The sequence below is a fragment of the Ambystoma mexicanum genome, chromosome 7q, assembly GCF_040938575.1.
Source record: "Ambystoma mexicanum isolate Mex_15411 chromosome 7q, UKY_AmexF1_1, whole genome shotgun sequence".
Taxonomy (NCBI): domain Eukaryota; kingdom Metazoa; phylum Chordata; class Amphibia; order Caudata; family Ambystomatidae; genus Ambystoma; species Ambystoma mexicanum.
In genome coordinates, this window is record NC_090941.1 from 998,019,171 (window position 1) to 998,542,332 (window position 523,162).

Sequence of the window (523,162 nt, forward strand, 5' to 3'; positions counted from 1 at the left end):
TGAGTCGGGCCGTTTGTGGGGTTGGAGGTTAATCACGTCTAGGCCGTCAACCAGAGGGTGTCATAGGGTTGGTGGGAATGTCAAGCCATATGTTGAAATCTCCTAGAAGGGTGAGGTTGGGATGGTTTATTTGGAGGGTAGCAATAGAGTCGCAGAGGTTGTTTGAGAATTGTCTATCGTAGCCAGGGGGTCTGTAGATTATTAGGAAGCTGTGGGAGAACCAAGCGGGGAGGGAGAGTTTTACGAGGAGTGATTCGCAGAAAAGAATGGATGGCTGGTTGTCGATGAATGAGGCGTAGAAGTGAGACTTGAAGGCGATTGATATTCCTCCTCCTCTAGAGGGACGGTTCGGTGAGATAAGGGAGTAGTCTGCGGGGGGAGGCTTTGTTGGCGATCTGGGCGAAGTCGTCAGAGAACCAGGTTTCCGTGGTAAAGACCAGGTCCAGTTTGTCAGAGGCGAGGAGGTCAAAGATTTACTTTGGTACAGGAGGGTGATGAGGGAGTTGCAGAGGAGGGGGTGGAAAATGAGGAGCTAGAGGGGGTGCATGGTGGTCAATGGGAAGAGTAGGCGGGCGGTTGAGTTGGTGGGTTTGGGGGGGAGGGTTGGACTGGATTTGGGTCGGAGGATGGGGAGTTAGGAGTGTTGGTTGTGGTCGGTGAGAATTCGAGGGAGAGGGGTTTCAGGGGGGGGGGGGGAAGGGTGGTGATGAGAGATTGGGAGGATGAGGAGGTGGGTCGACAGGAGTGGCGATGAGTACTGAGAGATTGAGGGAGACCAAGTACGTTTTCTCTTCAGTGTTTTTGCTGTGGTTGGAGTGAGAGGTTGGGGGTGGGGGAAAATCAGAGGGGGAAAGGGAAGTGGCTACTGTTCTTGCTAGGGTGAGGCATGCAATCTTTAGGGAGGGGAAGGAGAGGGCTTGGGGGCCGATGGTGGGAGTTGATGAAGGGAGCGGGGGGGGGGGGGGAAGTGTATGGTAGCAGGGATGGGAGTGCTTGGGAGGTTAGGCTGGCCATTGGTCAGGGGGGTGGGGGAAACGGGTATGACGATAGTAGGCGGGTGGGAGGAGGAGTGGTCTTAGGATGGTTGGCTCGCCATCATGCTCCTCTGGCTTGGTGTTTGGATAGGGGGATGGGTAGGTGATGTGGTGGAGGGGGTATGGAAGTTAGGGCGTGCGGGAAGGGAGGCGGGCGCGAGGGGGTCATTTTCGGCGTACTTTGGTGGGTTGGGAGGACTCATGCTTTTGGTTAGTTTGAGCTGCGTTATAGTTGGCGTTGGATGGTTTCATTCACACCTTACCACTACAACTATACCACCGGATGTTAGTTGTACACACACTATGATTAGCTCGGTGAGATTATTCACAGTTTCTAAGTTTGACTAAACCACAGGGTGATATTATTCACATATTCTAAGTTCAACTATGCAGCCTGACCACAGATATGCTAATAGGCCGACTTACTAAATGCAATTACACCTCAGATATGCCATTAGGCAGACTTTCTAAGTGGAACTAAACCATGGATATGCTATTAATCAGATTTTCTGAGTGTAACTAAACCACCGCTATGCTATTAGTAGACTTTCTGAACGCAACTAGACCACATATGCTACTAGGTGGACTTTCCAGATGCAACCACACCACAGATGTGCTATTAGGCGGACTTTCTAGATGTAGACTACACCACATATATGCTATTGGGCAGACTTTCTAAATGTAGATTACACCACAGATAAGTTATTGGTGGGACTTTCTAAATGCAATTATACCACAGATTTTCTATTAGGCACACTTTCTAAATGCATATATACACATGTTGGCGTGTACTTACCTCTGTTGTCGGAGCAGGGTTTTGGGCCCTGGGTCCTCCCAGTCCAAACAGGAATTACCCCTTTCTTAGTCTTCCTTACACTTCAGATGACCTGGCAAAAGACGCCCTTGAGAGTTAAGAACGGAAAGGAAAAGGCAGGGCTAAGAGGTGTGTGGGGCTTAGGCCACATGACCTTGATCCACTTGCACCTGGCTTTACCAATCGAAAGAAAAAGACTGGAGGTACCAGGCAAACAATTGCCCTAATCTGTCTGGGGAAGGCTACCAGGTGTGCATGGTCTTGTACGAAGATTGGGTTTCCGGGTCAGCGGACCTGCTCTTCCAGCCAATCCAGACGGTGGGGAGGGTTTGTTGCGGAGGCGCAGAGCTGCGAGGAATGACTCATGGGGGTGGATGATGGCACCTACATACCTAGGTTTTCGGGTTAGCTGGCCCACTTCCTTCATTGGAACCCAGTTCATGGTGTAAAAAAACACCAATTTCATAAGAAGGCAACTCTTGGTGGCAATTTAAGCGCAACTTCATTGGGAATGACAAGCTAATTGAGGAGTCATTATCACTGGTGCCTCTTCACAAGGAGGAACCGGAATGGGAGGTCCCATCTAAAACTGCAGCAGCGTGGGACATGGAGCCCTTTCATTGAATGGTTACCAATGTCTGCAACAGCAAATTGCACAGTGATGAAGAGCTGTGAAATTGGCAGTTGTGGATTCATCTTTGGCACAGTCCTTCTGTTGAACACCTCCAAGTAAGCTGACATTTCCAAAGGTAAAGCCTGGTGCATAGGAGAACCATAAGGGACAGTATGGGCAACTCTAGATTTGGCAGATTTTGTGAATGGAGAAAGTGTCCTGCAATCAGACTCCAGCAAGCAGGGTACGCCTGCAGAAAGTACCTTCTGAACTAGGGGCTGGTGAATGGCGGTAGACCACCATCGGCGCTGGGATCATGATCTCAATCAAAAATCTATAGATGTAAAACGGGAAAGCAATAAGGTAGGTTGGATGGCAACCTGGTTGTTAACAGATACTGAATGGCATGTATGTAACCTCATATTAAAGTGGTTTTCTTGAGTGCCCAATTTAAGCTGGCACATTGTTTTTGCATAGAACCTCCATTCCCAGAGCAATACACAGGTTTACAGGAGTCGTGTCCTAGGTGCACCAACTCACATGCTAACTTTCTGCACATGTTTTGGGGTTGTTCTGTGCAGGGTGCTGAAATGGTTGCATACTAATTGACCTTTTCACAATTGACCTCGGGAGAATTTACCTAATTTAGAAGGTCAATTAGGACATATATGTGGGGGATCCCCCTGCAACTCCCCACCCAATCCCCTTATATTATTTTCTTTATCCAAAACCAATCCAATACATATATAAAATATAAAGGTCAATTGTGCAAAAGGTCAATTGTAAAAGGTCAATTTGGGTAATACCGCTGAAATACGTAACCAAACTGACATTGAAATATCGCCAAAGGATGGGCATGCAAATGAGTAAACTGACCACCAAAGGTATAACTAAGTAGTATTTTACTGTAATGGCTCATTGTACATAACAGGAAAGACTCACCTACTTCGGACAAGTAAATCTCACCAACATTTGGTTCAGCAGATAAAATTCAGTGTGGGATGACCTTCTCCCGCTTTGGATGTAAAGTCCCCATACAGCATTTTCTCCGGAGAGGGCAAACATGTGTTAATTTTAGAATCAGGGATTCAGAAAGTCTTCAGGTATTAACCTCTTCATATTACATGCAAAATCTTATAAAAGCCAACTTGATAAGGAAAGAGTTTAATGCAATGCTTCCCAGATGTAAATCCAAGCCAGACCAAGCCTAAAAAGCAAAGGGTATCAACACAATGGACAATAGCTCATTTGTAGTACGTTCTTTATTCCACAGCACAGTTGCATACGTTAAGAGGTATTTTGACATATTAAGAGATTCATGGTACTACAGTCATTTGATAGCGGTGAGCATAATATTTGAAGATAAAATTGCCATTACCATCACAATTCAGGTTTTTAGTCAACCATTCTTCCCATCTTATGAGAGCTATTTTTGTTAATCAAAGTTCAGCTTCATAACATTGTCAAAGGCGCACCTTACTGCCAGATGAATTTATCATGTCTTAGGCAGGTCATGGAGTTAAATCTCAAAATCATCATCATTCATTCCTATGCATCTAGCATGGGCCCAGAAACAAAATCTGCAGCATCTAATGAGGCTCGTCAAAAGTGTAAAAATATTTTTGCTCCACATTCAGCATCAGTTTAATCTATGTTCTTTACATTTTTTGGCAACGAGAGTATATTGCTACTTTGTGCTTTTACATGTGTAACCACATTGCACTCAATATATCTATTAAAAAAGTGCACTGTAACTTGCATATCAGCCTGCACAACTGCAGCCAAGCAGTCCGCTCCTACATTTTCAAGGATGACCCAGGCTTCAATCAAGCCTCGAGTCAAAGGCCATTGAGAGCAACAAAAAAAAAAACAGAAGGGAACCAAATGTTCAAAAATCAGATCTGACCGATTCCTATTAAGTCTTGGGGGTTAAGTGCTTGAACGCATAGTGCTCGTAGACCGCAAAGGATATTGATCTTCACTACCCTTCCGCCTGTTGACGGTCCTGATTTCACCATTCAACACTCGTTGAAGGTGGAAGGCCAGCTTCCGATCTTCCTCCTCCTGTAAGCGTTTGGATTCCTTCTTCTGTAACAAGCCATTCACAACTGAGCTAGTCTCATTGGTCATTTGCTTTAGCCGTTTTAAAGAGCCTTTCTGGTCCAAATGCTTAGTTTTGCACCGTCTTTTTTGGCCACGCCGCTGAGAAGGAGTTTCTGTGCCAATGTCAGTCACAACACCACAGGTGCCATTTCGCATATTTGTCTGTTGACAATTATTCCGGTGTCTGTGTAGCCTTTTTCCTTTGGCCAAAGTAAGATTTCCAGTTTGGTTCTCTGCTTTGAAGGGATTGGCCAAAGGGCACTTTCTGCACGCCACTTTGCACGTCTGAAGGAAAAGTTCAGACTTGGTGTTCATGTCAGCCTCTGAGCAAAACCGACTCTTAGAAGGTCTATGGGAGATTGTATCAGGCAGGAGGAAGGTATGGTCTTTTACCATTAGTGTTTCTGAAATTTCAATGGCTTTACCTTTGCCAACATCTTCTAAAACAACTTCTAAATGATCAGAGGGTAAAACGGATTTAGCAGAGATCCTATCAGAAAGCCCTTTACAAGGATCAAAACTTTCAATGAATGCAGTCTTTTTTTTCGTAAATCCATCAGCAGATGGAATATCATCAGTTAAAGGGAAAGAGACCAATGTGCCCTGTGACAGTGTTTTTCTGCTTTGCCGATCCTGAATAATTGCATCCCATTTTTGCAAAACTACGTTACTTGTTTTATAGGAAGTTGGTGACTGGAGATTCCTCCTTAGATTCCGAGGAGTAGATTTAATGATCACAGGCCTTAATACTTTACCATTGGGAAGTTTCTTTGGAGGGGTGCAGGGTGAGCAAACTATAGGCTTGAAATGGTTGAGCTCTTCAGAAATACTGTCATTGCTCTCAGGGCTGATTGAGCGTTCCGTCTTTTGCACCATTGAGCAGGAAAGTGTCCCAGATGGGCGTTTCTCCAATGTTAAATCCGGAGCAGAGAAGGAGCGACTGTTTTCAGTTGATAGAAGTACTCCTGCAGGAGAAGCGCTTATAAGAGACGAAGCCTGCAAAAAGAAAAAAGTATCATTTGTAACAAATTTTGTAAGATCACCAGAATTATTCAAATATACCATTAAGAATGTTCTTTTTTTGTTTTTAGAAAGTGTTTTCCTAACCGTCTCGATTAATGCGACTATGCTTGGACATTCTGCATACAACATGACAATAGCATTAAAAGCAACCATCACTTCCAACAAATCTTGTTGATTCAACCCTGCTGAATAAAGATCCAACTAACTGTATTTTGAAAATAGTTTACAGCCAGCTCACTTTCCATGAATGAAAGGATAGGAAATAAGCATTCAAGGCTAATACACAATTAAAGGTCTAAAAGCAGAGCTAAAATCAAAGGAACAAACTAGGCTAAAATGACGTGTTCTATTGGATGTTGCCAATTAATGAGGGACTAATTAGGTTTTGGCTCCAGCCATACAAGTGGGAAAATCTATCGGTTTGGTCCCACCAGAAGGACATTCCATCAGCTGTGTCAAAGTATCTGTGCAACACGAGTGCCAACAAAAGGCGTAGACACATGTTGGGTATCTGCAGGGTGCTGCGTATACTATATCTAGGCATTTCTGCAGTTGCTGTAGACGTTTAGATGAGAATTTTCTGGCACGTTCGTACAGGACTCGTGGCTGTCGGCATACAAGATATATTAGAAGGGAAACATCCGATACCATGGTACAAGCTAAAAAACGATTGCAGATCTTTCAGAGATGGAATTATCCCATAAAACAGGTAATTTGCCTGGTTTCTTCTCAGTGGAATGCCCATCAGATTTTATTTGGCTAATGCCAAGTAGGGCAATTCTAAGCGTGACAGGACTGACGGTGAAATGTTTCAGAAGCTTCTCAGACCGCCCACTTTAAATGTGTTAGCTGCCATTTATGACCGGACCATGCATAAACTGCATGTGTGGTCTATATAGCTGCTGTCAGAGTGTTAATCATGAGGACCAATGTAAATTACCATTGAGGGGAAAAAACGCACCCAAACATTTCCTATTCTTTTTTTAATAGGAAAGAAAATATGCATGCAAAACGGTTAATCCCTCCTCCACTCCCTTTATACAGAGCATAGACAAGAGGTTGTAAACATTGCACTAAATGGCAAAGCTTTTAGCAAATCTACATAAATTATTAACTTGGTCAATCACAAACAGTGAAATCGGAAACCTAACCATGACCAGGGGACCCCTTTTAAAACAGTGCAGTATTCCATGGAAAGGCAGGAGGAGGAGAAGGCACGGAAAATACAATGTAATACAAGCAGCAATGGCAATGTCAGTTTTAGCTTTTGTGTAGATATGAGCAAGGTATTTGCCAAGCATTGACATAATGGTACTAACTGCCCATTAATGGTAGCAGCTTGAAAATGGTGCACGTACCAATGCATATGATGGCAGTGCCTGGCAAATGTCCATCTAATACATATACAGAAGCTGAAACTGTTGGCTTTTCTAATGCTGGCTTTTAACAAGAATCAAGTGGCTAATGCCCAAACTGGTTAAGTTATTTCTATTACAGCACATCAAAGACTGCACTTCAGGTGACAGGGTTTTTCCAAGCAAAGTTTGATTTTAAGGCTCGATAGTTCGCTCAAAGAAATGCCAGGAGGGTGTGCTTTGGGCAGTGAGGGGACGGAAGTGGGTGGTAATGGCCAGAGAGATTAGCACGGCCATGGACAATGGGTGGGTAAATTGCCAAACGCATACAAGCATTGTAGCTGTACTCCATGCATACGTTTTGGCTCAGGCAGAGGTAAAGTGCCACCTTCGAGCCAAAACTAAAAGGGGGGCACAAATCATTGTACGACGCCAATTAAGGCTTCAAGTAGGAAGGAGCAATCAAAGGACAATCAGTCAGTCCAATCTTCTAGGAGACTTTCATAAAATTAGAATATCCTTTGCCATAATTGAAGTTCAGCATATCCACAGCAGGGCCCCATGAGGAAAGTTTACCGCACGTGGGAAGATCTCCAGTATCACCTGTATTTGGCCTTGGGGAACTGCACAACCTTAAGTAAACAATTCAGCCATGGGCTTTCTCCCAGAGGTGGAGGGGGTAGTGGGGCACACTTACCAGATTCCTGGCGAGGGAAGATGGAGGCCTCTAGCTCCGGTGAGGCTGGGAGAATGGACATTAACGGATGTTCCGAGCCTCCTGATCGGCTTATCCTTGCCAAGAAGGCCCACTTCCAGCTGCAACACCTCAGAGGTATTCTCCCTTTCCTCACCTTCCCCTTGAAGCTCACCGTCTCAAGAGCTCTGGTTCTCTCCAGGTTGGACTACTTCAACAGCCTCTTTCTCAACCATCCTGCTTCTGCTCTTCGCCCCCATTCAGCTAATCCACAACAGGACTGCAAGACTTATCCTTGGCTTCAGGCCCAGGGACTGCATCTCTCCACTGTCTCCCGGTGGCTGCAAGGAAGACCCTATGCATTGTCCACAAGGCTTTTTGGGTTCGTGGTCCTGGCTACATTCAACTCTCTTCCTAAATGCCTTCCGTTTAGAGCCCTTCGCTCAGCTACTTCCAACTCTCAAGCAGAGTGGGTGAGGTGGTGGGGAGGGGGAGGGGGGACGGAGGGCAGTGGATGTCAATCTCTCCTCCGCAGGTGCTGTCCTATGGAATGGGGTCCCTCCCACTCAGACCTGAGCCAAACCTCCCCAAGTTCTGTAAGATTCTCAAGATGCCCCCACCCTTCTTTCTCGCTCTTTCTCCCCTGCTTATCTACCCCCCCTGCTCTGCTGACTTGGCTGGCCTCAGAGTCCTATAGGGCACCAGGCCCCTCCCTGCCAGTCCTACACTGCCATCTGGTCCACCTCACTTCCTGGCTGGAACCACACCTGCCCTCCCTCTCACACTAAAGAGTGCTGCTGCCCTGATGCACCCCACCCGCACCCTCTCCTGTGTTGCACTCCACCCCCCCCTGCACCCTCTCCGCTGCGCTCTCATTGACACACTTGCACGATCCGATTGAGCAAGGCCTAGTAGGATAGTTTCCCTTGTCTTGTTGCACCTAGAAACACTTGTGTATTGGCGCATTATAAATACCAAATCAATACACCAGCTCAATACTTGCCTCATTCCCGATACCTTAAAATGACAACCACCAAAACAGAATTCCCTCTACTGTCCAATAAAAATACACCCAGATTCAGACCTGGCTGTCTACCATACACTTCGAGGTCCTCTCCCTCAGCTGACATTAAGTGCCAAGTCCCTGAGCTTCCACGTTGTTATATCCTTCAAAACAGATTGCAAAGTAAACCCAACTTGCTACCAAATGGCTTGCTTTGATAAACGAAATTTGGACCCCCAGCACAGGATCTGTCTTTTCTCACATGGATGGTGGAAACCTCAGCCACTGGCCTACTTACTTCCACTCTGGCAGCAATGAGAAGTGTCCTCCATGCTGCCGCCCGCCTCAAAGGGCTTCGTAAATTGGACCGAATTATGAGCACATTCATTGAACTACATTGCTTGCCCCTACAATCACGCATAAGACCAGCTTCATCACGGTCACATGCGTCACTTTGCACACTCCCTTACTTAGTCGACAATAAAAAGGCTTTAATGTTGACTGGTCTGAGGTTCCACAGCCTGGGCATGTAGATAGTCACACACAAACGTCTGCAAATTAGAAAGGAGCTCAAGACACTCCTCTTCAAGGAGCACCTGCATGCAGAACACCAACGATCCAAACACCATATGTCACCACCTTACCCTTAATTGCTGCTCATGTTGCTGAACGAAGGCAACACCAGCCCCATTGTAACTTCATCCCCAACATGCAATCCAATTAACCTAGTGTACAGTGCTATGCTAAGCTAGGTCAGTGCTCAATACCCAAAAAAAAAAAATACAATGCAAAAAAGGTGGTCGAGAAAAAGGAGGGAAGAGTGGGCCAAGCGGACAAACAAAGTGGAGGGTGAGAATAACTGGTGGCAGGCAGTGTTAACAAGGCACCAACTTCCTTGTTGTGAGCTAAACACTATCCCTAAAAGATTACAAGTATCAAGCTGGGCACTGCAACTCGGGGAAGACCAGTACCAATAGAGAGGCAGCACGATGCGGTACAGTGTATCCATTTCCAAAACGGACTAGGATTTTTCAGAAAACAGACTCCCATAAAAACCAGTATGTGCATTTATTCTGTTGCACTAATAAACCTGGTTTGTAACAATTCCTTCTGTGTCATGTTCGGTTCGATAACCATTAATTTGACAAAACCCACAGTGTAGCAAATATCTTCCATTTCTTTGCATAGGTTATCCACGTAGACTTGTCCTTCCCTTCAACAGGACCCCCATGCAATTAATACCCAAGCTACAAACTTGGAACTTAGTAACGTTCTCCATTGTGACTGAATATTGCTAGGTTGCCTTGAAGACCAGGCAAAAGGAAGGTTGGGCTCCAGTGCAAGCACATGTGGTCTGTACCACATTTTTTGGTCTCACACGGGAGCAACCAACAATTTTGCAAGGTGGTGGCATCATATCCCAGTCCTGACTTTTTGGGTAAGCATTTAAATGAAATATGCAGCAAGTACATGCAAACCTATTCATTGACCTAAGGAGGTGGAGGCCTTCAGATCCAGTGGGAATAGCACGCAGCTCCTTCAAAGTCATACTTTCGAATGGAGGGAAGCAAGCATACATGGAGTAGCTTGAAAGTACAATCCAAAACTGAGAACAAGGTTTCTAAGCCTATCCTGTGACACACTCGGAAGACAGCGAGGTCTGGTTTAATATCACATGGCGCGGAGTCCCGAGGAGAGTCCCAGTCTGCCCCAGTCCTTTTGCAAGAGAGGAGCTCCAGCAACGACCTGCGTTTGTTTTGTGTCCTTTTCACTGTGTTGGCCCCTTTAAACATTTGACTGAGGCTCCTAGACTCCACCTTAAAAAGGTGTTGGCGGGCGCGGAGCGCCGAGGTGAGTCCCAGTCTGCCCCCAGACAGTCCAGGCGTCTGGAGTATGGTTGGCCCTTTCACTCGTCAACGCACGCTGCTAGAAAGACGCTTGACTAATGACAGAATGATGGAGGCAGCAATGAAAGTGCTGCGGTTACTAGCAGCAAGGTAAGCGGAAATGTGATGAATAAACATTTGCATTTGCCTTTGGAAGATTTGAAACTGACCTCAACCGAGGGTGTTCCCTCGCTAAAATCCCTAGCAAAAACGATTGTTAGCGGTAATGGAATACAGGCGGCGGCATGGAAATGTGCTCAAAATATATCAGCACTGCCACATGTTGAGTTGGTAGAAGAAGAAATAAACAATGGCTGTGTGGCAACAACAGAAGGTGTTCCATTAATAGATGCTGCTCCAGTTGCATGCTATAAAGCCAACTTACGAGCGGCAAATGAGAAAACATTAGCAGCAGTGACTTCAAATGGAAACACTGTAGAAAGCAACCCTGTCGATAAGGATGTCAATTTCACTTGCGTTTTTGAGTCAAAAGAGGCTATGGGTGATAAAGCTATAGAAATAAATACGGCTTCATTTTTTTCACCCTTTGATGTAACAGACCACGAGCTTCTCCAAATTCATGTATCCGCCGATTCAGCGAGACTGAACACGTTCGTGTTTAACCCCCCACTTAATTCTCCACTTCTATTAGAAGACGAATGTATGTCATTACAATGTCCGCAGGAGAATCTATGCGGAAACACTGCTCTTCAAAATGAAGTGATTTACACTCCGAAATCACATGTTTTGCAAAATGAAAGGACAAGCAAAAAGCCTTTTATGCTGCTTTCAGAAAAAAATTTGCGGCCTCGTCTAAGTTTGAAAAAGACTGAAACTAAAGGAGAAGAGCTTTCAAAAAAGCATTCTGATGAAACAATGTAAGCTAAAATATTTGCAAAACAAAACGAAACACATTCTGGTGCACAAAAATGCTATGCTGACTGAAGCTCGTCAACATTGTAATAGTCAGATATGTCAGCCAACCAGTACTGCTTCGCAACTTGTGAATGTCATTCCTGCACAGAAACGATTAGCAGTAGATTGTCAAACAGCTCCAGTAAACTTGAATAAACTATCAGGGAATGATTTTGTAGCTCACGAAGCACGTTTAGCGGAACGTTTGACAGCTGATTATCAACAAATAAAAGACAAGCTAATAAACAGCTTCAGTTCTAAATTAGAGACAAAATCTCAGTCACAGTCGAAACCTACAACGGGCGACGAGGAGCTGCGAAAGTTGCAGCAATCAATCTTACATTTGCGAACAAAGACTCAGACCCAGACAAGTACACCTCTGGCGAAGGGACTGATTTTAAAAAATCAAGCTGCATTGAGCAATGATGTTACCTTACTAGAAGCTCCGTATATAGGTTTGGCAACAAAAAGTGTCTCTCAGTCGCACTTGGACACTAGTATGAGCTCTAACATAACACAACCAAGTATTGACCCTGCTCAAACATATGATCACGACATGGAACGGAACAATAAAGCGAGTCTATCAGTGGCTGCAGGCATTCAAATACATAATGTGCTGGCAGCAACTTCCCTAGCACTAATCCCTTTTACGAAACTGTATGAGTCTTTAAATGACTCTATAAAAGAACAAAGTACACAACTGTCTACCATCCTGCAAAAATTGGAAAAACTTGAACAAAATAACAATACCTTACAGTCTCGAACCGAAAGAGAAGCTGAAATTTCATCACAATGGCATTACCGGCTAGGTGATCTAGCATCAAGTGCGCATACTGATAATGCAACCCTTATGAATGCTGTTCTTGAATACATGAAATGGCTGAGGCATAAAGACAATAAGGAAAGTGGGCAGCTTGGAACACATCCCACTCAACTTACCTCTCGGTCTCTAACTTCTGCTAAAAGTACTGGATCACAAACTGTGTCATGTAACGCTATGAGTGAAATATCAAATGTGCCAAACTCTGATAGAGCAGTAGGTCCTGCTGTTTCTGGGAAGAAGCAAACCGAAACTCCCACTATAAATGTTCCAGCTATTGTGGCGAGTCATGATTCATTCCCAAATGACTTTGTAAGCACTAACACATTAAGGGAGGTTTTGGTAACTGACGCTAACCAACTGAGTAAGCAGTCAACTAAAGAAAGAGCGTCAAATGAGTCAAAGCAGCCATCCTTTGGAATCTTTACCGGTTCTGCGAAGAATTTGGAGGAAAAGCGTCTTGATTCAAATAAACCTAAAGATGTACAAACAACATCTAAGGCTGCAAGAAAAGGTGCAAAACGCAAATCAACTAATTCCAAACAATTTGTACGAAACCTACCTACTCCTGAAAAACTGTGGCTATTTGACCGTAATAAAATGAAGAAATTACAGATGAGACACCAAGAGCAAACTGATGTGCCATCCAAAGTGTCAAAAGCAGCTGATCAGAAAACTGCTACCAAAATACAAAATTCAAGGAAAAGAGCCAGAATTGATTCAGATTTGGAGATCAGCAAGCGACAAGACGAATCAATCGATTTATATGATCTTTCAACATATTCCATCGAATCAGATAATACTATGAGCGCTATTGGTGGAAGAGGGTCGCAGCATCAGGCCCAGATGGCTCAAGAAGCTAGTGTGACCACAGGTGGTGGACCTAATAATCAGGAACCTGCTGATTTAGCTAGTTCTAAAGTCCCGGAGCGTGGAGTAGGAAAAGTATCAAAGAATGGAGGAATGAAAGCCTTGATGGTTGCTTCAAATCCAAGCGTTAAAGATGTGACAGCAGACACTGCAGAAAGGACTGATCAAGCCAGATCTTCAAATAGCCATACGTTTAATCCAAAAATTGACTTCAGCTCAAATGAAGATTCAAAATCAACTCAAGAATAATATGAGGTCAGGGTCCTCTGATGATAAAAAAACAAAGACCTGGAAGATTAGAGTAGAAAATCTCTTTCCTGATGACAAGGACATCAATTTTAACCGAAGAAATTTGATGCACTTATTGCACACAATACCATCACTTCGGACAATTACTTCGGATGATATTGTCATTGTGGAATACATTTCAGAGGATGTTGCTGATAGAATATTCCTGTACATAAAATCGTACGCAGTAGAAAAAACTATTCGCTGCAAAGGATGAGCTTCTAGCTTATGGTTTTGACATCCAGGTGGAAAAGCAGCAAACTGACCGGAGGGAAATAAGTAATTTGTCATCAGCGAGCGCTCAATCCTCAAATGAATATAGAAGAGATGTTTTAAAACAGAACTTTAAACTGAAGTCATCAAAATCATCTAATGAAGTGCGATACCTACAAAGAAATGACAAAAACTCGAGAGGAAATGCAAACTTTAGGCAGACCTCATAACTTACATTTCTCATTGGAGAGGAATCGTGTGATATAATCTCATGGAACACCAGAGGTTTTAATCATCTATTCCAAGAATGGTCTCTACCCATGGAGAATAATTTTGTAATATTTCTACAGGAAACCTGGTTGCGTGAAACCCCAATAAAAGATGGTTATACTATATTACTAAATGCAGCTGGGAAAAACAGATCAGGACGGCCATTTACGGGGCTAATAACACTTGTTAACAATGCCTATGGATGGAAAGTTATCGAAATATATAATCCAAACATTTATGTTCAAGGAACGTTGCTGGTGATGGAATCAGAAATAAAAGTGGATGTGAAATGTCTGCTTCTGATAAATATATATTGGAATCCTGTAATGATATCTACAGCACAATTTATTAACGCTGTCACAACAATCATCGATCAGTGTTTAATAACATGCTCAAATCTTGCCATAATAATTTGTGGAGATTTTAATTATTCTTGGTATGAAGATCGGCAAGTAAGTTCATCTGTAGCCCCCTTAGGGCTGACAAGAGGTGATTATTGGAGTCAAGCTCTAAAAGCAAGAAACTGCGAAATGGTAAATGGCAGAGTACAAACTGATATTCCACCTAGTTTCACATGGCAGCGAGAGAACTGTAAAAAAACAATAGATTATTTTTGGATCAGTTCTTTACATTGGTCGAAAATTGAAAGTTTGGATATACACAAGTCATCTAAAAGCGATCACCATGCACTGGTATTGACCTTACAAATGACAAGGTGTGGTGTAAAACTAACGTTTAACTGTCTACTTGAGATAAATCAAGGAGCTAACAGATACAATCAACAAATACAGATGCTGAGCAAAAATTTAAAGAACTCGTCTAATGATCTAGCGACAAGAATAAACTTTTCTCCCTTGCTGCAACAATTCTGTATGAAAAAACAACAGCAAAAGAATGTTTGTCCAACTAACAAATATGTATTCAGTGCGCTGGTTAGCTCGGAAAAAAAACAATTGGCCAAAGACATAAGACTTTTGTTTGAAAAAAAACGGAGGCTGTGATATGGTGATTAAAATCAGAAAACGAAAGGTAAAATATCGAAACTGGATCAAATCATTTAAATTAATAAGAGATCAAGAAAGAGCAGAACTTATGTTGAAATTGATTGTACAACATAAAGTAAAAGATTTTTGGTCTATCCTGAATACAGGATCACTATGCCAAGAGGCAAGAATAGCGAATGGTATTTCTGCATCTGCCTGGGAAGAGCACTTCAGTCTAGTCTTTAACGGCAAACTGGGAAAAATAGAGAAAGTAAATGTGTTCTGTCCAGAACCTTGGGATGTAGTTGAATCAAAAGATACAATTTTGACATTGATACAAAAATGTAAAAACTCACGGGCGGCAGGCCCTGATGGCTTGTCAAATGTAATATTGAAAGAAAAAAAAGGAACTTTGGGCTGACTTCATTGAGAACCTTTTCCAACTGATATCGACATCAAAAACCATTCCAGCATCGTGGACAACATCTGTTATTGTGCCTATTTTTAAGAAGGGTAATAGGGACGATCCGAACAACTATCGCCCTATTGCCCTTCAGGACACTATAGGAAAAATATTTGCAACATGTCTGCAACAAAAGTTAACGTCTTGGGCATATGCATCTGGGCGAATGGATTGTAGACAAACAGGTTTTACTAAAGATACAGGAAAGGAGGTGAACTTGTTGATACTAAGCCTATTAAAGCTTGACGCATTGAAAAATAAAAAGAACTTGTTTATAGCTTTTATAGACATGCGTCAAGCTTTTGACACTATAAACCGTGATAAATTATGGATGAAACTACAATCATGGTCTTGCCCGCCAGCCTTGCTTCAACCATTGATCGTGTTACATAATGATACCACTACAAGAGTTCGCTTGGATGCTACAGGAAATCTGACAAATGAAATAAAAACCTTTAAGGGCGTTAAACAGGGGTGCCCATTAGCATTGTTCAAATGATTCATTTCAGATATTTCAGGCAATCTGGAAAATACTCATCGATTTCCACCCAAAGTGAATGGTCAGGAGATCAGCTGGGCATATTACGCAGATGATATCGTGTTGTTCGACCTGACCCAAATTGGTCTGCAACGACTCTTGAACAATTTAGTTGCATACTTTCAAGAAAATGAGCTTGCAATTAATACGAAGAAATCAAAAATCATGGCAATAACATCAGGAGCAAAAAAGAAAGTCAACCAGTTTAAGTGGTCTGTAGCAGGCGAGACAATTGAGACAGTATCAACAATCCGATATTTAGGCGTGCAAATAAACAGCTCGATCTGTGAATCAGTATGGGTAGCAGAATTGAAACATCGCATGTCCATATTGACAATACAAGGCCAAAAGCTGCATTTTGAATATGGTAAATTTACCCTCCAACCACTACGGACCTTTTATATACAAAAAGTAATTCCCATAATAACGTATGGGGCGGAAGCTGGTTGGAACATTGACCATCGAATTTGGGCCATCTTGGAAGGCAAATTTTGGAAGAAAATATTGCGACTTCCGAGCAGTACCCAGATTGTTGCAATAAGATATGAACTGGGCCTGGAACCATTACATGGAACAATTCAATGGAAATCAATTGCAGCTTTACGAAAGATGCAGCTATCAAAAATTGCTCCAGCGTACAAAATATTTAAATCAACGACTAAAAATCCACATGGAGGAATTCTCTCGTCTTGGGCAAATAAAAATCAGGAATATCTTGAAAATAGCTGACATCTCATGGCAAATGGTAATAACAATGCCACAACTCGCAAAGAAAAAGTTACGGCAATGGAACTGGATCTTAAACGAAGAACAGCGTTCGTCAATGTCCTCATCCCTGAACTTGGGTATGTCTTGTAACTGCCTAGACAGAGTTCCAAGATATCTATCAAGATTTCCTTCCAGATGGCACCGGAACAAGTTTCTGAGGCTGCATTTGAATGTATATAAAACCAAAGAAGTTTTGTGGAGAAGAAAAGATCTGAAGATCGTTGACAATCTATGTTGATTCTGTACAATGGAAATAGAATCATTAAAACATCTAATCATGGAATGTCCCACAATAATCACTCAACGAATTTGCTTTTTGGGCAGATTTGTATCACCTAACATTAATATGGATGAGTGGTGGTGGAGGGTGCTAACTGGAAACAATGTGATGTTAACTTGTGCAGTGATAGATTTTTTGGAAAAACTACTGGAGTAGGGAGATGCCCCGTAACATCTTGAAGCATATGGGTTACAGTATTGGTTGAACCCATATGTATGTGTGGACCTATGTGTGTCTTAATCATCCAATGAAGTGTATTGTGATGTGATGTGATGTGATTTTTTGTGTTTTGTAATTAAAGTTTGTAAAAAACGAATTGTTACAATAAAAAATAAATAAAATAAAAAAAATGTCACATGAAACTAGGGAGAGCCAGGCAACTAGGCAGACTATGGATAGATAGCCCAGTTAACAGAGGGGATGAGCAGATCAGACTATTCAGCCTGACCTGGTTTGGGAAGCAAATGGGGAGAGGGGGGCTGAGGGGAAGGGTTGCAGCTAAACATTCCTGGGACCGTGAAGATAAGAAGTAGAATGCACAGTAGAGTGACGAGACTCATTTGCAAAACAGATTCTGAAGGAGAGACTGCTGAACTCCCACTCCTTCATCCGGAGAGGGCAGAACACACCACTGAGAATGCTGAAGCCTGAGATGACTGAAGGGCGTGGCCAGAGTTCATGCAGTGAGGGTGTAGCTGCACAGAGCTCCCACTACGATCATTTCTGATCCTTGACTGCGGAGGCGGTTGTAGCTCATTTTAACATCCGGAGAGATCTACTTGTATCAGACTACTGCACTGAAGCTGCAACTGGGCCACTCACAGTTCTCGGTCCTTGGCCCAGCCACTCTCCCCTGCACTGCCTCCATGGCAACCCCTGCACTACGGGACTGTGTCTGTATCCCTACAGCCCCCCCCTTCCCAGCACTTGTCTGCACTTACTTCGCACTTGCCACCAGCTGGCCCTTGTTATTTATCCTGTTTGCTGTATGCTATTAACCTTGTACTGCACTTTCCCCCTTGAACTTTTCCCTTTCCGTCTACCCTTTGCACTTGCGCGATCTGAATGACACCTGGCCTAATAGGATCGTTGTTCTGTCTCCCCTTGTCCCCCCCCGCCTCGGCGTGCCTTGAAACACTTGTGTATAGGCGCATTACAAATGCCATATATACCCAACCAGGTTCCGACGAGAAACGGAGTTGCGATACCAGAGAAAACCTGCAGAGAATCGCATCTGCCGACCAAAAATGGCCACTGCAACAAAGTACTGCAGAGCTACTGGCGGCTCTGACCAAGTCGTTTCCTTGGGTTGGGCTTGTCTAGGACCCTCTACTCGATACCGCCCGGTGGAATCAGGGCACTGCAGCAGTGGATTTGCTGCTACTCCTGATCGCTGCAAGATACTGTGTGAAGTGCCTCACCCTCATCGCTGCGCAGATCCTCACCCACCACCAGAACACCAGTGACCGCACCTACACAGTGAGTGGACGACCGCCATGATTTGACGTGGATGGGCGGCCCTCTGGTGTCAATGCCAGAGGCGCAGCGCCTGCGCTGGTACCTGCATTTCGGTCGCTGAAAGCACTCCTTCCAACACGAACTGGGTGCTTGGAGGCTTGTGGGTCATTGCGCACAGTCCGGGTCCTAATCCCCATTTCTCCTCCCCCTTGTGGGGTCCTGGATTGGAGCTTGGCCCATTCATGACTTGGGGGCTTTGTTGCTTCCCTGCTGATATCTCATGGGCTGTGTGGCTCGTGGAGGTCTGGATTGCATTGTGCTCCTTCCCCAGGTGGACACGGCATGCCGCTGGGGATTTGCAGTGTGACATAACTGACTGGGACTGTGACCACTTCACTGATGCTTGGGGTAATTGTCCACAGGATTTAGACCTCACCAGACACTGCTGTGGAGATTGAGCGCTCCTGGTGCTGTGGCTTTCTTGGTTCTGTCAAATTTAATGCAGTAGTGGTATCTGAAGGACTGCCTTGCCTTGTGCGCCCTGGTCCTACTTACCTGCAGCGCATACTTTTGCCTGCCCTGACTGTTGCCCTCCACAATGGCAAACCAACCATTCGAGTCATTTGCTGGCCAAAAACAAACAACTATTCCTCCCAGATAGTGGATACTACTCAAATGGAGTCGTGCACCCCTACAAAAAAACCTCATGAGGACCACGTGCTTGCTGTAATAGCAGCCTTATGAACCCCGCTAGAGAGAAAAATAGACTAGGTTAAAATTGACGTCCAATTAATCCGGCAAGATGTTAGACAATTGGCGGAGAGAGTCACAACTACTGAATTGGGGCTGAAGGAGACTGGTAACCCACCAAAGACCCTTTGACACAGGTGAAGGAATTGGAAAGGAGAAACACAGCCGCTGAGAGCAGGTCCAGCAGAAACAATATACTTGTGCTGGGTCTTCCAGAGGGGGTGCAGGGTCCGGATCCGACATTGTACATTGAAAACATGTTGCTGCAGGAGATGGGCCTGGCAAGCTGTCGCAAGGATTTGCTGTCCAACAAGCTCACCAGTCACTACAGAAGCAACCTCCAGCCGGATCACACCCTAGGCCGCTTATCGCTAGAATCCTGAACTTTCAAGACAGGGAAGCAATCCTGAAATACTCAAGGGAAGGTGGCAAGATACAGAGACAGCTCCAGGATTGCTATACATCTGGATTACACACCTGCGGTCCAGAGGGCCAGAAATTAGTTTGTGCTGGCCAAGGCGAGACTTCGGCAGCTGGGCCTCCAATACATACTCATGTATCCTGCCAGACTTAAGATAATATACGATAGGTCACATTTCCTTGACAGTCCTGCTGCAGCCAACATGTGGTTGGAACACTATGTGGCCGGCGGAGACAGAGCTGGTAACCATCTAATTTGCGATATTTTCCTCTCCTTCTCCCCCAATATATCTCTAGATAGCTCCCCAGTCCCTTGACCCTCCTTGTAGAGTCTGGGTGTTATCTGGTGTGTGGTCGCTGGCCACTTCAATCACTACCTACTTCATTGCCGATTTCAGAAACTCTGGTGTGCTACCCTGGGTGTCCTGCATCATGTAGCATTGCAATGGCCGGAAGCCGCCTTGTGGGGGCAATGTCCAGACGCCTACTGGGGTCTTAGTTGCCTGCTCCAAATTAATAATGGAAGCCTGCCTGTTGCTGGCCTCCACTACCTGGTACACAAGGGCCACATTCGCCATTACTGGTACAGGAATGCCTGAGCAATGTGATACTGCTGGGCAGTGTTATATTGTTTGGTTATTATTACTTTTGTTTTATTTATTCCAAGCATTTCGGCTCGCAAGGTGCTGCTACTGGTTAAGTGTCTGATTAGAGATGGTGGGTTTGTGCGCGGTTTGCGGTTACGTGGATGATCCGGGTGGTTTGGTCACTTATGTAGGGGAGTGTTACTCATGTATGCAGAGCTGGGTTTTGGGGAGCTTGGGGGGCACTTGTGCAAAGCTTGGGCTAGTTAATATGTGCCGCTGCCATGACCCTCATTAGAATACTGACCTGGAATGTGCAAGGGTTGGGCTCTTACCTTCGCAGGAACAGGGTGAAATCAAATTTGAAACAAAGATTTATAGCTCCAATTCAGGAAACCCACCTTTTGCCTGATGAACAGGCTGTTCTGAACTGTTTGGGTGAGTCGGGCTTTGGTGCTACATAAGTATGCTAGGGAAGTGCTTATCTGGATCAATGGTTCATTGCCATTCCAGCTGTTGGAGGTCGACAAGGACAGGGAGGGATGTTACCTGATTTTATGGGGTTCTCGATCAGAGGTTTGCATCGTTAATTCCTATTTTCCAAACCACGGTATCCCATCCCACATACGCACATTGATTACACATGTTACATCTCGACGCAAGTGGTTCTTCCTATGGGGTTGGGTGGTGACCAATTGCGTCAGATGCCGCATTGGACAGGTCCGGTTCTCCCCATGGGGGTTCATCTCCAGTGACTGGTGCGCTCAACACAGCACCGACCAACCTAGATTTGGTAGATGCCTGGAGGGAATTACACACGGAGGTTAGAGGTTACTCCTTTTACTCTTCTCCCCACAATCTATACACACTAGGATGGTTTTGTTGGCTCAGGCCAGGTGGCAGAACTCTGCAGTGCTGAATAGATGGGATGCTCAATATCTGACCACTCCCTTTTTCTGACCACTCCTTTTGTGATTGCCTGGAATAATAGAAGCCCTAGACCCCCAATTCTGATGTGGCGCATGCCTATTGATAACTTGACCGAAGACATTTTTAAGGGAGAGCTTCAAGCCTCATTGTCCGAATTTAACAATGTGGGAAGTGTGGAGGAATGGAGCACAATTTGGGAAACCATGAAAGTAGTGACCAGAGCAGAGGCTATAACCAGGGCTGGGGGCATTCACCGGAAACTGCGGGAGGGTCTAAGGCTATGGGCGATCCGAACGCAGGAGGCCCAGTGTACGGGCCTGCTGTTGGAAAAAGAAAAATTGGCGGAAACCCAGTCCCGCTGCCTATAGGCATACGAGAGGTTGTCTAAATTTGATTATACCACACAAACCAATCGGGCACATACTCAAGGGGACCAACCCGGGAGACTTGTGGCTTTGCAAACAGCAACACCCAAGACCCCTGACCACATTGCTCTGTGAATACAGGACCCCGTGGAGATCACAGCTTGCAATCAATGACATTGTTTCTACATACTACGCCCAGTTATATAGCCACAATGAACAGGTGCCCCAAAGGAAGGTGACACTCTTTCCCCAGTCTTACCCCCAAAGCTTACTGATAAACAACGAGCCTTCCTAGATCAGCCAGTCACAGTGGAGGAACTGAATGAAGCAATCGCCTCCCTCTACTTGAAAAATGCCTGGGAGCCAACATGCCCCCTCCCCCCAAAGTTCTATAAAACACATAGGCCTCCTTTAGCAGCACTGGTGCTAGAGTAGAGCTATGTGGAGTGTGTGCATCCGGGCCAGTATGAGGGCGAAAGATTGGTAATCTGGATATGGATGCCTGGGAAACCAATGGACAGATGCGACTCAATCAGCCCCTGGCTATACTGAATTATGAGGTAAAAAAAAAAATAAAAAAATAAAAAATAAAGCAATTGCGGGATGACTCCGTAGGATCATCACCGACTTGATACATATGGACCAAACTGGGTTTGTGCCAGGCCACAGTACCACTCAACCTCTGTAGGTTACAGCACATTATTGAACAAACTAACCCCCGTCGGGAACACTAGTGGTGTCCTTTGACGCAATCAAAGCTTTTGACTCCCTATATTGGGAAGGGTGGTTCGCAAAGTTAGAGCTTTGGGATAGGAGGGAGTTTTATTTGCTGGATGATACGGTTATATTCCTACCCAACGGCCAGGGTTAAATCAGGAAGACATAGCTGGAGTATGGAACATACAACGTGCGACCCCATAAAGGTTGCCGATTGTCACCAATCCTATAAGAGTAATTGGACGCGATAGTGGACGTGATACGTTCTAGGTACATAGTGTCATTACACGCTGATGTCCTGCTCAATTAGTGTGAACTATAACAAACTTACCAACGGTCCTTGATGTGCTGGATCATTTTGCAAAATTCTCTGGGATCTCTTAAAAAGCGCAAGTCCAGTCTTTCTCCTGGCTGGCCTTCGCGAATGAGTGAGGCTACCTTACCCGACTTTGGGCTTCCGTGGGAGGTGTACTCCTTTAAATACTTGGGTATTCAAGTCACGCATACACAGGACGAAACACATACCTGTAACACTCAAAGTGCTGGGGGCCCTTAAAAATATATCCATTTGGTCCCGATTACCGCTTTCACAGATGGGCAGAATAGCAATTGTAAAAATGATAGTTCTCCCTAGGGTTCTGTATTTTACAAATCTCCATTACTACATTAATGTTTCCTTTTTGATACATTGGTCAGGGATTTCATCTGGGGCCCAAACCGGCACAGGCTGGCTCTGCTTTGCCTGCCTTACAAGGACTGTGGCGCGCAGCTACCAAAGCTGGAATTTTTATTACTTAGCGGCCCAAATGAGCTTCGTATCAAAATGCTTCTCAGACTATTTCACATCTGAGACGATGCTGTTCAAACAATTAGTGGCTCCATCCCACCCTAATGAAATGAGAACACTGCATGAATTCTTTACAGTTACTCGTTGACTTGGACATATATGACTCCGAAGATCTGGTCCAGGGCGTTCAAGCTGCTTCAGATACGCTGTCCCTACTCACCCAACGTCTCAATAGTGGCCGTGTAAAAACAGGGATGACCTCAATGCTGCAAGGCGCTGGGAGGAATGGCGCAATTTCTACATTGGGAGATATGCACGAAAATGGAAAATTGTGATTTAGATGGCCTAATCTAAACCGGCCTGCCCAAGGGGCAATTTCTGAGATATATATGAAGGTGGTAGGTGTGGGTGGCAAAGTGTACTTAGAACGAGTGGCCTGCTGAACCGGAGGGGTATGCGCTAGAAGAGGGCTGGTGGCCGGTAACTAGATTCTACAGCTGCTTGTTGAATGGGTCCATTCACATAAATCCGAAGTTGAAGTCACGCTGGGAGCTGGATGTGGGCACTATAATTACTGAACAAGAATAGAATTAAGCGCTCAGTTTCCCTAAAAATGTATCCAGGAATGCTAGATTTAAACATACAAATAAACGTACTCCATCGTACGTACATGACCCCCTATCAATAGAGTTGCTAAATTTAACAAACAATCACTCGCCCTGTCCCTGGTGTAATCGAGACGATGCAGATCTAATCTATAGGTTTTGGAAATGTCCACGAGTGCAAGACTTTTGGTCTCGAATTGAGCAGGCCTGCAAAACACTGGGTGCTCAGATTATAGTTGGGCCCGCTGGAATGTCTCCTTGGAACGTATCCCAGGAAAGGCAAATACCGACATATTACCAAATTTATGGAATTAGCCTATATATTTGCGAAACGTCACATTGCAATGTTCTGGAAATCCATAGGGGGTCCGCGATACAAGCAGTGGTATTGGGACTAAGTTTGGTGTGAGGCAGAGACCAGGGCATGGCCTGTGTCACTAGCGTCTAGATGAAGTCTTTGGGGCTGCCTATAGGTCTTGGAAGACACTTGTTTTTGATGCGTTTCACCCGTCCGATGACAAGCCACCGCGAACAACCTAGTAACACCTTATTTTTTTGTTTAATGTGAGCAGGAGCAGTTAACGAGTGCCTCCACTCTCCACCAGCTGTCCCCATTGCCACTCCACAGTTGCACCCCCCCCCCCCCGAGCCCACCCCCCACCAGCTACCATGGTCGTCCAGTTTCTCGCTCCACGATACGCAAGGCAGTGCCATGCAGTCATTGCAATCACCATTATAAGTGCTTTGTATTGGAGCCCAATTAACATGCTTGGATAGTTATTTTTCTTTGGTTTATCCCAATCAGTCTTGTTCTGCATAATAATCGAGCAATGTAATATATACTTTACCATACTGCATCCTAAAAAACTACAGGCCAACCGTTACCTGTTAATAAAAACATTTGAAAAAAATAATCTGAAAGGACTGAAGGATTCCAAGAAACTAGCAAATCCTTCATTAGAAAAGAAAGGCTAGCATACAACCAAGAAACAACCTTCGGGCAGTGAGAAAAGCTCCAAGCCCAACACTGGACTGGCCCACAGATTCCTGAAAGCCTCGACAGAGTCCGGTTCCATTAGCTCCCTGAAAGGCACATTACACTGGACCATTTGAAGCCTTATAAAACAAATGTTTACTTGAAATACAATTCTCATGTTAATTCGGCAAGCCATCGCAGTGCACTAAAACAGCAGAAAAGCTTACAGACTCAGACCGGACCAAGTTGCCAAAAAAAGCTTTCCTGGATACCCTATGGAGGTAGTGAATCAACATTATGGATGTACACCATCTTCAAACACCACTGTAACTGAAGAGGGTGTAGCTCCCAATCATGACAATCTTTTAAGGCCCTCCTCAGGTATTGGACATTTTGCTTTCCTTTAGGATGAATGGCTGATCTCTGAATCAGAGGTTTGCATGCCCGCTGGGGGTGGGGGGGGGGGGGGGGCGGGGAGGTATTCAATACGGATGTCCAGGGAAACCTGTGCTGGGGTTGGAGCTGCTGGGATGAAAAGTAAAATGCGGTATAAGGTGACGGGTCAGAGGATAAGTGATGGGTGAAGAAAGGATTAGTGTACAACCTGCAGAGCGTGTGTTCTGTGCCGCCCCCTGATTGAAAATACACATGTGACGTGATACACATCTCAAACACTGCCTTGCCACAGGAGCCAACCTTTTTATACAAAAAAAAAATAGTCCTTAAAGGGCAAATGGTAGCAGCCTTAAAGTGGCAAGGTTCGCCTCAGTACTCTAACCTCGTGAATCTAAGTTTGAGAGCACAAATGAAAACAAGCATTTTCCAGGCCAAGAGCGAATGGAAAATCCCCTCCTTGCACAAACAATGCCACCTGTGTGGAATTTGGAATCATTTAATTAAGATGAATTCAGGAAACACCTCGATTATGATTGGTCATTTATAACGCGCTTAATACCTGGAGGCTTCCAAGTGCCGACCAGGGGATCGAACCGGTGTTGCCCCCGAGCTATCCTCCCAAGACTGCACCGCTCCCCACCCCTTCATGCAGGGGCGCTCGCAAGCTTGCAATCAAGATGGCCATTGTCTATTGAGCTCTGTGGGTGTAGGACAGGAGGAGGCCCTGATCTGACTTGACCCCGCTTTGAGAGTGCAAATTGGCTTTTATAGCGGCTGGAGCGGAGGTACCCCTATAGCTTGAGTTTGGGGACAGGCGGATGTCCCCCCCTACCAAGATATTGCTGGCTGAGTGGGCCCCCCCCCCCCCCCCCATCTCCCCTGTGGCGGTGGCAAGAGCTTAACATTGGGCGGAGGAGCAACGGGGAATACGAGGCTTGCGCACCGGCTGCTGTGCCGGATATCTTCGGCTGAACACGGCACTGTTGCTGTGGGATATTGCATAGTCTGGAGAAGTGCTTTACGGAAGGCAGAGTGGAGTGATGACGGCTAATGCACCGGGCGATTGTTCGGCCGCTGGGACTGACCCCGAGCGGCTAGGCTGCGTACATCCCCGGACCTTGTGCACAGTGGTGTGCTCCAGCTGAGCGAATAGTGCGGACTAGGCAGCCCGATAGGTGAGGACAGGAGGGGTGTGAGCAGGTGCCCCCACCTCCCCTGCTTCAGGTGTCAGCGCCGCTGAAGCAGGGGGTGCGTGAGCCCCGAGACGCAGCAGATTACAGAATGGGGCGGTGCACGTAGAGACAGGGAAGCAGTAGAACATGCTGCAAGCAACGCCTTGGAGCCTAGCAATATGCTAATGATGAGCTGATGTGGGTAAGAAGCACCGATAGGCAGCTTTGTACTGGGGCCTAGTGCAAGCGGCTGAGGAAGGAGAATTTGGAAATCAAAAAGGTAATTTGAGGGGAGTGCAGGCTGCCGATAAGCTGCCTCTCCGGAGCAGGCACTGTTTCTGTAGAGAGCAGAGGGCCCCGACTTCGGCTGGCGTTTGGAGCGGCACCCCATAGGGCAGGCGAGCAGTCCCCGGCAGGCTCAGCGTGGCGAGTGCATGACAAATCATTCTGATGAAGTATTGTTGTAACCTCTATGACAAGCTAATGCGTATCATTTGTTAAAGCAGGTGAAGGTGTGGTAGAGTGCAGTGGGGGAATTCGGCCAACAGGCCTTTATCGAGGCTTTCCACCTTGCCAGATCCAGTTTCCTCCAAAATTCTTTCCTACCTTCCCCTCTTGTTGTATTCGTTGTTACTCTCCTTTTTCCATCGATGCACTTCCTCTTTAACTCCCTCCCACAACCCGGTTTGGAGTTGGAAGGTCTTCCAAGCCCTCTATCCCCTCCCCTTTTATCAGGGCCTCCCCTGAGTCTAATACTCCTGGGCGCCGTTCATTCTAAGCGGATGGCTGTGCAGTTCCCTTGCGGTATCCGCCAGTACTTTCTAAAGGGAACACCATGTAACATCCGCTGGGCATGTCTGCGGGCAACCGGCAGCAGGGAGTTCCCCCTCAGGCATCTGGTCGCTGCACCAACCCCCCCCCCCCCCCCGTTATACCCAGACACTGTTCTTTTCTCCCCATTCATTCCGTTCGCAACAGGCATTCTGGCCCTCCGGATTCCCCCGGTGGCGTGATTTGTGCTGGGGATTGCCGTCCCCGACCATCACCCTCGAGTGACGGCGTTCCTTGCATGTTGCCGCTCCATTAGTCTGTGCTCCATTGCAGGAGGGCCAACTGTCCTGCCAGTGGCATGTTGGAAAAAAGGTCTTCACTTGACCGTGTGGTTCCGCATTGGAGGCCTCCTCCCACCACCCCAAGAGGGGGGGTTGGAGGGAGAGGGGTGTGTTGGGCCCAGCCTGGGCATTTGTTTGATGCATTTGCCTATTGTAACCACCTTTAACTCGACCTGCCGTTCCCATCTCCCCCTGTTGTGCCCCTCACTCCCAACTATGTGCAGCCCCCCCCTCCAAAGCGCCTTCAAATCTGCCACCATCACCCTCACCCCGACCTCAGACAAGTGCACATTGTTAAGTTTATTTTTATACATATAGCAAAACAAATGCTTTGTATAGCACGATTGACAATTCATCACCACCGTTACAAAGTTAAAATCAAACACGTCTCATAATTCATATATATACACACAATTCAGTGCATTACATGATAAAAATCAATACAGTGTAAAATCAGTACGATCCGTTTATAAAAAGCAGTCATGAATTATATGAAATTTAGGTCATCGCCACGCAAGAATGGGGCCACAGTGCCTCTATTTCACTAGGGTTGAAGTGATTGTTATAGGACTTCATGTGTTTATACCGTACAGCATACAGACTTTCACACAATCAATAGATGGTGCAGTGTTTCATTTCCGCATAGGCGACACATGCGCTTTGTGCGGGGTAACCCCATTTGTGCTCCTTGTGTTGCGAGCGCCACCGACCTATTCAATTTAAGTAGAAGATATAGCTGGACAGTTTGCGGGCTTGGGTAAGCATTAATATAGCCTGGTGTACAACTTCTAGTTATACGCTCTTGACAGTAAAATCCACTATGTGATTTAGTGGCAAGATTAACTGTTGTTCATAACATGTTTCTTTCATTACTCTTTTCAATGTCGATTTTATGCTGAGAATACTAAGTTTTCTTTGGGTAGACAATACACCAATCCAGTTTGAGTAACTTTTTTAGTTTGCTCATAATACCAAACGAAGCAGTCCCGTCAAGTCTCATTAGGGCAGCGACATAGGGTACATTGTCTGTCCCAAAACAACCCGGCATTAAATTGATCAATGTGTGTTTGATCCAGGCCCCTGCTAACCAGAAATGTTCCCATGTTCTTGTTCAATTTGCGCCTGGATTCCTCCGCCCCTCTGTGGGAATGCGCCCCCTGCCAAGATTGCCTGGGTATGATTTCAGACCATAACTCTGTGCCCTAGAAATTGTTCCCTACCCGAGTCAATGACGCCCTCATCTCTGTCAGTAACCTCTTTCTCCCCATAGCCACCAGGTCGTATCCCCCCCAAGGTGGATCACTATTACGTTCAGCCGTGCATTGTACTGCCTGCAATTGTTCAACGCCCCCCTCAACTCGCCCCATCTCATCCCTCCTTTTGCAATCCAAGTCTGTAAAAACCCAATTGAGTGTCCTGGTACTCCTTTACAGTTCCCTCTGCCGCCCGGGCCACAAATGAATGGCCAATGACCCACACCGATTTTGATCGGTGGAGAAATTGTTTGATGAATGCTGTATCACCTGGCGCCACTCCCCTCCTGCCGTACCCCACCCCCTCCCTCTGAATCTTGCATTATGTGGCGGTCCCCTGCCTCCAACCTGATGTACCGCTTGTAGTTGTCCGAGTCCCACCTTCCTATTCTCTTAATTGCATCCTCTCCCATTCCCTCCTGGTAGGTTGATGTGGCCGCCCCAATGCGGAATAAGTGGGGCATGTAGTGACCCTCCGTGCCTGCTAGGGTTGTGGCCATTACCTTTCTAAAAATTGGAATACGCAAGGCGGGAGCCCTAGTTATGTCCAAATAGCTAACCTGGGCCGCATGTCCTGGCGCCTAGAAAAGCAGCCATGGCCACGATTGGGCAAAATGTGTCCTCCCCGGGGACAGCATCCTCCCTTTGCCCCCTTGATCTGTCTGAACTCCTTATCCTCACGCCCAGGGACCCCTCGGAGATGTTTATATCTTCCCTTAGCAGGGCCTTCCATTCTCTGTCGTGTTTGGAGCGGCCGACCAGCTCACTGGGGTGCAGGGCTCCGAAGAAGGCTAATGCGAAACTGGCTTTAAACAGGAGACACTCCTAAGAGTACCACCATACCAGGTGTAGGCATGAGCATCTTTTTTAACAAGTCGAAATGTATGGGGCACCTCATCCCTGTTGGGGGGGTAACCCCCTGTCCCAACCCCTCACCGCCGCCCTGAAAAGGAAACTCTTGGTCGGGTCACTATAGCCTGCTAGCTGGCTGTGGAAGGCGATCGCGCTTTAGTGCCCTGTGAGCCAGGATTTCAACTTGTGGTTATCCCGGGCCCATAGAATAAAAGCTGAACTCTAACCTCCCCCTCTTCGTGGTTTCCATCTCCTGTAATTTCTAAAAAGGTCTTGAAGCCCCTGCTGTACCTTTCCCTTTAAACAAAAACCACACAGGGGCAAGAGGCTTAACCCACGTGCCGGAGCCCCTTTTATAGGGCTCCCGGACTGATTCAAGACCTCGTTGCACCCGTGTGATGTCACTCCCTCTGGGCGATGCTAGGCAAGGCGGCTGTAGGCCCGACCCTACCGTGCCCAGGGAGGGCGTCGGCACCAAGGGGGCCCATTCTTAGACTGGCGGGGGAGCCCGGCGTTGTTTATGGACAGAGCGCAGGCGATGCTGCAGCCTTAGTAGTGCAAGCCGGGTTCACTAGCTTGATTGAATGTGACTTTGGACCAAGGATTTCAGTTGTACTTAGTTGGCACCTGGTGGGGTGTATAGTGACATCCTGGGCTGGGGTTTGGTGCGGTTGAGGCCGGCCCAGGCTCCTTGGAGGGCACATATGGAGCAGTGTCAGCTTTGACAATGCCAGACCGTAGACTGTATGCACTTGGTGGTGTATGGCTACTTCTAAAGCTCTGACCTCCTGCAATACCCTTCTTTGACTGTTCAAATATTCCCCAAGTTGACCACTGGTATGCGACAGGTGTTTAAGGCTGGGCCCGAGTCGGCTACTTGTTTGGGCCCATGCCATAAAGTGGACCGGGTGTTGATGGCCACAGGAGGCAAGAAGGGCTGCCTGCAATTTGGGCGGTCCAGCAGAGAGGCAGGGGCGTTGCCCAGCCATGATGGGACTGGGGTCTGGTGCGCCTGCTGACCCACCGTCGGAGCAGTCTGGTACTGGGGGAGATGAAGAGCGGCTTTGTATCAGTGAATACCAAGCTAGATGGAATAGAGTATAAAACGGACCGCATGCAAGAAAGGATTGAGAAGGCAAACAGCCACATTTGAGAGGCAGAGCACAGGGTGCGAGTCCTGGAACATGCAAGCAACGAGGTGACTCAGGCTACTTGAGGCCTTTAGAATGAGATGGAGATCCGGGACAAGAACGAAGACCTTGAGGCGATATCCAGATAGAACATTAGGGAAGTCGGAATCCCGGAGTCAGTGCTGTATGCTGAATATAGAGAGTTTTATGGAAACTTAACCAAAGGGGTACTGAAAGTTCCACCAGTGTATGCCCAATTCCTGTTAGAGAGGGCCCATCGGATCTCAACTTAGAAGCCCATACCGGGACAGAACCCCCAACCAGTAATAGCCCAGCTACTTAATTACCAAGATCGCGAGCTTATTCTAGGCAGGGCTCGAGAACTGGGCGAGCAACAATACAAAGATGCTAGAATCTCTTTCTACTAAGATTTTAAGCCTTCCATCCAGAAGGCCAGACTGTCATTTTTAGCGGCAAAGAGACTACTGAGACTGGAATACAGTACGCAATGTTCCATCCATCTAAGCTGCGGGTGATCCATGACAATGAGACTCATTCTGCCACGAGTCCAGCCGAGGTTATTACGGTTGTGGAATCTTTTCCCGACATTTTTGAAAGGCAACTGCGGCTGCCTTGCCCCACACCAGGTGTGCATGAAAACCTTTAGGAGGCTGCAGTCCTTGGACGGTGCAAGACGCCGTAATACAGGCAGAAATCCATCTGGAGATAGTCGCCTTAGAGGCCTGTTTACCTTGTGGATTACCAAAGGTTACCAACAGAGAAGAGCTCCTAAATTCGGATGTTCTGTCCAGATAGAACTTAAGAGCCCTTTTAACATCCAAACAATGCAGAACCCTTTCCGCTTCTAAAGCAGGGTTCGGAAAAAACGACGGAGATTGACTGGTTCAGATGGAAATCTGAAACCACCTTCGGCAGGAAAGGAGGATTTGTACATAGGACCACCTTATCCTTGTGGAAAATCAAGAAGGGATGCACCGACAAAGCCTGGAGCTCACTCACACGCCTTGCTGAAGTAATGGCAACCAAAAAAGACACCTTCCACGAAAGGTGCTCGAGGCCCACTGAGGCCATCGGTTCGAACGGTTTATGGCACAACACCGTAAGGACCACATTCAGATCCCACGCCGGGTGCGGTTTGCGAACCGGGGGATAAAGGCGCATCAAACCTGCAAAATGTCTCTTAATCACTAGATTAGACAGAGTAAGAGCATTGGTCCGTGGATAGGTATGCGGATACCGCTGAAAGATAAGTTCTGCATGACAGAACATGAATAACAGACTCTGCTAGGTGGGACACGAAGGACAGCACAGTGTCAATAGTAGCTGCCTTTGGGTCCAGCTGTTTGTCTAAGCAAAAAATGACCAAACCCAAGCCATTTGCTTCTATACTGAGACCTTGTCGAGGTATTTCCTGGCTGCCTTAATAATGCGCATGTCATCAGCAGACAGGTTGAGATGGACCTGAACTCAGACGCCATCCCGCCAAGCTGAACGATTGTGGGAAGGGGTGCCACAGCTGTTGATTCCCCTTGATGAAGCAGATCAGGACTCACCGGTAGCCTGATCGGTGCACACACCGACAGGTGCTGAAGTTGAGAACCAGAACCTGGCCGGCCACCATGGGGCTATGAGCAGAAGAGAACAGTTCACCAGTGTTCCTCAACTTGCAAATCGTCCGATGAATAAGAGGCAGAGGCGGGAAAGCATAGGCCCCCATGTTGTGCCAAGGAATCTTGAGCGCATCCCCCAGGAGGAGGATCCCAGACGATTTCTGGAGGCATACAGAGGAAGTTTGTATGCCGATGTTGCGAAGAGGTCCACCTCCGGAGTGCCCCAACGCAGGAAAATCCATGAGGGGATCTCTGCCTTCAGTTCCCACTCGTAGCTGACAATTTTTTGCCGACTGAGGGAGTCTGCCATGACGTTCAGCTGGCCCGGGATGTGTACTGCTACCAGCCAGACACCATGAAAAACCGCCCACTCCCAAATCTGGAAGGAAAGGTCCACACACATTGTCCGTGCGGATACGGACCACCTTGTTGGCAATGACCGGTCTGAACGCCTTGAGCGCTAGGAAAATCACCAGAAGCTCTAGATGATTTGTGAAGGAACTTGTCCTGAGGCGACCAAAATGTCCGAGACCTGAAGAAGATCCAACAGAAGGGAGGAGTCAGTCGTGACCGTTACCATCAGGGCTGGGTCCTGAAAACCCGCATCCACCAACAGGTTGCTGACAGACGACCACCACTCCAGGTCCACTCTCATGGAAGTTGGAATCAATAGCAACTTGGAGTCCAGATCCACAGTCTGACGCCAAGAACTACGAAGAGCCATCCGAGTCCGCCTCAACTTGAAACAAGCAAGAGGTAGAGCCAAAACACAGGGCCATGAGGCCCAGAAGCCTCTGGAACCACCAGGCCGTCATGCTCTCCGGCTGCGCAAACATCTGACACGTGGCCAACAGATCCGCCATTCTGTCCCCGGTCAGGAAAACTCTGTAGTCGATAGTGTTCCAGCGAAAACCCAGGAAAATCAATTCCTGAGAGACCGTCATGGAAGATTTTTGCCAGTTCACCGACAGCCCAAGATGGAACAGGAGCTGGGAGGAGAGACTGAAGATTGCACGCGGCTTTCAACGGGCAAGGGCTGCGTAAGAGCCAATCGTCCAAATACGGATACACATGGATACTCTGCAGACAAAGATAAGCCGCAATCACCGACATCTTCGTAAAGACACGCGGCGCCGAGCTGAGGCCAAAAGGAAGCACTCAGAACTGGAAGTGCTCCTCTCCCACAGAGAAACTGATATCTCCTGTGTGGATTCCAGATCAGTATATGCATGTACGCATCCTGAAGGTCCACCACGTTGAGCCAATCGCCCATCTGCAAAGAGGACCTTATTTGGCCAGGTCAGGATCATCTTGAATTTCTCTTGGGGTAGGAAGAGATTGAACTGGGAAAGGTCTAGGATGGTGCGCAGGCCGCCTGGTTGGGTTTGGGCACCATAAACAGCCGGGAGTAGAAGCCCTCCCCCTCGCTCCCCTAGGGGAACGGGTTCCAGAGCTCTGAGATCAAGCAGCTTCTGAACCTCGGCTTTGAGGGAGAACGACCCAGACTGCTGGAAAAGAGGGTTGAAGGGTGGCGTAGGGGGTAAGGGTAAGCGGAAGCCCGCCCGAGCGACTGACAAGACTCACCGGTCCTCGGTGATGGTCTGCCACACCTCCCAATGAGACGCAATGCGTCCTCCCACTGGGGTCTCGTGCGAGCGCAGATAACCCTCATTTGGCAGGTTTTTCGGTGGTGTTACCACCTGAACCCAAGGAGGCTGAGGAGCGGGAGAAAAACAGTCCGTTGCTGCCTCCGGCGGGAATTTCCCAAAGGGGTATCCACTCGCGGGATTTCCGATCTAGAAACCCCCTGAAACCAGAGGAGGGCCGGCTTTGTGACAACGGTCTCTGGGTCCTAAAAGGGGTTTTACCAGGACGGACAAGGACTTGGCTGTCTGAGTGCTGTCCTTCGTTTTGGTCAGCTCCACATCCGTTGAGGAATGAAAAAGCTCCTTGCTGGACAACACTTTGTCCTGCACCTCCTTTGAGAACTTGGTGACGTGCAACCAAGCCTGCCGAGAGGTATCAACTCCAAGCATAAGGCCCTGTGCTGAAGTGTCCACGTGATTAGCCGCGGCCTCCAGCAGATCCTGGGCCAAGACCCTGGCATCCGACAATCCCGCCTTAAAATCATCCAGCTTCGACCAGAATGAACTCGGACAGACCTTTCCACATCTTCATATTCGCCCCCGCAAACACCAGTTCTGCATTGGCCTGCCACAGCTGCAGGGCCGAGTTAGCAAAAGTCTTCCTCCCAAGGGAGTCGAGGAGCTGGTCCTCTTTCCCCAGGACCTGAGTAACCGTCGTAGAAGAGGATGCTGCATGCCTGGACTGTAAAGTGGCCGCAGCCACCACCGTGGAGCATGGCGGACAAGATGCTAGGGCCACCTCTTCCGAAGAATGCAGCCTGTAGCACGCGTCAATTTTCTTATTGACGAAAAGTCCAGAGTGTGGCTTCTCCCAGACTATGGACCTCGGCCAAAACATCCTTCTGCAAGAACAGGCTGGTACGCTCCAAAGGAGACAAGGTGAACGCCCTCCAAAGCACACCCTCCTGCAGAGCGGGTGCCTCGGGCACTGGAACATCCAATAGACACATATCCAGCATCCGGTCGTGAAAGGCTCTAATAGAGCGGGGCTGGTATTCGCTGTCCTGATCGCTCTGCGCATCATCTGACAGGTCACTGGGGACAACAGAGACAAGAGTGGAAGGCTAGGGGAGCTACCGTAGGCAAAGGTGCCGCCGGCGGAACCACCGGAGGCGCGGCTGGAGCCAGAGGCGCAGGCGAGATTATCTCCCTAAAAAGACTCTTGAAATACTCATGGGGTCGGTACGCATGAGTACCTGAAACTTGCCGGAAAAAAAAGTCCTGCGGAGAAACCTTTGGTGCTGCTGGAGAAGGCCTCATGAGGGGGATAATTCCAGAGACGTAGAGGGGAGGTTTGCCAAGCAGGCCCATCCCAAGAGGTGTCCACATAAATCAAGGGTGCTGAAACCACAGGCAGCGAGATGTTGTGCGGAAGGGGCATCCGAGCGTTCGTCGTAAACTGGACGAAACAGATGCGCACAAGGAACCTTCTGTTCACCCACAGAACCAATCCCGACACCTGAGGCCGATGGCGCAGTTGTAGGGGAAGCACCCAAAATGGCTGCCGTAGTCGTGGCAGGAACGGCCGCCATTTTGCCGCCACCCGAGGGGAACTGCGGCACGTGTGGAAGTGAGGCTGGGGTCCCTACCGGTGTTTCAGGGGTCTTCATTTTAGCCTTTACACAAGGAACCTCGGCCGAGCCGTTACTATGCGGCCTGGGATGTTTCTGTGACATACCAATAGCCAAACTAGCCTTCACAGGAAGGACCTCGGCACTGCTGGTAAAGGAGGAACTTCGCTTTGAAAACTCACTCCTTGCCCCCTCAACGGTTCTGGCGTCGCCACAAGAGCGAGAACGGTGAGAGAACGGTGAGAAACACCTTTCACTGATAAGGCCTTCTCAAGCCTCTCAGAACTGTTGGCTGCCTTAGCCGCTGTATGACACCTCGGACCAGAGTCCGGTAGAAGCCTTTTCACAGCGGGCCTCCAACATATGTTTGGAATCACCAAGCCCAGCTGAGGGCTCACGGCACACCCAGGTACTTTTGAGGGAAGCTGATAAGGAGGCCTCGGAGCGAGCTCCGGTACCCCATGACTCAGAACTAGGTCTACAAGCAGCCCCCACAGGAGGGGCCTCAGATTGTACTCCGGTGTCCACAGGCCCCTTACGGAGACCCTCAGAGAAAACTCTGATACACTTTTTAGGTCCAGAAGGCACCTCAGGGCAAGCCCCGGTGACAGAGCGGCCGATGCTCCTCCCGGACCGGGAAGACCCCGGGAAGGAGTCTCCTGGACGGGGTGCTCTAAAAAGTAAAGTACTTACCAGACGTTTTTTGGCCGATGAAGGATTGAAAATGCGTAGGAGTGCGCTAAACACTTCCTTCCCACCGCTCTTACCCAACGGTGATCAGGACCCAAACACTCAGCCGTCACGAAGCGCTGCTGACACGAGGTACAATTTGGAAAGTCTAGCTTAAACGACAAACTACTACGCGATCACTAGCGAGAGCCTGAGAGGAGGAAAAAAGGAAGAATTTCTTCCGCAGATGCAAGTGCGTCCAGTCTGGAACGAGCGGAGAAAAGGACTGATGGGCGATGCGCGGGGCAGAGCTAAGATGGGCGGCTGTGTGCGATACCCCGCGTAGAGAAAGGAAGGACAAACATTTTAGCAACATTTTTGATGCTTTTAAAAAGTGCTCCGGTCCCGTCCCACAGGACGCAGGAATGTCCCGTAAGTATGGAGGAAACGGGACGTAGGAGTATATGGGGTTGCTGGGGGAGGGGGTCGGGAGTCATTTGTTGAAAATGTATTCATGTCTAATGGAAGGGGTTGGTGCACAGTCCTATCCACAGAGAAACATGGGATGGCCTGGGCTCAGGACTGTGGAACCAGGCGGAATATTGAATATCAAAACTTAAGTCCGGTTGAACAATCTGCGTAAAACCAGAAAAGTGGTCAATTATTGCAAGCGCAACAGCGCCAAAGTGATTCTCCTGCAGGAAGCCCATTTAGTCGGAACAGCCAATGATGGGGTGGCCAGGGCGTGGGGCTCCCACAGGTTCTATACATCATACTCAACCTACTCAGCTGGGGTTATGACAGATTCACAATCTCTCCGCTTTTGTTTGGTGGAACAGGTTATCGACTCGGAGGGTAGGTTTGTGATTGTTCCGGTAGCTGGGTTCACACTGCTGACATTTTTCAATATATAGGGCCTGAACGTAGATGACCTGGAGTTTTTAAGCACTCCGGTCTAAAAGTTACAAATATATGCATAGCAACTTTGTCTGGGCGGGCGATCTCAATATCGTGTTGCAGATGGGAATCTATAGATCGGTGGGATCAGCACGTTCCTTTCCACAGTCGACTGATCGGGTGTGCAGGAATAGGATTGAATTGGAGCTTGTGGATGTGTTGCAGGTGCTTCACCCAGGGGTGCTGAAATTCTCCTTTCACTCGAGAATACACCACACGTCATCTAGACTGGACTACGTGCTGGCCAGCTCGCAGTTGATGCGTAGGACGCTAAATTGTTCGCTACTCACGAGGACGATGTTGGACCACTGGATGTGGGGAGGGAGGCGGTGCCGAGGCACCATTGGAAATTGTGGTGGATGTTGTGCGCTCGTATTCTGAAGTCATGGGTTTTGTCGACTTAAGGGCCTCTGGGAGGCGTTTAAAGTGGTCCTCCACGGTAGATGCATGGCCCTGGAGTTTGGGGTGTTGAAAATAATTAGGAGGCAGTTGACGGATCTAGAAGGGGTAATCAAGGTCGGGGAGGCAGCCGTGTTGGCCGCCGATGACGTGGTGGCTAGGGCTTCACTGCGGGAAGGTCTGGACAAGTACACCAACCTGGCTGACCAGACGGTCAAATATTTGGGGCGTCCTGCAATGGCACGCAGATATGGTGACGAGGGCCGATCGGGTTGCCTGCTGGCAGCTATGTTGAGGCAGGAAAGAGGGTCCCTTGACATTGCAGCAATATGCACTGCAGATGGACAGGTTGTGGCAGAATCTGATGCGATCTTGAGTGCTTTCTGACAATACTATGAGGGAGTTTATGAGTCTGGGTGAGGGGTACGGGGGAGGCAAGATTTGGAGCAGTACCCTTTGGGTGCGCTACAACAACTTTGACTGAACTCCTGGTAATAGGAACCCAACCTTTGGTAGACGTCTGTACTACACAGGTTGGTAGTGGGGCTGATCCCCAAAAGGTGATCAAGAGGGCGTCTGATTTATGGAAGCTCTTGGTTTTGTCAAGGTAGAATCTTAGCGCACGTCTGCCATCCAGACAGTGCAATACCCTCTGAGCCTCATCCTTACGGTCCGCGAAGAATGTCAGCAATACTATTCCTTCATTCAGGTGAAAAGAGGGGACTACCTTAGGATGAAATGCAGGGTGTGTTCTGAGCACCACCTTGTCCCTGTGAAATGTAGTATATGGCTCTGAAGCCACCAGCACCCGGATCTCGCCGATTCGGCATGCCGAGGTAAGGCCCACTAGCAGGGCCATCTTGATGGTAACAAGCCTGATGTCTGCGGACGCCAAAGGTTCAAATGGTTTATGCGCCAGGGTGCCCAGGACTACATTGAGGTCACACACCGGGCGTGGTTTCTTGATAGCTGGATACACAGTCTAGTCAGACCCGCCAAGTGCCTCTTAACCACCATATTCGAGGATGAACAGACTTACTCACCAGAGATCTTGTAGGCCCCAATAGCCGCCAGATACGTGCTTGTACGGGCATACTGGTGTATATGTACCTGCACCCCTGAATGGGCAAGGTGCGCTGAGAAGGATAGAACATCGTCCAACGAGCAAGTCCATGGATCAATTTCCTTTGATTCTGCCCAGTAACAGAACCTGGTCCACTTGCTTTTGTTCTGGCTGCTCCTGGTAGCATTGCTCCTAGCCCCTTGTATGATAGCCAGGTTAGCCTGTGACCGGTGCAGATGCTTCAGGGTGACCTGTTCAGGAACCACGCTCCAAGGGCTAACTTCTGCAGGGCGGGGTGAAACACCATGCCCCCTTGCTGAAAGAGTAGGTGTGCTGGACCCACCGGGAGGTACCAGGGGCTGATCTGACAGGCTAAGAAGTTGAGAACTTTTACTCCACCTCAGCTATTATAGCGCCAGATCCCGTGGCCCAAGGGATCTAAAAGCTCTCCAGGGTGATTTCTGCCTGGTGAACTCATCTGGCCTGCTCATTTATATCGGATACCTACTGGGTGGGGGCTTCCCCCCGCACCCCCTCATAATTGGTGGGAGCAAAAATGTCCAAGCATTCAAAAACAGAGGAACGCAGATATCTCCATGATGCTGGCACCTACGGAGAAGGGGGAAAAAGGCAGACCTGGGGAAATCCCCTTCCAGCCTCGGGAGTGTCCCGTTGACCAGCTGGCCACCAAAGACATTCAAGCCTTCATGCTGGATAATAAATCAGAGATCCGGAATTGTATGACAGATTTCCACTAAATTGGAGCAGTTGGATCAGAGAATGGTGGAGGTGGAGCAAAGAGTGGGGGAGGCGGAAGACCAGGTCCTGGAGCACTCAACTACATTGATGGACATGCAGCAAAAGATCCAGACCTTGGAAAGGAGAAGTGACATGTTAGAACACAAGCAGGAGGACATGGAAAACACAAGCTCATAGGAACAGTGGTGTCCCTTCATCGGTCTTGGACCAAGCCTTGGGAGAATATGTAGGTGACTTCTTCCATGCCCTGTTGCCGCATCTCAACAAATCTATGCCCTTATTAGATTACACCCATAGAGTGCGCCCTTACAGAGGTGCGACTTCAGAGACCTTCCCTGATGTCATCACGAGGGTCATTTTCTACACGATTAAGACATTATGGCAGTGGGCCGCTCTCGGGATGAACTAACGTTCCAAGGTTCCCCTCTACAGATTTTCCAAGATCTTGCTTCTGTTACAATCCAAAGGCAAAGAGCGCTCCGACCACCAACGCTATTCCTACGGGACAGGAATATAAAACATGGTTGTTTCCTACAGCATTACAATTCTGATTCAAAGGCTCTCCATACGATCTCTTGCTAGGAAGATGCAGAGAGGCTCCGAAAAGTACTCCTCTCCGGATAGAGAGGAGAGCCCTTTGCCTGAAACCTCCAAAAATGGTGAGCGCATCAAGCCAAAAATGCAGCGGTCTACCTGGTTGAAGGTCCATAAATGTCGTAATACGGGGAAGCTCCTGTCGGCGACTTGAACAGGAGCTTCTGCTTTCAGGAGGCTTCCCAGCATGAGAGGCGTTCTTGGCTTTGAACATTGCAAAAGTGCCACGTTATGCTATTCTGTATTGGCTACGGGCAACATGTGGTTCTTGCTCAACCTCAATTGATGGTCACACGAGGATCGGTGAGGCGAAAGGCCCTGCTGTTTTGACCTCTGTTCGGGCTCGATTTTTAAGTGGAATGGTTCTTTTAAAACCGTGGTTGGAACATTGCTACGAACAATCGCTGAATCAGGATGGTGACCGATTGTCACCTAACCCATACACCTTCTCCCGTGTTGGGTGAAGATACTATAAGCGACTCACATTGGCAGAAGTTGGGCTTTGTATCAACAAACGTGAAAGGCTTGAATTCCCCAGAAAAACGTAACTCTGTTTTGCGTAGGCTAAAGGATCTAGAAGAGTCAGTGATGTTCTTGCAAGAGACTCATCTCCTCCTGTGGATTCCATTCGCTTGCAGAGCAGACTTTCCTAAACAATTCCTGGCCTCCAATGGCACCAAAGAAGGGGGGGACAGGGATCTTGCTGGCCAAGGATGTTCACTTTGAGGAACTGGTTATACAAGACCCGGAAGGCCGATACAGTGAATGATTTTGGGGCAGTTGTACTCCCTAGTCTCGATCTATGCTCCAACGAAGGACACATCAGAATCTTTGAAGAACTGGAGGCTGCGCTTCTCTTCTTGGCAGGGACAGATTATTCTCAGGGGAGATTTTAAGAGGGTTCTGGACCCCAAAGACAAGAAACACGACCCCTCCACTGAGGATTTTAAAATCCTCAGAGTATTCTACATTTCTTTAAATCCCTGGGGTGGGCTTGGTGTGTTGAATCCAGGAGCGAGACTACCTTTTTCTCAGATGTTCACCGCTTCTCGCCCGCATAGGCTTAATTCTGGTACCACCTAGCCCCCACCTTTCAACTCATGCAATTTATTGATGGGGTTTCTATAGCTTATACATTGGCTGTTCACAAACTGAAGCAGCAGACCCGAACCCAGTTAGAATGAGGCATTTCTGAAATGGAAGGAAAATACAAGCAGGGTTGCTCCCCTAAACTCTACTCAGCTCTTCGAATTGCCCGAAATAAGCTGGAGGCGCTTTATGCCAAGGAGACAACCCAGTCTCCATTAGGGACGAAACAAGCTTATTACATTAAAACAATAAAGCCAACCGTCTTTTGGTGAGGAAACTGGCTCAAACTAAAAGGCGCAATACTATGGGGTGATACAATATGTCCTTCTGGGGACTGTAGCCTCAATATCTTCAACTATCTCTTCTTAAATATCTTCCTTCAAGCTTTTTGCTCATCCGCCTCCAACTCCCTCAGGGTCAGTCGCTTCTCCAAGCAACAAGTTGGTGGTAGATCTTTCTTCGGCTGGGGCCTCCCTTTGGAACAGCCCCCCTGCAACTTGAGGAGAACCATCTCCCGTTCCAGAAGCACCTCAAAACTGCACTCTTTCCTTATGCTTTCGCTCCTCTCTCCTGCTGAATTCCTGGCTGAAACTGTACTTGTTACCTGGCCACCCTCTGATTTCGGGCTTAGGTCCCCTCCCCCGCCAGTTACACACCTGCACTGCCTCCCTGGCAACCCCTGCACTTGGGGACCGTATTCTGTATACCTACAGTCCGCCACCAGCATTTGACACCCTATGTCCACACTTACCCTTGCACTTGCACTTGCCAGCAGCCGGCCCTACTTCGCTTATTGTTTTTATTTATTATATTACCCCCATGTACTGCACTGCCCCAGCCCCCCTTCCTCTTCCCCCTGCACTTGCACGTCTGAATTGGACTAGTAGGATCGCCGTTTGTCTTCCCCCGGTTCCCCCTCCCTTGCCGCATCGCGTTTTGAAACACCTGTGTAGGTGCGTTATAAATGCCATATCATAAGTAAAGTCAATATCACTTCACTTTACTATTCTTGGGCACAGTAGTTTACTGAAGAAAAAGTATTTAAACCTTAGGAGAAATCTAAAGAATTTCTCTGCGACACTGCATTGAATGGGCTGTGTGTCACCATACAAAAAGTGGATGCTATGGAGTTTGTCAGACTCCAAAAACAAAGGAAACAATCCAAATCGGGCCAGAACACGAGTGAGAAAAAGGGCTCACTCACTCTAAAGAGAGCTGGGGTCTCCAAGTTTAGAGGAATTAAGCACTAAAATGAAATTCTCCATAACAGGGACGTGTGAGAAAAACATTTTATGTGGCAACAACATCCTCGTATGTGTGGAATACTCTACCCTTGGGGCAAAATGATCTCTGCCCAAGCACACCTTTGGCACGGATCTAGGTCTGTATTCGACCAGAGCGGGTGCTGAAGACGTTTAGGAAACCGCTGCAGTCTAAGATTCCTGAGGTGCCATCATTTTGGAGACTAATTGCAAGTTGCATTACAGCATTGCCTGAGGGGACAGGAATTTTTGCTGCTGTATTTGCAGCCTTTGACTTTCCTGAGGATTCGAAGCATGTGTGAAATCTCTTTTGTAATAAAATGTTAGCCCAATGAATTGGATCCTCAGCAATGCAGGTCTGGTCTTCAGACAATCCTGACCCTTCGGCCCTTAGAGGATCCTCTGAGTCCCCGGTATTTAAGCCCATTTGAGAGGATGCTCAGGAAACAGTCTGGTGAGTTCAGCCCCCTGATGTGGATACTTTGTATTGCCGGCAGATTTATTTTAGCTCCTGGAAGGAGATCCCGCAGTTGGACCCTGGTAGCTTTAGCCCCTGGGCGATGATCCTCAGGAGTGACCACAGTAACTTTAGCCCCTATTCGGGGTACGTCTTGAGTGGGCTCTGGTATCCAGGCTGGTACCTCTGCAGGGTACCTTGGGGAGAGTCCCCGTAAGCTTCAGATCTACATGGCTCGTCCAAGTCTTAGAAGACATCCCGGGAAGTAGTCTCCTGTCTGGGTGCCTGGAAAAGAAGCAGAACCGTTATAAATTGCACTGAACTCCTTCAGGTGGACCGATGAATGATATGGAAGACTACCTCCAACCTCTGTAGTATTTTGAGTGCCTGCACGGAATGTGCGTCACAGTAAGGATGAGCTTCACCAATGGTCGAGAGCAAGTCACTCTAAACAAAAGTTATGGGGACCCGCCACCATGTAGTGCTGCCAATAGGGTACATACAACAAATCATTAAATCTCCAGCAGAGGGAAAAGGCAGACTGCGGGAACCAGGCAGAAAGAAGATAGACGAGACTAGAAAAGCAGGCAAAAATCCAGCAGGTGCTACCATGTTTCCGATCCGGACCGCACAGAGAAAAGACAAAGCTCGGGGTGGGGCTTAGGAAGACTTGGCTAAGGCTATGCATGTGCCAGCACTGGCAAACATTTTAAAAACAAATTCATGTTTTTCTGCGCTTTCAAAGGTGCTCCTGTCCCAAAAGACAATGTCCGCAAGTATGGAGGAAAGGGGTCAGGATGTAGGAGCAAGAGGGATTCATATTAACAATAGTGATCACTTGTTCAGGATAAATCCTAGTAAATTTGAATAGAGAGCAAGATTCTGAATTGGCAGAAATGTTTTCACATGTAGGTTGTGGATATTTTTATAACTAGTCGGGGAGATTTAATTCAGTACCTGCTCCGGATCCCAAAGTGACTTCAATCGCACAATTCCATTTCTGATGTCCAGAATTTTAGTAGCGATATTCCTGAAGTGAGTTACATGCTTCTGAGGTAGAAGTAGGAAAAGGGCTGGCTAGTTTGGATACAATTTTAGACTGTTTAAACCATTTTCAAGAATGAATTGAATAAGAAAATATAGCTTTTTGGCTTCTGATAGACCTTTTGTATGCTTTGCATAGAGACATTACATGGAGTGGCATTTTTACACCATCTTCGCTGTAGTTGCCCCTTCATTTATCTTCTGTAAGGAATAAAAGTAAAGCATGCTTTTTGGAAATGGTCAAACATTTGCCATTGCCTTCTGCAGACCTCAAACATGTCACATTGCATAACAAATACAGTGGTGGCAGCACATTTGAAGATCCCTTTCTGAGAGGTGAACTGAAAGGTCATCACCCAGAAGATGCAGGAGGGTTGCCTTCAGGGAAAATTCCATTAAAAGGGTCTTGAAATTGCCTCCCTGTCACAGATTCCCAACAAAAAAGGAATACACAGCCCAGTTAATTCTTGAGGATTTAGGTCTCAGCTAAAAACCACCTTGCTCTCCAAGACGGATCAATTAGGTGCTGGACAAGGAACAAGTCGGCATAGACTGCCAACAGACCTGTCTCTGCAAGACTTCTACCTCAAAGACTAGCAACACCTGAGGGATTCCTATTATAGGGTGCCTTTAGTTGCACTTGAATCCTCCAGTTCCTAGCATCTTTACTCATCTTTCCTGTTGATTACTCTTTGTTAAGAGCCTTTTGTCCCATCTTTGTTCTGGGGACGGTGAAGCCAGTCGCCTCTGCCCTGTCTGTTCTTCAAGGTCTGATTGCCAAACCACATGCTGCTTCTTCATAAGCTTGAATAAAAAAGTGCATAATTGTTTTCCAGGCCCACATTCCTGAAACCCTTTACAGACATCTTTAACAGTGACTGCTTCACCAGCCAGACAGCTTAAGGCTGCAGCCTGCTGGGAACAAACAGCAATTCAAGCCATGGTGCAGCCCTTACTTTAGTAAAAGAAAATACAAAACCAAACACAAGTAAAATATACAAATACAGTTCTCCCTGCTTAAAAATAAATTTTAAAAAAGGGCTAGAAAATGAATTGAAACAAAGGAAACATGCTGATGGGTGAACGGTAGCCTGCCTTGCACATGCAAGGGCATGCAGGAATTTGGGCAGGGTCAGTATAAAGAATATGGAAAGGTTATTTTTAAATTATACATGGTTTCAGGGATTCGCCAGTTGGAAGGTAGAAGTAAATATAAAATATACCATTAGGAATAAACATTCAGTAACACTCTGATAAACCAAGTAGAAATTTCTTAAAATAGTTAGGTTTGACAATTGGAATCTTATGATTGATGTATGATGACTGTGATGCTGGAAATGCATTGGAGGGACAGGGCCTCCTTGTCCTGTAGTCCTTTTTCATTCGTGTTCTGTATTGTTTTCTGCCCAGGAGTCCATGTGGGACTCCTGGCAGTGCAGCTCTTCCTGTTTATAGTTTGGTGTACAGACCCATGGGATACCCTTATGGCAGCCATGGGTGGGGGTAAAACCCTGTGCCCCTAGTGTATGTTTTTTGGGCACCTGTGGGTGGCCAACAGAGCAGGGTATGGGCTGGTGGCAGCTCCATGCTGAATTTGACAGGTGCTCTGAGTATCCTCCATTTTGGGATACCCAGGCCCTGACTGGCTGTTGGGCAGAGGTTCCATATATGGTGTTCTAAAGTCCAGTCCAGACTGGAGCCTTCTCAGTGACTATGTTGTGGGTACACCCTGTGGGTGGGACCTGGGTGAATGGAGTGTGTGACCAATATGCACTGCTTGTTGTGGCTGTCTGGTTTCTGGTATCAGAGACAAAGACAGAAAGCCCTGCCCGAAAATGGCCTGAATGCAGTGTGTAGTGTTGAATGGCTGGGTACTTGTCCCAATCCACATTCCTTGTTGTGAGTGTGTGAGAGGGAGGAGTGTGCCCTGAATGCACTGTGTGCCCAATTGGCTGACTGACTGCATGAATGCCCTTCTGTATTGTTGGCTGCTGAGTGTGAGCCAGCAGTGTGGATGAGAGACAGGATAGTATATCTGGGGACCTCTCACCACTGGAAATGGTTCAGAAGCTGTGTCTACACTTGAAGAGTAACTGGAACTCCTGATCCTCGACGCCCAGCTGGAAGAAGAAGACTTGCTGTTGCATTTGCTTCGACCTGATCTGAAAGCTGCCGAATTCATCGAAGACTGATCCAAGAGAGGACCTGGTAAGGCGCCCTCTTCCCGTGCTCCGAGGGACCATCGAGCACCGCTAACCTTCGCCGAAGCGCCCTGGAAGTCAGACCCTCGAAAGGCTGCCGACCGGAGACGGGTGAAGCACCCTGACTTCGCTGCTGTCTAAATCCATTGCAGTCGACGAGGGTTTGCAGGTTTGTGTAACCGCTGGAGTCCCGAAGTTGGGTTGCCCCAGAAGAGGGGACCGCTTGACGCCGTGCCGCCGACGACCGGAGCCGCCCGCTCCTTTGCCTAAGAACATTTGAATCGAAGGACTCCCTTGTCCACACCGACCGCTTTATCCTCCCAGAGAGAGTCGAGGCAGCCGACGAGAATCCGCCAGTGGGTTTCCCGCCACCTGAAGGCCTCAAACACTGAGGTGCCCCGCACACCTCATCCTTGCAGGACGTCGCAGACTAGCACCGCCAGGATCGACATTGTGGTCTCGGCACCCTCAAACTTCTAATCAGCGCCAAGTTCACTTTCTTTGACGCCTCTCGACGATCTGTGACTCCTGCTTGAAAGGGGGGGTCACTCGAGAAGGATCCATCGACGCTTCTTCGAAGAACTCTGCTCCACCAGGTACATTGGGGCGGGGGGGGAGGGGGCTTGTGCTAGATCTTTATTTTAGAGGTTGCCTGGGTGGGGGGGGGGGGGAGGATCTCCACACAGAACTGTGTGTAGTGGTAGGGGCCAGAATTCTGCTCATTGTTTCAACCATCTTGCTTTCCTTCCCATGTCTATTGCTGGTTTCCTTGTTATTGACCTGTGTGACATTCTGACAGTATAGTTGATGCACTTTAATGAGCTCTGATAATATTGGTGGTACCACTTTAGAATTGTATATATTTGCCATTGTTGACTTCTGTGTACAAAGTGAGTTATTGTGATAGTGCACACACCCTTGAATATTAATTATATAAAGACTGTCTTCAGTAATACAGTGTGGACATTCCTTTGTGGGGGCTTGGGGACTACACTGTACTTAAGAGCCAGCCTGCATCACCTCCTGAGAAGCTAGGCCTTGATTGCTTGTCCATTGCTACCATAGAGAATCTTGGCTGGGGTCCTCTGCCTCTCCTCTACCATATAGAGAGCAGAAGTACAGACACCCCCCTCCAGTCTTTACAATGACTCTGCATTTGTAATGGGGAAAAACCAGTTACATTTGGGTAATTTCCTGGAAAACCATGCACTATTCTTCCTGTAGGAATTGCAAACAGCTAGGTCTACAACATCTATTAGCAAGGCACAGAAATGCACTATAGAGGTACTAGATAGACTCCTAGCAGACTGAAGTGTAATGCACTGCGCTGTGGAAAAGGGCGATTCTTTGCAACATGGGTTTGAAACCCAATCAGGCTAACGCAGTACTTACTCTTTCATAGTTCTAAGGGTGATAGGGTATCAAGAGATGGTAAACACGAAACACCGATTACTACAGCGCTTCTACTCAAGCATTTGCATGAAGCAATATAAAAAATAACCAAATGATTATCGGCACAATTACCTTCACTTTGTTGCTCTGGGAAGACTTCCGCCTGCTTTTTGTTCTGCCATCTTTCATTGCATCACTGCAGCTTCGACTTCGCTCTGCCCCGATGTTGGTATTCCTTTAAGGACCATGGTAAACGTAAAAGCATTGTTAAAAACCCTTAACAAATGAGAATCTTCTGAAACACCTACAATTTAATTTTAAAGTAGCATGCATCTTATAGGAAAACGACATGTTTAATAAAATGCACAAGTAGGTGCTAATTGAGGAGGAATTATAGGGCATCTGAATTCTTTCATGAATAAGGGTCACAAGACAAAGCTGCAATGCAATCTGTTCCTCCCTTACTAGTTTTATTGTTTTTACATTAACTGTAACAAGTTCATTTCACATGGACAGCTTCTGTGGTACATCAATCCTGTGCGTCCATCGGTAAAATCAAACATAATGGATTCGAAGGAAGAAACAGCAGGGTTCCATAAGCATATTTTATAACTTTATCCAATGCTACCACTGCTAGTTTTAGCAATGTAGGTCCACATAAACAAGTTTGTGTATGCCAAGCTGCTTGGAGACACTTTCAGATTATGGAGCATCTACTTTCCCAAACATGAAAACGCTTCTGGCAGTATGTGCAGCAACACTCTGTAAACCCTGAAATCCTGGGGAGTTGCTAGGCCAGGGCAAGCCCTATGTGAAGTTTAGCCAATTCATTTGCTAGGACAGAGGATGCTTATTTCAAATTTCCGATTCATCAAAATTAATAGAATTGAAATGGGTCCCATTACACTACCTGGGTAACAGATGGTGTGCAAAGTCTAGAACTCTAAATGAATTGTCGCCTACTGCAGCATGTGCAACTTGACAACCTTGTGTACCATTTGGTGGAATTAAACTTGGGACCACTTAGGCTGCTTTGGGTAGTGCTAAAAATCCATAGACTTGGAATCCCACTGTAGAGTCATCAATGGGGACCTGTGCAACCTGAGCTAGTGGAGGATAGCAAGGAGGTCATATACAGCATGGATGCTCAACCCTTTACCACCCAGTGTAAGACCACCAAGGGGGTCATAGAAGCCCCCATACCTCCACCAACATCTACCCCTCAACACAGGGAAAGAAGGTCTATAACTCTAAAAATACCTTCCACTAAGGTGATTACCAAGAGCACTGTAAGGTCCCTAGTCAGCTCCAGACAACCAGCATAGGAAACAAAACCTGTTCCTTTGAGGGACCAACATTGCCACAGAAGACTGGCCATCTGGCAAAGGTGTTTTATTTTTATGCACTAATAAAAGGATGCAGGTAATTTCATCTCTGAAAGGGTAATCTGCTGATCAGATTCCCCTTCATAAACTCAATGCCAAAAGAATAGTGTGCATCTGATGCTGCCTCATCAGTATAATGGTTGTGGGCTACATTGACCCACTCAGCAGAATTCCCATTCATAACCAAGCTGCGCTTTCGCAGTTAACAGCAAAATGGCTATGCTGGATCCTTGGAGCACCACGGCATCGAAACTGCGTTTTGCAGCAACAAAACTATGGCTGCACCATCTTGCTAGACCCCTATTGGGCGAGTTGGAACAGGGGGCACAGAGAAAGATGCCAGTGTGTTCTTGGGTGCACCCAAAAGAAGTGAATCAAAGCAGCGCTGCTCTGCGGCTTGCAAAAAGTTCCCATTGAAAAGGGAATATTTTACACTAAAAAGGATGCTGTCCTGACGCTATTTTCATCTGTTCATCAAACTACTTTTTTTAATGAGACCTTGCCATGCCCATCCATATTCACATTATGCTACAGCAGAAGAAAGCATGATCCCTGCAGTCAGCAAAATCTGAAAAAGGCAAAAGAAGCCGCGGGAAACGCTCGACATTGCAGTCATAAAATGTTAAAGATCAATGCTTCAAAGAAACCCGAGCTCTCTGGGCCCATGTCAATTTCAGTGCATCTGTGTTTCAAACAAATTTCTGCATACAAGAAACTAACTATGGCTACAGAACAATGTGGGAATTCGAGTGGAAGAGAAAAACTGAATTTGAAAGGAAAATGCCAGCAGTCACCACATGTTTAAATGTACATTTACACATAAGAAAAATACCGGTTTAAAAGTGTATGTTTGATAAAGCCCTGCCCTTATCTAGCAATGTAAAGGGTTTTGTGCTGTGTAACACAGGAGGTTTTATACAACAGGCTTTCTTCGGATTCAGAACTCAAATAAAAAATAAAGAATTGGCTACATGGGGAAAATCAGCCCCAAACAGGTTTCTGCTTGGGGGTTGCTAGCAACAGAAGGCCCCTCACAGTAGATTCTAGGGCACACATGGGTGATAATTGCTACCTTGGCAGACTTGTCTGGGATGAGGCCTCTTACAATAGAAATTCTGGGACACCAACCTGTGAAGTGGAGAATAAACATTCAAACTGGGAAACCCCTTCCCCACCCTGGGCTGAAATAACAGTTGGTGGTAGCTGAGAAAAAAAAATGGGCCAAGTGAAGGACAAAGGCCTGCCCCATTTGTTTCCTAAGACTACGTTATTCATAAAATGTTAAGACTTAACTTTTTGCATTCCTGCGAAGTCCTATTGCAAAGATAAGTTTAAATGTAATTGTGGGTTTTAATTTAAGATGCTGTAGCCGTCACCGACATATGGGGAACAGAAATGGCAGAGAAGGGGACATTCTAAGGAAAGTGTACATGCGCCTTTGAAATTCAATACGGATATGCCCAATAATCTATGCACATGTATAATGTTATGTAATTCTAGGCCAAATATTTTACTGAAAATGACGAAAAGTTGTTAAACTGGCAAAACAAGGTCCTACAACTAAGAATTGGACTGCCATGCTCTACATAAAATATGTAATCTGCCCATGTGATTTGTTAATATGCCACAACTGTAAAAATGTGCCTTTTATTTCAAAAATAGGTTGTGGCAAAATTAACTGTGGGAGGTTCTGAACATAGTAAACCCACATCATAAAGCTGATGTCAGGTTTCAAAGACTCCAATCAGGTAACAAGAAGGCGGTAACAATCACCACTGTCTAAGACAGTTGTTTAGGGCGTCCTCAGCTAAGCATGCCCTACCATATGATTATGCAATGTCACAATGCTTTATATAAAGGGTGGCTGACAGAACTCTACACACTCCTGAATTTCCAGCGCCTGCGTTCCTGATATTCTACATTCATCTTGCCAGATTCCGCTGCAAGGCCAAAGCATAGCTGACCCTACTCCAGCTAGGCCAAGAGTCAGAAAATCCCACTAAAATCCAATAACCAAGGGAAAAGCTGTGGTATCTTTAGCATCCTGTGACCAGACCAGCTTCTTGCCTGCTGGCTGCATGCCCGCTGCACTTCTGCCATCCAGCGCCAGAATTGCCCACCTGTTTGCTTTAAGGGGTGCCCGCCGTACGGTGACCAGACCTGGTTGACTGTTCCAAAATCCCAAAGCGTGGACTGCGAGTATTTCCCATCCCATAGAAACACAGCCTACCCATCCTGACCCTTTTATCTTTATTCGACTCTCTAAGCCATTCTATCCATGCCTTGGTAATTTGTCCTACTGTCAGAATCCTTTGTGCATCTGGTCTGATTTCCTAGTGTTAGCGCCATTCTTTCATTCACCCCATCTTGTAACTCCTTAGCGATCTTTGGAATAATTGAAATTCCTATATAGATCTGAACGCGGGGTGAAAGTTGCAAATTAACCCAGGATCCTACCGTGTCTATTTAATATAGTCTTAATAATCTAGTTTAAGTAAAAACGGTCTTTCCTTCCCAGACGATTCTCTATTTCACGGCTTCATTTTGCCAAAATGGAACCTCCCTTTATCTTGCAAATCTCATCCAAATCTTCAGCTACAACCATCCTTTCACTCTTATATTGTCCCTGTGATGTGCATCTATCCCCCAGCCCAAAAACTGCATTACAAATCTGAATATATCACCAGTTTTTCATAAAAAACATTTGTGTCATTTAAAAGAGCAATTGAGAAAAAAAATGCAACTTTCCAACGTATGATTCAGCTGCATCGTGTTCTTACTTTCAACTTGTTTTTGGACTGTATGCCTTTTGTTGAGAACCTGCTTTGTGATTGCCAGTGTTTATATATTACTGCCACTGTGAAAAATCATATTTGCCTCAGATTTAACCGCACATTAATTATTTGTCAATTTCCGAGTGTCATTTCATGCCATAACAAAGGGCTTTAAAATCCGTTTCGCCTCTTATTTTGTGAGGGAAGGTCGGATTTTGATTCCGTTTGCTGCACGATATCCCTGCTGCCTCTTTCGGTCCATTGCACATTCGATTCATAGGGGTTTGGGAGGGCATTGCAGGGGGAGATCTTAACTCCCGTGCTATCTACCCAAAGAAAAAGTGCTCCTATTCATTTGTGCTTTGTATATGTTCTTGTAGAAGGTTAACCAAGTGTATTGCTTCAGTTTCCATTGTAATTATCACCCCATTTGTGATTGGGCAGCAATCTTAAAATTGTATGATTTTCTTTGAATTTTAAAAATAAATATTGCATTCCCTCCCACCAACCGGCCTGGTTCATGGTCCATTGTGACCCGGGGTATTTGAAAAAGAGGGTGTGAGACGGGTTGTGTGCCATCTCAAATTGAATTCATAGAATATAAAGAGAAAGCATTCCAATTGTGCACTACATACTAGGCTAAGACCAAGGTGTGTCACCCGATTGAAATCCTTAACATGGTTAGCAGCAACTGCTCTACCAGTGGTAAGAGGACTCAGGCGACAGTTGTCCATTTGACAGCTGCAGTGATAGCCAAGTCTCTCCAGCATAGGGGTGGCATTTGAAATATGCACCCCTGTACCAAAACTATGAGGATCATAACAGCCCATGTTTTAGGCTTAGCGTTCAACTGTCGGTTGCTGGTGGTCTTTTCTCGTGTATGTAGGGACGATCCTCTCTGACTGCCAGGACTCCCTAAAGTGGAACATGGTGAACCAGCCGCCAGAGAGGCTGGTACACAAAGAAAAGAAAGTGATGGGGAAAAACCCTGAGGAGATGTGGAGTAGTGGAGAAACCGGACTGAAGAGAAGAAAAGCAGCAGATGTCACGTGGCACTTGCAGGTGAGCCAGTAAAGCAGCAGCGGTCTTATGGAACTCGCAGATGAACTAGTATACATTGTCTAGAAATAGACTGGAAGAAACAGGCAGAGGTACCCAAAGACTGAATGCAGCAGACGATACCTGGCAAGTAGGTGAGAGCAGCGGTAGAAAATCATGGTTACTCACTGTAGTGACAACCTTACTCCTAGTCCATAGTCCCCTTTCCTCCAGAATTATGGGACATTCCTCTGTCCTGTGGGACGGGACCGGAGCACTTTGTAAAAAGCATTAAAAAAAAACATTTAAAAAAAAAAAAGACCCTCTTTTATGCAGGGTACCGCACGCATGCAGCTGTAACCCTGCCCTCCTTAGCTCCGCCCAGCGCATCACCCATCACTCCTTTTCTATCGCCAGGTCAGAGACCTTTAAGCAATAATAGAGTAACATTAGAGGGGACGGCGGGCGGGTGTATGGAGGAAAGGGGACTATGGACTAGGAGTAAGGTGGTCACTACGGTGAGTAGTGACCTTATTATACTCCTACGTCCCGTCTCCTTTCCTCCATACTTCTGGGAGATTCCCAAGCACTCCCCACAGGAACAATGGGTGGATGGAAACCTACTGAAAAAGGGGTTTTCAGCACAGCCTGGCCAAACTGAGCATCAGATCTGGAGCTCAGGTCGAAACAGTAAGGTTTGCAAAAAGCCGATGAGGAGGCCCAAGTAGCTGCTTTCGCAATGGTCTCCCAGGGGATATATTTTTGGAAGGCAACAGCAGCTGCCTTGCCCAGTACCAGATGTGCATGAACCCCTTTAGGAGGCTGGAGACCGTGAACAGTGTAAGACTCCATAATACAGGCAGCAATCCATCTGGAGATAGTCGCTTTGGAGGCCTGCTTACCCTGCGCGTTACCAAATGTCACCAAAAGTTAAGAACTAAATTCAGATGTTCTTTCCAGATAGGACTTAAGAGCTCTTCTAACATCCAGGCAATGCAAAACCCTCTCAGCTTCCGGAGCCGGGTTTGGAAAGAAGACAGGCAGGGAGATGGACTGATTTAGATGGAAATCAGAAACCACCTTTGGTAGAAAGAAGGATTTGTCCTTAGGACCATTATCCTTGTGAAAAACCAAGAAGGGATGCTCCACTGACAAAGCTTAGAGCTCACTCACATGCCCTGCCGAAGTAACGGCGACCAAGAAACAACCCTTCCACGAAAGGTGCTTAAGATCTACCGTAGCCATTGGTTCTAAAGGCTTATGGCACAAGGCCGTAAGGACCACATTCAGATCCCACATCGGATGCATGCGGTTTGCGAACAGGAGGGTAAAGACGCATTAGACCCGCAAAGTTCTGTTTAATCACTGGATTTGACAGTGAAAAAGAGCACTGGTCCGTGGATAGGTAGGTAGGCGGCCACGGCCGAAAGGTAAGTCCTGCATGACAGTACATGAATGCCCGACTCTGCTAAATGAGAGACTAAGGACAGCACTGTGTCCATCGTAGCCACCCTGGGGTCCAGCTGTTTGGCTAAGCACCAGTAACAGAACCAAAGCCACTTGCTTCTATACTGAGACCTCGTCGAGGGTTTCCTGGCTACCTGAAGAATGCGCATGTTGTCAGCAGGCCGGATGGGATGTTCTAAAGATCTGAATTCTGGCACCATGCCGCCAAGCTGAAATATTGTGGGGAGGGGTGCCACAGCTGGCCATCTCTCTGGTGAAGCAGATCGGGAACCAACAGAAGCCTGAATGGTGGACACACCGACAGATGTTGAAGCTCTGAAAACCAGAACCTGGCCAGCCACCATGGCTGTATGAGCAGATGAGAACAGTTCAGTGTTCTTCAGCTTGCAAATCGTCTGATGAATCAGAGGCCGGGGCGGAAAAGCATAGGCCCTCATGTTGTGCCAGGGAATCTCGAGAGCATCTCCCAGAGAAGAGGCTCCCAGCCCATTTCTGGAGGCATAAAGGACGTTTTTTGTTTGCCAATGTTGCGAAGAGGTCCACCTCCGGAGTGCCCAAACACAGGAATATCTGTAAGAGGACCTCAGTTTACAATACCCACTCGAAGCGGACTCGGCTGAGGGCATCTGCCGTAACGTTCAGCTAGCCCGGGATGTGTACTGCCACCAGCCAGACACCATGCCGAACCGCCCATTCCCAAATCTGAATGGCAAGATCCACAAGAGGAGGGGACTTGGTGCCCCCCTGCTTGTTGATGTAAAACATGGACACCACATTGTCCGTGCGCACATGAACCACTTTGTTGGCAATGACCGGCCTGAGCACCAGGAAGATCGCCAGAAGCTCCAGATGATTTATATGAAGGAACTTGTCCTTGGGTGACCAGAGGTCGGAGACCTGAAGAAGATCCATCGTCGCACTCCACCCCAGAAGGGAGGAGTCCATCGTGATCGGCATCATCGGAGCAGGGTCTTGAAAACCTGCACCCACGACAGGTTGCTGAGAGACGACCACCACCCAAGGTCCATTCTCATGAAAGCCGTAATCGAGATTATCTTGGAGTCCGGATCCACAGCCTGACGCCAAGAACTCTGAAGAGCCATCTGCGTCCGCCTCATCTTGAGCCGAGCAAGAGGAAGAGCCAATACGCACAAGGCCATGAGGCTCAGAAGCCTCTGGAACCACCAGGCCGACATGCTCTCCGACTGTGCAAAAATCTGACACGTGGCCAATAGATCCACCATTCTGTTCCCGGTCAGGTAAACTCTGCAGTCGATCGTGTTCCAACGAAAACCCAGGCAAGTCAAGTCAGAGACCATCATGGTAGATTTCCGCCAGTTCACCGACAGCCCAAGGTGAAGCAGGAGCTGGAGGAGATACTGAAGACTGCTCGAGGCTTTCAGCGGACAAGGACGGCGCAGCAGCCAATCGTCCAAATACAGATACACATGGATACCCTGAAGCCGAAGATGAGCTGCAATAACCGACATCTTCGTAAAGACACGCGGTGCCGAGCCAAGGCCAAAAGGGAGCACTTGGAACTGGAAGTGCTCCTCCCCCACGGAAAACCGTTGGCATTTTGCCCTTCTGTAAAGAGGACTGACAAGGCCTGGAATTTCTCTTGGGGTAGAGAAAGATTGAACTGGGAAAGGTCTAGGATGGTGCGCAGGCCAGCCTGGTTGGGTTTGGGCACCGTAAGCGACTGACAAGACCCACCGGTCCTCTGTTATGTCTGCCACACCTCCCAATGAGACGCAATGCGTCCTCCCACTGGGGTCTCGTGCGAGCACAGAAAACCCTAATTTAGCTGGTTTGTCGGTGGCAGCGCCACCTGAATCTGAGGAGGAGGCTGAGGAGCGGGAGAAAAACCAACTCTGTTGCTGCCTTCAGAGGGAATTTCCCAAATGGGTGTCAACCCTGCGGGAATTGCGATCTAAAAAAACCTGAAACCAGAGGAAGGCCGAGGGTTTGACAACGATCTCTATGCCCTGAAAGGTGGTTTTACCAGGACAGACAAGGACTTGGCGGTTTGAGTGCGGTCCTTAGTTTTGGTCAGCTCCACGTCTGTTGTAGAAGAGCTCCTTGCCATCAAAAGGCATGTCCAAAACCTTATCCGGCACCTCCTTATAGAACTTGGTGGCATGCAGCCAAGCCTGACGAGAGGTATCTACGCCAAGCATAAGGTCCCGGGCCGAGGTGTAGACATGATGCGCTGCAGCCTCCAGCAGATCCTGTGCCAGGACCCTGGCATCCGACAATCCTGCTTTGAAATCTTCTAACTTTTCAACAGGAATGAACTCTTCAAACTGCATTGGCTTGATGCAGCTGCAGGGCCAAGTTAGCGAAAATCTTCCTCCAAGGGAGTCGAGAAGCTTGTCCTCTTTGGCCAGAACCTGTGTAGCCGTCGTAGAAGAGGATGACGCAGGTCTGGATTGCAAAGTGGCTGCAGCCACTACCGTGGAAGAGGGGGGCGGACACGAAGTTCAGGCCACCTCTTCCGAAGAATGGAGCCTTTAACGCGCGTCAATCTTCTTGTTGACAAACAGTCCCGAGTGTGGTTTCTCCCAGACTTTACGTACCTCGGCTAAAACATCCTTCTGCAAGAACAAGCCGGTACGCTCCGAAGAAGACAAGGTGAACGCCCCCGAAAGCACGCCCTCCTGCGGAGCGGGTGCCTCGGGTACTGGAACATCCAGACACATGTCCAGCACCCGGTCATGAAAGTCTGAGAGCGGGGCTGGTCTTCGCTGTCCTGATCGCCCAGCACGTCGTCCGACAGGTCCAGATCAGGCTGAGTCGCATCCAGCACCACAATAGCCTTGTCCACTGGGGACAACGGAGGCAGGGGTGGAAGAGTTGGGGGAGGCCCAGCCGGTAAGGGTGGCGCCGGGGGAACCACAGGCACTGCAGGGACCGCAGGCTGGCATATCTCCCTAAACCATCCTCAAAAGTACTCCTTCATGGGGTCGGAATGCATAAGTCTTTGAAGCTTGCCGAAAAGCGCATCCTCCGCCGATGATTTGGCGCGACTGGAGGAGGCCTCTCATGAGCGGAGTAATTCCAGGGGCGCAAGGGAGAGGGTTGCCAAGAGGTCCCTTTCCCCGCATAAGTCAAGGGCGCCAATGCCACAGGAAGCGAGACATTGTGCGGTAGGGGCATCTGAGCGTTCCAGTTATAAACTGGACGAAACTGATGTGCACAAGGAAACTGATGTTCACCAGAAAAACCACCCCCTAAGGTCGATGGCCTAGTTGTAAGGAATGTATCCAAAATGGCCCCCGTGGTCTTCGCGGGAACGGCCGCCATTTTGTTGGCACCTAAGGAGAACTGCGACACGTGTGGAAGGGAGGCAGGGGTCCCCACAGGTGGGTCAGGGGTCTTAATTTTAGCCTTAACACAAGGAACCTCAGTCGAACCGGTACTGTGTGGCCTAGGATGTCTGACATGCTAACAGCCAAACTAGCCTTCAAAAGGAAGGACCTCGGCACTGCCGGTCCAAAACCTCTGTGCCCCCTCAACCAATCTGGAGTCACTGCAAGAGCGGGAACGATGAGGAACACCTCAACGACAAGACCTTAACACGCCTCTCAGAACTGTTGGTCACCTTAGCCTCTGAGGGACCTCGGACTAGAATCCGGTAAAAGCCTCTTCACGACGGGCCTCTAACTTCCGTTCAGTATCAACAACCTCAGCAGAGGCCTCAGGACATACCCCAGTATTTTTATGGGAAGCTCCAGACAAGGAGCCCTCGAAGCAAGCTCCGGTACCCGACACCTCAGTAGAACTGGGCCCACAAATAACCCCCACAGGAGGGGCCTCGGAATGTAATCCAGAGTCAATAGGCCCCTTACTGAAGCCCTCTGAGAAATCTACGGTACAGTTTTTAGGCCTGGAAGGCACCTCAGGGCAAGCCCCGGTAATAGCTTTGCCGCTCCTCCCGGACCGGGAACACCCCGGGAAGGAGTCCCCCGGCCGGGGTGCTCTAAAAACGACAGTACTCACTGGCCGTTTCTTCTCCTCGATGAAAAATTGAAAATGCACTGGGGAGTACGGTGAAACACTTCCTCCCACCGCTCCAAACGACGTTGAAGTGCCCGGATTGAAAGGAAGTCGCAATAAAAGCAGGAGTCCCACCGGTGGTCCGGACCCAAACACTCTAAACAAAGAGGATGGGGATCCGCCCTAGCAAAGCGTCGCTGACAAGATCATCAATTTGGAAAGTCTAGCTGAAACGGCATAGACGGACTACCACGCGACCGCTAAGCAAGAGAGGAGGAAATGGAAGAAAAAAAATCTTCCGAAGATGCAAGTGCGTCCAGTCCCGAGCCAGCGGCGAAAAGGACTGAAGGTCAGAGCTAAGGAGGGCGGGGTTACGGCCGCGTGCGGTAGCCCGCGTAAAAAAGAACAGGACAATCTTTATATGATGCTTTTTACAAAGTGCTCCGGTCCCGTCCCACAGGACGGAGGAATGTCCCATAAGTATGGCGGAAAGGGGACGTAGGAGTAAGAGGAACAGGAACATAGAGCGCAGCTCTCAAGGCACCAAAAGGAAGGCAGGTTAGAATCAGGGAAGAGCGTATAGTAACGAGTGGTTAGGAAGATACAAAGTTGCAACACAAGGAGCCAGCGTTCACTGTATTTGTTGGATCGATGGATGGTAAGCTCTTCCCTCTGTTGTGTGGAATGCATGTCAGGCGTGGCGGCCATCTTGATGTTGGCCAATGTGGTTCCCACAGTGCAAGCGGCCAAAAAGCATTTGGAATGTGTCTGAGGGCAGAGGAAGTACCACAGGGGGCGCCTGGACGCAACACCATGCTTGCGGCAGGGTAAAAGTGATAAGTTACTCACTGTAGTGACTAATGTACTCCTAGTCTCCTTCACTCCATACTGTATAGGCACCCCTCGCTAGACGGGTAAATAACTTTTCACCATAAAGAAATCGCATGCAGGGTCGCAGCCATGCGAGCATGCGCTCCACTGGCTCCGCCCACCAGCGCCACTCCTCAGTCCCCTTTGACGCGTCAATATTACAACTGCCTAATGACCGGTTTATTACAGGGAGGATGGTGGGATGTATGGAGGAAAGGGGACAATGGACTAGGAGTACGTTAGTCACTACAGTGAGTAACTTCCAATTACTCCTACATCCCATACCCTCCTCCATACTGTATGGGCGATTACAACTGCAGCCCTGGGGAGGAGAGTTGCCCGAAGAAAAAAAATAAATAAATAAAAAAAATAATTAAAAAAAGTTCAAAACTACCTGGCCAAATCCTGCATCCGACCTGGCATCCAAGCAGTAGTGTTTGCAAAAGTTCGATGGGGAAGCCAGGTAGCTGCTTTTCTGATTGTATGCCATGGGACAGGTCTTTGGAAAGCCATGGCCTTGGATCTGATGGCTTGGGCATACATGTTTGCTTCCAAAGGCCTGTGCTGCCCCTCATGATGGCCATCACCCTCCACCTTGCTATGGGAGGCTGGACAGCCTGGTTTCGACCTGCCGAAAGTGATGAACAAGGCATCTGATTTACGGAAGCTCTTTGTCCTGTTAAGTTAAAATCTTAGAGCATGCTTGACATCCAGACAGTGCAATACCTTCTGAGCCTCATTCTCTGGATCTGCAAAGAATGTATGGCGTACTATCTCCTAGTTAATGTGAAAGGCGGAAACTACCTTAGGGGGAAAAAGGCGGGATGCATCCCAAGCAGCACTGTGTCCCAGTGAAATGTGGTGTAGGGCTCCAACGTCACCAGTGCCTGAATTTCGCTGATCTGGCATGCCAACATAAGGCCAACCAGTAGGGCCGTTTTAATGCTGATGAGCCTGATGTATGCATACGCCACGGGCTTGAATGGTTTGCGCGCCAGGGCGCCCAAGGTCCCAGACTGGATGTGGGCATTTAACAGGCAGATTATAATCTGCTCAGACCAGCAAAGTACCTCTTAACCACTGGGTTGGAGGATGAGATGATGTCGTCACTGGAGTTCTTGTAGGCCCCTATGGCCGCCAGATACGTATGGCAGGTGTCTACCTGCACAGTTGAGTGAGCCAGATTACAGAGTAAGGAACAAGTTACTTACCTGTAACTGTTGTTCTCCAGCATGGGTCTGGCATGGATTCACATGCTCATGAATATTCCCCGTCGTCAGGCTGGGAATCCTCGGTAAAGAAAAAACCAGTATCAGTTTCGTTTCTGATCTGTCTTTCGTAGTAATAACCAATCACTGGTCTCTGCGTCATACTGACCACAGCCAATGACTGCCCTCTACCTAAGCACCGCCTCTGGCAGCCATCTTCAGATTTGGAAGCACGTGAAGTGGCAGTATGACCAAGTGAAGAGCCGCAGAGGGGTAGGCGGGAGGGTTCGCATGTGAATCCATGCCAGACCCATGCTGGAGAACAACAGTTACAGGTAAGTAACTTGTTCCTTCTCCAGCATGGGGTCTGGCATGGATTCACATGCTCATGAATAAAGAATACATAGCAGTATACACATGCACAACCACGGGAGGTGGCAAAGGCTCAACATTAAGCATAGCATCAAACTCAACATTAAGCATCTTACCTCCTCACCAGGCTCACCTCAGGCGAACAGGTTGCGCAGCACTGCTTGGCCGACCCTGGACTCCTCCCTGGAATCCCGATCGACGCAGTAGAACTTCGTGAAGGTGTGCGTCGACCTCCACGTAGCAGCCCTGCATATGTCCAGCAGGGGCACACCAGAAAGGAACGCCGTGGTAGCTGCGATCGCTCTGGTGGAATGGGCTCTCGGACGGCCGGGCAGAGGTCGGTTTGCCAACCGATGACAGTACATGATACAGCCGGAGAGCCATCTGGAAATGGAAGCCTTCGAGAGAGCCTTCCCCTGATTGACAGGTCCAAAGTTCACAAAGAGTTGTGACGTCTTCCGAAAACACTTCGTGCGGTCCACGTAGAACTTCAGCGCTCTAGCTACATCCAGCGAGTGCAAAGTCCTCTCAGCCGGCGACGAAGGCGACGGGAAGAATACAGGCAACACCAAGGGTTCGTTGAGATGGAATTCCGACGGTACCTTGGGCATGAAGGAGGGGTGCGTCCTGAGCACTACCCTTGTGTCGTGGAAAGTCAAGTACGGGGCCTTGCAGGAAAGGGCCTGGATCTCTCCCACTCGTCGTGCGGAGGTGATGGCCACAAGAAAAGCAGTTTTCCACGATAGAAACTTCAACGGAGCCGAGTGCAGAGGCTCGAACGGAGGTCCCATGAGCTTGGTCAGCACCACGTTGAGCTCCCACGCCGGGGCCGGAGCCTTCACCGGCGGGAACGATCTGAACAGTCCCTTCATGAACTCTTTCACCAGACGATGAGACCACAAGGACGTCCGCCCCGTGGTTCTGGTGTATCAGGAGATCGCAGCAAGATGAATCTTGATGGACGCGTGTGCCAGTCCAGCTTTGGCCAGCGTCAGCAGGTACGGCAGTACTTGGGGGGCCGTAATCCGTAGAGGGTTAATCTTCTGTGCGTGGACCAGACAGAGAACCTCTTCCATTTGTGTCCGTAGCATTTAAGAGTCGAGGACGCCCTGGCCTTTGCAAGAACCTCTCTGCAGTCGGCCGGTATGTCGTATCCTCCAAACTCTAGTGCTGCAGGAGCCAGGCCTGCAAGTTCAGCGACTTCGGATCGTGGTGGAGGATGGCGCCTCCTTCCCTGGAGAGTAGATCCGCGTCCGCCGGCAGCTTGATCGGCGGGGACGCTGACAAGTCCAGAAGGTCCGGGAACCATATCTGCCTCGGCCACGAAGGTGCGACGAGGATCATCCTGCACCGTGACCTCTTGAGCAGGTTGACTAGCCGGATTAGCAGAGGCAAGGGAGGGAACGCGTAGAGGAACAGGCCCTCCCAGGGGAACGAGAAAGCATCGCCCATGCTCCTCGTCTGGGGAAACCTGCTGGCGAACCTCCGGCACTTGGTGTTCGTCGCCGTCGCGAACAGTTCGATCTGGGGTGTGCCCCACCGTCGGAAGAGGCGATCCACCAGATCCTGCCGTAGTTCCCACTCGTGGCACGAGCGCAGCTCCCTGCTGAGTGAGTCGGCGATGGTGTTTTTTATCCCTGCCAGATGAAACGGCACCAGAAAAATCCTTTGGGCGACGGCCCAATGCCACAGGTCCTGCGCCTCCTTGGACAGCGCTGGGGACCTGGTTCCGCCCTGTTTCCTGATGTAAAACATGGTGGTGGTGTTGTCGGTGAAGATCCTCACCACCTTGCCCTTGAGGGACGGAAGGAAAGACCTGAGGGCCCAAAACACTGCACGGAGCTCCAGGACGTTGATATGCAGGGACTTCTCCGTCGGGAGCCAGAGTCCCTTTGCGTGCAGATTTTCGGTGTGCGCTCCCCACCCTTCCAGGGAGGCATCCGTAGTCACAGTCTCCTGGTGGACTGGGGTCTGGAAGTCCATGCCCGCCGTCAGATGCGCGCGGGTGCCCCACCACCGTATTGCTCGTCGGAAGTTCTCGTCGAGCTTGATCCTTTCCTCGAAGCTGCCCGTCGTCTGGATCCAGCGTGCATCCAGGAATTCTTGCAACGGGCGCATCCGGAGCCTGCACATGGGAATGAGGTAGATGCAGGAAGACATCATCCCGAGGAGGGACTTGATGGACCTCACTTTGGCCGCGTCGGCCACCAACATCCGTTGCACCTTGCCCAAGATGGTCCTGGTCCTCTCCTCCGACGGGGAGGCCAGAAGGGACACTGTGTCGAGCCTCGCTCCCAGAAACAGTGCGACTTGCGCGGGCACCAGGTGGGATTTGGCGTAGTTCACGAAGAATCCCAGGTCCGTGAGGAGTTGGACGGTCCTTGCCGTGTGAACCACGGCGAGTTCCCTCGTCTTGGCGCGGATGAGCCAGTCGTCCAGGTAGGGGTAGACGTGGATCCCCTCGCGGCGCAGCTGCGCCGCCACCGGTGCGAGGCACTTGGTGAATACCCTGGGTGCCGACCGTAGTCCGAAGGGGAGGGCTCTGAACTGGTAATGACGCCCTTGCACCACGAACCTGAGGAATTTTCGGTGCCCCTTTTCGCCTTTACCTCCAGAAGAAGTTGAGGGACGTGAAGTTCTTTCCTGGCCACGGGGGGGACACGCGGGCACCTTCTTTGAAACTCGAGCGCGTGGCCCCGGGCCAGGGCGTCCAGCACCCAACGGTCGGTGGAGATGGACTCCCACACGCTGACGAAGCCCGCCAGCCGGCCTCCCACCGGGGTGCTCCGGTGGGGGCCCGACCCCACAGCCGGTTCAATCCTGCTTGGACGCGGCCTTGCCGCCTTGACCTCCTGGGCGACGACGACGGGGTCCGCTAGACTTGCCTCGTCCTCTGTAGGCCTCTTGCGACGACGAGCGGGCCGCTTGCCGGTAGGAAGCGAAACCGCCGCCGGAACCTCTGGAGGCGCCCTTGCCTCCGCTGCTCCGAAAGGGCGTCCGACGTTGCTGCAGAACTCCGAGGGCCCGGGCCGTCTCAGTATCCGCCTTGATGGCCTGAAGGGAATCGTCCACTGTCTTCCCAAACAGGTTGTTCCCGTCGAAGGGCATGTCCAGGACTCTGGTCTGGACGTCTTGCCGGAAGTCCGTAGCTTTGAGCCATCCACGACGTCGAAGGCAAACGCCGTTGCCCAGCTGGCGGAACCCAGTGTCGGCGATGTCCGTCGCCACGGTGATGGCGTGGTCCGAGGCCACCTCACCTTCCTGCAGGATCTCCAGGGCCTCCGCCCTCTTGTCGTCCGGCAGAAAATCCAGCAGGGGAGCTATCTTGTACCAGAGCTCCCTGTCGTAGCGAGCCACGATCGCCAAGGCGTTGGCCGCTTTAATCGTCGTCGCTGCCGACGAGATGACTCTACGTCCCATAGCATCCAATTTCTTTCCCTCGCCGTCCGGCGGGGAAGTCGATGTGGAGGCCGCACCCCCCCCCCGCTTTCTTCCTGGCTGCCGCGGAGACGACGGAATCCGGGGTAGGCTGCGCCCGGAGGCACAGGGGGGCCGTGTCCGGGACCCGGTACTTTTTCTCGTACCGGTCTCTTCTAGCTGGCGTCGTGGAAGGGTTCTTGAGGAGGGAAAGGCCCTCATCCCAAATGTCGTCCAACAGAGGCACTGCGAGGACCGTCTTCCTCTTGGCCTCGCGCCGCTGATAAAGGAAGCCTTCCTTTTTCTTCTCCTCAGGGCAGAGTTGGAAAAGCTCGGAAGCCCTGGAGATCATGGAGTGGAAAGATCCGATCTCGTCGGGCGGAGAAGCCCTGGCGGGAGGCGACGACGGAATATCCTCGTCGTATGCCTCGTCGTCCGTACCCGTCGCTGCCGTGTCAGTTCCCGTATCATCCCCTCGGGTGGACGGGGGAGAGGGCTGGACGGGGCGCGACGGTTGAAAAGGAGGTGGTGGATGGATCCTTCTTTTCTTGGTAGGGGGAACACCAGAAGGTCCCGGTTCTGGATCTCCCGACGGGAAAGGTTCCTCCGTCGGTAACGGTAGTCTCGTCCTTATCTCGGAGCATAAGGACTGTATAGCCAACAAAATGGCCGCCGAGTTGTCTTGCGGCGCTGGCAGAGGGGAATCCGACGGGCGAGCAGGGGCCCCGTCGGTATCCTCGACGATGTCGTCGTCGTCGTCACCTGCGTCGGGGTCCATTCCGACGGGCTGGCCTTCTTCCACGCCTAGGCCGTGGCTTAAGACCTCGATCAGCTCCTCTTCTGAGGTTGAGGCCGAATCTACGACGACGCCCTGCCCCCCCTTCTTCCCCACGGAGGGTTTCACGGGGGTCCTATCGATGGGCACAAAAGAAGACTCCCTCCGAGGAGGCAGGGAGATTCTGGGCCCCGAGGTCGCCACCACTGGCGCAGCCTCCACAGGCTGAGCCAGGGCCGCCGCGACCGTTTCGATAGAGGGCTTGGTCGGATGGATCAAGGCCTTCACCACCTTAGGTGCGCTCACCGCCTTATCCTTGAGGGAGGGGGCACTGCCACGCTCCTCCTCTGCCTTAGAGCTCGACCGGGGCCTCTCCAGGAGTTTCGCCGGGTGCTCGGCCTTCCTCTTACCCGACCCAGAGCGTTGGCTCGTGGTCGATGGTGCCGGGGAGGGTGCGCCCTGCCTGGCGCCCGTAGAGCCCGACCGTTCGGCGCTCCCGGTGCCAGCGGACTCGCGGTGCTTAGCCTTATGTTGGGCCCCCGTCGCCGGGGCGCCCTCAAAGGTCTTAGAAGACCGCTCGGGTTTCTTCTTCTTCTCGCCAGACGGGCTCTTACCCTCCAGCCAGTTGGCGAGACGTTGATGGCGGTCCTTCATGGTCCGTTCCGACATGTTGCCGCAAAACGCACAGTCCTTCTCCACGTGCGTCTTGTCCTCATGAAGGCAATAAAGGCAGAAAGAGTGTTCGTCCTCCTTAAAGACGTTCTGCAGCTGGCATCCAGGGCAGACCCTGAACAGCTTTCCGGGCGTCGAGCTTCCCTTCTCCTGGGCCATCTCCGAGACCGGGCCTGAGAAGCTTCTGGAGTCCTCCGAAGTGTAGCTCGATGAAATCTTCACCCTTGAGGGGCGCAGACGAATCCGACACGGGTCCCCGTTGATCGGATGTAGGATCGGTGGAGCTTGAGGCTCTTTTGACCGAAAGAATCGAGTTTTTGTGAAAAAACGCGAAAAAATAGCACTAACGCTCGAGAGCAATAGCACGAGGATCCCAACACATGAACGTGCGGTAAAAATCTGAAGATGGCTGCCAGAGGCGGTGCTTAGGTAGAGGGCAGTCATTGGCTGTGGTCAGTATGACGCAGAGACCAGTGATTGGTTATTACTACGAAAGACAGATCAGAAACGAAACTGATACTGGTTTTTTCTTTACCGAGGATTCCCAGCCTGACGACGGGGAATATTCATGAGCATGTGAATCCATGCCAGACCCCATGCTGGAGAAAGATAATATACATCGTCCAGGGAGCAAGTCAGCGGATCAATCTGGTTTGTCTTAGCTCAGTGAGAGAACCTGGTACACTTGCTCCTTTACGAACTCCAGGTAGTGTCCCTTCTAGCCCCTTGTACAATAGCCAGGTTGTCCTGTGACAGGTGTAGATTTTTCAGGGTAACCCTTTCATGAACCAAGCTGTGAGGGCCAACTTCTGCGGAGCGGGGTGAACCACTGTAACCCCCTGCTGGGAGTGTAGGTGGGCTAGACCCAATAGGTGGTGTACCGGGGGTGATCAGACAGGCAGAGAAGTTCCGAAAACCAAGGCGCCATCAATACAAGTCGAAGGCTCCGACTCTGAGCTTGCAGATGACCCTGTGAATCACGAGTGGAGGGGGCGGGAGAAAGTATGCATTCGTGCCATTCTGCGAAATCTGCAATGTATCCTCCAGATGTCCCTTCCCCACCACAGCCAGGAATCTAACTGGTGGCATCTCCTGTTGCTCCTGGTGGCGACTAGGTCTACCTCCGGTAGGCCCCACTTGTCGAAGATCTCCCTGAGGACTTCGACAGTCAACGGCCACTCATAGTTGCCTTTCCCCAGCTTGCTGAGCAAGGCCGCCTCAAAGTTGGATTCCCCTGGAAGGTGGACCACCGACAAGTACATTTTCTGACAGTGCCCACTCCCAAATGTGAATGGACAGCCTGCAGAGCTGAGGGGACCTGGTACCTTCCCTGCTTGTTGATGTAATACATGCAAGTGGAGCTGTCTGGATGCAAACAGACTTGCTGTGACAATGGGGAGAAATGCGTTGAGGGCCAGCCAGAAAGCCATCATCTCGAACCAGTTGATGTGCTCCAGCTGTTCCTGTCATGACCACACTCCATGGGCACTGGTTGTCCAGAGAAGCCCCCCCCCCGCCCCATCCGTCTAGGGATGAGTCCGTGGTAATGGTGATCTCCGGAGAGGGCTGCCTGAACGGTCTGCCCAATAGCAGGTTCTCTGCAATCCCCACTCCAGGTCCGGGTGCAGGTGCTGTGGTATACTGATAAGAGCTGCCTGGGAGCCTGTATCCTGACTCAGGCTGACAAATGCAGCTGCAGCCTCATCATTTTGAGTCGTGTGTGTGGCACAGCCAGGAGACAAGCCGCCATTATTCCAAGCAAGTGCTTGTACCACCATGCTGAGGTCACTGGTCTGCTGAGAAAATGCCTGGTGGCCTTCCGGATTGCCGTAATCTGGTCTGCCTAGGGGGAAGATCCTCTCCACCCTTGCACCTCAAATTAGCCCCAGGAATGTTAGGACTGGTCCTCGCTATCCAGATCCCCAGTGCGTCATCTGACACGTCCGGTTCGACCTGCATCACATCTGGCTCTGCCGAAGCCTTGTCTATTGGAGACAAGGGAGGCAGGGGCGGAAGGGCTGGAGGTGGGCCAATCGGTAGAGGTGGAACAGCTGCCGAGACAACCGGTGCTATGGCTGGAACCGCCGGCACAGGAGCAGGCAGGGGAGGGCAGATTTCCCTAAAAAGACCTCTGAAATACTCCTTCATGTGGTCAGAGTCATGATCCTCTGAAATTTTCCGAAAAAGGGATCCTCCGCCGAAGGCTTAGGCATTGGAGTGGGGAGAGGCCGCTCATGAGCGTACTAATTTCAGGGCCATAAGGGAGGGGGCTGCCAAGAAGGGCCTCATCCAGTCAGATCAACATAGATCAAAGGAGAAGATGCAGCGAGACTGTGCGGTAATGGCATGCGAGGATTCAAGTCAAAAACTGGACAAAAAGTATTTGCACCAGGGAGTCTATGTTCACCTGAAAACCCGCTCTCAGAACCAGACGCCGATGGCATAGGTGTAAGGGAGGAATCCAAAATGGCCACCGTAGTTCACACAGGAACGGGCGCCATTTATCAGCGTCTGAGGAGAACTGCGTCACATGTGTGAGTGAGGCAGGGATCTCCGCAGACGGGTCAGGGGTCTCGACACAAGGAACCTCGGCAGAGCCAGTATTGTGTGGCCTAGGATGTTTGAGACATACGATTAGCTAAATTAGCCTCTACAAGAGGAACCTCGGCAGATCCGGTAACCGAGGAATTACGGTCAGCGAGCTCACTCTGAACCCCCTCAACAGAACCGGTATCACCGCAAAGACAGGAACGTTGAGGAATCCACCTCGCAGACAAGACCTTGACAGGTCTCTCAGTTCCGTCGGTCACCTTAGCCTCAGAAAGAGTAACCTCGGAACAGAGTCCGGTAACAGCTCCCTCACAAGGGGGCTAGAACCTTGGTTTGGTACAGAAAGCCTCTACATCGGCCTCAGGGCAAGCCCTGGTGTCTGTATGGGAAGCTCCAGACAAGGAGACCTCGAAGCAAGCTCCGGTACCCACCGCCTCAGTAGAACTGGGCTGTCTATAAGCAACCACAGTAGGGGCCTCGGATTGTAATCCGGTGTTTGTAGGCCCCTTACGGCAGCCCTCAGAGAAAACTCTGGTATCTTTTTTAGGCCTGGAAGGCACCTCTGGGGGAACCCCGGTAAGAGCTTATGACGCCACTCCCGGACCGGGAAGGAGTCCCCCGGTCGGGGTGCCCTAAAAACAAAGAACTTACCAGGCGTTTCTTCTTTTCGCCGATGAAACTCTAAAAATGCAGAGGAGCGTGCAGAAAAACACCTCCTCCCATCAAAATCTAAATGAACCAGCATAGACTGACTACTACACGACCGCCAAACCGGAGCAGGAGAGGACACTGGAAGGAAAAAATCTCCCAAAGATGCAAGTGTCTCCAGCCCCGACGGCGCGGAAAAAAGGACTGATGGGTGATGCGCTGGGCGGAGCCAAGGAGGGCAGGGTTACAGCCATGTGCGGTAATCCACGTAAATAATGTGATGCTTTTGTAAAAAAGTGCTCCGGTGCCGTCCCACAGGACGGAATGTCCCATAAGTATGGAGGAAAGGGGACGGGACGTAGGAGTAAAAGCATTTTTGTGGTGCTTGAGCCCTCAAAATATGTCCGAGAGGTGTACCTGCATGCCAGGCATGGCCCATTGGTCATGCACCAGAATTACCTGCATGCTGCCTGCAGGGGAGAGGCAGCAATCGTGTGATCTGCACTCTGATGCTGTCTCCGTCTTGATGGCAGATGGGTGGCATTATGAATAATTAGCCCCGCACTACAACCATACGCTTTACGCTTAAAATGTAAATATAACGATTCACAATGTCCTTTTGTGTTGTTCTAGGATTTGTGCACAATTCAAGACACTGATAAAACAATGTTGTTATTTTAGCCCTGTGAGTTACATTTTTTTTTTGCATAGAAATCGATTGCTTCCATTGAATGGAACTCTTCCACCCCACCTAGTTTTCCGTATAGCTATCAAAACGCTATTTGTCTGACCTTTACAAGTGTTAGCCACACACTATACCTTGTAAGAAATGCCATTGATCTATTACCCTACTGTATGTAATCTGCATATGTAACCCCTCTGTATGTCCAATGTAACCAAGTCACCTTCTTGTAACAGCGCTATGATGCCCCAGGGCTGTTGTGCGCTTTATACATTTAAAAGACATACAAATAAATGGTTTCCACACGTTCATTTTCTTCAGTCTTGGCAACTATTTTGACATAGAAAAAATTTAAAAGGTAGTGTAGCCTTTGTCTCATTTTTCCTTTAATGAATTCGGTGACCTGGCACTTGAGCAATATGTATGAATTGTGGATATGCTAAACTGACAATTTTATTTTGACAAAGCATGAATTTAATTAGAAAAAGTTTAACATTGATTGAAATACTCCTCAGATTGTTTTTGCACAGCCCCAAAAGAAACAAAATAACTACCTTTGTTGAAAACCTAGATGCAGATGCACCATTCCACAAAAGGCAAAAGATGTAACATTTCCATCCAGAGTGGCAAAAACAAATTGAAATAAAATAAAGTGTGCATCTATAGCTATGGTGCCCAAGTTACGGTGAGAAAGGTTATTTTGCAATATACACACATTATGAAGAATCATTTCCCCAAAGGAAGCTGTCCGATCTTAAAAAGTAGGTGAACAAAACGCTGCAATGCTGTTAGAGGCATCCTTAAGAGTTGCTAATTTGATGAAAAACAAATGTACTTTTACAGATGGTGTAATTGCGAAGGGTGCAGTGACTCCCATGGCTGTGTTTGTTTTTAAGATTTGAAAAACTGTCTGCCATATCAGGTGTGCAGTCGGTGCAAACACTACGTCAATGAGTGTATCTGCACCATCATCCACTGAGATTGCCCATCTTTTCAAATCTGCTTTTTTAGACGAACTTCCTGAAAATCAAAACTTTGATCCATTCTGACAGCATACAAGTGCTGTTTCAAGCTACACACCAGAGTATTGAGCACTGGTGTCAGCCTTCACATTGAAGGTCCCAATTGGTTTCCTACATTCCGATATGCTTGACAATGTTTAGGAGATGGCTACTAACAAAAAATGACATGGAGGTTTTTGAAGTTCTTTATAGTAAATGCATATATGCTAATCCTTTTTTATATAAATAGCCCCAAATTCGCATACTCTTGGACATCACCACAGTAGCTCGCCAGTAGCTTCCGCTTATTGGCTGTTAATACAAGTAGCTCTTGCTAACAGGAGGTTGGAGCCTGCTCAAGAGCAAAACCCTTTGGAAGTGACGTCAGTAGGGCAAGGTCCAAACAGGCATTGGACCACCAAGGCTTTCAACAAAAAATAGAAATCATACGAGATCTCTTAGAAAGCATCTAACCTGAATATGATGCCCAAAGATACAGAACCAAATGGTGCCCAGGGTTCACAAAAACTACTAGCCCACAAGCATTGCTGAGTAGTTTTTTTGAGTACCATTTGAATGATACTCAACCGAGCTGGAGAGCATGGGGACGTTACAAACTTATTTTCCATTTACTGCAAACTAAATTTATTTGCAGTAAATGGCTCATATAAATTCCACTGTGCATGCTTGACAGCATTGCACCGCGTATTAAGTGCGCTTATGGCTACAGGCACCATTTTACAAAAAGCACTGGTAAATATTTTGTCACCAGTCACCTTGGGGAAAGTATTTCTCTTAGGTAGAGTATGTAAACAACTCTCACTGCAGGTCTAGTGAGGTTTAAGAATTTGCAAGGCCTGGTGCCCCATTTAAATTTACAGAGACCCTGATACCATTTCTAAGCTTCTATCAAATCTTAAACCTACTATATATGTACTCAATGGAATTCCAGCCTAGGTAGCCAAGAACGCCGCTATGTCACTAAAGGCCTTCATAACATCCTTTGTAAAATTTTCCTTGAAAGAGGGGATGGTCCCTTGGAAGCGAACACCTTAACTCCACTTTAAAAACAAAATATATAATAAACATTGCTTGACCCTCAAAGACCACAGAACCATTTGGACAGCCAAGGTGCTTGAGACAATAGTAAACGCTGAGCTACAAGCCCATTTAGAGAGGTATGACAGTGCATGGACCAAGTGTGGGATGATGTTTTGACGAACGCTGCAGAAGGGGGCATTAACACCGTTAATTATTTTGGACCTCCACAGTATTCGACACTGGATCATGAAATCCTGCTTATGAATGTGGCAGGGCTATCAAATAAAGCACTACCATGGTTCCGGTCCTTTGACGGACCGTCGGCAAAGTGTTAAACTGGGTAACTTCATCCCTCCATAAATTAAGGTAGGGTCCGGAGTGCCATAGGAATCTTCTTTGTCCCCAATGCTCCAATATCTATATGGTAGCTATGACAATTAGCTCTACATTCAAACTTTCATACCATTCATATGCTAACGATACCCAGCAATAGAAGACCCAAAGGCACCACTGGATAACATTAAATGCACTGAGGATGTCTCTATGTAGACTCAAACTTAATCCCACAAACACCGATTAGACTATTGGGTCCAAAGGATCTACTAAAGAAAACAGAAGTAATGCCTCCCCCTCCACATCTGTTTGGCCTGCCCAACACATATGTCTCTAGGGTAGAGATCTAGGCTTTCATCAACAAATGCAATAATTGTATTACAGTCTTCAGCTATTTCAGTCAGCCCTCCCATTTCTGGATCATAATGTTCCGTTAGTTGTGGGATTATTAGTCAACTCGAAGCTGGATTATGCTAATTCTAGGTTACCAGGCACCCCCAAGTATCTGTTTCAGAGACTGCAGGTTGCTCAAAATGAAGGTTAGAATGATTTATAAAGTATCAAAATCAACATCTGTGGCTAATTACTGATCCTCCCTACATTGGTTAACCAATTGATTTTAAGGTTCGGTCTGATGCATAAATGTGTGAATGCACTTGCCCCCCACCATACCTTGCCAACAAGATCTATGCTCAGCCTATAAGATCACTTATATCATAAGACAAAATTGGTAAAGGTACCACCATCCAGTTTTGTTCAACGAGGAGATGGACGTTTTCCGTTTATGAGCCACAACTCTGGAACTTGCCTTTGTTGGGGAGAGTTTTCAGTCTGTGCCAATTCCCTTTAACCTTAGAGACCCCCAGCACTTTAGCTGGACTCTGTGAGAGGCCCTTTTTACCATACACTGTTTCGCAGAGTAGGATGTTCTATTCTTACTGTTTAATGGAGTCTGGTACACTCTATAGGCATCTGCTTTTTGCATAGTGACACAGCACCCTCTGTGCAGAGCCTCCAAGAAGTCCCTATGTTTAAATTAATTTTCCTGTGTGAACTACAGTTACCAAGAACAGTGAGATAATTTACCTTTTCGTCTGAGGGTCCGGCACACACCACCCTACGTGGAGTGCAGGGGGTTATATAGTAACTCCACATCCCAATTCTCATGTAACTTTGTTACACTGACTAACTTAAATGGCTGGTGGCAGTGGTTACTTTTTACTACCTTTTGTGCAGGGTACTAGAAGACCGATTTCTCAGCTGCAGTACAGCACCCATGGGTGATCATTTAACCAAAAATAGGCGCCTCCACCCAGTCTTTTTTCGCCATTTCACGGTGGGGTGGGGGTTCATCGCTGAAGCCCGCCTAGGCGCCAGTGTGTCTGGAAAGGCAGGAAGTGAGGAAGGGACCCGAAACTTCACTGTCCTTTGTCTCTAGGTGTACAGGACTGAAACCAGTTCTGACTGGCCGGCTGGTTGAGAAGGACAGCCACCCCACTGGTGATTGAAAGCCCTAGGGCTGTGAAAGAATGGGATTTCACATAAAAGGCGAGGATTTTGGGACTACAGACGGTGTGGACCACTGGAACAAGACATCCGACAAAGAGGACAAACAGACGCCAGCAGCACCTTCCAGGACCGCAGAAGCACTGGTGAGACCTTGCAGCTGTGCTGACCCAGTTTTAGTTTCGACATGGAAGATCAGTGCAGGATGACTTCCTCCTTTGGGCTGGTGGGACCAACTAGCCACAAGATCGGCTTCATTTTGGTTCACCCCCTGACTTGCTGCGACTTTCCTAGGCTACAGAATACCAATTCCCAGGGACCCCTGACCATTAGAGGGCATTGTCTTCCAGAGAACAAATCCAGCCAAAACTTTGTGGGCACCCTTGTGGACCTCCTTGTGGGCCTCCAAAAGCAGGAATTCTTTGTCCAGCTTCCCCTCACCAGAGTTCAGGACCGGGGCAAATCCAACCAGAGGTATTAGTTCCTTTTTGACACTGAGAAAAAGGTGCCAAAACAACAAAGTCGCTGAATCGATTGGAATCCATTGCCACACAGTCCCTCTCCAGAGTGCTGCCGCAGAAGCCTGCCAGACACCCCCCCCCCTTCCATCACCACGATCAAGGACCAGGGACAAGGGTCTGCAGCAGGAAGGAATCCAGCTGAACATCTTCAATTCTAAGGTACTGTGGGGGTTGGGGTATACCTACATTTTGCCATTTGTAGAGCTCCCGATTTAAGTATCATTTTCACCCCTCTACAGTGGACCCCACTGTGCAGGTTTTCCAGCTTGTACTCATCAAGTGGGCTCCTCTTGAGCTGCGATTTTTCAAAAGAACTGACTGTTTGATGAACATTTTCTAAGAATCAGATCTGGAACCGTCCCAATGACTTTGGCTGTCCTGGTTTCCTAAAGGCTCCTCTTAACCCTAATGGCTTTGGCAGTGCTTGTTCCCTTACAGGTGTTATTGTTGGCACCATCATTGCTGGGATAAAAGACTGCCTACATCCCTCGGGGAGAAGCTTATTGAACCAGTTGCTAAAGTGTCTTTGAATCTTACCATTTTCCCCTCCCCAACTCAATTTTGTAATGGTGATCAAAAGTAAGTGCTAATACTGACCTTTGACGTCACTCAGTGTGTGCTGGAACATGTTTAGCATAGAAGGAAATTACTCACCTGCATTATTGGTTCTTGTATAAAAGGAATTTTAGCTTCCATTGAATGTTCTATTTGCCGTGGGGATAAATCATTTAATATTCCTTTAAATGTGTAAGTGTTTACCGATTTCATTGTGCTACTTTACGGCTCACATTACCCCTCCCAAGATGAGCCTGGCTACTCAGCCACTCTACCTACTTGTGTAGTACAGGCCGATATTAAGAGTTGTGTCCCCAATACCAAGAGATATATCTTGTGAAGTCCCACACCAATCTTACACAACAGCCTTTTGAGCCAAGGAAAAGCTTGTCCTTGGTTTCATTTCGCAAAGTACTCAAAACAAATGTATTTCAATAATGTACTCCATAGCACATGATTTCAGATCCCACCTTGAAAGCCAATTGAAGACTGCACCCAAATGCAGTTTTGTCTGCCAGGTGCATGTTCTAAATCTAATCAGGCTAGCTTTAGTCTAATCACATATGGGCTTTTTCATTTAAAAGAAGGGGTTCTGGACTCTAACTCTTGAAGATTTCGTTGGATGTGAGAGCAGTAATTTCTAAAGTCCCCCAGTTGTGAGGTAAAGGCAGGTGTTCAAAAGGCAGAGGAGCGCTCAGGCACCCTAACCATTTCCAGGGACCATTGGTGTACTCTCCTGCTGGATGGAGACTTGCATCTGCAAGCCACACTATTGCCCAGGACCTCGCTGTGCTGCAGGACCCCTGAAGGTATGTGCCAGCATCCCCAGTGTTTGGGGGCCAGAGAAACATCTAATGTTGGCCTTGGAGACCCTGGAATGGGACTCTGCGCCTGAAAACCAAAAACAGCCATGATACCAGTGTTTGAAGTTGACCTGCTGTGAGCCGTGATTAGTGTGTTCGGTCCAGAGCAAACCACCAGGACCCTTAAAAGCTGCTTTTGGCATTCATAATTCACACTGCACCAGCTGAAGTGCATCACTGCCTCGGCTTGAACCAAAGAAGTTCTGCTGCCTTGCACAGCTCAGAGCAGTTTGACTGCCAGCTTCTTCATCACTGCACCGTAAGTTGATCAACCCGATCCTGGTGTGCATCTGTAAGGTAAAGATTTGGGCTAGTACCCTTTAGGTGCACTACAACAACCTCAGCCTCCTGGCAATAGGGACCCAACTTTTGGTACAAGTCTGAACTACACAGGTTAGTAGTGTGTCCTAGCAGCCAGGCTTCTCTCAATGTGAGCAGGAGTTGAGTTACACAAAAATTCACAGTATTCAAACAAACGCCGATACTCAAGGTTTCTTGATAAAACAATTATTAATTTACCAGTCAAACAAGCTTTCATAAGGAGCATTATAAAAGCAACAATCAAATACACTTTGGAAATGCACACTCTTAGGTTTCTCAGAATCAGTAAAGACCCATTGGGGATGGCCCACAGATAGTTCCTACACCCTTAGGTGACTTAAATAGCTAGGACACTGTGGTCATTAATATATTAGTGTATGTTCAGAGTAGGCTTTGAGGGTGTCAAAAGAAAAGAGTTATTAGAACAAACAGGATATCACAAATATTCTTCAAGCAGGCAAATACCTTTGGACCCCCCAATGCAGAGTAAGTTAACCCCTTCCTGGAAGGATAGGTGCAACACAACAGAGGAGAGAAGAGTCATTCAGGGAACTCGCCTGAGCTAATCTCAATGGGCAAACGTTTATGTGGACTGAAGCACTTCTTGAAGGTGAGTTAAAGTCTTCGCACAAGTCTATGGTGAAAAAGAAGAATCAAATGTAGGGCCACAAGCCGGGAGACTTGTGAAGTAGAAGAGCAAGCAAATCTACAGTGAGAGGCAAGTTCTCTCAGACTTTACAGTACCTTTAGGTTGAAGAAAAGATGCAGCAGATGACCTCTGTTCCTGTGCAGCACTGCAGATCCTGTTATTCCTGGGCCTCAGTCGTGGGGACAAGAGGGAGGACTTCTAGGGACTCCTGCACCACAACAGGACGGTCACCGATGGCAACCGGCAAACTTCAAACAAGTGGCACTTCAGTGTTTAAGCTTCAAGACTACCGCAAACAGCAACACTGCGGTTCCTGGTTGTCGAGATGGTCTTTCCTTGCTTCTGGGGTCCAGTACTCTGAGGTGCCTCAGGCTCGGTCAGTCCTGCTTCCTAGGAGACCGCAGGATCTTCCTGGAGCTCTTGGCCAACTTAAAAGCAACGCACACAAACTGGTGTTCCTCTCCCTGGTTATTCGGTTCCAGCAGCGACTGCAAAGGAAATTCAACCAGCTCTGGGAAGGATGTCCAGGTGGCTTACTTTGGAGTTGATTGGCCCACCAACAGGTGAGAAGTAGTCTATGCAGGGCTTATCTGTCGATACAAATTTGGAGTTTCAGCACAGCAGCAGTACTCCACCGGGCAAACCAACGGTCCAGGAGTTGCAGCAGGCGTCTTACAAGTTCTTCGGATTCCTTTGTCCAGTGGTCGACTGCCTTCCAAGCCAAAAAGACTCCTTTTATACAGCTCACTCCCATTCATTCCAGCCTAGCTGTCAGCCAGCCGGCCAATCACCTAGGAGTGCATTCTTGTCTCCTAGGAGACTAAGCACAGGGAGTTTTGGGCACCTCCCTCATTTCCTTCCCCCACCAGATAATCTGGAGCCAGAGGCCTGTTTCACTCGTTAAGCCCGGCCAAAGACAAAACGAACAAAGGGACCAAACCTGGTTTGGCGCGCAGAGTAAATCTCAAGGACCAAGACAAGAAATGGCGAGAAAAAAATAAAAAATAAAAAAAAAAGACGACCGGGACCATTTGCACCCATGGGTGCTTTACTGTGGCTGTGAACACAGCTTGTGGTAAAAACACATAGGGTAGTAAAAAGTAAACACTACTACCATCCATTAATTGTGTAAAGGGTAACCAAGAATGTTACAGGAGAAGCTAGACAAAGGGGCTACTAAGTAACCCCTCCAGCACCCTATTGTAAGATAGTGCTGGGCCTAGAAAGTTACAATGTACAGTAAAGTCAATTTCACTTTACTGCTCTTGGAAACAGTAGTTAATCCAAGAGTAAGATATTTAAACCATGGGAAATCTAAGACTTCCCTGTGTAGTGTGCCACAATGCAAAAAGATGCATATGGAGCTTGTCAGACTCAAAAAACTGTTAAAATTACAGAAAAATACGAGAGCTGGTAAAAGGTCTCCCTCTCTCCAGGTTCAAAATTAAAATGTCCTTTAGTCCAGGTAAAGGGGAATTAGCACATTTCTGAGAATTCTCCCTACAACATCCTTTCACCAGCTCACCACCAAACCTTGAACCTGGTGACTGCCAGATCCGCACAGCTAGAGTAGATGCTTTCAAGCTGCAGCAACACTCCATTCGACCCAGAGTCGAGAACGCACAAACTACCCTGAGAAGCCTTGTTAGATGCTGAACCACCAAGACTATGCAAAAGTATTACTCAGTGATATCTGCCCACCGGTCCATCTTAGGGCCACAGACTGGGTCAGTCCTTTAATCCTTTTTACAACCTCAAAAACATCCTTTAAACACTTTATGTGCATGGTGCAGGCGAATTAAGTTACTCCCTCGGTAAGGTAGATTGTCAACGAGACCCTCTCCAACACAGTTGGGTAGAGGCACGAAGCAGGGTTGACGCCTCTCCTCTTTGCGGCTTACCTAGAACCGTTTCAGCTAGGCATTTAGGAGGAAGACATCACAGGCATCCCGTTCGGAGTGGTGCAGCCTTTGAAGAGGATATGCTGCTTACGCTAATGGGCTCATTCTGATCCGACTGCCGTGCAAAGAAGAAGTGTTCCAATGGGTGGACGGAGTGAAGTAAACATTGGTTTCCTAGATGGGTATAATGGCCTCAGTAAAAATGATAATTCTTCTGAGGGTTCTCTTCCTGTTCAAGGCATTGCCAGGTCCAATACTTCTGCATATCTTTAAAGAAGTAAATCAGATATTTCCCCGACCTTCGTCTGGAGTGGGGGAGAAAACCGCAAATATCACATGATGGCACATAGAAATAGAGGGCTGGCATTCCCAGGCTTCCTAATGTACTATGAACCAATCCCCACTCGTCATGCGAGTGGTTTAGCAATGACCGTGATAAAATATGGCCTGGGATGGGCTGTGGAGTGATCGGTAGACCATTGAACAAAATCATATGGCTCCCTAAAGCAGACAGGCCAGGAAATATGTACCAGAGCCAGGTGACCTTTGCTGGGATTTGGGGGATGGATGTCTGGAATCCATAAATACGGGATCACAACATTTATCTCCCCATTCGCCCATTGTTTGGGAATCTGCAATTCTCCCTGGGGTAATAAGGAGCTTTTAAACATTGGGAAGTAGCGCAGTACAACAGATTAAGAAACCTCTTTGAGGGGACGGAATTTAGGTCCTAACTGGTTTGTAAAACAATCCTTTAAAATAACAGCAGCACTGATACTTCCAGCTCTGCCATTTGCCTCTCAACCCTGAGATTATACAAGCAGCCACGAGACACCATTACCCTGATTTGAATCCTTCCTGAATACACAGAGGGTGGGCGAAGGAGGATTATGGCCCAAGATTGCAGAAATGGGAACTAGACCTGGCTAGGGCAATTTCAGAGAGTCATTGGGAGGGGTTATGGAGGAGTACACCCCAAGAAACCAGAGCCATCCAGATGAGAAGTTGGTACAAAATGATGATCCGTTGCAACTACACCCCGGTTAAGCTCCACAGAATGAACCTGAAGGTATCGCCCTTGTGCTGGCGCGATTGTGAAGAAAGGGGGTTATGGTTACACTCCTAGAGATGTGGCACCCAGAGAAAAGGCCTTGTGGAAAGGTAGTCAAGAAATTGAGGCTTTATTTGGCAGCACTACTGTTAATTGAGCAAAGATGGAGGGTCAATGAGGTTCCTGCATTGACAGACTGGATTAGGAAGATATGGGAATTCCTGGCACCATAATGGCTTGCATACTCATTGTAATTGGACCATGTGGGGTACTGGGCATATTAGGAAGAGACTGCTGCCAAGACTGTTTAACCAGATTGGTGTTTTGTAGAAGGATTCTCTGGTGTGGGTTTGGGTTGTGGGGTTAATAAAGTCTCTCTGGCTGCATATCTGAATTCCCTCGGTTTGCCCCGAAAAAAAAAAGCCAGGAAAATTAGGGATAGCATTGTGAACTCACTTCACAATACACAGCATTAGAATAACTTATTGGATTGTTGGAACTTGCAGTACAGCTCAGTGGCAGGCGACTTTTCATGCAGAAATGACAGTGTCTGAATGCTGCATTACGAGTTCTGAGTGCATTCACAATGACACACTAGACATTACAGCACCATACTAATTGAAATGCTAAAAGCAATGTATAGGATTGTGTTTGCCATAAAGTATATAGAAGCATTACAACTAGGTAGGTGGTAATCAGAATCTGTGAGCACAGGTCAAGGATACGTAATCACACTTGTGCAACAGCTTTGATACAGCACTACATGGCTCAAAACCATTCAGATCGTGATCACCAAATGGATGGTTGAGGATATCAAATCTGCTGTGCACAAGTCGATTGTTTCGGCTTGAGCAACAGTGGATTCCGAGTCTCATGAAAAAGGTTTAAACGAAGAGCTGTAATTGTCAGCGCTACCATGAGCATGTTTTGTTTACTGCATTTAAAGTCTTTGTACTAGTTCAAAGTCAGCCTCACTCAATTCTGTGTGATTCTTAAACTGCCCCAATGGCTTTTCACGCTGGCAGTCTTACTGTGCACGTCACGCGATTTATTTTCGTTTTACTAGATGGTTAGTGTTGAACCAACTTGTTTGCGCGTTTCGTCTTTGTACGCATTACGGTATAGTTTGTGGTTTTTCACCACTGTAAAATGGCTGCCGGCAAAGTCTAGTCTTCAGCAATCAGGTTGGCAATGTTGCTGTGTCGGTCACGCGATTGATCTTTTAGTAGATGGCTCCACACCAGCTAGCTTTGAACTTACCTTGGCACGGTGTGGGGACCTCACACGATCGCGGGAGCGTGTTCTCGCGAGATCGGACATAACGTGATCTGGCGAGCCCACGCTCAGCGGGAAAACGTTCCCACTTCAGAGCCGGCAGTCCGCCAGATGAAGCGGTCGCACCACAGCGCTGCTCCTGGTGAGGAGCTGAGAAAGTGAGAACTTGCAGCAGTCTTACAGCACAGCTTCTAGGGTGTAACACCACAGCCACAGGAGGCTACATGGGGGCCCTAGAAGCTTACAGCGTGCCATCATAGTGCACACACTTCCCACAGTGATTCAACTGGGGAAGTCCTGAACTGAAAGTAAGTGCTTGATTTGAGCTTGGACATATAAGGGTCCACACCGGTTGTCATTTAATAAAGTCGGTTAGAACTCACTACAGCGTCCTGTCGTCCCTTAAGTCCACAACACACGGGTCGTCGCTTGATTCCAGCCTGGAAGGCAAAATGAAAGCGCTACTTCCATTATGTCAGGTAAGGTGGCTTTACCACTCCAGTATGCCGCAACTCTGAGTTCCGGGGCAGAGTTTACAGTTACTGTGCGAATGTAGTCCCACATTTGCCTTATATTGATTTTTCCAGATGGAACCTCTCTTCAAACAATAGTGCAAGGTTTTTCACTTTTTATAATTGTAAGGAACAAGTTACTTACCTGTAACTGTTCTCCAGCATGGGTCTGGCATGGATTCACATGCTCATGAATAAAAGAACACATAGCAGTACACACATGCACAACCACGGGAGGTGGCAACAGGCTCAACATTAAGCAATACCACAACTCAACATTAAGCATCTCTTAACTTCTCACCAGGCTCACCTTAGGCGAACAGGTTGCGCAGCACTGCTTGGCCGACCCTGGACTCCTCCCTGGAATCCCGGTCGACGCAGTAGCATTTCGTGAAGATGTGAGTCGACCTCCACGTAGCAGCCCTGCAGATGTCCAGCAGGGGCACACCAGATAGGAACGCCGTGGTAACTGCGATCGCTCTGGTGGAATGGGCTCTCGGACGGCCAGGCAGCCGTCGGTTTGCCAACCGATGACCGTACATGATACAGCCGGAGAGCCATCTGGAAATGGAAGCCTTTGAGAGAGCCTTCCCCTGATTGACAGGTCCAAAGTTCACAAAAAGTTGTGACGTCTTCCAAAAACTCTTCGTGCGGTCCACGTAGAACTTCAGCGCTCTAGCCACATCCAGCGAGTGCAAAGTCCTTTCAGCCGGCGACGAAGGCGACGGGAAGAAAACAGGCAACACCAAGGGTTCGTTGAGGTGGAAGTCCGACGGCACCTTGGGCATGAAGGAGGGGTGCATCCTGAGCACTACCCTCGTGTCGTGAAAAGTCAAGTACGGGGGCTTGCAGGAAAGGGCCTGGATCTCTCCCACCCGTCGTGCGGCGGTGATGGCCACAAGAAACGCTGTTTTCCACGACAAGAACTTCAACGGAGCTGAGTGCAGAGGCTCGAACGGAGGTCCCATGAGCTTGGTCAGCACCACGTTGAGCTCCCACGCCGGGGCCGGAGCCTTCACCGGCGGGAACAATCTGAACAGTCCCTTAATGAATTCTTTCACCAGACGATAAGACCACAAAGACGTCCGTCCCGTGGTTCTGGTGTATCGGGAGATCGCAGCAAGATGAATCTTGATGGAAGCGTGCGCCAGTCCAGCCTTGGCCAGCGTCAGCAGGTACGGCAGTACTTGAGGAGCCGTAATCCGTAGAGGGTTAATCTTCTGTGCGTGGCACCAGACAGAGAACCTCTTCCATTTGTGTCTGTAGCATTTAAGAGTTGAGGACGCCCTGGCCTTTGCAAGAACCTCTCTGCAGTCGGCCGGTATGTCGTAACCTCCAAACTCTAACGCTGCAAGAGCCAGGCCTGCAAGTTCAGCGACTTCGGGTCGTGATGGAGGATGGCGCCTCCTTCCCTGGAGAGAAGATCCGCGTCCACTGGCAGCTTGATTGACGGGGACGCTGACAAGTCCAGAAGGTCCGGGAACCATATCTGCCTCGGCCATGCAGGTGCGACGAGGATCATCCTGCACCGTGACCTCTTGAGCTGGTTGATGAGCCGGTTCAGCAACGGCAATGGAGGGAACGCGTATAGGAACAGGCCCTCCCAGGGGAACGAGAAAGCATCGCCCATGCTCCTCGGCTGGGGAAACCTGCTGGCGAACCTCCGGCACTTGGAGTTCGTCACCGTCGCGAACAGATCGATCTGGGGTGTGCCCCACCGTCGGAAGAGGCGGTCCACTAGATCCTGTCGTAGTTCCCACTCGTGGCACGAGCGCAGCTCTCTGCTGAGCGAGTTGGCAATGGTGTTTTTTATTCCTGCCAGATGAAACGCCACCAGAAACATCCCTTGGGCGACGGCCCAATGCCACAGATCCTGCGCCTCCTTGGACAGGGCTGGGGATCTGGTACCACCCTGCTTCCTGATGTAGAACATGGTGGTGGTGTTGTCGGTGAAGATCCTCACCACCTTGCCCTTGAGGGACGGAAGAACAGACCTGAGGGCCCAAAACAATGCACGGAGCTCCAGGATGTTGATATGGAGGGACTTCTCCGTCGGCAGCCAAAGGCCCCTCGCGTGCAGATTTTCGGTGTGCGCTCCCCACCCTTCCAGAGAGGCATCCGTGGTCACTGTCTTCTGGTGGCCCGGGGTCTGGAAGTCCATGCCCGCCGTCAGAGGCGCGCGGGTGCCCCACCACCGGATCGCTCGTCGGAAGCTCTCGTCGAGTGTGATCCTGTCCTCGAAGCTGCCCGTCGTCTGGATCCAGCGAGCGTCCAGGAACTCCTGTAACGGGCGCATCCGAAGCCTGCACAGGCGGATGAGATAAATGCAAGAAGACATCATTCCGAGGAGGGATTTGATGGACCTCACCCTGGCCGCATCCGCAACCAGCATCCGCTGCACCTTGCCTAAGATGGCCCTCGTCCTTTCCTCCGACGGAGAGGCAAGAAGCGCCACGGTCTCGAGTTTCGCTCCCAGAAACAGTGCGTCTTGCGCGGGCACCAGGTGGGACTTGGCGTAGTTTATGGAGAATCCCAGGTCCGTGAGTAGTTGGATGGTCCTCGCCGTGTGCTCCGCGGCGAGCTCCTTTGTCTTTGCTCGGATGAGCCAGTCGTCCAGGTAGGGGTAGACATGGATCCCCTCCAGGCACAGCCGCGCCGCCACCGGTGCGAGGCACTTGGTGAACACCCTGGGTGCCGACCTCAATCCGAAGGGAAGGGCTCTGAACTGGTAGTGACACCCTTGGACCACGAATCTGAGAAACTTTCGGAGTCCCTTTAGGATGGGGATATGGAAGTAAGCATCCTCCAAATCCAACGACGACAGGAAATCGCCCTCCTCCAGCTGACCCAGGACGTGCTGGAGGGTGACCATCCGGAACTTCTGTGCCTTGATGAATTTGTTCAGTCGTCGTAGGTCCAGGATGGGAAGCCATCCTCCCGTCTCCTTCACGAGGCAGTATCTTGAGTAAACTCCGGAGCCCCGAAGCCTCTTTGGGACAAGCTCGATGCTCGATGGCGCCTTTCTTGAGCATCGCCTTTACCTCCAAGAGAAGTTGAGGGACATGATGTTCCTTCCTGGCCACGGGGGGGGCGGACGCACGGGCACTTCTTTAGAAACTCGAGCGCGTGACCCTGGGCCAGGGCATCCAGCACCCAACGGTCGGTGGATATGGACTCCCACACGCTGACGAAGTTCGCCAGCCGGCCTCCCACCAGGATGCTTTGGTGGGGCCCGATCCCGACCTCCAGTCCTGATTTGACGAGGCTTTGCCGCCTTGTCCTCCCTGGCGACGACGGCAGGGTCCGCCCGACTTGCCTCGTCCCCTGTAGGCTTCCTGTGACGACGAACGGGCCGCTTGACGGTAGGTGGAATATCCGCCGCCTGAACCTCTGGAGGCACCCTGCTTGCCTCCGGCGCTCCGAAAGGGCGGCCGTCGTTGCTGGAGAACACCAAGAGCCCGGGCCGTCTCCGTCTTGATGGCTTGTAGGGAATCGACCACTGTTTTCCCCCAAACAGGTTGCTCCCATCGAATGGCATGTCCAAAACTCTGGTCTGCACGTCCTGCCGGAAGTCCGTTGCCTTGAGCCATCCACGCCGTCTAAGGCACACGCCGTTGCCCAACTGGCGAAATCTAGTGTCAGCGATGTCCGTCGCTATCGTAATGCCGTGGTCCGACGCCACTTCTCCTTCCTGCAAGATCTCTAGGGCCTCCGCCCTCTTGACGTCCGGTAGGAAGTCCAGCAGGGGGGGCGATCTTGTACCACAACTCCCTGTCGTAGCGGGCTACGATAGCTAATGCGTTGGCAGCCTTAATCGTCATCGCTGCCGATGAGATGACTGCGTCCCATTGTGTCCAATTTCTTTCCCTCGCCGTCTGGGGGGGAGGGGTTGAGGTTGACGTAGAGGCCGAAGCCCCCCCCCCCCCCCGCTTTCTTCCTGGCCGCTGCGGAGACGACCGAGTCCGGGGTCGGCTGTGCCCGAAGGCACAAGGGGGCTGCGTCCGGGACCCGGTACTTCTTCTCGTACCGATCCCTTCTCGGAGGTGTTGTGGATGGGTTCTTGAGGGCGAGACCCTCATCCCAGATATCGTCCAGTAGAGGTACAGCGAGGACCGTCTTCCTCTTGGTCTCGCGCCGTTGATAAAGGAAACCTTCCTTATCTTCTCTTCCGGGCAGAGCTGGAAAAGCTTGGATGCCCTGGCGATCATGGCATGAAACGATCCAATCTCGTCGGGCGGGGAAGCCTGGGGAGGAGGTGACGACGGAAGATTCTCGTCGTAAACCTTGTCGTCTGTACCCGTCGCGGCCGTGTCCGTCCCCTTATCCCCACGGGTCATGGACGGGGAGGAGGGCTGAGCAGTGCGCGATGGTTGAAAAGGAGGTGGAGGATGAATCCTTCTCTTAGGAGGAGGGCTCCCAGAAGGACCTGGCTCAGGGTCCCCCGTCGGGAGCGGTTCCTCCGTTGGTGGTAACGGCAATCTCGTCCTCATCTCCGAGCATAAGGACTGTATAGCCAACAAAATGGCCACAGAGTTGTCTTGCGGCACTGGTTGAGGGGATTCCGACGGGCGGCCAGGAGCCTCGTCGGCACCCTTGACGTTCTCGTCGTCTCCTACTTCGGGATCCCTCCCAACAGGCTGGTCTTCCACGCCAATGCCGTGGCTTAAGATTTCGATCAGCTCCTCTTCAGAGGTTGAGGCCGAATCCACGACCTCCTGCCCCCCCCCCTTTTTCTTCTCCGGAGGTTTCACGGGGGTCCTGTCGATGGGCTTGAAAGAGGACTCCCTCCGCGGTGGCAGGGAGACTGAGCCCCGTAGTCGCCTCCACTGGTGTAGCCTCCACAGGTTGAGCCAGGGCCGCCGCGACTGTCTCGATAGAGGCCTTGGCAGGGTGGATCAAGGCTTTCACCACCTTAGGTGCGCTCACTGCCTTCTCCTTGGGGGGGGGGTCACCGCCTCGCTCCCCCTCCGATGGGGCCTTCGAGCTCGACCGGGGTCTCTTCAGGAGCTTCGCCGGGTGCTCGGCCTTCCTCTTACCCGTGCCAGAGCGTTGGCTCGTGGTTGATGGCGCCGGGGAGGGTGCGCCCTGCCTGGCAACCGTAGAGCCCGACCGTTCGGCGCTCCCGGTGCCAGCGGACTCGCGGTGCTTGGCCTTCTGTTGGGCCCCCGTCGCCGGGGCGCCATCAAAGGTCTTATAAGACCGCTCGGACTACTTCTTCTCGCCTGACGGGCTCTTCCCTTCCAGCCAGTTGGCGAGACGCAGATGGCAGTCCTTCATGGTCCGCTCCGACATATTGCCGCAAAACGCACAGTCCTTCTCCACGTGCGTCTTGTCCTCATGCAGGCAGTAGAGGCAAAGTGAGTGTTCGTCCTCCTAAAAGACATTCTGAAGCTGGCATCCAGGGCAGACCCTGAACAGCTTTCCGGGCGTCGAGCTTCCCTTCTCCTGGGCCATGTCCGAGATAGGCCTGAGAAACTTCTGGAGTCTTCCAAAAGCGTAGCTCGACGAAATCTTCACCCTTGAGGGGCGTAGAGGAATCCGACACGGGTCCCCGTTGATCGGATAAAGAAACGGTGGAGCTTGAGGCTCTTTTGACAGGAAAATTCTCTTTTTTCGATGAAAAAGCGCGAAAACGCACTACAGCTCGAGAGCAATAGCACGAGGATCCCAACACATGAACGTGCGGTAAAAATCTGAAGATGGCTGCCAGAGGCGGGGCTTAGGGATATGGCAGTCATTGGCTGTGGTCAGTAGGACGCAGAGATCAGTGATTGGTTACTACAACGAAAGACAGATCAGAAACAAAACTGATACTGATTTTTCTTTACCGAGGATTCCCAGCCTGACGACAGGGAATATTCATGAGCATGTGAATCCATGCCAGACCCCATGCTGGAGAAATGTGATATTTGGTCGTTAGGGTGTTTATTTGGAATTCAATTGAACCAGTTCTGGTTTCTTTTTGGCAGACTTGTGCTGGGCAATGAAATTGTGTAGCGGAAGCGACCTGAAGGATGTAGAAAGACTGATGTAGGACACAAATGCAATTGCCTTTGGCACCCATCTACTTCAGTAGGTTCTTAAATATATTATTCTCTTACATTTACTTTTTTCATTGCTTTGGTTCTCCTTTTAGTAATTTTGTTATTGCTATTTGGCAGACATTAATATGATATATACGCAATTGTGCTATGACCTGAAGAAAGCTGGGCCATCTAAAGCTATGGGTCATTTTCTGACAAAACCTGACTTGGCAGTATTGGAGCAAGGACGGTTATCCCCAAAAACCCTATTGCTGGGATAAGTCCCCCGCACCGCAAATCTAGTGGGTTTCAGAGTAAACTTGACACGTGACAATCAAAAGGTGTCAGGCTGATATTTAATTGCAACTCTATTTAATAGATATGTGGTTAGTATTTTGTTTAGCGGCACAATAGTCTGTTGCGATTTACTTTGTATGCATGTGCATTCTTGGTTGGACTTTTCGGTGGTGCGTTGTTCTGGCAGTGGGCACAGTGGCGTCACTAGTTTCTTAAAAAGTTGTTCATGCATTTGCCTAGTTTTTGTGCGTCAATTCGGTTTTATATTTTGTAAATGTTTTCTATGTACCTTAATCTGCGTGTTTCTTACATTTAATACAATATGTAAATATATGTTTTATATGCACTTTGATTTCCATTGAATTTTCCTAACTTGTTTATGCTTCGAAGTATAAAGGAACTGCATTCTCTTGTGTTTGATGTATTCCCACTTCTGTGTTCCTGTCTTGAAATAAATGGATGTAGGTTACCCCTTTGTTTACAGGGCAGACTTAAAATAGCTGTTGTACAAATATGGCCTTACAGAGCCCAGCCAGGCACCCTTTACTGTGGTTTAAACTGACCTACTCTAGTTTCCTGCCACAGCAAGCCCACATCGAGTGGATGGACTGGAGTAGTTTGCAGGTTTCCTTGCCAGGCTAATTGGCAGGTAGCCAAAACCTTGGTTAGCCTTCTTGGTGTGCGATTGGAGGGCTGGTTTAGGCCAGCCCATGAGTTAATGTGCTCTTCTACGGGGGACTGTATCCTCACCCCAGTCGATACCCAACTTAATTGTAGTATTTGCCACAAAGATGGGCTGCAGATAGCCCAGGACCGGAATTGGCTTTACCGGATCCATAGGTTTTTTCTTAAGCTTCTTTTCTGGCTCCTGGGCAGTCTTCCTGGACTACTACTAGTCCTCACTAGCTGGAATGGCTGTGCCTTGCTGGAACCTTTCCTGGGTCACTGCAGTGTTGTCCTTCAAAAATTCCTAGCCAAAGCACCTCATGGTGTGAACAAGTAGTAAGTAGCAGAATGTATTTATAAAGCGCAACATCACTGCTTACAGAGTATCAAGGCACAAAACAAATTACACCGACTAAGGATAAGGACATCAGCATACCAAACAGAACCACCACCCCAAGATAGATTTAAGGAACATCAAAAGACACCATGTGCTGCTTTAGTCTAAACTTAAAAGCTGGTAGCGTTTTACATTTTCTGATAAGGAAAAGCTTATTCTATAAGGTACACCCTCGGCTGCAAGTCGGTCTGCTCCCAAAACGAGCTGCGTTAGGTCTGCATACTGTCAGTAGGTCTTTATAGCTAGACCTAAGGGACCGGGCTGGCGTATAAGGTATAGTCATATTGGAAGGACAATCTTCCATATGTACGTCAAGATTCAGCACAATTTGGGGCTCCATAGTTAACCAGTACAGAGAGCATCTTGCCTCCGATGCATGATCAAACTTTCTTAAACCACAGATCATCCGTACCGCAGAGTTTAGCACTGCCTCAAATTTAATTTAGATACCCAAATCGATGGTCAATATTTGTCTTGTGATAAAACTACTGCTTGAACCAGGATTTTAGCATGTTATTTGACAAGAATATCTACAAAGTGCACAGTTTTAGCCATCACATGTAACCGTTTAGCAAACGACAACTGGTCGAATAGAATTGGCAGATTCCTGACCGAATCAACGTGTAAGTAAGTTTGGGTCTCACCCTAAGTTACTAGGGGAATCCAGACGTGGACCCCTTGCTCACTATTCTTAGAGAGGCACAGATCCACCCTACTGATGAGGTCCAACCAGACCAAAAAACGTGTATGGGGTTTCTGTTGGTACTCTTGTTCAGGGTAGAATTTCCTAGCATTTCGGTGCTGGACTGCCCCAGGGCAGGACAAAGACCGATATGTTTGGGATATTTCTTCTCTGTGAAAGATAGTGAGCTAAAGACTCTGGGTAAGTCTCTCGTAACCAGGACTAATGCCTGGCAGAGGGACTCCCAAGACCCCCCCCCCCTCGTTAATATGTATATCAGCACCTGACAAGAAATCAAAATGCCTGTGGTTGGGCGTGGTAATGTCGGGCGGGCATGTGTATATACCCTGGGTTCTGCTTTATTTGCCCCTTGTAAATTAGCCACTTTTTCAGAGACAAACCAGGTTTGTTTATCACAAATCCCTTGTGCCTGAATAATAGTTATGAGCTTCATGTACACCTGTTATTTCACAGTACATTTTAGAAAGCTCCGAGCTATCCGATGAGGCTGTATATATTCTCTGAGAAATACAATTTTTGCCTGTTGAATAGCCTTCTTATAGGTTATTCAATGCTAAATGCATGCCTCCTTAAGTAAGCTTATATGAGAGTCACATCAACGGTGCTCTAGTTGGCGACCTTTCTTTTAAGTTGGCTTAATTGCGGCATGAACCAACGATTGTCTGCACCAGCATGGACTCCAGTTTCTGGATCAAAAAGGCAAGAGAGTTAAGACACCATAGAACCTTCTCATAAAAATGAACAGGCAGTCTGGGGATGAATAAAAAAAATCATATCCTGGATAGGAAGAGTATACGGTCTGCAACTCATCTTTGCAAATGTGATGAATTTTGCAAAAAGACGCCTTTCCTTTGGTCTATGATTTTTAACTAGTTAGCTGTCTACTTATATCACAGTCGAAGGCGATTAAAGAGTGGTATGTGCACAATAAATTAAAAGCCCTTAAAATAATATCAGATAAGGGTTGAAGCTCAAAGACATTGTATCATTTTGGTGGGTGATCGATAACTGAAATGAGGAATGAAAAAGCGACTCCTGTAGTGAGTTTTATTGTTCAATTTTCAAGAGGAAAAGGGTATTGAGGTTCCTGTGAATATAGCCACACCCCCACCCCGCTTGTAAGAGCGGTTTACACCGCCGAGTAACCATCCAGCAAAATATCATTTAAAGTAAAGGGACAATCCTGGAGTAGCCAAGTTTCTGTGATTACTAATCGTAATTTTTCCATTAACTCACTGATTTCATTTGCATGTTTTACTGCGGATCTAACATTTAGTAGACCCATTTTCCTTTTGGAAATACAGAGCCCATTTAATTTAATAAATGGTGAGACGTGGAGTCAAATATGGTTATAAGAGAGTATTAAATAATTTTCTTTAAGCAAGGCATGTTCAAAAGCAAGTATCTAGAGCAGGGCTCACTGGCTCAAACAAGCTAATAAAAACATCTTTCGCTAAAAACGCCTGGCCGAAAAATACCAGAGATGGCTCTTAAAAGATTAAAACTACATAATGCGATCAGTCACGCGAATCCTGCTGAATCCTCCTGACACATTGAAGGTGGCGAGTCCTGTGCGAGCAATGCTCTGTGTCTGTGTGAGCAAGGTGCTGAGAGCAGAGCGGAATTTGGAGTCAGATGATGCTCCTAAAGGCCCTGCCCCTCTAAACCACACCATTGATCAAGAGTGGCGAGTGCCAACGGTCCAGCAGAGCCTTCCCCTCATCTTTAACCTGCATCTGCCCAAATTCTGTCCAGCTTCCTTCTCTGGAAGGCTGGTATCAAACCTTGGACTGGAGCTCCTCAACTGTCGTGTCCAGCGGGGTAGGCTGGCTCCTTTGTGTGGACCTGGTGGGGTAGAACAAGTACTTATCTGGCTTCAACCCATAACCATGGTTCTGCCTATGGATTTTGTCCAGTTAATCCCCATGAGTAACTTGGGTAAAGTTTGAGTAAAGTTTGAGAAAACTTTAGGTAAGCAAATACTTTTGAAGGAGTTCTAGATCAACATGTTTCGTGGATCACCCTTGCATCTGATTTAGAAAGACTGGAATTTTAGAAACTCCAGAAGAACTGCAGAATTGAAGGTTTTAAATCACTGCACTCCCGCCAGAGAAATGTATTAGGCTACAGTGTCTGGTTAAATTGGATTTAGGCTACGGTGTCTAACTGGTTAAATTGGTTCAATTTCTAGGAGTGTATTTTAACGTTTGATGGCCCCTGAATGGGATTGTTAGCCAGCAAGAGTAGCATTTTTTGCAAACCAACATCAGTAAAATTAAGGATCATGCCATTTTCTTTTTTGCAAGGACCAGTATCTGTTGAGACCTGCAATTCCCCCTTCTACAAATGTAGATGCGAACATAATGCAAAATTGCATTATTAGTATAAACACCATTATCTCCATGTTCTTCAGGAAAGTTCAGTTACGGTTAGTGTATCCAAATCGCAGTGTGAAAACTGTATGGGGTACACTGACCGGCATTAGAGACTATTTTTTCTGCTGGATACAAAGATCTGTGAAGCTGGTGCTTAACTCATGACCTGACACCAAACTCCTTGACGTTCTCGCTCATCCATCAGTCAATTTACAACACCTAACCTGAAAGTGAGACTTACAGAAACTACAATTTGTCACCTAGTTTGGCCAGTTTGCTGCCTGCTACAATGCCATTTCACTGTTAAATTAAAAAAAAGAAAGTTTGAAACTAAACAAGCTAAAGGTTTACGTGAAGTAGCGATCAATATTTCCAACCAGTCTGTACATCTACAGATAGACTGCAAAATACACTAAGCCTCCAGATCCATTTACTCTTCTATTAAGATTGTTTTATATAAACTGCGAGAGAAGCACCGAACAATTAGGAGGCTGGCAATGATGGCAGGATTGTCAAGTAACTGCCAGAGTTTCATGATGTCCCCCTCCACCATTGTCTTGATGTGTTGGTGCTCGTGCCCAGGGAAGTTCCCACTGGAGTCCATCACCTTGACCAAAGCTCCCAACCCATTCCCTACTTGCATGTGTACTCCCTGCAGGCACTGGAAAGCGTTTTTCTGATTATAATTAAATCAGATCACATCATTGACAGTCGAGGGCCTTCCTGGCCATCTGTCCTACTGAAGCTGCCAATTACCCTACCTATCACAAAACCATATTTTGTACTTTGTCTCCAGCTCTGATTTTCCTCTAACAGATTGGGCATTTTAATTTATGAAGTGTCTAAACTTCTGACACAGCACTTGATGGGACAAGCAACGAGTATAGGGACACCTTGGTTTACAAAACCGACCAGCTGCACATAACATTGTTCTGAAAACTGCTTTATTCATTGTGTCCTTACATGCAGATTAGCTTTACATTTTACAGACATCACCCTCACTAATGTTTTACTTAAGTACACAGCTTTATTGCGGTTTATTTTAGGTCTTGGGTATGAATATCATTGTAACACTAACAATATTAGCACAAAATAAATCAAAAAGGTTTAGTCAAGAACATTTTAATGCGCAAATGCTAATACATTTTTGGAAACATGTATGCATTGGTATACTTAAGTGTATACTTCACAATGTGTACAACATTTTTAATATATACTATAGGTTGTGAAGAATACTTGGACTGTCGTATTGAAAATTTTTAATTATGATCAGGACTCAGTGATGCATTCTAAGCATGTGAATCCATGAAAGATCCAATGCTGGAGAATCTAGTTTACTCCCCACCACCTTTACATTGTAATGTACAGAGTTTACCAGTAGGCATCGGTCATACATTTAGTTACAGTAGTGGGAAGGATCTGCCTTGGACCATTACTGTTTGTATACATATACTTTAGTGTTACAACTAACTAAACTACTTGGTGGAAATAGGTCTATGGGTAACTATAATAAAGACTATTTTTCAGCTCATCTGCAATGTATTTTCTTAATGTGTGTATTAGGAACCATCTACCTAACTTAAGTCTTCCGTCCCTCACTTAAGTGAAGCCTGAATGCACAGCTGGAGCTACCAAAAAGATAACGGTCCATGCTATGGCTGGAACTCTGCCTTTAATAATCCATTTCCTTTAGGATAGATGGTTTTAAAGCTGAGGGGTGTAAAACCATTTTGTCAAAAGGATTTATAAAAGCGTGAGGTAATTGCCATGGTCCAGTCACCATAGTAGCAGCAGTGCTCAAAGTGCCATTACAGTGAATGTTGCAATCAGTGAAAGTTAATTACTACAGTTGTATTGTTCGTCCAGGTTCCCTTTCCTACAGACACCTGGATTGAGAATGTAGTATTTTTCAAAGCACAAAGAAAAAATATATAAATCGCAGTAGAAACCAGAACAGGTGTGGAGAGATTCAGGAGCATCCACTCCCTTTTGGAATGGCACAACCAAGAGAACTTGTGGATGGGAGCTTGGTGTGGACACAGTCTAGCAGTACAGTTACTACAGAAATATACTTGTACTTCTCTTACCCAATCACTGTTACTCCAGACTCTTGGCATACCTTGGAAATCACCCAGATTTCATGATGAGGATTCCAGTAAACTACTCTAGCTAAATGTTCTTGAGCATCACATGACCAAAAAGCACCAGAGCCGTACCCAGGAAGAAAGCCCACAAAAAGCACGTGGTGCAGCTCACGTAGCTGCTCCTCAGATTACATCTAGGGTTACATGTTGGAACACATGTGCACTGAACTACATAATTGCTTGTATTTAGCTATATTCCTAAATTCACATCAATTAAATAATCCAGTCATACAGTTAATACTTTATCAAAGAATAGACGCAATAAGAATGTGTGCTACCCATCCCCCTCCAAGGACCAACGAGGATTATATGTGCATGCTCCACTCAGGAGAGGAGTCTTCCTATTGGAAAATGGTCAGGATGCATGCAAAGGTGCGACAGCCTTCAAGCAGTTGCATTGCATGTATATATAGGAAAAATGCCAATGTGAAAAACCTAAGGGTCTTTCCCTGCCTACTCTCCGGGGATATTCTACACAGCTGGCCAGGGGAGGGTCATTGCTTTTGGATCCTGACCCGGGGGTGGACAAGCGAGAGAGGATCACCTGGGAAGAGGGTCCTCAGGGATTGGGGAGGGAACACCCGAGGGTGAGACCTAGTATCTACCCCACCTTCTCTACCTCCCCCGCCCACCTTCAGCCTTCATGGGATATCATAAGTCCCACAACCATCAATTCCTTAAAGTACCAATCAAGTACTGTGACGAGGAAGAAGCCAGGAGGAAGAGACTTCCTATGTGAAACACCACTATGGTACGGTGGCGAAGATGATGCAAACAGAGGCACACCAGTATGCTCAATGGAGATGTCCAATAATCCAGTCAGGCAAATGAAGTGAAGCATACCCACCTGCAGCCTGCTACAACCTCAGGAGAGTATAAAATGGACACAGAAGGCAAGGTGAACGAGTTGGGTGGAGAGCTGGTCTGCCCAGAACCAGTTGGAGGAGAACGGCAGAGGCATTGTATATAATCTCAGGGTCTACAACCAAAAGGCTAGCTAGCCCCGAGTCCTGACAATCCCAACATTAGTGTAGCCCTGGATCTTTTCCAGACCAAGCAACACCCGTGGAGAACGGGATGCCGAGACGCAGAGGGTCTGCAAGCCAAAGCGACTAGAAGTGTGGCTACGGAGCCGTGTCTCCAAAGAGCCAGAAGTCCATGGAAGGGAGGCGTGCTAATCCCTTTCGAAATATATTCTAGAAAAGGCTTGTTCCCTTGGGCCAGGACATGAGCCCAGGAGTGTCTGCGGGGCAGGCGGGGAAACCCTTCGGGACATTAATAAGAAAGTGGAAAAAACAACTGGTGAGTTGAATAAAGTGAGAAACCAGGTATGTGAAAGCTGCGAGTGAGATACAACGCAACAGCTCCACCGTGTAGGAAGAGACGCGCAATAAACGAAACTGACGAATGGAGAACAATGCAGTGATGACAATGCATTACTTACCGTAAAAGCATTTCTGATGGTTGTATCTGCTTAGATTCACATGCCGTGCATAGGTCCGACATCCAGTGGTCACTGCGGAGTATTGCATTTTGTTTTTCGTAGTCGAAAAGGGGACGTCGACAAGGCGTGTCTGTAACACTATCCCTATAGTGACGTGCGTTGTACCCACAATCCCTCACGCGTCGAGGTCCCTCTGTTTGTATTTTTCTGCCCTGAGGGAGCCTTCTAGACGTGAGTGAGTACAGAAAAGAGAGATATAAAAGGAAGTCTATGTTCCTTCCATCCGAGCGGGGAGGAAGGGTGGGCGCATGTGAATCTAAGCAGATACAACCATCAGAAATGCTTTTACGGTAAGTAATGCATTGTCTTCTGATGTTTGTTAATCTGCTTAGAATCACATGCTGTGCATAGACTAGCGAGCAGTACCCGGAGTTGGCGGTGGGTTATGAGAAGGAACAGTAGAGAAAAGATGTCTTAATACTGCCTGTCCCACCTGGGAGTCAGATCTTGAGTGTGCATCTAGACAGTAGTGTTTTGTAAAGGTGTGCACAGAACTCCAGGTAGCCGCTTTGCAGATGAACTCAAGGGGAACATTTGCAATGAATGCTATGGATGCCCCAGTGCCTCGAGTGGAATGTGCTCTTGGCTTGAAGGGTAGTTCTCTCTTAGCAAGAGTGTAATAGAGAGTGATGCATTGTACAATCCATCTAGATATAGTGGACTTAGAGACTGCATCTCCTTCTCTTCCTGCTGCCACCGAGACAAAGAACTGATTAGTCTTTCTCAGTGATCTGGTTCTTTCCATGTAGAACATGACAGCTCTGCGTACATCTAGTGTATGCAGACTTTTTTCTCCCAAGTTGGAAGGGTTTTGAAAGAACGTTGGTAGTTCTATAGATTGGTTTACATGAAATTTAGAGATGAATTTTGGTGCAAACCTTGGGTGTGTGCGAAGAACCACCTTATCCTTGTGAACTGATACGAAGGGGTCTAATACAGAAAGAGCCTGTAGTTCACTTACTCTCCTAATGGAGGTGATAGCTATTAGGAAAGCAGTCTTAAGAGTGAGGTATTTAAGAGTTGCCTTGTGCATGGGTTCGAAAGGAGTGCCCATGAGTCTAGAAAGTACCACGTTTAAGTCCCATCCGGGAGCTGGGCTAGCTATTGGGGGGTGTATTCTCTTTACCCCTTCCATGAAGGCCTTTATAACTGGTATCTTCCACCACGACACTTTAAGTTGGGAAGTGGTGTATGCAGAAAGTGCCGCTAGGTGGACTTTAATGGAATTAAACACTAGATCTGAATCCAGTAAATGGATCAAGTACAGAATAATGTTAGTGGCAGAGCAGTCAACCGGGTTGATGTTCTTACTCCTACACCAGATGACAAATCTTTTCCACTTGCTAGAATAGCAGTGGCGAGTATTAGGTTTTCTGGCTTCCCTGAGGATGTCCATACATCTCTGAGGGAGATGTAAATGTCCAAATTCTATGATCTCAGGAGCCAGGCTGCTAAGTTCATGGTCTGAGGGCATGGATGCAGTGTCCTGCCCTTGTCTTGTGACAGCATGTTGTACGGGCAAGGAAGTTTCATTGGGGGAGATAGGGACATCTCCATCAAGTGAGCGAACCATGGCTGCCGGGCCCACATTGGGGCCACTAGTATCATGGTCACCTGCTCTTGGTGCATCTTGTGCACCACCTTGTTGAGGAGGGGAGTCGGGGGGAAAGGCGTAAACAAATTTCCCTGACCATTGAATCAACAGACCGTTCCCCTTGGACTGGTTCTGGGGGTACCTGGAGGCGTAACTTTGGCATTGTGAGTTTTCCAGGGTTGCGAACAGGTCTATTTCCGGGAAACCCCATTGCGTGAAGACGTTTAAGACGATGTCTTCTTGCAATTGCCATTCGTACGTACTCTTTGGGTAGGGGGAAGTCTCTGCTGAGTTTGTCTGCTAGCAGATTGAGTTCCCCTGGTACATGTAGTGATAGTAGGAACATGTTGTGTTTGAGAGCCCACTTCCATATATTCTGGGACAGCTTGGACAGTCCTGGAGAGTGAGTGCCCCCTTGCTTGTTGAGATAGTACATGGCTGTGGTGCTGTCTGTGAGGACCATCACTGTCTTTCCTTGTAAGTGTTCCTGAAAGGCTTTCAGTGCTTTGAACACTGCTAATAGTTCCAGCAGGTTTATATGTTTGGATGCTAAGCTCGGAGTCCACACTCCGTGAGCAGTCTGATGGGATAGGTGAGCCCCCCATCCTGTAAGGGATGAGTCTGTGGTTAGAGTGGCTTCCACTGCGGGTGTGGCAAAAGTTTTCCCTAATAACAGGTTTTCCTTTGTCCACCACCGTAGCGAGAGAACCAAGGCCTGCGAGACCACCACTAGATCGTCCCATTGTCCGCTGGCCTGACACCACTGGCTGTGGAGCCACTCTTGCATTGGGCGCATGCGCAGGCGCGCGTGAGGTACCAAATAAATACATGACGCCATCATCCCTAGCAAACGCATTGCTTTGCGTACCGTAACCTCTCGACCTGCCACATAATGGGGGATCTGAAACAGCATGTTTTGGACCCTCTCGTTGGAGGGGAAGACGAGGCCGTCCTTTGTTCGAATTAGAGCCCCTAGGAATTGTTTGATTTGGCTGGGGTCTAAGCTGGACTTCTTTTCGTTGATGGAGAAGCCCAGTTGGGACAAAAGGTCTACGGTCCTTTGGGTATTGGAGAAGCATGTTTCGTAAGAATCCCCTGTTATGAGCCAGTCGTCGAGGTACGGGTAAACCGGGATGGATAATCTGCGCAGGTGGGCCGCTGCCACTGCCAGTACTTTCGTGAATACCCTTGGTGCAGATGCTATCCCGAAGGGTAGTACTCTGAACTGGTAATGTTTGTTCTCTATCTTGAACCTGAGGTATTTTCTGTGCGCTGGCAACATTAAAATATGAAAGTATGCATCTTTCATGTCTAGTGTTGTCATGTAATCCCCCTGTGATAACAGTGGGATTACATCCTGCAAGGTTACCATACGAAACTTTTGGGGTTTGACAAAATTGTTCGCTGGACGCAGATCTAATACAGGGCGCATGGTTAAATCCTTTTTGGGTACAAGGAAGTACACTGAATAAATACCTTCTGTTACCTGCGATAGGGGGACAGCCTCTATAGCTTCTTTTTTCAGTAGCTCTTCTACTTCTTGAAGAAGAATAGTGAGGTGTTCCGGTGTCATGCGCCGGTTCCGTGGGGGTCTGTATTTTGGGGAACCGTTGAATTCGATGCAGTATCCGTGGGCTATGGTGGATAATACCCAGCGGTCTGACGTTATTCCCTCCCATGCTGAAAGGAACGATGTTAGCCGGCCCCCGACCGGTGATGCATGGGAGGGGACCCGAATCTTTGGGTCATTTGTTGGTATTGGGCGTGGGGCCTTTTGGACTGGAGCCGCGCCCTCTTCCTTTGCCACGACGTTGGCCTCTTTGACTGAACTGGGTGCTTTGGTTAGAGGGCCAGTTGGTAGCAGAGTAAAATTGTTGTTGGTTTTGCTGCTGGCGTTGGCCACGAAAGGAGCGTCTATTGCCATAGCTGCGTCTGTTAGGTGGCCTAGAAATTTGGTCAAGAGTCTTGATGGTATCAAACTCCTTCTTGGCATGTTCTAGGGCCTCATCAACTGCTTTTCCAAACAGATGTGTTTGCTCTATGGGCTTATTTATTAGGGAAGCCTGGGTTTCTGGCTTAAATCCCGAATTGTGCAGCCAGACATGGCGTTTGAGAAGTATTCCCTGAACCAGGGACCGTCCAGCTGTCTCTGCGGCATCCAAGGAGTTCTTTACGATGCCCTGGTTTACAAGAGTTCCCTCTGATATAGTAGCCAACAGGCGTGAACGCAGGGGTTCTGGTGCGTCCTCTGCTTCGCTGCGCAGCTTGCTCCACTGTGCATCTGCGTAGCTAGCTAATAGGGAATTGTTATTCGCAATCCTAGTTGAGAAGGCGGCGGAGGTCGTGATTCTCTTCCCAAGTGCATAGAGCTTCTTGCCCTCTTTGTCAGGTGGTGCCTCACTAGTAGATAGTGGTACCCCCGCTCTCTTTCTTGCGTTAGTAACTACCAGAGAGTCCGGAATAGAATGTCCCCTGATGTACAAAGGGTCAGAAGACGAAGGGCTGAAGAGCTTTTCTATCCGAGGGTTGACCCCTCTGACTAAGGCCGGATTGGAAAGGGAAGGAGTTATTCTTCTCCTTATAGAAGCCAGGAGCGGAATGGACTGACTGACCGGGGCTTTTTCTTTAATAACTTTTTCTACAAAGTCTATGTCCGGAAGAGTCTCCCCTGTGTCTATTTCAAAATGCGCTGCTGCCTTGCGCAATAGTGCATTAAGTGAAGGCTGGTCATCTATGGGGGAGGTGTTCCCAATAGGTGAGTCCTTGGGAGGAGAAGGGTGAAAGACATCAGGGTCCGAGTGCACTGATGGGGATTGCCAAGGCTGCACTGATGGGGAGTGCCAGGGCTGTGAGGTAGCTGTATCTTCCTCAAAAGCTCCTGCGCTAGTGTAAGGGTCTTCCTCAAACCTCTCCTCCTCATGTTCTTCCTCTCCACCTAAACACTCCTCATCTTCCTGGAGGTATTGCTCCTCTTCAGTGAGGTCATATGCATCTGTAGAAGGGGGAAACAGCCTAGGAATCTTGACCCTAGGGTCATCCTGGGTCCATTCTCTTGGTCTTTTGGGTGTGGGTGGGTTTTGGCTACCCAAAAACCTCTCCATCTTTTCCATACAAGAATGGAGTCTTTCCATGGTCTCATGGGGAACCCCTGAATAGTCTAGAGGGGGGAAATCAGTGTTATCACCTTCAAAACGCTTCGAACGCTCCCACAACGTCGACGAAAGGTTTCCGTCGCCCTCAGAAAAGCCCTCCGGTAGTTCAGAAGTGCCTTTAGATGAATGGGGCAGTTCCTGGCTACTCTTGTGCTTTTTCGGCGTTTCTATTTCCTTGGGTGCGGTATTCGACGTCTGTTTCGTCGTCCGCTTACGTTTATCCTTGGAAACAATTCTCGCCAGACTCTCGACGACGAGTTCGTCAGTCGAGGGTTCTGGAGTCGGCGTTGCCTGCGCTGCGCGTTGTTTTTCGACGGCCGCTCTATGGAGCGTTACGTCGGATGTTTTTGAGGTAGCGCCCGTGTTAGATGAAAGCCCAATCGCTGGTCGCGGCTGCGTTTGCGGGTGGGGCTTGAGACCCTTGCGGTTTGAGGTCGACGCCGGAGTGCCCTGCGTCCCCTTCGGCGCTGGTGGATCTTTCGTCCTCGACGAAGAAGAGCCGTGGGTTGTGTGCTTAGGCCTATGGGGTCTGTGTGCGTCCTTGTCGCCGGGGTGTTCATCCCCATAAGCAGGGCGTGAGCCGAGCCCGTCGGGGCCGGGGACGGACGTCGAGGAGCGCGAGCGCTCCTTCTGGGGGTTAATGACTTCCGTAACGGATGTCGAGTTATCACCCTCCTCGTCACTTTCTGTAACAGCGGCAGCGGGTGAGGAAACGGACTTCGACATAGCGTAGTCCGCCCACCTCTTAACTTTCCGTTCTTTAAGTGTTCTTGGTTTCAAGAGCTTACAGGCCGCGCAGCTGTCCTCTTTATGATCGAGGGGCAAGCAACGATTACAGAGCTTGTGTTTGTCCTTCCAAGTGTATTTGCCCCTACAGCGTGGGCAAAACTTAAAAGGTGTCCTCTCCATAGCTGAGGCAATAAAAACTGGTGATAACCCCAAGGGAAAGATAGGGGAGAAAGAAAGACATTCTCGACGAGAAGATAAAAGTTCGAACCCCCACTCTCCCTACTGTATGTTGGCCGGCGAGGCCTGGCCACGTGTTCGGCAGCGCCGAGGGATCTCCTCCGTCTCTTCCCCTCTGTCGAAAACTTGCACGGCGGAGAAACAGCTTCACAGCTAACGTCGAGGGGAGGGATCTTTACAATAAGTATATATTAAGGACCGAGGTCCGTAGTAATTGTTTTGCAATGTCTCTCTAGGAGCTCCGCGTAAGGCGACCATAAGCTGGGCGGAAAAAAACAATCTGAGGGACCTCGACGCGTGAGGGATTGTGGGTACAACGCACGTCACTATAGGGATAGTGTTACAGACACGCCTTGTCGACGTCCCCTTTTCGACTACGAAAACAAAATGCAATACTCCGCAGTGACCACTGGATGTCGGACCTATGCACAGCATGTGATTCTAAGCAGATTAACAAACATCAGAAACAAAGTTACAGAGTGGTCGTGTGTATGAATACACATTCTCAAAAGCCTATGAATCAAGGAAACATTCTGCAAAGAGGGGAGTTGTGAGTAGACGAAGTAAAACAGATCGAAGTGGGAGCAAAACCTCAAGGAAAGCAAGGAAACAATCCAACTAAAAGAAAGTATGATTGATAAGCATTGGGTTGGCCACCAGAGACCCCACCATAAGGAAAAGAGGACAAAGTTAAAGCCCAAGACACCTGGTTGCACGACGTGTAATGGGTGGACTGTGCGGTCTGACAACTGCGCCACAACCAGAGGAGCCCCAATGAACAAGTGAACTGCAGGACAAAAATAAAGTGGAATAAGCTAAAAGGAGCTATTGAGAATGGGGAAGGGAACACTGAAGGAAGCCAGTTGAACTATCCTGTTTTTACAAGTGGAACTTTGTTAAGCAAATTGAACTCTGTTAAGGAAAGTAGAACTCAACCAGTTGAACATTTCAACGTGAACTCTGTGGAAGCAAAGGTTCCATGTGTTCATATCCCAGCAAAAACTTCTCCATACAAGAATGGCACCATATTTTTGCAGCAATATGAACCTATTGAACCTGCGGGGGACACCCCCCATATTTTAAAGGAAGCGGGTGACCCCCCCTCCAACCTCCACTCCCATTTACCCCAAATATTATCCCCACTAATAATATCGCCTATGGCCGTTCCAGACGGCGATATTGGTGGGGATAATATTACCCAATACCGAATCAAATGGGTCGAAGCTTTGGCAAGGTAAGCCTGAGTGACCCACTGAAGAGTGAACCAGAGAGCTGTTTGGGTTTGGTGAAAGGGAACCCGGAGAAGCTATGGAACTTGAGAAATAAAAAGGTACTGTGAACTTTTGACAAGTGAATCCTGAGAAGCCAGTGGAACTTTGTGATCCAGAGTGCCTTGAACTTGAGGGAAGGGAGCTAAAGAGATCCGTTGCCAAACTATTTTACTTTGAACACTATTGAGTTTATTAAGTCCCATACACAATGTTATTCTATAGAAGTGAGGGCAAACATAGGTTGACAGACAGTATTTTGTTTGACTGACCGACTTCAACTCTTTCCGTTAGGGAACATTCCCACCTCAAAGCTAGGGGCAAGTTAGGCATTACACCATCCTGACAAGTAAAATAAAGGTTTTTCGAACTACATGTCAGTTGTCCGTCACCTCTTAATACCATGACTGCCTCACACCAGGGAAGGAACAAGTTACTTACCTGTAACTGTTGTTCTCCAGCATGGGTCTGGCATGGATTCACATGCTCATGAATATTCCCCGTCAGGCCGGGAATCCTCGATATAGAAAAAAATCAGTATCAGTTTCGTTTCTGATCTGTCTTTCTTAGTAGTAACCAATCACTGGTCTCTGGGTCATACTGCCCCCAGCCAATGACTGCCCTCTCCCTAAGCCCCGCCCCTGGCAGCCATCCTCAGATTTGGTAGCACGTAAAGTGGCAGTATGACCAAGTGAAGAGCCGCAGAGGGGTAGGCGGGAGGGTTCGCATGTGAATCCATGCCAGAACCATGCTGGAGAACAGTTACAGGTAAGTAACTTGTTCCTTTTCCAGCATGGGGTCTGGCATGGATTCACATGCTCATGAATAAGAGAATACATAGCAGTACACACATGCACAACCACGGGAGGTGGCAACAGGCTCAACATTAAGCAATACAACAACTCAACATTAAGCATCTCTTACCTCCTCACCAGGCTCACCTTAGGCGAACAGGTTGCGCAGCACTGCTTGGCCGACCCTGGACTCCACCCTGGAGTCCCGATCGACGCAGTAGAATCTTGTGAAGGTGTGCGTCAACCTCCACGTCGCAGCCCTGCAGATGTCTAGCAGGGGCACACCAGACAGGAACGCCGTGGTAGCAGCGATCGCTCTGGTCGAATGGGCTCTCGGACGGCCGTGCAGCGGTCGGTTTGCCAACCGGTGACCGTGCATGATGCAGCCGGAGAGCCATCTGGAAATGGAAGTCTTCAAGAGAGCCTTCCCTTGATTCACAGTCCCAAAGTTCACAAACAGCTGTGACGTCTTCCGAAAACTCTTTGTGCTCCACGTAGAACTTCAGCGCTCTAGCTACATCCAGCGAGTGCAAAGTCCTCTCGGCCGGCGACGAAAAGAAAACTGGCAACACCAAGAGCTCGTTGAGGTGGAAGGCCGACGGCACCTTGGGCATAAAGGAGGGGTGCGTCCTCAGCACCACCCTTCTGTCATGAAAAGTCAAGTATGGAGGCTTGCAAGATAGGGCCTGGATCTCTCCAACTCGTCGTGCAGAGGTGATGGCCACGAAGAAAGCTGTCTTCCATGACAGAAACTTTAGAGGCGCCGAATGCATAGGCTCGAATGGGGCCCCCCCATGAGCCTGGTCAGCACCACATTAAGCTCCCACGCCAGGGCAGGAGCCTTCACCGGCAGGAATGATCTGAATAGTCCCTTCATGAATTCTTTCACCAGGCGATGAGACCACAAGGACGCCCGTCCCGTAGCCCTGGTATATCGGGAGATTGCAGCCAGATGTATTTTGATGGAGGCGTGAGCCAGTCCAGCTTTGGCCAGCAACAGTAGGTACGGCAGTACTTGAGGGGCCGTAATCCGCAGAGGGTTAATCTTCTGTGCATGGCACCAGACAGAGAACCTCTTCCATTTATGTCTGTAGTAGCACTTGAGAGTTGAGGACGCCCTGGCCTTTGCAAGAACCTCTCTGCAGTCGGCCGGGATGTCGTACCCTCCAAACTCTAGTGCTGCAGGAGCCAGGCCTGCAAGTTCAGCGACTCCGGGTTGTGGTGAAGAATGGCGCCTCCTTCTCTGGAGAGAAGGTCTGCGTCTGTCGGCAGCTTGACTGGTGTGGACGTTGACAAGTCCAGAAGGTCCGGTAACCAGATCTGTCTCGGCCACACCGGTGCGACGAGGATTATCCTGCACCGGGACCTCTTGAGCTGGTTGATGAGTCGGAGCAGCAACGGCAGCGGAGGGAATGCATAAAGAAATGGGCTGTCCCAGGGGAACGAGAAAGCATCGCCCATGCTCCTCGGCTGGGGGAACCTGCTGGTGAATCTCCAGCACTTGGAATTCGTCGCCGCCGCGAAGAGATCGATTTGGGGTTCGCCCCATCGTCGGAAGAGTCGATCAATTTGATCCTGGCGTAGTTCCCACTCGTGAGTGAGTCGGCGATCGGGTTCTTTTATTCCTCCCAGATGAAGAGGCACCAGAAACATCCGTTGGGCGACGGCCCAGTGCCACAGATCCTGGGCTTCCTTGGATAGGGCCGGGGACCTGGTTCCGCCCTGCTTCCAGATGTAGAACATCGTGGTGGTGTTGTCGGTGAAGATCCTCACCACCTTGCCCTTGAGGGACGGAAGAAAGGACCCGAGGGCCCAGAACACTGCGCAGAGCTCCAAAATGTTGATGTGGAGTGACTTCTCCGGGAGCCAAAGGCCTCTCGCGTGAAGATCTCCGGAGTGCGCTCCCCAACCTTCCAGGCAGGCGTCACCGTCACCTGGTGAGCTGGGATCTGAAAGTCCGTGCCTGCCGACAGATGGGAGCGGGTACCCCACCACCGGATCGCCTGACGGAACATCTTGTTGAGAGGGATCCTGTCCTCGAAGCTACCCGTCGACTGGACCCAGCGGGCGTCGAGGAACTCTTGTAAGGGGCGCATCCGAAGCTTGCAAAGGCTCACCAGATAAATGCAGGAGGACATCATCCGGAGGAGGGACTTGATAGATCTTACCCTGGCCATGTCCGTGGCCAGCAGATGCTGCACCTTGCCCAGAATGGTCCTGGTCCTTTCCTCCGACGGCGAGGCCAGCCGTGCCACTGTGTCGAGCTCGGCTCCCAGAAACAGGGCGACTTGCGACGGAACCAGGTGGGATTTTGGAAAGTTGATGGAGAATCCCAGGTCCGTGAGCAGCTGGACTGTCTTCGCAGTGTGCTCCACGGCGAGCTCCCTCGTTCTTGCCCGGATGAGCCAGTCGTCCAGGTAGGGGTAGACGTGGATCCCCTGTAGGCGCAGCCACCGGTGCGAGGCACTTGGTGAACACCCTGGGCGCCGACTTCAATCCGAACAGGAGGGTCTTGAACTGGTAGTGCCGCCCTTGGACCACGAACCTGAGGAACTTTCGGTGTCTTTTTAGAATGTGGATGTGGAAGTACGCATCCTCCAAGTCCAACGACGACAGGAAATCGCCCTCCTCCAGCTGTCCCAGCACGTGCTGGAGGGTGACCATACGGAACTTCTGCGCCTTGATGTACTTGTTCAGTCGTCGTAGGTCCAGGATGGGGCGCCATCCTCCTGTCTTTTTTACGAGGAAGTACCTTGAGTAAACTCCGGAGCCCCGAAGCCTCTTTGGGAGGAGCTCGATGGCACCCTTCTTGAGCATCGCCCTTACTTCCAACAGTAGTTGAGGGACGTGATTTTCCTTCCTGGCCACGAGTGGAACGCGAGGGCGCTTCTGAAACTCGAGGGCGTGCCCTTGGACCAGGGCGTCCAGCACCCAACGGTCAGTGGAGATGGACTCCCACACGCTGACGAACCTCGCCAGCTGGCCTCCCACCGGGGGGCTTTGGCAGGGGCCCGACCCCACGGTCGGTTCAATCTTGTTTGGAGGCCTCCTTGACCTCCTTGCCGACGACGGGCACCACCTGACTTGCCACATCCCCTGTAGGCTTCCTGGGACGAAGATCTTGCCGCTTGGCGGTACGTGGAGGAGCCACTGCCGGATACCTTGGAGGCACCTTGTCTGCCTCCGGAGTTCCGAAAGGACAGCCGTCGTTGTTGGAGGACTCCCAGTGCCCGGGCAGTCAGTCTGTCTTGATGGCCTGAAGGGACTCATCAACCGCCTTCCCAAACAGGTTGTTCCCGTCGAAGGGCATGTCTAAAACCTTGGTTTGTACGTCCTGGCGGAAATCCGTGGCCTTGAGCCATCCTCGTCGTCCCAGGCAAACGCCGTTGCCCAACTGACGGAAACCGGTGTTGGCGCTGTCCGTTGCCACTGTGATGGCGTGGTCCGAAGCAATCTCACCCTCCTGTAGGATTTCAAGGGCCTCAGCCCTTTTGGCGTCCGGAAGGAAGTCTAACAGAGGGGCGATTTTGAACCACAACTCCCGGTCGTAGCGGGCTACGATAGCCAGGGCGTTGGCCGCCTTAATAGTCGTCGCTGCGGATGAGATGATCCGTCGTCCCATCGTGTCCAACTTCCTGCCCTCGCCGTCCGGCGGGGAAGTTGATGTCGAGGCCGATGCCCCCCGAGCTTTCTTCTTTGTCACCGCCGAGACGACCGAATCCGGGGTAGGTTGTGCCCGAAGGCACAAGGGGGCAGCGTCGGGGACCCGGTACTTCTTCTCGTACTGGTCCCTCTTTGCCGGCGCCGTGGCAGGGTTCTTGAGGAGGGCGAGCCCCTCATCCCAGATGTCATCAAGAAGCGGCACGGCGAGGACCGTCTTCCTTTTAGCCTCGCGCCGTTGGTAAAGGAACCCTTCTTTCTTCTGGGCAGAGCTGGAAAAGCTCAGATGCCCTGGAAATGATGTCATGAAAGGATCCAATCTCGTCGGGCGGTGACGCCCGAGCCGGTTGCGCCATCTGTACCTGTCGTAGCCGTGTCCGTGCCTGTATCATCCCCGTGGTTAGTAGACCGGGGGGAAGGCAGAGCAGGCCGCAGAGGTGGGAGAGGTGGCGTAGGATGCATCATCCTCCTCTTATGCGGTGGGCTTTCCGAAGGTCCTAGCTCCGGTTCCCCTGTCGGGTCTGGCTCAGGTACCTTCGTCGGGGGAAGGGGCAACCTTGTCCTTATCTCCGAGCATAAGGACCGAATCGCTGACAAAATGGCCGAAGTGTCCTGCGGCGCCGGAAATGACGGGCGCGAGGGCTCTTGAGGAGCCTTGTCGGCGACACCGTCGCTCTCGTCGTCACCCTCGTCGGGATCCCTCCCGATAGGCTGGGCCTCTTCCACGACTTCGATGAGCTCTTCTTCAGAGGTTGTATCCGTATCCACGATGGCCACCAGCTCCTCCCCCACCTTTTCCAACGAGAACTTCTTGGGGGTCTTCTCAATGGGCCTGAAAGACTACTCCCTCCGCGGTGGCAGAGAGACTCTGGGTCCTGAGGGCGCCTCCACTGGTGTAGCCTCCACAGGCTGAGCCAGGGCCGCGGCGACATCCTCAATCGAGGTCTTAGCAGGGTGAAGGCCATCGTAACTTTCTGGACGCCTGGGGCCTTCACCTTGGGGGGAGGGTCCGATCCTTGCTCCCCCTCTGCCGGAATCTTCGAGATCGACCGGGGCCTCTCCAGAAGCTTCGCCGGGTTCTCTGACTTCCTCTTACCCGAGCCAGAGCGTTGGCTCGTGGTTGATGGCGCCGGGGAGGATGCGCCCTGCCTGGCAGCCAAGGAGCCCGACCGTTCGGCGCTCCCGGTGCCCGCGGACTCGCGGTGCTTAGCCTTTTGTTGGGCCCCCGTCGCCGGGGCGCCCTCACAGGACTTAGAAGACCGCTCTGACTTCTTTTTCTTCTCGCCTGAGGGGCTCTTCCCTTCCAGCCAGTTGGCGAGACTGAGGTGGCGATCCTTCATGGTCCGCTCCGACATGTTCCCACAAAACGCACAGTCCTTATCCGTGTGCGTCTTGTCCTCATGGAGACAGTAGAGGCATAACGAATGCTCGTCCTCCTTGAAAACATTCTGAAGCTGGCATCCAGGGCAGGTCCTGAACAGCTTCCCGGGCGTCAAGCTTCCTTTCTCCTGGGCCATGTCCGGGGTAGGCCTCAGAACTTCTCCAATCCTCCAAAAGCGTAACTCAACGAAAACTTCACCCTTGAGGGGCGTAGAAAACTCCGAAACGGATCCCTGTTGATCGGATGTAGAAACGGTGGAGCTTGAGGCTCTATTTAACCGAAAAATGAGAAAAATCTCCTGAAAAAGCGCAAAAAACGCAGCAAAAGCTCGAGAGCTACAGCACGAGGACTCCCAACACTTGAACGTGCGGTAAAAATCTGAGGATGGCTGCCAGGGGCGGAGCTTAGAGAGAGGGCAGTCATTGGATGGGGGCAGTATGACCCAGAGACCAGTGATTGGTTACTACTTAGAAAGACAATCAGAAACGAAACTGATACTGATTTTTTCTGTACCGAGGATTCCCGGCCTGACGGGGAATATTCATGAGCATGTGAATCCATGCCAGACCCCATGCTGGAGAACTAGTTCTGAACCAATTTACCAGGATTTGGTCTTTTATACATTAACTTGTTTTCAATAGAATACTAGAGTTCTCCCATGTCACAGCTACACCAATTTCCCAAAACGGCAAAGAAAATCTGTCTTCGCTCTCAAATGTGCAGTCACTGCTATTTGAACTGCACACTTCCAAGACAATGTCATACAGATAATCTAAGTCCGAGTATCCCCCTGCTTTAGAGCGCGCTTGGTCTTGCGGAGTGTCCAAGGTTCACAATGCAGATCCGGGAGATAGAAGCTCATTTCTATGTAGTGATAGGAGGAGTGCTTATTTGGCATATAACACGTGCAGTGTACTTTCCACCTGTTTAGAGTGGTTGTGATAAAAAAGTAGTTACTGTAGTCCATTCCTCATACTTCTGGGATGTTTATTAAATACTATGCCTTTTATTTTTATTGTGATGCTGGGTGCATGCATTTCCATGTCCCTGCCTACTTAGGCAGTACACACCCTCTGCTTCACACTTCAGTACTATCTCATCTGCAGGGTGTAAGCGACGGATGGCTATGTTTTAAGGCAAAATTGGACTAAGTGTAATAGTCATAACTGTAATTAACTATTCTACGTTTCATCCGGTTTCCTTCATACTTATGGGAGATTCCAAGCACTGAATGAAACCAGGGAGGCTGGGGCTATTATTAATTTAGCTAATCATAGCCTGGCGAAACTTGGAATCACCTAAGGTCCAAAGATGATACATGAAGTGCAGTAATGTGTTCTTTGATAGTCAGCAAAAGACTAAACAGGCTTGACCCTTATATCAGGTCAGCACACCATAGTTTGGCCTCTACATGTATTTTAACTTATTACAAATCTTCTCCTGAGATGAGCTCACAAAAGGTGGGGGCTGCTCATAAATCCAGAGTGTTGGTTCCTTTTGTTCTGGGAGCCCAATGGGGTTTTCATTATTAAAAGCAAACTGAGCTTGTTCATGCCAGATGGCTCACCCAACTCTCCAGGGAAACAAACCTCCCCACACAGGAACATGCATGGAGGGCTAACGGAAATGTGTTTATTTTGTGAGAGAATTCACAGGAGAGATTTCTTTTGAACACGTACCAACATTTTAATTTAGAACATTACAGTCGAATACGTAGGCTGGTGTTTTCAAGATTAACATTTTCCGGTTTGTATTAACTGGCATTGGCTTTCTGTAGCTTTCAGCATCTTATTCCAATGTGGCAAAGCCCCACTGTATACGAAGGCAGACGGTTTTACTGTAATGTTTTCAGCACTTCTGGCTGTGGGTTTAGCACTCAGTTGAAAATGTTCTTGATGTGTGAAAAACTGCCATTTGTCAGGTGCTGTCTCATGGATGCAAGTAACCACCTGCATCTAGAAGGTAAAGCCTTTGTGAAAAATGATACAATTGGTCTTTGGTTTTCCCCTACAGGTGGAAAAATCAGTGGTAATTGTGTATACAATAACTGGAGTCATTGTGGAAGTGGGAAAGACTACCAAAGGCACTTGGGGAACTGGAACAGGGACCTGCATCCAAGAGGATATTTGTATTCTGGCATGTACAGCTTTAGTACCGGTTTGCAAAGAACTACGTGTGGTACAGCTTTTACACCCTGAGCAGGACGAAGATGTGTCAGCCCATAGAAATATATAACCCTTGCAACACCTCTTCAATGGAGATGCAATTGTGTGTAGAGCTATATGCTCCCACAATGAAAATAGCTGCAACAGGAATTGAATCCTTGATAAAAAACCAAATATAAAAAGAATTCACTAAAAAAAGTCTGCCTGGGACTGCAATGATTTGAATAAACTTTGCAGCAAATGAAGCTTTCTCCATGGAAGTCTGATGCCTGGTTGAAGGAATTGGGTGGGGGCGGGGGGGTCTCCAATATACCCCCCAGCACCCAGCCTTTCTGCACTACTGCTTTTACTGAACCAGTAAAACAGTGCAGCAACGGTCGGGTGCTGTGGCCCAACGCACAGTAGTGGAAAGCCCCATTTGTACAGGGACAATAAATCCGAAAGTTAAGCTTCACCACAGGGCTGTATGGAGGCAATGTTCATAAAGGAGAGGTCTCACATGGAGGTCCCAGGGGTTCTGCAGGGTTCCCAGAGTGCACGTTGTGCTGCCTGTTCTTCAGCCACTATTTTCTGGCTACTGAACCTTTGAGGTCCCAGACTGAAAGGGGTCCTCCCAGCAAGTTAGCCTGTAATAAGGAGTGCACAGTGAAGGGGAGTTGCATTGAGGTGCATAAACAAAACAAATTGAGAAATGCAGTATTTGCCAAGAAGAAAAAACACCCACACAAATAGAAGTCTCACGCTGCGCTGGAGAGCGTTTATAATCTGTGGAATGAAATGGACTGGGCATGCCCTCCCTTTACAAGATCTGCTGCACAGTTTGGTTCAATTCAAATTCAGTCCCCTTTTGGCACAACATCCTGAAAGTATGGAAACAATGGGAGGGGGGTTTAGGAGTTTCAAATATGCTCAGGTCGGTGATGCTTAGGAGATCTAGTAAGTCAACAATATTGGAAAACTACAAACCCTTACCCTGCTAGGGATGTCTGAGAAGCGTTTCCTTTGGCGCTGAATGCAGATCGATGAGCTGTCCGACCTCGGAATGGCTCCTCATTCTCAGAATCAGAAAGCTGGTCGGAAAACTGAAATATAAATATTATTTGAATTACCTAGAAAAATGCATACATTTCTTTTTTTTTAAAAAAAAAGAGTTATAGTGAAATAACTAACATGCAGGTCTTGCAAGCTTATCTTCTCAATTCACTTCACTGCTTTGCTGATAAACTCCAATCTTTTTTCCCACCTTATCCCTGCACCTTTTGGGGTTCTTCCACAATCTCAGGCATTGCCACTTGAAATTAAGTAACTGCCCAGAATGCCAGATTCATCACTTCCTCCTCATGCCCCCAAAGACATGCAACCTGTGGGTCCCCTTTGGCCGAGACAGTTCCCACATGAATCACCTTCTGTCACTGCGCCAAGGATTAGCCTGCTATATATACGGAATCTCTCTACCCTCTTCTCACATAACATTCCTCTAAAACCGATCTCTAGCAGAGGTTTGGGGGGAAAAAGGCTAGTGCCTCCCTCTGATCCTTTGCGAACATTGATTAAACATTCAACTTTGATACTCATATTCAGCCCTCCAATTCATCCTTGCCACCAACCTGGCAGCTTCCATCTCCTCCCACTAATTCCATATTCTGCATTCTAGCACTCTTCTCAAGCGATAGTTCACGCACACTTACCTACCCATAAATGCACCCCCAACCCCCTCACCTAAAGATAACCGTTTAGGATTGTGCCATGCCTAATCTGTTGATGGTTTCTGAGAAGGCAAACGCACTTAAAAAGGTAGAACAGCAGTACAATACCATAGACCCTTGGATGTGGGATTGGTGCAAAATACAAACACTGAGAAGATCATCAAGTAATAGGTCCAAAACCAGCAGGTACAAAAATGTTGTAATGGGTTGCATGAAATGGAACGCCAATAATACTAACATACACATTGTTTCGTTAAAGAAAATGGATTACCTACCACTAATATGTACATAGAGTACATCAGTTCCAAAAGTGGGCAACAGGAATAGCACACATCACAAACCTTGTAATATTAGGCACTCTAAACACCAAAATATTGTTATTAAACTGGACAAACAGATCAAGCAGACCAGCAGAGTTGGTCGGACAATCAGTTCGAGGAGGCAGGTGACTGAATGTGCTTGTCTGCAGGATCGATCAAATCCACAAAGGGCTGTGGATCCGAGGGCCACCAGGGTCGGTTCAATGGTCGAGTACCCCGCAAAGACACTGGCGGCTCGATGCACAGGTTTGGTTGATGGTTGGGGCTTGTGGATTCACCATGGTCTGTTCAACTGGTGACAATCCGCAATGTTAATGCTGGTGTGGCAAGTGGTAGTTCGAAGGCAGCAGATGCAACAAAGTGCTGGTAGTTAGAGCAGAGGCAATGATGCTCTCCGAGAGCGTAGTGCAGCAGCAAACAGCTTCGTTTGTAGAGCTTGGTGAATGCCAAAAGGCAGCTCGAGAGTCCTGCTAGTTCCGAGATGTGGTGAACCCGGTTCAGTGGCTCTTGACCAATTTGATGCAAGGAAGACATGGTCTGGCTTTCAGGAAGCTGCGAGTCACAATCTGGGACGCTGATCCTTGTTCTTAAGCTTCCAGCAAGGGAGGCTGGTGCACACTTCGGGATCCTGGCAGCAGTGTGACTGGCAGAGGCGCAGTCCTTGTTCCAGCAACAGGTTCACCCTCAATGTCCCTTAGGGGATGGGAAGGTACCAGAGTTTGCCTCTGCCTTGGACACTCAAGTCTTCACCTCACTGGTGGAGGGCTCTGGAAAGTCTACTCTCCAACACAGGTCCAACATTTGTTCCAAAGTAAATCGGTGGACACCTTCATTTAAGGTACAAGCCCCCAGTTGATTTTAGGGGTTTTTAAATGCCACTCCTGCGCTGAAGAGACTTGGCCGTCACTGCAGCCGGCAGATGGGCACCGTCTTCTGAACCTGCGCTGCAGATCAAGCTACTGATACAGCAGGGTACAGGTGTACACTACAATTTTGTTATGGTGCTTATGATGGGGAACCTGGGTGGCAGATTACCCTTTCAGAGATGGAAATACCAGCATATTTTTTATAATTAATCAAAAATCCAGGAGGGGGTGCTACACCCCTGCTAGATGACAATTCCTAAAACACCCCCACTCCTCACTCAGCCAAAAAGAGGGAGACACCCCTTCTAAAGGTTTGGCTTGTCCTGGCAAAAAAAAAAACTGGAGGCCATCTGCACTGGAGTGCTGCGACCCATGCTTTGAGTTGCGATTCAGATGAATGCACCATGTCAAATGCACATGAAACTGGTTGATTATATTCCAGTTAGTTTAATGCTAATAGTCAGTAGTCAAGAATGGCAATTTGGTTTGTTAAATATGCTCACAAATAACCAGTCTTGGCGCAAGATGCGGATACTGGATTTAATACTATTATTCATGTAAATTGTAAAATATTATTGGTGCCAACACTGGTTTCAATCGTATTCTAGTCTTTATCAAGTATGGGCTATCTACCTACATGACAAAAATCACATTACATGCAAAACATAACATTTGGAAAACATTACTCAAATATGAGTTGGCAATGCGATGAAAATCAAAAACAGACGGAGAGGAGGGGGGGGGGACAGAGCAAAACATCACAATCATTTATAAGAGCACAATGTAATGTAGACTTACTCGTGCACTTTCCTTGTATCATGTGCCAAATTTACAGCTTGGTGGGTCGTTGAGCTTTTAGTTCTATACACGGCAAGAAATAGTCACTGATTGGTGTTTACAAATCATAAAAAGGTTCCTGTTGGTGTGAAGCAATCAGTTAGGTCGTCCCCCATCCCGGCTGCAACTTGATTGGCATATACCCAATCTCATTGGAGTAACCATCCTCTGTCAGAAAACGGCCATATAGCTTAGTTATTGCTCCGGCAGAAGTCCTCATGCATGTGCCCAAACTAAGCAAATATCAAGAATAGTTAATAGCTTAGTGCGAGACACACATTGTTAGTACTAGCAGTAAGGTGAGCAAAAAAACACATTCTTTCCCCTGATGCTTCAAAGTGAAGACCAAGACCACTAAAGTAAAGAACAATCATTCTGCTTTTTATTACGTGTAATATTAGTGGTCAGCTAAGAGCACTTCAATATAACAAATCCATATGTATCCCAGATTATGCTATTACCTCTAGTTGGATAATACTATATGCCGTCTTCTATAGTAGAGCTAGATGTTCCTTCTCCCAATTTAGGAATATGACAAGACCTACAATAAAGGAGGAAAGAGACATCTTCTCTTTCCATCTACAGACTATGTGGTGTATGTATGAATTAAAAGCTCCCCTTGAGGGAGATGCTAGGGAGAATTCTCAGATGTGCCAATTCCTCTCTACCTTACAGACCCCAAGAACTTTTGCTGGACTCCAGGACTTTAATTTTTAACCTTTAGAGAGACCTTATTCCCCACTCTTATGTTACTGTGATTTAACCAGTTTAGTTTGGTTTTTGACGTCTGACAAACTGCATAGGCATCTTTGCATTGTGACACACAACACGTTCAGTGCAGTGGCACCGGGATAGATTTCTCAAAGGTTTAAATACCTTCTCTTGGATAAACTACTGTTTCCAAGAGCAGTAAGGTGAAATTGACTTTACATACAATTGTAACTTTCTAGACCCAGCACACACTAGCTTACAATAGGGTGCTGGAGGGGTTACTTAGTATCCCCTTTGTCTAGTTTCTCATTTAACATTTTTATGTTACCCTTTCTACAATTAATGGCTGGTGGCAGTGGTTTACTTTTAACTACCATTGGGAGTTTTTACCGTGGGCTGCGTTTGCAGCTGCAGTAAAGCACCCATAGGTGCCCATTTTGTCAAAATGGCCTGGTCTTTTTTCGCAATTTCTTGCTGGAAAGGTCCTTCTTGAAATTTACTCTGCGCGCCAAACCAGGTTTGGTCCCTAGGCTCGTTTGGCCTTTAGCGAGATTACCTAGTGAAGCCTGCCTCTGGCTCCAGTATGTCTAGCAGGGGCAGGAAGTGAGGAAGTGCCCGGAATTCCCTGTGCTAAATCCCATTGGTTACAGGAATGCACCCAAAGGTGATTGGCCGGCTTGCTGTCTTGTGGTGTGATTGACAGCTAGGCTGGAATCAATGGCGAAACCTGCACACGAAGCTCTCATCTACACTACCATCCAGGCATACATTGCAGAAAATGGGCTGTGCATCAACAGCAACAAAACAGATCATCCTGGGCCCTAAAGCAACACTAGCCAAACTCGGCCAACAATACATAGTCTATGACACGCCAGGTCAGTGCCATCGCCTTTGCCTCCGCCCTCACCACCAAGCTCATAAATGCAGTCAAACCTTTCCTCCCCAACCAAAATTGCTTAACCATCGCAAGAGCCACCACTGGAGCCAAATTAGACTACTGCAATGCCCTCTTAGCCGGAACATCTGCCAAAAAGAGACCATATCACGCAGGCCAGACGAGATGCCCACTGGCTTCCCGTAAAAGAGAGAATCACCTTCAAGACTCACTTTAACACAAATATTTGAGATTCTCGGCCCCTCTATACCCATCAGACAATTTCCAGAGACACCTCTTGCACCAAAAAAGCCTGCCGTGCCAATAAACTGGGCATCACACCCCCCTATTAAAAAAGAGCAGGCGGTATCCTCATCTAGCACCCAAACTGTGGACCATACCCAACATTCAGAGCCGAGACTTCCCTCACAGCATTCCAGAAAAAGCTCAAAACTACACTAACACATCCTCCCGTGCCCACCAACACATCCTCCCGTGCCCACCAACACATCCTCCCGTGCCCACCAACACATCCTCCCGTGCCCACCAACACATCCTCCCGTGCCCGACCTGTCCTTTGCCCACTTCTTGTTTAGCAACCAAGTATGTACAGTTCCGTCTCCTCTGTTACTGTAACAGTGCCACGATGCCCTTGGGTTGCCGCGTGCTTTATAAATGTTAATAAATAGGTGAGGCTTTTTTGGCTTGGAAGGCAGAGTCTACCACTGGACAAAGTAAACTGAATAACTTGGAAGAGACGCCTGCTGCAACTCCTGGACCGTTGGTTTGCCCAGTGAAGCCCTACTGCTGTGCTGAAGCTCCGAATTCGCTTCGACTAGAGAAGCCCTGCAAGAACGACTTCTCGAGTTGGTGGGCCCAATCAACTCCAAAGGGAACTTGTTTGGACATCCTCTCGGAGCTGGCTGTACTTCCACTGCTGCTGCTGGAACCAAGGGCCAGAGAGGGGAACATGAAATGGAGTGCATCACTTTTAAGACAGACCCGAGCTGTTGGAAGATTGTCCGAATTCCCAGTAAGCAGGACTGACCAAGCCCGAGCCACAACAGAGTCCTGGACCACAGATGCGAGGAACATCCAGAATGGTATCCGTGAGACTGTAGTGGCGCTACTTGCTGAGACACGAGGAACTGAAACCGCAAAGTGCCGCTGAATAGAAGTTGGTCCTTTTCTGTCACAGGAGTCCAGAAGTCCTCCCTCTTGTCCCCACGACTGAGGCACAGGAACAACAGGAACTGCAGAGCCACACAGGAACAGACGCCATCTGGAACCATTTCTTCCAACCAAAAGGTACTGTAAAGTTTGAGAGGACTTGCCTCTTATTGTAGCCTTACTTGTTCTCAGTTGAGACCTGTCTTGGTTGCTCCTGTAGAGTTGGTTGCTCCTGTAGAGTTGCTTGCATCTTCTACCTCCCACAAGCCTCCCCGCTTGTGACCCTACTTTGATTCTACTTCTTCTACAAACAATTCTAAAACATTGTGCAAGACTTACTACCGGCAAGAAGTGCTTCAGCTCAGTTAGACTTTTGCCCAATTGACAGTGGTTGGCCTGGCTTCCTGAATGACACGTCTCCTCTGAATGTGTGTTTTTACCTTCCTTATAGGAAAGGGTTAACTTACTTTGCATGGGGGGGGTGTTCAAAAGTACTTACCTGCTTCAGAATAGGTGTGTGATCTCTTGCCTTATTCTGAAACCTCTTTAACACTCATCTCGGTATTGCTCTAAATGCACCAGTGATATTAACGTCCAGTGTCCTAGCCATTTAAGTCATCTGAGGGTGTAGAAAGTGTGTGTGTGCCATCCCAAATGGGTACTTGCTGATTTAGAGAAACCAAGTGTATATTTCAGTGTATTTGTGTCTTACCATTATATTGCCCCTTCTAAAGGCTTATTTAAAACTGACTGTTAAATTAATAATTTAATAATCAAAAAACCTGGAGTATAAGGAACAAGTTACTTACCTGTAACTGTTGTTCTCCAGCATGGGTCTGGCATGGATTCACATGCTCATGAATATTCCCTGTCGTCAGGCTGGGAATCCTCGGTAAAGAAAAAATCAGTATCAGTTTCATTTCTGATCTGTCTTTCTTAGAAGTAACCAATCACTGATCTCTGGGTCATACTGCCCCCAGCCAATGACTTCCCTCTCCCTAAGCCCCTCCCCTGGCAGCCATCCTCAGATTTGGTAGCACGTAAAGTGGCAGTATGACCAAGTGAAGAGCCGCAGAGGGGAAGGAGGGAGGGTTCGCATGTGAATCCATGCCAGACCCATGCTGGAGAACAACAGTTACAGGTAAGTAACTTGTTCCTTCTCCAGCATGGGGTCTGGCATGGATTCACATGCTCATGAATATAAGAATACATAGCAGTATAAACATGCACAAGCACGGGAGGTGGCAACAGGCTCAACATTAAGCATCTCTTACCTCCTCACCAGGCTCACCTTAAGCGAACAGGTTGCGCAGCACTGCTTGGCTGACCCTGGACTCCTCCCTGGAGTCCCGACCGACGCAGTAGAATCTTGTGAAGGTGTGCGTCGACCTCCATGTAGCAGCCCTGCAGATGTCCAGCAGGGGCACACCAGACAGGAACGCCGTGGTAGCAGCGATCGCTCTGGTCGAATGGGCTCTCGGACGGCTGGGCAGCGGTTGGTTTGCCAAACAGTGACAGTGCCTGATGCAGCCGGAGAGCCATCTGGAAATGGAAGCCTTCGAGAGGGCCATACCTTGATTTACAGGTCCAAAGTTCACAAACAGCTGTGATGTCTTCCGAAAAAACGTTGTGCGGTCCACGTAGAACTTCAGCGCTCTAGCCACATCCAGCGAGTGCAAAGTCCTCTCGGCCAGAGACGAAGGCGACGGGAAGAAAAACTGGCAACACCAAGGGCTCGTTGAGGTGGAAGTCCGACGGCACCTTGGGCATAAAGGAGGGGTGCGTCCTCAGCACCACCCTCGTGTCGTAAAAAGTCAAAATGGAGGCTTGCAAGATAGGGCCTGGATCTCTCTGACTCGTCGTGCGGAGCTGTCTTCCACAACAGGAACTTCAACAGCGCCGAATACATAGGCTCGAATGGGGCCCCCCATGAGCCTGGTCAGCACCACGTTGAGCTCCCACGCCAGGGCAGGGGCCTTCACCAGCGGGAACGATCGGAATAGTCCCTTCATAAATTGCTTCACCAGGCGATGAGACCACAAGGACGCCCGTCCTGTAGTTCTGGTGTATCGGGAGATGGCAGCCAGACGTATTTTGATGGAGGCGTGAGCTAGTCCAGCTTTGTCCAGCGACAGTAGGTACGGCAATACTTGAGGGGCCGTAATCCGCAGAGGGTTAATCTTCTGTGCACGGCACCAGAGAACCTCTTCCACTTATGTCCACAGCACTTGAGGGTTGAGGACGCCCTGGCTTTTGCAAGAACCTCTCTGCAGTCAGCCGGGATATCGTATCCTCCAAACTCTAGTGCTGCAGGAGCCAAGCCTGCAAGTTCAGCGACTCCGGGTCGTGATGAAGAATGGCGCCTCCTCCTCTGGAGAGAAGATCAGCGTCCGTCACCAGCTTGGTAGGCGGGGACGTTGACAAGTCCAGAAGGTCCGGGAACCAGATCTGCCTCAGCCACGCCGGTGCGATGATCATCCTGCACCTCTTGAGCTGGTTGATGAGAGAGCAGCAACGGAGGGAACGCGTACAGGAACAGGCCGCCCAAGGAAATGAGACAGCATCGCCCATGCTCCTCGGCTGTGTGAACCTGCTGGCGAACCTCTGGCACTTGGAGTTTGTCGCCGTTGCGAACAGGTCGATCTGGGGTTTGCCCCATCGTTGAAAGAGCCGATCCACCTGGTCCTGGCGTAGTTCCCAATCGTGGCACGAGCGTAGCTCCCTGCTGAGTGAGTCGGCGATGGTGTTTTTTATTCCTGCCAAGTGGAAGGGAACCAGAAACATCCCCTGGCAACAGCCCAGTGCCACAGATCCTGGGCCTCCTTGGATAGGGCTGGGGATCTGGTGCCTCCCTGCTTCCAGATGTAGAACATTGTGGTGGTGTTGTCAGTGAAGATCCTCACCACTTTGTCCTTGAGGGACGGAAGGAACGATTTGAGCGACCAGAACACTGCTCGTAGCTCCAGGATGTTGATGTGGAGAGACCTCTTGCGTGGAGATCTCCGGTGTGGGCCCCCCATCCCTCCAGGGAGGCGTCCGTCGTCCCCGTCTGATACGCCGGGGTCTGGAAGTCCGTGCCTGCTGTGAGGTGCGCACGGGTACCCCACCATCGAATCGCCCGACGGAACTCCTCGTCGAGCGGGATCCTGTGTTCGAAGCTGCCCGCCGCTTGAATCCAGCGGGCGTCGAGCAACTCTTGTAGTGGACGCATCCGAAGTCTGCAAAGGGGCACAAGGTAGATGCCAGAGGACATTATCCCCGAGGAGGGACTTGATGGACTTCACGCTGGCCACGTCCGTGGCTAACCGGCGCTGCACCTTGCCCAAAATGGCCTTCGTCCTTTCTTCCGACGGAGATGCCAATCGCTCCACTGTTTCGAGCTTCGCTCCCAAAAACAGTGCCACCTGCGAAGAGACCAGGTGGGATTTGGGGTAGTTGATGGCGAATCCCAGTTCCGAGAGCAGGCGGACGGTCCTCGCCGTGTGTTCGACAGCAAGTTCTCTTGAACTTGCACGGATTAGCCAGTCATCCAGGTAGGGGTCGACGTGGATCCCCTGCAGGTGCAGCCGCGCCGCCACTGGTGCGAGGCACTTGGTGAACACCCTGGGTGCCGACTTCAATCCGAACGGCAGGGCTCTGAATTGGTAGGGACGCCCCTGGACTACGGAACTTTGTGTCCTCTTAGAATGGGGATGTGGAAGTAGGCATCCTCCAGGTCCAGCGACGATAGGAATTCCCCCTCCTCCAGCTGTCCCAGCACATGCTGGAGGGTGACCATCCTGAATTTCAGTGCCTTGATGTACTTGTTCAACCGACGCAGGTCCAGGATGAGGCGCCAACCGCCTGTCTTCTTTCCGACGAGAAATACTCCAGAGCCCCGGAGCCTCTTGGGGACGAGCTCGATGGCACCTTTGAGCATCGCCCTCATCTCCAACAGCAGTTGAGGGACGGGATTCTCCTTCCTGGCCACGGGAGGAATGCAAGGACACTTCTTTTGAAATTCTAGCGAGTGTCCGCGGGCCAGGGTGTCCAGCACCCAACGGTCGGAGATGGACTCCCACACGCTGACGAACTTCGTCAGCCGGCCTCCCACCGGGGTGCTTCGGTGGGGGCCCGACGCTACGGCCGGTTCAGTCCTGCTTGGAAGAGGCCTTGCCTCTTTGACGGCGACGAGACCCTCCTTGCTTTCCGCGGCCTCTGTAGGCCTCCTGGGACGAGGAGCGGGCCGCCTGGCAGTAAGTGGAAGAGCCACCGATGGATCCCTTGGAGGCTCCCTGTGCCTCCAGAGCTCCGAAAGGGCCGCCGTTGCTGAAGGACTCCTAGGGCTCGGGCTGTCGGTCTTGATGGCCTGGAGGGACTCATCCACCGTCTTCCCAAACAGGTTGTTGCCGTTGAACGGCATGTCCAACACTCTGGTCTGGACGTCCTGGCGAAAGTCCGTCGCCTTGAGCCATCCTTGTCGTCTGAGGCAAACCCTGTTTCCCAGCTGGCGAAATCTGGTATCGGCAATGTCCGTTGCCACCGTTATGGCGCGTTCCGAAGCCACCTCACCTTCCTGCAGAATCTGTAGGGCCGCCGCCCTCTTGTCGTCCGGTAGGAAGTCTAGCAGGGGAGCCATCTTGAACCAAAGCTCCCTGTCGTAACGGCCCACAATCGCTAATGCATTGGCTGCCTTAATAGTTGTCGCCGCCGACGAGATGACTCGTCGTCCCATGGAGTCAACTTCTTGCCCTCGCTGTCTGGCGGGGAAGTGGAAGTTGGAGCCGCCGCACCCGCCTTTTTCTTCTTGGCCGCTGCCGAGACGACCAAGTCCGGCGTGGGCTGGGCCCTGAGGCACAAGGGGGCGGCATCGGGGACCCGGTACTTCTTCTCGTACCGGTCCCTTTTGGCGGGTGTCGTGGAAGGGTTCTTCGGATAGCCAGCCCCTCGTCCCAGATGTCGAGCAAGGGTACTGCGAGGACCGTCTTTCTCTTGGCCTCTCGTCGTTGGTAAAGAAAACCTTCCTTTTTCTGTTCCTCAGGGAAGAGCTGGAAGAGCTCCGATGCCCTGGCTATCATGGCGTGGAAAGAGCCAATTTCGTCGGGCGGAGAGGCCCTAGAGGGGGGAGGGTGAGAGATGGAGGGGGTAATGACGGAATGTCTGTTGTATCATTGCTGCCACCCTCCGTCCCCATCGCTGTATCTGTCGCCGTATCATTCCGAGGGTCCGGCGAGGGGGATGAGGGGTCCACAGGCCTCGTGGGCACCAAGGGCGGTGCGGGTGGACTCTCTTCCGCTTGTTTGGAGGGCTTCCGGACGGTCCTGATTCTGGATCCTCCGTCGGGGTCCGTGGTAACCTCGTCCTCATCTCAGTACATAAGGATTGGATCGCCAACAAAATGGCCGCCAAGCTATCCTGGGGCTCGGGCAATGGCTGCGAAGGACGGGATGGCTGCTCCACTGGGCCCTCGTCGTCGCCATCGTCACTATCTTCGATCACATCAGCAGGAACCTTCCCCTGGGATCGAACCTTCTTGAACCTCTCGTTGAGGCCTTTCACGGTTTCCACCGAATGCTCCTCAGAGGCTGTATCCGAGTCCGTAATGGCCACCGCCCCCCCCCTCTTTTTCCACCGGGGTCTTCACGGGGGTCTTAATGATGGTCTGGAAAGAGGATTCCCTCCGCGGTGGCAGGGAAACTCTGGGCCCCAGAGCCGCCTCCACTGGGGTAGCCTCTACCGGCTTCGCCAGGGCCGCTGCGACAACCTCGATAGAGGCCTTTGCCGGGTGGATCAAGGCCCGCACCACCTTAGGTGCGTCCTGGGCCTTTGCTTTTGGGGGGGGGGGCCCATCGCCTCGCTCCCCCTCGGCTCCCTTCGAGATCGACCGGGCCTCTCCAGAAGCTTACCCGGGTTCTCTGACTTCCTCTTCCCCGAACCAGAGCGCTGGCTCGTGGTTGATTGTGCCGGGGAAGTCGCGCCCTGCCTGGCAGCCGAAGAGCCCGACCTTCGGCGCTCCTGGTGCCCGCAGACTCGCGGTGCTTGGCCTTCTGTTGGGCCCCCGTCGCCGGGGCGGCCTCACGGGACTTAGAAGACCGCTCAGACTTTTTCTTTGCCTTCTCACCTGCTGTGCCCTTCTCCAGCCAGGCGGCGAGAACGACGATCTTGCTTGGTGCGTTCCGACAGGTTCTTGCAGAACGCACAGTCCTTCCTTCTCCACATGAGTCTTGTCCTCATGAAGGCAGTAGAGACATCTCAAATGCCCATCCTCCTTGAAAACATTTTGCTATCCGCATCCCGGGCAGCTCCTGAACAGCTTGGATCCGGGCGTTGAGCTTCCCTTGTCCTGGGCCATGTCCGTTGAGGTAGGCCACAGATCTTCTGGAATCCTCCAAGAAGTTTAACTCGACGAAAAATTTCACCCTTGAGGGGTGTAGAATTCCGAAACGGGTCCCCGTTAATGGAAGTAGAAACGGTGGAGCTTGAGGCTCGATTAAACCAAAAAAATGAGAAAATCTCCTGAAAAAGCGCGAAGACGCAGTAAAAGCTCGAGAGCTAAAGCACAAGGACTCCCAACACTTGAACGTGTGGTAAAAATCTGAGGATGGCTGCCAGGGGAGGGGCTTAGGGAGAGGGCAGTCAGTGGCTGGGGGCAGTATGACCCAGACATCAGTGATTGGTTACTTCTAAGAAAGATCAGAAACGAAACTGATACTGATTTTTTTTCTTTACCGAGGATTCCCAGCCTGACGGGGATTATTCATGAGAAGTGATGTGACCTAGTAGTTCGGGCTTGACTGCCCCGGTGGTACCAAGCCTGATTTGCATATAATCTTTCCCTTTCTGTAATGGCTTGGCAGACTGAAGGACAATGGTCTGGGGGTTGTCCAGAGCAATGCCAGAGTTCGGATTAATTCCAAACGATCCATTCATCCGTTTTGCAGGGTCCAGGTGACAACCTGCAACACCTTTTTGGAATGGACATCATTCAGTGGAAGGGCAAGTGTCCCATACCCACCCGCTTCTCAAAGGCCAAGGAAGGATCTCACTTGTGTCTCGATTGTGGGAGGATGGGGTCCCAATCCACCACTGCCTGGAGAGGCTGCTTCATACTGCCACCCACTTGGTGTCCCAATTAAGTTTCAGTTCCCTGCACTGCCAATTTGAGGGCTTCATAGCCAAACTAGCTATCAGCATGGTTTGAAGTACCGGTTTTAGATTGGATAGGTGGTCCTGACAGGTCTGACCGATTACTGCAGCGGCATCTAGGCAAGCAATGCTGAAGTCTTTCAGTCCTGACAATACGTGGTTCACCATCCTCCAAAATATGCCAGGAGCTTTATTCCAAAGGGCATAACAGTGAAATGGTGGTGGTGCCCTTCTGGAGTGGAGAATGCTGACCTTTCCTTTGAGTGACAAGTTAGGCCGACTTTCTACTCAAACTTCACAGCACCTAGGAGTTAGTCTGCCCTAGGTAAGGGGTGAGCGTCTTGGTATCAGACTTGAGTCCTGGGACAGCAGGGGGCTCAGGAATTCAAGTCCAACATCTGGCAGACAGAAACCTTGAAGTCTTCAAGCACTTGCATGTTTGCAGGACTTTTGCATTCTCAGCAATTGAGCCACTATCAGGTGTTCCTTCATGTCCCGTAGCACAACAGGTGTGCATCCATAGAATCATCATATACCCTTGTGGCGAGATTGTGACAAGGATGCAAAGGACACAGGTTTGGAGGTTATGCCAGGACGTAACAATGTATTGGCTGATCATTTATAAACGCTACGAGGTCAAGTGGAAGACTAATGTAAAGGAGATGACATTTCTGACAGTGTTTTTGTAAACCATGATGGTGTTACGAATAAGGAGTGGTTGGAGGATGGGAACAATGACAAGGTTTTTTCTAATTGGGGTGGCCAATCAAAGGAATGTTGAGCCAGAGTGAAAGGCCATTTAGAGAGGTGTGGGATTAATTACATTGGGTGGATGTAATACCACAGTTGGGAGCGTGTAGTTCCTTTGGCCACCCGGAAAAGGATTGTGGATTTAGTACATGAGGGACATGTGCGAGTGTTGTGTACAAAAGCAGTTATGAGAGGAGAGTATTGGTTGCCAGGTTTTGACCTAGATGTTGACGAGGCTGACTGATAGTGTGAAATGTGGTAAAGTAGGCAAAGGAGACCTAGCTAGAATGCAACCTTATGTAGAGGTCAGTGTGCCTGGTATGTTTTGGGACGACTTGGCTACGAACATCCTAGGTCCAATAGAAATGGCAAGTGGGAGAGGAAAATTATTGTACATTTTCGATTTTCTGTCTCGGTGCACAGAGTATAAAATTATAAGAGACTAGTGGAGAGACAGTGGTTGAATTTGTACAGGAGGTGTTCGCAAGAGAAGGTGCGTAGTAGCATACTTACTGACAATGGGACACAGTTCACAGGTGGTGGTGGTTTTGAGGTGCAGAAAAAGTCAGCCTTATACCACCTAGAGGGAAATGGCATGGTGGAGAGAACAAATGGATGCAATCCGGATTGGCGGGTGCATGTGGCAAGGATAGGACAGTGGCGGTGCAGGAGAGATTGTATATAGCGTAGGTCACTGCACGCCGTCACAGGTGTAAGCCTGTTTGAACTGAGGTCTGAGGGCCAATACGAAAGTGATTCCAACTTGGATCGGAAGGGTGAGAATCAGATTGTGTGGTGAAAGAATTGAGAGGAAAACTAAGTTGGAGAGGTGGGTGATGGAGAATGAGGGGAGAAGGAGTTAAATTCAGTGCGGCGATTGGGTGGATATTAAAAAGGCGAAGTAAGAAGATTGGGGTGGGGGGCTCTGTTGTATTCAGAACCTGTGCAGGTTGAGTGAGTGATGAAGGGTGCTGAGAGGGGGTCAGGTGTGGAACAAAAATAGGATTGCAATCGTGAGTAGGAGGGTGTGTTGAGTAAAGGAGGAGCTGTGCGATGAGTGCCTTCAAATACTCAATGTAGGAAGGGAATGTATGTGGGATTAGAGCAGCATGTTCTGATTAAAGCAGTTTGAGAGGAGGCTGTGCTGGGCGTTAAGCTTTTCATAGCAATGATAAATCTTCCTGACCTATGTCAACCCCAGAACATTTTGCTTTACTGGTGGATTATTTTTCCTTATACCTTTGAGTGGGAACCTTTTTCCACACCCCAAGTCTTTTACTCTTTTTATAGGTGTCATTTTTAAGAATCTCCATAGTGACTTTTAAAAGTTATCCTCCGACAACTTTTTGGCAATAGGTGCATTTTGTGTTGCTGAGTGGCCATAGGTGCTCGCTCCCCTTTTAACTTTCTCTGGCTAACCTTGTGAGAACTACAGTTCAAGGGTAATAGGATATTTGTATCCCTTTTACATTTTATTAGGCCGAGACCAGCACCCCCAACTTATATGGAGTGCTAGGGAGATACAGAGTATCCCATTACAAGGACAAACTTACCTTTAATGGCTGGTGGCAAAGCCAAAGTGGTTCCAGTTGTTCTATACGGACTAGAAGCAAAACCGGATCTTTGGTTCATAAACTGGGACAACTACGAGGGTCGCCTCTGGAAAAGAGTTCTGGGTCTTCCAAATTGTGCATCCTTAAAAAGCCTAAGATTTGAACTAGGCCTAAAATCTCTAAACTGTATGGCCGACTGGAAACTCATTTCACTGTTCAGGGAAATAACACTAAGCAAGGACTCGACGTTGTATGGAGACCTCAAACACGAAGCACTATTGAAAAAATCCATTATTCTCATTTCGCTGGAAAGGAAAACGTTGGAAATACTAAAGAAACTAAATCTAAATGAAGAAACTCTGGCTCTAAATCCACTTAAAGTTAAATGCAGACTAGAAGAATGGGACTGGATTGAAACAGTGGAGAAAGTAAGAGAGGACCCAACTCAAAACATATTTTTGAAGGGAGAAAAGAAACTTGGATCTCTCTCATGCTATCTACTGAAATCTCCAAATAGAAAATTGCGTTCAGACTTCCTCAGAATGAGACTGAACCTCGTCCGCTGTGGGGCTGTTCTGGTTAAACGTAATCAAGGACAGATGGCAATAAAATTATGCTCAATCTGCTCAAACCCTGCCAAACAAACGTTAAAGCATATCCTAATGGATTGTGAAGGCACTTGGCCTCAGCGACTAAGATTCTTTAGAGATCTGGTACGGAGGGAGGAAGACATACTTACAGACTTCCTCTGGGACAGAATTATCTCAGGGAAAAATGCTGCACTTACGTTTGCAGCAACCCAGGTGCTAATAGAAAGTGGTCTGACAATCTAACACAACGATCCAAAGGATAAATGTACCTAAGCATGGAATTTACAGGACTAGAAAAATTTGGCAGGGTTGGTGGACAGTAAGAAATTTTAACACAAGTTGTCTTTTTTTTTTTTTTGTATTTAATGCAAATTGTTTTGTATTGTTTTTACTTTTGTAAAGGCTTAAGCCAAAACAAATAAAAAAAAAAAAAAGAACCTTTTCATTAATTCGGTGCACCTTTACCACAGGCTATTTGCACAACCACGGTAAAGGCACCCCTGGGTGCTCATTTTACCAAAAAGGCCCAGTCTTTTTTCGCCATTTTAGTGTTCCTTGTCCTTTCTTGTTCCTTCCCCGACCTCCAGGGTGGGAAATTCCAGTGTGATTTGTACCTTCTGCGGGAGTCCTGTGGACTCCCCACCCAGGCACCAGAGTGTCAGTGAAGGCCTGCCTGTGAGAATCCATTTCAAACTGGGGGGGATTGGGGGGATTGCTGTCCTCAATGGATTGCCAAACCCTCACCCTCCCCGACCCCAAGTTTGAATGTTGCAAGGCTGTTTGACATTCCCGAATAAAAGTCAGATCCTGGAAGTCGACCACAGGAACCACCAAAACCAAAGAGGATGATTAAGAATTTGCAGCAGAAACGATTTCCAGCGGCAAGAGAGCCTGCTGTGTAACCAGAGCATGTTACCCTTCCTTCCAATTGACCAGGGGAATCCGAAAACCAACACTCCCGACCCAGAGCCTGGTGAGACTCACTAAAGATGACCTGCATTTTAGCCACACCATGCTGCAACCTTGCAGGGCTGCAATACCCCAATGCCCTGGGACCTCGAGCCGTGTCTTCCGAATTCCAAATCTTGCTGAAACTTTGTGGGCATCCTGCTAAACCGACAGATGTGAATCGAGTCTGAAAAGTCCCTCACCAGAGTGCTGGACCTTGCAAACAAATCCGACTGGCGATATTCTGTCTTCTGTGCTCCTGACAAAGGCACCAAATCCACAGCCGCGCGGAAAACCTTGCCTAGAGTCTTCCCTGTGATCATTGCTGCAAAGGTTCTTACAGTGTCCAGTCTTCTTGATGAAGGAATTCAACTACCAGGCTTTTGGCTGCAGATTCTGAAGTTCTCCTGCTGCATTATCTTCAGGTACTGTGTTGGCTTGGGCATTCACTTAAGTCTCTTGTGATTCCTTTGTAGCTGCGATTGGGAGGTCTCATCCAGTTCACACAGGCCCACTGCTGGAACCCTCCTAGGGTGTTTTCTCTGAAATCCCTTGATCCTCAACTAACCCTAAAGTAAAATACTTGTTTGAACAGTCTTCCTCTGGAACGCTGAACTTTGCCTGTAACTGAGCCTCATCTCACCCTGCCTACAGCTGGCTCCTAGACCAGTAGGGTCCCTCTCCTGCCTCAGAGAACTCATGTACTAGAATTGTGAAGGGCTGGATACTTTAAGGGGGTCTGGCTTGAAAAGTAAAACCAGTGTTGAAAGTTGTACTTGTGAAGGAGTTGGTAAGAGTGAATAGTTACACAATGTTACCTTAGATATATTTGGCCATTCTGAAAATTATATATAGGATTTACTTACCATGAATCAGCTGTGTGCCTTCTTAAATAAGTATTCTCAAAATCTTATTTCCATGGAAACTCTTTTGCATTCTAACAGAAAGTAAGTAAAGGGATAACTTACTCACCTGTGAATTGGGTTCCCCTCTTCCCAAAAGTAATGCTGTTGGTTTCACTTTATTATTCCTGTTCGGATAATTGTACAAGTGACCCCAACTGGGCCAGACTTCCCCAGACCTGCCTTTAGCCTGTCATACTTAACTTTTAGGTTGCTGGTAGCGCCTTACAAAAAAGTATATAGGTCCCCAGAGGTCCTCCTTGTCCCCACGACTGAGGCACAGGAACAAAAGGATCAGCAGAGCCATTCAGAAACAGAAGCCAGCTGAAACCATTTCTTCTAACCAAGGGTACTGTATAGTCTAAGAGAACTTACCTCTTGTCTTGTAGCCATACTTTTATTCTTACTTCCCGTCCCCTTTTCTCCATACTGCATACTGCATGGGCATCCCTTCCAAGGGCCGGGAGCTGGAACCTTTTTTGCCAGAAAAATCCTTCCCATTAAATTTAGAGGAGCGTGGGGGTGTGGCCCTGGGAGCATGCACTGCACCGACTCTGCCCTCCGGCACCACACCTCAATCCCCTTTTCCGCGTCGACGGAAACAGGTCAAATTAACAGAGCTCCTGGGTTTGGCTTCGGCCATGCAAAGCCACACGCGCATACCAGTCTTCGGTGTCTGTTATCATACAAGTACTCTGTCCTCGGGCGTCAGGCTCTTCCTCAGCGCATGTCGACTTCCACTTGGTTCAGCAGGGGTCCATCTTCAACAAGCTCTTCCCCAACAGAAGACCCCCACGCCCTCTGCCTACGTTGCCTTGGGCCAGACCAACCACGGTCGGCAAGCTTGTACAGCGTGCGACCCCCTGTCATCGTGGTCTATGAAGAACCGACTCGGCAGGTCGAGGGAGTTCTTCCAGAAGTCTCCTCCAGAGGACCTCAAGGACTTCTTCAAACTTTGATCCAGGCCCAAGGTAGAGCCTCTATTTTCCATCGCACCCCGCAAGGGAGACTCCTTTCCAAGGACTCGCCCACGCGGGAGGGAACGCTCAGGTTCTTACCGGCACGTGTATCGAGGCTGCTCCAGCTACCGACCTTCGGGCGGAGGGATCCTCGGATCCTCCCGCTTTCAGTGCTGAGGGACCGGAAGGTTCTTATACTGTATCTTCACTCAAGGGGCTATGCCCTTGTACCGTCATGTCCGAGGGGGCGCCTAAACACGGCTCTTCCGGCCCCCAGGTGTCATACCGACCGGGTCTAGGCCAGAGGAGCAGGGTAGGCCTCGTGATCCACACTAGAGTCCTGGAGGAGGCTGGGCCCATCGAGACGAGCAACAACGCAGGCACGTACCTCGACAAAATGTCCAGACATCAGCACCCATCCGACGCCTTGTCAAGGTGGGACTGGCCTCAACCAGGTACGTGGCCTACAACCTCTCTCTCTCATTTGCGCAGGACAGGTTCCCTCTGCGTCCGTATGGGCAGGGCATGTAGCGGCTCCAGCAGCCTCCAGCTACCCCCCAAAACACCTCCGGCCTGCAAGGACAGGTTCTTTGAGAGGTTCCTCGGGCTCATGAAGTCTCCTCGGATGGGGTTTATCCTCCGGGACGTGCTCCCTCCAATGCTTCCAGCACCTCAGGCTCCTCCGCCAGCACCCAGCACCCAGCCTTCGCCTCCGGCATCCCAGCCGATTCCTCAGGCAGTCCTGCACCAGCCTCCTACACAGCCTCTGGCTCCCAATACTCCCGACACTGACGCAGGATCCTCCTAACCCACAGGACATGGGTGAGGACGACCCTGACACGCCCTAGTCAGCCAAGGCCTTCCACGAACGTCTTGCAGGACTGGCGGAGTACCTGGCCTGCCTCAACCCGAGGTTGAGCTACCGGCAGAAGGGGTCCTTGCTGAAGTGCTCACGCGGCGCCCCTCTGCCAAAACGGGAATTCCATTACAGACCGAGGTTGTCTCCCTGGCCAAAAAGGGCTGGCTCAAGCCCCACTCTGCCCAGCCAATCAATAGACGCCAAGTACAGGCAGATGGCGGGGGATACACTCTTGCTATTGGCCCTTCCTCAACCACACTCCTCAGTGATCGCTGCGGCATCACTATACTTCAATACTGTGGCTACCCTCCTCAGAGAGCAGGGCCTCCACATCTACCCATACCTCGACGACTGGCTCGTCAGGGCTTCATCTCCAGAAGCAGTTCACCACTATTCCTGTGCCCTCATGAACACACTACACGAGCTGGGCTTTTCCCTCAATCTCAAGAAGTCACAGCTGCAGCCCACGCAGATTGAAATTCTTGGGCCTCATCTGGGAAACGTGCCCCGAGAAGGTGTTTCCGTCAGAGGACAAGATCTCGGCCATCAAGAGGGCCACCACCACTTCGCACCAGAGAAGTGACCTCTGCCTGGTGGAACCAGCATCTCCTGGGTCTCTTGGCAGTGGTCCTATTAGCCGTCCCCCACACGAGGAGGAGGATTAAGCTGGACTTCGCGGCTTCATGGAACCAGGAGCGGGGCTCTCCAGCCGAGATTATCAACGTTCCTCCATCTCTTCTCCCGGACCTCACATGGTGGTCCAGGGATTGAACCTACGGACAAGCCCTTCCGGCCTCCCACCCCGCAGGTCACCATCACTCGAGGGCTGGGGAGCCACCTTGGGCAATCTCTCGGTCCACAGCACCTGGACTCGACAGGAGCAGGGATACCACATCAATTGGTTGGAGCGAACCGCCATCTGGCTAGCGCTCCGAGCATTCCTTACACTTCTCAGGGGCAAGGTTGTCCTCATCAAGACAGACAACTGGAACTGGTGCAAGCAGAGAGGCACCAGATATCCTTCGCTGTGCAGACTGGCATTCAGCATGTGGGAGTGGGCCTTGGACAACTACATCCACCTCACGGCAGTCCACCTTCCGGGGGAATCCAACCTGGAGGTGGACAGGCTCAGCAGGTTGGGAGCGGACAATTACGAGTGGCAGTTAAACAACCTCATTATTCAGGAGATCTTCAACAGATTGGTCTCCCCCGGTGGATCTCTTTGCCACCTGGTACAACAAGAAGTGCCCTCGCTTCTCCTGGCAGGGACAGGGCCCCAGCTCCCTGGGTGACGCATTTCGGATTCAGCGGAACGGCATGACAGTGTACGCCTTCCCGCCTACTCCGCTGATTCACAGAGTGATTTGCAAGATCACTGAGTCTCGCCAGCTCAACATTCTAATAGCTCCATGGTGGCCGGCCAGGCCATGGTTCGCGGAGCTCCTACGCCTCGGAGATGCCAGCGATTCACCTTCCGAAGGGCCCAGCACATCTTCTGGCGCAGCAGGCGGCCGGGTCATCCACGCCGCACCGCAGAAACTAGCCCTCACAGTGTGGTTCCTGAGCAGATAACACTAAGGCACCTCAGCCTCTACCAGGATAATCTGGAAATCTTACAGGGCACAAGCAGCAAGGCTACCAGGGCCCAGCATAAAAGTAAATGGACCAGGTTCTGCCACTGGGCAGACTCCAAGGAAATCAACCCCCTGGCGTGTACTTTGGACGACGTGCTCTCCTTCTTGGTACACCTCGGCCACTCTAGTGTCCTGGTGTACACCTGCCGCACTTACCTCGCAGCCGTCGGGGCTTAGAGGAATTCGGAGGGGGGGGGTCGTCTCCTCCTCCAATCATATTTTCAAGAAACATTTGAGGGGGCTCATAAGGCTCTACCCTCCCAACAAGAAGCCACACCCCATGTGGGACTTGAACAGTCTTGGGCGCACTGGCTGTTAGGGAGAATTCTCAACATGTGCCAATTTCCCTTACCTTTTGAGACCCCGAGCAACTTTGCTGGATTTCTAGAATTTTATTTTTTACCTGGGAAGTAGGGGTGTAACGGTAAACCAATATAATTATCGTGAACTCCTTCATTAAGTTGTAAGAACCGTACCCTTTTTTAATACCGGTTTACTGTGAATTTTCAGCACCTAAGTATAAAGTCATTTTAGAGGCTGCAGCGAGGGCACAGTGGCTTTGACCTCGCAGCCTGAGAGGCAGAATGAATGTGCTCAGATTTCTTTGTCTGGCAGATGAATGCGTGGGAGACATGAGACTCTTCAGTAAAGCAGGCCCAGGGCTCCACTCGCAGAGACAAAGGTCTGAACTCTTTACTTTTTGTCCAACTTGCCTGCAGCTGCCTCACGCCCTCCAGTACTGAGGGTTTCTTTCAGATGAAAGTAAAAAAAATAAACACTTTACTTGAAAAGACGTCAGCATGGGCATTGCAGAAAGGGTCTTCACGAGGAGGGAGGAACACGGGATAGACAATTCTGTAGTGGACCGGAGTAAAGAGAACGTTATATTTGTGTGTAATGTTTTCTTCTACAGTAAAGTCAAATTATTTATGTAAATGACAGAGGACCCAGCAGGCCCATTGCATACCAACAGCCATGACAGCAGCACAATGAAGACGAACAAGTTACTTACCAACTGGTAACGTTCTTTCGATTGAATGTTCCGCCACGTATTCCTCATCTTAGATGTAATCCATCCAGCTTTGCTGCTCTTCGGAAATTTTTTCGGCAGAGGGCGCCGTGCGTCAATGTCATCGAGTCGATGGTCCCTCGAAGGCCTCCGTCGAGGGGGACATCGGGTGTATAAGTAGCACGCGCGGCGCCCGTTGGCCTCAGTTCTGTTTTTCCCCCTTTTTTGCCTGTGATCTTGTACTGTGTAGATTGTGCCGGCAGACAGTTATCAGCCTTGCGAGATTTGAGATGGCAATAACCCGGAAAAATCTACAGAGAGGGGGGTAGGTTGGGAGGGCGATGAGGAATCCGTTGGGGGAACATCCAATCGAAAGAACGTTACCAGTTGTTAAGTAACTTGTTCTTCGAGTGGATTGTGTCCTCCAACGAAATCCTCATCTTAGATAGACTCCCAAAGCAGTATTCTGTTACTTTCTCTGGAGGAGGGGTCAGTTTTTTTTTTTTTAATTAATGCCTTTAGATGGCGGAATAAAGCACTGCTTTTCCAAAAGTCAGCTCCCTAGACTGGGAAGCACCCAGGCTATAGAATTTTGAGAAGGTATGAAGTGAAGACCAAGTTGCTGCTTCGCAAAAGGACCTTATTGGGACACCTCTTTGAAGAGGCGATGCCTCTGGTGGAATGAGCCCTCAACCCTTCTGGTGGGTCTTTTGTGCTAGTCTGTAGCATTCTGAAATGCAAAGTACAATCCAGCGTGAAATTGTCCTTTTTGTTACCGATTGACCCAGTTTCCTTCCTGTGTAGCCTATAAACAACTGGTTGTCCACTCTAAGCCTAGAAAGTCTAGAGATGTAAAAGTTTAAAGCTCTTTTCGGATCCAGTCTGTGTAATCTTTCTTCCTCCTTAGAAGGAAGAGGTGAAGGATAGAATGAGGGTAAAACAATTTTCTGACTTAAATGAAAATCAGATATTACTTTTGGTAAAAATGATGGTTTAACCCTCAATACAACCCTGTCCTTATGGATCACAGTATAGGGTGGCCCAGAACACAGTGCCTGCAATTCGCTCACTCTTCTTGCCGTTGTTAGAGCAACTAAAAAGGCCGTTTTCCATGTTAGTAATCTTAATGGACACATGTGCATAGGCTCAAAAGGGGCACACATTACTAAATGTAGATCCCAAATCGGTACTTGAAATGGGTGAGGAGGAAACACATTAGTGAGACCTTTTAAGAATTGTGTTTTCAAAGGAATTTTGAAGTAGGAGCATTCTTCCGATGAGCGCTTGAAAATGGAAAGCGCTGCAAGGTAACCTTTTATTGTTCCGATATTCAGACCTCTATGTGCTAGGGTCAGAAGGAAAGATAGTACTTCCGGAATAGAAAATAGAAAAGGATTGACATTCTTTTCCCTGCACCAGTTGCAAAGCTTTTTCCAACGGCATAGAGACTTTGTTGCTGGCCTTCTTGCCGAAAGCAACACCTCCATATCATCATCTGCAAGGTTCCAATCCCTGTATCTGAGCCGTTCAGATACCAAGCATGAAGGTTGAGTGTTCTGACCTCTGGGTGGAGAGAGAGAGAAGGTTCTCTCTGAGGAAGATGTACTGGAGGACAGATTGACATATTTAGAAGGTCTGGATACCACGTTCCCCTGGCCCAATCCGGGGCAATTAGGATCATGCGGTTCCCGAAGCGTCTCAGCCTCCTGATGACCTGAGGAATGACGGGAATCGGATGGAACACGTACAAGAGTGGGAAATTCAAATCCACCACGAACACGTCCCAGGACTCCTCTCGGGGGAAATTCCCTCGCATTTTCGGGTGGTGCTGGTTGCAAATAGGTCTACCTGAGGGGTTCCCCAAAGGGCGAAGATCTCTTGAATGACTTCCTGAGCCGGTTCCCATTCGTGGGACATCGTGCTCTGCCTGCTCAGAGCATCTGCCGTCATTCTCTTCCCTGGCTAGATGAATTGCCGTTAAAGAGATTCCCTCCTGAATCGCCCAATACCAGAGCTGCATCGCCTCTAGTGCCCCTGGACCTGCTTACACTATATGCAGTGTCCAATCCAGATTGAAGGGATTCCTGCATGGCCTCCTTTCCATCTCCAATGATGGCTAGGAAATCTTCCCTTTCTTCTCCTTCTGGTATGTGTTCCGCCGCCATTGCGATGCACTCCCACAGTGCACGAAAACTTTGCCAAGGCACATGTGGAGTTGGCAGATTTTAATGCCATACTCAGGGCTGAAAATACCTTCCGTGCCCAACCATCCACACGCTTATCGTCCCTGTCTGGAGGGATAGACCGGTGCGCAAGTTTGTTGGAAGCTGTGGCTGCCTGTATGACCAGACTCTCGGGAGTGGGATGTTTTGACAGATAGCCGGGGTCGCTACTGGCTGGGCGGCATTTTGATGCAAGGGACTTATTTACCGGAGGAATAGAATGGAACAAGTTACTTACCTGTAACTGTTGTTCTCCAGCATGGGTCTGGCATGGATTCACATGCTCATGAATATTCCCCGTCGTCAGGCTGGGAATCCTCGGTAAAGAAAAAACCAGTATCAGTTTCGTTTCTGATCTGTCTTTCGTAGTAATAACCAATCACTGGTCTCTGCGTCATACTGACCACAGCCAATGACTGCCCTCTACCTAAGCACCGCCTCTGGCAGCCATCTTCAGATTTGGAAGCACGTGAAGTGGCAGTATGACCAAGTGAAGAGCCGCAGAGGGGTAGGCGGGAGGGTTCGCATGTGAATCCATGCCAGACCCATGCTGGAGAACAACAGTTACAGGTAAGTAACTTGTTCCTTCTCCAGCATGGGGTCTGGCATGGATTCACATGCTCATGAATAAAGAATACATAGCAGTACACACATGCACAACCACGGGAGGTGGCAAAGGCTCAACATTAAGCATCACATAAACTCAACATTAAGCATCTTACCTCCTCACCAGGCTCACCTCAGGCGAACAGGTTGCGCAGCACTGCTTGGCCGACCCTGGACTCCTCCCTGGAATCCCGGTCGACGCAGTAGAATTTCGTGAAGGTGTGCGTCGACCTCCACGTAGCAGCCCTGCATATGTCCAGCAGGGGCACACCAGATAGGAACGCCGTGGTAGCTGCGATCGCTCTGGTGGAATGGGCTCTCGGACGGCCAGGCAGCGGTCGGTTTGCCAACCGATGACAGTACATGATACAGCCGGAGAGCCATCTGGAAATGGAAGCCTTCGAGAGAGCCTTCCCCCGATTGACAGGTCCAAAGTTCACAAAGAGTTGTGACGTCTTCCGAAAACACTTCGTGCGGTCTACGTAGAACTTCAGCGCTCTAGCCACATCCAGCGAGTGCAAAGTCCTCTCAGCCGGCGACGAAGGCGACGGGAAGAACACAGGCAACACCAAGGGTTCGTTGAGATGGAAGTCCGACGGCACCTTGGGCATGAAGGAGGGGTGCGTCCTGAGCACTACCCTCGTGTCGTGGAAAGTCAAGTACGGGGCCTTGCAGGAAAGGGCCTGGATCTCTCCCACTCGTCGTGTGGAGGTGATGGCCACAAGAAAAGCTGTTTTCCACGATAGAAACTTCAACGGGGCCGAGTGCAGAGGCTCGAACGGAGGTCCCATGAGCTTGGTCAGCACCACATTGAGCTCCCACGCCGGGGCCGGAGCCTTCACCGGCGGGAACGATCTGAACAGTCCCTTCATGAACTCTTTCACCAGACGATGAGACCACAAGGACGTCCGCCCCGTGGTTCTGGTGTATCGGGAGATCGCAGCAAGATGAATCTTGATGGACGCGTGTGCCAGACCAGCTTTGGCCAGCGTCAGCAGGTACGGCAGTACCTGGGGAGCCGTAATCCGTAGAGGGTTAATCTTCTGTGCGTGGCACCAGACAGAGAACCTCTTCCATTTGTGTCCGTAGCATTTAAGAGTCGAGGACGCCCTGGCCTTTGCAAGAACCTCTCTGCAATCGGCCGGTATGTCGTATCCTCCAAACTCTAGCGCTGCAGGAGCCAGGCCTGCAAGTTCAGCGACTTCGGGTCGTGGTGGAGGATGGCGCCTCCTTCCCTGGAGAGTAGATCCGCGTCCGCCGGCAGCTTGATCGGCGGGGACGCTGACAAGTCCAGAAGGTCCGGGAACCATATCTGCCTCGGCCACGCAGGTGCGACGAGGATCATCCTGCACCGTGACCTCTTGAGCTGGTTGACGAGCCGGATTAGCAGAGGCAAGGGAGGGAACGCGTAGAGGAACAGGCCCTCCCAGGGGAACGAGAAAGCATCGCCCATGCTCCTCGTCTGGGGAAACCTGCTGGCGAACCTCCGGCACTTGGTGTTCGTGGCCGTCGCGAACAGGTCGATCTGGGGTGTGCCCCACCGTCGGAAGAGGCGATCCACCAGATCCTGCCGTAGTTCCCACTCGTGGCACGAGCGCAGCTCCCTGCTGAGTGAGTCGGCGATGGTGTTTTTTATCCCTGCCAGATGAAACGGCACCAGAAAAATCCCTTGGGCGACGGCCCAATGCCACAGGTCCTGCGCCTCCTTGGACAGCGCTGGGGACCTGGTTCCGCCCTGTTTCCTGATGTAAAACATGGTGGTGGTGTTGTCGGTGAAGATCCTCACCACCTTGCCCTTGAGGGACGGAAGGAAGGACCTGAGGGCCCAAAACACTGCACGGAGCTCCAGGACGTTGATATGCAGGGACTTCTCCGTCGGGAGCCAGAGTCCCCTTGCGTGCAGATTTTCGGTGTGCGCTCCCCACCCTTCCAGGGAGGCATCCGTGGTCACAGTCTCCTGGTGGGCTGGGGTCTGGAAGTCCATGCCCGCCGTCAGATGCGCGCGGGTGCCCCACCACCGTATCGCTCGTCGGAAACTCTCGTCGAGCTTGATCCTTTCCTCGAAGCTGCCCGTCGTCTGGATCCAGCGCGCATCCAGGAATTCTTGCAACGGGCGCATCCGGAGCCTGCACATGGGAATGAGGTAGATGCAGGAAGACATCATCCCGAGGAGGGACTTGATGGACCTCACCTTGGCCGCGTCGGCCACCAACATCCGTTGCACCTTGCCCAAGATGGTCCTGGTCCTCTCCTCCGACGGGGAGGCCAGAAGGGACACTGTGTCGAGCCTCGCTCCCAGAAACAGTGCGACTTGCGCGGGCACCAGGTGGGATTTGGCGTAGTTCACGGAGAATCCCAGGTCCGTGAGGAGTTGGACGGTCCTTGCCGTGTGGACCACGGCGAGCTCCCTCGTCTTGGCGCGGATGAGCCAGTCGTCCAGGTAGGGGTAGACGTGAATCCCCTCGCGGCGCAGCTGCGCCGCCACCGGTGCGAAGCACTTGGTGAATACCCTGGGTGCCGACCGTAGTCCGAAGGGAAGGGCTTTGAACTGGTAATGACGCCCTTGGACCACGAATCTGAGGAATTTTCGGTGCCCCTTTAGGATGGGAATGTGGAAGTAGGCATCCTCCAAATCCAACGACGATAGGAAGTCTCCTTCCTCCAGCTGACCCAGGACGTGCTGGAGGGTGACCATCCGGAACTTCTGCACCTTGATGAACTTGTTCAGACGTCGCAGGTCTAGGATGGGGCGCCATCCTCCCGTCTTCTTCTTCACGAGGAAGTATCGCGAGTAGACTCCGGAGCCCCGAAGCCTCTTTGGGACGAGTTCGATGGCGCCCTTTCCGAGCATCGCCTTTACCTCCAGGAGAAGTTGAGGGACGTGAAGTTCTTTCCTGGCCACGGGGGGGACGCGCGGGCACCTTCTTTGAAACTCGAGCGCGTGGCCCCGGGCCAGGGCGTCCAGCACCCAACGGTCGGTGGAGATGGACTCCCACACGCTGACGAAGCCCGCCAGCCGGCCTCCCACCGGGGTGCTTCGGTGGGGGCCCGACCCCACGGCCGGTTCAATCCTGCTTGGACGCGGCCTTGCCGCCTTGACCTCCTTGGCGACGACGGCGGGGTCCGCTAGACTTGCCTCGTCCTCTGTAGGCCTCTTGCGACGACGAGCGGGCCGCTTGACGGTAGGAAGCGAAACCGCCGCCGGAACCTTTGGAGGCGCCCTTGCCTCCGCCGCTCCGAAAGGGCGTTCGTCGTTGCTGCAGGACTCCAAGGGCCCTGGCCGTCTCAGTATCCGCCTTGATGGCCTGAAGGGAATCGTCCACTGTCTTCCCAAACAGGTTGTTCCCGTCGAAGGGCATGTCCAGGACTCTGGTCTGGACGTCCTGCCGAAAGTCTGTAGCTTTGAGCCATCCACGACGTCGAAGGCAAACGCCGTTGCCCAGCTGGCGGAACCCAGTGTCGGCGATGTCCGTCGCCACGGTGATGGCGTGGTCCGACGCCACCTCACCTTCCTGCAGGATCTCAAGGGCCTCCGCCCTCTTGTCGTCCGGCAGAAAATCCAGCAGGGGAGCTATCTTGTACCAGAGCTCCCTGTCGTAGCGGGCCACGATAGCCAAGGCGTTGGCCGCCTTAATCGTCGTCGCTGCCGACGAGATGACTCTACGTCCCATAGCATCCAATTTCTTTCCCTCGCCGTCCGGCGGGGAAGTTGATGTGGAGGCCGCACCCCCCCCGCTTTCTTCCTGGCTGCCGCGGAGACGACGGAGTCCGGGGTAGGCTGCGCCCGGAGGCATAGGGGGGCTGTGTCCGGGACCCGGTACTTTTTCTCGTACCGGTCTCTTCTAGCTGGCGTCGTGGAAGGGTTCTTGAGGAGGGAAAGGCCCTCATCCCAAATGTCGTCCAACAGAGGCACTGCGAGGACCGTCTTCCTCTTGGCCTCGCGCCGCTGATAAAGGAAGCCTTCCTTTTTCTTCTCCTCAGGGCAGAGTTGGAAAAGCTCGGAAGCCCTGGAGATCATGGAGTGGAAAGATCCGATCTCGTCGGGCGGAGAAGCCCTGGTGGGAGGCGACGACGGAAAATCCTCGTATGCCTCGTCGTCCGTACCCGTCGCTGCCGTGTCAGTCCCCGTATCATCCCCTCGGGTGGACGGGGAGGAGGGCTGGACGGGGCGCGACGGTTGAAAAGGAGGTGGTGGATGGATCCTTCTTTTCTTGGTGGGGGGAACACCAGAAGATCCCGGTTCTGGATCCCCCGACGGGAGAGGTTCCTCCGTCGGTAACGGTAGCCTCGTCCTTATCTCGGAGCATAAGGACTGTATGGCCAACAAAATGGCCGCCGAGTTGTCTTGCGGCGCTGGCAGAGGGGAATCCGACGGGCGAGCAGGGGCCCCGTCGGTATCCTCGACGATGTCGTCGTCGTCACCTGCGTCGGGGTCCATTCCGACGGGCTGGCCTTCTTCCACGCCTAGGCCGTGGCTTAAGACCTCGATCAGCTCCTCTTCTGAGGTTGAGGCCGAATCTACGACGACGCCCTGCCCCCCCTTCTTCCCCACGGAGGGTTTCACGGGGGTCCTATCGATGGGCACAAAGGAAGACTCCCTCCGCGGAGGCAGGGAGATTCTGGGCCCTGAGGTCGCCACCACTGGTGTAGCCACCACAGGCTGAGCCAGGGCCGCCGCGACCGTTTCGATAGAGGGCTTGGTCGGATGGATCAAGGCCTTCACCACCTTAGGTGCGCTCACCGCCTTATCCTTGAGGGAGGGGGCACTGCCACGCTCCTCCTCTGCCTTAGAGCTCGACCGGGGCCTCTCCAGGAGCTTCGCCGGGTGCTCGGCCTTCCTCTTACCCGACCCAGAGCGTTGGCTCGTGGTTGATGGTGCCGGGGAGGGTGCGCCCTGCCTGGCGCCCGTAGAGCCCGACCGTTCGGCGCTCCCGGTGCCAGCGGACTCGCGGTGCTTGGCCTTATGTTGGGCCCCCGTCGCCGGGGCGCCCTCAAAGGTCTTAGAAGACCGCTCGGATTTCCTCTTCTTCTCGCCAGACGGGCTCTTACCCTCCAGCCAGTTGGCGAGACGTTGATGGCGGTCCTTCATGGTCCGTTCCGACATGTTGCCGCAAAACGCACAGTCCTTCTCCACGTGCGTCTTGTCCTCATGAAGGCAGTAAAGGCAGAAAGAGTGCTCGTCCTCCTTGAAGACGTTCTGCAGCTGGCATCCAGGGCAGACCCTGAACAGCTTTCCGGGCGTCGAGCTTCCCTTCTCCTGGGCCATCTCCGAGACCGGGCCTGAGAAGCTTCTGGAGTCCTCCGAAGTGTAGCTCGACGAAATCTTCACCCTTGAGGGGCACAGATGAATCCGACACGGGTCCCCGTTGATCGGATGTAGGATCGGTGGAGCTTGAGGCTCTTTTGACCGAAAGAATCGAAGTTTTTTGTGAAAAAAGCGCGAAAAATAGCACTAACGCTCGAGAGCAATAGCACGAGGATCCCAACACATGAACGTGCGGTAAAAATCTGAAGATGGCTGCCAGAGGCGGTGCTTAGGTAGAGGGCAGTCATTGGCTGTGGTCAGTATGACGCAGAGACCAGTGATTGGTTATTACTACGAAAGACAGATCAGAAACGAAACTGATACTGGTTTTTTCTTTACCGAGGATTCCCAGCCTGACGACGGGGAATATTCATGAGCATATGAATCCATGCCAGACCCCATGCTGGAGAACCGGAGTTACCCAATTCTTGGCCACCTCGTTTTGTAAGGCTACATGAAAAGGTAGTACTGGGTCTTCAGTGGGACCATGGTCCAATATGTCTTAAATCGTCTTGGATGAATTGGGCTGGTGGTCTAGCCCATCCCAAGTAATCTAGCACCTTGGTCATTAACTGGCGGTAAGATGGACTGGCATGCTCTCCTGGATCTGGTCTACCAAAGTCATTCTCAGGAGGACTCCACCAAATCCCTAATTCTGCTTTCCTCTGAGATCAAGCATTCTGGGACATTTGGGGTGCCATATTCCAATACAAAAAGGTACATTTTCCTCCTCGGATCTCTCCTGTTTCTCAGAAATTGAGGTCAAGGATTTGAAAAACTCCTTCCTAGGGAGAGGCTTGAAAACCTCTGGGAGAGGAGGAGGAAGAGGTGTAGTACCAGGCTCTGAAGAAATGACATGTTTTGTAACTTTCTCCTTTCTGGCTGCCCTGGCTTGTTTGGAGCCTTTGGCGCCGAGGGTTTCGGCGTCGTCGTAAAGGCGTCGACAACATAGTGGTCGTAGACAAGGTCTGCTTCGAGGGCGTCGAGGCAGTCTTTGACGATTTTCCCTTCGAGGTGTGACAGGTCTCAGACGGCGTCGGTGACCTCGAGCGGTCGACTCTACTTGAGCGTTTATCGCTCGGCGTCCTGGAAGCTTCCCTATCCTTCCTTTTACAATCACTCAGGCACAAGGGCGAGCGAGAGTCAGAGCGATGACACTCCCGGCCGGCTTCCAAAGAAGGCGCGGACCGAGGCTTCGCCTTCTCAAACACCTCCATCATTTTGACCCTGAATGCTTCCCAGTCTTCGAAAGACTAATGTTTCGTGGGGCATTTCATTTTTTTCAGAGACTCATCTGACGAGGTGGAGGGAGACCTGTGACATTGTTTCTTCGATTTTTTTGACGAAGACGAGAATCGCTTCGGGATCTAGATCGATGCATTTCGCATCTAGTAGATTTCTCCTCATGGGGTCTCGACTCGACGCTAGAGGCTTTTCGAGCCTTCCGACCCACCTGTAGCTTTCCTCTTTCTCACAAGGCCTTGCCCGCCATCGCCTGACACTTCGAACAGGCCTCGATGTCGTGGCCTTCTCCGAAGCACCACAAACACTCGCAGTACGGGTCCGTGATCGACATTTTTGAGCCGCACGACTTGCATTTCTTGAAATGCAATCTCGGGGGTCGTGGTCAGTGTCTATGATGAGGATATATGTGGAAAAACAGAACTGAGGCCAATGGGCGCCGCGCGTGCTATTTATACACCCGATGATGTCGCCCTCGACGGAGGCCTTCGAGGGACCATCGACTCGACATACGGGCCCTCTGCCGAAAAAATTTCCGAAGAGCAGCAAAGCTGGATGGAATACATCTAAGATGAGGAATACGTTGGAGGACACAATCCACTCGAAATAAATTTTGCCCAGGCCCGCAGCTCAAAAGTACATATTGCAGCATAACAAAAGATCGACTGGTGGTGTGTTGCCAGCTGCTTTTTTTGGGTTGTGGTGGAAAAGCGAAGGCTAGTGCAGTGACAGTTTCATCAGTGAGGATATTGCCTGCCCACCAGTGAATGCTAGGTAAAGTGCTGCTGTCCTGGGCTGCATGTAGATTGGAAAAATGGGTCTATGGTCTGCCGACAAACCTAGAAGTGGCTGTACACCTCCCTTCACCAGACCACTGCGTTGTAGGATAATGGAGGGGAGGCTCTGAGCAGACTGTCAAGAGTTAACCCCAATCAGAAAAGTCCATTCCTATTGACAATTGCTTTTTCTTTTAACCAACAAACGTCTGTCATATGGTCAGTGGGTTTCTTTTATATGGCATGTCAGTTTCTTTTTTAAATTCCTGAGTAGTTTCTAAACTTACATTCAGTCTGCATGGTGCTTGGGCCACATTTCAAAATGTTATAGCACCCTCAGGCTCCAGCTTGATAAACCCACCTGCATGCGTCAACAAATATCTAGTCTTAGTTTATGGTTTCAAATGCAAAAGGGCAGTGGAACACATGTTAAGTATGCTTGTTTTTGGTGCAAGCAGTTTCAGGTGGCACAGTTTTGTATCCCTGAAGCACATATGTGAAGGGTCTGCAAACTGCAGCTGTGCATATATTTTACTATGATGGTACGACCCCCACCTCTCACCATTGACCATGCCGACTAAAGCTGATAGGTATTTTAGTCCAAAACATCTGGAGAGGCAAATGTAAACCCCTAACAGACCTATTCATAAAATCAATACATTATAAGGAATAGAAATAAGTTGTTCGGAGCAACAAAGGTAAGTACTTTTTGCCTCTGTGTGGTTTGAAAATTATGCATCATACTACAGGTTGCAATGTATTATAACGAGAAGGTGTATCCTAAGGCATATTGAAATGAGCAGAATCTGTGGTTTAATCACTGAATTTGCATACTATGTGCCAAACTTACTCACTGCCCCACCACACTAAGTAGCTGAAGGCATGGCCAAAATGCTATGAGATTGAGCACCTTTGGGAGAGGCCCAAGTTTGGATAACAAAAACACATTTAAAGTAGCGCAGCCCTTAGTCTGTGAAGATATAGGCTTCCTTGGGAAATGCCTATCACCGGTCTCCGCTTATGTCTTAATTGCGCATTGTGTAGATAAACAAAAAGGACAAAAAGGACATGCTTACCATCATCAGCACTGGGAAAAAAAAAAAAAGGAAAACAGCCAGCAGTGGTGCGGGTAGGAGGGGTCTGCCACCCTGAACGACCACATAAGCAACACTAATTAGCTTTCGTTGTCAGAGGAACAGGATCCTCAAAGGCTCTGAGGACCATTTCTATTGAAAGGGTTAACGTTTCTACCTACATTCGCCCAGACTTACTTTTTTCCAGCATGGACATAGGGCTTCTTTCCCCTTGTGATGTGTGCAGTCAATGTTTACTCTGTAAAGCAAGAAGCACGTTTTCTGAGGGACAAGTTGCCCAGGACAAGGCAACTTGGTATTGTTTGTGTAACAATTTGACTTTTCGTAACAAACTATTATGTAAGGTAATTCAAATGTGCGCTATACGGCAATAACCATGGTATACCGTCATTTGGCAAGAAGGTTATACCGTCAAAAAATCCATACCATGACACCCCTACTGGGATGAGTGCAAGCCTTTTTTGCCCCCACTCTTCCATGTATTTTGTGTGCATTTTACTTGTGTTCCTTGGTCATGGAGTTTTAAAATGACTCCATAGGCATCATCTTTTTCTGTGCATCACACAGCACCTTCAGTGCAGTGACACAGGGATGTCTTTTAAACTTCCCCAGGTTTAAATACATTCTCTGTGACTACCGTCTCCCAGAGCATGTAAAGTTAAATTGACTTTACTAGACTTTTTAAATTTACTGACCCAGCACCCACCATCTGCTGGAGGGGCTGCCTAGCTTCCCCTGAGTCACTCATGTAACGGTCAAATGTTACCCGTTCCTACTTTAAATGGCTGGTGGCAGTGGTTTAGATCCAACTACCATGATTTTTCCCGACCGCTAACAGTAGCTAAAAATCGGGTCAGCCATGTTTTTCAATATGGCGCCCCAGACCCATCTGTAAAAACAGACTCCAGTCATCTTTTTTCGCCATTTCTTTTAGGAAAGGTCCTTCTTGTGTTTGTCTCTGTGCACAAAACTAGGTTTGGTCCCTTTGTTCGTTAGCCTTTAGCGGGCTTCAGTGCTGAAGCCCTCCTCTGGAGCCTGAGTGTCTGGGGTGGACAGGAAGTGAGGGAGGTGCCCAAACCTCCCTGAGCTTAGTCTCCTAGGAGAACTAAATGCACTGGTGTGATTGGCTGGTTGGCTGTCCGGTAAGGACAGCCACCCTGCTGTGTGAGTGACAGCCAGGCTGGAATGAAGGGGGGAAACTGTTTAAAAGCAGTTGGGACTTGGAAAGCAGAGTCGACCACTGGAACGAAAGAACCAAAGACGAGCTGAAGGAAGAGGACTGCTGCAACTCCTGGACGACCGGTGAAGCCCTGCTGCAAGTCCGAATTGCCTGAAACTCCAAGCGACAGAAGCCCTTCAAGGTTAGCTTCTTCCCTTGAGTTTGGTGGGAACAACCAACTCGTAAGCCACCTGGACACCGTCCCCATCTGGTCCAATTTTCATCAGAGTGCCATTGCAAACCGGATAGGCACTCACACCGTAAAACCAAGGTCTTACTAAGCTTTTGGCCTCATCCCTGGGCAGTGCAGGAACCACCAGACGTCCTCCTTGTCCCTACGACTGAAGCTCAGGAACTGCGAGATCTGCTTGAACTGCCAGGAACAACTGCCTCAGCTACAGTTCTTCAATACAAAAAGGTACTGTACAAACGCGGTCTGGAAATCTTTTCAGCCATATGCGAGAGTTTGTGGAAACTCACACCTTCGCAGGCTTGTCCTTCTCTAAACCAGCGTCAAACTTTTCGCCTAGCCAAACTCTTCTAAACTCCGTGGCAAAGTCTTAACCGTTATCTACCAGAACTGTGCTATCTTATACAAAAGACCCTGAACCATTGACTTTGGCCCAGGCCTATTGAGAAGAATTGCTGGTTGTAGCCAAATGAAACCCTTTGCTCTGCCTATGAATGTATTTTGGCTGTCTATTCTTCTAACCTTGTCTTTTTACCCGTTTATTAAGTATCTGAAGTGCCATTTTGGTCCCAGTTCAGTGGAGCTAAACTTGTTAATTTACTTACCGGTTGTATTTTTGTGGTTTATCAGTGTGTGATATTGAGCTGCTTATGCTAGTACAATGTTTCCAAACTGACTAAATAAATGTATATTCTTTTACCAAGAAACCTTGAGTAAGTGTTTGTTTGAATCACTGTATTAGTTGGTCCTTTGTGTAACTTGTTCTACTGCTCACTTAAACTGGCTGCTCAGTCGTCGCTACCACTTTACTGTGTATTACAGGCTTGTACCAAAGGTGAAATTGTGCTTACACTTGTAATCTTAATTGCATGTAGTGATCCCAAAGGGTGCTGCATATGATTCTGCCTAACACTGGCACCCAAACCATTTGAGCCAGAAGCTGCGACATCCAGGCGCCGGTTGCCTCAGAACCATATGCTACCTTTCCCACGGACAAACTAGTCCTGCGGACGCACCCAGCATTCCTGCCTAAGGTGCTGTCTGCTTTCCATTTGAACGAGGAAATGTTCCTTCGTACGTTTTTTGCCAATCCTCAGGACGAGGCTCAGTTTTGCCTGGATGTCTGGCGTGCCCTGAAATTCTACCTTGACAGGACCAAGGGCTTCCGTAAGTCAGATGCCCGGTTTGTCACTCTCGAAGGTGCAAGACCAGGCTATCAGGCCTCCATATCCCGCTGGATGGTTTCGGCCATCAAACCAGCATATGAGGGCCAGCACAAGCCGCTTCTGGTGAACATGCACGCCCACGCAGTCAGGACCAAGGCAACGGCCATTGCATTCCAGTGCCATGTCCCTTGGCAAGTCTTAAGCAAGCCGGCCACTTGGGCCACTCCCTCAGCTTTCTGCAAGCATTACTGTTTGGATGCCAGCTCTAGATCTGATGCGGCTTTCAGCCAGGCGGTTCTCCGGAACCCATTTGCTTAAGGAGGGTCTCCTCTCCAACCTGGGGCTACATTCAGTTGTAATCGCCCATGCAGTATGGAGGAAAGGGGACGGGACGTAAGAGTAATTATAAGTTACTCACCGTAGTGACTAACGTACTCTATGGACCAAGAGTACGTTAGTCACTATGGTGAGTAACTTCTAATTTGTCAGTTAAAACCGGTCTTGGTTGCTTGAATCTTCTACACCTCACAAGCCTCCCAGCTTGTGGCCCTACTTTGATTCTACTTTTTCTAGAAAAACTTCTAAAAGTTTGTGCAAGACTTTTACTAACTTCAAAAAGTGCTTCAGCTCACCTAGACTTTTGCCCATTTGACACTGGCTGGCCCGACTCCCTGAATGACTTCTCTCAGGATGTGCGTTTTTACCTTTCTTCCAGGAAAGGGTTAACTTATTCTGCATTGAGGGGCAGGTGGGCTGCTTCAGAATGTGTGTGTGATCGCTGGTCTTATTCTGAAACCTCTTACTTTGACACTTATCTCAGTATTGCTCTAAAATGTACCAGTGATAAATAGCAAGGACACAAGTCCCGCGAGGGTGTAGGAAGTGTCTGTGTGCCATCCCAAATGGGTATTTGCCGATTTAGAGAAACTAAGTGTATTTCGTAGTGTATTTGTGGGACTATTATATTGCCCCTTCTGAAGCCTTATTTAAACTGACAGCTAAATAAATCAATTGTTTAATGAAGAAACCTCAAGTGTGTTTATTTGGATACAATCGCCGAATCTCGGTATCCACCCTACTGCTCACATTGACCCCTCTTGAGAGAAGTCTGGCTGCTCAGCCATTGCTACCAACCTGTGTATTACAGGCTTGAACCAAAGGTGAAATTGTGCATACACGTAGTCTTAATTACATGTAGTGCACCCAAAGGGTACTGCACCAAATCTTGCTTAACAGGTCTACTACCGCATTAAGTAATCCAAAAGTAACTATTGGTTTTGACTTCCCTTGAACTATTGTTGGGTGTTCCCATTAGGTTATATGCTTTGGTCTGTGTACCTTGAAGCATACTGTCATACTGTTTATTTCTATAATGTGTTTATATGATCTGTGATAGTACTCCCACCCCCAATCCCCCCCCCCCCCCAAGATGCATTTAGGTTGTGTTTCTTTGGACCATTTGTATTACAATTTCTTTGTACTTATTCTATAGCCCTATCTCCATCCTAAGATAGGCCTGGCTGCTCGGTCTACGCTACCATATACTCTGGTGGTACAGCCTTATACTAAGAGTGGAGTCTTGTACTGCCTCAGTTGAATGGTTTTACTAAGCCCTTAGTTGGACTTCAGAAATTCTGTCCTAACACGGTGGTTGATACATGTATAATAAATACGTTATGAAGCTTACCCTCTGGTGTTGTTGTGCTTTATAGCAGGAACGTACCGTTCCATTGGCTTTTTCTCATTTAGGATTTAGTCAACAAAATCAGTGTGCCTCGTGTGCCCCGATTTTAAAGTAGCCAGCGGCATTCATTAAGAGGGTATAACATTTTTATCGACAATAGGGGATGACTAAGCTGGTTCGGCAATATCTGGGGAAAGGCTCAGGGTAGTCGCCAAATTCAGTTACAGGTTCTCCCTCAAGGGTGCCCTCTTCCGAATAACATTCATCCTCAAACAGGGGGGCGTGGCTAATGGCCGCGTAAGAGGACGCTCTTTTGGGGAGCCCCTGGAGAACCGACTATCCGTGACAGCGAGCGGATCCTGGCAGCTGTTGCGGTCGGAAAGCACTCCCATGGATACATGAATGCCGTGGGCATGACTTGTGTGCCCTGAAGACTCGAGCGGTGGCTGGGACCAGATGCTCTGGCCCAAAAACGATAAGACGGGTGTCTGTGTGACGGACAAGATGGCGGCTAAGGAACAAAGGGCCGGCAGCTGAACGTGAGTCGTTGGGACGTCGGTCGCCGCGGCTGGCCTTGTTGCCGCAGTGCGGGCTGTGGGTGGCCTGCCAGAAGAGGATTGCCGTGCCCGACTGGAGCGGGGCCCGAAAAGAGACCCGGGGGCGGGCGTTGGATCCCGCAGAGTGCGCAAAGAAGAAAGGAGATCCTCTGGGGGGGCAGCTGAGATCGTGGCTAACTAGCCATGGCGTAGGACGTCTTTCCTGAGTAGCTTCTGGCGATCCGTGATTGATCCGTGCAAATACATGCTGAATGCAGCCTGAAAACCCTGTAATCAAAGACAAGAGCGTCAGAAGGTGGAATGCAGGGAACCTGAAAGCTACAAGTGCGTGGTGTCAAGGGATCCGAAGATAGATGCTGCGGTATAACACGAACAAAAGAAACAAAACGGCGGACCCGGACTTCAGAGGGCCCGTCCGCAACATTGTATAAAGCGAAAAGCTTCACCTGGGCCTGCAAGAAGTGCATCGAGCTTCGTGCGCACTGAGAGGACACAGACATTGAAGCAAACGCTGTGCGCTCGCAGCATCAGGAGCAGACTGTGGACAATTGCTGCAGCACCCCTGGAGGATTGGGGCCCTCGGGGAGAGCGGCTGCAGGAGTCCGACAAGGACCAGAGACCCAGCCGAGGAGAGGGTGCAACGAGGAAACCCCCCCGCTGTGGGCACTTGCACGGGGGTGAGCGCTGGATCGGAATCCTCGGGGGCCGACGAAATCCGGGCTGCCGGAATCTACATGAATATGCCCGCAGCCGGAAAACATGAGCATACCGTAAGCAAGTGTGCTACGGAGCGGAGCGCAGAGAGGCTGCCTACTTGGCTAAAGCGGGAGGCGACGAGGGTAATGCTGGCTTCACACATGAGCCGAGCTGGAACTGCATGGTAATGAGCCATAAGGAGCGAGTACAGTTTGGTGCACTGCTATACAAATAAAGAACGGAACATATTATTGAAGGGTGCCTGTCGGGGTGGAGATGCAGGCAGCGCTATTGACATTGCTGTGAATGGCACTGCATAGGAGAACAGCAGGTGGACTGCAGTGCACAGCCAATGTAAACTGGACTGAACACTGGACACTCTGCCAACACAGCAGACTGAGTGGAAGCAACAAGCTGTGCAGGGGCAGCTCTGCTAACTGACATTCGGAAGCAAGTAGGAGGGGGGGGTGTGGCTAACTAGCCATGGACTAGGTCACAACTCCGTGCAGAGCTCCTGTGGATCCATCTTTCATCCGTGAATTTATGCTACCAACATGCTCCTTGACGCCTGAAACAGAAGGAAAGGAAGTGGGAAAGTATATGGAGCAGGAATCCTGAAATGCAAAGAAGCCGAGTCTGCAGATACAGGCAGCAGAGGTGAACTATCGTTCTGCTTATGCACAAGACACTTGCATAGAAGATATGAGTGGAAGGGGCGGATTGTGATGCTTGCAGAATAAGAATAGCCACGCACGGAGCCCCCTCTGTAGCGACGCTGTGCCAACAAACACTGTGTGCTAGTAGTATTACGTGGGAGGCTACAATCCATTGAAGTTATTTCAGGGGACTTGACAAATACAAACGAGAAGAAAAGCACCCCATCAATCGAAAGAACCAGTGGAGCCACTACTCCAATACGGATCTGGAGGATATACGAGTGAAGGGGGACATTATGTCAATAAAAAGCTCCAGAACCAAGACCAAACAATCCACAATGGAGGCTTCCGCAAAAACGCAGAGAACCCCCACAACATCAGCGCTGAGCACGGTAGCGACTCCTGCGGAAATTGCCCCAGATGGAGACAAGCACCAGATCCTGGAGGCCATTGCATAACTGAGCACTAAATGGGGGTCGGCAATGGCGGATCAACGAACAGCCCTGGAGAATAAAATTGATACGGTAGGAACTGAACTCGCTTTGTTAAGGCAAGATGTCAGGGCGTTGGCAGAAAGAACAAGTGGGCTGGAAGGTGCGGTTAAGACCAACACGGACGTCAGTGCAAATAATACAAAGGAAGTGCATGTGCTAAAACAGCAGGTGGCCAATCTCGAGAATCGGGTGGAAGAAGCGGAAGGAAGGGCGAGAAGAAATAACATACAGGTGGTTGGCCTACCGGAGGGGGAAGAGGGCCCGGACCCCACAAACTACGTGGAGAACATGATCCTACAGGAGACAGGAGCAGACAAGCTGTCGCAGGGGTTCACGGTAGAACGAGCGCATCGCGCCTTAATGAGGAAGCCACGGCCTGGGGCCCCGCCGAGACCGATCATCGCAAGGATCTTGAATTACAGGGATAGAGAGAAGATCCTGGAATACTTTCGCAAAGGAAGAATAGAGAGAGCATCCACCAATGTCACTGCATATCCGGACTACACGATGCAGGTGCAAAGGCAGAGATACAGCTACATGACCATCAAGAGGAGGTTGCGTGCGGCAGGCATAAGGTATATGCTTCTGTACCTGGCTAAGATGTAAGTACTACATAAGAGCAAAGTTGTTTTTGTTTTTTTTGATACCCTGGAGGAAGTGGCGACATGGCTGGACCTGCAAGGCTGCCCGGAACAAGAGGCGGACCGGGACCGGCATGGACAAGATAATTAAAGATTTTGTGCTGAGGACAGTGAGGGGGTAAGTGGGAAGGTGATCCTGGTATACTGGGGAAGCAAGTCTGGTTGAACAATGATTGACATTTGAGCTTTGAGCTCTGTATGGACTGGAATACAGTGGGTAAGATACAATTGACAGCTATATAGTAACAGTTAGCGTAAGCATTTGAAAATAGGAGCGACAGGAGAAAGACAACCTACCCCGAAATATTAGTAGTTAAGTGGCCATTAGGGCGACTTCACCCTACTGAGCACCGAGCACAGGTTAGTGCTGACAGGACTAGATGTGGGGATGCCTGAGATCCAGGAATGGAGCTGGGCAACTGTTGGGGAGGGTGTTGTTGGGGAAGGGAGGGGTGGGGGAGGGGGCGGAGACTGGGAGTTGTGTGTATATAGTTATGGGGAGTTTAAATTTAAACAAGAGCCTATGCAGACTAATAAGAGGGAACTGTTTTGTGTGGGTGGGGAGGACTGGCTGGAGGGAAGAAGGGGAAGTATTAACGAACCATGGGGGAGCTTAAGATAATAACGTGGAATGTCAGAGGACTTAATAGTTATTTGAAGAGGAATAAGGTCATGCTGTATTTGAGAAAGCAAAAGATAGATATTGCACTGTTACAGGAAACGCATCTGACACGAGAGAAAGTAGAGCTGGTTGGGAAAAAATGGAAAGGGACTGTGGTGGGCTCATCATACTATGCCTATGCTAGGAGAGTGCTTGTTTGGGTGGCGCCGCACGTCCCGTTTAAGCTAATCGAGGAAGTGGTGGAGACAGACGGGAGGATGGTTATAATGAAAGGGCCGATGGAAAATAAAGCAATATGTATTGTGAATACGTATGCCCCTAACCAAAACACGGAGGCATACTTCAGAACTCTGTGCACCACCCTGGGCGCGAGTGTGGGCAGTGCGATGATTTGGGGCGGGGAATTTCAATTGTGTAATAAAAACTAAAATAGACAGGTCGGATGATAGGATTGATAGGCCCACCCTAACGGCCAGAGCATTGCGGATGCTGCTAGACGATTTTGGCTTAGTAGACGTTTGGAGAACAAAGCATCCCAATGAGAGACAATATTCACATTATTTGGCCCCGCAGCAGCTGCATACAAGACTCGACTATGTCTTCGCCACTCCAGATGTGATGACAGAAAGTACCCATATAGAATATAAGGCGAGGGTCCAGATGTGATGACAGAAAGTACCCATATAGAATATAAGGCGAGGGCCCTCTCGGATCACTCGCCCATGGTCCTCGGATGGCAATATTGCCCCCCGAGAGTGCGGATTCCAACGTGGCGCCTCCGCGCAGAGGCACTCAACGATCCAGTCTTTAGGGAGGACATAAGAGATGAGATTATTAACTATTTTGAGGTGAATACTGGCAGTGTTGATTCGGCAGGAACACTATGGGAGGCCTTTAAGGTGGTGATGCGAGGGATTGCCATATCCAAGTCAAGGGGATTGCAGGGTGGTGTAATAGCTGACCTACAAAGAGCAGAGGAGGAATTAGAAAGAGCACTGGGAAGAGGCAATGCAGATACAGAACTAGTACTTAAATTACAGCAGCAGTGCGTGGAACATTGGGAAAGGCTCTGCAACCTCAATTACAAGAGACACCATACAGGGGGTGATAAAACGGGCCGGCTCCTAGCTTGGTTATACAAGAATGAAACCCCCAAGACCCCCAAATAGGACTATAACTAGAGAGGATGGCGAGGAAGTGGATACCCAAGCAGTCAACGAGGAATTTTCAGAGTTTCACAAGGTGCTAGGAGGATAGAGAGAAGCAGCCAAGAAGAGATAATTGAAACACTAGGAGATCTAGAACTGCCCAAGATAAGTGAAGGAGAGGGAAGAGCTGGATGCACCAATTACCTTAGAGGAATTGGAAGAGGTTGTGAGGCAGTTGCCCACTAGCAAAACTCAGTATATAGGGTGGAAGTGCTCTCCTCAATGCTAGAAATGCTTAATGAAGCGTTTGAGGTGGGACGGTTGCCGGAGTCGCTCAGAAGCATAGTACCGCTCCCCAAGCCAAATAAACCAGGACATAGTTGTGGCTCCTACAGGCCCTTATCGATGCTGAACCAGGACAGTAAGATATTGACAGCCGTCTTAGCAAACAGATTGCAGAGAGTAATTGGCAAATTAATTCATCCAGATCAAACGGGCTATGTCCCGAGCAGGAACATAACTCTCAACCACAGGAGACTCCATCGGGTGGTCGAATGGGGGTGTAGGAGTGAAGGCGAAATGGCGATTGTGTCACTAGACGCAGTTAAAGCTTTCGACTCGGTTAAATGGCCATGGCTGTTGGCGGCCCTAGGAGGATATGGAATAGGACAACGTTATATTAAATGGGCTAGGATGCTATACAGTGAGCCGTTGGCGAGAGTTCGAACAGGATCAGTGATATCTGAAAGATGGCAACTTAGCAGAGGCACTAGGCAGGGGTGCCCCTGGTCCCCGATGCTTTACATGTTAGCCCTGGAGCCCCTAGCAATATATCTTAGGCAGCAATATGACACGATAGGTATTGAGGTAGAAGGGGAGCGACACTTAATACCCTTGTATGCAGATGATTTGTTATATCTAAAATACCCGGAAGAAAATCTCCAATACATTTTGGAAGTGCTGGAGAGGTATGCCAGGCTGTCCGGCATAGCGGCGAAACCCCAAAAATCTAGTATATTCCCGCCGGGTTGCTATGTGGGAACCCCTGTAGAAAGGCTGCCGGTGCTACAAATACCGTGGGCGGTAAATTTTTTCTGCTACCTTGGGATAAACGTGTACCACAGGGCAGAAGAGGAACATAAGTGTAACACCGAGATAGCCATTGAGAAAATCAGGAAATGTATGAATTTGTGGGAGAAGTTGCCCCTAGCAATGATGGGACGAGGAGCGATGCTTAAGATGGTGGTCCTACCTAGGCTTTTACATTACTTTATCAATATTCCATATGTGGTACCTAAGAAGTTTTGTTAAACTGAATAGTATGTTTAGGGACTTCTTGTGGCATGGCACCCGGAATAGAGTGGCGTTATGGAAGTTGCAGAACTTCTATGAAAAAGGTGGTATTAAACTGACTAACTTCGAGGCTTATTATGTAGCGGGTCAGCTGCAATATGTGGCTAAGTGGCTCTCTGATGAAGAGACTCCTGAACATAGGTGGTTTGGGCAGAACTGTACTCCATTTTACTTAAGGGAAATGATCTGGTTGCCCGAGTCAGAAATGAAGGAGCGCCCTGGGATGATTATGCTTGGGTGGAAAATGTGGCATAGAGCTTGCCGGATGATGGGGGACCCATTCCCATGCTCCCCGCAGATACCGTTGGTTGCACTGGCAGGGGGAGAAAGCAGCGGAGGGTGATTATCAGGACCTACTGGGAATCGGTGGGGCTGGCTACGTTGGGGGACATTTGGCAAGAAAGGGACCACTAGGGATTTTGAAGGACTTGGGGAAGTAGCGGGATTACATACAGGCCAATATGTTACGTTTCACAGAATAGTGCAGAAAATTCAGAAAATGTGGCCTGAAAAAATTTTGACAGAGGAACCAGATGCTATTATTGGGGCAATATATGACATATCGGGGGGGGGGTATGAAATCTCCAGATTGTATGAGATGGTGATGACTAAGATCGGGAAGGAATTGGTACATTTGAGATTGGAATGGGAAGCGGAGGTGGGAGCCCCGATAGAGGATGGGATGTGGGAACATGCCTTGGGATACTAGAAGAAGGTGTCAAGAAATGCCAGATTAAAACAAATAAACAAATACAGCTATATATAAACACACAGGGCATACATGACCCCTCTGAGGATATCAAAGTTCAAAAACTTTGGGCGCCAGGCGTGTCCTAACTGCGACAAGGAGAACGCCGACATGACATGTTTTGGTCATGCCCGGTAATTTAATGCTTCTGGGGCGAAGTAGCACAAAAACTAGCAGAGAAAGGGGTCACGTTTGTCAGACACATCCTGGGCCTACTTGCTGGGAGGGTTCCCCAGATCATGGAAACTTAAACATGTTGGGAAATTGAAAGATTTGGCATATGTGCTTGCAAAACGAAGGATTGCTATGGGATGGAAGAAGTGTCACAAGCCACGGGTGGAGGTATGGTGGAAGGAATTACAGAAATGGCCGGAGGCTGAAACAATGGTATGGCAAGAGATGAGCAGTATGGGTGGAGAGGAAGAAGTGGGCTCCCTGATGGCATGGAAATCATTGATAGTGGAAATGTTTGGAGTAGTATCGGATCCAACAGAATCCGAGGGTAACAAAGCCCTGCCACGCGAAGCAAATACTGAATGCGAAGAACAAACAGGTTCATAAAGGGGGGTGGGATTGGGGGAGCAGTGACTAAAGACTAAATGTGGTAAATGAAACTGTCATAAATTACACTGCATGTTTGGTTTGTATTGTTGTTTGGCTTGAATAAAATTAATAAAGAAATATTTTTTAAAAAAGGAGATCCTCGCTGTCCCGGGAGCGAGGTCCCCTGGCTGCGCTGTGGTCAGAGCGCGAGGACAGGTGCGGCGAGAATGTGCGCCCAGTGATCGATGGCTGGCTCCGGGAGCTCAGGTTAGAGAGAAGACTCCAGAGTGCGCGTGTGCTCGGCGGACCCGGAGCAGCACAGACGGAGCCGGCGCCCTCCCTGGTGGCTGGAGGGCTCATTAAGAAGATAAACTAAAACAAACTCCGCCGCCTGCGGTGGGGGCGGGCTGGACCAGAGTCCCCCGTCCGGGAGCAAATGCGGAGCGCGGCACCGGGCTGTGCCGGTCACCACTGGGTGCGGGCACGGTGAGCGGCCTGGCTCACGCTGAGCACCGGGAGCCATGCCGCCTGGTAAGGAGCACCTGGGGGTGCTGTGCAAGGCCAGAATAGAAAAGCGGACCTCGGCCCGCACGGAGGTCCTGTGGCCGGCGGGTGATGCCGGAGCATCCCCCACGTAGCAGTCATGAGCCCCGCAGCTCGTAGAGTGTGAGGAGGCCGGAACTGGCCTCGCCCAGACCCGGCACCCCAGCAATGCAAAGGGGCCTAAGGAGGGTACCCCACGCGATCGCAGGGGCAGCTGGAGCACCCTGGGGCTAGCGATTGACCGGTTCCCTGTGGTGAGCCAAGTTGGACTGTGCATACACCTGGACCCGGACAGTCGGGTGAGCCTGAGCCCCTGGCGAGATACGATCTCCACAGTCACTGGGCTGCCACTGGAGTGGACTTGGGCAGGCGAGTGGAGCATCGGAGCACCTACAGAACTTGGATGCGCCTTGAGGGGAGAGCTTGGCAGTCAGAGGGTGCGGGACCTGCGAGGGCATATGAGCCCTTAAAGGGAAGACAAGGAGTGCCGGGAGACGCCCGAGGTACACATGCTGGCGATCGTGAATGGAGAAGACAGCAGTGGGCCCAGATAGCGCACCCTGGCACGTGGCGGAGTGGCGCTGCACCCAAGCCAGGGCACTAAGCTGCCCAAACTAAGCACAGGACTGCGCCGAGGAGCGAAACAAACAAGGGCTGGGACTGGCGAGACCTCACGGTGAGCTGCTGGAGCGACACAGTAAGGGTGGATAACTTCGGAGCATTTGCTCGCTCCTAGACATGGTACCAGACGGCCCCTATGGCCTAGGGGCGTGAGGGGAATACCTGAGGCAGGCTTGCAGACTATTTGGCCTTGGGGCTCACGGAGCACCGGAGCGTGAGAGCGTTGGGTCAGTAGGTGTACTGGACCGCCGGCTATTGTACGGAACATAGTGGGGGCCAGAGGAGCGACACTGCGTGAGCGCAGGTACGTGGGAGGACACAGCCCATTCTGGGTGTGGGCGAGCGATAAGGACAGCCCCGGACACGCTAAGAGTGGCCTGGCGCCACACAGACTTTTGCACGGGGGAGGCGCTGCTATCCCACGCCCGTATAGCATTGCAGGATGTCTAACAAAACTGTCAGACCCAAAAGCAAACAACCCACGCTGGAGGCTTATGCCAAGACGCCTACAGGTGCGGAAGGCGGAAAAAGCAAGGGAACTACTGCTGCAGTGGCGGAGACACCGGGCATGATCCAGGAAGTGCTTGCAGCGATTGCAGACTTGAAAATTGCCTGGGAGACCAAACTGGGCCTGGCGATGAACGAATTGCAAGTGGGTCTGGACCTCAAAATTGGACCGGTCCAGGAGGAAGTCAATCTGTTGAGACAGGATGTGCGCACACTTGCGGAGCGCACCGGAAACCTGGAAAAGGAGATGGCCCCTAACACGGCGGCATGTGCCGCCCACAGATCTGAACTTCATGGCCTTGTGCAGTGGGTGGGCAACCTGGAGAACAGGGCGGAAGAGGCGTAAGGACGCGCCAGACGCAATAACATTCATATTGTTGGCCTGCCGGAAGGAATGGAGGGGCCTAACCCAACAGAATATGTAGAATCCATGCTCCTGCAGGAAATAACTGGCGGAGCACTGACCCAGGGGTTTGCAGTTGAGAGGGCGCATAGGGCCTTGACAAGGAGACCGCCCCCGGGGGGCCCCCTGCGGCCGCTGATCGCAAAGATCTTGAACTATCGGGATCGAGATAAGATACTGGAATTCTTCCGGAAGAGGGGAAGGGTCACGGGGGACGATAGAAAGCGGGCCGGCAAAATCACGGAGTACCCGGACTACACTTTGCACGTACAGCGCAGCAGGATGAACTTCGGGACGGTGAAAAGGACGCTGAGAATGGCCGGTCATCATGTTGCTCTACCCGGCCAAATTGAAAGTGTTCTACAAAAACAAAACTCTGTTCTTCGAGACACCGGAGGATGCTATGGACTGGCTGGACACGCAGGGTCACCCACAAGAACCAGACATCCAGTTGGGAGCCGTAGTAGATAAGTAGCACGCGGCGGGGTCATCCCTGGGGACTGGACATAAGACACGGACTAGAATTTAGTATTAAATAAAGCTTGCGGGGAGTGTGTTGTAGTAAATACACGCTGGCAAAGATACTTGAATATAGTGTTAAATAAAGCTTGTGGGAATATGTTGCAGTAAATATGTGCTGGCAGGATCCGCTGATGTAACTTTCCAATTTAGACAAGTGGGAGCTCCTGGGAGAATCCTCAAACCCCTTAGTAGTACACTTAGTTAGGTCACTGTTAGACCGGTGACGCCCCGCGGGGTGCTTGTTCTCGGTTACGAGATAGGACCAGACGCGGGTGGGCCCGAGATCCAGGGATGGAGCTGGGCATTTGTTGGGGCTGGGCAGGGAGGGGGAAGGGCTGTGTGGAGTTTTTGGAAGGGGAGGGGGAGTTGAGGGTGGGAGTGCTAAGAGTCGGACAACGGGTCATCAGGGAAGATATCGGAGGGGAGGGGGAGTACATAGAGTAGATGGCGTCAGGTAATCTCAGAGTGGCAACCTGGAATGTGCGGGGCCTCAATAGCTATCTGAAACGCAACAAAGTGATGATGTATTTAAAGAGGATGCGCATTGACATAGCCTTGCTACAGGAGGCCCACCTCACCAAGAAGAAGCTGGAGGTGGTTAGAAGGAAATGGAAAGGTAATATAATAGGTGCCACATACTCTGCATTTGCAAGGGGGGTCATCACCTGGGTGGCACCGTGTGTGCCGTTTCAGTTGCTCAGCTCGACAATAGACCCAGAGGGCAGGATGGTGGTGGTGGCGGGGATCCTGGAAAATAGGGAGGTGAACATTGTAAATCTGTATACCCCTAACCATGATACAGCAGCATATTTTAGGTCCCTATCCAGGGAAATTAGCCCCTTGGTGGGTGGCGCGTTGGTGTGGGGAGGGGATTTCAATTGCACCCTGAACCCCAGGATTGATAGGTCAGATGACAAATCAGGGAAGCCAGCGCTAGCAGCTAAGGCATCGAGGACCCTATTGACAGACCTCGGTCTGGAGGATGGGTGGAGAAGGTTACACCCAACGGATAGGCAGTATTCGCACTATGCAGCGCCACATGACCTGCACACAAGGTTGGATTACGTGTTTGCTGCGGCGGAGATAGCAAGGGAAATGGTGGGGGCCGAATACAAGGCCAGGGTACTATTCGACCATTCGCCTTTAGTCGTAGAGTGGTGTTAAGGAGAATTCTCTCTTTAGGCTGAATTTCCTAACCTAGTGAGTCCCCCAGCAGCTTTGCTAGATATCTGGAGTCTGTTTTTTCCTCCTGCCAAGAGTGAGACTTTCTCCTACTCTTGGACATGATTCATGGTTTTCCTTTGATTGGTAATGTGTTTTATGGGCTATGGGGTCCTTTACTCCATAGGGTCTCATGTGTTTTTTCCTATGTGTGTTACACAGCACCCTCCGTGCAGTAACACAGGGGCGCCATAGTGACACTCCACCATAGACTCCACACCCTGGGACTGACTACTGTCTCCCAGGGCATGTAAAGTCACCATTGGCTTTACTAGTCCCAAATTATTAACAGAAACCAGTACAAACCATCATATTGTGGACGTACTGGTCGGGGCAATTCGATTGCCCCGGGGTCTGTTAGTCGAGGGGGCACGTCTCCGTCCCCACCTGATCGAGTTTTGGCTGGTGGCAGTGGAAACTACTTTTTATATTCGACCGCGAATATTTTCACATGGGATTTTCCCATTGTTCGAGGCTACCAAATTTAATTATTTAATTCTCATAGCCTCGAACATACCGCCGGTTTATTTAATTAATATTAATTCTCCGGTTGGTATTTTTTGCCAAGACTCGATTCTAAAATGGCGTTTGTGTTCTCTTCTGTGACTCCAACCCAAGTCGAGCCCTTTGTTCCACTTTTTGGCGGGCTTCTCCACAGAAGCCTCCAAAAGTGGTGCCACTCTGTCTGGGTACCACAGGGGGTGAGGGAGGGGGTTTAGGCACCCTGGACCGAGTTACCTAGGTAACTCAGGTCGCACTCTTGTGTGATTGGCCCAAGAGGTGACCCGGCCGGCTCACCACTTAGCATGTTTGATTGACAGCTAGGCTGAGTGAATGGGGGTATGCTGCATAAAAGCAGGGCTTTGGGGACTGGAACTTCAGAAGTCGCCACAGGACCTGAGAATCCGATGAGGGAGAAGCTGAGCCGACCTACCACGACGACACCACCGGTGGAGCCCTGCAGAACCGACTCACCACTTCCCGACGACAGAGAAGATCTCCCGGTTGGAGAGGCTTCTTCCCCTGACTGGTGGGCACAACCAGTTTTCCTTTCTTCGTACCCCAGCCCGGTTTGTGGTCGAACTGCCCGTGCCAAGCACCCCGGCAGCCGGATAGCCACTCAGCACTGAACCGCGAATCACCGGACTGCTCCTTGTACCTGAGAAACTCTGCGGCTGGTTTCTTCCCTGGCAGTGCAACAGACTCCTGTCTTCCTCCACGACGAGATCCTCTCTTCCCCCGGACGAAGCACCGACTTGCACCCGCTGCCAGGAACAACTGCCTCCGCTGAAGCGTTTGCCACTTTAAGGTACTGTGTCCGCCAGGCCTCCCTTTCTAAAGATTGCTACAAGGTAATAATAACTCCTTAACCTTCTGGACTGGGCTGGCCGCCTTGTCCCTCTAACTGGTCCCTTTCTGTGGTCCAACTCCTTTTTGAACCTTTACAAGACCTTTGTGCACTGCAACCGTGTGACCTTGGACACATTTAGTTTGGATCCTCCAAAGGTGGATCCGGCCTCTTGAACTCTAACTTCACCCTTTTTACTTTGCCTTCCTCCCTTGTTGTGTTCTTGAAAAAGCGTTGGGATCTCTTTCAATTTGTTCTCTGCTTTTCTCTCCCTTTTTAAAACGAACTATTAGAGTGCCATCTACGTTAAGCGCTCACCGCGGTCTGAAAATAGGTGGGGCTTTACTTAAGATTTGTCTAATATTCTTTTAAGGGAGGGTATATCTTTTAGTGACCGTGTTTGTGAATTGCTCATTATTAGTGCCTGTGTGTTTTTCTAGATGTGGTTTTTAATAAATAATTATCTCTCTTTTACACCAAGCCCTGGTCAGTGTTTACTTGTTCTATTGTGTGCTCCTGACCTATGGTGAATACTCTGTATACTGCCCAACTCTTCTTGAGGAAAGTCTGACTGCTCAGCCACAGCTACCAAGTGAATTAGTGTGGTACAGACTGCTACCAAGTGGGTTTACTGCCAAACACCTGTAGTCCTAAATCTTTTGCAGTGGTCCCAGAGGGAACTGCACAGGTTTCTGCCTAACAAGTGGAAACATCAACCCCCCCCCAGAGCACGTATCCCGACATGGAGGCTCAGAACTGAGGCTCTACGGGATGCGGAATTGCTTGAGGATCTGAGGGTGGCTATCGAGGAATACTTTGAAATTAACACGGGCAGTGTACGTTTTGTGGGAACAGTATGGGAGGCATTCAAGGTGGTGGTGCGTGGGGTAGTCATATCAAAATCTAAAGGGCTCCAAGGGGGTATTGAACGGGAACTGCTGGAAACAGAAAGAGCTGGAGGGCCTTACTCTTAGTGAAGGGACAGCCCGTGAGAACAGCGCTAAGATAACTCTGGGATAGATTATGCAAATTAAATTATAAGAAATATACAGAGAGGTTACATGCAGGGGGGATAAGCCAGGTAGACTACTAGCCTGGCTATATAAAAATGAGACCCCCGTTCAGTGATCAGAGAGGTTAGGGATGCGGAAGGTAGACCTTAGAACACCCAAGAGGGGGTAAATGGGGAGTTCCTTAAGTACTACAGACGATTATATGAGGATACAGGAGAGGATATGAGCCAGGAAATACTGGAAACAATAGAGGATATGGGGCTGCCTACCTTGGATGACCTAGAACGCGCAGATTTGGACGCCCCCATCACCGCAGACAAACTGGAGGCGGTGATCCAACACCTCCATGTAAAGCACCCGGGTCGGATGGGTTACCCAGCAAATTTTATAAAACATACAAGCAGGAGCTACTCCAGCCGCTGCTGGCTATGTTTAATGAAGCCCATGAGCGGGGGGAACTGCCGGCGTCCCTCCACGAGGCAGTGATCGTCCCGCTCCTGAAACCAGGTAAGCCGGACATGGAATGCGGGTCCTATAGGCCCTTGTCCATGCTTAACCGGGATAGCAAAATACTCACGGCAGTGCTAGCCAGACTAAAGGGGGTAATGGGCAAGCTGAAACACCCAGACCAAACGGGTTATGTCCCCGGTAGAAACATCACAGATAACCATAGGAGGCTGCACCAGATTATTGACCAAACTAAGAAAGACTCGGGCAAGATGGCCATCGTGTCGCTGGATGCGGTGAAAGCCTTTGATTCAGTGCGGTGGCCATGGTTGAAGGCGACCCTGAAAGGGTACGGAATGTGACCTGGATATACTAGATGGGTGCAGTTGCTATACAGTTCCCAGATTGTGAGAGTTAAAACTGGACCCACAATCTCAGACAAATGACAACTCAGCAGGGGGACCAGACAGGGTTGCCGCTGGTCACCCGTGTTATACATCTTGGCATTAGAGCCGCTAGCAATATGCCTGCGGCAACAATACGGGGAGGTGGGGATTCGCACGACGGGGGCACACACCTGATATTGTATGCAGAAATGTTTCTCTACCTGCGTTACCCGGAAGAAACCTGCAATATGTGCTGGAGGTGATGGATCGTTATGCCACCCTCTCGGGCATATCTGTGAACCCCGGGAAGTCTAGCTTGTTCCCCTTGGGAAGGTATAGGAGCACCCCATTGGCGGGGCTACCTGTCCTGCGGATACCCTGGCAGACCGCACATTCAAGTACCTGGGTGTGAATATTTATCATAAGATAGAGATGGAGCACAGACATAATACAGTGAAAGCGATTGAGGGTATTAAGAATAGCATGGCATTCTGGTCTAGGTTACCCCTGGCCATGATGGGGAGAGCAGCTCTGCTCAAAATGGTTGTTCTGCCCAGACTCTTGCACTTTTTTGTGAATGTCCCATACTTGATCCCCAGACACTTCTTTGTAAGACTCCATAGCATGTGCAGGGGCTTTATATGGGGAAACTCCAGGAATAGGGTGGCCCTGTGGAAGCTACAGAACACTTGTGATAAGGGGGGGCATAAACCTGCCAAACTTTGAATTGTATTACTTGGCGGGACAGCTGTTGTATGTGGCCAGGTGGCTGTCTGCGGAGGACTCGGCGGAAGCCAGGCTTTTGCAGGGCGTCTCAGTCCCATACTTTCTAAGACAGTGTGGATGCATAAAACTAAGATGGTGGGGGGGGGGAGACTATTGGAGTTGGGCTGGGAAGTTTGACGCAGAGCATGGAAAACGGTGGGCGACCCAGACCCGCTCTCTCTGCAGGTCCCGCTGGTGGCTCTGCGTGGTGATGACCCCCAATTGTTTGAAGCAGTTCGCAGATACTGGGAACCGGTGGGTCTAGCCACCCTCGGAGATAGATTGCAGGAAGGGGAGGTATTGGAATTTCAGAGGTTGCATGAGGAGACAGGGTGCATAGCGGCCAATACATTACATACATCAGGCTCTTGAAACGGGTAAGGGGGAGGTGGCCCGAGACGGCGCTGGCGGAAGAACCTGATGCCACCCTGGAAATGATGTAGGAAGTCTCAGAGGGTGGACATGAAATATCTAGGATATATGAGCTCTTAAAAGCTAAGGCAGAGAGGGAGCTACTCCAGCTGAGGCATGACTGGGAGGAGGAGATTGGAGAATCCATGACCGATGGACAATGGGACAGAGCTCAGAGGTACCAAAAAGGTGTCTCAGAATGCGAGACTCCGGCAGATTCAGCTGTATGTCACCCACAGAGCCTATTTGACCCCTGGAGGAATAGCCGGGTTTGGAGGCTCAGCTATACAGAAATGCCCCAGGTGTGGAGAGGAGGCAGGGCTGCTGCACATGTTCTGGGCTTGCCCAGAGATGCATCGATTCTGGGAAGAGATTAAGACGAAAATGGCCGGCGGGGGTGTTGTGCTGGATGTGGGGTCTGCTGGGGCATGCATGCTTGGGAATTTCCCCAGGCGATGTAATTTAAAGCATATTAACAAAATGAAGGACCTGGCATATGTCCTGGCCAAGCGCAAGATTGCAATGTGTTGGAAGGCGGCCCATAGGCCTAGAGTGGAGACATGGTGGGCGGACCTCTTGAGATGGGCAGAAGCGGAAACTGCGGTTTGGTTTGAAGCTGCCACCAGGGGGGGGTGGGGAGAAGAGGAAGTGGGACCCCTGATGGCCTGGAGGCAATTGGTGACTTCAATGGCTACCCCTCACCAGGTCAGTCATGAAACAGAAGACTCAGATGAGTCAATAAGCACTGAGATTCCCGAAAATGCTCATGTAGATGACACTGATGTAACGGCTCGAGTTTGTGGGGACAGAGGGGGGGATAGGACGGAAAATGTATAATGTGTTGGTTTGACATTGATTATGAACGTCCTTAAAGTTGTAATGTTTGGCATGTTTTAAAATAATAAAAACAAAAAATAAAAATTCATCCTCAATGGTGTCTTCATATGCAGTCGTTCTTGCCGGTTTTTACATTTTAGGTGGTATAACATCTTCAGTGACTGTACGCAGGGTGCGCAATTGTGAGCTTGGAGCCATTTTGTTCCTGCTTGCAACCTAGAAGAGCCTGGTTGGCTTGACACCCACTGCTAACCAGGTGCTACGTCAGCTCTGCAGGCCAGCTGATGCCAAACAAATACACCTTTGTAAATGTAAATATGCGTTTGGGACAATCTATAAACATGAGGACACAACCATACAACATTTAAAGGAATGGTTTGGTAAAAAATGTTTATTGCCCCTACGGGTCAGCCATGTGTTTTTAAGCCCAAGTTGCTCAATTTTAGAAAATTTTCCTATGGACCTTACCCTAGTTTTCGTCCATTAAACGCACGCGAAAACAGGGAGCTGCCATTTTGTGATAATCCTATAATTTTCCCCCTATCGCCCTGGCTGACCTGCTTTTGCGGCACTAAATCATCCCCCGCCCCTGAGCCTGTCATCAGCAGACGCGTACAGCCCATTTCACAACGCCAAAACACGTCTCGTGTCAACATTCGCTGCGCTTCAGCTAATGACGCGTCACCATGGAAATGGCAGAGCGCTCTTTCCTCAATAAGTATAAACAGACCGTTTCACAACACAGCAGCAGATTTTCAATTCCATTCCTCTGTGTTACTTTGAGTAATCTGTGACTCGTTTCTGTGCTCTGGTCAGCTACCTTCGTTGCTTGTAGCCCGTGTGAACAGATACCAGTACCACCGCTATAAATTATTTTAGTTTGTTTAACACACAATGGCTACAATAATGCCCTACATGTACGAGCCCGAGTATACAGAGGAGAACTACTGGAAAGGGAAACACGCGAAAAACGATGGGTCTTCGGACGGCAGTTGGGAGGACGATTCAACAGCTGAAGAGCCTGGACCTAGTCGCATGGACGGTGTTTCCACCTGGTGCACATGCAATCGGTGCGAGCTAATGCCAACCGAGGACGAGAACTGCTGCTGTTGTTAAAACTCAGGATGCGTGGCCTACATTTCAGAAGGCGAGCCACGACTGCAATGCATCACCGAGCTGCCAGACTTCAGGGCAGCCTGCCTCGCACGGTCCGTGTTGAGGATAATGATGGTGCTTCTGCACGAACTTCGCGCAACTGTTCGTCCTCGTAATCCGAGTAACGAGTAAGTATACTCTGCTTGTCATGCCACTCCTATTTCATGGTCTTCTACTATATCCAAAATTACATATACATATCATTGTAACGCATGAAAGTCGTTCAATACCGTGCAGTGTCTAGATAGCAATTGTCGAGCAGAATGCCATTAGTTACAAGAATTGTCATTGACAACAAACATTTATTAAACTTATCTTGGTCATTTAAAAACAGTTGGTTTCATTCCTTTTCACAGGTGGTACAGGCTGGTGGCCTATCGTTCCTTTACATGGTGGCTTCACGGGAGGCTTGGACACCGCGTTCGAAGCGTAATACCCGCCTGTGCCATTCGTGCCATAAGAGAAACGTTCCTGAGTGACAGCGGTCAGTACAGGGGATTTTCTCTCACTGTGCTGCAACCTGACCTGTACAATGTGTAAAGTCTTGTATTTTTGGGTCATCAAAATAAGATACAAAATAAAACACCACATATATTTTAACAACGGTTGTTTCGATTTTTTAAATGAATCAAGTGTGTCTCCATTCAAGGATGGACGTCAGACATCTATGCTCTGAATGGGTGAAGGTCAGGTCGCTGTGAAGCAGGGTGGTCACTATCTAAGCTAACATAATATATTCTCAATAATGCATGCAGGTAGGTATTGAGGACACGTTTGTGGAGATGAATGAGCTATGTGCTTAGTATAGGCTGGTTCATATGCAGGACAGTGATCGAAGAGGAAGAGTGATGTGTTACATTTATTAGCTGTTGCAAATACCTCTGGAGTTGGGAACGAGGGCGGGGGCCATGTGCTGTGCGCAGTGAGGCCTGGTCACCAAGATGGATTGGAAAGGGGGTACAAAAATGGATGCCCCGTGTCCTGCTCAGTGGTCCCATCTACGTGAATGTCAACCAAAGTTATCACATAAGGGCAAGGGGCGAACCCACTACTGGAGGCACTTGGGCCGAGTTTCTACTGAGAAGTAAAGGATGAGAGGGGCCTGATGGCCCCTTGCTCCCACACACTTGCCTGCATGACCACCGGCCCATCCATCCCACCCCCCTCTATCAAAGGCGGTTCGCACCCAGGGATGAGCGCTGGCATGGGGGGCTGTCACGGGCGCAAACGGCCAAGGTGCCAAACAGCATGTACACTTCAAAAGGTATCCCACGCCCAGGGGCCATCGCTCACATAGCCTCCTCAGACCCCGTGTCTCCAGGCAGGCCTCCCCTGAGGCAGGCCACCCCACTGCAAACCACATACCACGCATGCACACGTCATTCATTCACAAACGCCCCCGTTTCTAATACTTTATAAACCACTTGATAGGTCTCATGAGAACATCTTTGTGCTTTGCAAGTCAACTCCTGAAACTTCTACCTGAGAAGCACTGAGATCTATGCTAATCTTCTCGTCGTTGTGCTATCTGTGACCGCTTCGAGCAAACTAGTCAGTGTGCTACCTGTGGCCATCTACCTGTTCTCCTGCAACATACTGCTCGGCCTGCTGAATCCAACTGTTTGTTGGTCAAGGTAAGGCCACGTATCCTAGTCATATTTCGGTAATTTTTACATTTCTATCTATTTGCGATTACAGTACCCAATAGAGTTATGGTCATTGGTCTCATTACTATTGACTTGAGTTTCAGTTGTTATGCTATCAATAGATCTATTTATTTTCATCTGTGTCAATTGTCATCGAATTGCATCCTTAGGGGTCCAGTCTATAATGTAAGCATGTTTCCTTTTTGTGCAAGACAGAACATCCATGACGAGTCACATGTTCAGAATTTAGTCACATAATTAAAAAAAATTCTGTAACTTATGCAAATACTAAGCCGCACATGATGAACTGGTATAGTTCCAGCAACCAAAACAAACCTTGCATTGAGCATGGTATGGTTCATTTACTTTGACATTTTTATTCTTCAAGGTTTTATAATAATCTTGATGTTTACTTTTTAGAATTTTCAACAATGCCTGCCTGTTTGATTAGCGGTTGCCCTTCGAAGACCCATGCTAAATCTGAAGGCACTACAATGCATGTATTCCCGAAAACTGTTGATCGAATAAGAGAATGGGTCAGACATTGCAGATATCCACTGGATGAGCTGGAAAGTAGAGTCCAACAAGTCTTAGAGGACAAGAGGGGTGATCGATACCGCATCTGCAACCGGCACTTTCCCTCGAACATGTACGCCACATCATGGGTAACAAAGAAGAATAAACGGCGAACAACACGAAAATTGCTCGCAAACGCTATTCCAACTCTATTCGTCCACATTCCACCACTTGTGAGTCAAGTGTCCGGATTTAGCTTTAGGCCTTGCAGTAGTGTATAGGTAGCCGAACATATTAATGGATATTTTAGGTGTTGTGTCCCTTGTAATACTCCCTTGTAATACTTTCGATATTGATATGAGTATAGATTTTTGGATAATGTTATCAATAAATTATTTTTCGATTTTATGACCCCCAAAGAAAATCTATTTATGGGCACAGGGAACTGTACTATATTGTGCATTTTCAATAGCATTATTCTCAAGTATTCGGTCGCTTTACATGGCAATTTTTTAATATTTGCATTTCATCAAACAATTTACCTTTACAACTGCTTGACTAGCCACTGAATCTGAAGCAAGAACATTCTACATCCGTGACGTGCCTGTAGTTATCAATACTTGGCTATTCCGCTACAGACTTGTTTTATGCATGTCAAGTAATAGTTTATGTATCATGTGATATTTTACCAATTGTTTGGTTAGTGCTTTCCAATTGATATACACCTTAGTTGTCGTCCCCTGGTGTTTGTTTTCAGTTATAATTAGTGTTATCCATACTAATGCAAGTACTGTCTTTCAGGGAGATGCTGAAGCGTCCACCACATTGACAACAGCCCTAGATGTTCTTCAGCAGCACGAGGTATGGATACGGACAGCTCCATCGACCGTGATCATCAGGACTGGAACACTTGTCGTTTGATTGTTCTACACCATGTTTCATTCGTGGTTAGCCATTGATGATATGATATATGGTATTTGTAACGCGCCTATACACAGGTGTTTCAAGGCGCGACGAGGCAGGGAGGGGAGGAACAAGGGGAGACAAAACAAACGATCCTACTAGGCCAGGTGTCATTCAGATCGCGCAAGTGCAGGGGTGGGGGAGGGGGGAAAAGTGGAAGGGGAGGGGGGGAAGTGCAGTAAAGGTAAGTGGCGTAAGTAATAAATAAAAAAGGGCCAGCTAGTGGCAAGTGCAAGGTAAGTGCAGAGCAAGTGCTGGGGAAGGGGGGGGGCTGTAGGGATACAGAGACAGTCCCGTAGTGCAGAGGGGTTCCAGGGGATCAGTGACTGGGACCAGGACCGAAGGCAGTTTAGAGTGGTCAAGTTGCAGGATCAGTGCAGTTTAGTGAAGAATTTAATTAGCTGTTCAGCAGGGGAGAGGGAGAGAGAAAGCAGAAGCAAAGAGGAAGGTTTTGAGGTGCTTCCGGAACCGGAGGTGGTGATATGTACCTGTGCGGTCGATCCCAAGTGTGTGCTGTGTTTTCAATATTGTAATCCTTACTAATGCAAATACTATGTTTCAGGCAGTTGTTGCAGCGTCAACCCACGCACTTGATGCAGAGCCTAACATTCAAGTAATTCCAGGGGAAGCGGGACCATGCAGATACGAATCCGCGCAACAGCTTTCGGAAGTGCACACCACATTTACAACATCCATAGATATTCTTCAGCAGCACGTGGTATGGATACTGACAGCTCCATCGAGCGTGATCATATAACGCGATTCCATTTGCTATACTTTCTTCCCTATTGACGCAAGTACTGTGTTTCAGGGAGACGATGGGCTTCCACTACAATCACAAGATTCCCATTTAGATGATGCAGATGTAAAGAAATCGGAGAAATAAGTCGATTAAATCTGATCACATTTAAATATTCCTTGATTCTTTTAGACAATGCAACATTTGTGGTTATCTCTTTATATGTACCTGTGCCGTCGACCCCAAGTGTGTGTTATGTTTACAATATTGAAAACCGTACTAACGCCAGTACTGTGTTTCAGGGAGTTGCTGATACCTCCTCTTCAATACAATCGGTCGTGGCAGTCCATGCAGAGCCAGAGGTATGGATACTGACAGCTCCATCGAACTAGGTCATCATAGCTCGAATACTTGTCGTTTGATTGTTCCACACAATGTTTAAAACGTGTTTGGCTATTGAGATGTACCTGTGTGTTCGTCCTCACGTGTGTTTTATGCTAACAATATTTTGATACAACGTAATGAAAATACTATGTTTCAGGGAGTCGATGGAGCCTCATTCCGTGCGGTCTATGCGGATACAGAAAATAGTCGTTGCAGCGCAAGAGGAAGGGGAGACATGCGGATACGAATCGGAGCAACAGCGTGCAGATGTTGAAGGTCGAGTCAAAAAAGTTGCAAAGAAAAGAAACAAAAATAAGGTTAGTTACAAACAGTTCATAACTTTAGAAATGTTTGTGTGCTGGGGACCATTTTATGTTTTTTTTTCCCAGTCAATTGTACTATACTTTATCTTGTGTTTCAGTTTACTGAACATCCCTTTTCCAATCTATCCTCTAGTTACCCGTGGGTGTCCGAACTATAGACAGTGAAGCGAATGAGATGTTGCTTGCCAGACCATTTACACTATGGAGGAACTATTAATTCAGACGCCGCGTGTTGACTAGAGATGCTCATGTCCAATGGCCAGAACATGAAATGAATGTGTCCGGAGAATCCAGCAAAGTTGTGTTGGACCATTGCTACGGTGCGACCGCACCACCACAACATGATACTGGATGTATTGAAGATAGCTCTGAAGTAGTCGCAGATCAATTCACACAATCTACACCTGCCAAAAAATTGCCACCAAAAAAGCTGTCGACATTGTTTTGTTCTCCCATCAATGTTGAAGTAGCAGATGTTGAAATGACAGAATGAACCAGCAGCAGCATTCACCGACGCATCAGAACTTGATAGCAGCGATATTTCTTTCGATTGTGGTGATATGTCCTCAATGTCACAGGCCGAAACAACTTTGATGCTGGATGACAGTCTAATGAAAGAGGGCAAATACATAGTATTCGACAGTTGTTTGATGAATATTATACGTATGCTGAAATGTGGGCATTCCGTTAGAGGGAAAGTATGTGGGAAGCCATTGATTCATGTCACTCGTCAGAAAAAAGCCAGTAACTTCAAAATAAATGCCGCCTGTAGATTAAATCATACGTTCTCATGGTCTGCACAACCGATGCTGGGGAAACTGCCAGCAGGCAATCTACTGTGTGCAGCTGCATCACTTTTTAGTGGGTCCAGTTTTAGAAAGTTCGAGTCTTTCAGTTTGTGGGACTCCATTTCATTTAAAAAACACAGTACTACAAATACCAACATGATTATCTGTTTCCGGCCATTAGGGATGCTTGGAAAATTGAACAATTGTCTAGCAAGTACTTTCGAAGGCAAACGATTCAGGCTAGCCAGCGATGGACAGTGCGACAGCCCTGGATTTTCTGCCAAGTACTGCACCGACCACTTTCAGGACATGGATAGTAAGAAAATTGTGAGTTTGGTGGTCGTGCAGGTAACACAATGTACATCCTCAGTGGCCATGGAGAACCTAGGATTTATAAAATCAGTGGAATATCTACAATCGAGGGGAATGCACATCGACCTCATAGCCACAGACAGACACGTTTCAATTACCAAGACAATGAGAGAGCAGTTCCCACATATTAAACATCAATTTGACGTATGGCATTTTGCTAAATCAATCAATAAGAAAATCTCGGCTGCAGGGAAAAAAAAAAGGTTTGGAAAGTATTTCAGAGTGGTCCCAGTCTATCAGCAACCATCTTTGGTGGAGCTCCAAAACTTGTGAAGGGTCAGTGGAAATACTACTTGAAAAAATGGCAGTCACTGATGCACCACTGTACCAACGTGCACCGCTGGTCAGAAAACCTACATTTCCACCAATGTGAACATGGCCCTTTGTCCCCAGTGGAGGCACGGAAGAAGTGGTTGATTCCATCTTCACAGACACACAAAGACATTGAGAAAGTTGTTTTCGATAAAACTATCAAGAGATTTGAGGGGCCTGACAGAATTCTGTCACACAGGAGGTTTGGGGATGTTCCACAATATGTGCATAACGTACAGGCCAAAGCGCTTGCATTTCAGCATACAGGGCATGAGACATAGGAATCTACTTGCCGTCTTGGCCCATAACGAGAATCTCGGCCGTGAACAATCTAGGACTACGGGTAATGTAAGGATGCCTCGCTACACTAAGGCCTTTTCAAAAAGAAGTAAGCAATAGGTGATCAAACCAGTCTATGAGGAAATGGAGTTAGACTTTGTCAAAAACCTTATTGTTGCTGCATTAGAGAAGCACAGCTATGGAATTTTGAACGTTTCTGTGCAGAGCACGGATCCATTGCCACCAAACATTGCCACTGTGCCATGTCCACCCAAAGGAGAGCTGGTTGTGAAGTACAAATCCCGGTTTAAATAATTGTAATACGATTGTCTTTTTGTAAATAAATGTTATTGTACAGTGTACATACAAAGTATGCTAACCCTAACCCCTACCTTCACCATCCTGGGTGGTGAACAACCTGGGTGTCATCTTTGAATTCTCTCTATTCACCTCATATTGCTGACCTGGTCTATATGTGTATGTATATATTTTTGTTGATGTAACTAATTTTCACACTCATGTAAATGCTGCGCACTGTTAATCGAGGAGAGGCGTGCGTATTGCAAATAATAAAACAAACAATAAATCTCACTTTCAACTCAACTCCTCGGGTACTTTATACTTTCCTTGACCTTCCGCAAAAAATTTAAAGTCTCAATAGTTATGGTTCTTTAGGGCTTCAAAGCTCGCAGACAACGAGGACAAAATTGTGGGCCTTAGAACGCGCCAAGCGAGCCGTTGCAGATGGGAGAGAAGCCAGTTTGCATTTGCACATTGAGGCGCAGTACATAGATGGATTCGAAACTAAGTTCTCACAGATGGCTTTACTACGGGATGTTGCAAAGAAAGAATGTATGCTCATTTCTAGTGAAGGTCAGCGGCTTTGATTTTCAGCTTGCGGCCTGAAGAGGCCCACAACTCGCACTGGCAGGGTTCTATTGTTTTTTGACCTTGAGAGACAGGGACCATGCCGAAAGAACTTCATTTGAAGGGGTAGGGGGTGCAATAATGTAAGACGATAAGGCAGAAAATTCTGAAACTAGACCGAGTTTCATGTTAGTTCAGTATACGAAAAATCGTGGTCAAAAGCACAGTGGGATTTACAGACTGCATTACGCAGAGACAAAATGGAAATTGCAAATATAATGTAAGTAACTCTTTAGACGCTTTTATACCGGAATGAAGAATTAATGAATGGATGCATTAATAAATGAATGAAGCGCTAGGAAAACGTTTGTGGGATCGTCCTTGTAGCGGTCACATGGGCATGCAGGTCCACATTCCACACGCATGTAGACAGTCGCTTCTCATTGTGTGCTAACCTCGATTTATGTTGTTACTTTTCGCATTGATTTTAGAGCCGAACATACTCCATTGCACTATCCTTGAAAGCAAATAGTTTCAGCTCGGCCATAATAAATAAAATGAATAATATTAATAAAGATCGGCTGGCGAGACTAATTATAATTTTTATGTTTTCAAAACGGGTATATCCTTCCCTACTGCGACTGCCACCAGTTTCAGACCCCAGCAGACGGCTTCTTCAACCGCCAGCTGCAGCTTCTTGCCAACAACTGCACCACTTTGACAATCTTATGGGACGATCGCCAAGGGCCCATATGCCCTTACACGGTTCTAGCGGCTAGAAGCAACATATCAACCTTTACGCTGGCCTAGTGCTTACTTGATGGAACAGCCTTGCGGTTCACCGTGCGACCAAAGTGATTCTTTTAACGAAAGCCAACACCCTGTGTACCATAAAGGAACAGCGCGTGACTCACGATAAACTGAACAGTTTTTGCGGATAGAGATAAAAGAAAATAAATGGCATGCCGAGTTAATTTGGCAATTGCTGAATATTCTATAAACATTTAATGTCAAATAAATGTACTTTACCAAATGTACCGTGTTGCGGTTTGATTTATTGTGGCGCGCTGTGTTGTGAGTTGATCTGTGTTGGTTTCCGGGTTCTGTGTGAAGTCACGTAGAAGACGACTGGGCGCGTTTGCCTACGCAGCACAGAAACGGCACGGAGAAAGGCGGGGAATATGAATGTTTTGATAATGTCAGGCTCAGGGGCGGGGGATATGATTTAGTGCCGCAAAAGCAGGTCAGCCAGGGCGATGCGGCAAGTGATAGGATTATCACAAAATGGCAGCTGCCTGATGCCCGTTTTCGCGTGCGTTTAACGGACAAAAACTCGGGTAAGGTCCTTAGGACGTTTTTCTAAAATCGAGCGACTTAGGCTTAAAAACACATGGCCGACCCGTAGGGGCAATAAAAAATGTTTACCAAACCATTCCTTTAATTTATAAGGGATCATTGATAATGGACAAAATGATAAGTGTGCATCTTATGTTGAAGTTAGATTTGCGGATCGCTATGTACTGCTCATCATTCCCCAGTGGTAGCTCCTGACCACTGGTTAATGCTGGATACCCAGGAGCTGCTTTTAGCTTCTGCTTATCAAATCTTAATATCAATCCCTGTATACATGCTCTTAAATGGGGCATCTGTCTCTATAAAAAGGGACATTTTGTTCATAGTCTTTCCAAATCTTGTGTACAGGAGGCGGAATTAGATTCTAGTGGAAAAAAACTACTCCCCACCCCCTCACTCAGATTCTGCAACCCGAGGAACACTGTATCCGAGAGGCGCTACTCTTCATGTGGTTAGATTTATGTTGCTGTATTAGTTTTATCTGCACCAATACAGAGGTTTCGATGGCTGAAAGGTTTTGGAAACCTGGTACTAGAGCTACTTTAAGCTGAGCATCGTTTCAGATCTCTCTTGCTGCAGGTGCCGAATCAGGTTGAGTGTTTGTGCTCGTCACAGAGTTTAGTCCATCTTGGCGAATAATCTGGCGCTGAGCCCCAACCCACCCCAATGTAGGCGCTTTGTGTGATCAGGCTTTTTTCAGCCAGGGGTAGTCTATATCTGGGCCTGATCCTTACCTTCTGGAGCTGGGGGCTGACTTATGGGAATCCATGGGTTACTGTGGTCTCCTTTGTTTCACTTTGAAATCCAGGACTGTCCAGCTAGGCCTTAGCCTACATCGCGAAGGCTGCTCAGCACTTCGACCGTTGATACTTCAGCCTCTGTTTTAAAGGGTTTACAAGCTCGACGGATCCTCCTGGTTATGCCAAGGGAGACAGTTTTTACACACTACACAGGATAATTTCTAATTGCAGAAGGGGCAAAAGCTAAACGCAGTATTCTCCCATTGTCGCAGATGGAGGACAGGGAGATCAAAGATGGAACAAGTTACTTACCTGTAACTGTTGTTCTCCAGCATGGGTCTGGCATGGATTCACATGCTCATGAATATTCCCCGTCGTCAGGCTGGGAATCCTCGGTAAAGAAAAACCCAGTATCAGTTTCGTTTCTGATCTGTCTTTCGTAGTAGTAACCAATCACTGATCTCTGCGTCATACTGACCACAGCCAATGACTGCCCTCTACCTAAGCCCCGCCTCTGGCAGCCATCTTCAGATTTGGAAGCACGTGAAGTGGCAGTATGACCAAGTGAAGAGCCGCAGAGGGGTAGGCGGGAGGGTTCGCATGTGAATCCATGCCAGACCCATGCTGGAGAACAACAGTTACAGGTAAGTAACTTGTTCCTTCTCCAGCATGGGGTCTGGCATGGATTCACATGCTCATGAATATAAGAATACATAGCAGTACACACATGCACAACCACGGGAGGTGGCAAAGGCTCAACATTAAGCATTACATCAAACTCAACGTTAAGCAATCTTACCTCTTCACCAGGCTCACCTCAGGCGAACAGGTTGCGCAGCACTGCTTGGCCGACCCTGGACTCCTCCCTGGAATCCCGGTCGACGCAGTAGAATCTCGTGAAGGTGTGCGTCGACCTCCACGTAGCAGCCCTGCATATGTCCAGCAGGGGCACACCAGAAAGGAACGCCGTGGTAGCTGCGATCGCTCTGGTGGAATGGGCTCTCGGACGGCCGGGCAGCGGTCGGTTTGCCAACCGATGACAGTACATGATACAGCCGGAGAGCCATCTGGAAATGGAAGCCTTCGAGAGAGCCTTCCCCTGATTGACAGGTCCAAAGTTCACAAAGAGTTGTGACGTCTTCCGAAAACACTTCGTGCGGTCCACGTAGAACTTCAGCGCTCTAGCTACATCCAGCGAGTGCAAAGTCCTCTCAGCCGGCGACGAAGGCGACGGGAAGAATACAGGCAACACCAAGGGTTCGTTGAGATGGAAGTCCGACGGTACCTTGGGCATGAAGGAGGGGTGCGTCCTGAGCACTACCCTCGTGTCGTGGAAAGTCAAGTACGGGGCCTTGCAGGAAAGGGCCTGGATCTCTCCCACTCGTCGTGCGGAGGTGATGGCCACAAGAAAAGCAGTTTTCCACGATAGAAACTTCAACGGAGCCGAGTGCAGAGGCTCGAACGGAGGTCCCATGAGCTTGGTCAGCACCACGTTGAGCTCCCACGCCGGGGCCGGAGCCTTCACCGGCGGGAACGATCTGAATAGTCCTTTCATGAACTCTTTCACCAGGCGATGAGACCACAAGGACGTCCGTCCCGTGGCTCTGGTGTATCTGGAGATCGCAGCAAGATGAATCTTGATGGACGCGTGTGCCAGGCCAGCTTTGGCCAGCGTCAGCAGGTACGGCAGTACTTGGGGAGCCGTAATCCGTAGAGGGTTAATCTTCTGTGCGTGGCACCAGACAGAGAACCTCTTCCATTTGTGTCCGTAGCATTTAAGAGTCGAGGACGCCCTGGCCTTTGCAAGAATCTCTCTGCAGTCGGCCGGTATGTCGTATCCTCCAAACTCTAGCGCTGCAGGAGCCAGGCCTGCAAGTTCAGCGACTTCGGGTCGTGGTGGAGGATGGCGCCTCCTTCCCTGGAGAGTAGATCCGCGTCCGCCGGCAGTTTGATCGGCGGGGACGCTGAAAAGTCCAGAAGGTCCGGGAACCATATCTGCCTCGGCCACGAGGGTGCGACGAGGATCATCCTGCACCGTGACTTCTTGAGCAGGTTGACTAGCCGGATTAGCAGAGGCAAGGGAGGGAACGCGTAGAGGAACAGGCCCTCCCAGGGGAACGAGAAAGCATCGCCCATGCTCCTCGTCTGGGGAAACCTGCTGGCGAACCTCCGGCACTTGGTGTTCGTCGCCGTCGCGAACAAGTCGATCTGGGGTGTGCCCCAACGTCGGAAGAGACGATCCACCAGATCCTGCCGTAGTTCCCACTCGTGGCACGAGCGCAGCTCCCTGCTGAGTGAGTCGGCGATGGTGTTTTTTATCCCTGCCAGATGAAACGGCACCAGAAAAATCCTTTGGGCGACGGCCCAATACCACAGGTCCTGCGCCTCCTTGGACAGCGCTGGGGACCTGGTTCCGCCCTGTTTCCTGATGTAAAACATGGTGGTGGTGTTGTCGGTGAAGATCCTCACCACCTTGCCCTTAAGGGACGGAAGGAAAGACCTGAGGGCCCAAAACACTGCACGGAGCTCCAGGACGTTGATATGCAGGGACTTCTCCGTCGGGAGCCAGAGTTCCTTTGCGTGCAGATTTTCGGTGTGCGCTCCCCACCCTTCCAGGGAGGCATCCGTAGTCACAGTCTCCTGGTGGGCTGGGGTCTGGAAGTCCATGCCCGCCGTCAGATGCGCGCGGGTGCCCCACCACCGTATCGCTCGTCGGAAGTTCTCGTCGAGCTTGATCCTTTCCTCGAAGCTGCCCGTCGTCTGGATCCAGCGCGCATCCAGGAATTCTTGCAACGGGCGCATCCGGAGCCTGTACATGGGAATGAGGTAGATGCAGGAAGACATCATCCCGAGGAGGGACTTGATGGACCTCACTTTGGCCGCGTCGGCCACCAACATCCGTTGCACCTTGCCCAAGATGGTCCTGGTCCTCTCCTCCGACGGGGAGGCCAGAAGGGACACTGTGTCGAGCCTCGCTCCGAGAAACAGTGCGACTTGCGCGGGCACCAGGTGGGATTTGGCGTAGTTCACGAAGAATCCCAGGTCCGTGAGGAGTTGGACGGTCCTTGCCGTGTGAACCACGGCGAGTTCCCTCGTCTTGGCGCGGATGAGCCAGTCGTCCAGGTAGGGGTAGACGTGGATCCCCTCGCGGCGCAGCTGCGCCGCCACCGGTGCGAGGCACTTGGTGAATACCCTGGGTGCCGACCGTAGTCCGAAGGGGAGGGCTCTGAACTGGTAATGACGCCCTTGGACCACGAACCTGAGGAATTTTCGGTGCCCCTTTAGGATGGGAATGTGGAAGTAGGCATCCTCCAAATCCAACGACGATAGGAAATCCCCTTCCTCCAGCTGGCCCAGGACGTGCTGGAGGGTGACCATCCGGAACTTCTGCGCCTTGATGAACTTGTTCAGACGTCGGAGGTCTAGGATGGGGCGCCATCCTCCCGTCTTCTTCTTCACGAGGAAGTATCTCGAGTAAACTCCGGAGCCCCGAAGCCTCTTTGGGACGATTTCGATGGCGCCCTTTCTGAGCATCGCCTTTACCTCCAAGAGAAGTTGAGGGACGTGAAGTTCTTTCCTGGCCACGGGGGGGACACGCGGGCACCTTCTTTGAAACTCGAGCGCGTGGCCCCGGGCCAGGGCGTCCAGCACCCAACGGTCGGTGGAGATGGACTCCCACACGCTGACGAAGCCCGCCAGCCGTCCTCCCACCGGGGTGCTCCGGTGGGGGCCCGACCCCACAGCCGGTTCAATCCTGCTTGGACGCGGCCTTGCCGCCTTGACCTCCTGGGCGACGACGGCGGGGTCCGCTAGACTTGCCTCGTCCTCTGTAGGCCTCTTGCGACGACGAGCGGGCCGCTTGACGGTAGGAAGCGAAACCGCCGCCGGAACCTCTGGAGGCGCCCTTGCCTCCGCTGCTCCGAAAGGGCGTCCGACGTTGCTGCAGCACTCCGAGGGCCCGGGCCGTCTCAGTATCCGCCTTGATGGCCTGAAGGGAATCGTCCACTGTCTTCCCAAACAGGTTGTTCCCGTCGAAGGGCATGTCCAGGACTCTGGTCTGGACGTCCTGCCAGAAATCCGTAGCTTTGAGCCATCCACGACGTCGAAGGCAAACGCCGTTGCCCAGCTGGCGGAATCCAGTGTCGGCGATGTCCGTCGCCACGGTGATGGCGTGGTCCGAGGCCACCTCACCTTCCTGCAGGATCTCCAGGGCCTCCGCCCTCTTGTCGTCCGGCAGAAAATCCAGCAGGGGAGCTATCTTGTACCAGAGCTCCCTGTCGTAGCGAGCCACGATAGCCATGGCGTTGGCCGCTTTAATCGTCGTCGCTGCCGACGAGATGACTCTACGTCCCATAGCATCCAATTTCTTTCCCTCGCCGTCCGGCGGGGAAGTCGATGTGGAGGCCGCACCCCCCCCCGCTTTCTTCCTGGCTGCCGCGGAGACGACGGAATCCGGGGTAGGCTGTGCCCGGAGGCACAGGGGGGCCGTGTCCGGGACCCGGTACTTCTTCTCGTACCGGTCTCTTCTAGCTGGCGTCGTGGAAGGGTTCTTGAGGAGGGAAAGGCCCTCATCCCAAATGTCGTCCAACAGAGGCACTGCGAGGACCGTCTTCCTCTTGGCCTCGCGCCGCTGATAAAGGAAGCCTTCCTTTTTCTTCTCCTCAGGGCAGAGTTGGAAAAGCTCGGAAGCCCTGGAGATCATGGAGTGGAAAGATCCGATCTCGTCGGGCGGAGAAGCCCTGGCGGGAGGCGACGACGGAATATCCTCGTCGTATGCCTCGTCGTCCGTACCCGTCGCTGCCGTGTCAGTCCCCGTATCATCCCCTCGGGTGGACGGGGGAGAGGGCTGGACGGGGCGCGACGGTTGAAAAGGAGGTGGTGGATGGATCCTTCTTTTCTTGGTAGGGGGAACACCAGAAGGTCCCGGTTCTGGATCCCCCGACGGGAAAGGTTCTTCCGTCGGTAACGGTAGTCTCGTCCTTATCTCGGAGCATAAGGACTGTATGGCCAACAAAATGGCCGCCGAGTTGTCTTGCGGCGCTGGCAGAGGGGAATCCGACGGGCGAGCAGGGGCCCCGTCGGTATCCTCGACGATGTCGTCGTCGTCACCTGCGTCGGGGTCCATTCCGACGGGCTGGCCTTCTTCCACGCCTAGGCCGTGGCTTAAGACCTCGATCAGCTCCTCTTCTGAGGTTGAGGCCGAATCTACGACGACGCCCTGCCCCCCCTTCTTCCCCACGGGGGGTTTCACGGGGGTCCTATCGATGGGCACAAAAGAAGACTCCCTCCGAGGAGGCAGGGAGATTCTGGGCCCCGAGGTCGCCACCACTGGCGCAGCCTCCACAGGCTGAGCCAGGGCCGCCGCGACCGTTTCGATAGAGGGCTTGGTCGGATGGATCAAGGCCTTCACCACCTTAGGTGCGCTCACCGCCTTATCCTTGAGGGAGGGGGCACTGCCACGCTCCTCCTCTGCCTTAGAGCTCGACCGGGGCCTCTCCAGGAGTTTCGCCGGGTGCTCGGCCTTCCTCTTACCCGACCCAGAGCGTTGGCTCGTGGTTGACGGTGCCGGGGAGGGTGCGCCCTGCCTGGCGCCCGTAGAGCCCGACCGTTCGGCGCTCCCGGTGCCAGCGGACTCGCGGTGCTTAGCCTTATGTTGGGCCCCCGTCGCCGGGGCGCCCTCAAAGGTCTTAGAAGACCGCTCGGGTTTCTTCTTCTCGCCAGACGGGCTCTTACCCTCCAGCCAGTTGGCGAGACGTTGATGGCGGTCCTTCATGGTCCGTTCCGACATGTTGCCGCAAAACGCACAGTCCTTCTCCACGTGCGTCTTGTCCTCATGAAGGCAGTAAAGGCAGAAAGAGTGTTCGTCCTCCTTAAAGACGTTCTGCAGCTGGCATCCAGGGCAGACCCTGAACAGCTTTCCGGGCGTCGAGCTTCCCTTCTCCTGGGCCATCTCCGAGACCGGGCCTGAGAAGCTTCTGGAGTCCTCCGAAGTGTAGCTCGACGAAATCTTCACCCTTGAGGGGCGCAGACGAATCCGACACGGGTCCCCGTTGATCGGATGTAGGATCGGTGGAGCTTGAGGCTCTTTTGACCGAAAGAAATTGAGTTTTTGTGAAAAAACGCGAAAAAATAGCACTAACGCTCGAGAGCAATAGCACGAGGATCCCAACACATGAACGTGCGGTAAAAATCTGAAGATGGCTGCCAGAGGCGGTGCTTAGGTAGAGGGCAGTCATTGGCTGTGGTCAGTATGACGCAGAGACCAGTGATTGGTTATTACTACGAAAGACAGATCAGAAACGAAACTGATACTGGTTTTTTCTTTACCGAGGATTCCCAGCCTGACGACGGGGAATATTCATGAGCATGTGAATCCATGCCAGACCCCATGCTGGAGAAGGGGAATTTCATGGACATTCCCAAAATGATAAAAACGATTGCAATGTCCCCTGATCCCTCCCTACTGTAATGCCTGAAAGGGCTGGAGACCGTCAACTGCCAATCTTCTGGAATAAGGAGGCCAGCTTGCAAAAGAATCGTAGCAGGCATGTAAACTGATCTCCGATGAAGCTTAATGATGAGTAAATCTCGCTCGATCAAGCTAACAAACATTTTACAAACTCTGCATATAGCGACCAACCCGATGCCAGGAAAACCCCCAATCTGAGCACATCTACAACTAAATGATCATGGCTACATTACACGCCACAGAAGGGATAATGTTAAGGTAACCCAGTCGACATCCTGTTTTCTACCCCGAAAAGAAATGTAATACTTTGCATCAACCACTAGATGGTCTGCCTATGCAAAGCATGCGATTCCAAGCAGATCCACAAGCCTTATTTCTAAAGAAGATTGGACATTCCTTTATTTTGGTCTGTTGTACTATTGCTATTTGGGTTGCTACAGTCTCATCTTTGCACTCAGTATAGCCTCCCCTTGGTCACCGCAAAAGGTGAAGAATGTATCTCACGATGGCCCATCTCTTCTTTATGATTGGGAACACTGTTGGTTCGTAGCAGTGCCAAGTAGGCAGATTTAGCTACTAACCTTTGTGATGAAATGATTACTGCTGTGCAAGAATACAATGGCCCATACATGTGTGGACGCAGTTTGGGGCTGTTCGTACTCACTTCTGATCCACATCATTAAATATTGACAGAGCCACTGCCTCTTCCCATCCATTTCTTGGGACACCTGGCAGGACTCTGGCCTTGAGCTCTGCCCACTCAAGGCCGAACCACCGCAACACAGATCCAGGAGCACATCCCGATGTGCCTCCCCTCACCCAGGCTAACCCACTGCATCAGTGAGCTTCCATGATCAACCATTTGGGCAGAGCCGGCCAAAGTCAGGCCACAACTGGACTGCTGCCTCATCACTGTTGCGGCTTGGGGTCCTGCAGTCAATGTGGCGTAATGCTGGCAGGCAGTGGGGTGCTGTTCTGCAATACTCACAGGCTGCACCCGACAGGCGTGGTACGAGCACTTGGCCATTTCATGCAGAGTTCCTGCACCAGGACACCAACACTGACCTCCTGTGACCAGCCCCCCCACCCTCTTGATGCCAGAGGGCTGTGACCCTCCACCGATCTGTATGCACCTTACTGCTCCACTCCCCCTGCACCCCTTTTCCACTCCAACCAGTCCAACATGCGTTTCTCTGCTTCCCTGCCAATAGGTCCAGTTCACCACCCCAGATCACTGCAGAGTGACCCGACAAAATGGTCCCTCCTACACCAATTTTCCAAATTGACCCCCTGCTTGGAGAACAGCCCCTCTGCTAGAAAAGTGGGCACAAACAAGATGCCTTTTTTTCAAAAACAGCCAAGGTTTTTTAAATTAACGGCATACCATATGATTAGTAACTCCATCTCAAGCTGGCCAGATATTCATCTAGGAGTCAGAATTGGGTCAAAAGCCGTCACAGGTCAAATAAGACGTGTCCATAGATGGGAGGAGGGAATGTTGCGCCCGCATGAATTCTGCTACCACTTATCTAACAACCCAACCGTAAGACTAGTACAGTTCCAAATCAGTACCAGGAGCAGACAGCCAAACACCCAATTAGATCACGACCAGCAGAAATTAATGGATAGCAGTCTGCGGAGTGACCCAACATGGATCAATATTTTTGTCAAGCACTGCAATCCCAAACTAGTATTGCCTGCTGTGAAGCAATAGTAAGGATGCACAGTGTATTTTGAGAGAGCGAAGTCAGCAAGTGCCCTTAAAGTTTAAATTATGTGACTAATCACATGCTGTACCCCTAAACAAAAAAGTGAATCCATTTAAGCATCGTTTACTCAGCAACTGACACTGGCAAATAAACCATATCCTAAGCATTCGCACAGTAATATAGTGCACTACAAAAATATATTGCTTACAGTTTAGCGCTCAACAAATGAAGACACATGGATTACCATTTAGGAACCACATGTCATTGTGGTGGGTTCAGTCAGTTAATAAATCTGGAAAGTAATCAAACTAAAATTTCAGAGGCCAGACCACTCAATTCTGCAATTGGGAGTCTGGAAGACCAAGCCCAACCCTGCCTTGTTGTGCAACTAGCCTGTGTTAGTGGTAGTTTTGTGGACTGCATCCCTGACCTGCCAATAGATTGAAGAACTACAGCATACTGGCCCATTTGGCTGTAACTGGCATCTTCTGCATTACATATGAAATTGAAGTACAGTTTGCCATGTATGGCATTTATAAAGCTTTGGGGAAAGCATGAAAGCACTGTACATAGGGAATGCACCCAGGCATAAGTGAGGTGCAGGGGCACAAGAGAAGATTGAATGGGTAAGAGCAGAACAGGTAATGCTCTGACTAGTACGGTCTTCAAGTTCTTCCTGAACTGTAGGATGGAGGAGTAATCTTTCAGTGTTAGTAATTGTTCCAGAGATTAGGAGTGGGGCAGGAAAAGGCTGAATTCCTATATTTTCCTGCATTGCAGTTATTGGATTCTAGTCTGGATGTGCATAGGTCTCAGGCTTTCATGACCTGGAAGAGTGATTTCTTTTTTAAATCGTAGCTGCTTTATAGGTAAAAGGATACCTTGAACAGAACTGCTTGAAAGGGTAGCAAGGGCAGATCCCAGAGGCGGGTTAAGGAACAAGTTACTTACCTGTAACTGTTGTTCTCCAGCATGGGTCTGGCATGGATTCACATGCTCATGAATATTCCCCGTCGTCAGGCTGGGAATCCTCGGTAAAGAAAAAACCAGTATCAGTTTCGTTTCTGATCTGACTTTCGTAGTAATAACCAATCACTGGTCTCTGCGTCATACTGACCACAGCCAATGACTGCCCTCTACCTAAGCCCCACCTCTGGCAGCCATCTTCAGATTTGGAAGCACGTGAAGTGGCAGTATGACCAAGTGAAGAGCCGCAGAGGGGTAGGCGGGAGGGTTCGCATGTGAATCCATGCCAGACCCATGCTGGAGAACAACAGTTACAGGTAAGTAACTTGTTCCTTCTCCAGCATGGGGTCTGGCATGGATTCACATGCTCATGAATAAAGAATACATAGCAGTACACACATGCACAACCACGGGAGGTGGCAAAGGCTCAATATTAAGCATCACATCAAACTCAACATTAAGCATCTTACCTCCTCACCAGGCTCACCTCAGGCGAACAGGTTGCGCAGCACTGCTTGGCCGACCCTGGACTCCTCCCTGGAATCCCGGTCGACGCAGTAGAATTTCGTGAAGGTGTGCGTCGACCTCCACGTAGCAGCCCTGCATATGTCCAGCAGGGGCACACCAGATAGGAACGCCGTGGTAGCTGCGATCGCTCTGGTGGAATGGGCTCTCGGACGGCCAGGCAGCAGTCGGTTTGCCAACCGATGACAGTACATGATACAGCCGGAGAGCCATCTGGAAATGGAAGCCTTCGAGAGAGCCTTCCCCTGATTGACGGGTCCAAAGTTCACAAAGAGTTGTGACGTCTTCCGAAAACACTTCGTGCGGTCCACGTAGAACTGCAGCGCTCTAGCCACATCCAGCGAGTGCAAAGTCCTCTCAGCCGGCGACGAAGGCGACGGGAAGAACACAGGCAACACCAAGGGTTCGTTAAGATGGAAGTCCAACGGTACCTTGGGCATGAAGGAGGGGTGCGTCCTGAGCACTACCCTCGTGTCGTGAAAAGTCAAGTACGGGGCCTTGCAGGAAAGGGCCTGGATCTCTCCCACTCGTCGTGCGGAGGTGATGGCCACAAGAAACGCTGTTTTCCACGACAGAAATTTCAACGGAGCTGAGTGCAGAGGCTCGAACGGAGGTCCCATGAGCTTGGTCCGCACCACGTTGAGCTCCCACACCGGGGCCGGAGCCTTCACCGGCGGGAACGATCTGAACAGTCCCTTCATGAACTCTTTCACCAGACGATGAGACCACAAGGACGTCCGCCCCGTGGTTCTGGTGTATCGGGAGATCGCAGCAAGATGAATCTTGATGGACGCGTGTGCCAGTCCAGCTTTGGCCAGCGTCAGCAGGTACGGCAGTACTTGGGGGGCCGTAATCCGTAGAGGGTTAATCTTCTGTGCGTGGCACCAGACAGAGAACCTCTTCCATTTGTGTCCGTAGCATTTAAGAGTCGAGGACGCCCTGGCCTTTGCAAGAACCTCTCTGCAGTCGGCCGGTATGTCGTATCCTCCAAACTCTAGCGCTGCAGGAGCCAGGCCTGCAGGTTCAGCGATTTCGGGTCGTGGTGGAGGATGGCACCTCCTTCTCTGGAGAGTAGATCCGCGTCCACCGGCAGCTTGATTGGCGGGGACGCCGACAAGTCCAGAAGGTCCGGGAACCATATCTGCCTCGGCCACGCAGGTGCGACGAGGATCATCCTGCACCGTGACCTCTTGAGCTGGTTGACGAGCCGGATTAGCAGTGGCAAAGGAGGGAACGCGTAGAGGAACAGGCCCTCCCAGGGGAACGAGAAAGCATCGCCCATGCTCCTCGCCTGGGGAAACCTGCTGGCGAACCTCCGGCACTTGGAGTTCGTCGCCGTCGCGAACAGGTCGATCTGGGGTGTGCCCCACCGTCGGAAGAGGCGATCCACTAGATCCTGCCGTAGCTCCCACTCGTGGCACGAGCGCAGCTCCCTGCTGAGTGAGTCGGCGATGGTGTTTTTTATCCCTGCCAGATGAAACGGCACCAGAAATATCCTTTGGGCGATGGCCCAATGCCACAGGTCCTGCGCCTCCTTGGACAGTGCTGGGGACCTGGTTCCGCCCTGTTTCCTGATGTAAAACATGGTGGTGGTGTTGTCGGTGAAGATCCTCACCACCTTGCCCTTGAGGGGCGGAAGGAAGGACCTGAGGGCCCAAAACACTGCACGGAGCTCCAGGACGTTGATATGTAGGGATTTCTCCGTCGGGAGCCAAAGGCCTCTTGCGTGCAGATTTTCGGTGTGCGCTCCCCACCCTTCCAGGGAGGCATCCGTGGTCACTGTCTCCTGGTGGGCTGGGGTCTGGAAGTCCAAGCCCGCTGTCAGATGCGCGCGGGTGCCCCACCACCGGATCGCTCGTCGGAAACTCTAGTCGAGTGTGATCCTTTCCTCGAAGCTGCCCGTCGTTTGGATCCAGCGCGCGTCCAGGAACTCCTGCAACGGGCGCATCCGGAGCCTGCACATGGGAATGAGGTAGATGCAGGAAGACATCATTCCGAGGAGGGACTTGATGGACCTCACCTTGGCCGCGTCGGCCACCAACATCCGCTGCACCTTGCCCAGGATGGTCCTGGTCCTCTCCTCCGACGGGGAGGCCAGAAGGGACACTGTGTTGAGCCTCGCTCCCAGAAACAGAGAGTCTTGCGCGGGTACCAGGTGGGATTTGGCGTAGTTCACGGAGAATCCCAGATCCGTGAGAAGTTGGACCGTCCTTGCCGTGTGAACCACGGCGAGCTCCCTCGTCTTGGCTCGGATGAGCCAGTCGTCCAGGTAGGGGTAGACGTGGACCACCTCGCGGCGCAGCTGCGCCGCCACCGGTGCGAGGCACTTGGTGAATACCCTGGGTGCCGACCGTAGTCCGAAGGGGAGGGCTTTGAACTGGTAATGACGCCCTTGGACCACAAACCTGAGGAATTTTCGGTGCCCCTTTAGGATGGGAATATGGAAGTAGGCATCCTCCAAATCCAACGACGACAGGAAGTCTCCTTCCTCCAGCTGACCCAGGACGTGCTGGAGGGTGACCATCCGGAACTTCTGCGCCTTGATGAACTTGTTCAGACGTCCGCAGGTCCAGGATGGGGCGCCATCCCCCCCGTCTTCTTCTTCACGAGGAAGTATCTCGAGTAGACTCCGGAGCCCCGAAGCCTCTTTGGGACGAGTTCGATGGCGCCCTTCCTGAGCATCGCTTTTACCTCCAGGAGAAGTTGAGGGACGTGAAGTTCTTTCCTGGCCACGGGGGGGGGGACGCGCGGGCACCTTCTCTGGAACTCGAGCGCGTGGCCCCGGGCCAAGGCGTCCAGCACCCAACAGTCGGTGGAGATGGACTCCCACACGCTGACGAAGCTCGCCAGCCGGCCTCCCACCGGGGTGCTTCAGTGGGGGCCCGACCCCACGGCCGGTTCAATCCTGCTTCGACGAGGCTTTGGCGCCTTGACCTCCTTGGCGACGACGGCGGGGTCCGCCAGACTTGCCTCGTCCTCTGTAGGCCTCCTGAGACGACGAGCGGGCCGCTTGACGGTAGGTGGAGAAACCGCCGCCGGAACCTTTGGAGGCGCCCTTGCCTCCGCTGCTCCGAAAGGGCGTCCGTCGTTGTTGCAGAACTCCCAGGGCCCGGGCCGTCTCAGTGTCCGCTTTAATGGCCTGAAGGGAATCGTCCACTGTTTTGCCAAACAGGTTGTTCCCATCGAAGGGCATGTCCAGGACTCTGGTCTGAACGTCTTGACGGAAGTCCGTAGCCTTGAGCCATCCACGCCGCCTAAGGCAAACGCTGTTGCCCAACTGGCGGAACCCAGTGTCGGCGATGTCCGTCGCAACGGTAATGGCGTGGTCCGAAGCCACCTCACCTTCCTGCAGGATCTCCAGGGCCTCTGTCCTCTTGTCGTCCGGCAGGAAGTCCAGCAGGGGAGCCAGTTTGTACCAGAGCTCCCTGTCGTAGCGGGCCACGATAGCCAAGACGTTGGCCGCTTTAATCGTCGTCGCTGCCGACGAGATGACTCTGCGTCCCATAGCGTCCAATTTCTTTCCCTCACCGTCCGGTGGGGAAGTCGATGTGGAGGCCGCACCCCCCCCCCGCTTTCTTCCTGGCCGCCGCGGAGACGACAGAGTCCGGGGTAGGCTGCGCCCGGAGGCAAAAGGGCGCCGTGTCTGGGACCCGGTACTTCTTCTCGTACCGGTCTCTTCTAGCTGGCGTCGTGGAAGGGTTCTTGAGGAGGGTGAGGCCCTCATCCCAAATGTCGTCCAATAGAGGCACTGAGAGGACCGTCTTCCTCTTGGCCTCGCGCCGCTGATAAAGGAAACCTTCCTTCTTCTCCTCAGGGCAGAGTTGAAAAAGCTCGGATGCCCTGGTGATCAGGAAGTGGAACGATCCAATCTCGTCGGGCGGAGAAGCCCTGGTGGGAGGCGACGACGGTACATCATCGTCGTATACCTCGTCGTCCGTACCCGTCGCTGCCGTGTCAGTCCCCGTATCATCCCCTCGGGTGGACGGGGAGGAGGGCTGGACGGGGCGCGACGGCTGAAAAGGAGGTGGAGGGTGGATCCTTCTTTTCTTAGTAGGGGGAACACCAGAAGGTCCCGGTTCTGGGTCCCCCGACGGGAGAGGTTCCTCCGTCGGCAACGGTAGTCTCGTCCTTATCTCTGAGCATAAGGACTGTATAGCCAACAAAATGGCCGCCGAGTTGTCTTGCGGTGCTGGCAGAGGGGAATCCGACGGGCGATCAGGGGCCCCGTCGGTACCCTCGTCGTCACCTGCGTCGGGATCCATCCCGACGGGCCGGTCTTCTTCCACGCCGAGGCCATGGCTTAAGACCTCGACCAGTTCCTCCTCCGAGGTTGAAGCCGAATCTACGACAACGCCCTGCCCCCCCTTTCTCTTCCCCTCGGGGGATTTCACGGGGGTCCTATCGATGGGCACAAAAGAGGACTCCCTCCGAGGTGGCAGGGAGACTCTGAGCCCCGAGGTCGCCACCACTGGTGTAGCCTGCACAGGCTGAGCCAGGGCCGCCGCGACAGTTTCGATAGAGGGCTTGGCCGGATGGATTAAGGCCTTCACCACCTTAGGTGCGCTCACCGCCTTATCCTTGAGGGGGGGGGGACACCGCCTCGCTCCCCCTCCGATGGGGCCTTCGAGCTCGACCGGGGCCTCTCCAGGAGCTTCGCCGGGTGCTCGGCCTTCCTCTTACCCGACCCAGAGCGTTGGCTCGTGGTTGATGGTGCCGGGGAGGGTGCGCCCTGCCTGGCGCCCGTAGAGCCCGACCGTTCGGCGCTCCCGGTGCCAGCGGACTCGCGGTGCTTGGCCTTATGTTGGACCCCCGTCGCCGGGGCGTCCTCAAAGGTCTTAGAAGACCGCTCAGATTTCTTCTTCTTCTTCTTCTCGCCGGACGGGCTCTTCCCTTCTAGCCAGTTGGCGAGACGTTGATGGCGGTCCTTCATGGTCCGCTCCGACATGTTGCCGCAAAACGCACAGTCCTTCTCCACGTGCGTCTTGTCCTCATGTAGGCAGTAGACACAAAAAGAGTGTTCATCCTCCTTGAAGACGTTCTGCAGCTGGCATCCAGGGCAGACCCTGAACAGCTTTCCGGGCGTCGAGCTTCCCTTCTCCTGGGCCATGACCGGGCCTGAGAAACTTCTGGAGTCCTCCAAAAGCGTAGCTCGACGAATCTTCACCCTTGAGGGGCGCAGACGAATCCGACACGGGTCCCCGTTGATCGGATAGAGAGTCGGTGGAGCTTGAGGCTCTTTTGACCGAAAAAAACGAAGTTTTTGAGAAAAAACGTGAAAAAAATAGCACTAACGCTCGAGAGCAATAGCACGAGGATCCCAACACATGAACGTGCGGTAAAAATCTGAAGATGGCTGCCAGAGGTGGGGCTTAGGTAGAGGGCAGTCATTGGCTGTGGTCAGTATGACGGAGAGACCAGTGATTGGTTATTACTACGAAAGTCAGATCAGAAACGAAACTGATACTGGTTTTTTCTTTACCGAGGATTCCCAGCCTGACGACGGGGAATATTCATGAGCATGTGAATCCATGCCAGACCCCATGCTGGAGAAGTCTAATTTGTTTAGCCCTGTGATGGAGTATTCAACAGCATGCCAGACAGTTTTTAGAGGGGCCAAAGGGAACCTGGGACATTGCCATCGTTCAGGTGGGAAATGACTAGGGCTTGGGCAACCGCCAGGGATGAAAGCCTCTACTTCGGAGGAACACAAGCTGGCACAACGCTGTTCTTGTCTACTTTGAGATGTGCATTTTGCACAAGGTCACAGTCAATGGATAAAGTAGAGCTGTTGCACTGGTACATGATCCTACACTTCCCAAGTGCGCTCAGGGATGGCCACCGCCAATCAAGCAGTGTGCGCTGTCCATTATTTGGGTCTGAAGAGTCTTCCCAATTAAATGTGGCATAACACCACTAATGCCTTTTGTATACATCGGAACTAGCTCCATTTATTAAAGATAGACCATTGAGGAGATTAATTTCGCCCTCACAGACCATAATGCAGTTATTCACCCTAATGGAATTGAACAAGTTACTTACCAACTGGTAACGTTCTTTCGACTGGATGTTCCTCCAACATATTCCACATCTTTGACATGTCATGTCCACAGCTGTGCTGCTTCGGAAATTTTTCGCCAAAGGGCGTCCCTGCAGCAACGGTGTCAGGTCGATGTCCCGAGGGCCTTTGTCGAGGGCGACGTCATTGAGGCTTTAATTCAGGACGCACAGCGCTTGTAGCCTCAGTTCATGTTTACCCCCGCCACGTCGTGTGCCATCACCGCACACCAATCCTCCTTGACTGCACATGGCCTTGTGGAAACGCGAGCTGCAATAGCATAGGAAATTCTTCAGCGGGGTAGGCTGTGAGGGCGATGTGGAATACGTTGGAAGAACATCCAGTCGAAAGAACGTTACCATTTGGTAAGTAACTTGTTCTTCAAATGGATGGTGTCCTCCAACGTATTCCACATCTTTGACAGACTACCACAGCAGCATCAGTGAGGCGGAGGAAGAAGAATTTGGATACACCCAATCAGATGGCAGAATAGAGCAGTGCTTTACCAAAGGCCATATCTTGACCATGGAAAGTATCCAGGGAGTAATGCTGGACAAAGGTATGGATGGAAGACCACGTCGCAGCATCACAAAATATTTGACAGGAACTATCCGTTGCAGGGCTGCGGCTGTAGCCACACCTAGTGGAGTGAGCGCGCAACCCCTCAGGTTACTTGCCAGCCAATCTGTAGCATTCAGCAATGGTGAGGATAACCCACCTGGACAAGGTCTGTTTGGTAACAGCCTGACCCAATCAGTGTCCAGTGTACCCCACAAAAGGTTGGTTGTCCATTCTGACCCCTGGACATCCTAGAAATATAAAAGCTTAAAGCTCTCCTAGGGTTCAACCTATGGAGCCTCTCTTCCTTTGCAGGATGAGGATAGAAAGCAGGAAGAACCACCTTCTGGCTCAAATGAAATTCAGACACTACCTTAGGTAGGAAGTAAGGAGGTACCCGCAGTACAACCCTATCCCAGTGGAACACAGTAAAGGATGGCTTAGACGAAGTGCCTGCAACTCGCTCACTCTGCGAGCATATGTAACTGCAACCAAGAAAACTGTCTTGAAGGTCAACAATCTCAAAGGGCAAGAGTGCCAAAGTTCACACAAGATTCAGACCCCAAACCAGCAAGTGAAAAGGGGGGACGGTGGGAACACATTTGTGAGCCCTTTTAGAAACTGGGTAATCCAAGGAATCTAAGAACATTCTTCAGACAAGTGCTTGAAAATCGACAGCGCTGCCAGGTAATCTTTAATGGTACCCATTTCCTACTCCTGGTCCAATCCGGAGCAATTAGAATCATGTGTGACCCGAACCTCTGTGGCCTCCTTAGAACTTGAGGAATGACGGGTACCAGAGGGAAGGCGTCCAGCAATGGGAATGACAAATCCACGATGAACGCATCCCCTAAAGCTCCTCGAAGGAAATTCCCTTGAGCAATATGTCTTGCGCTTCCGTTGGCACCGGTCGCGAACAGATCCACTTGAGGGGTTCCCCAAAGGGCAAAGATCTCCTGAAGGACTTCCTGAGCCAACTCCCTCTCGTGGGAGCCCGTTCTCTGCCTGCTCAGAGCGTCCGCTGCCGTATTCTCTCCAGCCAGATGAACCGCAGATAGATTCCTTGCTGTATTGCTCAGAACCAGAGCTGCATCGCCCCTCTGCACAGCGGAAGTGACCCGACACTCCCTTTTTGTTGAGATAATCCATGGCCACTGTTGTCCGTCATGATCAGGACACTCTTCCCGCTTACAGACGGCAGAAAAGCCTTCAGGGCCAACCTGAAACCCTCAGCTCCAAAAGATTTATGTGAAGTCTGGATTCCGACAGACCAACGACCACTGGCGTCAGCTCGTGGGCGTGAGCCCCCCCATCCTGTGAGGGAAGCATCCGTTACTACCGTCACCTCTGGCCATGGTTGCCAAAACTGCTCCCCCTTCATCAGATTTTCTTCGCAGGCGCACCACAGAAGATCCCACGAGACCGTGATCGGATTCTGAAGGAGATCCGACATCTTGCCTGAAAATTGAGACCACTGCATTTTGAGAGCCCATTGAAGGGCTCTCATCCGCAGTCTGGCCTCTGGCACCAGAAAAATGCAGGATGCCATGAGGACGAGTAACCTTAAGAATTCGAAGCCGAGACTCTGGGCATGTTAAAACTTGTCGACCATCTGGGCAATGTGATGAGCCCTCATCTTGGTGGTCTAGTACTTCCAAGGATGTGTCCAACACCGCCCCAATGTACTGAAGCTGTTGGGAAGGCGTCATGTGCGTCTTCTTGAAATTTAGGGAGAAGCCCAGCTTGTGAAGGGAGTGTCAAGTGAGGCTGAGATGATCCAAGGCCTGTTCAGGAGAACGCGCTCGGATCAGCCAGTTGTCCATGTAGGGGTAGACATGAGCCCCCCACTCCCTTCCTGAGATACACCGCCACTACCACAATGAGCTTGGTGACGACCCTCAGTGCAAAGGTCAACCCGAATGACAGGACCCGGAACTGAAATTGGAAGCTGACAACAGCGAACCTCAGATATTTCCTGTGCTTCGGATGGATCGGCACATGAAAGTGAGCATCCTGTAGGTCCAATGACACCAACCAATCCTGAAGTCGAAGGGCCTGAAGGACCTGAGAAAGAGTGACCATCTTGAACCTGTCCTTTCTGAGGAACTTGTTTAAGCGAAGTAAGTCTAAGATGGGTCTCGGGCCTGTCTTTCTTGGGAATCAAAACATATGGGTAGTACCATCCCTTGTTCCCTTCTGCCACAGGCACCAGTTCTATAGTGCCTTTCTCTAGCAGGGTCAAAATTTCCTGCACAAGGAGCGGATACGTAACCTTCAAAGAGTTTCCCCGGTGGATTGTTGGGAGGTCGATGTAGAAAGGGTAGGCAGTAGCCGTGGGCTATTGTTTCCAGAACCCACACATCTGAAGTAATGGCTTGACACTCTTCTAGGTGCTGAGATAGCCTGCCCCCAACCGGCGAACAACGAGACCTGGCCTCAGCTCTTTTGGAGCTTCTGCAGAGCGCCTGAAGGCAAAGAGGCAGCTGCCCGATCGGCTTTGGCACCTCGTCCTCTTCCACCTTGAGGACCCCAACGGCACCCCCTTTGACCGGCGCACCTCTAACTCTACCAATAGAGAAGTAGTAACGAAAGGAACCCCTCCACTGCTGTCCCCTAGCACCAAAAGGTAGAGGTTGATGCAGTGGCGCCCAAAGATTTAGCAGCTGCTTTGGAGGTCTGCAACCTCTCAAGGCTCTAGTCAGCCTTGCTGCCAAACAAATGAGCCGTCAAAGGGCATGAGAAGATGGTCCTGCACTTCCGGTGCAAACCCCGACTTCCGCAACCACGCAAACCTGCGTATTACGGTGCTCGCAGCCATGGACCGGCTGACACCATCTGCTGTGTCCAACCCAGCCTGAAGGGATTCACACATGGCATCCTTGCCATCCTGCACAATAGCAAGGAACCCCATCCATTACTTGTCTGCTCAGCCGCCAGAGAGAATTCCACAAAGTGTGCGAAAATTTGGCCAAGCCACAGGTGGAGTTGGCCAACTTAAGGGCCATACTCCTCGGTGAAAATATATTGCGTGCCCATCCATCGAAGCGCTGGTCATACCTATCCGGAGGGATGGTAGGGTACGCTGCCGCCCTCGAGGTGGCTATGGCCGCCTGAACCACCAAACTCTGAGTAGAGGGGTGGGTGGATAGGTAGATGGGGTTGCTATTGGATGGGTGGTATTTCTTAGTCAACGACTTGACCGTCGGAAGAGACTCCGGGGTGTTCCAAGTAGCAGCCACCCTTTTCTGTAACGTCATGTGAAAAGGCGACACCGGGTCAGTGGACAGACCCTAATCCAAAATGTCAGGTCATCCTGAACGAATTCAACTGGAGGGCCTGACCACCCAAGGTACTCCGACTCTCGACATCAACCTCCGATAAGAGGATTCAGCAGGATCCCCAGGCTCTGGCCTGCCAAATACCATCTTTGGCGACATGTCCAGGACACTGGCGTCATGTAAAGATTGACGCAGATCCTCCAATTGACTGTCCTCCGACAAACTCATGTCAGGAGCATCAAAGGGCTCCAAATCCACATCAGACCTCTCCTCAGATCTCTTGGAGAGAGTGAAAGAACTCCGTCCTAGGACCAGGAGTAAACCTGGAGTCAACAGGGGGCCTTACAGTCCTAGACAGAGCCTTTCTCAGAGGTTCCACATCTCTAGGGGCCTCCACTGGAAAAGCCAGACCTGTAGGCCCCGATGGCGCCAGCGGCTTCGGCAACAGCACCGAGGGCAAGGCCCCCGACGGCCGCACTCGATGGCACGGCACTGACTGCGTCAACCCCTTCCTCGACACCTTCCCAGGCTTCGACGGTCTTGCCAGGGACGAGGACCGCAACCTGGATCTAGCATGTCTCTGGCGATCTACCGCTGCCTTGTCCGAACGGGACCTCGACGGTTCCCAATGCTTAATGCGCTGACCGCACGAAGGCACGCGAACGTCTGACCGAGACCAATCCCAGCTGGCTTCCACCAAAGGCGCGGACGGGGTAGTGCCCCAAGATTGAAAAATGTTCTCCCTGAATAACTCCCACTCTCCGGAGTAGAGGATTTAGTGGGGCAAGCCACATTCCTCGCAGAGCCATCATCCGACTAGGATGGGGAAGGCGACCAGTGACACCGTTTCCGGGAGTGCCTCGACAAGGACGAGTGGCGAGAATCACTCCGGGACAGAAATCCCCTGGATTCCTTCTGACAGGGAGAGTCACCCCTCAAGTCGTCGGTGGAGAGACCAGTAGTTTTCAATTTACAGGGTTTGGAAACCGGACCTACCTGCAACTTCCCCTTACGCAAGGCCTTTGCAGTCAACGACTGGCACTTCGAGCAGTCTGTTTCGTGGCTCTCACCCTGACACCACAAGCAGATACGGTGCAGGTCTGATGGACATCTTGGACTTACAGTCCCTGCACTTTTTAAAGCCCAACCGCGGGGTCGGAGGGGTAGAGGACATATCGAAGGTAGTAATGCGAGGCGCCCCAAGTTTTCGAAGGAAACAAGTTTGCGGAAAAAACAGAACTGAGGCTACGGGCACTGTGCGTCCCACTTACAACATCCGATGACGTCACCCTCGATGGAGGCCCTCAAGGGACATCGACCCGACGCAGGACATCCTCTGCCATTCAAATGGTTTCCGAAGCGGCACAGCTGTGGACATTGGAATACGTTGGAGTACACAATCCATTCGAAACCTATTTTAGGCCCTACACCTTGATTACCTACAGTGTAGATTACATTTTTCAAGATGTTTAATTCCATTTAAAGAGGACCTTGAAAGCTATGTTTGTCAATGCTTAAACAGCCATTGGCAACATAATGGTGATTTAAGCGCTTTAGAGGGGAATGCTACATCCTACATGAATGCTGTAAAACAAACACTTGCGACTACACCAGCCTTTAAGATTATTCAGCCTTCAATATGAGACGCTCCCAAAGCTTCTAAATGGATGTCATCAGTACAAGGACGTAAATTGGGGGAGGTGTGCGCAATTGGCAGGTTCAACTCCCGGCATGGTCAACTCAGCCTTCCATGGGTACCAACACAGGTTGGGTGATATATATATTCTATATATAGGTGAGAAAGGAAAGCCCAGGGGCAAAGCGTTGGTCTTGGAAACAAGACAACGCAGCGCCACAGGTTTGAATCATTGTGCCAATTCTCCTTACCGGTCTCACTGCAAATGTTTTCAGATTCATCTATTCGGGCAAGAGACTAGAATTAAACCTGTAGGAACTTCAACCAGAAAATGCACTTCAACCAGAACAAAACAAAAAAAATCTATGCTTTGCTAGCGACAACAGAAGGGGAAACTGCTCGGTTTACAATTTCTGGAATTTTCTTGAACAGCATTTAGGCTTTGAGAATTCATGACACCAGTCTTGATAGGGTCCTCTAAAAAGGGTACAACGTCCTTAGTCGCTATTGCGATGGGTTTTTTTAACGAATATTTAACGCAAAAACTCATTGAACTATATAGGGTTAGGAAAGTATGTCAGGTATGGGGGTCAGGAATAGTAAAAAAAAAACTAGGGGAGGGGAGCTTGTGGGGGACCCCGCCCCCAGAATTCAATTTTGATGAATTATTTCATTAAAAAATATTGATAAAAACCCCATAGAAATTGCCAATGAAATTACATAGAACCCTAAAAAGAATCCATATTTTTGCAGATCTCTGCATTGTTGTAACCACCATCAGTAGACGCAGGTGTATGTGAGATTATACCAGCTGTGGTCAAATTATTTGCTGGATAGAAGGGAATTACCTAGCCGGATGTAGAACATGTAAGGGAAGAGGGTCAACTGCCTACCGATTTTGTCTACTCTATACCAATATGCGAGAATATATGCACACATGTTGAAATCACAATAGAAGGGGTTCGTTTTTTAGAATATGGAAAAAACAAAACATTGCCAAGTTCTACGAAATATGTAAACCATGTAAGCTAACGTTAGTACAAGCGTAGAGTCTGATCCCGCAAACCAACTACAAGCTCTTAAACCACTTCAAATTAGATTACAGTAACTTTTAAAAAGTTTTTTTTTTTTTTTTTTTTTTTTAAATCCAGTGTCAATGTCATTGTGCACACTGCACTTCTGGTAGGGACATGCCCCAAAAATTATGCTAAATTTAATCTAGTGAATACTTACATAAGTGTGAGTGACTTTACCATCCTTTTGGTCACATTTCGTAAACTGCCCTTCTATTTTTCTCTTGCCCTCTTCAAATTCCTCTCGCACCAGTGATATGGTCACTTCCTCCGATAGCATATCAGCTTTTGTGTCCCTTAACTATATTTAAAGAAAGAAGTCAATACAAGCTTAACACAAGGTTTTCCAAACCGTTCCTAAAGACCGAATAAGTACAGAGATGCACGGCAGGTTTAACAATTTGCAATACAGATATTTTAGTTTAACTTGTGCTAGGACACTTAAGTCACTTGACGATAAGAGCTGACAGTTGGACTAACAAAAATGAAAGAAAAATACTGTCAACAATGCAACTAAAACATTTACAAATAGATGCATGTGTAAAGTTCTAAAGAACCTTGGGCTTCCCGTTTAAATATCTAGAGTAAGTGCTTAATAATGAGACTTAAAGTGCAATGAGTAGGGGTGTAGGAATGTGATAAAAGGAACAAGTTACTTACCTGTAACTGTTCTCCAGCATGGGTCTGGCATGGATTCACATGCTCATGAATATTCCCCGTCAGGCTGGGAATCCTCGGTAAAGAGAAAAAAAATAAAACAGTATCAGTTTCGTTTCTGATCTGTCTTTTAGTAGTAACCAATCAATGGCCTCTGGGTCATACTGCCCCCAGCCAATAACTGCCCTCTCCCCAAGCCCCGCCCCTGGCAGCCATCTTCAGATTTGGTAGCACGTAAAGTGGCAGTATGACCAAGTGAAGAGCCGCAGAGGGGAAGGAGGGAGGGTTCGCATGTGAATCCATGCCAGACCCATGCTGGAGAATTACCAGGATACTCACCGTAGTGACCACCTTACTCCTAGTCAATAGTCCCCTTTCCTCCATACTTATGGGACATCTCTCCATCCTGTGGGACGGGACCGGAGCACTTTGTAAAAAGCATCCGTATTTTTTCCAAAAATGTGTCCTTCCTCTTTCTTGCGCGGGGCCCAGCACGCAGCCGTAACCACGCCCATCTTGGCTCCGCCCCGTGCCTCGCCCATCAGTCCTTTTCTATCGCCAGGTCAAAGACCGATTAGCAATAACAGAGGAACCTTATTAGAGGGGACGGCGGGCGGGCGTATGGAGGAAAGGGGACTATGGACTAGGAAGTAAGGTGGTCACTACAGTGAGTAACCTGGTAATACTCCTACGTCCCGTTCCCTTTCCTCCATACTTCTAGGAGATTCCCAAGCACTCCTTACAGGAACTACGGGTGGATGGAAATACCCCTCACTGAAACATGTTCTTCAGCACAGCCTGACCAAACTGAGCGTCAGCCCTTGAGCTCATGTCGAGACAATAATGCTTACAGAAAGCAGATGGGGAGGCCCAAGTAGCTGCCCTTGCGATGGACTCCCAGGGGACATATTTCTGAAAAGCAACCGCGGCTGCCTTGCCCCGCACCAGGTGTGCATGAATACCCTTAGGAAGTTTCAGCCCTTGGACAGTGAAATACTCTGGTGCAGGCGGCGATCCACCGAGAAATAGTTGCCTTAAACGCCTGCTTGCCCCGAGGGTTACCGAAGGTCACAAAAAGAGAACTCCTAAGCTCAGAAGTCCTGTCCAGGTAGAACTCGATGTCCGAAGAGCTCTCAAGACAGTGTAAAACCCTCTCAGCCTCAGAGGCAGGGTTTGGAAAAAACACCGGTAGGGAAATCGACTGACTCAGATGGAATTCAGTCACAACCTTCAGCAGAAAGGCCGGGTTCGTCCGAAGGACTACCTTGTCCTTGTGCAAGACCAAGAAAGGATGCTCCACCGACAATGCCTGGAGCTCACTCACTCTCCTTGCTGACGTAACTGCGACCAAAAAGGACACTTTCCAGGACAAGTACTTGAGGTCCACAGTAGCCATTGGTTCAAAGGGTTTCTCGCACAGCGCCGTCAGGACAACATTTAGGTCCCACGGTGGGTGCGGATTACGAACCGGAGGGTAGAGGCGTGTCAAGCCAGCAAAATGCCTCTTCACCACTGGATTAGTCAGGGAATAAGAACACTGGTCTGTAGAAAGATAAGCGGAAACCACTGAGAGATAAGTCTTGCATGACAGAACATGAACCCCCTGACTCTGCTAGGGAGGACACGAAGGACAGCACCGTGTCAATCGTGGCCAACCTTGGATCCAACTTCTTCTCCAAACACCAATGGCAGAACATGAGCCATTTACTCCTGTATTGGGATCTGGTCGAGGGTTTCCTGGCTGCCTGGATAATACGCATGTTATCCATAGAAAAATTCAGATGCTCTAAAGACTTGAACTCAGGCACCATGCCGCCAAGCTGAGCGATTGAGGGGAGGGGTGCCACAGCTGCTGTTCCCCTTGGTGAAGATCAGATTTTGTTACCCCTTGTTTGTTGATGTAATACATTGACACCACATTGTCTGTGGGTATGCGGACCACCTTGTTGGCAATGAGCGGTCTGAACGCCATGAGCGCCAGAAAGATCGCCAGAAGCTCCAAATGATTTATGTGCCGGAGCTTGTCCTGAGGCGACCAGAGGTCCGAGACCTGAAGATCTAACGTCCCACCCCAGAAGGGAGGAGTCCGTCGTGATCTTCACCATGGGGGTTGGGTCCTGAAACCCCGCGCCCAACGACAGGTTGCTGAGAGATGACCACCAGTCCAGGTCCACTCATGGAATCCGGAATTATCTGCTTGGAATCCGGGTCCACAGCCTGACGCCAGGAACTCCGAAGAGCCATCTGGTTCCGTCTCATCTTGAGACGAGCAAGAGGAAGAGCCAGCACGCACAAGGCCATGAGGCCCAGAAGCCTCTGGAACCACCAGGCCGACATGCTCTCCGAGTGCACAAACATCTGACACGTGGCTAACAGATCCGCCATTCTGACCCCGGTCAGGTACACTCTGCAGTCGATCACGTTCCAGTGAAAACCCAGGAAAAATCAGGTCCTGCGAGACCGTCATGGAAGATTTCCACCAGTTCACCGACAGCCCAAGATGGAACAGGAGCTGAAGGAGAGACTGGAGATTGCCCGCTGCTGCTAGCGGACAAGGGCTGCGTAAGAGCCAGTCGTCCAAATACGGAAACACATGGATACCCTGGAGACGAAGATAAGCTGCAATCACCAACATCTTCATAAAAACACGCGGCGCCGAGCTGAGGCCAAAATGAAGCACTCTAAACTGGAAGTGCTCCTCTCCCAAAGAGAAGCGGCGATATATCCTGTGTGGGTTCCAAATCAGGATATGCATGTACGCGTCCTGAAGGTCAACAACGCTAAGCCAGTCACCCACCTGCAAGGAGGAGCATATGAGGCTGGGCGTAATCATCTTGAATTTCTCTTTGAGTAGGAAAAGATTGAACTGGGAAAGGTCTAGGATGGTGCGCAGGCCAGCCTGGTTGGGTTTGAGCACCGTAAACAGCCGGGAGTAGAAGCCCTCCCCTCGTTCCCCGAGAGGAACGGGTTCCACAGCTCTGAAGTCCAGAAGTTTCTGAACCTCGGCTTTTGGGGAGGGCGAGTGACAACTGAAAAGGAGGGTTGAAGGGTGAGGTAGGGGTAAGCGGAAGCCCGCCCGAGCGACTGACAAGACCCATCTGTCTTCGGTTGTGGTCTGCCACGCCTCCCAATGAGACGCAATGCATCCTCCCACCGGGGTCTCGTGCGAGCGTGGAGAACACTCATTTTGTAGGAGGAGGCAGAGGAGCGGGCGAAAAACAGTGTTGCCTACGGCGGTTATTCCCCGCAGGGGTATCCACTCTACGAGATTTCCGGTCGATGAAGCCCCTAAAGCCAGAGGAAGGTCGACTTTGCGACAACGGTCTCTGGGTTTTGAAAGGAGCCTTAACCAGGACAGACAATGACTTAGCTGTCTGCGTGCTATCCTTCGTCTGTTGTAGAATGAAAGAGCTCCTTACCATCGAACGGAAGGTCCAAAACCTTGTCCTGCACTTCTTTTGAAAATTTAGTGGCATGCAGCCACGCCTGCCGTGAGGCATCAACCCCCAGCATAAGGCTCCGAGCCGAGGTGTCTAGGTGATGAGCCGCAGCCTCCAGGAGATCCTGGGCCAAGACGCTGGTGTCGGATAGACCACCCGTGAAGTCTTCCAACTTCGACCAGGATGTGCTCCTCAAACTGACAGACCTTTACACATCCGCATGTTAGCTCCCGCTAATATCAACTCAGCATTGGCCTGCTTGAGCTGCTAGGCCGAGTTGGCAAATATTTTCCTCCCTAGGGAGTCGAGCTTGTCCTCCTTACCCAGGACCTGAGTAGCCGCTGTGGAAGAGGATGCTGCAGGTCTGGATTGTAAAGTGGCCGCAGCCACCACTGTGGAGGAGGGAGGCGGACAAGACGACGGGGCCACCTCTTCCGAAGAATGTAGCCTGTACCTCGCGTCAATCTTCTTATTGACAAAAAGTCCTGAGTGTGGCTTTTCCCAGACTCCGGACCTCGACCAGAACATCCTTCTGCAGGAACAGGCCGGTACGCACCAAGGGAGACAGGGTGAACGCCCCAGAAAGCACGCCCTCCTGTGGTGCGGGTGCCTCGTGCACCGGAACATCTAAGAAACTCATGTCCAGTACCCGGTCATGAAAAGCTCTGATAGAGCGGGGAAGGTCCTAGTTGTCCTGATCGCCTTGAGGGTCATCCGACAGGTCAGGATCCTGCTGAGCCGTGTCAGGCACTGCCTTGTCCACTGGGGACAATGGAGGCAAAGGCGGAGGAGCCGGGGGAGGCACCACAGGCAAGGTAGTTCCCAGCGGAACCACCGGAGGAACGGGTGGAGCCGAAGGCGTAGGTGGACATATCTCCCTGAAAAGCCCTTTGAAATATTCCCTCATGGGGTCAGTGCGCAAAAGCGCTTGAAATTTACCGAAAAAGGCGTCCTCCGGAGACTGTTTCGGAACCTGAGGAGGCCTCTCATGAGGTGGAGAAATCCAAGGACGTAGCGGGGAAGGGTGCCACACCAGCCCCTCCACCGACATATCCAAAGGTGCCACTCCCGCGGGCACCGAAACATTGTGCGGAAGAGGCATCCGGGTGTTCCAATCATAAACTGGCTGGTAAGGAGGCGCACAAGGGACCTTAGGTTCACCCAAGGGACCAAGCCCTACACCAGAGACTGATGGCATAGTTGTAGGGGTAGCACCTAAAATGGTCGTGGCGGGAACGGGCGCCATGTTGTCCTCATCTGAGGGGAACTGCGGTACGTGAGGCACGGGTCCCCGTTGATGGATCAGGGGTCTTAATCTTAGCCTTAACATAAGTAACCTCGGCAGAGCCGGTACTATGAGGCCTGGAATGTTTTTGTGACATACCAACCGCCAACTGAGCCTTCGAAGGAAGGACCTCGGCACTGCCGGTAAATCTTTGCCCCCTCAACAGGTCTGGTGTCACCACAAGAGCGGGAACGGTGAGCAACAGCTTTCACCGACAAAGCCTTGACCGGCCTCTCAGAACTGTTGGTAGCTTTAGCCTCTGAACGAGGGACCTCGGAACCAGGCCCGGTAAAAGCCTTATCTGCGCGGGCCTCGAACATCCGTTCGGTAACAAGCCCAGCCAAGGCCTCGGGACGAACACAGTCTTATCTTTGAGGGAAGCCGACGGAGGCCTCAGAGCGAGCTCCGGTACCCCACGCATCCTTAGAACTGGGTCTACAAACAGCCCCCACAGGAGGGGCCTCGGAGCATACTCCGGTATTCACAGGCCCCTTACGGAGAAAACTTCGGTAGAATTATTAGGCCCGAAGGGCACCTCAGGGAGAACCCCGGTGACAGAGCGATCAACGCCCCTCCCGGCCCGAGAGGAACCCGGAAAGGTATCCCCCGGCCGCGGTGCTCTGAAAAGTAAAGAACTTACCGGGCGTTTCTTCTTCTCATCGATGAACGCTTGAAAATGTGGGGGAGTACGTCGGAACACCTCCTCCCACCGCTCCAACCGACGTTGAAGTGCCTGGACCGAAAGGGAGTCACAGTAAAAACAGGATTCCCCAACGGTGATCCGGCCCCAAGCACTCTAAACAAAGAGGATGGGGATCCACCCTCGTGAAGCGACGGTGACAGGATGAACAATCAGGAAAGTCTAGCTTGAACGACAGACAGACCAGTAAACGAACGCTAGCGAGAGCCAGAGGAAAAAAGGGAAGAAAAACTTTCGAGGATGCAAGTGCGTCCAGCCCCGATTGAGCGGAGAAAAGGACTGATGGGCGAGGCGCGGGGCGGAGCCAAGATGGGCGGGGTTACGGCCGCGTGCCATGCCCCAAGCAAGAAAGAGGAAGGACACATTTTTGGAAAAAAATTGGATGCTTTTTACAAAGTACTACAGTCCCATCCCACAGGACAGAGAGATGTCCCCCAAGTATGGAGGAAAGGGGACGGGACGTAGGAGTACAACAGTTACAGGTAAGTAACTTGTTCCTTCTCCAGCATTGGGTCTGGCATGGATTCGCATGCTCATGAATATAGGAATACATAGCAGTACATATGCACAACCACGGGAGGTGGCAAGGCTCAACATTAAGCATCTCTTAATTCTTCACCAGGCTCACCTTAAGCGAACAGGTTGCGCAGCACTGCCTGGCCGACTCTGGACTCCTCCCTGCAATCCCGGTCGACGCAGTAGAATCTCGTGAAGGTGTGCGTCGACCTCCACGTAGCAGCCCTGCAGATGTCCAGCAGAGGCACACCAGACAAGAACGCCGTGGTAGCAGCAATCGCTCTGGTCGAATGGGTTTGGACGGCCAGGCAACGGTCGGTTTGGCAACCGATGACAGTGCATGATGCAGCCGGAGAGCCATCTGGAAATGGAAGCCTCGAGAAAGCCTTCCCTTGCTTCAGAGGTCAGTTCACAAACAGCTGTGATGTCTTCCGAAAACTCTTCGTGCTGTCCACGTAGAACTTCAGTGCTCTAGCCACATCCAACGAGTGCAAAGTCCTCTCGGCCGGCGACGAAGGCGACGGGAAAAAGACTTGCAGCACCAAGGGCTCGTTGAGATGGAAGTCCGACGGCACCTTGGGCATTAAGGAGGGGGGCGTCCTCAGCACCACCCTCAATCGTGGAAAGTCAAGTATGGAGGCTTGCAGGAAAGGCCTGAATCTCTCCCACGCGTCGTGCAGAGGTGATGGCCACAAGGAACGCTGTCTTCCACGACAGAAACTTCAATGGAGCCGAATGCAAGGGCTCGAACGGCAGGCCCATGAGCCTTGTCAGCACCACGTTGAGTTCCCACGCCGGGGCCGGAGCCTCCACCGGCGGGAACGACCGGAACGGTCCTTTCATAAACTCCTTCACCAGGCGATGAGACCACAGGGACGATCGTCCTGCAGTTCTGGTGTATCTGGAAATTGCTGCCAGATGCATCTTGATGAAAGCGTGAGCCAGTCCAGCTTTGGCCAGCGACAGTAAGCACGGTAGCACTTGAGGGGCTGTAATCCGTAGAGGGTTAATCTTCTGTGCATGGCACCAGACAGAGAATCTCTTCCACTTGTGTCCGTAGCACTTGAGAGTTGAGGACGCCCTGGCTTTTGCAAGAACCTCTCTGCAGTCAGCCGGGATATCGTACCCTCCAAACTCTAGTGCTGCAGGAGCCAGGCCTGCAAGTTCAGCGACTGTGTCGTGATGAAGAATGGCGCCTCCTTCTCTGGAGAGAAGATCTGCGTCCGTCGACAGATTGACTGGTGGGGACGCTGACAAGTCAAGAAGGTCCGGGAACCATATCTATCTCAGCCACCTCGGTGCGACGAAGATCATCCTGCACCAGGACCTCTTGAGTTGGTTGATGAGCCTGAGCAGCAACGGCGGTAACGCATACAGGAACAGGCCATCCCAGGGGAACGAGAAAGCATCGCCCATGCTCCTCGGCTGGGGGAACCTGCTGGCGAACCTCTGGCACTTGAGTTCGTCGCCATCGCGAACAGGTCGATTTGGGGTTTGCTCCATCGCTGGAAGAGTTGATCCACTTGATCCTGGCGTAGTTCCCACTCGTGGCAAGAGCGCAGCTCCCTGCTAAGAGAGTCGGCGATGGTGTTTTTTATCCCTGCTAGATGAAAAGGCACCAGAAACATCCCCTGGGCAAAAGCCCAGTGCCACAGATCCTGGGCTTCCTTGGATAGGGCTGGGGGGGGGGGGATCTGGTTCCTCCCTGCTTCCGGATGTAGAGCATCGCGGTGGTGTCGTCGGTGAAGATCCTCACCACCTTGCCCTTGAGGGACGGGAGGAATGACTTGAGGGCCAAGAACACTGCTTGGAGCTCCAGTATGTTGATGTGGAACGGCCTCTCCTCCGGGAGCCACAGGCCTCTCGCGTGAAGATCTCCGGTGTGCGCTCCCCAACCCTCCAGGGAGGCATCAGTCGTCAATGTCACCTGGTATACTGGGGTCTGAAAGTCCGTGCCCGCAGCGAGATGCGCGCGGGTGCCCCACCATCGAATTGCCTGGCGGAATACCTCGTTGAGCGAGATCCTGTCCTCAAAGCTGTCCTTTGCTTGTGTCCAACGGGCGTCGAGGAGCTCCTGCAGAGGACGCATCCGGAGCCTGCACAGGCGCACCAGGTAGATTCAAGTGGACATCATCCCGAGAAGGGACTTGGACCACTGCCACGTCCGTGGCCAGCAGACGCTGTACCTTGCCCAGGATGGCCTGCATTCTTTCCTCCGGTGGCGAGGCCAACTGCGCTACTGTATCGATCTTGGCTCCCAGAAATAGCGCGACCTGCGACAGATCCAGGTGGGATTTGGGGAAAGTTGATGGAGAATTCCAGGTCTGAGCAGCCGGACACCTCTTTGCCGTGTGTTCGATGGCAAGTTCCCTTGTCCCCGCTCGGATGAGCCAGTCGTCCAGGTAGGGGTAGATGTGGATCCCCTGCATGCGTAGCCGCGCCGCCACTGGTGCCAGGCACTTGGTGAACACCCTGGGCGCCGACTTCAATCCGAATGGGAGGGCCTTGAACTGGTAGTGCCGCCCTTGGACTACGAACCTGAGAAACTTTCGGTGTCCTTTTAAGATGGGGATGTGAAAGTACGCATCCTCCAGATCCAACGACGCTAGGAAGTCGCCTTACTCCAGCTGTCCCAGCACGTGCTGGAGGGTGACAATCCGGAACTTCCGTGCCTTGATGTATTTGTTTAGACGATGCAAGTCCAGGATGGGACGCCAAGCTGTCTTCTTCCTGACGAGGAAGAATCTGGAGTATACTCCGGAGCCCCGGAGCCTCTTTGGGACGAGCTCGATGGCTCCTTTCTTGAGCATCGCCCTCACCTCTAACAGCAGTTGAGGGACGTGGTTTTCCTTCCTAGCCACTGGAGGAATTCGAGGGCACTTTAGGAATTCCAGAGAGTGCCAGTGGGCCAGGGAATTCAGCACCCAATGGTCAGAGATGGACTCCCACACGCTGCCGAACTTTGCCAGCCGGCCTCCCACCGGGGTGCTTCGGTGTGGGCCCGACACCACGGCCTGTTCAGTCTTGTTTGGAGGCAGCCTTGCCTCCTTGGCGACTATGGCGAAATCCACCCGACTTGCCTCGTCCCCTGTAGGCTTCTTACGACGAGGAACGGCCGCTTGACAGTAGGTCGAGGAGCCGCCACCGAATCCTTTGGAGGCACCGTGCTTGCCTCCGGAGTTCCAAAAGGGCAGCCGCCGTTGCTGCAGAACTCCCAAGGCCCGAGCCGTCTCCGTGTCGGTCTTGATGGCCCTGCAGCGACTCATTCACTGTCTTTCCTAACAGATTGCTCCCGTCGAAGGGCATGTCCAAAACCGTGGCTTGCAAAGAAGGCAGAGAAACAGTGTCAGCCGGTAAATCTTTGTCTTGTATAAAAAAGTTAAATAAACTCAAGAATCTCTTCGACAAAAAAAACAACAAAAAAAACGAGGGCTTAAATGTGGGGCCAGAACCACAGTTTGTATACCCGGTCTCTTTCAGACTAGATCGAAAGACTAGATCTAAGGTGCAATGTCTGAGAAAAGTAGACTGAACGTCAGCAAGCAGACTACTTGATCGGAACACGTGGTGCGGTTTGACAATCAGCAATTGCTTTCAGACTCGAAGACGCTTGGTACAAGCAGTGGTGTGCTCGAAGTGGTTTAAAATTGGAGATAAAAGGCAGCTTTCTTTTGGTCCATGGAGTGCTGGGGAGACTTCACAGGGCCCCAGAGGAAAAGAGTGTCTTCTTCCCTTCCCAGCCAGAAAGGAATGTTGCCTGAGACACTTGCAGGCCTGCCACTTCAGCAGGCAGTCATGAGGGCCAATGATCAGCAGCAGTCCGGCTTTTCTCTAGAAGATTGTTGAACATGTTTCCTGAAAATTGTTCGAGACGAGTTGACACTCTCCCTGGAGGTCCTTTTATTCACCCAATGGATGGGACTTTGCCAGCATTCATACCAAAAAGGGTCCAATGGAAACTTCAGAGAGGGTGCGTCAGGATGATGCTTTGAGAGGATTCCAAAGATCATTAAAGGGGGCTTGAGTGACACTTTGCCACAATGCAGTGCTCCATCTCGAGCCTTCTGTAATGGACCAATCCTTGCAGGTGAAACGAGGGATATTCCTTGCTAGGTCATCTCTCACAGTGCCTTCTATACAGTAAGTTATGATTGTGGGTGTTTTTTGGAAAGAAAAGGCATCTGCATATTCAAGATGGCTTCCACCTTCAGTGTTCGTTAGTTCTCTCCCGCTACACTGTCCTTGCATTCCTCCCTAAATGACCTTCAGTAATTATTTCCCTGGTGAAGAATTGTTTTGCCCGTCTTAGAACTACTACAATGGAACTTACCTGCAGTACCATAATTCTACTGCAGGACTGTCCAAGCATGCTCGATAGTCACACAGGGAACCTAGAATTCTTCAAAAATAGCCTTGGCACTAAAGTATATATTTGCCAAACATACACATCTCTAGAAGAGTCCATGTAGAGAACTAACGGGCATCTACACTAAACAGAATTTACCCCCTGCCGGACTCATTCCACAAACTGCAACCTCCTTCCCAGCTTACAGTACCCCTTACTTCAATCTTACTCCCCCCCCCCCCACCCAGAAGAAAGTGTCTGGTCACCCCACAGATAAGGATCATCCCTTAAAAACTGTGCAATACAAAAGCACGACAAAGCTTTGTTCAGGCACTGTACAAGGAAGTGAGCTAAGAAGACTATGGCAATCCAACGAAGATCACTGTGACATGCAAGAAAACTCTTGGCTAGGTCATACCTTGGCAGCAAATGTTCATGTTGTCTAGGTTCTTGTATGTGTCAAGCTCTGTCCACAACCATACCATTTACAATGAAACAAGTGTATGACGGGGAAGATTCTCATTTATATGGGAGGAATTCATATCACTAGAGTTCGTCCCAAGATGTTATTGCGTGCACTTACTTTTGGACTGGTGTCCCTCACATTAAGCCGTCTCATGGTCTGGCATATGAGCCCCAAACCAGATGTCGATTTCCTCTTGGGGTGGCGAGACGCTGAACAAGTATCAGATTGCCACTTGTCATTTTTAGTTTCTCTCAGTAGGGAGGGAGTTGCTTGACTGAAGGGGTAGGTTGCTACCCTCCACCTGCTTGTTGACCTACTGGAAATACAGCATGGAATAATGGTTGGTGAATAACCCACATCTTGCGCCAGCATTGCTGAAAGGTATTGAAAAAGAATGGCCCAGCTAGAAACCTCTACTCTGGCCTGTAAATATAGTTGGAAACACCAGTCCATTTTGATGAATTAAAAGCAAAATACACACTTATTGAAACTGGATCTTCCATAGAGAAAATCCAAAGAAACTATGGAAGCTGCGGGGCCTACCTGATTGAAACAGGCACTGCAGGACCGCCCGTCCCACCTGCACATCTTCCACATTTTGCTGACCCAGAATGTCTGGCCCTGAGTGCCGCTGGCGACCTCGTAGAATGGGCCTTAGGAAGGGCTCGCCAGCGTTCCTGTGACAGAATGAAATCATGTACGAGACCCAACGGGCAAGACCTTGCTTGGAAATGGATCGTCCCCTGTTGGAGGGACCAAACTCACAAACCGCTGTCTCGATTGCCTGAAGACCCGAGTGCGGGCCAGATGAACCTTCAGCGCCCTCTTGACGTCCAGGGAAAGGAGAGCCCTTTCTGCCGGCGTGGTTGCCTTAGCGAAGAACGAGGGAAAGGCAATTGTAGCATGTTTGTGAAACGCTGAAGGAACTTGGTATGAAGTGAGGATTAGTAGACAGGAGAACCTGGTCTCATGAATCACGGGTACGGCAGGTCAACGACCAGCGCCTGAAGCTCCGAAACCCTTCTGGCAGATGCGATTGCAACTAGAAATGCGACCTTCCGCGAGAGGAACTTTGAGGAAGCAGTCGACATTGGCTCAAATGGCGGCTTCATGAGCACAGAGAACCACATTGAGACTCCACACTGGAGCAACCTTTTCTCCAGTGGAAATGTCCGAAAAAGTGCTTTCAGAAATTGTTTCAACCAGTCACTGAGTAGCATGGCGCGGTCGCGTAAACCCAGAAATGGCCGCCAAATGCACTTTGATTGCTGACAATGCCAGGCCCTCCTGTGCCAGGTAAGGGAGAATCTGGCCCAGAGAGACGTCCAACAGCTGAACCTCTGGGTGCCCCTCACAACAGGCATAGAACCTTGCCCATTTACCACCATAGGATACATTGGTAGAATGCGCCCTTGCCACCTCCAGGATCCGATGACACTCCTGTGAGACACCTAGATGACCGAACTCTGCGTGGTCAGGAGCCACTCTTCCAGGCTTAGAGATGCCACACCCTGCCGTCCTGCGAAAGGAGATCCTGGTCCGCCCCCAGCCAAAGCGGCTCGTCCACTACCAGATGAAGCAGATCTGAAAACCATGTCTGCCTGGGCCAGAATGGGGCCACCAAGATCACTCTGCATCTTGATCGTCATCCAAATCAGCAGAAACAGGGGGGTGGCTTTGGGGTGGCGGGGGAGGGTGGTGGTGGTGGGGGGTCACATACGCTAAGAGGCCCATCCACGGGAACGCATCCTCCCTTGACTCCAAATGAGCCACTCTGCTGGCAAACTCCGGACACTGCCTGTTCTCCGGTGTCGCAAAAGTCCAACGGGGGGGGGATGGGGGGAGGACCCACACTTTCTGAAGATTCTTGTGACCAGCTCCTTCAGCTTCCACTTATGCAACTGACTGTCCCTGCTGAGTGCGTCGGCCTGAACATTCTGCACTCCCAGCAATGTGCACGCCCTGAGCAATGGCCCAATACCAGACCTCCTGAGCCTCCTTGGACAGGATCCAGGAATCTGTGCCGCCCTGCTTCCTCAAATAGAACATTGTGGTGGTATTGTCCGTCAACCGCGCCACTGCACCCCGAATGCAAAGCAGAAACTACTTTGGAGCCATGTGCACCGCTCTCAAATCCAGTATGTTGATATGCAACAAAGTCTTCTCCTGAGACCACATGCCCTGCACTTGCGACTTGTGGAGGTATACCCCACAACCCACCTGGGAAGCGTCTGCCACAATTGTGAACTGAAAATCCGGCTCCAGCAGGGCAATGCCCCGTACAAGATTTCCTTGCAAGTCCACCACCAAAGGGCCGCCACCACGGCCCGGGAGACGACCACCTTGTCCGACCACAACCCTCGACACTGCGACCACCGGTCTGAGAAACTCCTGCACTGATCTCATGAACAGGCGGCAATTTGGGATGAGTGGAATGCAGGACGCCATCGAGACCAACAGCGACATGGAACTGTGGACAGAGACCAACGTACCATGGCCCTACTCGCCAGCCTTGGACTTCTCCATTCATTCGCTGGATGGCTTCAGACTGCCCTGTGTGAGAAACTGAGCCCCTAGAAACACCAGGTCCCTGGACAGCGTCAGAAAGGATTTTACAAAGTTGATGGCGAACACCAGCCGCAGCAACAGGCCCATGGATGCCAGGAGAGACTCAGTCTGTTCCGGTGACAGGCCCCTCACCAACCAATCGTCCAGTTATGTTATGGGTACACATAATGTCCTTCCCTGCGGAGTAAGGCAGCCACCGGAGCCAGCCAATTCGTGAACGTCCTGGGAGCTGAATCAGGCCAAACGGGAGGACCCGAACTGGTAATGATCGTCACCAACCATAAAGCGCAGGAACTTGCAGTGGTTCGGACGCATCGGGATCTGAAAGTAGGCATCTTCCTGATCCAACGATGCAAAGAACTCTCTCAGAAGCACTGAGCGGATGACATCCTGCAGAGTAAGCATCTTGATCAGGTGCTGCAGATTCTTGTTCAGCGGCCGAAGATCTAGAATAGGCCTCCACTTGCCATTGGGCTTTTTGATGACAAAATACCGGGAGTACATCCCCTGGCTCCATTCCGAGACCGGGACTGGTTCTATTGCCCCGGTCGCGAACATGAGCTCCACCTCCATCCGCAAGACTGGAAGATGCGGTTGCGCCACATACAGGGGCAGAATGGGGAGTTGCGGGCGCCGAAACTAATGGCCGAGACGTACTGTTTCCAGCACCCAGTGGTCCGTAGTGATAAAATGCTACTCATCAACGTGGGCTGCCACCCTGCCCTCCCCCCCAGCAGACTGCCTTCCCTTAACATTCGAGGCGGGTGCACCTTTTAGGATGTGCGTGAAAGTCTGTTTTGCGCCAACTGGAACAAGCACCTGAAGCCTTTGGAAGAATAGCTGGAGCGCTCGTAACCCCTGTCTCAGGAGGCAGCAAAGCGGGCCTTGCCAGAGGCTCCACGAAAAGGCCGAAAAGAGCTCAACAGACAGCCACCCTGCAGGGAACCGTGAGACTTTGCCGTTAATGTTCTCCTCCATCCCCTTCAGGGCCTTGTCGATCTTCTCCCCAAACAAGTGTTCACCCTCACAGGGCAGGCATATCAACTACCTTATGCTGATCTTCTGAGCAGATATTCGTGCACCTCAGCCAAGCCTGACACCAGAGCACAACACAACACCATTATTTATTTGCTTAAAGCCTGACTCTGCCAGGTCCACTGCAATGTTGTTGCTGTAGTTGGAGGCCTGCTCCCCCTCTCGAACCAGCAGCATTGCCTCCTGGCGTTGTTGCTCCAGGAGATTGGAGCCAACTGGTGCCACATCTCCCTGTCATACCAGGCCATAATCGCCAAGGATTTAGCTGCCTTCACTGTAGTAGCCCCCGCGGTCAGGACCTTCTTCCCGAACGTGTCCTGCTTTCTGGCATCATTGTCCGGAGGCATCACACTTGTGCTGGCTTCTGGCCTTATGGCTAGCTGCCGCAGAAACTACAGACTGGGGTGGGCTGCCCCACGAGGCATTTGGGAGTCGAATCAGGTGCTTTAAACTGTCCAGACGCCCCTTCACCGCAGGTTCCAAAAAAGGATGGTGCCTCATGCGCAGACCCTCCTGCCACACCTGGTCCAAAACGAGGACCGAGAAAACCTGCCTTCCGTCACTTCCCCCATGTGGTTGAAGAGAAACCAGTCTTTGCGTTCCTCTTCAGGAGCCAGGCCAAACTCATGGCAAGCTTTCGCCATCATGGCGTAGAAGGCCCCAACATCACCTGGCAGAGACGGTTGAGCCAGGCTATAAGGCGGTTCCACCTCAGGGTCCGTATCCCATGTATTGTCCCGAGTCGGCGACAAGGACCCCGTTGACAGGGTGTCTCGAGGCACACTCTCTGGATCGGAATCGGGCAGTTCCCCTTCCTCAGGATGACTTCTGGGACTGTCCAACCCAACAAGCGACGGCAGTGGCAACAGCACCAGGGGCGACGGCCTAGGGGCCCAACCAGGCACACCAACCTCAGGCGTCAACAGGCTCGGAGCCTGTGGCAGCCATGCATCCAATTGTCCCAATGACTAGAGAGTATTCAGTACCTGCAATGATAGCAGGGAACGTGGATTCACCAACGGTGAAAGGGGCAGCCCAGCCCTCACCCCATTCGACGTAGATGGGCGAGCACCTTACAGAACCTGTGCTGCCGGATCAAAAACAGGCTCCTGTTCCTCCGCTAGCCCAGAGGAACCAGAATACGCAGCCAGCTCTTGTTGCAGAATGTCCACCGGGAGCAGGGGCCCAAAGCCAGCTCCAGATTGCCACGGCACCCCCGTGGGCAACAAGCCACCCTCCGTATCCATCTGCCCCGACGACAGCAACAGCCGTCACGGTCAGGCAGCTGTGGACGACACCACAGTCAATGAGGGAAGAATAGTTTGTACCACAACCGTCAACAAGGGAACCCAACCATATTATTTACAGATAGAGGGGCTGTCTGCGCCACGCCTGGCATGTGTTCCCTCCGAGCAATGCTAGGGATACATGCAGTGAGAGATACCTGTGAACCCAGATATGTTAATTTATGCGATTAGAGTGCTTGCCAGAGCGGTCCCCCAGATTACTATGAAAGAGTGGAGAGTACCTGCCAATTTCATTTTTCGACCTGTAGCACTCCCTGAAGTGGTTGCTGGTACTATCATGTCCTTGGATTCGGAGGGGTTACAGGTGTCCGAAGAGAAAAACAAGTTACTTACCCCCTGGTAACATTCTTTCGACTGCATGTTCCTCAAACATTCCTCATCTTTGACATTTAATGTCCAGCTTCCGCTGCTTCTGTAAACTTTTTCAGCAGAGGGCGCTGTGCGTCGATGTCCCGAGGGCCTCCATCGAGGGTGATGTCATCGGAGAGCATATATAACACGCACAACGCCAGTTGCCCTCAGTTCTGTTTTTCCTCCTCCTCTTGCAGCAGAGATGCCCATAAATACGGCATTATAGTACACAGCCTTGGTGGAACAGAAGCTGTAATAGCATGGGAAATTCTACAGAGGGGTAGGTTGGGAGTGCTGAGTAATACGCTGAGAGGAACATCCAGTTGAAAGAACGTTACCAGGAGTAAGACAGTAGTTTCTTACCTGTAACTCCATTTCTCCAGCGTTGGCATTTTTCGTGGATTCACATGCTGTGAATATTTCCCGTCAGGCTGGGAAACCTCGGTAACTTTAACCTAGCGTTTTCCTATGGAACACTTCAACACTTTAGTGTCCCATCAACGTCCTTTTTTGGGTGCTTTAGGCTACACCAATAGGACATCTGGTATAAATAGCCCCACCCCCGCGGCTTCCCTTCAGATGTTAACCTCCAAAGTAGAGGAAACCCAAATCAAGGTTTGCCTGCACGGGGGGAGGTCGGCATGCACATGTGAATCCATGAAAGATACCAACGCTGGACAAATGGAGTTACAGTTAAGAAACTACTCCCTTCTCCCGCATGCGCAGTGCAGACTTTTCAGGCCCATTACTGGACCCCTTGGTCTTGTCCAGTCTCGCCGACTTGGACAGCTAAAAGCTACTCACAGCCTTGGACCAATGAGACCTGGATTCAGAGGAACCATCTTTCCCCCCACCTCCAAATCTGGCATCTCCGTGCGTTGCTTCTTGGCAAGGGGGGGGGGGACAAAACCTCTGAACAAGGGGAAGTGCCCTCGTTGAGCCCAACAAATCAGGTGGCGGTTGCAGTCTGTCTTCTGAGAAACAGCCCCCCCCCCCCCGACTGATCTCACAGGCATCTCCCGAATTATTGGGGTATAATCTGCATGGCTGCCCCCCCCCCAAAGACCACCTTTAGGTCACAGGTTACATAAGTCTGTAGAGCGATTTTTTTCTGGGCCACAAATGACATTATGGCTGAAGTACGAAAAGCAGTGTGTAGAGCACAGTAGACACGAGGTGATCCCAATGATTTGGAGACGGTTGAAATCTGAAGTCAGGCCACGGGAGCGGCCCATTTAAACCAGACGTCCTATTGGTGTAGCCTAAAAGCACCCAAAAAGGCATTGATAGGACACTAAAGTGTTGACGTTTTCCATAGGAAAATGCTAGGTTAAAGTTACTGAGGTTTCCCCAGGCGGACGACGGGAAAGGAACAAGTTACTTACCTGTAACTGTTGTTCTCCAGCATGGGTCTGGCATGGATTCACATGCTCATGAATATTCCCCGTCGTCAGGCTGGGAATCCTCGGTAAAGAAAAAACCAGTATCAGTTTCGTTTCTGATCTGTCTTTCGTAGTAATAACCAATCACTGGTCTCTGCGTCATACTGACCACAGCCAATGACTGCCCTCTACCTAAGCACCGCCTCTGGCAGCCATCTTCAGATTTGGAAGCACGTGAAGTGGCAGTATGACCAAGTGAAGAGCCGCAGAGGGGTAGGCGGGAGGGTTCGCATGTGAATCCATGCCAGACCCATGCTGGAGAACAACAGTTACAGGTAAGTAACTTGTTCCTTCTCCAGCATGGGGTCTGGCATGGATTCACATGCTCATGAATAAAGAATACATAGCAGTACACACATGCACAACCACGGGAGGTGGCAAAGGCTCAACATTAAGCATAGCATCAAACTCAACATTAAGCATCTTACCTCCTCACCAGGCTCACCTCAGGCGAACAGGTTGCGCAGCACTGCTTGGCCGACCCTGGACTCCTCCCTGGAATCCCGATCGACGCAGTAGAACTTCGTGAAGGTGTGCGTCGACCTCCACGTAGCAGCCCTGCATTTGTCCAGCAGGGGCACACCAGAAAGGAACGCCGTGGTAGCTGCGATCGCTCTGGTGGAATGGGCTCTCGGACGGCCGGGCAGAGGTCGGTTTGCCAACCGATGACAGTACATGATACAGCCGGAGAGCCATCTGGAAATGGAAGCCTTCGAGAGAGCCTTCCCCTGATTGACAGGTCCAAAGTTCACAAAGAGTTGTGACGTCTTCCGAAAACACTTCGTGCGGTCCACGTAGAACTTCAGCGCTCTAGCCACATCCAGCGAGTGCAAAGTCCTCTCAGCCGGCGACGAAGGCGACGGGAAGAATACAGGCAACACCAAGGGTTCGTTGAGATGGAATTCCGACGGTACCTTGGGCATGAAGGAGGGGTGCGTCCTAAGCACTACCCTCGTGTCGTGGAAAGTCAAGTACGGGGCCTTGCAGGAAAGGGCCTGGATCTCTCCCACTCGTCGTGCGGAGGTGATGGCCACAAGAAAAGCAGTTTTCCACGATAGAAACTTCAACGGAGCCGAGTGCAGAGGCTCGAACGGAGGTCCCATGAGTTTGGTCAGCACCACGTTGAGCTCCCACGCCGGGGCCGGAGCCTTCACCGGCGGGAACGATCTGAACAGTCCCTTCATGAACTCTTTCACCAGACGATGAGACCACAAGGACGTCCGCCCCGTGGTTCTGGTGTATCGGGAGATCGCAGCAAGATGAATCTTGATGGACGCGTGTGCCAGTCCAGCTTTGGCCAGCGTCAGCAGGTACGGCAGTACTTGGGGGGCCGTAATCCGTAGAGGGTTAATCTTCTGTGCGTGGCACCAGACAGAGAACCTCTTCCATTTGTGTCCGTAGCATTTAAGAGTCGAGGACGCCCTGGCCTTTGCAAGAACCTCTTTGCAGTCGGCCGGTATGTCGTATCCTCCAAAAGCATCGCCCATGCTCCTCGTCTGGGGAAACCTGCTGGCGAACCTCCGGCACTTGGTGTTCGTCGCCGTCGCGAACAAGTCGATCTGGGGTGTGCCCCACCGTCGGAAGAGACGATCCACCAGATCCTGCCGTAGTTCCCACTCGTGGCACGAGCGCAGCTCCCTGCTGAGTGAGTCGGCGATGGTGTTTTTTATCCCTGCCAGATGAAACGGCACCAGAAAAATCCTTTGGGCGACGGCCCAATGCCACAGGTCCTGCGCCTCCTTGGACAGCGCTGGGGACCTGGTTCCGCCCTGTTTCCTGATGTAAAACATGGTGGTGGTGTTGTCGGTGAAGATCCTCACCACCTTGCCCTTGAGGGACGGAAGGAAAGACCTGAGGGCCCAAAACACTGCACGGAGCTCCAGGACGTTGATATGCAGGGACTTCTCCGTCGGGAGCCAGAGTCCCTTTGCGTGCAGATTTTCGGTGTGCGCTCCCCACCCTTCCAGGGAGGCATCCGTAGTCACAGTCTCCTGGTGGGCTGGGGTCTGGAAGTCCATGCCCGCCGTCAGATGCGCGCGGGTGCCCCACCACCGTATCGCTCGTCGGAAGTTCTCGTCGAGCTTGATCCTTTCCTCGAAGCTGCCCGTCGTCTGGATCCAGCGCGCATCCAGGAATTCTTGCAACGGGCGCATCCGGAGCCTGCACATGGGAATGAGGTAGATGCAGGAAGACATCATCCCGAGGAGGGACTTGATGGACCTCACTTTGGCCGCGTCGGCCACCAACATCCGTTGCACCTTGCCCAAGATGGTCCTGGTCCTCTCCTCCGACGGGGAGGCCAGAAGGGACACTGTGTCGAGCCTCGCTCCGAGAAACAGTGCGACTTGCGCGGGCACCAGGTGGGATTTGGCGTAGTTCACGAAGAATCCCAGGTCCGTGAGGAGTTGGACGGTCCTTGCCGTGTGAACCACGGCGAGTTCCCTCGTCTTGGCGCGGATGAGCCAGTCGTCCAGGTAGGGGTAGACGTGGTTCCCCTCGCGGCGCAGCTGCGCCGCCACCGGTGCGAGGCACTTGGTGAATACCCTGGGTGCCGACCGTAGTCCGAAGGGGAGGGCTCTGAACTGGTAATGACGCCCTTGTACCACGAACCTGAGGAATTTTCGGTGCCCCTTTAGGATGGGAATGTGGAAGTAGGCATCCTCCAAATCCAACGACGATAGGAAATCCCCTTCCTCCAGCTGGCCCAGGACGTGCTGGAGGGTGACCATCCGGAACTTCTGCGCCTTGATGAACTTGTTCAGACGTCGGAGGTCTAGGATGGGGCGCCATCCTCCCGTCTTCTTCTTCACGAGGAAGTATCTCGAGTAAACTCCGAAGCCCCGAAGCCTCTTTGGGACGATTTCGATGGCGCCCTTTCTGAGCATCGCCTTTACCTCCAGGAGAAGTTGAGGGACGTGAAGTTCTTTCCTGGCCACGGGGGGGACACGCGGGCACCTTCTTTGAAACTCGAGCGCGTGGCCCCGGGCCAGGGCGTCCAGAACCCAACGGTCGGTGGAGATGGACTCCCACACGCTGACGAAGCCCGCCAGCCGGCCTCCCACCGGGGTGCTCCGGTGGGGGCCCGACCCCACAGCCGGTTCAATCCTGCTTGGACGCGGCCTTGCCGCCTTGACCTCCTGGGCGACGACGACGGGGTCCGCTAGACTTGCCTCGTCCTCTGTAGGCCTCTTGCGACGACGAGCGGGCCGCTTGACGGTAGGAAGCGAAACCGCCGCCGGAACCTCTGGAGGCGCCCTTGCCTCCGCTGCTCCGAAAGGGCGTCCGACGTTGCTGCAGAACTCCGAGGGCCCGGGCCGTCTCAGTATCCGCCTTGATGGCCTGAAGGGAATCGTCCACTGTCTTCCCAAACAGGTTGTTCCCGTCGAAGGGCATGTCCAGGACTCTGGTCTGGACGTCCTGGCGGAAGTCCGTAGCTTTGAGCCATCCACGACGTCGAAGGCAAACGCCGTTGCCCAGCTGGCGGAACCCAGTGTCGGCGATGTCCGTCGCCACGGTGATGGCGTGGTCCGAGGCCACCTCACCTTCCTGCAGGATCTCCAGGGCCTCCGCCCTCTTGTCGTCCGGCAGAAAATCCAGCAGGGGAGCTATCTTGTACCAGAGCTCCCTGTCGTAGCGAGCCACGATAGCCAAGGCGTTGGCCGCTTTAATCGTCGTCGCTGCCGACGAGATGACTCTACGTCCCATAGCATCCAATTTCTTTCCCTCGCCGTCCGGCGGGGAAGTCGATGTGGAGGCCGCACCCCCCCCCGCTTTCTTCCTGGCTGCCGCGGAGACGACGGAATCCGGGGTAGGCTGTGCCCGGAGGCACAGGGGGGCCGTGTCCGGGACCCGGTACTTCTTCTCGTACCGGTCTCTTCTAGCTGGCGTCGTGGAAGGGTTCTTGAGGAGGGAAAGGCCCTCATCCCAAATGTCGAGGCACTGCGAGGACCGTCTTCCTCTTGGCCTCGCGCCGCTGATAAAGGAAGCCTTCCTTTTTCTTCTCCTCAGGGCAGAGTTGGAAAAGCTCGGAAGCCCTGGAGATCATGGAGTGGAAAGATCCGATCTCGTCGGGCGGAGAAGCCCTGGCGGGAGGCGACGACGGAATATCCTCGTCGTATGCCTCGTCGTCCGTACCCGTCGCTGCCGTGTCAGTCCCCGTATCATCCCCTCGGGTGGACGGGGGAGAGGGCTGGACGGGGCGCGACGGTTGAAAAGGAGGTGGTGGATGAATCCTTTTCTTGGTAGGGTGAACACCAGAAGGTCCCGGTTCTGGATCCCCCGACGGGAAAGGTTCTTCCGTCGGTAACGGTAGTCTCGTCCTTATCTCGGAGCATAAGGACTGTATGGCCAACAAAATGGCCGCCGAGTTGTCTTGCGGCGCTGGCAGAGGGGAATCCGACGGGCGAGCAGGGGCCCCGTCGGTATCCTCGACGATGTAGTCGTCGTCGTCACCTGCGTCGGGGTCCATTCCGACGGGAAGGCCTTCTTCCACGCCTAGGCCGTGGCTTAAGACCTCGATCAGCTCCTCTTCTGAGGTTGAGGCCGAATCTACGACGACGCCCTGCCCCCCCTTCTTCTTCCCCACGGGGGGTTTCACGGGGGTCCTATCGATGGGCACAAAAGAAGACTCCCTCCGAGGAGGCAGGGAGATTCTGGGCCCCGAGGTCGCTACCACTGGCGCAGGCTCCACAGGCTGAGCCAGGGCCGCCGCGACCGTCTCGATAGAGGGCTTGGTCGGATGGATCAAGGCCTTCACCACCTTAGGTGCGCTCCCCGCCTTATCCTTGAGGGAGGGGGCACTGCCACGCTCCTCCTCTGCCTTAGAGCTCGACCGGGGCCTCGGGTGCTCGGCCTTCCTCTTACCCGACCCAGAGCGTTGGCTCGTGGTTGATGGTGCCGGGGAGGGTGCGCCCTGCCTGGCGCCCGTAGAGCCCGACCGTTCGGCGCTCCCGGTGCCAGCGGACTCGCGGTGCTTAGCCTTATGTTGGGCCCCCGTCGCCGGGGCGCCCTCAAAGGTCTTAGAAGACCGCTCGGGTTTCTTCTTCTTCTCGCCAGACGGGCTCTTACCCTCCAGCCAGTTGGCGAGACGTTGATGACGGTCCTTCATGGTCCGTTCCGACATGTTGCCGCAAAACGCACAGTCCTTCTCCACGTGCGTCTTGTCCTCATGAAGGCAATAAAGGCAGAAAGAGTGTTCGTCCTCCTTAAAGACGTTCTGCAGCTGGCATCCAGGGCAGACCCTGAACAGCTTTCCGGGCGTCGAGCTTCCCTTCTCCTGGGCCATCTCCGAGACCGGGCCTGAGAAGCTTCTGGAGTCCTCCGAAGTGTAGCTCGACGAAATCTTCACCCTTGAGGGGCGCAGACGAATCCGACACGGGTCCCCGTTGATCGGATGTAGGATCGGTGGAGCTTGAGGCTCTTTTGACCGAAAGAATCGAGTTTTTGTGAAAAAACGCGAAAAAATAGCACTAACGCTCGAGAGCAATAGCACGAGGATCCCAACACATGAACGTGCGGTAAAAATCTGAAGATGGCTGCCAGAGGCGGTGCTTAGGTAGAGGGCAGTCATTGGCTGTGGTCAGTATGACGCAGAGACCAGTGATTGGTTATTACTACGAAAGACAGATCAGAAACGAAACTGATACTGGTTTTTTCTTTACCGAGGATTCCCAGCCTGACGACGGGGAATATTCATGAGCATGTGAATCCATGCCAGACCCCATGCTGGAGAATGTGTTCTTCGGATGTATAGTGTCCTCCAACGTATTCCTCGTCTTTGACAGACTCCCAAAGCAGTATTAAATTTGGAGGAGGGAGTAGAATTACATATTACACATTTTCATGGGCAGAGCACAGAACTGCCCCGACAAAAACCCCATCCTGACCATGGGAAGAATCCAGACAGTAGCGTTTTGTATAAACATGTAGATGAAGACCACGTTGCTGCTTCACAGAGGTTTCTAACAGGAACAACTCATTGAAGGGCTGCAGATGTAGCCATGCCCCTGGTGGAATGAGCTTGTAAACCATCAGGAGGGTTTTCCCTTGCCAGCCTGTAGCATTTAGATAAGGTCTGTTTGGTAACAGCCTGACCCAATTTGTGTCCTGTAAACCCTATGAATAGCTGATCAAACCGTATTTTGGATGTTCTCGATGTGTAGAAGCTTAGTGCTCTTCTAGTATCTAACCTATGAAGTCTTCCTTCTACCCTCCACCTCACCCTGGTAAGGCAAATTCTTTCCCCATACAGAGGGCAGAAAAGCTTCCAGCGCTAGTCTGATTGACCTCAGCTTCAAAAGGTTGATGTGTAGTTTGGACTCCGATGGAGACCAGCGACCGCTGACTGTCAGATCGTTGGCATGGGCTCCCCAACCCGCGAGCGAGGCATCCGTCACTACTGTAATCTCCGGCCATGGTTGCCAAAAGGGTTCTCCCTTCAGAATATTGTCTTCGCAGGCCCACCACAGAAGGTCCTGAGAGAGACCTTTTTGAAATCTGAAGTCGGTCCAACATCTTACCTGATAACTGGGACAATTGTGTTCTTAGAGCCCATCAAAGGGATCTCATTCTCGGGTGGGCCTCTGGCACCAGAGAAATAGTCTACGGCGAGAGTGGCAGGTGACATGATCCAAGACTTGTTCGGGACACCACGCCCTGATCTGCCAGTCGTCCAGGTAGGTATAAACATGAATCCCCTTTCCTGTGATCGCTGCCACTACCGCCATCAGTTTGGTGAAAACCCTCGGGCAGAGGTGAGCCGAAAGGCAGAACCCGGAACTTCTAGTGAACTGCCAACCTCTCTGTGCTTGAGATGGATTGGCACCTGAAAATAAGTATCCTGGGAGGTCCAATGACACTAACCAATCTTCGAGTTGGAGGGCTTGAAGGATCTGAAAAAGTGAGACCATCTTGTACTTGTCCTTCCTGAGGAATTTGTTCAAGTATCTCAAGTCCAAGATTGGTCTCAGTCATCCGTCCTTTTTGGGGATAAATAAATATGGAGTACCATCCCTTGTTCCTCTCCACTACAGGGTCCATAGTACCTTTCTCTAGCAGGTACAAAACTTCCAGTACAAGGGGCGGATCAGGAACCATCAAAGAGCGGTTCCCCAGTGGATTGCTCCAAGGTCTTATAAAAAGGAAGGCAGTAACAGTGGACTACGGTTGCCAGAGCCCAAGCATCCGAAGTAATGTCTCGCCCTTCTTCCAGATGCAGAGACAGTCTGTCCCCCACTGGCGAACTGTGACTCAAGACCTCAGAGTGGTTTTGTGGCGGCTGTTGCAGAGGCTGATGGTAAGGAGGCTGCTTGAGCTGGCTTAGCACCTCTACCTTGTCCACCACTGAGAAATCTTCTCTGGCCTCTTTGACTGGCCATTCCTCTCGCCCCTCCAACGGAGGAGTAGTAGTAAAAAGAAGAAGATCTACGCCTTCAAGGTTGTCCACTAGGACGAAAAGGCTGAGGTTGCCCAACAGCAGCGCCTAAAGATTTGGCTGCTGCCTTCGAGGTCTGCAAATTCTCAAGGCTCTCGTCAGCCTTGCTGCCAAAACGAGGAGACCCACTAAAAAGGCATGTTGAGAAGCCTTAACTGCACATTTGGTGCAAAACACACCTTAAACCACGCAAATCTGTGCAGGACAGTGCTGGTAGCCATGGATCTGCTGATGCTATCCGCAGTATCCAGTCCTGATTGAAGAGATTCATAACTAGTTTTTTTGCCGTCCCTAATAGCCAAGAAGCCATCCCTTTCTTCGCCCTCAGGAATATACTCTGCCGTCATACATATGCAATCCCGAACATTTTGCCAGGGCCCAAGAGGAGTTGGCAGATTTCAGTGCCATGCTCCCTGCAGAAAATACCTCTTGCCAATCTACACGCTTGTCGTCCCCATCAGGAGGGATTGTAGGGTACGATGCCTGCACCACCAGACACTCCAGGGTGGGGTGTTGACAGGTAGTCGGATTCACTACTGGAGGGGCAGTATTTATTTTGTGAGATTTTTATTTACTGCCGGATTGGCCTCCAGAGTGTCCCAATTTCTGGCCTCCTTTTTTGTAATGCCATATAGAAGGGCAAAACAGTCAGTCTTGGGACCCTTATCCAAAAAGTCAGTGAGCGCATCTTGTTCATAAGTGAGTGCTGGCCTACTCCATCCCATGTGATCTACAACGTTGGACATGGGTTGCCTGTATGAAGCATCAGCATGTTCGCCAAGCTCAGGTCTTCCAAACTCCAGTTCAGGTGAAGTATCAACTCCACTTGCAGACAATAGATTTTCACAAAAGTCCTTAATTCTGGACTCTAACACCCTGGAACATGGGGTGTCCCATATTGTAACCCAAAGGAGCATCTACATCAGAGAATTCCTCTTCTTCAAAAATGTAAGTGAGTGACTTGAAGGGCACACATTTTTTCAGGTTTGGAAGGCTTCGATGATGTTGAAGGCTTTATTGGCACCGACAGAGATGGGGCGCTCGACTTTGATGAACAGCCAACGTATGTGGCGCAGTTAGCATCTAAGATTTTGACATCGATGTCAAGGGCCTGGCGGGCGAAGACACCACCAGCGTCGGAGGTCTCAATGGCGTCGAAAGTCTAGACCTTGACTTTTCTTTCTTGTGCTCATCTGATGAAGGCATTTAGGGCTCCCGATGCTGGTCAGGCAGTTTCCCGGGCTCGAGGGCGCACAGGATTTTGTTCAAGACCTATCCTTACCGGCGTCCTTCAAAAGGCTCAATAAGAACATGACCTAGCTTTTCGAAAAAAAAAAGAAAAAAAAATACATTTCCGATCGGAAAGCTTCCCATTCAGCTGGGGTAGATTTTTTTGCAGGACAAGCTAACCTTTTGGGGCAGACTAATGAAAACATCGACCTCCGTTGGGTTCTAGGACGACGAAGAGTGGTGGAAGCCACTACTTGACCTAGAACGCTTGGCCTTCCTCCGAGGAGTCGCCTCGTCGGTCGAAGGCCTAGCGGGTCGGGGCTTAGGGGATTTTTCCTACCTGGAGTTTGCCCTTCTGTTCCCTCAACAACTAGACGGATTGTGGTCCTCCCCGAGGCACCACAATACAAGCAGATAAGGTACGGGTGTGTAGGAGACATCTTGGACCCACAGTCTGAGCATTTCTTGAAGCTGGACTTCGATATGTCTTCATCTTTGACCCGTCGCCACCGAAGAATCTTGTGACAGTCGGAAAATGAGGCTTGCTGAAGTTTACGGAAGCAGCTGAAGCGGACATTAAATGTCAAAGATGAGGAATACGTTGGAGGCCACAATCCATTCGAATTGTAGTACTCAGAGCAGATACCCGTGGGTGCTAGTGGCGTGCAGTGTTATGCATTGACCCCAATGTAACCCTGCGAGAATGAATGGAGTAAGAGTTGTTAGTAATCTGCACCAGGTTCCCCCGCACTTATGGACCACTAACCCAAAATTATGTAGGGATGCTGAAGGAAGTGACCAGTAAAAATAACTCAAACCAGGTGCAATACTACCACAAGTAAAACAGTCTCCCCTGTCCAGGGAAGCAGAGAAAGGGATTCAGGAAACACTATAGGCCCTACTCAACAGGGGATTATACATCAACATGCAGCACGGCCATCTATCCGATCCAAAAAAGCAATGTGGGGGGGAGGGGAGAATGCAAGATTTGCGGCCCCTTATGGACATTGAGCAGAAAGTTTCCTCTTGTCCCAAACCCGGCTTCTATCCTGTGCAGCATCCCAAAGCAAGCCACCCACCCATTTCACTGTAGAATATCTGAAAAATGCATTTTTCTGAGTGCCCCCTTGACCCAGGATCACAGTATTTTACAGCATTTACACTGTGAGGAAAGCGATACAAACACCATAGTTTACCCAACGGGTACTATGAAAGCCACAGCATCTTAAACAGAATACTGCATTAAGACCGTGGTAACATTCACGTGCCTAGCACGATCATTCAACACGTAGACGACCTACTGGTTTGCAGGAACAGTGATCAAAGCTGTCAACTGGAGTATTGCCTTACTCTGAGGTGGATAAAAGAGGTATACCTGGGGCAGCTCATACACAAAGATGGCAAAAGAATAATCCCATATTATACATCAGCCGCAGTGCGTGCCTCTCCCAAACTTACAACTGTGAAAGAGATGCAAAAATGCCAAGTGCTCTGCGATTACTGCAGGGCCTGGATCCTAGACTATGCAGCATACACCAAACCACCTCTGCACGACCTCAAGGAAGCACAAAGAGGGCGCAACTATTCAAGAGACAGCGGAAATGTTAATTGCCTTTAATGACCAAAAAGATGTAATTGCAACAGCTCCCGTTTTAGCAACCACATCATATACACAGGAGTTCTGTGGCACCCTCATGACCGCAGTGCTGACACAGACAAGCCTTTGGCATACTATAGTGGCACAAGGACGGTTCGCTTGCGAAAAAGCACTTTCTGCTGCAGCCTTACCCATTGGCAAGAGTTCCATGATGATAGTGAGTGCTCAACATAAAATGTTAGAGCATCCTGCCTGCACTACTGGAACAGTCAAAATTCACTCCGACCACACACAGGTTATCCGCATACAAAATAATCCTGTCAAGCCCACATATCCATGTGGTGCGATGCAGAACAGTAAACCAAGCCACATTCCTTACAGAACCATGCACTATTGAGGATATGCAACAGCCTGACTGCAGCATATGAAGGGGAAGGCAACGACATTCCCAAAGACAGCGCTCTAGAAGGGAACGTTTGTTGATGGGTCAGCATCCATTGACCAAGAGACCGGTGAAAAACATGTTGGGGCAGCTGTGGTGAGGTTGGAAAGGGGGGGGGGGGGAATAGGAAACGCTCCTTAGGAAAAGATTGCCTAGGCATTATTCCACGCAGGCAGCGGAACTTTTAGCACTGCGTCCCTGAGAGCATCAAAGGGATGCTGCGTTATAATTTATTCAGATTCTGCTTAGGTCACCACGAAGGTGCACGCAGGTCTATCCAGGTGGAGAAGAAGAGGGTTCAGAAGGGCAAACGGTTCCCCAGTACAACATGCAGATTTACTACACACCGATTTAGGCCCTTGCAGAACCCTCTGTAGTAGCAGTGGTTAAATGTTTAGCTCACACTCAAAGCACAGACGAAATATCATGGGGGAACGCCGCCATGGGCAGCATACCTTCCAATTGATTATGGGCGTAGAATATGTCCAATGTACCACGTGTCAGTATTCAGTACAGGAATGACATTGAGAACATTATCCTTCCCCCATGGGCCCTTTTCTGGGAGCTGCACATTGATCACGCAGACATGGGGGAAGGTGCAATGGGGCATGATACCCGATTGTGGAGGTGTGTCCATTCTTTCGATGGGAGGGAGCAGGCCCCTGTGCCCACCCTGATGCCAAGTGTGCCACGAAATTTCCCGTAAGAGAAGTGTGATGTCCTACGATCAGACAATGGGACTTACTTTTTCAATGAACTATTCAAAGCAACCAAACTATTGGGAATTTAAAAAAGATGTGCTCCATTTACCACCCACAAACCAACGGACTTGGTGGAGAAAAGAAACGGCCTATTCAAAAGCATGCTCTCTATATTTTATAACACCATGAAAAAGAACAGGGTGTACTGCCTGCCCCTGGCCTCGTTTCCATTGCGCGCACAAGCAAGGACCAACACCTGTTCCTCCTCCCACCCCCCACGAAATAGTAACTGGCCGGCGCATGCAGATGCTGTTATCCCCAGCGAGAAGAGCATCAGATGCTCACGAAGCTGCTAATATCATAGGAGAGGAATTCAAGCAGTACCTAATGCAACTCACACGAGCAATAAGATGCATTTCCAAACAGATCGCACCATCTTACACAAGAAACTAACTACCTCCCCAACTGACACCATTCCAAGCCAATCGTTGCCGGGGGAGTGAATTTACATTCGAAGTTTTGTCCGGAAGTGGAACACACCCAGATTCCATGGACTGTATGAAATGGTGTTGTCCACCCCTCTTGCAGTAATGTGAAGGGGCTTAGATACTGGCTACACCTCTCGGATGCTTGCAAGGCACCAAACCACGCCATGCAAGGGATACAAACTGAGAACACTTCTACCTCAACATAAGTAGCTCTACGTCACCCATACCTGTGCATGTAAAAATTAAACATGCATTGCTGCTAAGAGCATGTGCATCTCTCCCTCCCCCCCCCCACTTCCCATCCTACCTTCCACAACACCCGGTTTCCACAGGTACGATTATTGAAATGATGGCCTTGAGAGAATCATTGAATGTAGCTAGCAGTAGGAATAGAATTAGTTTCACGAGAGCATATAGTTATGACTGGTTTACTTTTTGTAGCCATTTTATTCACTATTTTTAATTATTATTTCAATGGTTGTATTGGGAACAATCTTATTCTGGGCTGTCCATATAAAAGGGGCGAGAAGGCGATTGACATAAGGGGACATGGAGTGGAAATATACCCTTGAACCTCAAGTTTCCATCGAAATAAGACATTAATGACCCTAAATGCTACTAAATTAACTGGAAATAGTCATCAGAAGCTCCAAATGTTACCTATATAACCTCCCCAGAAACTAAACCCCAAGCGGATACCCCTTTTTCTGTTTACCTCACCCCGAATGAAAGCACCCTGGTAGTGGATTCCAAACAAAACATGTATAATACCACCTGTAGCAACTCCCAATCCACCCATGTTTCAACTACTAAAGCCACGCATACAACACTTCCGATGTAATACCAGTACCTCTAAAGGAGAATGTTAGGGGAGAAAAAGATTTCCTTGCACAGTAACAGATGGCATCAGCAAATACATCAACACATACGATGCATATCATGTTTCAGGACTAGATGCAGTGGAAGACCTTCGCCCCAGAAGCTCAGTGTCTCCCGAGCCCTGGTTCTCTCAAGGCTGGACTACTGTAACAGCCTCTATCTTAATCTGCCTGCCTCCACTCTCCGCCCTCTGCAACTTATCCAGAACAGAACTGCGAGACTTGTCCTTGGCCTCAAGCCCAGGGACCGTATCTCTCCAGGACTGAAATCTCTTCACTGGCTCCCAGTGGCTGCGAGGATTAAGTTCAAAACCCTCTGCATTGTCCACAAGGCCTTCTGGGGCCTGGGGCCACAATACCTTCAACTCTCTCTTCCTAAATATCTGCCTTCACGAGCCCTTCGCTCATCCGTCTCCAACTCCCTCATGGTCAGCCGCTTCTCGAAGCAACGAGCTGGGTGTAGATCTCTCTCCGCAGCAGGGGCCTCCCTCTGGAACAGCCTTCCTGCCTCCCTGAAACTTGAGGAGAACCATCTCCGGTTCCGGAAGCACCTCAAAACCTTCCTCTTCGCTTCTGCCTTCTCTCTCCCTCTCCCCTGCTAAACTCCCCACTGAAGTTTGCACTAAACCTGCATCTGGGCCACTCTGTGACCTCGGTCCAGGGCCCAGCCACTCTCCACTTGCACTGCCTCCCTGGCTCCCCCTGCACTGTGGGACTGTCACTGCATCCCTACAGCCCCCTTCCCAGCACTTGCTCTGCACTTACCTCGCACTTGCCACCAGCTGGCCCTTTTATTATTATTTATTATTTTATTACGCTACTTACCTTGTACTGCACTTTCCCCCCCACCTCCTCCCCCTGCACTTTCTCCTTTTCCCCTTACCTCTGCACTTGCGCGATCTGAATGACACCTGGCCTAGTAGGATCGTTTGTCTGTCTTCCCCTTGTTTCCCCCCCTCCCTGCCTCGTCGCGCCTTGAAACACTTGTGTATAGGCGCGTTACAAATACCATATCATATCATCCCGAACACTTGAACAGCTGGTACTCTGATACGAGTGCTATGAGAAGGTAAATGACTAATACGAGTTGCTACATTTGCTCATTAATACTGCATGCATCTGAGGCACCCAAGGTTTTCGTACCACTAGAGGTAGACTCTATAGAGACACAAATGTCCGATTCATCTTGCACTATGCAGGGTACTTTTCAGGCACGCAGCATCCATTTACAACTTCTTGAGCCAGATAATCAAAGATGCAAAACAAGCTCCACCAACTCTGTTTCAAGGAGGCATTCCTAGCGATACAAGGGGCAAAGTATACAGAAAATAAAGTGGCAAAACACTTTCATGTGCAGGCCTTGTCAGTTACGCTGAAAAAACACCAGCCCTTATAGAACAAGCATGTGCACACATATAGACAGAACATGCCGCAAAACTTACCGGGATCACTATAATCGAAAAGCCAGTGAAAGTGCACCAAGAAGAAAGCTATGAACTTTGTTTTTACAGCAAAGGAACTCTATAGGATCAAACAAACGATGTAACCGAACATTACTCATCCCAGACCTCTGAAATGGCACTGCGGCGACGATGGATTACTACTGGGTCTGTGGCCAGAAAGTGTACTTACACTGCTCGCCATCCTGGAGGGGCTACTGTTCGCTTACAATGCTGCATTCTGCCCCTTTAGCAGTACCCCAAGGGGGGACCCTTGGCTGACTTTAGAACAAGCAATACCTGACACCACAGAAGTACGACCCAGTAGGTCACCTCCAGACTTCCGCATCCTCCCTGAAAAGGAACATCAGAACCAGCTCAGAAGGAAAAAGTGGTTGTCGCAAATACCTGCCGAATATAAATTCAACTCAGCAGAGACATTTTTTTCATCCCTATTGCCCAGTATCCAAACAGGGACCAACACCAAGTGGCTCCAGATTGTTAGATGGGAACTGGTCCAGCTGGCAAATGATACTTAAGAAGGGTTCAATGTCATCAAAGTGGAATTACAAACCCTTAGACTAATGACAATGCAGAAATGGTACATTCTAGACCTCAGCAATGGAGGGCGGTGTTTGCAAAAAGATCAGGAGTACATGTTACACATTCGTACCTTCTAAAGACGCTGAAAATGGGACATTGTCACATGTCATTACAGCAGTACATGAACAGGGGGGTGGGGAGGTGAACATGAAAAAGAAAGCTGGGATCCCAGAAGACGACTGGGTTTCTATGGCATTCAGCTGGGTACCTTCCTGGCTCAGACCACTGGTGAAGATATCGTGGTTATGGTGATTTGCGGCATGTGCAAATTGGGTCTCAGTTGTTGTGCAAAAGCAGTACCGAATAGTGCAATGATGGTGACAATTGGGAACGTAAATAGAGTACCTCATGATACCAACTGAACAGGACAATGGCCCCAAACACTGCATGGTAGCTCTCCCCATGGGCGATGAAGTAGACACTCTGTACCATACCACTGTGGTACTACCGCCAGGCCCTGAAAATTACAAGGCAGTTGGGTAGACTTAGCAGAGGTTGCATATACATGACCTGCATGCCTGAATAACCAGGTTACTCACCGTAGTGACCACCTTACTCCTAGTCCATAGTCCCCTTTCCTCCATACTTATGGGACATCTCTCCGTCCTGTGGAACGGGACAGGAGCACTTTGTAAAAGCATCCAACATTTTTTTTAAAAAAATGTGTCCTTCCTCTTTCTGCGCGGGTCCTGGCATGCGGGCGTAACCCCGCCCACCTTGGCTCCGCCCTGCACATCGCCCATCAGTCCTTTTCCATCGCCAGGTCAGAGACATATTAGCAATAACAGAGAAACCTTATTAGGGGGACGGCGGGCGGAAGGAGGAAAGGGGACTATGGACTAGGAGTAAGGCAGTCACTACAGTGAGTAACCTGGTTACACTCCTACGTCCCGTCCCCTTTCCTCCATACTTATGGGAGATTCCCAAGCACTCCTAACAGGAACTACGTGTGGATGGAAATACCCCTTATTGAAAAGGTTCTTCAGCACAGCCGGACCAAACTGAGCATCAGCTCTTGAACTCATGTCAAGACAATAATGCTTACAAAAAGCAGATGGGGAGGCCCAAGTAGCTGCCCTAGCGATGGACTCCCAGGGTACATATTTCTGAAAAGCAACCGCGGCTGCCTAGCCACGCACCAGGTGTGCATGAATACCCTTAGGAGGTTTCAGCCCTTGGCCGGTGAAAGACTCCGTAATGCAGGCAACAATCCACCGAGAAATAGTCGCCTTAGATGCCCGCTTACCCGGAGGGTTACCGAAAGTCACAAAAAGTTAAGAACTCCCAAGCTCGGAAGTCCTGTCAAGATAGAACTTAAGAGACCTTCTGACATCGAGACAATGCAGAACCCTTTCTGCCTCCGAGGTAGGGTTTGGAAAAAAGACTGACAGGGCGACTGATTCAGATGGAATTCAGTTACCACCTTCGGTAGGAAGGCAGGATTTGTCTGTACGACTACCTTATCCTTGTGAAAGACCAAGAAGGGATGTTCCACCAGCAAGGCCTGGAGCTCACTCACCCGCCTTGCTGAGGTAACAGCGACCAGAAAGGACACTTTCCAGGATAGGTACTTGAGGTCCACTGTGGCCATGGGTTCAAAAGGCTTATGGTACAGCGCTATCAGGACTACATTTAGATCCCACGGCGGGTGCGGACTACGAACTGGAGTGTAGACACGTGTTAAGTCTGCAAAATGCCTCTTAACCACTGGATTACACAGAGAGTAGGAACATTGGTCTGTAGAAAGATAAGCGGAGACCGTTGAAAGGTAAGTTCTGCATGACAGAACGTGAACACCCGACTCTGCTAGGAAGGATACGAAGGACAGCACAATGTCAATCGTAGCGACCCTTGGGTCCAACTGCTTTCAAACACCAATGACAGAACCTGAGCCATTTACTCCTGTATTGGGATCTGGGCGAGGGTTTCCTGGCTACCTGGATAATACGCATGTTATCCGCAGACAAGTTAAGATACTCTAAAGACCTGAAGTCAGGCACCATGCCTCCAAGCTGAGCGATTGTGGGGAGGGGTGCCACATCTGCTGTTCCCCTTGAAGATCGGGGGTCACTGGTAACCTGATCGGCGGATACACTGACAGGTGTTGAAGTTCTGAGAACCAAAACCTGGCCGGCCACCTATGAGTAGAAGGGAACAGTTCACCGAGTTATTCAGTTTCCGAATTGCTTGGACTAGAGGCAGAGGCAGGAAGGCATAAGATCTCATGTTGTGCCATGGAATCTCGAGAGCATCCCTCAGAGAGGATGCTCCCAGTCCCCCTCTGGAGGCATACCGAGGAAGCTTCTTCACCGCCGTAGCGAAGAGCTCCACCTCCGGTGTGCCCCAATGCAAAAAGATCCATGAGAGGACCTCCGCCTTCAACTCCCACTCGTAGCTGACCACAGTCCGCCGGCCGGCTGAGGGCATCCGCTGTAACATTCAGCTGGCCTGGGATGTGCACTGCAAGGAGCCAGACATCATGAAGCACGGCCCACTCCCAAATCTGGATAAACAGATCCACGAAGGGGAAGGGGGGGAAGACTGTTCCCCCCCCTTGCTTATTGATGCAATACATTGACACCACATTGTCCGTGCGTATGCGGACCACCTTGTTGGCAATGATCGGTCTGAACGCTCTGAGCGCTAGGAAGATCGGCAGAAGCTCCAGATGATTTATGTGAAGGAGCATGTCCTTAAGCGACCAGAGGTCCGAGACCTGGAGAATATCCAACGTTGCACCCACCCCAGGAGGGAGGAGTCAGTCGTAATCGTCACCATAGGAGCTGGGTCCTGAAACCCGAGATGGAACAGGAGCTGAAGGAGAGACTGCAGATTGCTCGCTGCTTCCAGCAGACAAGGGCTGCGTAAGAGCCAGTCGTCCAAATATGGATACACATGGATACCCTGGAAACGAAGATAGGCCGCAATCACCTACATCTTCGTGAAGACACGCGGCGCCGAGCTGAGGCCAAAAGGAAGCACTCGAAACTGGAAGTGTTCCTCTCCCAGAGAGAAACAGATATATCTCCTGTGTGGGTTCCAAATCAGAATATGCATGTATGCATCCTGAAGATCCACCACACTGAGCCAACAGCAAGGAGGACCGAATCTGGCTGGGCGTGATCTTGAATTTCTCTTCGGGTAGGGAAAGATTGAACTGGGAAAGGTAGAGGATGGTGCGCAGGCCAGTCTGTTTGGGTATCGTAAACAGCCGGGAGTAGAAGCCCTCCCCTAGTTCCCAGGGGAACGGGTTCCACAGCTCTGAGGTCCAGAGGTTTCTGAACCTCTGCTTTGAGGGAGGGCGAGCCCGATAGCTGAAAAGGAGGGTTGAAGGGTGGTGTAGGGGGTAGTGGTAAGCGGAAGCCCGAGCGACTGACAAGACCCATCTCTTCTGTGATGGTCTGCCACGCCTCCCAATGAGATGCAATGCATCCTCCCACCGGGGTCTCGTGCAAGTGCATAGAACCCTCATTTAGTAGGTTTTTCGGTGGTGTTGCCACCTGAACCTGAGGAGGAGGCTGATGAGTGGGAGAAAAACAGCATCCGTTGTGGCCTACGGCAGTTGTTCCCCGCAGGGATATCCACTTTGCGAGATTTTCGGTCGAGGAAGCCCCTAAAGCCAGAGGAAGGTCAACTTTGCGACAACGGTCTCTGGGTTTTGAAAGGAGTCTTCACAAGGACCGACAAGGACTTCGCTGTCTGAGTGCTATCCTTCGTCTTGGTGAGCTCTACATCTGTTGTAGAATGAAAGAGCTCCTTCCCATCGAACGGAAGGTCCTACACCTTGTCCTGCACTTCTTTTGAGAATTTAGTTGCATGCAACCACGCCTGCCGTGAGGTATTAACCCCCAGCATAAGGTCCCGAGCCGAGGTGTCTATGTGATGATCCGCAGCCTCCAGGAGATCCTCGGCCAAGACTCTGGTGTCAGATAAACCCCCTTTAAAGTCTTCCAGCTTCTCGACCGAGATAAACTCCTCAAACTCCGACAGACCTTTCCACATCCGCATATTAGCTCCCGCTAACACGTTCAGCGTTGTGTAGGGGAGGACTGGTCCAGGAGACCCCCCTCGCCTGCGCTTTCTCCCCAGGTGAGGGCTATGGCTCTTTTGGGCGTCCCCTCATGCCACCCGGGCCCAGGTGGTGGTGGGTTCACCCACTGGAGACATTGCCCGCACGTATTAATTGTCCACATGTATTAAAATTTAGCTAGGCCCAGAAACCATTTTGTCTGGTAAAGATGGTGTGAGCTCAGCGCACTGTAGTGCGGCCCCCACCCTTGGAGGGTTTCAGTCATCCTTGTTGCCGCAGCACCCTGGCAGATCCGCTGCGAGCACGTTCCCACGAACAAGACGGACATGAGCTAGCGTAATACACTAACATTGTAACAGTTCACCTCCCGCAGTGTATCATCGCTCCCAGCATGACCCGGCCAGTAGGCCTGGGCAATGAAAAGAACAGTAAAATAGACATCAGGTGGCAAACAGTCTTTATATATATCAATGTTAAGACCACTCGCAAAGTATGCTTTCTTCCACAAAATGCCTTATATTACAAAAGCCTGTAAAATGTATAAAATATAAGAAAGCATGCTTCCATGATATAAGCAATGGCGAGCCCACACCATTTCAGTTGGGTGCTAATGATAAAGGAACGCACCAGGAATCCATTTGTTACGTGTATCACTGGGAAACTTACACCCCATGGGCTCGCGCCATAACTGAACTAATGCTGCTAGAGGACACAAGAAAAACGAATGTAACCATACCGAGGGCCCATGTGAAGGATGCACGAGAAGGCGCATGTCATGTGTGCATGTCCAGGCCCCATATGTGCCACCACCGTCACGAATAGTGGCAGGGTACTTTCTATGTTCTCCACCAATCCTAACTCTACCTCACTTATTGCAAATATATATATGCATATAACTAAATACTGTACTTATTGAAACATAATGTATGAATAAGGTGCTCAGACTGGGTATAATCGAAACACATCCAGCAAAGCTTAAATGCATGTTTTGTATTGCTTACAATAAGTATAATAGAGTGTTCAAATGTTTGTGATGTTTTTACCTAAATCGGCAACACACGAGGGAGATACCTTTGTGAAATACGTGCAAGGCCATTCCCCCTCCCACCCTGCGAAGGCTGCCAAGGCATGAGAGCAGAGACCGCGCCGCGCTGCTTTACCTCCCCCAACCAGACTGGAGCCGCTTCAAAGACTTGTAACCCCCTCTGTAGCACCCAAGGCCGCCACCCGCCACCTGCATTATTTACAGCACAGCAGTAAACCTCTGCCTGAACACACGCGCCCCCTCGTAAACCTCACAACCCACCGGACCATCTCAGACTTATGGCCCTGTGCAATCAGGACACCCGACACTTTGACAACACACAGCGGAACATCCATAACAACTTCTAACAAGGCAGAAAGACCTGTACCGCCCGTCCCAGGCCCTGAAGCTTAGCCCCTCGACCTATGGCCCCGGTCAACAGGACACTGGTAACCATGTCCTGACGTATTACCTCCAGACCCCTCACAAGGTGCATTCCTCCTGTGTTGCATTAACCTGTAGTATAACCTATTGGAAGATTTACTAAAGAAGATAATATTGATGATTGAATGACTGCGGTGTGCATGGCCTAGGGCAAATAAGTCAGGAAAAGACATTCATCTCTGACACTGGCCGCGATGGCACGACAACACCGCCCGGATGAACTCTGCCACCCTGCCAGGCCCAGCCCAACCCACGAGGCTGACCAGTGACGTCTTCCAGCCAAAGCCAACCGCATCACAGCAGCACCTATAGTTAGTCGTCGCCACCCAATCCCCTTGAACTTGTGCCCCCTATAGTGTGTAGGTTCTTATGACGTTTTTTGTAAATATATACGCCTGTCTTTGCTATTGTCAGACAGAGCGCTCTCGGAGTTTGCAGAGTTCTTTGCATGCCCTATTCTGATTGATAAACTCCCATTTACGCTCACCCGCACTCTGTCTTGGCCTTATTCCCATTTTGGGAGAGTCCTTCATTGTCTCTCATTGCGGGGAGGATCGTGCTGTTTGGGGACGCTTGCTTTCAGTGGTGACCCCGATAGCGTGATTTTATTTCTTCCTAACTCATTATAACCGTCCCCTTTTGGCACGAGAATCTCCGGTCGAAAAGGGATACGCACGGTGAGCCGGCTCCGGGAGGCTGCCCGCCAACGGCGACCGGTACACTAAGAAGTGCGCACTCAATAGAGAGAGGGTACGGGATCCCGGTTGAAAAATCCCCTTTGAGTACCGCTCGCCGGAGCCGGGGCTGACTGTTGAGCTGACGGCGACACTGCCTGGACGGACCCAGTTTCGGAGACTATCGGTTCAAGACGGGCACGTGAGTACTGAGTGTGAGCGATTGTAAAGGGAGCGGGGAGAGAAGTGTAGGACAGGGAACGAAAAGGGGGTACGAAGATATACTAAAGATCATTCTAAAATTTCCTTTCTTTTTCTTTGCATATGGCCATTAGGATTAAGAAGTGAATAAGAGATAAAAGTGACGGGAACCTAGCTCCGAAAGGGGGTGGAAGGCGGCGCTGCATAGTGCTATATTGACTAGTACTGGGAATATATGACGAAATGAGATACAAGATAAAAGTGTTCAGCAAAAGGGGGCACTGAGAATATATTAGTGATCGCTATTACTTCTTTCTTTTCTTTTTCTTTAGGGGTAGGGGGAGAATAAAAAACGAGTTTAGCACGAACTTGGGAAGAAAGTAAGAGAAAAAGGGTCCTACTAGAAGGGGGAGAGCAGGTTAACACATATAAATATAAGCATATGCGCATCCATCTATCTAAGTAAGACGGACAGGGACAGCCGGCTAGGGAGGAAAGGGAGGGCAGCTTGAATGGTGCATTGAGTGTTACCAAGAGGTGTGTGCACCTCGTATGTGTCAGGGGACGATTTGAGGTTGTGAATGTGCATAACGGTTATAAATGTAGAATAGTTAAATGGTCATGGTAAGTGTGATGTGCATGTTTTGACTTCCGGATCGATATTGTCGAAATAAATGATGGGTTGCCCTTGTATGTGCCCTCCCAAGAGAACAGAGTAGACGCTGTGTATAGCTAGGTTTGTATCGTACAATCAGGGGAAGGGGGGAGAGCCCAAACGAGCCCAACATTGAATGTGAAGTAGCATAAAAAAAAAAATATATATATATTGATACTACATTTACCTTGTAGTTGCAGACACACAGAGAAACACAAGCACTAGGAGGGCGCAGAGATGGGGGCTGAAACACACTTATCACATATTTGTAAGAGTCTTCCAGGATACGCGGAGCGGATTAAGAAATATCACGACCAATGGGTAACTGAGTTGAAGGGAGAGGGGTTACCCCAGATATGGCCAGAGGGAGGGTCATTTGATAAAAGCGTTCTGGATATGGTGGTCACATGCATTTTCTTGAAGTACAAAGGAAAGCAGTTGCAAAATAGGAGGGAAATATTGGATCTCTGGAGGTTATTTGAAGAGATACCACCACCTAAAGCACCAGCATTAAATCCTGATCTCCCATCCACCACAGACAATCCACTGATGATACAGAAAGATATCAAAGAATTGTCAAGTGTAGCGCCACCAGTAGAGATAATAAGTTTGTACCCGATATTAAAAAAAGCCTGTACCCGCAGAAGGATACAGTGATCCGACGTATGTGCCTCCCCCGACAACCACTACACCCCACCGGCCCACTGCACCCCCACCATATGAAAGTACAAGGGAGCGAGGCCAGGCGAGTACACAAAGGGTGGACATAGAGAAACTCACAGATGATTTACAGTCAAGACTCTCAATAGCAAAAGATGAGCTCTCGAGGATAAAAGAAATGTGCGGACAAACAGCACTTAATGCGGCTAGATCAGGGCGCACGTCTAGAGCGCCAGGCGAGAATAGAAAACCTGAAGAGGGGTGGAAGAAAGGTGAGATACTGTTCAGAATTGAAGAAGAACCAACACGAATAATTGAAATAGAGACACGCGAGGGAGATACTGACAATGATGAAAGGCCTATGGGAGATAGAGAGGAATTACTATGCGACATAAGGGACGAGTTAGAAGAAAGTGACAGGTTGAGCATGGCTATGGGAGGGGGAAGCGAAGGGGGGGATGGCACATGTTCAGTGAGAACACTGGACGATGAGTGGACGGGACGACTAAGGAACAGAGTGGGGAAAATGGCATTACTGGAAACATCAGCATCCAAATCGGGTTCGGATGCCATAACGAAAGGAAAGCTACAGCTCCCGTTGATACACAGAGGAGGAGGGAGGCCTAACTATATCCCATGGGCACAGATGGATAAAGCCAATTTATTAAAGCTATTGCCCCCATTATCAGGAGGGGCAAGTAAGTGGATATACGCCTTTGAAAAACATACTGCTGGGGTACCCCTAGCTATAGGAGATGTGAAAAGTCTGCTCCTATCGGCGGTGGGCGATCAGGCTGAAAGAGTATGGGTTAAAGCCGGTTTCCCGGGAGTAACGTTAGATTGTGACCGCCATGATGGGGCCTCCTTTAACACAGTGCGGGTTAGGGTGTGGGACGCCTTACGTGAAACATTCCCAGATACACCGGACTTACAGTCAGTGATGCAATGTACAATGAATGACGGGGAGGAGGCTATGGATTACATTTTTCGGGTCCAAGAGATGGAGAGCGGAGACGGGCACGCCTTGGTATCAATCGACATCTTTATTTTACTTCATTATAAAAAGAGGGCTCCCAAAGGAAGTGCAGAAAGCGCTCGACAAGATAGCAGGTATTGAAGCAAAGGGATGGCCAGAAATTCAGAGCATAATAGTACACCATTGTAAACGAATAAAGGAAAGGGAGAAGGAGGTGGCTCAGAAAAGATTGGCAGACGAAGCGAAGTTAGTACAGACAAAATTGGTGAAGGTCGCAGCAGCAGTAGCTGCGCTCCCACACAGCAGGGAGGGAGACGATGAGGAGGAGGGGCTGATAGCAATACAAGGAAGGATGGCAGCTAATTGGGCGGGAGCAGGACAGCGGCAGTGGAATGAGCAAGAGCAAGGTGGAGGTCCGCAGTGGCAAGAGTGGACCCCTCGAGGGGGACGAGGTGGGTACAGGGGCCGAAGAGGAGGCGGAACGGGGTACGGGGGAACAGGAGGAAATGGATGGCAGGGTCCTAGAGGTGCACAAGGAAGTTGCTGGAACTGTGGGCGATGGGGGCACTATTCCAGAGAGTGCAGAAGCAGACCCAATAACGGGTTCCAAGAGGTAGAACAATATGGCCATCCCCACCCGGGAAGCCCATATGGCCTCCCAATGGGACAACAACAACTAAGAAACCCAAGCCAAGGTAATGCCGGCCAGCAACAGGGACCCCAGTATAGAACACAGAACCACCCACAAAACAACGACAGTATGCAATATACGACAGGTAACCCTTTCGCGACAACAGCAAACGGGGCCCCCGCACCAGCACCTTACAACGGCATGTCAGTGGTCTCAGGAAACGTATTTAATGAGGGGGGGGCGATGAGACACCCCGCATAGGACAGCCCACAGAGAACACTTGCGTGTCCAGTTCTATCTACCACCTACAGTGCAGCAGAGGAACCATTGGTAGGGGCGCAGATAGGAGACAAGCAATTTATATTCATGGTTGATTCGGGAGCGGAGAAATCATGTGTCAGAGAGGGCCGGTTCCCGTTATCTAACAGGAAGTTAGAGATGCAGGGGTTCTCTGGGGCTGTAATTGAAGTTCCTTACACAGAAGCTTTGGATGTAACAGTGGGGGGCAAGACTGTGAAGGCACCCTTACTGTATTACGAACAGTCCCCAATAAATTTGTTGGGGAGGGATCTTATGAGTAAACTTAACATGACCATATCATTTACTGAAAGAGGAATAGTGTGTTCTACACCCGGGATATGCCCCTTGCGTGCGATGTTGGTAGTGCAAGCCTACACAACCACACAGGAAATACGAGGGCTGCCACAAAATGAGGAAATGTTTATTGAAGGGCTAAAGACTTTGGCCCTCGTAATTCCAGAGCTAAGAAGCATGGATTGGAGGATTCCAGCAGAGTTCCTCTTCCGCCCCATAGTGTGTCCAAACGCAGCACCAGGATCAGTGGTATCGTTGGATTTGCACGCTGTGCAGGTATCAACGAAAAGGATCGCTGTGATTGGAGTGGACAGGGAAGGATGTGAGTGGCGCACAGTGCTGTGTACAAACGCCAACCTCGCCCTACGCGAGGTAACAGATGAAGATCTCTTTTCAGACACAGAAGGGGATGGTGAGATAGTAATGGAAATAGCGATGCCCTGTGACATTTTGATCCAAGCCAGGGAGATCCCCGTCCAATTGATGGCAGTGGTAGGAACACCACCGTCATTTTTTGATGACGACATGAGGCTCGTACCAAACAATTTATGGACAACAGGCCCCCATGATGTAGGGCTGTTGCACGGAGTACAACCTGTGATAATAAAACTAAAGCAAGGAGCAATCTTACCCAGAGTCAAACAGTATCCATTGTCCCGTGAACCTGAAGAAGGGATAAAAGAAACAATAAATGCACTACTAGCACAAGGGATAATAGTGCCTTCAAACTCCCCATGTAACACATGTATTTATCCAATCAAAAAAGCGAAAGGGGGATCTTGGAGGATGATACAGGACTTACGCCCCCTCAATGACGTAATTCAGAAAGAGTTCCCTCTAGTCCCGAACCCTGCATCAATACTATGCAGCATCCCAAAAGCGGCATCACATTTCACAGTAGTGGACTTGAAAAATGCATTTTTCTCAATACCCCTGGCTGAAGAAAGTAGATACCTTACAGCGTTTACACTGGGGGGTAAGAGATATGAACACTGCAGACTACCACAGGGATACTGTGAGAGCCCGAGCATATTCAACCGCATATTGCATGAAGACTTGGGAAACCCATCAGTTGAGAGTACGATTATTCAGTACGTAGATGATTTATTAGTGTGTGCACAAGACGAAGCAACATGTAGAAAAGATTCAACAACGCTCCTGACTTTACTAGCCAACAAAGGATACAAGGTAGACAAGGAGAAGCTACAGTACTGCCTGACTGAGGTCCTATACCTGGGACAGCTCATATCAAAAGATGGAAAAAGAATAATTCCCGACAGGGTAGAGGCAATAAGATCAGTAGGAGAACCCACAACAGTGAAAGATATGCAGAAATTTTTGGGGATGTGCAACTATTGCCGAGCATGGATACTAGACTATGCAGCATACACGAGACCCCTACTACAAGCACTCAAGGAAGCACAACAGGAGAATGAAAAAATAAAATGGTCAGAAGAAATGAGCCTATCATTTCAATCATTGAAAGAGCTAATTTCAAACGCTCCAGTACTAGCAAACCCTGATTATGGACGAGAATTTTACCTATTCTCACACTGCAAGGGAACACTCATGACAGCAGTACTGACACAAAAAACATCCTTAGGACACAAGCCATTGGCTTACTATAGTGGTACTTTAGATGCCGTGATGCAGGGTCATTTCGCGTGCGAACAATCGCTCGCAGCAGCCGCATTCGCGATTGAGAAAAGTGCCACAATAGTAATGGGTTGCCCTGTGACATTGTTTGTGGAACATTCATTATTTGCAATACTTGAGAGATCAAAAAGCACACTGACCACACAGCGGGCAACAGCCTACGAGATTATATTGTCCAGCGCCAACATCCATGTAGTGAGATGTAAGACAGTGAATCCCGCCACATTCATTACAGAAGCGTGCACATTAAAGGATATGCAGAACCACGATTGCGCAACCTACACAGGAGAAGGAGGGGACGACACAGTGGTGTGTGAGAACGCTCTAATCGAGGGGGAAGTGTACTTTGTGGATGGGTCTGCATCAATTAATGTGGACACGGGAGAAAAACACGTTGGCGTGAGGCTAGAAGACGGTGAGTATGAAACACTAGTACAGTACCGCCTCCCGTCACATTACTCTGCACAGGCAGCAGAACTGATTGCGCTCATAGAAGCACTACATGCAGCAAAGGCTTGTGCAGTGACAATATACACAGACTCAGCTTACATGACGACGACAGTACATGGAGGTCTAGCAAGATGGGGGCGTAGGGGATTCAGACGGGCAGATGGAACCCCAGTACAGCATGCAGAATTGTTAAAAGAGTTAATTGAGGCCCTACAAAACCCTACTGCAGTAGCAATAGTGAAGTGCCAAGCCCATACATCCAACACAGACGTTGTGTCTTTGGGGAACGCGGCAGCGGATGCTGCCGCCAAGGAGGCTTCCTATTTTCAGAAATATGACACAGGTGAGTACATGCTTAAGAACAAGACAACCGAAGAACCCCCAGAAGGGTACAACATGATGTCCATATCACAAATACTAGAATTACAGGAAGGAGCTAGTGCAGAGGAAAAATTGACGTGGACAAAACGGGGGTGCAGCCGGTCGGGAACAGACCTACTATGGCGGCAAAATAACTCAGGGAAAGTGGTAATGCCTCTACAGTTACTAGAAGTTGCATTTCAACAGCTACACTTCCCTGCACATAATACCAAACAGCACATCGCAGCGGAAATACAGGAAGAATGGTTCGTGCCCTGTCTCCAGGAGCATGTGTCTCGATTAGCAATGGAATGTACAACATGCCAAATATACAATTCAGGAATGACATTACGCACGCTCAGGGGAACAATTCCTAAACCCATTGGCCCATTCAGAGAGCTGCATATAGATTACGCAGACATGGGGGAAAGGTGCAATGGCGCACGGTACATGATCGTGGTTGTGTGCCCATTTTCAAGGTGGGTGGAAGCAGGACCATGTGCGCGACCTGATGCCAAAAGCGCTGCCAAGTTCCTAGTAAGGGAAGTGTTCCCGCGCTGGGGAATTTGTGACGTGATTCGCTCAGACAACGGCACTCATTTTGTGAATGAGCTTTTCAAGGAAGTTACTACATTATTGGGAATAAAACATAAATTGTGTTCGATTTATCATCCCCAAAGTAATGGCGTAGTGGAAAAGATGAACGGACTGTTGAAGGGCAGGTTATCAAAACTATGTTTCTCATTGAAGAAAAATTGGATTTACTGTCTACCCCTGGCGCTATTTGAATTGAGAAATCAGCCAAGCAAAGACCACCATTTGGCCCCGCACGAGATCGTGACCGGGAGACGAATGAATACAGCACACTCTCCACTGCGCGAACACTCAGATGCTCACAGAAGCGCCGCAATATTAGGAGATGAGTTTACAGAATATTTAAGGAAATTGACAAGGGCAGCGCGCGCCATATCAAAACAACTCTCCCCACCCTTCACTAGAGAAGAGGGAAACGTAACAGGATCTGTCACGGAGCCAGAGCAACAACTACAGCTGATGCCAGGCGACTCAATTTATGTTAGAAGCTTTGTGCGTCGGTGGAATGCACCACAATTCCATGGCCCATACGAAGTAATATTTTGCACGCCCACGGCAGTGAAGGTGAAGGGCTTGAGGTACTGGGTGCACTTGACCGACGTACGGAAGGCATACAGCAATGTACAAGAGGAGATAAATGAGGAGGCACAGACACCAGCAAACGATGAAACTGAGTAAAATGTCTAAATATGAACTTGTGTGTGTGTCAGCACTGGACTAGAGTGGGAGAATAACTGATAAGGATATTTCAAAAAAAAAAAAAAACAACAATGTGCGTTTTGTTTTTATCTTGTTGAATGGTATGTAGTTAATGAAATAACAAAATTATAGCCTGTATACACCCTTGTCTGTGAATACCCCTCCCCGCATCCCCACCCGCTTCCATTCCCTGTCAAATATATATTGGCACCAATGGTGCTAGCAAAATGTTTACACACATGCACTTAATGCACTTTTATATTCCAAACAGGAGCTTCCATGGCATCTAACGGGCAGCCTGCAACGGATAGAATTAGTAGAATGAGAGAATTAGTACATGAGAGATGCAGATATTCGTATGAGTGTGGATTATCTGTTTGCATCACATTGTTTTTTATGATAATGTTTGGCCTGGTTACGTATTGGTTTATAGCGTTCATCTCTATCGAGATGTACGAGGGGGGAGGGAGTAACAACACTACTGGACGAATTAACAGCACCACCGGGCCCAATGCAACTACAGGTGTCAATACCAGGGAAGGTGATTTTTTGATATGGGACGGAACTAAACTTGTATGGGGGTATCATACCACACCATCCAGTGTTGTCACCTCACAAAGAAAAAAGCCACAAGGTGGAATGCAGAACAACACAGTGTCTCCACCAGGGGTATCTAACTACAATGCCCACAGTCTAAATGACCGAAATCCGTCTGCCATATCATGGTTGTATAACACCCCCACCAGCCAGCCTGCCCCCATACTTAAAAACAACCTGCCAGATAACGTCAGGAAAGAAGACGAAAAGCTACTAGCAATGCACGAAATATTATATGATGAATGGGCCAAGGGGGGCGGGAATGAGAAAGGGGGGTCTAGTTTGTCCACTGCCCAGGGAGTTGGGAAGTACATGAGGAACAAGAACAACAGACGGAAGAGGGAAGCAGGGAAGAGGAAGTATGATGAGTACTATGGGCTAGGTCTAGATAAGATGGAAGACCCACGACACCCCCATCAAACAAATGAGTGGTATGCAGACATGAGTGCCACAGCTAAACAGACAACAAACGAGAGCTGTTATGTCTGTTCCCTCATCCCCCACGCATCAGGTACACCCAAAGTATTATTACCCAAAGAGTTGCCAATCGTAGATGCCCAGTGTCTCCTTCATCTCACGTTGTGCAGGATTAAGAACACCTTCCAGGCACACGAAGTAACTTTTCAAATGCTGCAGAACGAGAAAACGTGTTACCCAAAAACGGCAGGGGTGGTATGTTTGAAAGAACCCTTTTTTGTAATAGAAGGGACACTTTTTTCTGACAACAAGCGGAAGGATGAAGAAGTACTGTGCAAAGCAGAAGCACTAAGAGGTGTGGCACCGGAGAAATTGCAGTGGATAGAAGAAACATGTACGCCAGTATGGAGAGAACACATTTCAAAACTAACATGGGTAACCGCCATCGAAAAACCGTTCAAACTGCAGAGCGAAATGGACTATGGACTGTGTTTTAAAGGAGAAGGGAGAACCCCCATAGGAACAAACAAGAACTGTAACAAGACCCTCACCATCCCAGATCTAAGAAAAGGGACAGCGGCCCTGATGGACACGTACTGGGTATGTGGCAACCAGGCATACCTACACCTCCCCCAATCATGGAGTGGCAGCTGCTCAATGGCCACTCTGCACTCAGCCCTAATGGTGATACCAGAAAGCCACATCGATGGGAGCAAAAGGACACAGTAACGCATGCAGAGTGTGGCTCAACCAACTGCAGAGTCACAAATATATGTCCTGTCTTCCGGAAGCAAGGGAGAGGTGCTGACCCGTAACAGACGAGCATCAAATTACATATCAAAGGCATCATCAGAACTATTGGCTCAGATCCCAGACAAATATCGATTATTCAGCTCAGCAGAAACATTTTTTGCCTCGCTCGTCTCAAGTGTCCAAGCAAGGGCAAACGCAAAATGGCTCCAGATAACCCGCTGGGAATTGATTCAGCTGGCAAACGACACTGAAGAAGGATTCAATATAATAAAGGTGGAACTAAGAGCTTTACGACTAATGACCATGCAAAACAGGTATGTCCTGGACCTGTTGACGGCGATGGACGGCGGTGTTTGCCGAAAAATAGGAAGTGCCTGCTGCACTTTCGTACCTTCTGAAGACGCCGAGAATGGCTCCCTGTCCCATGTGATCGAAGCAGTCCACAACCTAGGAGAAAAAATGAAAATGGAAGGTGGAGCAGAGAGTACATGGTTCGACAACATCTTCTCCTGGGTTCCCTCATGGCTTGGAACGACTGTGAAATTTTTAATACCAGCTGTTGTGTTCCTCCTTTTACTTTTTTGCCTGTGCCAGGTGGGTCTTCGAGTTTGTGCTAACGCAGTACCAAATGGTGCAATGATGCTGGTGACAATGGGCAACTCACACGGTACAATAAAAACGATGCAAGAAGCACAAGTACAAACAGGGATAGATAACTCACCCAGGTACCAACTGGTACCTATGTACCACGATAAGGATATTGTAGATAAGTTGTGGCACACCACCATCAAAGAACCCCGTATACTAGAATGGTATGAGGAAGTTTGGGTGGATTTGGAAGGAGATGGTGGATGCATATATCTAATGTGTACCCCAGATGAATACGCCCGGAGAGGTGAGAGCTTAAGGGGGGTGTGCAGAGCATGGATGCCCATTAAAGGAACTCCTGCATGGGATGAGGCGGTGATGGACGAGGCAGAATGTAGGAGGATAGAAGATTTAAAGAATTCATTACTTTAGTAACGAAAGGGGGGAAATGTAGGGGAGGACTGGTCCAGGAGACCCCCCTCGCCTGCGCTTTCTCCCCAGGTGAGGGCTATGGCTCTTTTGGGCGTCCCCTCATGCCACCCGGGCCCAGGTGGTGGTGGGTTCACCCACTGGAGACATTGCCCGCACGTATTAATTGTCCACATGTATTAAAATTTAGCTAGGCCCAGAAACCATTTTGTCTGGTAAAGATGGTGTGAGCTCAGCGCACTGTAGTGCGGCCCCCACCCTTGGAGGGTTTCAGTCATCCTTGTTGCCGCAGCACCCTGGCAGATTCGCTGCGAGCACGTTCCCACGAACAAGACGGACATGAGCTAGCGTAATACACTAACATTGTAACAGTTCACCTCCCGCAGTGTATCATCGCTCCCAGCATGACCCGGCCAGTAGGCCTGGGCAATGAAAAGAACAGTAAAATAGACATCAGGTGGCAAACAGTCTTTATATATATCAATGTTAAGACCACTCGCAAAGTATGCTTTCTTCCACAAAATGCCTTATATTACAAAAGCCTGTAAAATGTATAAAATATAAGAAAGCATGCTTCCATGATATAAGCAATGGCGAGCCCACACCATTTCAGTTGGGTGCTAATGATAAAGGAACGCACCAGGAATCCATTTGTTACGTGTATCACTGGGAAACTTACACCCCATGGGCTCACGCCATAACTGAACTAATGCTGCTAGAGGACACAAGAAAAACGAATGTAACCATACCGAGGGCCCATGTGAAGGATGCACGAGAAGGCGCATGTCATGTGTGCATGTCCAGGCCCCATATGTGCCACCACCGTCACGAATAGTGGCAGGGTACTTTCTATGTTCTCCACCAATCCTAACTCTACCTCACTTATTGCAAATATATATATGCATATAACTAAATACTGTACTTATTGAAACATAATGTATGAATAAGGTGCTCAGACTGGGTATAATCGAAACACATCCAGCAAAGCTTAAATGCATGTTTTGTATTGCTTACAATAAGTATAATAGAGTGTTCAAATGTTTGTGATGTTTTTACCTAAATCGGCAACACACGAGGGAGATACCTTTGTGAAATACGTGCAAGGCCATTCCCCCTCCCACCCTGCGAAGGCTGCCAAGGCATGAGAGCAGAGACCGCGCCGCGCTGCTTTACCTCCCCCAACCAGACTGGAGCCGCTTCAAAGACTTGTAACCCCCTCTGTAGCACCCAAGGCCGCCACCCGCATTATTTACAGCACAGCAGTAAACCTCTGCCTGAACACACGCGCCCCCTCGTAAACCTCACAACCCACCGGACCATCTCAGACTTATGGCCCTGTGCAATCAGGACACCCGACACTTTGACAACACACAGCGGAACATCCATAACAACTTCTAACAAGGCAGAAAGACCTGTACCGCCCGTCCCAGGCCCTGAAGCTTAGCCCCTCGACCTATGGCCCCGGTCAACAGGACACTGGTAACCATGTCCTGACGTATTACCTCCAGACCCCTCACAAGGTGCATTCCTCCTGTGTTGCATTAACCTGTAGTATAACCTATTGGAAGATTTACTAAAGAAGATAATATTGATGATTGAATGACTGCGGTGTGCATGGCCTAGGGCAAATAAGTCCGGAAAAGACATTCATCTCTGACACTGGCCGCGATGGCACGACAACACCGCCCGGATGAACTCTGCCACCCTGCCAGGCCCAGCCCAACCCACGAGGCTGACCAGTGACGTCTTCCAGCCAAAGCCAACCGCATCACAGCAGCACCTATAGTTAGTCGTCGCCACCCAATCCCCTTGAACTTGTGCCCCCTACAGTGTGTAGGTTCTTATGACGTTTTTTGTAAATATATACGCCTGTCTTTGCTATTGTCAGACAGAGCGCTCTCGGAGTTTGCAGAGTTCTTTGCATGCCCTATTCCGATTGATAAACTCCCATTTACGCTCACCCGCACTCTGTCTTGGCCTTATTCCCATTTTGGGAGAGTCCTTCATTGTCTCTCATTGCGGGGAGGATCGTGCTGTTTGGGGACGCTTGCTTTCAGTTGCCTGTCTGAGCTGGATTGCAAAGTGGCCAAGGGGGGCGGACAAGACAGGGCCACCTCTTCCGGAATGCAACCTGTATCTCGCGTCAATTTTCTTATTGACAAAAAGTCCAGAGTGTGGCTTTTCTCAGACCCTGCGTACCTCGGCCAGAATGTCCTTCTGCAAGAACAGGCCGGTATGCTCCAAAGGAGACGGGTTGAACGCCCCAGAAAGCACACCCTCCTGCGGAGCGGGTGCCTCGGGCACCGGAACATCTAAGAAGCACATCATGTCCAGTACCCGGTCATGAAAAGCTCTAATAGAGCGGGGCAGGTCCTCGTTGTCCTGATGGCCCTGCGCATCATCCAACAGGTCAGGATCCTGCTGAGCCGCGTCGGGCGCCGCCTTGTCCACAGGGGATAATGGAGGCAAAGGCGAAAGAGTCGGGGGAGGCACCGCAGGCAAGGGAGGCGCCGGCGGAACCACCGGAGGAACGGGTGGAGCCAGAGTTGCGGGTCGGACAGATCTTCCTAAAAAGCCCTTTGAAATACTCCCTCATGAGGTCGGTACGCATTAGTGCTTGAAATTTACCGAAAAAGGCATCCTCCGGGGACTGTTTCGGAACCTGAGGAGGCCTTTCATGAGGTGGACAAATCCAGGGACGTAACGGGGGAAGGGTGCCACAAAGGCCCCTCCACCGACGTATCCACATAAATCAAAGGTGCCGACCCCGCAGGCAACAAAACATTGTGCGGCAGAGGCAACCAAGCCCTACACCTGAGGCCGATGGCGTAGTTGTAGGGGGTAGCACCCAAAATGGCCACCACGGTCGTGGCGGGAACGTGCGCCATTTTGTCATCACCTGAGGGGAGCTGCGGCACGTGAGGACGTGAGGCAGGGGTCCCCGTCGATGGATCAGGGGTCTTTACTTTAGCCTTGACATAAGGAACCTCGGCAGAGCTGGTACTATGAGGCCTGGAATGTTTCTGCGACATACCAACTGCCAAATTATCCTTCCCAAGAAGGACCTTGGCACTGCCGGTAAAAGAAGAACTTTCCTTCTTTGCCCCCTCAACAGATCTGGTATCACCACAAGAGCGGGAACAGTGGGCAACCGCCTTCACCGATAAGGCCTTGTCAGGCCTCTCAGAAATGTTGGTAACTTTAGCCTCTGAAAGAGGGACCTCGGACCCATGTCCGGTAACAGCCTCCTCCGCGCGGGCCTCAAACATCCGCTCGGAGACAGCAAGCCCCGCCAAGGCCTCGGGGCGCACCCCGGTCTTATTTTTGAAGGAAGCCAACAGATAGGCCTCAGAGCAAGCTCCGCTATCCAACGATTCAGTAGAACTGGGTCTACAAACAGCCCCCACAGGAGGGGCCTCGGAGCGTGCTCCGGTATCCACAGGCCCCTTACGGAGCCCCTCGGAGAAAACTCCGGTAGAATTATTAGGCCCAACGGGCACCTCAGGGCGAACCCCGGTGACAGAGCGATCAACGCTCCTCCCGGCCCGAGGGGAACCCGGAAAGGTATCCCCCGGCCGGGATGCTCCGAAAAGTAAAGAGGTTAACGGGCAATTTTTCTTCTCGTCGATGAACGCCTTAAAATATGAAGGAGTTCATCGGAACACCTCCTCCCACCGCCCCAATCGACGTTGAAGTGCCCGGACCGAAAGGGAGTTGCAGTAAAAACAGGAGTCCCAACGGTGATCCGGACCCAAGCACTCTAAAGAAAGAGGATGGGGATCCGCCCTTGCGAAACGACGGTGATACAATGAACAATCTGGAAAGTCTAGTTTGAACGACTAGTACACGATCGCTAGCGAGAGCCAGAGAGGAAAAAGGGAAGAAAATCGTCCGAGGATGCAAGTGCGTCCAGTCCCAAACGAGCGGAGAAAAGGACCGATGGGCGATGCGCGGGCAGAGCCAAGGTGGGCAGGGTTATGGCCACGTGCCAGGCCCCATGCAGAAAGAGGAAGGACACATTTTTGAAAAAAAAAATTGTGGATACTTTTTACAAAGTGCTCCAGTCCCGTCACACAGGACGGAGAGATGTCCCATAAGTATGGAGGGAAAGGGACGGGACGTAGGAGTACAGTATGCACAGCATGTGGAACGTTTAATAAGTTTCTGTAGAGCATGGATGCCTATAAAAAGTCACACCAGAATGGGAGGAAGCAAAAAGACGTGCCAATGAGCGGTAATATGGGGGGGCCGGGGGAGGGGGGGTGAATTAGTTACTGCAGAAGTAACGAAAGGTGGGAATGTTGGGATGGAGATGAGCCTATGCCACCCCCTAGGCGCTTCCAAATAAGGCAAACCCCATATGAGGCAATGCAACCTACAAGGGGGAGAAGCATGCATACTAGGTACATATAAAAGGCCATGTAGCATATATAAGAAGGTGCTATGCACTAGAAATGCCTGCACTCCATGTCAGGACAGGCCGCAGGCCCACGCTGCTCACGTTCCCAAGTCACAGAGCCAATTTATACACAACAGGCTAGCTCCGATGGATCCCTGTTCACACAGAGGTCCATTTCCCTCTCGTCCCTTAAGTGTTGTGAATATTTAGTATCGTTTCCAGGAACGCACCCAACAAAGATCGCGAGACAGCACCAGGCTCTGCACTGTGTCCATTCCTCTCCACTAAACTGCCATCGGGCCTCTGCCCACCACCCCCCAGCCAGTCAGGCTGGAGCTGGCCGCACATCACCCACCCCCACACCTTCTGCCCTTTGATAAGCACCCGGCCCCCTGGTCCGAACCCCCATAAAGTGTCCACCACAGATATGAAGCCCACAGGACTTTGTCTAGCAGAAATACATGTCGTCTGTAACATGAGATACTGGGAAGGGTAAATCAAAAGATCTTTCCCTGTGGGGCACGGGGACACTGGGTGCAAGACCTGTAGTATCAATGAAGTCCTGAATGTATGGGTCAGAACGACTATTTTATACCCCTCTCCCTGGCACCCCTTTCCTGTGCCACCCAGGTGCCTGCCATAATTAATTAATAGTCTGTCGTTGTTTAGTTAAGATACATTGCGTTTTATGCATGCCCTGACCTTCACTGCAAGGATGAGCCCAGCTGACCCACGTGCCTCAAGGTAGACTGGGAAACACAGCCAATTGCTGCCTGGCATCCCCTATGGAGCAGGCCCATGTGTAGGGTGCCTCCAATCAGTGGCACCAAATCATCCTATATGTATATGACGATTCCAGTATTTAACACCCCATGCTCGCTAATGTAAGACCAGAGCGCTCTCGAGCAGCAGAGTTCTTTACTGGCATTTGTATTTTGTACGAGTAAACCTTGCAAAGCCATCTCTTGGCTCATTTCCCTAGTGGGTTGCATTTACTCGAGTGTGCGTATAGCGGGACTTGCCTTCATTCTTTTCCTTGATGAGGAGCGACGAAAACCGCTCAGAGCGAGTAGTCTGCGTTTTCGGCAGCGACTCCCCTCAAACTTTGTTCAGATTTTTTTTTTTTTTTAGGATGTCGAAGGTGACTTATGATGGGGCCTACCCACAGAGAGTCCCCCCCCTTTCTTTCCTCAAGTGCCTTTCCCGTTATTGACAGGAACTACTGTCTGCCGTTTTATGCTCTATCCAAAGGCACCATGGGCCAACGCAATGAGGGTCGGTGATCGACCTGCACTCTAACATCTTAAACCCAAGTCTTTATGGGGGACAGGGGAGGTAGTCAACATTTTCACAATAACTGTCGAGACTCGACAAATAGCGGAGTATCTGAAACGAAGCCAGCAGAAAAACAGAAGTAACTGGCACGGTGTGTGCTATATATACACACCATGGGTGACAGCCTCAAGAGTGGACGGAGGCCATCAAGGGACAGTCTACACACACAGCACCCTACACGGAGAAAATGTTCCAAAGCAGCCAACGCTGGAAAAAATGAGCATAAAATGAGGACAATCCATTCGAAGGAAAGATCTCAGAATCGTCTGCATAAAGATGCAGGACTCCAAAGAAAGAAGTTAAAGGCTAGATGACTAGTACATACCGGGAGAAGAGTAGAGGGCCTAGAACAGAACACTGGGGAACCCCATAAGTAAGAAAAAATAGTGGAATATTTGGTGAAGCCAAGGTGCAAACTGAAAGAGGAGATGCAAAGCACTTTAGGACAGAGCCCTGAAAGCCAAGATTGTGGAGGGAGAAGTGTGAACCAGTGTTGGAAGCCGTGGAAAGATCCAAAAAGGACAAGAGAAGAAGGTTTGTAGTATCAAGCGGTGAGAGTAACAGTGTTCATGGAGGGAGGAGAGCATGGTGAGAAATCTGGGTATAAACTAAGCGCTCCAGAAAGAAATGAGGAGGGAGATCGGGTGTAAATTAGCTGGAGAGGAAGGGTTGAAGAATGTTTTTTCTTAGTATCCAAAAGAGGCAAGTTTAAAAGAAGAGGGAAATACAGTAGAAGAGTTGAAAAGAGCCATGAAATAAACGGGATGAGAAGGGGAAATGTTGCAGGGACTAGGGAGGAAGGGAAAGGAACTGAGGGTGCTAAAGTGGGATTAAACCTAGCAAGAAGAGAGGAAACCGTGAGGGGGAGAGAACAAGGATATTAACGAAGGAGCAGGAGAAAAAGCAAAATGAGGGAAAGAAGGAGAAATAGAAGGGCAGAGCAAAGATTTTCTAAAAAAATTTGCAAAGTGGGATGCAGTAAGAGTGGAGAGAGAGGCAGGAACAGGAGGAGAGTGAATACTGAAGGTTGTGAAACAAGTCACAGGGAAAGCGATTGTTAAAAGGTTGGTGAAGTAGTCTTCTGCAGATAGCAAGAGTGAATCGTAAGTGGTGTAAAGAGGACAAGGAGGCAAGATCAGTGGAGTCATATTCACGACAGCAACATTCCACCTTACATTGGAGGCAGAGTAAGCAAAGAGAAGGATTTATCCATAGCTGAAAAGGTTTTGGGGGCAGAGGATATAAAGAGTGAAGAGTATCAAGAAGTGCTGAAGAAGGAACAGATTATGCAGAATCAGGAGAGAGAGAAGAGATGGCGTCCATTGAGAGGACAAGGGAGGTAAGAGCAGAAACAAAGTAAGGAGGATTTAAGGTCTATAGGTCACGACGTAGAAACATTGAGAATGGGTCCGGGAGTACTAGCGGGAAAGAAAATGGTCAGAAGGGGGAAGGGGAAAACAATTCAGAATCAGAGTGGAACAGATTAAGTCAAGCGAAGAGCCAGAGATTTGTGAAGGAGTAGTAATAGACAGGAGATGATCAGAGTCAAGAATAGAGGCTTTTAGATTAAGTAGAAGCAAGGTGGAGATCATAAAGTCACCAATAAGAATCAGGCGACTCAAGATGGAAGAAGAAATTTTAACTGAGTGGAGGTCTTTGCAAAAAGATGTGGTGTCGGAGGACGATAAATGTTTAGAAAAACCAGGGAACAAGGAGAGGAAAAGGAGGCAAAGTGATATTCAAATGGTAGAAAAAAGAAGGCTTAGGCAGGGCAGGCATTGTAGTAAGCACAGAAGAGGGTACCGAAACTCCAGCCATGTGTTGAGGAGTGTGGGAAAAAGAGCAGCGCTGCTGGAATCGGCGAGTTCAAAGGGGTGAGCCAGGTTTCAGTCAAGCATAGGGGATGTAGAAAGGTTTGCAAAACAGAAGGGGCTTGTTTACATAAAGAAAGTACTTTCCAGAAGGCAACACTGATGGAGAAAACTCGGGCAATAGCATAGCTTGTCTGGATTATGAGAATAGGAGTGAATTACATAAGGATGATTAGAACAGTGAGGGTATGGGCTGGCTCATGTTCTATGTGGGGAAGAAAGGAGAATGAAGAGGGGTAGGCCAGAGGAGGAAGGGAGGGTTGGTGGTGGGGGGACAGGAAAAGTTTAATATACTGAACCATAAGCTTAAGAGAAAGCAGAAGCTCCTTAATGAACGCTGGGCATGGTGCAAAGAGGGCAAGGCAAAAAAGGTTAAAGAAAAAGGCCTGATGTCCAAGCAAAGAGGACCAGCGGCAATTGAAAGGCAGCCCATCATGGCAGATGAGATTTCATAGGCGCTGTGGACAGCCGATGGGTTGGGGTGACTTTGCCAGACTTCGCCCGGATGTCATTTAAAATAAGGTCACGGTTCCAGGTGGGGGTGTAGCCAACAGTTGCTCCAAGACAGAAGGTGCCATTGAGCGGTATGCCATACAAAGGGACCAATTCACAAAAGTTTTATAATGGCAAAACCCCATTGGAAAACTAACTGAATTAGGCCCAAAGGCTCTGTCTGGGGCAGCATGCAGATCAGTTCTCTAGTGTTATACCAAATACTGGTCCCCTGGAAGTCATGTATATGCACTGTGCAGATCTTTGTTGACACTACCAAATAGTAGTGCATCTTTCCACCGCAACAATGCAAGGCAAATATTTTCTAACTTTCCTCCATTGAAGTAAATTGAGTCCTCCGAGCATATCTGATTTTTAACTGGGTCCTCGCTGTTTTATGGGCGAGGGTGTGTACAGGGAGGAGTCAGGGAGTGGGGTGTGTGGTCCCCATCACCTGCTAAGAACTGATCTGGACTTCTGGTCAGTGCTTTGTGGTGGTAAAATGGCTAGTGCGTTGTGTATGTGAACTGGGTAAAATCAGGTTCTAGGATGGTCTGGTTGCAATCCTGAGCCAGGAGATGTCCTGTTGCAGGGCAGAATAGGAGGTGGTAAGCTAGCTCCAATTGGGCAACTTCCAACTAGTTCAATGTTGCAAGTACCTTCCATTGATGAGATGGGGCAGCCCTCAGCCCAAATTCTAGTCAGAAGACACAGGGCCATTACAGATTGACCACCATAAGATGCAAGTATCTGAAGTCAAAGAAACTCCAGCAAACTGCTGCATTGGACAAGCCATCCACAGAGTGAACTATGCCCTCCAATTAACTGGAAAGTACTGGATGTCTTCCTCCCCTCTACCAGTGGAACCGAAGGACTGCGTCCATTGCTGTTTCAATGTCTGAGTCTTTGCATTTGTAGTCAGTTCTTTGGTATGGACCATTCACAACTTTGCACAAGTCCCTTCCTGTCATATTGCTGGAAAAGTCGCTGGCATCCCCAGAGCCCTGCTGGAACCTCTACAAGCTTCTGCCATCTCCCCAAGAGCAAAGGCGTGCAGGGACTTGAAGTTTGAACAATCTGCTCCTACGGGCCTGCCATCACTATGCTGGTCACATCAATGTCCAATCTAGTTTGCAATGTCCAAAGGGACCGCCCATGCTGCTGGGAATGAAACTGCTCAGCCTTCACCCCGTCCACAGATCTCTGCCTTAGCCGAATTTAACTATTGGTGGAAGCCTTTCATAGCAAAGCCTACAGTGAGCCTCATTGTCACCAAAGACTGTCTGGTGTCACAACTCAAAGCAGAGTGGCCAAGATAATTTTGATCCTTGTAAGTGTCCCAATCCCCATGGACGTATTGGCCGTCAAGCCATTCAAGCAGCAGAGCCTGTGTCACAAGTTCCTTCTCCAGCAGTCTAGTACCTGTGGACTGGGTAGTCTACCACCACCATAGCTGGAGGGTCCTTTTTAAACATTTGAATTTACCAGAACTTAACTTGGTAAACACGTGCTTGCAATAAATAGTGCTCAAAGCTAGGGCTGCACTTCCAAGTACTGCTCTTGGGCTCAAGTCTTTCTAGCCAAGGTGTGTGAAACTGTTCTAAACCTCTCACTGGGTGCACCACTTTAGCCATATACAGTGGATGAAGCTTACTGAACTGTGTAGTGAACTATAGCTCACAAACCGTGGGAGCCCTGTTTAGGACAATCATGGCTCAAATGGCTTGTTCTATGGGACGCTTCAAACTCTGGATCATTTATAGCCACATTTTAGCTTACAGTACCTTCACGGAGGAGAAATTAACAAAGTTACTCAACGTAGTGACTACCTTACTCCTAGTACATAGTCCGCTTTCCTCCACACATGAGATTCTGTCCTTCAGGACAGGACCGGAGCACTTTTGTAAAAAAGCATCAAAACTTGTCTTGAGGATAGTTGGTCCCACCAGCCTAAGGGAGGGGTCCTTGGCAGGTCTTCCCTGTCGATTTGAAAACTGGGTCAGCAAAGCTGCAGGGCTTCACCACTGGTGCTTCTGCGATCCTGGAAGGTGCTGCGGGCGTCTTCTGCTTTGGATTCCTCATTCCAGTGGTCAACTGTAGTCCGAAAATACTCGCCTTATATCCTGGAACCCATTCATTCGTTCCCATAGAGCCGACAATCCCCTGGGGGTAGGTGGTCCTCCAGGAGGACACCCAGCCACCCAGTTAGCACTGGTTTCAGTCAGGCATTTCTACAGACAAAAGGTAAGCAACGTTTCAGGCTCCACTCACTTCTTGCCTTCCCAGACACACTGAAGCCTGGGCGGGCTTCAAGGATGAAGCCTGCCAAAGGAAACTCACAAAGGACTCACATCTGCTCTAAACGATAGAAGAAAAGCCCAGAAATCACTGAAACGTAAATTGCAAAAAAAGACTGGGCCATATTGAGAAAATAGTCACCCATGCGTGCTGTACTGCAGCTGAGGAATCAGCCTGCCAGAAACCTGCCCAAGAGGTACTAAAAGAAACCACTGCCACCAGCTATTAAAATGTAGTCCGTGTTTAGATGAGGGTAATTTGTTAGAGGCGACCAAGGTGACGCTGAAAGGTTGGGAATCGAGCCTTGAAGAGGCGAAACGATACCCCAGGCCTGGGCCCCTTTAACCCAATGGCTCGTAACAAAGATTTTACCCTGGGCAAACAGGACAGTTTCTGGGAGAATTGGTGACAAAGGCAAATGTATTTAAAGGACTTCTTAAACCCATTACTATTCAAAGACGAAGCAGAAATGTGGCATAGGGGAAAGAGATACACATACATTCAGATCTGACATTGGATAACACAAAAGATTATTAAGAAATAAGCCATTAGTACACCGGTGGGCCTGGAATTGACACTACAAGATGGGATTGAATCAAGGGTGGTATCCAGACTGTATAGGTTACTGGATAAAGCACAGGGAAGCGATACCCTCACATACATGGACAAGTGGGCAAGGGATCTGGGGGCACCCATCACTGAGGAAGAATGAGGGCAAATATGGAGAAGAACACAGAAATCCTCCAAATTTACAGCCATTAGAGAGGCGGCATAGAAGGTATGTTTTAGGTGGTACTTGACTCCGTGTAGATTGCACAAAATGAATGCCAACTATCAGCCCATGTGCTGGAGGAATTGCAGCAGTAAGGGCGATTTATATCACATGTGGTGGTCCTGTCCTAAGGCGGCTCTAGATTGGAAGGAAATTCTCAGGCATATAAAAAAATTACAGGGAAACAATTGCCAGCCGCGACTAAGGTGATACTTTTGGGTTCAGTGTTCAAAGACATTCATGCGGCAACAGGCAACAGCGCAGCGCTCATCACCCACTTGTTAATGGCAGCAAAAAGTTGGAAAAAGACGAATGGTTCTATTGTAGCATGCTGGTGGATAAAAATGGAATGTGATGGCTATGGAAAAGGTAGGAGCCCTGAAAGACGGCACGTATTTGAAATTTCGGGCAATTTGGGACACCTTTCTCGACTTTGTCAGAGACAGAAGCACAATACATTAGGCTGAATTTGGAGAGCTATACAACAGAGCCAACAAACGAGGAGCAGGGAATCCCGAATCAGTGAACTATGCTACTTAATGAAACATAATGAAACCATCGGAAGCCTATAGGTTTGATCCAGGCCATAAGAGAACGGGGATGGAGGGGGGTTGGGTAAGAATGTTAATTGTGCAAGTTGGGGCTAGGGATGGTGAAGGGGAGGGAACGGTTTAGTGCTTGTTATAGCATAAAAAGCCTCATGTTCGCCAAAACTGTAATGTGATGTTGGACTATATACCAGTACAAATTGAATTGACAATTGTAGATCTAAGATTGGTAATATGATGGTTTTTGCGAGCATGAACGAAAAATAAAATCCTTGAAAAAATTTTTTTTTTAAAAACCAAGGTGTTATAATATAACCCCCTTGGGCCGCACATACGGTGGTGTGTGCTGAACCCACAAAGAGAAAGGAAAGTAAGGTAAAGTTATCTCACTACTGTTTTTAACTGTAGATCGCACAAGAGAACGTAATTAAACATTAAAAGAGAAGTCCAAGAGACTCCCCAGTGGCAATGCAGAGGGTGCTGTGTATCACAAAGTAAGATGCAGATGCCTGTCTTCACATATGGAGGTTACAAATAAAACAGTAAGAATACAAATCCCAGTCGGAGGAAAATAAATAAATATGAATGAGTGTGGCAAAAATTGCCACTCATTCCGGAGCTTGAAATTAAAAAAAAAATGTAAAAAAATACAGCAAAAGTGCTGGTGGTTTCAGGTTAAAAGGAATTGGCATAGAGACTGAAAATGCTCCCCAACACATCGGATTGTGAATCAGTATGCTGGACAAGCAATACCGGTATGCTTAATACAACTGGGCTTCCCCAATACTCGTTTTCGTGGTTGGGAGTGCTGGCCCAAATTAAGCTAATAAAAGGAAGGCAGGCCGCTCAGCAGGAGCTCTGTCCGCGCCCTCAATATCTAGCTCAATATCTAGAAACTTCAAAGCAGATCTAAAACATGCACATGACACGAGCAAATAGTAGTCATCCGTGTTAAGTCTTCATCGCACATGCCAAGTTTTTAAAAAGGCAGCGGTGTGCTACCAAAAGTAACGTGGATAGCTTGAGTCCCAAAATATATAGATGTTTTCCGAAACCCAAAAATATATAGTACGGTGGGGGGTGCGGGGACAGATGCGAAGGGGGTCTTGCGAGCTTCGGCAATTGTTCTCACAGGACGTCAAAGTGGAATATGCAAATGTCATTCTACCCGAGCATAAAATGCACGCATCTTAAATCTGAAAACCTGCAGCAGAACAGCTGTATAGTAAGAGGTCAAAATGAGACTTCGAGTTCCTCAGAGTTCGATTGCCGGCCAGGGTTCGTTTCTCGGCCGCAGCCTGTTATTTATTTTGTCCTTTCTTACACACAGGGGGCGTCCAGCCTCAAAAAACGCGGGGGGGGGGGGCGCCGCCCTACACTCAATTCCCCTTTCTGGCACCGACCCTGTAAGAATGTCCATACAATGGAGGGGAAAAAAATAAATCTACAGTCCTAACCTACATACCAAAAAGTGAAATGCACTGTACCTTTTTCAGCTGGCTTTCATATTCCTCTCGCCGCTCTCCTGGTTTGCTTATTTTGATTGGAGCTCTGAATATAAAATCTAAAAGGAAAGGATTGGGGCGTTAGGAATTTCAGATGAAATGCCGCATCACAGCCACTCGGACAAAACAGAAGAAAAACATGGAAGAGCTTATGCAATGACAGCTTGCCCTTAAAAGCCATCCATTTCCACCACCCCTTCAACACTGCATGCCCGGGCAGTCACGCAAGTAACGTTTATTACAGGATTCTAGTGTAAACATCAGTGGAGTGTCACTCAAAGCTCTCACATTCCCAGTTAGACCTGCACGGCTTTTCAGTGTAATATAAATATGACAGGCATCAGGCCTTTCTGCACACATGTTCGCTGTGCATTTAGTGCAAGTCGCTTTGACAGCACAGTCTACGCGTACTGCCAACCGGACCACTGATCTTTCCTTGCAAGGTTAATTAATTTCCTTACTTTACAATGGGTCTTTTATAAGTGGCCCAGTCACACGGTTAGGTCTTTGGGACATCATGATAGCATGGCAAACGTATTTCTAGTTGCAGGATAAACAGCTTGGCCCCTAAACGCCCTGCCCAGACATTTATTTTCCAGTGATTCTATGGCACGACAAGGAGGCTCATATTGTGCTTTCAATCTTTACTACTGACAAAATGGCAGCAAAGAAAACATTTCATTTAAACAGTAACTTTTTCGTTATTAAACAGTAAAAACAATGCATAAGCATACAGTGTTGGAACCCAGTCCAAGATGGGGGCTGAGAAACTGGGCTGCACTGGATATTTCCTGATGCAACACATTTTGCGTTATTGTTTTACGGGCTCCACTCAGCCGTCACTAGCAGGAGCACAGGCGCAAATGCAGGGTCTTCTTTCCTGTGTCGGGGCTGTCGCACTACCACCCGATTCCCCCGCTTGAAGGCCAGCCTCTGGCTCCTCTGCGGACATCGAACCTCGTTTTCATACTTTGCTTTTCCTCTCCATCCTTGTCCCGGGCCTGCTGCTCTACCATGCTCCTGGGGTGGGTATACAGACTTGGGGGCAGATGTGTGCACTTTCATCCGAACAGGAGGTCAGCCGGAAACTCCTGTGGTGCTTTGTGGAGTGTCTGTTGTCTTTGTAATTCATAAAGAACCTGTTCAAATGGGCTGTTGGTAACATTGGCGACTTGCAAGACTCTTAATACTCACCATGATTGGTGTGTGGCCACAGGGGCGTGATCTTCCTAATGTTGAAACTGCATGAAATCGGGCGAACTGAAGGGCAGGCCATTGTTGGACTTAATGATTTTATGGATCCCATAGGCTGTGAGCATATGATCCAGCACATGTATTACACATGTGGCAGCTTTAGAGGAATCCATTGTGCCTCCAGGAATCTGGCATGAGAGCCCCCAAGCACCAACACGTATGCTCCATCTCTTAATGGTCCGAAGTAGTCAACGGCCAGTTCTTCCCATACCACTTCCAGAAACTGGGACATGTGCAGTGGGCTGGTATGAGGTGGTGGCACTACCATGCAACAAGTGGAACAGCTTGGCAGAGTTTCCTCTACCCTGGAGTCCAGTCTCAGGGACCAGACTTTATTTCAACACCACTGCTCGATGGCTCTTTCCAATGTGCGCCAGGTCAATTACCCGTTACCTCAATTAACTGGTGCGCACCATTTTGCAGCCCTTCATGACAATGGTGAGCTTTTCCTGCACCAGTGCAAGGCTGTGTACATCCTCCTGCACAGCCACGCCTGTTCTTTCGCAAGGATTTTTGCAGGTTTCATCTTTCCCTTCACTACACAGCTGGTGAGGTTTAGTGCTGATCCAGTTGACATCCACTCTTCAGCATCGCCCAATCAACGACTGAACAGCTTCATGTGATGGATCATGTAATTAATGTAGGCATCTGCTATGGAGGATTCGGCACCTGGCAGAACCTGTGCAGAGACAGCAGTTTTGTTCTTTGTCAGGGCGATTTATGATGGTGAATTTGTAATCTTGAAGGCTCAGCTCTCCCCATCTTGCAATTTTTGGGAGCATCCTGTCCTTGAATTGCCATATACAGTTGGGAGTGCTTTGTGGTCTGTGACGATAGTGAATTTGTTCCCATACAAGAATGGCTGTGGGGGTCAGGGTCCTGCTAGCATACGTCACTATGAGCTCGGGCTGAGGGGTTTTGGCATCAACAATCATCTCTGTTCTGTCAGCGTTGAAATACGCCATGTAAACCGCTTTCGTGATGTTCTGACAAAAGGTTTCAAACACTGCTTGGCACTCTGACGTCCATCTGAATCCCTGGTTGTGCTTGGCGAGTTCCCTTAGAGGAACATGGATGGTGGCATAGTCCTGCAAGTACCGTAAGCAGTAACTTGCCAGTCCTAGGACCGTAAATATGAAATTTTCAAGCATCACAGTTTCGTTCAGTGATGCCACTTTGTCAGGCTCCGACCGCATGCCTGGTTTGGGAAAATATGTAAACAAACAAATTTGAGAATCCTCTTGCAGAACTCACACTTATTCTTATTTAGCGTCAGATGGGTGCTTCCAGAGCTGAGCAGACGGTGGCATCATGTTCTTCTACCGACTTGCAAAATACCAAGATGACATGTTAGGACTGTATGAATTTCCAAAGCTCAAACGTTTGTATCGTCACAACCCTAGGTGAGTTACAAATGTGGTGATGTACTTGACTTGGGGGCCATTTCCAGCTGGTGGTAGCATTTTTAAAGGACCAGCTTAGAAAATATAATCGCTCCATGAAGGAGGCTTTTACGTATTTCCTATTGATTACAGTACAATAGAAATGAGCAAGTGAATACAATAAACACAATGTCATTTACAATGACAGTACAATTAAGGTTGAAGTAAAAGTTTACAGCGGCACAGAAAATAGAATAAGACCGAGTAGACCACAAAGAGGAAGAGCATTCCAGTTAAGAGGAGCGACTAGAGTAAAAGAATAAAAACAAGAGGAAGCACATGGACAAGGTACAGTTAAAAGAAAGTGAGTTTGCGAGCTTAAGAGTACGAGAAGGAACGTAGAAGGAAACGAGAAGCAAGATATATAGGAGCAAGTCCATAAAGGGATTTAAATACTATGCAGAGAAAATTGAATTTAAGTTGAGTTAAAGGGTAGCCATCAAAGAGGCCAAAGAGGGAGAAAGTGTTGTGAATAGGTAAGGAAGATATGGAAAGGAATTGAAGAGGAGCTAGGATGAGCTCGACAAGATCAAAGAGGAGTACAGAAAAATAGACTAAATTGGGAAAAGATTAAAGGAGAGATTAGAAGCTTAGTGGCACTGAAAGTGAGAAGAGGTCTAACTTTCCAAAGAATAAAAAGATGGAAACGACATAAGCGAGATGTGATCGAAATATGAGCGAAAGAAAGATTAGTATCGATGAAGGCCAAGATTGCGGAAAGTCAGAAAAAGGCAGATGCGAAGGGGAAAACAGGACAAAGGGAGGAGAGACAGGAAGGGGAACAGTATTAGCAGGAAAAGAGGACTTCAGTCTTAAACAGATTTAGGACAGGAAAGTGGTCCGACATCCAGGTTTTCAGTGCTGAAAGACAGGCAGAGAGGTTCATGTGAATAGCAGGTGTAAAAGAAGAAAAAAATAGAAATTGGTGTCATCAGTATAAAAAGGATAGGTATAGAGAGAAAAGAAATGGGCCAAGAACAGACCCTTAGAGGACGAGGATCAGAACAGACACCAGCCCAGGATGCCAAGTAGGTGTGATTAGAGATCAGATTGAAACCATGCGATTACAGAACCAGAGAATCCCAAGGAAGAAAGTGACTGAAGATGTACTGGATCAAAAGCAGCGGATAGGTCCAAGCGTGCAAGAAGAGAAGAGTGTTTGGCGTAACAGGCAGAAAGAAGAGAGTCAGAGAGAAAGAAGAGCCGTTTCCGTAGAATGAAGGTCGAAAACCAGACTGAAAGTGAGGTAGAATAGAGTACTCCCAGGTTTCTTCCTTTGTTAAACGAGACTTCAATAATTTAGAAAAGTAAGGAAGAAGGGGGAAATAGGATGAACCTAAGTGTCATGCCTGTGCCACTGGCGCACACATTGGCAACCATCATGGACTATTTGGAACTCATTTATCTTCATAATACTCTTTGAACAACCCCTATTAACACTTTGGTCCTTAATTTCCATTTGCACGACTTTGGTACTTATTTAATTCAGCTAACTACATGTACATAATGCACCTTGCTTCAGTTATCAATTTCTGGCTATTCCCATTCATCAGTATTGGAACTACAATCCCCAGAAGCCCTAGCAACCAGTGCTGCTTCCACCTTCTCAGGACCAGAGGGGGAGGAGGCAGATTACCTTCAGGTGTGCTGCTCCAGGTGCAGTCAATTATCCTGTCTCAGTACAGGGCAGGGCTGTATTTAAGCAGCTGCCTGCATGAGTTCTCCCAGCACCTTTTTGCCTTGAGCCACGAAGCGTATGCTGTTCCTGTTGCCGTATTATCCTGCTTCTGATCCAGTGCCCTTTGCCGGCTCTTCTGGGCTCTATGCCTTGCAGCCTGCTACACTCCACTGCCTTCAGCTCTGGTCCTCTGGGCTCCCTGCCTAGCTGCCCTGCTCCTCTGGGCTCTCTGTCTGCAGCCTACTACAGCTCTCTGTCCGGCTCCTCTGGACTCTCTGCCTTGCAGCCTACTACAGTCCTCTGCAGTCCACAACAGGTTGTCTGCACCTTGTGCCATCCGTTACTGCAGCTCTGCTTCCTTGTTTGCAGCCCCCCCCTCTATTTCCTGGCTACTGCTCCCTTGCCCTCTTCCTTGTTTGCAACCCCCTGTACTTGATCCCTGTCCTTCTCTTCCTTGAGTCTTCTGTCCTCCCCTTCGCTTATCCATTTCCGTTATACTGTTTCCTTTTCCTTCGCCTAGCTTTCTCTTGTCTTTCCAGCCCCGAGTTACTGTTCTGCTATTCCGTGTACAGTTTCCAGTCACCATTCCCTACAGTTAGATACTAGGGTCTGCCCTTCCTTTCTTCCGGATCCTGTTCTGAACCTTGTTCTCTTCGACTTCCTTTTCCCTGAATATTTGTGGTCTTCACTTGTGTTTTATGTAAATCCTTTGTACAGAGCTTGACTGTTGGTTTCCGGCAGGCAACCACTGCCCCTTCCCTAGTCGCATTTTCAGTGTCGTACTTCGAGTCATTGTTTGGTTCCTGCTGGACCCGTACAGGCTTCAGTCTTGTGAAGTACTGTTACCTTGTTCGTGCCTTAGGGTTCAGGTACAGACCCACTGCTGTTCCCAGCCATGAGCATACAGAGTGGGCCCCTGTTATACCAATCTGTGCAGAAGGGCTGGAGTTTCCAAAAGGTCCGTAGAACACTCTTTCCCATTTCTGCATACACCCCAAGAAGGAATCCAGTTTGTTTGTACCTTCTTTCTCGTTGAGCTTCCTGTGCTCATCTGTCACCTTACATCAGCACAGCCACCCAAACCCTACCTGGGTGCCCTCTGCCACTCTTGACAGAGTGCCATTCCTGACACTAAGAGGGAATGGCAGGATCCAAGAAAGGTTTTTTCAGGACAGGAAGAATAGCATGTTTCAATAGAAGAGGGAAAGTAGAAGTAGCAAGAGAGATATTGAGAAGACTAGTAATGTAATAACCGAGAGAAGGATAGATTTTTAGAAATAAGAGTAGAAGGAACAGGATCTTTAGGAGAAGCAGTGGGATGACCCCGAGAGAGGAGTAAAGTAGTATTAGAATTAAGAAAACCACAGTAGGAGGGGAAGGGGAAACAGAGCAAGAAGAAAGCGGGGAAATAAGAGGGATGGCAGAACAAAGAATTTCCTTTAGAATAAGTGTAGAGAGAAGGTAGTGATCAGGCAGAGGGGAAGACAATAGACTAGAACGGGATTGGAAAAGACGGCAGGATGAGCAGAGTGCAAGAGATCAGAAAAATAGACTTTTTAGAAGTAGTACCTACCTCATCCTAGAGTATAAGTGAAGGACATGAAATCTATGCCAGCGACGCTCCAGGCAACGGAGAGCCCTTTGCACTGAGCAAAGATACAGAGTAAGCCAAGGATGGGAAGGTTTACGAGAAGGAAAGAAAAGTATCGTTGAAAGGGAAGTGGAGAAAGATGAAACCGCCTTATGAGAAAAAGTTGGATGAACACATCCAGCTAAGCCTGGCGCTCTCCATTGGAGCTCTTCTGGAGCTCACTGTTTAGATTGTGTTTGTTTTAATGTTTAATAAGCTTAGAGTTCATCGCTCATGGATATCTAAAATCGTATTTAGAGCCACTTTAGAAAAATTTCAAGAGCATAATCCTGAATTTGAGGAGCATCAACAGCTGGGTGTTTTGCTAAATAAGAAGCAGACTTGTTTCATTTTGTGTACGGTTGTTTTAATGCCAATGCGTTTCGGAGCGTATCTCCTTCAGGGCGTTAACCATAGAACTTATTGTAAATTCAGAGTGTTGCAAAGCCCTGCGCGGCTGCAATGCTACTCATACCGCCCACGTGATCTGGCCCCGTTCTGACGTCTTCCTTTCTCCTTCAGAGATGAAACCGCACCATCCACTGAGAGCTGAAAAAGTATAATGGATCAAAGAGTGGCAATGGAGGAAAATTGAATCATGATTCTCAGCGCACATCTATGGATTGCCGCATTTGCCCTGCTCATGTTTATGCAGAAATGTATTGTGCCGTCAACGGCCTGCTCTGAAACCGGCATTATGGGAGACACCCATGGTGTGAGCCCCGTGGCTGGATCGATCTGTTGGTCCATTATTTGTAATAATTCCACCCGCTTCTGTATTGATGAATCTAGTGTGGTAATCACTGCCTCTCCGGGGGGAAACTCTCCCCATATGGCCAGGGAAAGGCAGCTGGTACCTGATCATGATCCTGGGCGTTGCTGTCCGAGGATGGACCATGGTGCGGGGGGCACAACCATCATGGGACGGGGATGGACTCACTAGCTGGAACATGGCATCCCCTTTCCACTCAGGGTAGGACGCCAATCCCTTAATTTCCCAATCATGTATGGCATATTGTAATATAAAACCAGTCCATCAGTCTGGACTGACAAGGCTCTTTCATACCCTTGTAGTAGAATGATTGAGACGAAGCCGAGAACTAGAGCAATGCAGAGCGCTGAAGCCAGGAAGCCAGAGACTCAAGTTGTTGGAAGGATCAGATAGGTGTCAGCACGTTTAAAAAAAAAAAAAAAACATCAAGAAACATGGAGAACCACTACTCCCGAAGCAGGTCGGGAAACCGAGAAGCAGCAAGTTGCAGCGGGGAGCAAAGAAACTCCTGGGGCGCCGCCACGAGAGTCTCGGAAGCCAGAGGTTCACACGGGTACCAGAGAGCCAACACGACACCTGCAAGAGGAGGAAGTGAGCCGCTGGGAGAACTGCAGAATGCAGATAAAGCCAAAGAAGCCAGGAGAAACCGGTGAGCCCAGAAAGGAGAGTTGGGACGCTTTGTGGTGTACACGCACACCAATGAAGAAAAATTACATGAACTGGGTTAACCCAGAGCAAGGGAGCTGGGTCGCCAAGTGAATTTTTAATGAAGCAAGTGAAAGGGGGTTGAGGACCCAATGGTTGAGTGAAGAAAATATGAAAGCGTGGGACTGTTATGCATTAAAGTCCTGGCAGGCGAGTACACCAAGCAAACTGATAGCAAGAGTCTGGGACCCGCACACAAATATGTTAAAACTAGTGTTTGGAACCAAAGGAGAAGAGTAACAGTCTGACAGAGGAGGGTGTGAAATCCAGGGGGGAAGTTGGAATTTGAACGTTGTGGCTCAGGGAAGTGAGACATTCCCCTAGTTATTGGAAATGGTGCTACTGTCATCATTGCAACCAGGGGGAAGGGAGTCATTCCCTTAGGTATTGTTGGAAAACTGAAGCAAAGAAGAGAGAAAAAAAAAATTGGCATTTTGAAAGGGAGAAAGGTTTTCTCTTGAACTGTAAAGAGCCCGAGAAACTCTGGTTGTTCATTTCTTTTTTCACCTTTTGGAACTTTATGTTGGAACTTGGAAAAGAGCTGCAGACAACCTGCAGACAACCAGTTAAAAGACTATTTCCCTTTTCACTTATCTGGAGTTTAGCATGGTCAGGTTAAGATTTGGACACAGACGAAGAACTTTACTTTGGACTCTGACAGACATCTTTCGTTGAGGCAGGGAAACCCCTCTTAAAGTTAGGGCGAGCTAGGACTTTCTCCAACCCTCTTTACTTTAATAAAAACCTTTGCAAACCATCAAAGCTTTTTTGTCCGAGTCTTTCTCCTCGTTCTACATGTGCGTCATGAATGGGATCCAGCTCAGTTGATCCGAGCTCAGGAGAAACTTTGCGAGCTAAAATCCAACCCATCTGTAGCCACTAAAGAATCCATTGACTGATTTATCCAGTAGCCGTGTAAACCTATTACAACGCAGATCTCAATTTCTACTCATCTAGTCCTAATAAACACCCCCCTTTCAACAGGGGCGCATATATGGTCAGCTTCTAAATCCTGACTGGCTTGGATGTCATGGCCAGCGTAATAGACCCAGACTTTAGGGGTGACAATCCCAATGCAGAATAACAGGAAAAATCCCTACCACATCATGGGAAAGTGGCACAGGGGATTTTAGAGAAGGCCCTATTCCTCAAACTGGAAGAAGTTACCAGTACTGAAAGGGGAAAAAAAGGCTTCGGGGAGGCAGACTAAAACCTGCAAGCTCCACTAGGGTCTTAAAAATAAACCCAGTGACTAGTAAAGAGAGACATTTGTCCAATGACCCCATGTTCACTGAAGCATTCCTCCATAGCATCTGAGAGGAAGAGGGGGGGGGGGGGAAGAAAGGAGGGACCCTTTTTTTTTTTTTTTTTTTTTTTTTTTTAATCAGGTCTGCTTCGCAGAGGGGGTACCAGTTCAGAGGAGACACCTAGATCTCAAATTGTAGTTCCAAAAGTCACAAAGATGGTGCTAGAAATCAATCGTCAATTCTCATCTGACATGTAGACATTTAGGAACAGCTAAAACTCAAGGGCAGGTGATAGATTTTATTGGCCCATTGTCTACATCAAAAATGCTGTCCTTGACTGTGCTTTGTGCCAGAAGACTAGTGCCCATTTACCTTCCCTAGCACCACTCCAACCTGCACCAATTATTGATATACCTTTTTCCTCTATTGGTATGGATATAATGGGAACTCTGGAACCGTCTAATCTAGGGAATCTGTACTAGTAATCTAAGATTACTCCACCCGATCCCGAGGCATTCCCTTCCTCACAGCAGACACTAAAGCATCAGATACCTTCTTTCTCTAGAGTAAGATTCCCTAAAGAGATCACTGAACAAGGGGCCACCTTTATGAGAAAGGTGATGGCATAGGTGAAGCAGGTCCTACAATTGAAAAATGCTCAGAGCCTCAGTATACCATCCATAGACTGAAGGATTAGTCAAGCGTTTGGACAAAACCCTGGATGGGAGGAATTGGGATGTTATATCTTGGGCACTTCATGCCGGTAGACCACCGCAATCTTGCCCAGGTTTCTCACCCTTTAAACTTCTGTATGGAAGAAAACCACGGATGTATTGGACATGAGAGGGAGGTTTCTGATCATGCTATAGGCTGCTTCAGGTCATTTTTGACCAACCGTCAAAACAGGTGAGACTAGGTGAATTTATCCGAGTATCGGGCTGTATTTTGGAGCCCCACAGGGATCATCCATTTCACTGCTGTGTTACCTATACATTCAGCCTCATTTGGAGGTCTTAAGATGTCATGGGCTAAACTTTCATTCCTACGCGGACGACACCTAGATTTTCATTAGAATTGTTAATTTTGCTGAAGCATTTAGTAAACTGGGACAGTGTCTGGAGGAAGCAAGCGAATGGATGTCCAAAAATCAATTACAACTTCACACAGCCAAAACTGAACTTATTTTGTTCGGACCAAGACATCCGTTGATCGTAGCCAAGAAACAACCCATCCAAACCCTTTTGGGAAAGGCTCTAAAATGTTCAGTGTAAAGAGCGTGGGCTGTCTTTGGCAAGATGATCTTGCCAGTGCAGGTCAGGTGGGAGCAAAGGTTCAGGCAGTGCTTTGTGTTGACTCCTACGGCAGGCACTTCCCTAGATTCCTAAAGAAGATTATGTGTCTGAGGTCAGTGCTTTGACCAGCACCTATCTGGACTACTACATCAGTCAGCTGCTAGGAATCCCATCTAAACAAATCCAAAGACTCCAAAAGCACAAAATGCGGCAGTCAGGATGATCTTTAAGTTGGGCAGAACTGCTCATGTCTCATCATTCCGCCGTGACTTGCATTGGCTGTCTGTAGAGGATTGCATCACATTTAAGGCAGCTAGCCTTATTTCTAAATGTGTAAATGGCATTGCCCCTCAATATTTGAGGGACTTGATTCATCCATCCCAGCCTGACAGCTGCGGTCTAGCGATAAGCATCTTCTGTCTATACCCCACTCTGTATAAATTGGGGAGACAGAAGATTCTCTGTATTTGGTCCAAAACTTTGGAATGCTTTACCACTAGAACTAAGGACTGTTAGCTCACTTTACCAGTTTCGTAGAGTTCTGAAAACATTCATGTTTAAATAGGGTTCCTTTACATTCATTGTGGTCCTGTATTTGGATTTAGCTTTGTTTTGCACGAATCAGGTTTCCATCAGTGCCGCTATATAGTTTGGTCCGTTCTGGGCGCACTGCAAATTCAAAAATACAAAAGATGTGGGAGGAGCGTTAGAACCTCCCCCTCCCCCCAAATAAATATTGTATTCATAATTAGAAGTCAAAGATTTAAAGAAATCCTTTCTTGGTAAAGGAGTGAAGGTTTTCTGTATCTCTGGCAAAGCAGAAGGAACATTTTGAACCTGATGCCCATGGAATCAATGTTTTTCGAAGAAAATGTTTGACTTGGATGGCACCAGAGTCTTTGATGGCGTTGATGGGGCCACTGGCGTTGATGACCTCGACTTTCGTCTTATGACTCAGACGATCCCTCGATTTTACATCTTGTCAAGGCCTCGATGGGCATCTGGCCTTCGTCCTGGGCTCGAGGGTGCATGGGATTTGGCTCTAGGACTTTTACAGGCTTCAGTAGGCGCATGGCCTGCCCGCTTCAAGGGTTTCTAGCTCTCGATTATCGTAAGCATTTCTTGCCTGAATGTTCCTCATTCGCCTTGAGTGGAGGCCTTAGTGGGGCAGGATAGAGTCCTCAGGAGAGGAGTCGGAGGACTTTGAATTAGGCGATTTAGGATTCCTCTTGTTCAACTTCGACAAGGAGTGGTAGGAGCCACTCCTTGACCTGGACCTTTTTGCCTTATTTTGTCGAGGAGCGTTGCCTCTCGCTGCGTCAGAAGGTTTCTCTGACAGGGTGTCATGGGGATTTCTTAGGGAATCTACCTAGAGCCAATTTCCCCTTACACTCCTTCAGAGCTTTTCCAGTCATCGATTGACACTTTGAACAGGCCATGGTCTGGTGCTCCACACCAAGAGACCACAAGCATTCTCAATGCAGATCGGTAAGCAACATCTTGGCATCACAGTCTTGACAAAAGACAACACATTTTTCGGATATCTCCAAGGAAAAGTCAGAAGCGCGTCCTATTTCTCAAAGCGTAAGCTTACTTGGAAAAATGAAACTGAAGTCAACGGGCACTGCACATGCTAAATATGCCTGTGATGACATCCGAGACGGAGGCCCTCTAGGGACATCGAGTCGACTGCATCGACTCACAGCGCCCTCTGCTGAAATTTCTTTCCGAAGCAGCTGAAGCTGGATATTAGATACCAAAGATGAGTAATACGTGGAAGGACGCAAAATTCGAAAAGTGTTGGTTTGGTCACAGCTAGTTTGTGTCCAGTACAATAATTATCTTGCCTAAGATTTGCCATTCGAGAGATGTAAAAACTCAAAGCTCTTTGGGGTCAAGAAGGTGAAGCCGTTCCTAGTCTTTAGCAGGATGTGCTGAGGACAAAAAGTAGGTAGGACCATTTTATTCCGAAAAGTGAAATTCCGATACTACATTTGGGAGAAAAGTGAGACTGACCCTAAAAACTATTTTTTCCCCCTTGATAAACACCGGTTTACACGAAAGAACCTGCAACTCGCCAATTCTGCGTGCCGATGTAATGGCCATGAGAAAAACTGTCTTTAGAGTCAACATCCATAGAGGACATGACTGAAGCACACAAGAAAATGCGACACTAAATCCCAAACGGGTACAATAAAAAGGGACTGAAGGGAACACATCAGTGAAATCTTTAAGAAAATGTACAAAGATAAGGATTTTAAACTAGGATCCCTGCTCAGGCGCGTGCTTAATGGATAACACCACCAGGATGCATTCACAGTACTAACCTGGAACCCCTGGTTGGCTAAAGGAAGCAAAAAGGATAATCATAGGTGTGTCACACAGAAATGGATCTACATTCTTATTGATGCAACAGCTGAAAAATGTATTCCAATACTATAGGATTACAAGCCGTCCCCACCTAGACATAACCCCCCACCCCCTTCAGCTTCCCACCTACCTTGGACTTGGAGGCTACACAAATCGTCCAAGGACTCAAACCATCTTGTTGGCAGGGAGACATCTGCATAGCAGCCATCATTAAGGACTGTGCAAAATTCTTGCACCCTTCAACTCCTTGTTTCCATCAAGCTCTGTACTTTCCAACCTCGCCTGGGTCCCCCCGCTTCTAAATAAATAAGCTGACGCTAGAACCCCAAAATCCCCACCGATTATCGGCCCATCACCACTGTACACTTCCTGCTAAAAACCCTTGACAGGGTTGCACATCGTTGGATCGAGTTTCCTGAAATCACACAATCTCATGTGCTTATGCCATTCTGGTTCCACCCAGGTCACCGTACAGCTTCACTGGACCTAAAGATTCAATTATAGGACATCAAGGATGCTAGCAAATCAGCCCTCCTTTTGCTAATCAAACTGTCTGCAGCCTTTGATTTGGTGGGTCACCAAATCCTATGTCAACACATGGACTCAGCAGCACACCTCTCCTGATGCCATTGCTTGGATATTACCCTTCCATCCCAGAGAACCAGAGGGATTTTTTCATCCAGAGCAGTGTCCCTCAAATTTCTTGCGTCTCCCCAACACTTTACAAATATTTTTACGAAGCTATTTGACCTGCTTAACAAAGGAATTAGCTACACAAACTATGTGGATGACATGAAAATCCTGGTCCCCCCTCACAAGGAACTATGCCACTAACTCTCACAATCTTCTCTCCATTTACCATACTATTCCAGGTGTGGATGGCATCCCATCTGTCTGAATGATGAAGAAAAAAAAAAGATAACGGGTCACATCACGCTCAAGGAGCTCTGCCCAGCCTACAAATCCTTCACCATCAAGGGCAATTGCATCCAGGTCTCGAATAGTGTTAAGACCTTGTGCGTCTACCAGGACTCCACCCTCTGAAGACAGGTTAATGCAATCGCCTCCTCTGCAGCATACACCTCTAAATTAATGAGCACACGCAGACCATTCCTGGCTGCTGAAAACTATCACCATCGCCAGAGCTTTGATAGGCTCCATGCTGGATTACTGCAATTCAATTTTTGCAGGGAACTCTTCACACAACATCAAAAGACTAAACATTGTTCCGAATAATGCCCTTAGAGCTGCTCAACATTTCCAAGCGTGAACACATTTCAGCAGTGCCAAGAGGAGCACATTGGCTTCCTATCCGAGAGCATATTATTTTAGCCATCACAAACAAGTGTTCCTCCAATACAGCCCAAACGCATCTTTTGTAAAAGTTGTCCAAACCCGAATTGTCCAAACCTACCCCCTTAGTTTATACCAACCTGCTGACCCGCCCGAGACTTTGGAGCAACAGATAGAGGCTCTAGCTTCCTGGTCTCTGCTGCCAAGAACTGGAATGCACTTTCTCCCCACCTCAGAACTGAACAATCATACTAGACCTTCAAAAAGGCCACCTTCAAACTAAGCAACCGCTATACAAGTAACGGTCTATCTTAACCTGGAACCAGCGCCTTGAAGAATCTGGGGTTAGTGCGCTTAACAGATAGAAATAAATACATGCAGAGGTACAGAGAGAGACTTTGTTGCTGGTCTTCTGGCCAAAAGCAACACATCCATTACATCTTGTGGCAGGTCCTGACTCTCAACCTTTCAGAAACCAGGCGTGAAGGTGAATGGAGAACCCAACCTCCCTCTTGCGACAGAAGGTCCTCTTTGCAGAAGATGTACTGGAGGGCAGATGGACATGTCCAGAAAGTCTGGGTAGCACTTCCTCCTGGCCCAGTCCAGAGCAATCAGGATCATGATTTCCCGAACTTCCTCAAACTATGGAGTGAGGAATGACAGGAACATGTCCAGGAGTGGAAACTTCAGTCCACTACAAACGTGTCCCATAGAGCTCGGAGTAAATTCCTTGAAGCAGGACAGTTTGCACTTCCTGTTGACACTGGAAATTCACAGATATACTTTAGGGGTTCCCCAAAGGGTGAGGATCTCTTGAACTTCCTGAGATAGAGCAGTCTCCCACTCGTGGGAGACTGCTGTCTGCTCAGAGCGTCAGCTGCTATGTTAACTCCAGCTAGGTGAACTGCCAATAGGGAGATTCCTTCTTGACGTGCCCAAAACCAGAGCTGCATTGCTTCCTGCACAGTGGTAGGGACCCTGCGAAGGTGTAAATCATTCATGAAGCAATAGGTAAGGCAAGCTTCTTTATAGTCTCCAAATCGGGTGTCATCCGGTACATCAATTATAGGAGATGAGAGGAAGCTCAGAAAGGGAGCACACTGGCTCCCACCACCCAAGCTACATCATGGTAACTGCCACATGTGGAACATTCGGGACCTCGAACATACCAAGGATTCTAGCAATCATCCAAACATTCCAAAGTGCCCTTACGCTGACAGGGACACATCAGGAAGTAAGGGGGGGGGGGAATTGGAGGGAGAGCCTAACAAGGGAGAGGTATATCCTAGCACCTCCTTCCCTTCCAACAAAATAAGAATGACCCACCTAGTTCCTACAGTGCACACTCACACAGGGATCCAACTCTCACTGCGTAAGCTTGGCAAACTAAAATGGGTTATCCAATAAGGTGTAACTAACATACGAGGGTAGGACCTTCACCACAATTTACCAACTGAACCGTCGCAGGAAAACTGATTCCTTCCGTTCATACCTGCCACAGACGAGCCTCAAAGCTGCCACCTTTGAGAACTGACCATGAATGGGCACAACTAAAGCTAACAAATCCAAAACCAGCAACAAGAAAAAACAAATAAACAAAAACACAATGCTCTTTCTGCTCACAGATGAGCCTCAAGGCTGCCACCGTTGAGAAATGAATGTCCCACAACGGCCACGGTGCTGGCCTACCACATCAGACAAGAAACTTGACTAACTCTCCCAACAACCGAGTTCAAAATGTGGCGACAACCTACAGACGCTTACTCACATGTACATACCTCACTCATTAGGCAGGACACACCGAATCACTCACCCATACAATTTGTGGCCAAGCAAAATGAGCCTGCTGTGCAACCCATCTGTTACGTTCCCCCACAAAACCACAATCAATGTCCCTAGTTGTCCACAGACAAACAAAGCAAACCAAACATAGTGGTGATTTAAGATGAAAAGACCTGTCTCATACGCCAGATGAGGCACCCTTACAGCGCACATAAGAAAAGAAAAAAAAAATAGTCGCCCCACTGTGCGATTTTTTTAAAGTAAGGAACGTTTCAGGATGGTCACTCACGCCACTTGTGAATCCAACCAGACAACCAGTTCACACAACATTCTCACTCCAGTGGCAGCAACCTTTACCACTGGTTAATACTCAGGTGACCAACCCCATCCGCACAGGGCACACATCTAGTAAGTGATAACTCTCCAAGTTACCACTCTGTGGTACAAGTGTGGGACCAAGTGTTCCCATCACATGAACACAACAAATCTTTGGGATTAGGCTGTGGGAGGTGTGCAATAACATACCAGTACAGAAACAGTGACTTCAAACTGTCACTCCCAAAAGTGCTGTAAATACCTCAAAACTGTTAAACATCCTGCATTTTTACTCCAAGACATGTCACTAAAAGTCCATGTTGCATCATGCAACCTACATGCAGAATTCTCAAAAGGTTAGTTTCTAAACATGGATTTCACACAAAATGTGAAGATAACTTAACATCCTGCATTTTTACTCGAAGACAATGGCCCTCATTACATGTGTGTCGGTCCTTTAACAACGATGCCGGTAACCCTACCGGCAGTTGTTACTAGACCGGCACACTACAGGTCTGCCTGCTGGAGTTGCAGGGGCCAAGGTACATAGACCTTCACTGAAGCACCGGCAGTTATCGGTGCTTCTGTGTTGCCCATTCTCTATGGGAATGGGGAATTACAAATGAGTGGCGCCTGACTTTCCGGCACGCCGCAGTTGTAATACCCCAGTGTTACCGGCAAGCCAGGTGCCGGTAATTATTTTTGGGTCTGGCGGCAACCCGCTGGTATCACCGGCAAGGTTACCGCCAAACCTGTAATGAGGCCCACTGTCACTAAAAAGACCATGTTGCAACGACTCACAAATTTCACTCTAGCACATCCAATACCCACTCAGCCTTTAAATCAAATCCTCAAGGCACATAATGTACTCAAAAATCAACAAGATTCTGAAAAACACACCAGACGTGTTACACCCTACACATTTACACCCAAAACACTAGCGCAAATCATATTTACTCTAAAAACTATTGTTACAATCCTACCTGTTCTCGTTATATGTGCAAACTAATCACTGTAAAAGTCTTCAAACAGTTATGACCAGAAAGCTGGTGGTAAACATTGGCACAGAAAACATGACTCACGTATCAGTATTGAAGGAATAGTGTGCTCTAAAATATTATTGGCTAAAAAGATTGACCATAATCAAAAATATATCTAAAAAATATTTTTAAACAAAGTCCCTATGTAAAGTATTGAGCAAATGAAGCTCAAACTCAAAAATGTGAAGCACTAGGAGGCATCTATTTAGTGAAATGGATGCCTCCTGTGCTTGCCCTTGCAGCACTAATGAAGCAAAAGTCAGCCAGCTGTAATAAACAAAAGCTACAACTGGGTGGCTTTTGCTTCATTGGTGCCGGAGACCAGAGACTGCAGGCAGGAAAGCTGCATCTGGGTAAGTGCTCATTTCTTTTTTTAAATAAGCACTAGCTGCAGTTTTCTTTCTAGGTTTTCTGGGCTGGAGGAGCCCAGAAAACCTAGAAAGAAAACAGCAGCTTTTAAAACGTTGCATTTATGTTTGCAGTGGCTCCAAGCTGAAGCCACCACTAAACATAAGTTTCATTTTAAAACGCTGCGGTTTTCTTTAAGTTACTCGCGCTCCTCCGAGCCGGGGGAGCCAAAGAAACTTAGAAAGAAAAACAGCAGTGTTTTCAAATGCAACGCGTTGTATTTCTGCCTGCCGTGGCTTTCTCTTCGAGTCTCCTGGGATCCTCTGGGGGAGCCCAGGAGACTCAAAGTGAACGCCACTGTAGGCAGAAACAACGCGGTTGTGTTTCCAAATGCTGCAGTGTTTCTGGCTGCAGTGGCTTTCGCGAGGAGTCTCATGGGCTCCCCCAACCTCGAGGGAGCCCAGGAGACCAAGCGAATGCCGCCGCAGTGAGAAATACAACTTTGTTGTATTTATAAATGCTGAAGTATTTACAAATACAACGTTATTCTGACTGCGGCGGCTTTCGCTTGGAGTCTCCTGGGCTCAAATACAACGTACTTGTATTTATGATTTCTGTGGCTTGCCAACCACGGCAATCATAAATACAACATCGTATTTGTAATTGCTGTGCCTTTGCTTTTTGCCTTCATTTTACGTTTTCTGTGCTTCCCCAGGGGCTTGGGGAGCACCAAAAACGTAAAACAAAAGTGAAGGCAGCCTCCTCAGCGCATGCAGCTCTGCTCTAGCTGCAGTAAGCAAAAGCTCCCAATATGGGGCATTTGCTGCTTGGTTAGTGCCGCCAGCCAGAGCTGAGGAGGCTGCCTGAAATGCCAAAATGGATGCTAGCATGTAAACGCTTTGAGCCTCGTTTGCTCAAAGATATACATAGCAACTTTCATTAAAAATACGTTTTAGACCATTGCCCATCTTTTGGCAATATTTTACAGCGCACTATTCCTTTAATTACACAATGCTGGGTTGCAGCATTAACACTTGCTCTAAATGGCCCACAACCCGTTGTACTACTAACCCAACATCCATGGAGCATTGTAACAAAAACAGTGCAAGCACGGGAAGCGGCTACCATGTAGTCTGGACTAGCAGGTCCGGACTTACAAACCCTCTGCGTCAGGGACGTCAATTCACCAATATGCCAGGGCTAGCTGAAGTGACATCACATGGTTCTTGACCTCTGATGGAGTCACAAGAAGTGATGTTATTTGACCCTCTTCCCAAGGGACATCACAAGAAGTGATGGCACAGAACCCTTCACCTCTTGATAAAACAGGACGTGGCATCACATAGCATTGTTCCTCAGCACACCAAGAAAAATATGGTTACAATAGCACCATTATATACATTTCATACAAGAACAGATCACTATGTAGCGTTAATATCAGTGTGTATAGGCCCATATGACCAAATTACTGTGAATGTAAGCAGACGTCCAACACAACAACCTGGACTATTGAACTCACTTGGGCTAAACTGTAAACAGATAGAGCATCTCACAGAGGCCTAAACCCCCAAAGCGCAGGGCCTACCAACTACCAACTGCCTTCTGCCCAAGATCTTGTAAACAGTTTCTCCCCCCCCCCCCAAACAGCAAAAATCTCAAAGGTAATATGGAAAAGTAACAAAAAATAGTGACTAAACTTCACTTTCCATTCGCTGCAGCAAATGGAGACTTCTCAATGCCGCTACATGCAACACAAACGCTGCATTGTTTGTGGAGGTCACATAGGGCCCTTTGGCGGATGCCCGCATCCTCAAATCAGTCAAAGTGACCCATGTTGTTCGCCGAAAGCTGAAAACACTACAAACCTTATTTGAATCGCTTCTGGAATATAGTGGTTACGCTCACCTGGTATCCACGTGGACACCACTCATCCCAGATTGGTTTCCAGAATCTTCTCCCCAGTTTCCCTGGATGTTGTCTACAGAGGATGTTCAGCCTGAAAACACAGGAGGACTGGGTTCAAGACTGGCCAACAGCGGTAAGTATCCTCCCACTACCCCTTTTGGCTTCAGCGCCTCTGGGCCATCTCCTCACCTTATGGAATTAGGCGTGCTCTCCATCCTGCCTTCTTAGCAGAGGCGCGTGGTCTTCAGTGGGCGACCAAGTTACTCACTGGCGCGTGCCCGTTCAAATAGGTACGTCTTATTGCAGCTGTTCTGTATAGTGCTGTTATCCTTGCATGCCTTTGTTTTGGTTAATAATGTCTGTCTTTCTCCCTAGGTGTGCGGAGCTTCAGCGTGGCGAACTAGTTAAGTTGGCTTCGCCGATAAATATTGCGCGTGATGACTAATGCGGTAAGTAAGCGCTATGCGTGGCGCTGCTTTGTCTTGCCTTTGCTAACCTGTGTTCTTTCTTCCTTACAGGTCGTGGTGCTTCTACAGCGTGTGTGGAACTCCGCAGCGATGCCGGCCGGGAGCTGACCAGCCAGGTAAGCTTCTTGTGCTGTTTGTAGCTTAGCAATGCCAGAGTATGCCTTTTCTCATATTCATATTGTCTTCTCCTTTTATCTTTCAGGTCTTTTCGATCCGGAAGGTATGCAGTGTCCAGAAGAAGCTGTTCACAGGAGCTGGGAGCAGATGACAGGATGGAGATTGCAAGTAAAATGCTGCTAACGATGTCCCTTTTGTCTCCTCTGCAGGTTCTCTTCTCCGAGGCTCGTGGGTATCACAGGACACTGAGCGTCACGTTGCAGTCTGCAAAGTAACGCGAAGCGTGCTTTGTTGCTTGCGTGTGGTTTAAATGGCCTCAACAAAGTAGTCCAGGTAAAGTAGTCCCAGGCCACCACACCCAAAAGACTATACCGCATAGCTTAGTTCCTAGGAACCAAGCTATGTGGGAGACTCCATGTTAGCTGCAGGCCCAAATGAAAAAAGTAGTCCCCTTTTGCACACATTCTTCAAAGAGTATGTGCCTGGCTCCAGGAGTGTCTTGGGAGTGGGTGCAAGGCCTTCATAGTGCCCCGAGCCCTGATCCTACCTGGCAAGTGGACTTGACAGTGGGGGGGTCTGGGGTAAGGGTCGTGACAATTCCAGTGTTCATTGCTCTACCTGGAATAAAGAAAACCTTTTAAGCGCTAAAAGCACAACATGCATGCTTCTCACGTAGGACCGCCTGGTAGTACTAAGTCATTTGGACTGAGAAGGGCACGATTATCTGGCCATCACTGCAAGTGCATGCTTTGAATCATCTTAGTATGAAGTTTGCATTGCGTCTGAAGGGGTTAAAAGTTTCTGCATTGAGTGAGGAGCAGAAAAACAACATGTGTTATGCAATGACATCCTAGGATACACAACCCCAACCTTGAGTGTCGATTTAGTCCACAGCCATGCTTAGCTTCTCTGGCTACACAGTATGGATTTGATCAACTAAGGTCCCAAATCATAACCTTTGCACCCCCTTGAGAATTGCAGCAACCAACAGACACATGACTATTTAGGTATTTTGCCAAAGTTAAAACAAAGTTGTCAAGTTGCTAATACCTCGCGGTAAATTAGCTTTTCTGTGAGGACATACTGGCAGGTGTAACTGACTCCATTGCCACCCAGTAAGGGGGCTGAAAGGGGTATGGGGGGCACACACCGATAATGCAATACTAGATAATGAGAGCTATGGATTGGAAAGCGATTAGTTACACAACACAACTTTTTTTCTCCAGCTGAGCGTGGAGAGCGGTCGCCGGTGGCCTGAGGGGAACAGCAGGCCTGGGAAGCCCTGCCTGGGCCTCCGTGAGTGTTTTGTTTTGCAAAAATAGTTTAATTGTTCTTCGCGCTCCTAGCGCGGTGTTTGGCCTGCTCCTGCTCCCCCCTCCCACTTCCTGGTCTTCCTCTCCCTCCCCGCCTCCCTGCCCGCCCACCCCCCCCCTCTGATTGGCTGTGTGCCTGCCTCCCCTCTGGCCTACTCGACGGCCGTTCCCCCGCTCGCTTCTTTTCTCCCATTAATGGTGGCACCCGTTGGGATGTCCTCTTGGCCCCCTTCCGCTCCTCTAAGGCCATCATTAATGTCTACGCTAATGGGACCGTCTTGGTCCAAGGCCCTCAGGCCAACCTTCACCTCTTCGATAGACGCTTCCCACACCTCATCAACTTCCTCTCCTCTCCTGCTGTCCCCCCTCCTCTATCCTTGGCTACCTTGCCTCTACCCTCCCTCCCTGCCCCTTCTCGTGCTCCTTCTTCACCTCCTTCTTCAATACCTCCGCAGGGCGTACCTCTGATCTGTACCCCTCCCCGGAAGTTCTTCAAGGATGGCAGCCTTCTCCACATTGCCACACTAAACACTCGCTCTGCCATCAAGCACTCCTCCAATATCTGTCACCTTCTTGAGGAACTGGACCTCGACGTCCTTTGTCTCACTGAGACATGGTTCACAGCCAGCTCTGCCACCAGCTTTGACATACTCCTACCTGACGGTTACAAGATCCTCTCCATGCCCAGGCCTAACCGTGCAGGGGGTGGTGTTGCCCTTATCTTCCCTGAGTGGATTCCTGCCACTGTCACTCCTACGCAGACCTACTCCTCTTTTGAATGTCTTGTCTGCCGACTCTCTCTCTCTCCTAGCCATTCCCTTACCGTGGCTACTATCTATCGGCCACCTGGTCAAATTTCCTCCTCCCTCTCTGAGTGGGCTGACCTCTCCTCCTCACTCCTGTCCTCAACCACTCAACTCCTCTTTCTTGGCGACTTTAACATCCACCTTGATGCCTCCAGTCCCCCACTGGTCTCTTTCGTGACCTCTGCGACTCTCTCTCACTCTCTATTCTCCCATCCGGACCTACTCACTCTGCTGGGCACTCTTGATGCTCTGATCTCCTCTGACCTTCCCCTCTCCGTCCCTCTCTCCACTCCTCTCTCCTGGAGTGATCACTTTCTCCTATCCTCCCACCTCACACTCCCTACCCCACAGGCAAAGCCACCCTCTTCACTGCCACCCACCTTCTCGATCATCCGACCCATGAAGCGTGTGTCAGTTGAGGCTTTCGCTGCTACCTTCTCGCCCCCCCCCCCTGCCCCTTCGGCTGACTCCCACCCTGACACAGCCCTCTCCATGCTCCACTCTGCTATATCTGTTACTCTTGATATCCTTGCCCCCGTCATGAAAATCCGCCTGAAGCCCAAAGCCAAATGTAACTCCTGGTATGACTCGGATCTCGTCACCCTAAAACGCAAGTGCAGGGTTCAGAGAGGAAATGGCGTGCTTCATGTTCATCCTCTGACAAACTGGCCTGCCGCCTGCTCCAAAGGCAGTACCGGCTCTCCGTTCTCACCAAGAAGAGAGCCCTTATCCAAGCCCGCATCTCTGCGGCATCAAACAACTCCGCCGAACTCTTTAAAATCTGCAAGGAGCTGGCCAACCCTGTTGCAGTCTCTACCTCTCCTGTCCCCTCCCAGGCCCTCTGCACTGCACTGGCCTCTCACTTCATCTCTAAAACTCAGGACATCCTGTCCTCGCTCTCCTCCTTTCACCTCCCTCCCTCCCTCCCTACCCGGCCCTTCCTCTGGCCCTTCTGCGGTCACCCCTCCTCCCTCTTTCTCTGCCTTTCCACCTTTCTCTGCTGACGAGGTTTCCAGACAAGTCCGATCAATGAAAGTCTTGTCTAAACAGGTTCACCCCTGTTACTCCAAAACTATCAAGGACCACATTGACTCCCTGGCTCCTGCCCTGGCTGACTTTTGCAACCACTCCTTCGCCTCTGGAGTCTTCCCTTCCCCCCTCAAGCACTCCCTTGTGCACCCTCTTCTCAAGAAACCCTCTTCCGACCCCTCCTGCCCGGCTAACTATCGCCCTATCTCCATCACTCCCTTCCTGGGCAAGCTCCTGGAGAAACTGGCCATCTCCCAGCTTAACCTCCATGCTGAATCTGTTGGTAGTCTTCATGACCATCAATCTGGCTTCAGAGCTGCCAGAAGCACGGAAACTGCTCTCCTGAACATCCGTGAAGACCTGCTCTTGAACCTCGATTCCAGCACTCCGTGTGTTCTCATTCTGCTCGATCTCTCCTCTGCCTTTGACACTGTCAACCATGCCATCCTGCTCAACCGTCTCCGGGAAAACCTGGGTATCACTGGTCAGGCTCTGGCGTGGCTGACCTCTTTCCTTTCAAATCGACCCTCCCAGGTCCAACTGGGGTCCTTCCTCTCCGACATCTTTTTCTCCACCTGTGGTGTCCCCCAGGGATCTAATCTCTCTCCCTGGCTGTTCAAGCAGTATCTGGCACTCCTTGCCCACCGCATCGCCGCTCTCTGCCCGAATTTCCAGTGCTATGCGGACGATACCCAGCTCATTTTCAGGCTACCCTCAGCCTCCCCCTCTCCTTCCCTCATCTCTGACTGTCTGCTATCCAAGAATGGTGTGCCGCAAATGACCTCTGCCTTAATGCCAGTAAGACTGAGATTCTACTCATCGGTACTCCCACTCCCTCCTTCCCTGCAGCTCTCTGGCCTGCCTCCCTTGGCCCCCTCCCTGCTCCTACCTGCAGGGCAAAAAACCTTGGGGTCATCTTCGACTCCACACTCTCCTTCTCTCCTCATATTTCTGACGTCGCCAAGAGGTCACACTACCAGCTGCACCTCCTTAGAGGTATTCTTCCCTTCCTCTCCTTCCCCCAGAAGCTCACTGTCTCCCGAGCCCTGGTTTTCTCGAAGCTGGACTACTGTAACAGCCTCTATCTTAATCTGCCTGCCTCCACTTCCTGCCCTCTGCAACTCATCCAGAACAGAACTGCGAGACTTGTCCTTGGCCTCAAGCCCAGGGACCGTATCTCTCCAGGACTGAAATCTCTACACTGGCTCCCAGTGGCTGCGAGGATAAAGTTCAAAACCCTCTGCATTGTCCACAAGGCCTTCTGGGGCCTGGGTCCTAAATACCTTCAACTCTCTCTTCCCAAATATCTTCCTTCCCGAGCCCTTCGCTCATCCGCCTCCAACTCCCTCAGGGTTAGCCGCTTCTCGAAGCAACGAGCTGGGGGTAGATCTCTCTCCGCGGCAGGGGCCTCCCTCTGGAACAGCCTTCCTGCCTCCCTGAAACGAGGAGAACCATCTCCGGTTCCGGAAGCACCTCAAAACCTTCCTCTTTGCTTCTGCTTTCTCTCTCCCTCTCCCCTGCTGAACAGCTAATTAATTCCTCACTGAAACTGCACTGATCCTGCAACTGGACCACTAACGGCCTCGGTCCTGGGCCCAGCCACTCTCCACTTGCACTGATGCCCTGGAACCCCTTTGCACTGCGGGACTGTCTCTGTATCCCTACAGCCCCCCCCCTTCCCCAGCACTTGTTCTGCACTTATCTTGCACTTGCCACCAGCTGGCCCTATTTATTTATTACTTTACGCCACTTACCTGGTACTGCACTTCCCCCCCCCTCCCCTTCCCCTTGCACTTTTCCCCCTCCCCCACCCCTGCACTTGCGCGATCTGAATGACACTTGGCCTAGTAGGATCGTTGTCTGTCTCCCCTTGTTCCTCCCATCCCTGCCTCGTCGTGCCTTGAAACACCTGTGTATAGGCGCGTTACAAATACCATATCATATCATATATCATATCACAAGTTAACCTTTTGAAGCCTAGGTCACCTCCAAGAGGTTACTGCTCTTGGATAAAGGATTTAAGGCATACTAAATGAAAGAATGATAGGTTTGTTGGCGTCACAGTAAATGTGGTGGGCATCCTTCCTTCAGCCTGGGGGCAAACAGTGGTCACCACCAGCAGATTATTGGTCACCACTTGCTGGGTGTGCCCATCAGGTTGATCCATGGCCCCTTATTGCCAATGCTATGATTGAGGACCAGTGCCCCTTCACATTGTCCACGTGCCAATAACCCCAGGCATGGCGCTACGCCACCTGTGCACTCTATTTCTGCCTATCTGATCTGCCATCTTCTTCTGGTGCCCATACCCAGACCTGCATTCTATAGTAAGCTGCATAAAACACATTAAGTAACCTACAAGCACAAGGTTAAAGGGCATGTATCTTTTTGTGAGCAAAGTTGGATGGCCTTGGGCAATGTAAGCAAAGCATTACACAGCAATGGACAGTTGGCTCATAATGAGAAAATACATTGGTTTGCAAAGCAGGCACAATTTGGAAACTTTAGTGCACACGAACAACAGGCTGGCTGGCTAAGAACAGTAAGTGCTATAGTGTTGAATGTGCACAAGTCATCGCAGGTGTAAATGTAGGTGTACATGTACTGCCATATATACTGTTTGTGCCACTGCGAAGATCAGAGGCTCTATATAGGGCCCGAGGGCCATGGGAAATTAAACTGTTCGAGTGCCACCTTCGGAACACCCCCCAACTCACAGCGTCAGAAAAGCAAGCCATCACCCACCATGGGAACATTTTTTAAGCGTGTCAGGGGAAAGTACAAGCTAACAAATTACCGGTGCATGGGGAAAGGAGAGTAATGGACTGGGGTAGCGGCGTGAAGTGACTCCCGCAAACTGCTGTACATGTCTTGTACAGCCGTCCACGGTGTATCCGAGCATTGGCGCTCAGCAGCAGCTCACTTCCACACAGACACCTTGTTACTGGCGCTTAAGGTTGCACCTCCTTAACACACAGGGCTGGGATTTTTAAACGTTGGCAACACGGGATCGCCTTTGTGTCCAGTCCTCCTGCTGTCCTACAAAGAACCAAGTTAAAGCACTTTTTAGTGGTGCAAGACACGGGGGTACAACCATGTTCAATGAGGTCACTTGTCTATGGATGCCCTCGAGGGGCAAATTGGTCGAGGAACAAATTTGCCGTTTCACTGACAACGCTAACGGAATTCAGTATTCTACCCTATTCTGCAGCAACCTTGTGGTATTCTACCCTATTCTGCAGCAACCGTGTGGTGCATAGCCGATTCATTAAAAACTATTTTTTTCGGAAAACATCAAATATATTGAATTATTCAATGTGATTCGAATGGCAAGTAAACTTCATGCTAAAGCAGACCCCCTAATAAATTCCAGCATCTTTCATGATGCATGCATGTCCTTTCCACCCCACACAATCTGTGTATTGAATCCAATTTCTCCATCTATCATTGAAGTCTAAATCCAACCCTTTACATTATAGAGAATACCTTCTACACGGCGTAACGTAACATGGCGACTTAACCGAGACGAGAGCATGCTGGCCTGCATGCACATCTTCGAGATGAAGTAGGCCGACGCTGCCTTGCTCCCTCCCTCCTGCGCACCTCCTCTAGGAGCATAGTTAACAGCCTTGCTCCAGAGAGAGGCATAGCCAGGGGCTGGGAGGATAGCTCCGGGGCAACGAGTTTGTCTTTGAAGCAAGACAACACAGCAACCCAGGTTTGAATGCCACAGTCCCGCGCTCTGTAACCAGTGCGTTTAAAAGCATTACATGTCACGTTCAAGTAGTGACAATGTATCAAGCTGGGCTTCGCCCAGGCGCCTGGTGCCAGTGAGTCAAGAGAGCAGAGCAGCCCAGTCCCCACAACACCATATAAAGAAAAGATCAAGTTTAAACAATCGCACTTGTGTGGATGCAAAAGTGTGTCAAAGTAAATTGCATGCTGTTGAGGGGCCAGTCCACTGCTGCAAAGCAGGTGTGGTATAGGAGAGGCCAGGTGTAGCAATGGCACTTGCTACCCTTGGCCACCCCTAAAATGACGTCCATGCTCTGTGTCCTCCTACACAGAAAAACCATCATGCATTTCCATTATTGAACTATGCTAAACCACTTGTCAAAGTCACAGTTGAGGTACTGGGTGGAGAGGATCTCCAGGTTGGTGTTGTATCTTGAATGCTATAGTGCGTCTGTGTAAGCAAGCTAGGTCCTTTAGAATGCTTGGTGGAGTGTGGAGTGTTTGGGGCCTGGGGATTCCAGAGAGTGACAGTTGGGACTGGAGTATGGCGGGGAACCAGGACAGATGCTTGTGACCTGCTCTCCTACCTTTCATGACTGCATCTATGTAACCAAGCACAATAAAGCATCTATTTTCTGTTTGTACTTATTTGGGTCAGCCTGGCTCCTGCTCCATGTCATCACTGATCCAGCCACATCTTGCAGGAGGCAAGATACTACTGTCGGCAACCGCCAACATGGGGCCGATGAGGTCACTTTTAAAAAAAAGGTATCTGAGAATGCCCTCATTCATGCATGCTTTCACCTACGGTCACTTTCAGCTGCGCAGTACCTGCTTTCACTGCAGTCAACCAGGAAGCGAAATTGCACCATTTTTGTTTTCTTCTTCGGCAGAGCGCAGGAAGCTCCTGGGCAACTTAGTTTACAAGCAGACCCCTGGGCATGATTTCTTGCTAGGAGCCACAGTGACACATCTTGGCCTCTGTGTGCACACCAGTAAACAATGTCTTTCCAAAACTCAGGTACACTGGCTGCACACCCGAAAAGACCCATCTGGCACCCATACAGTTCATTTCCTGTCAATGGGGGTCCACCTATTCACTCAACGCACGGTCCTTAACACAGCTGGCAACCTCTCTCCTGCCAGCACAGTGCCAACCCATAGCCGTGCGTGGTGGGGCACTTCACTGGTGGGCAGTGGGTCTCCCTCTTCCTTCTCACAAATTCAGCTCCTTGCTCCTGCACCATCCCCCCAGCCCAATATCTCCTTCCTCACAGGTACCCACCCGTCTCTTCCACTGCGTGCATTCGTCCTGGGACCAGCTAGTCGCCAGTGAAGATGTAAATCGCTCATGAGGCAGCAGGTAAGGCAAGCTTCTTTATTCAAGTCATGTGCGATTATGAAGGAAGCTCATGAAGGGAGCCCAATGGCTCCTACCACCCAGGCTACATTATGACAACTGTCACAGGTGGAACACTGGATGAGTGTTAGAATGTTTTGGTATGCTTGCGATCTTCAAACATTCCAATAGTGACTCACCTAGACACACAACAAAGGGAACAGGGACATATCAGGCAGCAAGGAGGAAAGGCAGATCCTAAAAAGGGACCGGAAGATCCCAACAGACCCTACACCACCTCTTGTTGAGGTAGTAATTGGCCACTGTGTTGTCCGTCATTATCAGGCCATCAGCTAGCCCAATTGCCCTCAGCTCCAACAGGTTGATGTGTAGTTTGGACTCTGATGGAGACCAACGACAGCTGATTGTCAGATCTTTGGCGTGGGCTCCCCAACCCGTGAGGGAGGAGTCCATAACGCCTCTCTGGACATGGTCGCCAGAAAGGTTCCCCTCTCAGAACGTTCCTCGCAGGCCCACCACAGGAGTTCCTGCGTGACCTTGCTTGGGATCTGAAGGTCTGTCATTCTGCCGGAGAACTGAGAGCAGAGGGCCCACTGGAGGGATCTCATTCTCAGATAGGGGTCTAGCAGCAGTAAAATGCAGGATGCCATGAGGCAGAGCCACCTAAAGGCCAGAACACGCTGGATATATATTCTCCCTCAAAACCAGATTTTCCCAACCATGCAAACTTGCGTGTCACCATACTAGCCACAAGGGCTCTGCCAACACTATTAGCAGAGTAAAGTCCTGATTGTAAGGACTCGCATTGCATCCTTGCCATCAGGAAACCCATCTCCTTCCTAACCTTCTGGAATATGTCAGTGTCCCATAATGTGTGAATTTGGATAGAGTGCACATTGTATTTATAGATTTAAAGGCCATGCTACTGACCGAAAAGACCCTCTTTGCCAGAGATGTCAAAACACGTATCCCTATTGGGAGGGAATAGTTGGGTAAGCAGCCGTTCTGGATGGATGTGGACGTAGCAAACAACCCAACTCTCAGGAGTCGTTTTCAAAGAAAACCTGGATCCATGCTAGAGCTTTTATACTGCCTACTGATGCTCTTATTGACAGCCGGATTACTATCCATGGTCTCACAGTTTGCCATAACTCTTCTGCAAGGCACAGTGGAAAGTGAATGTTGGATCCTTCGGTGGACCCTTGTCTAATTTGTCAGTGAGGTCATCCTCCTGGTACACCGGAGCAGGCCTCCACCATCCCAAGTATTCAGTAACCCTCTTCATCCGCTGCCTATATGAAGCTGCAGCATGTTCAGATGGGTCAGGTGAAGCAAAACCTACACTCAGGAGGGGCGTTAGAGGTTTTCCATTCTGGATTCTTCAGACACCAGAGCCTCTAACATTTGGTGTCCCATATTCCAGACCAAATGGTGGTGCATCTTGATCAGAAGTCTACTTCTTCTAAATTGCCCTTGCCTAAAAAGGACTTATCAAAATCCTTCGACGTCGCTGACTGGCTCAACCCACGACTCAGTCGCAGAGGGAAGATGTGCGGGGCTCTCCTCAGCCCCGCACATCTTACCTCTGCGACTGATCAAGGGGTCAACTGCTTACGGCTCAGGCTTGAGGGGGCGCAATCAAAAACCTTTTTGGATGCCGTCTCAGCGTTGGTAGGCGCAACAGGGTTGTGGTCTCATCGGTTCTCCCAAAAGGGCCAGGAGCTGCCTTCTCGAATATTTTATTTTTAGCATCTGAAGATGAAACGTTTCTCCACTCAGCCTTAGAGGCTGACCTACCTGGGCAGGACACCTTGCAGTCACGAGAGGAATCGGAGTTGGAGGCAGCGTGGGGGGTGTGGGGGGGAATTCGAGCTAGCCCTGGAAGAAAGATCTTTTCAGAGATGAAGACTAGTGATGGGAGCTGCTACAAGAATGCGGGCGCTTTTTGGAGCGCTTTCTCAAAAGACACTCCCCCTCGAACTTCGCTCGTCAGAAGATATTCAACAGAGTCGACAATGGTGAATTATGGGGGGGGGGCTCTCCTTCAGTGCCTTTGAGTCCAAGACACCAGAGGCAAATGCAGTGTGGGTCCATGATGGACATTTCGGCCCCACAGTCCATGCATGTATTTAAAATCCTGTCTTAGGAGTCGACATTTTATCAAAGCAACAGTCAAGAACAAAAATCGCATTGTACACAAAGCAAGCTGCCTGTGGAAAAAGGGAACTGGAGTAACGGGCGCAGTGCGTGTGATATGTACAATCAGTGAAGTAAAGTTCAAGAGCGGACGGAGGCCGTAGAGTAGACTAGGCACAGCGCCCTTTACCGAGAAAAACGTTTCCGAAGCAGCGGACGGTGGAAGGACATTGTCAAAAGATGAGGAATACGTGGGAAGACAATCCATTTGAATAAAGATTAATGGGTGAATGTCATGCAGCGTTCCTCTGAACCATGGCACAAGACAGGGGTACCCTTTGTCGCCATTGCTCTTTGCACTGGCTATCGAGCCTTTGGCAGCCAAATTGACAGAACACAGAGGAATTCAGCTATATACCCAAAAATTAATAGTCTCGTTGAACGTAGATGACGGTTTTATTTGTAAAGCACCCCCAAGACAATTTGCTATAATGCTCTGGGTGAAATCTGTACTTTTTTCGCTAACGGATACCACATTGCAATTTCAAGATAAATCAGGGATTGCAGTGTTAAATGTAGTGCACTCAAGAGACACTGGGTTGCCGTACAGAATGGCTGGGAGGCCTTGGAAACCCTTAAACCCAAGTAGAAGATATTTCCCATAAATGTCCCCCCCACCCCTCCGTGTCTTGCCCGGCACCTTTTTTAGTCAACTTGAAAGCATTCTGCTGGAGGTACTGTGGGCTGTTAAACAGGCAAAAATGGCTGGAATAAGAAGTTATCCCCGCCCTCCGCACCCTTCGAGAGGGAGGCCTAGCACTTCCCGACTGAATGTACTTGGCCATGCAAGCCCACTTCCAATCCGGTACCCAGAAAAGCCAGACAGCCCGATGTACAAATAGAGGGCTAGCGGTGCCAGCACTCCTGTGATCTGTGATCCTTTGAGGGTCAAGAGGAAGTCGAGAATATTGCGCCATACACCTTCAGTGCGTGGGATAGAATAGCAAATAAAGTAAGAATCACAATTCTCTATTGCCTGTGAAATACTTTGCAGGAATAGAGATTACCCATATGAAGCGCTACATAGAGTGGATTTTAAATGTGGGGTTTTCCACAATGGGATATCTTATACCAGAGGGTATATACGATATCAGTTGACAGTTAAAGAGCAGGGTGTCCCCACTGGAGATCTAGGTATTTCAGATTACAGAAGATTATTGGTTCATTAGGTTGGTTTCAGGATTGTACAAGAAACTCGTGCAGTCCGTACACAACTACAGGGAGGCACTGAAACAGTGGTGGGAAAATGCCCTGGGGTTAGACATTTAAGAAGGACTGGTTCTACATTACAACTTAAAGCCCAAAGCAATTCCTTTTAAAATTCCTCTATCAGGTGTATTATACACCTGCCAGATTATCAGCATGAATGCAAGTGCTGTCAAACCCTCCCAGAGGTGGATTCCATGCCCTTGGCATGGCATTGTTAAGTCATTGCAGGGTTTTGGGCAAAAGTGCTTGCAATAGTAAAATGCATGATTAAAGAGGATAGAGTGGTCCCCTGTTATTGCATTGTTAGGGTCAACAAGATGGATTACAACATATGCTTGGAAACTGGTGAATTTGCTATTGTGTTAGTGCAGCGAAGAGTTGTGATGGTGTGGGGGGTATGGCCCAGCACCCAGAGTTAAGGACTGACTGGAGGATGTGGCATACTCCCTTTATATGGAAATCACCTATAACAGAACAACGCCTATGAGTGATGCATCAGAGCATTTTACCAAGAGACACTACATTTAAAGTTGCATAATAGTCAGACGGAGTAGGTGGACCAGTGAACCCTATAGAGTAACCAGAGAGCGTCACCACGGTTTAGCAGATTGATGTACCTCCTGATGACTTATGTTGCAGTATGCAATGCAATTTAAAAAAAAAAAATATATATATATAAAAGGAAATTGCTCTCTCAATGTTCGACATGCCCGACTTCAGAGAAACAAAAACATGTTTTAATCCGATTAGAATCTCAACCAAATTGTCATTGAAATATGGTCTGTTCTACTCCTGCCTATGTAACAATTCAACAATGGTCTATATAAAAATAAATATGACTTTAAATTTGATTAAATCATTATGAATGACAGTATACACCACTTACACAGTTAAAGATGATCAGTCTTTAGATTTTATATTTGCCTGGCATGTGCCTGCCGTCTCAATTTAGACTATGGTGTTAAGCACCCGTTCCAAGAGCTGAAACAGGTCGTTAACGGCGCAGGGCCTGCAGTAAACGCCCTTGCTTCGCTCGGGCCTTTAACTTGTGCCTCTACCACCCATTCCAATACTTTGAACAGGTGTTTTATGCCATTAGCAAACGTCCCATGGGCTGAGACGGAGCTAATCTAAAGTATTTTCATTCCGTAAAAGACGGTTCAAAGATCGCCACCATGGAAAGAAGGTTAAGGAAGCAGCGGTAATGAGGTAAGTGGGGAGGAGGGGGATTATTTAATAAGGAGCCCGGTTTTGGGGGAAGAGGGGCGCTTAGATGGTGCTGTAATTAGGTGGCTTGCAACGCAGGCTAACAGGAGATTCAGCCTGCGTTCCTAGCCTCCTGATGGCACACTTGGTAGGTGAGCCAGCTAATGTTCCTTGTATGGGGACATACCATCTAGCACTGTGTTGCCTCTGCCTTAATTTACCAGTGACATTTCCTCCACTGGTTATATTGCAACTCTCACTACACGATGGTGCAGGTTGCATTTGCATGTACTTATTGCAACATTAGTCTGAGACATCTAGTGGTGCGGACTAGACAAAGTCAAACTCTAGGCTGCAGATCACAAACTGATCTACAGGCAGACTAGACTCCATTGGCCAGTAGGTCTCATTTGCCATGCCAATCTGCACCTACTGGCAGGGGCTTCTCCATGAGTTTCACACATTAATCTGAAGTTTTATGCACAATACCCAGTTTCAGAATCTTCTGAAACGCTCTTGCCGAATCTGGAACCAGGAGGATTAGCACCTGTGAATTAGTTGTGCCTTTACCAAGTCTCCTTCAGACCACATAATCTACGTGCACTAACGGTGCACAGGATACAAATCCAATGAATTATGTGGGTCTTGCCATGCTTCATGCAGTTAAAAGCATGTATCAGCTTATAGAAGTGGAGTGTAATATGCAGACAGACTATTCCCGCTTTCTTCAATCACCACTTCAGAGCCCGATTTCACGCTTCAGCTGCCACCACCCTGCCTGCAATGTTAATGCTCTGTAGTGCATTGCGATCACCACTAGCATCTGAATCCAACTGTAACTGAATTTAGCTGTGCTTTTTTGCATTCTATTTCAAAGTCAAACTTAGCTGTGCCGTTTGCATTTTTTGCGTTATGTTCTTGTGTTGACTTGTGCCCTGCTTGAATTGAATGCTTCTCTGCAACCTGCTGGCTCAGTGACCGTATCATACCACTACCTGTTCTAATCTCCCTGCTCCCCCTCTCTCTATGCACCCATAGCACTTTCTATTTCTCCCATCTTCTCCAACGGCTTCTCCAACTATCCTTCCCGTCTCTCAAAGTCTGGTAGGAAGAAGTTTTAAAAAAAGGATATCTTGGCTGCCAACCCTCGTCTCCCCATCGCTGATACCTATTCCAGCTCTTCCTCCAGCCAGATGCTCACCGACATCCTTCGTCGTTTCTTCGCCAGATCTATTGACTCTTCATATGGTCTCTGTGCTCTGCCCTCTATCCTCTTCTCCCATTAATGGTGCCCACCGCTGGGAAGCCCTTGTGGCCCCCTTTGACTCCTAAGGTCATCATTGTCTACCTAAACTGCATGGTCATTGTCCAAGGCCCTCATGCCAGCCTCATTCATCTCCTGCTGTCCCCTCCCCCCGGCTACCTTTACCTCTTCTGCCCCTCCTCCGGCTCCTTCCTCACCATCGCAGGGCGTACCGCCGATTTGTACCCCTCCCCGGAAGGCCTTTAAGGCAGGCAACCTTCACCTTGCCAATCTCACTCTGTCGTCAAACACTCCTCTGACATATGCCAACCCTGGAAGAACTTAACCTAGATTTCCTCTGTCTAACCTTCACAGCCAGCTCTGTCACAAGCTTTGACACACTCCTCCCTGATGGCTACAAGATCCTCTCTGCACCCAGATCCACCTGGTCCGGAGGGGGTGTAGCCCTGCTCTTTCCTGAGTGGATTCCTGCCTCCATCACTCCCATGCAGACTTACTCCTCTTTTGAATGACTTTTCTGCAGGCTCTCCCTCCTTCTCTTAGCCACTCTTACCATGGCTACCCTCTACCAGCCCCTTGGTGTGGGCGGACCTCTCCTCCCCCTCCACTCCTTCTTGGTGACTTCAATAGCCATCTAGACTCTTACTCTGTACTCTTCCGTGACCTCCGATTCCCTCTCCCTTTCTGTCCTCCCCTCTGGCCAGACTCCCTCGGCAGGGTAAACCCTTGATGTCTTGATCTCCAACGACCTCCCCCTCTCCATCCCTCTAACCACTCCTCTCCTGGTGTGATCACTCCCTCCTCTCGTCATCTCTCCCTCTCCAACCCCCAGTCCAAGCCTACCCTGCCACCTACCTTCTCAGACATCCGGCCCATGAAGAGTTTTTTAGTTGAGGCTTTTGCCGCCACCTTCTCTCCACCTCCTCCACCTTTGGCTGAATCACATCTTGAGACACCCCCGTCTACGCTCTACTCCTCCATTTCTGATGCTCTTGCCCAGAGGATCTGTTTGAAGCCCAAAGTCAAGTGCAATTCTTGGTATAACTCGGACCTAGCTACACTTAAAAGCAAGTGTAGGGTGACTAAGAGGAAATGGAGGGCTTCTTGTTCATCTGACAAATTGGCCCATCACCTGCTCCAAAGGCAATACAGACTGCACACTAAGACGAGAGCCCACATTCAAGCCTGTGTCTCTGCGGCATCTAACACCTCAGCCGAAAGCTGGCCAACCCTGCTGCAATTTCTAACTCTCTGGTCGCCTCCCAGGCCCTTTACACGGCCCTTGCCCTTCACTTAATCTAAACTAAAGAAAACAGGACAACCTGTCCACCCTCTCGTCCCCTCTTCTCCCATCTCCTTCTGTGAACTCTGGCCCTTCTGCAGCCCCCCCCCCCCACCTCTTGTCCTTTCCTCTTTTCTCCCCCAACGTGGTCTCTAGACAAGTCTGATCTATGAAGGTCTAGTCAAAACAAGTTCCAGTCCCTCCAAAACCTTCAAGGACCACCTTCCAAAACCAGCAAGGACCACACCGACACCCTCGCTCCTGCCCTGGCTGATTTCTGTAAACACTCAGCCTCAGGAGCTTTCCCCCTCCCCTCTGAAGCACTCTTGTGCACCCTCTTAAGAAACCCACAGCGGACTCCTTTTCTGGGCAAACGCCTGGAAAAGCTGGCCATCGCAGCTTAACCATCACCGATTCTGTTGGTTGTCTCATGACAATCATACTGTCATTAGAGAGGGCAGAAGCACAGAAACTGCTCTCCTGAACATCCGTGAAGATCTGCTCTCCAACCTTGTCTTACATCCCCTCTGTCCTCATCCTACTCAATCTCTCTTCTGCCTGTGACACGGTCAAACATACCATCCCTCTCAACCATCTCTGTGACAACCTTGGTATCACCGATAAGGCTCTGGCCTGGCTGACCTCTCCCCTCCAAGGTCCAACTTGGGTCCTTCCTTTCATCCATCTCTCTTACTACCTGCGGTGTTCCTCAAGGGTCTAACCTCTCACCCTGGCTTTTCAACCAATACCTGACAACTCTCACCCACTGCATTGCCATTTTCTGCTCCAATTTTCAGTACTATGCTGATGACATCTCATTTTCAGGCTTTCCTCAGCCACCTCTTATCTCCGATGGCGTATCTGCCATTCAGGATTGGTGTGCCGCCAATGATCTATGCCTCAATGCCAGCCAGACAAACAGATCAATCCTCCCCATCGGTACACCTTCACCCTTTCCCGTCACTCTTTGGTCGGCCTCCCTTGGCCGCCCTCCTACCCCACCTGCGAGGCCAAGAACCTCGGGCCATCTTGCACTCCATGCTTTCCTTCTCTGCCCACACCTCTGATGTCTCTAAAAAGTCAAACTTCCTACCACCTCCCTCAGAGGTATTCTTCCTTTCCTCTCCTTCCCACAGAAGCTCACTGTCTCAGCCCTGGTTCTCTCTAGGTTGAATTATTTCAACAGCCTCTTTCTAAATTACCTACTTCTACTCTCCGCCCTTTACAACGTATCTAGAACAGGACTGCGAGACTTGTCCTTGGCCTCAAGCCCTGGGATCGATCTCTCCACTGCATTTTTATTTTTTATAGCACCTTTGTCCAAAGCACTGCACTTTTACCAAACGGTACAGAGTGATGATCAACGATACATAACAGTCAAACAGTTCTGGTAGCAAGCAATCAAGAACAGTGAGAAAGACGGAAGAGAATGAGCAGTGATGGATAGAAGAGACAGGGGAATAGCATTCTAATGAAGAGGGCCAAAAAACTGGAAGGATCGGAAGCAGGATTGAGCAGAGGGGGGGGCGAGGAACATTCAGCCTGAAAAGACAGGAAGAACGTAGAGAATGAGAACGCGTACAGCAAGACAGAAGTGCAGAGAGATTGTAAGTGACCTACAGGAAGGCAAGGTGGCATCGGACCACGCCATTACAGTGGCCACGGACATCGCTGTAATAATCAAAAAGTGCATCTGTAAAGAACACGCCAGCCAAATAAGGTCTTACTATTAAAAGCATGCTTGTTAAGATATCTTAATATGGTGATATTTAAAACTGTTCTTCCCTAAGAGCATTACATCAGGTCTTCAAATGTGCACTCACCAATAGCCATTAGTGAAATGACTCTTGGCAAGTAAGAAACTGTTTCATCTGTGTTCAGGAAGAATGAGGCCAGAAGAGCCAGTGCACAACCAGAGGAACAGCAAGGGTTGTAAAGGAGCCACTAGGTTATTTATGGATTTGAACTGTCAACCGTGTTCCAATTTCCTCCCGTCAATGTGGGGTGCGGCTGGCTCCCAAAGTGCTCTACCCATGATCCCTATACTGAGAGTTACAGGGAAGCCATGCTCTGAAGACCCTATGGCAGATTCAATCTTCAGAACCTTGAAGGTTCAAGATTTTAACCCCCGCCTAAGTGGGGGGGTCATACAAAGATTGGTGCAATGTGGGCATCCATGATTTCTGCAGGAGACCAATTTGCTGCAGCAGACAAAAGTAGGCTTGCAAGCAAGACACCCAACGCAGCGCTTTGAATCAAGTGGCAAGAATAAGGGGGCAGGTTTGCGATCCTTCTGTCGGGACAAACCTAATTAAATGGCAAATACATTTTCTTTCATAAAAAGACTCAGAAGGGAGATACTAACAGCTTTACTAAATGGCCAGTTTACACCCCCCAAATGATTGCTAAGACTCCCTTTTACAGGGAGTAATGTCCAGAAAAAGTAACGTTCTGCAAGCAAGGGGTAAGTAGCTGTGAGGGGAATCAAATTGCGCCCTGCACCTGGAGATGAGACACTATGTTGTGATGAAAGTTTGCATAGTGAGTGTTCACCAAGAGTAGGATTCTACCCATTACTCTAATGCCTACCGAGTGTTCTTCAGGTTGATCAGATTCAGGCCTCCTCCACACTTTATCAGAGTATATACAATATATGGATGTTGGTTTTCAAATAGATTCTCCCCCAACCCCTCGGCTACATCCTGCTTTGCTAGAGGGCCGGTGCACTATTGCAGGGTCCTCCCGACAGAACAAAGCTCCCTGTGCCTACAATACCCAGTGTGGAAGACATCTAGAACACTGACTGGCTCCCAGAGAGACATGCAACACTGCCTCCTTTATTCAGTCAAGCACCCCGCAACCCTCTGTTGGCATCTCACAAGAATGCTCTTCACCCTCTATTATAGGAAGGCATTTCGATTTCACCATCACCTTTTTGCTGACGACACTCAAAATATTTTTCTCATTTCCCTCCTTCACCCAGCCATCTTGAACAGATTACAAACTACCTCAATGCAATTTGTCACTGGATAGCTCTGCTGCCTCATGCTAAACTTCTAAAAACAGAGGTTTCTTTCTCCCAGCTTCCAATGCCATTGGTTCCCTCTCCTTCCCGGCCTTGCTCCCAATCTTGAGGTTCTCTTCGATAGCGACCTACGACAAACAAGTAATCACCACCACTACTACTGCTGCTGCTGCTGCTGCTGCTGCTGCTGGCATTAACCTCAACATTTGGAAAATGTGTCGTCCTAAGCCCTTTACAAAACCTAATCTCCACTGTTGTGATCAGCATAGTGCTCCCGCCTACCCCCGGGGCTTCTGCTCTACTCCTTCCGCCCTCTAGACAAAGTCCTCAACTTTGCTACCCATTCTCTACAATCCACCCAGATCTCTCCCCCCCCCCTCCTACTTGTTGGTTGGCTCTCTGTGCACATCCGCTAACTTTTCAAGTTACTTCTCCTACTCTACAAAGCCATCAATGGTTTCGCTCCACAGTTTCTGTTCTCAGTTTACTCAACAACCCATTCCCTCAGTTCTTTCTCTGCATTTAACCTCACCATTGTATACCCTCTGCTTCCTCAATTTCCCTACTCGCTCCACTGGAACCCACTGCCCATAATCAGTGGATATCTTTAAAGCTCGGCTTAAACTTCACTTACTACCACGGACGTCTCCTCAATCCTCCAGTGATTTGAGTACTTAATTAGTACTCTTTAGTTTGAAACACTTACAAAGGTAACATTAAACTGAGGGGTGATGGTTTGTTTCCGGTAAATAGTATGGCAAGTCATTAGGACAAAGCAGGGACAGTGAGGACATTACAAAAAGTATTTATTAAATAAGAATAATGCCTCTTTCCCCATCACCATGTAGGTGTTCCCTACCTATGTAAATAAGGTGCTCATCAGTCAAGAAATGTCCAAAACGAATTCCAATTTACCCGACCACTATTCGAACAAAGGTCAGGAGAATGCCTCCCTTCTCCTGATGGTCGCTTCTTGCACTTTAGCTTTAGACTTCTAGTTAATATTACCCTAGTGCATGATTCCCTGCCCGCCCCCCCCGACCCTAGGTAGGGCTGTGTGGCATGGGCACAGAATAAAAAGTCTTAAGTTATGATGAGGCGCCTCATGGGTTCCGGCCTAGCGCTTTGACAGTTTCCCTGAGTGTTTGCATTGGTCATAATTGACCAAAATACAGCCAGAAAATATTGTGTAGATCATTTTGACTCAGAGACCTTATGAAGCATTACTCAAAAATATAAAGCTGACACTGGAAGGTAGCAAGTCAATATATTTAATATTTCTGGTCTCTACCAGATTTGATCATCATTACACCTGCTATGATTAGCGCAGTAAAAACGTACCATACTCTGAGTGTCAGCATTATTGCATAAGCTATAAAAATGATTAGCATTTAACAAAGATAAAGTACAACTCATCATTTCGAAACACCAGCTTGAGCAATCATGGAGTTCATGTTATGTTTGTCTAAGCTATACCATGGTAGGATCAGGCGTGGAGTGACATAAAACACGCAGTCAGGCTAACATATGCAAAAAAGGTTCAACCAACACTTGAAACTCACGGTTTCCTGGGCTTGCTGCTCTGACCCGTTATCGACTGCTCTTCCCAAACCCCCACGATCTCATGGTCTGCCTGCTGCAGAATTCCCCTAGTCTGTTGTGCTTTTGATATTAACACGCGTGACTTAACCATCTGTAAGTGATTTCAATCCAGCACTCCAACTAAGTCAATGCCTAGCACGGGATGCCTAATGGAAACCCTTATTTATATATTTTTATGTCATTTAATTCTGGATGATGCACCCTTATATAACGCCCCTCTCTGAGTTCCCCTAGGTCTCACTTAACCAAGAAATAGGTTTGTTTTGCAAATTAAAAGATTTGAAGCATTGAACAATATATAGATTACACTTTCATGAATATGAATAATATCTGAGTATCACACTTATGAACAGTGATCAGCAATGGGTGATATTACAATATCAACAATCTCTTTAATCAATTGGGAGTAGGAATAGGAAGATTAATGTAGCAGAGAATAACTGTGGGTTCAAGGAAATGCAATGATAGGAAAGAATGCAACACAGAAAGAAACTTGATATGAATTCAACCAAAGACAATATAATCACTCTTTCGTGTTACTACTCACTCCCCCCCTCCAACATGCGATATGGAGATAGGGAATGAGGGCACAAAGGTATCAGGGATAACAATCAACAATTGCAGTTTCAATCCCACTTCCCTCTCAGCAAGCTTAGAGAGAACAGGTATGATTTTAAAACAGGTTGATTGCTTTTAAATGTGGTTTGAATTGAATGGGAAAAATGCTAAAATGACTTTAATTCGCTAAAGGAGATTCAGCACTAGTGAGAGTTGCTTTGGATTGGTTCAGGTCAACACTAACAATGACTATAGAATGATTAGCAGATGGAAAACGAAGTTCAGAAGTTGAAATCAAGAAACAGCTATTTTACATGGAGTGAATTTGAGCCAAATTGAAAATTCGCAGCAATTTTCTTGCATGCGGGAAACGAGATTACAGCAAAACTATCAGGAATTGGAATGTCGTTTTGGGTTCATTCGAAAGTGAGGATGTTAGCTTCAAAATGACGTTCAAAAGTTAGAGGTTTTGTGAAGGTAGATTTTTCAGAAACAGTCAAAATTTCAAAATTAAAGATGCACTTTAAAGATTTAGGAACCAAATATGGACTTATGCTGAGGGGCTATAATAGTACAAGATACCCAACGGGACAACCACCAGAACAGGGCACCTTCCACTCTGATTGTTGTGCGCCAGGACACTTGACTTTCTTCAGAAAATATCAGCGCACAGATGATTATTGCTACAATTATCACAGACTATATAATAAGAATTCAGGATGGACACAAGATTCTATAATGCAGTTCTAGATAGTTTGAAATGGATTGAATAGGATTACTTTAAGAGATGACTATGGACAGTTCTAGACTAAATACTCAGTCCTGTGGCTTTGGAATGGAATGGACCCATCAAAGATCTGGTCAAGGGTTTGGCTGGGATTCTCTCGCCACCGGACAGGTCTCGGGCACTAGGTTTTGCACTCAGCAAGGTCCTCTGGTCTGCAGGGCCTCTTGGACTGGGTCTGAGGGGTTCTGGGTTACAGCTCTGCTGGACGGATCTGGATCTTGGTTCTAGCACGGGGTTCTTAGCTAGAACAGCAAAAACAGCTCAGCCAGGCTGTTGGATTTTGTGGTGCCCCTTGGAAGTTTAGGGGCTAGAATCAGGTTGCTTAAGATTCTGAAGGCCAGCTGAGAAGAGTTCAGCTTTTGGGATTGAGCCTTTCTGCTTCAAAGTTCTAGAGTCTGGTTTCTGGATCTATGTCTGGAGCATGGATCTTCCTGCAGGGTGCTTCGCCAAGGAATCAGTTGATGAGTGGAAAGTGTGTGTCTGTGGGTCCTCAACAGTCCCTATTTATCCATTTCCAGAGTGGTTGGGGATGCCAATTGTCTATGCCCAACCCTCTAAGGATCTGATAGGTCAGAGAATTCCCTGTCCCCCGATTTGAGAAGGGAACAGTGTCATGTGTCAGAGTGATGCTGCCATTTACAATCCAGGGAAGAACCTCCCCTTTACTTTTGCTTAGAAAATCTATTTTCCCCAAAAAACATTTCCCATATGCACAACTTGTTATTACATATACACATCACAGATTAATTAAGGCACGTCTCTGTTCAAGTCCCATGTTCATACGAGTTACGGTTCACAAATGACCGTTTTTTCGCCCTTTTGGTTGGTAACATTTTCGGATCCGTACAATTTTTTTACATATACATGCACATACCACCTGGTCATACTTCTGTAATTTTTCATGTTCCTAGCACAACCACAATAGCCGCAAGATTGAAAACATTCGTGGTTCAGTCTCTGAAAGTCCAATGTCAAATCCACATTTTCAGTCTGGCCCGCCTCCAAAACTTGGCTGAGTCAGTCTCACATGGCCTCCTTCCTGCCAGGGCAGTTTCTATTGACACCCCAAATTAGCATCTCCATTCAGCTCAAGGGAGCCCTTCGTCTGCACTCAGAGCAACAGGCCAGGGTGCCCCTCCCAGTTCCTTTCACACCAGCCTGCCAATTTCTTAGCAGAGCACAGGAGAACAGGTTCCTTTGTTTAGGGAGGAGGTGTGGAATGTGTTTGAAACCCATTGTGGGAAACTAACTTTTAAACCAAATGTCCGAATTTGACTTGTCTTAAAATATAACTTACATTTTTAACAAAAACCAACCAATTTCTTACTTCAAGCCTTTTTAGAATATAGTTTTGAGTTATATCCACCTCTTAGGCTTCTGATAGCACGTCTTTCTTTGGCATAGTTTGAGTTCAATGTACAACTTTACACCTGACAAGTTTTAAATCGCTGGCTTCTGACAGATGAGTAATGGTGCTACACCCATTTTTGACAGATTTCTTCCAGCTCAACCATTCTCAAAAGTGGACTGTTCAGATAATATCTGGACATTGTATTTATGCGGATTCTCGAAGTAGAATGATGTTCACCAACCAACATGGAGGTTGGATCTTTGTGTGGCTTGTGAGCCATGATTTTTTGACAGCCAGGGAAAAAACAGATTTTTAAACAGCTCTGTTTTCCTTTGCAATGATTTTGCTCTGTGGGCAGCCAAATGATGGGTTTTGGCAGTGGTCTCCTGTGTTCCCACTGGGTTTTGGCAGTGGTCTCCTGTGTTCCCACTGACATAGGAAAAAGTGGATGGCGGCCTATTTTTCAGATTTTTACTGAGCACTTTCTGGTGATTTTTAGCGAGCAGCATGCTTTCCGGCGGCCATTCTGATGTTTCTGCTGCAAGCAATGCACAGTAATGTTGCAGGGCCTGGACTAGTGGGTTGAAACATCCCACAAGCCCCCCACTTGCGATTGGCATTGATCGACCATCAATGGGAATTCGCAAGACTGGGATGTCAGTTTCATCTCTTCTGCTTCCACAAATGGCAAAGTTCATAGTCTTTTCCTCAATCAGGGGTGGATCGATCGGTTCTCCTCACCGGTCCTGATGGAAGTATTGAGCGATACTCTGGGCCCCTCGGATCTTTGCTCCAGGTCCCCGGGTGGTCCTCCTTGGTTAGTCTCCATGGTCTGCAATCAACTATAGGTTATCTCCTATCCTAGGATGACAAAGCAAAAACATATTTGTAGACATTTCCCCACCATTATTAATGTAGTGGGGCAGACACATACATTTGATAAATCAGGACACATTTGTAGTACTGCATTTTATAGGCTATATGTGGAATATTTTACAGATCGGGAGTGGCCCCCTCTGGGGTTCCAGAAGACTCCTCCAGTTGCTGCAGAGTGTGCCTAGGATGGCAACACTTTAGCTGATTAATATGGAGCCACTTATCTTCCCCCTCTGCCAAACTGCCATTAGGGATGCGGATCTTTTAGGCGACTGGTGAGATCTTGTCTACAATTTCAAAAGGACCCCTCCAGGTAGGCAAAAATGTGTGCTGTTTGGCCCGTTTCCTTTGGAAATTGTACAAATAGACCCGTCTCCTACATTGTATTCCTTTCTGGTCTTACGTCATAGTGGGTCTTCATGCTGTCAGCTGATCTTTCTAGATTTCGCTGAGCATAGGCAAAAGCATGTTGAAGCCGTTTTTAGATTTTCAACATATTCATGAGTTGTGGAGGCATTGATCAATGTCTGCTCTTGGGTCCTGTAGAGCAGATTGCTGGGGAAGCACCATGCTGCGTCCAGTCATCAGCTCAAACGGTGACATTTTAGTTGCAGATGAAGGGGTAGATCCGATGGCCATTAGGACAAGAGGTAATCAAATATCCCAACTTGGCCCTCGGCCACAAACATTTTTAATATGCTCACAATGGTTTTGTTGCATTTTTCCACTGCACCACTAGAGGGTAGCCGGTAAGCAATATGTAGCTTCCTTTTGACCCCAAGTATCTCCCACATCTTTGTCATTACTTCGCTGGTGAAATGGCTACCTCTGTCTGACTCGATCCTTTGGGGGTAGAACAAAACGCGAAAAGATGTGGTTGATCATCAGGGCAGCTGCTGTTTCAACCTTGCAATTTGGGGCCTGGAGACATTCCACCCATTTAGTAAACAAGCATGTCACGGTCAACATGTACTTGTTCCCCCTAGAGGAGCGGATCACGGGCCCAATGAAATCTACTTGCAAATCTGACCATGGCAGTGTCATCCCCCTCTTTTGGAGAGGCGCACAGTGTATGAGGGATGTTGGCTGAAATTGTGCACACACAAGACACCCCTTCAATATTGGTTGAGGTCCTGCCCTATGTGTGGCCAGTATGCAACCTCTTAAGATCTCAAGTGTTGTATGAAACCCCCTATGAACGGCTGTGGCCGCATCATGGGCGTGACTCAGGCTTCGGAATGAGGTAGGAACCACCCACTGATCATGGCTAGCTAGGGATTTCCTCACCAACAAACCGTCTTGGATTCGGAACATTTTTGGACATTTCATCAACACTCTGAGGTCCTCTTTCCCTATATAATCGGTATCCGTCAGGGGAAAGTTCTCAGGGTCCTCAATGTGTTGATAAAACTTACCAATTATTGGATCCGCATCTGGGGTCTCCTTTCCCCATTGTGCAGTTGAGAGGTCATTGTGAGCATTTGTCTGGGACCTAGTGATAGCAGTGACCTGGATTTCCCCCAACAGGGACTCTCTCTATTAGATCCCCTTGGATGGCCCTGGTTTTGGCCAGCTGATCAGCTAAGTCATTTCCAGTTTCGTCTGGCCACTACTATGGAATGACCCTTGATCTTTTTACAGTAGATTGTCATCCCATTCGAGGTGACCAGATTATCAATATTTTGAATTAACTTCCCATGTTTCAAGGGTTTGTTATTAGCACATACCATGCCTCTGGTCTTCCAGTTAATCAGGTGCTCCACGAACCCGTTCCGTACATAATCCGAGTCAGTGATTATGACCAGTTCGTGGAGCGGATATTGGACAGCAGTGAGGATGGCTTGATGCACAGCCATCAACTCTGCCACTTGACTACTTCATGGACCAATCTTGTACCCAGCGGAGGGTTCTGGGGTCTCATTTACCCATGCATTCCTACGCCAGCCACACGTTTTTTACCCGTTGTCAACATGGTAAGAGCATCGATCCACATGGACAGTGGGCATTCCCTCACACTTTTCTTCAAAGACTGTGTGGGGAATTGAGGTATGCCTCCATGTTGTCCTTGCTTTTTAGACTTTCGTCCTCGAGACAGTTTTCTCTGGCACAATCATGCAAGTCAGCCAGACCTTGCGCGAAGGGACTCTTCTTGTTTTGGCCATATCTGACCTCCACAGGAAAGCCCTGCATTGACAGAATCCAGGAAGTAATTCAGAAATTACTCCCATTTCCGGCCCCGATTGTCACTTTGGAGATATTGCAGAGGCTGGTGTGGAGTCTCCACTATGTGTTCCCCCTGGATAAACGTGCGGTAATTCTTCAATGCCCACACAGTTGCCAGGAGTGCCTTCTCACAATCATTGAATTTTTCCTCCACAGAGGATAAAGTTTTACTCGCATAGGAGATTACTTTATTGACCTGGTCATGCTTTTGGTAGAATACTGCAGTCAAGCATGCCTTGTTTCCAACAGGGTAATCTTCTGACAGGGTAAGCTAGGCAAGGCGCTTGTGAGAGGCTTCTTTAGAGTTGTCTTACTGCCTTGGCTTGTTCTGGTCCTCATTCCCACTTGACCCCTCCCCCCGCCCTTCAAAAGATGAATCAGGGGTCTGGTGATCTCTGCATAGCCCTCAATGAACTTCCTACTATAATTAGTCAGTCCAAGGAGGCTCCTTAGTTCCTGCAGAGTTGTGGGGGTCTTTCAATTTCTGGAGTGCTTCCACTTTCTTTTCCTGGGGACAGAGACCCTGAGGAGTAATCTCATGCTCCAAGAAATGTATACGGGTTCTACACCACTGCCTGCTGAAAGGAAAGTTTTGCTCCGGCGGCCCCCCAACTGTGTCAGAACATAACGGCTCTCGGCTAGGTGTTCCTCCACAGTTGAGCTTTTGATGAGGACATCTCCATAAGCCAGGTTACCCCTTTCACCCAGGTCGGGCATGACCTTATGTAGGAAAATGTTGAATTCATTACCAGAGTTGATGTATCCGAAGGGAGTCCGGGTCCACGTGTACTGCTAGCCCCCACCAACTTGTATTGGTCCTCCCTACTGACAGGTACAGTCCAGTATCCATTGGTCAGGTCTATTGCAGTGAATACCTATGACCCCTGGATCTGGGCCAGCCCTTGGTCAATGTAGGGAAGAGGCCATCGGGAAGTATGGACCAGTTTATTGAGCTCCCCAAGGTCGGCACAGAGTCTCCACTGGCCGTTTGGCTTCAATAGCCCCAGCATCGAATTATTGAAGGTGCTGTGGACTGGACGGATTATCCCACGGGTCTCAAGGTTCTTAATTATTTCAGTAAGGGACTCCATTGATGCGAGAGGCAAGCGATATTGCCACAAACACTGGAGTCATGCCAGGGTCCGTGGGAATTGTGTGGATGCCGGTGCGACCACAGTCATGAGTCCACCGCAAAGAGATCCTGAAAATCCAAGAAAACTGGTTTCAACTTTTGCTTCTGCTCCAGAGTCTCACATGCATCAGATAGGTTGACACTCTCTTCAACCATCAGCCTGGAAAGACTTCTGGTTTCGCTATCTCAGCAGCCTCCTCCAGCTGGGTGGAGAAGTCCCTGGTCAAAGTGCTGATTTTGACTGTTGGCTTCAGGTGGGAAAGGCAGCCCTAATGGACCTGGAAAATCACCTCATCCCTTCTGGAGCCATAAGTCACATCTTCCTTACCATAAGCTCAGGAAGTGTACACCAGGAGGTTCCCCCCATGCCGGGTGAAGATCCTGTCTGGTGTTGTCATCACTGTCACTGTTAAAACAGTCCTTGGGGATTGGTGCTAACAGTTAATTTCCTAAATTTATGGAAAAATGTTGGTCATCAACCGCCATTCCAATAATGGTGCCTGCGGCTAGAGCGATACTCTAAGTCGCTGTTATCCACCTCTATTGGAATGGTGTCATTCTATATTGACTAGTGGTTGGGTTTACGCCCCACGCCCCACGCCCCACCCCCCAACCCTTGCTGTTGGAGAGAAGCATTTAGATGAATATAGGCATCAGGTTTTTTCAATTTCTGTCCCCTTAACTTTCGCTTCCAGGGAGAATTGTCGGATCCTTGCTGGGATGGTGACTTCCTCTCCAATCTGAATTGCATAAGGCAGCAGTTGAACGGACCTAAATGCTTTCTCTGGGTCATCAAAGCCCATGGCATTATCCGCTAATAGGGACCAAGCTTTGAAGTTTATTAGGTCCAAACTAATGGCAAAGCGATTGAGAATGTCACTGCCGAAGTAAAAGGCAGCAGTGACGTCTCGCACGACCCAACAATTATGGACTATGCTCTTGTTGCCTATGGAGATTTTTTGAGCATACACCTGCTTGGCAGGAGATGTTTGGAGTTGGACGTTTCCAGATCCATTTCCCATTTGTCCATCAGTCTAAATGTGGGAATGGCTGGATCTTTTGGGAGTTGCGGAACATGGCTTCGCTGATTAAACTCTTACCGTTCGTTCACACCCACTCGGGCGAGAACAGAGTCCTTCCCTTCATTTAACTGAACAGGGATGAACAACTGCTCTCTAATTTGCTGAATATCAGCCAGACTCTGAGCTGATTTCACATCGTTCTGAACTATAGGAGTGGCAATGTCTGATTGGTAAAGAATTTCAGAGTGTTTCCTTCCAGTGTGGAATGCCACTTTAAACTGGAAGGAAGGTTGATTTTCAGAAATAGAGAGGCACACCCCCCCCCCCTCATCTGTTGTCCTACTGCTATTACCGTCACGTCTGCAATTTGGTTGTTCTGGAAGTGAAATTCTACTCAGTCAGATTTTTGTTCAACCATGTGGCATGTGCCGTTTAAACTAACATGGCTGACTAGTCTGGGTCCAGAGGACCTTGTTTACGCAATCTATTAGGGGTGACAACCTTCGCAGGAGGTAATCCTCTAGTAAACAAGGGGTGCCCTCTGGAGTCACAACTATTACCGGGTGCTTCACCTTGTGTCGCCCAATTTTAATGTCCAAATCCACAGTCCCCTCGAAGTTTTGAAGTTGTCCAGGAAGAAAGGAATTTGATCAACTGAATTCAGGAAGGGGGGAGAATTATCAAAGGCCTTTTTGGACAGAAGGGTAGCTTGGAATCCAGTGTCCACCAGTGCCACAATTGCACCCTGCCCCTGTATTTGTACCGGGGCATAGTATCTTTCCTCCTTCTCTGCAAGGGAACACAGATAATGCACATTTTTGGACAACGGGTGGGCTAGTTTTTTAGTTTTGGACATTGAGAAGCGATTGGGCAGAATTCTGTGGGGAGCCTAGGGAATCTGAAAGAAAAAGGGTGGAGAGTTCCCCTGGTTCTGGGCCGCCCCCCTCCCCCCTTTTTGGAGGCAGTTACCAGGATGGGTTTGAACCAGGGGATTTTCATGCTGTTGGTTCTGGGGTTGGATGATGGGCGGCGCTAGCTCAGTCCCCACATCTACCCAGTCTAGATTTTAATCCTTTGGGACCCATCTCTCTTTAGGAGGAGTTCCCCATCTCTGAAGGAGAAGATCCTTTTCCCAGGATCCTCCAAGGATCCCTCTCCTTCAAATTGGAAGATCTGTACCTCCTCCACAAATGGGGTCTGTTTGGGTCCTTTGTTTCTCCTACCCCCTCTCTGCTCCTTGGGTGGCAGACTTTCAGGGGCAGGAGATTTTGTTTCCGGTTCCTGGGTTTCCAGGGGCTCTTTACAAGTGAGGAAGCTGCCTTCCCCACTTGGAAAGGGGTTTACACCCCCCCTTCCCCTTTTGCCTCCTCCCTGGGAACCAGTGGGTTGTCGGGGTGCTGCCCCCCCCCGTAATTGTTCTGGAGCACCAGGTCCAGCGTTGGAGGCATTCTGTGCCAGCATGCCCATCTGAGGGTTCTGCTGAGCCCTCAGCATGCAACCCAGATCCTGTGCCAGATTTTGGACCTGGCGCTTTAGCTGTGAAACCCGCTCAGGCTGATACGGGGTTCTCATTTCTCCCCTGGGCTGATCCCAGGAAGGGTAGCTATCCCTTCCCTGGTAATACCCCGGGTTGGGAAGATTTGGGTACCCCTCCACCCTTGGCCTCCCCTCTCCCAGATTAGGTTGTCTGGGCTCAGGAAAGTGGGGAAGGAAGGATGGATTGTTCTAGGGTTGAAAGTTGTGTATACCTGGGGAAAAAGTTCTGCCCAGGATTTGTGGAAAATTTCTGCCCTCCTGGGGGAGGGGTTCCCTGGTTTAGGTGCCTGGTTGGATCCCCCTCTTGGGCTGGAGGAGTCCACACATAACCCAGGATAGTCAGGGAGTGAGGGATCCCATTTGTGTGACTACCTTCTTGGCTCCCCACGACTGGCACGAGGGCCTTCTGGGCTGGTTCTAAAAACGTGCCTGCACAACAGGCTCCCCCCGCCCCCCATCTCCAAATCTAAAATGAGGGTACCTTAGCAGCAGCGAGGTTGGTTGTTTTGGGGATTTGAGTATTCTTGTTGTCTATGGGCTTTTGCACCTCAGATCCGGGTGGCCTGTTCAATGACCCAGTCTAGTGATCTTTTCTCATGAAAATCTCACTAGCTGGTAGAGCATGGAAAAAAGTATTAAATTCTTTGCTGTCCGTGCGCACCCTTCTAGTAATCTGTGCAAAGGCACGCTTTAGTTCCTGCACAAATTCTTGTGGGGCCTGATCCTCCTCACATTGCATGTTGTAGGCTGCCTTGTGAGCCTCTTGGGGGTTTCTGTGAACAGAAAAATGCTTTAGGATGCCCGCCCTATATGTGGACCATCTTGAATGATTTTGGTCCTCCAGCCCCGCAAAGAAACTGGAGTATTCTGGGGAGAATGCCCATTTCACATACTGAATGCAGCTACTGCTGTCTTTCAAATGGAAAGTCTCCATCATTTGCTCAAAGAGCTCCAAGTGTTCCCAAACAGAATACTTAGCGTTCTTATAAGTCGTGATGACGCTCCTTATTGCCTGGATCTGTTTTAAGGGGTCCTTAAGCAAGGCCTTTTTTGCCTTCTTGGTTCGGGTAACCCTGGTCCATTCATCCTCTGACTCGGAGGCACTGCTCCCAGGAGGTGCCCGTCTGGTCTTCTAGGTTCTCCTGGATTTTGCGACCCTGGGAATGGCTGACAGAATGTGGGGACCTGGTCCTGTGTCCTGGGGCGCTCAGAGGAGTCTTCCGATTCCTCCTTGCTCCCAGGGTTTGATGTGTACCCCCCCCCTGTCCTAGCTAGGCAGAGGTTTTCAGGATGCCCTTAGTGGGCCTACTCTCCTGGAGTTCCCCACTAAAATTCACTGTACTTGGGTACCCATACCCAGATGCCCGCCCATCCATTCCTGGGAGGTGCTGGTCTACGAGTCCCATACTTCTGACTGGATAGTAATCTGCCATCCCTGTGGCCCTGGGCTCATGTGCGCCAGTGGACACAGGGGTGGCAGAGCCCAGGGACTGGGAGAGATGAAGGCCTCTGGTACTAGGGTTCCTGAGGTTGTGCTCAGGTGTTTCCCTTTCCCAGCGAACCTCATCTCCATCAGCCCCTGCTCCTTGTTGCCATGCAAGAACCTGAGCTTTCTGTTCCTCAATCAAGGCCTTACTAGTCTCCATCAGTCTCTCTTGCATGGCTACCTGTCGCTGGAGCCTATCATTGTGCTGACAGAGAGCCTCATTTTCTCTGTGCTTCCTGGTTTGTCTTTGAATACTGGGCCAGTCTTTGCTGCAGGAGAGTTACCTCCCGAGTCCTGTCCATACTGGCCTGCTCCTTCCTTGCCAGAGCATCTTCCACCCTCCTGGTGTGCTCTAACAAGTTTTGATGCTCTTTTTGGAGGTCACCCAGCCCCTGGAGGGCCAGGTGATTTTCTTCCAGTTTCCCTTTTAAGTGACAGACTTCCTGGCCTAAGGTGTCCCTTTCCCGAGCAAGAGCATGCCTCTGTGCCGCCAGGTCGTCCCTCTGTCTTTGAAGGGCACCAGCTTTCTGGCACTCTTCATCAAACTCTGCCTGGGTGTCCAGGTCTTTCAGAATTAATTTGTTGCTCTCTGCCTCCTCTATCTAGGTGTCTTTGCAGGGTGACTACCTGCTCTGCGCATGCCCCGTTGAAATCCCGTTGTTGCTCCAGCTTTTTCTGGCTCTGCAGTAGAGAGTCCAAACCTTCTTGGTACTCCTTCTGCAAGGCCCGAATTCTGGTATCCTGCTCTGCCTTTTCCTGTTGTAGGATACCCATATCCTCTTATTTTAACGATATACTGCCTGCTTTCATTTTCTGACTCCTGGCTCCTCTGCTCAGAAGAGTCCAGATCAGGTTGGGCCTTTTCCAATGCCATCAGTTGCCTACTTGCCAGATCTTGGGCTTCAGCATATTGATCCTGTATGGCTAGATATGCCGCCATCTTGTTGTGCTCATCCTTCGGAGCCATATATATAGTTCGCTCAGGGCCACATGTAAGGGACCCTGGTCTCTCCATATATCTGACCCTTTTGCAGTGATCTGTTGTGCGATTGCCTGCAACCACACATTCTGGTCCTGCTCAGTCCACTCACCTCTCACAAATAATTTATATAATCCCAGACGAGCCCCCAATCTGTAAACGATTTCAATCCAGCACTCCAACTAAGTCAATGCCTAATGGAACCCCTTATTCATATATTTTTATGTCAAAGTTAGTTTAATTCTGGATGATGTACCCTTATACAACGCCCCTCTCTTTGAATTCCCCCGGTCTCAGTGAACCAAGAAATAGGTTTGTTTTGCAAATTAAAAGATTTATTTTAAGCATTCAATATATAGATTACACTTTTATGAATAATATCTGAGTAGCACACACACTTATGAATATGAACAGTGATCAGCAATGGGTGATATTACAATATCAACAATCTCTTTAATCAATTGGGAGAAGGAATAGGAAGATTAATGTAGCAGAGAATAACTGTGGGTTCAAGGAAATGCAATGATAGGAAAGAATGCAACACAGAAAGAAACTTGATATGAATTCAACCAAAGACAATATAATCACCCTTTCCCCTGTTACTACTCACTCCCCCCAACATGCAATATAGAGATAGGGAATGAGGGCACACAGGTATCAGGGATAACAATCAACTATTGCAGTTTCAATCCCACTTCTCTCTAAGCTTGCTGGGAGGGGAACAGGTATGATTTTAAAATAGGTCGATTGCTTTTAAGTGTGGTTTGAATTGAATGGGAAAAATGCTAAAATGACTTTAATTCGCTAAAGGAGATTCAGCATTAGTGAAAGTTGCTTTGGATTGGTTCAGGTCAACACTAGCAATGATTAGCAGATGGAAAACAAAGTTCAGAAGTTGAAATCAAGAAACAGCTATTTTACATTGAGTGAATTTGAGCCAAATTGCAAATTCGAAGCTATTTTTCCGCGTGCGGGAAACGCAATTACAGTAAAACTATCAGGAATTGGAATGTCGTTTTGGGTTCGTTTGAAAGCCGAGGATGTTAGCTTCAAAATGACGGTTCAAAAGTTAGAGGTTTTGTGAAGGTAGATTTTTCAGAAAGAGTCAAGATTTCAAAATGAAAGATGCACTTTAAAGATTTAGGAACCAATATGGACTTCTGATGAGGGGCTATGAAAGTACAAGATACCCAATGGGACAACCACCAGAACAGGGCGCCTTCTACTCTGATGACTTTCTTCAGAAAATATCAGCGCACAGATAATTATCGCTACAATTATCACAGACTATATAATAAGAATTCAGGATGGACACAAGATTCTATAAGGCAGTTCTGGATAGGTTGAAATGGATTGAATGGGATTACTTTAAGAGATGACTATGGACAGTTCGACTAAATACTCACTCCTGTGGCTTTGGAATGGACCAGTCAAAGATCTGGTCAAGGGTTTGGCTGGGATTCGCTCGCCACCGGACAGGTCTCAGGCACTGGGTTCTGCTCTCAGCAAGGCCCTCTGGTCTGCATGGCCTCTTGGACTGGGTCTGACGGGTTCTGGATTACAGCTCTGCTGGACGGATCTGGATCTTCGTTCTAGCATGGGGTTCTTAGCTAGAACAGCAAAACAGCTCAGCCAGGCTGTTGGATTTTGTGGTGCCCCTTGGAAGTTTAGGGGTTAGAATCAGGTTGCTTAAGATTCTGAAGGCCAGCTGAGAAGAGTTCAGCTTTTGGGATTGGGCCCTTCTGCTTCAAAGTTCTAGAGTCTGGCTTCTGGATCTATGTCTGGAGCATGGATCTTCCTGCAGGGTGCTTCGCCAAGGAATCAGTTGATGAGTGGAAAGTGTGTCTGTCGGTCCTCAACAGTCCCTATTTATCCATTTCCAAAGTGGGTGGGGACGCTGATTGTCTATGCCCAACCCTCTAAGGATCTGATAGGTCAGAATTCCCTGTCCCCTGATTTGAGAAGGGAACAGTGTGTCAGGGTGATGCTGCCATTTACAATCCAGGGAAGAACCTCCCCTTTGCTTTTATTTAGAAAATCTATTTTTCCCAAAAAACATTTCCCATATGCACAACTTGTTATTACATACACATCACAGACTAATTAAGGCACGTCTCTGTTCAAGTCCCATGTTCCTACGAGTTACGGTTCACAAATGACCATTTTTTCGCCCTTTTGGTTGGTTACACATTTTCGGATCTGTACAATTTTTTTTTTTACATATACATGCACATACCATCTGGTCATTCTTCTGTCATTTTTCATGTTCCTAGCACAACCACAATAGCCGCAATATTAAAAACATTTGTGGTTCAGTCTCAGACCATCGCACAGATTCGTTTTAAACTGAGCAAAATTTCTCATTTTAATAATCTCCAAGTTTCATATTTGTCAGTTCGGTACAATATTTTAGAAGTATTTTCCTTAAACATATTTAATCCAATGTCAAATCCACATTTTCAGTCTTGCCCCCCTCAAAAGCTTGGCTGAGTCAGAGAGTCACATGGCCTCCTTCCTGCCAGGGCAGTTTCTATTGACGCCCCAAATTAGCATCTCCATTCAGCTCAAGTGAGCCCTTTGTCTCCACTCAAAGCAACAGGCCAGGGTGCCCCTCCCAGTTCCTTTTCACACCAGCATGCCAATTTCTTAGCAGAGCATAGGAGAACAGGTTCCTTGTGGTATGTGTTTGAAGCCCAGTGTGGGAAACTAACTTTTAGACCCAATGTCCGAATTTGACTGGTCTTAAAATATAACTTACACTTTTAACAAATACATCAACCGATTTCTTACTTCAAACATTTTTAGAATATAGTTTTGAATTGTATCCACCTCTTAGGCTTCTGACAGCAAGTCTTTCTTTGGCATAGTTGGGGTTCAATGTATAACTTTACACCGACAAGTTTTAAATCGCTGGCTTCTGACAGATGAGTAATGGTACTACACCCATTTTTGACAGATTTCTTCCAGCTCAACCATAAGTGGACTTTGTTCAGATAATATATACTTCTGTGGACATTGTATTTATGCAGATTCTCGAATGAACAATGATGTTCACCACCCAACAAGGAGGTTGGATCTTTGTGTGGTTTGTGAGCCATGATTTTTGCAATTTCGACAGCCAGGGAATAAAACTGATTTTTAAAACAGCTCTGTGTTTTCCTTTGCAATGATTTTACTTTGTGGGCAGCCAAATGATGGGTTTTGGCAGTGATCTCCTGTGTTCACACTGACATAGGAAAAAGTGGATGGCGGCCTATTTTTCAGATTTTTACTGCGCACTTTCTGGCGATTTTTAGCGAGCAGCATGCTTTCCGGCAGCCATTCTGATATTTCTGCTGCAAGCAATGCATAGTTATGTTGCAGGGCCTGGACTAGTGGGTTGAAACATCCCACACTACATATACTATGTGCGTCACTTCCTCGGTCTGGAGAGAAAGTCTAGAGTCTGAATCTACTCTTGTGCTTCGGTTTGCATTGCACACATGATTTACCTATGTGAAAACTCAAGTGACAGGTACCGGCTTCGCCTCTTGGATATTTACCTTACAGTGAATGTGCTCCCTGTAGGGACAAGAGCAAAGCACATCATTCTCTCGCTGACCCTTTAAAGCCTCATTCTAGTGAATTTCTTTCTTCAGAGGGAAACGGCTACATTTGTCTTCAGCCACTCTAACCGTATATTTCTATTTTGGTATTGTGTTTCCTGCCTTTGGCTTCTTATCAGCACATAAGCATCTCTTAACGTCTACAAGCTCATCTTAAAACAAGAAGCTTGTGGTAGGCTTTCTTCTGTTTGAAAGGGAAAAAAAAATAAAAAAAAAATAAAAATAAAGTTAACCTTTAGCTGATCCTAACGGCAAGTGCCTCTGAGTTTTCAGTTCGGGTCTGATTCTGTCTTTCGAAAGCCACGCTTGCATTGTGTGTGATTGGGTGTTTTTTTTGCCCAAAGAAAATCCATAGCTTATTACGATGATCATGTATTTTCAAGGCATTAAGCTGTTGAAGACAAGAGGCTCCTATTCTATGGTTAGGAGGCTCTGAGCTTGCTTTTAGCTGAAACCACAAGCGTTATTCATCAATGGCAATATATCAACTACAGCAGATATCTTAACTTAGCGTTTTGACACTAGCCTTTGCCGGATGTGCAACCGTGTACTTCGTATTCACCGCACGCACAGTGAGTGAAGTGGTCTAATCTGTGGAACACATGCCTTAGCACGTTTGTAACATTTGTAAATCATGACACTATCAGTTCTTTTAAGTCTCTCATAAGGCTTTTGACTTTTCCCTCTTTGGGGTTTGCTTTGCACATTTCCCTTCTTGGCCTTTGTCGTATCCTTTGATCCAGGTTAATAGGCCCTTGGTAATCTTGCAAATACATTTTCCTATGTGCCATGTGCTTTATGGGTAATTCTAGTTCAGGCTCTAGGTCTTGTATATCTCATCCCATGGGCTTCTCTTGCCTTCGCTGCATAAATATTCGCCCGCTCTGATATATTCCCCATCAGTGCATCTTGAACAGGGTATTGTTCCCCCTCCCACCCCCCTCCTCCTCCTCTTCCAAGGGGGAGGCTACCTAAGTTCTAATGGTCTCACAATTATTTAGCATTCCCTGCTCATTCCTATAGGCTTCTCTTGCATTTACTTTATAGCATATTCCCTGTGCCATGTTCCACTCCGTTTCTTGAACAGGGCCCCCGCAACCACAAGTAGTGGTACCCAGGTTTTACTGCTTTCCCTTGGGATAATTTTCAATTCTCTTCCTCACGGCATTAGAAATGGAATGAATCCCTAGATTAAAGCACATGGAAAAAAAACAAAAGCATAGAAGAAGAAAAAATAGACTTCCCACACATGCAGACCGAGAACTCCGACAAGCCCGGGTCCTCTCTCGGCAACGCAAAACACTGGCAAACTGGAAAGCAGCAGCCCGGAAACGGGGATGTAAAGGGACCCTTAGGTCCACTCACACCATAATGGGACAACTCAGATCTCACTGGGACTCCACTCTGAGCTTCCCTGCCTGGAAAGAGGGGGGCAGGGAGCCTCTGGAAAATCTCCAATTTCTTAGAAGGGGGTTGAGGGGGGGCAGGGGGGGTGGAGGAAGGAGAAGCCCACTCACATTGGAAGGTTGAAAAGCAAAATTTTAAATCTCAGAAGGGGAACGGTTTCATTACGCCCAGATTCGTCACTGGATATTCCAAAGATTTGTTAGGGAGAGGGGTTCCAAAGACCAGACAGCATTAGAACGAACACTAACATCAGCCGTCCCAAGGGGAAAAGTCTCCACTCTGTACCCCCTTCTGGATAAATCAGACCCTACCACTAAAGAAAAATATATGCTCAACTGGGAGAGAGACTTGGAGTGCACAATAGATCTTGATGCCTGGGGCAAGATCTGGACCAGATTACATAAAAGCACCCAATGTGTCATGAACAGAGAGGGAGAAGTCTGCTACCGATATTACATCACACCAGAACAGCAACCCAGATTGAAGCCAGACATCCCACCAGGCTGCTGGAGGGGATGCACCTCGGAGGAAACACGGTTTCACCTACTATGGACCTGCCCGAAAGCAATGAACTACTGGATGGGGGTGCTGGAACAGATGAAATCAATCACAGGTCTAGCAATTCCATGGGATCCGGGGATCATACTGCTGAGACACCAGTGAAGGGATATTTCCACTGACAGGTCATATGGAGCACCTGTGCACTCACCTCTTGAGAACAGCCAATAGCACTGGCGAGCCTTTGGAAAAACCCAAAGGGCCCTTCAATTCCAATATGGTGGTCAAAGCATTAGGACATTGTAGTTGCGTAAAAGATTACAGCGATCCATGCAGGGAATTTGAAACTCCTTTCAAAACATCTGGGCCCCATTCATGGACTACGCAGAAAAGTTCCCTGGACTCACCCAAAGGCCCCCACTAACCCACTGGCTACAGTGAAGTGAGCGTTTGAGAGGAAAACGCCACACCTAGGGCCTGATCTCCCAGAGCATATTTTACCACCCCTGACGCGATTTCCCAGAGTGTGACTGTCGGGATGGTGCTAGTGTTGTGTAATGTATGATTATAATACGCTATTCTGATGTCCGTGTAAAATCTTTAAAATGCAACAAGCGTCTAAAAAAAAAAAAAAAACATTTTAGAGAAAAATTTAAAAAATTGCATTAACACCACGATGAATGTCCAATAGCAACATATGAAGACAGAAATTAATTGATTTTCCATTTTCTTAATCCATTTCTTGTATGAAAGAGTAATGAATTTATGCATATACACGAACCATGGCTATCCACCAAGAATATAAAATGTACATGTACGCCTTTTTGATGGTCTATCTATTCAACGTGTTGATTTACTATTGTTGAGGAAAGCACTCTAAAATTACAAGATTTGTAGTGTGAAGCAGTGAACCTTTGCGCATCATTAGTTTTTATTTGTTTTGGTTGAATGATTTGATTTAACCAAGTATGCTTGATACAGCAGAACCCTTGTAAAATGATTATAGTATGCAGGTGGAGTTTGCAGACAATCCGAGTGTTTAGCCATCCACGCACCAACATGACCTCATTCAGCCAGCAAACCTTCAGAAACTGAATGGCATACTGAGAGACCGTGATTAGAGCGCATGTATCAGATACAGTAGCCCATTACTTCAGGAGAAAACAATATGGGGAGTTGAAATGGGATACCATCTTGGATCCTGTAGTTCTCCCACGTGAAATGAGAAAAAAAACCTGCTGTATTTTTAAAAGCAAGAGAGAATCTCAAACTAAGTTAGTGGATGCAGTTCGGGAGCATGAGGCCAAACACAAAACATATGGGCTTGCTTAAAGCAGCCAAGGCCTTAAGCCAACTTGGGATCCACCTGGCAGATTGTTCTACCCACTTAACATCTTCAAACAAGATACTCCTATTATGAGAAAGTGTATGAGAAAGTGAGTAGGACAAATAGTCATTGCCGAAATGCACAAGCAAAGCTCATGCAATTATATAAAGACCAAGGGGTCACGAATGTTATGGGGATGAAAAGAGTGCAAAAGTGGAATCTTAAGCTAGGGCACACCTGGAGGACATTCCCTATAATACAGATACATTGAACATTGAAGTCCTCTGGACATTAGGCACACTCAAGACAGTGAAGAATTGTAATGGCCAATCATCCCAGAAATGGGTTGAGCCATACAAGCTCTACCCAGTAATAACAGACACGGCCCGAAAGATTCACAAGTACATTTTACAAAACCATTCGAAAAGTATAGATTCCTCCTGCGGTGAAAAAAAAGACGTTTTGACACAGTAGAGCATCGCACTCAATGGCAGAGTCCATAACAAACTTACTGTTGAAACCAAGGTGGAACTCCTACTGCCCAACCTCATTTAAAAAAATAGGGATGCAAAATTATTTTACGAATATTTTGGTGGCCGCTTGGTGTGTGTCCTGCCATCGATTGTGAGCCCAGCTCAATCTGATTTGTGGAAGCAAGATGCCCAACAACATGTAGAGTGGTAGATATATAGAATGGGGAAACGTTCAGGTCAAAAACTGGTTGGATTGCTTAGATACCCAGAAGGCACGAGACAGCATAACATGACACTACATACGCCTCAGACGCTTGGCATCAGCCCAAGGTTGATTTGGTAATATTGACTCATCTGGAGGAAGCCCATCGAGTCATATGGCTTCACTGGTCACGTTTTGCAGACAGACTCTGCATACGCTGCGATATCCCATTTGAGAGGTTGATAATTAACAAGATTTCCACTCGGATGCCCGATAGATTCCCCCTCTACCTGCACGTGGTCACCCTTTTTTGGATTTGCGAGACCAGCCACAGTTGCTCCATTGCTGAAAAACAGATCACACACAGATGTGTTGCTTTGCCCCTGCACCCCCTCCCCCGTTAGGAAAAGACAGGACCACAAGAATTAACACCGATTGTTATTACACTAGGTTGTCTTACACCTATGTATTTTACGATTGATTTCCCTTTGGATTACTTTTTAATTGGTATAATTCCACTGTCCAAGTAAAGCAACCCACAGGTTCCAAATGTGTCCAGTTCACCATTGAAAATGTAAAAGCAAGCTTTGAGAGAAAATAAAATACAAATATTTCTTCAGATTTTCAGCACTGTACAAGTGGTGATGTAGGCCTCATGCAGATCCTGTCGACGCAGGACGCACAGTTAATAAAGCCGGGCGTGTGGCCAACTGCTTTTTGTTAATTGCACTGGATGGGCCTACAGTGCAGTATGGCCAAGCACACACATACACAAAGTTACAGCCATCTTAATGCTTCATGATCCTTCCTGACCTTCCTTAGCCTGCCTGGGCAAGTTCCTGATGAACGAGAACTTGCTGTTGGTCCTTCACATAGGCAACAGCGCTGGGCACACAAACTCATTGCACCACAGTTTGTGAAAATCTCAGCCGTCCCCTAAACCTCACAAGCATGCACCCTCATGTAAAACTGGTAATTAAATGCGCTTTCTTTCATGCAAGCAGCTGCTGTCTTATAGCCCCCACCTAGATCTCAGATCGCTCTCAACTACTTCTTCCCTCACTACACTCCAAACTGCAAGGCATTACACCAATTTATGATTCTGACAAGGTCCCTTCTTTTGAAGACACATACAAAATAAACATTTTCACTAACATCTTACATATGGACAGGCTGCTCAATCAAGTGAATGCTTTGCAATTTGACTTATTGAACAAAGTCATTTATTATACAAGGTACTAGCTTAACCCTTGGACAAGTAACAGGTTAAACGTCACTTTGAAAACTGAAGCTAGAATAGGGGAAAGAATAAGTCCACTATGTTTAAATTGCAAACTGAGGAACCAGCAAGCCAGCATCCACACGTTGTGATCCTGAGCAAATCTTGACTCACTGTGCCCCATTTTCCTTACCTACCAAACCCATAATCGATCAGCAGTGACTTGGTTCAATGTGCATTAGAGAAAGTCTGCCGGTAAGTGTAGGCTTTTTAAGCAGGTTCTTCTAGGGTAGAAGCAAGAGCTAAATAGCTGCCAGCAATTTCGAACCCTGCAAGCACAGCAGTTAACATAATAACACTAATTAACGTGTAAAGCAGTACCATGCGAAGAGTTTAGGGTCTAGGTTCAGAGATTGCGGTCGATAAATTCATCCAGCAGTCCATCTCACTTCTTTTCGGCAGCACAGTATTTGAATCCGGCACACCTTTTCATTCTCACTCTGCTGTCATTGGAGAAGTTGGATACTGCTTGTAGCGTAGAAGAACCTGCGAAGCATAAGGTGGACCACCACCAATAGCTACATTGGACAAGAGAACAGATGCCTATGCTTGGGGCCGTTTGCCAAGCCTATCTAAATCCCCCCCCCCCATGCCAGCCCGAGAGCAAATCCTGAATAGCACAGGATTACTTTTGAAAACCTGGATTAGCTACCCACCACCCCTTTTGTGTACTACGCAATACAATCTATGCATCCTTCATAACAATGAAAAAGGAGGTGGCCTAATGAAATAAGACTTTCCTCACTGCCCCATATTTTACACTTCGAGGTTGCAAGGCCCAGGAGCAGGTTTTACATTGACCCGCTGTACACCATTACCGCATATCTTGAGGATTAAGCCCAGTCTCCATCTGGAAGCTGCAAAAAAAGTAAAGTTTACCTGCCCGTCAAAATTGGTTAAGTGCAAAGCTTGGAGGGTTACAATTACTAGATAATCTAAAGCAGATCGTTAAAGTCTGAACGCTTAGTTACACAAAGCATAGTCCGACCACCCCAGCGCCCTTCGCCACCCCCCCCCCTCGAACTCATGATCAACTCAAGGCTCACAACTTCGTAACCAATATACACCACTTAACCAACACTAACTTACCACAACTAAACACCACTTTAGTAGACAAATTCTCATACCTTCATACAAGGATACCCCCAGAAGCCAGCGCTGCACAGTAGCAAAATCCATACCGAAAGGCCACAACTCGATCAAGGTTCTGTCTACCCTCTTCGAGTAGTTTCAGAACTGTGTTCCTTCCTTGCGTGCCGGAACCCCAGCATATGCGTTTACAGCCATGACATTACAGTCAATCAAGATCATCCGCATTCCAAGTTGCAATCACCGGAAACCAAGGCATCCATGACTAACACCTTCAAACGGTGCTGCCTGCAATCATAAAAACAAACACCAAATTTCTACATGCACCAATAAACTAGTATTCTTGCTCAAATTCAAGACTATGAAATGGCCACATTCACTTGTGGTGCATCAACTTACATCAAGGATTACTGATGTGACCTAACTGATGTAGCCGGTCAAGTGGCACAGCGAGTAGAGCGCTCGCTTTGACATCCGTGCAGAGCCTGCTAACGCAGGTTCGAATCCCGGCAGGGCCAAACTCAGCCTTTCATCCTTCAGAGGTCGATAAATGAGCACCACACACCGTGGGTAATAATAAGCAGCGCTCAGATACCTGAGGGTCCGAAGCGCTATATAAGTGCCAAATTATTATTATTATTATAACTGCCGGCACTGCAAGTTACTCCCCCAAAGGGGTTTTAGTGCAGAACCATTTTTAACATTCTGTTGAAAACACTAACTTAGAGAGCCCTCTAACCGATCCAAAGTGCTATGAGCACAAAGTAAGCAAAGTAAATCACAGACGCAGTAAATAAATTCAAGCAATGGTAATGCCAACAGTTTGGGGGGTTTTTTAAGCGAGGGAAAGGCACTGGTCAGACACCGCCGTATTTGTATCAACTACCCATTGTTGGTAGCAGGTGCAAGTACCTGGGAATCGAATAGCAGTGCCTGGCAAAAGCTTAAAAATTATGCACAAGCCAAAAGAGGTTGGCTTTGCCAATGCTTGTTTTTAACATAAATGGAGTGGCCAGGAAGGCCTGATAAGACATTTTTATTATACCTGTAGCGTGTTTACAACTCCAATTAAGTCATTAACTCTCAGACGACTGCTTTGAACAAACACTGGCAGGCACTTAGAATGCAAAGCCAGACGGGAAGACTTTATTAAAGCAAGCTCAACGAGTTCCCATAAGATGGTACATTGGGCAGGCAGAGGCAGGAATGGGTGGGCACACAACCAAACAAACCGAGAGACTGTGTCCCTCCTCATACGCTATTCCTCCCCATCTGTACTCCAATGCAATATCGGCTTATAGGAGCAAGCGATGTCCAATACCCCAAATGGAACCCATTCCAACAATAGACTTTTCACTGAAGTAAAGGAAAACAAAAAAAAAAAGCGCAACAGTAAAAGCAAGTAGTTTAGTCCTAGACACGGGATTCAGAAAAACGAGAGTTACGTTACATATTTGCAACACCTTTAACAGGAAAAAGGCAAAATTTGACATCAACTGTAGATTATCGTTTGGACCAACGTTTTAGTAGGGCTCGACTATTCCAGAGGGAAAGCGCTCTAAGGCATAGGCACCTGCACCGAGAATCCCTGTTCTCTTCCCACGTTCTAGTCGTCACCAAGTGATGCCAGACCTTCACAAAGGGGAATATGGGGTCTTATCTGGACTTTGAGGTAGTGCGTCAGGTCTTGAGGTCAGCTCAACTTTTAGGTCACGCTCCAGGCCTTAAAACACATCCTTCCCGACTGGAACGCCGGATCCCTCTTCCTGAGCTGAGTGTATACGATTATCTGGCAACTAGCGAGGGGCTTGGGTGGCTCTTCTCGGACCATAAATCCTGTGCGTTTCCACCCACCTCTGGTTGCCATTCTTGTTTCTTCATTTCTGGGAGTTCTCCCAGACGTACCTGGACCAGACGGAATTATGTCCTCCAGTTGATCCATTTTATCATGTTCACCACAGTTAGGCTTGCCTCAATATCTTGAGACAATATCTTGAGACATAAAAAGTTTCTGGTTATTGGAGATTATCCTTGAACAGTTATCTGATCCCTTGCTTTCCACCACCTTACAGGGGCAGGTTCAAAACACGTAAGGAAGGACCCCCTATTCCACCCACCCTATGTCAGTTCTTAATCAACACCCAGCCTCATTTTTGTACGGTCAATTATTGGCTTCTACACTAGCTCACCAAGTCATTAGGTTTCTTTCAAGGCCTGACTGCACGGGTGCTGATGGATTTAAAGTGGCATGCCCAGAAATGGTCTTGGGACCAGATAGCCGCATCAGTGATAGGAAAACATCTTGTTCACAAATGAGCAATTAATCTATATTGCCTATAAAACATTTTTTTTAATAAAACAAAAAAAAATATATACAAAGCCTTTTCTGGGTTGTCGTTTGAAGACCAGCATAGTTCTTTCAAGTTCTCATGAACCTCTTGACCTCGCCATTGGGGAGTTCTTTTCTGATGTCTGATCCTAGCCATCTGAAACGTGCCCGATACTCTTGGGGGCGGGTGGTAAAATGTCAGTTTTGCACAAATGTTTTTCCATCTTCCCATACGACGATTTGTAAACAAGGATCCCCCTCTGGCTCAATTCGTTTCCAGTGGTGGCCAATTTTGTACGACTTGATAAACTAGGTTTGTTCACCTCCCTCTCGCACAATATTAAAGAACCTGATATTTCTGAAGCTAGAATGCCCACTTTTCTACTTCTGGCAGCAGATGCAGTGCAGACCCTGGAAACAAACTCCATCTGTGTGTGTGATCCGTTACTACTAATGGGTGTCCATACAAATTAAAGACAACATTACAATTGTCATTTCTGAAATTTTGCTCGGTATGCGTCAGGACCCGCTTACCTATGCCACTGGTCCTACAGTACCTGTTGTGTCCTAGTCAGCACAGCAACTAATCCGCACAGACTTTAATCCACTAATACTGGTTTCATTGGAGTTGAAATGTACCACAATTGGTTAATCTCTCAGGGATACTGTTCAATCTGACTTTCGACCTATGAACTTTACTGAGTCAGCTCCAATGTCAGAAACCACATCTCTTCGGCTAGTCAAGCCATCCATTCCTATTCTTCTTGACCCCTCTGCTGCCTTCGATACAGTCAACCATTCTGACCTTCTCTCAACACCCTCTCCTAGGCAGCCCTACAGATGGGGGGGGGTGAGGGGGTTGCCACTTTTTGCTCCCTAAAAATAGGCAGAAAGAGAAAAAGTTAAAAACCACACAAATGGGGCGTACCAAAATACCAATACTCCAAACCAAAAATGAGAGACACAAGACTTTGTGGTCCTTTCACTCACACTGCTCCATGGATAGGTTTGGACCGGCAGTGCACGTAGCACCACAGGAAGAAACTGCTATAACTGCATGATCAGAAGTAGTAAACCTGTAACTTGTATGCATAACTAGATGCAAAGAAATAATTACAATAACATCCGTTTCCCAGTTAAAATATATTTTTACTTGCTCATAAGATACTCCCATGGGAATAGGACTTCCATATGTACTCCCTAAAAAATAAAAAAAATGTTACTCCCACCTTTAAAATGGGGAGTAAAACACTCCCATGTCTTATCTGGAGCACTGTGTTACTGTTACGCTCACCTGGTATCCACGCCGGGTTACTCGCTGGTATGCTTCTCAGCTTTGCCCTGATGTGGTCTGCGGGGAAGGTTCTGCCTGAAAATACAGGAGGACTGTGTTCAAGACTGACCGACTGGGGGAAGTATCCTCCCTCCACCCCCGTAGGATTTCAGTCCCTCTGGCGCCCTCTCCTCACCTTGTGGTAGAATTAGGCATGCTCTCCGTCCTGCCTTCTTTGCAGGGGCGCATTGTCTTTCATGGGCGAGTGCGGTCCAGTTACTTCACGGATGCCAGCCCGTTTGATATTGTTTAGGTAGGTCTTATTGCTGTTCTTTAGTTTTGTTGCTATCCTGCATGCCTTTCTTGGTTTAAAATGTCTTCTTTCTCCCTTAGGTGGCTTGGTTGTGCCCCGCTGGTAAATGATGGCGCATTAAGAGCGCTATGATGCATTAAGTAAGCGCTATGCGCAGCGCTGCGAAGTCTTGCCTTTGCTAACCTGCGTTTTCCTTCCTTGTATGTCGGTGTTCTTCAGCGCGAGTGGAATGTCTGGAGTGGTGCCAGCCGAGAAGCAACCAGCCAGGTAAGCCTTTTGAGCAGTTCGTAATTTGTAAATGGCTCTACAGCTTTCTTTAATGTTGCCTCTACCTTCCTCTTTCAGGTCGTTCTGTCCGGGAGGCGTGCAGATTCAAGGAAGCTGTTCTCAGTAGCTGCGAGTGTTTAAAGATGAAGACTGCAGGTAAGATGCTGCTGCTAATGATGTTCCTTTTGTCTCTTTGCAGGTTCTGCTTCTCCGAGTGAACAGCTGGACACAGTGAGCGTCATGTTGCAAGCTGCAAAGTAACGCGAAGCGTGTGGTCTTGCTCGGGTGTGGTTTAAATAGCCCCAACAAAATAGTCCAGGTAAAGTAGTCCCTAGGCTACCACACCCAAAACACTAGACTGCAGAGCTTGGTTCTTAGGTCCCAAGCTATGTGGATGCCTCCATGTTGACTGACAATACAATAAAGTAGTTCCCAAGCACACTGTTTTTCATGGTGTATGAGCCTGGCGCCATAGGCCCCATGAGGGCTTTTGAAGAGGATGCCAGGCTCTAGAGGCCCGAGTCCTGACTCCACCTGGCCAATGGGTTTGCCAGAGGGGGTTTTCGGGCGAGGGCCGCGACACACTGCTCCTAGGCACCACGGACAAGGCCCTTGCTTGGTTTGCTTCATAACTCGCCCCAGACACTTCAAGGTATTCCGGAACAGCCTTGCCATCCCACTCACCCCCTTACTGTTATTGTTCCCAAGGGTAACCCAGAATCCACTTCTCTTCACGCTCTATTCCTCTGCTCTTGGGAACTTAAATCTCCTCTTATGGCTTTCTCCTATCAACTCTTCGCTGATGGCTCACTTATGACCGTGGCTCGTCAAAGAACTATGGAAAGGAGAGAATCCAACACTGTCTCTCCCATCAAACACTGGATGGCATCTCACTGGCTGATGCTCAGCTCCACTAGGCCTGAAGTTCTCCATTTCCTCCCCATCAAAACAGGTTCTCCCTTCATTCCTCCTCACCCCCCCCCTTCTATTCTTCTCTACAGACTACCTTCCTACTTTGCTCACAACCTCAGTGTCATCTTGGACCCATCTCAACTTCTCGCTCTTCCATCTCCAAATCGGCCACTGTTGCCAAACTGAATGTCCTCAACATCAGAAAAATAAGGCTTCTTCCCTTCAACAATGCTAAGCACCTAATCTCTTTATCCGACTACTGTGCCAATCTACTCAATGGCCTTCCCAACTATACTTTTTCACCTCTCGACAAAGTCCTGAACACTGTCCATACACTTCAGCCTTCCCAGCTTCACCTCCACCTCCACCTCCACCTCCCCAGCCCATCATCAGTTAGGTTGGTTATCTATGAGAGAGGGGAAAGCATATCTTCAAAACTATACACAGACTACACCCCTCCATTTAAGTGTTCCTTTGGGCACAAGACAATTGTGCACGGAAGGGAGATGGTTCATACTTGCTAAAAGTCTCAATTGAAATGTTTTGCAATATCGCTTACTATTAAATTGTTCACAAATCCAACAGAATGGTCAGTGGTAGCTTTTCCACTACTGCACCATTCTGACAGCCAGTGTTCCTTGAAATAAGCACATGAACCATTTTTGAGAGCGTTCCGACTATTAGTCTTGCGTTGCAGTCCAAGAACTTTCTGTAATTTGAAGTTTTTTTTTTAAAAAAAAAAACACGACAGAAACAAGAAAAGTTCCATCTCTTTTGGGAATTATTCCGTTATTAGTAACTGGCTTGGGGAGTGCTCTCCCCTTCCACCCACAGATTTCCCTTCCATTGCCACCTCCCCCGCCCAAACCCAACTAACTTCTTTTTGGGAGCGGACGCGCTGGGAACACTTCCGTCTATGGAAAGGAAGAAGGGACCCACTGTAGTCGCCTATCTCCTTTCCATGACAGCCTTCTGTTTTCTCCCCCTCCCCCCCATTTTTTTTAATGGCCGCTATTGAAAGGGGGTGGGGGGGAACGGACTACGGGTAGTCTCTTCCGTGGCAGCCATTTTGTTGATAACTTTATGGTCACCATGGAAAGGGAGAACAGACTAGTTTCTCGTTCCTTGGCGAGTATCGCAACCAGAAAAAATGCTTTTATTACCCCGGTCTTATGGTTGTTAGGCAGAATCCAGTGCAGTTCCCTTAGGGAGCACTACACCAGATTAAGACTACAGGTATGAGCAAGAAAATCCCCTTTGGTATCAGTCTGTACCACAAAGATTTAGTTGGTAGCTGTGGCTAAGCAGTCAGATTTATCTCAAGAGGGAGAGGAGCAGTATTCAGGGTTTACACAATAGGTATTACAGCACTATGGCACAAGAAAACACTGACCATAGCTTTGTATCAAAAAGAGATTATATAGATTTTTTTTATACACATCTAAGTCAACACATCAATCACAGTTGATAAAGCAAGTAAAGTTTATTCAAGGAAAGTATATACAACTCCCTATTGAATTGTAGACAAGTTTGCGGTAGAGTGAAAACTGAGCAAAACGGCACAGTGAAAACCAACTACAAATGGCACTCTAACAATTTAGCGAAAGGGAGGGAAAGCACAAGTTAAACCGAAATATCTTCAAACCCCCCCATCCCCCTAGCAACAAGTTTTGTGAACAAGTAACTTTAGCAGAAAGATAAGTAATTGAAAACGGAGCAAAATGGCACTTCACAAGTTAACAGTAGGAAGGAAGAGGGGTTTAGAAGATTTAGGAGCAGCAACACATTTCTTATTGAGAATCAATCTAGTGAGAGCAGATCTAACAAATCAGCCAGAGTCAATAGGCCAGAGTCAGTGGTACAGGACCAAGAGTTTAGGGGAAAAAATGGTCTTGTAGCTGCAGTCAAGTCTTTGGTTAACCAATGGTGAAAAGGTAGATGCAAGGCGAAAGACAATGTTAGACGAAAGGGGGGCCAACCCAACAAGTAGATAAAGGATTTAAAACACCTTTAGGGCTACCACGCAGAAAGGGAGGCCTGGCGGAAAAAAGTACCTTTCAATGAAGAAGTGGCTCCTGCGGTGGCGGTTGTTCCTGCAGTTCGGGGGATCCAGCAGAGGAAGAGAGGCTCTCGTCGTGGAGGAAGGTTCAAGTTACTGCACTACCCAGTGATGAAACCCGCCGTGGTGCTGCCAAACGAAAAAAAAGGTACACTCCTTTAAAATTGCGGTTCGGGTGGATGGCTGCCTGGCTACCCGGCCTCCAAGTGCTGGGCACTGGCGATTCGACCAAGGCAGGTCTGAGGAAGCAATTGACGAACTGGTTGGTCCCACCAGCTCAAGGGAAGAAGGCTCTTGCGAAGAAGATCTCTTGTGTGGAAGAAATGTGGTGACACTGCAGCAGGGCTTCACCGGTGGTGCAGGTGCTGAAGATGTCCGTGGCTTCTCTCCCCTCGGTTCCGTAGTTCCAGTGGCAACGTCTTGCTCTTCCAGTCCTCAGGACCCTGCTTTTATGTAAAAAGAACCCCATTCATACAGCCTAGCTGTCACTCACACAGTGGAGTGGTCATCTTGGCGGGAGACCCTCCAGCCTATCAGGATAGAGTGCGACATGGGTTGCTGAGGCAACCCTGTCCTGGGGTCCTACTCCCCCCGCCCCCCCTCCCACACAATGGACCCACCCCAGACTCAGTGGCGCCGAAAGGAGGGCTTCTTGGCAGAAGCCCGCCAAAAAGACGAACAAAGGAACCCCGATCTGGGTTAGGAGTTTAGAGTAGTTTAGTTTATTGATTTGTATTGCGCACCAGATCCGAGGGTATGAGGGCGCATGAGCAGCATGGTTATTCAAAGCTTGGTCACAGGTTGCTTATACATTGCATTACATAATTATAGTGCGACAATGAGGACATGAATACAGTTTGGCAGGAAGGAGATAATGCAGTACATATATTTAAAGAATTACATATATTTTACAAATTTACATATAAGCATACAAAGCGGAAAGCAACCGAGTGGTGTTAGAGATGTTAATGGTTCGTGTTCTTTATCCAATGGATGTAGTTGCGTCTAAAATGTGACTAAGGTTGTGAGATATGGTGGTAAGGAGTTCCAGTGTTGAGGTGCTTTCACCTGGAAGCTGTTGCCGCCCATTTTGGTGCGTTTAAACCTGGGGACAGTGAGCAGGTTGGCGTTGGAGGTTCTGGTGGGTCTGTTGGGGGTGTGTTTGCGTATTCTGTCTGCCAGGTAGCGTGGGGCAGCGTTGTTCAGGCATTTGTGGGTGAGCGATGCTACTTTAAGCAGGATTTTGTCTGTTGTGCTGAGCCAGTTGTGGGATTTCCTGATATTGGAAATGTGTTCCCTTCCTGGGAATGTTGAGCGTTGCCCTAAGAGCGTCGTTTTGTAGCGTCTGAATTTTGTTGGTGGTTTGCTTGCTGGCTCCTATGTAGAGGGCATTACAATAGTCCAGTTTGGATAATACCAGGGCTCTGGCTAGTGTAATGCAACTCTGGGTGGAAAGGAAGGGTTTGGCTGCTCTTATAAGCTTACATGTGTAGGCCGTGGAGGATGCCATCGAGCTAACCTGTTTGTGGAAGGTTAGGGAGGAGTCGAGGTATATTTCACTTCTTTGGAAACCTTGATTGGGTTCCCGTCTATGGTGAAGTTAGCGTAGTTATGGTCGAGTTTGGTTAGGTTGGAGGTGGAACCAAGGATGATGAGTTCAGTTTTGTCATCATTCAGGCATAGACTTTGCGAAGCCATCCATGCCTGGATGATGATACACCTTGTTCACCAAGGCCAAGTCCTGGTTTTAATCTCCCGTCAATGGGATGAGGATCTGTGTATCATCGGCGTAGTTGGTGTAGGTGATACCCAGGCCATCTAGATCGTCAAACAGGGGCTTCGTGAACACGTTGTACAGAGTGGGGGAGACGCAGGAGCCTTGTGGGACTCCACACGTGATGGGGATGGGTTCGGCGGCGGCAGGAGGAGGAGGAGAAGACACGCATGGAACTGTTGTTGAGGAATGACTCAATCCAGCTGATGGCTTCTTGGGAGAAGTGGGCAGCCGAGTCTAAATGATTGCATAGTATGTTATGGTCAACTAGGTCAAACGCCGCAGAGAGGTCTAGCAAGAGTAGTAATGCAGTTTTCCCGTTGTCTCTAAGGGCCTCTATTTGGGCTTTCAGGTCTATCAGGGCGGTTTCAGTCCCATGTTGGGGTCTGAAGCCTGATTGTCTTATGCCTAGGATGTGGTTTGTTTCAAGATATTTTTGGATTTGTTGGTAGGCTGTCTTGTCTAGTATTTTGAGCAGGAATGGGACGGTGGTAATCGGTCTGTAGTTGGTCGGGATGGACGGGTCGAGGGAGGGTTTTTTGAGGAGAGGGAGGACCCAAGACTGAGGTTGCTGGGGACTGTTCCTGAGAAGAATGAGGCATTGATGAGTCTGGTGATGAATGGCGAGAGGTCTCTTGCTGCATCTTTAATGATTTGTGGGGGGCAAAGGTCGCCTTTGCAGTTGGAGGGTTTAAGGCCGAGAATGATTTTTTCTACTTCGAGAGTAGAGACTTTGGAAAAGCTGAAGCGAGCAGTGTTGGGTGTGTGATGTGAGGGTGGAGGGCTCGAGTGGGCGTTGATGGGGTTGGTGAGGGAGTCTTTCTTGTTTTTAATTTTAGTTTGAAGGCCGGTGACTTTGTTTAGTGCGTTTTGGACGCTGGTGCACCATTGTTTGTTCTTAAGGCAAGTATCTGGAATTATCACCGGTGTTTCCAATTCTTTCAGGATTTCTTTGGCACTGGAATTGGATTGTGAGATTCTCCGGTTATAGGAATCTTGTTTGGCCGCTAGGATTTCTTTTTTTTTTATAGTTGGCCGTTATTTTGTTGAGCAGTAGTTTGTTATGGTCTGTCGGAGACGGTCTCCAGACTTGTTCCAGTTTACGCTTTTCCAATCTAAGGGTTTTAAGATGGCTGGAGAACCATTGGTTGAGGTGCTTTTTTGGTTTGCATTTTCTGAGTTTTAGTGGTGCAATGGCGTCTAAGGCTGTGCGCATGGTGTTGTTATAGCCTTCTACGAGGTCATGGGGATTAGAGTCTTGGAGTTAGCTGAGCGTAGGAAGAATGAGCGGGATCAATTTTTCCACTAATTTTTTTTTGCTTCTCGTGGGGATGGCTGCAGCTAGTGCCAAGTTGGTTATGGGGCTTGAGGCCTCGAGTGAGAAGGAAAGGAGATGGTGGTCAGTGATTGATAGGGCACAGTTGGAGTCTGCTATCCAGTCAAGAGTTCTCCGTTTGTTATGGGTGGGGCTGGATACTTTTTGTGTGAAGCCTAGTTCAGACATGGTGTTACTGATGAGGGAGGCTTGATTGTCTTTGGGGTCTTTGTAACTTAAGTTGAAGTCTCCTAAGAGGGGGCATTGTGAGGAGTTTAGTTTGTCGGTAAGGATGGCACTGAGGGCTTCCTCAAAAGATCCCAGGGGTCCAGGTGGTCTGTATAGTAGGTGAATGGATATAGTTTGGGAGTTGGCAGTGGGTAGCTTGGCTGCAAGTGCTTCGCATGATGGGAGGTGTGTAGCGGAGTGGAGTCTGATGTTAAGGTGAGTCTTGGCAATGATGGCCAAACCTCCGCCTCTAGCTTCAGTTCTGTCCGCTCGGATGATGGTGTAATCAATGGGGATGGCTAGCGAAAGGGCTGGGCCTGCGGCTGCATGGAGCTAGGACTCTGTTATGGCTAAGAAGTCTAGATCTTCAGCTAAGATGAGATCAGCGATGTCCGTGGCGTGGGCAATTATGGAGCGAGCGTTAATGAGGGCATCTTTTATAGGTGGGGTAGTGGTTTTGGCAGGGGTGGTGGTGGTTGCTGTGATGAGCGCTTTGTTGTTGGTTGTAGTGGTGTTGAGGGGTTTGAGTTTGGTTTTTTTTAGCGTAAGGTTATTGCAGGTGCTAATGGAGGTTCGGTTTGTGAGTTTGGATAGTGTGGAATCCCTGGCTCTGGGCTCATGTATTTTGGGAAGTCTGGATCGTAATCTGGTCAGCGTGTCCGTAAGGCATGGGGGAGAGAGTAGGGCAAGCATGATAGTGGTGCTAGGCTCTGTGAGGGTGGGTGATGTAATGCCTAGGCTGATCAAGTTGAGGGGTGAGCTGGGCAGGCATGCGGAGTTGATGAGGTGGAGAATGATTCTCAGTAGTATAGCGTAAAGGCCCGGGAGGAACATTGTGTATGGTGGGTAAGAAGCAATGTGTGCATCTGGTGTGTGGGTAGAATAGCAAGCATTTGCAAATTAGCACAGCACTAGGTAATAGTTGGGTCACATCTGGACTAGACAATGCAAAAGCACAGATGGGCTAGATGTAGTTATAAAGCGCAGGGCACTTCTTGACTAAACAGTGCGAAAACACAGATTGGCTAGAAGTAGTTATAAAGCGCAGGGCACTTCTATGCTGGTCAGTATAGCCTGGTAACTGCAGCATATAGAGGTGCATGTGATTATTTAAGGCAATGGAGCAGTTTTAAGGGTGATTCAATGGATACAACTCAAAGACACGAGAAAGAATTTATATTAAAGTTCTGGCAATTAAAACCTACCGGAGTAAAGTTAATAATAAAATAAACCGGCGGCATGTTAGATGCCATCAGAAAAAGTGGTAGCCTCGAACAATGGGAAAATCCCAAAGGAAAATGTTTGCGGTCGTAACCACTGCCACCAGCCAGAAACTTTAGAGAGAGGGACTTTACGGTACCCCCTCGAAAAATGAAGGGAAAAACTATTAACCCTTTCCAGTACCTCCATAGTAAGATGGGTTGTACTGGTTAAATTCATAAGAATTGACTAGTAAAGTCAATGGGGACTTTACATGCCCTGGGAGACAGTAGTCAATCCCAGGGTATGGAGTCTATGTTTGGGGGTCGCTACGACACCCCTGTGTCACTGCACTGAGGGTGCAGTGTCAAACATGTGACTAAAGATGGTTCCTATGGGGGAGAGAAAATCCCATAGGCGATTAAACACAAAAATAGCCTAGAACACACATAGCAAAAATGCCTAAGAGTGGGAAAAAGTCTCACTCTTAGCAGGTAAAAAGAAACAACCCCTTCAAATCCAGCAAAGCTGCTGGGGGACCCTATAGGTAAGGGAAATTAGCCATAGAATGAGAATTCTCCCTAACAATGGTCCGGGGTACTAACACAATAAGCCCCTTGCAGAGAGGGGCTGTTACGGTAATGACCCCCCCCCCCAGCTCTGAGCTTAATTGATAGAACTCAAAAAAATATTTGCCAGTAACCACCCGCCCATGGTATAGTTCAAATTCATTAGAATGCGTCAGCCTATCACAGAATGGAGACCCATGTGAAATAAGACCTAAGCCTTTCTTATGCAACAGAAAAGCAGACGGAAGTTGTGACTCAATGTACCTGTACGTATGATTCATGTGTAAGCCACTAGGGCACGTGAAGTACAATTACAAAATAAAACCACCACTTAATAGTCATTGCACATGCCAAACCTATAGTACCCACTTGACAATCAGTTCAATTAACTATATGCAAGAGGTAAATGGAAAATTAAACCAGCTACGAACATATTTTATATTTCAGGATCCGTCTTTGGGCGCCCCAACTATAAACCCCAAACGCTTGCCAATGTGTAAAAAGTAAAAGAAAAATGTCTTCACAAAAACAGATCCGAAAGAGTTTTGCCTCTTTCAGGATACAAACGAGACGAACCCACAATTTGCAATACACCCAAACTTGCCTGAAGCAAGACTTACCCGACGCTGCTTTGTGTTGGAATTCTAGCCGAAAACAAAATCTAATATACAAACTAGCAAAACGACAACAGAAAAAAAAAATGCTACCGAGTTACAGAATTGAAAAATGGTGCCCCTCTTTCACCCTTCACAGTGTTTGGGGGAGGGGGGACTAAAAACAAACTATCAGCAAAGCCAATAGGCGTGAAATTTCATAGGCGAAAGAATTTAGTGAAGGTATGGGAGCAAGTGCGAGCACATGGGCGGTGGATGAACTAGTGTATGGATTCGTGACAACGAATAATCGCGTTGATGAGAAGGCTAGAGAAAAATAAATAAAAAGCCAGTCCAACCTCGAACACTCAATATGATGGGAAGAACGCATCTCTGCATTCAACCATGGCCATCATTCATAGAAATGAAGGGTATACCACTAAGTGGCTCCCCTCCCCCCGTGGCCCCAAGGCATGGGGCCACAGCGCCAGAGACCCCTGGGGGCAGATCACTGCCCCCAGAGGTGAAAAGGGAAAAAAAAAAAAATAATAATAAAAAGAAAAACCCGAGTGAGGAGGTGGGGGGGGGGGGGGTTGGGGCCCTGGGGCCCACTAGACCACCAGGGATTTGGCAAAAAGTGGTGTCCTTGGAAAGGGGAGGTTCTCCCCTTTCCAAGGACTCCACATATATGAGGCATTGCTGTCACGGATCGGCGCAGATCGCTCATCGGTGACCAGCAACCCACTAGACCACCATGGATCCGTTTGTGAGGTTGGGGGGGGGCTGCTTCAAGTAAGCAGGCCCCCCCCCTCCCGGCCCCCAAAGCATGGGGGCACATGCATGTGAACCCTGGGGCAGATGGCTGACCATCTGCCCCAGGGGAATGGTAAAATAAAAAAATAAAAAATGGAAATGGGAAAAGGGGGTGGGGGCCACTAGCCACCATGGATTTTTTACTGCATGAAAGGGGGCACCCCTTGTAACCCTCCCTGGGGGCAGATATCTGCTCCTAGGAAGGGACATCTGACCTCAGGGAGGGATGCATGAGGGGGCCCCCCCCCTATCTGCCCCCAGGGAGGGTTGCATGAGGTGGGGCCCTCCATTTGGGGTGGGGGGGTGAAGCCCACCACCCCGTTGCAGTACATCATTCGCTGCCAATTTAGGGTGCCCCTCAGCCCCCCCTAAAAAGCAGCCTATGAATTTGTATTTTTTTTGTTTACCCAACTTCGCTTGGTGCAGATGGCTACATTAGTGTGGCAATCTGCCCCCAGGGTGCCCAAACCCTACTGCCCCATCTATTGGGGGTCCTGCCCCACCTTTTGTGGTGGCCCTCTCTCCCCACCCCAAATGGCTGGGGGGGGCACCTCATGCTGCCCTCCCTGAGCCTCCTAGGAAGGGCTGCATGATGTGCCCTCCCCCTCCGTTCGGTGTGGGTGAGGAGAGGGCCGCCACAAATGGTGGGACAGGTGGGGCAGTAAGGTTTGGGCACCCCAGGGCCAGATTGGCACACCAATGTGCCCCTCTGCACCAGGGCAAGTTTCGTAAACAAAGAAAAAATGGAAAATGGTGGAACGCTTTTTAGGGGGGCTGCGGGCACCCCAAAGGGTCCGGGAAGTTTCTAATGGGATAGGGCATTGACCCCCTCCCCCCCAAAACGCAATGGAGTGGGTGCCATGTCATGCAGCCCTCCCTGGGACCAGATATCTGCTCCTAGGAACAGACGCCTGAGCCCAGGACAGGCCCCCCCCCCCCCCCATTATCTGCCCCTGGGGAGGGCTACATGAGATGGGCCGCCCCTCCAATTTGGCCATGTGTGGGTTCCCACGGGTGTCCTCTTTTTGGAAATGCATGGGGTTCCCAGTTTTCCCTGCTGGCTTCGACACCCTAGGCCCAAATCTGTAGGTTGCCCACATGAACAAAATGGGCAGTGGCGAAAGGCATGCGGTTACCAGTGGGTTACCCTTTTCCTTTTGCGCCCCCCGGTAGGTGCACCCACACATGTGAGGTACCGTTTTCATCGGGACACCTGTGGGAACGCAGGACTGTAGGCCATGTGTTGTTGGGGGCGTGTTTCGATGGGTGCGCTGAGGAAAATGTGTGGAAAATGCGTTAATTTTCCCACATTTAGGACTTTGCAGGGGCGTCTGGGTAATAAATTCTGGGGGCGATGTGCGCAAATCATACCTCTGCGGATTCCCACGGGTGTCCTCTTTTCGGAAATGCATGGGGTTCCCCGTTTTCCTTGGTGGCTTGGACACCCGAGGCCCATACCTGTATGTTGCGCCGGTCGGCAGAATGTCTAAGATTCCGCTCTGAAAACAGACTTGGGGTTACTTGCGTTTTAGGCTTTCCCCTTGGCAGCCAGGTAGGTGTACCCACACATGTGAGGTACCGTTTTCATCGGGACACCTGTGGTAATGCGGGACGGTAGGCCATGTGTTGTGTTTGTGTGGTTTTCATAACGTTTTGACCAATTTGCTGGTGCCCTTTGTCTCAACCCTTTCATTTCCCAAATGTGACCTACATTTAGTCACTGCTTTAGCCACCATACACTTTTGTAACCTGCACAAGTCACCTACCCTTGAAAAGGTCTGCCTGTGCTCTTTCAAAAAATGTAGTCTTGCCGTTCCTCACCACATTGGTTTTCCCGATTTACAAATGCTAAGTGCGTCTGTTCAGGCCGTGAGCGTAAAACTCCTGTGTACCATGGCTCAGTGTTTGGCTTGTGGTATTGCTTGTTTTGTAAAACACTACAAAAAATGTGTGCTCTCCTAACTGCAAGAGTCAGAGGAATGTAGCGGGGCATTGCTCTTCTCAAAATTCATAGAAGCCATTGCCGTACCAAGCCAACCATGTCCAACACATACCTTTGGTCATTTTCCCGCTTTTCCCCCAATCGATGGCAGTTTCCCATACCTAGTTGTTGCCCGACCTATGCAAATCACCCCTTCCTAAACTTGGAATTTTGTCTACTTTTCAGAAATATATGCCTTTCTGTCCTCCAATTCGGCTTTCCTGCCTTTTTCTTCCATTCCGTCCATGCATGTCCAATTGGCAAAAATGGCCAAAATCGCCTACCTCTCACAAAACGGTTGATAACCACATCAAAATAATTTTTTTCCATTTCCACTCAACCTGTTCTTGAAAGCCAGGAAATTGGGGAACTCAGCACAGCAAACCATTTGTTCCTAGCTCTTACAGGAAAAAACCACAGGCTTCTTTGTACATCATTTTATTGGCATTTTTTGAAAAAACCCCAAATTTTTCTCACCCCCCTACAGCAACCTAGGATTCCTGGGTAGCGTTACGACCGCCTACATGTGGGGAAAAAAAAGGAGCCACATTTGGCCGAGATCTCTCGTAACAATAAAGTTACAAGCCATTGAATGGCCACATACCGAAATCACCAAAAAAAAGGCCCTGGCACTGGGGAGAAATACCCATGGCACTTAAAGGGTTAACTAATACAGTGTGGACATTCCTTTGTGGGTGCTTGGGGACTACACTGTACTTAAGAACCAGCCCGCATCACCCGAGAAGCTAGGCCTTGATTGCTCGCCTTCGTTTACCAAATAGCGAGTCTTGGCTGGGGTCCTCTGTGCCTCAGTACAGACACCCCCCCCCCCTCCAGTCTTCACAATTTGCCATTACTGATTTATCCTACCAGCAGGAGGAGCCAGGAAGCTGGTGAAGATTATTTCGGTCCACAAAAGAACCAGAGAGACCAGTTGGTCGCTGCAACCTGCAGGAAATCCAAGATAATTGGTGGGAGTCATGTCAGTTGACATCTATGTTCAAGAATTAAAAGCCAATGCTTACGCACTGTAGGGTGTTAACTTACCCGCTGCAATTGGACTTCATAAACATGAACCATAACCCCATATGTTTTTCATGTTGCGACCCTATTCCACTTAGGAATGACTAGTGGGGTCAGAAGGTTATGGAAGATAGGGAGGTCATTCTAATGTAAAATGTTGTACCAGAAAAAACTAAACAAATGTAAAGCCCTTCAAAATTATATGGTATGAAACTGAAGCACACATTAACTACTGCTCCAGACAACTGACAAAATATCTAAAGTGTACATTTACATGAATCATTGCACTCACCTTGCCCTGCTCACACGTTAGTCTCCTACCCAAGGGTAAAAATGGCAAGATGCAAGCTAATAGCCAGAAGAAAAATAAATACACTTGCCACCTTAAAACGTGGAAGTTGCTATACAATAGGGCACATCAAAGAGTTCCCCCGACAGGGCAAGTACTGCAGGTGGGCAGTAGTGCTTCTTTAGCAGTACAAACATTGGCGCGTCTATGCACACTGTATATGAAAGTGTGGATACCTCTACACTGGGGAAAGAAGGTGCGATTCAAAACAAATGGCATTGAAGAGAATAACGAGCAATTATGTTAATGTAACGAATGTTAACTGGTCCTTTGATTGGCAGATAATTAAAACAAAGCTGAATCATGGAACTAGCAACACAAAGGCTGCCAAAGTGAATACAAAGAATTTCGAATTTGTGATGCAATTTCCTGATGAAGATCACAAGATTCGCCCTCAAAATGTACACTTGCCACTAGCCATTGAGTAGTGTTACTGTTGGAGATAATGGTATGCTGTGTGCATGTTAGGCAAGCCACCCCTTTAACCACATGTGGTAGCCACCTGTACTTTTTGCTGGCTTTGACACTTTCTCCCAGCCAGGCTTAACCTAAAGCCTGTGCTCGGTCTAGTCCATACGACTGCTAAGGCAGGGTTACTGAAAAGGTACTCCAGTCTCTCACAGAGTACCCACGATAGTTAGTTGCTAGCCTAGTGGTGCCAGTGTAAAAATGGTTCCACACAGCAGAATCCATTTTACCTTGGTGGGACCTTGTGATGAAGTGAAAGGACAGGAGGGAGATCTGACACTAGGGAACTCCGGGCTGACCCAGCATCACAGCAATCCTAGAGCATTAGGCTGATGTCATAAAGGGGGTGGGCACTTGAGTGACAGCAAGGTTAAGCCAATGGAATGAGAGATTGAAATGAAGGGTCAGTTTCTCTAAGACTGACCGTTGGAATGTGGATGTTTTTTTCGTTTCAGGAGCAGACGGCGGAAGATGGACCAACATACGAGTGGGCCTATTGAAAGAAAAACTATGTTATGAGACTTGCGACGAAGTCATTGCACCTGTTGTGCCCGTACGTTTTGGTTTGCACCTGTTGTGCGGAGTGGAATGAGAAGCCGCCCGGCTGAGAGCGGGAAGCCGAAATAGTGAAGAAAAGTCTGTTACGCATCCGACGAGGTACGAGCAGGCGAGTAATCAGCTGGTACTGTGTCGGGAGGAGAAAGCGAGCAGCCGCTCCTCTATCTGGCCCCCACCAACCTGTGGGTGGAGTTCTCCATCGGGAGTTAAACGAAGAGTCCCGATGAAAGGAGGCCGTCATACACGTCGTTACGCGTCATGAGACAGCTGAGAGAGGCTAACCGGGACGTGATTGGCTGAGCAGGCGGGGCTGAAGGAACAGCCCCCCAAAGGACGCTGCGATCGAGGGAGAGGAGGATCAAAGAAAGAATCGTCCAGCTGACTCCGTGCTTCCAGCGAACCTACTGCATTGGAGTGCAAGTGAGTGAATAACATATCGAAGGGGTGAAACCACGCTAGCCTGTAGTTGGGGAGAGACTAACTACGATTCTACTTAAGAGGGAACCAGCACCTATAATTGAAACATCCCGCCAAAGAGTATGAGTTTGAAAGGCGTTGAAAAATAAAGAAAGAGGAGCATCCTTTGTTTTTTGAACTTTATCATCATACAGTTAAGTCAAGCCTTAAAGTTCTATGAAACAAGGAAAAGAGGCCGGACTATTCTAAGAGTGTGACAACAACCTCTAGAGTAAACAAGAGTGATCCTGTTGAGAGGAGAGAAAGGTAGTTCTTGAGAAGAGAAGAGGGGTTTTCGAGAAAGACTAATATTAAACAGAACCAGCACGAAAAGACTCCAAATCTCCTAATGTCCTTTTCCATCGCTATCTGACTAAAGGATACTGTTTGCTCAATTTGGATTTTTATAGAGTTTCAAATAAAAATATGTTCAACTCATAAAACTGTCTTACTGGTGTTTTATCCCAGCCGGAAGAGTTCATATCAGACCTATTTGACCCTCTACCGGAAATCACAGGACTAGCCCTTTTCTCTGTATGTGCTTCCGTCCATCTTTGGCCACTGAAGTGTATGTCCTACAAGGAGGAGGCTATAGCCTGAATGAAACTAGTTCAGACTGACATATGTAGATGTCAGTCGGGGACAGCGTGTATTCATTCCTTTGTATGAGAACCCATCCAGAAGTCATGGGTGTGCTTGGAGGAATGGTCTCTCCTAGGCAGACCACCTTGGTTTGAAAGATGCTTAGAGTGTGACTGGATGTGGTGTTCACTTACGGATTCTACAGGTAGATGGAAGCAAACCCTTTGCCTGCTCACCTGGATCTCTAACCTGGCCTATGAATAGCCTGCTGCTTGCGGAAGATCGCTTCCAGAACCCGCCAGCAAAGCTCTGCCAATCCAGAAGAACTTAGCAGTACTCGCCCATACAAGGACCACTGTACCACAGTGTTAAGATGGATTTCTGAACTCTGGCCTGGAGGAGCAGAGGTTCAGAAGGCCAGCCTAGTTTCTTGAAACATGGTAACCTCTGGACAAGCCAGACCAATCAGGGTAGCTATGGCATGCGGTCAAGACTAAGTCAGGAGGGGTGAGGGTGACTGAAGGACCTCAATGAGCACACAGAGCAAGGACACGTATTACTCCAGACAGGTGTTCTATAAAAAAAAATACACATTTATTACAAGGCCTTTGTAACAGACCATAGCAGAAGAATCACAGTAACACTAAGTAAACCAACAAAACTATCAATACAAGGTATATACACACAAGACCATTGGGGTCTAAAGGGTTAAATGTACGAAATATGTCGACAACCTAGAGGGGAAGGAAACAGGCAGTGCAGATAGTCTTTAGACCCAGTTCGACATCTACAATACACCCAAGAGGCAGTCCAAGCACTAAGAAGAGGATCCTTATGCTCAATAGTACATGCAATGCAAGCGCATACGGTTGCTCCAATTGACAAAATAGGGTCTCTTCAGTGGTCTGTAGCAGCTCGGGAAGGTGGATGAGGCGATGTAGAACAAGTTCCCACTATTCAAGAAGGACCTCCACTTGAAGGCAGAGGCAGTTCGGGATGGAGTGGCTATTTCGCAATAGCAGTGGAAAGGGCCCCCAGGGGCCACTTGTGCATAAAAATGGGCCCTTGCGCTAGGGTCCACCGGTTTGGTTATGGAGTACTCCCAGGTCCCAAACACAAGCGGACCCAAACTTCGCCAGGTCAGTCCACTTTGCTTGCAGGTTTGAATGCGGCAAAAAGGACGTCTCGGCACCTTTCAGTTCCTGAGTTACAGCGATGATTACCAAACGGGACAGTGGGGATTTCTCCGCGCCGGGTGGATGAATGGACCCAGTTTCACTGCAGCAGGCTTCAGGGGCAAGAGGGCCACAAATGCAGCGGACTTGCAAATGATGTTGCTGCAGCAGGGCAACACGGTAACCGCGTTCACTCCTGTCCTGGCACACTCGTCTCACTTCAGACCTGGGAATGCCAAGTGTACGAAATTCGGTTTGAGGGTGCCGGGGACACAGAGATAGTAGTATACCAAGTTTTGAGGGCCTCCTCGAAACAGTGGCGGTGACAGAGCAAAGCAACTGGGTAAGCTGGTCAGTCCACTGGTTAGCCCTGGGACACTTCCAAGAAAGCTTACTTGCAGGGTTTGATGGAGGTGCCGAGAATAGTTGGTCCCACTATTCCAAGTGGGTCAAAGATTCTTTGCAGACCTTCTAGGACGACCAGATGCAGATGGGTCCCACGGGACAACAGCGGACTCAGGGTGCCAAACCTTCCAGCGGTTCACCAGCAGTTCCTCGACTCAGCTTTGTGTTGCAGAATACTTGGATCCTATCCTTTGTTCAGTGAGAACTCAGATCAACATGGTATGGGCGTTTTCGGCCACCTCTTATCCAACGTTCCCGGGCCAAAACAGGGAGGACCCAATGTGAGATCTGCTCACAAACACTCCATACGTGAACCAATCACGGACCACGGTGGTCCCAGTCATTCATGGCACTCCTGGCACCCAGGATGTGTATTGGCACCCAGGATGTGTATTGGCACCCAGGATGTTCCAGCCCACATCCTGGAGGCACACACACAAGGCATGCAGAAGCATTGGGTTTGGCGGGAAAGTGCATGACCAAATAAGGACTGACCCGGGTCGACTCGACCTGGGGAAGGCGAAGGGACAAGATGGCCAAAGGACAGGACAAAGAACCTCGTGGCATGGCCATTTTGGAGCCAGTTGAAAAAAATTACAATTGAATAGGTCCGGATAAATATGTGCTAAAACAAAATACTCATAAAACCTATTTCCCTCTGCATACAGAAAAGAAAAACTCGTCTACTTCTGAGAAAAGATTGTTTGTTAATCTTTTCCAATTGTTATATAAGTTGGTATAAAATGAACATTTCTTTCAATAATATGACATCACAGAATGTCTCAACCAAAAAAAACGTACAGACTAAAGAATTTACAACAGAGCCAAATGTTTTCTGGCGTAACAGTCAATTTTTGTGTGTAAGACAAACTTCACAGCTGTTTGTCACAACAATTCACATAATACAATCTATAACAAAAACACTTTCACATAGTAACAAAACAAAGGTTGTGAAAAGCAATCTTTCTATTTGGTGGTAAACCGTGGCGATGCACTGTGGTTAGGGGTGAGTCTACACCAGGGTGTTTCAACCGTTTAGGAGAGCCTATTTAGCCCAATCTTGTACATGGTCTTCATCAGGACGAAATGCTGTATGTTATGTAGTGAGCTCTGCAGGGGAAAAGGGAGAGTCTTATCAGGAGAGTGCGGGAGCATGTATAACTATAGGAAGATTTAATCATGTACTGTGTGGTCTCTACATTTTGCATAATAGAGCACAGCTTACCTGTGGGTAATTATTTCCACGGGCACTATTTTCTAGGAACTGCTAGGCGTAGTGAGGATCTCAATGCGGTTCTATTACAAAAAGCAGGGAAAGGGCACTCAATACTGATTAACGGAGTCCTTTAAATGCATGTGAAAAATCACAGTTAGAGAAAATACCATCCGCGATATGCGTGGTGGTGGAATCTTACCTCCGTGGTCGAGGCTTGTAAACCTGTGGTTACTGATGTTTACAATTTCAGATGTAATCTAAAAAGAGAAAGGGGAATGGACGGAATATCAGAGCTGTGGCAACGCATATGGGTCGTCAAGAAATCTGACTGCACGCGTGAGCCTGGCGCGAGCCTACCCGTTTGGATGTTCGCACAAGGATGAGCTGGACGAGTGTGTTCCTCGCTCGAGAGGTGCCGAGTCTGTCCGCGGCTCGGTGGGGGCCTAGCAGCATGGCGTTGGTAACGCTGTTGCAACGGACCCGGATTATTTATATGGCGGCCATTTTGAGTCCTTTGGACGGGAACGGTTGGATTACATTGCGTCCCTTGGCCCAACGTCGGATGTAATCAATTTACAGTGTACCTCATAGGGTAAGGAATCCAAAAAGGTAATTTAGAGGTAAAAGTATAACAAATGGTTACCATAGTAACCATAGGAATCACAGACAGGAATGACGCGTACACCACCGCTGCAGCAGTTAAATTGAGACAGTGCGGGTGAATGCCTAAAATAACGCCAGAGTGAAATTGTTAGTTAAGGTGCATAAACTCGCTAAACGTTGGTTTTAAAAGAGACAGTGCATGAGTGTACATGTCTCAACGATGTCGAAATTACATGCATTCTGAATTTACAGTTGTTGACATCCACATACATAAATGAAAACATGCGAGAACAATTGTGTAAGAAATGAACCAGAAGATTTTTTGGGCAATCCTGATTCATGACCAACTGCTCTTGTACACAAACAAATTATTCGGCACGGGTCAGAATCATGTCCTATTTCAAGTGCAAGCAGGTATTGGGTTCTCCCACAGGTACACCTTATATAAAAGACTTCCATTCAACTGAGCTATTCAAACCAGATTGTACAGTGTTTAGTCTATGAACCCAGCGCTGTTCTAGTTGTGTCAGAGTTTTATTCATGTCACCCCCTCGCTTAGCAGGTGATTGATTCCACCACCACGCATATCGCGGATGGTATTTTCTCTGTAACTGATTTTTCACATGCATTTAAAGGACTCCGTTAATCAGTATTGAGTGCCCTTTCCCTGCTTTTTGTAATAGGACCACATTGAGATCCTCACTACCCCTAGCAGTCCCTAGAAAATAGTGCCCGTGGAAATAATTACCCACAGGTAAGCCATGCTCTATTATGCTAAAATGTAGAGACCACACAGTACATGATTAAATCTTCCTATAGTTATACATGCTCCGGCACTCTCCTGATAAGACTCTCCCTTTTCCCCTGCAGAACTCACTACATAACATACAGCATTTCGGCCTGATAAAGACTGTGTACAAGATTGGGCTAAATAGGCTCTCCTAAACGGTTGAAACACCCTGGGGTAGACGCACCCCTAACCACAGTGCATCGCCACTGCTTACCACCAAATAGAACGATTGCTTTTCACAACCTTTGTTTTGTTGTTACTATGTGAAAGTGTTGTTATATATTGTATTATGTGAATTGTTGTGACAAACAACAACTGTGATGAAGTTTGTCTTACACACAAAAATTGACTGTTATGCCAGAAAACATTTGGCTCTAGGTGTTGTAAATCCTTTAGTCTGTACGTTTTTTGGTTGAGACATTCTGTGATGTCATATTATTGAAAGAAATGTTCATTTTATACCAATTTATATAAAAATTGAAAAAGATTAAACAATCTTTTCTCAGAAGTAGACTGAGTGAGTTTTTCTTTTCTGTATGCAGAGGGAAATGGGTTTTATGAGTATTTTTTAGCACATTTTTATCCGGACCTATTCAATTGTAATTTTGTTCAACTAGTAACCCTCCTGGGTAGACCAGGAGCCCATTTATTGAATCAATTTGGAGCCAGGCCATCTATTCGGGCCAAACGCGGTTAACACAGCAGGAAAGGGTTAAAAAGAATGTGAAAAGATAGCTGCCACCAGTCCTGTCCATGACACATCTGCACAGTTCAGTCCAGCGAGAGTTTCTAAAGACTATAGACCCAGGTGTGCTGTATGGTATTGCACACTTGTTACATGTTGTGCAACATGAGGAAAGGACTAAGGGAAACAAGTCTCCAAGTACTGACTGTCTTAAGGGCATGTCAGTTTCCCCATCAAAAGTGAGCAAAAGGCCTGAAGAGTGCAGCTGAAGGGTGTGCTTCTCTGGCAAAGGCAGTCAATGGTGTCTAAACAGCAGCACAAAGTTTGGGAATTGACACATGGAGGAAAATGATATACAATTATGAAATCTTTCCTAACACAACCTCCGATCAAAGACCTTTGCTGCTTGATGCAGACTGTGCCTGCATTGCCAAACGCAGAAGTGGGTACCCCTTTGCCAGGACTCAGAAGACGGAGCACAAACAACGCGAAAATCTTCACCACAGGACCTCAGGCTCTCCTTACGTCACTGCTCGCATTGTAAGCTTCAGGCGTCATGCTGCCCAGAGTGCTAAAACCACAATGCTGAACCCTGCTCAGTCCTTTTTTTGGTAGCTGGTCCACCTCATACGGGATATACCTTTTTCCAAACCCCGTTCTTCCTTGGAGGCCTTCAAATCCTACCCCATTCTGAAAACTAAGATCCTATGCCATAAGATGATACGACAGCAACTGCCGCCAACTGGCCCGTTCACTCCTAACTGGGAATCTCCAATTCAAGAAAACTATCACGGGTACCTTCGAAATGCATCGCTGCAACCTGCAGTGATAGCAGAACCCATTTAGCAACCACCACGGGAAACTGCCAATGCGTCCGGCAAAACCGATTTCATCCTCATGATATTGCTTTCCCGATCCGGTGCTGCTGGAGGATCCAATTGTTCTATTCGTTATTCTCATGCGACTCATTCGTTATTCTCATGCGACTCCAAACAAGGAACTGCTCCTCAGGGTCAATTAATGTAAAGATGCAACTGTCCCACCAAAGACTGCATGTATTCATAATACAGGTCCCTCTTTATACCTCTCGAACTTACCAACCTAGAAAGCAAAGCATTTTACTTAACTGGTACTGCAGTTTCTTGTGCAGGAAGGTCTGTTTTTAGAAACTACAGATCTGAAGCGTACATGATATACAGTGTCGCCCGTTTTGCAAAGTTGTAATGCACCCATGAACCAACCCACCTCTTGTTTTTAGGCCTGGACTATAGGGATGTAACGGTATTACGGTATACCGTTAAAGATACCGTGAACCACTTAATTGAACAATAATAACCACCACATAGTTTATAGGGGTGTCACGGTGTTAGTTTTATGACGGTACGATAACCTTCTTGCCAAATGACGGTATATCATGGTTATCGCGGTATAGCAGGTGGAGTTAACCAATCTTAACAAATATCTTCTAAAAATGTCATGAATTGTCAGATTTATCATCACAAGCAAAACCAGGCAGATAGGGCCAGAATTGGCCTTTTCAACATACTTTCCACTGAAATGCCACCCCTTGCTTCCACCAAACACAAACACACGTGTGGAGAGGAGGAGGAGGGGTGGGGGGGCAGGGGAGCCCTGTTGCGACTGGCAAAGCAAACTGAATAGCTTTTATTAAGTGGTCATTTAAGCTTTTAGCTCCCCCACTGGCTAATGGTGAAGATGAACATGTTGCCATCTTTATAACCTGCATGCCACAGATCAATGGAGGATGATGGTAGTATACGCTTGTGCGCATACACATGCACGCTCTCTTTACGTTACAGCCTTTAGTTTACTTGAGGGCCAAAAGGTGTTCAGTAATCACAGACATCTTACCCTTTGGTATGGCAGCAGGGAATACCCACAGATGAGTGAATTTCGCAGTGTGACTTCTATGTAAATTCAATGATAGAACCACGGAAATCCCCCATTGTCATATGTATAGCAAACATTATCCATTATAAATATATAAACCCCAAAGCCGCCAACCCAAAGAAACCCTTTTTCCTTCTTGGCATCGTATTTATTCTTTCTATTGCTAACATACTGATTTTGTGTCAGGCACGTGTGGTTTATGGAATGGCATTAAAAACTGCTCCAACTGATACTGCTTGGCAGATGGCACATCCAACAGTGCAAGACAGACTGCGCAGCACTTGCTTACTGCAGCCTTTCCAAATCAGATTGAAAAGCACACTTAACGGTATACCAGTATAAACAATTGACGGTTATTATTGTTCAATTAAGTGGTTCACGGTATCTTTAACGGTATACCGTTATATCCCTAATTGTTTATACTGGTATACCGTTCATACCGTTAAGTGTGCTTTTCAATCTGATTTGGAAAGGCTGCAGTAAGCAAGTGCTGCGCAGTCTTGGTCTTGCACTGTTGGATGTGCCGTCTGCCAAGTAGTTTCAGTTGGAGTAGTTTTTAATGCCATTCCATAAACCACACGTGCCTGACACAAAATCAATGTGTTAGCAATAGGAAGAATAAATACAGTGCCAAGAAGGAAAAGGGTTTACTTTGGGTTGGCGGTTTGCGGTGTATATATTTATAATGGATAATGTTTTCTAAACATATGACAATGGGGGATTTCCCTGGTTCCATCATTGAATTTACATATAATAAGTCAGTGCGAAATTCACTCATCTCTGTGGGTATTCCCTGCTGCCATACCAAAGTGTAACATGTCCGTGATTACTGAACACCTTTTGGCCCGCAAGCAAACTAAAGGCTGTAACGTAAAAAAGAGAGTGCGTGTGCGTGTCTGTGTGTATGCGGACAAGCGTATATTACCATCAGACTCCATTGATCTGTGGCAAACAGGTTATCAAGATGGCAACACGTTCATCTTCACCAGTAGCTAGTGGGGGGGGGGCTAAAAGCCGAAATGGACACTTAAGAAAAGCTATTCAGTTTGCTTTGCCAGTCGCAGCAGGGCTCCCCCGCCCCTCCTCCTCTCCACACGTGTGTTTGGTGGAAGCAAGGGGTGGCATTTCAGTGGAAAGTATGTTGAAAAGCCCAATTCTGGCCCTGGGTGCCTAGTTTTGTTTGTGATGATAAATCTGACAATTTATGACCTTTTAGAAAATGTTTGTTAAGATTAGTTAACTCCACCTGCTATACCCTGATAACCATGATATACCGTCATTTGGCAAGAAGGTTATTGTACCGTCATAAAACTAATACCGTGACACCCCTACTGGACTAAGACTGGTGACCTTGAGGGAGTTACTCTGAATTTAAACAGGAAATGATCAAAAGACTTTTTGGAAAGCGCGCCCGAGGGCAAAAGAATTCTACAATAATTCCACCAAAGCGTTTTTCATTTAGCGAGGAAATGCTACAATAACTGATCAATTCAATTTCTTTCAGGATTTAACATGTTTAATAATGTAGTGTAGTTTAGCTACATTAGTGTATTTAACAAAAAAAATTGGAATGCTTTAGAATAGTAGAAATAAATAAGCACTCCAGACAGCCCAACAACCGTGACAGGGAAGGACATTAATGTTGGTTCAGCTGCAATGAGTCCGCTATATTAGAATCCTTGTTGCGAGACAATTGGCTTTCTCAGACTGAGGGAGGGTCAGTGCAACAACAATTAAACTGCCTGGCGAGCCATTAACAGGAGCATGAGGACACCATTTGGTCTCCAAAACAAAATCATCAAATCTGCATCATCACAAAGGTTTTTCCAACTAGTGTGAAATTAATCACTTCCAAGGTCTCCATTTCTAAGTTAAGTGAAGATATTCAATGATTTGCCTAGGATCACACTCTAGTTAGGAAGCGCGCACACACACACACCGCAATACAAGTACTTTACCACATACATTCGCACATTTACTTGGTGCGCATATAAGACTGCCAAAGTTTACACCCAAAATCACATAGTAAAAGCAACCAGACAACCCAAGTGGTTCTAGAAAATGGTAGTTTCCACACTTAAGTTCCATAATTCTAAGTAAAAATGAACCTGGAGGAAAAAAAAAAAAAAAGTTTTCTTTAAGACTTACACTAATTGCATAATAAGTTCACTTGGGTAAAGAAATTGTTTTCAAACTTCCAGCTTGATTTTATGCATGAGGTGAAGAACATTGACTAGCCAAAATCAACCCCTTTTCTGCATGTCAAACCAGCAAATGTCATGTATATGAAGTACTGTACATAAAAAGGAGCTATATTCAGTAACTCCCTTTACTTGCTTTAAAAACCAACAGATCTAGGTAACTGAGCCACAAGTGCAAACTTCATTCTCGATACTATGGTGAAATGGTTTTACTCTGGGTACTTTTTGTAGCACAGGTGTGGCCATCATTTTTTTTTTTATACAGTTCTAAAAAACTTTTAGACAAAATTTTACTAAGCAAAATATTTTCATCACTGCATATTAAATTAATAAGCTAAAAGTGCCAAACTACAAACATTTTATATAACTATCAAAATAAAAAAGAAAAGGGCAAAAAACAACAGAAAAAAGAACCCAACATAATAGGCAAACAAAGAAAGGAAAAAAGGCGAGAAAACCAACCAAGCTTCGTAATTCATATACTAGAGCTCACATAATAGTTTGATATCCTCCTCAAACGTTTAGTAGTTTATCCGCGCATTTCCAAATTTGCGTGATGGCTATGACCAGTCCCCTATTTTGTCCTGAAAGACATCTCAACCAGAACAATTCTTCAGTTATTTGTTCCATCATCATCAACATATTTGGTGAAATATCTTTCATAGATGACAGACATGGAAGAGCAATTAGTAAGTATATGTCTTGCAGATTCATTTTCACTTTTAATCACAACATAACCTGCAGAATCTTTCATTGGAGGGAATCTTAGTCCAAGAACCCTTACTTTGAAGCACATTAAGGAGAAAGCTTGAGTTAGGCATGTGTTTCATGCTAGTTAAAGAACATTCTGGAGAAGGTGTGTAGCGTTCTCATTCCAGCCACTTTCTCATGGCTTTTTACCCAATCATATTTTTCAGTAGTATTTTCAAGGATTTTAGGAGCCCTGCCCTCACCATTTTCCCAGCATGGAGTCCAGCAAATTTTCACAAAGAATTGATCATTCATGGCCTTAAATCTATTGATGACTCAGCGAGCCGTTGCCCACAGCAGTTCTTATAGGGAACAGAAGGGAATCTGGTTTAGAGTAAATTACCTTGATATACAGTTTGGCTCTGTTACAGTTGATCAGAGTTGCTAATAATTCAGACCCATATCTAGTCCGATAGCCTCAATTGGGATATAATTATTTTTTATTGTAATTTTTAGTGTGAATCAAACTTATCACAACACATTTCTTATCATAACCTTTAAGAAAACAACCATCCTCCATCACAACTCACAAGCCCAGATTTAAGTTTCAATGTCCAAGCAGGCTTCCAGAAAGTTTATTACTGAGCACGTCAGATGAACTGAACTTCCACCTAAGATTCTTAGCCACCATTCATCCATGTTGTCATTTATTGGCGCAAATTGTTTTAGGTGGATTGACCTTATGATCTTAAGTTCTGGGCATTCTGTTATTAGATGTTTAAGTGATTCAATGTTGGTCCTGCAGAATCTGCAACTGATTTTTCAATGTGACGTGCCACTAACATTTGTTTTGTTTTTATGGCATTTAGACGCAATCTTAAGAATCCATTTTGACGATTACGAGAAGGAAATTTCTGCAAATATTGTGGCAGATTATCTAATTTGTTCATTACAAGACTATGGTCCAGAGCAGTCGATAGATCTTTGTGTTTGGACAGATTTTGAATCCAAAACCATAGTTTCATTTTTTTCTTTGCGATTTGAGGCTGGTCTAGCAAAGTTTCGATCTTGATGTCGCTCACCTTTAGGACTTCCTCTAGCTTGTGTGTCCAGGTCTTGAGTAGACCAGTATATCCCAAATTATCTCTTGGCGCTAATAACTTATATGCAGGTTCTGGATTTGCGATTAGCATTTTTCGTAGGATCGCTAGGGATTTCCAGACGACGCAGCCGTATAGTTCTTCTAACGCAAGTTCGTACCTTATTACAGTGATTGAGATATAATTCGGTAGTCTTAACACTTGCCGCCAGAAGATTCCCTCTAGTTGTGCCCAAATTTTTTGGTCTAGGTTCCATCCCGTTTCTGATCCATATGTGATTCCAGGGACTATCTTTTGCACATAAAACTGCCGCACTGGGATTAAGCTGAACTTTCCAAACAAGGTGTGGATTTGCGCCCCTTGTTGAGCGAACGTTTTCCTTCGTTGCAGCAGGTTTAATACCCAATTTCTTTCTCTAATTGACTTATTTATTAGAACTCCCAGATAGCACTGCTTCAATTTCTTCGTTGTCGATCCTCCATGTGAAGTCTCGGTTTCTTTTTCCTTTTGCTGGGCCAAACTTTTGGTCTTTTTTAGGTTGATTCTTAGGTCATTTTTCTCCATGTATTGTTGTAAACCTGATATTAGTCGCTGTAACCCTATTTGAGTTTTGTCAATCAAAACAAGTTCATCTGCATAAGTTAAGCACCAAATTTGGTGACCATTTATTTTTGGAGAGAAACTGTGTATGTTTGTTAAGGCATCCGGGATATCTGCAATGAATAGTTTAAACAAGACTGCAGCTAAAGGGCAACCTTGTTTTACCCCTTTATTTGTGGCTATTGCTTCAGTTAATTCGCCCTTTCCATTTATCCTTACACAAATCCATGTTTTTGAATGGAAGGCCATTATTGGATGTAGAATATTTTCTGGGCAACCCCAATTTTCTCCATAGAAGTTCATGATTGACTGTATCAAAAGCCTGTTGCATGTCTACAAAGGCAAGGAATATATTTGAGCTTTTCAGTAAAGCTTCCAGTTTCAGTAGGTTTACCTTAGTCAGATTAATCTCCGTCCCGACTCCTCTAGTAAAACCTGTCTGACGTCAGTCCATGATTCCTTTATTGGTAGCCAACGTTGTTAATTTTCGCTGGAGAAAGGTCGCCATTATCTTTCCAATAGTATCAAGAAGGGCGATTGGCCTGTAGTAGACTGGGTCAGTCTGATCCCCCTTCTTGAAAACTGGCACAACAATCGCCTCGGTCCAGGATACTGGGAGTGATTTTTGATTAGCAATTCTGTCACACAGTATAGCAATGAAAATGGACCATTCCGTTTTATGTGCTTTTAGCATTACATTGGAGATGCCATCTGGCCCTGCTGCTCTTGAATTTTTTTTAACTTGGAGATTGCATGTCGTCCTCGGTTTCCGATACTTCCGATCGCTTTTACTCACTATTCGTGTCTGTTATTAGGCCCAGATGCGATTGTTTGAAAACACCTTTGAAATGATTTTGCCAGGCTCCCTCGGAAACTCCATTTGCTAACACGTCTGTTGGATTTGCATTGTTTAGAATGCGCCAAATCTCTCGCGTTGTTCGATTAAATCAAGGATAGCATCATCTCACCACGTTCTTGATTTCTTGCATAGGAAAATGTTTTTTGCCAATTATGGTATTTTTGTCGCCGTTGTTTAATATATGAGGCGGCATTCGCTCCCATATTCCGCTTTAACTCTCATTTCTTTATTGAGCAGTTTCTTCTGGTCATTTACTAGTCTGCTCCATTCATGCCTGTGTGTTTTTCTGTTGTTTAGGATCCTTGCATTGCTCAATTGTTGGTAAGGCAATAGGGCGACATAGTTTATCGGATTTGCTGTTGTGTTGGATAGGGATCGATACTCTGTTAGGCTTTTTATTTGATTTTCTTTTAAGCGTAACCGATTTTGCCCTTGATTTACTTCTACTATTTGTTTGCAGAACGCTACCACCCGTTTCTGGCTTAAAGGCCAGGACATTTCCAAGACGTCATGGTCACTTCGATCTGTCTGGATAATTCGTAACTTTATGATCTTAGTCCATACATTTCTTGATGTCCATATGTAGTCAAGGATCTTTTTGTGGCCAAAGTTTCTCCAGGTGAACATCGGTGGTATGTCTCCAGTTACTTGTCCATTTACCATGTCGCAGTCTCTTGCGTCCTTGGGGTATAATTACTAAGCCCCAAGATCTTGTGCCAGATTATTCCTTCAATTTTGTCGGACCAAGCTAACCACTCAATATAGGCGGCCTCCAAGCCATATAAAAAGGCTTCTGCTTATAGATAGTACAGATGCCACATCACCTTAGTCCTCTTATTCCGCTGTAACATTTCATTAGAATCAGCCTTACCCGAGCTGACTTCAAACCCCAAATATTTATAGGACATTACCTTTATGATCTTGCCAATCGGGCTAGGGATATACGTCATCTTACACTGTCTATGTCCAATGACCATAAACAGTCTTAGAGAGATTTATTTTTAGGCCATTCTCTGCATAATCACATAGTGCCTTTGCGCTGTTTCGTAACCCAATATAGCTGTCAAAAATTGCGATATTGTCCACATAACTGATCCAACCTAATTTGTTCATGCCTATTCCCGGGAAAACACTCAATTCTCTCAATGAATATCTTGCCAAAGTCAGCCATAAACAAGTTAAAAAAACATTGGAGCAAAACCACATCCCTGGCGAACTCCCTTTCCTACTGCCATCTGTTCAGGCAGGAGGTCCATATTATTAAGCTTCACTCGAGTAATGTTCTCCTCGTACATCAACATACAGATATATAAGAGAAGTGCTGGCATTCCCATATCCTTAAGTTTAGACCACAGCACACTTCTATTCACCATATCAAAGGCAGAGGCGAAATCTACGAACAGGATAGAGAGGCAGACCCATCGGGCATTTGGCCTGCTCAATAAGTATATTTACGAATAGAATATCATCGATGGTAGCATGACCCTTTCTAAATCCCGTTTGTGCTTTGTCCAAAATATTATTCTTGAGTATCCACACATTTATTTCTTGTAATACATATGTACAGAATATCTTGCTAAGCACAGCTGTAAGTGCAAGTAAAAGATAATTATTGGGCAGACTTCGCTGCCCAGTTTTGAAGATTGGGATAGTTATGGAGGTAGACAAAGAATTAGGTATGCGGCCTGTTGTTATCACTTTGATATAGTGAGAGTAGTATTTCAGCCCAAGAATCTGCATTTTTCTTATCAAATTGCACAGCCCTAGTATTCAACCATGTATCACCATCAATACGACCTCCTCGACTCCCAGACCTAAAGTCGGCCCAAAATGTCTGTATCGCCTGCTAGCAAGATGTTCACCCTATTTTGCCAATTAATATTACTGGAAGCTCTATAGCGTAGTATCCAATTCCTATATGTATGCTTGACCTTACGCTTCTGCAGTAGTAGCTGGGCCACATCAGGAATGGTGCCTTCCAAATCTCTTATCGGATTTTTCTTTTATCCAGGCTAATTACCTTATCAAAGGGTACAGCATGACATACAGAAAGTGTTGGGAGGATGATTTGATCCGATTAGCACCAGCCCCTGCATACTGGACGAAATCAGACTAACCATATCATCTACTAGCATCTTTATTATGTACAATATTTTCAGATTCATGCACCATTGACTGGCTTTATCAAGCTTCTTATCTGTCCACCCCATGCGAGTACCTCCACCCAGGGGCTCCACTTCCCCAATGTTATCATAAGAGCGATCTAAATGTGGTTTGATGGAAAGAGTGCTAGTCAGGATTGAGTGATCACTGAAAGCAGAAGATTGAATGTCACCAGCAGCCTGATAAGACTTTCACTTAGAAATACATAGTCAATGGCAGATTAGTAAGTACCATTTGTCCATGTTGCACCAACATCCTTACTCTCCATATCAGAACCATTAGCCATGTGTAATTCCATATCATCTGTGAATGTCTGCCATCTCTCTTTTCAAACCACCTCTAACTCGCAACATCCCTAATATCATCTTACTGGTATCCAATAGTCTCCAACCCACCCCCAATATTAAATTCATCTCCGATTCCATAGAATATATATCAATAATTGTTTGGTATATACATAATTGAATACCCAGGGTGTGCTCGTCTTACTGGGGATCAAATACATTGGCGATTATTACTTTTAGCCCGTCCACAATAATGAGTTTGACCATAAGCAAATTTGGATTATGATTCACATGAGGTTATTCCATTCCTTACCAAAAGTGGCTAATCCCCATAAAGTCTCCCTTTTTTACCACATTAAAATAGGAAGTATAACCATCAAAAACAGGTTTTTGGAGCAGCTACAGGATTACTTCTGCATCCATCAACAGCTCATAAGAGCCACCAGGGCCAGACAAAAAATTCCCGGTATTCCATGAGACTACCTCAATTCTGATTATTAATTGTAGGTAAGAATGTGCAAAGCCACTCCAGTGAGCTTTGGTATTATCATCCTTACTCACAGGTGTCTTTGCTCTGCTTTTTTGCATGATTTCATCACTTTTTGTTGATTTTTTTTTAGTTTTAGGTTATCTCCACCATCCAATTCATATCCATTATTTTCAAGATCATATTTACAATTTCTGACAAGAGTCACTACTGCTTCCGAGAAGCAGTGGACTAGTCAATGCACCAGAGCATTGCCCCACAAACTTAAAATCGCTACTTTTCACATTCCTAAGCAGGAGAGGGGTATGTAGAATCTCAAGGAGCCTACTTCTATTTATTACTTTCTTAAGCCTATTCCATCTACCAATAATGGTGAAAGATTTTTAGGCAGAGTAGAAGTATTGTCTTTATTTTTCCACCCATGCTTTGGATTTCTCTTTCCTTAATACTAGGGTATGCGGGCAATCCATTAGGAGTCTTATAGGTCTTCCGAGCAGGTGTTACAGCTGACAGTACACTACTTTTAACTGTAGCGTCTGCTTGCTCAGTATCATCTGTACTCGAGACATAATCAGAATCATTCACCCCATTCCTAGGGACATAGGCTTTATCCTTTTGAGCCGCTGAACCCATGAGCCATGTAGTTAAAATTACCAGTTTTAAGGGCCTGCCTTTTCAGTTTACGAGCCACTTTTCCTCGCCCTCTAAGGATTTTTGCTTTGCAGGTATAGCAGGCACCTCCCTAACGGCGTCTTTGGGTATTGCTTCTACCAGTTTAGTTTTTACTTCAGATATTAGTTTAGCCCTCCTACATTTCTCACGTTTGGACAGACGGGCTTGATTGTTGTTTTCACCATCAACCCCCAGCAAAATCTCAACTAATTGGAGGGTGCTACAGCCTCCTGAGCAGGCGACAAACTAGCACTCGCCTTAGCAGGCTGTTCCTAAGGTCATTGAATTAAGCATTAACGAGAATTGACAGAATATGAGCCAATTTCAATAGTACTTTCAATGCGAAGCTAGTAGTAGAGTTGTGGACCTCTAGGTCTTTCAATTTCGCATAACATACTATTCATATTTATTATTAATCTCTGTACAGTCAGCCAAAACAGTCAGACGTGGTGAGCAAGATAGTCTGTCAGAGCTAGGTACTGAGGTTGCTTCAATACGGGTACTGATGGGATTTGTCGCTGTAATATTTGTTTCCGTAGGCACCCCAGAGGGTCTAATGTGTTCCAAATTCGCAATTTGTCCCTCTAGGCTGTAACACAAATTTAACAAGGAATTGTTATTATCCAAGTCCACAGATATTGATACGGCTTCCATCGGGGAAGCATTCATTTCCCCCATAGCTTTAGAGGGCTCATGTATCTCCACCACCACAGGTTGTCCAGGGAAAAAGTCTGGATTTAATCTGCGCACTAGTCTCTCCAGTGGTGTTAGATACATTATTACATCAATTTTTCTTATTCGCTTTTAGTTTACTTAATTTTTCTTATTTTGTGCGTATACGAAGTGTATATAATACTGATCACTAAAAATCAGGAAGCCACGGACAGGACTGTGCAGTCCCTGCACCGACTCAGAGCACCTGGATCAGCACAGTCAACCCCAATTAAAGCAGGTAGCCAGCCGAGACCAAGTTACTCAGCGGATGTAAATCGCTAAACCAAAGCGCGTGGTTCAAAGGTATGTCCCCACAGTCACCACACGAAGGCCTACGGCATGCAATAAAGTATTGTATGTCTGAAAACGGCGCGCCAGCATTCCTGCCGCAACATGTGCACTCCGCCCAAGCCTTTAGTCCTGTGCCTCAAGGGAGGCAAGGATAAAGCTGGCTTTCAAGCTTCAAACTCAAAGCCAGCAGGGTCATAAATCAGAGTAATGTACCGCACGGAGCTCAAACCATCTCTGACTTCCAAATTTCCAGCTCCAATATCAAACACAAATCACTCAAAACATCTCGTAACGTCTTAGGGCCCTGTAGCGCTCACAACGTCTTGCCCACGAGCACAATTTCACGATTCAACAAACAGTCCGCTCAATTCGATTAGAGGAAAGGACCTCAGCACATTGTTGCATCTTCCATTCTCCACAATCCACAAGTTCACAATCCCCCATACACTAAAGGGCAGAGATGGCCCTGCCATCATTCGACCATATTCAGGTTGCACTGACTCCTAGAAGTCGACATGCACCAGCACCCCCTGTAATGAACCCACTTGATTAACAGGTAAATGTTTTCACTTTAGCCGCACAACAGTAACCTACATACTCTGCAGTTGGCGATTTATTTTTAATTGTAGGTGTAAATGTTTCCATGAATAAGCCTGAGCAACGTGGGGGGCGTGGCTATCTGGCCATGAAATAGAACGTGCTGCGTGAGGAGCTCCTGATGATCCGACTTTATTTTTTCCAAAGTTACCTGTTGAAACTGCAACGATCGCCTAGAACTTTGGGGATCAGGCGTCGGAAGCCGCACGCCAAGTGAAGTTCATTGGAGAAGTTCATAGTCCCGGGGAATCGCGAGATATACATGTTTTTGTTGTTACGGCTGTGTGGCCGCTTCGGCACCAAGATGGCGGCTAACAAAGGAGAGGCCTCCGAGGAGAAACAAAACTGATTTCCCGGAACTACGGGACATGGCGGCGGTAAATTGGAATAATACAATAGGGAAATATGGCAGAGTGTTCGAACTAGCACCATGAGAGCGCCCGGCCTGGCTTACGCTAATGGAGCCTCGGCGATCTGACTGCAGGAGGAGATAACATTGGATGCTTGGGACACGAGGCCTACGGAAGTTGAATGGGGAGTGTCAGGCCAAAGCCCACCCGTAAGACAATTCGAAATGTCATCCCAAATGTGAGTTAGGAGACCTGGGAGCCAGACCATTGTCAGACCAAGGACAGTGCAACAGCTGCACTAAGGCGGAGGCGTGCAGGAGTGGAGGGCAGCGCCATGTTGGCGAAAGGGTTGAGAGTCAAGACTAAGCAACCCACGATGGAGGCTTTCACGAAAACGCAACGACCCCCGCAACATCGGTACAGAGCATGGTCGTGACCCCTGCGGAGGACGCCCCCGAAGGGGACAAGCACCAGATCCTGGAGTCTATAACGGGACTGAGTGCTAAATGGGACTTGGCAATGGTGGACCTACGCACAGCTCTAGAGAATAAGATTGATGCTGTAGGTACGGAACTCACCCTGCTATGTCAAGATGTCAGGGCGCTTGCAAAAAGGACCAGCGGTCTGGAAAGTGGGGTGAAGATTAATATCGATGTTAGCACGAGCAATGCAAAAGAGATTCATGTCTTAAAACAGGTCGCCAACCTGGAAAATCGTGTGGAAGAGGCGGAAGGAAGGGCGAGGAGGGACAACATTCGCGTGGTTGGCCTTCCGGAGGGGGAAGAAGGCCAAGACCCTACAAACTATGTTGAAAACATGATCCTACAAGGGATCGGAGCAGGGAATCTTTCGCAGGGATTTACGGTGGAGAGGGCGCACCGTGCCCTAATGAGGAAACCCCGGCCGGGGGCCCCGCCAAGACCGATCATCGCAAGGATCCCGAATTACAGGGACAGAGAAAAGATCCTCGAATATTTTCGCAAGGGCGGCACAATAGAGAGAGCATCCACCAACATCACAGCATACACGGACTATATGATACTGGTGCAAAGACAGAGGTATAGTTACGTTGCCATCAAAAGAAGGCTGAGGGCGGCGGGAGTCAAATATAAGCTGCTGTATCCGGCACGATTGAAGGTGCTACATAAGAACAAAGTGCTATTTTTTGATACCCTGGAGGATGTTGTCACATGGCTGGACCTGTAGGGCTGCCCGGAACAAGAAGCGGATCGTGATCGGCAGGATCATACCGAATGAAGATTTTGTAATATGGACATTGTGAGGGTGAGTAGGACGACGACCCTGATTGTACAGAGAAACTGTAACTGGCTGAACTTTGAACACAATCTGAGCCTAGTGCTCAATTTGGACTGGAATATAGTGAGTGTAACTGTAATTGGTAACTGTTTGGCATCTGTATGCGTAATGTTTTTTGAAAGGAGCAACAGAACGTGGACGACCTACCCCAATAGATTATTAGTTTCAGCGGCCATTAGGGCGGCTTTTACCCTACTGAGCCCCGAGTAGAAGCTTGTGCTAGGCAGGGCTAGATGTGGGGGTGCCTGAGATCCAGGAATGGAGCTGGGCAACGGTTGGGGAGGGTATTGTTGGGTGAGGGGTGGGTGGATGGGAAGTTGAGTGTGTGTGGTTATGGGGAGTAAGTTTTGTTTCAAGCCTATTTGGAGGAATCAGCATGTTGTACTTGCGGTGCATGAAGGGGCGGAGGATCGGGAGAGTGCTTACTAACGACCTATGGGGGACCTCAGGATAATAACGTGGAACGTCAGGGGCCTTAACAGTTATCTGAAAAGAAACAAAATCATGATGTATCTGAAAAGGCAGAAAATAGATATCGCACTACTACAGGAGACGTACTTGACGCGAGAGAAGTTGGACCTGGTTAAGAGAAAGTGGAGAGGGACTGTCGTGTACATGTGGAGTGGAGCACCACCATCCAATGGCCCCAGGCCCACCAGATTTGCAGGGAGACACGGAGGCGCCCTTGGCACATTCAACCCTGCATTACACCAGGAAACGTTGCCAGATGTCCATGAAAGCTTGGGGGGCTTGGGTATCAAAATGCTCCCGGCATTGCATGCGCACTGAATTGTGTGTTTTCACTGGGCTGGCTTGGGTCCTCCATAATGGGTGGCATGTGTGTCACCTATTATGGAAAAACCACCCCTTTCCACAACGTTATCTGTTTAAATTCTAATTCTCACCAAAACTAATCATGCTGGGACTCCACTGCCCATATTACTTATCCAAAATCTCTACTTTGTTAATGTTCGTCTGTGTTAAACATATGCAGAATAGCACCAAAGCCGTTTTTCATAGATCCTGGCATTCTGAGCACGTACCTTTTCAAACAAATGCATGACCCCCGAGTAACAGAATGAAACAAGAGCCAGGGAGTTTATTACACATATTGGTCTTTTCACCAAAACCATCAACCACACCACACAAAAAACCCAGTAATCTATTGAGAACCTAATAAAAATGGACTGACAGTAGCCAGGCAGCAACAGCAATTTTAACGATGTTTAAGCATAACTGGACCGACGGTAAAGCTGCTTCTAGTCTGGATTATGTCTTTATTGACTAATTCTCTACATAACTTCTCCGACCTTACCAATTGTTTTTGCACCGATATCGAAGTTAACCATCAGGGAAATCGCATCACCTGGTCATATCACAACGTCAGGAGATCAATCAGCTGATCAAGATCTGGAATTATCGCTGGCTAAGAATAATTGGATAGGGATGGCCGGTTTCGTGGAGGTATGTATGGCACAGAAGTAAATATCTTTGGGATGGTTTGATCTTTTGATACATAAAAGGAAAAAAGGGCATATCGCTAGTATTAAGATATTATGCTTATTGTCTCAAGTGGACAGGTTTTAAGACAGCTAACTTCCATTTCTGCACTATACAAGAATTGGCTGAAGTACTACGTACAATGAAAGTGGAAATGTCTCTTTACTTGGGGTTTTGATAGTAAAAAGTTCTAGTATAGCTAGACATTTCCTGGCAGGGAACATCCTATACTTTAATCTGGGTTAGACGTTACAGAACTCTACTTTGACCATAGTTTGGTTGTGGCAGGGCCAGGCCCATATAGTTGTGCAGAGACTATGCTTAACGGTTTTGACGAGGAAGACCTCTTAGAGGTTAAGATAAAAAGGTGTCTTGCGCTTCCCCAGCACTGACAGCTGCAAATAATCCTAATAAAAAGGTAAACCCTCATTTTTGGGCTCCCTTGGTGTCACGTTTTTTTCACTGCATCATAGTTCAAGGAATAATTCCGCCTAGCTGGAATCAATCCCAATTCCGGTGCATAAAATGGGGGAGAGAATGGACCCTTCCAATTACAGGCTTTTAGCCATGTTAGAATTCTAGTTGCAAAATCTTTTCTTCCCCAATTTTAAAGAAATTGAATAAATCGGCAGAAGAAAACCGACTATTAAAAAAGGTTTGACTGGGTTTAGGCGAGCCCATAGTAATTCACATAATATCTGGTCCCTTCACCATGTGACGGCGGAAGTGTTGCATCGTGCCAACAGGAAATGGTTTCTTTGCTTTTTTGATTATTCCAAGGCCTTCGATAGTGTACCACGTCCTATATTATGGCATGTGTTTGGGCACTGACCCTCATTATACAAGGTTAATGTACTCCGACGACAGTTACTGTTCGTGTCAGTCAGGATGGAATTATTAATCAGGTTATTGACATTGAGGCCTTAAGCAGAAGTGTGTACTCCTCCCCCGCCCTCCAGTTTAAGCTTTACGTCTCTGACATGGATGCTGTAATAAGGTCCAGTCGTAATTTCCCCCATATATTGGGAAGGAGGTCATAGAATGGTTGGCTTATGCCGATGAATGTATTCCTCGACTTCACCAGGTTCGGTCGTCAGCACTCCATGGAGGCTCTACTTGCTTTTGCTACCAAGAATCACATGAAAACTAATTCATTAATATCACGACTTGAACAGCTTGAGGATGAGGGAACATACAACTTAGAAACTACGAGCGTGCCTCGTGTCTAATCACTGCTCCAAGTTCATGTTCCTGTGGTCGTATTTGATGTATGAAGTTGGGATCGATCGAGTGTGAAGTTTTGTAACTCGCTTGTGTTTGTCTGATGGGTTCTATCTTCCTTCTCTGTTTTTTAAAGGTTTATTATAAACCGTATAAAAATAAAAAAAAATAAAAAAATATATCATAGGCAGCAGGTTGCGTAAAAAAAATGTCCTTAATGGACACTGGCAAAAACCACATTGGAAGTAGTGGATAGTTACATTTATTTGGACTTTCCCCATTAAATCTTGCCCAGCTGTTGCATTTTATGGTGATTTTATAACACCTAAAGCAATGAAAATAAAGGCTGATGATAATGAGGTTTGTTGCCAGATAAAGTGGGAATATAGAAGGCCTCCTTACCATCTATACAATGAGTGCGGATTCCTAGCCTCCTATATGGATTTGAAGCACTATCGACCAGATATGCTACAAGGTTAGACAAAAGTGAGGAGAAATTGCTTCGGTCTTCATGGGTGTTTGGGTGCAGTGCTAGAGGCCTTGTGGTCTCGCATGCACAAGGGCCTTTTGGTTGATTCAACGATGCAAATTTTATATAACGTTGTGCACCCTTTTGGGTCTGGTTGCTACTCATATTTATGATGAGGTATTAAACCCTTTCCAACTAGATTTGCAAGCATTGGTTTGACTTCTGCCTAATGTTTCTGTTGTCTTAAAAAATAAAACCAAGGTCTGGGACAGATTTGAAAACATGGCTCAACTCAGGAGCAAAAAAACAGATATGTGGTTTCAATCCAGGTGCTCCATGCACATTCCTACAAAAAAAAAAAAAAGTTTACACCAAAATTGAGAAGATTCATTACCCATCTGCGTGTTAATATTCTACCCACTTTAGAAAATACTGGTGGCTGGTGAGGTATCCCATATAAAAAGACATTGCTGCCTCTGTCACCAAGTGATGGAAACCAGTAGCCATGTTCTCACATCCTGTAGTGTATTAAGTAAGAAATCTATCAAGGGCTGTGGTCATTTTATTAGTCATGAAGAAAGTTTGAAAACGGATCAATTTGGAGAGATATGTATATCTCAATCATTGGCAATTACACTTGCTTTTTGTATATGGAAAGGGGCACTTGCATTTTTTGAGTTTGTATCAGGTATACTGTATCATTAAGCACAAAGCGGATTTAATTGCCTAGGATTTTTGCCCCCCCCCACCTACCCCTATCGACAATCTGATATTAATTCATCCTATAGTTTTAGGTTTGTCATTTTAAAGTTTATAAATGTATTAAGGATTGGTCAATATTTTTGATCAAATTTATTGCAATTTGGCTGTGCAGGGCAAAAGGTTTATTTTACACCAGACATAATGAGATCTCCATACCGTTCTATAGGTCTTCAAGGTGCAACACACCCCTAAGAGAGGATTTTTGTAATTGTTCTGCATGTATTCACAATTGATAAGGACAGGTGCCCGACGTATTTAATTTGCATATCAAACCATCTACAAATTCAACATTAAAATCAGAGCAGAAGTTTTTTTTAGAGGAAAGGCAGGGCCACTGACACCGTGCAAGATAATTTTCTTGAGCCAAGTCTATGCAAAAAGGGGTTAAAGGGTGAACTCGTGAAAATAAAGATTAAAAAAAAAAATTGCAGCCAAGAGGGCCAATGTCAATGAGCATCTGAGACGTTTCTAACACTTGCAGCTGCAGGACTATCTTGGCGGGTTTTGCAAAATGCAACAGCTGGACAAATGAGTCCCACGCATGTCTGCAAATGGGTCTTTTCTCATCAGTGTACAGCCTGTGCAGGATTCTCAGAAGATCTCTGCATGGCAAATTGACAATCTTGCCCCCCCGTTGCTCACAATCTACAGGGGCAGTTGCTCCTGTGTACTCATGACTGGCACTATGTGGTGGGCAGGGGTCTATACCATGGGAATAGAAACACCCCATCACTGTGACGAACATTTATCATTAGAAAGGTGCTGACATCAACAGAAAAGCGGGTCACGCAAGTATTTGGCAGCCACCTTTGCTAGCCGCGCAGCCCTACAGTGTATTTCTCATCTGTACGTGGCCCTAGCTCTGAAAAAGAGGTGCCTTCTGAAACGGTCCTGAAAGTGTGCGGAGGGGAACAAACACCATCACCCCCATGTCCACTCTTCCTCGTCCCAGTACTTACCTCATGAGGCCCCTGCCTCCAACACAGGACCTTCTTCTATTTCTTTAAATCCCTATAACTCCTCTCACACATCCCCATCGCTCAGTTTCATATTATAAAGCCAGAGCATGGGACCTCCCCCTGCAGGGAGCGTCGTCAGTACTGTGACGAGGAAGAGTAAGACCAATGAAGACTACCGGTAAGTAATCAGAGCAACATAGCCCAAACCCTGGGAACAAAGTAGGAACTATGTAAGTACAGGCCGCTGAAATGCCAGCAAGAGAAGGCAGTGCACTACACACTCAGCTCGGTCATCTCTCTGACGGGTGCGGCCTTTCTCGCTCCCGTGAGGGATGAACCTGATGCCGCGCATGCTCTGCCACTGAAAGCCCAGCACACTGCTACTCTGGCAGACGGCTCGTCACCGAGCAGGGGCTGTTCCATGACTGCCCCTCGTAGTAGTGGCATGATCCATTGGAAGTGAGACAAAAGTTTTGGAACTCAAAAGGGCGATGAATAGACGCACCTTCCGGTTTGTCTCCCGCCTGGGAAGTGCCCTCCTCCTCCTCCAGCAGCCTCTGGCGACAGCGCTCGGGGAAGCTGTGGCGCACCCGTTCCCACAGCTGCGCGTCCACCAGCGTCCCCTCCCTGCTGCGCCGCCGGGTCCAGTTGGAGATGCGGGATCGGCAGAGGGGGCAACACAGGTTGGCGAGCTCCACCGTGCGCTTAAAGCACGCCAGGCACACGGAGTGGCGGCAGGGCATGGTGACGGGCCTCAGCAACACGTCCAGGCACAGCGGGCACATGGCTTCCTCGCGAGAAAGTGAAGGCGCGCGCCCATGCCCCGAGGTTTCCCCGCATCCAGCGGCTGCGCGGGAAGCGACCCGATGGCCGCGACTCACCGCAGCCATTTTACGCCCAGCTCAACCGTTGGCGGACATGACAAACATTCAGCGCTTAGCCCCGCCCACCTCATTAACATACCCAGAAGACTAGCAATTCCTTCGCCCCCGCCTCCACTAAAGGTGTTTGAAACAAGGACTGAACAAATCACGAAAGCGCCTTTTAAAAACAAGCGTGACTAAACGGAAGAGACAAGACGGCGGCCATGTTGTAATGGCAATGCAACGCGTTCCAGCCCGCCTAATAACCCTGGGCTGTTGGGAGTACTGACATAAAATTCAAATGTATTAATACTAATTTGTATTTCTTTGAATTACAATGGACACCACACCAGTGAGCTACCTATTGGTTTAGTAACATACCGAGTATGTATTTGGACATGCATGTCTGTACTAGTTGCAAGAAAGCATTACAACTGAAATCGCTGTCGTTTTATGGCAAGTTTATTTTCTAATATATCCATTAGGATCGCAGAGGGAAAGTCCGTCAGTTTGTGTCACGCTACTTCCACATCAACTTAATACAGAGGTTGCCGTCTAAAGCCCTGCCTCCTACGAGCTGCTACCATAACCGAATAGTGTTGAAAACGAGTAAGCGGAATACCCCTTTCAGAAGAAGCCCAAAACAAACTGACTCCTGTTGCAAATGAAGAATGCAACTCTGGGACGATTTACGCCACGGGGGTTTATTTGGCAAATATGAACTATTTACAGGGAACAGTTGGCTTCACCGTTCCTGGAGTTAACAGCAGTCTCCCAGCAGACATGTCAACATTCTGACTGAAGCCCCTGAAACGTACCTGCCTACATTTGAAAATAAAAAACCTTGAGATGTATGCCCCGCCCACAGCCACATAAGACTCCGCCCCTTTACACACGGCCCCGCCCTCATGTCAAAAAGGTAAACTCGGTTGTTGTAGCTGTCATTAGAAACACTTTGCAGTTTGCACTTTACAATGGGATGCAATACATTTCATTACATTGGCTATTCATAACCACCCAAATGGCCTAGGAGGAATGGTATATATGCCTTCCATAAAATCAATACACACACAAAACCAAGAGAGGATATTTTCTTCAAATAGTTTTTTTGAAAACGTTAACATGTGTGCATGTTTTAAACTGCACGACCCAATACAAATGCTTTCCCTGGAACTTGCATTACTGAAATTGGACATTTCACCTTAGTTGTGTTAGATCCCGACTGTAGTCGGGTGCGCGCTGCTGAAGCAATAAAGCACTTTAAATAAGTCCAATAAATAATACGCGGGAGCCGGGGTCTCAGGCTTCTTAGCTGTTTAATTGTCGGCGCGAAAACTGGCGCCTGAGGCGGTAACCCTGCCTCTTCCCTTCAACTCGTGGGGCACAGCCCACAACAAATAACAACCATGGAAATGGGACTTGACTCCCAAGCAAACAGTGCTAATCATGAAAAGAGGACACAACATCCCCCCCCCACTTAAATAAGGAATGGACTTCAGTTCATTTCTTCTATCCACCGAGTGGGTCTGCGTATAGTCTGTTTTGACGGGGTTCTTCTTGAGGTCACAGTCCGATTTGGCGAGGCATCACTGTCACGATCATCGGCATCACGATCTTCCCCTCTGTATTCAGATTCTAGATCTGAGGACTCATATGTAGCTGTCGCAGTTGCGTTTTCGAGTTCTGAATTTCCTTCAAAGGCTTTGAAGAACGAGGAGTTTCTCGTGATGGTTCCATGCGGGGTAGCCGCTGTTATCATAGACCCGTTGATATGGGTTACTGTCATGGGTTTGGGTCTGAAGGCTGGGGTATCCTTGGTGTTTTGATCCTGTCGTACAAGTACCACATCACCCACTGGAATCTGGCATGGTTTTGCTTGCCTCCTCTGATCTGAGTATGTTTTCATTTTCTCCTTGCTCGCCTTGTCCTTGGCTCGTGCATCTTCAATGGTGGACTTGGCTGGACGGACATGAGGGTTATATCGACGTCTTGTCCGTATGATTCGGCCGAACATTGGGGTGGAGGGACATTCACCTGTGGCGCTGTGTGGAGTGTTTTGGTATTCTCTGGGTAGGATGCAGATGGCTTGCATAAATGACCCGTTGGTGATGGAACAGACTTGCAATGTCCTTTTGAGGTTGCTCATAAATTTCTCAGCCATTCCATTCGCTTGTGGCCACAGTGGTGTTATTTTTCTGTGCTGGAACCCTAGATGCTCCTCAAACATTGCAAAGTCATGACCACTGAAGGGTGGTCCATTGTCCGACTTTACCGTTGATGGGATTCCGTAGTCTGCGAATGTCTTGTCCAGGGCAGGTATCTCTGCCTGTGCACCGGTTGAATGGATGAGGTGCACTTCTGGAAAGCGTGACATTTTATCTACAGTCACTAATACGTATTTTCCGTTTGCTAGGGGTCCAAACATGTCGACTGCCACCTCGTCCCATACTTGTAGAGGCATGTCTGATGGTTTTAGCGGTGCTGGGAATGTTCTCGGGGCCACCACTTGACATGCTAGGCATTTGCTCAATAGCCTTTCCACTTTTTCATCCGTTTTTGGAAACCAGACTTTTGCCCTGAACTGTCTTTTTGTAGATACTACTCCGCGATGTCCAGCGTGGACTAGGTCCAGTACCTGATTTTGTAAGCTGGATGGAATCACAAACCTGTTTTCTTTGAGGAGCAGTCCTTCCGGGGACGTGGACAAAGTGTGCTGAACAAGCTTGAACGTGCAGAGTTGTGCTTCATCCTGGGCAGATAAACTCTGCTTATCTTGATCTTTCACATGCCATCGGCCTGAGTTTATGCACTGTTGTACAATTCGTATTAGCTTGTCTTTTTTCGTGGCTTCTACCAGTTGAGCTGTGGAGATGTGTTTTGGGAGTGCGTTGTTGAGGAGATAGTTGATGTACTGGTTCGCTTTTACAGATTGACGCTCCTCTTGTGACGGTAAAGGGTATCTGGACAGGAAATCCGCTGGGTTGCTGTCTTTTCCTGTTCGATACATGATGGTGAATGAGTATTCTTGTAGCCTCAATCCCCACCGGGCTATGCGGGGTGGCATTTTGGCTGTAGGTTTTCCGTAAATCGTGGTGAGTGCCTGGTGATCTGTGACAACAGTGAACGGGCGGCCATATACAAAGAGATGGTAGTGCTCTCACGCCCACACACCTGCCAGGCTTTCCTTTTCAGGTTGAGAGTAGGCGCATTCTGCGGGTGACAGACTGCGGCTTGCGTAGGCCACTATGCATTTTGGTGAATTTGGTGACGCTGCTGGTCTCGATTGGGCCAGTATGGCTCCAAGGTCGACCAGGCTGGCATCCACAGTAAGTTCAGTGTCATATGTGGGATCGTAATATGCCATACACAAGGCTGATGCGATGCAACGTTTAATTTCTTGAAATGCTTCTTTGCACTTTGTTGTCCCCTGGTAGTCTCAGTCCTTCCCTGTAAGGAGTCTTAATGGTGTGCTCACCGATGCAAAATCTTGGATGTATCTGGTGCAATAACTGGCCATCCCTAGGAATGAGCGTATGGCTGATGTGGAAGTGGGAGTAGGGGCCTCCAACAGTGCTTTCACCTTCTCGGAATCGGGGTGCATGCCTTTGTTAGAAAATATGTGTCCAAAGAATTTTAGCGTGGTTTTGCTGATTTCGCATTTCTCGGGATTGAGGGTGAGATGTGCGTTTTCAAGCGCCATGCAGACTCGCCTCAGGGTGTCTTCATGACTTTCTTGGGAGGTGCCGAAAATGAGGATGTCGTCGCTATAATTTAGACAATGAGGGATATGTTTAATTATTTGATGGATTTAATTCTGGAAGATTTCTGCAGCCGAAGATACTCCGAAGCTTAGTCTCTTATATCTAAACAGGCCTAGATGTGTTGAGAAAGTGGTGATGTATCTTGATGAGGGATGAAGTTCAAGCTGATGGTAGCCTTTGTTCAAATCAAGCTTCGAGAATATGGTGGCTCTGTGTGATAGGTGCATCATATCTGTCATGCGCGGGGCTAGATGACATTCTCTTTAAATAGCCACATTTGGGGCGCGCATGTCGACACGGGTGCGTATGCTTGATGTGCTATCTCTTTTAGGTACTGGTACTATCAGCGAGACCCAGGGTGTTGGGCCGGATGCTGGCTCAATAATGTCCTGTTGTAACAGCAATTGTATTTCATCCTCAACATGTCGCTGTGTGTTGAGCGGGATGCCTCGATAATGTTGAGCTGTCGGCGGTATTTGCGGGGTAATGTGTAATTTGATTTGTCTGTCTTTTAGGCGGCACAGGCCTTTGAAAAGAGATGGGAACATTTTTTGGATCATGTCTTTTGCGCTGGAGGTATAGGCGGACATGATTTGGTACATGATGCTAATTAGCTCCATTTGTATGGCTGTTCGGAAGCTTAGTATGCTCCCGCCTGGGACTTCTCCTTTGATGACGTAGATTTGTACCTTTTGACTTTGCTCTTTATACTGGAACCTTGCAGTGAACATGCCTTTCCAGTCAAGCGGGTTGTTGGAACCGTATGGATATATCAATGTGACAGCCTGTTGTAGTTCTTTCTTCACCTCGAGGGTTTTGTATACGATATAGCTTATGACATTGACGGTGGCCCCGTGTCAATTAGAAATTCTAAATTTTGTCCGTTTAATTTCAGCAATAATGTCGGGCTGTATTCAACTGCTGCATCATTGCCAGTGGCATGCACATATGCTCGTTTTCTCCCTCCGCTGGATGATGATGATCTGGCTGTTCTTCTTTCTTGCGGTGATTCGTCCAGGTATCTGATTCTATGCCTTGGCTTCCGGAGCGGGGAGTTGTGTCTGCTTTTGCGGTGACTGGTGGTGTCTCTTCTTTCTTCCCGCCACCGGGTTGATGGTGTGTGCTCCCTTGATGAGCTGGGCGACCGCCGCCTAGTGGGCGCAGTGAATTGACTTGCATGTCTCCATGGGCTTTCCCGCCTTGAGCTTCGGCCATCTTGTTTCCAGGTGTCTTTGTTGGCATCAGTGCTTTGGAAGAACTTTATGTTTTTACAGACGGATTGGAAGTGATTTTCACACCCGCATTTATCACAGTGATGCCCTATTGCAGGACACGGTCCCACATGAGGAAATCAGAAACCACATCTGTAGCATTTTCTCTGTTCAAATGAGTCCACTGGCATGCGAATGGGGCATACTGTTGCCGCATTGGCAGTCTGCGTGATGGTGATGTTTCCAAGAGACTCAGTTTGTAGTGCCAATGCTGCGTCGGCTCTTGCAATCTGCAGGATTTCCTCTAATGTGCTACTTTTCTGCAGCAGTTTTTTGAGAAAGTCAGGGGACCCGCACCCTTCAATGACCTGTGATTTGAGGGCCTCATCGGTGGAATATCTGAATATCTGTCAAAGTCACAATATTTGGCTCTTTTTCTTAATCTCATGACAAAATTGTCCATGCGTTCATTTTTATCTTGTGTAGTTGTATGAAAATCATGTCTCGCGTAATCAACATTTCGTAGGGGTGTAAAGTATGTGTTCAATGAGTCAATTATACCTTGGAATGAGTCAGTGCTGGTGTCCGGCATTTCAAATACGATGTCACGTACCGTGGGGCCCAGTGAATGTAGCAGGATTCCTCTTAAACAGTGCTCCTCTCTCACTCCAGAGGCGTCAATGTAAATATGAAGTTCTTTCAGCCATCTGGCCCATCTGGGCGCCAGACTACTTGTGTCTGACATTTCGAAGTGTGGCATTGCTTGTAGCTGCAGGGACTCTGAGTTTCCTTCCTCCATGTTGCTGGCAGGCCTGGGGGTGAAGCTTGCCTGGGGGCTTTGGAGGCCACTATCAGAGTTACCCTCGGACATTGCTGCTGCCACATGTGATTTGCTGTAATTTGTCGTTTTCTAGAGCTGGTGCCTCACGGTAGCTCAGTGTGGCATGTGATGTCAATGACACGTTGATTTGTTTTCGTGGGGCCCACGTGATTAATTTAATGCGATCTTGTACTGTCCAGCAATTTCCTCCGTGGCAGTGAGGGGGGCTGCCAGCCTGCTGTGTAGCGGGCGCGCAGTAGTGTAGATGCGGCGTTCGCGCCGTGCAACGCGTCTCCACTGCATCCCGTATGCGAGATGGCAATGTTCTTTGACCGGTAATGAGGCCGTACGATTGCGGGCGTGGTCCTTGTGCCTCACCGTAATGCGGTCGAGTGGGTACAACTGGGGTTGTAACCCCGTCAATGGATCCTCGTCGCCATTGTTAGATCCCGACTGTAGTCGGGTGCGCGCTGCTGAAGCAATAATACACTTTAAATAAATCCAATAAATAATATGCGGGAGCCGGGGTCTCAGGCTTCTTAGCTCTTTAATTGGCGGTGCGAAAACTGGCGCCTGAGGCGGTAACCCCACTTCTTCCCTTCAACTCGTGGGGCACAGCCCACAACAAATAACATCAATGGAAATGGGACTTGACTCCCAAACAAACAGTGCTAATCATGAAAAGAGGACACAACAAGTTGTTTGTTGTTTTTCATCAGGTTATATAGTGCAATGGTGAGGTATCCAGCCTGATGGCTGTGGTTCAATCCCAGAGGTCGGCTTTAAATCATGCATTCAAAGAGGACCTTCAATGTTTCTCATTTTATTTAGCTGGGGGCACGGAGTCAACCCTCTTGAAAAAGTGGGTGGACTCAGTCCACCCGTATGTACCCTCGACTTGAGCCCTGGCAAACTGGCCAAAAAGAATGAAAGCTGAAAAAATAAGAAATGCAGAATAGTGCTTTCCAGTGTCATTAATGACACCCGATTGAAAGCAGTGTTACTGTGTTTATTTTGCTCACGCTTTCATTCTTTTTGGACAGTTTGCCTTATGTTTTAGTTGCCCTTCAATTTAGGGTGACTAAAACATAAGGCAAACTGCCCAAAAAGAATGAAAGCTTAAGCAAACTAAACGCAAGTAATACTGCTTTCAAGGGGGGGTAGCTGGCCATGTAGAAGGCTGGGTTGCTCTGGAGCTCCCGAGAATCCGATAATCATCCTGAGAAAACCCACCGTCCAAACTGCATTACACTCACCCAAAAAGTAGGCACATGCATAGGAAAACAAGCGACGTGTATTGTGCAAAACCGGAGCTGAATCCGATCTATGCTGCAGAAGTTATTTTGAACGAAAGGAAAGTAGTGCTCCGGAGGACTCCAATCAAAATGGCCGCCTTACCACCAAACAAAGGACCCGGGGACTGGACGCCGCGGCGCTAAGAAAGAGGAGTCCTGCTGGAAGAATTAGCAGACCCGGCATCGGAAAGAGCTCAGCAGCAGGACTAGTTGTGCACGGAAGGATAGGCACGCCAGAAAGGACAGCGAGCCGACTTCTACTTACAAGCATGAAGACCAGCACGGAGACGCTAGGGATAGCGCAGAACAAAGGGGCAGGCAAACACTGAACGGCAGAGCAGTGCCTTCAAGCATCGTAGTGTAGAGCGCACTGGGCCTGGCTCTGACGGTGCTCTGGCGGGATGTGGGCCACGCTGAAAAGACAGGTGGTGTGGTGGGAGGCAGCCGCAGAAGGCACGAAAGACTGGATGTACTCCTAAGCAAGAAGGGGCCGAGTGTGCCCCCCGCGATCCACCTGCACGGAGGAGTCTCATATATCGAGACATCAGTCACATTACTGCAGGCCCCGGGCTGGATAAAAACATGTCGGGGAGTATGATAGTCCCCTCTAGAGTCCGCCCACAGTACACGCAAAACCTGAGGAGATGCGGATACGGAGCGTGAGACCCATCATTTAGAAATAACACGCAAACATCCAGCTCCCAGTGTGGTCCGCCCGCACAACGTATACTGTTACACTGTTACAAAATCGGAGCCGGAACGAAAGGGTCAAACAAAAAGCCAGCTCCCTCTGGGTTATGTCTGTGGTGCACCCACAGGGCAAGAAGAAGCACCCATGGAATGCAAGCCCCAGCATCCTGTAACATCAAGCTGACATCCAACTCCAAGTGTGGGCTGCCCTGGGAGATAAAGGCTCGTGAATAAGGGTAGACTGCTAATATGGCACAGCAGTAAAGGAACCCTTGCTAGTGGCACACGAGTGCCAGTTTTCACAGTGGCCTGCCTGGACTAAGGAACAGATAGGAAACACGCACTGCACGGGGCCGCATATGAGGCTGTGCCTGGCTAACGCAGGATTGCTGGTGGAAGCACAGGTTAAGGCACCTTCGGACTGACTGCCAAAATCAGTCAAACCAGGGGACCAAACAGATATAGGCCCACTCCTGATGGTATGCGAGGAGGATTATCTGCCAAGACGTAATGCACCATAGGAAGCGCACCGCCACACAGTCAGGAGGGATACACACCGCTCCACAGTAAGATACCCCCACCTGAGCCGCGCCGGAAAAGACACCGGCCAAAGCACAAAGAGGCGGCGCAGGTACGCGCAAGACTGGCTGAGGCTACTCACAGTGCAAGCCATAAACAAGTCGGTCTGACCCAGGCAGCACCACATAGAAAGCGATCAAAGCGGACCACCACTAGCACGGGAGAATAAAGGGGCCAGAACACCCGTAAATGACACAGATGTCACTTGAACTGAAGGGCAGGCAGGGGCTGGGCACCAAAACACTGCAGAAAAGATAAAGGGACCGGAGCTGGCATAACCCACAGGAAGCAGAATAGAATACCGCCCTCAAGGGAAATTGTACGAGTGGCGTCCGACATCGGCATAGAAGGACAGAGAAATCAAAGGCATCGCGCCATTGAGATCCAAGGGGCTAAAGGCTACTTAAAAAAAAAAAACACCCGGAGGAAAGCACTTGGCCCCCAGACGACACGAAACAGTGGACAGCCCCCCAAACTGAGCCCAGCGCCGGCCAGAAGCATATAGACGCAACGCTAGATGCCTGGGCCCCACCCAACCGCAACTGTAACACTGTAACATACCGGAATGGCATCCCAGCAGACCAAGACAAAGGGGAAACTGTCTACGATGGAGGACTTCACGAAAACTCTGCAACCTTCGGAGGGGGCCAGGAGTAAAGAAGGAAGCGCCCAGATGGATGCCTCCCCAGCATGGGGGGACCAGCAGATCCCGGAGGCCATTGCAGACTTGAAAGTGGTGTGGGAAACGAAACTGGAGGCCGTCATGACTGCACTCAAAGAGACGCTGTAATTCAAAATCAACGCAGTACAAATAGACATGAACCTCCTGAGACAGGACATAAGGATTATAGCGGAGTGCAGAGGCAAATTGGAAAAAGAAGTGAAGACAAACACAGCTGCCTGCGGGTCACACACCTCGGAGATCCACACCTTACGACAACAAGTAAGTAATCTGAAAAACGGAGCCGAGGAAGCTGAAGGACGGGCACAAAGAAACAATATACGGATTGTGGGACTTCCGGAAGGAGAGGAAGGCTCGAACCCCATCGAGTATATTGAAACCATGCTGCTGCAAGAAATAGAAGGGGAAGCACTAACTCAAGGTTTTGCAGTGGAGAGGGCGCATAGAGCCCTGGCAAGGAGGCCCCCCCGGGAGCCTCCCCAAGACCGATTATAGCCAAGATATTGAATTACTGTGACAGGGAAAAGATCCTGGAATACTTTCGAAAGGGAGGCACGATCCAAAGGTCATCCACGGCAATCACTGCATACCCAGACTACACACTTCAGGTGCAACGACGGCGACTCAACTTTGGAACAGTAAAGAGGAGGCTGCGCGAAACGGGCCATAAATACATGCTGATGTACCTGGCGAGGCTGAAGGTGTTCCATAGGAACAAAACATAATTTATTGATACCCCTGAGGAAGCTACGGAGTGGCTGGACGCACAGAACTGTTCGGAAGGGACAAACCACCAGAGGGAGAGAGGCATGGAGAAATGATGCAGAGTCTCTGGAGGCCGAGGTGCTGTATAAGCTGTAATATTGGGACTTGATTATAGTCTTGTGATGCAAGAGGATGGCGGGTAAAAGGTGCCGCTGCATATGATCGGGGGACACAGAGTACCCGAACTTACACCCCACTAGATAGGTTAGTCGGGTTACCAGTAGTGCGGTAACCCCCTGCTGGGTTCCTAGTACCGGCTTTGCTGGATTGGACCAAATGCGGGTTCGCCTGAGATCCAGGGATGGAGCTGGGCAACAGCTGGGGCTGGGAAGGGAGGGCGTGGGAGGGGAGTTGGGGAGTTTGTAGTGGTAGTTGTTAGGGAACGAGCTTGCACCCATGCACCTTTGCGCTTGATCCACGCCAAGTACACTTGGAGTGAAGGACAAAGAGGGTGGGACAAGGGACGGTATATAGATGATAATGGGATACCTTATATTAGGAACCTGGAATGTCAGAGGACTCAAAAGCTACCTGAAGAGAAATAAGGTAATGATGTACCTTAGAAGGCAAAAAGTGGACATAGCCTTATTGCAAGAAACCCACCTCACTAAAGAGAAACAAGAGGTAGCAAAGAAAAAGTGGAGAGGGACCACCATAGGAGCAACGTATTCGGCATACGCAAGGGGACTAATCATTTGGGTGGCACCACATGTGCCCTTCCAGATGCAACAGGCCATAGTGGAGCCGGGTGGGAGGATAATAGTGATTCGGGGCTGCTAGAGAACAGAGAACTGTGTATCATAAACACATATGCCCCTAACCAAGATACAGTGGCCTACTTCAAGACATTATATAGTAAGATCAATCCCCATATAGGAGGAGCGGTTATATGGGGAGGGGATTTCAATTGCACGCTGAACCCCATAATGGACAGATCAGACACAAAACTAGATAAGCCCACCCCCGCAGCGAAAATGCTACAAGCCCTGCTGAGAGACTTTAGGCTGGAAGACATATGGAGACAGCAGCACCCGAATAACAGGCCCTACTCACAATATGCCGCCCCACACAACCTGTACACCAGACTGGATTACATTTTCGTCACTCCGGAACTTGTTGGGGAAATGACGGGTTCAAAATATAAGGTGAGAATATTATCGGACCACTCCCCTCTGGTCCTGGAGTGGTGACATCAGCCCCCCAGGACCAGGATCCCAACATGGAGGCTTACAACTGAGGCATTGCAGGACACCGCATTCCGAGAGGATCTAAGGGGGGAGATAATTGGGTATTCGAAAATAATACTGGAAGTGTGGAGGCAGAGGGTACGCTATGGGAGGCCTTTAAGGTGGTAAGGGGGGCGACCATATCTAAATCTAGAGGGCTTCAAGGGGGTATAGTGCGAGAGATACAGGAGACAGAAAAGGAACTCGAAGCAATTATGAACAGAGGGGGCACCTCAGAGGAGGATGCTGAACGTGTGAGCCAATTACAACTGGCATGTGGTGGGCTCTGGGAGAGGTTATGCAATCTGAATTATAAAAAATACATTGAAAGACAACACGCAGGGGGAGACCAGGAAGGCTGCTTGCATGGCTATACAAGAACGAGAAACCAAGATCGGCAATTAGATAACGGGAGAAGCGGGTCAAGTCTGGAATACTCAGAGACGGCAGAGCAGGAGACCCAGGAGACACTACAAGACATAGGATTACCTAAATGGAGTAAGAAAAACAGGGAGAACCTGGAGGCCCCAATTACAGTAGAGGAATTAGAGACAGTGGTAATACATCTGCCTACGAGCAAAGCCCCTGGGACAGACAGGCTCCCCAGCGAATTCTATAAAACTTATAGACAAGAAGTGCTCCCCCCGCTACTGGCAATGCTAAACGAAGCCTTCGAGAAAGGGAGGCTGCTGGAATCTCTGAGGGAGGCAGCTATTATTCCACTCCTCAAACCTGACAAGCCAAGCACAGACTGTGGGTCGTACAGACCTCTATCCATGCTAAACCAGGACAGTAAGATCCTCACGTCTGTTCTGGCGAATAGACTCAAGCGGGTAATAAATAAACTCATACATCCCAATAAAACCAGTTATGTCCCAGGCAGAAGCATATCCGATACCCACAGGAGGCTCCACCATATTATAGAACAGGCAGAGGGCGGCCCAAGTAAAATAGCGGTAGTCTCGCTAAATGCAGTAGAAGCCTTCGACTCTGTAAGGTGGTCTTGGATGATGGCGGCCTTGAAAGAATACGGGATGGGACCAGGGTACCTGCGGTGGGTGAAAATGGTGTATAGCTCCCCAACAGCCAGGGTCAAAACGGGAGCGATAATTTCAGACAAGGGGCAACTTAGTAGAGGCACGAGACAGGGTTGTCCATGGTCCCCAATGCTGTACATCCTTGCTCTAGAACCACTAGCAATCTGTCTGAGACAGCAGTACAAAGAAATAGGGGTTTACACTAGGGGGGACCGCACTTGATATCATTGTATGTGGATGATATGTTGCTATACTGGCGGTACCCAGAGGAAAATTTGCAATACATTTTGGAGGTGATGGAGCGCTACGCGACTCTCTCAGGTATAGCAGTGAACCCCAAAAAATCGTGCATGTTCCCCATGGGAAGGTACAGAGGAGTCCCACAGGAGAACTTACCTATCTTGCAGATAGCCTGGCAGAACAGAACATTCAGATACCTGGGGATTAACATATACCACATGATCATAGACGAGCACAGATATACACGGAAAGGGCAGTAGAAGGTATCAAGATGGTGGTCCTACCTACGTTACTACATTTCTTTGTAAATACCCCACACATGTTGCCCAAGCGCTTTTTTATTAAACTCCAGAGTTTATGCAGAGGTTTCCTGTGGCACAACTCCAGAAACAGAGTGGCCCTATGGAAGTTATAGAATATGTATGACAGAGGGGGGATAACCTACCGAACTTTGAGATGTACCACTTGGCAGTGCAGCTACAATATGTCGCTAGGTGGCTATCGGAAGACGAGACAGCAGAGTCTAGATTGCTAAGGGGTGAATGTGACCCTTACTTCTTAAAAGGACTGATAAAGAACTGACATGGCTACCCAAACCAGAGATGCATGAGCGATCAAAATTGCTGGAACTGGGCTAGAAGACATGGCACAAGGTGTGCCGGGCTATAGGAAACCCGGCCCCATGCTCCCCGCAAGCGCCACTAGTAGCGCTATGCAGGGTGGATGAGCAACTGAGGAAAGGGATCCGTAAACACTGGGAGCCGGTAGGCCTAGCGACCTTGGGAGATATATGGCAAGAGGGGAAGGCACTGGACTTCCAAATGATAGTGGATGAAACTGGGATACATACGGGGCAATGTATCACACACACTAGAATAGTTAAACAGGTGAAGGAACCGTGGTCTGAAATAGCACTAGCATAGCAACATGACACAGCCATAGAAACGATGTATGATATCTCGGAGTGGGGGGCACGAAATATCCCGGATTTACAAACTGGTGATGTCTAGAGTGGGTAAGGAGCTGCTCCAATTGAGACGGGACTGGGAGGAGGAAGCGGGAGAGCCCATGCAAGACTGGCAGTGGGAAAGAGCTCAGAGATATCATAAAAAGATGTCTAGGAATGCGAGGCTACATCAGATTCAGTTATACGTCACCCATAGGGTGTACGTGACCCCTCGAAAGATCGCCAGATTTGGGCGCACAGAAGTACAAAAATGCCCCAAGTGCGGGGAGGGGGATGCCGGGATGATCCATATGTTTTGGGTGTGCCCAGAGGTGGGAAAATTCTGGGAGGAAATCAAGATACCACTATCTGAAAAGGGAATCAAGCTGGATGTGGAATCCGTGTGGGCATGCATGATGAGGGGATTTACCAGACAATGCAACCTGAAACACGTATGCAAACTCAAGGACCTGGCCTACATTCTGGCCAAAAGGAGAATTGCCATGAGCTGGAAAGCAGCCCATAGACCCAGATTAGAGGTATGGTGGAACGATCTCCGGAAATGGGCAGATGCTGAGACAGTAGTATGGTATGAGGCAGCCAACAGATGGGAGGATAATGAAGTGGCACCTCTGATAGCATGGAGACAAATGGTAGCTACATTGTCGGGATCCTCCCATGCCAATTCCAGTGAATATGACATGCCTGAGAACGGCGAAGGGGGTTAACCCCAAGAGTAGAGATGTCCGAAGAACTGAGGTTGAAGCTCGAGTTAAAGTGGAGCGAGGGGGGAAGACAGTTATAAATAACATGCAAATCTATGCCAAGAAGCTTGAAGCTGAAACTGTCGGGTGTGATGGTTATGTTTAATAAAAATTCTTTTTAAAAAAAAGTAATACTGCTTTCAATCCGGTGTCATTAATGACACCGGATTGTAAGCAGTATTGTACGTTTATTTTTCTCCAGTCTGCATTATTTTTGTTCCCGCTCACATCTCCACCCAATTGGCTACCGGCAGTAGTCTTTTGCAGCAAATCGGATGGAGGAATGGACGGGACTCGGAAACTACAGCGAAAACCCGGAAACTCCAGGGAAAACCGGAGGTTAGGCAGGTATGCCCTGAGAGGGAGATGTCACCACCGAAATCGGGAGAATGCATTTTTCCTATAGGATTGCATTGGGGATATAGTTATTTTAGGTGGTAGACAGTAAAATATAGCACTCTTTTTCATGAAATAATCGGGAGACCCCAGCCTGAATCGGGAGGGTTGGCATGTATGTCTCAGTCTGAGTCCTTAAGTGGACAGCATAAGTCCCACTCAGTACTTTCAGTGAGGAGCACCGTACAGCACCTCCTGCTCCGGCTCTGCTCACTGCTCGTCTGTGTGGTGGGCACGCTCTTCTAGCGGCACACGCTTCTCGCTCTGAGTCTCGTGATGCCCCAGTCACCACAGGCTCTCGCAAGACTCTTCTCACCACAACTCTCTTACAAATAAGTTGAAAAAAAACAGGTGCAAGCCTAAAAAACACAGCGGATAGATCTCAAAATACAGATTTTCAACACATTCGTTATAGGAAGTCATGATTCTATTAAAGTCTCGGAAGTTGAAGAATTATGCTCAACTCAACTCTTTACTTCTCCAGCAGCCAACCAATTATATTCACGTACAACCAAACTCAAATGAACTACAATGCCCATGATCATGAAGGAAATTTGCGTTCTGTTGGATAAAGAAAACCATGTGATTTTAACTGTCCAATCACTCCTAACAGTCCAATATAAACATCCACTTCTTCCTCACAACTACTACTTTCTGGAGCTGATCGAACACTGAACCTGCGTCCCAACTGGTCAATGCTTGAACTCTCTTGATCCTGTCGTTCCTTCTTCATGTATCCACTGGCTTAGCCTCCGAACCTGCCAACACAATATATAACAACAATGAGTTAAGTATTCCAGGATGGGTGGGCAATCGTTAAACATTACAGTCATGAAAACATTACATAATTAACAGCATATTTTTCGTCATGATTCAATTTAGCAATTGAAAGGGTGGAATAATCCTTTGCCTCCTAGTCTTTAATAGAATCATGACTTTCTATAACGAATGTGTTGAAAATCTGTATTTTATGTCAAGACTCAGAGGCTCGGATTATGTTCGTTTAAAGCTTCTTACCACCAATGTAGCCACCTGATCTATTGGCTTAAAATAACACATTTTAAAGGTCTTCTCGTTCAAGCAATCTGGCGCCTTCAAAATATCCTCCAGGCGTGCTCCCATCTTAAAAGCCATGGATGCCATCACCCCCCCAGGTTGAGTGCGCGCCAAACTGCTCCAAACTGCTCCATGTCAATGCCTGCCTGATCCATGTACCATTTCACCCACCTGGCTAAAGTAGCTGATGCTACCGCTCTAAAAGGCTTTCTCACCTCTATCAAAAGCTGAGATTCTCCCAGAGGTCTAAGCTGCTCTACCCTGGCATCATAGGCTTTCAAGCACCTGATTGGACATAACCTGGGTCTCTCCGGAAAGGCTGCATAGTCTACCATCCTGATTCCTGTCTTTGTCCTTTTTTCTATGTAGAATGTAACACGCATAGGTGAAAACGATTTTCTGTCCACCTCCAAAGCTTTGACTTCTGAAACCCTCTTGCATGAAATCAGGCATAATAGAATAGTCAATTTCGCCCAAGGCACTTTCCTGGATAAATCTACGTTATCTGCCCATGTTTCAAACATTCTAAGCACAATACTCACGTCCCTCTGCCGCAAATATTTTGGCGTCAGGGGCCTCATCCACCAAACTCCTTTTAATAATCTGCAAATCAAGGGGTGTTCCCCCACTGGTTTACCCTCAACATATTCATGGCCAGCCGATATCTCAACCGATATGTGTTGACGGTTCTCTATGCCTTGGACTGGGCAGCTTGACTAGCTAAGAAGTTCACCACATGAATTACATCTGTTTGAGCGGGATGAATTTCCTTCTCCATGCACCAACTACTCCACTTACATCATGCAACTCTGTAAGCCTTCCAGGTCCCTGGGGCTCAGGACTCTCTGATGGACTCCTGAGCTTCCCTGAAAGGCCTGGCTTGGCCCAGGATCTCCTGAAATCGATCAGGCTATCAGGCTCAATTTCTCTGTCTGAACAAGTGGGTGTTGCTCCCCTGCCGGGCCCAGGACTATGTCTTGTCTGAGCGGTAGAAGAATTGGAGTGTTGTAAGCAGGGCTGTCAGAAGATGTGGTGAGGCCCGGGGCAAAACATTTGGTGAGGCCCCCTTACAGTTTTTTGCACTCGGCCAGCGGCGGCATATCCGCACACAGGAGACTTGAGAAATCTACCCTTGAGTTTGTGTGCAGGATCCCAAATATGGTTTATTACTACTTTCTCTACTGAAGAAAGGTTCATGCCAGACTAACTTTTTTATCATATGAATAAATATATATAAGATGGCATGAGCTCTCCACTGCGCCACCTCCAATTCTCTGAGGGTCAATCACTTTTCCAAGCAAAGAGTTGAGGGCAGATCTCTTTCTTCGGCTGGGGCCTCCCTCTGGAAACAGCCTCCCTGCCTCGCTAAAAACGAGGAGCACCATCTCCGGTTCCGGAAGCACCCCAAGACCTGTTTATTTGCTTCTGCCTTCTTTCTTCCTCTCCCTTGCTGATCACCTGCCTGATCCATGCACTGGTCACCTGGTCAAGCTCTGAATTCGGGCCCAGGTACCTGCCTGTACGTCCTATTGCAATCCCGCACTGCCTCTTGGCTCCCCTGCACTTGTGGTCTGTATCTGTTGTATCTGTAACCCTACAGTCCCCGCTCTTGCTCGTATTGTCCACCCGTTGGCTACACTCATGAGTACTCACACTTGCCACCAGTTGGCTGCACTCTTGTTTCTACTTTGTTCCTGCACTTCTGCATCCTACCCCACCCTCGGCACTTCTCCCCTCCCCATTCCCTGCTCTTGTACGATCTGAATGACACAAGGCCTAGTAAGATCTGTGTTTTGTCCTACTCTTTTGTTTCTCCCTCCTTGCCTTGTCGCGCCTAGAAACACTTGCGTACAGGCACGTTATAAATGCCATATCATATAATTAAGGAGCACCCTGCCCCTGTTTGCGCATTAAAACACACATCATACACAGTGACAAATGATGTACAGTGGAGGCTGGTACATTTCTGAACTTAAGAGGCTTAAATGTTTGTTCCAATTAGTCAGGATCAACAGAGCACAGTGAGGGAGCCCAAACCAAAGGGTGGCTTGGGGGGGGGTTCTCACTCCCAAGAAAATGTTTGAAACATTGGGTTAAAAGTATGCATTTTATAGCACTTTCTTTGCAAAATTGGGTAGAAATCCACACAGTTTGCAATTGGTTTTGTATGGAAGCACATGGAAATTCCCAATAGTTGCAAATCACAAATTGTGCATAGGAACATTTTCCAATACATTTCATGCCGCCTTTCCACAAGGGATATGCTAGTATAAACATATATTCATGCTGGTTGTTCTAATTATGTTGAAGCAGGCTGCATCAATATTTGCCATTATTACCATGTACGGATTCCCAACCAGTAAAAATGCCATGCCACAGAAAGTATATCCAGGCTGACTGTGTACCATAAGTGTTATTACTGGCTAGATTGGCCTACATTCAAAGTGGGCCAATTTAGCCAAGTAGTATGTTTGCTTTAACCTTGATGCATAGTCCTGTGCATCAAGGGTAAAGCAAAAAGAGCACTGGCAATGCTAACAGTTTGGGCATTTGTGTAGGCATGGCAAAGGCACTTCTGTATTGGTATTAGCTGGCCATTGATAGTGCCAGTGCAAAATGGTTTGAGTACCTGAGCAGCTAATAGCAGTGCCTCGTAAATGCCTAATACTTATACATAAGCCAAAACTGTTGGCTTTGCCAATGCTTATTTTTAAAAGAATTTCAGCGAAAGACATGCAGGGTGTTTTTAAATTGAGTGGCCAAAGGCAGACCTGATTAAGACATTTTTATTACACCAGTTACGTGTTTACAACTCCAATGAAGTCATGAACTCTTAGAAGACTCCTTTGAGGAAACACTTGCAGGCACATTGAGGGCAAAGTTTGATGGCTAGCCATGTTTAAAGCTAGCCCAAAGAGTTCCAGTGAGGAGTTGTTTTGGGTGGGGAGGACAGGGACTGGGTGAGAATGCCATAGGGATAAGCATGGCCATGAGAAGTCATTTCACTGTTAGCACCTGCATTCATATCCATACACTTTTAGGTAATTGAAATTGTGATGTGGGGTTAGCACTTGCATGTAGGGGAGTGATTAGAAGGGAAGTGGTGACATGAGACATCTCATTCTCACAGCAGTCCTTAAGTGTGATGTTTCAGAAATGAAGGCAAGAGGTAACTGCTTGTAACATTGAAGCTTCACCAGAATAGTCTCATTCGAAAAGTGGAAAGATTTTAGGTGCCCCCACACAAGGAAGTTTGCCCCTTCCTCACAGCTACTGACGTTAGCACCTCTCCCAACATTTGAAGTATTAGTCCCCTTTCCCCCCTGACATTTTAGCCTAGGTGCACCTCTGATGCCATGAGCCCACCCCTTAATGAAGTGGCCCCCAGGGTGGCTACATTTAGGGGTGGTGCTGAACACACACTCACAAAAAACACTTTCACCCATGCATTCAACCACCAGTTACACAACTCCATACATGCATGTATACATAAAACCAAACACAGCATTGACACAAACATCAACATGCACGCATGCATTCATACATACATACACATATACATACTAATTTAATGTAAATACACATACACACTTTTAATTTAAAATAAAAAACACTTACCTTACCTCCATGCACCCTTAAAAAGCATCCACGCAGCCGACACGTAGACATGCTGCCTGACAAGAGAGAACTCCTCTCCCATCAGTCAGCGGGGTCACGCTGAGCAATGTGAACACACTGACTGACAATAGAGAACTCCTCTCCCATCAGGCAGCGTGGTCACGCTGAGCAACGTGAACACACTGACTGACAAGAGAGAACTCCTCTCCCATCAGTCAGCGTGGTCACGCTGAGCAACGTGAACACACTGATTGACAAGCGAGGAGTCCTCTCTAATCAAGATGAACACACTGACTGACAGGAGAACTCTCCTGTCAGTCAGCGTGGTCATGCTGAGCAACGTGAACCCACTGACTGACAAGAGAGAACTCCTCTCCCATCAGTCAGTGTGGTCACACTGACAACATAACACACTGACTGACAAGAGAGAACTCCTCTCCTGTCAGTCAGCATGGTCATGCTGAGCAACGTGAACACTGACTGACGAGAGAGAACTCCTCTCCCATCAGTTAGCGTGGTCACACTGACTACATGAACACACTGACTGACAAGAGAAAACTCCTCTCCTGTCAGTCAGTGTGGTCATGCTGAGCAACTTGAACACACTGACTGACAAGAGAGAACTCCTCTCCTGTCAGTCAGCATGATCACGCTGACATGAACATACTGACTGACAGGAGAGGAGTCCTCTCCCATCAGTCAGTGTGGTCACACTGACAACATGAACACACTGACTGACAAGAGAGAACTCCTCTCCCATCAGTCAGCGTGGTCACACTGACAACATGAACATACTGACTGACAAGAGAGAACTCCTCTCCTGTCAGTCAGCATGATCACGCTGACATGAACATACTGACTGACAGGAGAGGAGTCCTCTCCCATCAGTCAGTGTGGTCACACTGACAACATGAACACACTGACTGACAAGAGAGAACTCCTCTCCCATCAGTCAGCGTGGTCACACTGACAACATGAACATACTGACTGACAAGAGAGAACTCCTCTCCTGTCAGTCAGCATGATCACGCTGACATGAACATACTGACTGACAGGAGAGGAGTCCTCTCCCATCAGTCAGCGTGGTCACACTGACAACATGAACACACTGACTGACAAGAGAGAATTCCTCTCCTGTCAGTCAGTGTGGTCACGCTGAGCAACCTGAACACACTGACTGACGAGAGAGAACTCCTCTCCCATCAGTCAGCGTGGTCACGCTGAGCAAAGTGAACACACTGACTGACAGGAGAGGAGTCCTCTCTTGTCAGTCAGCGTGTCCACGTTTTCAGCTGAATGACGGGAGGCAGCAGAGCTCACTTCTGAGCCCTGCTGTCTCCCATTATTTTGCTGTTTGTTGCGGAGCCAAACGGCTTCACAAGAAACAGCAAAATCATTGCAGGGGCAGCACAGTCCCCCGTGTGAATAAAGGACACGGGAGACTGTGCTGCCTTCCACTTAGGAGAGGGGGCCGCGAGGCCCCCAGCAAGCGCGAGGCCCGGGGCAGTTTGCCCCCCCTGCACCCCCCTCGTGACGGCCCTGGTTGTAAGACATTTCCAATAGATCCGGGAACCAAGCCTGTCCTCTCCAATCGGGTGTCGCCAGCACTACTCTCGCTCTCTGTCTCCTGACCTGAGCCAGCATTCGTGCTATCATAATGAATGGCGGGAACGCGTATTCTATTTCTGGTTCCCAAACCTGGAGAAAGGCATTAGTCGCCCACGCTTCTGGGTCTGGTCTCCAACTGTAGAACTTGGCCAGCTTCCTGTTCAATCTTGAGATGAAGAGGTCCGTCTGGCATGGCCCTCTCTGTCTCACGATCTCTTGGAAAACTGACAGCGCCAGCTGCCAATCACTGGAGTCCATCAGATATCTTAAATTCCTGTCTGCTATCTGGTTCAGAGCCCCCAGTAAGTGCTCTGATGTTACGGTGACTCTCCTCTGAAGGCATATATGCCAGAAGTCCCTGGCTAGTTCTGCTAGCATCTTGGATCTTGTCCCCCCCCCCCCAGTCGGTTGATGTATCTGACTGCAGAGACATTGTCCATTTGGAGGAGGTTGGCGCATCTTGCACCTTCTGGTGTCCAGCAGTGGACTGCAAATGAACCCGCTAGCAGTTCGAGACAATTGATGTGGAGGGCTAGCTCCTCTTCTGGCCACCTTACTCTATCACGAGGTACCACCACTCCAACTCTGTCCTCGCTTCCTGCGAGATCGGGACTGCCTGATCGTACGACAGGCCCTATCTGATATGTTCTATCTTCAGTTGTGTGATGCTCAGTAGTGGAGCGGGCCTGAAAAGATGGCCTGAATCGAGGACGACAGTCGCCCTACCAGCCTGGTTACCCCTCTGAAGGATATCATCTCTCTCGCCATCATGCTCTTTATGTCCCTTTTTATAGAGTTCACCTTCTCTAACGGTAAGCTGAGGGTTCCCTGTATTGTTTCGAGAATGAACCCCAGCAATTCCATTGACTGGGATGGGACTAGTTCTGACTTCTCCCACTTTATCAAGAAACCTAGCTGCTGTAACAAGTCTGTTGTGATCTTGACATGTTCCAATATCAGTTCTTGTCCTGGCACATGATACATATATCGTCCAGGCAAATAATCGGTCTGATTCCCGCACGCTGAGGTGACCCACTATTGGCTTCATCAATTTGGTAAAGCACCAGCGGGCTGAAGCCAGCCAGAATGGGATACTTACGAACTCTCATTTCTGCTCCCTCCAGAGGAATTGCAGTAGCTGACGTTGACTTTGGTGTATAGGCACCTTCAGGTACGCAGCTCTGAGATCTATCCAAGCCAGCCAGTCTCCCTTCTGGAGTATGTCTCTCAGTAGATGAATTCCTTCCATCTTGAAGTGTCTCTACACCAAGAAAGAGTTCAGTGCTCTGAGGTTGATCAGCGGCCTGACTTTGTGTTTGCCCTTCACCAAAAACATGTTGCTTGCAAATCCTCACTGATTTCTGACTACCGGACTGAATTTCTTTTTTAGACTCAGCTGTTCTATCTCACTGTCTAGCAATGCCTTGTCCTCTCTGCTGAACCTGATTGGCCACAGAGGGAACTCCTGTACTGGTTCCTGCCAGAATTCTAAGAGAAAACCCTGAACTGTCTGCAATGCCCAGGTATCCAAGGATAATGCTAACCATCTTTGCATATGCAGAGCCACTCTCCCTCCCACTGGAGGAATCGCTGTGCCTTACACCCCTTCTTGCGCTCCCTCTATCACCTGCATTATTTTGCTGTTGCTTGTCTGCTGCTGCCTCTCCAGCCTCTGCCCCTACCCCTTCCCCTCGAGGGGAAAAGGGGGTTTGCTTGCCGGTCTTCCTGTTCCTTCCAGGCAGCTCTGTGTCTGGAGGACCTTTAGTAGGGATACCCGCTGGCCGAGCGGCCCTTGCCTCTGCCAGCCCTGTCGAAAATCATCCTCCAAAAGATCTTATTCAGGGAGGTCTGCGCTTTGTCCAGTGTGGCGTACGTGCTGACAAACCTTGCCATGTCCTTTATAAATGTCTCGCCAAACAGTTTTCCCTTGGCCGCCACCGCTGTTTCTGATGGTGCCAGTTCATCTAATTTAGAGTCTATTTTCATGACTCTATTAGAGTCTCCTCTCTGTTGCGATGGAGCTATTAGCATTGTCCGGTAGGCAGAAATGGAGCTATTTGCATTGCCCAGCAGGCAGATTGCCCTTTCGGCCCAACCTGAGACGACCTCTGGATCAATAGCTTATTATTTCAGTTTAGCTTCTTCTGTCAGTTGCCAAATGTTCGTGATGGGTCCCACCACGTCTAGGAGCTTGTCCTGGCGCAACCTCCAGGAGCGATCAATACCTTTTCAAATGTCCTTGCCGTAACTTCCCATGAAAGTCAGCATGCGGCCATTAATTTCGGGTGTTCCAGCCACCCCATCTGGAACTCTGGGCATAGGGCATTCCACCCTCACTTTACTCCTGGCTTCTTTACTCAGGGGGGCCCTGAGTCTTCTCTTTAGATATACCGTAATGCTCTCCAGAGGGTCCACTCCAATGACCTTGGGTGCACCAAGTCATCTGGGTCGAATTAGTCCCCTCTGTGCTCCTCAGGTCAGCCCCTCTTGTTTTTGTGCCTTTTGGCGTCACTCGATGATGAGTCCTCGGACTCCTGTGAGCTCCTATCTCCTGTTTCCTCGCTGCTAATGCAGTCTGCTTCAGATGTCTCCTTTGAGCTAACTTGGCCGTATCTGGCCCTCAACCTTGTCTTTCTCTTGACACTTTTGTTTTTACATGGTGGACCTGGGGGCATCTGGGTGCTATGTACCCTGCGTGTCATTTCCCTTCCTCCTTTGCCTCTTCGAGCTTCTCTCCTCAATTCTGCCATACCCAGAGAGAAAGCTGCGAGGTCTTCCATGAGGCCTCTGCCAGCACTCATCACCTTTTGCACCGCTTGGCTCATCCTGATGCCACTCACATGTGGACCCTGAGTCCCCTTCAGAATAATCCCTGCTCATGCTCATGGCTGTGCTGTTTTTTTAGAACTTTCAATATGCAGTATGCCTGGGTTGCCCCCGTCAAATTGTTCTCAATATGTAGCTAGGCGGGTCTGTTAACTTTCACCAGTCTTACTTGGGACTGTGCCCGTCAGTGCCAGGAGCTGTCCGAGTGACTGTGGCCTTCCTGCTACTTCCCGGTAGCTTCTGTCAGTTTTTCTAGGGACTGTGACTGTCTGCGCTTCACCTGGCTCAAGCAGTCTATTTATAGTAACTGCGGTGCGCTTTCGCCACCAGCAGATGGCGTGTTGATGCGACCGGCTCTGAGCTCTGTACTCTTTCGTGCCTTTGTCTGCCATTATATAATCTTTAACCGTGTTATGTACCACAGGCTTTCGCTTCTGGTAATTCTGTCTCCCTCTCTCTACACACACTGAAGCTTTGCTGAGGCGCCGGAACCTCTAACGGTCCCGTCACACCCAGCGTACACCTCTGTGTGCTACTGCTCTCTGACGCAGGAGTCTACACCCCGTTGCATCCTCTACCTGCAGATTCGTTACGCCAAACTCTAATCGCGCAGTGTTCTCGATCGCTCGCCTGCTCGCACACACTCTATTCAGTATAACGCTATTCAATAAAACATTCACAGCAATACATTACAATACAGATTATCACTGGAATTCAAAGTCTGCTTATCTCAGCTGCTTGAGCACTAAAGAAAAAGGAAGATATGAGGAAGAAGGGGATGTTTATATTGGACTGTTATGAGTGATAGGACAGTTGAAATCACGTGGTTTTGTTTATCCAATAGAACGCAAACTTCAAATTTCCTTCATGATCATGGGCATTGTAGTTCATTTGACAGTTTGGTTATGCATGAATATAATTGGTTGGCTTCTCGAAAAGTAAAGAGTTGAGTTGAGCATAATCCGAGCCTCTGAGTCGTGACATAGAATTTAGAAATCTAACACAATAGGTAAACAGACATAGAGAGATAACTTAGACATAGTATGCTAGTACAAAAGAGTTTTATTATAATTGCATTTTCCTGGCAGCGTCTCATCTATATAAAAGTGCATGATTGTCTCTCTTTTTCTTTGCATGATACATGCCAACATTCTCCCTTCCATTTGGGCGGCGTTACATGCCTGTTTTTTTTTTAACTCTTTTTTATTGGTGGTCACAGAAAGTCACATGGCACCATTGCACAGTTCATTTCACAGATACAACAGGAGTACATTGTTCAATACATTTTGACAAAACAATATTATGGTGACAGGTCATCATCAGTAATCATGTTGCACAGGTAGACTCGAAACGGTCCCCAAATGTCTTTGGGTCTGCATGTCGCAGGTTGGGTCAAAACAAACTGCTCCTCTGACTCATTGACGTGTGTCAATTCTTGTAGGAATTGGTTCATGCTGGGTGGAGCAGCGGTTTTCCATTTCTGTAGAATACATTTTTTGGCAACAACGCAAGAAATGTTGAACAATCTTCAGATTTCTTCCGAATGCTTGCCTATGTCGCCAAACAGGTATTTCTGGGGGGTCAATTCGGGGGGAACCTGAGTAATTTCTTCCAACAATTTTGCCACAGCCCTCCAGAAACCCTCCACCACCGGGCAATCCCAATACATATGAAAAGAAACGGCCTGAGCAGCATTGCATTTAGGACAGGCATCTGAGGTATCTGGTGCGAATTTTGCGATTCTGGCCTGCGTGTAGTGTAACCTATTTAGAATTTTGAATTGGACCAACCTCAGTCCGGAGTTAAGCGAGACCTTCTTAGTTAGTAAACAATATCTAGCCCATCTCTCTTCTTCGATGGGAACCTGTAAGTCTGCTTCCCATTGCTCCTTACTCTGATTCAATGTGGGAGTGGGAGCCTGAACTGCAGCATATAGCCTAGAAATTCCCAGGCCGTTTTTGGCTGTCACTCACTGTATACATGGATGTGGTGCGGGTTCATCCGGGAAGAGAGGCCACCTTTTCTGAAATGCAGATCTCATACGATAATATTGCAGCATTTTCAGTGGTCCGTCGCCCAGTGCCCTCAGCAACAGATCCTGGTCTAAAAATGTCCCATTAACAAACATATCGCCAAGCTTAATTTCGCAGTTAGGATCCCAGGATTCCTGTTTGCCTATGTCATGTGTGGGAGGTATAACGGAAAGTTCCACAAAGGTATCTTGGGGTTATAGGGCGTCTCTAGTCTCAGTCTTTTGTATATGGCTTCCCATGCCCTGACTGTGCAACTAACCGGATTGTATTCACACGTGTCTTTGTAGTGTGGATCAAAAATAACTGATTGTATGTTTGTGGGATCTGTAGTGTATTCCTCTATCCATGCGTGGGGTGTACTGTCCACATCATTGTACCAATATTTCGCAAATTGTGCTTGGGCCACATAGTAGTAAAGCTCGAAATCAGGGGCTGATATACCTCCCGAAGAATAGGGTTCTGTCATTTTTTCCCCATCCTCGCTGTCTTACCGTTCCAAAGAAATGTTACCACCATGGATCTGAGTTTGGCGAAGAAGGCTCTGCCAGGACATATAGGGATGTTGACAAACAGGTATAGAAGTTTAGGCAGGATTCCCATTTTAAGAATAGCAACTCGACCGGCTAAAGAAATTGGGAGCCGCCCCCACATCTGCAGTTTGGTGGTTAACTTTTGCAGGGCACTTTCGTGGTTATCTGTGTATAGTGTGAGCTTATTCCTGGAGACCAGAATTCCCAGGTATCTAATATGGTCTTCTGACCATTTGAGTCTATCTTTCACTGCGGGGCATCTGGTGACCGGTGTAAGCGGAAATATTTCCGATTTAGCCTTATTTATCGTGTACCCAGAGTAATTTGCAAATTCCTGTACCTCTGCCATAATGGGTGCTATGTTTATCTCAGGTTCCCTGACATATAGTAATGTGTCGTCTGCATAGAGCGAGATTAGCTGGGTGGATCCCTTCATTTTAATCCCTCTATCCGCGTGTCTCAAATGAACCGCAGGCGCCATTAGCTCGATGGTTAATACGAACAGCAGGGGTGAAAATGGGCAACCCTGTCTAGTTCCCCTCCCCAACAGGAGCATCTCGGAAATAGCTTTATTTGTCAGGACACGAGCTCCAGGCTCTATGTATTGTAGCCTTACATATCTTATGAAGTGAGGCCCCACCTCAAACGCCTCCAGCACTGCAAGGAGATACACCCACGAGACCGAATCAAATGCTTTTTCAGTTTTAATGGATATGGCCACTCCGCTCCTCGCGGGGTCTATTTGCGCAATTATACCAAAAAGTCTTCGGAGGTTCAAGGCTGTAGATCTCGTGGGGATAAACCCATTCTGATCAGGATGGACTAGGTTAGGGACTACCGGCAGAAGCCGATTCACCAGGACCTATGCAAATATTTTGGCATCAGTATTTATAAGTGACAAGGGCCTGTAGGACAATACATCCTGTGGTGGTCGCCTAGGTTTAGGGAGTACAGTTATTATAGCCTCTGTCATAGTTAGAGGTAATATGCTGCACTCAAGTGCTTCCTCCCATACCTGCATCAGTATCGGAACGAGTTCCTCGTGAAATTCTTTGTAGAATTCAGCCCCCAACACGTCTGATCCTGGTGCCCTGCCTGTAGCCAATGCTTTGACTACTTCTGCAATCTCTTCCGTAGTTACCGGTTGATCCATTGCTAGGTGTTCTTCGTCGGGAAGTTTAGAGGGGGAGAGAGCCTCAAGATATATCTTAATTTCTGCAAGTGTTTTCTTGTCTTTATTCAAACATAATTCCTTATAAAATTCCATAAATTCCCCATTAATGTCTTCATCCCTGAGCAGTACCCTCCCTTGTGCCGTGCGTATACTTGTGATCTGAGTAGGTTGCTTATCATGCTTAAGTAAATTGGAAAGCGTTCTGCCAGCCTTGTTACCCTCCCTGTATCTGCGTGCGCGTATAGGGGCTGCCAAGTATCGGACCTCCCTTATGGCTAGTTTATCAAATTCCTGAAGGTGCGTGTGTATATCGGCTAATAATGCCTTATCTTGTGTGTTTGTGTATGTTTTCTCCAATGCATCTAGTTTGCTTTCTATAGATGACAACTCGGTTCTCACAGCCTTCAGTATACCCGTAGCTTTGGACATCAACACACCCCTTATCCAGACCTTGGAGGATTCCCTGTTACGCTCACCTGGTATCCACAGGGACGCCACCCAGCCGGGTTACTCGCTGGTATGCTTCTCAGCTTTGCCCTGATGTGGTCTGCGGGGAAGGGTCTGCCTGAAAATACAGGAGGACTGTGTTCAAGACTGACTGACTGGGGTAAGTATCCTCCCTCCACCCCCATATGCTTTCAGTCCCTCTGGCGCCCTCTCCTCACCTTGTGGTAGAATTAGGCATGCTCTCCGTCCTGCCTTCTTTGCAGGGGCACGTTGTCTTTCATGGGCGAGTGCGGTCCAGTTACTTCACTGACGCCAGGCCGTTTGATATTGTTCAGGTAGGTCTTATTGCTGTTCTTTAGTTTTGTTGCTATCCTGCATACCTTTCTTTGTTTAAAATGTCTCCTTTTTCTCCCTTAGGTATGCAGAGCTTCAGCGCGGCGAACTGGCTTGGTTGAGCCCCGCTGGTAAATGATGGCGCATTAAGAGCGCTATGACGCGGTAAATAAGCGCTATGCGCAGCGCTGCAAAGTCTTGCCTTTGCTAACCTGTGTTTTCCTTCCTTGTAGGTTGCGGTGCTCTTCAGCGCGAGTGGAATATCCGGAGTGGTGCCAGCCGAGAGACGACCAGCCAGGTAAGCCTTTTGAGCAGTTCGTAATTTGTAAATGTCTCTACAGCTTTCTTTAATGTTGCCTCTATCTTCCTCTTTTAGGTCGTTCTGTCCGGGAGGCGTGCAGATTCGAGGAAGCTGTTCTCAGTAGCTGCGTGTGTTTAAAGATGAAGACTGCAGGTAAGATGATGCTGCTAATGATGTTCCTTTTGTCTCCTTGCAGGTTCTGCTTCTTCGAGGTTCGAGGGAATAACTGGACACGGTGAGCGTCACGTTGCAAGCTGCAAAGTAACACGAAGCATGTTCTGCAGTCAGGGTGTGGTTTATATAGCCCAGGTAAAGTAGTACCAGGGAAAGTAGTTCCAGGCCTGCCACACCCAAAACACTAGACCGGATAGCTTGGTTCTTAGGGAACCAAGCTATGTAGATGCCTCCATGTTGGCTGACAATACAATAAAGTAGTTCCCAAGCACATTGTTGTTCATGGTGTATGAGGACTGGCCCCATGAGGGCTTTTGAAGAGGATGCCAGGCTCTAGAGGCCCGAGTCCTGACTCCACCTGGCCAATGGGTTTGCCAGAGTGGGTTTTGGGCGAGGGTCGTGACAGCACTCCCCCCTAAGGCCCCTCCCATGGTGTTCCTTCTGTCTGGCCCAGGTTTGGTTGGGAAGTTCCGATGGAATTTCCTGATTAGACGTGGTGCGTGGATATTCTCACTGGGCTCCCAGGATCTATCTTGTGGTCCAAATCCTTTCCAATCGACGAGATAATATAGCTTGGTCCTAGAGTATTTAGAGTCCAAGATATCTTTGACTTCGAATTCTGGTTCTCCGTCAACAAGTATGGGCTTAGGTGGTGTCCCAATCCGTGTGCCGGGTTGCATTGGTTTCAGGAGGGACACATGGAATACCGGGTGGACGTGTAGATTAGGTGGTAAATCCAGTTTCACGGCTGCTGGGTTGATAATTGCCTTAATGGTATAGGGTCCTAAGAATCTGGGATGAAAGGTCCGGGTTCCCTTGATGGGTACGAATTTAGCGGCTAACCAAACTTTGTCTCCTACTTGATAATCAGGGGCCTTTTTCCGGTGTTGGTCGGCGAATCACTTGTTTTTCTTTGGCATGAATAAGGTGTTCCTTTGCCCTTTTGAAAGCCTGAGTAATGGTTGTGTGTAGAGTCTTTACCGCTGGCATTTCCAAGCTGGCTGGAAGGTCTAGTTCAGAGGTACGTGGATGTCTGCCATGAAGGGCATAGAAGGGTGTTTGTCCCGTGCTTGAATGCAAAGAATTGTTATATGCATATTCGGCTATCCATAGTAGGTCTTTCCAATTCCTTTGTTCGTAGTGCAGCATGCACCGTAAATATTGCTTGAGTGTCTGATTGGTTCTCTCGGTTTGGCCATCTGTTTGGGGATGGTGACTGGTAGATAGACGAACGTCGATCTTTGCCATTGCGCAGCATTTTTTCCAGAAGTTTGAAACAAACTGGCTGCCTCGATCAGAGACCAGAACCGAAGGGAAACCATGTAGCTTAACCACGCCCTCCAGGAACACTTTTGCTAAAGTGGCTGCGTCTGGGAGGCCTTTGAGAGGAATAAAATGGGCCATCTTCGAGATTAAGTCCACAACTACAAGGATGGTGTTGAACCCTTGGCTTGGAGGTAGATCAGTGATGAAGTCAAGGGAAAGAGTGTGCCATGGAACTGAAGGAATATCCAATGGTTGTAGGAGACCAGATGGTTTTTGGTTCTGTGATTTATTTTGTGCGCAGACTCTGCAGGACTGAATATACTGAATGATTTCCTTACGCCAGGTAGGCTTCCTCCCTCTTAGGCTATGAGTCTGTCTATAACACATGCCAACTACACATATATGCTACCAATTCCATATTTAGGTAGACACACACGGTCTTTCAAAAAATAACACATATTTTAATGTCTATCAAATACATAAAACATGATTATAAAACACAATAATACAATTAAAAGAACCCTAACGGTTCACACATCAATAGATCTTTCCACCATTATATTAAGTATGCATCAAACCACCCTCCGTTATGTTTGTACAATCAACCATAACATGTGGGCACACTTAGTTGTGCGTTCTTACTACAACTTTCTCCTCTTCCTTTGGGGGAAACAAATGTGCCAACACTAAACATGTGTTTCTAGAATCTATGCATCATTATACAATCAAATTAATTTCTTTTGTATTTCTTCATAGATTCTGTCTTCAGGACACTTTCTCTTTTTTCTCTCACGCAGTAATATCAAACGTGTTGCATACTAGGGGCAAAGTCGTGCTCCCAACACAGATCTAAAAAAGTTAAAACAAGACAGACATACATATCAATATCATGTGTGGTTTCGTGTAATATGTGACATGGCAGGACTGCTACATACATATTCTACTATTCCTTTTTAGCCCATAGCTTTGTTTGTACTTTAGCCTTGATCACCCCTGGATCTGGACCATATAGACACCAAAATCTTGTGTGCCTCATAGCTAAATACAATTTTTTCTTACTAATTTAAACTGTCTAGTAAAACCCACCAAAATACCGTATATACATTGGTATCTAGTGTGTAGTACAGGCACATTGTCATCAATATCAAACATTGCCAAATGGAAGTGCAAAAGTCTCCTATACCAGTCATTATTTACTTATTTGTTCATTTCATGCTTCTAATATTATATTTACTCACTTCATAAATGTACAGGAGTACCGTCTGAGTTCTCTTTCTATTTATTTCTTAATGGCTCTCTTCAAAAGCTTTGAGTCGAAAAAAGCTTTGACTCGAAAAAACAACACTCTAATGTCACTGATTTGCCGTGATCTGTCTGTAAATGAATGACAACAACAGACCTCCAGTTACCATCCTGCGCTTATACCCATCTCATTAAGTTTTTTCTCTTTTTCTCACGCTTACCAAAGGTTGTGAACTAGAGGGCATATTCCTCCTTATTTCAATGCTGCTTCCCCCATGTGGTTAACTGTTCATTACTTTTTAAAGAAACGGCACGTCATCAGAAGCTCTGAAAAACAATCATATAAGCCACGGAAGCATCGCTGTTTCTCCCTATCATTTCCGCATAGTCCCATTTTACAAATCATCTGCAATTACCTTAATCAGAAAAAGACGTTCTTCCAAACCGTCCACTTCAGCTCGGGTCTCTCTACTAACACGAATACTCGCGTATCTCAGTTAGACCCGTAATTGAAGAGAAACGTGTGTGCGTAATGACATCACTACGTACCTATCACGTGACCGCGAGAGGAGACTAAAACTACTCCAAGACCAAGTGTTCATGGGTCTTGTAGTCTCTGTAAAAGTGTGAGGCCAACGGCAGCGAGAAACCTATTTCTTGTCCCTTTTACTGCTGCCAATCATCTAATTCGTAATAACATTACTACGTACCTATCACGTGACCACAAACGGAGACTCAAATTACTCAAAGCCCACGTATTCATGGGTCTTGTAGTCTCTACGAATGTACGCGGCCAAAGGCAACGAAAAACCTATTTCTTGCCACTTCTATTGCTGCCAATCGTCTAATTGGCAATGGTGGTCAGAAAATAAGAAATCAAAACAAGCTGATTATGCTCACAGTGGGTACAATTGTATTCCATTTCTGAAGACGTACCGTTTATGGCAAATATAGAAGCAACCATGGTCGAACACACGGGCACAAGTGCCCAGGTCGTAGACATCAAAGAGTGCAGTGTCAATGTATAGACAAACTCCATTCTATTGCAATGTTCAGACCCTCCTTGACCGTATTGAGGTCAAAAATCCATTTTTGTTCGGTTTTTCTCAATTTTAAATCTCTATCCCCTCTCTTGGGTGGGGGCCAATTGTCTGAATGATGGTCCAATGGATGTCTTCATGAGTATGTTTCGCTAAGATGAAGTGTGTCACTAATGGTTTATCGGGCAACCTATTTTTGACACAGGATCTGTGTTCACAGATCCTTTGTTGTATGGGTCTCTTGGCCTAGGGGATGGTGAGGGCCAGTATTGTGGGAACATTCTCATCAGACTGCCACAGGATTTCGCTGGTATGAAGACCAACCTGGGCACATTGGTCTTGGTCTGCAAACATTGCAACCGTAATAAAGACCCACCGGTGATCCTTGGCACAAATTCTTCCATGTTCTGAGCCCTTGCTAACCTGTGTCTGAGTCTGTCCAGGTGTGGCTACACCAGCGACTTACCCATGCTCTATCTGTGTAAAGGGGCCTACATCCATAAAGAACTGCAGTCAAGGATCCTGCCTGATGGTCCAGTGAGGGAGGCATGCAGCCTATCCTATGGAGAGGAGACAGTGTCCCCCGGCATCAGTGTTATGTTGCATGCACATGACCGGCTCACCCCAAGCCTCAGGCCCCACAGGCTAGTGTTGGAGGCCCCTGAGAAAAAGTCACTTCCTGGGGAACTGCTGATCCAGCGCACCATCCTCGCCGAACTGGGCATTGACATGAATAACTGAAGGGTACCTATTACCAACGTCACAGGCAAGACCATTAGCATTCCTGGGTTCACAGTGATATCCCAGTTCCATCTGGTAGCCACCGCAGCTCAGGTTAGCTCCACCCAGTGGATTATCCCAGAGGATTATCCCAGAAAATAGTATTTGGCGAGTCACAGCTCGCTTACCGTGATAAGGACTAGTTATGGGAATAGTTGGCGGAGTTTGCTGATGCATTCTCCACTTGCAATTGGGATCTTGGAAAGGCAGAATCCTGGTAATTGACAAAATGCCTTTGCAAAAACGATTATGCAGACTCGCACACAGGGACATTGAAGATATACCCGGGTGCGCCTTGATAAACTGTTACAGGCAGGGATCATCCAAGAGCCCAGTAGTCTCTACACCTCCCAGATTGTGGTGATGTGTATGCAGAACAATGACAAGAGAATGTTTATTATCCGCCAAAAAAGAAAAAAACAGCCTGACTATCCCTGACCAATACACCCCCCCCCCTTCGTGGGTGAGGCTCTCCATTGTCTCGCTGGGAATCAGTGGTTTCGTGTATTGGGTTTTCTCAGCTGGTATTACCAAATACCCATGCACCCCACTGACCGGGGTGTCCCTGGGGCACTCTGAGTTTGTTCGCATGCACAGGGGCACTTTAAGAGCCCCTCCCACTTTTCAACGATTGATGGAAATGACAGTTGGGGACATGAACCCCATCGAGGTGTTGGTGTACCGAGACAACATCATCATCCCCAAAAACTCTGGCATTTGCACAACCAATAAGCAGGCAATCTTATCACAGTATCTTTTGTTATGTGGCTTTAAGACTTGAAAGCACATTTGCAAAAACCTAGAGGTCAATTTTAGGCTTGCATTACTTTGCATTCTGGAACTTGCATGCCTCCATTCAGGAGGCCAAACTAAAATTATACTTTATTTGCTTGATATATTTCTATAAGGATGTCTATATTTGTTAAGCTGTTTAACTATGATTTCTGTAACCCCTTTTTCTTAACCAAGGCTTAAAGGCAAAGGCAGAGATTATAACACTTATTGGTAGGGTGAGCGCACTGCGACCCGCAGAAATATCAGGGTTTCTTAGTCTCAAATGTACGCAGGTGTGATCCTCACATACATAAAAGATTTACAAAAACAATTCCCGCTACTTATTTACTTTTCCTGGTTTCAAAAATAGTATCACAAATGTGGCCCAGTAGGCAAGAATGAACAGCGTCTTGGCCTGGGATAAAATGACACAAAAAACTCCACATTTTAAAATTAAATTAATTACCAAATACGTTAGGTCATTTAATCCTAAGGCAAGACGCGGTTTATTCTTGCTTTCTGGAATGCATTTATGTCACTAACATTGCAACAAGGTAAAGTACATAAATAGTGGCACTTGTGTTAACAAATATCTTGCTGTACTATGCGTGGATTGTGATACCATACTAGAAGCAGGGTTCATGCACATTGTGGACCCTCAGGGATATAGACTACCCTTTCTTGTTCAATCTTCGGGTTACTTGATTTGCTGTATGTTATGTTGCACCCCCTGGTATATAAGGAATCCCCTACTCAATTGGGTTTGAGAAAATTGAGTTTTGTAACCTTATTTGAAACAATTTAATTTAGAACCACATGATTAAGGATTCACCAAGCCACTTTTCGGCATGTCATTATTTTTATTCAATTTCAAAAGGAGTCATAGGGGTGCCGATGCCCAGAGGTTCCTCAGCGCTCAGAATTCCCTGAACCATGTCCAACTTGAAGGACAGAAACGTGTTGGGGATAATTGTGTATTCCTGCTAGAAACCTTAATTAAACATTTCAGGAGGACTGGTTTATGTTATGTATCGCTCTCGCCTCTGCTTTCTCTGCTCCTTTTCACTTTTTATTCTCTGCTCTTCCTCCTCCCTCCTCTCCCTTCTCCCTCCTTCCCTCCCTCCCTCCCTTTTCTATGCACTTTGTTATGCAAGATTGTATGCAGTACCCTTTAGGTACACTACAATAACCCTGGCCTCCTGGCAATAGGGACCCAACATTTGGTATAACTCTGAACTACACAGGTTGGTAGTGTGGCTGAGCAGCCAGGCTTATCTCAAGAGGGGTCAATGTGTTTGTTTGTTTGTTTGTTTTATTATTTATAATGCGCACCAGACCCATGGGTATTAGGGCGCAACAGTTACAGACAGTCATAAGAAGAAGTACATTAATTACAACAGCAACAAGGTACACATATATTTACAGGTCTTCCGGAATTATGTTCAGGTCGGAAGGGAAGCTATTTACAAATTTGCAGATATTATTTGCATTATGTACAGACGTGTGATTATCATTGTGTGGATAGCAGGTAAGTATTCTTAGTGGGATTTAAATGAACAGGCAAGCATCATGCAATGTGCAAATTAGAGATCCGTAGATTTTAACCAAAGGATGGTATTTGATCTAAAGTTCTGATATGACTGGTCAGCTCTCAGTGTAGGGGGCAGGGAGTTCCAGAGTTTGGCCGCTTTGACGGGGAAACTGTTGCCTCCGATCGTGGATAATTTAAATCTGGGGATAGACAAACAATCTTGGTTTGCTAGTCTGGTTGGTCCTAAGGATGTCCTTTTATGGAATCTCTCAGAGAGGTATAGAGGTGCGGCATTGTTGAGGGATTTGTGAGTACATGAGGTAGTTTTGAGAAGGATTTTGTCATTTGTCCGGAGCCAGTTGTTCTGCTGTCTACTCTCAGCAATGTGCTCTTTTCTAGAGATACCTAAAGCCGTTCTAAGGGCATTATTTTGTGAGGTTTGGATTCTAGTAATGATAGATTTTGTTGGCTCCTATATATAGGGCGTTGCAATAGTCCAGCCATGACAGAATGAGGGCTCTTGCTAGAAAAATACAACTATTATTGGAGAGAAATGGCCTACCTGTTCTGATAAGTTTGCACGTGCACGCCGTGGAAGACGCTAGCGTGTTGACTTGCTTGGAGAAGGATAAGGTAGAGTCGAGGTAGAATCCTAGTGTTTCTACCACTTTGGCTACCTTAATGAGGTGGCCGTCGATAGTGAAGGAGGAGTAACTGGTTCCTAGTTTTTTTTAAGTTGGTTGTGGTACCCAGGATTATGATTTCTGTTTTATCATCATTCAGGCATAGACCATGCATGGCCATACATGTCTGGATGATGACGTACACTCTATTCACCAAGGCCAAATCCTTGTCGTAATCCCCTGTAAGTGGGAGGAGGATCTTAGTATCATCTGTATAGTTTGTGTAGGTGATACCAAGATGGTCCAGATCATCGAAAAGGGGCTTAGTAAAGATATTGTACAGTGTAGGCGAGACGCAGGACCCTTGTGGCACGCCGCATGCGATTTGTATGGGATCAGCCGCAGCAGAGGGCGAGAAAACCCTCATTGTTCTTCCACTTAGGAAGGATATAATCCAGTTTATAGCATCTTTGGAGAAGTGAGCCGCTGAGTCGTGGTGGTTACAAAGGATTGTGCGATCCACCAAATCGAAAACGGCTGAGAGGTCCAGGAGAAGAAGCAGAGCTGATTTACCACTATCTCTGAGCTCATCTACTTGTATCTTGAGGTTGATGAGGGCGGTTTCCGTGCCATGTTGTGGACGGAAGCCTGACTGTGGTGTAGTTCCAAGTATTTTTTAATTTGCGTATAAGCCACCTTATCTAATATTTTTAGAAGGAAGGGGACACTTGTGATTGGCCTATAGTTGGTGGGTGTTAAGGGATCTAAGGTGTTTTATTTTAGAAGTGGGAGTACCCACGATTCTTTGAGGTTCGTAGGGATGGTACCCGAGGCAAAGGAACTGTTGATAAGCCTGGTTATGAACGGTGGTAGGTCTCGGACTGCGTCCTTAATGAGTTGTGCAGGGCAAAGGTCGCCCTGACAGTTGGACGGTCTAAGGGATAGAATAATTCTTTCCACTTCGATAATAGATACTTTGGAAAAGTTAAATCGTGTGGGCTGAATTTCAACTGTGTGGCCGGGTATTTTAGGAATGGGGGAACGTTTAGAGAATCTTTTTTTTGGGATATTTTGTTTTGTAGAGTGGAGACTTTGTTGGCTAATGCAAGTTGGATGTCTGTGCACCTTTTTTTTAATCTTTAGTCCAAGTGTCGGGTATAGCAATAGGTGTCTCTAGTTCTTTAAGAATAGTAAATAACTCTTTCATGTTAGAGTTAGCTTGGGAGATACGAGTGTCATAAGATTCCTGTTTAGCAAGGCAAATCTCTTTTTTTGTAGAGGGATGACAGTTTGGTGAGCTTAAGTTTATTGGCGCCTGAAGGTAGTAGTTTCCATGCCACCTCACAATTTCTTTTTTCTTGCCTTAGATTTTTTAGGAATGGGGTGAACCATTTGTTCAAGTGGTTTTTTAGCTTGCTTGGTCTCATCTTAAGAGGGGTAATCTGAACTAAGGAGGAAGCCATGATTTTATTATACTCGTTGACCAGACTTTCTGGGTCAGTATTGTCGGGAAGTGAGTTAAAGGTGGGGAGAATGGCAGGGATAAGCCTATCCACTGTAATGTTTTTTTTGTTTCTCGTTAATGTGGGTGGAGCACTGGGGACAGGTATGAGGAGGGGTCTGGTGGTAGTGAGCGTAAAGGAAAGCAGGTGGTGGTCAGTCCAAGCTAACGGTGAGGTGGAGAGGATGTTGGCATAGCATTTGTAGTCTGCTACCCAATCTAGTATTCAACCTTTATTGTGGGTAGGGGTTTTACTTCTTTGGGTAAGGCCAAGATCTGATCAAATATTTGCTGTAGCCAAGGCGGATTGGTCTAATGGGTAGTTAAATCCCAGGTTGAAGTCCCCGAGTAGAAGTACTTGCATTGAGATTTTGAGGTTACTGGCGAGGAGGGTGTGGATATCTTCCTCAAAGTTCCCGGTTGGGCCGGGCGGGCGGTAGATCAGGTGTAAGTTAAGGGTCTGGGAGTTGGTCAGTGGTAGTTTAACTGTGATGGCTTCACATGATTGGAGGTCGAGGGGGGGGGCTAATCTCATGGAGAGACTGCATTTACAAATAATACCAATGCCTCCGCCTCTAGTCCCTAATCTGTCTTGTCTTAATATGGTATAACCGCCAGGAACTGCTAGCATCAGCATAGAGCCTCCTGCCGCATGCACCCAAGTCTCAGTGATGGCGAGGAAGTCTAAATTATCACTCAGGATCACGTCGGCAATCTCTATGGCATGTGCTACTAGAGATCTTGCATTTATTAATGCTCCTTTAATAGGCAGGTTCGTGAGGGTAGTAGTTGCTAGGTGGTAGGTGGGCTGGTCTTTATGTTTGTGTCGTTGGATAGAATGGTTTTTAGATTCAGGAGGGCAGTTGAGGGCTAACTTGGTGTTCTTGGGATATGAGTCGTGACAGATTTTGGGAGTCCTCTTTCCTATGGGGGTGGATAACAAACTGATGGGAGGCTCATATATTTTAGCTAGTCTGGCTCTAAGGCGAGAGTTCCTGAATTCCGTTGTGCATGGATTTCTCAGGGTTGGGCTTTGAGGGCTGTACATGGCTTAAGGATGTGTAGATATGGTTCTATTGGTTAAGGCAGGGTGTGTCCTACTTGATAGGTGATCAACTGTTAATGTATAATGTTTAACAAGGCAAAGTGTGTGACTTAGTATGAGAAATGGGATGCACATAATCTGGATAATGGCTATAGTGAGCATTAGCTGCAATTGGTGATGCAGACATAGGTTGTATGCATTAGTGTAGTGGTCAAGCAAGCATAGGTTGAGTACAGTAGGCGAGCCTAGGCCAGGTGCAGTGGTCAGGGGTAGGCAAAGTGCGAAAGCGGATGTGGACTGGATGCAATAAGCTCGTAATTAAGGCAATCCTATGCTGGGTACAATAGGCAAATATAATAGACAGATCTGGGCTAAATGCAAATGTCAAGCATAGGTTAGATACAGTAGGCAGATCTGGGCGAGATACAGAAGTCAAACAAAGGTTAAATGCAATGGGCGAGCCTAGGTCGGATGCATTAGGCAGATCCAGGCTAGTTGCAGGTGGTAAATGTGGGCTGGATGCAATGAGCAGGTGGTGGGGCAATTCTAGACTACATACAATAGGCAAATCTGGGCAGGTATAATGGTCAATTCTAGGCTGAGTGCAATTATCAGATATAGGTTAGAAGTAATAGGCAGGTTTAGCCTAAATACAAATGGCCATCAAAGCTAGGTGCAGTAGGCAAGTGATAAGGACAGGTCTAGACTAGATGCAGTAGGCAGATGTGTGCAAATATGATTGCAAATCTAGGCTAAATGCAATTATCAGATATAAAGGCAAATCTACGCTAAATGCAGTTATCAGATATGGGTTGGATACATTAGGCAAATCAGCCTAAATGCAATTGACAGTTATAGGCTGGGTGCAATAGGCAGATCTAGATAGGTACAGTTTGCAGGCATAGGCTAGTTGCGATAAGCAAGCATGGACTAAATACGGGGGGAGCATGCTACGGTATTGGGGGCAGTTTGTGAGGTTATGTAGGTTGGGTAAACCTAGATTTACATGATTTTAGCATTTAGCGGTAGTACGGATATAGTTGGGAGCAGGTAGTTAGGCAACTTACTGCGCGATACCATAAGGGCATGAAGATTGTCAAGTGTATCTAGAATTAGAGGGGTTCGGGCACATACTGGGATTACAAGCAATGGTACATGATAAGGGCATAATGCGCAGAGTTAGTGTTCAAAGGACCGTGATCCTGAACTGACCGGCAAAGCAATGCACCGGCGAGCGGTGTCACGTTGGCCATACATTAGAGATGATTGTTCGTGCATGTGGGATAGATATAAGGACTCCCATGGTGGGAGGTTAGCAAAGTACCTTCGGTGGCAATCTCCATTGAGGATCCTAACCTCGGTCCGACAGGGGTCCTGGCAGATGGCAGGGAAGGCTTAGGGACAAGCTGGGACAGGCGATGGCCTTGCGAGCGTGGGCCTTTCAGGAGGTGGGCCGGCTCACGCCGCCGGTGAGTGATTGGCTGCTATGTAGCCAGCTGTAACCAATCAGGGATGCATGCAGACGGACTAGGCCATTTCGGGGAAGATAGAAAATAGGGCGGCCATTTTAAAGTGGAGAACGCCTCGTGTATGGCAATGGTGGCCGATCCTGGAACGCTTCTTCTCCAATGACGCTCCTCAGATGTAGGCACTTCTTGCTATGGCTGATGAGGCATATCAGGGAGTGTTATAGTAGTGGATTACCGCGCGGGATGCGCTAAGAGTAATCTTGGCTTTAGGAATTATAGGCAGGTGCTGTGGCCCTGTGCCTTACCTTTGCAGCATGCCAGGAAAGGTGGAAGGTGGGTAGCTGCTCCAGTAGCATGTGGAGCTCCTGCTCCTCCTGGGGTCTCCTGCGGCTGTTCAGGCTGGGACAGTAAGGTTGTGACACAGAGTTTCACACTTACTCTCAAGGTTTCATGATAAAACAATTATTAATTTGTTTCATAGTCAGTTGTATAAGCCTTCTTCAGAAGGAAGCAATATATATGTAACAATTAAAATACACTACAAAATACACTCTTAGTTTCTCTAAATCAGATGATACCCATTGGGGATTGCACACAGACACTTCCTACACCATCAGGAGACTTAAATAGCTAGGACACTGTGGACATTGATTTATCACTGGTATATTTAGAGCAATACTGAATTTGGTGTAAAAGATAGAATAGATGAATAAAACAAAGGTTAACAATTTATTCATAAACAGGTAAGTACTTTTGAAACCTTCTAATGTTCAGTAAATTAACTCTTTCCTGGGAAAAAGATAAAGCACAGAGTCAGAGGTAAGAAGAGTCACTCAGGGAGCCAGGACAGCCAATGTTAACTGCACATTGTCAAGGGGGACTGAAGATCGTCTTTGCAGGCCGGTAAAAAGTCTTGCACAATGTTTTTGGAAATATTTGTAGAAATATAGAACACTCGAAGGGCCACTCGCTGTGAGGCTTGTGAAGAGCAAAGCTTTAGCAACTCTGCAAGGTAACCAAGACAGGTCTCAACAGAGAACAAGTAAGGCTACACAACAAGAGGTACGTTCTCTTAGACTTTACAGTACCTGTGGTTAGAAGAAATGGTTCCAGCTGGCTTCTGTTCCTATACAGCTCTGCAGATCCTGCTGTTCCTGTACCTCAGTCGTGGGGACAAGGGAGGACATCTAAGAACTCCTGCTCTGCAATGGGACGGTCAGCGGGAGCAATGGGCAAACTTCAATTCAGCAGTCCTTTGGTGTTTCAGCTCCTCGCGTCTGACAGCAAATAGCAACACTGCGGTTCTCGGATACCACTTCAGACTTTCCTTGCTTCTAGGGTCCAGCACTCTGTTGAGGTGGCTCAGGCTTGGTCAGTCCTGCATCAGGGAAGTCCGGAGGATCTTCCTAACACTCCGGTCTGACTTAAAACCAACGCACACAATCTGGCGTTCCCCTCCCTGGCACTTCGGTTCCTGCAGCAACATCAGTAGAAATACAACCAGCAGAGAGAGGATTTCCAGTTGAGTTAGTCTTGGGGTCGATTGGTCCCACCAACTCAAAGGGAGAAGTCGTCCTTGCAGGGCTTCTCTAGTCAAGGCGAATTCAGAGCTTCAGCACAGCAGTAGGGCTTCACCGGGCAAACCAAGGGTCCAGGAGTTACAGCAGGCATCTCTTCCAAATTCTTCTTTGGAATCCTTCGTCCAGCGGTCGACTCTGCCTTCCAAGCCAAAAAGCCTCGCCTTTTATGTAGGTTTCTCCCATTCATTCCAGCCCAGCTGTCAATCACACAGCAGGGTGGCTGTCCTTGCCGGACAGCCAGACGGCCAATCGCCTTTGGGTGCATTCCTGTAACCAAGGGGATTAAGCACACAAAGTTTCGTGCACCTCCCTCACTTCCTGCCACTGCCAGACATACCGGAGCCAGAGCAGGTTTCACTCGTGAATCCCGCCAAAGGCAAAATGAACAAAGAGAAGAAACCTGGTTTGGCACGCCGAGTAAAACCCAAGAAGGACCTTTCTAAAAAGAAATGGTGAAAAAAGAAGACCAGGACCATTTTGAGGAAATGGGCACCCATGGGTGCCTTACCACAGCTGAGAACGCAGCCCGCGGTAAAAACACACAATGGTAGTAAAAATTAAACCACTGCCACCAGCCATTAATTGTAGAAAGGGAAACATAAAAAACGTGTTACATAAGAAAATAGACAAAGGGATTACTAAGTAACCCCTCCAGCACCCTATGGTAAAGTAGTGTGTGCTGGGACTAGAAAGTTACAAAATGTAAGTAAAGTCAATTTCACTTCACTGCTCTTGGAAACAGTAGTTTCACCCAAGAGAAGGTATTTAAACCTTTGGGAAATCTAAGAGACTCCCCTGTGCCACTGCACTGAAGGCGCTGTGTGTCACAATGTAAAAGATGATGCCTATGGAGTTTATCAGACTCCAAAGTCAAAAGAAAACACAGAGAATGAATCACATTAAAATTACATGAAAGATAAAAAGTCCTAAAGTCCAGCAAAAGAGCTGGGGGTCTCTAAGGTAGCAGGGAATTAGCACATTTCTGAGAATTCTCCCTAACACACTCGGTCTATCAGAATTGTCCAGGACCGAGTATGATAGCATTACATGTTTGTCTCCTCCCACTTCCCTTACTTGTTTACCCCTCCTCAGCCCCCAACCCCCCTTCCAGTAATATCTGAAATTTCGTCAGGCCTAGTATGATAGTTGCTTGTTTTGTTCTTCTTCTTCCCCTGTTATTCCACCCGCCCCCCTTCCCGCCTACCTCTTGTTAAATTCTGGCACTACCTCAATTGTCGTCAGGCATAGTAATGTAGCCGCTTGTCTGTCTCCTTCTCCTTGCCACCACCCTCCCCTTATTGTCATGTATTGATGTGGATTGAAAATGTGTTTTTAGTAAATCCTTTATGTATTTGTTGGTATTAGATGCTTTCCTGTTTTGAAGTGCGGGTGATTTTATATAGTTTCCTTGTAATAACAAAGGCAAAAGGTTCGTAAATGACTAACCATATCATGCCAATAAAGAAAATAAAAAAATTAATAAATAATTCAAATCATTGTACATATACGTTGGCTTATCTTGGTAATAATATCAATGAGCTATGGTAATTTCACATCATTTGATATTATATCAGGTGTTCTTAAGTACGTCGTATTTAGATCTATATCCGGTTTCACCTCTGCTAATTCTAATGCAGGTCTCTCTCAATAGTGCTGTTGATGCCTTGGCTCCTCTAGTCCCTCATCCCTCTGGTCCTGGATGGACTCCCTTCCATAGCTGCCATGTAGCGCCATATCATGCACAGTAAGTCAGTCTGTGTGATTCCCGTTGTATGCTGGGAATTGTAGTTTTGCCCCTCCCATTACAAATTTGGACTACAAGCCCCATCATGTAAAAAATAATTCGACCTCCAACCCTAATCAACAAATCATCTGGACACACAACTCCTCCAACGAAACGACACAGCTTACACAATGGAACCCACACCACCTGAAGACACGTGTCTACCCTCAATTTCCCTAAATGGCACCCTCATCTACCACAGATACACCAACACAACTCTCCACACTCCTTAAACACCACAGACAACCACACAATTTACATTAACAACCTGGAGTGCACATTAACTACTTCTCCAACCAACTCACAACATATCTAAATCTACACACCAGAAAGCTCGAGCTATTCAGATCTGCACACATCAACATTGTAACAAAGCAACTTTGCCTTACTCCTACGCTAGTCCCTGATTCCACCTCTTGCAGATCCCAAAACTCCAATGAACCATACAAATGGTAGACATTCCAGGGCATAGAAAAGAGTTTCACTCATTCTCCTGCGCACTGGCACTCTGGATGGTCAAGGCAACTGTGGTGACTGGCAGCAACGGGGTGGGGGGAGGGGGAAATAATGTTGTCGCTGCTGAGGTCAGCCCTCTATACTGGAACTTTTGGCACACTGACTGGTTCATGAAGCTACATATCCGCCTGTTAAAGCAACGGATATGGGACTTAGTGAGGGCCATTGCAACATTAACACTTCTAGGGGATATGCGTGAGGGCCATTGCAACATTAAGACTTATAGAGGATATGAGTGAGGGCCATTGCAACATTAAGACTTCTAGGGGATATGAGGGAGGGCCATTGCAACATTAACACTTCTAGGGGATATGCGTGAGGGCCATTGCAACATTAAGACTTCTAGGGGATATGAGTGAGGGCCATTTCAACATTAAGACTTCTAGGGGATATGAGTGAGGGCCATTTCAACATTAAGACTTCTAGGGGATATGACTGATAGCCATAGCTTTCAGGGCCCACTAACAGAGGAGCCTGGGGACACACCATATTGTCTATAGATTCATGAAATATGCCCCTATGAAAATAGTGTAAACCTAATCACTTATAAGGGCTCTAATGTTTACAGTTAAGTCTGAGTGGGATTACATTATTTGCCCAGGATCACCTACTTTAGTTACAGTGAAGCTGGTATTTTAAACAACTCTGCAGTTTAGACATACTTTACAAGCTCTACTTGGTACAAATATTTATGTTTTTGATTTTAAGGCCTAAAATAATACTGTCTTATAGAGTTTAGTTGCAACATATACAGATCTCATGTTAAAGCAAACTGGCAATATGTAAAATATTATAAAAACATGTTAACCCAAAAGAATATCCTTGCAGCTTTATTGTCCACATCCTGCATGCAAATAATGCAAACCTAAAATATCTCCTCTTATTTTACATCACATGGAATACGTCCATTGTATTTTAGTCATTAGTAGTTCTGCCTTTGGATCTTTCCTCATATTATGCATGAAGAACTTGCAGGATGTGCCATTAACACGTGCAAATTATGTATTAAATTAATCTTATTGCTTTAGAGATGCCCATAAGAATATTGCTTGCTTGCAAACTTTGCCACGGTGCAAAAATGCATTAAAAGTTATTTATTTTATTTTTGCTCTTATGCTCATGCAAAATTGCACTTGTCATGGTGCAAAGGTTTTCTAATGTGGCCTCAATGTTTTTTGCACTAGTGCTAGCTTTGTCCTAGTGCTAATACAGTGCAATTTGGCACTTGCACTGATGCAAAGTTTCTCTAATCTGGCCCCATGTGGAGAAGAGGCAAGAAGAATCGCGCAGAGGCACTCTGCCAGTGTGGTAGTGAGCAGTAGCACTTTCCTTCCTGGCTGCTTTATTTCTCCTGACTTGATCGATGCGAAGCAGGGTTTATTGGAGGCACGACAGTGCCACCTAGTGGAATTTTGAATTCACTGCATTTGACGATTCCTTCGTTTTGAAGCCTCTCTGTACTTATGTTTTAATGTTCTGCAACACGCCCTTGCACATGAAGTAACACAGACACTATTCTAGTTTAATTTAAAAAAAAATACATTTCGAAGTAAATATTAATGTGTATATTATCTGAAACTTTATTACAGTCCTTTTTATGTGGAGTGATTTCTGTTGTTCAATTCACATTACTTTGTGGCAGTGTTTGCCACGGCTGAGCCCTGGCACTTATTTATGATCTTTTTGCTTTTTCTCTGAGCCCAATGAGCAGAGCCTTAGCTATACTGATTTCAACTTTTTTTCTTTATTTGTAGAAAACCGTACCACATATCAATTTCAATTTGATATTGAGTCAACAATTGTATCTTCATTGGTTGATCACATAGAGAATGTTAGTTGATTTCCACATTTTCATGAAGTATTACTTAGTTCACAAAGTACCATACATCCATCATTATCTTTCATCCTTCTTGTTAATTCATCATTACCATCATCAGTTGTGTCTTCATTGATTAATGTTGGTTTATGTTTCCTTTTAGTTTAGGTTAGTTTAGGTTAGTTTATTATTTGATAATGCGCTCCAAACCCAAGGGTAGCCGGGTGCAGCTGTTACAAGAATACTTGAGCTGTAGTACCTTAGTTTACACCCATCGGTTGTAATTGCATTTGTAGTTTAATTCTTTTAAGTATTTTCCTTTATTGTCTTAGGTACTGGCACCACCCATCCATTACATATGCATTGATAGTTTTTTAAATAAACATCCTTGGTGCCACCCATCAGTTATGTTGTCAAAAGATTGTTTAATTTACTTAATTTTCTCTCATCTTAGTGCCCTTCTCTCAGACGTGTTTCTCCATGGAATTATATCCATGGTTCCTCCGGAGAGAAGCCTGCTTGCTTGTCTTGTTAAATTCTTCTTAGGGTTAATGTAGAGTTGTGATTCTAGTCAGTTAGATTCTTCTTTGGAGTTGGTTGATTCTCTTAGAAGAAGGGCTTCCCAGGACGCGGTTGTCCTCAGGGTCCTACCCAACTGCAAAGAAGAATCTAACTGACTAGAATCACAACACTACATTAAACATAAGAAGAATAGCCCGGTGGCAACGGGAAGTCAGGCGCCGGTCATTGTTTTCGGGTCCGGCAGCAACCCGCCAGTAGCAGCGGTAGGGTTACCGCCGGACCCATAGTGAGGCCAAGTGACCTAAACTAACAATGGTAGGAATACGCAAGCTTACAGTGGAACCACACATATGTATGCATTAGACACAAAGAAAATATGCACTCACCTTGAAGGATGAACACTAGGTCAAAAATGCACTTATACACGAAGAATATTGACTGCATCCATTTAGACATGAAGAATACTAACATAAGCAACCTATATAAGCTAAATGCAATATAAATGATATGACTATATAGTTTTCTAACATAGAAACACAACAGTACTGAGCTACCATACTTTCCAAAATAGAATCCGCTGCACGCATTAAAGTAAATGAGAGGCCTTCACGAGAAACCAAAATGCTGAATCCACTGAAATACATAATCGTGCAGAGGCAGACAAATAGCTACGCACACCAAGCCAAGGTTACTGAGAAAATAGGGAGGGACGGACAGCTCAGAGAGAACATGAGATAATAATTTGCAAGGCACATGCCACATATTCTCAGATTAATGAAATAACTAACAGTCTTTGAAGGCCAGGTGCAGAATAATTATAAGCTAAAGACTTCAAAGGCATGGATCAAGCAAGTCCTTAGTGGTATTAGAAACCATGATACCCACATTAAAATTAGTTAAAATCCCCATAAAAGCAGGGTGAAATAATTCCAAATGTGGTCTCATCTCACGTGAGCCGACTTGAAGAACAACGTCCATTCATGAGCAATAGACACAGATAGGGCACCTGCCTTACTCTTTTCACATATTCCCAGACATGAGGCGCCATGCAAGACTAATTACAGAGGAATCACACTGGCTCATGACCTAGGATTAAGGGATAGTATCTTTTTTAATTGAAAGCATAACAGTCCATGGACCTCTCTCCCCCAACTCCCGTTTTGGCTCATGGGTTGACGACCTGTCAGTTGCCCAAGGTTGGTCAGTAGGATGCCAACCAATCAGGACCCTCAGCGTTAGGCTGCGTAGTATGTGTTATGCCAACCAATTGAACATTTTGGAGATGACATCTATTTACTATTATTAATTTACAGGTGGTTCCAGGTTTAACACATATAGAGTCCATATGTAGTCAATTCCCCTAACCAATCCACTCGTCCTGTAGGTTTTTAAGTATGATGTCATTATGGTGTGTTTTTGGTTTATAAGGTACTGTTTTGTACGAGAGTTCTGTGAGCTGCGACCCTATCGCTTGCATGTTGTCCCTGCTTTATTTTGAATGTTAATAAAGCTTGGTTTTGCCTTCCACTTTGACTATTCCAGTCAATGATACTGGCTCCACACCTACAGCATACATCTGCGGTTTTCCAGGCCATCGTTACAGATGTAGCAGAGGTGATGGTTGGCTAGGCGTAGTTGGATTGTCGAGGGATCCCCACCGTGGCCCAAAGAACTACGAGGTGATCTGTGGAGAGCGGTATTACACGTGAACAGGGAGAGATCAGCAGGAGCCCCCCTTGGAGAAAATTACTGTCTGATCCCCGCAGGATGCCCCGTGGGGCAGAGGGCGACTGGCAATTTGGTGGAGGAGCGGTGAATTGGTGCTGCTCAGGATCGGAACCGCGTATGTGGTGTGATTTGGAAGTATTTAGAGACGCGGGAGGCGTCGTCTCATGGAGAGATACCCAGGGAAAAGATATCGAGATCTTGCTCATACCATCTCCACTTAGAAATATCTGCTTGTTTCTCTCAGAGACTAACTGTGCATCTCTTGCCCGTGCTATGATTCTATCACGCCTAGATTATTGTAATGCCTTGCTGCTTGGCGCAAACAAGAAATGTTTGGCTAAACTGAAAATTGTCCAGAACGACACCGTGCGGATTGTTCAAGGGAAATCCAGGAAAGACCACATCTCTAGTAGTCGACAATCTCTGCACTGGCTGCCAATTCTTGCACGCATAAAATTCAAGGTATCCATGCATGTTCACAGATGCCTATATGGACATGCACCAGCATATCTCAAAACTATGGTAGTCCCCCATCTTCCCATCTTCTTTGAATCAGGCCTTTGTGACTCAACCAAATTTCATAAAGTAAATGGTTCTGGAAAATCCTTCCCAGAGACCTCAGCTCGGCTCTGGAACTCACGATCTTTTGCCTTGAGACTCGAAACAAACACTGCCAATTTCCGTTGACAATTGAAAATATTCCTATTTGAGTAACCCTCTCCGTCTTGTTCTGACAATATAATCTGACTTGTCTGCCTTTTTGTTCATCGTATTTTGTTAATGGTCCCCTCCCGGGACCTTGATGTCTGTGGGCTTCCGACACTTTACAAATATTTAAAAAACATTTTTTTGAAAGTGTTGTAGGGGTGAGAGGTATTTGAAATAAACATTGGGTAAGTATTGGTAAGATAAATTGTGATGTACCATCATTGGGGACACTCACATTATTCATTTGTGTAAAGCATTACCACGGTACAAGGACAGAATTCTTAAGTACCGCGCAATGGGTGCGTGACAGCGCAAGCAAAATGTTTATGCCTTGGCCGCATGAGGGCACCCACTCGAAATCAGTGCTGTGACACGTGATGACATATTTAGATGCCGCGTAGGGAATAAATCACATAATAGACCAGCAATTTTGGAATTGTGGAAAGTGTTTGGACAGGAGACGTAGTAACCTCCTGTGAAGGAATGGATACTTAATCAGTATGGCGAGGGAGACATAGTGCGCTCGGCTCCTCCTCGCCAGAGTAGCGATCCATCCACTATGGCGCAGGGATTATATCCACTACAAGATTTAAAAGCAGCTGCAGGATACACTAACCCCATATATGCATCCCCTGTGTATAGCAGTGAAGATTTTATAGAGAAAAAATAAGTAAGCCAAAACCAGTGTCCACCTGTCACTCGCAGTCGCGGCCATCGCCGTGACTGGCGATTTCTTCCGCATTGGAGTTTGAGGAGACGCAGAGGAAGGGTACTTTAGTCCCTTTTCTGTGTTCGCAGCCGCCGCTCCAAACGCGGGACGCAACGCTGCCGGGAGTATTTAAATCCCCGCCTCCCGGCAGGTCGTTGCGTTGCAACCCCCTCTGTTGTTTACCTTTCGACTCTGGGTCCTTCGCTCTTCCTCTGCACCCCGCTTTGGAATTACTGAGGAGTTTTCTCCGTGGTTACTTTCTCCGGTGTTACTGTCCCCGGAACACCGCACTTTCGTTTCCCGTTTCTCTCCGCCGCCTTCCCTGGGCGGCGCTAGCTGTGCCTTTTTCTCCAGCGGTCGGTCTCTCTCTCTCTCTCTCTCTCTCTCTCTCTCTCTCTCTCTCTCACCATCTTTCTTTCCCTTGCTCTTTTGGGTCCAGACAGCGTGGGGTTTTCTCCCGTGCTTCGCCGCAGTGCTTTCTTGGAAGATTTGCTACCTCCACCTCAGCCGTCAGTTGCTGCCTTCTCCGCCTGCTCTTATGGCCTAGTGCTACCATTGGACTTGGACGTTTTGAGGGCCACTACCTCAGTGTTGGAGATCCTCCGCTTCCTTCTTCATCTGTGAACAACTGGCCTTCTGAGACAAGTCTTGACACCTCTTATCAGGGTTTTTTTTCCCTTGCGGGTTTTTCCCTGTATTTTCTGGCTTGATTCCGGAAAGGAGGTCACTGTGCCGCTGTTCTTACCCAGCGGCCACTGTGGCTTCTCTCCGTGACAAGCCCACGCACCAGAAAAAGGAGAGAGACTACCTGGCACGTCGAGGCCTGCAAGATACCATCGACTCGGAAAGCTCAGGTGAGGAGAGCGTGTGCGCAGGGGAGACTCAGCCAAGGGTACCGTTCAAGTCACAGATTGCAACGCCAAAGAGTATCACGATGTCAGCTGAGGAACAGGTCCAAGAGCTGTGGAAGGCTTTCCAGGCCATTTTCCAGGAGCTACAAGGTGTCAAGTCTGAAAACGCTTTGCTTAAACAAATGGTTGCAGCTAGGGAACCGACTCCCTCGGAATTGCCACCCATGGCGCTGTCCTCTGGGAAATTTGATGGCTCCCCCAAGAAGGTGAAGGAGTTTCTTGAAGCATGCTTGGTTCATTTCACATTCAGACCCCGTACCTTTGCTACAGATCAGGCCCGGGTGGGTTTCCTAATATCCAACATGACTGGAAACGCTCTGTCCTGGGCCACCCCATTGGTGACTAGTGGAAACGCCATTCTGCAGGACTATTCGGGGTTTCTGAATCTTCTCAAGCAGACCTTCGAACGACCAGAGCTCTCTTTTACAGCCTGCGAAGACCTGTTGGATGTCAGACAAGGCTCGCTAGACGTTTTGTCATACATCTCCTCTTTCAAAACATTAGCAGCCCGAGCAGGATGGCCTGAAACAGCGCAGTATGCCATTTTCAGAAGAGGACTGAAGGAGGAAATTAAAGACGAGTTGGCCAGATCCCCTCGTTCTCCTTCTTTCTCAGATCTGCTTTCTGCTGCCCTTCATATTGAGTATCGCCTTCAAGAGAGACGAGTTGAACGTCGCAAGCAAAGGACTCCTGGCTATACCTCAGACCCCTCTGTACACGCTCTCCCTGGTCGCTCTACTAACATTATTACCGAAGAACCAATGCAGATTGGTGCCACCAGGGCACCCTTGTCCGCAGCTGAAAGACGTCGCAGAAGAGAGAAAGGGCTGTGTGCCTACTGCGGATCAGAGCAACATCTTCTCAAAGACTGTACAGAACTGCCAAGCAAGAGGTCGGGAAACGACTACCCTCGGCGTCAGTAGGGACAAGCGACCGGGGGTCTTCGAGCAATCTTCATCGTCCCTATGTCTCTCTGTCAGTGACCTCTTCCGAATCTAAGGAGGACTCCAGGCTGATGGTCATTCCAGTACAACTCAACCTCGGAAACCATCAGGTGGAAACACTGGCTCTATTGGACTGTGGCGCGGCAGGGAACTTCGTCGACACCCTGTGGGCAGACAGGGTGGGTCTCCGTCGGATCCCCCGGGCAGAAGGTCAGAAGGTGGAAGGTGTGGACGGTTCACCTTTGTCTTCAGGTCCCATCACCCATACCACTGAGGATCTCTCCTTGACGATCAACCAACATAAGGAAGTTTTGTGCTTTGATATTATCAGGGCTGCCCATTTCCCCATCATCTTGGGCATCACATGGCCCCGTCGACATAATCCTCTGATTAACTGGACCGAGAATCAGATACGTTTCAGTTCCCCGTATTGCGCAACCAACTGTTTTTCACTGGAAGGTCGAGCTGATCTTCAGCCAGTCAAAGTGTTTCCCAACAACCATGTGGGTGTCCATGCTTTACCCAATTTCTGCTCTGGGTTTTCAGAGGTTTTTCAGGAGTGCCTCCATGCCAGACTTCCACCCCATCGGCCAGAGGACTGCACCATCGATCTGAAGCCCAATGCCTTGGTTCCATTCGGACGGATGTTCGCTCTCACCCAAACCGAGAGACAAGTTCTTCGGAGATACTTGGATACCAACATGGAGAATGGTCTCATCCAACCTTCAAAGTCTCCAGCAGGAGCCCCTTTGTTTTTCATCAAGAAAAGAGATTCTGCCGACCTTAGACCCTGCATTGACTACAGGGGCCTAAATGCAGTGACAGTCCATGACCGGTATCCTAAGCCCCTTATCACGGACATTATTGAGGTGATGCAAGGTGCTCGAGTCTTTACCAAACTGGATCTTCGCAACGCATACCATCTGTTGCGGATTGCCAAGGGTGACGAGTGGAAAATCGCATTTCGTACTCCTCTGGGCTTATTTGAGTATAAGGTTATGCCGTTCGGTTTGGTGAACGCCCCAGCGGTATTCCAGAGGTTCATGGACCGAATGTTCTCTGACATGCTTTCCATCTCTGTCATCATCTATTTAGATGATATCTTGGTTTATTCCCCTAACATGAGAGAACACATTGAACAAGTATGACGAGTTTTGGAGCGTCTTAAGGAAAACAATCTACTGGTCAAGGAGGAGAAGTGCAGATTCGCTGTACCTTCGGTACATTATCTGGGATATGTTCTGTCAGAAGGAGGGATCGCCATGGATCCTGACAAGGTGCACGTTATTCTCGACGGGCCGGCCCCGACATCCGTCCGGGAGGTCCAGAGGTTCTTGGGTCTTTCGAATTACTACAGGAGATTCATTCCAAACTTTTCAGAGGTGGTGTTTCCCATCACCCGTCTACTCAAGAAGACGGCCTATCCTTTCTCCTGGTCCACTGAGGCGGAAGGAAGTTTCTGTCATCTGAAAACCCTCTTCTGCTCTGCCCCGATTCTGCAGCATCCCAACCAAACTCTTCCATTTATTCTGGAGACGGACGCCTCCGCTATAGCTGTCGGAGCTGTGTTGCTTCAGTCTATCAACATGGTGGAGCATCCTGTCGCCTATCTCTCTAAGACTCTTTCTCCCAGCCAACTCAACTATTCTGTTCTGGAGAAGGAATTATTGGCAATGAAGTTGGCTTGTGAGGAATGGAGGCACCTTCTCATGGGTGCCCGTCATCGGTTCCTCATTCGCACCGACCATAAGAACCTAAAGGCCTTACAGGACATGGAATGTTCAAACTCCAGGCAGGCTAGATGGGCCTACCTATTTTCGCAGTACGACTTCCAGATCACGTACATCCCTGGGTCTCTCTATCGTCTAGCTGACCCTTTGTCTCGCAAGGATTCTCACTTGGAAACGGTAGCTGTCAAGTCTGAGCCATTGTTCCACAGAAATCGGATCCTAGCCACGGTGGGTTCTTTCCTTCAGGAATTCAAGGCTGCTGTCGCACAAGAGGCTCCTCATATCTCTTTTTCCGCTGATTCCCCTTTCCAAATCAAGGACGGTTGGGTCTTCCTCAAGAAGAGGTGGTATATCCCTGAAGGGCCGCTGCGCCGGAAAGTACTAAAATGGTGTCACGACTCACGTCTAGGCGGACACAGAAGTGGAGATGGTACGTTGGAACTTATCTCGAGGTCGTTTCTTTGGCCCAACATCAGGAGAGACGTGTTCAACTACGTGAAGACCTGCCCGACTTGTGCCAGAGTCAAATATGCCTCGGATAAGCCCCTAGGACTTCTCACCCAAGTGGAGATGCCGACTCGCCCGTGGGGACTCATCTCCACGGACTTCATAGTGGAGCTTCCTGATTCTGAGTCATGCACATGTATCATGGTTACGGTGGACGCTTTATCCAAGTTAGCCCATTTCTCTCCTCTTCCGGGACTCCCTTCTGCCACCAAGATGGCAGAAACATTTGCCCGAGATATTTTCAAGCTTCATGGCCTCCCCGACAAGATAATATCCGATCGAGGAAGCCAGTACATTTCCAAATTCTGGACGGCTTTATGTACTCGATTGGGAGTGGAAAGGGCCCTTTCCTCTGGTTTTCATCCACAGACAAACGGCCAAACGGAACGACTCAACGGAACCCTGGAGTAGTACTTGCAATGCTTTATTTCCCAGCATCAAGAGAATTGGGTTTCTCTACTCCCTACTGCGGAATTTGTTTACAACAATTCCAGGCACAATGCCACAGGCCTTTCCCCTTTTTTGTGTACCTACGGCATTCACCCGCGTTATCTAATGCCCGAGGTGCCCGGTTTTTCCAACTCTCCAACTGCTGAAGAGGTGTTAAGAAATATCAAGAAGGCCAGGGACAATGCATTGCTAAGTTTGGTGAATAGTAGACAAAGGAATAAGATTGAAGTCGACAAAAATCGCAGGGAAGCACCTTCTTGGAAACCTGGGGACAAGGTGTGGTTGTCCACCAGATTCCTTCCCAGATGGACAAGACCTTCTAAACTGTCTCCACGTTTCTTGGGACCTTTCCCCATTCTCTCCAAGGTCAATCCTGTTGCCTATCGTCTACAACTCTCTCCATCTCTCAGACGCATACACCCTGTTTTTCACGCCTCTCTTCTTAAACCCTACTATTCAGATCCACATCGCCGGCCTCTCAACCGGAATCTTCCTGTCACTGCAGCCGACCAGGAAGAATACAAAGTTTCTGCCATTCGTGATTCTAGGTTTCTTCGTGGTCGGTTGGAATACCTCCTGTCATGGAAGGGTTACCCGGTATCGGAGGATTCCTGGGAGCCAGCTTCTCAAGTGCATGCCCCTCAGCTGTTGGCCAGGTTCCATCGCTTGCACCCGGGTAAGCCTGGGTGGTTGCACTCTAGGGGGGGGCATACTGTCACTCGCAGTCGCGGCCATCGTCGTGACTGGCGATTTCTTCCGCATTGGAGTTTGAGGAGACGCAGAGGAAGGGTACTTTAGTCCCTTTTCTGTGTTCGCAGCCGCCGCTCCAAACGCGGGACGCAACGCTGCCGGGAGTATTTAAATCCCCGCCTCCCGGCAGGTCGTTGCGTTGCAACCCCCTCTGTTGTTTACCTTTCGACTCTGGGTCCTTCGCTTTTCCTCTGCACCCCGCTTTGGAATTACTGAGGAGTTTTCTCAGTGGTTACTTTCTCCGGTGTTACTGTCCCCTGAACACCGCACTTTCGTTTCCCGTTTCACTCCGCCGCCTTCCATGGGCGCCGCTAGCTGTGCCTTTTTCTCCGGCGGTCTCTCTCTCTCTCTCTCTCTCTCTCTCTCTCTCTCTCTCTCACCCTCTTTCTTTCCCTTGCTCTTTTGGGTCCAGACAGCGTGGGGTTTTCTCCCGTGCTTCCCCGCAGTGCTTTCTTGGAAGATTTGCTACCTCCACCTCAGCCGTCAGTTGCTGCCTTCTCCGCCTGCTCTTATGGCCTAGTGCTACCATTGGACTTGGACGTTTTGAGGGCCACTATCTCAGTGTTGGAGATCCTCCGCTTCCTTCTTCATCTCTGAACAACTGGCCTTCTGAGACAAGTCTTGACACCTCTTATAAGGGTTTTTTTTCCCTTGTGGGTTTTTCCCTGTATTTTCTGGCTTGATTCCAGAAAGGAGGTCACTCTGCCGCTGTTCTTACCCAGCGGCCACTGTGGCTTCTCTCCGTGACAAGCCCACGCACCAGAAAAAGGAGAGAGACTACCTGGCACGTCGAGGCCTGCAAGATACCATCGACTCGGAAAGCTCAGGTGAGGAGAGCGTGTGCACAGGGGAGACTCAGCCAAGGGTACCGTTCAAGTCACAGATTGCAACGCCAAAGAGTATCACGATGTCAGCTGAGGAACAGGTCCAAGAGCTGTGGAAGGCTTTCCAGGCCATTTTCCAGGAGCTACAAGGTGTCAAGTCTGAAAACGCTTTGCTTAAACAAATGGTTGCAGCTAGGGAACCGACTCCCTCGGAATTGCCACCCATGGCGCTGTTCTCTGGGAAATTTGATGGCTCCCCCAAGAAGGTGAAGGAGTTTCTTGAAGCATGCTTGGTTCATTTCACATTCAGACCCCGTACCTTTGCTACAGATCAGGCCCGGGTGGGTTTCCTAATATCCAACATGACTGGAAACGCTCTGTCCTGGGCCACCCCATTGGTGACTAGTGGAAACGCCATTCTGCAGGACTATTCGGGGTTTCTGAATCTTCTCAAGCAGACCTTCGAACGACCAGAGCTCTCTTTTACAGCCTGCGAAGACCTGTTGGATGTCAGACAAGGCTCGCTAGACGTTTTGTCATACATCTCCTCTTTCAAAACATTAGCAGCCGGAGCAGGATGGCCCGAAACAGCGCAGTATGCCATTTTCAGAAGAGGACTGAAGGAGGAAATTAAAGATGAGTTGGCCAGATCCCCTCGTTCTCCTTCTTTCTCAGATCTGCTTTCTGCTGCCCTTCATATTGAGTATCGCCTTCAAGAGAGACGAGTTGAACGTCGCAAGCAAAGGACTCCTGGCTATACCTCAGACCCCTCTGTACACGTTCTCCCTGGTCGCTCTACTAACATTATTACCGAAGAACCAATGCAGATTGGTGCCACCAGGGGACCCTTGTCCACAGCTGAAAGACGTCGCAGAAGAGAGAAAGGGCTGTGTGCCTACTGCGGATCAGAGCAACATCTTCTCAAAGACTGTACAGAACTGCCAAGCAAGAGGTCGGGAAACGACTACCCTCGGCGTCAGTAGGGACAAGCGACCGGGGGTCTTCGAGCAATCTTCATCGTCCCTATGTCTCTCTGTCAGTGACCTCTTCCGAATCTAAGGAGGACTCCAGGCTGATGGTCATTCCAGTACAACTCAACCTCGGAAACCATCAGGTGGAAACACTGGCTCTATTGGACTGTGGCGCGGCAGGGAACTTCGTCGACACCCTGTGGGCAGACAGGGTGGGTCTCCGTCGGATCCCCCGGGCAGAAGTTCAGAAGGTGGAAGGTGTGGACGGTTCACCTTTGTCTTCAGGTCCCATCACCCATACCACTGAGGATCTCTCCTTGACGATCAACCAACATAAGGAAGTTTTGTGCTTTGATATTATCAGGGCTGCCCATTTCCCCATCATCTTGGGCATCACATGGCTCCGTCGACATAATCCTCTGATTAACTGGACCGAGAATCAGATACGTTTCAGTTCCCCGTATTGCGCAACCAACTGTTTTTCACTGGAAGGTCGAGCTGATCTTCAGCCAGTCAAAGTGTTTCCCAACAACCATGTGGGTGTCCATGCTTTACCCAATTTCTGCTCTGGGTTTTCAGAGGTTTTTCAGGAGTGCCTCCATGCCAGACTTCCACCCCATCGGCCAGAGGACTGCACCATCGATCTGGAGCCCAATGCCTTGGTTCCATTCGGACGGATGTTCGCTCTCACCCAAACCGAGAGACAAGTTCTTCGGAGATACTTGGATACCAACATGGAGAATGGTCTCATCCAACCTTCAAAGTCTCCAGCAGGAGCCCCTTTGTTTTTCATCAAGAAAAGAGATTCCGCCGACCTTAGACCCTGCATTGACTACAGGGGCCTAAATGCAGTGACAGTCCGTGACCGGTATCCTATGCCCCTTATCACGGATATTATTGAGGTGGTGCAAGGTGCTCGAGTCTTTACCAAACTGGATCTTCGTAATGCATACCATCTGTTGCGGATTTCCAGGGGTGACGAGTGGAAAACCGCATTTCGTACTCCTCTGGGCTTATTTGAGTATAAGGTTATGCCGTTCGGTTTGGTGAACGCCCCAGCGGTATTCCAGAGGTTCATGGACCGAATGTTCTCTGACATGCTTTCCATCTCTGTCATCATCTATTTAGATGATATCTTGGTTTATTCCCCTAACATGAGAGAACACATTGAACAAGTGTGACGAGTTTTGGAGCGTCTTAAGGAAAACAATCTACTGGTCAAGGAGGAGAAGTGCAGATTCGCTGTACCTTCGGTACATTATCTGGGATATGTTCTGTCAGAAGGAGGGATCGCCATGGATCCTGACAAGGTGCACGTTATTCTCGACTGGCCGGCCCCGACATCCGTCCGGGAGGTCCAGAGGTTCTTGGGTCTTTCGAATTACTACAGGAGATTCATTCCAAACTTTTCGGAGGTGGTGTTTCCCATCACCCGTCTACTCAAGAAGACGGCCTATCCTTTCTCCTGGTCCACTGAGGCGGAAGGAAGTTTCTGTCATCTGAAAACCCTCTTCTGCTCTGAACCGATTCTGCAGCATCCCAACCAAACTCTTCCATTTATTCGGGAGACGGACGCCTCCGCTATAGCTGTCGGAGCTGTGTTGCTTCAGTCTATCAACATGGTGGAGCATCCTGTCGCCTATGTCTCTAAGACTCTTTCTCCCAGCCAACTCAACTATTCTGTTCTGGAGAAGGAATTATTGGCAATGAAGTTGGCTTGTGAGGAATGGAGGCACCTTCTCATGGGTGGCCGTCATCGGTTCCTCATTCGCACCCACCATAAGAACCTAAAGGCCTTACAGGACATGGAATGTTCAAACTCCAGGCATGCTAGATGGGCCTACCTATTTTCGCAGTACGACTTCCAGATCACGTACATCCCTGGGTCTCTCAATCGTCTAGCTGACGCTTTGTCTCGCAAGGATTCTCACTTGGAAACGGTAGCTGTCAAGTCTGAGCCATTGTTCCACAGAAATCGGATCCTAGCCACGGTGGGTTCTTTCCTTCAGGAAGTCAAGGCTGCTGTCGCACAAGAGGCTCCTCATATCTCTTTTTCCGCTGATTCCCCTTTCCAAATCAAGGACGGTGTGGTCTTCTACAAGAAGAGGTGGTATATCCCTGAAGGGCCGCTGCGCCGGAAAGTCCTAAAATGGTGTCACGACTCACGTCTAGGCGGACACAGAAGTGGAGATGGTACGTTGGAACTTATCTCGAGGTCGTTTCTTTGGCCCAACATCAGGAGAGACGTGTTCAACTACGTGAAGACCTGCCTGACTTGTGCCAGAGTCAAATATGCCTCAGATAAGCCCCTAGGACTTCTCACCCAAGTGGAGATGCCGACTCGCCCGTGGGGACTCATCTCCACGGACTTCATAGTGGAGCTTCCTGATTCTGAGTCATGCACATGTATCATGGTTACGGTGGACGCTTTATCCAAGTTAGCCCATTTCTCTCCTCTTCCGGGACTCCCTTCTGCCACCAAGATGGCAGAAACATTTGCCCGAGATATTTTCAAGCTTCATGGCCTCCCCAACAAGATAATATCCGATCGAGGAAGCCAGTACATTTCCAAATTCTGGACGGCTTTATGTACTCGATTGGGAGTGGAAAGGGCCCTTTCCTCTGGTTTTCACCCACAGACAAACGGCCAAACGGAACGACTCAACGCAACCCTGGAGCAGTACTTGCGATGCGTTATTTCCCAGCATCAAGAGAATTGGGTTTCTCTACTCCCTACTGCGGAATTTGTTTACAACAATTCCAGGCACACTGCCACAGGCCTTTCCCCTTTTTTTGTACCTACGGCGTTCACCCGCGTTATCTAATGCCCGAGGTGCCCGGTTTTTCCAACTCTCCAACTGCTGAAGAGGTGTTAAGAAATATCAAGGAGGCCAGGGACAATGCATTGCTACGTTTGGTGAATAGTAGACAGAGGAATAAGATTGAAGCCGACAAACATCGCAGGGAAGCACCTTCTTGGAAACCTGGGGACAAGGTGTGGTTGTCCACCAGATTCTTTCCCTGATGGACAAGACCTTCTAAACTGTCTCCACGTTTCTTGGGACCTTTCCCCATTCTCTCCAAGGTCAATCCTGTTGCCTATCGTCTACAACTCTCTCCATCTCTCAGACGCATACACCCTGTTTTTCACGCCTCTCTTCTTAAACCCTACTATTCAGATCCACATCGCCGGCCTCTCAACCGGAATCTTCCTGTCACTGCAGCCGACCAGGAAGAATACGAAGTTTCTGCCATTCGTGATTCTAGGTTTCTTCGTGGTCGGTTGGAATACCTCCTGTCATGGAAGGGTTACCCGGTATCGGAGGATTCCTGGGAGCCAGCTTCTCAAGTGCATGCTCCTCAGCTGTTGGCCAGGTTCCATCGCTTGCACCCGGGTAAGCCTGGGTGGTTGCACTCTAGGGGGGGGGCATACTGTCACTCACAGTCGCGGCCATCGCCGTGACTGGCGATTTCTTCCGCGTTGGAGTTTGAGGAGATGCAGAGGAAGGGTACTTTAGTCCCTTTTCTGTGTTCGCAGCCGCCGCTCCAAACGCGGGACGCAACGCTGCCGGGAGTATTTAAATCTCCGCCTCCCGGCAGGTCGTTGCGTTGCAACCCCCTCTGTTGTTTACCTTTCGACTCTGGGTCCTTCGCTCTTCCTCTGCACCCCGCTTTGGAATTACTGAGGAGTTTTCTCCGTGGTTACTTTCTCCGGTGTTACTGTCCCCGGAACACTGCACTTTCGTTTCCCGTTTCTCTCCTCTGCCTTCCCTGGGCGGCGCTAGCTGTGCCTTTTTCTCCGGCGGTCGGTCTCTCTCTCTCTCTCTCTCTCTCTCTCTCTCTCTCTCTCTCACCCTCTTTGTTTCCCTTGCTCTTTTGGGTCCAGACAGCGTGGGGTTTTCTCCCGTGCTTCCCCGCAGTGCTTTCTTGGAAGATTTGCTACCTCCACCTCAGCCGTCAGTTGCTGCCTTCTCCGCCTGCTCTTATGGCCTAGTGCTACCATTGGACTTGGACGTTTTGAGGGCCACTACCTCAGTGTTGGAGATCCTCCGCTTCCTTCTTCATCTGTGAACAACTGGCCTTCTGAGACAAGTCTTGACACCTCTTATCAGGTTTTTTTTTCCCTTGCGGGTGTTTCCCTGTATTTTCTGGCTTGATTCCGGAAAGGAGGTCACTGTGCCGCTGTTCTTACCCAGCGGCCACTGTGGCTTCTCTCCGTGACAAGCCCACGCACCAGAAAAAGGAGAGAGACTACCTGGCACGTCGAGGCCTGCAAGATACCATCGACTCGGAAAGCTCAGGTGTCATGATGCCTACCTCCAAGGAGCCAGGTCCGACCCAGCAACCCCAGAGGCAGGCATCATTTCCCCCAGGGGAGTGCCAGCAGGCCCAAGCTGGGGCCCTTTGGACGCAGTCCTGGCGCCGTAGGCGCCAGGCTCATGTTGGACCTCTGTCCTGGCGCCTTAGTCGCCAGGCTCATAAAGCTAGACATGTGTTCAAGTGTTTTAATGTGCACTTACCTGATGCAGACCATGCTGCCACATCCAGGCCCTCTTGAGGCCTGAATGGAACTATTTACCTGTGGTACTACTTTCCACCCGGGTGTGGTCGGGGAAGGATACATACCTGATCGGTGGAAGGATACACACTTGGGAACTTCTTCCAAAGCTACACACGATCAGCAACTCACGCTTCGCGTTGTTCTGCTCCTCGCAGGTATACGCTCACCGTGTCAGCTCCTGCATCTGGACTTCAGCCACTCCTGTTAGCATCCTGGGTCACCTGCAAAGGGAGACAAAAGACCTTACCTGCTAAATCAGCACCACGGAGACATCACACCGACGATCCTGAAAAGGAAGACATCATTTTGAAAAGCATTTCACTACGATCGCTGCAGCGCTGCATTTCACTCACCTATCCTGGACGCCACCATCTTCAGCAGCGATCATCCGGATCCACAGCCACTTCCCAGAGCCTAGAGAGAAAAAGACAAGAACAAGGTGAGAGAAGGAAGGGAATAGGAAAAGCTCAGTTTCCTTCTAAGACTTACCTGTTGGGTCATTCCCATTTCATTTCGGGTCTTGCCGCTTCCAGGCATTTTCCGGACCACGGCCCCTATGGGGAAAAAAGACAAAGACATTGAATGAGCGAATGCAAAGACATTACCCGAGCGCTCATCCAGAACTTACCTGTCATTTACTGGAACTGCACGTTTCACTTCGGGTCGGCGCCATATCTCCAGCATTCCGAACCCCGGCCCCTAAGGGGAAAAAGACAATGAACATTATTATTAAGCTTGGACTTTTGAACTTGCAACAGAACTTTTACAGAGCCTTACCTGAATAGTCAAGCTTACCTGAACTCCCATCAATCCTCAATCCAGTGAAGTAACTGGGTTTCAACGCGCCCCTGCATCAGAAGCAGGATGGAGAGCTCATCCTTCCTGACCCTAAGGTGAGACTTCACGGGGAATCGTGGAAGGGTATCGTGGAGGGTTGGAAGAGAGTGGGAGGCTTCAGCATAACTCAGTCAGTAGGTAATACTCCCTTTTCACGCACAGGGGAATATTCCTGCGAGCCAGAGAAGCCAGAGTAGAGGGGCCCTTCCTGTCCATCTACAGGGTCCTGCGCTTCACCATTGAAGAAGCATCAGCACTCGAAGCCAGACCTGCGCCTCCGTGGGAATCAGGTGAGCGTTACATCAGGTGAGGAGAGCGTGTGCGCAGGGGAGACTCAGCCAAGGGTACCGTTCAAGTCACACCACCCATGATGAATACAACAAATGTTTTGAGTTACAGACAAGATCGACAGAGGCCGAGGAGGAGGTTCACAGACAGAGAGATAGACAGGATAATAGGGAGTAGGCAGCGATCACATCGAATGAGTGGGTAATAGGACAAGTAATGCTCAAATTAGATGGAAGGGGCATGGATGATCATAAAGAAAGGGAACAGGAAGTAGGAGAAAGGCAGGAGAAAGGAGAAGAGAAAAAAGAACGAGAAAGAAGTGAGATAGTGGTAAAGAAAATACGAAGTAGAAAAGAAACAAGAAAAGAAACGAGAGGAAGACGGAGGAAACAAGATAAAATGAGAAGAAGAGAGAGAAATGGAAAGGCGAAAGGATGCAGAAAGGGACAGAGACAGACAGAAAGAAGAAGAAATGGATAGGGGAAGACAATTAGAAATAGAAAGAAGTAGAGAAAGACAAAGGAAAGAAGCTGTTGAGATTATATGGGGACGTATAATCCCAGACCAAGAGAAGAACTGGAGACAGGAAGAGCGGGAAAGAGAGAGGAGTTTAGAAAGACGCCGGAAGCAGGTAGATGAGATCCTTAGACAGCATACTCTTCTGTAGTGCATGAGGGAAAATGAGCTCAAACAGGGCGCCGGTGCGTGGCCATTTTGGACATTCACTTCCAAACTGCAATGAAAGTCTACGTTTACCGTGAGCCCAGTTAGAAGGCAGACATGGACTTTTACAGCACCTGCAATATTTTAGTGTGAAGTAGACCAGCTCATGGCGTAAAATAGTTTTTCATTGCTCATTCAAGGACGAACCGAGAGGGGAGACAGAGATGTGCATGTGCACTGATAAGGGGTGCTGGGAACGAGAGCAAAAGGGACGAGCTGGGTTTTTTCACTGTCTGGATTTTTCCACTCTTGCCTCCAATACTTGCTGCTTGTCCTTCGCCCAGGACAGGGTCTCTGATCTCATGAGAAGAGAGGGAGAATCCGCCAAGGTAGTTGGAACTCCAGGAAGCAAGTCTCGCTGAGAGGGAGGTCACCCTGCTCCAGACTCCGTTTATTGATGTGATCTTTCGGTCTACCTGCCTTGGGAATGGGTGGTGTTGCTGTGGTCAGGATTAAGGTTTTTTCTACAACTACACTAACAGTGATTTCTTGTTTATCTATCTAACTATCTATCTATCTATCTATCTATCTAATTAGTTGCATTTATGTTAGTGTTTTATGTATGTTTATGGAGTATGAATAAAGGGCCGGTAAAGAGCCAATTATATTCTAACTGATGGTCTAGGTGTGTATTTTTACCTTCCTGAGTCCAAGAGCTTTCATTCCGTGTAATAGGGTAAGTACTTCTGAAGTTTTTACACGTGTCTGGAAAGCGGAACATAGTGGCGCTGTGAGCAGGGTTCTTGTGCTGTAATTGATTTCAAGAACTCAAACGAATCTGGAGCTTGGACACAGAAAGGCAATTTCTTGAGTTTTGTATTTGTGAATTGTGTGATTGTTGTCGAGGTTTTGATAGGGGACTTGAAATATCTATCAAAATAATACGTTCCTTGTTTAGGAAAAAGGGGATCTCCGCACACAGAGATTGTCTCGAAGTAATGATCCCAGGGTGGACAAAGAGCCCATATGACAAACTAGCACAGACTTGGGCATGTGGCGCAGGTTTGAGCGAGCTATGGGATACGAGAGGCAAGTCCGGCCGAGGTGGTGGCTTTCTTGCAACATGTAATTGTAGAAAGGGGAAAGGAGTGCGCAGCTTTGGGCAGAAGAGGTTGGATTTTTTTTGTATGCATTTAGAAAGATGCATCAGCAGAATGGAGAATTGCAGGCAAATTTCTTGAGGTTGGAAAAGGAGTTAGCTGCTGAGAAACAGATTGCGTTAATGCAGCAACTGCAGATGAAATTGTATTATGATAAGACAGATAAATATCAGGCAGTAGCCGAGCGAGCTGCTGTACGAGTTGCTCGGTATAAATATAAAAAGAGAAGAAGGAGAGTGAATACCTGCAAGGTGGCAACAGTGATTGCCTCCGCAGGGGTTGACTTTGAACCGCACCAGTGGGATGGGGATGTATTTTACAGCACTCGTTCGGAGAGTGGTTCAGACAGGGAAACACCATCTAATATAGAACCTGATAGAAAGGCGGTGACCGTTAAACCGGTTACAAGTAGAAGAGCTGGACCTCATCTGCAAAATTTGTAGATTTAACAACGTTGGAGGATTACTCTCAGCAAGAGGTTGGGGAAATTGTCAACAGAATGAAACAGAGGGCGGGTGAGTCTCTGTTATCATGGTTGGTCAGGTCATTTCATGGAGGTGCGGCAGGCCTCCTTGTTGATTCAACAGATTCTCCACGATTCCTGCCATTGTCCCATGAAACCCATATTCAGGAGGTATTGCATGCAGGGTTGCCCCCTGATGCTGTGGGGAGAGATAGTACACTTTCTTTGTTACAATTAGCTGCTCAAGGGTGTAACCGCAAATATCCGTTTATGTCAGACTGGCTGACTGAGGAAAAGACGGGGTATACGTTGAGAGGGGCAATCCAAAGACTTACCGAGCATGCTATGAAAGAAGCCATCCATACTGATGATCCAGAGCATATGGGGCTGGTGGCATTATCGGTTTCATCCCGAAATACAATCATTTGAACTGCTCCACCGTCTTGTAAAAAGGTAATCATGACCTTGGTGGTTGGGATGACAGGTAAAATAACGGATGAAGTGGTAGATGCAATTCGACAGTTGGCAGATTTGGGAGAATGGGACAGACTTGAAGAAAAACCCTGAGAGAGAGAGAGAAGCGTAGTGACAAACAGACCCCAGGAAAGAGGTCCAAGAGTAGGGATTCTCGAGTTTTGAGAAAGAACATGTTCTTGGTGCTACTAAAAGATGGAGCGCCGCAGGAAGAGATTGATGGAATTGAGACACGAGAAATGTATCAGTTGTATAAAAAGCGAGGGCTTGAGGGCAAAGAGCGGTACAAACAAGTGAAACGGCAAGATGTAACTAAGTGGGTTGGGGATACTTCCCCTTCCACGCGGTTGAAGAGGAGACAGATGAGAGATCCATGGGGATGCCTTTACCATATCAGCCGACCTATGCTGATTTGTGGAAAGTGGCGAGTGCGATGTTGGAGACAGAGGCCCTCATTACGACCCTGGCGGAGTGGGTTTACGCCAGCGATATTCGCGGCGGACCCGTCCGCCCTACTACGAGTTCCCGTAGCGCCATGGAGCGCTTTCCGCCTGGTTTTTCCGGGCGGAGAAATCCATGGCGCTACGGGACCTTGTTGTTAATTACGCCACCGTATTTTACGGTGGCGTAATTAACGCCTTCCCCACTCCCATTATACCCTATGGGGCAAAAATGGGAATGGGGAAGGGTAAAATGGGGAATGGGGATTTACCGCCCCGCCAAGGACGGAATGGGGCGGTAAATCCGCCAACCCCCATGGCGCTATCGGCAGCTTTCCGCCGTGCTCCATGGTGCATTTTGCACCACGATTTCCGCCAGGGTCGTAATGAGGGCCAGAGTCCAAATACATGCATTCAAAATACGAACAGGATTGTGGTCAAACTCTGGTAGCGTCTGCCCGGATTAAGGTAGATCGACAGCCTCAAGTGAATGTGAAACTTTTCTGGCAATCAGGGAATACGGAAGAGGTTTGGGCTTTGATAGATACCAGGGCGGAGGCCTTATTGATTTGGCAGACATTTTACCATTGCTGGACTGGGAGAAAAAGAAATCCCAGCAGCTCAAACGAAAGTTGACATTAAAATTGGTTATTTGAAAAGGAAAAAATATGTTAATCGTCCCCATACCCAAATATATTATTGGCTTTGGTATATTGGAAGGATTGACTTTAAGACTAGGGAGTAAGACTTATTAGTTTGGGGTGAGTGCATTAACATGTACCCTTTCATTGTGGGAAAATTGAAAATGCCCCCAGTGCAGGTTCCTTTAGCCAGGAAACATGTGTCAATGAAACAATATAGCATTCCTAGAGGGCATAACGAAATATCAGATACGATCAAGGGAAATGTTGAAGCAGGCATGTTGCATCCTGTGACTACGGCTTGGAGCAATCTGGTCTGGCAAGTTAAGAAACCAGATGGAAGTTACAGAATGGCTGTGGAATACCGCAAGTTGAATAAGTACACTCCTCCGTTAATGCCCGCCATCCCAGACGCTGTTTCCCTGATTTAGAAAGTACAAACATTTGAAGGGACCTGGTATGCAGTGATAGATTTGGCAAATGCATTTTTCACTGTGCCCATTGCAGAAGAGTGTCAAGAGCAGTTTGCATTTTCGTGGAATGGACGGCAGTATATGTTTCAATGTTTGCCTATGGGATACGTGCACAGTCTGACTATTTGTCACCGGTGGGTGGCAGAGCATTTAGATAAAATACTCTGTAAACCTGATGTACAGATTTCGCACTATATTGATGACATTTTGATACAAGGAAAGAATGAGCAAAGTGTGCGGATGCACCTAGAAGTGATCATCGCAGTACTGAGAAAGGAAGGATGGGAAATTAATGAGACTAAAATTCAGGGTCCAGCAGAGACCGTACTTTTTCTGGGAATTCAGTGACATAATGGGCATCGTGAGATGGTGGGTGCAAAAGCTAAACAAAATATTCTTGAATTTACTAAACCCATGAATAAGAAACAAGCTCAGCAGTTCATTGGGTTGTTTGGGTTTTGGAGACAGCATATACCACTTTCGGGACAGATTTTGGCACCCCTTTATAAAGTGACACAAAAGAATTTGACTTTGAATGGGGTGATGAGCAAGAGAAAGCATTTCAGCTAGTGAACGATACAATTCAGAGAGTGCTTGATTTATGGCCATCGAGGGCAGGGGAAGTTGAATTAAATGTGTCTGTACATGAGAATTAAGCCAATTGGAGTTTGTGGCAAAAATAGGACGGGAAATGTGTGCCTATAGGATTTTGAAGTCGTAAATTACCAGAAGCTAGTGACAGATACACTCCATTTGAGAAGCAACTATTGGCATGCTATTGGGCTCTTGTGGATACTGAGCAAATGATAGTGGGTCAAGATGTCTTGATCCGACCAGAAATTCCGATCATGCAATGGGTACTGAGCTCTCCTACAACACATTGAATAGGACATGCTCAAGAGGCCTACATCATTAAATGGAAATGGTACATTCAAGATCGTGCCAAATCAGGGAAGGGTGGAATTGTGAAATTACACAAGCAAGTTGCTGCTGTACCACCCGTAGACTTTGTATCACAGGAAGTAACAGAGATCTGTGAGTCTCCTGTGAGATGGGGAGTACCACATGGGGAATTGACGAGTAAACAAACTGAACATGCTTGATTCACCGATGGTTCAGCAGATATGTAGGGACTGAGTGATACAGAAAAGCAGTGTCATATAACCCTAAAACAAAGTGAATTCTGACAACATATGGAAAGGGAAAGAGCAGTCAGTTTGCGGGACTGTATGCAGTTTATCAGGCATTAAAGCAAGAAGCATCTGGTCAATGTCATGTGTGCACAGACCCATGGTTCGTGGCCAATGGACTAGCTGTTTGGCTGCCGACATGGCAGAAGAATGTGTGGAAGATTCATACAAAAGAAGCATGGGGAAAAGAACTGTGGCAAGATATTGCAGAAATGTTGGTGCACAGTGAAGTGACTGTGTATCATGAAGACACGCATTGTACGACAGATTCATTGGAACGCTAGTTCAATTCTGTTGCAGATGAACATGCCAAAATGTCATTTGTGGGCATGAGGGATGAAGTAAATGATCTGGAAAGGCTTGCAAAGTGGGTGTACCAAAAGAGTGGTCATCTTGGAAAGAAAGCTACTATCAGGTGGGCAGCAGATCGAGGAATTAGTGTTCCTTTGGAGATAGCGAAAACTGTGATTTTGCAGTGTCCAATGTGTCAGCATCAGAAACATAGATCTATTCCACATGTAATTCAGGGCACATTGAAATGAGGTAAATTACCAGGGCAATATGGCAGATCGATTATATTGGTCGCATGCCAATTAGCAAAGGATGTCAGTATGCGTGTACTATTGTCGACACGTATTCAGGATACTTGAGGGTGTTACCATGCAAAAGAGCTACGCAATTGAACACCATTAAATTGTTAGATCAAGTAGCAGTGTACTATGGTGTACCTTTACAGATTCAGAGTGACAATGAATCACATTTTAAAGTTAAATTGATTCAAGAGTATTGTGGAGGAAGGGCGTTGAGTGGATATTTCACGGCCATTATCATCCCAAGGCTTCGGGATTGATTGAGAGAATGAAGAGATTGTTGAAAGAACAATTGTGAAAACTGGAGACGGCAATTTAAAAGGGTGTCGTGAATGCATTTTTGATGGGGTAAAAATTTGGAATAACAGGCCAATTACCAATAACGAGACGCCATTGAGGCTTATGTTGATGCCAGCTTTGCAAATGAAACCAAACATTGCAGTTGAAACTTTGCTGTATAGGGAGATATTGCCTGGGGCTTTAGCTCTTTATCGAGCAACACCAGAATCAGCAGGGATAGATTTGCATGCTAATGAAGAGATCAGACTGGAACCTAGAGGTATTAATGTTATTGATACCGGGATTGGAGTACAAATTCCATCAAAACATATGGAATTAAATCCACATAGATCTGGGTTAGCATTGAAAGGGATCCATCGTTTGGGAGGTATTGTTGTTGCCAATTACCAAGGACAGATCAAGGTGATCCTGATCAATAGTGGAGAAAAAACATTGATGATTCACAAAGGCAGCAGAGTAGCTCAGATTATCATTTTATCTTTGAAGATGTCAATGGTGAAAAAAGGAGAGCTGCCCACTGTGATAACAACACGTGGGGATAGAGGCTTTGGCTCATCAGACAAAATGGTTCCGGGAGCAAAATTTTGGGTTGAGAAACCTAGTGGCCTGCTGGTTCCGGCAGATGTGATTGCAGCAGGGGAGGATCAGGTTGTTCTAGTCATGGAACCAGGGAAGAGGAAGTGGATTCATATTCCCGTTGACAAATGTTATCTACGTGAATGATGTACAACTCTGATATCCTGTTTTTTCTGAATTTCTTTTTGTGGAGTCCCTGTGTGCGGTTGGTGCGATTGTGGGTTTGTGTGGAGTCCGCTCGGGAGGGTCTGGGGACATGGAAGGAATAGTGGCAAATGTCTTCATTGTGCACCCACGTACAGCAAAGTGGATGATGACTGAGGGCTTTGATGTTGCAACATTGCCAAAGACCACTGCAGCAGCAGAATACCATGATTTTTCGAGGAGACGTCATGGACATGGACGTGATGCTTTGCCTTCCACTACGATGGCTGTTTCTATTCTGCAACAAGGTTCTTTTCTTGACTCACAATCTGAGAACATGTGGGCTTTTCTTTCCCGTTGAGTGCTGAACATCTCGCACTTTGTTTGTCTGATGTTCATGACGCTTCGAATTTGATTGCCACTTGTCTTGTGGCGGTGCCGACTGTGGAAAATTTTTGGAGTACTGCATAATGATTCCTTATTTGGGTACTCGGATGTGAGGAATTCTTTTCCCGTGTGCGAGAACTGTAGGTTTTGTTCTGAAACGGATCGCACATGGAGAAATGTGAGCCGTGTTGTCACCTGGGACGCTGCTCCAGCTGATGTCTACTATATGATGACTTGTGATCCTCAGCACATTGTCAAATGCCAGCAATTCGATTTGACTAATGGGAAAAGTAGAACTGGCCTTGAAAAGCATTTGTGTGCACAATGTGATAGCGCATGTGCTAATGTTTCTAATATGATAATGTGTAATTTTACTGTGATTTCTGCCAGCCATCTTCGACATGTGATTCTTCCGACAGGTTGACTATTTTCCTGTGGGAACATTTCTTACACCTACATTCCTGCTAACATTTCTGGTAGTCCTTGTGCTTTAATGCGGCTCAGTTTTATGATGTTTCCTCTGCAGCCTCCGATTCATCGAGCTAAACGTTATTCTACTGTTCATGTTAAGCTTTCACCGGTATGTGATTCTAATGTGCACTTGTTATCTGAACCTGAAGTTTTGGCATTTGCATTTTCTTTGGTGGTTCCAGGGGGCTTGGCGGCTGGTGGTTATAAGTCTTTAATTAGGTGGGTGCGTTTAGTGGTTAAGGGTCTTAATGAGACCTCTCAAGCTTTGACGGGACAGCAGACATTTTAGAAAAGCTATCCTGCAGAACAGAGCTGCTGTAGATTATTTGTTTTTGAAACATAATTTAGGTTGCAATGCTGTGGAAGGGATGTGCTGTTTTGATTTGAATGATCATTCCCATTCTATTGAGAAGCATATTAGTAATTTGAATGATTTGATTTCTCAAATTACTCAAGATTAGAATGGGAGCTGGTGCGATCATGTGTTTTTATGGATTCCTGATGCAATACTTTATGTTTTTGTTTGCATTTGTATGGTTATTTTGATTTTGGTTGCTTGTTGTTGTTATATTTCATGTACTCCCAATTTGTTAGGAATGTTTAGTTGGTTTCCGAAACTCTCATTTGTTTCATTCGGATATGGTAGCTGAATGTCCAAAGGGTGAATTGGAGTGCGTGAGCGAAAATTAGCAAAAACATGGCGCCGGTAAGCGGCCATTTTGGACATTCATTTCCAAACTGCAATGAAAGTCTACATTTACCGCGAGCCCAGTTAGAAGGCTGACATGTACTTTTGCAGTGTCTGCAATATTTTAGTGTGAAGTAGATGAGCTTAAGGCGTAAGATAGTTTTGCATTGCTCGTTTAAGGACGAGCCGAGAGGGGAGGCAGAGATGTGCATGTGCACTGATAAGGGGGGCTGGGAATGAGAGCATGAGAGACGAGTTGGGTTTTTGCCACTGTCTGGATTTTTCCACTCTTGCCTCTAATACTTGCTGTCTGTCCTTCGGCCGGGGGCATTCGGTAACTTATGGGAAGGTAGCGGGAGGATAGCTCAGGGGCAACGTGCTCGCCTTGGAAGCAAGACGACACAGAGCCACACAGGTTCGATCCCTGTGTCCGCGCTTAAGCACATTATAAACATAACCTATCATATCATCAAGGTGGGGTCTCTCATCACATAAGAAGAGAAGTAGAATCTGCCAAGGTAGTTGTAACCCCGGGAAGGTAGTCTTGCTGAGAGGGAGGAGGCTCTGCTCCAGACCCTGTTAGTTGATGTGATCTTTTGGTCTACCTTGCCAGTGATGTATTCTTACCTATCTATCTATCTATCTATCTATCTATCTATCTATCTATCTATCTATCTAGCTATATGTAATTAGTTGCATTTATGTAAGTTTTTATGTATGCTTATGGAGTATGAATAAAGGGCTGGTAAAGAGCCAATTATATTCTAACTGAGGGTCTAGGTGTGTATTATTGCCTTCCTGAGTCCAAGAACATTCATTCCGTGTAAGCGGGTAAGTACTTCTGAGGTTTTTACACATATCTGGAAAGCAGAACACCTTCTAGACGAAGGAGGAGTGGTAATATGAAGGAGGATTACAGCCCGGGTTGACCTTAGTAGTAGGAGACATGAAACAGCCACACTGGCATTAAGACAAAAATCATTAGTAGAGCAGAGCACCATGCCTGAATAGCAGGCACACAGGAATGAGCGAGGAAGAGGAGGAGGCGGAGGAGGGAAGCTTGAAGGAGAGCTGCATGTCATCCGCATAACACTGGAAGTTACGAGACCAGGTGCAGATCAAGTGGGCTAGAGGAGCCAGGTAGAGGTTGAACAGCCAAGGTGAGAGGATAGATCCCTGAGGGACTCCGCATGTGGAGAGTGAGATAGTGGAGAAAAAAGGGCCCAGCTGAATGTGGGAAGGTCAGACCCAGAGGAACAAGGTTAACTAGTCCAGAGCCAGGTCCGTGATGTCAAGGGTATCACAGAGCCGATTTATCAGGGTAGCATGATTGACCGTATCAAAGGCGGAGGAAAGGTCAAGAAGGATGAGAATTGAGGGAGAGCTGGAATCAAGATTAGAAAGCAGGTCTTCAAAGGTGTTCAGGAGGGCAGTTTCCATGCCTCTGGCAGCTCTGAAGTCAGACTGGTGGTTGAGGAGACAACCATCAGAATCAGTGTGGAGGATAAGCTAGAAGATGGCCAGCTTCTCCAAGCATTTGCACAGGAAGGAGGTAATGGAGATAGGGCGGTAGTTTGCCAGGCAGGACGGGTCGGCAGAACACTTTTTGAGGAGATGTTGCACAAGAGAGTGAGGAGAAGGATCCAGAGGCAAAGGAGTGGATGCAGATATCGGCCAAGGCTGAAGCAAGGGAGACAATGTTGGCCTTGATAGTTCTCTGGAGGAGCAGGGGAGCACCTGTTTGGAAGAGACATTCATAGAGTGGACTTGTCTAGAAAGCTCATAAGGTGCTATCGGCGAAAAAGAGGAGAGAAGAGAGGAGAGGTGGACCAAGGGAGGCCTGAGAGGGGGTGAGGAAGAAGGGTGAGGAGAGTGAGGACAATATGTCCTGAGTTTTAGAGTTGAAGTGAAAGGCCAGAGAAGTGCTGAGTGTCAAGGAAGGTGGAGAAGAAGTGAAGACTGCAGTAGGGTTGGCAAGTTCCTTGCAGATTTTCAGCCATGTGGCTAGTGGCTGCAGAGATGCAGGCTTGGATATATGGCCTCTTCTTTGAGTAGATGGAGTGTCCGTCTTGCCTTTGGAGCAAGTGGCAGGCCATTTTGTCAGAGGATGTGCTTGAGGCCTGTCACTTCTGCTCAGCCGCTCTGCACTTGCGTTTCAGAGCGGCCAGGTCAGAGTCATATCAGGAGTTGCACTTGGAGGCAGGTTTCATGCGAATCATCATGACAGTGGCAAGGATGTCAACATTGTTGGTGATGGAGAGTTGAAGGTTATTAAGAGCTGTGCCAGAGTGAGAGTCAGTGGTAGGAGTAGGAGAGTGTCATAAAGACACAAAGCTTACCCTCACAGGCGCGTCTGCACTCTGCTCTTTATGGGAAATGAGCTGGGAGTGGCGCGCAGCGGCTCTGTTTGCCTCCATTGTTGCTCCAATGGCCACGCCATCCCTGGGGGTTGCCATGGCACTTGGGAGACTCTGCAGTGCGTCTGCCTCTGCTTAGGTCCACAAGGATCACAGGGGCAGTCACATGACCTATCAGAGTCACGTGACACATGCAACCAGAAAGTGGCCATTTATTTTCTGTATAAAAGAAGACAGCACCGGCATAACAGGGCTTCTCAGCAATTTTGTTAGCAGCATTTTGTTTCCTGTGTTTCTGTTGATCTGGTTTTTGACTTCCCTGTCATTTTGGACCCATGCTCTTTCTTCATTGGCTTGCCCCTGGAGTCTCCTAAAGGATAGGCAAACAGTTTTTTCTTCTTTTTTGACAATTTATTGTTTTGGATTATATCTGGATACTTCTTTTTTTTCCTGGATCAAGTGATATTGGACTTTGGTTGTTCTCTGCACCCTCTTTTCCTAGAACATTGACTTTTGAACGCTTGCTGGAATCTCCTCTATGTCTGCGCCCTATAGTGGTATCCTTTTTTCCATCTAAAGCTGGTTTTACCAGCTTCGGAATACCATTTATGTGCACTGACTCCTGGCAACATTAGGTAGGTGGGGTTCACTGGGGATACCTTGTCAAATCACTTTCAGAGGTGACTTGTGTGGTTTTGTAGTAATACTGTTGTTTCCCTTTCAGCCACAGAGGACATGGTGTAATCGTTTCCTGTTTCACCTTTGATCCTAATGATTGGCTTGGGTTTTTTCTCTCTCTATGACTGGTAGTTGGGAACACAGGTATAAGTTCACCTGGGCCTCTGAGCCACGACAGAGGGGGGTGTAAAGGTGGCGGCAAAAGCAGCAACTGACACTCGCTTCATAGGTCGAATGGCGGAGAAGAGGGCTGGCAGTGCGGATGGGGCCTTAGCCGGGTGACCCAGGAGGAACAGGTGAGATGGAAGGAGAGCATGATCAGACCAGGAGAGAGGAGTAATGAGAGGGTTGGAGATGGGGATGTCTGAATCCAAGGTGTGTCCGGTTGCGTGCGTTGGACCAGAGGGAAGAATGGTGAGGGAAAGAGAGTAAACGAGATTTTGAAAGAGCCCAGAGGCCGTATCAGGGGAGTCAAGATGAATATTGAAGTCTCAGAGGAGGAGAAGCTTGGAGGAGGAAGAGGCACGGAGAGAAGAGGTGAGATCAGCCCATTCAGAGAGAGACCTGGCCAGGGGGCCTGTAGGTGGTGGCCAGAGTCAAAGAGGGGAAAAAGCCTAGGTTTTTAAATGCAGCAGCAAATGCAAGAACACACAGATTCAACTTTCAGAGAAAAGAGGGAAAAAGCACAGTTTTTTAAATGCAGCAACAAATGCAAGAACACTAAGATGCGACTTTCCAAGAAAAGAGGGAAAAAGCCTAGTTTTTTAATGCACCAGCAATGTAAGGATCCACAGATCCGACTTTCCTAGAAAAGAGGGGAAAGCCTAGTTGTGAAATTCAGCAGCAAGAGCAAGAACATACAGATTCGACTTTCCTAGAGAAGAGGGGAAAACCCACAGGCTAATTATGACAATTCACTAATGCCAGATAAGGATAACATACAACTACCAACTGCAGCAGACTTCAGAATTAGATAATAGGAGTGAAGAGAGAGGAGGGACAATTAAATAGGGAGCAGTAATGGCTGCTCCCCCTGCCTGCACCTTTCTTACCTTGTCAGTCACTGCTGGTTGACGGCTGCGCTGCATGCTCCCACGGTGAACACCAGTGAACGCCCTCTGGAGCTGTAACTGTGGGAGCTGCCCTTTGCCTCAAGGCCTTTAGCCGCTGGGGGCTGTAACCGGCAGTGGTACTGGTCTGCTGGGATCACATAAGTGGGGTAGCGCACCTATTCAGGGGCCTGGGGAGAGGTGGGAGGAGAGAGTGAACAGGAGGGTGGAGGAACAGGTAGGGATCAGGCAGGAAAAGGCTGCGATACAGCGTGAGCATAACGAGGACAACAAACCAAGGCACAAGCTTTTAAATTAAATTATTGTGGATGGGAGTGCAAGAATGAATCCACTCACCAAGGCTCCTGCAGATGAAGAAATTAACTGTGCTGAGCACAGGCAAAGGTTGCATACACAGAGGTGTATGAGGCAAGGGCAGCATGCACAATCGGGTCTGGGAAGGGGTGGGAGGAGGGAGGGAGCAGGAGGGTGGAGGAACAGGTAGGGATCAGGCAAAAAAAAGGCTGCAATGCAGCGGGAGCATAAAGTGTACAAAAAAACAAGGGAAACGTTTTCAAATTATTGTAGGATTGCAAGAATGAATCCACTCACCAAGGCGCCTGCAAACCATGGTCCATCTTTTGAAGGGAGGGGTCAAGTGGAGGTGTGGCAACTTTTAAACAGAGGTTGTGATACAATTTAAAAGAAGCTTATTCTAAGCTCCATGCTTGGCTTATCCCATAAAAATAAAGGATTCTTCCTGTAAACAGGATTTTCCTATACATGTTTAACTGCATCTTAAATCAGAAGCATGACCAGGTGAAGTGATAAAGTGAACTCTTATGCAAGCAAAACTATCACTCAAGGATATCAAATATAATGAATGAGAGAAATACTTCCTGACAAAGGTAAGGGCATTGAAAAATACCATACGTTGATCTACAAGGAACATATAATAGTTGAGACTACCGATGAGTCTCTGCAATATTTTCAGAGTGACCGAATATGAACTGGGAATGGTATTCAGGTATTTTACAGAGGATTTTTTATTTGAGGCATTTTTTACCTAAAAATGTTTACCGAAAAATAAAGAGAATTAAAAAACCTATATATATATATATTGGTGAACAAGCACTGTGTAGAGCACGAAACACGTCCATAAAGGACTGTTCTCTGGATGTACTGCCTCTGTTGTTGGGTCAATGATGGTTTTTTTTTAAACATATAACTTTTTTGCATTTAATAAACTTGTAAGTTCTTCCACTTCAAGTTTCTGGCTCATTTCTTTATTGAACGGGACCCTTTGGCTTTTGTCCATGGCTTGGAGTGCAGGTCAAACTGTCCATGTCTATGGCGGTTTTCCTATTTTTTATATTTGTCATATATATCACTGACAAAAAGCATTGTTAAAGGAACGTTATGGTTGAGTTGGCCAACTAAAAAACTAGCCTAAATCAACGTTACGGCTAAAGTGCCCTGCTAAAAACCTATGAAATTCACTAACAAAAATGTTGCATTTAAAAGAAATCCATTAGTAAAATGCCACCATGAAAATACATGTCGGTATTAAATCATGTAGTATATTAAGGCAGAAAAGGAAAGCACAACAGAAATGTGATTTCTGCTTTGTGCCACTTTTGTGCCTTCAAATTAAATAAATAAGACTCACCATTGCAACATTCCATTCTTATTTTGTAATCGCCACTATATTTCTGGCTCTTTCAGATGTTGAATTGCATTCAAATTAGAAGACCAAGTATTCGGCAAGAGCCGAATACCAAGAAACTATTCGGCCGGAGCCGAATAGCCATTTTTCAGCCGGAATTTGGCCGAATACTTACTCGAAGCCGAAGTTGGGGACACCCCTACACATAACATCAGAGTTCATTGTAGCACGTGAACTTTGACCATATGAAATCACAGCAAATGGCCTCAGTCGGCATATGGGCTTCAAGAGATCACAGTAGCCAAGTGCCTGGGGTGCTCCATCCCATATCCTGTGAGCCATCATGATAAAGAAAAGTACCAAATGAGTGACGTGTACATACTCTCACCAGTGTCCTCCTTAGGGCACCACAATGTTCTCTTGAAACATATGAATAACAGCAATGTAATCAACCATTCACTTCCGAATTTTACAAGTGCATGAAACCTGGTAAACAATGTATGATATCACGACACATATACTACTTCTGTACGAATGAAGCATTTTAATAGGTCTCGGTAAAAAAAAAAAAAATGTCCGTGAGTAAAGACGAGCAAGTAAGCTAAGTGATAATAGTGTACTCAGTAGGTAAGTGCAGTAACTTTTTAAATTGTACACTATACCTTGACATCAATCAGAAAACACAAGTGTACCTGGTGTTACAAACTGTAATGTTACATTGAAATAAGTATGCAGCAGAAAAATGGGACCACACTATGAGCAGACATACAATACAAGGTTCCAAAATCAGGGGAGCTGCTACCAATGTAGATGCTACTCGTATCAGACAACGGCCTGCCTAGGTTGACACCAAACAGTTAGCCTGTGCCACATTTCACTCCCACACCAGCTTCTGCCAAACAAGCACATCTATGTCAATTTGGGGCAATGTGTAATAAAACATTATAACATATGTACATGACAGTTTAAGTGTAAGGGGTGTTCAATAATAAACACAATAAGGTGTTCCCTTCTTTTATGGAAGCAACATTTGCAGAGCCGCATTCACTACCTCCTTCTTGCCCACTGTTACCTCCTCGTCACTAGTGAATGCTGGCTACACAGGAGCTGCTCCTGCTTCTCCAATCTTTCTTTCAAGGCCTGTGATACTTATTGCGTACTACAGTATAGCCCATAGTGGACCTACTAATTGCAAAACCTCCACATTTAAGTATCTAGGAATCAGAGGAGGGGAGAGTAACAATGAGACAAAGTACAGGCATGGAACAGTGGCAATTTACCACAGAGTACCCCCTGTGAAAGGTGCATTAGAGATCAACATAGTACATCACTCAGTTTCCTACACAGGCAATGTGATCTCACAAGGAACAGATACACTATTGGGGGTTTGTGTAAGGTGCATACAGGCTCAAATAACACATCACTGACTTTCCTACACAGTCACTGTCACTGCACAAGCTACACATACACTGGTGGGAATCTGTGCAAAGTGAATTAGCCACTTCAGTAAAATATCACTCAGTTGCCTACACAATCCGGCACACTGCACACAGTACACAAACACTGCGAGGGGCCTGCAAATATTCATGAGCAGTGTGTTACAAAAGCATGTGGCAGGCCTGGGTAGGCAGGGGTAAAACACTGTCTTAAAACCATTTCTATAAGTAAATGGGTGTATTTCACTTTTGACAATGGTGAAATTGCCAAATGTGCTGTGCTACAGTGCGTCTGCAACTACCAGCAACCATTTCACTGTGGCTGAGTACAAACAGCTGTGGTGACAATTATGAAGTCCCTTCCTGTCACCCACACCCGCAGCAGCGACAGTCCCTATGGTCCCAATGGCATAGGTAGCTTGCGCAAAAAGGGAGTATATGCAAGTGTGTGCACTGAAGGATGGCAACGCCCTTGTACAGATAAAGGTGACACATTACTTCTTCCCTCTGCAGTGTCTTCTTTGCAGCACAACCACATTGTGTAGGCGTAAAAATTTGCACACGGTTCCACCAATAATATTGAAGAGCTCTCCATGTCACAGTATTAGTTGTTTACAACAGGCCTCTGCGTCCACACCACGGCCACAAACATACTTGCGCAATCCCTGTGGCTGTACAATCCCATTTGCATATGCGCCACCCTGAACGTCCCCGGATGTGTCTTTCAAGCTGCATGACGACAACAGGGCCAACGTGAGAAGCCGAACACACCGATGGTGCGCGGCAGAATGTCCGACAGTGGCAAAGCATAGGGTTCAGCAATGGCACAGTATTTATTGGAAAGGGCAGGCTTACAAACACATCCCTATGGCCCATTGCACATGCATGCATGTTTGCGAACAATGTACAGCTGCTTTCCGAGTGACAAATGTGCACAACAATCCACCCAAAAGACACATTGTAGAAATGCTGTGTACTGTGTTTGTGCCTTTTCTGAGCAGCGGAGTATGGCACATAAGTTTGCCCTGCAACTAATAGTTCACCACTTCTGCTCACCTACAGTGCGTCTGCAACTACTACCAGCCATGTCACTGTGCTTAAGTACGCACACTAGTGGCAACAATTATGAACGGGACTTGGTGGCACCCACACCGCAGCACTGATAGGCCCCATTGTGGCAGTGTCATTGGTAACTTCCAGAAAAAGGGAGTATATGCATGTGCGTGTACCCAAGCACGGTGTCATGGCCACTGGTCAAGGGCCATTCACTTTACATCCTGCAGGGTCCCAATGGACCCAGTCTTTGCACCTCTGGCACCAAGCTCATTTCAAAGTGTGCTCTGCACACAGTATGCTTAGGGCACATGCACCCAGGCTGGGCGGGGACATACAAATGCATGGAAGGCACGTGCTGAAGACAGGAGGAGTGGCAAGGTGGGGCCACAGGGCGGGGCAAAAAGGGAGTGGCTGGGGCAGGCTATATAAGCCAGCCCCACCCGCATGTTGGCGCTTTGCGTTAGTCTGCTGGAGCAGTGTGACGCTTACCGCCGTCTACAGATTCTTACCTGTTCAGCACGAGCATCTTGGTCTAGGGATTCCATCCAGCATTTTACCTGAATCAGCCATGCCATCGCTGTAAGCTTTGCTATCCGCTCCTGACTCTGCAGCTCTGAGCGCATCTTACCTGAGGTCAGCCACACCATCGCTGGAAACTCTGCTACTAGCTTCCAACTCTGAAGCGGTCACACGCCTCTGACCTGTCTCCTCGAATCCATTGCGGGCGGCGCCTTGCATCCTTACCACTCACGAACCCCCGTCAACACGAAGTCATCCTCAGGCGCAGCATCCTCACGGATCCTCTCATCTGGCAGCCGGCAGGAGTTCGTGAACCGCTTCCATCAAACACCGAATGGCAGCACCTGAAAAGAAGACAGAGAGTACAAGGTTAGCAATTGCATGAACTTTAACAACGCTAGGCCGCGCAACTCACAAACTTTGCGCATCATTCGGAAAGTCGACTTACCACCTGTAGGTTTTCCAGATTGCTCCCTCTTCCATCACCACGCTTTCGTGGGCCATCTTCAAACCTGAGGAAAGAAAGGACTTTATAAGTTACGGGCAATAATCATTGTTAAGAAATACCACAAAGGATACAGACAATAATCACTGTTGTAAACACCTACCTTCAAGGCGGAATTGGTCGCAGCTGGTCTGGACCTCCATGCTAAGGACCAGTGACGCAACTAGGTCCATCCACAGCACCCCTGCTGAGAGAAAGCAGGATGGAGAGCTCATATTTACATTAAAACAGGTGAGCTTGCATGGGCAAACTCTTGCTCACATCATTCTGGCACGAAAGGGTCGAGGGGGATCACGACACCGCCACACCATTCTCACTACCTATCATCTTCCCTCAGGGGCAGTATCAGCATCCCACAGCAGCTGGGGAAGAGTGTCGATCCAAGGGAGCCAAGTCCTGGGAGGGCTCCAACCGTGCCCCAACGTCCCCGCAGAGACCAGGTGAGCGTAACACACGGCGACGGCCTTCTTGACATGAAGCACAAACATTCCTTCTTCCCTTTCCATTCTGCTCTGTACATCACAGCGTCATTCCGTAGTGGTCAAAAGTTGGCCACGCTTCTACCAATCACTATGAAGAGCTCTCCATTTCACAGTATTACTTCTGAACAACAGGGCTCTGCGTACACACCACAGACACGAACGCTGTTCCGCAATCCCTTTGGCTATACAGTCCCATTTCCATGACCGCCATCCTCAAAGTCCCCGGGTGTGGCTTTGGAACTGTGTGCGGCCATGTGGCAATAACTTCCAACCAGGTTACGGGAAGGTCGCTGTAGGAGGTGCCTCTCAAGAAAGGAATTTATTTTATTTTTTTGCAAGTTTCCTGCAAAACACGTTTCCTTTTGGATAGTATTTGCTTTTCTGTTTTCTTGTGCGTACAGTCTTATAGTAAATTCTTCACTGCTTCTTGTAGATGGGCAAACAATACAGCATTAGCAGTAGGTGACAAAGAAATGCCATTTTCTTGAAAAAACTCCTCATTCCCACAACTAATGAGGTCATTGTTGCAGAAGAACATTTCAGCACCGTACACAAAAGTATTCATGCTCTTGTTAACCAGACACCTTCCTACGTTGGGCTCAGAACAACATCCATGAGCACTCTGCCATACTCTACGTGGAGTGATAGATGAGAAAAGCACCTTCGCAGTAGGAAATAGCGACTTCACTAGATTTACCAACCTCCTCAGTCGACGAAACAAACCTTCACAACGCACGTAACCCATATGCATACTGCCGTAGTGGACAACAACAACATCTGCTGTAACAAAAGTGACCAAGTCTTTCAAAAGTGCATGCATGTCGGTAGCACTGCGCTGGTACACTGCGTTCCACAATGTGCCCATTCCTTCCAATCCAAAATTGCCAGCCAGGTTTCTTTGCAGGGCATACTTGTGCAGATCTATGATGAAGGCATCTCCGAAAGTCCACACAATGCATTTTTTCATGTCAGCCATCCTCACTACGCACTGTACAATATACAACATTATCACCGCCCCTTCCTGTGAAGCACACTCACAGTACCTCACTGGCTAATCCCGACATTCCCATGGCCATTGGCCAGCATGTTGAGAAAGGCAGATTGTGGCACGTGCGGTGCTCAAAAGACAACGAGGGCTGCACCCCAGTAAAGCAGAAGCAGTCTATCTTCCCTTTCCACTACTTTCTCTCCGCCGCTACCTCATTGGATACAACTACATAGGCACAGGCGATTCCACCAATGCCATGCAAGAGCAACATCCAGGAGCACTGTCCCATTCTCCTCGTGGTTGTATAGATGTGAAAAGCACCTTCGCAGTGGGAAAAACACACTTCTGTACATTTGCACAGCGCCTCAGTCGACAAAACCAACTTTCGCAACCCACGTAACCCATATGCATGCCACCGTAGTGGATGACGACATCTGCTATACCAAAAGTGGCCACGTTTTTGGCAAAGTGCATGCATATCAGCAAAAGGGCACTTGAGCACAGCGTTGCATAATGCATCCACTCATTCCAAGTGGACATTGTGAGTAAGGTTTCTTTTGAGGGTGTACTTGTGCAGATCTATCACGAAGGCATCACCGAAAGTCCACACAATGCCTGTCGCAATGTGAGCCATCCTCACTAGGCACTGTACAATATACAACATTTTCAATTCCCCTTCCTGTGAACCACACCCACAGTACATCATTGGGTAATCCCTACAGTCCCATGGCTATTGGGCAGCATGGTGAGAAGGGCAGATTGTGGCACGTGCAGTGCTCAAAAGACCGCGAGGACCGCATGTTATGCTCATCTGGTCTCTGTGGAGGCGTTGGGGCACGGTTGCAGCCCTGCCGGGGGTGAGGTCGCTCGGGTCCGACTTCGCCCTCTGCGCTTATGTGGTGCCTGGTGGTAATAGCTGATGCTGCTCGGAACTGCTCCTGTTGATTCGTTTTGGTGAGCAATCCGTCCTGCTTCTTCTGGCAGGGGCGCTTGCATGATCTGGACCGAGTTCCTTCACTGGTCCCTTGCACGTGGTAGTCCAATCCTGCTGCGACTAAGCCACTATACTTCGGGTAAGTGTTTCTGTTTGCCTTTGTCTTTCCTCGTCTTTTTTTGTTGTATTGTAAAATTTGTTGTCCTGTATTGCTGTCCATTCCATGTTTGATGTTTGCTCTTTGCAGGTGATGTTGCCGGCCTGGCAGAAGCTGCAGAGCTCGAGGTGACAGCCGGAGGGAATGAGGAATGAAGCTGCAGTTGTACAGTAGCTGGTAAATTGTTAATTAGGGGGCACGCAGGGTTCAAATGTGGTGCGGCCCTGGACGGATGTTCTAACCTTGTCTTACTTCTTCTTCACAGGGTCCGAGTTCGTGGATGCGGAGCGCGGTGCTGCGGCGTCGGGATCATGATCACTGGATGTCAGGAGATGAGTCTGCAGATGAGGCGATGAAGCACTGGTTTCCTGGAAGTGAGTATGCAGGAGATCGCCTGGTTTTAAAGGTAAGTAAACTGGTCCAAGCGGCGGTGAGTGTCACGTTGTATATGAGTGCACAGTAACGCGAAGCACCGACCTTAAGGATGGAGCAGCTTATATAGCTGAGCTTCTGAAGAAACGCCCACCAGGTTCAGCCTGCCTGCCACACCCTGCCACACTCGATGAGTCAGCACATGAAGACCAGGGCTAGGGAGCCACACCTGATGAGTCAGCACATGAGGATGTTCTCTGGAATAAATGTTACAGCTCCTGGAAAGTTCTTGTAAAATACAAGCACTCCTTTACTGAAATAAAGTAAAAGCACTCCTGCACTGAAATAACGTGTTCCTGCTCACATATCTATATGAGCCTGGCGCCAAAGGCACCAGGACTGAGTCCAGCCAGGGCCCCTGTGTTTATGGGTCCCAAAGGGACATAAGTGACTCAAGTGACCCATTGCCCCCATCACTAGATGGTGTGTTTTTTGTGTTCTGGGGCCTGTGGCCATGAGACCACACCCTAGTAAAGTGGGAGCAGTGAATCTTCTCTTTCCACTACCTTTTCTCTGCCACTACCTCATTGGATAAAAGTAAATAGGCACATACAATTCCGCCAATGCCATCTAAGACGTTTGCATCCAACACTGTTTGTTGTACACAACACTTCATAGGTACTGTAACAAAATCAGCCTGCTACTGCACTGTCACTGCACACCATGTACATTACAAATTTAACTGCAAAATTGCACGATTACTGAATCCACATTCATCCACATGAGTACCCACCACCACAAAATTGAGGTACGAAAACCTTTACAGCAATATGTTTATTACTGTGCTCCAAGTGCCTCTGCGCACAATATGTGCCACATGGCCGCCGTAACGTTCTGTACAAGCATACCTCTTTCTTTCCTTCCCTTACCCTCAAGTGTCACTTTAGTAACATGTGCGTTGAACCTTGTTAGCTATCCATATCATACCTTGAATTAGCCCAACCAGATATCTGTGCTTTCCTGCCCACAATGCCACAAAATGGTTTCCTCAGTACCCCATCGCCCACAACTATCGTCCAAAGTATGCTACCAACAACACCATGCCATGTATGGTTCCAAGGAACTACACCTGCACCAAACATCATTATCTACACTACTGTACTTATTTGTAGGCTGCACAACTGCAATAGTCTCTGTTCAAATCTACCACCTTGTACTATCCACCCTCTATGATGCATGCACAATAGGAGCGCGTGACTTCGGATGGTATCTGTCCTGCGCTCAAATATCGCACATAGCTCCCAGTTGCTACAAGACCCTTTCTGGCATTTTAGTACCCTCAGTGGCCGCTAGGCCAGCACCACACAGAACACACCCTAGCACAACCCATGTTTCACTCCTCCTATCATGTCTGCTACACTCCCCATCTGCAATGGGCCCTGGCAACTTTCACCGTGGCCCCATCTGCACATGCATGGCTCCATGACGTTGTGTTGCCTGTGGGAAACGATGCATGAGTGGCTGTGTACATTGTCCATATTCCACCTTTCTGCTGCTGATCACTTCCACGTTACAACTTTCTCATGCTTATAGCTTCCTTTCAAGAGCCAATGGGCCTCATTACGAGTCCGGCGGTAACCACGGCGGTAAAACCGCCTGGTTACCGCCGGACTCGTATTACCATTCCGCCTCCGTGATTCCCGGAATTAACGGGGCATTACAACCCCGGTTTTCTGGGAATCACGGAGGCGGAATGGTGTTAATCCCCATTCCCATTGAGTCCTATGGGACTCGTTGGGAATGGGGATCATGGAAACACCGGCAGCATCTCGTAATGTTGCTGGTGTTTCCTCGTCCGCCTGCAGGCGGGCAGTGTTAAACCCGCCAGGTCAGACCTGGCAGGAACATCACTTCCCGCCTGCAGGAGTTGTGATCGCCCGGCATGGAAACAACGGTGGGGGCGGGTTTACCGCCACCATTGTTTCCATACCGGGCGATTTGTAATGAGGCCCAATGTCTTCAAATGGTTCGTCAAGCAAGGCTCTTACAAGGCTCTACCCATAGCAAACGCAATTGCAGCAACCTGCCACCCTATTGTTCTACGGGGGCTATGCAGAGCACCACATGGAAATGTACGCATAGCACCTCACTTGTGCTGTTCAACCAAGTGTTTGATGTCCCCTGCAACCGTTCTGTGCATCTCAATTGCTTCAAATGCATGCCGAGTGACAACTGCATGGCTACATTATGTTGTGCAGCCTGTGATGAAGGCCTAGCCTGCTGGGCACATGGCATAAGGCCTAAGGCCTTTGACCATGCACCTACCAGTCTAAGCCTTGGCCACACCCACCACACCTTAACACAGCCATGCAGGCCACCATGTACACATGTGCCCAAATAACATAAGCAACATAGCCTCCACCACTTCCACCCAACCACTGCACCGCAATGCAGGCATACATACACACTGCTGCTCACTGCAACATCTCCACCCACACACATCTACAACTGTACGTGCTTCCACCAATCACCACTGCCATGCAACCACACACAAACCAACAATGCGCCACCTACTTTCAACCAATAGACATAACTTTTCAGGCATTTGTCACACTTTTCTCTCCTCTGGCTGCAACCTTGCATCAATGGGAATACAGACTTACCTCTCACAGCACACCATAGTGGACCCTATCTTTAAATGCTACCGTCTTGTGCAATAGACTCCCCTTTTCGGATTGTGCCTCCCACCACTCTTCCCATAAACACATTGCCCCTGCAGCTGCCATGCTATACCTAAGTCTCCCTGCAATCTGCACACTTTCCTACTCAGGTAGCTGCCCATTTCCATAAAGTATGCCAATACCACTGGCACACCACCCTCCTCTTCTCATAACATTTCTCACACAAAGCAACTCTGACTCGCGCCTCCTTTCCATCTGTTCTTTCACTCACCTAATGCTGTACACTATGTTCTTAAGGCCCTTTCACCACCAAATTGTCCTCCTAAACAACATGACGCCATCATAGCAAACTTTTCTGACACATACCGTCACCGCACACAGCAGTACAATCACTATTTCTCCTGCGCAGCCACCGCTACAATGGGACGCCGGAGCTCAGCCACATATAACTACTAATTTCAGTGTGCACAATCCCACGTACAAGAGGCCCAGCCACCCATACTATGGGCCTCATTACGACTTTATAAGGGCATGGCTGCCTCCAAAATCGGGTCCGGGTTCCCTGAATGGGGAATTACCGGGCCATTCTGAGTTTGGAGGGCCCGGTAATTCCTCCTTTAGGGAACCCGGGCCCGGACCTTTCCCATTCCCATTTGAGCCCCCATAGGGCTCAATGGGAATGGGTGCGGGAGCTAACAACGGGCCGATTACGAAAAAAAACAGACGTCCACATCGGGTCCCGCGAGGGGACCTCATAATAGTACGGAATGCATTTAACGGCACCGGCACCATTACCGGAGCCGTTAAACGCATTCCGCACAGGTCATAATGAGGCCCTATCTCTTCATACCTTCCCACACACACCACAGCCATATCCTCTGATACACCCTGGCAGCGATTCACAATAAATGTCATGCACTGAAAGGGCCCCTAGGGGACCCTCGCATATGGAAACAAGGCACAATCACCACACACAAACTGATACGACAGACACGAGGTTGTATTCCCAAAAGCTAGGGTTTATTGCAAAGCAAATAGTCTCAGTTGGCCAACTGGGTCTCACGCCCCGGTGTTTCCAGACCCCGGAGGACGCAAGAGAGTGAGAATCGTACAACAGTTACATATATACAAAGCAAGCATCTTACAATCAGTGGTGACACATTCAATACCACCCATAATGTATTTCCTTTGAATTGGGTTCGATGATTGACAATTGTGATGATTATGACACCTTCAGACATTTATTTAGCAACAGTTTACAATTTCATGAGCCTACAGACACAATTCTTTGTTTTAAGAACACACTGCTTCTGTTCTCTGCAAGCAAGCTGCGTGCAGGGGAGAGACACATTCCAGGCCTCGCTATCTCCTAGTTTCTATTCGTGTACTGGGGGTCAACTCGCTCTCCAGGGCTCTACAGGGCTTAAGGGAGGGGGGCCGTAAAGGAGAGCATAATTCAAGCCATTAAATGTTTTTTTCTAACATTTCTACTGTATTAGCAAAACTAGCTGGCACCTGTGTAATGATTAAATGCCTTCTTGCTTACTTTCAAGGATTTGTGCGGGAGGAGACTGGGCATTTCTGTCTGGGTCACTGCGTTATGTTTCAACAAGTCTCTCGCCGCCTTTCTCTATGCATGAACAATAATGTACTAGTGGAGCAGAATATGTTGTCAGCAAAGCAGTTTTAACAGAAGGCAAGAGGCAAAGGGTAGAAAACAAAATGGCGATTTCAATCACTTCAAAATGGCCGCACTTTAGTCAAGCTTATGGCTATGTATTTCGAATACTAAACACATGAGGCGGTTGGTCTTCGGCCAACAGAATACATTGCCTCCATCATTGAGGGGTGTCTACTTTTTCTGGACTGACAAACCCTCCTTTTGCCTTTATGCCAAACGTCTCATCCGTACATTGCATCCTCTTCCGACCAAGTATCTTATTCTGAATCTTGCATACTGCTAGTCTCCTCCTCGTTGTCATTGTTATCAATATTGATTGACATGAATTCTTTCACTGTCTTCGATTCATCATTTTCCTGAGTACCTGATTTAGTAGTGCTCTTTTTTGCTACCATCTGTACACACTCCTCACTTATTTCAGTGCACACTATAGGTAAGCAGTGTATACAACAACAACATGGCATGAATATTCCTAGCACTGCTACTAGGATCGCAAATAATTTCCATCCCATGAACGTAATACCTCCCAGAACCAGGAGCTTATCAATCAAGAGCCATCCTATTTTGGAGTGTCATTAATCTAATTCCTTTTTCCTCTAATGTAATATTGTATAATATATCTGTTGTTCCATTCATTGTTTTCTCTAATATTCTGGACAGTTGTCTTATATTATAGGAGTTTATTGCTTGGCCCCAAAATGGTATGAATGATTTTGCTATGTCTTCCGCGATCATATCTCCTTCTTCATTTCGCCGTGGTCTTGACCTGGACAATTTGGCTATATCTGCTGTTCTTGAAAGGAATACCCCCGGGAACAAAAGTCCCAAATAACAAGTACCTCCGCAGTTTCTAGATAACCAGGGATACACTTTTTCTCCACATATGAAATAAACGGGGTCACCTACATAAACTGGCTCTACCTCTTTATCAAGGAATGCTATATTCATGCATCTAGTGAATGTCCCCACCGAATAGGAACCCTTTTTTCTCAGGCAAAAGGGGACAGAGCGTGGACTGTAATTTACTGTATAGGAGGGAGGCACTGTATCTTTGTTTCCTTCTGGGTTCATATGAAACGTGATAACAGATGATTTATAGGGCACACATAATCTGTCTTGTGGCATCACTACTGGTGTGATCAGTTGTGCTTTGTGAAATATAGAACAACCTACAGGTTTCATAATAATCTCTTCAAATTCATTCATATTTTTTCTATCTAATTGACTAGTTTCACTTTCCTTCCATTTCCCATAATATAATGCACTCAAGGATGCGTAACATGTAGAACTCAATGGCAGCGGCTGCACATACTAACCGATTCCCGTACCACCATGCTGCGGCAAGTGGGCACATACCCAGCAATTATTTTTTCTCAATATTGAATGGGTCATATTCATTATCAGCAGTTATGTGTTATTCCCATAACCTTCCCTATGTCTTTCTTCCATTGGGGACAGAGTGTAAGTAATCACATGGACCGGGCTTTCATTAGTGGAGAAGTTTCTAATAGGCAAGAGCACTTCCAAGGGGTGTATTTCTTCTAAGTACCATAATACCAGTACTGTCATTATTGGGGCTAATATACTCATTACACACATGACTATCGATAAGATCAGCATACAATTGTTTCGGCAATTTCTTTTTTGTAACCTTCCAGTCTTTATAGTTAACTCATTATCAGCAGTGGTGCAGGAGGGGGCAAAAACTGGTTCCGGCATTTTTCTCTCGCTGTTCTTCTTCTCCAACAATGTTCGTCGTGAATGTCTCTTATCGTTGCACTCGTTCGAATGTCAATAAGTCCGTAAAATGTCAACAGTTTGTTCTGCCAGTTCTTAGCTGCCTGAATTGCTATACGTTGGGCAAGGTTTCTTTGCATCTGCACATTGCTCAAAGAACTCTAGAGCAGTTATCAATTGCCTTTGTACCATGTGAGCCCCTCTTGTCCGTAAGGGGTGATCTGCACATGGATTATTTTTTTTTTGCACCGAGGAGCTGTGCTCTTGGGTTGTCCGACTTGCACAACCCTCACGCCGCTCTCCTCTAGGCCTCCGATTCCTACTTCATCCGTGATAGGAAACAGAGACAACAAAGATCAAAAGAAGTGAAGATTTGATCACTCCTTCTTCTGGTTCCGTAAATTATACCGCCTTGCTCCTGGTATCGTTTGATCAATGAACAGTGCGGACGCACTTCCAGACTCGAGCTCGGAGTCAGCCTGCGGCGCAACGGCAGATGGTTGGGGGACGCCAAAGTGGTACACGTTTTGTGTCAGCCAGCAATGATGCAGATTCTGCTGGACATCGTTGGGGCACTCTTTGCCCTTTCTCCTTTATAGCAATTTTTTCAGGCTTTGTTTCAAGCTTTATTTCGCGATCAGGCAGATTTTGTGGCAAAGAACTGGCAGCAGCTTATTTCATTTCTGGGGCGCTGTCTCTTTCTGGTCGTCTCGATCAGGCAGGTTTTCAGACAGCGATGGGACCTTTTTGGCATGCGTTGCATGTATCCACGCTTTCCTTCCGTCCACGCGGATTGCAGTCTGGGTGGTCAAAAGTATCTGGTAGGGTCCACGCCATCTGGTTACGAGTGAAGACTTCCTCTCAAAATGTTTCACTAGAACCCACTCTCCGGGTTCCAGTGAATGCCCAGGACCAGCGTACCTGATGGGTAGAGCCTCCTGCACCTGCTGATGAATCAAATGCAATTTTTGAATTAACAGATTACAGTAAATGCTGAGCACAGGATATTCAATCTCATTTAGCAGCTTCGGCTGTGGTGCACACCAAACATTCGCTGGCCTCCCCATCACTATCTCGTGTGGGGAGAGCCCAGTTCTTGCCTGCACAGATGTGCACATGCACAGTAACGCTAGCGGTAATGCGTCCACCCAGCTCAACTTGTTTCCTGCACATATTTTACTTATTTTGGCCTTTAAAATGCCGTTGTGATGTTCAATAAAACCGGCACTCATGGGGTGCCTAGAACAATGGAATCTCTTGTCAATCTGGAGACCTGCGCATATCTGTAATATCACTGCGCCCACAAAATGTGGGCCATTATCTGACCATATGACACGGGGAAGACCAAACCGGGAGAAATATTCCTTCAACATTACTTTTGCAGTGCTCATCGCGGTGCAGTCTTTTAATGGATATGCTTCCACCCACTTACTGAATGCACGTATAACCACTAACACGTACTTCAAGTTTTGGCACCTCTCCAGCTCTATGAAATCAAAATGGATTACCTCAAATGGCAAAAAGGGAGGGCCGAAACTGCCTGGTGGAGTCACCGTTCCCTTCCCCACATTGTGTTGTAGGCACGTGATACAATTTTGGACCAGCCTCTCAGCATTTTTCTTTATGTGTGTGTTCCCCCATACTGTGGCTAGATGCTGAACTATCTTTTTGGCACAAATGTGTGTAGGGCTGTGGGCCATCGTGACCATTGTTACATAGGAGTTGGGCGGCATCCAGTTTTTACTTTTCTTGTCTACCCAGCAACCTTCTAGATCTAATTCAGCAGAGCCCTCAGCCCACCCTTGTATCTGGTCAGCAGTGGCTTCTGCCTGCATCTCTTTGACAGTAGCAATTCCATTTTCTATCATGCAGGGCACTTCCTCATGAAGGGGCCCCTGAGGGACCCTCGTTTGTGGAAACAAGGCACAATCACCACACACAAACTGATACACCAGACACAAGGTTGTATTCCCAAAATCTAGGGTTTATTGCAAAGCAAATAGTCTCAGTTGGCCAACTGGTCCCACGCCCCACGACGTGTGTCTACCAGATCTCAGGGGACGCAAGAGAGCGAAATTCATACAACAGTTACATATATACAAAACAAGCATCTAGTAATCACTAGTGTCACAATTTATACCGCCCCTATTGCATTTCCTTTGAACTAGGCACGATGATTGACAATGGTGACGAGTTTGACACCTTCAAACATTCATTGTGTAACAGTTTGCAATTTTGTAAGCCCACAGACATTAAGTCTGTGTTTTAAAGAACACAATGCTTCTGTTTTCTGCAAGCAAGCTGTGCGTAGGGAGAGGCACATTCCAGGCCTTGCTATCTCCTAGTTTCTATTCCTGCGCCGGGGGTTCAACTTGCTCTCCAGGGATGTGCCGGGCTCAGGGAAGGGGGGCTGCAAAGAAGAGCACAATTCAAGTCATTTAATGTTTGCTCCAGCGTTTCTACTGTGCTTACCGAGACTAGCTGGCACCTGCTGTACTGATTAAAATGCCTTGTTGCTCACTCTCCAAGGATATGCGAGGGAGGGGACCGGACATTTCTGTCTTAGTTACTGCGTTATATTTCAACATGCCACGCAGGCCTTGCATTGTGCACCAGAGAAGCAGAATAACATTTCAGCACAGCAGTTTTACATGAGACAAAAAGCAAATGTTAGAGAAAAAAAAATGGCGATTTCAGTTGCTTCAAAATGGCTGCACCTTAGTCAAGCTTATGGCTATCTATTTCCAATACTAGATGCATGAGACGGTTGGTCTTCGGCCAACATAATACATAGCCTTCCGATCGAGGGATGTCTATTTTTCAAGATCGACAAACCCTCTGTTTGGCCGTATGCCAAACGTCTCATCCGTACATTGCATCCTCTTCTGACCAAGTATCTGATTCAGATTCTGATTCTGAATCTTATGCATTTTTAATTTCCACCTCATTGTCATCTACATTGATGGACATGAATTCTTTGACTTTCGTTGTTTCCTTATTACCATGGGTACTCGATTTAATGGTGCTCTTTTTTTCTATCATCTGTACACACCCTTTACTAATTTCAGTGCATATTACAGGTAAGCAGTGTATGCAACAACAACATGTCATGAATATTCCTAGTACTGCTACTAGGATCGCAAATAGTTTCCCTCCCCATAAATATATTAACCCCCAGAACCAGGAGCCTATATCCCAACCTCCTTCTTGGGTATGGAGTTCAGAGCTTAAGACATGTAGCTTTCTTATCGCTACAAAAATCGTAGGAGAGGAGTCGTTTACAAATACACAGCACGCTGATCCCACGATTTTGCAAACACCGCCATGATTAACCAGGATTACATCAAGAGCCATTCTGTTATGAAGTGTCATTAATCTAATCCCTTTCTCCTCTAATGTCATCTTGTATAATATATCTGTTGTTCCATTTATTGTTTTTTCTAAGATTCTGGATAGTTGCCTTATATTATAGGAGTTTATTGCTTGGGGCAAAAATGGTACAAATGATTTTGCTACGTCTTCTACTATTAATCCATCCTCATTACTCCTTCATGGCCTAGATTTAGATAGTTTGGCTATATCCATTGTTTTTAAAAGAAACACTCCTGGGAACAAAAGCCCTAAATAACAAGTACCTGCCCAGTTTCTAGGCAACCAAGGATACGGTTTTTCTCCACATATAAAATATACAGGGTCACCTACATATACTGGTTCTACTTCCCTAGTAAGAATCACTGTATTCATACATCTAGTGAATGTCCCTACTGAATAAGAGCCCTTCTTCTTTAAACGAAAAGGAACAGAGCGTGGGCTGTAATTTACTGTATAGGAGGGAGGCACTGCATCTTTATTTCCTTCTGATCACATACGAAATATGATTACTGATGATTTTTCCGGCACACACAATCTGTCTTGTGGCATTGGTTTGGGCGTAGCTTTTGGCATTATCATTCATGCTCTATGAAATATGGAGCAACCTATGGGTCTCATAATTATCTCCTCAAATTCATTCATGTTTGTGCTATCTAACTGACCCGTTTCACTTTTATTCCATTTTCCATAATATAATGTACTCAGAGATGCACTGCATGCAGAACTTAATGTTAGTAGCTGCACGTAGCAACCTATTCCTTTGCCACCATGCTGTGGCAAATGAGCACACACCCAACAGTTATTCTTTTTCAAAATTGAATGTGTCATATCCATTATTTGCAGTAATGTGTTATTCCCATAACCTTCTCTATGTCTTTCCTCCATTGGGGACAGAGTGTAAGTAATTACATGAACAGGGCTTTCAGTGGTGGAGTTGTTTCTAATGGGCAAGAGAATTTCAAGGGGTGCATTTCTTCCAGGTACCATAATACCAGTGCTGTTGTTACTGGGGCTATTATGCTCATTACACACATTAATATTGTTAGAATTAGAATACAATTTTTTCCATAACTCTTTTTGTGTAATCTTTCAGTTTCTATGTTTAATTCATTATCAGCAGTGGTGCAGGAGGAGGCAAAAGCTGGTTCCGGCATTTTCTCTCGTGGCCCTTCTTCCTCTGCAGTGTTCGTCGTGAATGTCTCTCGTTGTTGCACTCGTTGGAATGTCAATAAGTTTGATAATGTCAACAGTCTTTCCTGCCAGTTCTTAGCAGCCTGGATTGCTACACGTTGGGCAAGATCTCTGTGCGTCTGCACATTTGCTCAAAAGAACTCCAGAGCAGTTATCAATTGCCTTCATACCATGTGCGCCCCGTTTGTCTGTACGGGTTCAGGACACATGGATTTTGTGTTAGCACCGAGGAGTCTCGATTATTGGGCTGTCTAATTTGAACAACCCTCACGACGCTCTCCTCTAGGCCTCCGGTTCCTACTTCATCCGAGAATAGGAAACAGCGGAACAAAAAAGAAAATCAACAGGAATGCAGGTTTGATCACTCCTTCTTCCTGGGCCGCAAATTGTATCGCCTTGCTCCTGGTATCGTGTGATCAATGAACAGTACGGATGCACTTCCAAACTCAAACTCAGAGTTTGCCTGTCGCACTCTGACAGATGATGGCGGGCGCCCACATGATGATGTAAATTTCGTTTCAGGCTGTGGTGCGGCTATAGATGGTGGGTGCCAAAGCGGTACATGCTTGGTGTCGGCCAGCAGTGATGCAGGATCTGCTGGACAATGTTGGGGCACTCCTTGCTCTTCCTCTTTCACAGCAATCTTTTCAGGCTACCTTTCAGGATCAGGCAGATTTTGTGGTAAGGAACTGGCAATCGTTTCTTTCGTTTCTGGGACTGCTGTCTCTTTCTGGTCATCACTATCAGTCAGTTTTTCAAACGGTGGTGGGACCTTCTTGGCGTGAGTTGCGCGTATCCACCCCTTCCTCCCATCCACCCGAATTACCGTTTGCGTAGTCAGGAGGATCAGATAGGGCCCACGCCATATGGGTGCTAACGATGTCTTTTGCTCAAAATGTTTGATTAGCACCCAGTTTCCTGGCTCCAGTGCGTGTCCCGGGCCAGTGTATCTTTTTGGCAATGCCTCCTGCACCTGCTGATGAATAAAATGCAATTTTTGTATTAAAAGATTACAGTAGATGCTGAACACAGAGTATTCGATTTCCCTCAGCCTTTTTGGCTGAGGTGCACGCCAAACATTCGCCGGCCTCCCCTTAACGATTTTGTAAGGGGAGAGCCCAGTTCTTGCCTGCACAGATGTGCACATGCACAGTAGCGCTAGCGGTAATGCATCTACCCAGCTTAACTTGTTGCCTGCACATATCTTACTTATCTTAGATTTTAAGATGCCGTTGTGGCGTTCAATAAGACCGGCAGACATGGGGTGCCTAGAACAATGGAATTGCTTTTCAATCTGCAGACCTGCACAAATCTGTAGTATTACTGCGCCCACAAAATGTGGACCGTTATCTGACCATATGACACGGGGCAAGCCAAAAAGGGAAAAGTATTCTTTCAACATTACTTTCGCCGAGCTCATAGCAGTGCAGTCTTTCAATGGATATGCTTCCACCCACTTGCTAAATGCACATATGACCACTAGGACATACCTTAAGTTTTGGCATCTCTCCATTTCTATGAAATCAAAATGGATTACCTCAAACGGCATAGAGGGAGGACCAAAACTGCCTGTTGGAGTCACCGTTCCCTTCCCCACATTGTGTTGTAGACACGTGATACAATTTTGCACCAACCTCTCAGCATTTTTCTTTATGTGCGCATTTCCCCATACTGTGGCTAAGTGTTGAACTATCTTTTTGGCACAAATATGAGTAGGGCTGTGAGCCATTGTGACCATTGCAGTTACATAGGAATTGGGCAGCATCCAGTTTCTACTCTTCTTGTCTACCCAGCAACCCTACAGATCTAATTCAGCAGAGCCCTCAGCCCACCCTTGTATTTCATCTGCAGTGGCTACGGCCTGTATTTCTTTGACAGTGGCAATTCCATTCTCTATCATGCAGGGCACTTCCTCCGACTGTACTGTTAACATATTGGTATTCAAGTCAGTGGCAGTTTGTTTCGCAATTCTGTTTGCAAATGCGTTTCCCTCTCCCACTTTGCATGTTACTTTTTTATGCGCCTCGCATTTCACTATCGCCAGGTGCTTTGGACACCTAAGTGCAGACAATAATCGTACAATCAAAGGGCCATGTTGTATTCTAGCCCCATGTGATGTTAGGAACCCTCTCTCAGCCCAAAGTCGGCCAAAGTTATGAACCACGCCAAAGGCGTATTGGCTGTCAGTATATATATTTACACTCAAATTCTCTGAAATCTCACAACCTCTGGTCAAGGCTATTATCTCTGCTGCTTGTGCAGAGTTGTAGGGGATTCTTTTACTCTCCACAATACTTTTTAATGTGGTAATAGCATAGGCAGCAGTTGATGTGCCATCCGGCAATTTAAAACAGGAGCCGTCACAAAACAACTCTCCATCTGGCTCTTTTTGTGGGGTGTCTGTCAAATCAATTCTCCCCTTCGTTTCTTCCTCAGTAACCATTAAACAATCATGGGGAGGTGATTCATTTCCATCAAGTTTTTCCATGGGCAGTGGCATTAATTCAGCAGGATTCAAAGCGCTACACCTCATTATTTGGATGTGTGGCGCGAACAGGACAATTTCATATCTGGTCAATCTAGCAGAGGTGAGGTGTTGCGTCTGCGTTCTATTGAGTAGAACGTCTATGGCATGTGGCACCATCAAAATTGAAGTGTGCCCCAGTACCATCCCATCCGTTTGTTTCACTGACGCAGCAGCCGCTGCAACAGCTCGCAAACATCGTGGTAATGTGCGCGCTACAGGGTCCAGCGCAGTAGAAAAATAGCTGCACGGCCTATTTCTTCCACCTTGTTCCTGTGTTAGAACAGCCAGCGCGCAGCCGTCATTCTCATGCACAAACAATCATAATTTGGTGTGCCCAAAACTGGAGCGGAACACAAGGCAGTTTTGAGCAACCCAAATGCTCTCTGACATTCTTCACTCCACTGCAAAGGCATCACAGCATCCTTCTTTGTCAACTCCACCATTGGCTTCACAATTAGAACGAAATTCACTATCCACTGCCGACAATAAGAAGCCATGCCTATTATAGCTCTGACTCCTTTTTGTGTTTTTGGAATAGGCATACCAGAAATACTCTCTATTCGCTCTGGCGTTAGTCTTCTCCCTTCTCTCGAAAGTAGGTAACCCAAATAAGCCACCTCCTTTCGACAATACTGAAACTACGTTAAGCTTGCTTTGTGGCCATGTGCTGCTAAATGTGTTAACAACAAAACAATACTCTCCTTACAAATCTCTTCTGTATCTGCAGCGATCAACAAGTCGTCTATATATTGTAACAATACACAACCTGCTGGTAATTCTAGCATGTCTAGTTGTTCTTTCAATGCTCTGCTGTAAATACTTGGACTCTCTGTGTAGCTTTGTGGAATGCCCGTAAATGTGAATGTTCGTCCTCCTAATGTGAAGGCGAAAAAATATCTACTTTTTTGGTGCACTGGAATACTGAATAAAGCATTCTTCAAATCAATAACGCTAAAGTATTCTGCTGAAGCAGGAATCATTGTCAAAATTGCGGTAATATCAGGGACCAATAGAAATTGAGGATCTACTACCTTGTTCAATGCACGCAGATCAATTATGAAACGGTACGGTACCTCATTACCGCCTTTCTTATATACCGGGAGAATGGGACTGTTACACGTGCTGCCTGCAATTTCTTCAATCACTCCCAATTTTACCAAATCAGACACAATACTTTTCAATCCTTTCTCTCCTTTCGCTGATATTTTGTACTGCGGAATACGTGGTAACGTTACTCTTTCTTTTAGCGTAATTTTCACTGGCTCCATCTTCAAGCATCCCACATCATTGTCATTTACTGCCCATATACAAGTTGGCACTTCACTTAATTCCCCTGGCAAAGGTTTAGACAAAAATTCAGATACTGGCACATCCTGTGGAGAGATGGTCAAAAATACTCCATCTGGCGTACTGTGGATAACTGCACTTAGTTTTTTCAATAAATTCAATCCCAACAGATTCTTCCCACAGTTCTCTGTTAAAAGGAATGGACAGTATTCAGTAAATGGGCCTAATGTTACTGCTACTGGTTGGCACACTGGATTAATCACTTGGGTACCTGCGAACCCTACTGAAATATTTCTTTGCCCTGACAGCGGTATCTCTAGAACCAAGTGATAGTCTATCGAACACTTTTGTGCCCCCGTACCCACGAGGAATCTGTGCTCACCATTCCCGACTTTCATTTCTAAGTAGGGTTCTTTCTGATTAACGGGAATAGACACCGGTTCCAACCCCTGTCTTGGGCTGTCTTATTGGGGAAACAACACATCGTCCGATGTGTAATCGCTGCTGGTATTAGAATATGCATTTGCATGTGTATCGAAAATATTTCCGCGCCTTCCTCTATTCCCATTTTGCATATTCTGCTGGCTCTGATTCTGAGTAGAGGTTTGATTCTGGTTTTAGGCACCATTCCCCTGACTATTTTGGTGTTGCTGCATGTTATTCCTGTTATGCCCATTTGCTCCTGGATGCCCTCTATGCTGTCTTCTCTGGCCGTACCCATTTGTATTTTGCAGGTGTGGACATTGCGCTCGCCAGTGACCTTCCTCTCTGCAATACGCACACTGATTTAATCCCAGGGGCCCTCCATGCATGTTCGAATTACCTCTGCCTTGGGCGTTTCCTCTACCTCTATTGTGTCCCGCTACTTGCTGGAGTAGCACCCTTACCATTGTTCGGAACGCTTCTATTCGCATCGACAAGTGGTATTCATTACATATCTCATTTATCTCCCTTGCGGGAGTACTAGGGTCTGAAATCCATTTCAACGCCTCTCGTATACACACTCTTAGTCGGTCGCCTGTTTGTCTTGATGATGACAAATATCGTCGCTGTATATATGGCTCCACCGCTTCAGTTCTATCCCTCCTAATATCTCTACTCCTATACCCAGGTGTGCCAAACATTTCAGCATATTCATTATCAAGTTAATTCTTGAGTTCAAAAAGTCGGTCTACATGTTCCCTAACCTCTTCATCCCTCCCTCTACAACGTGCCAGTGCACTTCCCAATCAACTGTTTCCATCTAGCCACTAAATATTCACCCATGCATTCCAACACTACCTGTTTTTCGTTGCTCCTCCTGAAGTCAAATATGGAAGCCATCGCTGCCGTCTCATCATTCCCATCTATATACATTTCGGCCTGTTCTTGCAACTCTTTCTTCCTCTCCTTGCTAATCGCACTACGAGTTACTTTCGTATATCCCCTTCGTTCAGCCTCTTCTTCTGTTTCAACAACTTCAAGTTCAATTACGGGAGGGGCAGATAGGACAAAAACGATCTCTAAGGTGGGAGGTGCAGATGTGACCATGGGAACGGGCTGTATCTGTTGCGATGTTGATTCGCTAACAGGAGGCGCTGTATGTGCAGTCTGTGGCTGTGCTAGGATCTGAACAGATGGGAGGGGCTGAGCAACAGAAGGGCGTTGAGCTATAGCCACCAACACTGTCTTTTTAGCCTCTCGTCTTGGGCCTTGTTTCGTATCAGTAAATATTTTTTCTATCAATTCATCTGATGAATGCAATTCTCGTTGTGGATATATTTTTTCTATACTCAACTGGTCGCGTCTATTTGATCTTCTCAAACTATCATTCCACTCCTCCTCCTCTTTTTCTTCCACTCTCGCCGATTTTGATTTATGCCTGCGCGCATGTTTCTCCCTACTTTTCCAACGAAGCATAGCTTCCCTCCTCCAGTCCCTAAGGATATCGAATGCCACAGGGCGTGTTTTCCTTTTTATTAACACCTCCTCCAAATTATCTATCCTCGTCATCTCAAAACTCCCATGATTCGGCCACTGAAGATCTTCCTGCTTTCTGGTTTGCCTATGCCAAATCTCACAAAACATTATCGCTCCCACACCATATTTCACATACATCTCATATGCTGGCGTTCCCACCGGTGGCGTGACCTGGCCAGTTTCCAAGATTGTCCGCTGCAGCGGAAAAACCCCGCTAGGGTGGACAATACCGCAGGCATGTTTTAACCTTACCCTTGGCTAATCAAACTTACACTGGGTGTTTGATTTTGCAAAATCAACTCTCAACCAATATCAGGATTACTTACGAATCGGGCCACGACTCACCTGATCAATCAATTTGTCTTTTCAAGACACAATTCTACCGTATACTGACCCAACCAATGACGTTGTGTCTGCGTATCTTGGCTCACTCTGCCTCGTTTCGGGACTCTTGCCTCCTTGTTCTCTGGCCGGGCATGTCAATCAGGGATCAGATGTATGCAGATCTGCATAAGAGTCTCATCGCTCATGCAGGGGCGCCCAGAACACCTCTTGATCCCGGCTCTATCGTCCCATCCTCGCTGTTCTTTCCGCCTTCCTTATTTTACAGCGTACACGATGCAACAAGTGGGGGAGGGTCCCTATTCGGGCGCCATCTTGAAGGGGCCCCTGAGGGACCCTCGTTTGTGGAAACAAGGCACAATCACCACACACGAACTGATACGCCAGACACAAGGTTGTATTCCCAAAATCTAGGGTTTATTGCAAAGCAAACAGTCTCAGTTGGCCAACTGGTCCCATGCCCCGCGACGTGTGCCTACCAGACCTCGGGGGACACAAGAGAGCGAAATTCATACAACAGTTACATATATGCAAAACAAGCATCTAGTAATCAGTAGTGTCACAACTTATACTGCCCCTATTGCATTTCCTTTGAACTAGGCACGATTGACAATGGTGACGAGTTTGACACCTTCAAACATTCATTTGCAATTTTGTAAGCCCACAGACATTAAGTCTGTGTTTTAAAGAACACAATGCTTCTGTTTTCTGCAAGCAAGCTGTGCGTAGGGAGAGACACATTCCAGGCGTTGCTATCTCCTAGTTTCTATTCCTGCACCGGGGGGGTGAACTTGCTCTCCAGGGCTGTACCGGGCTCAGGGAAAGGGGGCCGCAAAGAAGAGCATAATTCAAGTCATTTAATGTTTGCTCCAGCGTTTCTACTGTGCTTATCGAGACTGGCTGGCACCTGCTGTACTGATTAAAATGCCTTGTTGCTCACTCTCCAAGGATATGCGATGGAGGGGACCAGACATTTCTGTCTGAGTTACTGCGTTATATTTCACCATGCCACTCGCGGTCTTGCATTGTGCACCAGAGAAGCAGAATAACATTTCAGCAAAGTAGTTTTACATGAGGCAAAAAGCAAATGTTAGAGAAAAAACAAAATGGCAATTTCAGTCGCTTCAAAATGGCCGCACCTTAGTCAAGCTTATGGCTATCTATTTCCAATACTAGATGCATGAGACGGTTGGTCTTCGGCCAACATAATACATAGCCTTCCGATTGAGGGGTGTCTATTTTTCAAGATCGACACTCAGACTGTACTGTCAACATTTTGGTATTCAAATCAGTGGCAGTTTGCTTCGCAATTCTGTCTGCAAACGCGTTTCCCTCTCCCACTTTACATGTCACTTTTTTATGCGCCTCTCATTTCACTATTCCTAGGCGCCTTGGGCACGAAAGTGCAGACAGTAATCGTACAATCAAAGGGCCATGTTGAATTCTGGCTCCATGTGATGTCAAGAAACCCCCCCTCTGCCCAGAGACGGCCAAAATTGTGAACCACGCCAAAGGCGTATTGGCTGTCAGTATATATGTTTACACTCAGATGTTCAGAAATCTCACAGGCTCTCGTCAAAGCTATTATCTCCGTGGCTTGGGCGGAGTTGTAGGGGATTCTTTTGGTCTCCACAATTCTTTGCAGTGTAGTGATAGCATAGGCAGCAGTTGATGTGCCATCAGGTAATTTAAAACAGGAGGCGTCACAAAACAGCTCTCCATCTGGCTCTTTTTGTGGGGTATCGTTAAATCACTTCTTCCTTTCGTTTCTTCCTCATTAACCATTGAACAATCATGGGGAGGTGATTCATTCTCACCTAATTCTCCAGTGGGCAGTGGCATTAATTCTGCAGGATTCAAAGCGCTGCACCTCATAATTTGGATGTGTGGCGAAAACAGGACAATTTCGTATTTAGTCAAACTGGCAGATGTGAGGTGTTGCGTCTGCGTTCTATTTAATAGAACGTCTATGGCATGTGGCACCATCAAAATCAAGGTGTACCCCAACACCATTCCTTCAGTTTGTTTCACTGACGCAGCAGCCGGTGCAACAGCTCCCAAACAACGTGGTAGTGCGCGCGCTACAGGGTCCAGCGCGGAAGAAAAATAGCTGCATGGCCTATTTCTTCCACCTTGTTCCTGTGTCAAAACAGCCAACGCGCAGCCTCACTTTCATGTACAAACAATCTGAATTTCTTTTCATAATTTGGTGTGCCCAAAACTGGAGCAGTACGCAATGCAGTTTTGAGCAGATCAAATGCTCTCTGACATTCTTCATTCCACTGCAAAGGCATCACAGCATCCTTTTTTGTCAATGCCACCATTGGCTTCACAATCAATGCAAAGTTCACAATCCACTGCCGGCAACAGGAAGCCATGCCTATTATAGCTCTGACTCCTTTCTGTGTTTTTGGAATAGGCATACCAGAAATACTATCTATCCTCTCCGGGGTCAGTCTTCTCCCCTCTCTCGAAAGTAGGTAGCCCAAATAAGCCACCTCCTTTCGACGATATTGAAATTTCTTTAAGCTCGCTTTATGGCCATACGCTGCTAAATGTGACAATAGTAAAACAGTACTTTTTTTTACAAATCTCTTCTGTGTCAGCAGCAATTAATAGATCATCTATATATTGTAACAACACACATCCAGTCGGTAATTCTAGCATATCTAGTTGTACTTTCAATGCCCTGCTGTAAATACTAGACTCTCTGTGTAGCCCTGTTGAATACGCGTGAATACAAATGATCGTCCTCCTAATGTGAATGCAAACAGATATCTACTTGCCTTGTGTGCTGGAATACTGAAGAAGGCATTCTTCAAGTCTATAACACTAAAGTACTCTGCCGAGGCAGGAATCATTGTCAAAATTGTGGTGACGTCTGGAACCAACGGGAATTGAGGATCTACTACTTTGTTTAATGCGCGCAGATCAATTATGAAACAATATGGTACCTCATTACCTCCTTTCTTATATACCGGGAGAATGGGGCTGTTACATGTACTGCCAGTAATCTCTTCAATCACCCCCAGTTTTACCAAAATTTAGAATAATTTTCACTGGCTCTATTTTCAAACATCCCACATCATTGTCATTCATCGCCCATATGCAAGTTGGCACCTTACTCAATTCTCCTGGCAAAGGTTTGGATAAAAATTCAGACACTGGTACATTCTGTGGCGAAATTGTCAAGAACACTCCATCGGGAGTGCAATGGATAACTGCACTCAGTTTTTTCAATAGATTTAAACCCAAAAGGTTTTCCCCACAATTTTCTGTTAAGAGAAATGGACAATATTCAGTGAATGGGCCCAATGTCACTGCTACTGGTTGGGTGGTGGGAGAGGTCCATTAGGGGGTTAGTAAATTGGGGCCTGGTTGGGGGTGGGTACCCGGGAAACATGCGCAGCAATGTGTTATCACTTGTGCGGCATCACATACCATCTGTACATTCAGTGAGTGCTACTGTTTCCTATTGCGGTACACCATCTCGATAGCACGTGGTACTGTCAGCTCTATGTGGGTGCAGTCTACTGCACTTATGCAAGTTGGCATGCCTGCAATGGCATGGAAGGCCAACTTGGTGGCAATGACCTGGGCAAGGGTATGGGGTAGGGCGATGTGTTCAGACACATGGCGCAACAGGGCATTCAGTACCTGTACCAATATCTTTGAGAAACAGGCTTGTGATAGCCCGTGCAGCTCACCAACTGTGTGCTGATAAGTTCCGGTGCCAAGGAAATGCAGTACCGACACAACCTTCAGGAGGGGGGATGGTGGTGGTGATGTCAATGTGGCTGCTGATGCCGTCCTCTATCATGGTGGTGATGTACATGATTGTTGGACGGTCCAGCCGGTATAATGTGTGGATCTGTCCTGGGGTCAGGTTCCAGGGTGAGGCCCTGATGCGTGGTATTGCAGGCTGCCTGCGGGGTCGTGCCGGCTGGAGAATAGGGTTTGGCATGGGTACTGGGTTTGCTAAGTGCCACCTGCGCCTCCTCCGCCTCCTCCTCCTCCGCACCATTACTGCCATCATGTGCAGTGCTGCCTGTTGGTTCAATAGCCCCAGTCCCAATGCTACTAGAGCTGCTGCCTGCATAGTTCTGTTTGGAGTTGGCCTGGTGTGGCCCTTTTGTAGGCTCCCAGTGGCCTGCTGGGTCCAGCTGAGCTCATTTGGTTCACCTGTGGTCTGATTCAGATCACCAGGCACTGTTTATCGTCATGTTCGCGGTGGCGGCGATACCGCCACCGTGGTCACGGCGATACTGCCACCGTGGTCACGGTTTTTGCACTATTTTTGTGGCGGTGTTTCCATGTCCATGGTACTTGACTCCACGGTGGCGGTTTATAGTGGTGATTTTTCCGGGTCCGTAGGTCATAATTTGGTGATCGCGGAAACGGTGCCTGTATGGTTATACCGGCAACGTTAAGTCCAGACCAGAGAACTTGTAATGAGGCCGATTGTCTTTTTGATGCTGCTGACATTTCAGGAATTGACTGTATTTACACAGCCACCTTCTTTATGCAAAAATACCAAGACAAGGCCCCAAGCACCTGGAACATGTTATTAACATAAGTAGCTAGCCGGTGTTACGCTCACCTGGCTCCCACAGGGGCGTCGGTCGGACCCGGACACCTGCGGTCTCCACCCACGTGATGCGTAGTGCAGTGATGACTGACTGGATCTGCCCTCCTAATCTTGTCTGCTTAACCCATAGAAATATTCTCCTGCAAGTGGAGAGATGGATTTAGCCACTTGTGGATTCAAGTGATGGCACCCCCACAGCCCTCCCCAACTAATCACCTCCGAAATGCCCTCACAGCAATCTCACCTTATATTCTTGAAAGATGAGCTCTCCATCCTGCGTGGATTTGCAGGGGCGCGTCGATTCCAGTTACTTCACTGGTTTGAGGGCTCGGGAGAGTTCCGGAGAGTATTGACTCTGAGGTTCCTGGTGAGGACCAGTAAGATATAGAGTTCAATATGTCCGATGTTCACTCTTGTTCCCCCTTCCTTTCTTGTCTTGCAGCTGGCTCGTGAAAAGATGCTCTTGTGGCAGCTGGTGGCGCTCAGGTAAGAGTCTGTATTACCCGGAGCTGTCCGGTAAATGTTGCACGAGGAAAACGTGTTGTTTTGTCTCTCTTTACAGATGCGGCACGTGAAAATATGGAGAGTCACAAAAGGATGCCTCCGGTGGTAAATCAGGTAAGTCTATGCTGGTAAGAATTATATTTGTTGGTTCCCTCGGCTCACCTTGTGGTTTTCTTTTGTCTCCTAGGTGCCGAAGTTCGGCGAAGAAATGATGGAGGCAGCGCCGACCCGAAGGATGCTGTGAAGACTGGTGAGTATGGCGCTGCGCTGCAGCTGGAGGTGCGGTGCGTGCAGAAATGATGTTCTTTACAGATCCGGAGACAAGATGGATCCAGAATCAGGTGTGGAATAGAAATAAGTTTGTTTTCTAATCTTGTCCCTTTCTTTCCTCTTTGTTTTAGGAGCTCCGGATTCGAGGCGGGCGTGGCAGAAGACTGGATGCAGGCTGCAGGCACGGTGAGTGTTACGCTGCTGGATGCAGAATAACGCGAAGCGTGTGTTGCTGGTCGGGTGTGGTTTAAATAGCCTCAAAAGTAGTCCCAGGTAAGAAGTCCCTAGAACCACACCCAAGTAAAAAAAAATCCCTGTAGAAAAATAGTTCAGGCTTCATGTTGGATTGGAGTCATTTGCAGCATGGTCTGCCTGAGGTAAGTAATGACTATGAGCCTGGCGCCTTAGGCGCCAGGACTGATTCCTACTATGAGCCTGGCGCCTAAGGCCTAAGGTGCCAGGACTGAACCCAGATAGGCCCTAGCCGGGGCTGCTGAGGTTTTACTAAATGTCTAGATGCCTGCTCCCGGGGCTGATGGGCTTGGTCCGGATGCCTGGGGGTAGGCATCATGACAGCACTCCCCCCCCAAGGCCCCTCCTAAAGTTGTTCTTCCCCTGGGCCCTGGTTTGTCTGGGAAGTTCCGATGGAATCTTTTCACCAACTGAGGTGCATGGACGTGGTCACTAAGTTCCAATGACCTTTCTTGTGGTCCGTAGCCCTTCCAATCGACTAAATAAAAAAGTTTTGATTTAACCATCTTGGAGTAAAGGATATTGTTTACCTCGAATTCAGGTTCTCCATCTGATGGGGTCGGGTGGTTTGGTTAATCTTGTTCCTGGTTGAACTGGTTTTAAAAGTGAAACATGAAAGACAGGATGAATGCGCATATTAGAGGGTAATTCCAATTTGACGGCTACCGGGTTGATAATGGCCTTAATAGTGTAAGGTCCCAAATATCTAGGGTTAAAAGTCTGAGTTCCCTTCAGAGGTATATGTTTTGTAGCCAGCCAAACTTGATCCCCAATCTGGTATTGTGGAGTTTCACTTCTATGTTGATCAGCATTTTTCTTATATTTCTCGTTTGCTTGTTTCAAATGTTCTGTTGCCTCTTTAAAGGCTTGTGTAATAGTAGAATGCAAATGACTAACTGCAGGCATTTCTAAATGCTGAGGCGAATCTAGTTCTGAGGTTCGAGGGTGATGTCCATATATAGTATAAAAGGGGCTTTGTCCGGTTCCTGAATGTACAGAGTTATTGTATGCATACTCGGAAATTCATAAAATATCTTTCCAATTACTTTCGGTCTGGTGTAGCATGCAACGTAGGTACTGTTTAAGGGTCTGGTTGGTCCTCTCCGTCTGACCATCGGTCTGGGGATGGTGACTGGTTGATAACCTCACGTCGATTTGTGCCAGTTGACATTTATTCCAAAAATGTGAAATGAATTGACTACCTCGGTCAGAGACCAATACGGAAGGAAATCCGTGTATTCGAACAATGTTTTCGAGAAACTCCTTGGCCAGAATTGAAGCAGAAGGTAATCCCTTTAGAGGAATAAAGTGAGCCATCTTGGAAAAAAGATCCACAATAACTAGAATGGTGTTAAATCCATTACATGGCGGTAGATCTGTAATAAAGTCTAACGATAAAGTGTGCCATGGTGTAGGTGGAATATCCAAAGGTTGTAAGAGGCCAGCTGGTTTTTTCTTCTGACTTTTGTTTTGGGCGCAAATGCCACAAGACATTACAAATGACTTTACGTCTTTTCGCCAGGTGGGCCACCAGAATTGTCTCTTAATTTTTGCTTCAGTTTTTGCGATACCTGGGTGTCCTTCCATCAGGGTGTCATGATAATTGGAGATGACTAGTTCTTGTAGTTCCTTGTGTGGTAGAAATAGTCGCTCTTGATAATAAGGTAGGTCATTGATGCCTGAGTAGTCGGGGCCTTTCTTCACCCAGTCCTGCAGGGCTGTTGGATCGAAGAGTTGTTGGATCTTTACTTGAATATCCTCTAGTGTCTGTAAAGTTCCAAGAGTTCCAAGAATTCTTTGTTCTGAAATTATAGGCACCGGTTCCGGGTTTGCATATGCTTCAACCATCCCTATTCGGGATAAGGCATCTGCCTTGCCATTTTTACAACCTGGTCGATAAGTGATCACGAAATCGAACTCGGCAAAGAACAATGGCCATCGAAGTTGACGCGACGATTGGGCCTTGGCTGTTTTTAAATACTGCAAGTTCCGGTGATCGGTGATTACCGTAATGGTATGCCTGGCACCGAGAAGATAATGCCGCCAAGCTTTGAAGGCGGATTTGATGGCTAATAATTCTTTATCGGTAACCGCATAGTTTAACTCGGGTGCCGAGAACTTTCTGGACCAAAATGCTACTGGGTGAAGTTGACCGGTTTCAGGATCCTTCTGGGACAGGACAGCTCCCATGGCTTAACTGGATACATCAGTTTCAACTATGTATGGAAGTTCGGGGCGTGGATGCTTTAAGACAGGTGCAGACGTGAATTTCGCTTTCAGCTCTTGGAAGGCTTTTTCAGCTTCTTCTGTCCACAAGAAGCGTTTGTTTTTTCGCAAAAGTGCTGTGATAGGGTATATAACATGTGAGAAATCCGGAATGAATCTGCGGTAGAAATGAGCAAATCCGAGCATGCTTTGTACCCCTTTAACTGAACTGGGTGATGGCCACTTGAGGATTGCGTCCACCTTTCGAGAGTCCATTCGGACTCCTTTTGGAGTCAGGATAAATCCAAGGAATTCAACTTCTGTAGCATGAAAAACACATTTTTCCGTTTTTGCATATAACTTGGGCTGGCGTAGTTTCTCAAGGACTGCACGAACGTGCTTCACATGGTCTGATTCTGAAGAGGAGTACACTAGAATATCGTCTATGTATACAACAACACAGACGTCAATGAGTTCACGAAGGACATTGTTCATAAAATACTGGAAGGCTGCTGGTGCATTGCACAACCTGAAGGGCATCACCTGGTATTCGAATAACCCATACTTAGTGCGAAAAGCAGTCTTCCATTCGTCACCTTTCTTTACACGTACCAGATGATATGCCCCTCGGAGATCGAATTTAGTGTAGATGCAAGCGTCCTTTACTTGGTCTAGTAATTCGGGGATCAGAGGTAATGGGTATCGGTTCTTAACCGTGATCTGATTTAATGCGCGGTAGTCTATGCAGGTTCTGAGGTCACCTTCCTTTTTAGGCACGAAAAACAAAGCTGAAGATGCAGAGGACTTGGATGGACGAATGAAGCCATTAACAAGGTATTGGTCCAAGTATTGTCGTAGGTGAAGGTTTTCGGGTTCCATAAGGGCGTAGATCCTACTACATGGAGGTTGTGCACCGGGTATGAGATCGATTTGACAATCGTATGATCTGTGAGGTGGTAGGGTGTTTGCCTGTTCCTTTTGGAAAACATCCTGGAATTCTTGATATTCCTGAGGTAACTGCACGACTGGAGTAGCGACTGTGGCCAGGCCTTGGTTCAAGGGTTTTTTTGGGTAACAAGTATGTGCACAATCCGGGAAGGTTATTCTCTTCTCTCGTCAATCAATAAAAGGATTATGTGTTTCCAACCAAGGTATCCCCAGTATTATTTGGAACTGCGGGGCTTTGATTAAATCAAACACAATAGTCTCTCGATGCCCATCCTGACCCAATAGTGTCATCTCTGTGGTGGAATGAGTTACAGGCCCAGAGGCAATTTCAGTTCCATTGACTGTGGTGATGACATCCGAAGTGGTCTTTTTGCAGAGAGATGGATTCATCCTAGAAGCCAACTCGTGGTCCACACAGTTTCCTATGGCCCCGCTATCAATGTATGCCCTCACTGCGTGCATACGTGATGGCTGCCTTGGATCTATAAGGACCATTGGTATGATGAAGTGCGAAGTCTGAGTATCCTTCTTCAAGCTCGGCAAGCCGACCTCTACGCTTGTCGGGCGTGGTCGTTTCCCGAATCAGGCTCTGTTTGATTTTTATCAGCAACTCCGACTACTTTTTTAGATGTTTTTAAAGGGCAATCCTGTAGAAAATGTCCTGAGGCCCCACAGTACAGACACAATTGCATCTGCCGTCTTCTTTCTCTTTCCTTTTGAGTTAAGGGTCCCTTGACCCACCGATCTGCATCGGTTCTGATACATCTGTTCCTTTGAGGGTAACATTGGGTTTAACCAATACCCGATTCTCGAACTTAGCTCGATCAGCCTTTCTATTCTGAAGTCGGTGGTCTAACTGGACCACTAAGTCTGTATATTCTGCACAATCCTGAGGTGGGTTCACAACTTGGGCCAAAACGTCTTTGAGTTCACCCCGAAGTCCACGATGAAATAATGTAATTCGTTTTACCTCTGGCCATCTGGTTTCCACCACTAACCTATTGAAAATGGCGATATAGATTAGTAGATCCTGGTTACCTTGTCGTAATGATAAAAGTTTGTTACCCAGGGCCTGTCCCTGTGAATGTCTGGCAAATAGTCTTTCCATGCTCAATTGAAAACCTTGAAAATCCCGAAGAAGAGGGTCATCCTGGTTAACTAATGGAATTGACCAATCCACTGCGCTGCCACTAAGATATGATAGTACAAAGGCTACTTTGGTTTGGTCGTTCGGAAAAGCTCCAGGTCTGCATAAAAAGTGCAAGCGGCATTGGTTCATAAACACGGCAAACTTTTTTGGGTCCCCAGCAAAACGTTCGGGTGGAGCTAAAGGAATGCTCCCTGGTAGAACCACTTGCACAGGATTGCTCGATGAAACAGGAGTTGGATTCCCCCTGAGTCCAGGTAATGGTGTTTGCCCAGCTTGGTTTTGCAGTAATTGTCTAGCAAGATCATCAGTGCGCTCCTTTGACACAATCAGTTCTCTCCTCAAGGGGATTAGTCTCTTGGCGCGATGAGTGCACTTCTGCCCTAAGTTCCCCTAACAATAGGGCTAGTTGGTCGGTTTTTGAGGTTTCCATAACGCCCGGGTGGGGATTTGTAGATAGGCTTCGCGTTCTGTTACGCTCACCTGGCTCCCACAGGGGCATCGGTCGGACCCGGACAGCTGCGGTCTCCAACCACGTGATGCGTAGTGCAGCAATGACTGACTGTATCTGCCCTCCTAATCTTGTCTGCTTAACCCATAGAAATATTCTCCTGCAAGTGGAGAGATGGATTTAGCCACTTGTGGATTCAAGTGATGGCACCCCCACAGTCCTCCCCAACTAATCACCTCCGAAATGCCCTCACAGCAATCTCACCTTATATTCTTGAAAGATGAGCTCTCCATCCTGCGTGGATTTGCAGGGGCGTGTCGATTCCAGTTACTTCACTGGTTTGAAGGCTCAGGAGAGTTCCGGAGAGTATTGACTCTGAGGTTCCTGGTGAGGACCATTAAGTATTAAGTTCATAGAGTTCAATATGTCCGATGTTCACTCTTGTTCCCCCTTCCTTTCTTGTCTTGCAGCTGGCTCGTGAAAAGATGCTCTTGTGGCAGCTGGTGGCGCTCAGGTTAGAGTCTGTATTACCCGGCGCTGTCCGGTAAATGTTGCACGAGGAAAACGTGTTGTTTTGTCTCTCTTTACAGATGCGGCACGTGAAAATATGGAGAGTCACAAAAGGATGCCTCTGGTGGCAAATCAGGTAAGTCTATGGTGGTAAGAATTATATTTGTTGGTTCCCTCGGCTCACCTTGTGGTTTTCTTTTGTCTCCTAGGTCCCGAAGTTCGGCGAAGAAATGATGGAGGCAACGCCGACCCGAAGGATGCTGTGAAGACGGGTGAGTATGGCGCTGCGCTGCAGCTGGAGGTGCGGCGCGTGCAGAAATGATGTTCTTTACAGGTCCGGAGACAAGATGGATCCAGAATCAGGTGTGGAATAGAAATAAGTTCATTTTCTAACCTTGTCCCTTTCTTTCCTCTTTGTTTTAGGAGCTCTGGATTCGAGGCAGGCGTGGCAGAAGACTGGATGCAGGCTGCAGGCACGGTGAGTGTTACGCAGCTGGATGCAGAATAACGTGAAGCGTGTGTTGCTGGTCGGGTGTGGTTTAAATAGCCTCAAAAGTAGTCCCAGGTAAGAAGTTTCTAGAACCACACCCGAGTAAAAAATATTCCCTGTAGAAAAATAGTCCCTTTCAAGCTTCATGTTGGATTGGAGTCATTTGCAGCATGGTCTGCCTGAGGTAAGTAATGACTATGAGCCTGGCGCCTTAGGTGCCAGGACTGATTCCTACTATGAGCCTGGCCCCTAAGGCGCCAGGACTGAACCCAGATAGCCCCTAGCCGGGGCTGCTGAGGTTTTACTAAATGTCTAGATGCCTGCTCCCGGGGCTGATGGGCTTGGTCCGGATGCCTGGGGGGTAGGCATCATGACAGCCGGGGACCCAAACCAATCATTCTTGCAACTCTGAGGCTCAAAAGAACTGGAATTCTTAAACATGTTGTTATAATTTGAATACCAGGTGTTGAGAAAATGTATTTGCAGTCAAAATTAGATTTGAATCCAATGACTATATGTGTTATGCGTTTTTGATTATTAAATAAGGTAAAATGCAAGGTCTGTTGCAGATGAATGTAAAGTATCACTGTATTCTTGCATTTTGAGATTCAAAGTGCCCTGCCTGAGTCTGGTGATTGAAGAGGGAGTTGAAACTGCTTAAAAAGGAATATAGAATATCTTTGAATATTAAACTTATCAGGCCTAAATCAGATCAGGAATTCACAATATTAAAACATGAAGAGCGCATACATAAACCTTGGTGGCCATTTCAAACCTGTTCCAAATATTATACAAATAAACCCTCTTCCAGCTGCCAGTAATGGATTTGGACTGGGAATGTCAAAGGGCCTGTCATCATTTATCAAGCTCCAGGCATCCAATAAAATCTGCATTAACAAGAAGTCAAGGAAAGGTTATAGAACTCCATGCACAGCAAAGGTCTTCTGCTCTGAACATATTGATATTATGCAAAAGGAGTGTGTAGGTGATGCAGTGCCACTGGCAAGTAACTTTCAGCATTTACACACTAGTAACATGGATAGATTGCAACATGAGGGAAATCTTAAATCAAATCTTTAATCATTAAAATAATTGCTGCGCCGCAACGCAATTTCAGATTGACAGGACATTGTCCAGGAGTAACATCTACCAAATTATGTAAAAGAAATATGTATACTGTGCCACGTTTTGAATAGTACTACTCAAAATATTATTAGTGGCTTAAACTGGTCTAGAGTTATCTTTGGTCCTAATGTTTTTGCAAAATACTACTGTCATCAGTGATATTTTACATTAATGTAGCTGGTGGAGGCTGTAGTCATACATTAGGTGCTTGTACAACAAAGTATGCATGCTGAGGGAATTATTTATATTTAATGTAAATTGTACGAAGTGCAAACCCCTGCAATCCCTTATCCCTGAATGTGCAAACAGATTCATGTGTAATGTGGAAGGGATTTTTTTTTATTAACATTGTACATGTTACTGGGGAATAATATACCTCCATCCCAAAAACACATTCAGGCAGAAAACGACATGCAGACATGGTAAAAGGCGTGCATGCATCCATACATTAACCGCTGCTCACGCAAATAGATTGAGAACAGTACACACACACACACGCATATGAATTTAAAGATGTATACTTAACTCTATTCAAAGTCAAGTCACACGCACATATTTCACTAATTTTTAGTGAAAGTCGCACACATATTCTGAGAAAGTTGTACTCATGAATTTTGAGAACACAATATAAATGTGGGTGCAGAATAGAATAAATAGATCCCGGAGAGTAGTACTTCAAATTCAAACCTACAAGAGACAAATGCAAGCTGGCCATTATCTACAGTTAATGGCTTAAACATAGACTATATAATCACTACCTCACACCTGTATAGGGGAGTCAAATTAAATGTCCATGTAAAAAATTATATTTGTTCAAATAACTTTCTCTTATAACATACTTGTCTTGATACTGGAGAAAATCAAATTGAATGTTTAAATACTTTTGCATCATGTTGGAATGTTATCATTGATGAAGCTGGTGTTCGGACTGGAGGAAATGTAGAACAGAAATGTTGAAGTGCCTGGTATCTTTTAGAATATAATACACCTAAAGGTAGTGTGAGGGGTCAGAAATGAAAGCTAGACACAAAGTTGTTATGTTTTTAGTTAAAGACTTTAATTAACATAAATGGGTTGGGGAAAATGCTTCCCTGATCCTGCTCCAAGCGGAATTTCCCTACCCAAAACCAAAAACTAAGTATCTGTCTGTGTCAGGATATTGGAAAACAAAATCCTCCTTGTGTCCAAATGTCCTATCCTGAACCTTACACTACAAACAAAATAATAAAGTAAGAAGGGAAATGTCTTTGACCTGAAGTTTGCAAAAAGTGTTCATAAAAGAAAATTGAACAGCTCCAATATAAAAATGTTCTCCAAGGTAACAGAACTTTGGTTCCAGAGAGTGGTTCCCTTCCCCTGGATTCTTCAAAGGTATGGCAAAGTTTTTTGGTCTAACAGTTCTTTGTGTCTATCTTGGCCCACAGTAATCCAGTTAGGTACAAAGCTGCTTAGCCTTGTAATTTCTTCTTCAGAAAGTACCTTCTTTACCCGAAATTCATCAAGAGTAACGCACCTTGGTTCCAGTGGTTTACTTCCTTTCCCTGGATTTGTCTCCAACATCAATGACTCTTGGTCTTACAGTTCTTTGATCACTAAACACGGTTCTTTCTCAGGACCTCCTATACATTTTACCACTGCCTGGTATTCTCCCCTGCCAGGACTCTTTATGAATATTTCTTTGCCTGGTATACTCCCCTGCCAGGACTTCTTATGCAATTCCAACTGCCTGCTACACTCTCCTGCCAGGACTTCTCATGTACTTGTAGCTGCCTAGTTTACTCGCCTGCCAGGACGTCTTACTTCCATACATCTATAACAGTTTCTCTTTACATCCAAAATTGCATATATCTTCCTTGGCTCTCTATATTTAGTAGTTTCAATGTTCGCTTTAAGTTTTCCCCATACCTGTATTCCATGCACTTATATATTGTTGGGGGTCGTTTTTACTCCGCCTTTTTGACTCACAAACAATCTTCTTATTGTTTTTGTCTCTGCAGCTTTACAATGTTCAAACTGTGTTTGGCGCAATCGCAAACACGCCTCGGGGTCCCCACTTTGCTTGGGCTGACTCACCAGTTCTGTGTGGTGTCTTTGGTCCTGTTCGCGCTTATGCGGAGTAGCTTTGCTGCCTGCTTTCCTTCAGGTCCCGGCAAGGATAACGTTGCTTCCTCCAGCTGCCGAATGCCCAGGAATCTTCTCCTAGTTCCTGGCATTTCTGCGGCACGTCCTGCTTGCGCAATGTTACTTTCCCTCTCTGCTGGCGAGACCCTTGGCTCTACCAGACCCGACTCGTGCCTCCAGCTTCCACACGCCTCCGAGGGAGATGTAACATCTTCTCCTGAACAGCAGCTCTGAATAGTTTGGTTTCCATTTTTAAATGGCCCGTGTACCGTTGCTTTCTGAAAACAACTTGCACGTTCATTGAGCTTGAGGCTCCTTCTACTCTGTATCATTTCCTTCACCTCCTCCTCCCAGTGCTTAGGTGGTTGTGGGATTTGGAGTCCATCAATGTCAACTGATGCATAGTATTTGGAAAATCTCTCTCAATGGTTCCATATGAAAAAACAGTTCAAAATGAAGGAAAATCAGAACTGAAAAAGGATATTCTTCGAGCTGTTACTTTTTAGACCACGGACAGGAGTTTGACCTAAAGAGTGTTGTGGAAAGGTTTCTCTATTTTCCCTAAAAGGGGGAACAGATGCATGGCAATAGGCGATTAGGGTATTGGGTATCAGGGGGTCTTTTCCATGGGCAGATGGGGGATGCCATGTCTCATCCAATGAAGCCATGACATCTCCCCGGTGGTTGTCTACTCCCATGTTATCCTCCCTCATATAGCCACCGCCAGGGTCAGGATCAGTTAGTGGTGCTGTCCCCTGGCCACATGGGATGGGGTCACCACTGGGGAATCCGTGATGACTCCATTGGATTCATCACCGTCGACTGTTAAACTGAATGCTTGTATGGATTGATAATAGTGAGATTTATATAGGCAGGTCATTCGGTTTATTATTGGTTTTGCTATAGTATTGTGTTGATCTCCATGATGTAAAGCTAGATACCAACTAAGTTGAAGTCACATTCTTTTAAATACATTTCAATGTCTGAATACCATACTATCTATTCCTTGATCAGAATTGTGGTGTGGGATTGTATAAATGGGGGTATGAGACCGCTATACCACACCTTTGTGAGCAAAGTGTTTAAATGCACGAAAACAAAAAATATTCCTAGAAGGGCACAGGTATATATTGTGCTTTTGGCATAGAGCTTTCTGAAAAAGGGGTCTGATTAGCAGACCACTCTTTCTGAGGTGGAATTACTGGCATAATTTTATTATTTAATTAAAAAAAGTAATGGCTTCTACAACCTTGCTAGATGGCGCTTCCTCGCAGTGTGCATGTGTGTGAGTGGAGCGTGTATGCCTAGTGTGTGTGCAGGGTGGGGGGTGGGGAGCCAGTGAATGCCACAGAGCCAAGAATGTGAAGAGGCACAATTGTAATGGAAGTGCTGGCAGAGAGGGGCAATGCTGTTGCATATTGGTGCAGCTAGCATGGACATGTTTTTTTGAAATGGCATTACTGGCCTTAGACACGTACACTTTTAGAATATTGGTATATTTTGTGAGCAAAGGCATCAATACAATGCATTGGGAAATGCTCATGTGTACTGGTAGTCCTCAGACATCTCATGGATTTTTTCATGTGTTACCCACCACCACAAACCTGATTGTGTAAATTGTATGTCATGGAACCCAATTTTTTCTCAATAAAACAAAAAAAACAATCCGCTGTCAGTGACATGGCCCATAAACCCCGTTGGCTCTCCTTTGCATCAACGTGTCTTCTCTTTTTTTCAGTTTAATCTGCTGCTACTGTTTTTGGTTGTTCATTTGTTACTTGAACCGTTTATGTGATATTTATAAAAAAGAAAACGCTGCATGAATTTTTAAAAAAACGAATTAATGTAGAATGTAGTTAGTCATGAAATCGAAAACACTTGCACGTCTCTTTAAACACGCATGATATAGAAACGCACACTGCTGTGTACACAAACTCGCACGGTTGACCGCCAGGTGTCTCTATCGCCCACTCTCATGTGTGAATGTGAGCAGTTCTAAAAACAAACAGGCGCTTGCAGTGCACCAGACGTGAGGCGGTGCTGTTTGGAAGAGCCTGTTGTTCCATTGCGTTTTAAAACTGGCATCTTCCAATATCACACCTCACTTCCTGCAATCCATCTCAGTGAGGACACTGGCAATAGCAGTGCCCACCAAGGTCGCGATGACGGACGTGCACGTCAAATGCCACCGTCTCCCAGCGATGCTGCTTAAGTTTATTTATTTTTAGATGCATCACCTGCAAAGCACAGCGTTTGGCAATGTCTTTCAGCGAGACGTGCTCTAACCTCACCTCACTCCACCCACTTTACTGAAGCGTCCCTCATGGGAAGTCCGTGTGATGTCTGCAGCGCGGCAGGGGACGCACGCCCGTGCCCTTTTCTTGAAGAACGTACATCTTGTCACCCCATGTTTTTTAGACAATTACGAAAAGGTCACTCGTGGGAAGATTTAAAGCTTTACATGTTGTTTTTCGGTCAAGGTTAAACTTCCGTGCTATATGATCTAATTCGAAATGTTACATTTTCAATAAATACAATGATTATTTATGTTAGGGTGGTACGCGCGAAGTACAGCCAAGTACTGTTTGCTCCACTGACTGCATTGAATTTTGCCGGATTCTGGTTGGAATGCGGAGTTATTCTGCTTTGCTTTTACTCTAACGGACTGTGGAACATCTTGGGTGCTTGCACTTCGATTTCGCCCTGAGGACGTCTTTCTCTGCAACTCCCGGCTTGCCTGACCTCAGAGGGAAAGGGGGTGACTGTGTGCTTCCCTACCTATGCTTCCTGCTGTTCGTTTATAAATGGAAAAATCGCAAGTGCCTTTTGATTACAACCTTTCTTTGTTTTTACTTTAAAGGATAGTTCCGGGACTTTTTTTTTATTGTCCCTACCGGTCGGCCATGTGTTTGTAAGCATAAATCGGTAGATCGTAGGAAACTTTCCTATGGACCTTACCCGACTTTTCCCCCATTATCGCACTCGAAATCAGCCTCCATTTTGTGATAATCCTATCATTCCGCCGCATCGACCTGGCTCACCTGCCTTTGCGGCACTAAATCAAATCCCCCGCCCCTGAAACAGACTTTATCAAAACATTCATATTCCCCGCCTCTATCCGTGACGTGACTGAGCTGCGTAGGCAAACGCGCCCAGGCGTCTTCTACGCGACTCCACACAGACCCCGGAAATCAACACAGATCAGCTCACAATACAGCGCACCACAATTCGGAATATGAAACTGTACTTTGAAATCAAACCGCAAGATTGTAAATGTGGTAAAGTACATTTATTTGACATCAAATGTTTAGAGAATATTCAGCGATTTGCATTTTTATTTGCTCATGTTCCAAAAAGTTCGTATTGAGGAACGCGATGGTCCTTTGCTGTACACAGGGTCTTAGAGCATCTCACAATACAGCACCACAATTCGGAATGTGAAACCGTGGTTTAAAAGCAAACGGCAAGATTGTACATTTGGCAAAGTACGTTTATTGGACATCAAATGTTTAGAGAATATTCAGCGATTTGCATTTTTCTTTGCTCTCGATCCAAATTAGTTCGTCTTGAGGGAAGCGATGTTCGTGTGCAGTACACAGGGTGTTGGTTTACGATAAAAATAAGCTCTTCGGTCGCACTGATAATCGCATGGCTGTTCCAACAACGAGGCACTAGGCCACCACAACGGTAGGTATGTTGCATCTAACCGTTAGTACCGCGTAAGGGCATACTTGTACTTGGCGATCGTCCCATAAAATGGTCAGGGTGGTAACGTTGTTCACGCGGAGAAGCAACTGGCGGCTGTAGAAGCCGTCCGCCGGTGTCTGGTACTCGTGACACAGACAGTAGTGAATGATGTACCTAAAAACATAAAAAATGAAATTAGTCTCACCATCAGATCCTTATTAAAATCATAGCGAGGACAGCGCTACTGGGTGTACACAAGTGTTTAAAGGCGTGGCGAGGCAGGGAGGGGGGGGGAGTGGAGTACAAGGTAAGTAGCATAAAATAATAAATAAATAGGGCCAGCTGGTGGCAAGTGCAAGGTAAGTGCAGAACAAGTGCTGGGAAGGGGGGGCTGTAGGATACTGAGACAGTCCCCCAGTGCAGGGGTTGACAGGGAGGCAGTGCAGGTGGAGAGTGGAAGGGCCCAGGACCGAGGTCGCAGACAGTGGACCAGTTGTAGCAGGGGAGAGGGAGAGAGAAAGCAGAAGCAAAGAGGAAGGTTTTGAGGTGCTTCAGTAAAAGCAGATGTTTCTCCTCAAGATAGTGCGCGGTAGAAAACAATATGCCACATAGAACGAACAAGTACAACTGAACCCGTCTTTAAAGCCACTGTATAGTAATGAAATTGCGGTATAAACTCATCAAAAGTTACTTACATTATATTTGCATTTTCCATTGTGTCTCTGTGTAGGGCAGACCCGAAACACCACTCCTTCTTTGCCGACGTTACTTCTTCTAATGAACGTGGCTCATCGTTTCGTTTCTGAAATTTTATTCATTATCTTTTCTTAGTCTTTCAGGATGGTCCCGGCCTGTCAAGGTCAAATCACAATAGAACCTTATATTGGGTCGTGGGCCGTTCCGCCACCCGAGCAAAACATCAAAGCAGCTGACCTTCACTTTGAGCGAGCACACATTTCTAGTTAGCTGCAGTTAGTGTAAGGGCATCTTGTCTGCGTGCCTTTTTTTTTATTGTCCCTATGGGTCGGCCATGTGTTTGTAATACGGAAACATTCTATAATTTTTGTAAAAATGATTTATATTACTGTTTGGTTTAATTGCAATGGGCCTGCAACATGAGGAGACTCGAGAGAACAGACAATCAAATTACAATCATTTAAACCGTGATGTGTATTTCTCAATGAGCTCTGCTTTAGGTGGACATGGAACAGAGGCAATGTTGGGTGGCAATGCAGTTGTCCCCTGCATAGGTTCGTTCACCACTCCATGTATGTGCCTATCGAGGACATCTACGATAAGTCTCTCAATAAACTCATATTGCATATCCTCAAACACTGGTTTGATCACCCATTGTTTACTTCTTTTAGTGAAGGCCTTATTGTAGCGAAGCGTCCCTAAAGTTCCGGTCGTCCTACTTTGTTGACGGCCAACATTATGGTTATGTGCCAAGACCGCTAGAAGAGTCCGATTTATCATGCCTTCCATGCCAAAATGCAATCTTTTGGGCCTGTACTTTAGGCACATATTGTGGAACACCTCCAAATCTCCTGTGTGGCAGAATTCCGTGAGTCCCCTCAAATCTCTTGTTATAGTTTTATCAAATACAATCTTTTCAATGGCCTTGTGAGTGGGTGATGAAGGAATCAACCACTTCTTCTTCCGTGCCTCCTCTGTGGACAAATGGCCATGTTCACATTTGTGGAAATTCTCATTTGTCGACCATCGATGTACGTTGCTACAGTGCAACATTACTGACCGCCATTTTTCCAGTAGAATTTCCAACGACCCTTCACATGTTTTTGAGCTCCACCAAAGATGGTTGCTGATTGACTTGGACCACTGTGAAATACCTTGCATATCTTTTTTTTTTCCTGCAGCCGACAATTTTTTATTGATTGTTTTTGCAAGATGCCATACGTCAAATTGGTGATTTATATTTTTGTACTCTTCTCTCATTGTCTTGGCAATTGAAACGTGTCTGTCCGTGGCTATCAGGTCGATCACCATTCCCCGCGATTGTAGTTCTTGCAATGATGCTACAAAGCCAACTTTCTCCATGGCCACTGAGGATGTACTTTGTGACACCTGCACGACCACCGAACTCACAATTTTCTTACTTTCCATGTCCTGAAAGTGGTAGGTGCAGTACTTGGCTGAAAATCCTGGGCTGTCGCACTGTCCATCACCGGCTAGCCTGAAGCGTTTGCCCGCGAATGTACTTTCCATTGACATTTTTTCCATTCTCCAAGCTTCGCTGATGGCTGGAAATAGATAATCGGTTTGGTATTTGTAGAACTGACTTTTCGCAATGAAATGGATTCCCACAAACTGAAAGAAATACTGTAACTTTTTAAAACTTGAACCACTAAAAAGTGCGGCCGCTGCACAAAGTAGATTGCCTGCTGGCAGTTGCCCCAGCATGGGTTGTGCAGACCATGCGAACGGATGATATTGTGTACAGGTGGCATGTATTTTAAGGTTAGTGCCTCGAATTGCACGAGTCACATTAATCAATGGCTCCCCACATACTTCCCCACCAACCCAATGCCCACATTTCATCATCATAATAATATCCATCAAACAGCTATCGAATACAATGAATTTGGCCTCTTTCCTTATACTGTCACTCTGCATCCCAGCTGGTTCGGCCTGTAACGTTGAGGACATGTCACTCGCATGAAAGGTACAATCTCTGATATCGTCTTCCGCTATGCTGAGTGATATTGATGGTGTTTCATTGTCGTCCACTTCATTCTCTTCCATTGCAACATCTGTTCCTTGTCCGGAGATGGGAGAAAAAAACAATGTCTTCAACTTTCGCGCGCTCTTATTTTTTGCGGGTGTGGATTCTGTGAATTGATCTCCGACTGCATCCAAACTACCAGGAGGACATTCACTATCAATGGCTGGTGGTGGTATAGCTCCGTTGTCAATCACTTCATATTCTTCCCATTGGCACGATGCATCTCCAGTCTCAAGTCCCTGCCAAAAGGTTTGACAAGCAACATCTCTCGTTCGCTTCACTGTCTGTGTAGATCTAGTTCTTACACCCACTCGCAACTAGAGGACAGATTAGAAAAGGGATGTTCAGTTTAAACACAACTTACAGTATTGAACTATTGACAGTGAAAGACAACATAATATAGTGAACAGGACACTAACCTTCTTTTGCTTTCTTTTCTTTGAAACTTTCTTTCCTCGAACTTCAACATCTGGACGCTTTTGCTCCGACTCGTGTGTGCATGTCTCCACTTCCTCTCGCGCTGCAACGACTATATTTTCATGATAAGCACATCCATCACTCACTGAGGCTCCATCGACTCCCTGAAACATAGAACTTTCATTAGTATGTATAATAATATTGAAAACACAAAATGTACTTGGGGACCAATACCCATACGTACATCTCAATAGCAAAACACGAATGAACGCATTGTGTAGAACATTCAAACGACAATAGTTCACGCATTGTTGATCTAGTTAGATTGAACTGTCAAGATCCATACCTCGGGCTCCGCATAGACTTCCATTGATGATATTATTGAAGATGACGCTTCAGCAACTCCCTGAAACACAGTAATTGCATTAGTATGGTTTTCTATTTTGTTTAAAAGAACATAAACTTTCTGCAGGCGTCAACGGCTCATCTAAATAGACCTGCACAAATGATCAGTTGTCTAAAATAAATAATGGATATCTAAATATTATTCGATTTGCTCCATCGTTGGAAGTGTCACCACCCAGAGATCTGCATCAACTACTAGGGGTGATGTTCTTGTTGAAGAAGCTCCGTCAGCTCCCTGAAACATAGTACTTGCGTTAATAAAGAAGGAAGTATAGCGGATGTAATCACGTCATTTGATCTCGCATGATTGATCTGTCAGTATCCATACCTCGAAATGCATAAGAACATCAAGGGACGCTGTAACTGCGGTGCACACTTCTGCAAGCTGTTGCGCCGACCCGTAACTGCATGCTCCCCCTTCTTCTTGGACTAATGCTCCATCGACTCCCTGAAACATAGGACTTTCATTAGTAATGAACACAATATTGAAAAAAGAAGACACATAGGAGGGCGACGACAGAAGGACATACCAATGGCTAAAAACGAAAGAAACATTGTGTGTAACAATCACGCTACAAGAATGCAAGATCTGATGATCTCCATCGATGGAACTGTCCGGAAACGTACCTCGAGCATCTGAGTGACATCTACGGTTGTCGTCAATGTGTTGGACTCCTCAGCATCTCCCTGAAAGACAGTACTTGCATTATTTTGGATAACAATAATTATAACTGAAAACAAAGACTAGAGGACGAGTACTGTGGTGTACCATTAGGTAAAATAATTACACGATCAATTAAAACTATTGATTTACATGCCTAAAACAAGTCAGTGTCAGAATAGCTAAGTAAGATTACCCGATAGGCGCTTGAAGTGGCTGATGACTGCAATAACGACACGGATGGAGAATCTTCCGCCTTCATATTGAGTGGATACATAAATGGGGAAATTATTGTTAGCTAATGCTACACACTACCGCAAGGCCGAGAGACAAATACGTAAACTTGACTCACCAGTGGAGGGATGTGGACGAATAGAGTGGGAATAGCGGTTGAGAGAAATTTTCGCCTCGCTCGCGGTGTTTTCTTCTTTATTAGCAATGATGTGGAGTACATGTCTGGGCTAAAGTGCCTGCTGCAGATGCGGTATCGATCACCCCTCTTGTCCGCAAAGACTTCAAGGACTCTACTTTCTAGCTCAGAGGCTGGATATCCGCAATATCGGACCCATTCTCTTATCTGATCTATTGTCTTAGGGAAAACATGCATTATAGTATCTTCAGATTTGTTATGGGTCTTCGAAGGGCAACCGCCAATGGAACAGGCAGGCATTATGGAAAGTTCTGAAAAGTAAAGATCAACAATTCTCTATGAATACCAATGTGTTAAAACATTAAATGACACATAAAAGGTTCAATGCAAGGTCCGTTTTGGTTCTTGGAACTATACACGTTATTCACATGCGGATAAGTATTTCAATAACTTTCAAAAAATAGAAAAAGTAATTTGACTAAACTCAGAACATGTGACTAGTTCCTTGCATGTACTGTCGTGAACGAAAAGAAAACATGGATGCAATTTGATGACTACTAGCAAATAGATATAAATTAAAAAATTGGACGCAAAATGATTATGGTACATGGACTTACCTTGACGAACAAACAGTTAGATGCAGGGATCAGAGTAGTTTCTTGTCGTAGAACAGGGAGCAGTTCACAGGTTGCAAACTGACGAGTTTGCTCAAAGTGGTCACGGAAGTTCACAGAGACGAAGAGCAGATAACCAGCACCTTCACGGGTTGACTAGCAAAGCGCAAAGAAGTTCTCATTAGAAATATGAAGTGGGTTATAAAGAATTCGAAACAGGGGTGTGTTTGTGAATGAATGACGTGTATATGTCGTGGCATTATGCGGTCTGCAGGGGGCCGTCCAGCGTGAGGGGGGATGCTTGGCAGGAGACACAGGGTCTGGAGGTAGACATGGGAACAACAAACCCATGCTCTATAGACCACTTTGAAGTGTACATGGTCTTTGGCACCTCTTGGCCTTTATCGCTCCCTGACAGCTCCACTTGCCAGCAGCGCAAGTACCCCGGTGCGAACTGCCTTTGATAGGGCGGGGGGTGGATCGGGGCGGTGGTCGTGCAGACAAGACACAGGAAGACTCGTGAATGGAGACACACTTATGTGGATTGCAGGGGGCCGTCCAGCGTGAGGGGGGATGCTTGGCAGGAGACACGGGGTCTGGAGGTAGACATGGGAACAACAACCCATGCTCTATAGACCACTTTGAAGTGTACATGGTCTTTGGCACCTCTTGGCCTTTATCGCTCCCTGACAGCTCCACTTGCCAGCACAAGTACCCCGGTGCGAACTGCCTTTGATAGGGCGGGGGGTGGATTGGGGCGGTGGTCGTGCAGACAAGACACAGGAAGACTCGTGAATGGAGACACACTTATGTGGATTGCAGGGGGCCGTCCAGCGTGAGGGGGGATGCTTGGCAGGAGACACGGGGTCTGGAGGTAGACATGGGAACAACAACCCATGCTCTATAGACCACTTTGAAGTGTACATGGTCTTTGGCACCTCTTGGCCTTTATCGCTCCCTGACAGCTCCACTTGCCAGCACAAGTACCCCGGTGCGAACTGCCTTTGATAGGGCGGGGGGGTGGATCGGGGCGGTGGTCGTGCAGACAAGACCCGTTTGCCGCAGGGCCTCACCAAGGAGAGGCCATCTAACTGAATGTAAGAGGATGGCTGCAGGATCTACTACATGGAAGGCAGGGGGGTGAGTTTATAAATACCTCACCCTCCCAGGAGAATATATGGGGGTCATCTCTGTACCCGGTGCCCAAAAAGAGGATTTATTATGATCAACCATATTTATTATTTACCTATAACCATGTTTTGTATCAATAAAATCCAACAGCTTTTTATTGCCAACGCTTGATGCCAACCCACAAAATAATATATGTATGACTGCTGCATATATGGGTTCAACGGTTATGTGGATTGAAGGTGTGCGGCCAGCGTGAGGGAGGATGCTGGCCGGAGACATGTGGTGTGACAAGACAAGGCACTGGAAGGCTATTCAACGGAGACACACTAGATTCATTTAAAAAATCAAAACAACCATTGTTAAAATATATGTTGGGCTTTATTTTAGATTTTAGTTAAACATAAATAATAAACATTACACATTGTAAAGTTGAGGTTGCAGCACATCGAGGGAAAATCCGCGGTATTGTCCACTGTCACTGGGGAAATGTTGTCTAATGGCAAGTACCGCACAGGCAGGTATTACTCTCCGAACGCGGTGTCCGAGCCTCCCGTGAAGCCACCAAGTGAAGCAACGATAGGCCACCAGCCTGTACCACCTGTGAAAAAAAAAGATGCAAACTGTATTAAACTGACCAAACTTTCTTATCAATGTCGATTCAGGTAACACATGTCATTTTTCTTAGAAAAAAATTATATCTAGAAAATGCACTATATGGAACCAATTTACATGCGTTCGAATGATATGTAAATGTAATTTTATATGTGGGAGACGACCATGAAATAGTGGTGGCATCACTGACATCACAAACAGAGTATACTTACTCGTTACTCGGATTACGCGGACGAACAGTGCCACGAAGTTCGTGCATAAGCACCATCATCATCCTCAACACTGTCCGTGAGAGGCAGGCTTCCCTGAACTCTGGCAGCTCGGTGATGCATTGCGGACTTTGCTCGCCTTCCTGCAGACTTTGCTCGCTTTCCGAAATGTAGGCCAAGCACCCGGAATTTTCACGGCAGCAGCAGTTCTCCTCCTCAGTTGGCATTAGCTCGCACCGATTGCACGTGCACCAGGTGGAGACGCCGTCCATGCGACATGGTCCAGGCTCTTCATCCGTTGACTGGTCCTCCCAACTGCCGTCCGAATCCCCATCGTTTTCGCGTGCTTGCCTTTCCAGTAGTTCCTCCTCGGTGTACTCGGGCTCGTACATATACGGCATTATTGTGGCCATTGTGCGGTAAAGATAGTAAAATAATTTACAGAGATGGTACAGGTGTTCACACGGGCTACAAGCGGCGAAGGTAGCTGACCAGAGCACTGAAACGAGTCACAGAATACTCAAAGTAACACAGAGAGAGGAATGGAATCGAAAATCTGCTGCTGTATGTTGTGAAACGGTCTGTTTATACTTATTGGGGAAAGAGGCGTCCTGCCATTTCCATGGCAACACGTCAATAGCTGAGGCGCAGCGATTGTTGACACGAGACGTGCTTGAAATGGGCAGTACGCGTCTGCTGATGTCAGGCTCAGGGGCGGGGGATTTGATTTAGTGCCGCAAAGGCAGGTGAGCCAGGTCGATGCGGCGGAATGATAGGATTATCACAAAATGGAGGCTGATTTCGAGTGCGATAATGGGCGAAAAGTCGGGTAAGGTCCATAGGAAAGTTTCCTACGATCTACCGATTTATGCTTACAAACACATGGCCGACCCGTAGGGACAATAAAAAAAAAGTCCCGGAACTATCCTTTAATGTACTTCCTTGCATGGTGGCCCCGCCCCCTGCCCTGTGACGCCTATCCTGTTCCTTAAATACACATAGCCTAGCGCACTCGCGAAGTACAGCCAACTACTGTGTACTGCTGTTCGCGGTGCGGGGGGTGGCCACTTGTATACATTCTGCTGGCCCCCTTTGGTAGAGGGTCCTAGGGTTGCCTGGACTTTCATGACAGCCTTGAGCTAGTATACTATTGTAACTAGCCATCAGCGGCTGTGGGTGACTGTAATAGCGATCTCCAGCCGCGTAGCCGCGGGGTGCTGGTTGAGACGCTTTTTCACCATTTCTACCTAATTTCCTCCACAGTTTACCCTAAAAGCGTAATAGGTGTTGTCATTTTACTTCTACAGGTACGTGCAGATCACTTTATCTTTCCCCCTTTTTTTTTTTTTTTGATTTCTCCTTGCACCATGTCTAAATCAATAATGTCTTTAAAATCAGCTATGCCAAAAATCGGTGCTGGTCCTTATGACATCTCACCTGTGGAATCTCGAAAGGTCTTCTTTGCAAAGAGACTTAAAGAGAACCAAGAGAAAAAAAAACGATCAATCTCCCTGAATGGTTGACATTCGCTCCTTTTGTCAAACTGATGGTACAAAAAAATCAAAAAGCTCCCCCATTATCCCAAACACCATTCCAAAGTTAAAAGCATTGTGCTCTGTGACAGTTGATGCACCACTGAAGGAAATGTTAGTTCAGTATGAGGCTCATGACCTGAATGTGAATTCTGTGAATGTGTCCACCAAGGAAATCACTGATGCCTCCATTGCCTTAGCATGTAAAACAGGTGAGATATGTGTTACCCGATCCCTGAAGTACATGCCACCTTACCACAGTTATTAGTTGAACCATCACCATAAAATCCTCCTTTATGCTCGGCTCAGGCTTAGCATTTGTTAAGAAAAGAATATGAGAAATTTACGTTAATTGGTGAAATCGACGCTGAGGCGACTGAGTTATTCAATTCTTCAAGCCCCCACAAACCTTCTACTCCTGATGTGCAATATATTTGTTCTAATACTGGTGACCTGATACAACTCAATGACAGCTCTCATAGATCGAGTCTTCCTATTGAGGCGTCTAATTCAGTTCTACTAGACAAACCGGAGGATAACGATAATCAAGAACTGTATAAATCACCAGCTATGTTTGACAAATCATCTAGCGTGTCAAACCGGTCTCTCTCTTTTGTAGCACCCACCCCCAGACGTTCTCAGTTTCATGAACCAATAGGAAATCATATTTCATTCAAGATCCCCAGACCATGTATAAGGATAATAGATTCTCTTTTCCTGAAGCACCAGCCCTCAATAACACCCTAACGGCCATGAACACAGCATTACTTTCATTGGCTAGCTATATGAAACGTTAAATGAAAAAATCAAAAATTAAACTGATCATATGCTGCAATCTCATGAACATATCATCCGTGAGATAGGTTTAAAGATGCAACCTGATTCCAACTGTTTATCCAACTACACTAGTCAGAGCACTCAAACTAACTTTGTGGGCACAGTCTCTCCTACTCACCCTGTTCCAAATGAGCCTGCATCATCTGCCCCTTATCCTGATATTGTTGTTATTGATGGTCCTCAAGAAGCTCCACAGCTAATTTTGGATGATGGCCCATCAACAACTATTATCATTCCTGAGCAAAAATTGGCAACCACCTTGGCTCCGATGTTCCTTAGTTCGAAAAGTGTTTCTTCAAACATCATAAATTGTAATCTTACATCTAAACCAGTGCAAATCCCTAGCAAGCTGCCTCCTAGTGCTAAACACAAAAATGCCTCAAGACTGCTCATGGCAGCGAGAAGAAAAAGACGTTTGCACCTCAAACAAGATATTGAGCATCAAACGAAAGAGTCCTTAGTGTATAAACTGTTGGATGACCTCCTGGCGGTTTCTGCCTCGACATTATTCTTGAAAGTTCCAAACTTCATTCTTAATCCAAATTCGACAAACACTGCTTTATCCACACAAACGATGAATAAACCTCAAGTAAAGGTATTTTCAGGTACATCATTGTCATCTGATGCTACAGATGCCAACAAAAGACAAGGAGTTAACTTATCCCCTGACAGTCATCAATCACAAGATGCAACAGTGTTAAACACGGAGTATACTTTGTAAGAGTTTCGCAATGAAATACGAGCTTCATTTGCAAATTACAACAGGGAAAATGAAAATATTAAGCAGCTTATGTTGCAATCGCAGCCAGGTCTGACCAGTGATGCCAGTCACATGCTTCAAAGTTCCTATCCCAATGTTAAACCTCTATTGAAAGGACCGGGATTGCCAACTCGAGACCATGAAGTTTTGGCGAATATGAGTTCTCATAAATCAATAGATGGGAGATCAACATTAGTGCATAATGATGAGCTTAGACCCTCCCCTCCCATTTGTAAGAACCAAGCACAATTTAAAAAACATCATCGCCTATTGATTAAATGTCGAGGTCATCCTTTTGCCAAGTACAATCTGAACTGCGCAAGTATCTTAAATATATGTTTGGAAATAAAAGCCTTGGAGGATCTCACCTCAGCTGACATTGATCTTGTTGAATTTACAAACCTCCCCGACCTTTCTGAGGCTCGCCTATACATTCGGTCGGGTGTGATACTGAACACTCTATGGCTAGCCCGGACAGCCTTTTATAATCTAGGCATCATCTTGAGTCAAGATGCACTCATGAAAGAGAAGATGTCGGTTAACTCTACTTTGCCTCAATCTAGAATTTATGGAGATAAAACTGTTGCTCAAATAAACTCTGAATCAAATTCCTATGAGGCGTGGGTGAATCGAAATCGTGATGGAACATCGTAACAATCCCAGAGGAATGAATTTGTTAGCCTCGTCTCCTGGAATACTAGGGGTTTCAAACACCTTATCAACAATAGCAACTTAGATCTCTTACAATATGACATCATTGTTCTCCAGGAGACGTGGTTATGCACTCCTCCCATCTGGGACCAATATGAAATTTACCTGGTCCCTGCCATTAGTAGGTCTTATGACAGCCTTTCGTAAGGACCGGGATTTTGCAGTTATCTGGCACAGATCTCCTTCGCCCTGCTTCCAAATCACGAAATTCAGACAAAGTTTAATTTGCTGTGCCATTGTTAATATTTACTGGGGCAAGAAACATTTAACCTCGGATGAATTCTTTGACCATTTTAACAACATCTTGGACCAACTTTCATTTGATAAATCCATTCTGGAAATCTTTTGTGTTGTAATGCATTTGATGCATAGTGAAGAGCTGGCATGGAACACTATGTGAGCCTGCGGAATGTTTGGCAATGAATCCAGCCCCAGGGTTCCAGCCTGGTCAGTTGAGCCTGGGTGATGGGACCCAGTGGTCTCTTCTAGATAACAGCTTATGTAATCTTATGATAAAGTACTTACAAATAACCCTAAGAACTCTACAGAAGCTGCCTTATAATATTGACAACAAGGATTTTCAAGAACCCATGCAGAGAGGAAGAAAGCTGAGCTGTGGTGGGGGAGCAGCAGAAGAAACAGAGAGACCACTGCCCCTAGTCATCCTGAAGTAAGTCCCATCAACCAGGGAGGAAGAAAGGGGTAGTTTCTGCGCTGAGCCAAGGGGAATAGACTTTGAAGTGAAGTAATCCCCAAAAAGGAAGCAGATTCCAGAGATAGAAGAAAGGGAAGTGAAGATATAAGCCATGAAGTGAAGTGAAGTGATGACATTGCAAGAGATGTAAGGAGTTGACAAATGTAAGTTACATTTTTAATGTTGATGAATGGAGGACGGTTGGGCATCAACACTAAAAATGTAACTTACATTTGTCAACTCCTTACATCTCTTGCAATATCAACACATTTGCACACTTCAGAGTACAACTGCATTAGCTCACATTAACACCAATAATCTGTTCCCTTCCTTTTAGAAGGCTTATACAGCTTTAAAAGGATACATATAGCTTCCGTGGCTCAGGCACACTATGTTATTTTCTCTCGTCACGACGGGTATCTTTGCTTCTTTTATGCCTGCCTGTGTAGCTACACTTCCGTCTGTCATCTTGTCTTCATACGCCTACACAAAAATTTTGGTGCTCCTTGAAACTTGCACTTCTAATATGGACAAACATTTGTGATACTCCATTTTTGTGCTCTAATGCTGCTGCTGCATTCCCATTACTGCGACTTCCTCGGAATCCGACCTTGTCATGTCAGTGCTTCTTCTGCTGATAGCTGGCTCGCTGTAACCCTATAGCTCATAACGGCTGCTCCACTGAACGAACCCGGCTGCGCACTTCTTCATGGACACACGCCCGGCAGAGACACCCTCCAACAAGACGACTCTCTTTAGGCCGCACGCCACAAGTGCTGCGCAGATCTCTATGGGCTGTGACCTACTTCCCGGGCACGTCGAGTCACGCTGTAGGGTGCGTTACTCCGAACACCTGCACAGCCTCACATAAACCTCCTTTTGCTCAAACGTATCATCCAGAGCAGGCGGGTCAACGGAATGAACACGCGATTCTACTCCGCATTCCATCTAGTCACCATACCTTCACGCTGTTGGGTGACGTCACCACTCATATCCTAACATCGGAGCGCACCACAGCTCCTTCTTCCAACCGTCGCACACAGCTCCTTCTTCCAACCGTTGCACACAGCTGGACTTAGTTCTCCAGTAGCAAAAGTCACTTTTAACCCGCAATTAGACTGACTTTTATGTAAGCTCGCCACAGAGACGTCGAGCACCTTTACGTTTTAACTTCAGATGCTGACTTTACATTGGAGAGTTCCCTGGAACTTGCTTTTCCCTCAACGACACAACTTCTGCCCTTTGGAGGCTCGCTTTACTATTGGCAGATTCTGCTTTGAGGAACCTGCTTCACCAAATGGGGCTTCCTTGTTTGACTCCCCTGCTCACCCAACAGCGTGAAGGTATGGTGACTAGATGGAATGCCGAGTAGAATCGCGTGTTCATTCCGTTGAACTGCCTGCTCTGGATGATACGTTTGAGCAAAAGGAGGTTTATGTGATACAGAAGCTACATTATAATATTGGCGACGAGGATTTTCAAGAACCCATGCAGAGAGGAAGAAAGCTGAGCTGTGGTGGGGGAGCAGCAGAAGAAGCAGAGAGACCCCTGCCCCCAGTCATCCAGCAGTAAGGCCCATCACCCAGAGGCCCAAGAGCACATGGGGTTAGAAAGGGAAGATAACGGGCTGTGGAAGAAGTGAACCAGTGAAGCCCCAATAGATAATTAAAACCCCTGGAGTGATGCGCTGGCCCAATAAGGTTGAAGTATAAAGCTTGAAGTAATCTTAGCAGATGTGAAGTAGAGCGCAAGAGATTTGGAAGTAATCAAACTCCAGTTGGGCGTTTGGGCTAATAAAGAGAAATGTGGAGCCCCAGGGGCAATCAAGGAAGAGTGTTATTTGCACTGGGGCAGTAAAGAAAACCCTAACGCCCCTGGTAAGAGCAGTCCCTTTGAGGATCAAGTGTGAAGTTTGAAGAAAACCCCAAGAGTAAAGAGCAGTCCTCATGAGGATGAAGTGTAAAGTTTTATTGGCACACGTCATATTGGAGCGCAATGAGAAACTGTCTAAGAGGGACGCAAAGTGGAGTAGTTCCAGAGACCATGGGTAGGCGAAACATGGTTATAGATGTGTGCCAGAAAGCAAAGTTGAAGAGCTGATGTGCTGGTTAACAGAAGCGGCAGCGGTTTTCAATGTTAAACAGGTTTTGACTGAAGACTGTGAGCACAGGCCTCTGCTATGAATGGATGACGGTTGGGCATCTGGAGTTAAGACAGCTTGCCTGCGAGTGTAGAAATGATGATGTCAGGGTGTGTCCTGGAGAGTTGGCGATCCGATGGAACACTGGGATTGTGTTCATTCGAAGACTCTTGTTCGCGTACGTAGCAAAGCTGTAACTGCCACTGTATGTAACGGAAAGTGCTGGACATACGGAGCCAGTATAGTAAAGGACCCTATGACGTTCATCGCCGTTGCTACAAAGCAGTGAGTGCGGGCGTGCAATGTCAAGACCACTGGCAGATGCGACACTGCAGCAATGGAGAGGACCGCTGGCATATATAGGGAAGAGAAAAGGACCCTCAGTTGCGTCACGCCGGACGTGCAATGCGGAAGAAAGGTTGGAAGCCGTGACGGCGCGTACATTAAGTGTACGGAGCATATCAAAAAAAAGAAAGAAATTTAAATGCAGCCTGCGAAACGTGCTGTGGGACAATCAAGTGTGAGGCAACTGATACACGCGGTTGGAAGAAGTCGTTCTCGTGCTACAGGAACTTTAAGTATCCTTTTGAGAAATGTATTCGCTGTCCTCAAGGAGTTTTTCTAACAACTTGTCTGGTTTGTTATGTGATGATGCTCTGCATAGGAAGTTGTAACGGTGTGACAAATGTAGAATTGTAGCGCAGTCTTTTTCTTCAGTGAAGCATAACAGTTTTAAGCATTGATGGGTGCATGTGAGTGCTCTAAGTGTGTCAGAGGATGAAGTATGCAAAAGATGTAATTGAAGAGATAAGGCGTATCAGAGTTTAACCTATTTGAGGATTTTTTTTTTTAGGTTGAAAGTTGACTCATTTAGACTTCATAAATATGCACAATTTGCCTAAGTGTGCAAGTCAGTAGTAGGTTGTGAGAGTGTTTAGTGTTAATACTTTTGAGGCATTTCAGGGTACGTTGCTAATAGCGACATGGACTTTTAAGAACTTAAAGTGCCATAGTTAAGTTTGCTATTTAAAGGCTGAATGTTCTAGTGTGATGTGTCCATAGTGTGAAATACATTTGGCCTGGGTGTTCTAGAAGTAACAAGTTTGAGGAATTTCAGGTTAATGTTGTCCAAAGAGAGATGGACTTTATAGCAAAAACAGGCTGCAAGAATGCGGCATGGACCCTTAGAGATGTATGGGTTTACAAAGTGTTGCTTATTTGTAACAATATATATACAAATATCAAAAGTAAGCTTGCATGTGTGGAAGAATGGTATGTCAGTGTCTCCAGTCGGAAGTTTAGAGGTTTTAAAGTTTGAAGTGACATTCCCTCCCAGAGTTGTAAAATCTGAAGTCTGAAGCAAATATAGGGAGTACGTCCCGGAGTAGTTGAGTATGAAGTCTGAAGCTTTAGGGATCACATCCCCTGTCAGTAAAGTTGAAGCTTTAAGTATGTGTAGATATTTCGTCCCATCTATTAAAGTATTAAGTCGGAAGTATGGGTAGGGATTTACGTTCCCCAGCAGTAGAGTTTGAAGTCTGAAGCAAGTGTAGGGATTACGTCCCATATTATTAAAGTATGAAGTCTGAAGAAGTAATGGGATTACGTCCCCAGCAGTAGAGTTTGAAGTCTGAAGGAAGTGCATGGATTTCGTCCCAAAATTATTAAAGTTGTGAAGATGAAGATGTTATAGGGATTACGTCCCATTTAAGTAAAGTATGAAGTCTGAAGCCAGTATAGGGATTTCGTCCCCTAGCAGTAGAGTTTGAAGTCTGAAGCTGTCCCATGGTAGTGAAGCATCCCAAGTTGTGGATAGTGTGAAGGCTGAAGTCTGAAGTATGTGTAGGGACAATCGCCCCAGTCATTTTTTAATGAGTTTCATCATCTCTAAAAGATGCATTGTATATTGCTACTGGAGCGAGTTTTTCCTTGTGTGGTACGCTCATATTTCTATGGTGCCATGTGAGGAGGACTATATGTTGTGTGGAGGAGTTGTGTGGAGTATGTTGTACATCTCATGTTTGGTTTGTCAACGGAAAGGAAGGAGATGTGTTGTAGTGTACTTTATGGATAGGAGTTTTGGACATCTCATGTTTGTTTGGTCATCGGAAAGGGAGGAGATGTATTGTAATGCATTTGATCCATAGTGAAGAGCTGTCATGGAACACTGTGTGAGCCTGCGGAATGTTTGGCAATGAATCCAGCCCCAGGGTTCCAGCCTGGTCAGTTGAGCCTGGGTGATGGGACCCGGTGGTCTCTCCTAGATAACAGCTTATGTAACTAATAATAAAGTACCTACAAATAACCCTAAGAAGTCTACAGAAGCTGTTTATAATATTTATAATGGGTGATTTGAACATGCATTTATTATTTGATTCTACATCTATATCATCCTGCACAATTGATGAACATCGTTGGCTGATGTTAATGAATAATAGAAATTTTGTAATGTTGAATGGTTCAGTCCCGGGCGATGTTCCTCATGGGGCAACATGGCATAATGATGGCTGTCACTCTACACTAGATTACATTTATGTTAATAATCAGCTTTTCTCTAACATCATTTCTCTTAACATAAGATCCACAATAATGAGCGATCATAGTCAATTAAGTTTGACTTGTAATTGGCCTATTTTGCAATCCGGGTCCCACAACTCAAATTTAGAGAATCTCCAAGTCAACAATTCGGGGAACCGTATAAAATGGACAAAAGCTAAATTGGTTCTCTTTAAGCAAAATTTGAGTGATGCTTATGGTGATCCCACTGCATTTGACAGCCCTTGTTATATTCATGCCATGCAATATTTTTTCATCTAAAAGTTCAATTGCTCTAGGCGCTCATCCAAAACATTCTCATACCTTCGACATCGAGGTAAAACATAAAAAGAGGGATTTAAGAAAACATGTGAAAAGAACTTTTAGTAACAAACCTGGAACATATAAAATGGCTTTTCAGTCGTCGTGCCCTTCAATATCAGTGCAACGGTGAAGCCATGTTAAAACAGATTATCCTGAAATCATCGGGGGGCATCTGGGGGCTCTTGAACACTGCATGTCACCAACATCAGGCAACAGTTCAGATCAAATCTATCCCGGCAGTCGAGTGGGAATCCTACTTTAGTAACATCTATCGTACTCCTTTGCCTGACATCTGTCTAGAGTGGGATAAGGTTGATCTTGATCATACAGTACAATTTGACTGAGAGGATATCTTACATTATATATCTAAATTGAGTACCTCTCGAGCCCCAGGGCCAGACGGCCTCCACAACTCACTAATTAAACAGAATAAGGACATATGGGCCGACATTTTACACCTTATTTTCAAGGAGATTATGAGATCAGGGAATTTGCCTTCCTCATGGCAAACATCTGTGATCCTTCCCATTTTCAAAAAAGGTGATCGCTCAAAACCAACTTCGTACAGACCGATTGCCCTTCTAGATTGTCCAGGCAAAGTTTTCGCCCGAATGATCCTGAAAGAATTCAACAAATGGCTAGACAGATTGAACTATTGGGACCCATGCCAAACGGGTTTCATTCCAGGGCTAGGTACGGCAATTCATTTAGCGATTTTGAATGCCATTATCATGCAGGGGAAACAGAACAAACAACCAATATATGCTGCCTTTGTTGATTTCAGGTCAGCTTTTGACCTCGTTCCAAGGGAATTACTTTTCAAAAAGCTATTGGATCTGGTGTGTCCTTGGTTCATATTAAAATGGATTGTAGCATTTCACTCAAACACATCCATTCAAATCAGATTGAATAATCTTGGTTTATTGTCGTTACCTATAAGAACTACTCGGGGTTTGAAACAGGGTTGCCCACTGGCATCCGCCCTATTTAATTTTTTCATCTGGGATGTTGGGTTTGGTTTTTGTACTGTGATCACAGATCCTGTGAAGCTAAAAGGCTCAAGTATCAATTGGCTTCTCTACGCTGACGATATGGTTCTTATATCTCATACACCCGTCGGCTTGCATAATATGTTGAATGCTCTGGATGCCTATGCTAGCAAAAATTGTATCAGTATCAATCTTAGGAAGACACAGGTTATACAATTTGGGGCTAAAAAAAAGACAAAAAAGCTATCAGTGGAGCTTACTAAATTTTGCTCTGCAGATAGTACATACTTACATCTACCCGGGTATCTGTGTAAATGATCACATCTCCGATAGACCATATTATGAGCACCTACATTTAAAACAGAAAACGGCTCTGTCTCAAATGAGTCTTATACATAAGAAATACTGTAAATTCTCCATTAATATCCTGGTTGTATATTTTAAACGAAAATATATTCCTACCATACTTTATGGTTCTGAAACAAAAAAGTGTCAGACCTATTCATATTGCTCGAAATTTGAAAGCCTTTATTGGTAGAAATCACTGCTACTACCCGTGTCTGAATCTATGTGTATTTTCAGACATGAATAGGGTCTTATTTCCGTCTTGTCATGCCCGGCTGGAAACTGTGGGGAAGATGGCGGCGCCATTACTAGTCCCGTTACGTTCCTGCTGTTTGTTTTGGTAACGGTCTAGTTGTTTCAACAATGGCTGCCACCGTGCATAAACATCCTCTCCCCCTGCTGTTCCACGCGTTGCACTTGTTTTCCTCCGTGCGTGCGCTGCCCTCGGTTTCGGCCCGGCATTAATTTTTTCCTTTTCCTCCTGTCAGCTGGCCGCTATTCTTTTCTTAGTGGCTTTCCTGTTTTCTTCTGCTCCGTCTTGATCGGCTCCTACCTCCGCTTACTTGGTTCTTGTTAAGACGGATTTCTGAACTCTGTCCTGGTGGCGCAGAAGTTCAGAAGGCCAACCTAATTACTTGGAACAGGGTAACCTCTGGACGAGCCAGACCAATCAAGGTAGCGATCGCGGCGGTCAAGACTAGGTCTCAAGAGGGGTGAGGGTGACTGAAAGCCCGCAATGAGCACACAAAGCAAGAGCGCTTACAAACTACTCCAAACAGTTGTTATATCAAAAATAGATACACATTTATTTTAAGGCCTTTAAAATAATGACCGTAGCGAGAAAATCACAATATCACAATACTAAACCAACACATACCATATCAACACAATATATATACAAATACGACAGTCTTAAGCATTAGAGGCACGAAATGTGTAGTCCACCTGCCAGGGAAGGAAAACAGGCAGTGCGATAATGCTTTAGACTCAGTTCGCCTTCAGAGGCACCTAACTAGATGGAAGTCCGAGCCCTGCGAAGAGTGGAGCCTTGTGCTCAAAGTACCTGCCACGCCGGTGCCAACGGGCAAAAGGAGAAGCTCTTCGGAGGAAGTCAGGCAGTTCGGGTTAATGCACAGCAGAAGGAGAACAGGTTCCGCAACTCAAGCGCAGCCTCCACAGCGAGCAGAAGCAGAGCGCGAGTACGGCAAAAGGGTGCTGTTTTTACACAGCAGGGAAAAGCAATGGGATACTGCAGGAGGGCGACCAGATCCTAGCTATACTACTCACCGGTCCCCGAAGCAAGCAGACCCAGGCTTCTCCACGTTAGTTTCAGCAGCTGGCAGGTTCAGAAGAGTCGGGAAATGCCTCGTCGTCGTGTAGAGCAAAAAGACGTCCCAATCGAAGAAACCTGCACAGTTTTGTCACCACAGCAGGGCAACGGAGCGGCCGTGTGTATCCGAGCCAAATGTACACTCCTCCCTTCAGACTTGGGAACGCCAAGTGTACGAAGCGTGGGAGAGTGACAAGGACTCGAAATACAACACAACCTGGCAGCGGTTACAGAGCAGGACTCCCTTGTAAGCTGGTCAGTCAACTGGATGGCCCAGAGACGCTTCCGAAGGCTTACTTGGCAGGAGATGATGAAGTCGCCGGAAATAGCTGTTCCTGCTATTCCAAAGGTCGAAGCACCAGTACAGGCCTTCTGGTTCGATCAAAGGAGGAAAGGGTTTCACAGGACGACAGCAGTGCAAAGGAGGATTCCTTCAGCGGGTCACCAGCGATTCCTCGGTCCAGCCTCGTGGTTGCAGGATACTTGGCTCCTGTATTCCTTCGTTCGTGAGAACTCAGGAGATCGACATGGTAGTGGTGTTTCCAGCCCCCTCTTATCCACGGTTCCCTTCGCGCCAAAACGGAGGGGAGCCAATGGGAGATCCGCTCATCAACACACATACCATACGTGGACCAATCACGGACCACGGTGGTCCCAGGCATTCACACCACCCTAGACTCTCTGGCACCCAGGATGTGTATTGGGACCAGACATCCCAGCCCACACCTGGAGGCACACAAACGACATGTAGAAGCCCGCGAAAGCAACCACGTTTCGCGGGAAAGTACATGCCCAAATAAGGAAGGCCCCGGGTCAGCTCGACCTGGGGAAGGTGAAGGGAGCAAGACGGTCAGTGGACAGGACAAAGGAGCCTCGTGGTCTGGCCGTTTTGGGAGCCAGGCCACCATTTTGGGTTCAGTGCGAAAAACGCGCTCAGAACGCCAAAAGGAGCTCAAAATACACAAATCGATCGCTGCCACCATTCCAGTCCCTGAATGACTTGCACCGATCAAAATACCATCCTAAAAGAGTGTCTAGGGCCTGTAGAAGGCTAGAGACCCAAGAGAGCTGTAACTTAGCTTACAGTGCCCTCTTGTGTCATGTTGCACTAAAGCCGCAACATGATAAAAGCAACTACGGGAAACAGCGTTCCCCGGTACTGACTGTCTTAAGGGCATGTCAGTTTCCCTGTAAGAAAGGAGCGAAAGCCCAGAGGAGTGCGGCAGAAGGCTGCACTTCTCTGGCAAAGTCAAGAACAAGGTGAAAACAACAGCAAAAAGTTTAGGGGTTGCCACATGGAAGGAAAATTACCTACAATTATGAAATCTTTCCTAACAGTTCTGCCTTTCAGCTTATTGCCTTCCTCCTGCCTGGGGCTTTCTACGGCCATCGATCTGCTCCCCTCTACGCTTGTGCTGCTTTGCCTCCTGGTCCTTCTCCACTCCATTGTCCTACCTTCCTTACCTTACCGAAGCTGCTGTGCCTTCCGGTCACATGGATTTTGCAATCCTCGAATTGCAGACCACTCCTACCTCGGTACGGTACCGAACAGCCATCTCTGAGATAGACGGAAGGTTGCTGATCAAGCTCAAGGATCGCTACAGGGTTTTTGCGCCGGTCGGCTTTTCCCTGTATTTTTGGGTCTGGCTCCCGGGGAGGCCTCTCTGTTGGGGTTTTCCTGCCAACAGGGTGGCTTCCCGAGGAGAGATGCCCTACTTGCTACAGAAGAAGGGGAAGAAAGTAAGTAAGGAAATCCGGAACCCCCGGCGTCACAAGAAGTCCCTAGAGGAAGACCACCAAGAAGATACAGCTGAGGAGGAAGGGAGGGAAGAGGATTCTGACATTGACAGCAGTCTTGACAGAGTGCAACGCCAACCCAGAATTATGGCCTCGTTAGAACAGTATCACGAGATGGTTACTGCCATTCAAAGTCTCACAAATGAGATGCAAACACTCCGTACTGAAAACACTAATCTAAAGCAGCAGGTGGCGGATTTGTCTGCCAGAAACGAAGGCAACTGAGGAGATTTACCGCCTCACCCGTTATCGTTTGGGAAGTACGATGGGAATCCCAAGACCCTGAACAAATTTCTTGATGCCCGCTTCATGTACTTTGCCTTCCGGCCCCACACTTTTGAGAAGGAAAGGGTAAAAGTGGGGTTTTTGGTCTCCAACTTAGTGGGTAATGCCCTGGCATGGGCAACTCCATTGATCACCCGCTCAGATCCGGTTACCAACGATTATGCCCAATTCATCCAACAATTCAGAAACCTATTCGAACGTCAGGAAGCTCAATATTGAACCTACGAAGCTCTAGTCGATATCCGACAAGGAACTCAAGAAGTCCAGATTTATGCATCAACCTTTCAACGTTTAGCTACCAATGCTGGATGTCCTGACTCAGCTCAGCAAACTTTGTATCGTAGAGGCTTAAACGAAGAGTTGAAGGACGAATTGGCTAGAACGGCTCGCCCCCATACCTTTCAGGAATTGGTAACACTTACTTTACAGATAGAATTCCGTTTGGGGGAGCACAAGAAAGAGAAGAAGAAGAGTCGTGCCTATTCTCCTTCCCTATTTCCTCCACCTGCGGCTAATGACAAACATTCAGCCACTCCTGGAGATGAGCCGATGCAGATTGGTACGATGAGGGGCCCTCTTACAGCATGAGAACGTAATCGAAGAAGGGAGTCAGGCCTCTGCATGTTTTGCGGCTCTCAGAAACACCTGCTAAGGAACTGTCCCGAAGTACCCCCTCAGGGGTCGGGAAATGGGAATCCCCGAACCTAGGCAGGGATAGGTCGGGGGTGATCGTCATCAGTCCCTGTAACTCCACTAAGTCTGCCCCTACATCAGAAGACAGCCGACTCATGGTGATCAAGGTCAGACTGTCCTTTGGGGACACCAGACTCGATACATTAGCCATGTTGGACTGTGGGGCAGCGGGCAATTTTTTGGACATCAGCTGGGCCAAGAAGAATGCCATTCCTATCAGACGCAAGAGTAGATCAGTTCCCGTGGAAGCAGTGGATGCTTCCCCCTTGTCTTCGGGACCAATAGATTGGGAGATGCTTCCCATCAGGGCCACCATTTTCTCTCTCCAGGAGGACCTGATGTTGGGCCTCATAAAGGCAGCTCACTTCCCCATAATCTTGGGAATGCCGTGGTTGCGTCGGCATAACCCTATTATAGATTTGACCCAGAACACTGTGCTGTTTGCGTCACCATATTGTAGGGATCACTGCCTGGTCGACTCCATCTCTGAACCACTTCATGGAGTCCAAGAATCGTCTCTCCACATTTCGGTAAATTCAATACCTACTCAATACAGAGACTTTGCCGAGGTGTTTGAGGATAAGGTATACCATCTTCTTCCCCCTCATCGAGTAGGGGACTGTGCCATAGAGACCGTTCCTGACTCCTTCATTCCTTTTAGTAGGATGTATCCTCTCTCCATTCCGGAACGTCAAGCTTTGAAGGAGTACTTGGAGACCCATCTGGAACACGGTTTGATATGTGAATCCAAGTCACCTGCTGGGGCAGCCCTCTTCTTCATACCCATGAAAGGTTCTATGGAATTACGACCCTGTATAGATTACAGAGGGTTAAATAAGCTGACAATCAAGGCCCGTATCTCATGCCTCTAATCAACAGTATTCTGGAAGCTGTCCGAGGGGCAACCATTTTTACTAAATTAGATCTCAGGGGTGCCTACCATTTACTATGCATTCATACAGGGGACGAAATGAAGACAGCCTTTCGCACCCCTTTAGGCCACTATGAGTACACAGTTATGCCATTTGGATTGGTTAAATTGCCCTGCCGTGTTTCAAAGATTCATGGACAAGATGTTTTCGGACCTGTTATTCGTCAGTGTGGTGATCTACTTAGACGACATTTGATTTATTCTTCATCTTTGGATGAACATCGCAGACAGGTTCGAGAAGTGCTATCCCGTCTTCAAGCCAATCACCTGTACGTCAAGATCGACAAGTGTGTATTTGAAGCCTCCACCATTACATACTTCGGGTCCATTCTTTCGACAGAAGGCATACAGATGGATCCTTCCAAGGTTCAAGCCATCTTGAGATGGCCCTCCCCTAAGAAGGTTAAGGATGGCCAACGATTCCTTGGATTGGCGAACTTCTATAGGCGTTTCATTCCGGAATTTTCCAAGAAAGTTTTGGCTATTACAGCCCTACTCAAGAAGGGGATTCCTTTTGTATGGAATGAAGCAGCGGAAGAAGCCTTCTGACTCCTCAAACAAGCATTCACTACCGCACCCATCCTTAGGCAGCCGGACCAGGGCCGCCCATTCATACTCGAAGCTGACGCCTCGGATAAGGCTATTGGGGCAGTCCTCCTTCAGAAGGGAGATGATAAATTAGAGCACCCCATTGCATATCTTTCCAGAACCCTTACCTCCAGTGAACAGAACTACCCAGTCATCGAAAAGGAGTTACTCGCCATCAGACATGCCTGCTCGGAATGGTGCCATCTTTTTCAAGGGGCCGTTCACCCATTCTTGGTTCGAACTGATCACCGCAATCTCCGTGTCCTTCAGCAGATGGAGTGTCGGAATGTTCAACATGCTCGCTGGGCGTATTTTCTTTCTCAGTTTGATTTCACATCTCATACATACCTGGTAAGGATAATACTGTTGCAGATGCCCTTTCCCGGAGTCATGATTTCGAAGGTGAAGTTCCGTACAGGGGCAAAAGAATACTTGCTGGTAAGGAGATCATTGCTACCCTTAATACCTTTCTCCAAGACATCAAAGAAAGCTCCCCTTCCGAAGTACTCAACCTGGATGAGAGTCACCTCCTTGATAAAAGAGAAGGCTTATACCACAAGGGATAGGCCTTATTTGTTCCCACCAAGGCCCTTCGTGATCAGGCTATTTCATGGTGTCATGACTTACCCACAGCAGGTCACAAAGGACAAATGGACCACCATCGAACTGCTAAGCTGATATTTCTAGTGGCCCGAATTTCAGAAGGATGTGAAGTTATATGTCTCTACTTGTCCAACCTGTGCCATAGCCAAACACCCCACCAAGAGACCGTTAGGAGCGCTAGAACAAGAGCTACTCCCTTCCCAGCCATGGATCCACGTTTCCACCGATTTCATTGTGGACCTTCCTGTATCAGACGGATTCACGACTATCATGGTAACAGTCGATACCTTTTCCAAGATGGCCCACTTCTCAGCTTTGCCCAGTCTCCCTTCTGCTCCACAGACCACCACTGTCTTTCTAAGGGATGTGATTCGTCTTCATGGGCTCCCTCTCACCATACTGTCTGACCGCGGTACCCAATTTACTTCTGCCTTCTGGTCTTCCTTGTGTCATCAGATGGGAATCCAAAGAGCACTGTCTTCTGGTTATCACCCCCAAAGTAACGGGCAGACAGAAAGGTTAAATTCCCCTTTAGAACAATATCTACGTTGCTTTTGCAGCCACCGGCGGGATCAATGGAGTCCAAATTTACCTTTGGCAGAGTTTGCTTACAATAACACAGTTCATTCAGCCATTCAGATGAGTCCTTTTTTTTGCACATACGGCTATCATCTCAGGCATTTTCCTCTAGAATTGTCGACATCCTCTAAGATCCCGTCCATTGAACACCTGTTGGACGATATCAAGGAAGCACACAAAGTGGCAAAAGAATCCCTCGAGGCAAGCAGAACAGTCTACAAGACCTACGCTGACAAAAAGAGACAGCCGAATCCTGATTGGAAGAAGGGTAGTAGGGTATGGTTGGCTACAAAATTTTTGCCTTTATGGATTCGTAGAGGGAAATTTTCACCGAGGTGTATTGGCCCTTACCCCATCAGTGACCAGATCAACCCTGTGGCCTCCCGCCTCGATCTCCCAGCAAGCATGAAGAGAATACACCCAGTCTTCCACACCTCACTATTGAAAGAATATAAAGAGGATCCCTACAAGCGCAAGATGCCCAGGGCTGAGACCTGTGTTCCACCTGCAGAAGAGGAGTATGAAGTGGCCTATCTGGTTGACTCTAGGTACAGAAGAGGAGTTCTACAGTATTTAGTGCACTGGAAGGGCTATTCTGAAGCAGAACGTACTTGGGAGGCTAGATCCCATATACATGCTCCCCGGCTTCTCAAGGAATTCCATAGACGACATCTGGGCAAACCTGGAGGGGCTACGAGGAAGAGAGGTTATACTGTCATGCCCGGCTGGAAACTGTGGGGTAGATGGCGGCGCCATTACTAGTCCCGTTACGTTCCTGCTGTTTGTTTTGGTAACGGTCTAGTTGTTTCAACAATGGCCCCGCCGTGCATAAACATCCTCTCCCCCTGCAGTTCCACGCGCTGCACTTGTTTTCCTCCGTGTAGGGAGCGGTCCCTCTATAAACTCCTCAGATCACTGCACATAATTCACAAAGACATTTATGAAAAATGTGTTTTCCTTTATTTAATTAGAATCATTGAAATGATTATTAATTAAGTCAGAGCTCATACATGAATAAGAATAAATGTAAATATAGAACATACAACTATACAACACGAATAAAGTGCATAATGTGAAGAAAATACTAATTTCCCAGTAGGACTGCTAAGAGCTTGCTTTCAGATCACAAGCTGGGGAATGATCACCATCGTCCCCAAATAGGTCTAAGTCAGTGCCGGTGGATTAAATCCACTCGAGAGAAGGGAATCCCTCCGGTAGGAAAAATCCTAGTTCCTGTTGTTTTCTTCTGCTCAATCTTGCTCAGCTCCTGCCTCCGCTTACCTGGTTCTGCATTTCAGCTTATTGCCTTCCTCCTGCCTGGGGCTTTCTATGGCCATCGATCTGCTCCCCCTCTACGCTTGTGCTGCTTTGCCTCCTGGTCCTTCTCCACTCCATTGTCCTACCTTCCTGCTGCTGTGCCTTCCGGTCACCTGGATTTTGCAATCCTCGGATTTCAGACCGCTTCTACCTCGATACGGTACCGAACAGCCATCTGTGAGATGGACGGAAGGTTGCTGATCAAGCTCAAGGATCGCTACATAGTTTTTGTGCCGGTCGGCTTTTCCCTGTATTTTTGGGTCTGGCTCCCGGGGAGGCCTCTCTGTTGGGGTTTTCCTGCCGACAGGGTGGTTTCCCGAGGAGAGAGGCCCTACTTGCTACAGAAGAAGGGGAAGAAAGTAAGTAAGGAAATCCGGATCCCCTGGCATCACAAGAAATCCCTAGAGGAAGACCACCAAGAAGATACAGGTGAGGAGGAAGGGAGGGAAGAGGATTCTGACATTGACAGCAGTCTTGACACGCCTACGCAATCTATAAGTGGAAAATCTGTCAATTGTTTAGAAAATGCATAATGAAGGAAAACAACAATGGTTTGCTCTTGATGCTGCCCAATTACTTGTTAACATCTAATGATTCTTTTGCCAAGAGTTGGCGTACTTTTGCGTGTAAAATCCTGACAAGTGCAAACATAACCCAAGAGCTATTAATAGCAAACCCTGATATAGCTAAAATTAAACTTTGGAGGTTGGACTGGATTAAAACAAGGATGGCATGTTTGGTAACACAAAAATCTAATCGAAATCCATTTGCTCTCAAAGCTTTTGGCCAGGTTGAAAAATATCTAACCCAATCTCCTAACCCGTCCCACCGTTCTGATTTCCTGCGATTCAGACTGAACATCTGGCCTACAAAAGACATATTGGTTAAATGGGGAAGAATTGCGGAGGATAATCTTGAATGTCGATTTTGTACGAAATTGAGCAAAACTTAGAAACATCTATTGGTTCAGTGTGAAGCCTTGTTATCTCTGCGAATGTTTTATTTTAAGCATTTGTTTGACACGAATCATGCACTGTATTTAGATGAATTATGGTCAAGAATGTTTATGGGAAACTCTAAATGCTTAAGATATGCAGTTGTAAATTATTTAAACCAATTGAATATCAAACTTAGTGGTAATCATGAGGTTTATGGCCTGGATAACAAGGCAGTTTAACATTGGTCAAATATGAGTTAATATACTTTCATTATTAGTGCAAATGCAATGAATTTAATCAAAATGTAATTTTATACTGTATGTGTTGTAACACTATTTTTTTTTTTTGTATACATATGTTGAAAGGTCAGATTAATTTCTTGATCAAAACAACATTAAATAGAAAAAATTTGGCAAGTAGTAAGATGTATTTCTGTTTAACTACACTGTAAACAAGAGGGTGGGGTATTTAAAGTTGTGCTCAGAGACTTCAATACCCAATGTGTGACGCAATGGATACAAGGACTGAGATTGTAGAGGACGAGACATGGGTATGGTGCCTTTTCGACAACAAAATTCTCACAAATTACATTTTCAGTAACATTTTCGTGGCAATTCAATTTGATATAAACTAACTTTGGAGCAGAAATGCAGGGGGTTGTGCGGTAAGGTACCAGGGGGCCAGGGGTCGAGGGGAAACAAAGGGTGTGGGTGGGGGGCTGAATCCCAATGTTGTACAGGGTGGGAGGGCAATCCTTATCTCGATCTACGTTTTTGAAAATGGAATTTTGGCTAATGATGGCCGATACTGATGCCTAGAACTCAGAATTGGTCAGGGGTATGCTGGATGGGAGAATTGATCCACATATGTGTACCTTCATAATGTACTTTAACATCCTTTACTTTGTTATAGATTAGGACTGAGAGCCTGTAATGGTAGATTTGCAAGGTACATACCTCTACGCCATACCAACAGGCCAGGGCTTAGGTTTTACTCACTTAATATTGATGGAGCTGTCTGGCTATACATGAGGATAGAAAGTGATCATGATGACCCTGTGCTACTTGCGACCAATATCCAATTCTGTGTTCATTCTTCATCGGGCCCTTTTATGGGGACCCCATCACTAATCCCTTTCAACAACCATAAGGCAGTGAGGTGGTCAGGACTTTACAAAAGCTGAAGTGATACCAGCAACTTACAGTCCAATACTTCCACTTGTGACTAAGGTTCTTTTAGAATCTAATGTTTACGAAATCCCAGTGGGTAACTGTTGTGTCTTCACTTCTCCCCTGTCCCAATACTCTGAGCTTGTGTGCTTTGGAATGCCTGCCTCTGGAATGTTGAATGAGTGTTGTGTTTGAGTGTTACCTGAGTGTCAGTTAGAAGGGAGCTGCTTGACTGAGAGGGTGCCATTGGATGTCTCTGAATTACCTTTAGCCTGATGTACTTACCTTTTTCCTGAACCTGTAATCAGAGCCTAAATAAAGAAGCCTAATACCTTACCTGAAGCCTTTGTCTTCGTTTAACATTGGTGGCGAGGATGGGATGCGGTTGAGAGGGACATTCCCTGCGTTTTCAGAGTAAGGAATAAAGCCATTGGATTGGAGACATTTCTCGTATTTTAGGATGGTTGTGGCTCTGTTCCATTCCCTTTCTCTTGTTCTGTTATAAGGCTGTGTCTTGAGTTCTCCCCTGTCCCAGTGCTGTGAGTTTGTGTGCTGTGGAATGCCTGCATCTGGAATGTTGAGTGAGTTTTTGTGTTTCCCTGAGTGTCAGTAAGTAGGGAGCTGCTTGTCGTACATGCTTTAGTTTTACAATTTGGAATCCATGTGGGAAGGCTTCTTCGAAGATTGCTGGAGAGTTAAAGTTGAGCTGCTGGACACAGATAAAGCAATAGGTTGGGGCTAGAGACACCCATTTGAAACTGTTCCAATTAGAAAATGAACATTCAAGTCAAAAAAGAAAACAGAACGACGCAGAAAGGAGGAAAGTCTGTAATCAGCGATAATTAGTGACATCTGACAAATGTTTTTAATAGACACTTCGACACAGCAAGAGGTGCACAATAGATCATTGGTTTAGGAACTTTAATGAGTTATATCCGGCAAACTCCACTAATACGATTACTCCATCATTATCACACACTGCCTACCAGCCATCACCTTATCTGGAAACCATCGACGTGCTTTATATCGAAAATCCTTATGACAAGAATCAAGCCTACATTGGGCTGTGTGCCAACAAGATGTAGACAACCCTCTAAACAGCTTACCAGTGACCCCCGTAGTAGCCAATACAAACTACAGTCTACTACGGTTGCTCACAATAGCATGCCATTCACCAGACCGACCAACAGTAGCCAGCACCCCAAGGGGAATAGTATCAGACACACAACCAATGCCACTACCAGCTTTATCACCACTAGTACCAACACTATGGTGCTCCAGGCCCACTCTTACCTTGCTCCTAAAATCACTTATCCGATAGCCGTGCCTCTAACCCTCTTAAAAGGAACCCTCGTAAATGCTAGATCTATCCCAGCTCATGCCCTAGACTTAAATGATTTGATCACCTCCCTAAACGTGGACATGCTTGCCATTACGGAAACCTGACTCCATCAAGCCTCCGGCATGATGGCTTTGCTATCCCCAGAAGCGACAGGCCAGAGGTGGAAGCATCACACTCATTTTTAAAGACTCTCTCCAAATAAGACCTTCTAACATTTCTGTCATGGGGAATTGTGAGCTTCTCTCAGTCAAGCTCTCATCTTCCACATAGACTCCCTTACTATCCATATTATCTATCGCCCACCTGTTCCCTCCGCCTCCTTCGAAGAGGACATTCTCCATACAGTGGGAGATAACATTAAGCTTTCCTCTAGGACCATACTCCTAGGGTTCTAAACCTAGGTATCAATGACCTTTCGGACCCCAATGCCACTGGCGTGGCTAACACACTCTCAGTCAGGGGCTTCAAACACTGCGTACCAGCCCCTACTCACAACAAAAGCAGGACCTTGGATTGGGCAGCTGACCTTAATAGCCAGATCACCATCTCCTCCAACTCCCCTTGCCCTTGGTCATATAATCACATCTTGACCTTCACTTTCCCCCCAACAAAATTGTCTCCTACCTGGTCTTGCAGCTCCCAGAAGATGACCAAAGACACAATCTCTCCTCATCGCACACCACTCCTCCCCGAGCACCTAGAGTCAGCAGACCTGAGTGTCCTTGCAGACATCTACCTGAACACCCTGACTAGGGCAGTGAACACTGTACCCCCACTATCTCCTTATAGGGCCAAAACGGCAGGACACATCAGCTCCTGGTTCACCCCTGACCTCCAGGCTTTACGTACAAAAATACACCTGACAGAAGCCACCTGGAAAAAGGCCCCAGCCAACACTCCCAAAGACTCATTCAATGATTGCTAGAGAATATAAGTAGGCCATCATCGCAGCCAAATCTGCTGCTCTCAACACCAGAATCACTAATGCGAGCTGAAACTCCCAAGACATTTTTAGAATACTTAGAGAGTTGGAAACGCCATCAGCCCCTCCCTCCAACACCAACATCACGATAGATGAGACGTGGTGTTCGAACATTCAGAATTCTTTGCGGACTAAAGTAAACTCCTTACAGCAGAAAATATCCATGAAACAAGCGTCAATCAAAACAACATCCCCCACCCCTCACCTCTTCTTACCACTAATCCTCATACCCTGACTTTTCATTTTAGAGAAGTCTCGGAAGTAGAAACCTCCAACATACTTAGAAGTCCAAAACCTTCAAGCTGTTGAGGGGATGTCTGCCCAGCCACAATCATCAAAGACTGCTCAAAGCCCTAGTCCTGTTCATAACGATATTCATCTACATTTCCTTCACATCTAACCTGGTCCTCTCCAGCCTAGACGGATCTTGGGTCCTCCCATTACTATAAAAACCCACACTATAACCATCAGCACTCAACAATTTGCCACCATATTACAACAGTCCCTTTTCTACTAAAGATCCTGGATAGGGCGGCCTACAACCAAATACAACACTTCTTGGAAACCAATCACATCCTGGAAAAGCGCCACCAGGCTTCCGGCCAGGACATGTCACAGAATCAGCACTTTTACACTTCAACATTTCAGAGACGAGGGAAAGCCAGCCTTTCTCCTTCTCCTCAATCTATCTGCCCCCTTTGTCCGGGTGGACCATAAAACATTGTGTCACCACCTCACGGCTGCCTCCAACGTCTCCCAGGAAGCCATGACATGGGTTGCCTCAGTTCATCAAGGAAGATCCATGAGAGTCCTCTTTGAATCTTCCAGTGCCCCACCATGCCTATTCCTTGAGGAATATGCAAGGATCATGTATTTCCCCCAACCTCTATAACATACTTACCAAACCCCTCTTTGACCTCCTGGATGCCATTGGCATATCCTACACCAACCATGCTGATGACACCCAAATCCTCTTCCCCTTGTCAGGTATCTATGATGATGACTCCCTTACTATCAATAAAATCTACTTGACTCCAGCCATGGATGGCCACAAACCATTTATGCCTTAACGACGACAAGGCAGAGCTCTTGCTGGTGAGATCACCAACAATGCTTAGGAAGCTAAACTCCCAATTCACATCCTTCACGATTGATGGGATACAGATCCCTGGCTCTGCCTCACTGAAAACGTTTGGTGTTCATCTGGATGCCACTTTCTCTCTCATTAAACATGTGAATGCTATCACCACTTCAGCCACTTACACTTCCAAACGTATCAACGCGGCCAGACAATTCCTCACACCCACCAGCTGTGTCACCATCGCTTGAGCGGTCATCGGCGCAAGGCTCAATCACTGCAATGCCCTATTTGCAGGCACTTCTAAACAGAACATTAGCAAAATGCAGTTAACCTAAAACAATGCCCTATGCTCAGCACTCAATATCTCGAAAAGAGATCACATCTCAGCATCAAGAAGGGAGGCCCACTGACTTCCTATTCACGAAAGGGTTATTTTCAAAACACTTAATATCACTCACGCATGCCTTTCTAACTCTACTCCGAATACCTGGCTCAAAAGATTGTGAGAACCAATGCCATCAGACCGCTAAGGCCAGTCCACACTCACCACCATGCACCACTGAAATTTAAAAGAGCCAGAGGAGGAGGCTCTAGCTTCCCTATGCTGGTAGCGAATCTCTGGAACTCCCTCCCACCCGCTCTAAGAGTAGAGGAATCATATTGGCCCTTCTGAAAAACACTAAAAACGTGGCTATTTACCTAAAAACATTGACCACACCAAGCATTGAACTATGTTTGCTTGGTAGGAGATTTTATGTACTTTAACTATGTCTGTAACTGGTCCCGCAACAGTGCCTTGATGCCCTCAGGCTTATTCGCTTTACAAATGTAATTAATGAATAACATTTAAATAAATAAATTATGCTGAAAAACAGCAGGTGTTTAGGGAAAGCACATGTTTGCGAACCAGTAAATACAACAATCCTTTGATTCCTAGAGACTTAGGAAGCGTCTGAGACGTATAATTTAGCAAAAAGATTTCTGTTAGGCAGAACCTTTAATATAGGAATGTTTCTAACAAGATTTTTTCATGACATGCATTTTTCAAATTGCCCGTCTGCTTCTTGGAGAATGGCAGAGATAGTACCAATCGATAAAAAGGGGATAGCCAAGTTCCAGCAAGTTATCAGCCAATTAATAGACTACTCTGGGAAAACGTACTGTATGGTTCATTACATATATATTGGAAATATGGGCATTTCACAACAACATTCTTACTAGCCGGTCAAGTGGCACAGCAGAGCGCTCGCTTTGACATCTGTGCAGAGTCTGCTAACGCAGGTTCGAATCCCGGCACGGCCAAACTCAGCCTTTCATCCTTCCGAGGTCGATAAATGAGCACCACACACCGTGGGTAATAATAAGCAGCGCTCAGATACCTGAGGGTTCGTAGCGCTATATAAGTGCTAAATTATTATTATTATTATTTATTACTTATTACTTATTTGGAAGCCAGCTTCAGAAAAGGAGTCAGGACGATTGCTCAAGAATTCCACCTTTTTCTAATTTCATAGAAATATTTAGTGCTTAAGAAGAATGCATTTTCATTTTTAGTAGTCGATTTAAAGACAGCATTTGATAGTGTTCAACAATCTCTTTTATGGAATACCCTGAATGCTATGATGATCTCTCCTGCATTGTTGTCTACAGTCAACTACATGCAGAAAATACCACTGTGGTGAGACGGGGACAAGGTGGTCAGACAATGCAACCTTATAGTAGGGGTCCGCTAGGGATGTGTGTTGTTGTCCTCACTATTTTCACTCTATCAATGATTCAGCAATCAATATATATAGGTTGGAGTTTAAACGCTACTATACTCAGCAACAAAAACATAGGTTTCTAATTATTCAAATAGGATGCAGTACTCTTATCAAAGACAACTACGGGTTGTGGAACCATCGTTCTAGATTCAGTGACATATAAACATGCCAGCAAAGGTTTAATACTAAATGTGGGAAAATGTTGCACGGCCTGTTATGCAAAGACATTTCGACCATTGAGACTTGATGTGGAACTAGTACTGAAGCGTGATATCCTTTGGTTACCTAGGAATCACTGCATTTTGAGTGGGTCATGTGCTCCCCCCGATTTCAAAAAGCAAACCTATTCATAATCGATGAGCAAGCGTAAGTCTGAATTTTGCCATACAAAATTGTGGCAAGCTATCACCCCACATTACAAATCTACTGGGACAAAGCGGAGCCGGATGCGCTTACAGTGCAGACTTGTGGAGATATGCACATTTGAATCCTCAGTAAGGGAGAATTTGTTATTCAAGCCTGTATTAACGTTGACTCCGAGAACTTCTAGTTCATTATCAACGCAACTAGGTTCCCTGGGTATACAGCATAACACTCACCATAAGACAGTAGCATACTGGCATACATTCTTTAAGGAAATCACCTGAAGACTTTGCAAGAAGCAGCAAGAAGAACTCAACATTGGACCCTGGCTGAAGGTACAGTCTTACATCTTCCACCAGTGAAGGAAGGCCAGAATAATCCCCAGCCGCTCTAGAACCAATACCCAGCCAGCACACAGTGTGCCCTGCTATGCTCTGCAGCAGGTTTCCTGGTTAGGAAGTGCCAGAAGGTCTCTGAAACTACAACCAAGGACAAGGCATCTGCCTGTAACGCACCCCTGAGTTTTGGCCCGTCCACCTTAAAGGACGCCACAAGCCTGTTGAAGAAGCTGGGAGAAGTGCCTCGACAAGCATATACCACCATCGGCTTCAAAGGACATTTTCCAGCCAGTCGAGTTACTCGATCCGCAACCAACGGCAATGCTGGCCGCTGTCAAGCCGCCGTCGCTTACAGACATCCGAGACGTCTCGACCAGTGCTTCAGAACCGCCGATCAGCACTGAGACAATGAGTCCAGACCCCAGGCCGCCGTGTAGGCCAGCCTGCAGCCGTTCGTCCAGCTTCGCTCGCCGAACCATCTCGAACTCTGTCACAGAAGTCTGCAAAGTGCCCTGAAGCTTACTCGATCCTGTCGAGCACCAAGGATACCTAGAGCGCAAGGTACATTGTGGTTTTGTCCCCTTGGGCTTTGCCAGAAGGCCCCTAGAAACATTTTAAGACCCATTGCTCCCTTTGTGCTAAATCCAAGAAACCATAAACTGTTGTGGTTATTAACCATACTGACTACCCTCCTGTTACATCCAGAGTGCATCCACTTTCCTTCTTTGAAACTGTCCATCCTCTACATTCCTTTACAGGGTGGGTTGTATTTCGTAGTGTTGCTAAAACTGTATGTGGTGATATAAATAAAGTCGATATTTTTGATACATCCTTGACTGGACCGTCCCTTTTATCATTGGGTAATAATTGTATTTTCGCTGTGTTGCAAATAACCAACAATCCACAACCTTTTAGAGATAAGCCTGCCGTTCCATCCTTGTTACCAATATTGGACAAGGAGGTTTATAATGTGCTTGTTATTCCAATCCGTTCAGATCCCTTCTGGTGTATTAGACGTGTGGGGATGATTGATGGTTTTGAAACCGATAGTCACCCCTGGACCACTGGTACCCCGGACATTGATTTGTCACACAGGGCTTTCTCATGCAGGCTCTGCACACAATTCCACACTTGATATTCTCTTATGTTTGCTTTATCAGATATTGTATCTGGCTGGTGTACTATCCTGCCAGGGCTTTTCTTATTAGTGTATTGCATGCACTCACAAACTTGAAAGTCTCTTACTTTTCTTCAGTTCTTACTTTTAAAGAAATGCTCACTTGCCCTTTCTCTTTCACGTGCTTCATTTGCTTCATTAACAATTATTTAGGTTTGGCATGGCTGCCAATATGCCACGGTGTCCCTGCTTCCCCTGGATGGACTCACTGGTTCTTGCTGGTGTAAACTGTTTCTTCAGCGGCAAGTTGGTGGTGGTCGTTCAGCGTTTCCTCCCTTCTCGCCGCCTCTGTTCCTCAGCTTCTCTGCCTCTCGTGGTTACTGTGGTGCGCTTCTGTGTCGTTTCGGTTTCGGTTAAGCGAACGCTGATTCTCAACACCTGCAAACAAGAGCCCTCTGTCGGTTTCTGGCATTCCCACATTGTGTTCTCTCTCGCGGTCAGCTTCTCTTTTCCTTTTCCTCGAGCTGATTGGCTGCACGGAATACTCTCCAGCCCCACCGTCTCTCGTCCATGCAAGGAGGAGAAGCTTTCTCCTGTCAGCAGTGTGCTTCAGTCAGCTGCTTTGCCTGTTTACATTTCGTGCTGCAGGTATGCGCTCGCAACAACTAGAGCATAACTTGTGTTCTTGGTCTTCTTTGCTCTGCATTACTCGGCTCATCTTCCTCGTCCCAGTATTCTTGCAGTTAAGGGAATGGAAGTCCATTCTTGACGACTTGCATGTAACGTCTGGGTAAGTGTTCTTAGTGATCTTAAGGGCGAGTCAGTTCTGGATGACTTGTAGGTAGAGTCTGACAAGGTGTTTTCATGAGTCTTAAAAGGCAAGTCAAATTTTGACGGCTTGCATACAGATCTTCTGAGAAGGTCTTCAATACCCTTCCTAGGTGGATGAGGTGAGGTATAACAATATGCCATTAAGGTATTGGACATGGATGGGGGTATCCTCGAAAGAAGAAGGGGGATACCGTGTCTCGTTCGATGGTGCCATGATATTCTCCTGGAGGCTGTCTCCCTCCATGTGATCCTCCCTCATATAGCCACCCACAGGGTCAAGACCAGGAAGTGGCTGCCGTCCCCTGGTCACATCGGTAGAGGTTAACCCCAGGAAAGGAGTGATGACACCATCGGATTCATCACACTGCACATGTCAGGTCTAGTAATCATGTGCCAGGCAAAGCCCTACATTCTCTGGTGCTGCCTTCATACTGTATCGACATGTATTGCCTTAGAGCCCAGGAACAGTCAGAATATATTATTTACAGCTTTCAATATCCAGTTGCTTCAATCATACACTAAGTGCATCCTCACGTGTCCAGTAATGCCACCCATGTCAATGAATGACTCTTACACCTGGCACAGTCCCCATATCTAGGGGAGAGCCTCACATGTCTAATTGATGCCATCTTATTTGAGGTGCAGCCTCAAATGTCCCACTGATGCCACACAATGCCTTCTATGCATTGTATAAGGTACCATTTGTGCCACCTCACATGTAATTGATTCCATCACGTGTCAATCACAGCCTAAAATGATCCAAAAACACCACAGTTTCTTTGATGCATTGTATCTTTACCATGAGGGTTATGCAGCCTTAAAAGCTGCAGGAATGACAGTAGCCCAGTTTCCTTCAGCCTCAGTCATGTCAGTATGAAATAAGATTAACAGGCTTCACAAGCAAGCAAGAAAAACATTTTAAAACAACACTTATTTAAGACTATGGCATTTATTTATTCATTGTTTTCTTGTTAGGTGCTTATACAATAAGAAAACACATTTGTCTGAATATTCTGAAAATCTTTTTAATACCTCCAAATTTATGAAAGTCCTACTGAATTGTTATTCTGGAAAGTCAAGATGGGTAGGAATCTTAATTCGTAGGAGATTGGGTATGGCAATAGAAAGTGTGCATATGGATGATGAGGGTCATATCGTTTTGGCTGATGTGAGTTATGAGGGAAAACTAATGACACTAGGTTCAATATATGGTCCATGCTCAAACGGAGTGGGATTGTTTACTGATCTGATTAAGAGCTTAAGAAGTATGATGGGCGATTCCATTATGATTGGGGGGAACTTCAATTGCACTTTGGACGCCAAATTGGATAGATCATCTAATTGTAGATTCACGGGGCAAAGGCTTAGTAAATCCTTTCAGGATTTTCTTGATACCTTTGATTTGATGGATGTTTGGAGGATGTTACATTCTTCAGATAGGGAATTCTCCTTTTATTCTGTGGTTCACGATTCTTACTCAAGGATTGATTATCTTCTGCTTTCGGATAGATTGATGGATGATGTGCTTGAGGTCAATATGGGGGAGTGTTGTATTTCGGACCACTCTCTAGTGGCGCTAAAGTTGAACAGAGATAGGAATAGGTTGGATACTATCAAATGGAGGCTCAAAACATTTATTTTGGGGGACGAGAGAGTATGCGGAGCTATAAATACCTCTATTGTTAATTATTTTAAAGAAAATAGGGATTGCACAGATAGCTTGATGGTATGTGATGCGTTTAAAGCTAATATACGGGAGAGCTAATAAACTGGACTTCTAGGGCAAGACAATTGGGAGAAGATAAGGTCAAAGATCTGGAACTGGAGTTAATGCAGAGAAAGTATGCCATATCCAAAAATAAGAAAGATAAAATAAGGATGGAAGGCACGAAAGAGAAGCATAAGGCTGAGATAGAAAGACAGGCTGAAAAGGGTCTATATTTCATGAAGCAGAAATTCTGGGAGGAAGGGGAAAGAGGAGGGCGCTTATTGGCTAACAAATTGAAGAATTTGACTGAAAGGTCTTTCATACAAAAGATTGAGAATGGAAGGGGTGAGATCAAGTTTAGAAGGAAAGACATATGTGAATGCTTTAGAGCTTTCTATGCTTCTCTTTATTCTGAAAACTTGCTAGTGGGAGAAAGCCAATTGGCTGAATTGTTTGCTAATATAGAACTACCTTGTTTGTCGGAAGAGGGGAACGAGGCACTGGATGCACCTATATTGGCATTTGAGGTTGGGGTAGCCATCAATCAACTTAATCTGGGTAAATCTCCAGGATGGGATGGGTTGCCTGTAGAGTCTTACAGATCTCTTAATACTACTTTAGTACCTGAATTATGTAAGTTATACAAGCAGTTCCTTTCTGGGGGTGTGTTATGTCCCTCTATGCGTGAAGCGGTTATTACCTTAATCCCAAAAAACAAGGAAAAGATGCTACTAAATGTAGTAACTATCGGCCTATTTCTTTACTCAATGTTGATGTAAAGATTTTTACAAAGATTTTGGTTAACAGATTGCTTAAATATATAGGAGATCTAATAGATTATTCACAGGTGGGTTTTATGAGTGATCGGTATGGTTATGACAACATTAGGACCCTATTGAATATATTGGGATTATCTACTTCTAAAACGGAGGAAATACTTCCTATATTTCTAGATGCCGAGAAGGCTTTTGATTGTGTGCATTGGTCATTTTTAAATTATATGCTAATTCGGATGAGTTTTGATCATGCATTATGATATTTTGCTAAATTATGGGTCAATGATGTATTGTCTTCAGCGTTTCGACTATTTAGGGGAACTAGACAGGGCTGCCCGCTCTCTCTTTTGTTGTTCAATTTGGCAATTGAACAATTATTAGCCTTTTTAAGACAGGAGCAGAGCCTTCGTGGTTGGAGAGTGAGGGACAGGGAAGTGAAAGTTCTAGCATATGCTGATGATTTAACCATGCTATTGGCAAACCCGATTGAAGGGGGAAATCTCTTGAAAGGTATGTTTGTGGAGGTGGGGTCACTGTCGGGTTATAAAGTCAATTGGGAGAAAACTTTTGTTTTTCCACTTAATGTTAACCCTGTGAGTAGGGGGTTGTTAGATTGGAACTGCCAATGGGCAGATTCATATGTGAAATATTTGGATATTTACCATGTAAGGGATACGAAGAGGATGGTAAATTTTAATATTGATAAATTGAAGGAGACTTTGATAAAAGGCATCCGTAAATGGGATAGATTAATCCTGAATATTTGGGCTACATTCAGTGTTATAAAAATGATGCTCCTTCTTAAAGTTTTATATTGTATACAATCACTTTACCAAAAAAGGGCTTAAACGCATTGATAAAAAATTGGCCGTGGGTAAAAGGCCAAAAATCCCTCGCTTTATCATGACTTGCCTAGTCAGGGAGGGGGATTTTGGGTGTCCGGTGTTGGAAAATTAAAGAGGGGAAAGGGTCAGAACCATTTTGGCTTACTATGGCAAGAGAGAGACTTACTCCATTTTCTTTCGATTGTTTGTATTCATATGGGAAGTTGCCTAATTCAGGGGCAAAGTTGGAACCCTTGACAGTGACAAAATCTGCATTAGTTGATTGGATTCTGGGGGATGAACAGGATCTAAATATGTACAAGGAAGCTTCAATCTGGTTTAATCCCAGGTTGCAAATTGAAAACAGAATGTTAAACTGCAGGAGTTTGGCTAATAGAGGTATTTTAAAAATTAAGGATATATGGAAAGATGACGGAATGGTTCCCTTTGATAATTTGGTGGAACAGTATAAGTTGGGCAATAGAGAATTTGGACGATATAGATCCTTAGCACAATTGATGACTGAAAGACAGCAGATGATAAGTGAGCCGATGCTCAGTAGACCAAAATTATGTGAAGTGTTTGATAATCAGCAGCATATGGTTTCCACATATATGAAGTTAATGCCATTGGAGAAAAGCTTTAAGGAATCTTGGGAGAAGTTGCAAATGTATTGGATTTGTGAACTGGGGCGAGATTTGTCAGTGGGAGTATGGGGAAAAGGTTTGGAGGGTGGCA

General features: G+C 47.9%; 1 protein-coding gene across 3 annotated transcripts; it reads right to left on the bottom strand.

Moving 5' to 3' along the window:
* Positions 1 to 3,705: 3,705 nt before the first annotated feature.
* On the bottom strand, positions 3,706 to 365,298 carry RNF169 (ring finger protein 169). Of its 3 annotated transcripts, none has more exons than XM_069640160.1 (6): positions 364,831 to 365,298; positions 259,711 to 259,787; positions 197,315 to 197,455; positions 110,622 to 110,731; positions 47,307 to 47,409; positions 3,706 to 5,560 (listed from the first exon to the last, which is right to left on the bottom strand). In XM_069640160.1, the coding sequence occupies exons 1-6, from the start codon at positions 365,213 to 365,215 to the stop codon at positions 4,391 to 4,393; spliced, it is 1,986 nt and encodes a 661-aa protein (XP_069496261.1). In that variant the 5' UTR covers positions 365,216 to 365,298; the 3' UTR covers positions 3,706 to 4,390. The 3 variants fall into 3 exon arrangements, with proteins under 3 accessions (XP_069496261.1, XP_069496263.1, XP_069496262.1); XM_069640162.1 differs by lacking the exon at positions 364,831 to 365,298 and adding an exon at positions 321,281 to 321,347; XM_069640161.1 differs by lacking the exon at positions 197,315 to 197,455.
* Positions 365,299 to 523,162: the final 157,864 nt, after the last annotated feature.

Excerpts from the sequence above, each read along its gene's own strand:
- RNF169 (XM_069640160.1), bottom strand. The coding sequence starts at position 365,215 with ATGGCTGCGGTGAGTCGCGGCCATCGGGTCGCTTCCCGCGCAGCCGCT. Across the intron at positions 110,732-197,314 it reads GTAAAGTCACTCACACTTAT|TTTTCCGACCAGCTTTCTGA; the intron begins GTAAGTATTCAC and ends TTTATATTTCAG. Across the intron at positions 5,561-47,306 it reads CCCAGAGCAACAAAGTGAAG|GCTTCGTCTCTTATAAGCGC; the intron begins GTAATTGTGCCG and ends TTCTTTTTGCAG.